The 487,587-nt window shown below is 35.9% G+C and overlaps 1 protein-coding gene and 2 non-coding genes across 3 annotated transcripts; 2 read left to right on the top strand and 1 right to left on the bottom strand.

Annotated features, from left to right (window-relative positions):
* Window positions 1–1,036: 1,036 nt before the first annotated feature.
* Window positions 1,037–247,617, top strand: Rep (Rab escort protein). The gene is made up of 16 exons (XM_090395371.1): window positions 1,037–1,115; window positions 13,992–14,058; window positions 23,566–23,638; window positions 42,396–42,526; window positions 68,577–69,105; window positions 99,791–99,907; window positions 112,861–112,981; window positions 139,540–139,655; window positions 153,740–153,846; window positions 171,260–171,376; window positions 176,097–176,159; window positions 184,051–184,108; window positions 197,861–197,957; window positions 221,789–221,881; window positions 231,001–231,164; window positions 246,261–247,617. Exons 1-16 carry the CDS (start codon window positions 1,067–1,069, stop codon window positions 246,492–246,494), a joined length of 2,136 nt encoding a protein of 711 aa, XP_090251497.1. The 5' UTR covers window positions 1,037–1,066; the 3' UTR covers window positions 246,495–247,617.
* A 44,913-nt stretch (window positions 247,618–292,530) lies between these two features.
* Window positions 292,531–292,611, top strand: TRNAL-UAG (transfer RNA leucine (anticodon UAG)). Its single transcript has one exon. It is a non-coding gene; the product is annotated as a tRNA-Leu (tRNA).
* Window positions 292,612–304,056: 11,445 nt separating this feature from the next.
* TRNAL-CAG (transfer RNA leucine (anticodon CAG)) lies at window positions 304,057–304,140 on the bottom strand. Its single transcript has one exon. It is a non-coding gene; the product is annotated as a tRNA-Leu (tRNA).
* Window positions 304,141–487,587: the final 183,447 nt, after the last annotated feature.

Genomic DNA, 487,587 nt, shown 5'->3' with positions numbered 1-487,587 from the left:
ATATATTTAGTTTAATCCATTACCGAAATATATAATTTATAGTCTAACCAAGAGAAAAAACTTCCAACATCTTTCTCAAACACACTTGTGTAGCTCAGTGAAAGTGACATTTGCTTCTTCAGTGCTAGGCCGCCCGACGAAAGGACTGGGTTAATTTCTAGTCACTAAGTATAGGAACTTTTTCTAAGCCTTTCTTTGACTGGTTACCGAATTATTGGATCTCTGGCACCGGCAATCGGATTTTTTCTCCGGAAACTAGGATATTTCGTCTTGTAAACTCAAGAAATTCGATTATAGAAAATCACGCTATTTCAGACAATAACACATCGTGTTAGGGATCACGAGATGGCGGCGCTTGTTTGCCAGTCTGCAGACGTTAGATAGGGGGTTAACTCGGAGGTAGAGGGGATTTTTCATCGTGAAACTCGGGTTTTTCGTCAGAACAGGCAATCCCGCCCGTGAACACACACTAATTTACAGTAAAAAAAAAAATACATACTTAAAATCCCTCATTGGAGGGCTCAATCAGCCCTAAGGGACAGACTAGGAAAAATTGAGGGGAATCCCACACTACAACAACAAGTAATGTGCTCTCCCTTTTGCATAATAAAATGGAATTTGCTAATTTTTACTCGTATTATGTGTCCACCAGATAATGCTACATGGTGATACAAAATTTCGCTGCACGTTAGATTTTACAAGATTTTGCAATAACAACCAGGGAATGAAAATCTACACGTTTGAAACTTCAACTTAAGAAATGTTTGACAGATAAAAAGATACATGTAGTGAATTTATGGACTGCTCTGTAAGCTTTCTTCATGGGCTGAAGAAACCAAAAAACAACCAGTCTATCATTTCTCTTTCGTTTTTTCCATGCTTTTTTAACACTGTGATGTAATTGACTATTTGTTTAGTGCCAGTGCTTTAGTTCAGAAATTATTTTTAAATTAGTTTTCATTTACTTTAAATATTTTAAATCAATTCATCCCATTTAATTTAGTGAATGACGCCATTTGGCATCGGCTGACTGATATGGGCAAACAACTGTCAATGTTTGTTGTTTATGATGGAGGATTTACCGTCTGATTATGATGTTATTGTTTTGGGAACGGGTAAGAAACCACTTCGAGTTATTATTTATTAATAACCCTTTGTAATACAGAATGCACTTTTATTTTGGGGATTAAAATAAATATGTTCTTTACTTGTACATACATGCGTACAAACACCACACCATATAATAAGATAAATGACGTGTGTTTATATGTGCATGCGATTGATTTTAATCCGATATTCCTTGGAATTTTCGTGTAAATTTGAGTTTATATATACGCTTTCAAATGAATTTCGTAAATCACAGCAGTTATACTCAGCAAGTCAAGGCAACACTTACTCTTCCGCTAAAGAAAGCCTTTCCTAAATTAATCAGTATTGTGCCGAATTGTAAAATGATGTGGGATTGTGCATGCATGACCCCCCCCCCCCCATTAAAAAATGTTCAAGAGAGAGAAAGAGAAACTTTGATGATAATCACTTTCATTTTGGAGGGGGTGTAGATGCAGTTGACAGAAATGATTTCAATACTTTGAAATCATTTGAAAACAATACTATTGAGAGTGCTTGACTTGGTAATTGCATCTGAGAATTTGAGTGTAAAGAATATGACCATGTTGCCACCAATTGGTGAGAGTGATCATAGGGTCTTGATTTTGGGAGGTGGCTAAAGGTGTGAATTTTACAATAAAGACGGGCTACATGTGGACTTATCAGGCTAGTATGACAAGCTTAGGAGATTGATTGGTTCAGTGCCATGGCATGTACAACTGCAAGGGCTAGAAGTTGATAGTGCATGGGAGGCGGTAAAGAAGTGTTTGCCTGAAGCAATGGCTGACTGTATACCTAGAGTCCGAATAATAAATCAAGTAGGGGTTAAATGGATGAATAACACTATTAAGCTTGAACTGCAAAAAAAGAAACAACTATGGAGGGAATTTAAGGAGAAAGGTGATCTGCAAGCACATAAACGGTATAAAGCGCAGGCCAGAAGGATAACGAGTGTGGTAAGAAAATCAAAAAAGGATTATGAAAGAACATTGGCCATGAAGGCTAAAGAGAATCCTAAACTGTTTTTTCGATATTTTACAAGTAAAAGAAAAAATGTATATGGCAGAATGATTTTAAAGAATGCCGATGGTAGGGAGGTAATCGAATCAGCTGATATGGTTGAATTACTGAGTGAGCACTTTGCAAGAATATATCTTCTAGGTGGTGACATTGCTGAAATGAATGAACCAATAGATTATACGGAATTATGGTGAATGAAGTGGAGGTGAGTAGTCTATTGCAAATTCTCAATGTCAATACATCTGTGGGATTGGATGGTATACCAGCTCGTGTCGTAAGTGAAGCGGCTAAAGAATTGTCAGTACCCTTGACCATTTTGTTTAATTTGAGTCTTGGGTCTGGGTTAATCCCAAGGGGGTGGAAAGAGGGGAAAATAGTTCCACTGCATAAAGGAGGTTCCAAAACTGCTGTTGTAAATTACCGACTGATTAGCATATCAGAATCGTTGTCAAGGTCTTGGAGAAATTAGTCAAGAGAAGAATACAGGACTGGATAGATGAAAATGGGATACTGTATGGGGGATGGTTTTGTGACGGGTAGATCATGCCTCAGTAACTTGCTCACATAGTGATGGCTGAACTGGATAAGGGTAATGGGTTTACAGTGATTCTACTGGACCTTGCCAAGGTCTTTGACAGGATACCACATGTTACTCTAATCAGTAAACTGGAGCAGATGGGGATGGATATAGGGTTGGTGAGATGGATAGGAGGGTGGTTGATGGAGAGATACCAGAGAGTGATTTATTCAGGAGTGGAGTCCAAAAGACGGCTTGTGACTAGTGGTGTGCTGCAGAGTTCTGTTCTTGGACCACTACTTTTCAATTTGTTCATTAAAGATATAGGAAAGGATCTGAGAGGTAGTGTTCACTTGTTTGCTGATGATGCAAAGTTGGGTAGAGCAATTGTGAGTGCATAGGATGCCAAAATTTTGCAGGATGATTTGGATAGTTTGGAGGACTGGGCTAGGGAAAATGGATGTCAATTTAATGTGGCAAAGTGTAAGGTTATGCATTTTGGAGTGAAAAGATTAGCAGCAGCATATTACATTGGTGGAACCGTACTCCAGGAGATTGATGAGGCCAGGGATTTGAGAGTGTTGGTGGATAGGGAGTTGAAGTTTAGGGGGCACATTGCAAAAGTGGCCAAAACAGCTCATCAAATCACTTGGTTGCTGAAAAATACTTTAACAAGCAGAGACAAACAAGTTATTGTTCCTCTATATCGAGCCTTGATAAGACCCCATCTAGACTACTGTGCTGAGATATGGGTGCCAGGGTTTCTTCTTGATGGGGAGGAGGTGGAGAGGATCCAGAGACGAGTGACCAAGATGATAGCAGGTCTGTAGAATGAATCTTATGAGAACAAGTTGAAGATTTGTGGGGTGCAAAAATTGGTTGATAGGCAGAAAAGGGGTGTATGATTGAGACATTCGAATTACTGAAGGGTTTCTATAGGATTAATCCAGAAGATATTTTTGAGAATAGGATTGGTGGTGGGAGGACTAGGGGCCATACATGGAAGCTGGGCAAGAGTGTGGTTAGCAGGGGTGTTAGAATTAGGTTTTTTACTTGGAGAGTGGTGAATGAGTGGAATAAGTTGCCAGAGTCTGTTGTGGGTGCTATGATCATGAATGAGTTGAAGGTGAGGTATGATAGATACTGTGTGAATGTCGAATAGTTGCTCTTGACATGATGTTAGGGCCTCCTTCAATGAGTCTGTCGACTCCTTGGAGTTGCCCGAGATAATAATAATAATAATACCATGGAATGTTAGCTGCAAGGATATTCCAAGTTTTGTAAGCTGTAGAATTTAGCAGATAAACGGTGAAAGGGATTATATGATTGAGACATTCAAGCTGTTGAGAATTTACCTGATGGACACAAGAAAGACTTTTGAGATTTTGCAACAAGAGGATTGGACAAGGGCTTGGTGAATAAGAGGATGAGGTGAATGGAATGCATTGCTTGAGTGTGAATGAGTTTAAGATTCAATTTAATGTTGCATCCAGGGAGACTATGGGAGATAAATCTATTGACCTTTGTAATATTTGTATAATTCTTATATATAATGTATATAGATCTCTTTACCCTTGATGGGTCTTTGACTCTAGGAGAGTTAATGCAATAATAATAATAATACAAAAAAATAACTTTCTGATTTTTTATGACATGTTTTCTGCATTGAAAATCATTGTGGTGGAAACTTCCACCATAATGTGGCAGAAGTTGTGCAAGTGAGTGATAAATGAGGGTTTGTGAAGTGCCTGAATTATGAATGTGATGACAAATATGTTGCTCCAAAGTAGAGTATACAGTTTTATGAGAGCTATTCCTCTCAGATAACTGACAAACCTCATGACCTATGTAGTTGTAATGTGATTGACATCACATGTGATGTCAATCACATGACATGTTCGTTACCTGTACACATGTATGTACAAGTAAAGAACATATTTATTTTAATCCCCATGGCGTGGCATGATGCGATGGCAGTCATATAAAATGCTGCCACAAAGAAAACACCCAATATTCGGATATATAAAAAATATCAAATTTCAAAAAAAAAAAAAAAAAAACAGCAAAATAAATAGTACATCACACATTAAACCAATAATAAAAAGTGCACAATATTAAAAAACAACATAAAATAAAAATAACACAGCAAACACACAACAAAAATATTACCCATAACACTGCAATCACTTATTAAAAAAAAAAAAAAAAAGGCAGCAAGTTTTTCAAGAGGTTTGTGTGCAGATTAAGAAACAAAATATTGACTGTAAAAACATCAAGCAAAAGGGCTGAAGAAGCAGGACAACATTCAGTAGAAAAGTATCAGCAATACAATGAACAAGTAGAATCCCAGCATAAGAACAACAGAAAGAAGAAATCATTAGGTACCAGGAAGAGAATAAATGCCATCAGTGTCAACAACAACAACAAGAGAAATGGACGAATATACAGAATGCAATATAACAGTATTAGGTTACCCAGGGTAACTTGCACAATTTATAGATAAAAAATACTGTTGATGATAGTGATGAGCAGTAGATGGCATTGATGGTAGTTGAGTGTAGTTGCAGAATTAAGTAGTAGGGGAGATGAGATGTGTGTAGCAGTATGGAGTAGAGTGCCCTGCCACAATGAGTCCTTGGAAGAATTACTTAATAATAATGATAAAAGTTTTCAGACACTTATTTTCACATAATTTATTACTGGAATTTTCATAATTTTCACAATGGAGAAAATGTAAAGCACAATTAGAAATAAACACAGATAACCTAATATTTTGATTCCAAAGGGGATATAGAGGGGCGGGAGAGATGTAATTACAAGTCAACATAACAAGTAGACCATTGCAAAAGAAAAGCTGGATGAAATAATAGCCTTATTTTATTTATTTATTTAATGCAGGTGGAAACCCACAAAAGATTTTTGTAAACCTATAATACGTTTGTACTAAGGATATTTTCTACATTTTTATTCATATTTTCTATATATATATATATATATATATTTTTTTTTTTTTTTTTTTTTTAAAGAATAAATATTTAATGACTTAAACCAAGATAAAATATGAAGTTTTAATGAAAATGATACAACTAGTTTCAGCAGCCTTCTTCAGGCATCCACTGAAGGTAGAATACAGTAATAAAAATTGAAGTTACAAAAAACTGAGAATTACAGGCAAAAAATGCAATACATAATTGACACAAAACATTGTATTTTTCAAGTTGTTTTATCTAACGCGCTATTGTTTGTTGCATACGCGCTTGCAAGTTCTTGTGAATGCCAGTATTGAACAACTGCAGCATGGCTATCAGGGATGTTGTAACTCAAATTTTTGTTCAAATGTTCAGGATCACATGCATCTGCCCTATCCAGTCATGCTCTTTTTTCAAACAATCCTCATGATGATCTACAGAGTCACTCAGTTTGCTGGGATAAATACGAAAACATTTTTTGCTGCAGTGACGAGTTTGAAAGGAAAATCATGGAGTCCAGGGAAATCCTCCTTAATCCTGGTGCAACACCAGGGCAACATGTCGCCCTAGTGTTGCACCACCTTTAGACTTGAACTACGTTCAGGCGCAAACTTAACTGTTTGCTTACTTGTGATTAGAAGTAAAATAATCAAGTTTATAAAATTACTTGGTAACCCTAATATACATTACCCAATATAGATATTTAGATCTATATCTCCTCCAGAGATTCTTATTCAAAATAAAAACACCTTAGCAACTTGTATAGGTAAAGTTGATAAGGGTCTGTATTACTAAAACCTTTGTATTTAGGGTCTAGCTACTCACTAAGGAGACCTAAAAAAAAGGTTGAAGGTTTTAGTAACAGACCCTTATCAACTTTGCTACAAGGTGTTTTTATTTTGAATATGAATCTCTGGAGGAGATATAGATGTAAATAAGTTTTTTTAACTTGGGTAATGTATATTAGGGTTATTAGGGTGTAGCTACTCACTGAGGAGACCTCAAAAAAGGTTGAAACCAGTGGGGGCTCCGTGAAGCTCTGCTTGGGGATAGGTTTTTGCCTATCTCTGAGTGGGGCCACCGTTGAGATTATGGCTCTGTCTGGTGGTGGGATGAGCCTGCCACTAGGTAAAGCCAATACTGAGAAGTTCTTCTCGGTGACGGGGTGAGCCTGTCATTGAGTGGAACAACAAAGAGTTGGACGATCTTTCGGGATCGTCTTATTTTTAGAGCCCGTTTCACTTTTACATTCAAAACAGGTTGAAACCTGTCTGGGTAGTGACCCCCACCCATAATGTATTGCAGTATACATCTCTTAGTGACATGTGCTTTACATATGGAAAATACTAAGCATAGTGATCAGAGCTTAGCCACCTTTACAATGAGTTGCCCTGGTGTTGCACCACCTTTAGACTTGAACTACGTTCAGGCGCAAACTTAACTGTTTGCTTACTTGGGATTAGGAGTAAAATAACCAAGTTTATAAAATTACTTGGTAACCCTAATATATATATATATATATATACACATATATATATATATATATATATATATATAGATAGATATTTTCAAAATTCATTTTTACTCGGTTGGAATATTATAAAAAAGGTTTAATGACTATTACCGAGAGAAAAGATGACAAGATATATTTAAAAAATATACTACTAGTTTACTAGTTTCGTTACATGAACATCCTCAGGTATCACAATCAAAGAAGTATATAAAAAATTACAGAGACTTAAAATTGTACTAACAGAACAAGTATAAAAAACAGTAGCGTGTTTGAAAAAAATGCAAGTATGAGTTCCAAACAAACGAATACTACGCGCTGTCGCGAGTGCGCTGAACAGAAGCAACGTGTGCGTCAGAGAGATTGTAACTCAGGCTGTTGTTGATATGAGAGGAATCTAGAGAAATTTCCCTAGATTCAACAATCTTTCTTTCGAGTTCATCGTAGCACACATGGATGTTAGCAGTTTGAGTCCAGTTTACAATGTGCTGGCGGCCTTCGTCTGAGTTAGCTGAAAAGAGAACGTGGCTAGAGAGAGAGCGCTAGCTCTAATCCTGTTATAGGAGATATCTCTACGGTGTTCATCCAAACGTAGAAGGATGGATTTAGCAGTCTGTCCATAGTATGGCTTTCCGCAATCACACAAAATCTTGTATACTCCTGGAAACTGAGTAGGAAGATGTTTCTGTTTATGTTTGCTAAGTAATGAACGAAGTTTTGGAAGTGTAGTAAAGCACGTTTTGAAGTTGAATTTCTTGAGAATCTTGGCCAGTTTTGGTGAATTACTTACAGAAGAAACAGAAATTGAAAATGAACTCAGTTTTCTTAAAAAAACGTTTATTAACAATGGTTTCTCTCCAAAGAAAATTGACAAATTTCTTTCCCCCAGGCACTCATCTACTTCTGAAGATCCCTCTTCCCCAAGAGCCTTCATCTCCTTGCCTTACATCAGCTCTCTTTCACCAAAACTGGCCAAGATTCTCAAGAAATTCAACCTCTTCCCCAAGAGCCTTCATCTCCTTGCCTTACATCAGCTCTCTTTCACCAAAACTGGCCAAGATTCTCAAGAAATTCAACTTCAAAACGTGCTTTACTACACTTCCAAAACTTCGTTCATTACTTAGCAAACATAAACAGAAACATCTTCCTACTCAGTTTCCAGGAGTATACAAGATTTTGTGTGATTGCGGAAAGCCATACTATGGACAGACTGCTAAATCCATCCTTCTACGTTTGGATGAACACCGTAGAGATATCTCCTATAACAGGACTAGAGCTAGCGCTCTCTCTAGCCACGTTCTCTTTTCAGCTAACTCAGACGAAGGCCGCCAGCACATTGTAAACTGGACTCAAACTGCTAACATCCATGTGTGCTACGATGAACTCGAAAGAAAGATTGTTGAATCTAGGGAAATTTCTCTAGATTCCTCTCATATCAACAACAGCCTGAGTTACAATCTCTCTGACGCACACGTTGCTTCTGTTCAGTACTGGCGCACTCGCGACAGCGCGTAGTATTCGTTTGTTTGAAACTCATACTTTTTCTTGCCAATGTGGATTATCATATTTTGGTCAAACAGGTAGATCTGCAGCCGTGCATTGCAGCGAGCATTTAGATTACATTAAGTTCCATAAGTTAGAGTAATCGGAACTTGTGGAGAATACTATCACCATCAGACACTGAGTTCTTTGGAAGAAAATTAAGGTTCTCCATAAAAGTGATAATCTCTTGGAACATTTACACAAAAAGACTTTTTTCTACATAAATCTAAATAGAACAATGATTGACTTAAATTATCCCTCTTGTGGGAAATAGTTCTTCATAAATTCCAGAATTAATGTAAATTTAAGTATTTTTGTTTATTATTAAATATTGTTAAAGTTATTTTTACTAGAACCTTAATATTTAGATCATGATGCTCTACATCATGTATGTGCAATTCACGCTTGTCTTTATTGAATATACTGATTTCTCATGTTCTTGTGTTTAATTTGAAAGTCATGCAGAAGATGCCCTTAATACTAAGGTGAAAATTTTATACTGATAAAAATATATATGTAAGGTAAATCCATTTTATGTTGTTTGTTAATTATCACGTCTTATGTTCTTATACATCAAGTTATTGGATAGATATCATATGGCAGAGGGAAATCCAAGAGAAGCTAGAAGCTAGTGCTGTCTGCCATAGGTTTGAGTTGGGTATTTACAAATAGGAGAGAATGACTTTTTTATTGTCAACCCAAATTAGGGGGGGGTTAACTTTACAGTATAGCAGTAACTCAGAGATGGACAGAAAGTTGGAAAAAGTACCATTGTGTTAATATTGGATACAAAATTTTAAAAAAGTTTTGACTTTTTTAAAAGAAATACATCAGGAAGTCATTAAAAAGGCAGCATAAGAGAATGAACAAAGATGAAGAAAAATTTGTTCTGTGAGTTTGGAATTGAACAGGGAAGGAGGTGATGACTAGTTGTCACATGTGATTTAATGAATTTAGAGAGTTGGTAAATGACAGTGACCATGGAAATATCTAGAAAATAGATGCATCAGAAACTGAATCTGTGTAGAGATGGATCATTGATAAACATAATACTCTATTTTGTACTGATCCAAGATTTTCCAAAGTCTGGGATACCACCCCAAAACCCAGGGGGCAGTGTTCAGTGTTGCATGGATTTGTGATTTGTATAGGGTTAATCCAGAGGTGAAGTAATGCCACTGTGGTCAGCCAGTCCTGACTTGCTATAAATATATTATCATTAGATCTCCATGTACACTTTTGAACACAAGCCATGGAAAAGTTTGAAGAAACTCATGTGGTCTCTTGATATTTTCATACCATTTGAATGAGTGGCAGTAAGACCTTTCCAAACCATCATCATATGGTCTTTTTCCTTTGTGGTTAGATTCCCATCTTTCTGATTGTTTGTTGCATATCCTCAGGTGGAGGAGAGGATTTAGAGGTGGGTGACCAGGATGGTAGCAGGTCTATGGAATGTACCTTATGAACAGGTTAAAGATTTGTGGGTCACAGAAACTGGTTGATGGTTAGAAAAGGGGTGATTTGATTGGGACATACAAATTACTGAGGAGTTTTTACAAGATTAATTCAGTTCTGGTGGTAGTAGGATAACTAAGGGCTGTCCATGGACATTGAGTAAGAGTTTGGTTAGCAAGGATGTTAGAACTAGGTCTTTTTTTTGGAGAGTAGGGAATGAGTAGAATAGGTTGCCAGAGTCTGCTGTTAGTGCCATGACTGTGAATGAGTTCAAAGCAAAGTATGATAGAAACTGCACAAATGTTGGATAGTTCTTGATAATATAGTGTAATATACTGTAATAATAATGTAATATACTGTAATTCTTGAAATCACCTTTAAAGTTAAAAAATATATTCAACTCCTCTAAGGATCCTTTCCCCCCATTGGCACTCTGGAGTTTATTGCATCTATTGCACCTGTAACTTACCTTATATTGGAGAAACTGGACGTACAATCAAATATCCATATCCTATCCATTAAAAAGAACACAAGCGGCACATTACATTTAACAATTTTGGAGAAGCAGGCCTCTCAGATTATGCTTTTAACACCCTACACCAAATTGATTGGAAACCTGGTATGAACAGATATTTAAAAAGCATGTGAAATTTTGATTAACCACCCCCAATCTTAACAATAATGGTGGCTTAATTTAATTTTAACCTAATAATAATAATAATAACAGGACTCTAGCTTTGATGTAGTAAGTTTTTGTTTTACACCAGAGGTGTCAGGCTAATAGTTATAATGGCTGATCAGTAACTTTAGCATACCATGTAGATTGTTGTGCAGCATACTTATTTGTACATATATATGTTTGTGTATTTTTAGGATTTTTATACTCCAGATGATGACCTTAATGTGAAGGTCAAAACGTCAAGTGTTTATTTTGGTTTATATTAAACTAAAGTTTTACTCTAACATGGTAGTTTGTTCCATAATTTTCTTAATGTAATTGAAAATCCTCTTCAATAGATGCATCAAAAAGGGAGAAACACCTTAAATATGGAATAATGCAAACATAATTTTATTATTATTATTCAGGCCTCCATGGAGTCAAAAGACTCAACGCGGGAGGTCCTTCCTAGGAAACGCAAAGTCTATCGAGGCTCATCGCTGGAGGTCCCTTCTAGGAAACACAAAGTCTATCATACTACTCCTTAAACTCATTGACCGTTCTCACTCTCACCACTCTATCTGGCAATGCATTCCATGGTTCAACCACCCTCCATGCAAAGAAACCACTCCTCACTCTCTTGCTCACAGTTTCCTTCTGTAACTTCCAAGATGGCCCCCTTGTCATCATTCCTTCCCACTTTTCGACCAAGCGAAAGAACTCCCCAGTGTCAACCCTGTAACTGCCTCCCAACAGTTTAAAAGTCTCAATCATATCACCTCTCCTTCTTCTATCCACCAAACTCTGCAGTCCACATTCCCTCAGCCGATCCTCATAATTAACATTGTACAGTCCTGAAACCATCTTTATCTGCCTTTGTACCCTTTCCACAGTTAATTTATCCCCTTCAAATCCTGGGGACCAAATCTGAGAACAATAGTCTAAGTGTGGTCTGATTAGGGTGCTATACAACGGAATGATAACTCTTTTATCTCTGCAGGTCAGCATTCATCTCATTATTGCAGAAATCCTCTGTGTTACTTACCTTCACCAACTTTGCAATATGTCCCCTGATTGATAGAAACCTTTCAGGTTTCTATCAATAATCAACCCCCAGATCTCTTATCTCCCCTGCTTTTTCCAATACAGCTCCTCCAATCGTGTATGCAGCCTCCCATCGATGTATCCCAAACTTCAAGACTTTACATTTTGCTGCATTAAACCGATACCCCCATTCATTTGCCCATCTGTCTAGCTTATTCAAATCCTCTTGCAGGTCTACCACATCTGCACTATTACTAATGACCTTTCCCAGCTTCACATCATCTGCAAACAACTGAATATCCCCCTGCAATCCACTGACAATGTCATTGATATAAAGGTAAAACAATATAGATCCCAGTATTGAACCCTGTAGGATCCCGCTTGTAATCCTCTGCCTCCTTGAAACTGCCCCACCATACACAACTCTCTGATACCTATCGGACAGCCAATCCTGCAACTTAAATATCAGTTTATCATGTGACACCCTGTCAAATGTCTTTGCTAAGTCCAAGAAAATGGCAGTATATGCTTTTCCCTCATCTACTGCTCTTGTAACTTTATTATAAAAGGCTAGCAACTATATATTAGTTTGTTATCCCACATTTATAAGCCTTTCACTAGAATTATAACCAATAGATTAGAAACAATACTTGATTCAATACAACCTTCTGAACAAGCTGGTTTCAGAAAGAACTTCAGTTCAATAGAAAGAAATCTTCACATGGCCTTCATATATTCGAAAGCTTTTGATTGCATAAAAACATCAATAATAGAAGCACTTAAAGATTATGGCAAAACAGTTTATTGACATAAAATATATTTATGGCAATGCTACATCAAATATCATTCTTAATGAAAAAAGTTAAAAATTTCATATAAATCAAGGAATAAGGCAAGGAGATACCATTTCTTCCAAACTCTTCACATTAACACTGGAACATATGATGAGTAATTTAGAATGGTCTCACAAAGTAGTCAATATTAATGGCATTAAATTAAGATTTGCTGATGATTCTTCTTATTGCAAACAATATGAAAGATTTAAAAGAAATGATAGAAGATCTAACAATTAAATCAATAGAAATTGGACTAGATATTAATTCAGAGAAAACCAAAATGATGACAAATTAAAAATGAAATGATGATAGAAACATGGAAGAAGTGAAAAGAAGAATAGGAATGGGAGAGTCAACTTTTGGGAAATTGAAAAGATTTATAAGTAAAATAAAACCTGAGAACAGAGCAAGCCTGTTCAGCCAATGTGTATTGCCTGTTATGATATACAGAGCAGAAACCTGGCCAATCAAAAAGGAAATAGTAGCAGGGTTTTTTCTCCTGGAAACTCTGGTTTTTCATCCCGCATGCAGACAAATCGGCCATTCAGAACACACGCAATTTAGGGACAAAAAATTCTAGCTGTGGTGGTGGGCAGTAGATGGCGCTGATGTTGATTGGTGGTAGAGGTTTGGTGTAGTGGTGGAGACGGAGAGTTGTACAATAGGTGTCCTCCTGCGATGAGTCTTCGGACTCCTTGGAGATGTCACGAATAATAATAATAATAAAAATGCAAAAAAACAAAAAGAAGAATGGAGAAAGATGTCTGCTAAACATAAGACTCAGAAATAAAATCAGAAATGAAGAAATAAGAGCTAAAACAAAATTTTTAGATATTGGAGAAAACATGCTTCGAAAGAAATGGAAATGGGCGGGACATATTACAAGACTCAAGAACAAGAGATAGACAAAACTGGAGCGGCAGCCATATGAAGGTAAAAGAGCAGCTGGAAAACCTGAAAGAAGATGGTCAGATGATATAAGAAAAACAATTGAAACTCTTTGGCACCAACAAGCTCAGGATTGAAACAGATTTATAGCAAGAAGTGACTATAAAAAGGATTAAAAGAAGAAGAGATGTTGATTCATCTAATTCATCTCTAGACATATCAAACCACCTTCTCCTCTTCTTTCATTCCATCTACTTCTGTTATAGGTCTTGTTGACTTCTCATGTATGGAGTCAGTATATATATATATATATATATATTTTTTTTTTTTTTTTTTAAAAAAACCTTAAGAATTGCAAAAGTGAATATTAGCATGTAAAATTTTCAGATTGTGCCATGTTTAGTCAGCTTTCATATATTGCAGTTTTGAATTTTCTCCATAGGTATGCCAGAATCTATTATAGCTGCATCTGCTGCAAGGATCGGAAAAACAGTACTACATTTAGATAGGTAAGTGGGATAATCTGACGTTTTCTGTAAGTGAAATAAATATATAAGTTAGTTTAGTAAGATAGTGTAATAAACAAAGTGAAAGTACATGTGGATATGAGATAATATGTTGGCAGGATTTAATACACACTTATTTTTGTAAATGTTTATCATGGTGGCCAAGGAGTTTTTAGAGTGTTTGTAATGTATACAGAACCAAAAGCTTGTGCAGTAGTTGTTTTACTAGTTGGGAAAAAAAATAGAGATTGAATGCCTGGTGATTTCCAAAAAAAAAAATAGGGCTAAAAAAAGCAAGTGTCACCTACTCTGTGTTTAGTAATGCAAAAGTGCTACAAGATTTTTTTTAAAATTGATATTTCTTTCTAGATTCAAATAAGTAGCATAAATATTATATTGATTTAATAGGTAAACATTGAATATTTTAAATATTAATGCATTTTATTGATTATAGCGATTTCCAAGTAAATATGTGAACTGTTGGATTTTATCACTACTTAAATGATTAGGTCTTTTTGAGGACTACTTTGTCTTCTCTTTCTTTTTGGTTTAAAACTTAATATTTGTTTAGAATATTGCATACCTTTCATTACATTTGTGTTATCTGGTTTTCTTATTTTTATTTTCTCTTCTATTGGTTTGCTTTCAGTTCTTTTAATATATACTCATTGCTTTTATGATTGACTAATGTTTTGCAGTTCTCGTGAATTTCATTTCACTTGTTTTTATTTTTTATCTTTGTAATACTTAATGCCTGTAATTCATTTCCATACAAAAATGCTAATAAGATGTTATATACTTTTAAACATGTTTATTTTTGTGTGTTCTTGAAACTCAGTCTGTAGGCTGAGTTTACTTCCCACTCTGAATGAATGTTATGAATTCCTTTAGTTGGTAGTGATTATCAGCATCTGGCATATAATACTGGGTCGCTTAAGGTCAAATCTAGATAACTGGGAAGAGACCTCCCTATAGCCTTTAGGGAATGTAGAGAAATAACTTGGCTTCCAGTCATCACTTTTTCATAGAGCACCTGGATACTGAACAAATGAAAAGGAGCTTATTCTGTGTTAGCTTAAACTAAAATGATGGTACAACATGATGGATGTCTTACTGGTTAGGACATTTCCTGATTAAGCATGCCCCCCCATGATGTTTTTTCCCCCAGGGAACCAGAATGAAAAGTGAAATCAACAAGCCTAGCATCTGCATAAATAGACACCATCTGCATAAAAGTATCAGTGGAATGGTAAAAAAATTAGATAAGTGCCATGTAGACATAATCAGGTATTACCAAGCCAATGAAGACCATACAAGTGAGATTTTGCTAAACAATAAGGTGTTCTATTTGGGGAATGGGATCACAGAAGGGAAGGAAAGACTAGCTGTAGGGCAATTTCAAGTGAGTAGTGTAGACAGATTTCATAAAGGAGAATTGAAAATTAGGTTTCAGTGAAAGAAACCTCATTATCAATTCTACAGAAGTTTTCTTTGAAAGAAAAAGATGGAGAAAGTGGTAGATGGTGTCAAGTAATTAGAGACAGCATATGTCTTTTATAAAGTGACATAAACTTGTTTCTGTTGGAGATGTGAACAGCAGAGTAAGAAATGAATACCAGGTAAACAGAAGTGTATGAAAAAGTTGATAAAAAAAGCAAATCTAATAATAATTCAAGATATTATAATAACAATTCAGGATAATTAAGATATGTCTGCTCAGGCACATTGAAAAATGACACAAGAAATGTCCTATTGTACTTGTTGCTCTCGTATCTTGAACTGTTGGTTTAGGATAAAGAATATATAGGGGATTTGAAATTGGAAGTGAATACTGTTTAGTTTTGAGAAGGATAAATGAATATCATATTAAAAGAAAAATATGTCAAAAAAATAAAGTTCTAGAGATCAAAGCTAAGCAGCTTTCAGGGATGAACTGTAGATTCAAATTAGACAAATATTTGAGGGAGGGAGTGGGATGAGAATTTGAGGACAAGATCCAAACCCCTGAAGATAAACTGGCAAAATAACATGAAGAAAACATTGATTCATTCAAGAAAGCATGTGGTGAAGTTATTTTCAAAGATAGAAAAATCAGAACTTCATGAAGAATTCAAAGAGATTGGCGTGGAAAAAAAAAAGCATAAAAAATTCCTAGGAAGTAAATAACATACACACAAAGAATACAGAGATAAATGTAAGCTAAACAGAAGTCATGGGAAGACTTTTATAAAAAGATAAAATGACAGTGATCACAAAACATTTACTGTAGGCTATTGAAAAATCTTTGAAATGAAGGAAAGAGCACTGAAAGTTATCGGAGATGATAAAGGCAACACAAAAACTGAAGATACTCTAAAGGTTAAAATTAAATGAAGTGCCAGAACAGTGTTAGAAAATGTCAGAGGAATTCACTCAGGGATGCATCTTAATACTTGAGGTTGAAAAAGTCACAAGAAACCTGGACAGGGGAGACACATATACAATGATGTACTTGGATTTTGCATGCAAAAGCTTTTGATAGGATCCCACATGACAAATTATTAAATAAATTGAAACAGATGGGATTGGATAACAGACTTCTTAGTTGGATCAGTGACTGGCTGTCAGATAGGTATCAGAAAATTTTATGTGGGGGGTACGGTATCTTGTAAGAGGAAGGTCACTAGTGGTGTACCGCAGGGGTCAGTTTTGGACCATTGTTGTTCAATTTGTATGTTAATGGAGTGGGTTTAACAAGTGATATGCAGCTGTTTGTAGATGATGCCAAATTGAGGAGAGCAATGCAGAGTCAAGCAGATGTTATGGCCTTACAGGAGGACTTGAATAGATTGCATGAATGGGCAGGTAAGTGGAACTGTCAGTTCAATGTTGCAAATTGTAAGGTTTGGAAATTTGATAAGCAACGATGGGATGCCAAGTGCACTTGGTGAGGAAACTTTAACACTTTGACTGCTGTGATACTAATTTTTTTCCCGTCTTCACAGGCCACTGCACTTAATCGTCATATTATGTTATTCTAGTGATTATTTCGCTTAATCACGCTGTGAAAACAACTTTTTGTTTTTGTTGAGACGTTTATTCAGTGTGACACACTTGCATTTCACGTGGCCTGCTGAGCAAAGTAAGGCTGTGCCAACAATAAAACACCACATGTCCATGTGAGGCATGCGCATTTCACATATAATCTATCTACCAAGTTTGGATTTCTTAGTATATTTGTTTACCGAGTTGTTGTGACATTTTGTTTGTTTTATCGCTAGCTAAGTGATATAGTGAAACAAAAAAACAGGTACTTCTTTTCATTAGGTAATTCTAATGTAAAATATTGAATGTTTTGAAATATATTGAGAACATTATTTTATTAATATTGGTGACTATTGCAAAAACTTTTGGACGAATTGATGTCCAAAGAAGAAGACCATCCTTTTGAGGGCTCATCTAATGATGAGCCCTCGAAAGGATGGTCTTCATCTTCAGATAGTGAATGACCACTCTTGAAAAAGAAAAAAAACACTGCCAGATGTTCCTCCTGTTTTTCCATCTTGTTCCTCATCCACAAACATGCCTACAGAAAACTATTTTACAGACAACCACATCACAGAAGCTATTGAGAATGTTGTGAGTAATTTCTACCTAAACGATTCCTAAGAAAAGGAAGATAAATTACCTTCTCTGACATGGGGTGAAATAATGGGGAAGGTATTTGAAGGAATTTACATTCGAAGCTGAAAATGCAGGAATACTTGTTGAACTTTTTGAAAATATGTTTGAAAAGTCGCCCATCGATTTTTATAGATTGTTCTTAGATGATCATTTGTGGGAACTCATGATCAACGAAACTAATTGTTATGCTTCTCAGAAAATGAACACAAGTTGTTTGCCCAGTGCAAGAATCAAGAAATGGAAAGATACCAACATACAGGAAATAAAGATTTTCATTGGATTGCAGCTTTGGATGGGTCTTTTCTGTTTGCCTCGCCTGTTTGACTATTGTTCGAAAAAAATAATGTATTCAAATAAAATTAGTAATGTCATGTCACGAAATCGTTTCAAGCTGTTGCTATCAAACTGGCATTTTTCGAATAATGAAAATGCAGATGTTTCCAATAGACTGTATAAGCTCACACCACTAATTGAATCTTTAAGAGATAATTTCAAACGTTATTTCACACCTAGAGAACGAGTCTGTATAGACGAGACATTGGTCCCTTTTCTCCTAACATTCCTGCAATACATAAAAAAACAAACGACATAAATTTGGAGTCAAACTATTCAAGTTATGCGTTGAAGGTGGCTATACCTATGACTTCAGAATTTAACAAATGCCAATGAAAATGTCCCAACTACTGTTGTTACGAAATTATGCAACCACTGCTGGATTGTGGCAGAATAGTTTACACAGATAATCATTACACGAGTGTAGATCTCGCCCATAAGTTAATTGAAAGAAAAACGCCTCGTCAGTACCTTGAGGAAAAACAGAAAAACAACCCAGGAGAAGTAATTAAAAAAAAAACTAAGAAAAGTTTAATGTATCTCTATGGAGAGCAGTACAGGAATTGGGGTCATGAAGTGGCAGGACAAACGTGATGGTCCTAACTCTTTCTACAAAGCATGTTGGTCAGATGATGACGGTCAGCTCCGGTCGAAATTCTGAAGTAAATAAGCCTGATGCCATCGTAGATTATAACAAATCTAAGACTTTCATAGATTTATCTGATCAGATCAAATCAAATCTTACTCAAGTTTGAGAAAGGGTATCAAATGGTACAGAAAAATTGCCATCTAGAAAAAATCGACTTGCTTCTAGGGTCATCTGTCGTAAACTCTTATTTCCTTTATAAAGGTGTGACTGGTTGAAACATATCAATAACTGCTTTTAGAGAGCAAGTTGCCGAATCCCTGTTAGGTCTGTCTAAAAATAATCAAGAACGTCAATCCCAGAAGATGAATAAACATACGTTGACAGATATGGGTACATCCAACAGGCGAAGATGTGTTATTTGCTATTACAAAATATCAACAGAAAGTGGCAGAAATGTTGCAACTAAGAAAGCATCGACTTCTCGGTGGAAATGTGACAAGTGCGAAAAATATTACTATGTGACATGCTTTTTCAAAGCCCATGATTGCACCCTTTAACAATTAGCTTTTTTTTTTTTTTTTCATTTATTGACTAAAAATAATAAAAATAATGTTTCTTTTATTGTCTTCAAGCTGAAATCAAAATAGCTTTCGTTTCTTGCCTTTTTGAAATAAATACTTCAATTTATCTCCTTTGTTTTATTGAAACACTTGCAAAGAAATAGTAAAAATATATACATATATTTTCTTATTTTGATACATGAAAATTTTCAAGTATTTTGATGGGCTAAGCTCGGTTTCTAGGGCACCAGGCCATGCTTATATACAGCCCATGCATTAAAAATAGCTGCTGTGAGACACAGTTGTTTCACTAAGGAATAATGACAACTTAACCTGCGAAACAGATACATATCACATGGCACTAGCAGAAAGTGTATGCATGAGGCAAACTTGTTGCATACAGTTTTAAAGGAGGTAGAGGAAATGAGAGATCTGGGAGTGGTGGTAGATGAGGACCTGAAGTTCAGGGAACCACATTGCACAAGTTGTGAAGACATCGGATAATGGAAATGATGTGGAGGACCTTGACATGCAGAAATAAAGAGGTTATGATGCCATTGTAAAAGGCCTTGATCAGGTTTCATATGGATTATTGTGCACAGATCAGGTCACCAGGTTTTCATGGTGATGAGGATATGTTGGAAAGGGTCCAAAAAAGATTCACAAAGGTTGGTAGTGGTCTTTGGAATGTGGAGTATGAGGACAGATTGAGAAAATGTAAATTGCAAAGCCTTGTGAATAGGAGGAAAGGGAGGGGGCGGGATATGATTGAGACATATAAGCTAGTCAAGGATTGTTATCAGGTTGACATGTAAGAGATTTTTCATAGAATGAGAGCTGTATAAAGAGACTGTGAGTAGAGAAGTGAGGAGAAGTTCTTTGCATGGAGAGTTGCTGGTGAGTGGAATGCATTGCTTGAGTGTGTTGTTAATGTAGATGCATTGAATCATTTTAAGGCATGGTTGGATGAGCATTGTGTGCAATAGTGTGTACCTCCCATGATAAGTCTCTGACTCCATGGAGTTTGAATGTTGATAATAATATATAATAATAATAATATACCAAGGTGGTGACAGGTCTGTGGTGAAGGTTTGTGGGTTACAAAGTTTAGTTGATAGGCAGAAAAGGGGAGACAATAGAAACTTTTAAGATATTACAGGGGTTTTATGAAATTAATCATTATCATCATGCATATCAAGGATTTAGGCCTAGTGTGGCCTGTTCTGGCCTTAGAAGTCATCGTTCAATCTTTTAAGAGGACTTCCTAGTTTTCTTTTTCCTAATGGCTTGTACTTCAAGGTTTGTTTTGATAAACTTTCTATTTTCAAAATTGATGCAAGTGAAATTTTTCAATATATGACAAATAGTCAGAGAATTAGGAGCCATATGTGGAAGTTGTCTAAGAGTTAATAGGGGTGTGCAGACCAAATTTTTTGCATGGAGAGTGGTGAGTGGAATGGATTGCCAAAATTGGTTGCGAGTTCCTTGACGATAAATGGATTCAAGGAAAGGCATGATAGGATTTGTGTGTATGATGGTTGATTTGGGTTTTCCGTGATGAGTCTCCGGACTCCATGGAGATACCGTAGAATAATAATAATATGGAGAGTATAAAAGATTCATAGTTGACTACATTGTGTAATTCAGAAAGTCATAATGCTGGTGATTATCATAGTACCCATCTATAAAAAAAATGGAAAATAAAACCAAATGTGAGAATTGTGGTCAAAGTAAGATTAAAGCATACTTAGGAGGTTAAGTAAAATTGAGGAAGAGAAACTCAGGCAAGAACAAGCTGAGTTCAGACTGGATAGAATTTCCAAGATAAGATTTTAATATTAAGACAGTCAAGAAATCAACATGAACATAAAAGGGATCCGTATTTAAGTTATGTGGATCTGGAAAAAAAAAAAAAGGTGTCAAAATAAAAGCTATTCAAAATTCTATTTATGTGGTGTAAAGAGAATATTATAGAGAGCAATTCATATTCTGTATTGTTAGCATTTAGAATCTCAATTCTAAATGCTAACAATAGATTTAACATATCAGGTGTAAGATAAAAAAAGGTTTAACATATCAGGTGTAAGATAAAGGTGTACAATAGCTCATTTCCACTTTATTATCTGCACAAATCACATTAATGAAGCTAAGTGGCATTATACCTAATATGATGTATGAAAATTTGAACATATTCAGTTCTTGACTGTATATTCAGAGGATGTTATACTTACTCTTAAATAAATCTGTTTTAAAACAAATCAGGTGTAAGATAAAGGTGTACAATAGCTCATTTCCACTTTATTATCTCCACAAATCACATTAATGAAGCTAAGTGGCATTATACCTAATATGATGTATGAAAATTTGAACATATTCAATTCTTGACTGTATATTCAGAGGATGTTATACTTACTCTTAAATAAATCTGGTATAAATCTCTAAATTCAGAGGTGCTTAAGGGTCAAAGCTGTATAACTGAGAGGAGACTGCATAGCCTTTAAAGGAATGTGGAGAACCGACCAGGGCTTCTGACCTAATGTCCAATCCTCACCTTCTCGTGGTGCACCCTATTAGGTATCTACCTGGATACTGAATGAACAAGGAAGGGCTGGCAATTTGGGATTTAGCCGACCAAATTGTATTCTTATCGGCTTAAACCACAATATTAAATGATGGTACAACATGATAGAATTTCGTGCCGGGTGGGGCATCGCCCGGTTAAACAAGGGCCCCCGTTGTTTTCGCCAGGGAACCAGGGCGAACAGCGAAAATTCAACTACTGGAACAAATCCTAAAACACACTCCAACTCAATATCACCAGAATTGAAGATCAATACTATCAACATAAGAAGCCTGAATGGCAAAGAAATGGAGCTAGCTGAGGAATTAGATAAGTACCAGATCGACATAATAGAGGTGACTGCAACAAAAAAGACCAAAACTGGTGAGTTCTTTCTGAGTAATAAATATAAAATGTTATATTCAGGCAATGATAATCAAGGAAAAGAAGGAGTAGCCATAATATTCAACACTAAATACGAGGCTAATCTTCTTGAATGGCAAGCAATTTCAAGTAGAGTGATGTGGCAAATATCAGAATGGGGAACTGGATAATGAGACTTATTTGTGTCTATGGTCCCACAGAAAGTTCTCCTAAGGTAGAAGTGGAGGAATTTTTTGAGGCTTTAGAAAAAGCAACTGACACAATGAAAAGTTGAAAAGTGTGGCAGAATTATTTTGCCACACGAAATGAAAGACTTCGAGCAATGAACTCTAGATTCAGCCAGCCTAAAACCCAAAGTCGGGCTAAGATATGTTGATGATATTTTCTCCATTTGGTCCCACAACTGCAAAACATTAAATACATTCCTGAGCCACCTGAACAAACATCACAAACGTATCCAATTCACCGTTGGAATCGAAAACAACAACTCTCTTCCTTTTCTAGACACACTTGTCACATGTTTTCCATCAGTACTTCTATACAGTACCTCTGTATAGAAGCACTGAATTAACTAGTGTGTCAGTAAGGTGTAATCTGTTTGTAATTGTATACTTGTTATCAGTCTATAGTGGTTTTAATTTTTGGGGGGCTGTTGTTGCTTTTGCAATTTTTGTTCTAATATCCTGTTTTGATCTTCCTTCTGTATTAAAGATAGGTATTTAAACTGATTAACTTCTGTGGGTGTATCCTCAAGTAGGATTTTTTTCAGTTTCTGTTACAGCACTTCCTTCTTGGTCAGAAGCACAGATATTTGTCATTGTTTTTGATTTTTGGTATACTTATGATTAAGCCTTAAGTCATATTTTTTTAAGAGTATAAGCTAATTTTGTGGTGATTTCCTGAATATGTGATTTGTTTTCTGCTAGAAGATCAATATCATCAGCAAACTGCACATAGTTTATTCTTTTTCTATCATCACTCCAATTTCATTTTCTGCTCAACTTTCATTACTGCTCTGTCAAATACATTGAACATTATCAGCTACATAACTAATTAGAGTTTCAGCCCATCAAGTATTACAATTTTGGTATCAGAATTTTGTAACAAAAGAAACATGTTGATATTGTAAATACCATAAGTATAGATTTTTTCTATCACAAGAGAATATTTATTTTTCTGTATTACTTAAGCAGATGTATTAGAAATGATCCTTTTTTCAAGACAACACGATATATTGTTCTTGATAAAGAGATCAAAAAATCAGTGTAAATTAGCAAGGAACTAATATTTACTTTTAGATAATTAGTTGCATAGTAAATGGAAAAAAGTAATTACTAAAATAAAGAGCCAAAAGGCTTCAAAAAAGTAATTACAAATAAATATTTGTAACTACTAATAAGAGTATCATTTAAATTTTACAGAAATGGTTATTATGGTGGAGAATGGACTAGTTTCAATTTTGATCAACTGCTGAACTGGATAGAACAGCATAAGGTAATTTTAAAATAATAAGAATATAGAAGTTGAAATAAATTACAATGAACTCTATATTATCTGAACCTCAATCATGTACTTTTGGTACCTTGTATAATTGAATTACAAATTTTTAGTACCATATTTTGCCAACAGAAGTGTGATGTTCCCAATATCAGTTGTGATTCATTTGTTTTGTGTGTGTGTGTATAGGCTGTTAAGGGAAAATCGCTTTTAATTTTTCAGGAAATGACGACGTATACTAGAATATTAATTAAAAAACTTTAATCAATACCTTCCTATATTTTGGCAATGTTACATTGCCATCATCAGGGATCACAAAAACAATGATATGTGTACGCAGGCACTAATACTGAGCAAATGAGGCTGAATAAAGGCAACAGAAGTCGGGTCTAGAGTCCTAAAGGGTGTCCCTAGTAAGCTAAATTGGGCTGACAATCTTAAAATGTATACTTCCCAAATTTGAGGCAGTCTCGTGCACCCAAATTTGCTGATATTTGGAAAGTTCTTCAGAGTTAAGGCACATTTGATGACTAGTCTTTCATACTTGTATTAGTTTCAGTGTAATAGAGTGGCCTTCTTCCAGCATATCCTGTTGTGGATGTCCAAGAATGTTCAGCAAGTGCTGAGTGGCTATTCGTGGAACTGGATGTGTTCCTTGTGTTCGGATATCCTGATATTAGCTGTCCTGCCTGTTTGCAACTGCAAGGGACTTAGTATGTCCCTTGCAGTTGGTTGTAAGGTATGACAATAACTGGTTGACACTGTTATCCCAACTGATTAATTTTGCCCTGTTATATAGGGTTTTTATAATCCCATATTGTTGGGAGTGGGGATGGTGTGACTGCTGGTGAATGTATCTATATGTAGGTTTTTTGTAAACTGAGAATGCCACGGATTCATCAGGCTGGCGTGTAATCAGAGTATCTAGGAATGGGAAATGTTGTTTTCCTTTTCCAAGGTAAATTGGATCCTGGGGTGTTGATTGTTTAGGTGAGTTAAGAAATTGTGGAGTGTATCCAGGCCAAATGGAAAAGACATCATCCATGTAGCATAGCCAGACAGTGGGATTATGTGGGGCAAATTTAAGTTTTTTTCTTCAAAGGTCTCCATAAAGAAGTTGGCTGGGGGGGGGGGGATGAAGAACCCATGGCAGTCTCCACTTTCTGTTTGTAGAATTTTCCTTGCCAAATGAAATAGACTGAGTTCATGGTGAACTGAAATAGGACTGAGATATTAGGAGGAAATATGGCTTGGATGAGGTCTAATGTATCTTTGAGTGGGACATTGGTGAATAAGGAGGAGGAGACATCAATTTCTTGGAGTGTGAGGTTTTCTATACTGGCTTTAAAGTGGGCTGAGTGTTTTATGTGTGAAATTGTGTTGCCAGTATATTTTGTAAGCACTTTGGCTAATTTGTATGTGGATGAATCAGTGCCATCCACAATGGGATGTAATGGTACATTCTGTTTATGGATTTTTGGTAGTCCATATATCCTGGGGAGTCTAGAGTTATAAGGTTTTAGTCTGTTTGTAGCCTCCACAGGCCAAGAGGTAACTTTTTAAGGAGAGTATAGAGTGTTTTGATTTGTGTGATGGTGGGATCATAGTCTATACGGAGCTAGGTAGAACGATCTACAAGGAGGAGACATCAATTTCTTGAAGTGTGAGGTTTTCTATACTGGCTTTAAAATGGGTTGAGTATTTTATGTGTGAAGGTGTATTGCCAGTATATTTTGTGAGCACTTCGGCTAATTTGCATGTGGATGAATCAGTGCCATCCACAATGGGATGTAATGGTACATTCTGTTTATATTTTTGGTAGTCCATATATCTGGGGGGGGGATATCTAGAGTTATAAGGTTTTAGTCTGTTTGTAGCCTCCACAGGCTAAGAGGTAACTTTTTAAGGAGTCTATGGAGTGTTTTGATTTGTGTGATGGTGGGATCATAGTCTATAGGGAGGGAGGTAGAACGATCTACAAGTAAAGAGGCAAACTTACCTGAGTAATCTGGTTGGTTTAAAACCACTCTGGCATTTCCCTTATCCACTTTGGTAATTATTATTCTGTTGTTGCTTTTAATCTCTTGCAGAGCTTCAAATTCTTTTTTTGATAGGTTGGTTTTTTGGTGGTTTGGCTTGAGTGAGAACACTGACTACATCCAGTCTGCTGTTGTTGGCAAGGTTGCGGATACCTCGTTCTAGTCTGCTGTTAGCAATATGGTTGGCAAGGTTGCGGATACCTCGTTCTATTTGTATCATTATTTCCTATGCAAGAATTGCAAAGTTATGGGCCATGTGTGAGCGCATTAGTTGCTTCACTGCATCTCCAAGAATTAAGGACAAATTGGTAGTTTGAACTCTTTTAATTTCCATCCCTGTAATAGAAGTGTTCCAATTAAACTATATTGAAGTAAGTTTAAATGCATGAACACTCATGTGAAATGTTTTTTATTTTGTTTATGCTTTTGAATGTTAAATGTAATGACATAAATATTATTATATTTTTAGCATGGTAAAGTTTTGGTTTGAAAATAAATTTCGTTATGTTTCAATTTTCAAAGATGCTACCTTTTGTATAAATCATGGCATCCTAAAAAGACTTTGACCAGCGATGTGACTTATTTATGACTGCTGAAAATGTTTTTGCTTCTTATTATGTCAACTGTAAAAGACAAGATATTTATTTAGAGTGTTGAAAATAAGTGTTGAGCATTATGTTTTGTGTATGTTGCCTGCTGTTCTCTTTTATTTACTGTTAAGATTTTGATTATGAATTTAGACCTCACACGACAAAAAAATGAACAGTGCAATTACACATGTACCTGTAAAAAGCATACAAAAGATGTAACATATATCTGTAATAAACATCCATGGCATCAATAATATTGATATAATTTTTGAAGTTATTTTTTATATACATGTTTAATTTCACAAATTTTTGTGGGACTTTTCAATCTTTCAATCTGTGTTTTTTCTTTTCCCCATCTACTTACTAAACATATCTCTTTCACTCTCAAATTCTGTTCTTTTATTTTGCTTATTTTCTGAAAATAGTTGAAAAATGAACTCATTTGTTTTGTTGTACTGTTATTTGTCAGATCATGCTTTTATTTCAAGGGTAGTGCAGACTGATGTATCCAACTATCGACCTATCGGTATCTCTGGAGTGGTGGTGGTGAAGATTTTGGAAAAAGTTGGTGTTAGGGCTCACTTTCAGAAATGGGTTGACAGAGAATCTCTACTTTGCAATGAACAGCATGGGTATACTAAGGGGAAAGTTATGTTTGAGCAACTTGTTCACATTCTGTAATGTTACCATTGAGTTAGACAAGAGGAATGGATGCACCATTATACTTTTGGATTTTGCTAAGGCTTTTGACAGAATACAGCATGGAAGACTTGCATAAATTGAACAATGTGGAATTGGATTATAAAATATTGGCATGGATAAGAGGATCGCTGACTGACAGATATCAATAAGTGATATATGGGGAGATGTCAAGCCTGCAAGATTTAAGGTACAACCAGTGGTGTACCACAAGGATCAGTCCTTGGTTCATTATTATTCAGTCTTTACATTAATGACATTGGGAAGGAGTTGGCAGGAGACATACAGCTATTTGCTGATGATGCAAAGATAGACAGCGTAATCAGGAATGTGGCTGGGCATTGAGTAATTGCAGAATGAGTTGAATAGGCTGTCATTTCAGTATTAGTAAATGTAAAGTCATGCACTTTGGTGTGGTGAGATATTCAATGTCATATTATATTGGTGGAATTATGATAGAAGAAACCAACCAGGCAAGGGAACATGGAGTGTCAGTAGATAGGAAGTTGATGTTCAAGGATTTGAATGGCTCATCCTCAATCCAAGTAGCATCCAGAAAAGAAGAACTTGAACAATTTTTTTCAAACAGGAATATGGATACATACCAGGAAGAATAGAAAATTAATTTGATAATGATCCTGTTGCTCGCAGACAACAAACATAAATTTAAAATAACAAGACTATAGAAAACTAGTGACTACCTGTGTCATTTACTAATGTATTTATGCCCCCCCCCCCTTTTTTTTTTATCCACCAGAGGTCAGGCAATGGTGAACAGTTGACCAAAGCAGTTATTCTCCCGTGTGTGTGTGTGTGTGTGCGTGTGCGTGCATGCATGTGCATATATACAGGTAACCCTCATATAACGCAGAGGTTAGGTTCCATAGAAATGCCGCGTGATATAAATCGCGTTATATGAGACTCAAATCACATAGAAAAAGTAGGGTTATGTTCCGAAATCGTTTTTTTTTTTAATTATATAAACAACAGTGATATATCCAACAAAAAAATTTTTATTTAATTCAGGTAATTCATGTAAGTTAAGAAAACATATAAACTATGAAACAAAGGCATAGTATAAACTTATAAAAATTTTGAATTGTACGAAAACTTCATTGCACATGTGAGTATAAATGTTTTAGGCAAAACATTTATGAATTATGTGCAATGAGTAATATGTGCATCATTGCATACTTTGGCTGGTTTAGTTATCAAGAAGTCAGTAATAAGATCTTGCTTACCACTATGCTTCAGTTTTTTTGTTTTTTTTTTATTAAGTTCATAATATGGAGCTAAACAAATATTCAACTGTCTCGTGAATTTTCCGGAGCGCTCCATTGAGGGATTATCATGTGTAAAATAACTTCCTAACTTTCTTTCCAAGTCCAATCCTTCTGTTAATTTCTTTAAACTGAATTCTTTAAAGATTCATCAAAATCAGAATCTTCGGCAGAACTTTCCCCGCCATTTGGTTCGACGTCATCTATTAATTGTACCAGTTCCTCCTCATTTAAATCTATTTCCCCATCAATTAATTCACTAATTTCGTTTTCAACCATATCGCAAAAGCTTTCTAAGTGGCCATTACTATAAAAATAAATTTTTTACATAAAAAAGTATTACATATTGTATGTAACTCACCAAAAAATAAAGTGCTCAGATTGAGATTAACACACTTATGATTTTTAATGTGCTTTCCTGGCAGAAAACGAAGACAATTTTCAACAATAAATACTTTATATGGGGGTGGAAGGGATGGTGAAGCGCAATACATAGCCTCTCCCACTCAAATGTCAACTCACCTTCCCGTGGTCCATCCTGTTCTAAAAGTACAAACGAGGCACTGGTGACCGAGTATGGGCGGTATAACCTTAACACCCTAACAGAGTAAATGCTGTTAGATCTGCCTGTCCAGAGGCATTAGGTAGCAGCCCTACCACTGGACTTACCCAGCGATAGGTTAGTAACCTGCCCTGGGGAAATTCAAAATACTTTCAAGTTTCATGCAAAGAAAAACCGGACGGACTGTCAGGGAAAAGACCACAACCCAGGAAACGGTAAACGAAATTGGAAAAAGGAATACATAATGAAGATTGCAACATGGAATGTGAGAAGCATTGCACACAAAGAAGAAGAACTTGATAAACAACTAAACCAAGCTAACATAAAGATATGTATAGTAACAGAAACAAAGAAAAAACAAAAAGGTACAAAAGAAACAAACAACTATATACAAATCTACAGTGGGGTAAAAAAAGAAGAAAGAGCAAAAGTAGATATAATGATTATGGTACATAAATCCCTAAAGAACAATATTGTATATTACAACTATTTAAATGAATGACTAATAGAAATTAGACTCAAGACATTAAGAGGCCACATAACAATAATTGGTGCATATGCACCAGAAGAGGGAAAAGAAGAAGACAGTAATATATTTTATAAAGAATTACAGAATGCCATAGATAAAACAAACAAAACTGACTATTTACTGCTAGCAGGAGATTTAAATGCCAGAATAGAAAACAAAAAATACAAAACAAACATAGGTAAATTTGGCGAAGATACATGTAATCAAAATGGTCGCAGATTGCGCGATTTTGTCCTTTATAATAATATGAGAATAATGAATTCAATGTTTAAACACAAGGAAATACATAAATATACTTGGTCAGCCAGAGGATACAAATCAGTAATTGACTACGTTATCACAAATTTTAAATTAGCGGAGTTAATTTTAGACGTAAGAGCATATCGAGGCTTTGAATTAAACTCTGATCATTATATGGTATCAGCAAAAATTCGTTTTAAACCGAAGTGGCTAAAATCACACAGAATTGAAAATTCTTACCAGCCAAGCTACAAAATTTCTTCATTACAGGATCCTCAAGTTAGACTACAATATCAAAAATGCACAAACTTAAAAACAGAAACCACACATGAATCAAGTGACATAGAAGATGAATGGGAAAATTTGAAACAAATTCTCACAAAAGCAGCAACAGAAACCTTAGGAATAAAGCACAAATGGATTAGAAAAAGAGGACTACGAGACTGGAACAAAGAAATAGAAAATATAATAAAAACCAAAAAGGACAGTTACCAGAAATGGCTAAATTCCAAAACAATAGAAGCAGAAATAGAGTATAAAAGAAATAGTGCAATTGCAAAACGAGAAGTAAGGAAAAAACATAGAGAAAGATGGAACAATTTCGTAACAGAACTAGAAAAGGATTTATTTAAGCCACAACCCAAAACCTATAAAGTAATAAAATACATGAATAAAGAAATAAAAGAAAAGATAAAAATACAAACAATAGATTTAGAAAAATGGGTGACCTGTTTCCAAAATCTCTGGACAGATGAGAACAATGAATTAAAATTTTATAAGACAAAGTATGACCTAATAGAAAATATCACAATGTTTGAACTGAAAAATATAATAAAGAAGATGAAAAATAGGAAAACGCCAGGAGAAGACAATATAAATATAGAACTATACAAAAATGCAGGTGAAAAATTTAATGAACGACTTCTGAAATTTTTTAATATGGTTTGGATGTCCAGAAAAACCCCTAACTCTTGGAAAAAAGCACTGGTCATCCCACTCTATAAAAAAGGAAATAAAGACAATTGCAATAATTATAGGGGAATTAGCCTGCTGAATACAGGATATAAAATATATGCAGGAATATTAAAAGAGAAACTAAGCAGCATTGTAGAAAACAAATTACTAGAAGAACAAGATGGCTTCCGAAAAGGCCGATCCTGCATAGATCAATTTTTACTTTAAAATTATTAATAGAAAAGAGAAGAGAATTTCAAAAAGAAACACATGTGGCGTTTATTGATTATGAAAAAGCATTTGACAAAATTAGTAGACAAAAATTGTTTAAAATATTAACCAATTTAAACATGCCAAACCAACTTTTACAATCTATTCAAGAAATATATACAGGAAATAAAATAGCAGTTAAATTAGAACACACTTCAGAATGGAAAGATATATCAAGAGGAGTACGACAAGGATGTACCCTCTCACCTCTGCTTTTCAATATATATATATAAATGAAATATTAACAATCTGGAAACAGCATAACCCATTTGGTATACAAATGACCCCGCAAATGAAGATAGATACACTACTATTTGCAGATGATCAAATAGTATTAGCTACATCAGAAGATGACTTACAAAGATCATTAAAATCATTAAATGATATCTCAAAGCAATATAATATGACAATATCCAAAGAAAAAACAAAAATAATGGCATTCAAAGGAGGAAACCCAATAAGAAGTAAAATAGTGATAGATAATAAAATACTAGAACAAGTAAACACTTTCAGATACTTGGGATGTGATCTATCATACGAAGAAGAAAAAGACATAGACACTAAAATATCAAACTTTGTCAAAGTAAATGGCATAATAAATAATATATTTAAGCCATCCCTGGTACAAAAACACACTAGAATCAGACTATATAATGTCTTGTCAAAACCAACTCTACTATATGGAAGCGAAACATGGACCATGAAAAGGAAAGATGAAAAACGAATTCAAACAGCAGAAATGAAGTTCCTCAGAAAAACAGCTGGATATACCAAGTGGGACCACAAAACAAATGAAGAAATCTTACAATCCCTGAAAATAAAACCAATTAATTACTACATAAGACAGTATAAACAAAAATGGCTAGAACATTCAAATCGAATGGACAACAGCAGACTACCAAAAATATTATACAGATACAAAATAAGTGGAAAAAGAAGAATCGGAAGACCAAGAAAGAGATGGCATGAGACCGGAACAGGCCACATGGCCTATATTCCATGTTAGGAAGAAGAAGAAGAAGAGAAATACTTTATACGGTAAACAATTAACGTACATGTGTGCTAAAGGATATTTGCCCTAATATAAATTCGCTACTTATAACTACATGCGCAATACAGGCAGACGCAAATTTAACGAAGAGAAAAGTTTGATTTTTATCTCACGTGGTGAAAAATATATGAAAAGATAAAGGGTTACTACAATTTGTAGACCGCGTTATATCGAAACCGCGTTGTATAAGTACTGCGTTATACGAGAGTTACCTGTGTATATATATGTGTGTGTGCGTGTGTGCGCATGTTCCCGAGGATGATGACCTTGATATAAAAGTCAACACTACCATGTTTTTCAGCAAGATGGTGTCTCAACGAGTATCCATAATGAATTTGTTGGATAATTCAATTTCATAACTACATCTTTCAGGCAGTATTACTGAAAGCAAAAAATGAAAATGCATATTTCCTTGCAATATAGCTCTAATTTTAAATACAGATAATAGATTAAACTGTATACAATAATTTTTATATTTCTAGTCCTTATAATTATAATTTGTTAATAAGAGGATAATATAAGAGAGACGTCCATACCATACTGTATGATTTATTTATAAAAAAAAAGGGAGGCATTATGGGTATACACAAAATTGTAATGAAACAATACAACCAGATATAATATTATCCAGTCACATAAATACTATATATGGCAGGAAAAATAATCTCCTTATCATTATGTATTTTTATTTTATTATTTTTTTAATTTTTCCCAAATTGCAGTTAGTTTGAAGGTTCATTTTTCGTTCATGAAGAATTTTATTCTGGATAATCATGAAATGGTTATTTGTTTGATCCAAATTAATTGCATATCTAAGTTTTAAGAAGTTCACTGTTTGTTCTAAATTAAGTTTTGTTTATTTGTAATCCTAATTAAATTAATTCACAAAATGAATGCTTATTTTCTGAACTTACAGTTTTCTTTTATAGAAAGCAAAACATACCTTTAGATGTATCATGCTTGTGATATTTATAATAATTTAGAATGTTATGCTCTTTTGATCTTTTCACTTCGGTTTCATCCTTTGGAGTCAGCCAAGTGATGATTCATGTTTATGCCATTTGGCTCTTCATGGTAGGCAGAACTGGGTATTCTTGGAACATGCTTATATTTTCCTACATTTGTGGTTTTCATACTTATAATATGATAGCACTAAGAATTTTATTATGTCATTTATGACCTTAATTATAGTGTCATGTCAGGTTAATAATTTGTATTTAGTCTGAAAAGTTTATGAAATGACTGTTGAGTGACAATTGAGAAGAATAATAAATTTTGCAACCTTTTTTTATTGCAAAAGTAAAATGAGTTACTATTTTCCTTATATTGATTAGAAAAATAGTAATAATTCATCAAAGCCATATGAAAATAGTTAGTGTTATAATAGCAAAATTCACCACCAGGGGCACTGTTTGATACCGAATGTAGATATAGTAATTTTTCTGTGTAAGGAGAAAATAGATGTGATCATAAATAACACATTTTTATTCACTTTCATTATTGCATTCACAGGCTGTACTGTTCAGTGTGCTGCCCTTCTGGTATGCCTCAAACTACATCCTTTGCACAGTGCATTCAATGGCAGAACACAGCTGGTCAGAACTGAGGTTGCACACATGCTGTGTTATGCTGTCTTTCAGCAATGGCAAGTTATCAGGATGATCCTGATAAACCCTGCCTTTGAGAAATCTGCACAGCCAGAAGTCACAGGGGGATCATATCAGGTGAGCAAGGTGACCATGCAGTGGGAAACACACATCTGATTACTCTGGCTTCCGTAAAATATTCTCAAAGAACCTTGTGTGCAGATCGACCAGTGTGCATGGAGTGGCCCTATTCTGCATGAAAATGACTGAATCCATTTAATTAGGATTACAGGCGCTGCTGTAGCTGTGTAACAACAAAATTGATCATATTGTGATACCTCTCAGCAGTAACCAGAAAAGTCACAGGACCTAACTGGCGAATGTCCTCAAAGAAGTATAGTCCAGTGATAAATGAAGCTCTAAACCCACACCAGACAGTAATTTTGGGTGAATGCAAAGGAATTTGTTAGTTTGCATGTGGGTTTTGCATAACTTGGTCATTATGGGTTATTCACAGCTCCATTCATGTGAAAGTGTGCTTCATCTCCCACAAAATCATCCATAGCTGCACAGCATCCACCTCTACTCAAGCAAGGAATGTTAAAGCGAATGTTAGTTGACTTTCAAAGTCCTACAGGTTGGTTCTTACAGTGCACATGCTGTATCAAGACACATGGATGTGCCTTACACAACTATCTTGAATGGGTAGAAATGCAGAATCTTCCTTATAATTTTCCAGACAGTTGTGTAAGGCACATCCATGTGTCTTGATACAGCATATGCACTGCAGGAACTAATACTCTTATTCGTGGCCTGCTTTACAATGGCAGTAGAAACTTCATTCACTTGTTGTGAACTGATTGGTTTGCGACCTCTGCCAGGTCTAACTCACAACGATCCTGTTTCTTTAAAATGATTAATCATTCATTACAGAGCACATGGAGATAATGGACCTTGTTGACATTTGCTCAGGCAATGAAATTTGTGGAGTGCAGCAACAGCATTGCAATTGTTTAGGGGAATCACAACCAACACGTAGCTTGGATTGGACTGGCTATAGACTTAAAAATGAACTGTTCTGTTCTGTTTGTTTACAAATGCCAGAAGTATCAGAAATAAGGGGGATGAAATGGTTTCAGTGATTGAGTTTTTTATTCTCCCCAGAATCATCGGAATAAGTGAAACATGGTTGAATGAAGAGGATATCGTAACGTGAATATAAATGGAAGGATACAGTATTTTTTGGAATGTGGAGGGTGGTGGTGATGAAGAAATGCATAAACAACTTGGATTAGTGAACAAAGGAAGGGTAATTATTATGGGTGATTTTAATTGGTGGTATAGATTGGAATGAAGAGATAGCATTTGGGAATAAGGAAAATGAATTTCTCGAGTTCTTGATAGATAACTATCTCAGGCAGCATTTAAAGGAGGGCATGCAAGGATCGAGAGTTCTAGATCTGATCATTTCATCAGAGGATGTAATTGTGAGAGGGGGGGGTTTCACACTTTTCTTCCAGTTGGTGAAAGTGATCATGAAGTAATCACCTATGTTGTGGCTAGTAATATGCAGACTCTTTGAGTAAAGGTTATATGTGGAATTATAATGCTGGTGATTATGACAAGCTTAGGTGACAGCTTGGAGCTATAACATGGAATGAGAAGGAGTTGACCAGTAAGGAAATAAATGCTACATGGGAAACTGACAGAAATACATAACAGCATCAATGTGTGAATGCATTCTGAAGGCCAAAAGGCTGAATAAGGTATAATGGATGGATGGATGTGGAACTTAAGCATGAAATCTGGAAAAAGAAAGTACTTTGGAGGAAGTACAAGATGAATAATGGAATAATCAGTCACATGAAGAGTATAAAGAGCAAAGATATAAAGAGTATAAAGAACCAGATACAAAGAGTATAAAGAACCAGGAGAGTGACTCAGTTAGTCAGGAAAACAAAAGTAGAGTATGAACCAAAATTGGCAAATCAGGCAAAGAAAAAAGCCTAGAGAGTTTTTTTAGATATGTGGCATCAATAATTCCCCCACTCTGTACTAAACCCATTGGAACACGTACAGCCACTTCCCAACATCCCTTCACAGTACACCTTGAAACCCACAGAACAAGTTTCCTTTCTTCCTCCGTCATCCCTGCTACTGCTGTACTGTGGAACAGTCTTCCCCCTGAGATATTTCCCAAGGAATACAATAATACAGGCTTTCAAATCGAATGTTAACAAGTTCCTCCTTTCCCATCCCACTACCATGTACGGTACTGAAGTACTATAGGTTGACCAGCCAACCTCTCGTGTATGGGCCCAACATATAAAATAATAAAAAAAAAAAAGTAGAAGGAAGAATGGTTATGGTAAGATGAAGTTAATGAATGAAAGTGGTAGAATGGTACATGCTGCAGAAGACATTGTTAAGGTATTCAGTGATCATTTTATAAGGGTGTTTCATCCTGATCAGGGTGGAATCATGAGGAAATTAAGTGTAGAGCACATAGGAGGGAATGGCTTAATTGTGAGTGAGCAGGAGGTATTTGAGGAAGTAAATAACTATATTATCATGCATCTTAAGGGAATGTTCCAGGGCATTGGCATGTCTATTTAATAAAAGTCCTACAACAGTGCCAGTTCCAATGGAGTGGAAGGAGGGTAAAATTGTTCCACTGCATTAAGGTAGTAGCTTCCAATTATAGGCCAGTCTGTATATCAAGATGTGTGGTGAAGGTACTGGAGAGATTGGTGAGAAGTAGGGTACAGAAATGGGTTGATAACAGTAGTATTCTCTGTGGATATCAGCATGGGTTTGTTAAGGAGAGATCATGTTTCACTAACTTATGTGCTATAAAAATGTGACAAATACCTTGGACAGGGGAGATGCATATATAGTGATATAATTAGATTTTACAAAACTTTTGGTAGACTACCACACAACAAGCTCTTAAATAAATTAAAAGAGATGGGATTGGATAACAGACTTCTGAGTTGGATCAGTGACTGACTGTCGGATAGGTATCAGAAAGTTGTATATGGGGATGTGATATCCTGAAAGAGAAAGGTCACTAGTGGTGAGCTGCAGGGATCAGTTTTGGGGACCATTGTTGTTCAATTTATATGTTAATGATATTGGGATGGGTTAACTAGTGATATGAAACTGTTTACAAATATGCAAAACTGGGGAGAGCAATGCAGAGTCAAGCAGATATTATGGCCTTACAACAGATTACATGAATAGGACTTGAATAGATTACATGAATGGGCAGGAAGTGGAACTGTCAGTTCAATGTTGCAAAGTGTAAGGTTTTGAGATTTGGTAAGCAACGATGGGATGCAAAGTATACACTTGGTGAAGAAACTTTAACAGAAGTAGAGGAGATGAGAGATCTAGGAGTGATGGTGGACAAGGATCTGAAATTTAGGGGTCACGTTGCACAAGTTATGAAGATGTCACATCAGATAATGGCAGTGATGCGGAGGATCCTGACTTGCAGAAATAGAGGTTATGATGCCATTGTATAAGGCCTTGATCAGGCTTCATATAGATTATGTGCACAGATTTGGTCACTGGGTTTTCATGGTGACGAAGTATGTTGGAAAGGTCCAGAGAAGATTCACAAAGGTTGTCAGTGGTCTTTGGAATGTGGAGTACGAGGACAGATTGAGAGAATGTAAAGTGCAGAGCCTCGTGAATAGACGGAGGAGGTGATATGATTGAGGCATAAAAGCTAGTCAAGGGTTATTATTGGATTGACATGGAAGAGATTTTTCATAGAATGGAAGGTGGGGGGGGGGTTGTTGAACAAGAGGCCATCGCTGGAAACTGTATAAGGAGGGTGTGAGCAGAAGATTCTTTGCATGGAGAGTGGTTTGTGAGTGGAATGCATTGACTGACTGTGTTGTGGGTATAAACACATTGAATCAGTTTAAAGCATGGTTAGATGAGCATTGTGTGCAGTAGTGTATCTCCCATAATTAGTCTGACCCTAGGGAGGTCAGATGTTAATAATAATAATAGTTCACAGCTATTGAGACCCTTAGTGTACTTAACAAGAAAGGGTGTTAGATTCAGTTGGAATAACATTCAACAAGGAAGGAAAAGATTTTTAACCAGCAGACTTTTTAGTAGGACATTATCAGCTCCAGAACCGAACTATTTGACTTTAGAAAAAGTGGCACTAGTGATAATCTTTCCTTGGAGAAAATTTAGATACTTGTTGTTAGGACAACGTATTAAAATAAGATCTGATCACCAGCCTTTGTCATTCCTAAGTACTATGAAAGATAAAAATTAACAAATAATTAGATGGGCACTGGAACTACAGGAATATAATATTGATATGGCTTATATTCCAGGAAAAATAAATATAGTAACAAATTACCCATTTAGATCTTTAGGATCTGATAATGATTAATCATCTAGGGATAACCATTTGAATCAAGATGAAGAAAGGTCTCAAATTCATATTATTGGTGAAGTGAATAAAAAATATAACTCACAGATTTGGAAAAGGATCAGATTATTCAAGCTCAGCAAAATAATCCTGTACTAAAAACTATTTATGATGCAGTATTGAGAAGTGAGGCTCAGTTAGATACATTTTATTAACCCTGGAAAAGTTATTTTTGGATAAGGATGGGTTACTCCTATCTAGTTACTCTTAACAATGGAAAAGTAAAGTTGAAAGTGAAAATATTGGCACCAGCTAAAATGATTCCTTGGATTATATACGTTTTTCATGATTCCGACTCAGCAGGACACCAAGAATTTTCTGGAACTTGACAAAGAATAAAGGATTGTTATATCTGGAAAGTCATGAAGAACGATATATTCACATATGTAAAATCATGCCATAAATACCAATTAAGATCACCTTTCAGAAGAAAACTTCCCTGCTGCCATTTCCTAGTCTGACATGACCTTTTCAGGCTGTTTCTGTAGAAGGTCCATTGCCAACTATAAATAAAGGCAATAAGTATATGCTAGTAGCCATAGGGATGCCAACTAGATTTCCTGAAGCAGTTGCAATGAAGGATCAAACTGCAAAGACTATTGTAAGAAAGTTTTTGAAAATGATTAGTTGTAGATATGGGACTCCTGGGACCTTTCAGATTTAGGAGCAAATTTTACATCTGAACTCTTATTACAATTTTGTAAATTGTTAAATGTTAAGAAGATTTTTACTGCACCTTACCACCTTCACTGTAATGGTATATGTGAAAGACTGAATAAAGATATAAAACAGATACTTTTCAATCTGGCAAACACTCAAATGAATGATTAGGACACATATCTTTCACAAGCATTATTTGTATGCAGATTTGCTACTGCTATCAAAGAAAAAAACCATCTTTTCTTTATATAAGTTTGATCCAATATTTCCTAATGAACTTGTTTTTCTATAAATTTTCCATGACTCATAGGTTGATATGAGTGATAAGTAAATTAAGTTCACAAAAAACCAGACTGTGCATTAATTGTTTCAGGAAATATAAATCATTCAGACCAGGAGATTTAGTATTGTTGGGTAATAAATCTATTGTAAAAAAGGTAGGAAAATTAGGAAAGAATACTTTGTTTCCATACAGACCAATTTTCTCCTGTAAATTTTAGAATTCAAGATGCAAGAAATCCTAGTAAAATTGTAAATGTACACTCTGATAGGGTAAAAAGGGTACTTTTTAGGATATAGAAATTAATTATTTTAGGTGAAAATATGAATAAGATATTGAAGATTTTCCTGATACTAATCATAAGTCATGTTCACAATCAGATAGTATGAAGGAAAATAATTTAAAGCCTCATAATTCAAATATACAGCAAGGGAAGAAATTAAGAAAATCTGGTAAAATGAAACCTAATCTTACAAGAAATTCTACAAACCCAAAATTACATAATTCAGAAAATGTACAATATCAGAGGGATATTAAGCATAACAGAGAATCTAATATGGATAAAATAGTGGTGTAGTATTATAGATTAGTTAACTTAGAATTCAGTAAGCCAAAAGAAAGTAAGTACCTCAAATTTAGTTAGAGAAGATAACAAATCTCAGCCTTTAGAATTTGATTGTGATAGTGATGATTCTGTAACATTAGAACATAATTCTAGTAATTTAGAGAAATTTTTGAAAAATGCAGAAATAAAATATGTAGATAAAATGAGTGGGAAGATGATTTAAAATTTCCAGTTGTTTCTGAATCAAGTAGTTCTGATACTACCCATTCAGAAATTGCAAATAATGAATCATCACTGAATGCTCAACAAGAACCTCACTGTTTTAGATCTAGGCATAAGCATCAAAAGAATTGTAAGTTTTTTTATATGTATACTTAGAAATTTTTTTTTTATTATTTTCTCCCCAAAAAAATTGTTAGGAGAAAGATGAAACTAATATAAAAGTAGTAATAACTTACAATTATGAATCTTTTCACAATTGTTTCTTTACATTAGTATTTTATTAATTTTCATTTCCTAACAATGTTTTATATCTTTAGTTATCTTAAAATGAAACATAAGATATGTGGGATTTATTGTATTTACCAGATATCTGACAGTTCTAATAATTTTGATGATTATGTATTGTAATTCATATTTGTTAAGTGTACTGTGATATTTGTCATCGTAAAGACATTCTCTTTTTGCGAATGATGATAACGTGTCAGCCATTACTGACTTCTCGCTTGCTGCATAGTTGAATGAGTGTGTATGCTCACCAAGGAGGTTGATGAATGATTGACAGCTGATATATATTTTGATGATTCTGTATTGTAATTCATGTTTGTTAAGTGTACTGTGATATTTCTCATCGTAAAGACATTCTCTTTTAGCGAATGATGATACAGTACCTGGATTATGAGAGGAAACAAGAAGAAAGAATGGAAGTTTCAGAGTGCAGACCAGAGAATACTGTTTTAAGAAGTTTTTAAGAAAACTTGACAATTGGAATATATTAATAGAGTATTCCAAAAAGGATATCTTAGTAAGGTGAATCCTTAAACTGAAAAAGTGAGACTGTGACCAAGTGAACAGTAAATAAAAGGAGATATCAAATAGATGTTCTATTTTAACGCTTGGAGAAATTCAAAATGGAAAGTTTCATCTTCTGTCTCAAGAATGCCAGTGATATTAATTATTTTATCAGAACAAGTGATGTAATTAGAGACATCTGGAACAGTAAAGTGGCTTTAATGAAGATCTCTACTCCAATACATGTTTGTTTATAAAGTAGTAAAATAATTTTTTTTTCCCCTTTGGTAATAAATTTGTGATTTATGCATCTTGTAATAAAACTGCCTGAGGTAAGAATATACTGTAACAGTGAACATGAATGGAACAATATATGTGAAATAGGAAACTGCATAGTCTTAGGGAAGTTAAGAAGTTTTATATTTTGAGAAAAGGCCTGATAAAGAACTGACTAATTAACATTTATTGTTTTGGGAAATTGTTGCAAAAAACAAAATGTTTTGTCTAGTCAACAGATTAAATACATGTGAAATCAATAATAGAATCAGTCAGTGAGTGTGAGTGACTTTATCCTTTAACCACGCTACCGGCCAAGAAGTCTATAGACATCAACGTTATCATGGATGCGAAGTGCGTATTAAAATTGTAATACCATTGATATTACATTGAAATATATGATGGATACGAAGCGTATGTTGATGCATATTTGATCCATAATGGCCGGTAAGGTGTTAAAGATGAAGCAAATCCTAAAGTATAGTTTTAATTTAGAAAGCCTTGGATCCAATTAGTTTTATAGATATTAATTTAATTATATTTACCATGTATATAGTTTTATTTAGTTTCATTAAATATATATTTTTTTATTTGGACTGGAGTCTATCATTTCCTGGATTCTAAAAGAAATGAAGTTAAAAGTCATTGTACCATTTGGGTTGAACGCTTGTAAAATTAACTTAACACTCAGTGTAAAATCAATCTCTTTAAAGAGAAACAAATTGCACAGTCTCATGAGAACAGGAAGTATATTGGAAAATCCCCCCCCCCCCGGTTATGCTTATTTAAATGAGACATGATCCATTTTCTAAGATCCATGATCCATCTTAGTGGACATTTTTAGGGATATCTATAAGCATTTTAACACCGGAAGTGTTAGGTAAACAGCTATATTTTTGAATATATTTTGATATTTTATGATTATTATTTGTTCTGAGTGCCAGCGTTTTCCGGCCGTGACTACTGCAGACCATTAAAATTATACAGGTATGTGATATATAAAATTAAATAGGTATATAATGTATATGTATTAAATTCTTTGATTATTTTTTCATTTTTGTATTATTTCTCAAAAAAAAAAAATCTAGTGGAATACCACTTATCTGTAGAACCAGGGTCGTACTTATAAACAGATGCACGAGGCTCTAGCTGGGACCACAAAAAATTAGGGCCAATTTAAGGGGCCCTGGGGCACTCTTGCCTCAGGGTCCCACCAACCTCAGGAAAAGTGTAAGTATGGCCCTGTGCAGAACTGCAGAATACAAATTATGAAATACTCAGGGTGGGCTCAAGAGCTTGTTTTTCATACTTATAGGGTTTAAGCGATAAGAACCTATTATGGTAACAGTTTTGTAGATTGGTAAGTAAAAATTTGATAGTCCAGCCAATTGGGAAACAATACTCCATACACTGAAGTAATTCTGTTTCAGGTTCTGTTTGAAGTATGCATGCTGCTACTACTAAATAATAATAGTCTGTATTTGAATCCACTTTTAACCATAGGTATTCTTTCGAATTGAGAAGAGGGAGAATGAAATAGCAATATATTAACAGATGTTCAAAGGACTAAGTTCCTTATTTAAATTCTAATTTATAGCTTCATTAAATTTTAATGAGCAATTCAGTTTTCTGTGTTATTGCATTGTTTTGTTTTAATTTGTTTACATTTCTGGTATAAATAATTTATGTGCTTATTTCCAAAGAATGTATCAGCAGAAGAAAATTTGGCAGCATCAGAAATTTTCACTCAGCATTTACAAGAAGGAGAGAGATTTTTGCCAACAACTGTCAATCCCAAAACAATATCAAATATTGTTCAGTTGTCTTTTGTTAGGTAATATTAATTTTTTTTTTTTTCATTGTTTCTTTTAAAACTTGATACTTGGGAAATGCACCATTTATGTTTGTTGAAATGAAAAATATGTATTAGTAGTTGTATACAGAAGAAATTTCTTCTTTTTTTTTTTTTTAATAAGTTCAACGTTCTTCACCATCAAAATATTAGAAGTTTTAATATTCTTATGATAAAGAATTTTATCCTCAGATGTGTGTATTATGTGTGTCTTCAAATCAAGTATTTGATTAAATGGCAGTAGGAAATTTTTGAAATTCTTTATTTCAAGCACTTACTTACATCTATATTGTACAATATAGATATACTGTTTATGTATAACTATAAAGTCATCCAGTGAATTTCAAATACATTGCTGTATTCAAATGTTGTGGAGTTAATTGGTAATTCATATGCAAAATGCACTTGAGCTTACTGTCTAATTTTGATTAATTCAACATTTACAAATAACTCCCCCCCCCCCCCAAAAAAAAAAAAAGATTAGTTTTCTCACTTAATTTTTCCCTCTTAGCTCTAAAATACATCTGACTTTTCATTAGTTATCTCCCTTAAAAAAATTTTTCCATATACTTTCAATAACTAAGCAAACCTCTAATACACATAATTAATCATAAAATTAACAAAGAATATGAGTTATTATGAGAATATTAGTGAGATCTAAACAAAGAGTAGGAAATGAATACCAGACAATTATTGGAAAAATTTGGAGAAAAGAGTAAAACATATGAGAATGCTAAGTACTTGTTGGATTTTTGTTCTGGACATGGATTGGTCATTACTAATACAATGTTCCAATAAAAAGATGTGCATAAATTTACAAGGAAAAAAAGACACAAGAAATAAGAAAAGTACTATTAACTATGTTATTGGGATATCTCATCTTCCTATTACCCTCTTTTACCTTGTGGTGTCGAGAGTTTATTAATCATCGGACTTCAAACTGTTCACAGGATAAGGTGATCAGCCTTGCGCTCCGGTGTATCCTATGTCCTGTAGTGTTGGGTTCTCAAGGCCAGTTTGCCTGTTTTGTGGGATGAAAAACCCCAGGATAAACTGGGGAAAAAATCCTACTGTCCACACCCAAGACTGACTAACTTGGCTATGGCTGAGGAAGATCCTTCATCTCCTCACATCACCGATGGGAATCGAACCTAGGATACTCCTTCCCCAGGCATATGGTTAACCACTAGGCTAACCGTGTGGACATATTGTGATATCTTCTAACTATATTATTGTGGTATCTTCACACTGCTTCACCTCAGGCATCCTGAGGAAGTAATCAACATTCATTTTTGGGCAGAATAAATATGAATATCACATTGCAAAGAAAAATATTTGTGAAAGTTTTTAAAAATAATCAAGTTGTTTTCAAAGGTAAACTGTAGACCCAAATATATTGGAGGGAAAAAAATGAAAGAGTTTGAAAATAGCAATCAAGCCTAACCTTGGAGTCTTTCTGGCAAACTGAAGAAAACATTTACCTATTCAGCTTGAGATGTGTGAAATTGTTTGCAAAGATAGAAAAATTCAAACCTTGTGGTGGATCCAAGAGGTAAAAGAGGCAGTCAGAAAAGAAGAAACTGTATTCAAAGCTCCTGCAAGCAAGTTAGCAGGCATCCTGAGGAATAAAGAGAAAAATGAAAGAAAGCTATTTATAAAAGTAATGAAACAAAAGTCATCATAAAACTTTGATAAGAATATAAAACATAAATATTATAAAGGTGGCAATGTTCTGCAGGCTAACTGAAAAAAACTTAGAGGAATAAATATTATAAAAGGAATCATAGAAGATAAAGGTTACATAAAAAATGAAAGTAAAGGTATCCTGGAGGTTGAGTATTTCCTTTGAAATATTGTTAAATGAAACAGGGAGTAACAGAATAGTGTTAGATACTATTCAAGAGAAATGTAGTTAAAAGAATACATTGATAATTGAGGTAGAGAAAAAGAAAAAAAAATCAGAAACTGGAAATGTGAAAACTCAACTAGAATAGATGATATTGATATTTGACCAGAAAAACTCAAATATGGAGAAAACTTTTACAAGTCATTACTTATTTCAGAAAACATGCACAGAAGTTCAAATTCCAGATGATTGGAGTAAAGCTTCATACATCAGTGTGTAAAATAAGATCTAAAATTGAATGCGAAAATTACAGAATTTCCCTGTTGAGTGTTCTAGATAAGATTCATGCAAATATACTTGAAAAGATGCTACAAAAAATTGTATAAGAACTTGGGAAACAACAAGCTGTGTTAATCAAATTGCTTAAATAGGAGTTGTCAGTTTCAGATTTTTACTTGGACAAATTCTCAAGAAATCATTGAAATATAACCGGGATCTGTTTGGTGGATCTGGAAAATGCACATAAGGTGCTGTTCAAAACCCTATAATTATGTGGTGCAAATGCATCATTATTACATGCCAATATATTTTGCCTTTGCTTTTAGCTGTAGTGGCTAAAGCAAAGGCAAAATACAGCTGTTAGCAATTAAAATGAAGATGACTTGATATAAAATCAGATATAAGACAAAGGATGTATCTCCACTGTTATTTATCATCTAAATCTATCACATGAAGGAAAAGGAAAATACCATTATACCTCTTTTCTCTATATAGAATAAGTTACAGGTGTATTGGATTTGATACACAAAAACTAGGTGTCATTAGCACTCTTAAAATAGAGCTTTAACAGTTTGCTTTGATTGAACAGGCTCAGAAGAATGTTTCAAACATAAGCTAACCATTTATAAAAAATAGCTACAACAGAAAAAAATTATCAGAATCATTCATAAGAATGCAACCAAAAAAAAAAAAAAGACCATAGCCATTTCCTTACAGAGGGGAAATATCTGAGAAAATAGAATACTGGAAAAATAAAATATTAATGCTGCATTCAAAGCTACCCACAAAATTAGAAAAAATGTTCAGCTGCTCTAAAGATTCTCTTCTTCCCCTTACCCATCCAGAGGTATATCTAAAGGGCTGTCGATGTGCAATATATAGCCTCTTGCAGTCAAGTCATCCCCAGCTCTGGTGAACATTATAAGCATTACCACTGCAAATATACATCTTCCCTAGTTGGAGAAAATGCCAGCTAGATCTCTAGAAGTAAATGTCTTTCATTACCTGGTGAAATACCACCACTTTGCTTATTAGAGACCTGAAATGGTTGCAGCCATGTTTGGTCGCTAGAGCAAGAGTTCCAATTTTTGTCTCCTCCACTCTTCGCACATGCAGTGAGAGTGATACCTTCAATGACATACCAATATTGCTGTAGGGGACCCGGACCCTGCCCCTACTTGAGGGTACAGCAGTAAAATGGTTCTGCAGGCCAGATGCTAGTTAGTATATGAGGCTGAAGTAGATAGTAACAAACCTGGAGGTTTCCTAATTAGCTAGTGAAAAATCTTGCAACCACATATTTTACCAGTTTGTGACTAAACAAAATTTCATGACAAAATTTCATGCCAGCTGGAGCGTCGCCCGGTTAAACAAGGCCCCCGTTGTTTTCGCCAGGGAACCAGGGCGAACAGCGAAAAGCCAGCTACTGGAACAAATCTGAAAACAAACCCCAAATCAACATCACCAGAGTTAAAGATCGGTACTATCAACATAAGAAGCCTGAATGGCAAAGAAATGGAGCTAGCTGAGGAATTAGATAAGTACCAGATCGACATAATAGGGGTGACTGAAACAAAAAAGACCAAAACTGGTGAGATCTTTCTGAGCAATAAATACAAAATGTTATATTCAGGCAATGACAATCAAGGAAAAGAAGGAGTAGCCATAGTATTCAACACAAAATACGAGGCTAATCTTCTTGAATGGCAGTCAGTATCAAGTAGAGTAATGTGGGCAAATATGAGAATGGGGAACTGGACAATGAGGCTTATTTGTGACTATGGTGCCACAGAAGGGTCTACTAAGGTAGAAGTGGAGGAATTTTTTGAGGCTATAGAAAAAGCAACTGACACAATGAAAAAGGAAAAGTTGGTCCTTGTTGGGGATCTAAATAGCAGAGTAGGAAATGATTGTGAGACATATAAAAATATTTTGGGAAAATTTGGAGAAAAGAGCAAAGCTAATAATAATGGCAAATATCTGTTGGATTTCTGCTCAGGATATGAACTGGTTATTACTAACACCATGTTCCAACATAAAAATGTGCACAAATTAACATGGAGAGAAGAGGCAAGGAATAAGAAAAGTCTCATTGACTATGTTATTGTTGATAGTGATGTTTTCTCCATGGTGCAGGACACCAGAGGGTACAGAGGATTTGAAATTTGAAGTGATCACTATTTAGTCTTGAGCAGGATAAAATTGAATTTCATATTGAAAAGAATAACATGTAAGAAAGTTTTAAAGCGAATAAAAGTTGAGCAGCTCTCAGATGTGAACTATAGACTAAAATACAGAAAGATTATTGAAAAAAAAATGAAAGAGTTTGAGAACAGGAATCAAACCTTGAAGATTCAGTGGCAAACTCTGAAGAAAACATTGATTGATTCTGCAGAGAGGCATGTGGTGAGGATGTCTGCAAGGATAAAAAAATCAGAACTCCCTGGTGGACACAGGAAGTTAAAGAGGCAGTGAAGGAAAAGAAGAAAGCATATCAAAAGTTCCTGTCAAATAAGTCAGCTTGTGCTCTTAGAGAATACAGAGACAAATGTAAGAATGCTAAACACTGTGTAAAACTAGCTAAACAAAAGTCATGGGAGGACTTTGGGGCAAGAATATAGAAAATAAATATCAAGAAGGTGGCAAAATATTCTGGAGGTTGTTGAAGAAGCTTAGGAATGGAGGAAAGAATGCTGTAAAAGGAGTTAGAGATGATAAAGGTGACATGAAAACAGGAGAAAAAGATATCCTTGAAGTATGGAGTAATTACTTTGAAAAACTGCTAAATGAAACAAGCAGTGATGACAGCACAGTTGTAAAAAACACTGACCAGGAATGCAATCACGAATACATATCCATACTTGAAGTAGAAAAAGCCATCAAAGGCTTGAAATGTGGAAAGGCAGCAGGAGTAGATGATATTCGACCAGAAATACTGAAGTATGTGGTATAAAAGTCTTACAGTGGCTGCACTGCATAGTTCAGAAGCCTGGACAGAGGGACGAATTCCCAATGAATGGAGAGCTCTCATAGTACCCATATATAAAAAAGAGAAATAAAACTGAATGTGAGAATTACAGGGGTATTTCCCTACTGAGTGTTCCTGGCAAGATCTATGCAAGTATACTTGAGAAACGGTTGAGAAGAATGTGGAAGAAAAGCTTGGTGAAGAACAAGCTGGGTTCAGGCCAAATAGAGGCTGTCAGGATCAGATCTTTACTTTACGACAAATAGTTGAGAAAGCATGGGAATATAACAAAGATCTGTATTTAAGTTTTGTCGATTTGGAAAAGGCATATGACAAGGTGCCAAGAGAGAAGCTATTCAATATGCTACAGTTATATGGTGTCAATGGGACATTATATCAAGCAACACTTAGTCTTTATTTGAGTTGTAAGTCAGCAGTTAGAAATGAAGGAAGTACAGGACGATGGTTTAATGTTAAATCTGTTGTGAGACAAGGATGTACATTATCCCCTCTGTTATTCATTATCTATATGGATCGCATTATGAAGGAAAGTGGTATTAAACATGATATCAAAGTTGAAGATGTTAATGTCAGCTCTTTGCTTTATGCGGATGATGTTATACTTCTAAATAAATCTACTACAAGTCTACAAGATTCTCTGACTAAATTGAATAACTGTTGTAATAGATATTTTATGAAGGTCAGCAATAAAAAGACAAAGACAATGAAAATAGGCTGAATCATTGAAAATGTCAACTGTGTTGTGAATGGAGAACCTGTGGAACAAGTAAAACATTTCAGCTACTTAGGCACGATTTTTACTGAAGAAGGTAAATTAAATATAGAAATAGATAACAGAATCAGCAAAGCTGGTATGGTGGGAAGTCAATTGAATAAATTCATATGGAATAAGAGAGAAATTAGTCGGGACACTAAATTAGCTGTATACAAGACAGTGTTCAAACCAGTTTTAACTTATGGATCTGAGAGCTGGGTCAGAAGTAAAACACTTGACCAAAGACTAGAGACTGCAGATATGAGAGTCCTGAGAAAGATTAGAGGTGTGAACAGATGGCATCAATGGCAATATCATATTAAAAATGAGGATATTAGGAAAGAACTTGGCATTGTCAGCATCCAGGAATGCATTAGCAGAGCTAATCTCAGGTGATATGGTCACTTAAATAGAATGGGAGAGAAAAGATTAGCAAAACAAGTGTTCTCTGCCAGGTTGGCAGGAAAACGACCCAGAGGAAGACCAAGATATAGGTGGATTGATACAGTACAAAGTGCCTTAAATGATAGAAATATAAGATCTGATAATGTTGGAGTCTTGACAAGTAACAGACTGATTTGGAGGAAAATTGTAGATAGGAAGTTAGTAATGATGTAATTTTCTCACTATCATATCCTGTACACCCCTTGAGGGTACATGGCAGGAATTTGATGATGATGAAAAATCCAACCAAAAAAATCAAAAGACAACAGAAATCTAAAGCAACCCAACAACACTAATTCTTACAAAAAAAAAAGTTTCCACATCCACTTCACCAACATCTGTGGCCTAAACAGCAATATAAATGATGTGCACTACCTACAGTCATCTAAACCAGAACTACTCTTCCTTTTCGAACTGCAACTGTCGACTTCAACAGCCATTGTCCACCTCACCTTCCCAAACTACACGTTACACAGCTCTTTCCACCACAAGGGTGGCACTTGTGCATTCGTCCGAACTGATATACCCTGCCAGAGACTACAAATCCTTGAATCCCCATTGTTTGATCTTCTTTGGCTCAAAATTTCTCTAGCAAATCAACCTGCCCCTTTTCATGTGCTCCTTCTGTTGCTCTCCAAACTCTGTCAATCACTCTGACCTCTTCAGTTTTCTCCCTCCCTCCCTCCCTCTCTCTCTCTCTCTCTCTAAAGCTTGACTTTCTGCAGTCTAAATACCCCAATAGTGAGGTCATCCTTCTTGGGGGATTTCAATGTCTACAACTCATATTAGCTCTCCTTCTCCAGTTTCACATATCAAGCAGGCAGGGATGCTGAGGTGTTCACCATCAGGAATGACCTATCTCAGATCATCAGTCTTTCTACCAGAATACCCCCCCCCCCTCCAATTTGCAAACACATTTGAACTCTTCCTAACAAGCTCCCCTTCCAGGTATTCAGACCACAACCTTATACAAGTCTCTTTTTTCCTCAGAACAACCTTCCCTTACCAGTTCACAGTCCCATTTGGCCCTACAAGGGTGCCAACTGGGAGGACCTCTGTGATTTCTGTTCCTCTTTCCCATGATCTGAATGCTACTTCAGTTCTTCTGATCCAAACACCTGCTCAGACTGAATAACAGAAATCATCCTCACAGGAATGAAGGCTTACATCCCTTATTCCACTCCAAATTCGCAGCCATCATCCAAGCCTTGGTTCTCAAAAAAATGTGGCAATGCTATTAAAGAAAATCCCTCTGCTTACCACAATTGGTTCAAGATCAAAACTCCAGCTGCCCTCTCTGCCTATACTGTAGCTCACGACAGTTACAAAAGAATCATCACAAGTCCAAGTCAGACTTTGCAAGGGTCAAATGCTGTGAACTCACCTCCTGCCCAAATTTCATCACAAAAACATCTTGCATTGATGACCTGGGCAAAGTTCTCTTCACTCCACGAAGAATGGCTCCTTTCATGTCTCCTAGTCTTCTTGCAAAAAGAAATATGAAGAATCCTTAATAACCTGAATACAAACAAGGCATCTTGTCCTGATGGTATCCACCTATTATGTTAAAAAAATTGTGTCCTAGAACTAACACCTATCTTGTATTGCCTCTTCAATCTATCCTATTCAACTGGCATCTACCCCACAACATGGAAATAGGTCCACATCTAGCCCATCCCAAAGAAAGGTGATAAAAGATGGTGGCGCTAGTGTCCTTGGTAAATGTGGCGGTCGAGTTTAGCTAGTCTAGAAAACGTGTTTTTAAAGTTAAATATAGTGTGGCTTTTTGTCACAAATTGTGCTGCAATTGTGTATCGGTTAGAAACAAGTGTCCTTCAGTGGTATTATTGTTTAGAACTGTGTTGTATATATTGTGCTTTCACTGCCGTTTGTTTCACTATATCAACGTGTAAAGATGGCGTCCAACAAGAAACGTACGTCAGCGGCGCACAGGACTTCTACTACTACAAGAAAGGCCAGCTCAGCGTTGGATTTTTCGCAATGGATGCGTTGCGGAAACTGCTATATGTATGCACCGAAAAATGTGAAGGATCTGTGGTCGGTCTGGCAAAATGAAAAGAACGAAAATGTCGACGTATGTGAGAAGTGTCGGGATAGGCTGGAGCGTTTAGGAATGGAAGCTGACATCGGGACCGTAGCGGAAGAACTTCGGCGGGAGTTTATGAAAATGAAAAATGACCTTCATCTTCATGAGGAAGTGGAAGTGATCGGTAAGGAGATACTGGAAGTTAAAGCGGAGTTTAATGTGTTAAACAGAGAAATTAGGACTATAGAGATTACTTTAGCTGAAGTAACTAGAACAGGATTACATATGGGTGAGTCTTTGGTGAATGATTCAGTAATAAATAGTATGGGAGTGATTGGGAGTCAATATAATAAAACCACAAGTGGCCTAGAAGAAATGAGATGTAGTGAGAGTGGGGGGGGTAAGTAATAGAGAGTTGAGTAATGAAGCTGGGAGAGTCATGCTGAATAGTGTAGAGAATGAGTCCATGAGTGTGGACTTGAATGAAGTTAAGAGTAGTAAAATATATGGTGATTCTATGATTAAGGGTATGGAGAGTGGTATGCATGAGGAGTGCTTGGCTGATGGGACAATAGAAAGAGTGGCTTTAGCAATAAAGAGAGGGCATGAAGCAGACAAGATGATAGTTATGGTGGGTACGAATGACCTGAGAGGTAGTATAAATCGGGTAGGAAAAGATTTAAGAACATTATTAGATATTGTGAAGAGGAAAAGTGTCAATGGGAGAATAGTGTGTGTGCTGCCTCGTTTTGACAATTACGAGTTAAGTAGACGAGCAATGATAATGAATGATATGATTGCAAGAATGTGCAGAAAAAGAGGTCTGGAGTTTGTTGATGTTTGGAGTGTGTTTGAAGGAAAAAGGCAGTTGTATGCTAGAGATGGACTGCATCTTAACATGGAAGGACATAAGCGATTGAAGAAGTTATTGTTTTCTGAACAGGTTGAAGTTATTGGGCAGGGAAACTAATATTGAAAAGGTTGAGTGTAAGAGAGAGAAACTTTAGCACTGATTGTGTATTTATTGATCCTTATAGGCTGAATAAATTGCAGAAGAGAGGGGATAAAAATCGGCATAGGACTACGGTAGTTAATGACTTATATATCAGTTCTAAAGCCGGTACAAGATCTAGAGGGAATCTGCAATTTTTGTATACCAATGCTAGAAGCATTCGAAATAAGAGAGAAGAATTTTTGGCATTAGTCAGTGAAATCTCACCAAAAGTTGTAGGCATTAGTGAAACTTGGCTGTCAGCAGAAGATGTGGTCACTGGAATTGAATGTGATGGGTACAGTATTTTCAGGGAGGATAGAGAAGATAGAACAGGGGGAGGAGTACTGTTGATGATAGCTGATGTGTTGCAGCCAAAGAAAGTAGTATATCATGATGATAGACATGTGAATAAGAGTTCATTTGAGGCAGTCTGGTGCGAAATAGCGACCAACGCAACCAAATATACAGTTGGATGCTGCTATAGGCCAGGGAGTACGGGGGGAGATATTGAATTCATGCATCAGCAACTTAGTGCAATGAGTGAAGGCTTGGTGATTATTATGGGGGATTTTAATTACGGTGATATCAATTGGAAGGAGGAAATATCACGTAGCAAAAAGGAAATGGAATTCATACATCTTCTACGAGATAATTACTTGAAACAGCACGTAACTGAAGGGACACGTGGTGTGAGAGTGTTGGACCTGGTTATTGGTTCAGAGGTTATATGCATAAGTAAGGTGTCCTCGTTACCTCCAGTTGGTGAAAGCGATCATGTGGTATTGACTTGGGAGGTTGCAAAATCTGTGGATTTTTCTATTAAGAAGGGGTATGTACGGAACTACAGGTTAGGCAATTATAACAAGCTTCGGAGTGAGCTTGCAGCTATCCCATGGCAGAACATATTGCAAGGGAAAGATGTTAGCAGTGCTTGGGATAAAATCAGCGGGTATCTGAGGAAAGCAATATCAGATTGTGTCCCCATGGTTAGGAGGTCAAACAAGGCAGGCATTAGATGGATGAGCAGTAGTATCAAGCTTGAACTGCAAAAAAAGAAAATGTTATGGAGAATTTACAAGGAGAAAGGCGATCAGGACACCCATGAGCAGTACAAGGCTCAAGCTAGGAAAGTTACCAGCATAGTAAGAAAAGCTAAATCAGATTATGAGAAGACCTTAGCCAAAGAGATCAAGGGTAATCCCAAAGAGTTCTTCCGCTATGTGGCAAGTAAGAGGAAGAATGACTTCGGAAGGATAATCTTAGTGGGTGCTGATGGTATTGAGGTGACAAAATCAGATGTAATAGTCGAGTTACTGAGTGATCACTTTTCAAAAGTCTATCACCCAAGTGAGGATATCTCTATACCTACAGCAATACCTAATGTGAGAATTGAAGCTAAAGAATCAGAGGTATTAAATATATTGCAAAACTTAAATGCAAACACTGCGGTAGGCTTAGATGCAATATCAGCTCGGGTGTTGCGTGAATGTGCAAATGAATTGTCAACCCCTCTCACCTGGATATTTAACTTAAGTTTGAACTCTGGTATGGTCCCTAGGGAGTGGAAGTTAGGCAAAGTGGTTCCTTTGCATAAGGGTGGCTCTAAAACTGCGGTATTGAATTACAGACCAATCACCATCTCAGGAGTAGTGGTAAAAGTATTGGAAAAGTTGGTTAAAGACAAAATTCAAGAATGGGTGGATCAGGATATGATACTCTATAGAGGCCAACATGGTTTTGTTAAAGGTAGATCCTGCCTTAGCAATCTATTAACTATTCATAATAGAATAACATCTGAGTTGGACAAAGGAACTGGCTACACAGTGGTACTTCTGGATTTTGCTAAGGCTTTTGACAGGATACCCCATAGAACACTGTTACGCAAATTGGAGCAGATGGGAATGGATATTAAATTGGTGATATGGATAGGAGAATGGCTCAGGGAGAGATACCATAAGGTGGTGTATGGAGGAGCCGAGTCCAGAATGAGGCAGGTGACCAGTGGTGTGCCTCAGGGCTCTGTGCTTGGGCCAATGTTGTTTAATTTGTATATAAATGATATAGGAAACGGCTTAAAGGGAGATATTCAGTTGTTTGCTGATGATGCAAAGTTGTGTAGTGCAATAAAAAATCAAGCTGATGTTGAAAGTTTGCAGGAGGATTTAAATAAGCTGGTAAAATGGGCAAAAGAAAATGGATGTCAGTTCAATGTGGAAAAGTGTAAAGTCATGCATTTTGGGATTAAAAGATTACCAGCTGTGTACTACATCGATGGAAAGGTACTCCAAGAGATTGATGAGGCTAGGGACTTAGGGGTATTGGTAGATAGGGAGATGAAGTTCAGAGGACACATTGCTAAGGTGTCCAAGATTGCACATAGGATTACTTGGTTGTTGAGGAACACACTGACATCCAGAGATAAAGAGGTTATTATTCCCCTTTATAAAGCATTGATACTTCCACATTTGGATTACTGTGCTCAGGTCTGGTCACCTGGATTCCTTGGAGATGAGGAGGCTGTGGAGAGGGTTCAGAGAAGAGTGACCAAGTTGGTGAGTGATATAAAAAATGCTCCCTACATTGATAGATTGAGAGCTTGTGGATTGCAGAGATTGGTTGATAGGCGAAGAAGAGGGGATATGATAGAAACATTCAAATTACTAAAAGGTTTTTATAGGATTGATGCAGGGGAAATGTTTCAGCTGTGTGAAAGTGATGGAAGAACAAGAGGTCATCTCTGGAAATTAAAGAAGAGTGTGGTTAACAAAGGTGTCAGAACAAGGTTTTTTGCCTGGAGGGTGGTGAATGAGTGGAATTCATTGCCTGACTTAGTTGTGAGCTCTTCGTCTGTAAATGAATTCAAGAAGAGATATGACAGATATTGTTTTGCTAGTTTGGGTCTCCCGCAATGAGTCTACTGACTCCATGGAGATACCCGTAATAATAATAATAATAATAATAATAAAAAAGTCAACCAACAAACTACCGTCTAATTGCTCTCACTTCTGTTTTCTCAAAAATTATGGAGAAGGAGGTCATCATCAACAACCAGCTCCTGAACTGCCTAGAGACATATCAGCTAATCAGTGACCAACAGTTTGGATTCCACCACCTGTGATCTACAGCTGATCTTTCTTTCACCATCCATCTATGGACTCAGGCCATGGAGAAATTTGGAGAAACTCGTGGTTTCCCTTGACATTTCAAAGGCATTTGATTGGATTTGGCACAGGGGCCTACTCACCAAATTACTATCCTATGGTCTGCCTTCTTCACTCTACAACTGGATCGCTAACTTTCTCACTGGTTGATCACTATTTGTCATGTTGGACGGTTTATTCTCCTCAGATTTCCCAACCAGTACAGGCATACTCTCAGTGTCCTGTTCTTTCACCCACTCTCTTCCTCTTGTATATAAATAACGTGCTCTTGTAGACTTCCAATCCTATCCATAGCTTTGCTGAAAAGTACAAAGTACACAATGTCAAATGAAAAGTACACTCCATTCTCCCTTTTCATTTGACAAGCCTCGTAGTGCTCAAGTATTAGAAACCTCAAGATCTACCACGACCAGTTACCTGAACTCAGATCTCCTAGCTATATATCACCAAAACTCAGTTCTGTCTGATCTTTCCTCTCTTACCTTCAGTAATACTGAGATATCCAAACACAATCAGATTTCTCTTTGACTGACCTTTGTTCTTTCCTGGCACAACCACATTTCAACTATAGCTTCTGCAGCTTCCAAAAAAAAAAAAAAAAAAATTGGTGTACTTTTTCACACAAGACACTGCTTTACACCTTCACAGCTGCTAATATACAAAGCCCAAATCCATCCAGCCATAGAATATTGTTCCCGTATTTGCAGTGGTGCACCAAAATATTCTCTAAGATTACTCAATTCTATCCAGAAGAGGGCAATCCAGCTAATTAATGCTGGATTGCCCTCTCTCTCTCTCTCTCACACACACACACACATGCAAATCCGTCTCTCACAGATGTTCAGTTTCTGTCTTGTGCCTCTTCTGCAGATACTTTCATGGACAGTGCTCTGTTGAATTGGCCACTATTATTCCTCTACTCTTCTTCAAAATCATTAAAACAAGAGCCACTGCTAACCAACATTTTTTTACAATCAGTCTCCCCACTCTGCTCTCCTCCAAAGATTACAACTCTCAGCTGTTCAGGCAAAATGTGGACAGATTCCTCTCTATTTCTCTTGCCCACACACACACTGCACTAATGTGCTATAGGTCTTGTGGCCTTTTGTGTGTGGATCAGATTAAAAAAAAAAAAAAAACCCAAGTTTCCATTAATTATGGAAAATTAGTCTTTATTGGTCATGCTCTTCAAATATGCCACAGAATTGATTGGAAAGCTACCCAGTTTTCATATTGCACTAAAACTCAGTGTGAAAGAAATTCTGAGATACCTGTAAGATGCTAATAAATCATCCCACTCTGTCAACAGAAGTGATGACGTAACAGTCCCAAGGGTTTGGAAAGCTCATATAGCATCTAAAAATAGGCAACAGAAGAACAAGACTGTAGAATTCCAGAAATCTCCAAACACAAAAAAAGAAGGGAAATATAGGACAACAAACAGAACTGGTTATTGTCTGTGGGGGGGGGGGGGGGTGGGGGGGGGGGGGGGTGGGGGGGGGGGGGGGTGGGGGGGGGGGGGGGTGGGGGGGGGGGGGGGTGGGGGGGGGGGGGGGTGGGGGGGGGGGGGGGTGGGGGGGGGGGGGGGTGGGGGGGGGGGGGGGTGGGGGGGGGGGGGGGTGGGGGGGGGGGGGGGTGGGGGGGGGGGGGGGTGGGGGGGGGGGGGGGTGGGGGGGGGGGGGGGTGGGGGGGGGGGGGGGTGGGGGGGGGGGGGGGTGGGGGGGGGGGGGGGTGGGGGGGGGGGGGGGTGGGGGGGGGGGGGGGTGGGGGGGGGGGGGGGTGGGGGGGGGGGGGGGTGGGGGGGGGGGGGGGTGGGGGGGGGGGGGGGTGGGGGGGGGGGGGGGTGGGGGGGGGGGGGGGTGGGGGGGGGGGGGGGTGGGGGGGGGGGGGGGTGGGGGGGGGGGGGGGTGGGGGGGGGGGGGGGTGGGGGGGGGGGGGGGTGGGGGGGGGGGGGGGTGGAAAGCAACCCAACAACACTAATTCTTACAAAAAAAAAAGTTTCCACATCCACTTCACCAACATCTGTGGCCTAAACAGCAATATAAATGATGTGCACTACCTACAGTCATCTAAACCAGAACTACTCTTCCTTTTCGAACTGCAACTGTCGACTTCAACAGCCATTGTCCACCTCACCTTCCCAAACTACACGTTACACAGCTCTTTCCACCACAAGGGTGGCACTTGTGCATTCGTCCGAACTGATATACCCTGCCAGAGACTACAAATCCTTGAATCCCCATTGTTTGATCTTCTTTGGCTCAAAATTTCTCTAGCAAATCAACCTGCCCCTTTTCATGTGCTCCTTCTGTTGCTCTCCAAACTCTGTCAATCACTCTGACCTCTTCAGTTTTCTCCCTCCCTCCCTCCCTCTCTCTCTCTCTCTCTCTAAAGCTTGACTTTCTGCAGTCTAAATACCCCAATAGTGAGGTCATCCTTCTTGGGGGATTTCAATGTCTACAACTCATATTAGCTCTCCTTCTCCAGTTTCACATATCAAGCAGGCAGGGATGCTGAGGTGTTCACCATCAGGAATGACCTATCTCAGATCATCAGTCTTTCTACCAGAATACCCCCCCCCCCTCCAATTTGCAAACACATTTGAACTCTTCCTAACAAGCTCCCCTTCCAGGTATTCAGACCACAACCTTATACAAGTCTCTTTTTTCCTCAGAACAACCTTCCCTTACCAGTTCACAGTCCCATTTGGCCCTACAAGGGTGCCAACTGGGAGGACCTCTGTGATTTCTGTTCCTCTTTCCCATGATCTGAATGCTACTTCAGTTCTTCTGATCCAAACACCTGCTCAGACTGAATAACAGAAATCATCCTCACAGGAATGAAGGCTTACATCCCTTATTCCACTCCAAATTCGCAGCCATCATCCAAGCCTTGGTTCTCAAAAAAATGTGGCAATGCTATTAAAGAAAATCCCTCTGCTTACCACAATTGGTTCAAGATCAAAACTCCAGCTGCCCTCTCTGCCTATACTGTAGCTCACGACAGTTACAAAAGAATCATCACAAGTCCAAGTCAGACTTTGCAAGGGTCAAATGCTGTGAACTCACCTCCTGCCCAAATTTCATCACAAAAACATCTTGCATTGATGACCTGGGCAAAGTTCTCTTCACTCCACGAAGAATGGCTCCTTTCATGTCTCCTAGTCTTCTTGCAAAAAGAAATATGAAGAATCCTTAATAACCTGAATACAAACAAGGCATCTTGTCCTGATGGTATCCACCTATTATGTTAAAAAAATTGTGTCCTAGAACTAACACCTATCTTGTATTGCCTCTTCAATCTATCCTATTCAACTGGCATCTACCCCACAACATGGAAATAGGTCCACATCTAGCCCATCCCAAAGAAAGGTGATAAAAGATGGTGGCGCTAGTGTCCTTGGTAAATGTGGCGGTCGAGTTTAGCTAGTCTAGAAAACGTGTTTTTAAAGTTAAATATAGTGTGGCTTTTTGTCACAAATTGTGCTGCAATTGTGTATCGGTTAGAAACAAGTGTCCTTCAGTGGTATTATTGTTTAGAACTGTGTTGTATATATTGTGCTTTCACTGCCGTTTGTTTCACTATATCAACGTGTAAAGATGGCGTCCAACAAGAAACGTACGTCAGCGGCGCACAGGACTTCTACTACTACAAGAAAGGCCAGCTCAGCGTTGGATTTTTCGCAATGGATGCGTTGCGGAAACTGCTATATGTATGCACCGAAAAATGTGAAGGATCTGTGGTCGGTCTGGCAAAATGAAAAGAACGAAAATGTCGACGTATGTGAGAAGTGTCGGGATAGGCTGGAGCGTTTAGGAATGGAAGCTGACATCGGGACCGTAGCGGAAGAACTTCGGCGGGAGTTTATGAAAATGAAAAATGACCTTCATCTTCATGAGGAAGTGGAAGTGATCGGTAAGGAGATACTGGAAGTTAAAGCGGAGTTTAATGTGTTAAACAGAGAAATTAGGACTATAGAGATTACTTTAGCTGAAGTAACTAGAACAGGATTACATATGGGTGAGTCTTTGGTGAATGATTCAGTAATAAATAGTATGGGAGTGATTGGGAGTCAATATAATAAAACCACAAGTGGCCTAGAAGAAATGAGATGTAGTGAGAGTGGGGGGGGTAAGTAATAGAGAGTTGAGTAATGAAGCTGGGAGAGTCATGCTGAATAGTGTAGAGAATGAGTCCATGAGTGTGGACTTGAATGAAGTTAAGAGTAGTAAAATATATGGTGATTCTATGATTAAGGGTATGGAGAGTGGTATGCATGAGGAGTGCTTGGCTGATGGGACAATAGAAAGAGTGGCTTTAGCAATAAAGAGAGGGCATGAAGCAGACAAGATGATAGTTATGGTGGGTACGAATGACCTGAGAGGTAGTATAAATCGGGTAGGAAAAGATTTAAGAACATTATTAGATATTGTGAAGAGGAAAAGTGTCAATGGGAGAATAGTGTGTGTGCTGCCTCGTTTTGACAATTACGAGTTAAGTAGACGAGCAATGATAATGAATGATATGATTGCAAGAATGTGCAGAAAAAGAGGTCTGGAGTTTGTTGATGTTTGGAGTGTGTTTGAAGGAAAAAGGCAGTTGTATGCTAGAGATGGACTGCATCTTAACATGGAAGGACATAAGCGATTGAAGAAGTTATTGTTTTCTGAACAGGTTGAAGTTATTGGGCAGGGAAACTAATATTGAAAAGGTTGAGTGTAAGAGAGAGAAACTTTAGCACTGATTGTGTATTTATTGATCCTTATAGGCTGAATAAATTGCAGAAGAGAGGGGATAAAAATCGGCATAGGACTACGGTAGTTAATGACTTATATATCAGTTCTAAAGCCGGTACAAGATCTAGAGGGAATCTGCAATTTTTGTATACCAATGCTAGAAGCATTCGAAATAAGAGAGAAGAATTTTTGGCATTAGTCAGTGAAATCTCACCAAAAGTTGTAGGCATTAGTGAAACTTGGCTGTCAGCAGAAGATGTGGTCACTGGAATTGAATGTGATGGGTACAGTATTTTCAGGGAGGATAGAGAAGATAGAACAGGGGGAGGAGTACTGTTGATGATAGCTGATGTGTTGCAGCCAAAGAAAGTAGTATATCATGATGATAGACATGTGAATAAGAGTTCATTTGAGGCAGTCTGGTGCGAAATAGCGACCAACGCAACCAAATATACAGTTGGATGCTGCTATAGGCCAGGGAGTACGGGGGGAGATATTGAATTCATGCATCAGCAACTTAGTGCAATGAGTGAAGGCTTGGTGATTATTATGGGGGATTTTAATTACGGTGATATCAATTGGAAGGAGGAAATATCACGTAGCAAAAAGGAAATGGAATTCATACATCTTCTACGAGATAATTACTTGAAACAGCACGTAACTGAAGGGACACGTGGTGTGAGAGTGTTGGACCTGGTTATTGGTTCAGAGGTTATATGCATAAGTAAGGTGTCCTCGTTACCTCCAGTTGGTGAAAGCGATCATGTGGTATTGACTTGGGAGGTTGCAAAATCTGTGGATTTTTCTATTAAGAAGGGGTATGTACGGAACTACAGGTTAGGCAATTATAACAAGCTTCGGAGTGAGCTTGCAGCTATCCCATGGCAGAACATATTGCAAGGGAAAGATGTTAGCAGTGCTTGGGATAAAATCAGCGGGTATCTGAGGAAAGCAATATCAGATTGTGTCCCCATGGTTAGGAGGTCAAACAAGGCAGGCATTAGATGGATGAGCAGTAGTATCAAGCTTGAACTGCAAAAAAAGAAAATGTTATGGAGAATTTACAAGGAGAAAGGCGATCAGGACACCCATGAGCAGTACAAGGCTCAAGCTAGGAAAGTTACCAGCATAGTAAGAAAAGCTAAATCAGATTATGAGAAGACCTTAGCCAAAGAGATCAAGGGTAATCCCAAAGAGTTCTTCCGCTATGTGGCAAGTAAGAGGAAGAATGACTTCGGAAGGATAATCTTAGTGGGTGCTGATGGTATTGAGGTGACAAAATCAGATGTAATAGTCGAGTTACTGAGTGATCACTTTTCAAAAGTCTATCACCCAAGTGAGGATATCTCTATACCTACAGCAATACCTAATGTGAGAATTGAAGCTAAAGAATCAGAGGTATTAAATATATTGCAAAACTTAAATGCAAACACTGCGGTAGGCTTAGATGCAATATCAGCTCGGGTGTTGCGTGAATGTGCAAATGAATTGTCAACCCCTCTCACCTGGATATTTAACTTAAGTTTGAACTCTGGTATGGTCCCTAGGGAGTGGAAGTTAGGCAAAGTGGTTCCTTTGCATAAGGGTGGCTCTAAAACTGCGGTATTGAATTACAGACCAATCACCATCTCAGGAGTAGTGGTAAAAGTATTGGAAAAGTTGGTTAAAGACAAAATTCAAGAATGGGTGGATCAGGATATGATACTCTATAGAGGCCAACATGGTTTTGTTAAAGGTAGATCCTGCCTTAGCAATCTATTAACTATTCATAATAGAATAACATCTGAGTTGGACAAAGGAACTGGCTACACAGTGGTACTTCTGGATTTTGCTAAGGCTTTTGACAGGATACCCCATAGAACACTGTTACGCAAATTGGAGCAGATGGGAATGGATATTAAATTGGTGATATGGATAGGAGAATGGCTCAGGGAGAGATACCATAAGGTGGTGTATGGAGGAGCCGAGTCCAGAATGAGGCAGGTGACCAGTGGTGTGCCTCAGGGCTCTGTGCTTGGGCCAATGTTGTTTAATTTGTATATAAATGATATAGGAAACGGCTTAAAGGGAGATATTCAGTTGTTTGCTGATGATGCAAAGTTGTGTAGTGCAATAAAAAATCAAGCTGATGTTGAAAGTTTGCAGGAGGATTTAAATAAGCTGGTAAAATGGGCAAAAGAAAATGGATGTCAGTTCAATGTGGAAAAGTGTAAAGTCATGCATTTTGGGATTAAAAGATTACCAGCTGTGTACTACATCGATGGAAAGGTACTCCAAGAGATTGATGAGGCTAGGGACTTAGGGGTATTGGTAGATAGGGAGATGAAGTTCAGAGGACACATTGCTAAGGTGTCCAAGATTGCACATAGGATTACTTGGTTGTTGAGGAACACACTGACATCCAGAGATAAAGAGGTTATTATTCCCCTTTATAAAGCATTGATACTTCCACATTTGGATTACTGTGCTCAGGTCTGGTCACCTGGATTCCTTGGAGATGAGGAGGCTGTGGAGAGGGTTCAGAGAAGAGTGACCAAGTTGGTGAGTGATATAAAAAATGCTCCCTACATTGATAGATTGAGAGCTTGTGGATTGCAGAGATTGGTTGATAGGCGAAGAAGAGGGGATATGATAGAAACATTCAAATTACTAAAAGGTTTTTATAGGATTGATGCAGGGGAAATGTTTCAGCTGTGTGAAAGTGATGGAAGAACAAGAGGTCATCTCTGGAAATTAAAGAAGAGTGTGGTTAACAAAGGTGTCAGAACAAGGTTTTTTGCCTGGAGGGTGGTGAATGAGTGGAATTCATTGCCTGACTTAGTTGTGAGCTCTTCGTCTGTAAATGAATTCAAGAAGAGATATGACAGATATTGTTTTGCTAGTTTGGGTCTCCCGCAATGAGTCTACTGACTCCATGGAGATACCCGTAATAATAATAATAATAATAATAATAAAAAAGTCAACCAACAAACTACCGTCTAATTGCTCTCACTTCTGTTTTCTCAAAAATTATGGAGAAGGAGGTCATCATCAACAACCAGCTCCTGAACTGCCTAGAGACATATCAGCTAATCAGTGACCAACAGTTTGGATTCCACCACCTGTGATCTACAGCTGATCTTTCTTTCACCATCCATCTATGGACTCAGGCCATGGAGAAATTTGGAGAAACTCGTGGTTTCCCTTGACATTTCAAAGGCATTTGATTGGATTTGGCACAGGGGCCTACTCACCAAATTACTATCCTATGGTCTGCCTTCTTCACTCTACAACTGGATCGCTAACTTTCTCACTGGTTGATCACTATTTGTCATGTTGGACGGTTTATTCTCCTCAGATTTCCCAACCAGTACAGGCATACTCTCAGTGTCCTGTTCTTTCACCCACTCTCTTCCTCTTGTATATAAATAACGTGCTCTTGTAGACTTCCAATCCTATCCATAGCTTTGCTGAAAAGTACAAAGTACACAATGTCAAATGAAAAGTACACTCCATTCTCCCTTTTCATTTGACAAGCCTCGTAGTGCTCAAGTATTAGAAACCTCAAGATCTACCACGACCAGTTACCTGAACTCAGATCTCCTAGCTATATATCACCAAAACTCAGTTCTGTCTGATCTTTCCTCTCTTACCTTCAGTAATACTGAGATATCCAAACACAATCAGATTTCTCTTTGACTGACCTTTGTTCTTTCCTGGCACAACCACATTTCAACTATAGCTTCTGCAGCTTCCAAAAAAAAAAAAAAAAAATTGGTGTACTTTTTCACACAAGACACTGCTTTACACCTTCACAGCTGCTAATATACAAAGCCCAAATCCATCCAGCCATAGAATATTGTTCCCGTATTTGCAGTGGTGCACCAAAATATTCTCTAAGATTACTCAATTCTATCCAGAAGAGGGCAATCCAGCTAATTAATGCTGGATTGCCCTCTCTCTCTCTCTCTCACACACACACACACATGCAAATCCGTCTCTCACAGATGTTCAGTTTCTGTCTTGTGCCTCTTCTGCAGATACTTTCATGGACAGTGCTCTGTTGAATTGGCCACTATTATTCCTCTACTCTTCTTCAAAATCATTAAAACAAGAGCCACTGCTAACCAACATTTTTTTACAATCAGTCTCCCCACTCTGCTCTCCTCCAAAGATTACAACTCTCAGCTGTTCAGGCAAAATGTGGACAGATTCCTCTCTATTTCTCTTGCCCACACACACACTGCACTAATGTGCTATAGGTCTTGTGGCCTTTTGTGTGTGGATCAGATTAAAAAAAAAAAAAAAACCCAAGTTTCCATTAATTATGGAAAATTAGTCTTTATTGGTCATGCTCTTCAAATATGCCACAGAATTGATTGGAAAGCTACCCAGTTTTCATATTGCACTAAAACTCAGTGTGAAAGAAATTCTGAGATACCTGTAAGATGCTAATAAATCATCCCACTCTGTCAACAGAAGTGATGACGTAACAGTCCCAAGGGTTTGGAAAGCTCATATAGCATCTAAAAATAGGCAACAGAAGAACAAGACTGTAGAATTCCAGAAATCTCCAAACACAAAAAAAGAAGGGAAATATAGGACAACAAACAGAACTGGTTATTGTCCTTATTTAATAAAGTATTTAATTAACTTTTTTACTGAATAAATTTTCTGAAAAATCATAATGTTCCTAAAATTGGTTAATGTCTGATTAAAAAAGCTAACTTATTTTGGCAATGGAGCAGTCTCTTTTATAACAACTTGGCTTTAAAAAAAAAAGATAACATTAACTCAAGTTTTAATTTTTATTTTAATTAAAAAGATAAAATTAACTGAGGTTTGATTTAATGAAATGGAGGTTTTGATTAAATTAAATATCTCTGTGAAAATTTTTTGGAGGAGATAGTAAATAACTTGTTACAAGACTTGATCAGAGCTGAGATGGTATATAATTAAAGGTGGTGAGCAAAAAATACCAATAACTGAATAGGATACATTCAGTTATTGGTATTTTTGATTGGTATATTTGACTATCTGAATTAGAATACATTCAGATAGTCAAAAAATATGAATGAAACTAATAACAAAAAAAAAAAAAAAAAAAAAAAAAATTAATACGGAAAAGATGAATTGTGCAAACTATGAATTTAAAGAAACTGAAAAAAAAAAAAAAAAGTTATATAGCTAGCAACATACATGATGGGTGTTTGCTCTTTCGCCATCAGATGTTGATAGTAGAAAACTAACTGTGAGTGAGCTACATGGTCTTTATGAAATATTTATATTAGACGGAATATGGTTAGTTTGAGAGTATTCGGACATTGGGCTAGTTTTGAGAGTAGAGGGGAGTAACTTTTGTTTAATTGCCATGAGGGGAATAGTAAATAGGGTCTTCTTTGTGTTTATGGCACATTTGGTGTTTATTATTGTTAGAGATTCAGAACAACATAATTTGGTTTCATTTTCTTGGAAATCAGTAATGGTGACCTTGATTTCAGCAGCATGTTTAGACTGTATTACATGCAAGTATATCTCTCTGGTGGGAATTTTATTGTTGCTGATATGTTTTTGTTTGTGTTTTTTCTTTGTGTTGGAAAGTAAGTGTGGTATTGTATAGTATGGGAATATTACAGTCCCAATAATGTTCAATTAAGTGAGATATTATAGGACGAATGGTAGAACCAGTGTAACAGGTATTTCATCCCGACTGGCAGTTAAACTTATAAACAACATAGTAGGATGTTGGCTAGAGCATTGTGGTTCTATGTTTTAGTGAATTTTGTAGTTTGTTTCTAGTAGTGAAGGCAATTCTATAATTTGAATATTTGAAGATTTATTTTATGGCTTTATAAATCTTTTTCCATCTCTCTAACTATGGTAGATATGTGGAGAATGTTCTGTGCATTGGAAACATTGACTGTCATACAACACTTAGTTCATTTGCTCAACATTTTTAGCCCCAGATTAAAATTCTCCATTGAATACAAAGAAAATAAATCAGTAAATTTCTTAAATTTGTCCCTTATCAGATTTGATCATCATATCAATACCAAAGTATAAAACAAACTCTGGAAATTATTTGCATTTCACCTCCTATTACCCTTGCATCAAAAAATCCGTTATATTAACACATTTCATTAATGCCTACAAATACTCATTTTCTGTTACAGCTTTAAACATGAAATTAAATTACTTCTGAAAGAGATCTTCAATTCTCAACAGTATCCCAAACAACTCATAGACTACACTATTTGCTCAGCCTAAAATCACGCCCTTTCTTCTCAAAGCCACACATTAAAAATGCATATTTCTTAAGCCATACAAAAAATCTTCAGATATTCAGATTAAAGAATTGCCTTCACCACAATAGCTCTGGCTGACATGCTATTATGCCATAATGTTGTTTATAAGTTTTAACTGTCAGTCAGGATGCAATAGTTGTTATATTGCTTCTACCATCGTTCTTTAAGTCTATAATTAAACATTATCAAGATTGTAATATTTTCATACCAGACTACTTACTCCACCACAAAAAAAAAAAAAAACATACCACAGAGATATCCTTATTACATGCAGTACCATTTAAACATACCCTTAAAAATGAGAAAGTCATCATTATCAGTGACCAAGAAAATTTAACTAAATTACATTGCTCTGAATCTGTAGCAATAAGAATCACCAGTGTGCCATAAACACAAAAAAAAAAAACCCTATTTATCCCCCTCCCCCCTCATGGGAATGGCAATTAAAGAAAATAAATTATCTTTACCCTCTACTGTCAAACACCCAAATACTTCTGAACCAACCATGCTCTTCCAAATATGTTTCATATAACCAGTGGCTAGCTAACAGTTAGCAGAAAACTATTTACATCTGAATGACATTTTAAACAACAAAAAAAAATGGCCAGCACACATCATGTATTGCTAGCTTACCGTTAGCAGGTTTTTTAATTCCTTTTTTCTTTATTTTCAGTTTCTTTAAATTCATAGTTTGTGTAATTCATCTTTTCCATCCTTTCCTTCATGATCAGAATACATCATGAAAATTATGGAAACAACTACCATGTTAGAGTAAAACTATACTTTAATATAAACCAAAATAAACACTCGACGTTTTGACCTTCAGATTAAGGTCATCATCTGGAGTATACACATATATACAAAGCAACAAGCTGCACTACAATCTACATGGCATGCTAAACTTACTGACCAACCTTTACAACTATTGGCCTGACCTCTGGTGAAAAAAAAAATAACCTTACTACATCAAAGCTAGAGTCCTATTATTATTGTTATCTATTAGGGTACAAAATTAAATTAAGCTGAAGAGCAACATGCTTACAAAAAGGAAAAAATTAATAAATAAAAATAAAAGATTACTTATATAAGTATACATATAAATTACAACCAACTTGTATGGATAATGGCCAATAAAAGCTGAAAAATTGCTTAGAGTCCTAAAGTCAGGGTTTGCTGGAAACTAAGTGGGCTTAATGTGTGCCAACCAAATTTTTGGGATTTTTGTGCTGCCATTAACGTCTTTTCCATATTGATTTATTCGTTACTGGTGTTATTCATGTTTTTCAACTGTCTGAATGTATTTCTACAGTCAGTTATTGGTATCTTATGCTCACCGCCATTAATTACATACTATCTTTCACACAGGTATATCAAATTAAATATTCTTTAATTAAAACTTTATTTAATTTTAAGTTGTTTAGCTAGTTTTTATAAAAGGGACTACTATAGTGCTAAAGTAGCTTAGATTTTTTATCCAACATCAACTTTTTTTTTATTATGTGTATGCTGCATACATTGCTTGGAAAGACATTAATGGACACCCCCCCCCATAGGCAAGGTGCATTGTGCCATTTAATGAGTCACTTGTTTGTAGCCAGAAGTTTGGAAGCACAGGGGATTAGCTGCAAGTGCTGCCCATAGTGGACAACCCACTACACTCACTGAACATTAATGTAGGATGTTATTAAGGATAATATGTGAAATCTGCCATTTGTTGACAGACATGTTGAATGCAGAATTCCAGGTGTTGACTGGAAGTTGCATTCATATTGAAACATATTCAAACATGAATCTGCACAAAAACATTCAGAACTGAGGCTCACAACATGGGTTTTCATGGTAGAACTGCAATATGCAAGCCCCACATTACCCGAACTGACATGCAGCCTTGTTTTCAATGGTGCAAAAGGGTGTGTACAGCGGGACGTGGAAGCATAATCCTAACTTTGAAATTCGGAGGTGGCTGTGTGATGGTATAGTCCTGTTTTTGGTTTGGCCTTGGACCTCTGTTTGTTGTTCCACAAACGTTCTGAAAGGTATTTGAACATTCTGGACAATTCAGTGCTTCTTACTTTGTGGTGTTTCTACGGAATTGACCATTGTCTCTTTCAACAAGACCATGCATCATGTCATAAGGCTGTTACTCATATATGTATGTATATTCTGATGATGACCTTGCTATAAAAGTCAAAAAGTCTAGTTATTTTATTGTAATCTAAAGTGATTTAACCCATGAGTTTTCCTCCATAATTCTACTTAGTGAATGCTGACATGCAAACATTGAAAGAAATAATGTTTTTTGATATAGTTGAAATCCGGTATCTTTAAATATCATATATAGGTGTTATCCAGACTAAAACTATAATGTAATTTTATTTAGTTGATAGTTAAGTTTAAAAAGAATTTGTTTAATAATTTAGCTGACAAACAGTAAGTTTAGATATCTTTATAACTTTTGCACATAACATTTATTTTGTTTGATTTTTTATATGTTGCAGAGAGCAGCTTACTGCTGCAGCTGATGATCCAAACCAGTCATCAGCTTTAGGTAATGAAGGTTCAAACGATACCTTAATTTTGAGAAATAATTTTCCACCGTGTGATTCTGGTGATTCTTCCAATTTTCAACAGCCTGAAGTACCATCTGTATCTGGAAGAGTTGATAATGTTTCCAGAGAAATTCATGATGCCGAGACAAGTGGTAATAACAACAACAACAATAACACGACAAGTAATCAAGAAGAACGATTATCAACATCTGTTGAAGGCAATCAAGGGGAGTTGCAAAACTCAATACATTCCATAGTTGAAAATAATTCACTAAGACAAAATAATGATCTTTTGGAACAGTCAAATGGAAATGCTGAATCATCTAGAATAGTTAATAATAATCAATCAGCTGAAACAGAGCATCACTTAGATCTAATTAATCTTAAGGTTCATTCAACATCTACTAAAAAGCATGAGTGGACACTAGCTGATCTGAAATCACAGTATAGGAAGTTTAACTTGGATTTGGCACCTAAGGTACATTTCAGTATTGCTAAATATAATTCAGGCATTCATTTATGTTCTTCCTGAATTCAAGTGATGATTTACTCTTTATCTGTTATAAATTTCATCTTTTAAAGAATTCATATTAATTTCTTTATATTTACTATGTCAATGTAAATAAATCAATTTTTACATGCATAACTTAATTTTAATAAAATGTTTTTAACTTTATTCATTCATCTCTCCTACTTATTATCATCATCACACCCTCTGTGGAGTCAACAGACTTATCATGGCAGGTTCATTCAACTGATAACATATTTCTCAAACTGAATCTTAACATCCTTAAACTCCCTCTATTAACATATTCTGGTAATGTGTTCCATTCACCCACATTTTCCATGTAAACAATATACTCCTCATATCCCTTTGTATGGCATCTCTATGCCCAACACATCTCCAGACAATGCATTCCAACCACCCACAACCCTCCACACAAAAAACTACTTCTCATCCCTTTGCTCACACCCTCCTTATGCAGTTTCCAGGGATGGATGGCCTCTTGTTCTTCCCCCTGTTTCCACCCATTCTATGAAAAATCTGATCCACATTAGTCCAGTAATAACCCTTTATCAACTTTGTTTTGATCATGTCTCCCCCCCCATCCTTCTATTCACTAGACTTCAGTTTGCATTCCATCAATCTGTCCTCATACTCAGCATTCCAGAGATCAGAAACCACCTTAGTCAATTGTCTTTTAATTCTTCTTTTCAATATCCCTTCATCCTTTTGAAAACTTGGTTAGTGGCCAAATCTGTGCGCAGTAATCCATATGCAGTTCTGAACAAAGCCTTGTTCAGAACTGCATATGGAATAAGAGAATCATAACACCCTTACTCCTACATGTCACTGTTCTCTGCATCGTGGCGTGGTCAACTAAACCTTGCATAGAATCAAATGGGAGAAACTACTGTGCTTCACCACAACAAATACAAAGGGTTTTTTTTTTATTAGAATAAGTGGCAGATTTTTTTTTAAAAAAACAACAACTTAATCTTAATAAATATGGTTGTATTAAACTTCCCAAGATTTGAGAAACTTTAATTCTTTGGCCTTCTACCCAGCAGCTAAGGCTAGCCAACAGCACCAATAGAGGGTGCCCCTCATAAGATTTTAAGCTTTTTTGTCTTTTTTTTTTTCCCCTCTATTTATTGTTTTGAATGTTTTTATGTGCACTTTTACAATTTAAAGCTTGCATACCTGTTGATGTTGGTGACGGAGATGAAAATATAGGCTCCATTAAACTGGTGTTTAATTGGTTTATCTCTGCTGTATTCATCCATTAAATGTAATAATGAGTTTAAACATCACATAAGCTTAAATCCTTGACAGTCAACTACTTTCAATGATACAAAAATGAGTAAATGGCAAAGTTCTGCAGTGCTTACATTTTATTTAATTAATTTGAGATAGGAAACCCCATGGAAATTGTTTGGGTCCCCCCCCCCACACATTTGCTGTTTAGTTTGTTTTTTCTGCTGAGAATCTTGGTGTTTTCTTACTAAGCGACTTCAGTTCTTCATTCATCAGAATGAATAAAGTATTTAGAATACTTCAAGTTATAGTTACCATGTATAGATTCATATTTTTCAATTACTTTTATAATAATTCCAAATAAACCAGTCAAACAATACTCATTGCTCATAATACTTAGAGTTCATGCAATTCATTGCCAGTTATGGAGTAATGTCTTGAGATAATACTAACAATTAGTTACCCATGGGAAAAAACAAAAGTAGTACAGAATAATCTCTTAGTGTTTTGAAGAGAAAAATCAAGTATCAATTATTTAGAAATGCTTAATAGGGTGTTATTGAAACTTTAAAATTGATATATAAAATATTAGTACCAGTTTGCATGCTCAAACTGAATTGTTGAGGTTACTTTTGTATTTTATCTCTCTTTCCTGATGTTTGATAGGTGATATTGAAAATTGTATATTTTTCATTTTACAGATTGAATGCTTGCAGTGGTCTTTTGTAATTCAAATAAATCTTCTGTGTGTCTCATATACTGATTTTTGTAATAAGCTTTTCTTTCACATTCTGTTTTATAATTTGAATTTTTTTAATCTTACAAAATTTTCTAATAAATTGTTTTAAAACATGAATTTTTGTTTTGTTTTGTTTATAAATATTTGTTTATGTATGATGCAGAAATTATTGTTTCTACTTTTGTAAGTTTTGTAAAAACCAGTTTTTCATTCATGCAGCCAATATAAAAGAGCTTGATTGCATTTTTTAATGCATTATATTTGTAATGTATAAGTTCATTCATAAGTGAGAGTACAACCAATTCTGAGATTATGAGCAAGCACATTTATATACAGTTTTCTAAGAAAATTGTCATAATTTCTATTTCATCTTATGTGGTATATGGCAAGGCCTTAAGACCAATGCAGGAATGTGGAAATGCCAAAACAAATACTGAAATACCAGTAAAACTCTAAAATTTGAAAAATTTGAATGAAGTAAAAAATTGAATGCTATTAAATTTAAAAAAAGGAAGGAAGACAAATAATCACAAAAGAAGAAAAGGACTAGAAAATTTAAAGATTCAAAAGTGGCATGTTGCTTCCTTATATTTTTAATTCATAGGTTTTAGTCCCTCTCAGATTTCACTGGCATTCTCTCTTTTCATCATCAGCTTCTTTATTCTTTTTATCTTCATGAAATGTTTAATCTAACTTGATTCAGTTTTTTCTTTTTAGAAAACAGTTTCATTTCACATCTAACTGTATAGGTGCCAATGGATAACAGAAATAAATTGATAGTAAATAAAGATTTGTAAAAGAAGATAGTTACTTCATTAACTTCTTTTTACAAATTGAGGCAACTCATCAGTTAATTGTTAACTGATGTTAATAAAGTTAATACTAATTAAGACAAATGATGAGACCTCAATAAAGTTTGAAACCAGTCTCTGGATAGGATCCTTCCCATAATGTTTTTGCATTATGGGGGTGCTGAGACAATTGATGTACTCTTACCAGCCTCTGTATACAAGTAGACTAGTCATAAAGATACTCCATACACAAACTTTGTTTGTTTAGGCTTGGGTAAAGGATTAAAACAAGAATATAATTTTTCTTTGTCAAGCATAAGATACTTTATGACCTAGCAGTAAAATTTTCTGCAACTATCTCTGATTCAGAGTAGTTAATAATATGGTGAAAGTTTATTTTTCACTTGGTTAGACTATAATAAATTTAGTTTAATCCTTTATCCGAGTGTGAGCAAACAAAGTTTGCGCCCAAAAGTATCTTCAGGACTGGGGTAAGGTGGTACAACACTGGGCAACTCGTTGCAAAGGTGGAGCAAGCTAACATCACTCCTATCTCAGTATCTTCCATAATGCAAAACACATCTCCTTGCGGATATGTCTAATGTTATGCATTAAGGGAAGGGCCACTACCCAGACTAGTTTCGACCTTTATTGAGGTCTCTTCAGTGGGAGCCAGGAGTAAGGTGTTGTACCACCTTACCCCAGTCCTGAAGATACTTTCAGGTGCAAACTTTGTTTGCTCACACTTGGATAAAGGATTAAACTAAATTTATAATAATATGGTGATATACCATTGTAATATTTGTATATAGAAAATATGACTTTTACATTGATTTAACCTTGGTATCTTTCTAGCTCCTGGGTCTAGCTCCTGCTGATGAGACCTTAATAAAGGTAGTGGCCCCTTCCATAATATTTTTGCATTATGGGACATTGCAGTAATTGATGTAAAGTCAACAGCATCTGTATGCAAGTAGACTAGTTATGAAGATACTTCACATGCAGACTTTGTTTGCTTACCCTTGGGTAAAGGATTAAAGCAAGAATATAATTTCTTGTCAAGTATATATATATGCCTTAAGACATCTTGAAAGGCAGCTAATAAACTAACTCTAGTTTGTCAGTTGAGTCATTTACTACTCTTTGCATTTCAGTGTATGGTATTATTGTTTGTTAATAATATTAACATCATCATCCCTGATGATTATGTTAATATTATTATCCCAGTATTATCATCCCTGATGGTGCTGATTGAAATTATGAAATCAGCTAAAATTTCACTAATAGTCCTTCCATACGTGGGGTGTAGGTATAGTTGTAGGTGTGTCCTCCTGTGATGAGTCTTCGGACTCCTTGGAGGTGTCAGGAATAATAATAATATGCTACAATTTTATGTGGTAGGGTCGTCAAGAAGAGTGCTTTGATAGCATAGTCATGAGGACAGTACAGTATTTTCCCTTCATTGGAAGAATCTGGGTTTGAATACTGCCCCTTTAATATGAAAAATCTTTATAAGGGCATTTCAGCTGATAGTGAGTTAGAGTCATTTGGGCTCATAGAAGATTGTATGGCTTACTTCTTGGAAACTCAGTTTTTCAGTACATGAAACAGGAAAACTGACCAGAGAACACATGTAATTAACAGACAATATACTCATAGTTTTAGTTATTTCGTCTTCATTACAACTAAACTCAGTTGTCAAGAGCATGGTAGGAAAAATCAACACCAGTACTGTGAAGTAATTTTGAGAATACTTAAATGCATTCTTACATGAACTGCATAATGGCTTAAAGTTCTAGAATTACCTCCACTGTAATAATGACAACATAGCTATCCTTGAAAGACAAATTGACAAACTTTTCTCATTATGTAAAAATCTATTAAAATGCCATTAAGTGTATTAAGTGGAGGGAATTTCAGTAAGTTACACAGAGAAATTTTTTTCTGCCTCGCTGGTTTAGGTGATTTTTTTATTATCAAATACTTACCTGGAAGAGAATGACCATTTATTATTTTCATTTTGTAATTGTAAACTTATCTACACTTGTTCAAAACACACACACACACACAAAGCAAGAAAATTAAGCTTTTTTTTTTCATTAATTTCATCATAGGGCAGAAAATTTCACTCCTTGAAAATTATTCATATGTATGCAGTTTCTGTTATAGTGGTATATCCACTTCATGTCATGACTTCTTGGTTATATTATATAACTTTATTATGCCATCAGTTTCTTTTTCCTTATGGAGTCTTATCAAATTTTATGTGTAACTTACATAATATCGAATGTGCTTTCCACATTACGTACACCTTATTTCATTCATTGATTAATAGACTGAAATATCCAAGAAAATAAAAATAGGAAAATGAACAGTTATGAAATTGCATATCTTTAAAGTTTCATTGTTGTTATTTACCATCTAGTTGCTTTTGACTCTTGGTGATCTTGTAAACAGAGGCTCTCCATCTCACTCAGCCTCTTGTCTTTTCTTTCAGCAGTTGTAAATTTGCATTGGCAGGATCTTTTGTGTTGTCCATCCAACTCTTTTGCAGTCTTCCTCTCCTCATACCTTCAATCTTCTCCAACATAACTGCCTTTTATAGTGATTCACCTGCTCACATAATATGCCCAAAGTACATTAACTTCTTTTTTACAGTCATTGTCTCCAAGGAGTATTCCGTCTTTATACTCTCTAAAATCTTATTAGTCATTCTTTGATTCCTTGGGATTCTTAATAGTCTCCTCCACACCCATAATTCAAATAAGTTTACTTTCTGTCTTTTTCCTTAATGATCCAGCTTTGACAATTCTAACTTTTATGGCCTTACTTGAAACCTCTATCTTTCATAATTTTTGCCAGGTGTAACATAGTTTTTTAACCTATGGTTATTCTTCTTTTAATTTCATCTTCACATTTATGATAATGTCTTATTCTGAACTCCAGTAAATCATAACTTTGAATTACCTCTATTTTATCTCCCTCAATCATAAATTCATATAAATTGCCACAAGCCATCACTTTTGTTTTGCTGATATTTAAATTAAGACCAGCTTTGCTGCTGTCCCTTTTAACCAATAGAATCAACTACTCCAGATCTTGCTTAGTTTCTGCTATGAGGGTTGTATCATCTGCATATATTAAATTATTTTTCTGCCACCATTCTTAATTCCTGCTGGGCCTTTGTCTAAGTTAGCCATTCTCATAATATATTGTTTATAAATATTAAAAAGATAAGGTGACAGTATATAACATTGCTGCACCTCTTTATCCACTCAAATACTATCTGTTTCTCCAAAGATTGTTTTTACTGAACCTTCCTGAATTATCTAATTCTCTTGATAAGAGAATTAGATAATCAGGTATTCCCATTGATCTCATTACATTCCACAGTCAGTTGTGATACACAATCAAAAGCTTTTTCATAATCAATGAAATAGATGAATACTTCCTTTGAAATTCTCTTGTTCTTTTCATAATCCATCTCATGTTTGCTATCTGGTCTCTAGTTTTCCTTTACCTCTCCTGAAGCCTGCCTGTTCTGGTATTTTTCTATTCACACATGGCTTCAGCCTTTGTTGGGTCACTTTCAGCTTAACTTTACTTACATGAGAAATTAAAGCATGGTTCTATAATTCTCACAATATCTAGGATTTGATTTTTTTTGGAATTGGGATGAATACAGATGTTTTCCAATCTCTAGGCTAGCATATTTTCTTCCAAACCTGTTGGCAAATTTCAGTTACTATATTTACTCCTTCATCCCCAGCTGCTCTGAATAATTCCACTGACACTCCATCAGCTTCAAAAGCTTTTTCCTTTGGCAGCTATTCCATTACTAATATCACTTTACTTTTCATTATCACAGGTTCCTCAACCAATTCTCTCCTTTCAAATTCTCCTACAATATTAATATCTTTCTTGTACAAATCCTCTACATAATCTTTGGATTTTTAAAGGAGAGAAATTGTATTTTTCTGATAGCAACCTACAATCTTTCTTTTTTTGTTGCTTTACTTAATCTTCTTTGCTTCTTCTATTACTGTACATTTTTGTTTCTTCCCACAGTTCTTATAATTCTCTTCCTGTCCTTCAAACTTTTTGATTTCTTTCCAACTTCTACTTTAAATGCTTCATTTACATGATTTCAAATTTATGCTGTCCTTTTGTTTCTTCTTAGCCCTTAATTTCAATTTGACTTCAGTTATCAATAATTCATGATCTGTTCCACTTTCTGCACTAGGTAGTGATTTTTTTTTTCTACTTGGATAGCACTTCACCACCTTCTTCTGGCAACAATATAATCTATCTGCTTTCTGTATTCACCATTAGGTGAAGTTCTTGTGTACAATCTGTTTGTTGTTGTTGTTGTTGTTGAAAGTGTTTGCAGTAAAGAAACTGTTATTGACACAAAACTCAAACATCCTTTCTCCTGCTTCGTTCCTCAGTCTTAAACCAAATTTTCCAGTTATGCCTCATTCTTTTTTTTTCCTCCCACTTTTTCATTCCAATCATCTAATATCAACAGAAATCTGTTTTATGACTACTGTATACTACTTGTTGCAATATACTGTAAAATTCTTTGACCTCATCTTCCCTTGCATCTATAGTGGGTGCATACACCTGTATGAGTAATATTCACTGAATATGCCTTTATTGGGAATAATTAGGATTATTCTGTCAGACACTGATTATAACCCAAAGCGTATTTTCTATGTTCTCTTTTAACTATGAATTCAACTCCATTTATTCGAACGTTTTCATGTCCAAAATAATACAACATGAAATCATCAGTATCAAAGTGACACATTCTTGTCCATTGCAATTCACTAATTCCTAAAATCCCAACTCGAATTCTGATCTCGAATTCCAGTTTTCCTTTATATATGTTTCTTACATTCCATGTTCCTTTTTTTTTTAATGTAAATCAGTAAAATGGAGGCATCTTCCTATGAGATTAACTCTGTCAGAAGTTGAACTTAAGAAGGCTTTGATCCAGCTTCATCATTCTTGTTAATTTCATTGGAAGTTCCTCTCTGCTTTTCCCAGTTGCCATTTCGATGCCTTCCAACCTGGGTGTCCCTTCACACTGTCACAATAACTTAAGTCTCTGTTCATAAGATTTTCTTGCAAAATATATACAGAAGTGTTTTGCCATTGCCTTTTTCTGTTTGTGTTTAACCTACTAGGTGGCATAACTATAAAATAATGAAAATAACATGATAGCTGCAGTAATCAACTTTAATGAAAAGCATAGATCTTTTGTACTGAAAATAACAGTACATCATCAGTGTGTGGAAACAACAAGCAAATCTGAGAACGTGAATGCAAGGTAAGTACAATAATCATTTACCAGTTAGAAATAGTAGCTTTGTGCTGGAATAAAATATTAAAAAAAAATATTTTTCATATTTACTTATGATAAGAATCTCCCAAACTTTTGCAAGAGAAAGGCAGTCATTCCAATTCATGTTAAGCCTGTAAAAGGGCTTGACCACTTTCTTTGAATGATGTTCATATTTAAAACTGCTTCTATGGAGAATACAAGTTTCATCCCACAGGATATTGATGTTCATTATCCTGTGGGATAATGAACATCAATGTAATATTGATGTTCATTAATTTTTTTTCCCCACAGAACAGCCTGTCTGCCCAAAACATGTCAAATTACATTCATAAGGGATCTGTTAAACACCAGCTAAAGATAGAAGCAACAATTTGTCATTTTGTAGATGGTAACTGATGAGAAATTTTATTGATAGGAAAATGTGCTATTCATTAAAGTTTATTACTGCAATTATCTTGTTATTTTCTTTGTTTTATGTAATTGCATAATTGTTTTCTTGAGGAATTTCTGTAATGATCATTGGTCATTAACACGTTCGCTGCCAACTACGAGTATACTCGTAGTGGGTAAACCTGCTTCACAAGCCAGCTACGAGTATACTCGTATGACGCTTACCGCCGGGAACGAGATTATTGTAGTGACCTTGAAGAAGTGAAAATGCTTGGCTTGTGGGGCTAGCATCAAAACTGTGTATTCTCATAGACCGTATATGCTCTGTACAAGCCAACTACGAGTATACTCGTAGGACGCTTACCTCCGGTAACGAGATTATCGTACTGACCTTGAAGAAGTGAAATTGCTCGGCGTAGGGGAACAGACCATACCGAAGTAGCGTGGCAGCGAACGTGTTAATACCCTCTTGCTGATAATTTTGGAAACCAAGAAAAGCTATATTCAACAATACCCAAAAAATTATTAACAGTGTTTTATGTTTTATCTTAATGCCAAAATTTTGCGCAAGTAATTCAAAAGAGCATCTGAGGTTTAGTTGGTAATGTGCCTTTTGGTTGGAAAGACTTGGATTTGAATCCTGTCTAGGGCATGAAAAAACTTATTTAATATTTGTTAAATTTTCAACTAAGTTTCCTAACCATTGTCAATACAGTTGAAAAGAGGTAAACACAATAACAACAACATTTGCAAACACTTAAATTGCAATTCACTTGCAATTTAAGTATTGTTATTATTATTACATATTGTCAATATAGTTGAAAATGTTAGGAAACCTAGCTGAAAATTCTACAAATATTAAGTAATTTTTTCCTAACGTGTCATTCAGTACTCTTCAATTTTATTATGTTGTCCACTTACATTTTGATATTTAGATTTAATGAAAAACCCTTATAAGGACTTTTCAATTATAAGGTAATTTAGCTGGTCTCATAGGGAGGTGGGAGGATTCTTCCTCCTGTAAACTTGGATTTTTCATCCTACGAGACAGTCAAACTAGCCAGTGATTCCATGCAATTTCCACCATATCCTCACATTAATTAGTGACAAGCCAGCCTAATAGATAAGGGGAAGATATGCAATTCTATCAACTGTCAGGCTAGTAAAACCTTTATGAAATGCACTAATAAAAAGCAAATATACAGACATCTGGGCAGCATTCATGTCTCTTAAGTAGTGCAAGCTAAGGCAACTCCAATGCCTAGATTGTATTCTCATAAGCTGGTTAAAAGTTCAAAACTTTCTATATATATTTGGCTTTGTAATAAGGTTGGATCTTTAACCCTCCCATGCATGAATTTTTATATTCATTTATAAAACATTATAATGGCATGATACAGTACCATTTAATCTTACAGTATTACCATGAATTCATAAATTTTGCTAAATTTGTGTCCTGTATATGTAAAATATTATGTCCTCATCTGAGGACATCATGCACTAACACAAGTTTGTTTTATGACTATGGTAATAAATATGAACAAATTAAATATTCACACTTCATCTACAAGTTCTATTAACTCCCTAATAATAAATATACATGGACATCCCCAGATGGTAATATAAAGAATGCATAGACTATATCATCATAAACAAACAATGGAAAAGATCAGTAAATAATGTACGAACATTAAAAAGCTTTGATATCAACACTGACCACGAAATATTAACTGACAAAGTGAAGATAAAATTCAACAGGAAAAACAATATCATAAAAGAAGAAAACATCAATCTATCAAAACTAAAAGATAGCTCAAGCAGAAGTCGATTTTTAGAACAGATGTGCTTGAAATTAAAACCCTTCATCTTCCAGAACAGCGGAAAATACTGGGAAGAAGGAAAAGAAACAGTGTTATCAATTGCAAACGACACTCTAGGTACCAAGCCCAAAATAAACAGTGGATAATCCAAGAAAACGTAGCTACAATAGAAGAGAAAAGAGAGGCCAAGATACTTATAAACCAATAAAACAAAAGAGAATAGAGAAAAATACAGAGCACTAGAAATAAAGTTGATAACCTATGCAAAAAAGCCAAAGAAAAATGGTTACAAGGAAAAGCTAAGAAATGCCAAGAAGCATACCAATAAAACAACCTAAAAGTCTTCCATGACACTATAAGAGAAATTACAAAGGAATTCTCAGCAAAAGCAGTAACAATGATAAACAACAAGATGACTGAAACCAAGAATATTGAAGATATAAGAAAAATCTGGTCAAACCATTTTAAGACTATCTTTCACCAAAGAAACAAAAGTACAATGCCAACAATAGAAGAAATTAACGACCATCCAAAAATTTTATAAGAAGAAGTTAGATACACAATAAAATATATGAAAAACAATAAAACACCAGGCATTGATAATATCCCTACTGAACTGTGGTCATATGGAGGCAGCACATCAATAGAATATTTAACAATCCTATTCAATAAAATACTACAAACAGGAGAGATCCCAGATGACTGGAGAACTGGAAAGATCATCCCAATATACAAGAAAGGAGACAAAAGAGACTGCAGATATTCGTAAGAATTATACAAAATAGATTAAAAAACACCTATGAAGAACTGATAGGCATAGAACAAGCTGCTTTCCGAGGAAACTATTCAACAATAGACCAGATTTTTACATTGCACCAACTAGCAGAGCTCAGCTGGAAGACCATAAAGAACTATATTGTTGTTTTGTGAACTTTAAACAAGATTTCAATAGCATCAACAGAGAAATCCTTCTTAAAGTTCACTAGAAAAAGCAATAGACAAATATATAATATAGTTTCTGATAGAATATTAGACAAATATATAATACAGTTTCTGATAAAATATTACTCTAAGACAAATGCAATAATTAAAAAGGACACACTCACAACAGAACCCATAAAAAAGAGTAATGTATGGATGCCCATTATCCCCATGCCTATTTAACATATATCTAGACAAAGTTGTAAAAACAAAGTTGAAAAAGAAGGCAATAGACAATGAACCTGGAATCAATGTCAATGGTTTAAACATAAATAATATCAAATATGCAGATGATCTCGTCCTTATTGCAAGAACCCCAAATGAACTACAAAGATTGATAAACAAGCTAAACAAAACTTGTAAAACATATTACATGACAATAAATATACAAAAGACAAAAGTGATGAAAATAGGGAGGAACAGAACTACCATCTGAGCCGCTCTAAATGGAGAAAAAATAGAACAAGTAGACAACTTCATATATCTTGGATCAAAACTAACAGAAACAGTAGATGAACTCAAAACAATCAAACACAGAACAGCGATAGGATGGACCACCATGGGAAAATTACAGAAAATCTGGAAAACAAACAAGATATCTAAGCAAGCCAAAATCAAATTATATGAATCAATAATTATACCAACAGTCATCTATGGAGCAGAAGTGTGGACAGTTAAGAGAGGAGAAAAACTGCTGGCATTTGAAATGAAATGCTTAAGAAAAATAAATAGAACAAGTTGGATAGAAAATAAAACAAACAGCACAGTCAGACAAGAATTATTGTATAAAAAGACAATAATTGAAAAAATTAGAAAACAACAACTGTTTTTTTTTTGGCCACACTATGTGCATGGAAGCAGACAGACTTCCTAACGTCCTAATCAATACTTTTCCAACTGAAAAAAGAAGACCCAGAAGACCAAGAATTATCTGGCTGAAATTAATAAAGAACATCTCAGGATGCAGAACATATAAGGAACTTTTTCGAACAGCAAGAAATAGAGAAGACTGGAAGATCCTGCTCAAGAGAAGAAAAAAGAAGACATCTACAAGGTATAAAACCATACTAACCTTTCCAGAAGCCTCATAAAATCACCAAATTGAAATCAACAAAAACAGCAGCTTTTCACTTCCTCCTTGATACCACCATGCACTGCAGAGAGATTGGTATTCCTGTAACTCTGTTGAAAACTCCTGCCATCTGGTGTGGTTTCTAAGAACACTTTGGTCTCCCCAGAAACTACATGCATACAGTGGCACTAAATTATAAATGAATAATTATGAGGGAAAATATATATGTCCTCATATGAGGCATGAGAGGGTTAATATCCTGTATTTCTATATAATGTAACATATCATTTTGTATGCCATTAAAAATGGTCTGAAAGGAACTAAAATTGAGTTTGAAACAAATTTTAGTACGAATCTTAAATACAAACTTTCATTCAGCCAGAGTTAATTTATTTTGTATTCATATCAAATTCTTTTGTCCACTACATATCCATTTTAAACCAAAATGAAACTGGCATAATGAATTTTAATAAATATCCCAGATACCAGATTTGGACGAAATCTGTCCAGCTGGAGCAGAGTTTTTAAATTAATGTGGACAAACAAACAGAATCACTCTAAAAGATTATTATTATCTGAGACCTCCAGAAAGTCAAGAACTCATTGAGGGAGGCTATACATCATCCAAATACTACATGCACTCACTACCTCAAACGACAAACTATTCCACATTAATTATTATGTGAGAGAAAAACTCTAGTTCTTATCCCTTTCATAACTACAAACAAACTTAACTTTCCTGGATGCTCCCATGTTCTTTTCCCCTCCACCTTCCATATAACAAAAACTTTCATCAGATAGTATCTTATAACACCAATTCAGAAGTTTGTAGACCTCTGTCATATCACCTCTCTTTCTCCTGTTAAATAGAGTCTGTAGTCCACATACTCACAACCTGTCCTCGTAATCTAAATTCCATAGCCCCAATATAATCTTTGTATCCTTTCCACAGCTTTTTTTATTCCCTTGGAAACCAGGAAACCAAATCTGTACACAGTGGTACAGGTGCAGTCTTATCAAGATCCCTAGTCTCATCTTGGGAGACTAGGAATCTTGATAAGCATGACTCCACTAATATGATATGCCATTGGAAATCTCATCACACCAAAGTGCATAACTTTACACTTACTAACATTATACTACTGACATCCATTTTTATTTCTCCAAATTTCCAGCCTATTCAAATCATTCTGTAAGTGCTGGATATCAGTAGCATCCCTGATTATCCTACCTATCTTTGCATCATCAGCAAGCAATTGCACATCTCATGTTAGACCCTTTCTAATGTCATTAATGTTAAGAAATCCTGTAGAGTTCAAGATTCAATTTTCTGCATTTCCGTTGTCCTTCACAAAAATAACCAAGCTGTCTGTAACCACTTTTCGTTATTCAAAGAATTCTGAATAGTGATACTTGAAAAAAAAATTTGGATTTTTGCAAAAGTAAAAAGTGTTGAAAATTATAGTGTGTGTTACCATATTTGATGAGGTTCTACACAAATTTATTTTGCCTAAATTTGACAGTACAAATGGTTTGATTGAAATCAAAGTTGAAATGAACCTCAATTTCATTAGATTCCATCTATCCAGTGCAGAATTTCATCAATCCAAATTGTTTTCCAGTAGGCATCTTTATTTATCTAAATCCAAATTAACTTGCATCTAGCCAAAATGGGGTTATTACAAAATGTATATAATTTTGCTCCTCTTTCTCCCTTTGTACTCTTTGAAATGGTCTGAATGAAACAAAAATGGAATGGCTCAACATATTTCCAAATCTGTTAGCCTGGAATGAATTGCTTATGCATTTTGCAAAATGTGTCTAAATGAAAACTATTGAACCTATTTTCCTTTAGGAAACTGGTATTCATTTTCTTTATTAGGATTCAGTTTTATTTAATATATGGATAACTATCAGCCAGTATAGATGTAAAAAGCAACTTGAAGCAATATGGCACAAAAAATAATTGATTACAACACGCCTCAAAAATGTTATAATCAACACTTTCTCATGTTATTCTGTGCACATTGGTTTCCATTTTTATTAGAAAGCAGAACTTAATTCACTGTTTTGCTTTTTGAATCTTGATTTTTGGAGAATTGTGAATTTTGATCAGAAGTTTCTTGAATTACTATGGCACTTTTAAGAATAAATATATGGGTCTGCTTTTGGATGTATAAACTAAATTTTTACATAAACAACCACTGTTTCTTACAAAATATAAGATTTATTGTTAAACTGACCATAGATTTTTAATTCGTACGTATGTTCGTACAATATTGCCTACCGGTTTCGCTAGTAACTGACTAGCTTTTTCAAGGTTTGCACGGTACAAAAAAATGATAAATGCAAAAAAAAGGTTTAAGAATACAAAAAAACGTTCATACCTGTTAAGTAGCTAAGGTAACACGTTCGCGTGATATTTCTACTCAGTATCATGAACATGCGTTACATGCAAACGCATAATATGATTATTCGTGTACTGTAGTTCTGTTGAACTGAGGGAATTAATTAGATTTTTCCAAGTATCATTCAGCCTAAACAGAAATCAAGTATCACCCTTCATTTCTGTTTAGGTTGCTGCCTGTACGTAGCACTACTACTGCTGCTTTAAATAATCGATGTCTGTAATCTTCCTCTATGTAGGGCATAAAACTGTTATTCCAGTCTATAGTGTGGTTCGAAGTTGAAAAGTGATGTGCTAACCCAGAGGTGATCATTCTGTTGTGATTTACATCACCAACATGTTCTTTCTGTCTTATTTCCAGACTTCTCGAAGTTTGTCCAATGTAGGCAAGACCGCATGTGCATGGAATATTATACATACCTCGATATTTATAAAATGGAACACTGTCTTAAGACAACATGGAAAATCTACATATGTTTGTCAATAGAATCAATGCACTCCATAATAAAATCAAATTTACTCTAGAAGTAGAAAACAACGAACAGCTACACTTCTTGGATATACTAGTTAAAAGACAAGGTAACAATATCAGGGGTGCTTAAGGGTCAAAGCTGTATAACTGAGAAGAGATCTCCTTTAAAGAAAGACATAGCCTTTAAAGGAATGCAGAGAATCAACCAGGGCTTCTGACCTAATGTCCAATCCTCGCCTTCTTGTGGTGCACCCTGTTGGGTATCTACTTGGATACTGAACGAATCAGGATGGGCTGGCAATTTGGGATTTAGCCGACCAGTTTGTATTCTCCTTGGTTAAACCAAAATAAAAAATGATGGCACAACATGACAGAATTTCATGCCGGCTGGGGCGTCGCCCGGTTAAACAAGGCCCCCGTTGTTTTCGCCAGGGAACCAGGGCGAACAGCGAAAAGTCAGCTACTGGAACACATCTGAAAAAACACCCCAACTCAGCATCACCAGAGTTAAAGATCGGTACTATCAACGTAAGAAGCCTGAATGGCAAAGAAATGGAACTAGCTGAGGAATTGGATAAGTACCAGATCGACATAATAGGGGTGACTGAAACAAAAAAGACAAAAACTGGTGAGATCTTTCTGAGCAATAAATACAAAATGTTATATTCAGGCAATGACAATCAAGGAAAAGAAGGAGTAGCCATAGTATTCAACACAAAATACGAGTCTAATCTTCTTGAATGGCAGTCAGTCTCAAGTAGAGTAATGTGGGCAAATATGAGAATGGGGAACTGGACAATGAGACTTATTTGTGCCTATATTCCCACAGAAGGTTCTGCTAAGATAGAAATGGAGGAATTTTTTGAGGCTTCAGAAAAAGCAACTGACACAATGAAAAAGGAAAAGTGTCCTTGTTGGGGGATCTAAATAGCAGAGTAGGAAATGATTGTGAGACATACAAAAATATTTTGGGAAAATTTGGAGAAAAGAGCAAAGCTAATAATAATGGCAAATATCTGTTGGATTTCTGCTCAGGACATGGACTGGTTATTACTAATACCATGTTCCAACATAAAAATATGCACAAATTCACATGGAGAGAAGAGGCAAGGAATAAGAAAAGTCTCATTGACTATGTTATTGTTGATAGTGATGTTTTCTCCCTTGTACAGGACACCAGAGTGTACAGAGGATTTGAAATTGGAAGTGATCACTATTTAGTCTTGAGCAGGATAAAATTGAATTTCATATTGAAAAGAATAACATGTAAGAAAGTTTTAAAGTGAATAAAAGTTGAGCAACTCTCAGTGTGAACTGTAGACTAAAATACACAAAGATTATTGAAGAAAAAATGAAAGATTTCGAGAACAGGAATCAAACCTTGAAGATTCAGTGGCAAACTCTGAAGAAAACATTGATTGATTCTGCCAGAGAGGCATGTGGTGAGGTTGTCTGCAAGGATAAAAAAATCAGAACTCCCTGGTGGACACAGGAAGTTAAAGAGGCAGTGAAGGAAAAGAAGAAAGCATATCAAAAGTTCCTGTCAAATAAGTCAGCTTGTGCTCTTAGAGAATACAGAGACAAATGTAAGAATGCTAAACACTGTGTAAAACTAGCTAAACAAAAGTCATGGGAGGACTTTGGGGCAAGAATATAGAAAATAAATATCAAGAAGGTGGCAAAATATTCTGGAAGTTGTTGAAGAAGCTTAGGAATGGAGGAAAGAATGCTGTAAAAGGAGTTAGAGATGATAAAGGTGACATTAAAAACAGGAGAAAAAGATATCCTTGAAGTATGGAGTAATTACTTTGAAAAACTGCTAAATGAAACAAGCAGTGATGACAGCACAGTTGTAAAAAAACACTGACCAGGAATGCAGTCAGGAATACATATCCATACTTGAAGTAGAAAAAGCCATTAAAGGCTTAAAATGTGGAAAGGCAGTAGGAGTAGATGATATTCGACCAGAAATGCTGAAGTATGGTGGTATAAGAGTCTTACAGTGGCTGCACTGCATAGTTCAGAAAGCCTGGACAGAGGGACGAATTCCCAATGATTGGAGTAGAGCTCTCATAGTACCCATATATAAAAAGGGAAATAAAACTGAATGTAAGAATTACAGAGGTATTTCCCTACTGAGTGTTCCTGGCAAGATCTATGCAAGTATACTTGAGAAATGGTTGAGAAGAATTGTGGAAGAAAAGCTTGGTGAAGAACAAGCTGGATTCAGGCCAAATAGAGGCTGTCAGGATCAGATTTTCATTTCTTTACGACAAATAGTCGAGAAAGCATGGGAATATAACAGAGATCTGTATTTAAGTTTTGTCAATTTGGAAAAGGCATATAACAAGGTGCCAAGAGAGAAGCTATTCAATACGAATATAATACGATATAATGCCCCATGGACACCATATAACAAGCAATACTTAGTCTTTATTTGAGTTGTAAGTCCGCAGTTAGAATTGAAGGAAGTGCAGGAAGATGGTTGAATGTTAAATCTGGTGTGAGACAAGGATGTACATTATTCCCTCTGTTATTCATTATCTATATGGATCACATTATGAAGGAAAGTGGTATTAAACCTGATATCAAAATTGGAGATGTTAATGTCAGCTCTTTGCTTTATGCGGATGATGTTATACTTCTAAATAAATCCGCTACAAGTCTGCAAGATTCTCTGACTAAATTGAATAGCTGTTGTAATAGATATGGTATGAAGGTCAGCAATAAAAAGACAAAGACAATGAAAATAGGCAGAATCATTGAAAATGTCAACTGTGTTGTGAATGGAGAACCTGTGGAACAAGTGAAACATTTCAGCTACTTAGGCACGATTTTTACTGAAGATGGTAAATTAAATATAGAAATAGACTACAGAATCAGCAAAGCTGGTATGGTAGGAAGTCAATTGAATAAATTCATATGGAATAAGAGAGAAATTAGTCGGAACACTAAATTAGCTGTATACAAGACAGTGTTCAAACCAGTTTTTACTTATGGATCTGAGAGCTGGGTCAGAAGTCAAAACACTTGACTAAAGACTAGAGACCTCGGATATGAGAGTCCTAAGAAAGATTATAGGTGTGAACAGATGGCATCAATGGCAATATCATATTAAAAACGAGGATATTAGGAAAGAACTTGACATTATCAACATCCAGGAATGCATTAGCAGAGCTAATCTCAGGTGGTATGGTCACTTAAACAGAATGGGCGAGGAAAGATTAGCAAAACAAGTGTTCTCTGCCAGGTTGGCAGCAAAATGACCCAGAGGAAGACCAAGATATAGGTGGATTGATACGGTACAAAGTGCCTTAGACAATAGAAATATAAGATCTGATAATGTTGGAGTCTTGACAAGTAACAGACTGATTTGGAGGAAAATTGTAGATAGGAAGTTAGTAATGATTTTTTTTTTTTTCATGTAGTACTATCATATCCTGTACACCCCTTGAGGGTACATGGCAGGAATTTGATGATGATGATGAGGGTAACAATTTCAAACTGTCCATTTACAAAAAACCTACAGACACTGGACAATATCTACATAACTCTTCAAACCATGATAGGTCACATTAACAGAGAATTATCCACATATTGAGAAATCGAGCTAGAAACTTTATCTCCGACGATGAAGAAGTCCAAACAGAACTGTCTCAAATCTCTATAACACTAATCGCAAAATGGTTATCCTCGAAACATCATCATCAACAAATTTCTATACAAAGATAACCAACAAGAAAGAACAGTCTCCCAGCAAATTTCAACAGCAGCCATCCTCTTTATGGGTTCACTTTCCACCAAAATTGCGAGATTGTTAAAGGCCCATAACATTAGGGTTGTATTTAAACCAGCTACTAGCATCAGACAGGTTCTAAGATCTCCTAAAGGCAGTGTTCCATTTTATAAATATCCAGGTGTGTGTAATATTCCATTCACGTGCGGTCTTTCCTACATTGGACAAACTTCGAGAAGTCTGGAAATAAGACAGAAAGACCATGTTGGTGATGTAAATCACAACAGAATGATCACCTCTGGGTTAGCACATCACTTTTCAACTTCGAACCACACTATAGACTGAAATAACAGCTCTATGCCCTACGTAGATGAAGATTACAGACATTGATTATTTAAAACAGTATTGCTACGTACAGGCAGCAACCTAAACAGAAATCAAGGGGCCATACTGAACGATACTTGGAAAAATCTAATTAATTCCTTCAGTTCAACAGAACACGAATACAGTACACGAATAATCATATTAGGCGTTTGCATGTAACGCGTGTTCATGATACTGAGTAGAAATGTCACGCGAACGTGTTACCTTAGCTACTTAACAGGTATTAACGTTTTTTTGTATTCTTAAACCTTTTTTGCATTTATCATGTTTTTTGTACTGTGCAAGCCTTGAAAAAGCTAGTCGGTTCGGTTACTAGCAAAACTGACTAGCATTTTTAAGGCTTGATAGGCAATATTGTACGAACATACGTATGAATTAAAAAATCTATGGTCAGTTTAACAATAAGTCTTATATTTTGTAACATTTTATGACCAAAAATATGTATAATTTAAACCACTGTTTCTTGTCATAGTTTTTTCCATTTGTATGTTGCCCTACCAGAAGTCATGGGACATAAACAAAACATGTTTTTATTGACAGAAATTGAGAATTAGATGTATTGAAGTCTTTCCCCTAATTTCTCATTGGTTGTATTGTGCTCCATTGCTCCATTAAAATTTGAGTAAATTGCACTAATGAAGAGGGATTGTTTTAATTTTAGATACTAGTTCATTTGGGAGTTAAATGGATGAATAACACCATTAAGTTGAGCTGCAAAAAAAGAAACTAGTGTGGTAAGAAAAGAAAAAGCATATTATGAAAAGAAATTAGCAATGCAAGCTAAAGAGAATCCCAAACAGTTTTTTCAATATGCTGCAAGTAAAAGCAAAAATGTATACAACAGAATGATTTTAAGGAATGCCAATGGTAGGGAGGTAACTGAATCAGTCGAAATAGTAGAAGTACTAAGCGAACACTTTGCAAGAGTATATTATCCAGGAGTGATATTGCAGGAATGAGGGAATCAATGGCTTATACAGGAATGGAGGTGAATAGTATTACAGAACCTTAATGTGAATACAGCTGTGGGATTGGATGGTATACCAGCTCGAGTCTTATGTGAATCAGCAAAGGAATTGTCAGTGCCCTTGACCGTATTGTTTAATTTAAGTCTTAGCTCTGGATTAGTCCCGAGGGTGTTTAAAGAGGGTAAAATAGCTCCATTGCATAAAGGAGGCTCCAAGACTGATGTTGCAAATTACCGACCGATATCAGGAGTCATTGTCAAGGTATTGGAGAAATTAGTGAAGAGCAAATACAGGAATGGATAGGTGGAAATGGGATACTGTATTGGGGCAGCATAGTTTTGTAAAGGGTAGATCATGCCTCAGTAACTTATGTTTTATAATACAGTGACGGCTGAACTGGGTTAGGGTAGTGGGTTTACAGTGATACTGCTGGACTTTGCTAAGGCCTTTGACAGGATACCATATAGAATTCTAATCAGTAAACTGCAGCACATGGGAATGGATATAGGGTTGGTGAGATGAATAGGAGGGTGGTTGAAGGAGACATATCAGAGTGTAATTTATTCAAGAGTAGAGTCCAAAAGAAGGCCTGTGACTAGTGGTGTGCCGCAGGGTTCTGTTCTTGGACCACTGCTATTTAATTTGTTCATTAATGATATAGGAAAGGATCTGAGAGGAACTGTTCATTTATTTGCCAATGATGCAAAGTTGGGTAGTGAATACACATGATGTCAAAATTTTGCAGGATGATTTGAGTAGATTGGCAGACTGGGTATAAGGAGAATGGATGTCAGTTTAATGTGGCAAAGTGTAAAGTTATGCATTTTGGGGTGAAAAGATTAGCAGCGGTATACCACATTCGTGGAACTGTACTCCAGGAAATTGACGAAGCCAGAGATTTGGGAGTGTTGGTGGATAGGGAGTTGAAGTTTAGGGGGCACATAGCAAAAGTGACTAACTTAGCTCATTAGATCACGTGGTTACTGAAGAATACTTTGAAAAGCAGAGACAAGCAGGTTATTTTTCCTCTTTATTGAGCCTTGATAAGACCCCATCTTGACTACTGTGCCCAGATTTGGGCATCAGGGTTTCTTCTTGCTGGGGAGGAAGTAGAGAGGATCCAGAGGCGAGTGACCAAGATGGTAGCTGCTCTATGAAATGAACCTTGATAGGCATAAAAGGGGTGGTATGATTAAGACATTCAAATTACTGAAGGATTTTTACAAGATTTTTTCAGAACAGATCTGATAGGGAGAACTAGGGGGCCATCCATGGAAACTGAGCAAGGTGTTAAAACTAGGTTTTTTACTTGGAGAGTGGTGAATTAGTGGAATAAGCTGCCAGAGTCTGTTGTGGGTGCCATGACTGTGAATGAATTCAAAGCAAATTATGATAGATGCTGTACGAATGCTGAATAGTTCTTGACATGATGTTTAGGGCCTCCCTCAATGAGTCTAAGGACTTTTTGGAGTTTGCCCGTAATAATAACACAGATGTTCTGTTGGGTTCAGGGCAAGAATCTCTTCTGGTTCTTGCAGTGTGATCATCATCATCAAATTCCTGCCATGTACCCTCAAGGGGTGTACAGGATATGACAGTACTACATGAAAAATTTACATCATTATTAACTTCCTATCTACAATTTTCCTCCAAATCAGTCTGTTACTTGTCAAGACTCCAACATTATCAGATCTTATATTTCTATCGTCTAAGGCACTTTGTACCGTATCAATCCACCTATATCTTGGTCTTCCTCTGGGTCGTTTTCCTGCCAACCTGGCAGAGAACACTTGTTTTGCTAATCTTTCCTCTCCCATTCTATTTAAGTGACCATACCACCTGAGATTAGCTCTGCTAATGCATTCCTGGATGCTGACAATGTCAAGTTCTTTCCTAATATCCTCATTTTTAATATGATATTGCCATTGATGCCATCTGTTCACGCCTCTAATCTTTCTCAGGACTCTCATATCTGCGGTCTCTAGTCTTTGGTCAAGTGTTTTACTTCCGACCCAGCTCTCAGATCCATAAGTTAAAACTGGTTTGAACACTGTCTTGTATACAGCTAATTTAGTGTTCCGACTAATTTCTCTCTTATTCCATATGAATTTATTCAATTGACTTCCCACCATACCAGCTTTGCTGATTCTGTTGTCTATTTCTCTATTTAATTTACCATCTTCAGTAAAAATGGTGCCTAAGTACTTGAAATGTTTCACTTGTTCCACAGGTTTTCCATTCACAACACAGTTGACATTTTCAATGATTCTACCTATTTTCATTGTCTTTGTCTTTTTATTGCTGACCTTCATACCATGTCTATTACAACAGCTATTCAATTTAGTCAGAGAATCTTGCAGACTTGTAGCGGATTTATTTAGAAGTATGACATCATCCGCATAAAGCAAAGAGCTGACATTAACATCTCCAATTTTGATATCAGGTTTAATACCACATTCCTTCATAATGTGATCCATATAGATAATGAATAACAGAGGGAATAATGTACATCCTTGTCTCACACCAGATTTAACATTAAACCATTTTCCTTTTGTTCCTTCAATTCTAACTGCTGACTTACAACTCAAATAAAGACTAAGTATTGCTTGATATAATGCCCCACTGACACCATATAACTGCAGCGTATTGAATAGCTTCTCTCTTGGCACCTTGTCATATGCCTTTTCCAAATCGACAAAACTTAAATACAGATCTTTGTTATATTCCCATGCTTTCTCGACTATTTGTCGTAAAGTGAAGATCTGATCCTGACAGCCTCTATTTGGCCTGAATCCAGCTTGTTCTTCACCAAGCTTTTCTTCCACAATTCTTCTCAACCGTTTCTCAAGTATACTTGCATAGATCTTGCCAGGAACACTCAGTAGGGAAATACCTCTGTAATTCTCACATTCAGTTTTATTTCTTTTTTTATATATGGGTACTGTGAGAGCTCGACTCCAATCATCGGGAATTCGTCCCTCTGTCCAGGCGTTCTGAACTATGCAGTGCAGCCACTGTAAGACTTTTATGCCACCATACTTCAGTATTTCTGGTTGAATATCATCTACTCCTGCTGCCTTTCCACATTTCAAGCCTTTGATGGCTTTTTCTACTTCAAGTATGGATATGTATTCGTGATTGTATTCCTGGTCAGTGTTTTTTACAACTGTGCTGTCATCACTGCTTGTTTCATTTAGCAGTTTTTCAAAGTAATTACTCCATACTTCAAGGATATCTTTTTCTCCTGTTTTCATGTCACCTTTATCATCTCTAACTCCTTTTACAGCACTCTTTCCTCCATTCCTAAGCTTCTTCAACAACTTCCAGAATATATTGCCACCTTCTTGATATTTATTTTCTATATTCTTGCCAAAGTCCTCCCATGACTTTTGTTTAGCCAGTTTTACACACTGTTTAGCTTTCTTACATTTCTCTGTGTATTCTGTAAGAGTAAAAGCTGACTTATTTGCCAGGAACTTTTGATATGCTTTCTTCTTTTCCTTCACTGCCTCTTTAACTTCCTGTGTCCACCAGGGAGTTCTGATTTTTTTATCCTTGCAGACAACCTCACCACATGCCTCTCTGGCAGAATCAATCAATGTTTTCTTCAGAGTTTGCCACTGAATCTCCAAGGTTTGATTCCTGTTCTCGAAATCTTTCATTTTCTTTTCAATAATCTTTCTGTATTTTAGTCTACAGTTCACATCTGAGAGCTGCTCAACTTTTATTCGCTTTAAAACTTTCTTGCATGTTATTCTTTTCAATATGAAATTCAATTTTATTCTGCTCAAGACTAAATAGTGATCACTTCCAATTTACTCTTGCAGTGTGTTCTATTGTTATTCTCCTTATAATAAATTTAGTTTAATCTTTTATCCAAGTGTGAGCAGACAAAGTTTGCACCTGAAAGTATCTTCAGGACCGGGGTAAGGTGGTACAACACCAGGGCATCTCGTTGCAAAGGTCGAGCAAGCTACCAACGATCCTGTCTCAGTATCTCCTATAATGCAAAACACATCCCCTTTATTATCTCCTATAATGCAAAACACATGGCCCTTCCCTTAATGTTATGCATTAAGGGAAGGGCCACTATCCAGGCTAGTTTCGACCTTTATTGAGGTCTCTTCAGTGGGAGCCAGGCCCAAGTTGAGATACCAGGCAGAAGCATTAGCAGGTCATCCCTACCTATAGGAGTTGCCAAATGGTGTGCCACCCTTTTTTAATAAATTACTCTGGATTTAGTGAAAGATGTTGAAAGTTTATTTTTCACTTGGTTAGAGTATAATAAATTTAGTTTAATCCTTTATCCAAGTGTGAGCAAACAAAGTTTGCGCCTGAAAGTATCTTCAGGACCGGGGTAAGGTGGTACAACACCTTAAGGTGGTGTTGTATAAAGGATTAAACTAAATTGGAGTAGAGCTCTCATAGTACTCATAATAAAAAGGGAAATAAAACTGAATATGAGAATTACAGAGGTATTTCTCTGCTGTGTGTTCCTGGTAATATATATATATACAAGTATACTTGAGAAACGGTTGAGAAGGATTGTGGAAGAGAATCTTGGTGAAGAACAAGCTGGATTCAGGCCAAATAGAGGCTGTCAGGATCACATTTTCTGTTTACATTTTACGACAGATAGTTGAGAAATCATGGGAATATAACAATGATCTGTATTTAAGTTTTGTAGATCTGTAAAAGGCACATGACAAGGTGCCAAGATAGTAGCTATTCAAAACGCTACAGTTATATGGTGTCAATGGGGCATTATATCAAGCTATACTTAGTCTTTATTTGAGTTGTAAGTCAGCAGTTACAATTGAAGGGATACTGTACATCCTTATCAGATTAGGATGTACAGTATCCCTTCTGTTATTCATTATCTATATGGATCACATTATGAATGAAAGTGGTATTAAACCTGATATCAGAATTGGAGGTGTTAATCTTTGCTTTATGTGGACAATGTCATACTTCTAAATAAATCCACTATAAGTCTGCAAGATTCCCTGATTAAAGTGAATAATTGTTGTAATAGATATGATATGAATGTCAGCATTAAAAAGACAAAGACAATGAAAATAGGCAGAAGCATTGACTATATCAACTGCATTGTGAATGGTCAACCTATAGAACTAGTAAAATATTTCAGCTACTTAGGTACGTTTTTAGTGAAGATGGTAACTTAAATATGGAAATAGACAACAGAGTCATCAAAGCTGGTATAGTTGGAAGCGAACTGAATAAATTTATATGGAATAAAAGAGAAATTAGCCAAAACACTAAATTAGCTGTATACAAGACAGTATTCAAGCCAATTTTAACTTGAATCTGAATACAAAATTCATGACGTAAGACTCACGTAAAAAGATTTTTTAATAGTATAATTTTCGCCTGTGTGTCACAGGCATCTTCAGTACATTGTAAGCTCAAATTAAACAATAACTGACAATTCCAAAACGTGCCACCTAAGTAGCTAGTGTAAGATAACTAAAAAGGTCTATAAAATTTCCTAACAAAAAAAAAAAAAAAAAAACTATATATACAATAAAAAGTTAGGAAAGATTAGAAACCATCGGATCTGTTTAAGTTAGGAGAGTGGAGTCAAGTTTCACATGTTTCTTTATAAAGCCGTTCTTTGAGGAACTGATTTTTGTGAAGGACTTGTCTTTTTCCAATGTACTCTATGTTTGGTTAAGATGGCATGTTCTTCAAGTCCAGACTGTTCAGGTTTAAGGTACTGTATATAAGACTGGTGTTCTTCTACTTGAATAGAGGCAGATCTTCCTGTTTGTCCAAAATAAGATAATCCACAAGAGCAAGGAATCTGGTAGACACCTGGATAATTAAGATGTGGAAGCTTGTCCTTAGGAGAGGTGAGAAAGGTGGAGATTTTTCTGACCTGTCGAAAGGCAATAAAAATATTCAGTGGTTTTAAAACTTTTGCTATACGTTCACTAATGCCGTGTACATAAGGGATAGGAATGCGTGTTATTTCTTCTGTATTTGAAAGGAAGACATATTAAAACTACTCAAAGCTCTTTTGATGAAGGAATTCTTTTATCCATTAGATAGAAAGGAAGTAGTAATATAAGTAAAGGGGATAAAAATCCCTTATTGTTTTTCAGCCAGTATACGAAACTAAGATCAAAAACTACGATCTAAATGTTTCATGCCGACGGACTGTCGGCGGATCCGACGTAAGTGACCACTTGGTAGTGCCACACCAAGGCAACTCGATGCAAAGGTGGAGCAAGCTCCCTCACTGTCCTTGATATTTTCTCATAATGTAAAAACACACAGCTCCTAGGAGTTGTAGAACTGCTTTACATTATGAGGAGAGGTCACTACCCAGACCGGTTTCAACCTTTTTTTGAGGTCTCATCAGTGAGTAGCTAGACCTAGATAATATCAAAGTTTAAGTGAAAAGAACTTGCATACCTTCGCTATACGAATGCCAGAAAGCTGTGCCCCTATATTATATTATAACATATTATAACTAAGATGAAAAGCCAAACAGCTATTTTTTCTGGCAAGGTTGATAAGTAAAGGGGATAAAATTTTTTATCCCCTTTACTTATCAACCTCGCCAGAAAAAATAGCCGTTTGGCTTTTCATCGAAGTAGTAATATATTGCAGTTCTTTCTGTAATAGATCGTCTGAAGAACAAAAGGATTGGGCCTGATGAACCAGTGTTTTAATAGTTCCTGCCTTTTGACTGGGATGGTGATGAGATTCAGCCTGGATATAATGGCCAGTATGAGTCTTCTTTCTTTAGACTGAGAAATGTAGGTTACCATCTGGTTGGCAAAGAATTAGAAGATCTAAAAAAGGCTAACTGCTTATTTGATTCTATTTCTAGGGTAAACTGGATTCTTGGATGAAGTGCATTTAACTTAGTGAGAAACTGTTGAAGTTCATGAGAAGAGCCATTCCAAATAGCAAAAATGTCATCAACATATCTGAACCGATGAGTAGGTCTGGGAGAAATGTTATCAAAGATACGTTTTTCAAAATATTCCATAAAGAAGTTGGAGATAGCAGGAGAAAGAGGATTGCCCATTGCTGTTCCTTCAATTTGTTGATACAACTTATTTTTAAAGGAAAAATAGCCAGAATGTATTACAAATCAAATACTTTTACAATGTCTGAAGGAAATTCCTGTTGCAGTAATTCAATACTTTCAAATAAAGGAACATTTGTAAATAAAGAAACAACATCTAAACTGATCATGATATCAGAAACGTCGAAATGGATTATCTTATTTCAGACAAACCGGAAGATCTGCCTCTATTCAACTAGAAGAACACCAGTCTTATATACAGTACTTTAAAGCTGAACAGTCTGGACTTGCAGAACATGCCATCTTAACCAGACATAGAGTTCATTGGAAAAAGACAAGAATCCTTCACAAAAGTCAGTTCCTCATAGAACGGCTTTATAAAGAAACATGTGAAACTTGACTCTACTCTCCTAACTTAAACAGATCTGATGGTTTACGTCTATCCCCTTTATGGGAGATAGTACTTTACAAATCAGCTAATCTTTCCTAACTTATTATTGTATATATAGTTTTTTTTTTTTTTTGTTAGGAAATTTTATTGACCTTTTTAGTTATCTTACACTAGCTAAGGTGGCGCTTTTTGGAATTGTCAGTTATTGTTTAATTTGAGCTTAAAATGTACTGAAGATGCCTGTGACACACAGGCGAAAATTATACTATTAAAAAATCTTTTTACGTGAGTTTTCCGTCATTAATTTTGTATTTATATGTCTACTCACAGTATTCCCTTATTAAGAACTTGAATCTGAGAGTTGGGTCAGAAGTAAAACACTTGACTAAAGACTAGAGACGGCAGATATGAGAGTCCTGAAAAGATTAGGGGCATGAACAGATGGCATCAATGCAATACCACAATAAACACAAGGATATTAGGAAAGAACTTGACATTGTTAGCCTCCAGGAATGCATTAGCAGAGCTAATCTCAGATGGTCACTTAAACAGAATGGGTCTTTTTCCTGCCAGGTTGGTAGGAAAAAGACCCAGAGGAAGACCAAGATATAGGTGGATTGATACAGTAAGAAGTGCCTTAGAAGATAGAAATATAAGATCTGATAATGTTGGAGTCTTGACAGGTAACAGACTGATTTGGAGGAAAATTGTAGATAGGAAGTTCGTAATGATGTAATTTTTCATGTAGTACTATCATATCCTGTACACCCCTTGAGGGTATGTATATTAGGAATTTGATGATGAATTATGACCACTTGTAATTATTTGTCCTAGATGTTTATATGAACTCACTATTTCAATCTTTTTTTTCCATTTATATCTATTCCTGTTCTGTCTAGAATGTTTCCATTCTAGATGGAACATAAAACGTGACTCTGTATATTATTTTTGATTTATTCATATGCCTCCCTCTTTAGATTTGCTAAATTAATTCTGTAATCGCCTGTTCTAAATAAGACTATTCCTAGGAATGAAACAGGCTGAACAAATATTTACCATCAAATTGCCATCCTGTTACTCTTTCATTTCAGTTATTTCTCAAGTAATAAAGAAATTCATTGACACAACTTCTGTGTAACGTCCAGAAACTGCTCAACTAATAAATTGACAATGTGTATTCTGCAGTTGTCATTCAACTGGGGATGTTTTATCTTTATGTTATCTACATGAGTAAATACTTTGCAAGTTTCTCAGACTTTCATGGTATTACACACAGAAAATGCAAATAGCATAAACTAAATGTCTGAGTGAGTGCAGTGAATTAGGGAGAAGCATTCATCAAGATGACTACTCTCTTGTGTACAGAATAAATAATTTTTTAGAGAACTGATACAGGCACCCAAATGTTGACAGTATTCACTGGTGGATGAATTTGTAATATGGGTAGAGTTAATAGTTCAGAGGTAATGTCTGAAGCAAAAGAAAAGAAACCTAAATTTCTTGAATATTGAGGAATCAATACTTGTAGTGTATTTATATCAAGGAAGATTATTAGAGTTATCTCAGGGAGGAGTGATATTTCATTTTATCCAGAGATTTTAATGTCAAAAGTAAGACGGCATTTTTTGAAAGCTGTCTTAAGAAAAAAGCATTTTTTGTGAGAAATAAGACAGAATTGTTTATAAGCTGTCAATAAGATTTATAGAACAAGGTTGTCAGAATTTCAATGAAGAATAGTTTACAAGTTTATAGAAATACTCTCCAAGTTCTGGCAATTTGCATAGTACAAGGTTTGTTAAATGGAGAAAAAGGAATGCAGTATACTGCCATCATCAAAATCATTGAATGGATTCATAATCAACTGATATACAGAAGGAAGAGAATGGATGAAAGACACATCTTATAAACCCAGTTTTAGTTGCATGAGGGAAAAAGATTCATCCGTCATGACAAAGTAATGTGCACCCAGAAAGAGAGAGAGCTTACAAACTAGCTATAGAAGCAAGGAGACATTTCATAAGAAGAGAGTTCTTAATTTTTTCTGTGGGTACACACTGGTATAATATTAAGTATTGTCTCTCCTCAGCAAGAAATTTAGCCTTTTTCTTGTGCTCTAGGTATCTCACACTGAATACTGTCACATATAGGTAGTGCCTGTTATCAATTTCCTAAAAAAAAAAAAAAAAAAAAATCCTTCACTTGCTCTCCTGTGTCTTGAAGAATTACCTATTTCTGCTGCTTGCATTTTCTAAAAATATTTCCTTGTTTACTATTCATCAAAATTGAGATCAGTAATTCTTCCCCTCTCCTTTGTTAAAACAAGCTGTAAATGTGCCACAGCCATTCAAAAATCTCTTTACAGTTCAACTTCAAACCAAGAGAACAATTTTTTCTTTGTTTGTCTGTCTCCCTCTACTGCTGTATATTGGAACAACTTGTTGTAATTTCCTGAAGAAAGTAATCTTCAGGTAATTTTTCAAATTACCCGACGGTTCATTTTCTGTGCTCTATTTTGGGTATTTCTCTGAGAATGTTAGTATAGTAAAATTAATAGATTTTACCATGATTTATAAAAAAAAAAAAAAATTAATTAAAAATATCACTTTTTTAGTCATGTAATGGCAAGTAGTTTTTCTTAGAGGAGAGATTCCAAATAAACATTTTATATAAAATAAATTTTTACATTTTCTTCTACCGTTTATAAAATAATGATTATTGTTATTAAGTTAACATAAAGAAATTTTAATAAATAAATGCTTATAAGATTTTGACCATTTAATTTATCCTTTCCAGTCTATAAACTTAGATAAAAAGTTTATTGATACCATTGTTTGCATACCCCACAGCTGTTATTTGCTAGAGGACCACTTGTTGAACTCCTTATTTCTTCAAATATCTCACGTTATGCAGAGTTCAAATGCTTTACTCGAGTTTTGACACTAATTGATGGACATCTTGAGCAGGTAACCTATCTTTATCATAACATCTACTACAGTATATGTCATATATGTTAAAATGTTTATTACTTTAGTTGTCATTAGGAAGTGTTATGTAATCAGTAAATATATAAAATAACCAAATTACTAGATAAATCCTTCTCCTTTGTCTCAATGCTTCAATAACTGTCATAGTATATATTACAGTATACAAGAAGTTATATTCTTGTTTTTTATATACCAGAAAAAAAAAAGCATAATATGGTTAAAATTTGTGTTGTTTAATGGAGGAAATAGATATCAGGATACTAATCAAAAGTTAAATTGATTATTGATTCAAAATAAATGACTACTTGAATTATTACTTGATGCAAAATAAAAATGGCAAACAAATCACTGTTTTTTTCTGGTTGGCAACAACCAGAACATACAACAATAGCAAGAACTCTTGAAATAGATAACCTCTTCACCATTTGGGCCAACTACTCCAGAATAGAAGTGCAGAGAAAAGGGACCAAGATGATGATGATGTCTTTCTGACAAAGTAAAATACACATAGCCATTGACTCACGATGGTGCATTTCTGTTCCATCAACCCTATTATAAGTCACAGTGATTGTAAGTCAGAAATCAATATACTGCATGAACATTAATTTGTATGTTAATAATTAACATACCTGAAGGCTAAAGTGCATAGGTCAATTTTGTTATTTTTTTTCACTAGCTTCACTCTTTGTTTAGTATAACATAAAATTACTCTGCTGTAATAAATAATAAAACAACTGTACAGTGCTACTGTATGGAAGAACTACTTTATTAATAAATGCATGGAAGTACTACTTTACTGATAAGTGCAGAAATGCACTTATCAGTAAAGTGAAGAATCTAAGAATTGCCATAATATGACAATTTCAAAAAGACTTGCAAAGTATGACATCCAACGTCTCTGAAATCCGACGTCTCTTGAAACTTCCATATATGGAAGTTTCAAGAGACGCGTGCATGCGTACAACAGAAGTTCAGGCCTATATAAGGCAAGATGTGACATCGAGAAGGACTTTTATCTTAGGGTTTCACCTTCTCTCTGAGGTGAAAACCCTAAGACACGTGAGGTCCGTTGGTGGTAATTGAAAGAGAAGCATTGTGAGTTGCAAGGGTCCTTAAAGGGCATGGAATAATCAAAAACTCAGACAAGGAAGAAATTTGGCAGGAAATCAAGTACAAGCCAGCAAAAGGAAAGAAAAAATGAAGCACCTTTGTATGAACAAAAAAATTCATGTAAGAGGCGGTGCTGAACGAGAATTGTAAGTACTTATGTATGTGATAATTTCGAACAAGATTGTACATCAAGAGTGTCTGTTTATGGGTACAATAAGATGATGTAAATTGATATTGAAATAAACTTACTCAAGGTATGCTTTATTGTCAGTTTGTGTATATATGAATGGCAGGATAATCTATATTGTGATTTAGCTTTAAGGAAGTAAATTAGAACTAAGTTTGAATTAGGAAGAATTGAAAATAACAAAGAATTGTAGTAAACTGTGTGTGTGTGTGTGTGTATATATATATATATATATGTTAATGTGAATCCAACTATAACTCTTTAATTTAATTAAATGATTTGTGAACAATTGGACTGATTCTGTCAATGCACTATCCTGAAAATTTCGAACCTGTATAAGATAAAGTTTATAATAGATTTAGTTTAATCCTTTATCCCAGTGAGAGCAAACAAAGTTTGCGCCTGAAAATATCTTCAGGACTAAATATAGTGTTGTACTATCTTATCCAGTAAGTAGTGCAACACCAAGGCAACTCGTGGCAAAGGTGGAGCAAGCTACCAGGCACTTCTAACCCAGTATCTCCCATAATGCAAAACACATTTCCTATGTGGATATGTATACTGTTATGCATTAAAGGGATTGGCCATCTACCCAGACTAGTTTCGACCTTTATTGAGGTCTCTTCAGTGGGAGCCAGGCCCAGAGCTGGAGATACCAGGCAGAAGCAGTAGCAAGTCATCTGTGCCTATGGGAGTTGCCAAAAGGTTTATCACCTTTTTTAAAAATTACTCTGGATTTAGAGAAAGATGTTGAAAATTTATTTATCACTAGGTTAGACTATAATAGATTTAGTTTAATCCTTTATCCCAGTGAGAGCAAACAAAGTTTGCGCCTGAAAATATCTTCAGGACTAAATATAGTGTTGTACTATCTTATCCAGTAAGTAGTGCAACACCAAGGCAACTCGTGGCAAAGGTGGAGCAAGCTACCAGGCACTTCTAACCCAGTATCTCCCATAATGCAAAACACATTTCCTATGTGGATATGTATACTGTTATGCATTAAAGGGATTGGCCATCTACCCAGACTAGTTTCGACCTTTATTGAGGTCTCTTCAGTGGGAGCCAGGCCCAGAGCTGGAGATACCAGGCAGAAGCAGTAGCAAGTCATCTGTGCCTATGGGAGTTGCCACATTGTTGGTACATCTAAGTTGGTACATCTGTCATAAGCATCCATGTGAAATTGCAAGTCATTCTATCAAGTAGTTCCATTTTTAGAATTTCCATTTCTTTTAAGCCATTACTTTCACATTTCAAAAATTCATTATGCTAATGCTCGTTTTTTCTTTCTTTCAATGTATAGCTTACTTGGTTCCTATAGTGTTTGAAGCTGTGCTCATACTATTAATTGTGAGGATATTTTTGTCCCTTTTATACATCTTATCTCTGAGTTTTATACATTGTTTTGCATCTTGTGTTATCCATGGCTTCATTGGTTTGCACCTGCTTCCTTGGAGTATGACAATTGCATGTTCTATTTCAGTATTTAATATATTAATGAATTTGCAGTAAGCATAATCAACATTGGTTTCAGATTTTATCTATTCCCAGGATAATAGTACTTAATTTATGTTTTAACATGCTGTAGCTTATTGTAGGATACTAGATGCTGATATCTTTTGTGTCTTTATAGATGCTAAATGTAGATAGATTTTAATGGCTATCGGAAAGTGATCTGTGATCGGCTGTTTTAACACCTCTGTCTGGATTTTATCTGTACTTTGTGTTCTTACAAACGCGTGATCCAAGAATGATGCACAGCCAATACATAAATGTTCCTCATTGGAACATTTATGTATTGCTCAAGACCATGCATGGCTAATAAGTCAGTGGAATTGAGAGAATGACATCAGTCATTTAGCAAATCAATATTTATGTCACTAATTATAGCATGATCATAATAGATGCCATACAGAATGCTGTCCAGTTCTTGTGTAGAGTTGTAAGTCATGTAAGAGTGAGATCTATAAATAGCCAATATGTAGTAGGTGTAGTTTTTTAAATATTAACATTCTCGGCTGTTTCCATTATTGTACTGCTAATATGTTAAAGATCTTTGAGACCATTAATCTCCCAGATCTGTTGTAATTCCTTTTTTTTTTTTTTTGAAAACTAAATAGTATAATCCATATTTCTATTTGTATTAAAATATCTATATTGTAATTTAATATTAGTTCTTGGTGTTCCATTTTATCTCTTATACTTCTTATATTTAAATGCAATAAAGTAGGCTGATTACTGAAATGTAAAAATGTTCCTAATTCTGTTAGATCATTGCAAATTATACAGTTATCAAAAGTAGTTGTACCAGTATCCACTGTAAAGAAATCAGAGTTGCTTTCCTTATTTTAAAGTTTTTAAAGGTCTTCTTCACACTTGATCCTCCATATATGTAAAGTGTCATCTTTTCTCATAAGGAATTTACTGTCCTTCATCCAGAGATACTTATATTTGTTATGGTTATATTTTTTTTTATGCTGCATGCAGTAAATGTTTCATATTTGCAGTCAAATGTTCATTCAAATATATTGTTCCATTTTTAAAATTACTACTTATATCTTTTGTGCTTATTTTGTATTTTATATTCTTGTGTCCTTCCAGCCATTTGTCTCTTGTCTCCTTAGACCTGAATTTGACCATAATATGTTTTGACTTTTTTTTTTTTGTGCATTTTGGAGTTGAACTGCTTCGATGTCATTTTCATTAAAATCCACTTGAATTTTGTGCAAGATCTTTTGTGTTATCTCATACATGTTTTCATGTGGTTCTTGACAGACATCTACTATTTCCAAATTTCTGTTTATGGCTTGTTGACTAAGATCATCAACAGTTCTTTTAAAGTTTGTGCCGTAACTGTAAATTGGTATTTTCCAGTTCTCTTAAGATCTTAGATTTCCTCTGTTAGTCTGACTATAGTGTAAAGAAACTTGTCTATTTTGGCATAGGTGTATTCAGCAGAATTTTTTTAGTTCACTTACTTCTTTCTTAAGTCACAAATCACACTTGTTAAGTTATCAATAGCTACACTGTGTCAGGGTTGAGTGACTCATTTACCTGCAAATGTTGGTTAGAACTGGAATTAGCCTGTTTTGGGACAAAGGATTTGATCACTGTATGCTTGGTTGATTCTTAAATTTGCATGGACTTTCTGCTTTTTGTCTTTCAATAAATTTTTGTACTGACTTTCATTCAGTCTTGTGCAGTAAAAATTATAGTAGTTGTTACAATTGGAGTTTACACACTTTCAAAGAGTGTTATTATCAACTGCTATTTCCTCACATACTTAGCGGTGTATTGCCATTTTCCAAGATTAGCACTAAGATAATCCTCTCTCTGTTCTACTGACTCATCTTTTGCATAGGTTAGAAGGCTACGGTAACTGTTGTTGTTGTTGTCAATCTGGAGATTTGAAGATATTTTGTCATACACTGTTAGGATACTAATTCACAATTAACTATCTTAAAAAATTTGATAAAGCTAAAGCCTTACAAGAGATTGGTTACATGATAGTGATGTTAGGAAGATGCAGAGCAGTTGATAGAAGAAGAGCTTACAAATTAAGACTTTATAGAACTAGAAACAAAGAAAGTTGTAGGAAAAAAAACAAGAAGCTGAACCTCGTAAAAAGTTTACAGTGAAAAAATTGGTACTTGTTAATAAGGCAGTTTGGTTGTTTGAGGAAATGGAACCCAACATAAAGAGATTTACTAAAGTAGTTAGAATAATGCAGGCTGCAATTGCTAGTTATAGAGAAATTTATTCAGAAAAGAAAAGGCAAACTGTTCAGACTAAGTTGGACATAATATACATATTTTTTTAAAGAAGCATACTCCTGCTGTCACCTCATCCTCTGAAGATTAGCCTAAATCTTCCACAAGTTATGTAAATGATACATCCTATTATCAGAATGCTGAATTTGAAGAATTGTTGATCACCTGGCATCTCTTGCCTCTTACAATGAATCATCTAATTAATAAAGCGGCAGCTTTGAAGAATTACTCTTGCTCCATGTATTTCCAGTTGATTATTTTATAAATGCATGAAGCACTATATAATCATGTTTTGTTATTTATTATAACAGTACTGTGTACAGTAATTTTATGTTATAATTTGTAAACTGCATTATTTCACTATAAACAAACAGTAAAATTAGTTCAACTGATATGCCTGAATGCTAATACATCTTAGCATTCAGGCATATCAGTTGCTAACATACAGTCAGTCGAGGACTGTCTGTATGTCCAACTTAGTCTGAACAGTTTGCCTTTTTATCCTGCATAAATTTCTGTAGCAAACTATTGCAGCTTGCATCATTGTCTGCTTTGCCAAATCTTTTGATTGGGGGCCCATTTCCTCAAGCAGTGGAACTGCCTTATTAACAGAGGTACAATGCTTTGTCAATTTTTTGTGAACTTTTTGGTGGATTAAGTTTCTTGTTCTTTTTATTTCTCTCTTCTTCTGCAACTTTCTGCACTTCAAGCTCTATAAGGTCTCTTCATTATAGACCTGTGAATGTATCTTGTTCATTAGAGACCTGATTCTGTGAATGTATGGACATGTATTTGAAACAGCTTCTTCCATACACCATTCATACATTCTGCTGTCACTTCTCTTTCCATGCTACATTTACATTCTTTGTGCAGTGCAAGATATTATATTCTTTTCCCAAAGTCTTTGAGGGTTTCTCATCCTCAGCAGCATAGCCTGAGCAGAAGTATATGTCTTGAATGCAGCAATGACACCCTGATTCATAGATTGAAGGAGTGAGGTGATGTTTGATAGAAGATATACTACAGGCTAAAATTGAAAAAGCATGGAGAGGCATTCGTCCAGTAGTGGACTTAAGAAAGTTGTTGATGATGATGATACCACATTCACATCAGAGTGTATGCCATCCAAGCTAAATGGGTGACTAAAAAACACATTACCTGTCTGATGGCTTGCAGTTATTGCATTTATGACATGTAAATAGTCACTCATTTGGGTGAATGGTTTTGGAGGAAAGGATTTCACCCTAAAATCATTTTCTCCCAATTGTATCATCATTCTGTCCTTAAAGGCTTTGAATCCAAGCATGCTTTTTAATGGATGTATGTTGGTTTGGACCATAGCTGCCTGAACACATACATCTGCTCAGGAATTAACACCTATCCTGTATTGCCTCATCATTCATTCTTACTCGACTGGCATCTATCCTATAGCATGGAAACAAGCCTGTATTCAGCCCATTCCAAAGAATGGTAATAACAGTTAGCCAACAAACTGCTGTCTGGTTGCTCATGCTTTCTCCAAAATTATGCAGAAGACCATCAACATCCACACCACTTGGGTGCTTACTAGCTAAATGACCAGCAATATGGATTCCACTACATTCTCGATCCACAGTTGACCTTTTAGCATTAACCACCCTTCTCTAGACTCAAGCCATGGAAAGGTTTGGAGAAACTCACATGATTAATCTCAATATTTCTTAGACATTAGATCGGGTATGGCACAGATATCTGCTCAGGAAACTGTCATCCTGTGGTCTGCCTTCAAAGTACTGTAACTGGATTGGCAGCTTTCTCTCTGGTCATTCATTTACATATCATAGCAGATGGTTTCCTCTTCTCAGATTCCCCCACCAATGCAAAGTACCCTAAAGGTCTCTGTACTTTCACCCACTCTCTTTTCATCCTGTACATAAATGACATGTCACTGACTTCAGATCTTATCCATAGCCATACTTATGCCAGTACTCTGCTCTACCCTCTTATTTGACTAACCTTGTAGTTCCAGTGGCCAGTCATTTAAGCCTCAAGATCCCCCCATAACTAATGCTTTAATTGTAATCTCCTCACTGTTTTTTCAGTGGGGTGAGGATAACCTTGTGAAGTTCATTGCTACTAACACAGAATCCCGTATGATTGCTCCCGAGAAAGATCTTGTGTTATTTCCCATTGCTTTTGATAACACTCAGATATCAAAACACAATCAGATTTTTTCTTCTGAGCTGACCTGCATCTCCAGCCTTTCGTGGCACAAATGCATCTCAGCTATAGCTTTTCCAGCTGCCAAAAAAATCATCATACTTTTCGATGTAAGACATTACGTTTCACCTATACAACTGCTAATACGATAAATCCCAAATCTGTCCAGATGTGGAATACTCTTCACACATTTTTGGGGTGGTGTACCAAAAGTCTCAATAGCATTACTTGATGCTATTCAGAATAACGTAATTAGATTGATAATCCCTCTCTCATAAACTTTCAGTTTCTGCCTTATTGGCTCTGCTGAATTGGCCTCTATCATTCCTCCACTTCCCTCCAAAATTGTAAGAACAAGAGTAACAGTCAGCATCCATTTACCTTCCACATCCAAACTCATCTAACTAACTACTCTTTCATTCTATTACCTCTGTTCTTTGCAGTGGCCTCACTTATCTTTCTTATCTTCAGTTATTCGAAAAACATGTCAATAGTTTTAATTTTTACCTCTTATCCACATTTGCTGCTGGTGGCGTTCAACCTTTAGAGAGACACACACATTTAACAAATTCATGTTGGCCTGTGTGTCGTGCCTTTTGTTGCACTAGTACAATATGAAACTCCTAATGTTCAATTCTCACCTGCTCATTGTGCACCCTATTAGCAAATATCTACTTGAATTCTGAACTAGGATGGCTGGCAGTTTCGGATTTAGCTGATCAAATTGTATTCTGTATTGACTTCAACAAAAAGATGACGGTACATGATGAAATATCATGCTGGCTAAGATATTGCTGTTTTAAAAAAAGGAACAGGATGAACAAGTGAAAAGTTTGCTTCTAGAACAAATTCAAACCCAGCATAAGCAGAATTCAAGATAAATATCATCAGCATATGAATTATCAACAGAAAAGAAATAAAACTGGCAAAAGAATTAGAAAAGTATCACATCGACATAATTGGTGTTACTGAAACAATGAAGACAAAAACAGGCGAGATTCTTCTAAACAACTACAAGACATAATATTAAGGCAATAATGATTGGGGGGGGGGGAAAAGGAGTAGATATAGCATGCAATACTAAAAGTGAAAACCTTTTAATGGCAGAAGTTTCAAGTAGAGTTAGTGGGTTAACATCAAAATGAAGAATTGGACACTGATTAAATTTGTGCCTGTTGTTCCACAGGTGGATCTTCTAATGAAAAAGTGAAGGAATTTTTCAAGTCATTAGAGAAGGCATCTGACATAAGGAAGAAAAAGATGGCTGTTGTTAGTGGTCTGAACCTCAGAGGTTCAGATCACTAAATTTGTGCCTGTTGTTCCACAGGTAGATCTTCTAATGAAAAAGTGAAGGAATTTTTCAAGTCATTAGAGAAGGCATCTGGCATAAGGAAGAAAAAGATGGGCGTTGTTAGTGATCTGAACCTCAGAGTAGAAAAGGAATACCAGACATACAGAAATGGTTTTGGAAAACTTGGAGGTAAAAAAACAGAGGTAACAATAATTGTAAGTGCCTGCAGGATTTCTGTTCAATACATGGACTGTCATATTCATGCCATGTTCAAACATAAAGATGTGCAGAGGTTCACATAGAGGAAGGCACAAGAAGTCTCATTGACTATGTTATTGTTGCTTACGATGTCTTCATGCTAGTTCATAACACAAAAGCATACAAGGAATTGATCACCATTTAGTTTTGAGCAGGATAAAGTTGAATTTCATATCAAATTTCATATCTGTACAAAATTTCAAACAGAATCAAAATCGAACAGCTTTCAGAAGTGAACTATAGGCTCAAACATACAAATGTTATTGAAGAAAAAAATAACATTTGTATGAGGTTTTGAAAACAAGACTGAAATCTTAGAGACACAGTAGCAGACTGAAGATAAATTGATTGATTTAGCCAGAGAGGTATATGCTGAAGTTGGCTGCAAGGATAGAAAAATCACAAATTCCATTTATTCCATTTAAACAGAAGGCTAAAGAGTCAGTGAAGGAAAAGGAGTTCATCAAAAGTTTCTGGAAGGTAAGTCAACATGTGCTCTGAAAGAATACAGTGAAAAATGAAAGGAAGCAAAGCAGTGCATAAAAGTAGCTTAACAAAAGTCATGAGAAAACTTTGAAGAACATAGAAGATAAATATCAGGTAGGTGGCAAAATGTTCTGGAGGTTATTGAAAAGCTTAGAAATAGAGGCAAGAGTTCTGTAAAAGGGATCAGAGGTGATAAATATATTCTAGATCTTTTGAGCATAATTATTTGGAAAGTATGTTAAATGAAATTAGGAAAAAAGCCATCAAAAACCTAAAACGATATTTGACAAGAAAAGGTCAAACATGGAGATGTAAAAGTTTTTTTACATCTCCATGTTTTTACAGTGACTGCATTACATAATTCAGATCTAGTCAGAGAGTCAAATTCCAGATGTTTGGAATAGACCTCTATCGTCCATAAAAAGGAAAATAAAAATGAATGTGACAATTGCAGATTAGTTTTCCCTTCTGAACTACTGAGTGTCCCAGATAAGATTTATGCAAGCATACTTAACAAAAAGACTAAGAAATATTGTGGAAGGGAAACTTGGAGAAGAAAAAGATAGATTCAGGCCAAGTAGGGTTGTCCAAATCAGATTTTCACTTTAAGACAGGAATTGAGAAATCATGGGAATATAATAAGAACCTGTATTTAAGTTTGTAGATCTAGAAAAAGCATATGACAAGGTCCCAAGAGAAAGCGGTTCAAAACGCTACAGTTATATGGTGTAAATGAGACATATCAAGAATACATAATCTATGTTTGAGTTGTAAGTTAGCAGTTAGAATTGAAGGCGATACAAGAAGATGGTTCGCTGTTAAATTAGGTGCATGTGTGTGTGTGTTTCCACAAATGAAAGGCAGAAGATTCTGTAGCAAACAGATGCTGTGTTTGGGCAGGATCAAGGGTAAACCAATGTGTTGATATTCTTGAATTGTTGGAGATTGCAGTCCTTTGAAATGCTTCATTGGGAAACTATTCTACAGAATCGAGGTGGAAAGAATGCAAGATGACTGGAAGTAGCAGGTTCAGTGAGTATGCAGTTCGATTGTAAAGGGATGTTAGCAGTTGCTCAAGTTCCTATAGATCTGGCAGAAATGGGAGGCATAATGAATGATAGTTCTGTTGAAGTGATCATAGAAATATCTGTAGAAGAGACCCAATATAGAAATTGATCTTCCAGGGGAAACTGGCTAAAGAGATATTATAAGAGAAATGTCATTAATCAACTGGACTGCCTTTTTTTTTCTGAACAGCATCAAGAATTTTTATGAAGGTCTTATGTTCACCACCACCCCAAACATGAGAGCAGTATTCCAGTGTTGATTGGATTTTTGATTTATACAGAGTAAGTAACTTCAGCAGAGAAGTTCCATCTTGAGTGGAAAAGGATGCAATGTTTTTTGGAAGTTGATGATGCTATAGTAAAGTTTGGAGTTAGTCAGTCCAAGACGAGAGATTTGGTCTTGACTGTTGAGCTCAGCATTATGAAAAGTAAGCAGTGAAAATCTGAGGTCATTTTATAAGAAAACAAGCAAAATCGTGTTCTAGAACCATTGAAGTTGACTCTAGGTTGCTTTCACCCAATCAAGGATACTGCAGATTAATGTTCAGGATACTTGTTACAAATGATCTTGAAGCTTGAGATGTTTGAGCACTGCAAGGCTTGTTTTTTGAGTAGAACCAGTGAAATGTGCTGTCATCAGCACAACTATGAATAGGGTTTGCAAACAATGAGAGCAGGTCATTTATATACCTAATCTAGGTTTAACTTGAACAGCGCATAAACTTTTAATCTATCAGTAAATCACATGTATAATGTGCATATAGCAGCACTCAGTGTTCGAAATGTTCTCCTTTTACATTCACACATGCCCAAAGTCTGTGAGGCAACATATTGATGGTGGCAATCAGAACATCCAACAGAAATGTTGTCACTGCATGCTCTAAATCCATCTTCAGGGTGGCGATGCTCGGGTTTTGTTTCTTGCAGGCTTCTCTCTCTCTCTCTGTAGTTCTAGCTTTAGCTCTGACCACAATTTGAAGTCCAGTAGATTCAGATTGAGACTTTCAGCCAGCTAATCAGATGGTGATATGTGGTCAGGCACATTCACCTCCAACCACTGTTGTGTGGTCCTTGCTTTGTGTGCAGGGGCTGAGTCCTGTTGGAAGGTCCACTGCTTACTATGAAACAAGATATTGTTCAGGGACCATACCATAAGTTCTAGCATAGTATCTTGATACACTTTGGCAAATGTTTTGACCCCCCTTTCTCTTCCAGAAATGCAACTTGGATTTGCCCTAATATGTTACTCCCCACCACCACCACCAAACAATTACTGATGCGGGGTGATGATCTCTCTGAATTAGGTGCTATGGCACATGCTGTGTGACCATCTGGGACATATTCCTGATCATTTTGGCATTTCACTGGTGAAAATCTTCTCATCTGTGTCTTCTCACTCTGTGTCTATTGTTTACGTACCACTGGAGAAGTGCCTTTGATTTTATCATTCTGCTGTATAAGTTGTGGTGTGTTTAGGAAGTGTCCAATAGAATTAGTCTCACCCCCCAGGTCATCGTTAGTACATGACACAATGTTGTCAGTAGAATTTCCTAACTGAATTGAATAATTACCATAATAAATTTGGTAGGAAAATCAGCAATAGAAAGTCAAAATACTATAAAAATAGGCAGGATCATTGAAAATATCAAAAGCATCCTGAATGGGAAAGCTATAGAAAAAGTAAGACCTTTTCACTATTTAGGCACAATTTGCAGTGAATAGGAAGTGATGAAATTAAGTATGGAAATAGACAACAGAATTATTAAAGCTGGTATGGTAAGGAGTTGAATAAATTTATATGGAATAAGAGGGGAATTAGCCAAAACACTGAAGTGGCAGTATACAAGAGAGTGTTCAAACTAATTTACTCATGAAGCTAAGAGCTGAATTAGAAATAAAACAGTTAATCACAGATATGAGATTTCCAGGAAATATTGGAGAATGATGAAATCCATCAGTGATGTAATCATATTAAAAAATGAAGATATTAGAAAGGAATTTGATATTGTTGTCATTTAGGAATGTATGAGCAAAAGATGGTGTGGTCACTTAAACAGAATAGAAGAGAAAAGCCAGAAGGGAAAACAGGTGTTTAACATTAGGAGGGCAACAAAAAAAAAAGTCTAGGATGAAGTCCAAGATCTAAGTGAATGCATTTAGAAGGGGAAAGGCTGAATTATAAGATCTGACAATATTGGAGTCCTGGCAGATAACAGACTGTGTTTGAGAAAAGTTGTTAATATTAAGAAACTAGTAATAGTGTAATCTTTTCATGTAGTACCATTATGGTACTACATGAAAAATACATCCAGTGAGAGCACGTACCAGGAATTTGATGATAATGCTGATATATATACTCAGTATGTGCATATTTAAAATTTGGCTTAAACTATTTATAAACCTTATATATAGCTTCAAAAAATATAAATAGTTATATTTGTAATTTTATATTAAAATAATTTGTCATTTTACAGTTGATTTAAAATAAGTATTTTTAAAACATATTAATGTTTTAAAAATACTTATTTTAAATGGAAGTTGAAAGGCAATTCTAAATATTTCAGGTTCCTTGTTCAAGAGCAGACGTTTTCAGCACTAAAAATGTAAATGTTGTAGAGAAGCGGATGCTAATGAAACTTTTAACATTCTGTTTAGAATATCAAAAGTATCCTGAGGAATATAGAGGTAGAGTTATAAATATATTTTCTGATATTCTTTATTTTAAAGTGCTTTAAACAGCTCTTAATTGTTATTTGTTTTATTTCATTATATCTTATTGTTTTGTCTTTGTGTTTATTTTTCTGGCCCTGCTTGATTAAATATCATTTAGAGATGTATAGAAATACAGCAAGCTTTATCTGGTAGGTATTCAAAAGTATCAAAGCAAAAAATTCATTACCATCAAGGCTTCCTTTGAAAAATAACATTGAATGGGGACATTATATTGCAAAGAATTTTCATGATATTTATTTACTTATAAAGAAATGGTTAACACCTGTATGAATGTATAAATAACATTTAATAATCTAATGTTTTGGTGCATCTTAGGAGGTCATCATCAAAGGGAGGGGAGGGGGGAAAAGGGAAAAGGCAAAAAGAGAATTGCTTATGAGAAATTCACTCAAGTGAGTAAGGGGAGTCAGTATCTAAAACAGACTTCCCCTCTACTGGATAACAGAATTTTTAGAGAGATTTTTATGTCTACTCCAAGTCTGAGAACATTATGTATGGATTTGTGATGACATTGTGAACAGATTAGGACAACACCAAGTGTTTTGGAGGCTCAAAGATACGGATCTGATGTTTTTGTGTCAAGAAAGGCTAGAGAAGATGTCAGTTTAAGATGATAAATCTGATAAGAAGAGAAGGTGTGGCTTGTTTCTTTACTTTTTTCTCTGATGATACTTGTGTAATAAGAATTGATATATATTTTTAAATAGTACTTACACATCCATATATGTGTGATCTCTTTCTTATTAGTAAATAAACATTAGGATCTTCATTAAAACAGCTATTTTATAATGCTATCTTTGAGCACTCTTTTTTTAAATATGTTCTTCGAAACATTTATTTGAATACTATACTGCTGAGCTCTTGTAGAAAAATAATGAAATTAAAAATGAGATAACAGAGACCATGTAATAATTTTGTGATAAGTAGAACCTTGCTCTAATAAAATTTTGCTTTAAGCAAAATTTTATTGCAGCAAGGATTATTGTTGATGGAGGAGGGATGGGTGGACAAGGCGTTGAGGGATTATTGGTGTAGAACCATCATATTGTAATGATGATCTTTTATGTTGTGTGTGTTTCATTATGACATCATGGAAATGTTTATTGCTGTATAACAAGACTTAGGTGTTTGCTGTTGAACAAATAACTTGTTTCAGAGTATTAACTCACAGCATTGTGCAAGAATAAAATAAAATAGTTTGTCTGTTGGTCAGCAAGATTTTGAAATTTGTAACAAAACAGGTTACATATATTAAGGTGTAGAACGAGAATTACAAAATCTTGCTGACCAGTGATATTACTCTACTTAACAGACAAACTTTTTTTATTTTATATAAAATTTATTTATATTTTTATTTTATATATATAAAAGTATGTCAGGATTCTTTGTTATCCTGAAACTTATGCTTGGCTAAATATTGTTCATGGATAAATATATAATCTTCAGTTAGAAAAAAAAATTATATTTTGTAAACAGCTAAAATTCAAGTGCTTACACATTTTACTAGATAATAAGTAATAAAAATAAATAAATAAAAATAAGATACATGCAAATTTAAAAATGCTTATAAGTGCTTCTTTTATCTTGTATCTTCTTGTATCTCTTGTTTTAATTTATGTATTTCCACTTTCTTTTTATTATAAGTGAAATGGTTTTAGGCTTTTTATTCTAAGATAAATACCACAGATTCATACCTGGGATATTGTTGTTATGATAAATTAAGAGATCGAGCGAGAGACGAGGGAAATTCAAAAATAATACATTTATTTACATTAGTGTTGATTTTTCTGTATTATCTTAAATGGTGTGTGTAAAATATTTGTTTTGCAAGCACTATATACAAATTTTCATTTTAAATAAATCATCTCCTAAAAAGAATAAAGGCCCACATATTTAACACAGTTAAAGAACATAAGATTTCTTCTCTTCAGAATCACAGGATTTTGTGAGGATACACTAACTTTCATCTCATAACACACCGTTTCTTCAGCTCTCATTAATAGCCATAAAATATAAATTTCTTAACTCATACCTGTTTTTCCTCTAAAACAAACAAACAAAAAAATTTTTGCACAACCTTTCTTAACAAGAGAACTTATTCCTTTCATGTCTTCTTTGCAGTATCAGTTCCTTTCCTACTTCTTTAGAATATGAAGATAATTTTAAAGTTCCCAGTTTCCTTGTGGAAGCTTCATCATTATCCAAATACAAAAAGTTCATTTCTTACGGGTTTATAGTGCTTATCCAGAATATGCTTTCTGCGTATTGTAATGATAGGTATGTTCCAGATAAGCACTATAAACCTGTAAGAAATGAACTTTTTGTATTTAAGGATAATGATGAAACTTCTACAAGAAACTATGTAATCACTTTTATCTGTCATAACTTTACTTCATATAAAAGAAATCCATCTGTTAATTTTGGAATAACTACAGTGATACCTCGGCTAATGAAGATAATTTATTCCGGAATCACATTCGTTAGCCAAAACGTGATTTCCCGTAGGTTTCTATAGAAAATTGTTTAATTCGTTCTGGATGCTGCCTACTATTTAAAGATCATCATCATGCGTATCAAGGATTTAGGCCTAACATGGCCTGTTCCAGCCTTAGAAGTCATTGTTAAATCGTTTAAGAGGACGTCCTGGTTTTCTTTTTCCTAATGGCTTGTACTTTAAGGCTTGTTTTGGTAATCTTTCTGTTTTCATTCTTTGAACGTGTTCCATCCATTTATGTTTATATTTTTTAATATTACTGTTTCTTGGTTTAATTCTTTCATAATATCTTCGTTTCTTTTGTGATCAAATAGGCTATACGTTGCGGTTTTTCTCATAAACTTCATTTCGGCTGTTGTTAATCTTTGTAAACTATTTAAAGATAAGTTTTATAAAATAGTAAAACACACACTATAAAAGGGCAAAAACTCACCAAAGGCTGAGATGAACAGCTATCTAATTAGATGAAGGAGAATGGGAAGTAGAATGAAAAACTGACGATCTTTACACTATTATATACACTTTATTAAACTGAAAATATGTACACAACGTTTTTACTATTCTTCTTCCAAATTTTCAAAGTTTATTCAAGGTAAGTCTCCTCTTCTTCAGTAGCTGGCCTCTTTCTCTTTGCTAAAGGAGAAGTCAAAAAATCTGTCCAAGGTTGATTGAACTTCTCTTTTTTTCAGAATGTTTTTAAAGTGATTCAAACACTTGTCTTCAACCAAGGCACAAAGTCTGTTCATTTCAGCTTTGTTGGGATGACACCTTTGTAGCCAAAGACTGAAACTCTTCCCAGTAGTGCAGCATTTTTTTATGTCACCTGTTGGCATTCTTCCCTTTTTATTGCTGTCCTCCTCCTCTGATGAGCACTCTTTATCTTCCTTGTCTCTTTCCTGATTCAGTTGCTGTTTCAACTCTTCAAGATCTTCTGTTGTCAGATCTTTTGAGTGTTCTTCAACTAATTCTTCTCCATCTTCTTCATTTACCTCCAAATGTAATGCTTTGCCCAAGGAGACTATCTTATCTACAATGTCAGCATTTTCAGCAGCAAGTTCCCCAGCAGCATCTTCAGCATCTTGAACACTGGAAACAGCACTTCTTATCTTGCAGCAGTCTGACCATAACTTTTTCCAGGCAGCATTAAGTGTCCTAACTGACACTTCGTCCCATGACATGGCAATGACTTGAATAGCATGAAGGATATGATAATGATCCTTCCAGAATTCCCTCAGAGTCAGACTGGTAAATGAAGTTGCATCAAAACATCTTTGGAACATGTGTTTTGTATACATATAGCATATTATTTATTTAATTAGATAAGAATAGAATTTACTAATTATAAATTAATCCCCCATAGTAGAATTTAGCCAAGTGAAGAATAAATGCTATCACACTTACCTCTCGCATTCACAGCCACACGGAGCATGCACCGTACTGACACTGGTATGAGGCTTCTCGCTGTCTCGAATGTAAACAACCCAGTCGGGTTGGTGGGTCTCCCCTATGTGATGTGGTCAGCTCATTTCTTTGTCTCAGGCACACATACAGATGGAAAAGATAAGCTCCTGGAATGGCCCGACTGTTCATGTTTGCTGCTTTATGTTAGCGCTCGCATCCACTAAAATATTCGTTAGCAGGGTCACTCGTTAGCCGAGGTATCACTGTATTTGTTTCTTTCATAACACTTTTATCCACCTTTTTTGGCTTCAGAGATTCCTTAAAACTATTTTCTCCCCTAAAACTTCCAACTCCATCCTAAAATGTTGTCTCTTTCTGTGTTCTAATGAATGCAACAGCTGTCCTATTTTTCTCTTGTTCAGTAATTCAATTTCCTCTTTGGAAATACAATGTTTGCACAAGCCCCATATTGTCTGATGTAAGTAACACAGTGGTGAGGTGAAGGGGAGGTTGTAAACAAGTTAGCAGTTCTTCAATGCCATGAAAACATCATTGGAAAGTTCAATAATTTCTTCTCTCAAGTCCATGTTAGAGAAATAAAAAAACTACAATAAAAATATCTCAATCAAAACAGTTTTCTACAGGCTATAAGTATACAAAATTTACTTTCTATATAAGACTATATAAGAAAGTATACATGAGTATACTTTTTTATATAAACATTTCTAATTGTTACAAGAAATAATGCATTTTTCCGCTATACAGTTTTTGGAAATGTTTAACTACATGCTAAATAATAAAACCAAAAGTTAACCTTTCCTTTTTTTTTTTTTTTTTAAATCATTTTATCAAATTCAGCACCACTAAAATATTCAAGATAATCAGATATTGCTAAATAACAGATATCCTACATCAGCCCACCCTTAGAAAATCATCAATGGATAAAATAGTAGTAAAACTATTATGAAGCACAAAACTTACAAGCCATTTTCTTCTATCAGTATTAGACCTGAGAAAATATTTCTTTCTAGACGTTTCATAACAACAATTAGACTCAAACTGATCCTGATGATAGCATACTACTTGATAAGGAAATGTTATCCTGTAAATCCTGTTTTGCACTCTGCTCACCATCAGGACAACTGTCTAATTGTATTGTAAAATCTCTTGTGTAAAAATTTTGCTGTGCTTATTTTTTGCAACTGATTTTCCAAATTTTTTATTTTTTCAGTATTTAGTAACATTTAAAGTGTAACGAAAAAAATATAATGTGCTAAATAGATGTTACTAAAAGTGCATATACATTGACTATATAGCTGTAAACTGTAAGTAGGGATTATGCCAGATTAGCGCTAGAGGCTAATTCCGAAAAGACAGCAATAGAGAATAAAGGGTGACATTTTTGCATAAAAGAAGATTGTGGCCCTTGGCTCAAGGCTTTTTCTTCCGGTCATAGTCGGGGCTTTTGGTTCTGCTCTTCGGCAAGGCTTTTTACCTGTCGTCGTTAAGGCTTTCTCTTTTCCATCACCAAGGTTCTTCTCCCAACGAATGCTGTAGGATCTTCGTCTCCAGATCACAGCAGACCAATTTCTTCAGCAGTTACATGCAAGCCCAGTGGTAACCACAGCTGATTCCATATTGAGTGTCCACCTATGATATCCAAGCAGCCAGGAAGTTTATCAAAAGAAGATGCCAAAGTCCTGAAGAAGTATGTTGTATATTGAGCTCTTTGTTTATGGTGAATATGTAAGTAGGCAATATCTTTGTAATTAGTTAGAAAGTGTATCTCAGGTTCATGAATGTGCCTACAAGAAAACGTGTGTATATAACGCGGTAACTAAGTCGCAAAGTTTTGTGGAAATATTATTAGAGAACTTGTCTGTTAAGACTGTGAATGTGCATTTAGTTTAATATAGGGAGCTGTACTATTAAGAATTGATATATAGTCAGGCTATATTTATGTCAGTATTTGAGGGAAGGATTTTATTTAATCTGTTACCGCAGTGTGCATAGTCTCCCAATTACTCCCAGTAATTGAGAGTTTTGTCATACAGATTGCATTACCTGTCTGAAAAAGGGTTAAGTGTGATAATTGCAAAATCTCTCAAAATAAATGGTTTTGTTTGTAACTATCAGATCTGTTCTTTTGGGCTAATGCACTATCTCCAAAAAAATGCGAACCCTGGGGGCATAATAAGATACTAATAGTCACGACTTGCATATAGAAAATTTGGATATATTTAGTGATTAATTCCTGTTTTTTCTCACCCTAACTTTCTAACAAAATTTAATCAAATTAGATGGTGCAGTCAATACAAAAAATAAATTTTCTCATTCGATTTGTATGAGAGTGGGGACTGCACACATTAAATTTACTTATACTACAAAGTTTATATAATAGCAAAGGGTGGGGGGAACAGAAATTGGTCACGGTAAGATTAACCCTTGAGAGGTTTATGTCTCAAAGTAGTCTATAGGCCTAACGTAGTGAAGTGAATAAAGTAAAGTTAAGTTTAAATAATTAATGTTATTTTATAATGTCGCAGACACATATTAAATTAACATATTATTGAACAGTATATTCTTCTAAACTTTCCTGGGCAACTTCGTCAGCAGAGGGAGTTTCTGTAGAAATCACCTTCTCCTTATTAATGCTTCTCTACTCATCAATTACATTTTGAACACTTGGATAAAAGTGTCCAAATCATAATATTTATTGTAATCACTCTCAAAGCTTTTTAAATTTCAATTATTATTTCCTTTACCATGTATTTCCTTTAACATTACTGTCCTTTTTATGTTTTTTAACAGGAATAAATTTGGATCTTCTAGATTTAGGTATAAAAAAAAAATCCTCCTCCTCAATTTTGTTTTTATCAACAAAGGAAACAGATTAATATGTACATTAGAAGTGGCAACCTTGTGAGGGTTCTTAACTGGATTTTCCACTGAGTCTTCAGTTGTGGCAGCTCAAGACAAACAGTCTGTTACAACATTTTTAACTCCAGGCATATAAATTTTTTAATTTAATTCTTGTATTTCTAATGCCCATCTGATAATCTTTTGATTCTTATCCTTAAAATTGTTCAGACTAACATGAATTGAATATCCTGACCATACAGTAAATATTTCATCTTTCTTAAAGAATAAATTATTGCTAAAGTGTGCTGTGGTAGAAAAGAAGGCTTTAGCAAACTTTTTTTAGTGAAAAGCACTAAGCTTTTCACTAAAAAAAAAGCTACTGGCCTTAAATTTCCTTCATCCATCTACTCCTCTATAACGGCTGCAGTACAGTCATGTGATGTATCTGCTGAAATATAAAAGGTTTTTCCCAACTCAGGGTGCATAAGTACAGGAGGTTTAGTCAATGCTGCTTTGAGAGCATCAAATGCCCTTTGTTCTTCAGTATTCTAATTGAAACTAATCCTTTCCTTTGTAAGTTTGGTGATAATGTTCAAATAAAGAGAATAATGGGAAATAAACTTTTGATAACAGTTCAACATTCCTACAAAGCACCTGACCTGCTTTACAGTCTTAAGAACATGGAAAAAGAGATAGCTTTCAGATCATCTGGGTCAGATTTTATTCCTTCAGTTGAAATGAGATGACCTAGGTATAAAATCTCATTCAAGAAAAATTTACATTTTACATTTTGAAGTTTTTAGTCTGAGCTTTCCTCATTTAACTTCTTCATGATTCTCTTGTGCAATTTACTATGTGAATTTATATCTGGAGAATAAATCAATACATCATCCTGAAAACAAAAACTCCACAGTTTAATAAGTCTGACAGAACCAAGTTCATAAGTGCGTGAAAACTTTGTGCAGAATTTCTTGCACCTTGAGGGAGCCTACTGAGCTGAAACTTTTCCTATTGGATAGAAAAGGAAAAATACTGTTGATATCTTCCTCCTTTAAAGGTATATGATAGAAACCACTATTAAGATCAAGCTTTGAAAAGACTTTAGCACCACCTAATTAAGCCAGAAGCTCCTCTATGTTATGATGAGGGTAGTCAATGGGTTCTGTAGCCTTATTTACTGCCCTTAGATCAAGAACAAATCTAAGATCACTATTTTGCTTCTCTAGAAGTAAAAATGGATAGTTCCACAGAGAAGTTGAAGGTTTTATAATCCCTACTTTCAGATATTGTTGTAACAACTTCTTCAGTTTGTCTTCATAGTTTGTCTTCACAGAGATGTTTGATACTGCTTAACATAGACTGGTTTTTCAGACTTAACTGTGACTGATGAATGCTCTACAACATTCATCTGAGACAGTCCCAATATTCCCTCTGAGAAGCAGTCACCAAACTTCTTTTTCAAAGTATTCATACATTTCGTCACTTTCCTCTTATCATCCTGTGATGTTATTCCTTTAAGAATTTTGTGTAATAGATCCTCAGATGGAATAGAATCTTCTAAAAATTCTGAAGAAGATACTTTATTCTCTACTTCAAAAGAGCAAACCTCAGGGATCAAAGAGTTGGATGAAAATGGATCAAGAACTCTTAAAAGAGTAGCAGAATATGAGGGCTTTTGATATCTAACAAAGTTAAAGTACCCGATTCATAACAGAAATCATGCTACAACAATAAAAACTCTTCTCCATGCAAAATATCAAATTTATTACTGGATATGGAAGGAGAAACTAATCCCTCATGCAACAACTTTATACCCAAGTCACTAAAATCTATAATAAGAGGTCATTTCTGAACATTTCCTGACTAAAAATTCCTTTTAATATTATATCTGTATCCAGTATTTTAACTTCATCTTGATAAATATCCTTAATTAAGGAAAAGAATTCCCTTGTCACTACTGAGGTAAAAGCACCTGTATCAAACAATATTTTACAAGGAATACCTACAAAGAAAGCCTTTTACCATATTTAAGGGTTTTGTTTCTACAGACATTAAAGTAGTTAAAATTTTTAAAGTTGGAAAACTTTGAGACTGATTAGGACTTAAAACCTTTAAAGAACAAGGTTTTTGCTTAGCCTATTTTTGTATAGTATTTAAAGAAAGATGAGAAGAATTATGAGGGAGTGATTTTTGATTTTGTTTCGACACTGTGGACAGATCTGCAAGACAAATTTTTGAAGTTTGTCTCAAACATTGCATCTGTAATATCATATCTGCCATTTTCTTCCAGGAAACCTTTTATTCCCTCTAGCCTGTGATAGTCCTGACTTCTCTGGGCTATTTGATACCTGTGAGTGATCAGCTTTTAAATCAGTAGCCATCTTAAAATCTTTTCCTGTGCTACGGCAAAAGATTTTATCTTAAAATCCATCTCTGTGATCATTTTGGTCCTTAGACTATCTACTTCCCTTTTGATTGAGTCCAAATTGACTGAATTTGTACTACAAGGTGGGGTGGAGGGGCTTCTTTTGTTTAGAGAGACTAACAGGAGATTTAGAGCTTATCTATTTTTTGCGTATGCTTTGGCTGAGCTTATTTAAACTTTTCATTAAGCTTTCTTCTTTTAAGGAAGACATCAAAGCCTCAGTAACATTAGTAATGCCTTCTTTGTATACAGCCCTTTGCAAATCAGGCTTAAGATGATTGTGAAATTGAAAAAATTATATTTTTTCAATAAAGTTAGCATCACTTTCTTCAATTTTAAAAGCGTGCACTAAGTTAATCAGCTTATCATAATTCTAATACAGTCTCATTCTGAGTTTGCATACAAGAATACACTTTCCAGAGATTTGGTCCAAGCTCAAGCTTTTTACAATATTCTGCAACAAAAATTTTCTTGAATTGTTCATAAGTTTGGGCTTGTCCAAGCCTTCTAGAATTGTGAAGAAAAGTCTTTGCTTTTCCTTAAAACTCAGATTTTATAACAAGCATCAGCTGATCATCTGACCTTTTTCCAATCTCTCTTATTTTTTTTGCAGACTGAAAAAAATATTCAATACTGTCATTATATTCCCCACTGAAATTCTGTAGAGTATATGCTAAATTAATATGTTTAGAGAATTCATCATTCTCTGACTGACAGACAGACACATACACACACTTCTCCTGATCAGTGGCCATAATTAAGCAATACCGAAAAAAAAAAAAATAAACAAACACAACAAAAAAGGAAAGGTTTCTTAATTTGTTTTACTCAGTTTCTTATACAAAATTAAGGTTTAAATTATAATTTATCCTGTGCAGGTAAATTATAATTTACCTACAACATGGCAGCGAGGTGAAGGCCACTTGTAAACAAATTAACAGTTCTTCAATGCCATGAAAACATCCTCAGAAAGTTCAATCATTTCTTCTCTTGAGTCCATGTTACAGAAATAAAAAAAACTAAAACTACACTAGAAGTGAGTCCTTTTTTACAAATAAAAATATCTCAATTAAAAAGTTTTTGACAGGCCATAAATAACAAAGCTTTCTTATATAAACATTTCTAATTATTGCAAGAAATAATGCATTTTTCTGTCATACATTTTTGGAAATGTTTAACTGTATGAAAAATAATAAAAACAATAGTTATCCTTTCCTTTTTATTTAATTATATTATCGAATTCAGCTGCCGCTAAAAAACTAATGCAAGATAATCAGATATTGCTAAATAGCAGATATCCTACACCCTCTTCAAAGAAATCAACAGTAGTCTCTCTCTCTCTCATCTTACTAGCATTCAGTTTGTCCTGATATTGTTGCCCTATTACTACAATATACTTGTACAAGATTATGTTAATCTTCAGTGGCAACTTGAACTCCATGTTATGATACTTTGTTATAATAAATCAGTCACTTAATTCTTTATGTTCTCTAAGCTCTTTTCATTCTAAAACTGATTTTCAAGCATCTAGTTCTATTTTATTGAGACTCTTCACATTCTTCTCTTTTCACATTTTCCTAATGTGTAGAACGACAAACTTTTTCTGGACCATTCAAACTTCCTTAAGTTTGATGTCTGAAATTTTTGAAAAGCTTTCAGTTAGATACTGTAATGGAGAGCCACTACTTTAAAAAAAGGTTTTCATGACCTTTTTTTTAGTTTAGTATGCAATTATTATTATTAGTAGTATATGGGTACCTTCATGGAGTCCGAAGATTCATCACAGGAGACCCAATCTATCATACCCCTCCTTGAACCCATTACCAGATGAAGTACTTACAATTGACTCTGGCAACCCATTTCACTCATTCACAACTCCCCAAGTAAAAATTCTAGTTCTCACACCCCTACTTACCACACCTTTACTCAACTTCCAGGGATAAACCCTTGTTCTGGTCTTTCTATCCAACTGAAACATTTCCCCTGCATCTATCCTATAAAATCCTTTAAGCAGCTTGAATGTTTCTATCGTATCTCCTCTTTTTCTCCTATCAACCAACTTCTGTAATCCACACACCTTCAATCTATCTCATAGGGAACATTCCACAGGCCATTCACATCTTGGTCACTCATCTCTGAATCCTCTCCACTGTTTCCTTATCCCCAAGAAAGAAACCCAGGGGACCAGACTTGAGCACAGTAATCCAGGTGTGGGCATATCAAGGCCTTATAAGAGGGAATAACAACTTCCTTATCTCTGTTTGCGCTGATGTGTTCTTCAATAGCCAAGTAATCTTATGGGCTACCTTAGTAATATGGCCTCTAAACTTTAACTTTCTGTCTACCACCACCCCCTAAATCTCTAACTTCATCTACAGTGCCATCAATGTGATACATAGCTTGTAATCTGTTTATCCCAAAATGCATAACTTTACATTTCTCGACATTAAACTGACACCCATTAACTTTTGCCCATTTATTTATTCGTGTGGGGTTCCCCCTTTCCTCATCCATCCCTTAGGACTGGTTGAGCCCTCCTAATGAGGGATTAAGTATGTATTTTATAATTGTAAATTCATGTGTGTGTGTGTGTTCATGGACCAGTTTGCCTGTTCTGGTGGGATGAAAAACCTGAGTCTCCAGGTGAAAAAAACCCCTACCTCCATATGAGACCGGTTAACTCACTTTTAGTGAAAAGAGACCAGTAAAGGTTCCTCACGTCTTGGACAGGAATCGAACCGAGGTCTTTCTGACTAAAGGGCTTTGTCTATACTGACTGAGCTACAGAGGCTCTAACTTTTTGCCTATACTGATAACCTGTTTAAAACATCCTGCAAGTTCTCCACATTAACTATTACTCTCCTAATTTTGCATCAGAAAATATTTCTGCCACCATTGATGAATTTTGCATGTGATGCGAAATTCATCAATGGTGGCAGAAATATTTTCTCTTGCCTTTGAGCTTGTGTTGTATCTTCTCTGTTCCTAGCAAAAATTATTTTCAGAAAGGTCCTATTTTCTTGATACAATATTCCAACATTACACTCTTCTTTGGACATAGAATAGTGAAAAATTATGCTGAAATTGCTAATTTTATGGTGCTAAATGTCTTTGTGTTGTGTCGCTTGATACCAGTGCTGCAATTTTTTATTATGGTCAGCAGAATATGCTAGAACAGCTCATCCTGAGTAAATAAAATTCCAATACTTGAAACTAGAAATAAATGTTTTTTGCAACACTGTTTCCCTTTTTACATTTTTTATATATATTATGCTGAATAGCTTGAGTTATCATGTGGAAATAGACTTAAACTCCTCTTTGAAGATAACTGTTATTTTCAGAAGCATGAAAATTCCAAAAGCCTCACCCATGTTTTTGAAGGCACAGTTTTTAAACAATTATAAAACACTTCCTTCCCTCTCCTTACCATTTCATTTTACACATTTAAATAAGATTTTACTAGTCATCTACTCAACATTATTTTACCAAACTCACTAGCACAGACATCGCTGTTATCATTATTATCAGGAATTAGAGTTTATGATGTTAATGACTCTAACAAATATCATTATAGTTTATGCTTCCCCATTGCTGCTAAAAAAGACTACTAAAAAGTTCTGGCTATATCAGTACTATTCCTAAAGGGAATTTACTTTTGCAAACTATCCACTACGAGGGTGGTCTGAAAAGTTCTTGGCATCGACCATAGATGGCAACACTATCAGGAAGAGATTTTTTTTTTCTAAGTTGGTACATCTGTCATAAGCATCCATATGAAATTGCAAGTCATTCTATCAAATAGTTTGTTTTAAAAAAGTGCTGTCTGTATCCCTCGAAATGGATAAAATTGAGTATCGTGCGGTTATAAAATTCTTTGTAAAAGAAGGTTTAACGCCAAAAGAAATTCATTCGAAGTTCATAAAAGTTTGTGGGCACTCTTCTCCTTCATTTTCGACTGCCGAGTTTAAACGTGGCCGTACCAGCCTTGAAGATGATCCACCTTAAGGCCATCCAAAAAGTGTAACAATACTAGAAATCATTGATCAAGTGCATGATATAGTATTAGATGACCGGCAAGTCAAGGTGCCTGAAATTGCTGAGACTATAGGCATTTCAAAAGAACATGAAGGATATATTTTGCATGTTGCTGTGAGCAAGCATGTGGGTGCCATGCTTGCTCATAGCAGATCAAAAACGCACTTACATGAAAATCTCTGAACAGTGCGTGAAGCATTTTAACAAGAATAAAACTGATTTTGTGCATCAATTTATTACAGTGGAGGAGACTTGGATTCACCATTACACACCAGAATCCAAACAGTAGCCAAAACAGTTGACAGAAGCCGGTTGTTCAGTGCCAAAGAAGACAAAGTCAGTTTCATCAGCAGGAAAAGTCATGGCATCGCTGTTTTGGGATGCTAAAGGCATTTTGTTTATTAATTATCTTGAAAAAGGTAAAACAATAACCGGGGGAATATTATTCTGATCATTTAAGCAGACTAAACCAAAAAAAATTCTGAGAAAAGACCTGGTTTGCAGAAGAAAAAATCATCTTTCATCAGGACAATGAACCTGCTCACAAAGGTGTTTTGGCAATAGGAAAATTAAGGGATCTGAATTGTTGGAACATCCAACTATTCCCCAGATTTGGCTCCCTCTGACTTCTGTCTCTTCCCAAAATTAAAAACTCTTCCTCGCTGGTCAGCGTTTTTCTTTGAATCAAGAGGTGATTGCAGCTGTAGAGGGGTATTTTGCAGATCTTACTGAGAACCACTACAGGGAAGGGATAATGGTGCTGGAGTATTGCTGGAATAAATGTATTAAGGGAGATTATGTTGAAAAATAATTTTGAAATTATAAATTCGTTTTTTCATTGTTAGGTTGAGAACTTTTCAGACCACCCTCGTATAAGAAGTCTTATGGAAAGTCCTGGGTTTGAATGCTATGCTATGTAATATAGCATGCATCGAATGTTATGAGGGGGGTTTTGAAAATAAGATAGCCAGTCTTATTATGATAATAGTAGTATTTTTTCTCTTGGAAACTTTTTATTTTCTGTAAAACAAACCAGCCACAGAACATATGCACTTAAACAGAAGATGGCTTTGAATTGCCTTGGTTGTGATTCCGACTAATTCCAGTCCCTTTAAATTTTTCTGTAATTAGCGGTGACTGTATTTTCATAACCAGGTGCTTAAGGTTCAAACCTGTATAACTGGGAGGAGACCTCCATATAGTCTTTTAAAGAATGCACAGAACCAACCAGGACTTCTGATCTAACGTCCAGAAAAATTTTAAAAATGCTAGTCCTGAATACTGAATGAACAAGGAAGGACTAGCAATTTGGGATTTAGCCATCTAAACTATATTCTTATTGGCTTAATTCCTAATGTAAAATGATGGTACAACATGACAGAATTTCATTCCATCTGGGGCATTGCCCAGTTAAATAAGCCCCCTCCCCCTCTATTTTCATCAGGGAATCAAGGTGAACAGTGCAAAGTCAGCTACTGGAACAAATTCCTAAACACATCCCAACCTAACATCAGCAGAGTTCAAGATTGGTACTATTACTAAAAATGTCAGTGGAAAGGAAATGGAACAAGCACAAGAATTGGATAAGTACCTGATCAACATAATAAGCATGACCGCAACAAAGAAGACAAAAACAGGTGAGCTCTTTCTAAGCAATAAATACAAAATGCTATATGCAGGCAGTAACAATCAGAAAAGAGGGAGTAGCTGTAGTATTCTACACTAAATATGACGTTAATTTTCTTGAATGGCAAGCAATATAAATTAGAGTGATGTGGGCAAATATCAGAATAAGACTTATTTGTGCTTATGGTCCCATAGAAGATTTTGCTAAGGAAGAAATAAAGTTTTTTTTTTTTTTTTGAGGCATTAGAGAAGGCAACAGATACAATGAAAAGGAAAAGTTGGATCTTGTTAGAGATCTAAACAGCAGAGTAGTAAATGATTACCAGCATAAAAATATTTTGAGAAATTTTGGAATAAAAAGCAAAGCTAATAATAATGGTAAATGCCTGCTGGATTTCTGCTCAGTACAGAAATCCAGCAGGATTTCTGTACTGAGCAGAAATAAACCCCAGTTAATAATAAATAACATGGATTTATTATTACTAACACAAGGTTTTGACTTAAAATGGATAAATTCACATGCAGAGAAGATGCAAGAAATAAGATAAGCTGAAAGTTGACCATGTTATAATTGATAGCAATGTTTTCCTACTTTAGGATACGAGTAAACAGAGGATTTGAAATAAAAAGATCACTGTTTGATTTTGGACAGGACAAAATTGAATTCATATTAGAAAGAAGAGTGTAGAAAGTTTTAAAACAAATCAAAGTTGAGCAGCTTACAAGCACACAACCATCATTGAAGATGAAAACAAGAGCCAAACCTTGTAGATTCAGTAGCAAACCCTGGAGAAAACATTCATTGATTCAACCAGAAAAGCATTTGGTGAGATTGTCTGCCAGCATAGAAAAATCAGAACTCCCCAGATAAACTCCATAATGGGTGGACTCAGGAAGTTAAAGAGGCAGTCAAAGAAAAGAAAAAAGCATATGGAAAGTTACTGGCAAGTAAGTCAGCTTGAGTTCTTTAGAAAATACAGACAAAAATGCAAGAAAGCAAAGCACTGTGTGAAACTAAACAAAATCATGGAAAGACTTTGGTAAGAACATAGAAAATAAATATCAGGAAGGTGTCAAAATTCTGAAGGCTATTGAAAAAGCTTAGAAATGGAATCATCATCTCTGATTTCTTAAAAGAAATCAGAGATGATGAAGGTGACATGAAAACTAAAGATAAAGATATTCTGAATGTCTGCAGTAATTACTTAGAAAGATGTCTAAATGAAACAAGCAGTGTCAGCATGGTGGCAGAAAACTCCTAACAGGAATGCATTTAAGAATACATATCCATACTTGAAGTAGAAAAAGTCATCAAAAACCTGAAATGTGAAAAGATAGATGGAATTCGACCAGAAATACTGAAGCATAGAGATATGGAAGTTTTACAGCAGCTGCATTGACTGTTACTATAATTCAGAAGGCCAGGTCAGAGGGGCAAATTCTACACGATTGGCACAGATCTCTTATAGTACCCATCAATAAAAAAGGAAATGAACTGAATGTGAGAATTAGAGGTAATAATAATAATTGTATGATGATACACGGCTGTGAGTCCCCTTTATGGAGAGGTACAGCACCATCTCAGTCCTCCCCAAATTTTTATCTGGGCTCCGGAGCTGGCATAGTTGACGAATCAGACCTATGGCTGAGTCAGTATTCCTGACTGTAATCCATGTGTGTTCACTGGACCGGTTTGCCTGCTTGCGGGATGAAAAACCCCAGATAAACTGGTGGAAAAAACCCTGCTGTCCACGCCCAAGACCGGCTAACTTGGCTATGGCTGAGGAAGATCCTTAAGCTCCTTGCATCTTCGATGGGTATCGAACCTAGGACACTCCTTCCCCCAGCCATATGCTTGCAAAGCACATAGCCACTAGGCTAACCACGCGTGAGAATTAGAGATATTTCCCTACCACTCGTGAAACAGCTAAAAAAAATTGTGGAAGAGAAGCTTGCTGAAGAACAAGCTGGATTCAGACCAAATAGAAGTTGTCAGTATCAAATTTTCACTTTAAGACAAATAGTTGAGAAATCTTAGGAGGAGTGTGACAAGGATTAAAGTTTTATAGATCTGGAAAAGTCATGTGACAAGGTGCCAAGAGGAAAGCCCTTCAAAATGCTACAGTTATATGATATAAATGGAGCATTATATCAATCAATACATAGTCTCTATTTAAGCTGTAAATTAGTGGTTAAAATTGAAGGAGGTACAGGAAGATGGTTTGATGTTAAATCAGGTGTGCAACAAGGGTGCACATTATCCCCACTGTTCTTTATTATCTGTATGGATCACATTATCTAGGAAAGTGGTTTTAAATCTGATATCAAAATTGGCAATGTTATTAGTTCTTATGATGTTATACTTCTAAATAAATCCAGTACAAGTTTGCAAAATTCCCTGAGTAAACTGAATAACTGTTGTAATAAATTTTATAAAAAAAAGTCTTCAATAAAAAGACAATGAAAATAGGCAGAAACATTGAAAACATGAACTGTATCCTAAATGGTGAACCTATAGAACAAGTAAAACATTTCAGCTTATTAGGCACAATTTTTTTTAGTGAAGATTGTAAATTAAATATGGAAATAAACAACAGAATTAGTAAAGGTGATCTAACTTATGTGGAATAAGAAAGAAATTAGTCCAAACTAAATTAGCTATATAGAAGACAGTGTTCACACCAATTTTAACTTATGGATCTGAAAGCTGGGTTAGAAATAAACCGTTAATCAAAGAACCTTAGATATGAGAAAAATTAGAGAACTGATCAGATGGCATCAATGACAATGTCATATTAAAATTGACAATATCGGGAAAGAACTTGCCTTTGTTAGCATTCAGGAATATGTTAGTAGAGCTAATCTTAGGTGGTATGGTCACTTAAACAGAATGGGAGAGGATGATTGGCAATACAAGTGTTCTTTGCCAGGTTGGAATGGAAAAGACCAAGATGAAGACCAAACTGTAGGTGGATTGATATAGTAGAAAGTGCCTTAAAAGAAATATAAGATTAGTAATATTGGAGTCTCAACAGATAACAGATTAATTTTGAGGAAAATTGTTGATTGGAAGTTAGTATTCGTGAAACTGTTTCATGTAGTATTATCATAATTATCCTGTACCCCAATGGGGGTATATGTTACCAATTTTATGATATATTCCATAACTTGCAAGCAAAATAGGTTTTGGAGGAGTGAGAATGTAGCAGTAATTGTTAACAATAATGAAGCATGTCACATTAGTAAACTATTGCTCTCTGGGAGACTGCTATATCAAATTATTGTTGCAAAATATAATGGATATAGTTGTTGACATTTAAAATAGTATAGGATTTAACTTAAATAGCATAACCTATTTTCCTTTATGTTCCTAATTTCATACAATTGCTAATGTTAACAAACTTGTTTCACTGTCATATATTTTCTTCATCTGTGTTCTCTCTGCATACTAACATTTTTGAGATTAATCACACATAAAAGAACAGTAGTATTTAAAAATCTGTTTAATTTTTAAACAGTTATTCCAACATTTTGTTTAGTTTCCTAGAATTCTCAGTAGTTAAAACCTTTTATTCTGCAAAGAGAGTAGACAGAAACTCTTTTAGTCCAATGTTTTAGAAATCCTGTCCTACTGATTTCTAAAACTTTGGACTCAAAAAGTTTTAAGTTTTACTGAATTTTACTCTGTGATGATGATGATTTTAAAATTTTAGGATGAGATTAAGTATCTTCTGCCACCTCATATTGCTTAAACCCTAATTGGTGTGCTGTTGTCTGAAATATGTGTGAATTCTACATTGAATTAATTTTTTTTTCCTGAGTTTACAAAGTTAAAAACCAGGGTTTCTGGAAGGGAAAACCCTACTCACCTGTGTACATTAGTAATAATGTAAACTTAATAATGTGATACTGTCATAGTAGCCTGTTTATCCCTTAAGGATACATATCAGGAAATTGATGATGAAGATGGATGAATAGAAACCTATTGACCTTGCACGGCAACAACCTCTTTAGGCTTCCAGTAAGCAATGTATTAGTATTTTGCTCGATAATAAGTCATCGACCATTTAGAGCTGTAGTTAGCATTTACTCCTCTGACTATGGAAAGTATACTTTTAATGCAGCAATAATTTTCTGCTGTGTTTAAGTATTGTTCTTGGAAACAGCACTATGCATGAATGGTTGGCTTGGCTGAAGAGACTTGATGTCACATCACTTCCACATTAATGATTCTGATGAGTTACTACTGTTCTTTTCCATTAATTCATGAACCAGATGTTTCTATGTCTGAACAAAATGTTAGTTTCATTGTGCATAAATAGGTATCTAAGAAATGGTGTCCATTTTCTTTTCTTTTTTTTTTTTTCTCTTGTGTTTTCTGTAAAGAAATGTCAAATGTACAGAGCTAGAGCTATATTGATTTAAACCAAATGAAGTATACATTGAGATATGCATTCTTACTGATTTAGGGGCAGTGATAATCTTGCTAGAAGAAATTCCTAGTTACTAGTTCAGCCAATTATGTACCATCTCTTCCATTTCAGCATTCAGTGGAAGTGCTGTTCTTGGAGTCCGTTTCAAAGGACTGAAGAAATGGAAGTCATAGAGGCCCAGATTTCCTGAAGAATTTTCTTTTAAGTAGGAGATACCTTAGGCCAACATGTTGTTGCATAGCATTTTATGACCTGACCGATATTGTCTTTCTGTTTCTGTGTTGAATTGTGAACAAATAAGAGGACAAACAATTGTTAAAGACTGGGGCAGTGGATGCACTATCATTGTGGAGATATGCAAACTATAAGATAGCAAAAAAAGGAGATGAAACGGGGGGGGGGGGATAAGGGTAAAAAAAAAAGAAAGAATATGTGATGTATTGCAAATTCTATTATTATAAAAGCTTGTTTTCTGAAAGCAAAGATTCACAATTTGATTGTTATAGGCTAGCAAATAGAACAAGTGGAATACAAGAATTATTTACATGTAAACACAAGGTAAAGGTAATAATTTATTATAAGGCCATATATTTCTTAAAACTATGGCAAAAGTTTCAATAAAAGAAAGTGGAATATATGATTGTATTAGTCAGACCAAACAACTTGAAAGGAGAGAGATAAGTGTCTTGTTTCTATTGATGATTATGATATAGTAGTCAAAGTGTAGAATAGTAACTGAATAGTTATTTTGTTGTTCTTAAAATACATATATATATATATATATATATATATTTTTTTTTTTTTTTTTATGTCAAGCCATCTAACATGCAAACTTTTATTGTTTGTCTTGGGTAAAGAGATAGATGTGTTATTTTGTTACTTTGGAGGATTTTATATTTATGCTAAGTGAACAATTTTATGTGATTATGAAGTATTAGCTTATAGGAAGATTTTTATGGCATAACAGAAAACAGCTAATTATTTACTAAATTTACCCATAAGTGAGGAGGTTTATCTATGCCGACAACACAGTTATATGCAGTCAAGCAAGGAGTTTTGAAGAAGTTGAGAAGAGGTTGACAGAAGCCTTAGAAATACTCTCCAATTACTATGAGACCAATTGCCTGAAGCCTAACCCAAACAAGACTCAGGTATGTGCTTTACATCTGCACAACAGGGAAGCAAAATGCCAGTTAAACATTGTCTAGAGAGGAAAACACCTCGAACGCTGCAGCAATCCCAAATATCTTGGAGTTAAGCTGGATCGTACCTTGTCATATAAGGTACATTGCCAGGAACTAAAAGGAAAAATCTATGCAAGAAATAACATCATAAGAAAAATGACCGGCACGACGTGGGGAGCTCAACCAGAGGTACTTCACTCGACAGCTTTGGCATTGTGTTTTGCTGCAGGGGAGTATGCTGCCCCAGTGTGGGTGGCATCCAGCCATGCGAAACACGTTGATGTGGCTTTAAATGATACCATTAGGATCATAACCGGATGCCTAAGACCAACCCCAGTCAACAAGCTGTATCCCTTAGCAGGCATAGCGCCACCAGGCATAAGACGTCAAGTGGCCGGTGAGATGGAGAAAAAAAAAGCAGATGACGAACGAAAGACATCCAATGTACGGCCATATCATCACGGCTTCTCGACTCAAATCAGAGCATAGTTTTATCCAAAGAACTAAGCCATTGATCCATAAACCTGAGAAGCGACGCCTTATTCTATGGAGGGAATCGGTTCAACTTCAAGAAACCCCCATAATTAAGGAAGAGTTAACCAAGGGATATCACCTACCCTATAGCACTTGGAGGACTCTGAACCGTCTTAGAGTGGGAGTGTCCAGATGCAGAAGTAACCTGATGAAATAGGGTTATGCAGATGATGACAGCTGTGACTGCGGAGACACCCAAACAGGCAAACATCTTTTATGTTGCCCAGATCTAATCGATGTGTGCTTCACGGATGACATTCTGATGGTCAATGACAAGGCAATACAAGCCGCTGTTTTTTGGATGGAGAGGATATGATTGGTGTTCCGGACTTGGAAAGTAAAGTAAGTGTTTACTAAATTCCTATAAGTTGCAGACATGGAAATATTTAAAAGACAGAATTGACTTCTTTCAGTGTTATGATCTCAGTTAAGGAATTACGTTAAGAAGACACACACACACAAAACTATCCTGTCACATATAGTTTTCCTGTTCAATCGTTTTAAATTGTTTGATCTATTAGAAATAAAAATTTTTAGTGTTGAAGAGTTAAGAGGTGAAGCACATAAATTTATCACACCTTCCCTTTCATGTTAGGCTCAGTGACCTGCCACAGCCAAACTTGGCTTCTTAAAAGCTTTAGACTGCATAATAATAGCGCAGGTTAATCCTATCCGCTGTGGCTGTAAATTGCATGTATTCTGCTGGCCAGTTTGCCTGTTTTCAAAACCCGAGTTTCTAAGAGGGGGAACCCTGCTAACTCCTTATGAGACCAGCTAACTTGCCTTCATTTTCAAAACCCCGATTAAGTTACTTCACATCCTAAGCAGAATTTGGATCCAGGCATTTTCAGCCATATGGCATCAGCTATACTGACTGAGCTGTGGAAGTTCCTAAATTTGTTTAGATTATAGTAAATTTATTTATTTTATTTACTTTGTGTGTGTATGTGTTATAATTTTATATTTTTTTTTACATAGTTAGAAACCCTGCTCTCAAGTCCAGGGAAAATTCCTGGACTTGAGAGCAGGGGAAACTTGAAACTTTTAAGTTGTTTTGACCTCCAGTAAGCAGGACAACAGTCTCATACTAGGTGATGAAATTCACCTAAGGACATTCATGAACATCCGTGACAGGATTTGAATCATAGCTGTATGGTGAGGAAGGCAAAACTGGAATATGAGAAGAGATTGGCTCTAAGATCCAAAGAAAATCCTAGGGAATTTTTTAGCTATGTGGCTAGTAGGAGGAGAAATGATTGTGGAAGAATGACATTGCGGGATAAAAATGGGAATAGAGTGACTAATGCAGAGGACATAGTGGAGTTGTTCAATGAACACTTTATTGGAGTATTTCATCCTGGAGAAGTAGGTTTAATACTAGAAGGATAGGGCAGGTTCGAGGTTTAGAGGTGCAAGAGGAGAGTGTGTTCCAAATACAGGTAGCCCTCGTATAACACGGTTGTTAGGTTCCTAAAAAATGTCGTGTTATACGAAACAAAGAACTAGTACAAAAAAAAAGGGTTAGGTTCCAAAAGTTAAAAACTATACTATTTTCTTTTTATAACTAAGAGAAATGATAATTGATCAAAAGTATTCCATATTAATATTATTACATAATGTTTACATAATTACATAATGTTTTCTTCGTCATCACTACTAAACACCATTAAACAAGGTCCTTTTCTTTCTGGCAAAATATCCTCATTTTCTGAGCTTTCTTCGGCAACATCTTGAGTTCTATGCTCTACTTGAGCAAAATCTGTTATTTTTGATTGTTTGCTTTTAGCTGAGAGAACTTTATAGATTTCGTTGTATGGAGCTAAGCACTTGTGAGGTTTCTCTTAAATTTTGTGCTTCTTTCAGTGGAAGGATCTTCATTTAGAAAATATAACTCCAATTGTTCAGCTAAGTCTAGGCCTTTCTTTATGCTTTTTAGGGTAAAATGTTTAACTTCATTGTTTCTATCTGTGCTATCGTCCTCTGAATTAATTTGGTTTATCCCAGAGGCAATTTCCACCAAATTTGCTTCATCACTCTCTTCTTCCACCAATAATTCTTCATTATCTTCGACATTCATATCATCAAAGCCTTTCCCTCCTATAGACTTAGCAAGTTCTATTATTGCATGCATTATGTTTTCTGCTGGCTCGATTAGATTTTTGCTTTAAAATGACTCTGGTCATATATTTTTGCAACAGGCATTTAACATTGCCGGTTTTATTTCTTTTATGGATGAAGTTATGAGATTAATACAGTCCAAAATTATAAAACGTTCCCATGACTTCGATGGATTCGTCATCGACTTTATTCAAAACATATTGCAATGATTTCCTGATGTAATTAGTTTTAAATATAGCTATAATTCCCTGATCTAACGATTGAAATAATGAACTTGTATTTGGTGATAAGAAAATTATTTTGACATTTGGGTGATTTAAATCTTTCTGATGGCTGGGTGCATTATCCAATATCAGTAGAACTTTAAAATCTAGATAAGTAGTTTTCCACACTTGGCATAAAACAGTTTAGAAACCATTTTTTAAATAAATTAAAACTTTCTTATTTGCCATCCAATATACCAATAAAGCACTCTTATTTAGGTTTTTCATTGCACGAGGATTGAGGGATTTATAAACTAGCATTGGTTTTACCACGTGCATTTACTTATGTGCAGTAATGCTTCAGGCGTTACTGCACGTAAATAATATTACACGGTCTTTTGATGCTTTAAAACCTGGTGCAACTTTTTCATTTTTTGAAATAAATGTTCTCTTGGGCATTTTTTCTATCAATGACTCATCTCATTGGCATTAAAAACCTAATGCATTGTATATCCACCCTGTTCAATAATTTTTTGCAATTCCTTTGGATAAGTTTTGGCAGCTTCATTATCATCTGATGCGCTTTCCCCTGAAAAGCGTTTTCTAAAATGACTGAACCAACCTTTACTAGCAACAAAGTTGGGGTTAATAGCGGATTCTCCATTTTCTTTTAAGTAGTTGTAAATTTTAAAGCTTTATGTTTAATAACATTGGTATCTCCAGTGAGATCTGTTTTTTGAGCAGTTATCAATCCAAATACAAAGAACATTTTCCATTTTTTTCAAGTATTGGTGCTCTGGGACGAGCTGTCATATTTGCCGAGATAGAACAACCTGCAGAAACGAAAGCTCTAATTTTCTGTTTGTTTTTCTGTAGGGTCCGGATTGTTGCTTCATTTAAATCCAAGGTTTTTGCAACATATGATACTTTTCCCCCTTTTTAAGACAATCCAAAATCTGTATTTTTAATTCTAGCGAGATGAAATGTCTTTTAAGAGGTACTCTTTTACTTCCAGCAGACATTGTTCGGGGCTAGAAATTAATTCATCAAAAAAGAAATATTTAACACTTTTTTGAAAATGGTTCAATAATACATACAAAGAATAGTACAAAGAAAATAAACACTGAAAGTCTTAAAATATGTTTAATACTCCACAAACAAAATGAATTTAAAATTCTAATAAATTCTAAAATTTATTAGAATTTTAAATTCTGTATTTTTTAGCATACAGAATTTTTAAATTCTGTATGCAAATCTGACGTGACATACATGCTCAAATGAAAAATATCGAATTAGATGGTGCTTGCTCTTAAAAGTTCTCATCATGTCCTGTGTTGTACGGGAATTTCCCCAGTTCTCGAACTGTGTTAGCGTGAGAACATGTTGTAGGAATGCTTTGTTATATGGGGATTTTCCCCAATTCTCGAACCGTTAGAGTGAAACCGTGTTGTAGGAATGCTGTGTTATATCAGTAAAGGTGTGGGACTGGATGGTATTTCACCATGGGTTTTGAGAGAATGTGCTAAAGAACTGACAGCTCCGTTGACCTGACTATTCAATGAAAGTCTGGCTACAGGAAAGGCGCCCAGGGAATGCAAGGAAGGTAAGATAGTGCCATTGCATAAAGGTGGTAGCAGACTGAAAGTGTCTAATTATAGACCAGTTTGTATGTCATCAGTAGTTAGTAAGATCTTGGAGAAAGTAGTGAAGGACCATATACAGCATTGGGCAGATGAGGGTAATGTTATCTGTAAGAATCAGCATGGATTTGTTAAAGGATGCTCTTGCTTTAGTAATATGATTGCCTTTTATGATAAAGTGACAAGAGCAGTTGATGAGGAAAAGGCATATACTGCCATTTTTTTGGATTTTGCAAAGGCATTTGACAGGGTGCCACATGATAAACTGATATTTAAGTTGCAGTGCATGGTTTTAGATGTCGGTTAGTCTACTGGATTCAGGATGGGCTGTCCTATAGGTATCAGAGAGTTGTGTATGGTGGCGCAGTTTCAAGGAGGCAGACGGTTACAAGGTTACACAGGGCTCAGTACTGGGACCTGTATTGTTTAACCTTTATATCAATGACATTGTCAATGGATTGCAAGGGGATATTCAGTTGTTTGCAGATGATGTGAAGCTGGGAAGGGTTATTAGTAATAGTGCAGATGTGGCAGCCCTGCTAGAGGATTTGAATAAACTAGACAGATGGGCAAATGAATGGGGGGGTGTTGGTTTAATGCAGGAAAATGTAACGTCTTGAAGTTTGGGATACATCAGTGGGAGGCTGCATACTCGATTGGAGGAGCTGTACTGGAGGAAGTAGAGGAAACAAGAGGTCTGGGAGCAATCATTAATAGAAAACTGAAATTCAGGGTGCATATTGTAAAGGTAGTGAAGGTAACCCAGAGGATTGCTGCAATACCGAGAAGGACGCTGACCTGCAGAGATAAAAGAGTTATCGTTCCATTGTATAAGACCCTGATCAGACCACACTTAGACTATTGTTCTCAAATTTGGCCCCCAGGATTTGAAGGGGGGATAAATTAACTGTGGAAAGGGTACAGAGGTAGATAACAAATTGTACAGGACTGTACAATGTTAGTTATGAGGATCAGCTAATGGAATGTTGACTGCAGAGTTTGGTGGATAGAAGAAGGAGAGGTGATATGATTGAGACTCTTAAACTGTTGAGAGGTAGTTACAGGGTTGACACTGGGGAGTTCTTTCACTTGGTGGAACAGTGGGAAGGAGCAAGAACAAGGGGAGGGGGAGCATCCCTGGAAGTTACAAAAGGAAGCTGTGAGCAAGAGGGTGAGGGTGGTTTCTGTGCATGGAAGGTGGTTGAACTGTGTAATACATTGCCTCATATAGTGACGAGAGCAAAAACGGTCAGTGAGTTCAAGGAGTGGTATGATGGACTTTGTGTTTCCTAGGAAGGACCTCCCATAATGAGTCTCTTGACTCCATGGTGGCCTGAATAATAATAATGATAATAGTTTGTTGGTTGGAAAGTCAGTATGCCTTCCACTTTGCCAACTATGACAGCAAATTTTAAGGGAAAATAATTTTTAACATAATTCTAGAAAAAATAATTTTCATGTGTTACAGGAAAATAATTTGTAATAAGAAGTACTTTAATGAGATGAATTTTCCATTTGTTTTAAAATATACTGATTTCAAGCATTTAATTGTTAGGTTTTGAAGGGCGTCCATTCCTGGAATTTTTGAAATCCAAGAAGTTGACACCTAGTGTAGAACATTATGTTCTATATGCAATAGCAATGGTGGATGAGTGTACACCTACTCTACAGGTAATTTGATATTTAGTGGTTAATGATATTTTAATAGTTAATTGTGAGAGACTATAGCAGGATATTTGTTGTGCATTTATCACAACAAATATCTTTAGCAGTTATTCAACGGCATAAAAAGTGTTTTCAGTCAAGATGCGAATAACAGTAAAAATATACAGAATGGGGTGGAAGATCTCAAACAATTTAATAAAAAATAAAAGGTTGCTTTTCACAGAAAATATAAAGTTAAAAAAAAATACTGTAAAATCTGCAGTACCTGTAGTATTTCTTATGTTGGTCAAATGAGCTGATCAGGAGAAATATGTTAAAAATAAAAAAGAACTTTTTAAGAATGTGGAGAAAAACGAGCACATAAATCAAGAATAGCATTTCATGTTACCAAAAAAAATAAATCACCAAGCAAATTGACAACTCACTAAACTGCCATATATAGAATTCAGCAATTATGTACAAGGGTGTGCTGAAAAGTTGTGATAATCACCATGAAGGAATTGACATGTCTAACGTATTCTTATATATCCTAAAAGAAAAAGAACAAATTCTTACAATTTGATGAAACATGGGAGTTAAAGGGTTTTAATATATGTTCTTTCTTATGGTTATATCAGTTGCTTTAATATCATTTTTGTTCTAGGTGTTTATCAGAACTTTTCAGCTTACCCCCCCCCCCCCTATTGTACATACATCTAAAGAAGCGAGCGAAATGATATAATGTAATAAAAACCAGGATCTCATCTTAAATCAACTGCAGGCAGCATATGAAAAAATACCTGCATATTAATGAATTAGGTTATGAGAGAAGTTACATAGCATATTGTAACAATGAGCCACATCCTGCAATGATATTCGATGTTTTGCTCAAGTATAATTTGAATAATGATAGTTCTTAATTTAGAAACCTCTCTGTGAATGCCTTTTTTTTTCAATTTTTTTTAATGTAAAGAAGTACACAAAAATGTACAAAACTACTAATTAGATAGTAATTTCTTACCAGAAAAAAAGTAAAGTTGCACATGGTACTTTCCAGACACAAAAGCAAAGTATAACTATGTCAATAGATATGCCGATTGTGTTTGTTTTTACACATCCAAAAGCAACAAACTTGTTTTTGTTGCTTTTAAATGTGTAGTGCTCAGAAATTGGCAATCATACTACATCACATGATAAACTAAAAATTAAAACATCACAATATCATGGCACAAATAGGTTTTAAAAACTGAGATGGTTCTGGCCACCCTCTATTGGAGTGAATGTTGAGCATAATTATAAGAAAATTGCTTGGTGCAGAGTCTGCTTCTCCCATGGTGACCCACTCCACCTTGGAAGAGTGTAATATATTTGTCTGGATGAATGTATGGAGGTGAAAGACAATCATAAACATCCATGTCTTAGGTGGGATTCGAACCCATTGCCTCTTGATTGGAGAGATACATTAACCACTTGGCCGGCCAGCTGGCCAAGGAAAGCATTTCTGTGAAACTCCAATAACTCAGCATCCATTGCTACTGAGAATACAAATCCCATGCACAACTATATAAAAATACTCATAATTTATAATTATGAATCTCTTTTACAATTGTTTCTCTACATTAGAATTGTATTAGTTTTGGTTTGTAATGAAGTATAATTGGCACTTGCAATGTGCCTGATCAGAAATTGATATTTATATTAAAATAAAATGTAAAGTATGCAAAATTTATTGGACTTGCCAGTTATTTGATAGTTGTAATAATTTCGATGGTTCTGTATTGCAATTCACATTTGTTAAATGTACTGTGATATCTGTCATCCATCATAATGACATTCTCTTTTCGCTAACAACAAACGAAATGTCAGCCGTAATTGACTTATTATTTGCCACTTAGTGGAACAAGTGTGCATGCTCAAGTGTTGATGGATAATTGATTCCTGACAGAGAGAGCATTCAGTACCTGGTTTACAAGAAGAAAAAGAATGAAAGTTTCAGAGCCCAGACCAGAGAATTAGGAGTAGTGAGTGTGTCTAGTGTGAATGAATTTATGGGAAGGTATGACAGCTGGTTGGGTGATTTATAGCCTCCCTCAATGAGTCCTTGACTCTCTAGAGGTCTCAGATAATAATAATAATTTTGTTTTAGCAAGTTTTTTCTTGACTCTCTGGAGGTCTCAGATAATAATAATAATTTTGTTTTAGCAAGTTTTTAAGAAAACTTGACAATTTTCAACCGATTCAAGTAAATCTTGGATCGGTTGAAAATTGGAGAAAAACCAGGAGTTGTTGCAAGGACTCTGAATTTAAATGAATCAACAATTCGAACAATCAAACAAAATTAACATAAAATCTGAGAAAGTGTTATTGCTGGGTCAACGGTAAGTGCAAAGCACGTTACTCGTGTTCACTATATTCTAATAGAAAAAAATGAAGAAATCTCTAATGATTTGGATACAAGATTGCACTCGAAAGAAAATTCCTTTGGATGGACACCTTATTAAGCAAAAAGCTCTCAAAGTTTATAAACATTTAAAAGAACTTGATCAAGATTCTTCAGAAGAAATCTCTCAGGATGGATTTTCTGCCAGTAAGGGTTGGTTCGAAAACTTTAAAAAGCGGTTTCCTTTGTATAATCTTAAATTCCAGGAAGAATCAACAGATGTTGAAGCTGCCCAGAAATACCCAGCAGAACTTTTAAAAATCATTAAAGAAGGTGGTTACAGTGCAGACCAGGTGTTCAATGCAGATGAATCTGGATTATATTGGAAAAAAATGCCAAAATGCACCTATATTTCAAAAAATGAAAGATCAGCTCCTGGATTCAAAGTTTCCAAAGATAGAATTACTCTACTGTTTTTGTAGTAATGCATCAGGTGATTACATGACAAAACCACTGTTTATTAACCGATCTGCAAATCCTCGTGCGATGAAAGGGCTCGACAAGTCCATCCTTCCTGTTTATTGGCGGGCCAACAAAAAAGGCATGGGTTACAGCTAGCATGTTTGAAAATTGGTTTTTCAAGTGTTTTGTACCCGATGTAGAAAGTTACACAAAGAAAAAGAATATGGACTTCAAAATTCTGCTAATTTTAGATAACGCACCAGGCCACCCAACAAATTTAAGCCATCCGAATATTAAAATAACTCTTTTGCCATCTAATATACTTCACTTATTCAACCGCTCTACCAAGGAATAATATCAACATTTAAGTCATATTATATTCAGCGAACATTTCAATTAATTTTGGAAAAAATGGAATTTAATCCAAACATGATACTGCCTCAAGCGTGGAAAGAGTTTTCAATATTGAATTGTGTAAAAATTATTTCTCTGTCCATTAAGGAATTACAACTCTATGCTGAATGCTTGCTGGAAAAAAATATGGCCTGAAGCCATTCTGGAACAAAATTTCGTACTTCCAGTGGATGCCAAGCTACGTCGTATAATAAATGTCGCACACATTTTTGGTGGAGAGGGCTTTTGTGATATGGTTGAAAACAAAATTAGTGAATTAATTGATGGAGAAACAGATTTAAAAGAGGAGGAACTGGTACAATTAATAGATGGCATCGAACCAAATGGCATGGAAAGTTCTGCCGAAGATTCTGATTGTGATGAATCCGTTAAAGAATTCAGTTTAAAGAAATTAGCAGAAGGATTGGACTTGGCAAGAAAGTTAGGAAGTTATTTTACGGATAATGATCCCTCAATGGAGCGCTTGGGAAAATTCACGAGACAATTGGATATTTGTTTAGCACCATATTATGAACTTAATAAAAAATTGCAACATAGTGGAAAGCAAAGTCTTATTACTGACTTCTTGATGACTAAACTAGCCGAAGTATGCAATGAGAATTATACAAATGATGTCCAAGAGATTTCAAGTGGTGACGACCTCCGGCCACTTAAAGAACATCTACAAAATGTTATTTCTGAAGACTGTGATGACGATTAAAATATGCACTTTATTTTATTGTGTCTAAAACATTTATGCATTTTGTGCAATGAAATTTATGTACAATTTGTAATTTTTAGAATTTTATGCTACGTATTTGTCATAGTTTAGGTTTTCTTAACTTACATGAATTACCTGAATTAAATAAAAAATATTGTTTTTGTTGGATATGTCATTGTTGTTTATATAATTTTAAAAAAAAACGATTTCGGAACCTAACCCTACTTTTTCTATGTGATCTATGTCTCTTATAATGCAATTTATATAACGCGGCATTTCTATGGAACATAACTTCCGCATTATACGAGGGTTATCTGTATATTTTTATTTACTGTGTTTATGCATGTTTCGCTGCCTCACAGGTATAAAGATTCTATAAACTCCAGGAAATGACAGTGCAAAAAAAAAGTTTAACCATTTTTTAGGTTCTGTCAAAGATAAGATCTGTATACCATATCTCTTGTACCTGCAATTTATTACTTTTAGCCAATCTAGAACATCTGTAGCAGTTTCATGAGGAACATAAAAATTACATTAAATATCATAAGTTGAGTCTGAGCTTTCAGAACATGCACCTCCAAGCATAGCGTTCTCTGAAATAATATTAAAGTTCACAAGGTTTAGCAACTTCTACTAAGTAGTAATATAATTAAATCAATGAATTGCTTTTATTCCATGTGGGAGGTAATTCTATTTAACACTGCTCAACTATTTATTTATTTTTATTAATACATTTTGCTCCACCATGTTTGTTAGGACTTGTTACTGCTTTACTAAAAGTCATGATTTCATGGCTGTATTGTTAATCCTTCTGTTATATATCCTTGAACTTTTTCAACTACAAAAAAAAGGTATGAAGAAAGAAGATTTTTTATGTAAGTATTCTGTTATTGATTGATGTTTGGGAGTTTCAGGATTAATGTTTGTTAATGTTCATTCACATTGTAAGATCATTTGCTTTTCTGAACCAACAGTGACAGCGAAAGTTGTTTGGACATGATTCAGCTATTTGCACTGTTGAAAGAAGAAGATGTCAAAGGCTTGTGATGTTCTAATGTCACAAGGCTTTCATTTTCTACCAGTTTGGAGATATTGTAATAATGTGGTGGGCTGTGCCATATGTAATAATTATATATTCTGTTCTCTGTTATGTTTATTTACTACCTTGCTTTAACCCTGCCCTGTCTTCTGTTTTCTCTTTACTCAATATTCGGGAATGGTCGGTTGCCGCCATATATGTATTTCTACTATATCTTAAGTTTTAAAAGAGGTAAACTGTGAGTAGACATAACTATATATAATAAATAACGGAAAAACTCACGTAGAAATATTATTTAATGGTATAATTTTCGCCCGTGTGTCACAGGCATCTTCAGTACAATTAGGCACAAAAATCAAACATTAACTGACAATTCCAAAAATTTTTGGAATTGTCAGTTAATGTTTGATTTTTGTGCCTAATTGTACTGAAGATGCCTGTGACACACGGGCGAAAATTATACCATTAAATAATATTTCTACGTGAGTTTTTCCGTTATTTATTATATATACTATATCTTATTTCTCACACTCTATAGTCTAACACATTTATTTGTTTAATGACTGTGCCAGTTAGACTAAGAGTACGAGAATATAAGATCTTAAATCAAAGACAAAGCAGATATCGTTTATATTCCCCACTTATGTATACCCTTACTTTACTCTAGTTGTGGCTTAAATATAAATCATATAACTTCTATGTTATACAGGTTCAAATTTTTTAGGCTAGTGCATTGACAGAATGAGTCCAATATGTTGTTCACAAACCATTTAATTAAGACAAAAGGAATTAAAGGATGATTCACATACATACACAATGTCATCACAATACTCTTTCTAGTCTCAATTCCTTCTAATCTAACTTTAGTTCTAAGCTAATTCACAATATAGCATAGCATTAACTGAATATGTCATACTTTGGTGAATCCTAATTCACCATTAATATACAATATTTCATAAACATAGACACTTGACATACATTCTTGTTCAGTATTACAACTACTTACAATTCTCTTTCAGCACAGTCTTTCACATTCATATTTTGTTCACATGTAAGTGTGAACAAAATATGACTAATTTCTATTTTCCTGCTAAACTTCTTCCTTGTTGGGGTTGTCAACTATGCCTCTCCTTATGGGACCCTTAACATGGCGGCGATGTATAGCTCCTTCCTTTCGAGATGATCAACACAATATTTCTCACATGGCGATGGACCCACGTAGAAGACTCGGAACCCACGACACTTTTCTTTAGATTTCTAACAACAAACCCAGTGTGACGGTGAACTCAGGTAAGAGAAGGCTTAGAAAATCCTAAGACAAAATTTCTTTCAGTGACTTGCCTAATATAGGCCCGGACCTCCGTTGTGCACATGCACATCTTTCGAAAATGATCACATATTGACCTTCAGATATGCTGATGTTATTCTTCGCGTGTCTTTGGAATTCTCTATCCATGGCATTTGTCACGTATTGACCTCTGGACATGATGACATATGAGAGTATATGACAATTCTCAGAATTCCTCACTAATTTTGGCATTAGACTTACTGATTTAACATTACTTAATAGCCTTACATGATGACGTCATGCACCACATTATTTTAACAAAGGTTCAATATAATATTATTACAGAAAAGATTATTTCAGTCAAAAAATTAACATTACTTTAAGTACATTCTCCTAAAAAAAAAAAAAAAAGTTACGAAGTCACATATCGTGAGAGATTTTACAATACCATGTACCTCCTGACTGGTAGAAAATTGCTACCATTTATATGCTACTTTTTACTGCTCCCCCTATTTCCAACATTCACTCTGATCTCTTGATTATTTATCCCTCAAAGTTGATTTTTTGCAGTCTAATTAGCTCAACCATAAGATCATCTTCCTTGGAAACTGCAGTGTTCATAATTCAAACTGGCTTCTCTTAATTTCCCAGATCAGGCTGAAAGAGATGCCAAAGTATATGCTTTTAGTAATGATCTAGCACAAATTATCCATCTTTCAACCAGACAGGGGGGAGGGATATTTCCATATGTAATTTACCATCTTCACTAAAAAATTGTAAAAAAAAAAAATTATGTTCCCGTTTGCATAGGTTTGATCTTTTTATTGCTTATTTTCATGCCAAATTTATTACAACTGCTATTCACTTTAGTTAGAGAATCCGTGAGATTTGCACTGGATATGTTTAAGAGTACATCATCATCTGTATAAAGCAAATTACTAAGTTTGATATCTCCAGTTCAAAAATAAGGTCAATGTCACAACAATACATCATATCTCACACTTGATTTTACATCAAACCATTTTCCTGTATCTCCTTCAATTCTACATGCTGACTTACAACTTAAATATTTACTATGTATTGCTCTGTATAATGCTGACCGAGTGGTTAGTGTATCCACTCTCCAGCCAAAAGGCTGTGAGTTCGAATCCCACCGTGGGCATGGATGTTTGTGATTGTCTGTGAAAATACTAGTGGTGGTGATGGGCAGCAGATGGCATTGGTGTAGTTGTAGAGCAGATGTCACGTAATAATAATAAGTGAATAATAATAATGTTCCACTTACTCCATAAAATCGTAGTGTTTTGAAAACCTTTTCTCTGAGCACCTTGTCATATGCCTTTTCCAGATTTCTCAACTGTTTGTCATAAAGTGAAAATCTTCTGATAACCTCTATTTGGCCCTTATCCAACTTCTTTTCCCAGTTTGTTTTCCGTAATTTTTCTTAATATCTTTTTAAGTATGTTTGTATATTACCTGAAATACTTAGTAGAGAAATTCCTCTGTAATTCGCACATTTAGTTTGATTCTCTGTTTTTATAGATGGGAACTATGAGCACTGCACTTCAATGATATGGAATTTCACCTTCTGACTTGGCTGTCTGAATTATGCAGTGCAAAACTTTTATACCTCCATTATTTAAGCATTTCTGGTCAAATACCAGCTGCCTTTTCACATTTCTAAGGATGGCCTCCAGAAATTTTGCCATCTTCCTGATATTTATTTTCTATATTCTTACAAAAGTTTTCCCATGAATTTCGTTTAGCTACTTTTATACATAGCTTAGCTCTCTTACGTTCTTCTCTATTCTTTTAGAGCATCTGCTGATTTGCTAGGAACTTTTGGTGGGCTTTCTTTTTCTTCTTTCTGTTTTCTTTTTCCAGGACTGCTGCTTTAACATTTTGTGTCCACCATGGGGTGGATACAAAATGTTAAAGCAGCATTTATATTTCTATCTTATTTCCTTATCAAGCTTATTTTTCTATCTTTGCAGACATCTTCACCACATAACTCTCTTGCTGAATCAATCAATGTTTTCTTTAGAGATTGCTACTGAGACTCCAAGGTTTGGTTGTTGTTTTCAAACTATTTCAGTTTTTCTTCAGTAATCTTTGTATAGCTGAGTCTACAGTTTACCTACAAAAGCTGCTCAACTTTATTTTAAAACTTTCTTACATACTATTCTTTCCCTTGTGATATCCATTTTTATTCTACTTAGCACTAAGTAATGTTCACTTCTAATTTCAAATCCTCTGTGCACTCTTATCCTGGACAAGCATGAAGATATCACTGTCAGCAATGACATAGTCAATGAGGCTTTTCTTATTTCTTGTATCTTCTTTCTGTGTGAAATTGTGCACATTTTTATGTTGGAACATGGTGTTAGTAATGACTAGTCCATATCGTGAGCAAAAATCCAGCAGATACTTACCATTATTATCAGCTTTGCTCTTTTTTTCAAATTTTCCCAGAACATTTCTTTATGCTTGGTGAGATTCACTTCATACTCTGTTTAGATCTTCAACAAATACCACTTTTTCCATTTTCCTTATATCAGCTACCTGCTCTAATGACTCAACAAATTCCTCCACTTCTTCCTTAGAAGAACCTTCTGTTGGACCATAGGCACCAGTAAGTTCATTGTCCATTTCCCCATTTAAGTTTGTCCACATAACTACTTGAAACTGCCTTCCAATCAAAAAGTTTACTTCATGTTTGGTGTGTAATGCTATTGCTACTCCTTCCTTTCCTTGATCATTATTGCCTGAATATGGCCTGTGTAGCTCAGTGGAAGTGGCGCTTGCGTCCTCTGCGCTTGGTCACTCGAAGTCAGACTTAAGTTCAAGTCTAGTCGCCGACTGGAGGAACTTTTTCTAAGCCTTTCTTCGACCGATTCCTGAGTTAGTCGATCTCTGGCACAGGCAAGCAGGTTTTTCCTCCCGGAAACGCGGGTTTTTTATCCCGTAAACTCAAGAAAATCGACCGTATACATACATTATTTCAGGCAGTAACATATCTTGTTAGGGTTAGGTACCAAGCAGGTTTTTCCTCCCGGAAACGCAGGTTTTTTATCCCGTAAACTCAAGAAAATCGACTGTAGTACCTACATTATTTCAGGCAGTAACATATCTTGTTAGGGTTAGATACCAAGAGATGGCAGCACTTGTTTGCCAACCTCTTTATCGGCGGCTGCTATAATTAGTGATAGACATGGGCTAGCTATTTCTGATTGGCTACCAGTGGAGATTAAACTGCCCACTCAGTCTCCAAAAGCTAGATAGGGTATAAAGGCCTCATCTACTCCCTATAAGGGAATAAAAGGCATTAGATGATGGTGTTTTTTTTTTTTTACTTATTTTATTATTTAAGATCATGAAAGAAGTGGCTGATAGTAATGTCGATGAAGAGATGACAGTAAGGCATGAAATAGCATACTTAAATAAATAGTGTCATTCACAGAACAAAATGGAAGCTAGAGCAACTGGCAAAGTGAATGGGGAAAGTATGAAAGGATGAGAAACTGGAAATAAAGAGAAAGTATTGTGCGAAGATTCGATGATAAGAGGTATACTTCATGAGAAAGTGACAAAAGCTTGTTTCCTGGGTGCAAAGATCAAGGATGTTAGTGAAGTTATTAGTTTGCAGAAGGGAGGAGTGAAAGAGTTGATGGTTTTGGCAGGAACAAATGATTTTAAAAGGGAGATATGCAATGAGAGTGGAGATATGAAAGTTGTTGAAAGAAGTGAAAAGGGACAAGGGTTTAAGAAGTCTAAGGAAGTAAAGAATGTCAATTTTGGTATTTTGGTATTATACGACACAGTTGAGAAGAAGGGCCATGATTGCTAATAAGTCAGTAAGAAGATTGTGGTGTGCTGTATATAGATGCATGGAGTAAATTTGATAGACAATAGGACTTATATATGTCTGATGGACTACATTGGAATGGTTTTGGAATTTGGAGAAAGTGTTGTTGAGTTTTCTTTAGAAGATTAAAACCAAAGAACTAGAGATATTAGGGGAACGCACTCAAGCATGTGTTTAGACACCCCTGGATGACAGTAAAGTGTGAAATAGCACAATTACATGCTTACTCTGGGGTAAATGAGTGTGTGTGTGTGTGTGTGTGTGTGTACAGAAATGATTATGCAGTGCTGAATGCGATTACACAAGTTTCAGATTTGAGTGAATTGGTAATGACATTACACAAGGGTAATAGTTGGGTCCAAGGAATGTTGAAATGCATGCACATAAATGCCAGTAGTATTAGAAATAAGAGAGTGGAGTTTTTGGCATTGGTCAGCTTGACTTGGTCAAAAATTATAGGCCTCGGTGAGATAGAAAATGATACAGGAATAGAATGTAAAGGATATTGTATTTTCAGGGAGGTTAGATGGAATAGTATAGGAGATGGGGTATTGCTGATGATAGCTGAAGAATTACAACCAAAAATTAGAAATTAAAAGGGATTTTAGGTCTCAGGTAGATGGTTCATTTGAAGCCATCTGGTGTGAGATAGAGGTCAAAAGGACAAAATATATTGTTGAGTACTGCTATAGACCATGGGATCCACAGGAAGATGTAGATGCCATATGTTGGCAGATTAGCACGAGCAGACCAAACAGTTATTATGGGAGACTTTAACTATGGGGACATAGATTGGAGGGAGGAAAGGGGCATTGTAAGATGAAAGTGGGATTTATATAGTTGCTAAGGGATAATTACATAAAATAACTTGTTATAGAGGGGACAAGGGGTTTAAGAATTTTGGATCTGATAATAGAATCAGAAGATATATCCATAACCAAAGTACACACTCTGACTCCAATTGAAGAGAGTGACCATGCAGTCTTGTTCTGGGAATTCTCTGTTAAGAAAGGGTTTACATTGAGCTATAAAGCTGGTAATTATGACAGACTTAGGAGGCATCTTGGACCAGTGCCATTGCTTGAGAAACTACAAGGAAAGAAAGTCAGTAGTTCATGGGAAGTTAGAGATTGTTTGAGAGAAACAGTATTGCTCAAAGGATTACTTGGATGTTGAAAAACATGCTAACAAGTAAAGATAGTGAAGTTTATGACTATGATTTGGCCACATTTTGACTATTGTGCACAGATTTGGTTACCTGGGCTTCTTGGGTTTCATGAGGTGGTAGAGAGGATTCAAAGATTGAGTGACTAATCTAGTGACAGGTCTGTGAAATGGTCCATATAAGCTTAGGTTGAAGGTCTGTGGGTTGCAAAGTTTGACTGATAGGTGGAAAAGAGGGGACATGATAGAATCTTATCAGATATTAAAGAGGTTTTATAAAATTGCAAGTAAAAGTTTTCAATATATGACAAATAGTCAGAGAACTAGGGATCATCCATGGAAGTTGTGGGATTGTTAGTAAGGGTGTGGACTAGAGTTTTTGTGTGGAGAGTGGTGAACAAGTGGAATGGATTTCCAGAATTAGAATTGTGAGTGCCCTGACAGTGAATGTTAGTGTGGGAGTCTCTGGACTGCTTGGAGATACTGTATAATAATAATAATAATTAAATATGCAGGAAGGACTAACAGAATTGTACCTTAATAAACAGGAGCACTCTGTCATTATAGGTTCGATATCTATATTATTAATTACCTTGATGGACCCATGCTTCACTCAGGATTTCTCCATGAGTGCAGATCACAAAGATGCCTCCAACGATCTCGATGTTGAGCCTTGATATTAATAATATCTTGGCTCAAGATATTATTAATATCAAACCAATATTATATGTTTTACAGCCTGGTTGGTCCAGTGGATAGCTTCTCTGCTCGCTAAAAAATGAGTTTGTTTGTTTGAATACCACTGCAGGAATGTCTTTTCATGAATATCTTTAAACGGGATTTTAATTTCTGTGTCTTTAACCCTTATAATACTTACAGTACTAATGTACAATAGAGCTGTTATCTGTAAAAAAATTACTTCTTTACAGATGTTTTAGAATAAAATAATACGACTACTTTGTCGTATCTTATATTTGTGATTTCTGATGTGAATTCTGACAACAGTTATAGAAATAAAAATATGTAATTACTGAGAAAACTGTATTTAAAAACCGTTAAAACACAGTTAAATTCAAAACACAGTCCTGTCTGATCTGTTGCAAGAAAGAGCCTTTATGCCTCTCCCCCTTACCTTCAGTAATACTGTGATATCCAAGCACAATCAGATTTCTCTTCTTGGACTGACCTGCACCTCAATCTTTCCTAGTACAACTACATTTCAACTATAGCTTCTGCAGACAACACCAAAAAACTTGGTGTACTTTTTTGCACAAGACACCACTTCACAGCTGCTAACTCTATACAAAGCCCAAATCTGCCCAGCTATGGAGTATTGCTCCCATATTTGAGGTGGTGCACCATAATCTTCTCTAAGATTGCTTAATTCTGTCCAGAAGAGGGCAATCCAGCTAATTAATGATCCCTCTCTCACATACTCACTTCGATCCCTCTTTCACAGATATTCAGTTTTTGCCTTGTGCCTCTTCTACAGATCTGCTGAATTGGCCACTATTATCCTCCCCACTCTCCTCCAAAATCATTAAAGCAAGAGCCACTGCTAACCAACACCCTTTTATAGTCCATCTTGAAACTCACCAAACCAACTTCACTGCCTCTTTCATTCCATCTACTCTGTCCCTGTCTCCCCTACTCTGCCCTTCTCCAAAGATCACAGCCTTCAGCTGTTCAAGCAAAATGTTACCAGATTCCTCCTTTCTCTTCTATTCCTCTTGTCCACACACACACACAAATATCACTAATGTGCTATAGGTCATGTGGCCTTTCATGTATGTGGATCAGATTAAAAATAAAATTAAAATGAAGATGTTACAAGGAAATTTAATGATTGTGTGTGTGGTGAGTGTTTTGTAAAAACATTCCATTTTTAATGGACTTGAATGGATGTGTGGTAATATTCCAGATTATTGTCAGGGCAGAAAGTGTCAGGGAAGCTGATCAACTGACCCTTTTCATTTTACTTCATAGTTCATAAGTATAATTAAGAAGCAATGTCTTTGGTGACATAAATATACTAATTATTAGTATTATTTGACACTTTCAAGGATTTATCGCTTGGCTGTTAATTGCATATGTTTTCTGGCCATTTTGCTTGTATGTAGGATGAAAAACCCAAGTTTCTAGGATTAAAAAATCTTGCTATAATCTCTGAATATGTGTTTAATATCATTTTGACATCCAAACAGCTGGTTTTGAAAGTTGATTTGTATCATTTAATTCTGAATTCAAACATAACTCTTGACATTCCTCTCAAGAGAGAGAGTATGCAAAATTTGTGTCCTGGTTCCCATGAGATCTGTAATTAATAATGGAGCAGGTAGAATTACGTTCTGTATGTTTAGGTTTTGAATTTTAATCTAGTGTGCATAAATGCTTGTTGTTGCTTAACAAGCAAAAATGTCATAAAGCTTGTGAGATATTATTGCATTATCCACAATTTTGCTAAATTTTTGTTATTATATTTAAAGAAAAAAAATGGAAAAGAAAAGAAAAATATATATACCATCACTATATATAAATAATTCAGAGAGGTCAAAGGAGTAATTTGTTAATAGAAGATTTGTTATCGTGCATTTTCTTTGGAATAGCATTGATGAGTTCTTTTGGGACTTGTAAGTAGTTTTCTTATAGTGAGTAAATTCACTATAATGGTGTTTGCTGTAGTGAGAGTTGACAGTAACAGTATTTGAATAATAATTTGGTTTCTATTATTATAATTAAACTATGAACTGAATTTAGTTATTTTATTAAACAACTAATGTTTTTATTGTTTTATTGAAGGGTTTGAAAGCCACTCAGAATTTCTTGGAGTCTTTGGGTCGTTATGGAAACAGTCCCTTCTTATGGACTTTGTATGGCAGTGCTGAGCTACCTCAGTGTTTCTGTAGGTAAGAAATTATACCTCTAATATGTGATTAAATGTTAATGAACTCTTCACTATCATAATGGGTATTAAGAGGATTTTGAAGATGATAATGATATTTATGTTAATTAATTATGAAGTTAATTTTGGGAGTGGTAGCTGTGTTCTTTGTAAAATGCTTTTGAAAAACATTAGAATCTGTTAAAATTAGCAACTTATCTTTTGCAATTCTAATATCAAAAATGCCACTCAGACTTCACCAAATTATTTACAACTAAAACTAAATAAAAATACAAAATCAAATTACTCTTCAGCTCCTTATTGTTGCATAGGCTTCTGTGGAGAATGTGGAATACGTGATGTTTGATTTCAGTTGTATTTACTGCCAGTCCTGTTATGTGTATAACCTTTCATTCTCTATGTCTTTGATGTGTTCAGATTGGCATATCTCTCCAACCTACGTCTTATGTAGCATAGACCACAACTACAGTTCATCTTGTAGATACCAGGTTTTTTTTAAGAGGTGGATGGAGAGGTTTTGGAGATCTCAGGAGATTAGAAGTCTTGTTGAATGGGTAGAAGGCAACCTTTTATATTTTGTTGATGTAGTATGCTTAATAAATCTGTGACTGATTATATATAGGAGAGAAACACTGTTTCTTTGAAGTCTTGTTTTTCATGTTCATCCAATCATCTTGGAGGTTTACATAGAATTTTGTTGAATAATTTTCTGTTGTAGCCATGCTTTAGTAGGATGGTACTGATGTAGTCAAACTCTTGATTTCTTTTATCTATATTAGTGGAGATTCTGCAAGCTCTATTGTGTAGGAAATAAATAATGCCTATTTTTTGCACCGATTGGTAATGGGATGTGCCATGCAAATATTGTCCAGTGTTTTGTTGGCGTTCTGTACAAAACTGGGTGTGTTCCACTTGGATACTTTTACAAGTGTGTTCAAAAATGGTAAAGACTTGTTTATCTCTAATTCAACAGTGAATTTAATCTGAGAGTCAATTGGGTAATAGTGCCAGGCTAAATGATGAAAATGTTGTTGAAATATCTAAGCCACACTTTAGGTTGTGTTCCCTGATATTGAATGGCTTTTTCTTCAAACCACTCCATGAACAGATTTGCTAATAAGGGAGAAAGCAAAGAGCCCATTGTAATCTTTCTGTCCAAAATATTCTTTTTTCTAGAAAGAATATTTGAAGAAAGTGCTATTAAGAGATGGTTGGAGAGAGCTACAGTGTCAAAGAAAGAGATGGTTGGAGAGATCTACAGTGTCTGGTAGAAATAGATCTTGCAGTTGTCGATTTTTCTGTTCTCGGTACATTGGTAAACAGATTAATGTCAAGTCTTGCAAGTAGATTTGTAATCTTTATTATATTCTATGAATTGTGTCATGTTCTTTACAAAAGAGGTTGTTTTGCTGGTGTAAAATCATGTATAGAAGGAATTTTATACAAAAATACCTTATATACTGATTTTGCTGGTAGACAAAATTCTATTCATTATACTTGTGATTAATTCGCAAAATTTGTAATGTTTAGTAATGTAGAAATAAATTTTTGTAAATTGTTAAATAATATAACTGCCAAAATTTTGTAAAAAGAACAAAGAAAGTTAAATGTGAAATAATTTGTGTCAAAAGAAAGTTTCAGACAAAGATATTTCCATACGGATTCTTGTTAACTTATGACCTAGAGCAATTACAGTCAAGGAGGTCAAATATGTACGGGGGGTTTCCCGCCTTAATGCAACGACGGAAAAAGGTGGTGGGTGCAGACCCACGACATCCCCAAGGGATTAAAATGTCACAGAACCCAAGGTCAAGTGAGCAAGATAAAAGGGGGTTATGATACGATGATCAGAAGTTACACAGTTAGGATGTAAGTTACACAGTTACAACAACGGAGGTCAGAGGTTAGAGAGTCGCAATGGAGTTTTGCTAATTGTCGTCAGTGATGGTTCGTAGTTACCAACTGGAATTTTCGTAGGCTTTAGCAGAGGTGTATCATCTTCAGACGGAAGGCCACGCAGAAGGCTGTATCGATGTTTGTAGCAGAATATGTTCGTCTTCATTTTGTTCTGGATCCAGGTTCGGGAAAGTTGTGCCAATTCAAGGTCGGAGTCCTGCATTCCTGCCATTAGATGCCAGAAGTGTGAGATAACTCATTTGTGCTCTTTTTGAAGAAAGTTATTACCGGATTTTCATGCCGCCACGTTTCCTGATGTTTGCAAAAGTAAGAAGTGATCTCACAAATCCTGGAAAAAAGGTACCCGTGTGTGTAGCGAAGATCGGAAAGTAATTTCAAGAACCTATCAGAGTGGACCAGAAACTATTACAAAGTAAGGTTTTATGTATTGTTTTACTAGAGACAGAATTTGTGATGCTGATTTGTCTAAAGTTTTTTTTTTTTTTGGTAATAGTACTTGAGGACTGTAGGCATTAGCTAATCATTGAACTATCTTGTTCAGTTGTGTGAGAGAAAAATTGGCATTTTGTTTATGGTGAAATATTATATGCTTATTATTGTTTTTTTTTTTTTTTTTTTGCTAAGCCTGTCTTTTGTTTAGCAGTGCATTTTACTCTGTCCGTGACTAATTGATGGCTAAAGTAATACCATAGAGACATGTGGTTTTTAAGAGAATGTTTATTTAAGATGATTAATTGTATTTCAAAAAAATAAGTTGCTGTTGAGGTGCAGAGCCTGAATTATCTTGTAATTTTAGTATTAACCTTTTTGTACATTCTTTGAGTGAATAAATTGTTTTCTTTGTTAAATAATTTGCCTGATTCCTGCATACCAATGTACTGCTCATAAAATTCTAATCTGTGTGTCCTAGAGTTTTGAGTAGCCACGACTGTAGTATAGAAGTTTTATGTTGCTGGATTTAGTATTAAGTAAGAGTGAAAGGTTCCGTGTTTTACTGAGTGTTTTTCTTTGGAAGGATATTCATCTCCTATCCACGATTTTGGTAGTGCAGCTAGAAATCAAATAAATTTCCAAAATTCAATTTAGAAAAACACCAGTTGTTTAGACAAAGAGATTGGCTCCAGCCAGAGGCAATTTCTTAGATCTGAAGGTTTTGCACACGTGAACAATAATATTTGTGGCCTTGAGAATTAAGTTGAGTGTGAGAGGATTGAAGATTACGAGATTAAATCAAGCAATGGATTATATGCTCGGAAATACGACTATAAGTTAAGGTTTAAGTTAAAATAAAGAGAGATTTTGAAGATAAGTTTTGAATAGTATAATATCGTAGATTTTACTAAGGCGCAGCAGAAGACAAGATTTAATAAGATTTAATTAATCACCATAAAATTAACACTGGTGTTGGGGACTTAGCATGTTTGCTAAATTGCTAGTTATTTGGATAGTAATGAAGTCAGAGAATACCTTACATCAACAATAGGTCTCAGTGGTAGACCCTGTTGAAATGATCAGACATCCTCACAGTACAACTGGAATGATTTTACGTCAAGTCTGGTCTTCTTTAATTCAATATGACATGCAAGTTACCAGTAGTTTGCAGCATTCACAAACCAGCAAACAATGTCATAACAAATGTGTGTGTTTTCCACAAGATTTTTTACTAAACTAGTAGAATATCTGTTTCTTTCATGTGGAATAAAACTAGCAAAAATATTTCTAATATCAAGGATCCAATTTTATTAAAACCTACAAAAGATGATTTCAAAAAAAAAAAGAAGAAGCAAAAATGCAATATCCCAATTCTTCATATATATTTGAGGTGTCTTTCATGGTAGCAAATTAATTCCAGCTAAAATGCTTTAATATTTTCCATTTGGGCACTATCCCAAAGTTCTAAAAATGTGATACTGATGAAATAGCAGTATCTCATTCCTTTTGACTGTCCACAAGTTGATATAAATATACCTGTGCTTGTTTGTATGTGCCAGTTATGAAGTTCTGATAATGCAGTAAACCCTCGATTAGTGTCTCTAAAATTCAATTAGTGTGCCTATATACATCTTAAAAATAAATGTTACAGATTTTAAAAATTTTCTATCTATACATTTTATGGCTAACTATTTTAAAAAATCACTCACTAGAATGAAATACTTTAGTTACCTATTTAAAACATTTTACAAATTAATGGCCTACTACACTACTTCCATGTGCACTATGTATACTGTGTTCCAAAATTTACCGCCAATATTTATGTCGTCTGCTATAGTATGCCCACAGATTCGAGACCCTTCGACACTTCTGCGCATGTCACAAAAAGGAGAATCCATTCTGATAATAGGGTAATCAAACCGTCTTCTGGGATTACACGTCGGAAAATTAACTTCTCTTTTATGATCATTGTAGTTTTTAAAGTGGTTGTTCGACTGTTCTTGGAATAAGCGAAGCTGTACAAAAGTGTAGGCGTACTATAATTACATAGCGCTTTGATGGTTGTATCTCATGCCTCCTTTGCAATGTTATATGAGTATGTTTTGAAAGTTTATTTTTCACTTTTATAAAATAAAGTTTTATTTTTCGCCTGAAGATATTTTCAGGCGCAAACTTTGTTTGCTCATACTTGGATAAAGGATTAAACTAAATTTATTATGAGTGTGTTTTCCTTCCTTTTTTTTTATTTTAAGTATTTTCCCAAGCTTTAATCATGAGTAAAAGAATTAGTGAGCAAAAAAAGTGATGTGTGAAAAAGATTCGATGATGAAGAGAGAAGCAGGAAATTTTTGCAGAAGAGTAGATGAGGCAATTAGGCCATACTGTCAGTTGTATGAAAAAAATAAACAAAATGCCCTCCAAACTATGTTAGCTCAATTTTTTGTTAAGATATTCTGAATATGTTTTATTGTCTTTCAGCTTCATGGTTTTCCTTTAACTAGGCCCTGAGACATACCTTAATTCTTTTATAAAAAAATTAAGGTTCAAAAAAAAAAAAACAAAGAAATTTGAGAAACGAATTATGCTGTTTCCCATAAGTTATTATGTAATATATATGTTCGATTAGTGTGTTTTCGATTAATGCGCCTTTTTAAAGAACACATTAGGTGCACTAATCAAGGGAATGCTGTATCTAATATGTGTATTAATTGTTTCTAGTCTTCATTTTTTTTTGTATGACTTTTTCCAGTACCCGTTATGATGTAAGTCTAATTAATGACTTACAAAATTTGTAGGGTTATATTTGTTTATTTTAAAAAGTTCTCAGCCTTGACCATAGATGACAACACTATCAGCAAGATTTTTTTTTTCTAAGTTGGTACATATGTCATAAGCATCCATGTGAAATTGTAAGTGATTCTATTGAGTAGTTTTTTTTTTATACAGCTGTCTGAAGCAAAAGTGTTGTCTGTATTGTATCCCTTGAAATGGATTAAATTGAATATTGTGTGGTTATAAAATTCTTTGTAAAAGATGGTTTAAAGGCAAAAGAAATTCATTCAAAGTTCATAAAAGTTTATGGGCATGCTTTTCCTTTGTTTCCGACAATTAAGAAATGGGCTGCTGAATTTAAACGTGGCCATAACAGCCTTGAAGATGATCCATGCGAAAGTCGTCCAAAAAGTGTAATAACACCAGAAATCATTGAAGAAGTGCACGATATGATATTGGATGACCAGCGAGTCAAAGTGCGTGAAATTGCTGAGACTATAGGCATTTCAAAAGAACATGTAGGATATATTTTGCATGAAGAATTGCAAATGAAAAAAGTTGGTGCAAGATGGGTGCCACTCTTACTCACAGTAGATCAAAAACACACTCGCATGAAAATTTCTGAACAGTGCTTGGAGCGTTTTAACAAGAATAAAACCAATTTTGTGCATCCATTTATTACCATAGGTGAGACTTGGATTCAGCATTACACACCAGAATTCAAACAGCAGTGTCAAAACAGTGGACAGAAGCTGGTTCCATCAGCAAGAAAGGTAATGGCATCGGTGTTTTGGGCTGCTAAAGGCATTTTGTTTATTAATTATCTTGAAAAGGTAAAACAATAACCGCGGAATATTATTCTGATCTTTTAACCAGACTAGATGAAAAAATTCGGGAGAAAAGACCTGGTTTTGCAAAAGAAAAAAATTATCTTTCATCAGTACAGTGCACCTGCCCACAAAGGTGTTTTGTCAATGGGAAAATTAAGGGATCTGCATTATGAATTGTTGGAACATCCACATTATTCCCCAGATTTGGCTCTCCCTGACTTCTGTCTCTTCCCAAAACTAAAACTCTTCCTCGCTGGTCAGCGTTTTTCTTCGAATCAAGAGATGATTTTGCAGCTGTAGAGGGATATTTTTGCAGATCTTACTGAGAACACTACAGGGACAGAATAATGGTGCTAGAGCATCGCTAGAATGAATGTATTATTCTTAAGATAGATTATGTTGAAAAATAAAAATAATTTTGAAATTATAAATCCGGTTTTTCATTGTTAGGCCAAGAACTTTAAAGACCATCCTGGTATTAAAATCATTACTTATCTAAAAACTTGGTCTCTATACCGGATGCTTTCTACAGAACTGCTAAACCACAGAAGCTTACGTATTCATCAGTCAATGTTTTCTTCAGTATCTGCAACTGAATCTCCTAGGTTTGGTTCTTATTTTCAAACTCTTTCATTTTTTCTTGAATAGTATTTGTGTATTTGATTTGTGTATCAGTATGATATTCATTTTTCTCCTACACAAAACTACATGGCAATCACTTTTGATTTCCAATCCTTTGTATAGTCATGTCCTGAACCAGTTTGAAAATATCACTATCACCATAAACATAGTCAGTGAAACTTTTCTTATTTCCTGCATCTTTTCTCCATAATGAATTTAGTTTAATCCTTTATCCAAGCGTAAGAAACAAAGTTTGTGCCTGAAGTATCTTCAGGACTGAGGCAACTGGTAGTAAAGGTGGACTAAGCCCTCATCACTTGTCTTAGTTTCTCCCATAATGCAAAAGCACATCTCCTTGCGGACATGTATAATGCTATGCATTAAGTGAAGGGCCACTACCCAGACAGGTTTCGACCTTTATTGAGATCTCATCAGTGAGAGCCAGATCCAGAGGTGGTGATACTAAGGTGGAAGTAATGGAGAAGTCATATTTACCTATACGAGTTGCCAAAAGGTGTCTCACCTTATTAAATTACTCTGGATTAGAGAAAGATGTTGGAAGTTTTTTCCCACTTGGTTAGACTATAATAAATTTAGTTTAATCCTTTATCCAAGTGTAAGCAAACAAAGTTTGCACCTGAAGTAGCTCCCATATTGAGTTATCAGTTTTGTATGCATTAATATTCTGAATTGTCCACTCGGTTAGTCTAGTGGCTATGCACTTTGCAACCATATGCCTAGGAAAGGAGTGTCCTGGGTTTGATTCCCATCACTGACATGAGGAGTTTAAGGATCTTTCTCAGACATAGCCAAGTTAGCTGGTCTTGGGCATGGACAGCAGGGTTTTTTTTCCCCAGTTTATCTTGGGGTTTTCTTCCTGCAAGCAGGCAAACCAACCCCATGAACGCACGCAACTACAGCCATAGAATATACCTGGAGGCATAGGGCTAGTCACCTTATCCTCGGGATGGTTACAATTTAGAAGGGCTTAAGATAGCTCTGTAACAGGCCAGTAGGCCTAATACATAGAAGGGAGAAGAATATTCTGAATTACTTTAGGATTGTTGTGTCGTACATCCTGGCTCTGAATCCGCCATCTTGTTAGAACGTAGTTCTTATTTAAATTATCTGTTTTTTTTTTATCTTAATTAATTGTTGGTTGATTACTAATCCAAATATAGAGAAATTTATATTATCCTGTGCCACCCTATATTCAGATTAGTCTATATAATATAGTGGAATCAATCATCAACTAACTTTAGCAATCTCACTTTTCTACAGGCTGAGTTTAAAATTAATATTTAAGGCTTCTGCAAGGTCCGATAAACTTTATGAGTGGTGCAATGAAAGAGAATCAGGCAAACACCAAATTGGAATCAATAAAACAAAACATTTAATGCAGGGTTATATAACATGTACATTAAGTATAACTTTGAAAACAAGATAATGCAAATCAACTTAGTTCAAATACTCATAACAAACTGTTAGATCTGAAATAGGCGACCTCAAATTTTACATGATGTCACCATTCCAGAATCTAACAATTAACAAAAAAATATATAGGCATACTTATCTTTTAGCGCAGAGTAAATGTTTTTTTTTTTAACATCTTGTATGATAAACTGTGAATTATATAAATTTAAATTAATGTATCTAAATGTCTAGCATGAATGTAAGTCAGCAAAAAGGGGCAAAATAAGAGAGAATTTATTAGTGAAATATTGTAAATGAAAGAATACGTATTATTCAGCAACATAGGGCAAAGATTGCCCTAATACTGTAAAAGCAGCGTAAGCACCCGTGGGCATCACATCTAAGAAGGCATCATGATGCATACGTTCATGGAAACAAGAAGTCCCGTATGTTGATCGGTGAAGTCACCCAGCCAGAGACCAATGGGTGAGACGATAAGAAAAATTCAAACTCGAAAAGGTGGCGCTCTAGGAGAGCGAATAAAACCCGTGACACGGAAGTAAATGACCCCGTTTTTTCTTGTTCCTGGATTTCTCTCCGTGTGCTCCAAGAGTTCTTTGCAGTTCAGCTCTCATTTTTGAGGGCTGACTTACGATAGGATCGGACATGACACTGCAGTAGATTTCGGCAAGATTAACCACTGGCCGCGATGAGAAGATTATCGACGTAAAACCTTAGCAGAAAGATAGCGCCCAGCCCAGGTGAGCACGTGTAACCCACGTGGCGATAAGATCGAGACAACCAGAATCGAAACAAAGAAGGAAGGACGGAAGAAAACCAATAAAGAATAGATAAGTACTCTCACTTGTTCTAGCCTCTTTTGAGAATTGACTAACAGTGTTAAGAGAATGCAACCTAAAATTTGCAATGAAAGAAAGAGTGAAGAATTAAGATCTATGTAAATGACTATGTTTTTGAAGTGAACTTTAAGGACTTTCAGTTAGATAGAGATTCTGCCATATTTAATCCAAGAGAGATTATAAAATGTGCTAAAATGCCTTAATGTCCAAATGAGCTGTAATTATGAATGTGTTATATGTTGAGTTAATGAATTTGCTAATATTTTGAAGTCAATGCATAATTGTTTTTAAGAGTAAGAGAGTGAATGAATGGTAGAAGTTTAACATTAGATTTGATAACCATTTTAACTTGTATGGCATTATTTATTGAGTTTAATAAATGCATTGATTTCTTACTTACATGTGTTTCTGATCATAATGACTGACCCTGACCCTTCATAAAACATCGAACCTGAGATCGCGCGTGTGTGTGTGTGTGTGTGTGTGTGGGAATACCCAATTGAAAGTAGTAGGAATTGAAAGTACGACTGCAAATAAAATAAAATAAGCCAGAGAACCCAAGTTTCTAAGAATTTAATTTACTTTGTTAGTGGCACCTGATATTCTATGATTACCCTAAAGGCTGAGCTTATCTCTAACCTTAAGGCCCAGGCTGGCGCAGATAAAAAATAAATTTGCCTGAGTGACCAGGATAACTCATAGAATTCAGGGAATGGGTAATTTCTGGGGGCCCTTAAAAGTTAAGTTACATAAGAAAAGACATAAGAGAAGCGAGACATAAGGTTAATATTAATGAAGATCACATAACAATGGTGCAACCTACTTAACAAAGAGGTACATGCGATAGAACTTGATATAGCGACTGAAATAAGAAAGGATAAAGTTAGATAAATTGCTTCGATATATCAATATCAGAGATATACGGTCGCAACAAAACATAAAACATTAGGCATCAGACATCCAGCTGTCAATTTTACATTCTTCCGAATAATTAAAAATGGTTCACACAGTTCAATATTACAGAATCTTACAGTAAATATTCTTAAAGTAGAATTCTCTAATTCTCTCTTAGTCAACAAACACTTAATTCAATTATGAGGCAGTTATCACTTCAAGGGGGAAACACTTTAAAGCTCCATACTTCGGCTAATTTTAGAAGAACGCCACAGTTAATGTTAAGATATATCGGGCAGAGCTAACTCTTATTTCTTCACATGAAATATAAAAAAATGGACTGCTCCTACTGGATTATATCCTTTGTACATTGGATTCACTATAGGAACACTTAAAACTGAAGTTAACTATCACGTTGAAGTAACACTATTCAAAAGGAATCTTCACTATATAACTGAAATATTAAACATAGAGCTTCACAAGTCTTGATGCACTCTTTTCAGGTAATTACTTATTCCTTATTTTCTTCTACACATTAATTTCAGCTTTGCACTATTCTTCCTCAAAACAATTGGAATTCGATGTAATTTTAGAATTCCATAGAAATGTTCCTAATTGCCTATTAAATTTCCCGGTCCCTTCTTAATTTATTTATGGCATTTCCAAATTCCATTTACTGCCACCCGTTACTTCACTCCGTGCTGTCCTGAATGCTTCTCCCCTGTTTACTTTCATTTTCCAATAAAATACCTTTATTCTTCCCGCCAAAATCCAGTTCTAGCCAGTTCAGTTCATATCAACTCCTCCTTCCTTGGAATACCATAGCTCACGCTCCACACACGCGATATCTAAAATTAACTCCGTTTCCTTGACAACAGCCAATCAAATTCAATCGGAAGAATTACATAAAATTACTTTCTCTTTCAGTAATGTTAAATAAAAAATATCATAGTTCACATAGGGTACATTAAACTTACATATATACGTTCTCTTTCAGAAATACAAATAAAGAAATAATCCATAGTTCATATAAATCACATTCAATGATGAAAAAGACAAATTTTATAACATACATGCATAGCTTCTTATAATATTATTATATAATAAAGTAAATTAAAAGAATAATATTTTTATACAGAACCTTATTATTACTATTACATTACTTAAGATTATATTATTAAATAATAATAAACAAAATTCAAGGCAATTATATGAATAATACACTATAAGCAAGAGATAAACAATAAATAATATTTACAAGTCTTGCCTTTGACATGGAGGATTATGTTGGATTCTGAAAGAAGTATTAATAATTTTCATTTCTCTTCATTTAGAATCCAACAGGATGATCTTTTTTATTAAGCCATTTATTTCTGTTAGTTAGGTTTGAATGGTGCTTCTGTCTAATTTATGATCTCTATTAAAATTGTTTATTATATCTGTCTTCTTCTGAACAGTTTTTGTACTTTCAGCTGTAAAATTATTTGGAGAACAACATCCTTTGGATGTTGTTTTCCAAATAATCTCTCTTAGGTTTCTTCTTGAAGAAATTTGTTACTGCCTGGGACTTACTTAGTGCAGACTGAACTAACTTTTGTCCTGTGAGATCTGAAGTTGTCCAGTTCATGTCTCTTCAAAACCCTTTTGCCTACTGAGGCAACAAAGTTACCCCATAACCATTAATTGAGTGTGATTGCCTTCATTTATTTCTGCTTCTACTATATTGTAGAAATCATTGACCTCAGTATTCCTACACGAGCATGTTGGTGAATAGACTTGGATTATGATCATTATTATATTGTTGGATGCTTTAATTTTCAAAGAGGCTATGTGTTTAGAATATCACTTCATTTCTATTATATTTAGTTTCCATTTCTGTTTGATCAAGAATCCTGCTTCATATTAAGAGTCTTGTCAGAGTCTGTATTTTATGTGTGTGTGTGTGTGTGTATGCATGTACTACACTTTGTGTGACCCCCATCTTTCAACCAGTCTGACTAGGATGAGATCAACTTCAGCTATAACCATTATAGCTCTCCTGGCAATTAGTAACTACCATTAATATGACCATATTGATGGTAGTTACTGTATGACTGTATTGCTATTATGACATTAAGATGTTCAAAAAGATGTCACATTTGGTGAATTTGACAAACACAAAAGGACTACCCTTATATAAAAGAAAGAACACCAGAACTATATCAGGAATTGACATAATAAAAAATCTGAACTACTTCAACATTTTCGTTGAATTCGACTATTTTATTAAGTGAAAAGATGTGCTGATTTAAATACCAAAGCAGCAATGGTTTCCAATTTATATATTAATTTTAATAAATTGAGTTGCATTCGGTGTGCTTAAAGGTCAAAGCTGTATAACTGAGAGGAGATCTCCACATAGCCTTTAAAGGAATGCAAAGAACCGACCAGGGCTTCTGACCTAATGTCCAATCCTCACCTTCTCGTGGTGCACCCTGTTGGGTATCTACTTGGATACTGAACGAATGAGGATGGGCTGGCAATTTGGGATTTAGCTGACCAAATTGTATTCTCATTGGTTAAACCAAAATAAAAAATGATGGTACGACATGACAAAATTCATGCCGACTGGGGCGTCACCCGGTGAAACAAGGCCCCTGTTGTTTTCGCCAGGGAACCAGGGCAAACAGCGAAAAGTCAGCTACTGGAACACATCTGAAAAAACACCCCAACTCAACATCACCAGAGTTAAAGATCGGTACTATCAACGTAAGAAGCCTGAATGGCAAAGAAATGGAACTAGCTGAGGAATTAGATAAGTACCAGATCGACATAATAGGGGTGACTGAAACAAAAAAGACAAAAACTGATGAGATCTTTCTGAGCAATAAATACAAAATGTTATATTCAGGCAATGACAATCAAGGAAAAGAAGGAGTAGCCATAGTATTCAACACAAAATACGAGTCTAATCTTCTTGAATGGCAGTCAGTCTCAAGTAGAGTAATGTGGGCAAATATGAGAATGGGGAACTGGACAATGAGACTTATTTGTGCCTATATTCCCACAGAAGGTTCTGCTAAGGTAGAAATGGAGGAATTTTTTGAGGCTTCAGAAAATGCAACTGACACAATGAAAAAGGAAAAGTGTCCTTGTTGGGGGATCTAAATAGCAGAGTAGGAAATGATTGTGAGACATACAAAAATATTTTGGGAAAATTTGGAGAAAAGAGCAAAGCTAATAATAGTGGCAAATATCTGTTGGATTTCTGCTCAGGACATGGACTGGTTATTACTAATACCATGTTCCAACATAAAAATATGCACAAATTCACATGGAGAGAAGAGGCAAGGAATAAGAAAAGTCTCATTGACTATGTTATTGTTGATAGTGATGTTTTCTCTCTTGTACAGGACACCAGAGTGTACAGAGGATTTGAAATTGGAAGTGATCACTATTTAGTCTTGAGCAGGATAAAATTGAATTTCATATTGAAAAGAATAACATGTAAGAAAGTTTTAAAGCGAATAAAAGTTGAGCAGCTCTCAGTGTGAACTGTAGACTAAAATACACAAAGATTATTGAAGAAAAAATGAAAGAGTTTGAGAACAGGAATCAAACCTTGAAGATTCAGTGGCGAACTCTGAAGAAAACATTGATTGATTCTGCCAGAGAGGCATGTGGTGAGGTTGTCTGCAAGGATAAAAAAATCAGAACTCCCTGGTGGACACAGGAAGTTAAAGAGGCAGTGAAGGAAAAGAAGAAAGCATATCAAAAGTTCCTGTCAAATAAGTCAGCTTGTGCTCTTAGAGAATACAGAGACAAATGCAAGAATGCTAAACACTGTGTAAAACTAGCTAAGCAAAAGTCATAGGAGAACTTTGGCAAGAATATAGAAAATAAATATCAAGAAGGTGGCAAAATATTCTGGAGGTTGTTGAAGAAGTTTGGAATTTAGGAAAGAGTGCTGTATAAGGAGTTAGAGATGATAAAGGTGACATGAAAACGGGAGAAAAAGATATCCTTGAAGTATGGAGTAATTACTTTGAAAAACTGCTAAATGAAACAAGCAGTGATGACAGCACAGTTGTAAAAAAAACACTGACCAGGAATGCAGTCAGGAATACATATCCATACTTGAAGTAGAAAAAGCCATCAAAGGTTTAAAATGTGGAAAGGCAGCAGGAGTAGATGATATTCGACCAGAAATGCTGAAGTATGGTGGTATAAGAGTCTTACAGTGGCTGCACTGCATAGTTCAGAAAGCCTGGACAGAGGGACGAATTCCCAATGATTGGAGTAGAGCTCTCATAGTACCCATATATAAAAAGGGAAATAAAACTGAATGTAAGAATTACAGAGGTATTTCCCTACTGAGTGTTCCTGACAAGATCTATGCAAGTATACTTGAGAAACGGTTGAGAAGAATTGTGGAAGAAAAGCTTGGTGAAGAACAAGCTGGATTCAGGCCAAATAGAGGCTGTCAGGATCAGATCTTCACTTTACGATAAATAGTCGAGAAAGCATGGGAATATAACAAAGATCTGTATTTAAGTTTTGTAGATATGGAAAAGGCATATGACAAGGTGCCAAGAGAGAAGCTATTCAATATGCTACAGTTATATGGTGTCAATGGGACATTATATCAAGCAATACTTAGTCTTTATTTGAGTTGTGAGTTGAGTCAGCAGTTAGAATTGAAGGTAGTACAGGAAGATGGTTTAATGTTAAATCTGGTGTGAGACAAGAATGTACATTATCCCCTCTGTTATTCATTATCTATATGGATCACATTATGAAGGAAAGTGGTATTAAACATGATATCAGAATTGGAGATGTTAATGTCAGCTCTTTGCTTTATGCGGATGATGTTGTACTTCTAAATAAATCTGCTACAAGTCTGCAAGATTCTCTGACTAAATTGAATAGCTGTTGTAATAGATATGGTATGAAGGTCAGCAATAAAAAGACAATGAAAATAGGCAGAATCATTGAAAATGTCAACTGTGTTGTGAATGGAGAACCTGTGGAACAAGTGAAACATTTCAGCTACTTAGGCACGATTTTTACTGAAGATGGTAAATTAAATATAGAAATAGACAACAGAATCAGCAAAGCTAGTATGGTGGGAAGTCAACTGAATAAATTCATATGGAATAAGAGAGAAATTAGTCGGAACACTAAATTAGCTGTATACAAGACAGTGTTGAAACCAGTTTTAACTTATGGATCTGAGAGCTGGGTCAGAAGTAAAACACTTGACCAAAGACTAGAGACCGCAGATGCAGATATGAGAGTCCTGAGAAAGATTATAGGCATGAACAGATGGCATCAATGGCATCATTAAAAACGAAGATATTAGGAAAGAATTTGACATTGTCAACATCCAGGAATGTGTTAGCATAGCTAATCTCAGGTGGTATGGTCACTTAAGCATGAAGAAAGATTAGCAAAACAAGTGTTCTCTTCCAGGTTGGCAGCAAAATGACCCAGAGGAAGACCAAGATATAGGTGGATTGATACGGTACAAAGTGCCTTAGACGATAGAAATATAAGATCTGATAATGTTGGAGTCTTGACAAGTAACAGACTGATTTGGAGGAAAATTGTAGATAGGAAGTTAGTAATGATGTAATTTTTTTCATGTAGTACTATCATATCCTGTACACCCCTTGAGGGTACATGGCAGGAATTTGATGATGATGATGAGTTGCATTCAAAGTTTTTTCAAACTTAAGCTGGCATTATGATGCACCAAACATATACAGTATTCTATGTGAAATATTCTAGTGAAATATCGCTCTGTGTAAAGAGATTCCATACTCTGATGTAAGTGAATTTAAGATGTGGTATATATATTATTATTATTAAGAGAAACCTCCAGGGATTCAGAAACTTATCGAGGGAGGCATACTCTTTGCAAGCTGTCATACCTGTTCATAAATTCATTCATGCTACTTGCACACACAACATCCAAAGGCAATCCATTCCAATCACCACTAATCTATGAGAGAAAAATCTAGCTCTAATCTCCATCTTGACAGCATTCTTTCTCAACTTCGATGGATGACCTTGCATCCTTTTCCCATCCTCCATAAAATGAAAAATTTCGTATAACCCTTTCAGGGTTATTCTGAATTTTAGTTTGTAAGTCTCAATCATATCCCTCCTCCTCCTCCTCTTTCTCCTGTGTGCTAGTGTCTGCACACTTTATCAGAATCACCATGGAAACCAGGAGACCAGATTTCCATGCAGTAGTCCAAATGAAGGCTTATCAAAGCCTTGTAAAGAGGCAAAATGACGTCCTTAGGTTTACACGTCGAGGTTCATTGCAGCAATGCAATTATTCTCTGAGTTATAAGATAGTTATAAAGTTGTAATGTTAAATGTTGTACTTTACAGAAGTCATGAAGTATGACACGTAACATTACAACATAAATTAATTTTAATAAATTGAATTGCATTCAAAGTTTTAATATCATTACATCTGTTTATTCATGATATTAAAATTGAAACACTATATTTGTTTTATCTGGGTGTGATAGCGAGAATGTCAGTTTGTATAATTGCCTTACTACTTCTCTGAGTTATAAGATAGTTATAAAGTTGTAATGTTAAATGTTGTACTTTACAGAAGTCATGAAGTATGACACGTAACATTACAACATAAATTAATTTTAATAAATTGAATTGCATTCAAAGTTTTAATATCATTACATCTGTTTATTCATGATATTAAAATTGAAACACTATATTTGTTTTATCTGGGTGTGATAGCGAGAATGTCAGTTTGTATAATTGCCTTACTACTTCTCTGAGTTATAAGATAGTTATAAAGTTGTAATGTTAAATGTTGTACTTTACAGAAGTCATGAAGCATGACACGTAACATTACAACATAAATTAATTTTAATAAATTGAATTGCATTCAAAGTTTTAATATCATTACATCTGTTTATTCATGATATTAAAATTGAAACACTATATTTGTTTTATCTGGGTGTGATAGCGAGAATGTCAGTTTGTATAATTGCCTTACTACTTCTCTGAGTTATAAGATAGTTATAAAGTTGTAATGTTAAATGTTGTACTTTACAGAAGTCATGAAGCATGACACGTAACATTACAACATAAATTAATTTTAATAAATTGAATTGCATTCAAAGTTTTAATATCATTACATCTGTTTATTCATGATATTAAAATTGAAACACTATATTTGTTTTATCTGGGTGTGATAGCGAGAACGTCAGTTTGTATAATTGCCTTACTACTTCTACAGTGATATGCAGTTAAAATATTTCAGATCCTGTTATTTATTTTAATTTATTTAATTAATTTCTTTATTTTTATTTTATTTCTATTTATTTATTCATTTTTGTCCACATATGATAGGAAGGATCGTTCTCATAATGTCATGCAAAGACATGAAATAAATAACTGGAATTACTAGGTTTATACCTCAACAGTATATCATTATCCATTGTGCTGCTTTATTGTTGATAGCAATAATAGTAGTGCATTGATATGCCAGAAAATTAAATTGTTGGATCAGCTTATATTTCTCAAAATTTGTTTGAATTCTTAATGAAAGTAATGTTCAATACCAGTTCCATTTTTGTATTTATGTTTATGGTTAAGAATAAAGTTCATGTATTATAACTCTGAACACTACTAAAGTATGGGTAATTTTTTTAAGGTTGTGTGCTGTGTTTGGAGGAATTTATTATCTTAATCGCACTGCAGAAGCTGTGCTATTAGATGCAGAACAATCATGTAAAGGAATTATTTCCCAAGGACAGAGGTTGAACTGTAGGTATGTCAGATACTTATTTTATTGCATTTATATATGAAAGGCAAGCTCATTCATCTATAGAGCATCTTTATTGAATCTTGATTAGATATGAAAGGGAAGTCATTCACCTGTAGAGCATCTTTATTGAATCTTGACATTTTGATTAGTTAATTGCTCTTAAAAGATAAGAGCAATTAACAGTAGAATTATGTAGCACCCTTCAGAATTACAGGAAAACCTTAATATTCTATCACCCTGATATATTACTGGGAAAGGCAGACAAGTCTTGAATGGTCTGTTCAATAAAAAAATTGTCGAAAACATTTATTAAAAGATAGTTCACTGACCAGCAGTTCTTTAAACAGTTATTAATTAAAAATGCAGTTTACAATAAAAATAGTTCTGCAGAAAACAAATTACCTGAATTTTCAGTGAACTCTCTTTATAATTCATTAAAAGTTATATTTTTGAAATATTATTTTATTAATTTTGTAAGAGGCCCTAATATGACTAAATGTGCAGATAATATGGTAGGCACAGCCACAATTTAAAAATTAGTCTTGCTCTATTTTAAAATAATATTCCGTAGTCCATGTGTTCTTCATTACTGGCCATATTTTGACATGCATTGATAGTTTATCATCATCATGCCATAAAACATGGGAAGTACTTGTGTGATTTTTAAGTCATGTTGATTACATAAGTATTTAATCAGGTTGACTATGTACTGTATGCATTATAGATTTCTCATGTCAGTTTCTTTGTATTAAAATACAAAGAATAAAAAAAATAAAAAATTACGAAATAGAAATGGTGACTGGCATACATTTCTAGCAAATAACATCAATTGGAAACTGATTTGAGAACTAGCTTTTTTTTTCCATGAAAATCTCAAACTGATAAATGCTAAACCATGAATTTTCTTGTTATTAGTGCATGAGGTTTTATTATTAGTCTGTATTTTTTTATGAACTATGATGTCCCCATGATATCATGGTTAAGATATTTAAGAATCTCTAACTCTTTTTGCAGTTCTTAAACTGCATCTCAATTTTTAAATAAAAATCCAACAGATAAAATGCATAGCTTTTATTATTATTAATAATAATACATGTTTTCAGTTATAGCTATACTGTATATATTTCTTTCTGGAATAGTAGTGTTCTCACTGAACTACACCATTTCTTTTGCTGTCCCTTTTTCAGAACCATTCCTACTTTAACCCTCATCCCAGTATGTGATTTTCATGCCCAGATAACATAACAATATGTATAATTTTGAAACATGTTTAGCATTTGTTTTATCAGCACCACTTTTTTTATTGTTGAAGTTGAAATAAATGTAATTCTTTGTCACGAATTATAATAGGAAAATGATAGCAAATAATTTCACATGCATATTGTGTAGAAGATATGGATGTGAGTTTTTAGATGTGTGTTGTGTGTTTGATGGCAGAAAAGACTTGTATAAGAAGGATGGCCTGCATTTGAATTCATTTAGCATCAGAAGCCTGGAGAAATTACTTCTTGATATGAGACCTAATGCAGGGAAACTAGATCATCAATGGAGGAATGGGAAAAATGTGTGTGAAATTTCAACTATGGTATGCAAACGTGATAAAGATATGAATGTCTTCAAACATGGTTATATGTGGTGAAGAGATAGAAAAATATGTTTTGGGTTTGGACTTTTTAAGTATGTCTGGGAAGGGAAAAGAGAAAATTCTATAACAAGATCAAATAGATTGCATATCTAATTATAGAATAGGCTAGGTGGTAATTTATTATGTCTATACACAAATGCCAGGAGCATTAGAAACAAAGGGATTGAGTTCGTTACTTTATTGAATATGATGTGGCCTGAGATTGTTGGCATTAGTGAAACCTGGCTACCAGAATCAGATATAGCAAGCGGGATCAAGTGTGTTATGGATATACTATTTTTAGGAATGACAGGACAGATAGGAGAAGAATGCTACTAATGATATCAGATGACTTAAGTCCAGTTAAGGTAGAAACACAAGAAAACAATGTCCCATGTAGCAGTGAGTTTGAAGCGGAGGTTAACAGAATGAAATATATGGTGGAATGTTGCTACAGACCTGATGGTTCAGTTGCAGGGGACGAAGAAATGCATTGCCAGTTTAGCCTTATGGGTACCAAATGAATAATCATTATGAGTGACTTTAATTTTCAAAACATTGATTGGGTAGAAGAAAAATCCCATGATAAGAAAGAAGAGAAATTTATTGAATTGTTATGAGACAACTTTCTCAAGCAGCATGTGAAAGAAGGAACTCAAAGTCAAAGGGTGTTGGATTTGCTCATAGCATCAGAAGGGGGGGGAGGTCTCTTTCAAGAATATGGCTATCTTATCACGAATTGGTGACAGTGATCATGCTGTACTTTCTTGGGAAGTATCTAATTGTATTGATGCTTCGATTAAAACAGGTTACATGCTGAACTACAAAGCTGGAAATTATGATCAACTTAGGAGCATACTATCTTTGGTCCCATGGTATCAGTTACTGAATGGGAAAAATGTCAGCAACACATGAGAATCTTTGAAAAAGTGCTTAAATGAGGTGGTATCTGAATGTATCCCTAGTGTTTGAAGAATAAATAGGTTGGGAGTGAAATGGATGTGCAACCTTATTAAGCAAGAGATCCACAAGAAGATGATGATGTGGAAAGAATATTGTGAGGATGAGAGTGAGAGGAGTTATGAAATATATAAAGCTCAGGCCAGAAAAGTAGCGACTATTGTGAGGAAAGCTAAATTGGAGTACGAAAAGAAATTGGCCATACAAGCTAAAGGTGATCCAAAAGAATTTTATTGTTATGCTGCAAGCAAAAGAAAGAATGAATGTGGAAGAATAACTTTATTGAATGCAAATGGTATTCGAGTGTCAGAAGCTAATGAGTTTGGTCAGTTAATGAGTGCACAGTGCTACTGCTACATTGGACGAAGAGTTAGAAGTTCATGAAAATGAGGTTGAAGAGCTGTTGCATAACCTGAATAAGAATTTATCTATAGGGACAGATGGAATATCAGCCCATTTGCTGAAGGAATGTTCAGCCGAATTGGCTATGCCTTTCATATGTTTGTATAACTTGAGTCTCAGCTCAGGAATGGAAGGAATATATGATAGTTCCATTGTACATGAGTGGTGCAAAAACTGATGTATCTAACTACCAACCTATCAGTATCTCTAGTGTAGTAGTGAAGATTTTAGAAAAGTTGGTAAGAACTTGCATAGAGAAATGGATAGACAAACATGCTATACTCTGCAACGAACAGCATGGGTTTACTAAAGGAAGGTCATGTTTTAGCAATTTGCTCATATTTTATAACAATATTTATGGCTGAGTTGGATAAAGGGAATGGATATGCTATGATAATGTTGGATTTTTTTCTGAGGCATTTGATAGAATACCACACGAAAGGCTGTTGCATAAAGTGGAGAATATTGGATCAGAATATAAACTCGTCACTTGGATCAGGGGATGGTTGACAGACAGATATCGAAAAGTGGTTTACAGTGGGTGTGAATATGCCAGATTTAAGGTGCCCAGTGGTGTACCTCTTTTAATAGATATGGTATGAAGGTCAGCATTAAAAAGATAAAGACAATGAAAATAGGCAGAGACATTGAAAATATCAGCTCCATTATGAATGAAGAACCTATAGAACAAGTAAAACATTTCAGCTACTTAGGCATGATTTTAGTGAAGATGGTAAATTAAATATGGAAGTAGACTACAGAATCAACAAAGCTGGTATGGTAGTAAGTCAACTGAATAAATTTATATGGAATAAGAGAGAAATTAGTCAGAACACTAAATTAGCTGTATACAAGACAGTATTCAAGCCAATTTTAACTTATGGATCTGAGAGCTGGATCAGAAGTAAAACTCTTGATCAAAGACTAGAGACTGCAGATATGGGAGTCCTGAAAAAGATTAGGGGCATGAACAGATGGCATCAATGTCAATATCATATTAAAAACGAGGATATTAGGAAAGAACTTGTCATTGTCAGCATCCAGGAATGCATTAGCAGAGCTAATCTCAGGTGGTATGGTCACTTAAACAGAATGGGAGAGAAAAGATTAGCAAAACAAGTGTTCTTTGCCAGGTTGGCAGGTAAAAGTGCCTTAGAAGATAGAAATATAAGATCTGATAATGTTGGAGTCTTGACAGGTAACAGACTGATTTGGAGGAAAATTGTAGATAAGAAGTTAATAATGATATAAGTTTTCATGTAGTGCTATCATATCCTGTACACCCCTTGAAGGTATATATCAGGAATTTGATGATGATGATTTTAGGCTGTCGCTATTTAGTAATATTATTCATTAAAAGTAATATGTGACTTGCATTACTGTTTGTAAGAATTGTTTAAAAATTTGGAAAATAAAACTTTATTGGGGAATTTGTGTGAAGTTTGCAAAATGATGTCATAATATTACAACAGAATTGGTGACAGTAATTATATAAAGTACTATGCTGTGTTTTCTGAGATTTGCTATATTTTTGCTATATTCGCTTAAACATGGAAAAAAAAATTAAACAAAAAGGTTTTGAATTTCATTTTAAAAGACTAATTTTGAATTATCTTCTTGAGTTCATTTAGATTGCTATTAGTTTTTTTTTTCACAATTGAAGTCCTATTTCTTTAATGCTTCTTATTTTACTGATTTATCTCTTAATGTACTTTTGTAATGTTATACATATTTCAGGTGGCTTGTGATGGAGTCCAGTTATGCACCACTTGAATTCTTTCCAGATGAACAACAGAACAAGTAAGTAATTAATTTAAACAAAAACAAATTATATAGTGTTTTGTATTGATGAGAAAATTATCTTATTTTTTGTTAAAAATTTAAATAGGAAGGAAATATAAAATCCCACCCTTATATTAGGTTAATTTGTTTTTTATGGGCATGTGATAAATGAAGCTGTTTAACTTTTAAGAAAAAGTTGTACACATGTTGGCCATTCAATTAGAAACTTTTATTTAATACTGTGTTGATGAACCTCCTTTAGCTACTGCCAATACTGATTCTCTTCAATTTCCTGTGCATAGTTCAGTGAAATATGAATCCAGAACAGCCTTCATTAAATACTTTGGTCAATTGCTGCACAGAGGAGGTTCTGTTTGTCCATATGAGCATACTCAGATGACTGCAATCTCTTTCCTGACCATAGTTACACATCTTAGATAAGAAGTGTGGGTTATTTTTTTTCATTGATTAGTCACCCAGGATATTTCACCTTTTGAGAAACCAGTCAGCTTTGCTGTTTTCAAAATCATAGCTCCAGCCAAATAGACACACAATAAGCCCTTTATCAAACTCCAAAAGAACCTTTGTGTTTCCCATTGTGATCATCACTATTGCTGATTACTGACTAGCATCATTCTTAAATAGTTGCCTAGAACACAGTGATGCACATGACCAAGTATTTTGCGTATATGCCACATAAATGATATTTACATACATCTGCATAAAGGTTTCTAATTCAGTGGCCGGTACGTGTATATTTTGTATTATACTAGATATTGTTGGTATGACACCAATGCATAATAGAACAATGGCTGCCAAATGTCTTTGTTAGAAAAGTTTAATATGCAAAAATTTGGTCAGTGCAGTGTGCATGAAATCTATTCATTACAAAAGGTAAAAGATTTGTGAAACACAAGTGAGACTGGTGAGCAAATATGTAGGATAGGTTTTGAGAGTGGGTGTTAGTTGTGTGGAAGGAGTAAAATATGTGAAGTAGAGAATATTGACAAAAGTCAGGAAAATGTAGGTGTCAATAATATTCTTGGTCAGAAGAACAAACAGAGAAAGAAACAGTGTGCTTACCAAATCCTTTATAGGACAAAGAATGAGATTAACTATTGCAGAAATCAGTCATTTGGTATAGCTGAGAAGAGAAAGAAATAAAGTACAAGGAAATGCAACAGGAACATATGAAAAAGCAAGGTAGGAGAGTAAAGAGAAAAAATTTTATGGTGATTCTATGTGAGTGCATGACTAAATCTTGTTTCCCTGGTGTAAAAATTAATAATATTAATAAAAACTGTCAGGATGCAAAAATGTAAGATTTGATTGTTTTGACAGGCAATAATGACTTGAAAGATGAAAAATATTATGAGTGAAAATATAAACGTATTTTCAATGAATCAAAAAAAAGAAGAGTGAGAAAGTAAAGATTGTAAGTATACTGCCATGTTGTGATCGAGGTGAATTGAGAAGACAGGCAATGATTGTAAATGAATTATTATGTAGGTTGTACAAAAGGAATGGTGTGCAGTTTGATGGATTGCACTTAAATGGATTTAAAGTAACGTGTCTTAAGTAAGCATAACCAGGATTGTGGAAGTGCAGTCAGGAAAATTAGAGTTGTTGGTGGTGGGGCAAGTGTGTGTACTAACACACAGGAGATGACTGAAAGAAATCTAGTGTCTCAAATGACAAAATTGATAAGGTAGTTGATACAGGGTGTAAAGGGAGTTGGGAGGATATTATAATTTATATATACTAATGCCAGAAATATCAGGAATAAGACAGAGGAGTTATGGTGCAACCTTTCCAAAATTTATAGGCATTAGAGAGACTTGGCTGAGAGCAAATGACGTAGTTATGGAGATGGAAAGGGGGGGGGGTATGGTATTTTCAGGGAAGGATAGAGAGAGAGAGAGAGAGAGAGTAGAATAGGAGAAGGGGTACTACTGCTGCTGATGAAAACAAGATGGGTTGCAGCCATAAACTAGATCATCAAGACAGCAAGAATGTGGAATGCAGTTCATTTCATGGACAATCCACAGTGAGGCAGAGGCCATTTGGACAAATATAAGTTGGTTGCTACTGTAGGCCAAGGGAGACACTAGGAAAGATATGGAAGATGAGTGCATGCTGAGTAATTATTATTGGGGGGGGGGGGGAGACCGACTACAGGGACATTAACCTATTAGGAGGAAAGATTCACATGGTTGGAAGAAAATGGAATTAGTTCAGCTTTATTTGCCCATGTGGAATTTATTTCCTACTTACAGTATGGCCTCCAACCTTGCTGAACCATCTCTGCATCCTCTTTCATCCCATCTGCCTCTGTTCTTTAGAACAGTCTCTCTCATTCTGTCTTCCCTAAAGATTAACCTTCAGCTGTTCAAAAAAAAAAAGTAAACAGATTCCTCTTTTCTGCTTACCCTCTTGTCTGCACATCCCATTGATATGGCTATAGGTATTGTATGCTTTCATTTGTAGATCAGATATATAACAAAAAAGCCCTATTAAGAGATAATTACTTAACTTATGATAGAGGAGACTCAAGGTTTTGAAGATGCTGGATCTGGTCATACAATCAGATGATCTGCGTAACCAAGGAAAGCCAGATTGTCCTATGTAGAATAGTGGTACATAGTAGATGGTCAAGGAAGCAATATCACAACTGCACATCCAAGGCATACAGTATTCAGGAGGATAAATCAAGTAGGAGATGGATGTGTAATCATTAAATAGGAGCTTCAAAAAAAAAGAAAATATTGTGGAGGGTATGGAGAAAGGTGATCATTAAAGCTCAGAGCAGTATAAGGCACAGGCAAGAAAGGTGACCAGCACTGTAAGAAAGGAGGAATCAGATTATGAGAAGAAATTAGCCAAGCAAGCCAAACCAAAGGAAAGAATACTAAACAACTTGCAACAAAAAAAAAAGCCTTCTGTCCTCAGGGCATCTCTCTCTCTCTCTCCAATTCAGATTATGAGAAGTGATTAGCCAAATAGGACAAACCAAAGGAAAGAATACTAAAACTTGCAACTAAAAAAAAAGTCTTCTGGTCCTCAGGGCATCTCTCTCCAATTGTAATTAAATGTGCTTTTCCACCTAACACCTGTCATTTATTATCTCTACAATGATTTTTACTCATTTTTACTTCCAAAATAATGGAGAGCCGTCAACACTCAGCTTCTCCACTACCTAGAGTCCCTCCAGTTAATTAGTGATTACCTCATTCCTCTCCGAAATAATGGAGAAAGTCAGTGGCAGTCAGCTTTTCCATTACCTAGAGCAGTACTTCCCAAACTTTTGGATGTGAAGGCCCCCCCCCCTTGGAAAAATTAAAATATTTCATCCCCCCCATCTGAAAAAAATTGTAACAGACATATATTATTGTAATATTTATTGTATTTATATTCAATACAAAACATACACAGCGAATATTACAAAAATCAAATGCAAATATTACATTTTTAGCATCTTACATACACATTTGACATGGTCTTAAAACATTTTAAATTTGTTTTCATTATTTCACGGCCTCCTCAACAAAACTAATGGCCCCCAAGGGGCCCACAGTTTGGGAAGCGCTGACCTAGAGGCCCACCAGTATTGATTTTGCCAATCTAGATCCAGCTGACCTCTTAGCCTACATTACATGTACTCAGGGATTGTGTGTATGTAGTCAGTTCAGGGCAATAGTTGATCAGCAGTACCTAAGAGACCTTTAGCATGGTATGATAGTTGATGCCAATGGTAATGTAAGGCATCAGAAACTGCCACCCTCATGGGTTATTCAAGTTCATCAATATATTATTATTGTGACCCTCCCCCCAAGGGAATGTAAGAACTCATCATAGGAGGGTACACTGTTCTATTCTACTACACCATCTCTTCCACTTAATCCTCCAATTACAACACACAATGACACTACTATGCATATTTAGGCTTAGGTGCCAATTTACAATCATAATACAATTCAATGGAATAACTATAGTACAAAGAGAAAGAATTAAGTCGTCTCTGTCACAGAAACATCTTCAGAAATACACTGTTAAAATTGTAATAACACAGAAGAAACAATAAGTGGAAGAAATGAAATTAGACTATAAGTCTTATGAGGGGTGTCCCGTTGGCTAACAGTAGTTGTTGGGTGCTCCTCATAAGACTTTAATTTTTATATAGTCTAATTTCATTTCTTCACTTATTGTTTCTTGTAGGTTTTTGTGCACATTGTTGCAGTTTTAACATTATATTCCTGAATATGTCTGCGACAGAGACAAAATATTGAAACGATTCCCTGCTTGCTGCTTAATTATTTCTCTTTGCCATTAAATTATATTATGAATGACACTACTCTTATCAACATGCAGCGGCATCTACTGCCCACAAATAGTATTTTGTGTGCGCTGTACAAAGAATGGTCCAACAGCAGCTTGTTGAATAGATGAGTGGCTAATGGAGGATTACAAAAATGGCTTGTTTGTTATATGTTATATGAATGGGATATAGCAGCAGAGAGTCTGTTGAATATCATTTTCTTCAGTTAAGCACACTTAAGTGCCGGTGTGCTTCTACCAAAAAAAAAAGTCACCTACTCTTACAAATCCTAATTCCATTTGTTCTCTGCTGATAGCAGGACATGGGTATGATGAGAGAAGTATGAACAGTACTATTTGTGGGCAGTAGATGCTGCTGCATGTTGATAGGAGTAGTGTCATTCATAATATAATTTAATGGCAAAGAGAAATAATTAAGCAGCAAGCAGGGAATCGTTTCAATATTTTGTCTCTGTCACAGAGACGTATTCAGGAATATATAATGTTAAAACTGCAACAATGTGCACAAAAACACACAAGAAACAATAAGTGGAAGAAATGAAATTAGACTATATAAAAATTAAAGTCTTATGAGGAGCATCTAACAACTACTGTTAGCCAACATCACCCATATAGGGCACACCTCATAAGACTTATAGTCTAATTTCATTTCTTCCACTTATTGTTTCCATCATGCTATGGCAATGCTGTAGGCTTATATTGGTGATAGAATGGTGTGGAAAGTGTTATCTTGGCACACGTTAGATCCCCTAATATTAGTGGTGTGATGCTAAATACCACAGCTTATTTGAACATTTTCAACCAGGTGCATCCTTTTATGTGGACAGCAGAAAATAAGTAATAAAATCTAAGGATATAAAGAAAACCACTTCAGTTCATTCATCTTGTAACACAGTGGAAAGAAAACAGATCCCAAGAAATAAATAAGCTAATTAGTTATTGTTCTTGGTATTTCAATTTTGTCACAAAAGCAAGTTTAAGGGGCACAATTAGCAGAAAGGTAATGTGGATACATAGAAACATGATAATAGGCCAGGGTATATGCTGTGCATGCTATTCTACTTTGGCCATACAGTTTGGACAGCCAATATCATACTTAGAAAACATAAAAATAAAGAAATATAGAGATATAACGATGAAAAATAGAAATATTACAGTGATGCTGTTGTGTCACCTTTTCTTAATAACTTTGATATCTATGCTCATTATGTTTATTCGCACCTTGTTGTCACGTGGTACTATCTAAGTACAAAAGGAATTGCCCTGGGGTAGAGCCAAAATCCAAATGCAACAAAGCTTCTGAGGTTCTTCTTCTCATAAAATCCTAAGACATTTATTTGTTATCGCTGTGCCACTTAGTACAATTAGTTTAAAGGAGAAAATCTTAAACAAGAAGTGAATACCCAGCTGTACCTCAGTGATTAACAACTGTGCAATCGTGACCATAGACCCACTACTCAAATCTCCCGCTTAGGTTTGCATATTTAGCAAGTGGTGCATCGGATAGTACTAACAAACAACTGAATCAGAGTAAACAAAAGATTTATTTAACATACTAACATATATACAGTTCATGGAAGTCTGGGAAAGATCATTTCTAAACTACAAATTTATGTGCTATCATAATTATCAACTACAAACAATAAATTCTCATAATTCACATATGATTAACAATAGAGCTGTTCTATATTACTTCACACATAAGATCCTCATAACTCTCTTAATTAAAACCTAGTAAACATACATTATCACCTTATATTCACACGTCCTAAGGTTATCACTCTTTAAATTACACTTGTCTACTTTCAAAACTTATAATTGCTATAGTCCTAAATTTTATCTTTGTTAAGTTCTTAGATCTTGATTCACATATCATTCATTTACACTATTTAACAATAAAATTTCACGATACAGTATTATAGTTATCTCCTGTGCTTGTTCCTCTCTTTACTTGTCCTTGGACCCTCAAATTGATTTCTTCGTGCCGGGGTTAGTATCTGAGATTCCTCGATCATATGCAGGCCCATTCGTTTCAGTCGGTCATGCCTTCTTTTCAATAGGATTCTTGGGGCAAAGTCACTCTTTCGCACGTGTTGCCCTTTTACCTAGATTCTGAGGCCTCTTCACAGACTACCTTTTCTTCCGGAGTAATATGATTCACCTCAGACCTTGCGACGCATAACCTTTCCCGTGGATATGCAGCGTCTTCCATTTGGAGGGCATCAGGGCAGAGATTTTCCCTTGCGCTCTGGAACCGTCCTTCTACTCGCAAAGTCCACACACCAAAACCACCAGGGAAAAAAGCCTCATGGGGGGGATCCTAACTCTTTTGTATCTCCACACCCTATCTGCACCTTCCATAATCTTCCTCCTCCTCCTCTCCTCCGACAGCACTCAACGCAGTATCTCTCGGTAGAGGATTTCTTCTTTTCTGCCTACTCATCATGTGCCATGTGCACACGATATGCTTGTGGCAACTTCCTTTAATCCTGTGCTCTTGGCCTTGGATTACGCTACAATTATCATTAAAAATTGTGAGTCATTCATCTAAGCTTTGTCTATCTAATTCTTAGGAATGGTATACTGCTTTAATCATATATTAACGTTCTTTTTCTCTAGAATTCTACTGCCAATATTTAACTAGCTTAAGTAATCTTTCTACATAATGGAATAACACTCTTTTATGCATTTTCACAATTATTATCTTTTTGTTTAATATAACCTAATTTTGTTCACATATATGTAATTTACACTCTTAGATGCAAGCAAATTTTCTATTATAGGGTCTTTGCTTGTTAAATTATGAAAGAATAAATTCTCTTAGGAATTTTATCAATCACAATTTAACAATGCCATGTTACAAGAAAATCATTTTCTTAGACATAACTTCAAATTAAATTGTAGCAAATTAACATATTTCAAGAATTTTATAAACAGATATCTTATCGGTTTACTATTGATTTCAAAATATGATAGTAGCATAATAAGAGACAGAATTCACGTATGTAAAAAAAATCTACCTTTTAATGGTTGTAAACTTTTCATTCAATTTTTTTTATCCTTTTCATTATTACTACTTAAGTGTCAGTATTTTGGCATAAAATATGGTAGTGTGGATACAGTTATCTATAATTAATGATGTTGCAAAATTTTAGTCAAATCTTTCTTTCTCCATGTGTGACACGGAGAAAGAAAGGTCTGACATTCTCTAACACGTTCTGATAGAACAGAGGTCAGCATAGCGTCCCCCCCCCCCAAAAAAAAAGTAAAATAATTTAAAGACCACCTTCTGTTTGAAAATTCATTTGACTCTCACTGAAGCAGATACCATTATAACAAACTAAAAAAAAAAAAAAAAAAATCTGATCAAATCTCCCTATACACAACAAACAGAATCCTGAAGAAAATTCCTTATAACAAACTATTCCCATTGTTCCTACAAGTTCGCTTTATTAAGAGTCGATTGTAATTGGTTTAATAGTAGACATTTGACAGTCAGTGAAATAGTTAATTAACATTAATTTGAGATGTTTACAAGCTATCTTTTACTAATGTCATTTTATTATTTTATTAGACTTTCTCATGCAGTTTTCATAACAGATTCTTCTATACTTCCAGCAGAAAAGGAACAGGTAAAATAAAACGAAGTTGCCTTTTTAGGAATTAAGTTTTGTTCAAATCTAATACATGCATTCTGCATCACACTTAGTACACATTGTGTTAACTTATGAAATCAGAAGCCCAGTATGTCAAAGAGTATGCCAAGTTTTAGCAACTAAGTTTTAGTTCCTAGTGCTAAAATTCCTATTTGAATTTTGGCACTAGTCCTTTTTTGACTTGTCTTTTTTCATGTTATTGTGATATGCAGATATATATGAATGCAAAATATTTTATTATATTAAAATCTTTGCATCCATTGTCAGGAATTTTAGTAAGTATAAATTTTATTGTCATCATCCTAGACCGTGGGAGATTTTCATTTCAGATGATGTTGGAGATAGGGAGGATTAGTAGATCCCACTAATCTCGCACTAAAAGAAAGGATTAGTAGATATAGTGGCAATGTTGTTGGTAGCTCTTCAGGATGATCCAAATTAATCCAAGATTGTTAAAAAGGTGGGTAATGGATACAAGGTTATCATTGCTAAGTATAATGTTTTGAACTTTGGGATCCATAAATGGAAGGCTACATAATCTATTCCATCTATGGAATAGATTATGTAGCCTTCTTTGGTATATTGGAGGCATTGATCAGCAGATATGAAGTTCCCATTGTCTAAGGCCCTATCAGACCAGATCTTGATTATTGTGCTTAGATCTTGAGGGAATGAAAAGACTGCAAAAGGTGCAGAGACAGTTGACAAAAATGATTTCAGGACTTTGGTGTGATAACTAGAAGGAAAATTTAAGGAATCCAGTTATGAAGTTTGGTAGATCGAAGATACAGAAAACAATGTGATCGCAACATTTTTGTTGTTCAGAAGTATTTACTGAATGCTTATTCTATCATTCAAAACATTTTCACATGATAGAATAAGCAGAAAGGAAAGACGAGGACTAAAAACTATCCTGAACTGTTAATAACAGGGTGAGAAAAGTTTTTTACATAGAGAGTGCATGAATAGAATGAATTTGTGACCTGAATGTGTTACAAATGCTAAGATTCAGTATGAGAGATATGCTACAGGTTCCATGATGAGTCCATGGATTCTAGCAGAGGTTTATAAAATCTTCTCACTCAGTGAGAAGATTTATTATTACCATTCTCCAGGAGAATGGTAATAATAAATTTTATCTAGTGTAACATGAATTGAATTGGATGGTGAAGTATTACCCTTAAAATATACATTGATACGCTTTGTCTTTATTATTATTGTTTTATAGGATTATACATTTAATAGATGCATTTGAGCTAATTTGTCCCTATTTGTCTTGGAATGTAAATAAAATTATGATTGAAAAAGCTTTTTCTCACTGGTAAATTCATTTCCTCCTTTCCTCCTCTATGTCACATCTAATTAAACAATGACATATAATTCATTGTTTTGACGTTAAAATATCCAAATAAGCTTATTGCTGTCCTTTAATAATTACTATGATTATTGAAGTTTTTTTAACTGGATTATCTTTATATTTGGCAGTATTTATAAAATGTTATGTTATTATTGTGTTTCTAATTTGAAAAATTCAAAGTAGTCTGGTATCTCTAATGATGGAGCATTTTCTCAATCACAGAAAAATATACTGATAATGCTTAAGGCACTATTAATATTCTCATATATAGTGTAATGCTTTTAGTTACAGTATTCCATGAACAAAAGGTCAATGAACTACTACATTTTCTTTGTTTGGAGAGGTTATTTTGCCCTGTGCTAAAATTCCTTGAGCAGGAAAATAACAAGTAACTCACTCAAAACTCAGGTTTTGAGTGAGTTACTTGTTAGTCTGTTCCCTTCTCCTCCTTTTTAATGGCTTGCTTGTTTTTGGATGTTTGTCAGACTATCGACATCTACTCCTCACGCTTCTTCTTCAATTTCTTAGCCCAAACTAGACCAAAAAACTAGCTTGATGACTAGCTTTTTAGGCATTTAGCCAGTGGAGCAGAGTGATTGCAAAATAATTGTTTTGTTATTAAATATGTATGTAGAAAATGTTTTCAAATAACGCATTGAAATAAATATGATTGGAACAGTATAAGATGATATAAACTGGGTTTAATAGGTCAGAGGTATTGATACAGAATATTAGCCTACTAGTTCCGCCACCTAACTGGTGGCTTCGTCTGAGCAAGATAACTCTATACAAAACAGCTTAAAGAACAAAAACAAGCTTAAATTACAACTAATACATAACCAAAGGATGAAAAAATATCAAATTCATATGAACTGTTACACAAACGCATGGAGCATGTATGTTAGCAGTTGGTCAGTCATTGTTTAGCAGGTGCATCCTATAATTGGCTGTGAAGTTGAACTCTAATGTGCTGAGCGATCTTATAAGTGATTTCCAGATGTCACCGAGGATCATCCCTTGGTTTCTGTTTAGGCTACTCCTTGAACAGATCACTGCACTTCTTTTATTGAGTAGGAGGTGTAGTCATCTTCTAAATATGGCATAGTACTTTTATCTCATTCAATATTGTGGTTTGTGTTGGAAAAAATGGAAGGCTAAACCAGAATTGTCTTTTCTGTTGTTGTTAACATCTCCGTTAACAACAACATAGAAGACAATTTCATTTTCAAGTTTTAAGGTGAACTTGATTTTTTGGTGAAATGAGTTAATGGAAGTTAGGAAATCATATAATTCTGCCTCACTATGTTTCCATGTGATAAATATGTCGTTGACATATCTCCACCATACTGATGGTTTTGGATCCGTGTGTGACAAGATATCTTTTTCCAACTTTTCCATAAATAGTCTGCGCATGGAGGAGATAGAGGATTTTCCATTGCAAGGCCTGACAGTTGTTTATAGATCTTTCCATTCCACTTGAAAAAATTGGAATTTAGGCAATGTCTATAAAGCTGAGCGATGTCTTGAGGAAATAGATTGTCTATGAGAGTCACGACTTCATTCACTGGGACTGAGATATGTCGACAACATATTTATCATATGGAAACATAGGCAGAATTATATGATTTCCTAACAACTTCCATTAACTCGTTTCACCAGAACTCAAAAATGAAAGAAAATTACCTTTTTTAGACATATTAATTAAAAAACAAATGATAATAATAGCATTGGTCTAAATGTATACTGAAAACCGACTCTCACAGGCCGTTACCTGCATTTCGCCTCTTCGCACCATATTTCACAAAAGTTAAGCATTATACATATGCTAAAAAACAGAGCAGTATATATCATAAGAGATGACAGAGTTTTTACAGATGAATTAGATCTTATCCTCAAAACATTAACAAACAATGGTTACCCGAAAAAATTAATAAAAAGGATTCTTCCCCCCCCCCCCTCCGAACAGCAAACCCAAGAAACTCATTACAGGACTTCCGTTTCCATTCCTTTTGCTGGCACAGTTTCACAAAGAATTGCCAACCTGCTCTAAGGCCTCACGACATCCGAGTTGTTTTCAAACCAATAAAGACTGTTCGCAATATGTTACGATCACCAAAAGACAAGATTGATTTCTACAAACACCCTGGAGTTTACAACATCCCGTTTTTTGCAGATTGAATTACATAGGACAAACTTCTAGAAGTTTAGAAATAAGAAAAAAGGAACATATTGGAGACGTTAATAACAACAGAGAAGACAATTCTGGTTTAGCTTTCCATTTTTCCAACACAAACCACAATATTAAATGGGATAAAAGTACTATGCCATACATAGATGATGACTACACCTCCCACTCAATAAAAGAAGCTGCAGTAATGATTGATCCAGATGTCACCAAGGGATGACATCTGGAAATCATTCATAAGATCGCTCAGCACATCAGAACTTCACAGCCAATTATAGGACGCACCTGCTAAACAATGACTGACAAACTGCTAACATACATGCTCCATGGTTTCGTGTAACAGTTCATATGAATTTGATATTTTTCGTTCTTTGGTTATGTATTAGATGTGATTTAAGCTTGTTTTTGTTCTTTTGTAAAATTTACTTAAATCTTTATTTTATTTATTATTGCAATCTGTTTAATGTTTTAGTTCTACCACAACTGATCTGTCCCCCTGCCCTTAAACAGACTCAAGGTTATCAGCTTGTTTAATATGTGCAGCTCACCAACTTTTCCATGAATCAATTAGAAAAATTTGTTTTATTTACGACTGCACCATCTAATTGAATTAATATAGTTTGAAGGTTAAGGTGATGAAAACAGGAATCATTAACTATAAACAGATTTTCCCTTATGTAAGTCGTGACTGCTCAAAATTGAATTTTCATGTAGGTTCGCTATTTTTTTTTTTGGAGATAGTGCATTGGCTAAAGAACAGACCAGGACGTTTATTTTGAGTTAGAACAATAGATACAATAGAAAGTTGGACCCTGAGAAAGAGTGAAAGAAGGAAGATAGATGCATTTGAATTATGGGTTTGGAGATGCTTACTAAGAATACTATGGACTGCAAAGCAAACCAAGAAATCAGTGACAGAATAAAGCCAGATTGCTCCTCTCAAACTATGATCATCAAGCAAAAAGTGTTATACTTTGGACATATTATGCGAGCAAATGACAGTCTGGAGAAGATGATGATGCTTGCTAAAGTTGATGGAAGCAGGAGAAGAGGAAGACCAAGAATTAGATGGGTGGATGGAGTTAAAGAAGCAACTGGAATGTGCTTGGAAATTCTGAAAGATATGGCCAGGGATAGATCTGAATGGAGAATGTATGTTCATAGAATCACCAGGAGTCAAAAACAACAACAATAGATACAATACACAAAAAAAAAAAAAGAAGAAGAAAAAAACACTGAGAAATTATCTCACTCAACCGTTTTAACATACAGGGATTGCAGTTTATACAACAAAACTCACAGTGCACTCAAAGCTAAGTTAACTAGTTAGATATAAACATGGAATTGTCTACTATGTCATAACCATGCACATATTTCTCTATTGCATATACAATTTAACATAAAATCTTCCCCTAAAGATTGTAACCTAATTATTGCTTAGCTGCATACATTTCCTTAATGACACTGTTCCCTTTCTTACAACTAAGTAGATATTCTTTATCTAAACAAACAAGTTAACATATAATCTTCCCACAAAGACTCTGACTTAGTTTATAAACAATATCTTGTAAGCACACATACAATTCAGTGTTATGCTTTCTTAACAATTACAAAACAGTACTTACATTTTCCTTGGATATAGAGTCCAAATAAATTACAACCAACTTCATCAAGATCATAGCATCTTCTTCCTGGTTGATTTTTGCTGCTTGGACCATACTGGCGGTCTCTTGTAGAAATTTCCTCTGTCGAATACTTGATATGGAACTTGCTGAAGTTACCGCAAGGCTTGCGGGTACTTGTGCTCTCGTAGCGTGTCGATCCATCACTGGAATTTCATCGAAAAACTTACTGGCCAGATGACACTGGGTACCGACTATTTGGAGACACAAACTTGAGAGCCATCGATAAGAGAAAAAGGAGATGAGAGAGAAAGCCTTGGCGATGAGAAGAAAAAGAAAAGCCCTGAATGGGAGAAAGGCCTCGGTAACGAGAAGAAAAGGCAAAAACAAAAGCCACAATCTCCTTTTATACAGTATCTAGCTCTTTGTTCTCTGTGATGTGCTTTTCGGGATTAGCCTTTAGTGTAATGATGTCATTGTTGCCCCTTCCGTAAACATTGCTTGACTTTGTGACCTAAGGTTGATATTTCGTCATCGCTAATCTGGCTTAATCCCTACTTATAGCTTTACATACAAGTTAACATATATGCACTTTTACAAGCATAATTATAATATTCTTTTAAGTACATTATATTACATTAAATTAACAAAGTTTAATTGTTTGCGAGCGATTTTACACTTTAAGCTGTTTTGTATAGAGTTATCTTGCCCAGACAAAGCCACCAGTTAGAACAGTTGGAACAGTGTTAAAATTCTGCTATTTAAGCAATATATCTTCAAAAATTCATACATTGCAGACCAATGACCTTCTCCAGTACTACCTGGATTTTCATCTTCCATTATTTGTAATAAATCATTATAATGGTTCAAGAACTGAGGTTGTTCCTGAATACTACAACATTTTGTGCTTAATTTTAAGATACTACAACATTCTTAGGGAGTTAAGCACAGCAGCAAAACTTGGGTTAAGGAAATCTTTAACCTCTTCTGCCTGAAACATCCACAGTTGGGTACTGACAATAACACTCTGTTTAATAACTTACTGAAGTACTGAGGATACTCTAACAGAAGGGATCTTACTTGGAGAATTGCATATGGTCAGCTTCTAGTATATGCCATCAAATGAAGGTACTCTAACATTACAGATACAATCTGTGATATCTGTTACAGATTGGAAACAGTACAGTAGTGAACAAATTAATCTCAACAAGCCAAATTTTCATCAAGTTTTTGGTTTTTGTTTCAGTTCACTATTTTGGTTGAGTGCTGTGTGTTTTAACTCTTTCTATGATGTTTATAATAGTGTGCATTTTCAATGGTGTAAACAAGTTGACATTCATAGTGTTTTATACATTTTGTGTAGCTATAAAATTGATACATTTCTAAGAAAGTGTTCAAAAATATGTACTCTTTCTCAGCCAATATTTATGACTCAAAGACAAATTGCCAGTGAGTGAGGTGTTGGTTTGGGTACTGTTGTGTTTTTGAAGAGATTTAGGGAGACAGGTACCTTTTCTCTCGACAGAAAAAGAAGATGTGGGCAAAAAAGGAAAACTACACTTAAGCTCGTTTACTAGTTAGGAAAAGCAAAATGAATCCAAGATTGTCGGCTGCAGACTTGGAGACTTGGCAGCTAGTGGGATTAATATTTCTGACATGACATGACAACCCGTCAAAGATTGTTGGAAGCAGAGAGGACTACCCACAGACCAAAAAAGAAACAACTGTTGATGAAGGCTATGCAGAAAAAGAGACTCCACTGGGCAAAATATGCAAAGATTGGAATGTCGAGAAGTGGAAGAAGGTCATATTTTCAGATAGGAACCATTGCTTTGTCCAAGGAGAGCGAGTATCCTATGTTCACAAATCAGCAGCTGAGAAGACGTTTCCTACCCACCTTCAACAAGCTCCTAAACACCCATCTAAAAAGATGTTCTGGGGTTGTTTCACACATGATGGTCCAGGATCACTTGTGCCTGTTGACAGTATGATGAAAAGTGATTAATATGTAAAAATATTGAGGAAAAGAGTGGTCTCACAGATCCAGAAAGACAAGGATCTTGCTCCATGGCACACTTCAAAAAAAGTGAAATAGTTCCTCAAAAATCACAACATCCAATTGCTTCAGTGGCCAGATAACTCTCCTAATATTAATCCAATAGAAAATTTCTGTACCATAGTGAAAAAAAGACTTGAAAAATTAAATTATGATACAAAGGATAACTTTATACAGTTCATTATAAAAGTATGGTTTTGAGATGCAGAAATAAGAAAAAGATGTTCTACATTAGTAGAGTCCATGACTAAGCAAATTAATGAACTTATTAGGTACAGAGAACACATAAATTATTAGGCAAAGTTGAAGTTTAATTTATGTACTTATTTTCGTACAAAAATTAAAGTGTAAGTGTTCAGATTAATTTGTTCGCTACTATAAGACATGCATTCTGCAATTGCCCTCTTTTGCCCTGCATGTTTGGAACAGATTATGTAATATGTTGGGCATTCTGTTACTTATAAAATAACTTTTTTTTTTTCCAGTATCCCTACCCACCCACCTTGTCAACAATGGAAGGATAATTTTGATTTTTATAATTAATTTTTAAAATATCATTTATGAAAAGTTAGGACAAAACATCAATTTCAAAACCAATATAACATACAAATCTTGTTCTTCTTCCTACTACATATTAGGCTTACTGGCCTGATACAGAGCTAACTTAAACTCTTCTAAGTCGTACCCATCCCGAGGATAAGGTGACTAGCCCTATGCCTCCTGATATATCCTGATGTTTTACAATATTGCATTATAAAAATTTCATTGTTCAGTAGAACGATTTTTGGACTAAACAATGAAATTTTTGTTTCTAAATAAAATTCTTCTTTCCAATTACCTTATTAGAAAGAAGCATTCTAGGAAATACCAGTTTCTGGCTAGGTAGTGTAGACTACCCACATTATGCAGTATTCACTAGGGAGAGATAAAATTCTGCCCATTTTTATTGTGAGGGTTTTTTCAAATGGTTCTATCCTCTTGGTTCACTATAATCTTCTGGTCAACTTCAGGGATGACTGGAGAGCAATTCCAGGCAGAGAAGATCAACTCAAGGCAGTTAACATAGATAATGCTTCCCACTCAGGTACCAGTCATCTCTGGATAGCCTTTGGCTATATGATGATATAAAAGAACTGAGGATTTTTTTTTCTATCTCTATCTCTCATACTGTCCTTCTTTTTTTTCTCGTAATACTATCAAGATCTCTTGCATCCCTGCACTAGCTATTCTAGACCTAGTGACGAATACCCCTTTACTTAACTCCAATAAAAGTCATAACTGGTCTGAGTGGTGACTCCCATAATGCATAGCAATATACACATCATGAAGTTGCTTTGCATTATGAGATACTAAGGCAATCGATGTTATGTCAACAGCCTCTATATACAAGTAACATACTCACAAAGATACCTCATCAAAGACACATCATACACAAGCTATTTGCTTACACTTGGATAAAGAAGTAAATAAGAATATCATTTCTTGTCAAGTATAATTGACAAAGCTACCTACCCACTCTCCATCTGTAGTGAGTGAGTAACTTGCAACACAAATAGAGAGAAGCTCTCCAAACTCAGTTTTCCTCCACATTAGTCTAGCTCTTGTTAGCACTACAAAACTGTCAAATATTTTATTATTTATAATGAAATATTTATTATATTTTTATTATTTTTTATCCTTTTTATAATGCTCTTATTTTTTAATCGATTTTTATTAATTTTATATTCTTTATTTATTTTTATTTTTTTATATACAACAAAACCCTGCTTTAGTCATGAAACTTTTTTCAAGCCACTTCAGGCCTCCACTAAGTGGGATAGTAGTTTCACACTGAGCGATGAAATTCATCTCCCAGCTAAAAACATTTGTCAATATCCATACCTACACTAGGATGTGAACCACAGCCTGTTGGCAGGAAAGTAAATATGCTAACCACTTGTCCAAATAGGTCAGCAAATGCTTGCACATGTTTATACATATTACAAAGATTTATACTTGATTTTTAAATATTAAATACATAATGATAGTGTTAGTGACAGCATGTAGTGCTATTATAGTAACCTGAACACCCCTTGGGATACATATCAGGAAATTGATGATGATAAAACATATTAGAATTCTTTTTTAAAAATTTGCTTTTTGATGTTCATTCATTAAGAATTATTTATTTTAAACCTTTTTGCATGGCACTAATTAACAAAAATGTTTACATTGTGACTGTGTAAGCTGACAACATGCAATTTATAGACAAATACCATTGGTAGTGGCAGGTGGTAAATGGCATTATGTGTTGATAATGGTAGCATTGTGTAGTGCAGTGGGTTGCACTATTGTTACATTATGTGATATTAAGACAATTTCTCAGTCTGTTAAAATGTATTTTAGTTTTGAGAAAGACCTCTCACTGGTTATCTCTGGTTTGAAGATAAAGCTGATGCATATTTATAGGTTAAAAAGGCATCTTATATGAGGGTGGTCTGTAATGTTCTCAGCCTAACAATGAAAAAATGAATTTATAATATAAAAATTATTTTTATTTTTCAACATAATCTCTCTTAAGACTAATACATTTATTCCAGCGATGCTCCAGCACCATTATCCCGTCCCTGTAGTGGTTCTCAGTAAGATCTGCAAAATACCCCTCTACAGCTGCAATCACCTCTTGATTTGAAGAAAAATGCTGACCAGCGAGGAAGAGTTTTAGTTTTGGGAAGAGAGAGAAGTCAGAGAGAGTCAAATCTGGGGAATAGGGTGGATGTTCCAACAATTCATAGTGCAGATCCCTTAATTTTCCCATTGCCAAAACACCTTTGTGGGCAGGTGCATTGTCCAGGTGAAAGATGATTTTTTTCTTCTGCAAACCAGTTCTTTTCTCACGAATTTTTTTGTATAGCCTGGTTAAAAGATTGGAATAATATTCCCTGGTTATTGTTTTACCCTTTTCAAGATAATTAATAAACAAAATGCCTTTAGCATCCCAAAATGCCAATGCCATGACCTTCTTCTGATGGAATCAACTTTGTCTTCTTTGGCACTGAACAACTAGCTTCTGTTTACAGTTTTGACTGCTGTTTGGATTCTGGTGTGTAATGGTGAATTCAAGTCTCATCCATAGTAATAAATGGATGCACAAAATCAGTTTTATTCTTGTTAAAATGCTCCAAGCACTATTCAGAGATTTTCATGCGAGTGCATTTTTGATCTGCTGTGAGCAAGAGTGGCACCCATCTTGCGCAAAGCTTTTTCATTTGCAATTCTTCATGCAAAATATATCCTACATGTTCTTTTGAAATGCCTATAGTCTCAGCAATTTCAAGCACTTTGACTCACCAGTCATCCAATACCATGTCGTGCACTTGATCAATGATTTCTGGCATTATTACACTTTTTAGATGTCCTTTACATGGATCATCTTCAAGGCTGGTAGGCCATGTTTAAACTCGGCAGCCCATTTCTTCATTGTCGAAAACGAAGGAGAAGAGTGCCCATAAACTTTTATGAACTTCGAATGAATTTCTTTTGCCATTAAACCTTCTTTTACAAAGAATTTTATAACCGCTCAATACTAAATTTTATCCATTTCAAGGGATACAGACATCAGTTTTGCTTCAGACAGCTGTATAAAAAAACCTACTTGCTAGAATGACTTGCAGTTTCACATGGATGCTTATGACAGATGTACCAACTTAGAAAAAAAAAATCTTGCCGATAGTGTTGCTTTCTATGGTCAAGGCCGAGAACTTGTATTCATGTTGTTGTACATGTATTTTGCCACGTTTGTTGCTCATATTCAAGAAAGTAAATTATACTTGCCAAGAAATTAGACTGTTTAATCCTTTAGCCAAGTGTATGCAAACAAATTTTGTGCATGAAATTTTCTTCATGACTGTACAAGTAGCCAGTTGTGAAGATACTTCATGTGCAAACTTTGCTTACACTTAGAGAAAGGATTAAGCAAGAATATAATTTTATGGCAAGTGTAATTTACTTTCTAACCAGGTGAAAATATTGTATTCTAATAATAAGGTGATATATCTTTTGCTACTGTATATGAGAAATATGACTTCTGCATTAATTCAACCTTTGTATATCCTTAGTCCATCTCCTGCTTATGATACCTCAGGTAGTGACAGTCCCTTAATGCAGAGTATTATGCACTTCTGAAAGGAAGCATGCTGCTTTGCATTATGGAATACCAAGATAATTGTTGTGAAGTTATCAGTTTCTATATACAAGTAGCCAGCCATAAAAATACTTTGCTCACAAATTTGTTTGCTTCTATTTGGATAAAGGATTAAAGAAGCATATGATTTCTTGGCAAGTATAATTTACTTACTAACCAAGGGGGAAAAAACTATAAACAGCTTATTCAAGGAGCATTTTTATTTACAATCACAGTAGCTAAATAAAAATGCTGTTACATGAATGATTAAAAAAAGAAAAAAAAAAGACAGATATTTAGATCATTCTTGTGATGGCTATGAGGAAATTCTCAGAGCCAAGCCAGTCTGCCCCTGCCTCTGAGCAACATTTTTTGGTGGGGGAGAGATACATAAAACTTTAAACTCTTTATGAAGGGTTAAAATTATCTGAAATAGTTGTTGATCATTCAAGAAACACTCAAAACTGATATGACAGTCCTACTTTCAGACTCCATTACACCTCAGGTCTGATATATTCTCTGCAGAATATCTTTTCAGCAAGTTTACCAGTACTCTTATCTCTGTTCTCATGACACACCATTAACATCAAAAAAGACAAAATCATAAGCATCACAGAAGAAAAAATGGATGCTTAGAATCCATAGAGGAAACAGACAACTAATATTACATCTGACAGGAGGACTGAATAACACTGTCCCAAACATGTCATCAAGGTCCTGCAACATAAACCTGTTTGCTAAAGCAAGATAAGGACCCTCTCTTTACTACCATGCATAAGAATATGACAGGATGGGATTATACTACATAGAAACTTTTACAATTAAAAAAATTTTTTGCAAGGGGGGGGGGACAGGTAGCATCAACAGTGTAGCGCGCCTTGAACCTAAATGAGTGTGGCTGCATTAAATTACCAAAAAATTTGGGATATAGCAATTTTAACACTACCTTCAGATCTTTAGAATTCCTCACAGCTATATTTTAAATCCAGTCCTTGAGCACCATGATAGGACATAAGTTATTTAGACACTGCAATTTTGTGGTATTCTGATAATTTCCATTAAACAGTGAATATGAGCTATTCTTTCAGATAAAGACATCTCATTTATATGTTCCTATCTCTCTCTCTCTCTCTGTTCGGTCAGGGTCAGTGATGTTGCATACTTACTATTAATTCCTTATACAGATTCTAAACAACCAGCTCAGCATGAATTAGTATTATCTACATTAAGGGAAGTCATATTGTTCTTGCAGGAAATAAGAACACATTTTGGTAACAATGAAATTCACAAGGTTATTCTTATCTATTGTCATATAGTAAGGAGAGATCAGTGTTTAAGGCATAGATTATAGATCTTGAAACTACAAATGTAGTACTGAAAGGTTTATCAAATAAAAAAAGAGGAATACTTTCATCTACAAAGCTATGGCTAGAATTTGAAGTCAGTGATGTTGGGAGATGTTTTGTTTCTAGAACCCATTCAATTTCTGACCTTTTGTAGGTGGAATTATAATTTATTAAAAAAAAAAAAAAGTTTCTTTTTGGATGCATTTTCAGCTTCTGCAATACATAACATTGTATGTATGTGTTTGATCAAACTGAGGTGATCCTTGGCAATTTTCTTATATATTTTCCCTCTGCTTGCTTTCTGTTTTTTTTTTTTTTGCTGGTTTGATATTGGAATAGTAACCTTATGCATAGAACATGTGTTCCATATGTTTAATATCAATTGTTATTAACAAATTAGGACATCATTTATTTTATCTGTATCTTAATTAAAAACTTCCTTTACATTCAGTATCTAAAAAGTCCTTGCAATTTTTTATTTTCCTTTCCTTTTCATATGTACACACTTTTTACATTCTTCTTAGCAATACTGTCACCTTTCACATGCCTTATGCAGTTTGTGATTATGAAACACTCCTTATTCATTTATACTATATCCACAGCCAGTTTAAAATGAACAGAAGATATTTAGCATATCTTTTGTCATTTTGACTCTCGCTGTATTCCTCTTGATCTTTAGAATCCATTTATGCAAAAAAAAAAAAAAGTCCCTACATATAAAGGAATGTTAATTGTTAATGTCAATTTGAGTTTTTTACTTCAAAATAATTTTTTAAAAATATTGCAGTTAACTCTCATTAGTAAACCTACGAAAACCATGATAATCATTTTTATAGTGAATAGATCACTATAGTGAATTTCCTTTTGAATAGTATTATGCTTATGGATATGCTTATGCTTACAGTCAACTCTCACTATAGCCTTTGGTATAGTGAGAGTTGACTGTAGTAACTTTGGAATTTTTTAAATTTATTTATTTATTATTATTTTGTTAATACAGCTAACTTTGTTGAGGCTGCCACCTAAAGATGGATTGAAAAGCACAATAACTGTTTTAGAACTAGGTCCAGCAGCCTACATTTGTCCAGATGGTCTATGTATGTATTACTGATTTGTCTTGTTCCAATTAACAGAACTTTTTAGTTTTACTGCTTTTGATCTTTCCTCTGCATTAGAAGAGAATTTAACTTGTTAGGGAACGTTTTAGGGAATTGCATATCCTAAATACTAATGTCTCTTGTGATTCAGTTCAAGGCAGCTTAAAACAGAGTAGCCATTAGTTATTATGAATAGAATAGTTTGAATATAATGAAAAGGATATTAAATGCAAATCACACTTGATATACTTATTTATGCATCAAATGCAATCTCTAAACTTATGCTGTCTACCTAAATTGGGTAGACAGCATAAGTTTAAATGTATTAGAATTATAGAATATTCATAATTCTACAATTTCTGAGGGGACAATTTCTTATCTCCTTCCTAGGGGAAGGAAACTACCAGGTATACATTTTATTTGTACAGTAGATGACACTTATTGTGATCACTTTGGGACAGTTGTTTTTCAATAACAATAACTGGCTGATAACATTAAGCAAAGGATATAAAAAAATTGCATCATTTATTTCAGTTTATTGTTATAAACATTATTTAATTTCATTTATTATTATAAACAACTTTTTAATAAGCAACGCATAAAATTTATTTTAAAAACTTATCTAATGTTGTCTGTTGTGTGTTTGAATATAGTAGTTCATGAATAAATTGCTCATACTCATATAATGCCTTTCAAAGTTTGCTGCTCTATGTTGCGCACCATGACAAAGTATTCGTAGAGCTTCTTGCATCTGGACATTGGTTGGAGGAACTTGTAAAATTCGTTCTTCTATACTTATATTAGGTTCTTTTTTCTACTAGTTTAAAGTTCTCATCGGAAGCAGCTTGATATATTTCCAACACTGTCATTGTAGCTACCATGTTGTTATCAATATCTAACCAATTTTCAAATTCTTCTTTTGACATACCTTCTGGGGTTTTATCAAAAATTTCATTTGTATGATATTCAAATTATTTACAAGAAGGAGTTTTAGAGTTTGTTTTAAAAAATCCACCTTTTTTGGAAGCAGCTTTCAATAGTCTTCTATGAGACTTGCTTCCATGACATTGCTACCAAATAATAATGCATCAAGAAGGGAAATCTTTTTTGCATTTGCATCAGATTGGTCTTTTATATATAATCAAGTTCAGCTATAATTCTTGCACAAACTTCCCTGTGATAATAAGCTTTAAAAGCTCGTATGATGCCTTGGTCACATAGTTGAAATAATGATGTAGTGTTTGAATGCAAGAAGATTACTTTAATATTCTTTAACAATAAATTGTTTGTGTGTGTGCAGTGCAGTGCAGTTGTCTACTAACAAGACAATTTTTCACTTTAATTTAAGATTGAACTTAACTAACCAATTAACAAATTGTTGAAAATGGCATTAGTCATCCAAGCATTTGCACTAGAACAATAGTCAACAGGAGCTCTCATTTCTCACCTTTCATATTAACACAGAAAAGAACTGTCACTCACTCTTTTGAAGATTTAAATCCTCTAGTACTTTCATTTTTAAACAAATAAGTATGTTTAAGCATTGCACGAAAATAGAGTCCTGTTTCATCGCATTGTAAATATCCTCGGAAGAAAATTCAGCAATAATTTTTAACTGTACTCTCAATTGGTTTAATCCAAAAATATGTATGATAGTACAACATGATGAAATTTTATGCTGGCTGAAGCATCAACTAGTTAAACAAATGATCCGACTGTTTTCATCAGGGCGAGCAGAGAAAAATCAGTTACTGGAGCAGACTCAAGCTCAACATATAGAAGAAGAAGAAGAAAACTCAACATCACAAGAACTGAAGATAGTAGCCATCACTATAAGTGGTATTAAAAGAAAGGAAATCGAGTTTGCAGAAGAACTCAAAAGTACCACATGGACATAATTTGCATCACTGAAACAAAGAAGACAAAAACAGGCGAAATCTTACTAAATAATAAGTATAGGATGGTATATTTGGGAAATAATGATCAAGGGAAAGGAAGGGGTAGCAATAGCATTCAACACCAAACATGAAGATAAACTTCTTGATTGGAAGGCAGTTTCAAGTAGGGTTCTGTGGACAAACTTCAAAATGGGGAAATGGGCAATGAAGCTTATTTGTGCCTATGGTCTTACAGAAGGTTCTCTTAAGGAAGAATTGGATGAGTTTTTTGAGACTTGAGAGTAGGCGGTTGACATAAAGAAAGAAAAAGTGGTACTTGTTGGAGATATAAACAGCAGAGTGGGAAGTGAATCGCCACCAACCATACAGAAATGTTCTGGGAGGATTTGAAAAAAAATGGCAAGGCAAATAATAATGGTAAGTATCTGCTGGATTTTTGCTCAGGAAATTACTTACACCATGTTCCAACATAAAGATGTACACAAGTTCACATGGAGAGAAGATGCAAGAAGTAAGAAAAGCCTCAGAAAAGTGTACAGAGGATTTGAAATCAGAAGTGACCATCACTTAGTTTTCAAGTAGGATAAAAATACATATCACATTGTGATAGAAAGGCTTATGTACTGGCTGTTCATATTTTTCAGGAAATTACAACTTATATTCAATATTAATTATAATGACATTAATTAGTATTTCAATATTTCGGCAACATTACACTGTCATCTTCAGGGATCACAAACAGTGATATGTACACACAGGCACTAACACTTAATAGATCTGAGGATGAGTGCTTCTCAAATTTGGGGCAGTTTCATGCACCCAAGTTTATTGAGGTTTGGAAAGTTTTTCAGGGCCGAAACAGATTCCAGGAATATATGAGAGGCTAGGAATTCCATTCCTAGCCTCTCATATATGTATTTATTTGATACAGTGCAATAGAATGGCCTTCTTCCAGTGTATCCCATGGTGAGTATCCAAAGCATGGTCAGCAAGTCCAAGTGGCTGTAATGGTGGAACCAGATATAGTTTGTGTGTTCAGAATTCTGATATTGGCTTCCCTGCCGGTTTGGCCATAATAGGATAGTTTGGAACTGCAAGAGACCTGGTAGACATTGGTAGGTCTAGGGAATGTGGCTAGTCTTTGGTGGAGCAGATAAGAGATGCCAGTTTTTTATATGGTCTGTAAGTGGTTGTAATGCATTTATTTAGGATTGTTGTTAATTTTTTGGATCTGCCCCAGATATATGGAATGATAATAGATTTTGTGTAATCTCTGCTCTGAAGGGGCAAAGACAGAGGTTTACTCTGTCTTTTTACAGGGTTTAATATTTTATGGGGGTTGTAGCCATTGATTAAGAAAGTATAGAGAATGTGGTCAAGTTCAGTAGTTAGGGCACTGCTATCGGAACTGATTAATTTTGCTCTGTTGTATAGGGTTTTTATAATCCCATATTGTTTGGAGAGGTGATGTGACTGCTGGTGGATGTCTCTACCAGTATGTGTGCATTTTTTGCAAACAGAGAATGCCACGGATCCATCAGGCTGGTATGTAATCAGAGCATCTAGAAAGGGGGACTGTTGTAGTTATTTTCCTTTTCTAAGGTAAACTGCTTCCTGGGATGTGTTAAGAAAATGTTCACATCATCTTCGTTGTGTAGCCAAACAGTAGGTTTATGTGGTGCAGAATTTAAGGCTTTTTCTTCAAAGGTCTCCATGAAGAAGTTAGCCAAGGATGGAGAAAGTAGAGAACTCATGACTGTCCCCCTCTATCTGTTTGTATAATTTTTCTTGCCAAATGAAAGTGCAACAAATACAAATATGATAAGCTATTCCTGGAATCTGCCTCAGCCCTGAGAAACTTTCCAAACCTCAAAACTGCCCCAAATTTGGGAAGCACTCATCCTCAGATCTTCAGCTCAACAGCCATTTAGGACTCTGGGCTTGACTTTGGTTGCCTTGCTTCAGTCTCATCTACCAAGTATTAGTGCCTGCATGCACATATCATTTTTTGTGATCCCTGAGGATTGAAGTGTCATGTTGCTGAAATAATTAAAGTTGAGCAGCTTTTACAGATAAACTATAGACTCAACTATACAAATATTATTGAAGAAAGAATAAAAGAGTTCGAAAACAAGAACCAAACTTTGGAGTCTCAGTGGCAGACTCTGAAGAAAATATTGATTGATTCACCTAGGGAGGTAGTTGTCTGCAAAGATAGAAAAAAGAATTCCATGGTGGACACAAGAAGTTAAAGAAGCAGTCCAAGAATAGAAGAAAGCATACTGAAACTTCCTAGCAAATAAGTTGTCAGATGCCCTAGAAGAATACAGAGAAAGATATAAGAGAGTTAAGCTGCGTCTAAGAGCTAAACAAGAGTCATGGGAAGACTTTGGTAAGAATATAGAAGATAAATACCAAGAAGATATCAAAGTGTTTCGGAAGCTATTGAAAAAAGTTTAGAAAAGGAATCAAAGATGATTTTAAAGGTGACATGAAAACTTGAAGATAAGGATACCCTGGATGTCTGGAGTAATTAATTTGAAAGATTATTAAACAAAACAAGCAGTGACAGAACAGTAGTAGAAAATTTTCAAGAGGAATGCAAACAGGAGTACCTATCAATATTTGAGATAGAAAAAGTCATCAAAAACTAGAAATGTGGAAAGACAGCTGCAGTATATGATATATGATGAGAAATGCTTAAATATGGAGGTATAAAAGTTTTGCAGTGGTTACACTGAATAATTCAGGGGGGGGGGGCTGGTTAGAAGGTCGAATTCTAGATGATTGGAGTAGCTCTCATAGTTCCCACCCATAAAATAAGGAATAAAACAGAATGTGAGAATTACAGAGCAGTTTTTCAACTAAGTGTTCAAGGTAATATATAAGCATACTTGAGAAAAGATTGAGAAGAATTGTGGAAGATAAATTTGGAGAAGAACAAGCTAGGCTCAGGCCAAATAGAGGTTGTTAATATCAGATTTACACTTTAAGACAAATAGTTGAATAATTGTAGGAATATGACAAGGATCTGTACTTACATTTTGTAGATCTGGAAAAGGCATATGACAGGGTACCCAGATAAAAGCTTTTCAAGACACTTGGAGTAAATGAAACATTATACAGAGCAATATATAGTCTATATTAAAGTTGTAAGTCAGCAGTTAGAATTGAATGAAATACAGGAATATGGTTTGATATAAAATCAGGTGTAAGACAAGGATGCACATTATCTCCACTTTTATTCATCATCTGTATAGATCACATCATGAATGAAAGTGGTATTAACCTTATTTTTGAATTGGAGATATCAAATTTAGCTCTTTGCTTTAGGCAGATGATGCTGTACTCCTTAATACATCCAGTGCAAATCTCCAGGATTCTCTAACTAAAGTGAATAATAGTTGTAAAAAAATTGGCATTTGAATAAGCAATAAAAAAGACCAAAACTTTGCAAATAGGCAGTAACAATAGAAAAGTTCACTTACATCCTCAATGGAGAGCCTATAAAATAAGTAAAATATTTCAGATGTTTAGGCACAATTTTTAGTGAAGATGGCAAATTAAATATGGAAATAGAAACAGAATAAGCAAAGCTGGTATGGTGGATAGCCATTGAATAAATTTATATGGAATAAGAGAAAAATTAGTCAAAACACTAAACTGGCAGTATACAAGACAGTGTTCCAAACAATTGAAGTTATGGATCTGAGAGTTGCATTTGAAATAAAGCACTTGATCAAAGACTAGAGACCACGTATATAAGGGTTCTAAGAAAAATCAGGGAAGTGAACGGATGGCATCAATGGCAGAATCATATTAAAAATGAAGGCATTAGGAAGTAACTTGACATTGTTTGCATTCAAGAATGTGTGAGCAGGGCTAATCTAAGGTTGGTATGGTGACTTAAACCGAATGGGAGAGGAAAGGTTAGCAAAACAGGTGTTTGATGCCAAGATGAAAAGAAAAAGACCCAGACAAAGGTCTAGGTGGATTGATTCCATCAGAAGTGCCCCAGAAGAACGAAATGTTAGATATGACAATATTGGAGTCCTGACAAGTAGTAGACTAATTTAGAGGAAAATTATTAATAGGAGATTATTATTCTAGTAGCGAGGCTTATACGTTGGTCATACATAACTAGTAATTAGCTTACGGAATTAACAACGCATATGAAGGATATTAATTAAAGGCAACTTTAATGAATAACTTCTATATTTCGGCAACGTCACATTGCCATCTTCAGGAACATAAAAATATGGTATGTGCATGCAGGCACTAACAAAAGCAAATGAGGAAGAAGGCAAGAAACTAATATTGTTCCTAAAGTCCTAATGGTGCCCTCTGGCGGGCTAATTTTGTTGTCTTGGTCGTTGGGCTGAAGTTCTCATAATGTAGGTCTCCCAAATTTGGGATAGTTTCACGCACCCAAATTTGTTGAGGTTTGGAACGTTTTTTAGAGCTGCTGATGATTCCTTGAATAATCTTTTGTACTTAAACTTGCTGCGGTGTATTATTCTAGTTTTCTTCCAACGAATTCTATGGTGGGTATCTAAGGCATGGTCTGCCAGCCCAGAGTGGTTGTGCTGGTGAAATCAGATGTAGTCTTTGTGTTCTGAAATCCTGATATTTACTGTCCTGCTTGTTTGGCCAAAGTAGGACAATTTGCAGCTGCAAGGGACCTGGTATACACCAGGTAGGTCTACTTGAAGTGGTTGGTCTTTGGTAGAGCGGATAAGGGATGCCAACTTTTTATATGGTCTGTAATAAGAAGTAAGGTCATATTTTTTGAGGATATTGGTTATTTTCTCAGAGGTGCCCTGGATGTAGGGGATGGTGATAGATTTGGTGTAATCTTTATTGTGGAGGGGGGGTTGTGGTTTACTGGTTTTAGTATTTTTTGGATATTTTGGGGGTTATAGCCATTGGCTAAGAAAGTGTTGAGGATGTGGTTTAGTTCAGTGGTTAGGGCCTTGTCATCTGAGCAGATTAATTTTGCCCTGTTATATAGTGTTTTTATAACCCCATATTGTTGTGGGGGGGGGAATTGCTGGTGAATGTATCTGCCAGTATGGGTGGGTTTTCTGTAAACAGAGAAAACCAAAGATCCATCAAGCTAGCGGGTGATTAAAGTGTCTAGAAAGGGGAGGGTGTTGTTTTCCTCTTTTTCTAAGGTGAACTGGACTCTGGGGTGTTGGTTGTTTAAGTGTGTTAGGAAGGAGTGGAGTGTATCTGAGCCATGTGGCCAAATAGCGAACACATCATCCACGTATCGAAGCCAAATAGTGGGTTTTTGTGGGGCGGAGTTTAAGGCTTTCTCTTCAAAGGTCTCCATAAAGAAATTAGCCAAGGGTGGGGAAAGTGGTGAACCCATGGATGTCCCCTCTATCTGTTTGTAGAATTTTCCTTGCCAAACGAAATAGCCTGAGTTCATTGTGAACTGAAATAAGGCTGAGATATCGGGAGGAAACTTGGTTTGGATGAGCTCTAGGGTTTCTTTAAGTGGGACATTAGTGAATAGGGAGGAGATGTCAAAACTGACCATTATGTCAGTGTGTTGGAGTGAGAGGTTTCTAAACTGGCTTTAAAGTGGGCTGAGTTTTTTTATGTGTGATGGTGTGTTGCCAGTATAGTGTGTGAGCATTTTGGCTAAATGTTTGGCTAAGACCAACCACTTCCCCTAGACCTACCTGGTGTATACAAGGTCCCTTGCAGCTGCAAATTGTCCTACTTTGGCCAAACAGGCAGGACAGCAAATATCAGGATTTCAGAACACAAAGACTACATCCGGTTTTACCAGCACAGCCACTCTGGGCTGGCAGACTATGCCTCAGATACCCACCATAGAATTCGTTGGAAGAAAACTAAAATAATACACCACAGCAAGTTTAAGTACGAAAGATTATTCAAGGAATCATCAGCAGCTCTAAAAAACGTTCCAAACCTCAACAAATTTGGGTGCATGAAACTACCCCAAATTTGGGAGACCTACATTATGAGAACTTCAGCCCAACGACCAAGACAACAAAATTAGCCCACCAGAGGGCACCATTAGGACTTTAGGAACAATATTAGTTTCTTGCCTTCTTCCTCATTTGCTTTTGTTAGTGCCTGCGTGCACACACCATATTTTTATGTTCCTGAAGATGGCAATGTGACGTTGCCGAAATATAGAAGTTATTCATTAAAGTTGCCTTTAATTAATATCCTTCATATGTGTTGTTAATTCCGTAAGCTAATTACCAGGAGATTATTAATAATGTAAACTTATTCATGCAGTGCTGTCATAATAACCTGAACACCCCTTGAGAGTACATATCAGAAAATTTATATATATATATATATATATTTTTTCAAAATTCATTTTTACTCAGCTGGAATATTATAAAAAAAAGGTTTAATGACTATTACCGAGAGAAAAGATGACAAGATATATTTAACAAGATACTACTAGTTTACTAGTTTCGTTACATGAACATCCTCAGGTATCATAATCAAAGAAGTATATAAAAAATTACAGAGACTTAAAATTGTACTAACAGAACAAGTATAAAAAACAGTAGCGTGTTTGAAAAAAATGCAAGTATGAGTTCCAAACAAACGAATGCTACGCGCTGTCGCGAGTGCGCCAGTACTGAACAGAAGCAACGTGTGCGTCTGAGAGATTGTAACTCAGGCTGTTGTTGATATGAGAGGAATCTAGAGAAATTTCCCTAGATTCAACAATCTTTCTTTCGAGTTCATCGTAGCACACATGGATGTTAGCAGTTTGAGTCCAGTTTACAATGTGCTGGCGGCCTTCGTCTGAGTTAGCTGAAAAGAGAACGTGGCTAGAGAGAGCGCTAGCTCTAGTCCTGTTATAGGAGATATCTCTACGGTGTTCATCCAAACGTAGAAGGATGGATTTAGCAGTCTGTCCATAGTATGGCTTTCCGCAATCACACAAAATCTTGTATACTCCTGGAAACTGAGTAGGAAGATGTTTCTGTTTATGTTTGCAAAGTAATGAACGAAGTTTTGGAAGCGTAGTGAAGCACGTTTTGAAGTTGAATTTCTTGAGAATCTTTGCCAGTTTTGGTGAAAGAGAGCTGATATAAGGCAAGGAGATGAAGGCTCTTGGGGAAGAGGGATCTTCAGAAGTAGTTGAGTGCCTGGGGGAAAGAAATTTGTCAATTTTCTTTGGAGAGAAACCATTGTTAATAAACGTTTTTTTAAGAAAACGGAGTTCATTTTCAATTTCTGTTTCTTCTGTAAGTAATGATTTGGCTCAGTGGGCTAAAGTGGAAATAATACCACATTTTTGTGGGGGATAATGATGGGAGGAAGCATGAAGGTATCTGTCAGTATGAGTAGGCTTTCTAAAAATTGAGATTTTAATGCTCTCAGCACATCTAAAAAAGTAAACTAGTAGTATCTTGTTAAATATATCTTGTCATCTTTTCTCTCTGTAATAGTCATTAAACCTTTTTTTTTATATATATATTTATGTTGCACCCACCCATGAAAGGTTATTTGGAAACTTATCATATATTTTGTACTGGGTGCACTAAGGGTTTTTTTTTTTCCTCTATTTTTACCAATTTTATATATATATATATATATATATATATATATATTTGTGCAGCCAGCCTGGTTAGCGTATCTGCCCTCCAGCTAAGAGGTTGCGGGTTTGAATCCTGCATTGGCATGGATATTCGTGATTGCCCATTGCCCTTTCCCAATATGGACTGGGTCACAATGGGAATAATAGACCCAAAACCTCCTGCAATGGGAGAGGCCTTCACCCTGCAGTGGGTAGAAAAATAGGCTGGTAATTTTTTTTTTAATATATTTGTATTTTTGTTTATTTATTACATAGTCCAGAAACCATGCTCTAGAGATCAAACATGGAACTTTTTTCTCAAGTCACTTCAGGCTTCCAATAAGCAGGGAAGTGATCTCACACTGGGTGATGAAATTCATCTTCCACCTAAATAAAGACAATCACAAACATCTATGCCCAAGGTGGAATTAGAACCTGTTGGTTGGAGAATGGGTTCGCTAACCACTCGAGCAACCAAGCCAGCAGAGGGAATTTATGATAGAAGATGTCTGTCGTATCATCTCTCTGTCTCCTGCTTGTCAGTGTCTGCAGTCCATAAATTCTCAGTCTGTTCCCATAATTCACGTTCCCCCATTTCCAATATCATCTGTATCCGTATCTGTATCCTTAGAAACCAGATCTCTTGGTCTCAACACAGTAGTCCAAGTGAGGTCATAACAAGTCCTTGTAGAGCAGCAAAATGACTTCCTTACCTTTACATGTCAACGTTTGTTCAGCATTGCAATTGTCCTCTGAGTTGCATTTACATTCTTTGCTGTATGGCCCCCGTACTTCAACTTTCTCTCTCCTAAAACTTCGAGATCCATAGCCTGATCAATTTCTTCTAGCATAAACCCACTATTATAATACGCCATTGGATATTTCATTACACGAAATTGTATACCTTTACATTTACTAGCATTGATTAATCAATGTTATCAGCATCATCAGCAGGCAGCTGTATGTCTCCTGTCACATCTTTTCCAATGTCATTAATGTAAAGATTAAATAACAATGGACCAAAGACTGAACCAGTGATTACCTTAAATCCTGCAGACTCATGCCACATTTTGATATCTGTCAGCCATCCTGTTATTCAGGCTGATTTGTTTATGATCCATCTCATATCTTCCAACCTATGCAACATCCTTTCATGTTGCATACTGTCAAAAGCTTTAGCAAAGTCCAAAAGTATCATGTACCATTTTCATTCAGCCATAACTATCATAAAATGTGCTCAAGTTATTCAAACATGATCTTCCCTTAGTTTCTCTTAGATTCTCTGTCATTCCATTTTTGTATGTGAGCTTTTACCATCATTTCCAAAATATTCAGCATCAGAGATACTGATAGGTCTATAGTCTGACACATCAGTCTTTGTACTACCCTGGAACAATGAAATTATCATGCATTCTTTCCACTCCTGTGGAATCTTTATTGTTCTGAGATTCTTATTATACAACCAGATCAAAGGCATAGCCAGTTCAGCTGAATACTCTTTTAGCATCCATGCTGATATCCCATCAAAGACTCTCTTGCTGAATTCTTATTCAGTTTATGCAACAGTTCTAGTACCCCCCCCCCCCCCATACTTGAGTTTCTGCATTTAGCGTAGAAGTAGCATTGAGCTCCGTGTTGCAGACACCAGATTGATGGCCTTCGGCAAATTGAACATTCATTAGTTAGGATAATCTCTTCTGCATCTGGCACCTCTTACTACCATCTGTATTCAATAGTTATTCTTCCGCATTCATTCTTACTCTTACTTGCAGCATATTGACAGAATTATTTTAGGTTGTCTTTAGCTTGCTTTTTTCATAATCAGACTTAGGTACATTTTTCTTGTTTGCATGTATAGCCAGCCTGGCTGGCCGAGTAGCTAGTGTACCTGCTCTCCAACCAACACAGGTCTTGGGTTCGAATCTTGCCATGGATGTTTGTGATTGTCTTGAGGTGGGAGATGAATTTCATCACCTGGCATGAGACCACCACCCTGCTTATTGGAAGCTTGAAGTGGCTTGAAAAAAGTTCCATGTTTGGTCTCTAGAGCTGGGTTTCCAGACTATGTAAAAATAAATAAAAATGACAAAAAAAATCCTTAGCCCACGCATGGTACAAATGTACCATATGTTTATAATAACTTTTCATGGATGGGAGCCATATAGAAAAAAAAAATTATATATGATGTCACCCTTATGTACACAGTATTCCTTGCAGTTATATTTTTCTTAAGATTGCATATCCATTTCACTCCTGTTCTATTTATTCTTCAAACTAGGGACATATTCCAATATTGCATTTTTTTTAATGCTTCCCATGCACTATTGATATCTTTCCCCATCTAGCAAGCAACCAATGCTACAAGAATAATATAGTATTCTCTTTTTCCAAATGGGAACATTCATATACTTAGCCACTTCCCAGGTCAGTGCAGCATTATTGCTGTTATCAACAGTCACCTCTTTTACTGAATCCCCCCCCCCCGACACTATAATCAGATCTAACACTCATTCACTCAAGTTTTATTACATTCTACTCAAGGAAATTGTCTCATTACAATTCAAATTCACCTTCATTCTTTTCATGACATTTTGCCACTATCTAATCAGTGTTTGGATAATTAAAGTCACCCATGATGATTAATTTTTTAGAACCCATCCAGTTGATTTGGCTGTGCCTTTAATCATCAGCAATCCCCCCCCTCAATCTAATAACATCTTATTAGATTCTGCCTCACATCATACACCTTCAAGTTCATTGATACATGGGCATTTGTTACTAATATTTCAATCATCATTTTCTATCCTAACTGGACTCAAAATATCATTAGCAGCCCCCCCCCCCACCACCTTGTCTAGGTGGGGGGGCTGCTAATGATATTTTGAGTCCATCTTAAAAATATGCTACCTTTAATACTTGATACTAGTTAGTGTATATGCCCCTGAAGCCACAGCATATTCACATAGGCAACAAACTCTCTCCCTTTGTTCCTAATACTCCTGTGGCATTTGTGCACAGACATAGTTACCTCCAGGCTTTTTTTGTCAACTGACCTATGTAGTCTGCGTGATCCAATTAAGATACCTTGCAAATCTTTGTTCATATCTAATATCTCATTTATGCAAACATCCTTGCACATATTAAATAAGTCCAAACCAAATGAATATACTATCATTCTTTCATCATAATCACCTCCATGATTTAGCACATTCATATCATTAACACAGTTGTAAAACTTTGTCACTTTTATAGATTATTGTATTTCTTCCATCATCATGTAGTTTTCCTGACTCATTGTTAGATCTCATACCAACAAATAACTTCTCCAGACTCCAAATGCATTCAATTTGGAGACTGTCTGTCCCTCTTATATATATATCTATTCTTCCACCAAACTTCCTCCATGGCACTCAATCCACCAACTATACAATGAACTGCAACTACCATCATCATCATCTACACCAATGCTATCTACCACCACCACTAGTATTTTCACAAACATCCAAAAACTACATGGCATATTCATTGTGTAGCATATTCTGTAGAATAGTAGTAAACATTTCCAAATGCAGGAAAGAAATATTATGAACTTTCTAAATACTACATTTGTAATACTAATTTTTTAATCTCCAAATTGTACTGAAATTATTGGCATAGGCTGCTCAAAATAAAAAAAAAAAAACCCAAGGTTGCAAGAAGGGGGGGAGGGATAGGAAAATTACTGAACTTGAAAGCACAAGATATCTAAATAAAGTTCCTGCTTTGTGACTGTATTTACATATTAAATGCTTGGGCAGAGTAGTAGCTGTTGTCCTGGATGGTAAAGATACATATAAACATAAACAATCCTTGAAGGTTAATTATTGTGTTACATCATTGATTAGAGAACTGTGAAAGTGTTTGTGTTATTTCTAAAAATCCAACTGAAGTTGCAGTTATGATGGCAGTATCCTCTATTCCCCTCCCCACCCCACCACCACACACAAACACTTACAGATTTTGCAACACTGGATGTAGTAAGGTTGGCTCAAAATAGGCATGAAAGAAAATTATTTTATGAAGGCCTCATTACAAAATGTTTTAATGATTTGCTGTAATAGCTACATTTCTGTATTACTACTAACAAAATCACACAAAGGCTGTTAATGTTAGTATTCATCAGCATCCTCATTACTGATCAGCAGTTAAAGCAACTATCTATGAAGGTCTTCACAAAGAATATTGAAGTTAGAAAAGTGGTAAAATGTCTTGTATATCCTTATAGTAGTGAAATAATATTTTTGCAGCAATTCATAGTATTCACTGCTTGTCTATCACACATACTAAAAAAGAGATTTTGTTTGGAAACTAAAGAGGAATGTCAGTACATTAGTGGATATTTAAAGGAATTTATTTCTTAACTATGTTAAGTAACATTTATACATCCTGCCTAAGACAGAAGAAAATACCAAACAGTTGGAATAATATTATCCTTATTATAGTTTTTAAAAAAGAGAGACAGAAAAGATATTAAAAATTACTAATCAATCAGTCTCCTTCTAACAATAAATAGAAATTTTACAAAAATTATTAGTAACAGAATACAAAACAAACTAGATTTTTAACCTCCAGAATAAGCAGGATTCAGAAAAAAAAACACTTATAGTAAAAGAAAGAATAACTACTGAATGCAGATAGTATGTGGGTGACTGATGCAGAAGTGATTGTTCAACTAATTAAGTCATAATGTTGCATATACCATTTAGGTATATGCAACATTAAATTCACCGCAATCTCTTTACCATATGAGGAAACTCGTGTGGATGAGGAGGAAGTACTAGAACTGTTGCACAAACTGAATAAGAATGGCTTCCAGCAATAAGTTTTAAAAGAGGTAAACCGTGAGTAGACATAACTATACATAATAAATAACGGAAAAACTCACGTAGAAATATTATTTAATAGTATAATTTTCGCCTGTGTGTCACAGGCATCTTCAGTACAATTAGGCACAAAAATTAAACACTAACTGACAATTCCAAAAAGCACCACCTAAGTAGCTGGTGTAAGATAACTAAAAAGGTCAATAACTTTCCTAAAAAAAAAAAAAATTTAATACAATAAAAAGTTAGGAAAGATTAGCTGATTTGTAAAGTACTATCTCCCATAAAGGGGATAGACATAAGCCGTCGGATCTGTTTAAGTTAGGAGAATGAAGTAGAGTTTCACATGCTTCTTTATAAAGGCGTTCCATGAGAAACTGACTTTTGTGGAGAACTCTTGTCTTTCTCCAATGAACTCTGTGTCTAGTGAAGATGGCATGTTCTGCAAGTCCAGACTTTTCAGGTTTAAAGTATTCAATATAAGATTGGTGTTCTTCTAGCCGAATGGAGGCAGATCTTCCCGTTTGTCCGAAATAACATAATCCACAAGAGCACGGAATCTGGTAGACACCTGGAACTTTTAACTGGAACTTTTAATGCGTTTAACTTATTTCTCAATAAGTTAAATGCATTTCATCCTAGGATCAAGTTTACCCTAGAAGTAGAATCAAATAAGCAGTTAGCCTTTTTAGATCTTCTAATTCTTCGCCAACCAGATGGTAACCTACATTTCTCAGTTTATAGAAAGAAGACTCATACAGGCCATTATATCCATGCGGAATCTCATCACCATCCCAGTCAAAAGGCAGGAACTATTAAAACACTGGTTCATCGGGCCCACTCCTTTTGTTCTACAGACGATCTTTTACAGAAAGAAATACGATATATAACTTCTTCCTTTCTATCTAATGGCTATAAGAATTGCTTCATTAAAAGAACTTTGAGTAGATTTAATATGTCTCCCTCTTCAAACACAGAGGAAATAACGCGCATTACCATCCCTTATATACAAGGCATCAGTGAACATATAGCAAAAATTTTAAAACCACTGAATATTTTTGTTGCCTTTCGACCGTTTAGAAAAATCTCCACCTTTCTCGCTTCTCCAAAGGACAAGCTTCCACATCTTAATCATCCAGGTGTCTACCAGATTCCGTGCTCTTGTGGATTATGTTATTTCGGACAAACGGGAAGATCTGCCTCCATTCGGCTAGAAGAACACCAATCTTATATTGAATACTTTAAACCTGAAAAGTCTGGACTTGCAGAACATGCCACCTTCACTAGACACAGAGTTCATTGGAGAAAGACAAGAGTTCTCCACAAAAGTCAGTTTCTCATGGAACGCCTTTATAAAGAAGCATGTGAAACTCTACTTCATTCTCCTAACTTAAACAGATCCGACGGCTTACGTCTATCCCCTTTATGGGAGATAGTACTTTACAAATCAGCTAATCTTTCCTAACTTTTTATTGTATTAATTTTTTTTTTTTTTTTTTTTTTTTTTTTTTTTTTTTTTTTTTTTAGGAAAGTTATTGACCTTTTTAGTTATCTTACACCAGCTACTTAGGTGGTGCTTTTTGGAATTGTCAGTTAGTGTTTAATTTTTGTGCCTAATTGTACTGAAGATGCCTGTGACACACAGGCGAAAATTATACTATTAATTAATATTTCTACGTGAGTTTTTCCGTTATTTATTATGTATAAGAATGGCTTCCTTTCTTCAGAATTCCTCAATTCTGAAGGGTTCTATACTTGTGCCAGGGTTCCTCCTCCTATACATAGATCACCTTCTCTCACTGACCTGAAATCCTTCTATAGTTATACTGATAACAGTACACCACTCTGTTCCTCTTTGACAAACCTTGCAGAACTCAAATTTTCCAAGTCCCAAGGTGCTCCATAACCAGTGCCTTAAATATTGACCTTTGCTATATTTCAGTGAAACAAAGACAGCCTTGTAAACTTTTGTGCTACCTAGCCTTTCCTGACACAAAAACAAGACTGCAGCTAAACTATCCTTATCCTCTATATTTGGGACACTTCAAAATATACAACAAATGCTTAATAAATATAAGCTCATCCTACAATGTTCAAATCACATGTCAAGTCCTTGTGTCAGTGACTTGGCTTACTATGGACATACAGAAGTATCTGTTCATTGGAGAACATAAGTACATGTACCATCATCATCATCACCACCACCATCATTTTGGCTAGTCGGGACTACTGTACTACAATTTAGATGCCCATCACACAGGATTAGATGGAAGAAAACCAAAGTGCTACATAGATGTTATGAGAAAGAGAAGCTCTTTTTGATGTTATCAGTAGCAGTGAAGCTATTCCTAAACCACAGTAAGAATTATTAGAAATCTCAGAGACATTCATTTGAAGACTAACCTAACACCTGCAAACTTTTTATCTAACATTAGAATGTCAAACTTGGACATTAGTTCTGTCCTTACTGCTTCTGCAGAAGCAGTCATGTCATTCTTGTGTAGCTGATAACTATAACACACATGTACTATAATGAGTTCACTCACTATAACAAACTAAAACTAAAGTATTACTGCCATGCTAAAGAAAATTCACTCTTGCAAACCTACTGTAACAAACTGTTCCTTTTATGCCTGCTAAGTTCACTATAGTATGAGTTGACTGCAGAAACTGTTTGAGGCATGAAGTTAAATACCATTTGTGATTTAACTTATTTTTGCAAAATAAGTTAGTACCCACTTTTTAAGTGTTTAACTTCATTTAAAACAAGAGGAGTCCACACGGTTAGCCTAGTGGCTGTACGCTTCGCAACCATGTGCCCGGGGAAGGAGTGTCTTAGGTTCAATTCCTGTCAGTGATGTGAGTAGCTGAAGGATCTTCCTCAACCATAGCCAAGTTAGTCGGTCTTGGGCATGGACAGTAGGGTTTTTTCCCCCAGTTTATCCTAGGGTTTTTCATCCTGCAAAGCAGGCAAACCGGCCTTGAGAACTCAACACTACAGGACATAGGATACACCGGGGCATAGTATTGCATTCTGGTTTACTTTCAACAAGGTTATGCCATCTGCGTTGTACATTACTGGTGATTAGTTTACGGAATTAACAACGCATATAAAGTATATTAATTAAAGGTAACTTTAATGAATAACTTCTATATTTCAGCAACGTCACATTGCCATCTTCAGGAACATAAAGATATGGTATGTGCACGCAGGCACTAACATCTTTATGTTCTTTATAATCTTTATGTTCCTGAAGATGGCAATCTGACGTTGCCGAAATATAGAAGTTATTCATTAAAGTTACCTTTAATTAATATACTTTATATGCGTTGTTAATTCCGTAAACTAATCACCAGTTATGTCTGACCAACGTATAAGCCTTGCTACTAGAATGCGTTGTACATTGTATACATACATTTGTTAAAAATTTTGTAGAAAAGCCCCCCTCACCAAGAGTTGTCGAGTTATTTTCAATAATGTTAAAACGCTTGATATACAGGACCGTCAGAAACATGTGATAATGATAAAACATTCTTCAAATTCCAGATATTGATGGTTTATATTTTTGATTTAAAAAAAAAAACGTGTTCAGAATCCATTGACATTAGAATAGAACTGAGTATAGCAAATGTAGGTCACTTTTGCATTTTTCTCTTGTATAATTCAAATAAAGCTAGCTGACAAATTTTCTTGAATATATTTTAAATTCCTCTTACCATAGTTGTAGAATCCCTTCAGATTGATAAAACATCATGATGGCATCTACTGACTCCCTCAACTTCATTTTATTCCATTTTCTAACAGACTATACATTGATTAATCCCTACACCTATTAATACTATGACTTCATTGACTATGTTATTGTTGATAGTGATGTTTTCTCCCTGGTGCAGGACACCAGAGTGTACAGAGGATTTGAAATTGGAAGTGATCACTATTTAGTCTTGAGCAGGATAAAATTGAATTTCATATTGAAAAGAATAACATGTAAGAAAGTTTTAAAGCGAATAAAAGTTGAGCAGCTCTCAGATGTAAACTGTAGACTAAAATACAGAAATATTATTGAAAATAAAATGAAAGAGTTTGAGAACAGGAATCAAACCTTGGAGATTCTGTGGCAAACTCTGAAGGAAACATTGATTGATTCTGCCAGAGAGGCATGTGGTGAGGTTGTGTGCAAAGATAAAAAAATCAGAACTCCCTGGTGGACACAGGAAGTTAAAGAGGCAGTGAAGGAAAAGAAGAAAGCATATCAAAAGTTCCTGGCAAATAAGTCAGCTTTTACTCTTACAGAATACAGAGACAAATGTAAGAAAGCTAAACAGTGTGTAAAACTAGCTAAACAAAAGTCATGGGAGGACTTTGGCAAGAATATAGAAAATAAATATCAAGAAGGTGGCAAAATATTCTGGAGGTTGTTGAAGAAGCTTAAGAATGGAGGAAAGGGTGCTATAAAAGGAATTAGAGATGATAAAGGTGACATGAAAACGGGAGAAAAAGATATCCTTGAAGTATGGAGTAATTACTTTGAAAAACTTTTAAATGAAACAAGCAGTGATGACAGCACAGTGCTAAAAAAACACTGACCAGGCATGCAGTCAGGAATACATATCCATACTTGAAGTAGAAAAAGCCATCCAAGGCTTGAAATGTGGAAAGGCAGCAGGAGTAGATGATATTCGACCAGAAATGCTGAAGTATGGTGGTATAAGAGTCTTACAGTGGCTGCACTGCATAGTTCAGAAAGCCTGGACAGAGGGACGAATTCCCGATGATTGGAGTAGAGCTCTCATAGTACCCATATATAAAAAGGGAAATAAAACTGAATGTGAGAATTACAGAGGTATTTCCCTACTGAGTGTTCCTGGCAAGATCTATGCAAGTATACTTGAGAAACGGTTGAGAAGAATTGTGGAAGAAAAGCTTGGTGAAGAACAAGCTGGATTCAGGCCAAATAGAGGCTGTCAGGATCAGATCTTCACTTTACGACAAATAGTCGAGAAAGCATGGGAATATAACAAAGATCTGTATTTAAGTTTTGTCGATTTGGAAAAGGCATATGACAAGGTGCCAAGAGAGAAGCTATTCAATACGCTGCAGTTATATGGTGTCAATGGGGCATTATATCAAGCAATACTTAGTCTTTATTTGAGTTGTGAGTTGAGTCAGCAGTTAGAATTGAAGGTAGTACAGGAAGATGGTTTAATGTTAAATCTGGTGTGAGACAAGAATGTACATTATCCCCTCTGTTATTCATTATCTATATGGATCACATTATGAAGGAATGTGGTATTAAACCTGATATCAAAATTGGAGATGTTAATGTCAGCTCTTTGCTTTATGCGGATGATGTTATACTTCTAAATAAATCCGCTACAAGTCTGCAAGATTCTCTGACTAAATTGAATAGCTGTTGTAATAGATATGGTATGAAGGTCAGCAATAAAAAGACAAAGACAATGAAAATAGGCAGAATCATTGAAAATGTCAACTGTGTTGTGAATGGAGAACCTGTGGAACAAGTAAAACATTTCAGCTACTTAGGCACAATTTTTACTGAAGATGGTAAACTAAATATAGAAATAGACAACAGAATCAGCAAAGCTGGTATCGTGGGAAGTCAATTGAATAAATTCATATGGAATAAGAAAGAAATTAGTCGGAACACTAAATTAGCTGTATACAAGACTGTGTTCAAACCAATTTTAACTTATGGATCTGAGAGCTGGGTCAGAAGTAAAACACTTGACCAAAGACTAGAGACCGCAGATATGAGAGTCCTGAGAAAGATTGGAGGCGTGAACAGATGGCATCAATGGCAATATCATATTAAAAATGAGGATATTAGGAAAGAACTTGACATTGTCAGCATCCAGGAATGCGTTAGCAGAGCTAATCTCAGATGGTATGGTCACTTAAATAGAATGGGAGAGGAAAGATTAGCAAAACAACTGTTCTCTGCCAGGTTGGCAGGAAAACGACCCAGAGGAAGACCAAGATATAGGTGGATTGATACGGTACAAAGTGCCTTAGACGATAGAAATATAAGATCTGATAATGTTGGAGTCTTGACAAGTAACAGACTGATTTGGAGGAAAATTGTAGATAGGAAGTTAGTAATGATGTAAGTTTTTCATGTAGTACTGTCATATCCTGTACACCCCTTGAGGGTACATGGCAGGAATTTGATGATGATGATGATGATGATGACCTATTCATACTTTTTGAACGTCTAAATGTCATATAGTCTTGGTTGTATTGAAAATTATTCAGATTGCATTTAACTTTACAAATCTCATAAGTTTGTACAGTGTTTTGATAGTGCATCTAAGTTAAACCTAAAATTAATAACCTTTTACGTTCCTGATTTAAATTAAAGTAAGCTTAAATGTATTTATGTATATATTGTTCCCTTTTTAACAGACCAGATTTCATTAGCATTATTATTTTTTTTTTGCTGTGTAATTTTTAATGTGAATCTGACCCATGAAAGATGGTAAAAATATATTACTAAAGGTAGGATGAGGATTAGATAATTAAAAACACTGCTTTAGAAACCAAAATAATGGAAAAATGGAAAATTTTCAAGCTACTTTGGTTTACAGTTTAATGTAATAGTCTTACACTGAGCATTGAAATTTGTCTACCACCTAAAGACATTCACAAACATCTATGCTCATAGTACATTCACGGATTGTTTGAGAGCAGAGATGCTATCCACTTGACCAACTAGGCCAGCATAATCAATAATCACCAAATTAAGAACTAAACAGCAAGAAATTTAGTCTTGAGCATGATAAAATTGAATTTCATATTGAAAAGAATAACATGTAAGAAAGTTTTTAAGCAAATAAAAGTTGAGCAACTCTCAGATATGAACTGTAGACTAAAATATATAAACATTATTCAAGAAAGATGAAAGAGTTTGAGAACAGGAACAAAACCTTGGAAATTCAGTGGCAAATCCTGAAGAAAACATTGATTGATTCAGCCAGAGAGGCATGTGGTGAGGTTGTCTGCAAGGAATAGAAAAATCAGAACTCCATGGTAGATACAGGAAGTTAAAGAGGCAGTGAAGGAAAAGAAGAAAACATATCAAAAGTACCTGGCAAATAAGTCTGCTTGTGCTCTTAAAGAATACAGAGACAAATGTAAGAAACCTAAACAGTGTAAAACTAGCTAAACAAAAGTCATGGGAAGACTTTGGTAAGAACATACAAAATAAATATCAAGTGACAAGATATTCTGGAGGCTGTTGAAAAAGCTCAGAAATGGAGTCAAGAGTGTTGTAAAAGGAATTAGAGATGACAAAGGTGATATGAAACCTGGTGAAAAAGATATCTTTGAAGTATGGAGTAATTACTTTGAAAAATTGCTAAATGAAACAAGCAGTGATGATAGCACAGTCGTAAAAAACACTCAACAGGCATGCAATCAGGAATACATATCCATACTTGAAGTAGAAAAATCCATGAAAAGCCTGGGGAGTGGAAAGGCAGTGGGAGTAGATGATATTCGACCAGTAATGCTCGGATAATAAAAGTCTTACAGTGACTGCACTGCATAGTTTAGGCCTAGACAGAGGGACGAATTCCAGATGATCGGAGTAGAGCTCTCATAGTACCCATATATAAAAAGGGAAATAAAACTGCATGTGAGAATTACAGAGTATTTCCCTACTTAGTGAAATACTCTGTAACTCATAAATCTTAACCTTCCTGGTTAAGATTTATGCAAGCATACTTGAGAAACAGTTGAGAAGGATTTTGGAAGGGAGGCTTGGTAAAGAACAAGTTGGATTCAGGCCAGATAGATGCTGTCAGGATCAGATTTTCACTTTATGACAAATAGTTGAGAAATCGTGGGAATATAACAAAGATCTGTATTTAAGTTTTGTAGATTTGGAAAAGGCATATGACAAGGTGCCAAGAGAGAGAGAGAGAGAGAGAGAAGCTATTCAATACGCTACAGTTATATGGTGTCAGTGAGGCATTATATCAAGCAATACTTAGTCTTTATTTGAGTTGTAAGTCAGCAGTTAGAATTGAAGGAAATACAGGAAGATGACTTAATGTTAAATCTGGTGTCAGACAAGGACATTGTCTGACACCAGATTTTTATCTGGTGTCAGATAAAAGTTATCCCCTCTGTTATTCATTATCTATATGGATCACGAGTGAAAGTGGTATTAAACCTGGTATCAAAATTGTAGATGTTAATCTCAGCTCTTTACTTTATGCAGATGATGTTATACTTCTAAATAAATCCAGTCCAAGTCTGCAAGATTCCCTGACTAAATTGATAACTCTTGTAACAGATTTGGTATGAAGGTCAGTAATAACAATACGAAGACAATGAAAATAGGCAGAAGTATTGAAAATATCAACTGCATTGTGAATGGAGAACCTATAGAACAAGTAAAACATTTCAGCTACCTAAGCATGATTTTTAGTGAAAATGGTAAATTAAATATGGAAATAGACAACAGAATCAATAAAGAAGAAAAAGTATGGTAGGTAATCAACTGAATAAATTTATATGGAATTAGAGAGAAATTAGTCAAAACGCTAAATTAGCTGTGTACAAAACGGTGTTCAAACCAATTTTAACTTATGGATCTGAGAGCTCGGTTAGAAATAAAACATTTGACCAAAGTCTAGAGACTACAGATATGAGAGTCCTGAGAAAGATTAGGGGCGTGAACAGATGGCATCAGTAGCAATATCATATTAAAAACGAGGATATTAGGAAATAACTTAACATTGTTAGCATCCAGGAAAGATTAGCAAAACAAGTGTTCTCTGCCAAGGTTGGTAGGAAAAAGACCCAGAGGAAGACCAAGATATTGGTGGATTGATACAGTAAAGAGTGCCTTAGAAGGTAGAAATATAAGATCTGATAATATTGGAGTCTTGACTGGTAACAGACTGATTTGGAGGAAGATTGTAGATAGGAAGTTAGTAATGATGTAAGTTTTTCATGTAGTACTATCATATCCCGTACACCCCTTGAGGGTACATATCAGGAAGTTGATGATGACAAGAAGAAACTGCTGCTCATAAAATATATGCAAAATTGTATCATATGTTGTGATTGAAAACAAGTAATATGAGTAAAATTGTTCAGAAAATTTTAGTTAAATTCTTAATATTTATAAAGTCAAAGCTGGTCTTGAAATGCTTTAACTCTGAAGGTTGGAGAAGCGAAAGAACTTGAGAAAAGCATAAGTGCTTTCCTCTGAGAAGAAGGCGTCTTTTTTTGTTGTAATGAAAATTTCATCATAGCTTGTTTTAAAATGAAGCCTCGTTAGCATTGTGAATATTTTCATTTAGTTTTCTTCTATTTTCCTAAATTTAATTTCAGAAAAGAATGTATCTGCTATTCTTCTTAAATATAGAATCATTATACAAATATCCTTGTGCTAATTATAGCTTTTTTCTAATTAGAAAGCAAGAGATTTTTGATAATTATATATTTATTTTATGTAGATGTTGTTCACATGATATGTCAGTGTGTTGAAGGCAGTACTGCAAAAGATGATCTCCTTCCTGCTGTAGAGCTTCTTTTTCAGCCATTGTTTGGTAAGGTTTTGTTCTTTGATTATTCACATTTATTGTGCATTAGGCATATCACCTCCAAAAACTGAAAATATATTATTATATAACAATGGTGGGCGGGGGGTGATAGAATTAGAGAAGTGAAAGAGAATAGCTGGTAGCATGTCATATTTCTTCTTTCGAAGAAACAGTAGTATTTATTATTATTATTATTATTATTATTATTACCCAAGACCCCATGGAGTCAAAGACTCATCTAGGATGTCCTTTTATCAAACACACGGCTCATCATACCATGCTTTAAACATACTCAAATTCTCTGCAGACACCACACTCTCAGGCAACATATTCCAATCATTCACAACTCTGCATGAAAAAAACCTGCTTCTCACTCCCCTACTCAGACCCTCTTTATACAGTTTCCAGGGATGACCTTTGGTTCTCCCCTGATTTCCCAGCATTTTCTGTAGAACCTCTCCAGCATTGATCCTATAATAACCCCCTTAATAACTTGTAGGTCTCTATTATATCTCTCCTCTTCCTCCTCCTCTCCACCAGACTCTGCAAGTTGCATCTTCTCAATCTTTACTCATACTCGACATTCCAAAGGTTAGAGACTACCTTAGTCAGCCACCTCTGCACCCCTTTCCAACATCTCTTCATCCTTCTGAAAACCAGGTAACCAAATCTGAGCACAATAGTCCATGTGTGGCCCAATCAAAGCCTTATACAATGGAAGAAGGGTCTCCCTACTTTTACAAGTCAGTGTCCTCTGCATCATTCCCAGAAGTCTTTGTGTTGTCTTCACAATTTTGGCTATGTGTCACCTAAATTTCAGATCCTTATCCACTATCACCCCCCAGATCTCTTATTTCCTCCACCTCCGACAATATATCCTCACCAAGCAAAAATTCTGCTCCCATTTTTGTTTTCCAAATTTTAAAACGTTACATTTTGCAACATTGAACTCATATTCCCATTCCCATGCCCAATTGCTCAATTTATTCAAGTCTTTTGTAAGGCCACAACATCTTCTCTACTCTTCATGGTTCGTCCCAACTCTGCATCATCTGCAAACAACTAAATATCTCCATCCAAATCTTCACCAATATCATTAACCTCCCTACCGGCCAATATGGATGAAATAGTGACACCAAATTGCACTTCTTATCCATGTTATTCAATGGGTTTTAGAGCTTCATATCCAGATTTATCTGGACATCTATAGACGTCGTGGCCGGTTGGGGGCGGGGAGGATAATATAAAAGTTAAATAGCAATGGCCCTAAAACAGACCCTTGAGGCACACCACTAGTAACTTTCCTTTTCCTGGATATCGCTCCCCCATACACAACTTGTTGATACTTATCAGATAGCCAGTCTCCAGTCCAATGCACTAATCTAATATCCAACCCCATCTGCTCTACTTTGACTATCAACTTATCATGCAGTAATCTATCAAAAGCCTTTGCAAAATCTAAGTATATTACTGTTTATCCTTCTCCTCTGTCCATGAAAGCAGTCACCTTATTGTAATAAGTAAATAGATTACTAAAACATGACGTCCCTTTAGTAAATTCATGCTGTCCATGAAAGATAATACCATTGTTGTCAACCCAATTCTGAATCCTAATTCTCACAAGCTTCTCCAACAACTTAACTACAACACTTGACACAGAGATAGGCCTATAGTTTGATGCTTGAGTTCTGTCACCTCCTTTGTGAAATGGCATAATCTTCCACTCCTTAGGAACTTGACTAGACTCATGTCAAGGCTGGCATCAACTCCCTGGCACATTCCTTCAGAATATGTGGTGATATATTATCAAGTCCCTTATTTACATCTAGTTTGCTCAACTCCCCCATACACCTCTTGCTCAGTTACAGTCAGTCTCTCTTCCCCATCATCAACTGCTCTCAATCTCTCCATGAAGTCACATTCACAACATTGAAAGACCTTTATGAAATGCTCATGAAGTATCTCCACTACACCTTCTGCAATAGCTGTCTTTATACCATTTTCTCCGATCACTGTCATCCTTCCTTAATCATTCTTTCTTTTTCTGGCTACATATTGAAAGAACTCCTTAGGATTCTTCTTGGCTTCATTAGCTAACTGCTGTTCATACCTCTCTTTAGCTACCCTCACCAACCAAATCACCTGCCTGGTCTTTGTAGTCCTCATGGAATTGATTATTTCCACTTCTCTTATGCTGCCTCCATAATGCCCTTTTTCTCTGTTATAGCATGTTTAATCTCTTTATTCATCCATTTCACACCTTCCTTATTTAACCTTCTCACCCTTGGAATACATTTAGACATTGCATCTACTAGATAGTTTTTGAAAATCCCCCAAGCTGCATTGATCTCTTTTCCAGCTAACTCCTCATTCCATGCTACACCTGCAAGCTGTCTCCTGAGCTCTTCATAATCACACTCCCCCCCCCCCCACCTTGTAGTTCCACATATACCCTTTTCTTACAGAGGTTCTCTGTAAGAAAAGGGTATATATTTAGAAAGAATATGCTAACAGTATAAGAAGCTTTAAATACACACACAAAAAAAATTAAAATCATATATAACACTTGTAATAAATAAGAATTCTTTAGAGTTTTGAAAATACATGACTTAACTGTGTAATAAAAATATTATTATTACACTTCATAGATTCAGAAGACTCATCGCATCACACTAACCATTATTCACACAATACCTATCATACCTCTGATTGGCTATAGATACGGTGTCCATATATTTTTTTGGAGAAAATATGGAGACAAATCAGAAATTATTTCATAATAAAAAACAGCAGGTTGCATTTATTTGTTTCACTAAAACTAAAAAGCTTTATAACATTTATTATAAAATATAAGCATATATATTTTATTTCATATATACATTTGAAACAATTGTATTATCACTTAAAAAATTTAATTTTGATGCTTTTCACAAGAATGAACTTTTTTTTAATAAATCAGGTTTGTGTTTTAAAAATTCATAAAACTGTATACAATTCATGTAATGTCGTGAATCCAATGTTGCATTTGGTATAAATGCATGTTTTCAATGTTTCGATTTTTAATTGGGTTTTTTCCACATATTGTTCACCAATGAAAATACTTGTTCAATGTGGGGCATTAGATCCAGGGAGACATAAGCAAAATTCAATGATTTTTAAAATCTTTTTAAAAAATGCATGTTTATCTGTGAAATATTTAAAGTTTTCAACCCATCTACGTTGACAGGACTCATCATTTTGTCACCATTCTTTGATCTTTTTGCTGGTGACATAACTTTTAATACACGAAACTTCATCAAATAGTTCGCAGTCATTTATGTTTAAGTTCCAGTGACTGGAAATGAACAAAATGCTTTCCTCGATCTTTTCGCCCACAGAGGGATTTCTCGTAGTAGGACCCATTCAAATACTTCTATTTCTACGAAAGAGCTGTCCCAGTTATTTAAATAATCAATGCAGGTTTGGTAAAATTTATGAATTGCATCTTTAAATATGTTGCCATCAATATTCACTTTACTATTTCATCTCCCAAAATAAAGGACAAAATGGCCATTTTAGAAAAATAAATAAATCTAAAGGACTGTCCTCTTAAATAAAAGACATATGATCACCATAGGCCTATAGAGCACTCACAGTCACCTCTGGAAATCCATTCTAGTCATTCACCACTCTCCAAGCAAAAAATCTAGCCCTCATGCCTATACTAACTATGCTCTTAGATGGTCTCCTGAGAGTGATAGCTCTTCCCTCCTCCTCCTCCTCCCATTCATCATATATTGAAAGTTTTCTTATAAGTTTCTATCATATCCCCTCTTTTCTGCATAAGCTAGACTTTGCAATGTATTTACCTTCAAGCTATCCTTGTAGTGAGCATTCCATAGACCTGTCACCATTTTGGTGACTAATTTCTGAATCCTCGCCATCACCTCATCCCAAAGAAACCCAGGTGACCAAATCTGTGAACAGGTCTTCAGTGGAGGAATTGCATACAAAAACAATCTACACAACACATGTTTGACATAAATACTTTTAAATTGTGTGTGTGTTTGTGTTTGTAGTTGAACTGTGAAGGAATGTTTGATAGCCACTATGTGTTTTAGTGGGTTTAGAAAACATGGGAATTTAGTTATTATAAGCTACCATGGAAATAGTTGTAGAAAAAACTGACATGAAAACTGAAAATGATGGTATTCTAGATGTTCATAGAATAAATTTGACAGATTGCTAAACAAAGCAAGAAATAAAAGAGCAGTAGTAAAAATTATTCAAGAGAACTGCATTCAGGAATGTATATCTATATTTGAGGAATAAAAAGCCATCAAAACCTGAAATGTGAAAAGCCAGCTAGAGTAGATGATATTCGAAAAGAAATAATTATGGAGATATAAAGGTTTTACAGTGGCTACTCTCATAGTACCCATTTTTATATAAAAAGGAAAATAAAATTAAATACGATGATTAGAGAGGAATTTCCTTACTGGGTGTTCCAAGTAAGATTCGTGTAATCACATTTTGAGAGGATAACAAAAAAAAAATTGTGGAAGATAACCTTTGGAAAGAACAAGCTGAGTTCAGGCCAAATAGGGTTTGTGAGGATTAGATTTTCACTTTAAGGCAAATAATTCAGAAATCAAGGGAATATGATAAGGATCTGTATTTCAGTTTTGTACATCTAAATTCTTGTACATTAAATTCATGATATATATCCTGAAGTGGTGTACCGACTATGATAAGTACTGCATGAAAAGTTTACATTATTACTAACTTCCTGTGAACAGTTTTTCTCCAAATTAGTCTGCTATTTGCTAACTCTGATATTGTTAGATCTTATGTTTTGGTCTTCTATGACACTTCTAACATCAATTCACCTACATTGGTCTTCCTCTGAATTTTTTACTATACTATCTAAGACTAGCTCTACTCACATTCCTGAATATTAATCATGTCAAGTTCCTTCCTAACATCATTTTTAATATGATTTCACCATGGATATCAGTCGATGCTGCTATTGATGCTACTCCCTTAATTTTTCTCAGAACTGTCATATTTGTAGTCTTCAGTCTTTAATCAACTGTTTACTTCTAACCACTATCAGTGAGTTGTATGTAAAACAGCTATCAGTGAGAAATTATACTGCTATTTCAGTGTTCTGACTTCTCTCTTATTCCATTGATTCATTTGACTCCCCATCATACCAGCCTTGCTACTTTCCATACATATATCACCTTTACTAAAAATTGTGCCTATAAAATAGCTGACATTTTATACTTGTTCTATAGGTTTTCAGAATGCAGTTGAAGTTTAGTTTCCTATAGTTCTGCCTGTTTTTAAAATAACAATGTTTTAGTTATTTGCTGATTTTTGTCATATTTGTTAAAGCAATTATTCAGTTTAGTTAAGGAATCCTGCAAACTTGTATTGGATTTATTTAATAGTAACATCATATGCATAAAGCAAAGAGCTGAGATTAACACTTGCAATTTAGATATCAGATTTAATGCCACTTTCCTTCATAATGTGATCCACATAATTGATGCATAACAGTAGAGATAATTTGTACCCTTGTCTCATATCTGATTTTTCATCAAACCATCTTCCTATGTCTCCTTCAGTTCTAATTGCTGACTTACAACTTAAATATAGATTGAATATCACTCAGTACAAAGTCCCATTTACCATATAATTGTAGAATTTCGAACGTGGAACCTTGTCACATACGTTTTCCAGATCTACAAAACTTAAATATAGATCATTGTTATATTTCAATGATTTCTCATCTGTTTGTCTTAAAATGAAAATTTTATCACAACAACCTCTATTTGGCCTGAACCCAGCTTGTTCTTCACCAAATTTATCTTTGACAATTTGTCATAACTCACTTCAAGTATGTTTACATAAATCTTATCTGGATCACTCTAGGGAAATTCCTCTGTAATTATCACATTGTTTTATTTCCCTTCTTATAGATAGGTAATATTAGAGCTCCACAACAATTATCTGGAATTTGACCTGACCAAGTTTTGCTCTAATAACATAATCTGAACTGCACAATCCCATTAGATAAAATCTACAGACAATACCAGTCATTTAACTCAAATCAAACTATTACTAAACTAAACCGGTAATAGTCTTAATAGACTGCCATCAAACTTACTTTGAGTTATCCCAATCATAATGCCTAAGAACACAAATACACAATGTTAAATTTGGCTTTATTGGATCAATCCAATGAGATGTCTGTGTGACTGTGATAACTATTTTTTTTTTTTTAATTTTTTTTATTCTTTTGCTTTGATACAAATGTGGCTTTCCAAAAACATAACATCTAGGTGCAAGCTGGAATCTCTCTGGATGATGCCTATACTTGTTTACTTAACAGCTGTTGTATGTTTCATTTAGCTCAAAGCTTGTTATGCAAATGAAACATCATCATCATGCTTGTTGAGGATTTAGGCTTAGCTTGGCCTGTTCCAGCCTTACTTTAATTAAAAAAGAACAATATTTTATATAGTTATCTATATTTGACTATAAGTTCCTGGCAAATACGTCAGCTTGTGCTCTTAGAGAATACAGAGGCAAATGTAAGAAAGCTAAACACTGTGTAAAACTAGCTAAACAAAAGTCTTGGGAGGACTTTGGCAAGAGCATAGAAAATAAATATCAAGAAGGTGGCAAAATATTCTGGAGGTTATTGAAGAAGCTTAGGAATGGAGGAAAGAGTGCTGTAAAAGGAGTTAGAGATGATAAAGGACATGAAAACGGGAGAAAAAAGATATCCTTGAAGTATGGAGTAATTACTTTGAAAAACTGCTAAATGAAACAAGCAGTGAGGACAGCACAGTGGTAAAAAACACTGCTCAGGCATGCAGTCAGGAATACATATCCATACTTGAAGTAGAAAAAGCCATCAAAGGCTTGAAATGTGGAAAGGCAGCAGGAGTAGATGAAATTCAACCAGAAAATGCTGAAGTATGGTGGTATAAAAGTCTTACAGGCACTGCATAGTTCAGAATGCCTGGACAGAGGGACGAATTCCCAATGATTGGAGTCGAGCTCTCATAGTACCCATATATCAAAAGGGAAATAAAACTGAATGTGAGAATTACAGAGGTATTTCCCTACTGAGTGTTCCTGGTAATATATATGCAAATATACTTGAGAAACGGTTGAGAAGAATTGTGGAAGAAAAGTTTTGTTGATTTGGAAAAGGCATATGACAAGGTGCCAAGAGAGAAGCTATTCAATACGATACAGTTATATGGGGCATTATATCAAGCAATACTTAGTCTTTATTTGAGTTGTAAGTCAGCAGTTAGAATTGAAGGAAGTACAGAAAGATGGTTTAATGTTAAATCTGGTGTCAGACAAGGATGTACATTATCCCCTCTGTTATTCACTATCTATATGGATCACATTATGAAGGAAAGTGGTATTAAACATGATATCAAAATTGGAGATGTTAATGGCAGTTTTTTGCTTTATGCGGACAATGTTATACTTCTAAGTAAATCCGCTACTAGTCTGCAAGATTCACTGACTAAATTGAATAACTGTTGTAATAGATGTGGTATGAAGGTCAGCAATAAAAAGACAAAGACAATGAAAATAGGCAGAATCATTGAAAATGTCAACTGTGATGTCAACTAGAATGGAGAACATGTGGAACAAGAAAAACATTTGAGCTACTTAGGCACGATTTTTAGTGAAGATGGTAAATTAAATATAGAAATAGACAACAGAATCAACAAAGCTGGTATAGTAGGAAGTCAACTGAATAAATTCATATGGAATAAGAGAGAAATTAGTCGGAACACTAAATTAGCTGTGTTCAAACCAGTTTTAACTTATGGATCTGAGAGCTGGGTCAGAAGTAAAACACTTGACCAAAGACTAGAGACCGCAGATATGAGAGTCCTGAGAAAGATTAGAGGCGTTAACAGATGGCATCAATGGCAATATCATATTAAAAACGAGGATATTAGGAAAGAACTTGATATTGTCAGCATCCAGGAATGCATTAGCAGAGCTAATCTCAGGTGGTATGGTCACTTAAACAGAATGGGCGAGGAAAGATTAGCAAAACAAGTGTTCTCTGCCAGGTTGGCAGGAAAACGACCCAGAGGAAGACCAAGAAATAGGTGGATTGATATGGTACAAAGTGCCTTAGACGATAGAAATGTAAGATCTGATAATGTTGGAGTCTTGACAAGTAACAGACTGATTTGGAGGAAAATTGTAGATAGGAAGTTAGTAATGATTTAAATTTTTCATGTAGTACTATCATATCCTGTGCACCCCTTGAGGGTACATGGCAGGGATTTGATGATGATGATCTATATTTGACTCAGATAGTATAAATATATTAATCAAATAGCAAGAAATATGTGAATCATATACCATAAATTGCACATATATATACTGATGTTTTTTAAAATTGTTTCAAAGTATATATATAAAACTCATCTCTTATTTTATTTATTTTAGTAATTATTATAATACTAATCATATTTAAGTGTTAAACTAATTATTCTTACACATTTATCATACTGTCATACCAGAATGAAATTGATTTATTAGTTGGCTTCAACTAAATTTATTAAAAGAAGTAGATTAATATAAAATTCCCACCATTAATAATTAGTTGCACTCCAAAATGAATTGTCAAATTCATCCAGATTTCTTATTACTATTACTATGTATGGGTGGGGTTTCACTTCACAAGTAATGCAATTACTAGTGAAGTGAAATAATATTTCTGACCTTAAACCAGTAGTCAACTGAGTATTTTAACTGTTCAACTACAATTGATTCTCACTATAGAAAGCACTACTATAACAGACTCTCTCACACTAGAACAAACTACAGAAAAGTTCTCATCAAAAGCACCATAGTTGCAGTGTTATGTTAACAGAAATTCATTATAGCACACTATTCCTGTGATCCCTATGGGTTTACTATAGTGAGAGTCTACTGCAGTAGAATATATGAAATCTGTATATACAATATCTAGTAACCTGGCATATCTGACCTAATAAGATATAATCTAACAATATCTAATAAGTGGTTAAATAGGTAGAACTGTTGTATAAATTTTCAACAGCACCTTGTTTTAATTCGATATTCAGAACAAAGCAATGAACCACAGGAAGAAAAGCCAAAAGTATTATGGTGTCTATTTTACAACCAACTGGATACAACTTTTTCAAACCTAAATTCTAAATCAGCAAAAGGTATGTTATTGGTATCTTCTCCTGGAGTTGAGCAAGACTACAATCATGTTGTGAATGAGGTAAGAAACTAATATTTGTTATTTGCACAAATATATATATAAATTCTTTTCTTTTTTGTTGGGATTGGGGGGGGGGGGGAAGATCCTCTTACTTTTTTATTGCATGCAGATCTCTTTGAGCATTATTCATCTCAATCAATTTTTATAAATATAATTTTTCTAAGATTTTACAGTGATTATTTATACTGTTTTTTTTTTCCCCATGATCCTACAAACAAAAAAAATTTCATTTGATTTGGCATACTCTACTGCTACAAATGAATTAACATTTAAAAGAAGCATATTGACTTCGATATTTTATCTGTGGCAAATTTGTATGGAATTTCCATTTAATGGAAGAAAATCATGTATATATGGGGCAGAAAAATTGTGATAATACTAGGCCATCTGGATAGAATATAATTAAATCTGATATTTAGGCCACAAAGGCTCATACCTCTAGCACAGGGGATACGAGTCTTCAGTCATTAAATTTGCTCTATGGTTGGTAAGACTTGGATTCACATCCTGTCTAGGATGCAAAGAACTTTTATAAGGACTTTTCAGCTGAAAACAAGTTAACTGATTTCCTACAGAATATGACAGGTTTTTTTTTTTCCTTTTCCTTCTCAGAAACTGTTTTTTTATCTTGCAAGGCAGTCAGAAGAGCACAAATTTGTCAGATATACAGACTTTGCAGGTAGATCATAGTGCTAATTAAGCTATTAATACTCAAGGGCCTATCACAGCCAAGTTACTTGGTTGTGATAGGCCGCTGAGTATAAAACATTAATGAAAATGAGATACAATATTGTGTGATCATTTGCATGATCTAGGCTTATTGTCCAAAGTATATATTCTCCCATTCTTAGGCATTGCTGAATAAATTTTGATAAATTTTCACTTTCCTTCTGATTTGAGTAGAAACTCAATAATGATCTGTTGCCACATACAGATTGGCCATTGTTAAAAACTTGCAAAAAAAGAAAAAAACTTTAAATGGGAAGACTGGGTACAACATTTAGGATTTTGTAATATAGCAAGATTTGCAATTACAATTTTTATATTATAACTATTTGTATGTAGTGGAAGAGGGTGGCATGAGAGGCTATTCTGCCTTGTACATGCACAGTCAAGAAACCATTCATTCTGCAACTGTCTTGTTATGTGATGATATTTGTGGAAAAAATGCTTATTATTTTCTGTTTGAAGGCTCCAAGTAGATGGTTTGCTACCTTTCTTAGTGAAGATATAATGCTGTCTTCTCTAGTTTGTCAGAAGTGGTAAATTATTGCTTTCACTGTAATAAAGAGATAGTTGCAGACTGAATGTCTTCTTGAATGTTATAGATAACATTGAAGTATCCATATGAGTACAGATAGCAAAAAACAAATAGATTACTTTATTTAACAGGACACTCCAAGTAGATGTTACAAACAGTACTGATTTGGTCACAGAAGAGGCAGTTTTTTAATAAATTTGGTTGAAATTTTTGTATAGTATGGTAGGAGTAGGGATCGCATTGTACCACATTCTCCACTGCACATTGGTATCTGGTGCGATAGCTACACTCTTGAAAGGCAGATTCTAGTTAAAAGGTGTTAGCTAGGATAGTGAGATTCTCTGATAAGCTGCTTGCTGTGACTATTGGATTAATATTAAGTACACCTTATTCATGTGGAGTAGCTTCAATGTCACTGAAGTTTACTAGATTTCAAGAAATATACAGGCACTGAGTCTTTTTGTTGTCAAATACCTGCTTTATATATGATCGCGAGCATGGCCACCAGAAAGGGTGATTTCATAATTGCTATCTATTCAGCCAAGTACCCTTTTTTTTTTTTACTCGAGTTTGAGGGATGCGCCTCGTGAGGCTGGGTAATGGGATGTCTGCTAAACTCTCACACCATACCAACTTCATGTGGGAAAGAAAAGTTGCATCTATGTTTGAGCTCACCATAGGGTTATGAAAAGAGAGGCTCCATATTTCAGGAAAGAAGGCTGCCTTTACTATTTGTCACAAATCTAAGTTTCTCTGCTTTTAAATTTGGAGCATCTCTATAAAATGTCATTAGATTCAGTAGAGCAAATACCATTATAATGAAATGAGGTGCTAACCCTTGGCATTCGATTTTTCCAGCCTAAGTCCCATAGAAATAATCCTGTTTTAAACTCACTTTAAAAACAGTAATATATCGCAATCCACATCACAAAATCCATATGTTGGGAATAATCCTATGGTAAAGTACTTCATAAAATTTATTTTCATTATGTATTAAAACTAAAACTTAAAAGAAAGGTCAGTAAACAACAAAAATGTTGAGAAACAGAACATAGTAAGTGGCACAAGACTGTACATTGATGACAGAACACAGAGGATTTGCCAGAACCATAACAACATAAAAAAAGTATACACACACACACACGTTTTGATGGATGGCTTCCTCACTTCATATTTTTCTGTCAGTCCTAGAGTATCCCAAGGTCTGTACTCACTGACACTCTTCTTGCTTTACATCAGTGACTCTCTCTCTGACTTCAAATCCTATTTAGTTTAGTGGATGATGATTCCTTTTCTTTGTTCAAGAAACCCTGTAGTATTTAAATGATTGAAGGCTCAAGATATTCCATAACCAGTGACTTAAATACTGATCTACTCCCATTACTTTTGATAAAGTCTTGATATCCTTTCAAGATCAATTTTCCCTTCTTGGACTGAGTGTCACATCCAATTTATAGCACAAACATATTATATCCATCCTGCTCAACTGCTAACACTTTACAAGTCTCAGATCTGACAAACCTTCAAATATTGTTCTCACATTTACGATGGTGAAAATCTCCCTAAGAATTCTTGATGATATGCAGAAGAGGGCAATCTACTTAATAGGTTATCTCTTCCCCCCCCCACATACTCCCTTCAGTCACTTTCCCATAGACACTGTTTCTGTATTATTCCTTTTCTACAGGTTCTTCCATGGGCATTGCTCAACCAAATTACCTGTTACCATTCCTCCACTGTCTTCCTAATCATTTGAGAACTGGAGCAGCTTTCTTCGTTCTGTCCATGTCAGTTTTTTAGGAACAATCTCTCCCATACTGTTTTTTTTCCCAATGTGTACAACCTCCAACTTTTTATATTATAAAAATAAAAATCCAGAATTAATGTTTAAATTTTGGAATGTTACATTAGCTTAAATTAATGTCGCTGACCTGAAATCTGAATAATGAACTGAATATGTGAAGTTTGTACCATTTAAAATAACTTCAAAACTTGAGGTAGTCAACTTCATAATTGTCATCTCTAATTAGAAAGAGGAATGGGACATATGAGGGTAGTCTGAAAAGATCTCAGCCTCGACCATAGATGCAACACTATCGGCAAGATTTTTTTTTTCTAAGTTGGTACATCTGTAGTTTGTTTTATATAGCTGTCTGAAGCAAAAGTATTGTCTGTATCCTTTGAAATGGATAAAATTGAGTATCATGTGGTTATAAAATTCTTTGTAAAAGAAGGTTTAACACCAAAAGAAATTCATTCAAAGTTCATAAAAGTTTATGGGCACTCTTTTCCTTCGTTTTCAACAATTAAGAAATGGGCTGCCAAGTTTAAACATGGCCATACCAGCCTTGAAGATGATCCATGTGAAGGACATCCAAAAAGTGTAACAACACCAGAAATCGTTGATCAAGTGCACGATATGATATTGGATGACCGGCAAGTCAAAGTGCGTGAAATTGTTGAGACTATAGGCATTTCAAAAGAACATGTAGGACAGCGTTTCCCAAATTTTTCCTAAGACGGAACACTTCACAAATCCTGAAATTTTAACAGAAACACCTTGATTAGAGTCGAGTATCATCAGTCTCATATTCAATGTAAAGCTAAGCGCACACTATCGCGAAGCAGGCTGTATTGCATTGCAAAAATGCTACAAGTTCAAACATGTTTGAACTTGTCGCAGCATTTAAAACTATTAAAGGCTTATATTAATTTTGATAATTTTTCACGGCACACCTATTCACTTTCTGTGGAACACAATTTGGGTAACCCTGGTGTAGGATATATTTTGCATGAAAAATTACAAATGAAAAAGCTTTGCACAAGATGGGTGCCATGCCTGCTCACAGCAGATCAAAAATGCACTCGCATGAAAATCTCTGAACAATGTTTGGAGCATTTTAACAAGAATAAAACTGATTTTAATAAATTTAGTTTAATCCTTTATCCAAGTGTGAGCAAACAAAGTTTGCGCCTGAAAGTATCTTCAGGACTGGGGTAAGGTGGTACAACACCAGGGCACTCCTTGCAAAGGTGGTGCAAGCTATCAACACTCCTATCTCAGTATTTCCCATAATGCAAAACACATCTCCTTGCGGATATGGCTAATGTTATGCATTAAGGGAAGGGCCACAACCCAGACTAGTTTCAACCTTTATTGAGATCTCTTCAGTGGGAGCCAGGCCCAAGTGGAGATACCAGGCAGAAGCATTAGCAGGTTCTCTCTACCTATAGGAGTTGCCAAATGGTGTGCCACCCTTTTTTAATAAATTACTCTGGATTTAGAGAAAGATGTTGAAAGTTTATTTTTCACTTGGTTAGAGTATAATAAATTTAGTTTAATCCTTTATCCAAGTGTGAGCAAACTGTGAGCCCACTGAAGAGACCTCAATAAAGGTTGAAACTAGTCTGGGTTGTGGCCCTTCCCTTAATGCATAACATTAGACATATCCGCAAGGAGATGTGTTTTGTATTATGGGAGATACTGAGATAGGAGTGCCCTGGTGTTGTACCACCTTACCCCAGTCCTGAAGATACTTTCAGGCGCAAACTTTGTTTGCTCACACTTGGATAAAGGATTAAACGAAATTTATTATACTCTAACCAAGTGAAAAATAAACTTTCTAAAACTGATTTTGTATGTCGATTTATTACTGTGGGTGAGACTTGCATTCACTATTACACACCAGAATCCAAACAGCAGTCAAAACAATGAACAGAAGCTGGTTGTTCAGTGCCAAAGAAGACAAAGTTGGTTCCATCAGCAGGAAAGGTCATGGCATCGGTGTTTTGGGATGCTGAAGGCATTTTGTTTATTAATTATCTTGAAAAGGGTAAAACAATAACCGGGGAATATTATTCCAATCGTTTAACCAGACTAGACGAAAAAATTCGTGAGAAAAGACCCAGTTTGCAGAAGAAAAAAAATCATCTTTGATCGGGACAATGCCAAAATTTTCCCATTGTCAAAAAACACCTACCCACAAAGGTGTTTTTTGGCAATGGGAAAATTAAGGGATCTGCACTATGATTTGTTGGAACATCCACCCTATTTCCCAGATTTGGCTCCCTCTGACTTCTATCTTTTCCCAAAACTAAAACTCTTCGTTGCTGGTCAACGTTTTTCTTTGAATCAAGAGGTGATTGCAGCTGTAGAGGGGTATTTTGCAGATCTTACTGAGAACCACTACAGGGACGGGATAATGGCACTGCAGCATCGCTGAAATAAGGGAGATTATGTTGAAAAAATAAAAATAATTTTGAAATTATAAATTCATTTTTTCATTCTTAAGCCGAGAACTTTTCAGACCACCCTCGTAAGTGACGAACAGTTGACCTGTGTTAGTTTGCCTAAGGGGAAAGTGATTGGCACAGCTAGTGTGAACACATCCGCTTCCAAATTGGACAGAGAACTAATGTCCATCATTAGGTATTAATTTGAGCTAATGTAACATGTTGAAATTTAAACATTATTTTGGATTTTTATTTTTATGATTTCCTACTCTTATATGTCTCCCATTAGTGCTTACATTTGTACTTTTTCATGTTATTGTTTTTGTGTGCTTAATGTATTGTTCCAATCCCTTATGTTCTGTTTCCTGTCATTTTATTTGTTCTATTTTACATAATTTCCTTTGTTTTCTGTGAATGGAGTGGATACTAGTCCTTTTCCCCCTAAATTCACAAACCTTGTGCTATAACAAACTATTTTTGTGGTCTCTATGGGTTTGCTGTAGCGAGTATGTCCTGTATGTTGGCACATGAACTGTTGACATTCTTAACAGGAAAGAGAGACTCTTCTGATGACATATAAGATGTAATGTATTCTTGAAGAAGGAATATGAAATCATTAGCCAAACCTTTATAAGCCTTTAACCATACCATACATATGAACAAGACACAAGCTTCACAACACTATACAAAAGTAGGCTAAATCTAACTGCTTTGTTAATCGCTAATAAAATAAAATCAATAAATAAAAATGAAAATTTAAAAGAATTAATAAATCAATAAATACTTTTTTATACATAATAAGTGTAATAACATACAAATGATCAAAAAAAAATTACAGTGGAACTACATCAAATGCATCTTTAGAGCACTGTTTGTCTCAAGGTTTTCTTTTGTTGGAGTCGGGTGGCTCACACGTAAGCACTGCAGAATTGCAGCACCCCCAAATTTTTCTCGATATATAAATATATTTATTAATTTATTTATATTTGCTTGTAATATTTAATTTTATCATCAACAATCCTATACAATTCTTTTATTTTGTATAAAAATAATAAAAATCCATCTTGTAGCACTTAGGAGGACAAAGGACATTAGCAGCACTGTGTTTACCACAGTGTCATATTACTACAAGCACATGCACGTCATAATGAGATGCGAGCTATTAGTGTAATGTGGCACTGTCCGTCACGCAGTTCCACTGTTGTTTATATGCAGTTTGCGCCAGTAGTACAGTGTTCGTAGTGCTTATCGTGTTTACTCCGTCTCTTTAAATATTTGGACATTACAATTAAGGGATTTAATTGTAATATCCAAAAATTATAAATCCATTCCTTTGATTACAATTAAAGGAATGGATTTTATTTTTAAGTGATTTTGAATTATACTCAACTGTATAATTTTATCGATAATAAACAATATTTTTTCATGAAACAAAACAAGAAGCATATATTTTATTTTTAAGTAATTTTGAATTATACCAAACTGCATAATTTTATCGATAATAAACAATATTTTTGCATGTTTAATTTTTACCATAATTTTGATATTTTATCCAAACACGCATACACTGTACTTACAGTGTGTATGTATATTTCGAAAGATGCAGTATCCCCACAATTTCAAGCCACAAGCTGCCACTGGTTGGAGTTCTACCATCATGTTCTGGATCGTATATATGGGTTGCAGATGGATCTTCCAGTTTCTTGGAATTACAATCCATCATTCTTGTTGAGATTAGGATGATGAATCAGCATCTCATAAGCTTCCTTGAATTTTCTTTCAAACCAGGTTTTTAGTGCAGTATAGGGACTTGGTGCCTTTCCAGTTAATTCTGTGACATGTTTGGAATGCATGGTGTAATGACAGACCTGTTACCATAGTGAAGGAATTTGATGTGCCATTTGTGTTCGTCTTTTCCTGTTGGAATTGTGCATCCTGTTTCTGCTATATATATATATATATATATATATATATATATATATATATGGTAAGTTGCAGGTGCAATGAATTTTGTAAACCTCTGGGTAGGCAAGGTAAGGAAGGAGATCTTTGGAGAATTTTGCAGGAGGATTGAAAGTTGTCTTGATATTGTATTTCGTGTTCTATTTATTTTTTCCAATATTCCCCTAATGTATGGTTATAGTTATGGCATCTTTGTAATATTTTTTTACTTTTCATGGCATTATCGTTGAAGATTTTGTGAACTACTTTTTTCTTGTAGCCATTTTTATGAAGGTTTGTCTAATGATTTCATATTCCTTCTTCAAGAATACATTACATCTTATCTGTCATCAAGGATTCTCTCTCTCCTACTAAGAATGACAACAGTTCATGTGCACACAGGACATACTCGCTACAGCAAACCTGTAGGGACCAGAGAAATAGTTTGTTATAGCACAAGGTTTGTGAATTTAGGGGAAAAGGACTACTCTCCACTCCATTCACAGAAAACAAAGGAAATGAGAGGGAGGGGAGCAGAAAGGAAATGATGGAAAATAGAACACAATGGATTGGCAGTAACCATACATAAAGCACACAAAACAACACTATGAAAAAGTACAAATGCAAGCACTAATGGGAAACATAAGAATAGAAAATTATAAAAATGAAAATTCAAAATTAATGTTTAAATTTCAAAATGTTACATTAGCTTAAATACTTAATGATGTACTGTCTCTGTCCAATTAGGAAGCTGACATGTTCACACCAGATGTTTCAATCACTTCCCCTTATTCAAACTAATGTAGCCCAGCTGTTCATCACTTATGTCCCATCCCTCTTTCTAATTAGAAGTGACCAATTATGAAGTTGACTACCTCAAGTTTTGAGGGTTATTTTGAATTTTAATACAAACATTGGGGAAAAAACAGTATGGGAGAGATTGTTACTAAAAAACTGAGGTGAACAGAATGAAAAAAGCTGCTCCAGTTCTCAAATGATTAGGAAGACAGTGGAGGAATGATAATAGGTAATTCAGTTTAGCAATGCCCATGAAAGAACCTGTAGAAAAGGCATAACACAGAAGCAGAGTGTCTGTTGGAAAGTGACTGAAGGGAGTATGAGGGGGGGGGGGGGGAAACTTGATAAGTTCTGATAAACACCTAGAACAAAAATGATATTAAAGTAACTGATATAACCACAAGAAAGAACATATTAGTAGCAGAGTTATGAAGGTAACTTATGTTCTTATATCTTTGTATGTTCTTTCTTGTGATTATATTAGTTCCTTTAATATTATTTTTGTTTCAGGTATTTATCTGAACTTTCCAGCCCCCCCCCCCTTGTATGTGTGGGGGGGGGGAGAAATTTTCGAATGCTATTTTCTTAATTATAAGTAAAGTAATTGCTCTAACTCATGTTTTTGTCTCCATAAATTGTACATAATGAGTGCTGGCTATGTAACGTTGAAAGAAAGAAATGTAATGTATTCTGTCTGTTTATGTGCTTTTCACGCATATTAATCATATGCAAATGTTCATGCCTTATTAACGTACTTTGAAAAATTCACTACATCTTTAATTTAAACATATAGTAATACTACCATATGTAGAATTTTTTTTTTAATTATTGGTTAGTTATATATCCTGAAGCTAACAGATTCTTTTGCCTTCAACATGGCTTTTGTTTTCTGAAAAGTAAATCTTATGATTTGTTGCCTGCCCACCCAATGCAATATGATGTGAATCATATTGCATTCAATGCCCAGCATGAGCATGTTAAGGTGTGAAAATTGAAGGATCTAGGTTTTGAAGGTTGAGTAAATGGTAGATAACTACATGGATGTATGTATTACACTTATATGTGAATGTTAATATATTTATATATATATCTATATATCAAGATTTTTGTTTAATATGTATTGTAGTATCTACCTATCCTCTTCTTACCCTGTGATACATAAGACTGAAATCCACTTCTTTTGCTTATCCTTAGCCATCCTTCTCTAATTCTTCATAAAGTTAGTGTAGACTTTCTTTTCCTTCTGGGACATGTGTCAAAGCTACTCTTCTGCTCTGTCCATGTTCAGTATATGGCCAATTAACTTTTATCTGCATAATTTTATTTCACTTGCAATACTTTTTGGATTGTTTCAAAAACGTAATATATTCTTCATGTTCTTCAATTCTAATCGAAGCAGAATGGCCAGTCTGTCCAAAATAGCAAAGATGAGATGAGCAGGTTACTTGATATACAAGTAACCTGGTGAAAAAAGAGATTGTAATGTATCCTTTGTAGATTATAGGAAGGAAGACAGTTTCCAAGCTGGTTTGAAAAAGACATATAGAATGAATTTTACGAAGAAACTTTGCCATTTATTCCAAGATTACTTTAAGATAGGTATTTAACTTCTTTTCACATCAGATTGTAGTCTGGTAGAAGGATGATAATTATCAATAATTTTTTTAATGGTAGTTTTGTTGTATATGATGGATACCACAAAGACGGGTGTTATCAAAAGTTTTGTATATAGAGCTTGTATGATCTATTTTTGATTCCTTTTTGTTAGATGAACTGAATAAAATTAAAAGCAATCTGATATGTAATGGATACAACAAAACTACCATTCAAAAAATTATTCATAATTATCATCCTTCTACCAGACTATAATCTGATATGAAAAGAAGTTCAATACCCTACCTTAAAGGAACCTTGGAATAAATGGCAAAGTTTCTTTGTAAATTTATTCTATATGCTTCTTTCAAACTAGTTCAGAATGTGTCTTTCTACTGTGTGTGTGTGGGGGGGGGGGTATATTTCTACTTTGCTTTCTCCTTCACACTTCAAGTGATTAACTCTTCAATTCAAAATAAAAAGAAAAATACCTAAACTAAACTCCTAATTAACTTTGCACACAGGTTCGTATCCCAGGATATCTTATATTTAACTCAAAAATTGACCTATTAATTATTATTATGTGACACCTCCAGGGAGTCCAAAGACTCATGAGGGAGGGCACCTACTCTAGCTCTCTGTCTCCATCATTCAGTTCACCATTTACAGCAAACCGCAACTACCATTATCATTATCTACACCAGCACCATCTACCTCCCCCCTCCCCCACTAGTATTTTCACAGACAGTCACAAACATCCATGCCCACAGTGGGATTCAAACCTGCAGCCTTTGGCTGGAGAGCGGATATGCTAACCACTCAGCCAACCAGGCCAGCTCAATCTCTTCACCCATTAAGAGATTGAGTCTTCCAGTCTTTTTTAACCAAATAAAAATCTTTTAATCTACAAATAACACAAATATATACAAAATCAAATCAGCTACTTAACTGCTACACATGTGGCAGTGTATTCTTCAGTTTATAACAAGAAACACACTGATGTTCTCAACTTTCTTCCAGTCATGTAAACCAACAGTTATTATCCTATATGGACAAAACTCCTGGAAATATAGTCTCTTGCCTCCTATGGAACTTTTATTCTTTCTTGAGTTCACACAATAGAAAGACTGACACAAAACTATAATGCTCTCTATATGATAGCAATGTAAGTCAAATTCTTCTTGCATCCTAAAATCACAGAACACTGAATAAAAAATATCCTGTCTTCATCCAAGACACTTCTGTAACTTCGCTTTCTATATGAAAGCAGCAGCAAGCTCCACTGAATAAATTATTAAGAACTCATCACTTTAGAATGAATTAACTTTTATGTGAAAGTCTCAACATTCTTGGCTTCAGAAAAATCTTTGCCTTCTATATGAAAGCATTTGAAGAAATAACAAAAAAACATGCCAACAGTTAGAAATCACTCATCACACCGAGAATCTAAATAAAACGAACTTTACTGGGTCCATTTCTATATGAACTTGCAAGCAATAAAGTTCCTTTTCAGCCTTAACTGAAATAAATCCTATATGGATTAATGACTACTAAAAACTTCACACTTAGTTTATCTTTATACGAAGATATCCTCTCTCAGTCTTCTGTTTCTATTTTTTTCTTCTAATTTCGGTCCAGGTCTTCATATATTGAAGACACAGAAACCCCACAGCTTTTCTCCTGCTGTGTTCCTTTTTTTACTTCATGGACACCTGAATGCCCTAGCAGCATCTAATAATGTTCTTTTTCTTCTGCTCAAGTGCAGTATTACTGTTTTCCGGTGTCTGGCTTGAAACAATAAAGTTCCTTCTTCACAGTGCAAAAAAGTTTATTTAATAACATTTTCAAAACGAAACAAGTGGAAATAACAGTTATTCATTTCACAATCTTCTCTACACTGAGGTAAGTTCATTTAATTATTCATGCAATGTGAATTACAGCAGTAACTTCACTTCCCTTGACGTTCTGTAAACAACGTTTGTTCACATAAAAACAACACAATAATTTCAATGCTTGACAGCTCATACAAAATCACAATTAACCTCTAATAACTAATTTTAATAAATTTATTTCACATTTAAGCATGACTTCAGTAACCAAAGGTAAAAATAACATTTCAAAATGTCTTACTTGCAACATACAAATTGAAACATATGTTTAACTAACTGCTTTACAAATACTGTATTATTAACTTCTTAACTCTAATTCAATTTTATATAATTTAAATAATTTAAACTTGTGGGATATCTTAATTTTAATACAGATATTCTACACTACCATCTACAAAGGATACATTAATACCTCTTTCCTTACCAGGTGTCTGTCAACTACCCTATTCATGTTATCTTTGCTATTTTGGAGAGACTGGCCATTCTGCCTTGATTAGAATTGAAGAACATCAAGAATATATTGCATTTTTGGAATCCAACAAGTCTAGCCTTGCTTCTCATGCTATTGACATGAGGTACAGACTTCTTTAGAATGAGATAAAACTTCTTCATTCCAGCAAGTTCAGATTTGATCATCTGAACCTCAGTTGATCAGATTGCATACCATTCTCCAAGTTTTAGGAAGTGATTACTATTAATTGTTAAGTGTTTCTAAATTAATAATTATTTTTATTTACACAATGTTTTACAATTGCTCCTTTGAACTCTAAGAGTGTATTTCAGCCGGAATCGAGTCACAAGCTAAGATACACATGATTTATGTTTTGAATGCAGTTAATGGTCTGTCTTCCTGACAAAGTCCACATAACATTGATTGAAATATATTGGAGTGTTTGAATAAAATTCTATATAATTTGTTACATGTGTAAACCATGAAAATTATTTAAACATGTCTAGTGCTTCATTATAGAAATTAGTCAGAGAAAGGAGAACCCATGGATGTACTTTCTATCTGTTTATATAAGGTGTCCTTCCAAGAGAAAAGTAACCAGTATAGATGGCAAAATCATCACGTTGAGGGTGGGGAACATTTTTCAGTAAATTTAAAGAGTCAGAAAGGGGATATTTATGAGGTGACATCAGAGCTCTAATTCCTAATACCAATGTTTAAAACTAAATATTCAAAAATATCAGAACAGTTAGACTTGTTGTTTAATTATTTCTCTGTGTTGTATTCATTCCATTGCCTAAATACTTTTTTTTTTTACTAGTATTATGCATTCCAGGGGGTGTGCAGATATTTAAACTTATCAGAGATCTTTTGAGTTCTCCAGTAACCATTATAGCTAATTATTGCAAAATTCCAATTTTGAAAAGCTATACACACATATATTTATACATGTGTATAGGATTGTATTTTCAAGATGTTATTTGGACGAAGAAATGAGTACTTAAGGAATATATTCTAAGACAATGTATTGTATTTTTTAAATGTTTAAGTTCATTATAAATTCCACATGGAGACTTGTTTGTTGATCATGTATTTTATTCAGCTTAAACCTCTATGTACATTATAGTATATTTCATTCATCATCATCATCATGCGTATCAAGGATTTAGGCCTAGCATGGCCTATTCCAGCCTTAGAAGTCATCGTTTAAGAGGACGTCCTGGTTTTCTTTTTCCTAATGGCTTGTACTTTAAGGCTTGTTTTGGTAATCTTTCTGTTTTCATTCTTTGAGCGTGTTCCATCCATTTATGTTTATATTTTTTAAATTTTTTTCTATTACTGATTCTTGGTTTAATTCTTTCATAATTTCTTCATTTCTTTTGTGATCAAATAGGGTATACTTTGCAGTTTCTAAACTTTCATAAACTTCATTTCTGCTGTTGTTAATCTTTGTTTGTCTTTTTGTTTTATTGTCCAGATTTCGCTTCCATACATTAAGACTGGTAGGGCTAATGTATTGTATACTTTTAGTCTGGTTTGTTTTTGAACTAGGTTTGGTTTAAATATAGAGTTAATTACGCCTGTTATTTTTAAATATTTTGCAATTTTTTATGTTTATATCTTTTTCATTTTCATATGTGATCATACATCCTAGGTAGTTAAATGAATTCACCTGTTCTAAGATCTTGTTATCTGTTACTATTTTAGTTCTTGCTGGATCTTGTCCTTTAAAGGACAAGAATATTTCATTAGGAAAGTGAAATAAAAATTACAGTGACTTAATTAAACAACAAACATATTAATATGTGGAAAGGTGTATGTTTTCATCACACATGTTGATTGGATTTTAATGGCAAACACAGATTGATAAGAAAATAACTATTTATTAACTTAAATGCTAATATTTTGCTGGTATTATATCCAGCATCTTCAGAGCATACAAACAAAGTTTGTTATAGTAGCGAGACAACCGCAGTCCAGTGTAACAGTGGGACTAGTATGAGTAATTGTAGCGTGCAACACAAAGACTAAAGTCCTAATTAGGTGCCATCTAAGTTAAAAAAAAAAAAAAAAAAAAAAAAAAAACGGTAATTAATTTGGTCTTAGGATAACTGTCTCCCAAATCTTTGGTAGATTTATGCGGCCATACTCCAAACCTTAACAAGTATGGCTGTATAAATCTACCAAAGATTTGGGAGAATCCTAAGACCAAATTAATTACCGTTTTTTTTTTTTTTTTTTTTTTTTTTTTTTTTAACTTAGATGGCGCCTAATTAGGACTTTAGTCTTTGTGTTTCATGCTACAATTACTCATACTAGTCCCAGTGTTACACCGGATTGCAGTTGTCTCGCTACTGTAACAAACTTCATTTGTATGCTCTGAAGATGCTGGATATAATACCAGCCAAATATTAGTGTTTTAAGTTAATAAATAGTTATTTTCTTATCAATCTGTGTTTGCATCCATACCGTTAAAATCCAATCAACAAAACATATTAACAATAACAGCAATGCAGAATATTTGTTAAAAAGATTAATAATGTGATGAGAAGAACGTCAGAGATTTGCATGCGCCAAGTCTTGATGAAAGATGACCAAACCTATTGTAGGATACCTTGTTTGTTACATCGATTTGATTTTTTAACCCTTCCATGATTCTTTGAGTGCTCTGACGAAGAATTGTTGTCAGATAAAAACTGTAGGCCATTTTTGTACACTGCCAAAGTACTTAACGATATGTCTGTTATATGTCCTGATTTATGTTTTTTTTTCTCCCTCCATGCCCTTGATATGTTCAAAAAATGCATATCTCCCCTGAGTTGTTTATTTAAACTAATTTTCAACTAATTTTTTTTGTTATTTTACCACATTAACTATATAAAAATGTGAAATAGTTATTGGATTTTGACTTAAATTAATAATTGTTCTAGGCTAAAGAAATCTTTCAGAAGATGTATCCCGGTGAAGAATTTCTTCCACGAGCTCCAAATCCAGAGGAACTTGCTTTAGAGAATGATTCTAATCCAGGAGAAGAAAAAAATGAACTAGATGAACCAGAAGTCAATCTAAAAGACATCTGTGAACAAGAAACTGGCAATTCTGAGGAACATGTTAATACATCATCTAATAATGTGTGCACCAAAGAAATTGAACAAGAACAGTGAATGAATTTTCCACTAGAACTTAAATGGATAATTACCTTACAAGGCCATTTCTGGTATAATCATTCTTTATTGAATGAAATTTGAAAGTGTTTATATAAGCAAAGCTTCAGTGTTAAAACCTTGTGATAATTATGCCTCTTCTGAATGACTACTCTCTTGGAAATGTACAGTTGAGATTTATTGAAGAAACTTCCTTAATTATCCCAGAGTAGAGAACTTTTCCAACCATAAATTTATTTTTAAAAAAAATAGCAATGAAATTTAATGCTATTGTTTATTTGGCAGTGCATATATGCAAATATCAATTTCTTTTAATGATTTTAATCTATAAAATCTGTAAAATTGCTTATACACATTTTAATAACTGAAAGTAGTGATGAAATTAATTTGTTTCTTCCTTCAGATGGTGAATGCAGATTTTGTTACTTTGTATGGCCTGGAGATTAAATAAAATCCATGTAACATAAACTTTTGTACAAATTATGTAGATTTTCTACAGTGCAGTTATTTTTATTTGTTTTTATTATTTAGTGTGAACTTACAAAGTTGTTACCGTATATTGGATGAAATCCTAATTATGTGCATAATGATGTTAATAGTTTTCATGTTTGTTACCACAAGCGAATGTAAAAAGAATTACATTACAGAACACTGGAATATTTATATTTGATGTATTATATTGTATGGAACAGGGGGGGGGGGTCTGAAAGACTTAAATATTTCGTCAGTTTTTGTTGGGATCTGTGACATTTACAGATGTCATCTTTGGTCATTTTGCATAAATACTTTAAATTGATTATCCAAAGAACATTGTCAAGGGTATAAGTAAGATTCATATCTCACATACTTAATATTTTTGACAACAGCTGATCTTTTTTCATCAGCTGATTATAATATTACATTTAATATTACATTGAGCAATGATGCAGCAATGTAGTAATCAGACCATAAGGCAGTATTTGTTTTGAGTGATTTAGCTGCATCCTGTTAGGTTTATTTGGTGTATGAAAGTAACATAATTATTCAAGCATTCATTTGTAAGATATGCTGCTCAAACCTTGATACTGTAATAAGTATGTATATCCTTCTTCCTTTCCTAAATAAAATACTGTTTTCTGGAGAATTTATTCTTAACTTATTCTAATGAAGAAGAAAAAAACGATTGAACATTATGATATTCAAAATCCAGTTAAAAAATAATATAATTTAGCTTTGGTCTGCTTGTATTTAAGCTGACAAAGTAGACAGCATCTCCACTCAAAATTATATATATAAGCTGCGTGTTCAAATTCTATTCTGGCATGAATATTTGTAAATGTCTTCAGGTGGTAGGTGATTTTCATCACCTAGCACAAGACTAACACCACCACCTCTTTGGTCAGTGTAGGCCTCAAGTTACTTTAAAAAGTACTATGTTGGCTGTCTCTCCAATAGTCTCTGGATTATCTAACCCTTAACCTACCCTCAGCTTTTAATATTTGATATAAATTTCCACTCTTTCATGAGTGGGAGTCTCAAGTCACAAAACACCAGTCACTTGTTATTAACTATCTGTATAAATGAATAAATCCTCAGATGCCTCTTATTCCCTAGTAGGAGTATGCAGAGCTCATTTACTAACCCCTACTTTTGAAATACAGATGGGCAATCAGTCACCTCCTTGAAGGATGGTGGCATTTCCAAGCCATCAGTGAATTGAAGCTTTTTAGATGTGTGAGAGAGAGAGAGTATATGGCAGCTAACTACTGACATCTTGTGGTTGTCTTATACACAATAATACAGTGATTTCCATTGTCATATTTTTAAATATGGGGGTGAAAACCTGATTTTACCATGAGGAGGGGGTGGTACTTGTCCATGTCAGAGATTGACTAATTCAGTAACTGGTAGAAAAAAGGGTCATGGAAGTTGCTCTAGTCAGCAATTAGAATCAAACCTATAATGGTCTTTCTTCAGGCATGGTCTAGCATTATACATGCACACACTTTCCAAAGGGCTACATGACCTCCAGTTCTTCAAGAAACATATTACCACATTCCTTTCTTCTTTCCTTACTATTAAAAAATAGAGTGTTCTGCTTATTGTTAAAAAGCAACAGCTAGTTCGTCCTACAAGTTGTAGCTGAGATTTATGTTTCAGATGAACAGGATTGAGCATAGTTTCTATAGATTGTAATACCTTCCTCTTAGTCTTATTATAACATCAGTATAGTATAAGGATCTTTGGAGTGTCCCATTTTATTAGATATCTGGTGGATTGAGTTGTTAGGATCTGCAGAATTTAGAACATAACTAGACAGAGTTGAGGCACTGGATTTTTCATATGCAGTGTCTCTAGCATGCTTCTCCATATGCTGTTTTATGGATTTTTCTGTGATAAGAGATGTTACAGCTAGACCAAAGACATAATCATCTGGATATATGTCAAGCAACCATGTTTTGGTTTTACTGGATAAAACAAGGATCATAATTTGGTTAGAGGTGTAAATATGGTTTGGATTTTTATATTTCTTGAGAATTTTAGCTAATTTGGTTGCAAAGGAACTGATGTACATGAGAGAAATGTAACCTTTCATTTTGCTGTTATCAGTTTCATGGTGTATTAGTGGATGTAACAGAAGTTTGCTGACAGTTTCTGAAATGTGCCATTCATTACCATTAATGAAAGTGCAGGCTGGAGCTCTTAATGTTGATTTATCTCCCCCCCCCTCTTTTTTTGATAATCATGAAACTGAGTATTAAGATCTGTTAGTGAGAGTTGGTTTTCTGTATATATTGTAATCTTCAGTCTATCTAAAGAATGAGTACATGTTACATCTAGAGACGGAAGAGAACCATTGGTCTCTAAACTCTGCATTAATTTGTGGTTTATGAACTATTGGAATGTGCTCTGACCATAACTCCATATGAAAACAATATCAATGTATCTTTTCCAGAGACAGTTTTAACAGAAAAGTGTTCATGGCTCTTTCCCCAGATGTTTCTAAATAAATATTGCTAGCACAAGAGAGAGGGGGTTCCCCATTGCCAAGCCAGAGTTTTATTTGTAGGTCGTGTCATGACTTTTCTGGAGATGTTATCTTCCATTAGTGTTATTACTTCGTCAGTGAGAGTGTGTTTACAAAATCATTCAAGAAAAAAAAAAAAAGTGAAATACAGGAAGGTCTCATTTTATCAGGTGGTTAGGTTCTCAGCCCACTGTCCACAAAGTGAATCGTTTGTAAATTGAGGTAAAATTATATTTTAATGAGATTGTTTCTTTCAGTATGAATGACTTCTGAAAATGACTCTTTTCTTCCAGCTTCATTTATTTCATTAAACAAGGACTTTGTTTTGTTCATGATTACTTCTCAAGTTACAGGAATGTTGTTTTGGTTCATGTTGTCAGTCCACACTTCTGCATGTGAATGCTTTGTCTTATTTGCATTGGTTACTATTTTTTGAAACTGTAATGAAACAATAATTGAAGAGAATGATATATTTGATTATTAGTTACTATACTTGATTTTTTAAAATATGTAAAGAATTGCAAATATAAGGAAGAGAAAGAATGGGCATGAATAAAAATACTTTCAGTACTGTAAGATGGATTATGAATAATTTATATCTGCAATATTATATGTGTGCTTTATAAGTATCTGGGGGTGGAATGAGGAATATATGATCCTATAAACTCTAGACTTTCATATTTGGATTTATGATGGGCATACTTTAAAAAAAAACACGTATGAATAGGTGGAAAGGGATTTGTTTGCAAAATATAAATCACTAGCATAAGAAACAGCAACTGTATACATTGCTAGCTCAGTAAATAGCTATAGGGAGGATCTTGGAAGGAATACATGTGGATTAACAGAGGAGCAGATCACCTTGTACAATTTATTGTGCTTGTTATGTGTATTTCTTTTTTTATATATTTCACTTGCAGTTTTTACTCCCTACGTGTATACTGTCCAAAGACTGGAAACAGCTGTCCCTACATAGTGAACTACATGATCTCTCCAACAGCCACTATACTGCAGACACAAGAAAAACAAGTAGTTTTATTGTATCACTGAATAAGGTACAGAGACATTTGCAGTCCATCTAATTTGATTGTCAACAAATCAAACAACTATTAGAAACATATTGCACTGGCACACCCACTAGTAAAGAACTTGATCAGCAACTACTAGAATTAACTAAAAACATACAGAGAGCTGCAAAAAAATTCAATTCCCAGAGGACTCAGGAAAAATAATTGGGTTCTATTTTGGAAAGATCATAATATCAATGCTATGATCACCGAAAGAGATATTGATATAAAGAGATTTCAATGAACAGTTAAAACAAAATAATACAGAAGACAACAGAAAGAAGTTAAAAGAATTAACTCAAAACATACTACTACTATGTTCACTGGGCATCTACAGATGCCGTATGGTCACTCCGATGCTTGGTGATGTTCCACACCAGGCCTCACCATGTAATCCTGTTGCTTGCTTTTCTGGCAGCCTGAACTCTCTGAAGATCAGTCACTCCACACATGCCATCCATCCATCCATCTCATTGATGGTCTACCCCTGCCTCTTTTTCCAGGAACTTTACCTTCTATTACTGTTCTGAGAAGTCCTCCTTCCATCCTTTCTATGTGTCCAAAATATTTTAACTTTCTTCTGTCAATATCCTTAAGCAACTTTAAAGTTCTACTGATCTTTCTAACACCCATTCATTTGTATGCCTTTCAGTATATGATATCCTTAACAGATATCTCAAAAGCAGATATCCGTTTCTTATCTGACTTCTTTAGGTTCCAAGTCTCGCATCCATAAGTCGCTGTTGGAAAAACAACTGCATCCAAAATCCTCAACTTTGTTCCCATGGAGATAGATCCATCCTTCCAGATTTTAGACAGGTCTCTGACTGTTGTTTTAGCCATTCCTAACCTTTTTCCGACATCTTCTGAACAGCAATTCTTCACATTAATAATGGATCCCAAGTACTCAAACTTGCTGACTTCCTCAATTCTTTCTCCATTAAGGTACACTTGCTTCTCAAGAGCTTCTCTGTTTGTATTTCCTTTGAGAACCATGATCTTTGTCTTGCTAAAATTGAGTTGAAGTCCTCTGTTTTTAATGATCTTGTTAACTTTGTCAAAAATTAGTCCTAGTTCTTCCATGTCATTACAAAGGAGTACTGTATCATCAGCATACTTCAGATTACTGATCAATCTACCTCCTATCCTCATTCCTGTCCTGAGCTCATCCAATGCTTCACGCATGATGTCCTCTGTATATACATATACTAAACAAGTGAGGAGAAAGTAAACATCCTTGCCTAACTCCTTTTCCAACTTGAAGCCAGTCAGTCAATCCAACACCTGTTCTTACAATGGCTTCTTGCTCCTTATACAAGTTGACTATCAACCTGATAGTGTGTTGAGGAAAACCCATTCTTTTTATTACTTCCCACAGTTTCACATGCTCAGCACAGTCAAAAGCTTTAGGGTAGTCTAAGAAACACATTACCAGAGGGAGTCTGAATTCTTTATATTTTTCTATGATCTGTCTAAGGCAAAGGATCTGATCTCTGGTGCCCCTACCTTTCCTAAAACCTGCTTGTTCCTCGGGCATCTCTGCCTCAACTTTGGCCTCAATCCTATTTAGCATGATCTTTAATAAAATTTTGCTTGCATGAGATATCAAACTAATAGTTCTATAATTCTTGCATGCCTTCATATCACCTTTCTTGTGTAGTGGTATGAAAACTGACTTCTTCCAGTCCCTAGGCCATGATCCTGTCTCCCATATCCTTGTAATCAATCTATGAAACACTCTTATCCCTCCATCCCCTGTGGCCTTAACTCTACTGGGATTTCATCTGCACCTGGGGCCTTATTACTGTTAAGCTGCTTAACTCATAACTCATCTTTCAACTTCATGCCTAAGTGGAGGAGGTTCCAAATCAAAATTTTCTTGGTGGGAGGACTCCACATTTTCTTTATCCACTCTGCTGTACAGTTCCTCACAGTATTCTTTCCATCTGTTTTTGATTTCCAACTCTTCTGTTAGAAAAACTCGAAGAAAAGACTTGCAACACTGAAATATCATCAGATTATTAAATAATGCAACACTTCCGGAATACTGATCACTCTTCGAACACAATCTCCTCGGGAATTAATACAGCAGCAACAAACAGATGGCAGATATACTAGCCAGATATTACTCTAAAGTAAGCAAACTGCAATACAACAAAGAAAAACGTGCTAAGTGCAACAAAGAAAATTGCAAAACATCTGCTAACACAATCCAGAACCTATCCATCTGAAGACATCTTTACTCAGGACCTCACAATGACAGAATTAGAAACAGCAATTAGTCAACTTGACCCTGACAAATCAGTCGGAATTGATCCCATCTTTGGACATGATTAAAAACATGGGAAAAATAGCCAAAAACTGCCTTTGAAGATATTTAACACTTCCTGGAATACAGGTAAACTACCAAAAATCTGGAAAACATCAGTCATTATACTCTTACTAAAAACAAAAACCCTAGTGACTGTAAAAGCTACAAACCAATAGCTTTGACTAGTAAACTTTCTCTGTAAACTAAATGAAAGAATAATTATTGTTATTATTACATTACACCTCCAGGGAGTCCGAAGACTCATCGAGGGAGGCACCTACTCTCCGTCTACACCAGTCCACCAACATCAACTACCTTCATCATCTACACCAACGCCATCTACCTCCGACCACCACTAGTATTTTCACAGACAATCACAAACATCCATGCCCATGGCGGGATTTGAACCCGCAGCCTTTTGGCTGGAGAGCGGATATGCTAACCACTTGGCCAGCATGATACATACCAGACTTATGAATTGGCTCTTAGAAAATAACAAGATCAACTTCCACCAAACTGCATACAGATCTCAACGTACAGCAGATCAGTTATTTTATCTTTGCCAATCAGTGATAGATGGCTTTCAAGAAAACCACCAAAGAGGACAACAGCAATATTCTTGAATCTCACAGCTGCCTTCGATGACGTTTGGAGACAAATGTTAATAAAAATTGCATATGATACTGGAATAATGGGGAACACATTAATTTGGATTTCAGATTTCATGAAAGGAAGAAAAATGAAAGTAAAAGTTAATGGAATTTATTCCAGCATGCATTGAACTTGGGCTGAAGTCCCATAAGGTTATGTTTTAAGCCCACTCCTATTTCTCATCTATATGAACAATATTCATCCTCACATAATAAATAACACAAAAATAGCATGCTATGCAGATGATATAACAATCTGGCACACAAGCAGTAATCCTCAATAATCTGAAAAGCCCTAAATAATTCAAAAGGCTTAGAAAGATGGACGAAGGAACTCAAATTTCAGATAAACCCAGAAAAAACAAAACTGAGGATCTTCTCCACTGACAGAAGAAATAGACACAATTACAAACCCCAAATTAAAATATATAATACCAAAATAGAAAAAACAGTCTCCAAAATACTTAGGCCTAACCCTAGATACTGAACTGAGATTTACAACTTGTATTACAAATATATCTAACACAGCTCTTAAAAAGCTTAATATCATCAAAAGGCTTTGTGAAACAAAGTGGGGTGCAAAACTGAAGACACTCAAAACTACGTATAGCACCCATATGACCCACTATGGAATATGCCTCATCAATCTAGGCTCCAGCTTCAACTAACTCAAAAAAAAATAAAAACTTGACAGAGTACAATCAAGAGCAGCAAAAATTATTATAGGTGCAGTCTCATCCACACATAATTTAAAAGCTCAACAAGAGTATTTATTGGCTTCACATACTAGAAGACAGAAGGAAACTCTCCACAGTTAAATTCACTAACAGAATCAGGGACCACCTCAATAAAATCAAAACTGATCTGGATAGTAGCACTTCCCATAATGCATAGCAATGTACACATCCAAAAGGATGTGTGCTTTGTATTATGGGATACAAAAGCAATTGAAGTCATCAGCCTAGTAATAAATATACTTCATGTGCAAACTTTGTTTACTTTCAATTGGATAAAGGATAATATAATTTCTGGGCAAGTTTAATAATTTTATATCCAAGTGAAAAACCTTTCTACAACCATAAAGTTAATTTGGAGAAAGGTTATATTTGGTTTCAAAATTACTGTCTCCCAGATCTGACAAATTAATGCAGCCATACTTGTTGAAGTTGGGAGATGTTGGTCCTCTGGTTTTCATGGTTATGAGGATATAGTGGAAAGGGTCCAGAGTAGATTAAGGTGGTGACTGGTCTTTGGAATATGGGATGTGAAGACAGATTGAGGGAATGCAATTTTCAAAGGCTTGTAAAGGAAATAGCAGGGGGGGGGGATATGATTGAGACATTTAAATTAGTAAAGGTGTTACCAGATTAATGTGGAAGAAATTTTTCAAAGAATGAGAGAAGAGGTAAAACAAGAGGAAATCCCTGGAAACTATGAAGAGGGTGCAGGTTCTTTGCATATAGAGTGGTTGGCATGTAAAATGCATTTCCTGATAGTGTGGTGAATGTGGATACACTGAATGAGTTTAAAGCATGGTTTTATGGGCTTTGTGAGTAACTGTGTACCTTTTGCGATTATTTAAAGGTCTCTGAATGACTCCATGGAGGTCTGGTGGTAATATCTGACAACAGTAGAGTCCTGAGAAATAGCATATTAATTTGGAGGGAAATAGGAGGTTAATAATAATGTATACTTAATAATGTAGTAATATTTTAGTATATCCTGTACACTCCTTGAGGGTACAGGATATACTAAACATATCATATCAGGAATTGGATGATTATAATAAAATGTTCTTTTTAAACAAATGAATGCAAATGCCATGCATTTTCATCCAGCAATAGATATTGACTGTTCTCTCCAAATTCTGTCTTAATTAAATATTTTTAAACTGTGTCTGTGTATAACTTATACCAAATGTATAACACAGTTATCTTTCAGTAAACATAATTTTGACATGTTTGGAGGCTCCATTAGAAATAATAGGTGTTCTTTGGATTACTAAATGGTGGTGATGGTAGTGCGCATCACTTATACTACTAAGGCCACAAATGTTGGTGAAGCACATACAAAAATCTTTTTTCCCCCCTTTTGTTTTTGTAAGTATTACTGAATCTTTTGAGTATTCTTGTTATTTTTTATGTTTTTGAGATTGTTTCTTCATGTGGAAGTTTTTATAATCTGCAGTAAAACTATTTTGATTCCCTTCCCTTCATTGTTGGATAGGGAGGGGAGGGCATGAAAAAAGAGTGGCCTCAAAGAGGGACTGTTATGCTTGTTTACAAATGTAAGGCATATTCAAAATAAGAGAGCTGAGTTATAGCATTGACTGAGGTCAGTATACCCAAAGATAATTAGTATAAGTGAAACTTAGTTGTCTGAGAATGATGTGATGGCAGGAATAGAAATGGAAGGTAATACAATTTTCTGGAATAAATAGTAAAGGTGGGGGAGAGAGTACTGTTAATGATTGTAAAGAAATTGTGTTCACAAAGTGTGGAAGTAACTAGTACATATGCAGATTTTGAATCTGCATGGTATGAAGTTGAAATGAACAGGCTAGTATATCTGACAGGATGCTGTGTTATAGGCCAGGGAATGTAGAGAATACTAATTGTGAAATGTTTAGGAAAATTGATTGGCATGTAAAAAAAAAAAAAAAAAAAAAAAAAAAAAAGATGGTCCAATGGGAGACTTTAATTACAGGAATACAGAATGGAAGGAAGAGATAGTGTGTAGGAACAAGGAGAGTGAGTTTATTGAATTTCTGAGGGATAAATATCTTAAGCAGCATGTGACTGAAGCAACTAGATGCTTTAGTGTTTTGGAGTGATAACTTTACAAGGTGTTAATGAGACATTAACTCTGCCTCCAGCTGGCAAGAGTAATCATGAGGTACTTTTTTGCAAAGTTGTGAAACAAGAAAAGGTTACCGCAAAAAAATGGATATATGTAGAATTATAAGGTGGGTCATTATGAGAAGCTCTGTAGTGAATACGAACATCTGACATATGAACTGCATATCAAGGATTAAGCGAGTAAATAGAATGGGAGTGAAATGGATGAACAGTTGGATGCCTTATTGAATCATACTGGTACTGTGCAGTGCATTATAGATGAGAGGTAAGTTTTAGGAGAATTGGAAGAGAGAATCAGAGGAGTATCAGATATTGATTGGATTAGATGTTAATAGGACTGTGGGAATGGATGACATATCACCACGTATTTTTAAGGAATATGCACAACAGTTTTAGAGTGGCTAAGGTTCCCAAGTGGTGGTAAGAAGGCAAAATAGTACCATTCCACAAGCATTGTTCTAGGGCAGAAGTTTCTAATTATAGACTAGTTTGTATAACTGCAGTTGTAATCAAGGTGTTGGAGAGACTGGTTAAGAATAGAATACAAGATTGGGTTGATGGACATAAAGGGTAGGTCTTGTTTTTAGCAATTTACTTGCATTTTATGATAAGGTAACGAGTGTATTAGATTAGACAAGGGAGAATCATGTTTGGGGAAGTTTAATGCAACCATATTTAGTTAACTTAGGCTGATTTCTGAGAGCTGCTGCAGATTCCAAAAATAGTCTTTCTCTTCTAGACTTACTGCAATGGAGCTTGGTAGTCTTTTTCCAATTGATTCTATGAGCCATATGTAAAGCATGGTCTACAACAGCGCTTCCCAAACTGGGGGCCGTTAGTTTTGTTGAGGGGTCGTGAAATAATGAAAAAAATATAAAATGTTTTAAGACTAAGTGTGCATGTCAAATGTGTATGTAAGATGCTAAAAAAATGTAATATTTGCATTTGATTTTTGCAGTATTCACTGTGTATGTTTTGTATTGAATATAAATACAACAAATATTACAATAATATGTCTGTGATACGATTTTTTTTTTTTTCCTCGATGGGGGCCATGAAATATTTTAATTTTTCCAAGGGGCCTTTACATCCAAAAGTTTTGGGAAGCACTGGTCTACAAGGCCTGATATATTTATATATGGGAGAGAGGAGGGGGGGGGGGGGGGGAGGGAATGAGAACTGAAGAGTTTGAGTTTTTTTTTTTTGTGATTTCAGGAGGCCAGAAAGAGAGACTTTTTTTGAGCAGACTCTTCAATTTTTTTTATCTGAGATTTGGTGGGATTGTAATCTACAGGTCTGTAGGTGGAGCAGTCTCTAAGAATGATGTCCATTTTTCTATTGTATTCACTGTTTTAAGAATTAACAGTGGCATTCCCCTTATCAGCTCTAATGATGACTGTACCGTTATCTTTTTGTAGTTGAAAAGTGAAAGTCTGCTCTAATAATAAATTTAGTTTAATCCTTTATCCAAGTGTGAGCAAACAAAGTTTGCACCAGAAAGTATCTTCAGGACTGGGGTAAGGTGGTACAACACTGGGAAACTCGTTGCGGAGGTGGAGCAAGATAACATCACTCCTAATCTCAGTATCTCCCATAATGCAAATCACATCTCCTTGCGGATATGTATAATGTTATGCATTAAGGGAAGGGCAACTACCCAGACTAGTTTCGACTTATGAATAAGTAAAGCCGTCTCTAAAAATTCGGACAATCCCTAGGCCACTCAATTGTGGGCGAAAGACCGTCCATCTCAGCGTTGGCTCCACTCAGTGATGGCCTTCCACCCACCACCACCACCACCGAGCAGAACCGCTCATATTCCGAAGAAAAGCATTCACCGACAAAGCCCCTCACCAGGCCATGCCGGAAAACACTTTCCCCTCAAATTGCTCCCTTAAGGCAAAAACCTTAAGAGAGTGAACTCATAATAGCCCCCACCGGTTTAGACCTTTATTGAGGTCTCTTCAATGGGAGCCAGGCCCAAGCGGAGATACCAGGCAGAAGCATTAGCAAGGTCATCTCTACCTATACAAGTTGCCAAACGGTGTGCCACCTTTTTATTAAATTACTCTGGATTTAGAGAAAGATGTTGAAAGTTTATTTTTCACTTGGTTAGACTATAATAAATTTAGTTTAATCCTTTATCCAACTGTGAGCAAACAAAGTTTGCACCTGAAAGTTTCTTCAGGACTGGGGTAAGGTGGTACAACACTGGGAAACTCGTTGCGAAGGTGGAGCAAGCTAACATCACTCCTAATCTCAGCATCTCCCATAATGCAAAACACATCTCTTTGCGGATATGTATAATGTTATGCATTAAGGGAAGGGCCACTACCCAGAGTAGTTTCGACCTTTATTGAGGTCTCTTCGGTGGGAGCCAGTCCCAAGTGGAGATACCAGGCAGAAGCATTAGCAAGGTCATCTCTACCTATAGGAGGTGTCAAATGGTGTGCCACCTTTTTATTAATTTACTCTGGATTTAGAGAAAGATGTTGAAAAGTCTGCTCAGAAACGTTTCTTCCTGGCCTCACAAAAGAACTCAAAAATTTCAGTGCTTGTCTCCCCCCCCCCCACACATACACAGATAAAGAGATTACCAAAAATACACAAACCCAATTCCCACTAAGATCTATAGTAGATGCTACACATTCCCCATGCTATAAATTAGCAAAACAGTTAGCTAGCTCTCTTATCCCTCTCACTGGTCATACTACTTCCTATATAAAAAAAACAAACATACATTTTAAAACTTCTATGCAGAATTTAATATTCAATAATATAGATATCATTGTTTACCAATATTTCCTTAAATGACACCTTATCACTTAAAAAGTTTTTCCTCCTGATATTACTGATCTCTTTTTCCTTTGGTATCCTTTCTGAATATTTCTCTTGGAAGCACAAAATTTATAAATAGATGGATTCTCCCCCTCCCCCTGCCAACTTTTTTATAGAATATTTTGAAAAACAAGCTCTTGACTCAGTTCCTCTCAAACCTTCTATCTGGTTAAGATAAGTGGATGATGTGTTCTCCATTTGGCCTCATGGCCCAGACACATTACTCTTTCCTCTCTAACCTCAATAGTCTTCACCATAGAATCCAGTTTACCATGGAAAAAGAAACTAATAATAGCTTTAGCATTTCTAGGCACCTTGGTAACACACCTACCCAATGGTAACCTGTCCTTTTTCAATATATACAAGCATCCAATCTGCACAGCCAACGCCATCTACTGCTGACCACCACCACTAGTATTTTCACTGATAATCACATACATCCATGCCCACGGTGGGATTCGAACCCACAGCCCTTTGGCTGAAGAAAGGATATGCTAACCACTCGACCAACCAGGCCGGTATTAATGTGGTAAAATTTCCTCACCAATTTAAATGTCTCTATCTTACTTCTCTTTACCACTTATCCACTAAATCCTACAATTTACATTTCTTCAACATGAGGATCAAGAATTTTAGATTTGGTCAGATCATAGCATCAGAGGATCTGATTGTGACTGGGATGACATACTTGTCCCCTTTGGCATGATTGGGCAAGCTCTTTATAAGTTTTTTCTTTCCTTATTATCATTCTATTTTCTAATTTGCATCTTATATTCCTCATGCACTTGATGCATCCAGTATACAAATATACTTCTATGGCATCAGCAGACTCATGAGAAATCTCACTCAGTGAGCAACATATCTATCCTGCTGAACTCATTTATGCTCCAAGTATTTGCATAACACATTCTGACAACGCAACTAGGTGGTAGGAGGAATGCAGAAATATGTTGCATAAAAAATTTACTCCTCATTCCCCTCTTATTACACTTTACACAACTTCTAGGGATAGTGTCTTTGTTCTCTCCTTCTCACCTACTAATCTATGTATAATCTCTTCTGTATTAATGTGGTAAAATTTCCTCACCAAGTTAAATGTCTCTATCCTACTTCTCTTTACCACTTATCCATTAAACCCTACAATTTACATTTCTTCAACTTCTCCACAGTTTCTATATCATAATGAAAACTAGGTGATCACATTACATTTAAGCACAATAATCCATGTATGGTCTGACCAATGTTCTCCTTAACACAACAGAAGCAATATGGTGTATAGCCTTAGCAATGCTTGCAACATGGACTTGGAACTTCAGGCTGTCATGTACCATCATCTTCAGATCTCAAACTCATCCCTGCCCTGAACGAACGAACGAACGAACACACACACACACAATTCTATCAATACAGTACACAGCCATATACCTCTGCATTCCAAAGTGCAACTTATTACCTTATTACTGTATATTCTGGGGTATAAGTCGACTTTTCAGCATTGAAAAAAAGTACTAAATTTTTTAGGTCGACTTATACGCTGGGTCAAAAATTGATTGCTTTCCAAGAAAAAACTAGTAAGTATCATACTCTGTTAAATTTATTAGCAATATACAAAAAGGGTAAATAAGTAAAAATATTTCAACTTATATCAAATTTATTTACAGAAAAAATTATTTGCATGTTATATAATTATTTATTTACAAAAAATTGGTAGGTAACTACATAATTAAAATTTAATTTTCACTGTCTGAATGTATGAAAAGTTCATTGTACTCTGGTTCTGTAATTTCTTCCGGTAGATCGTCATATAAATTGTATTCATTTTCTTCATCAGATTTAACATCAATTTTGTCATCATTGTAAACAAAATCATCTTCCGAGCCATCTAATTTGTTAGATATAGCACAATTTTTAAAAGATTTTATTACTGTATCTGGTTTTATTTCATCCCATGCTTTCGATACCCATTCACACATAGTTACCAAAGATGCATGTTGCATTTGTCCTCCTTTTGTGTAACTTTTCTCTCCTCCTTGCATCCACACATTCCACTGTTTTCGTAAACTGTCTTTAAATGGCTTGTTTATACAAACATCCAACGGTTGCACTAGTGAAGTTAACCCACTTGGTAATCACTGCCATATTGGTATTATTCTCTCTTAATAAAGATTTTTTGTCTCCGTTAAATGGGATTTGAACATGTCCCACACTAAAAGACTGTTTGGATTTTTTAATGCACCTTGTAGTGTATTCCAAATATTTTTTATCCACAGCTTAACTCCTGCTTCGTCCATCCAACCATTCTCACGAACATGGACAAAAACGTTTCTTGGAATTTTGATCTTTGGCATTGTTTTTCTTTTAAAAATTATCATAGGTTTTAATTTAGTACCATCAGCCATACAAGCAAGTATAACTGTGAAATGGCTTTTTTCATGTCCAGTTTTTTTTAAAGAAATAGTTTTACTTCCTTGTAGTTCTACTGTTCTATTCCCAATCATGTCAAACATAACTGGAGTTTCATCCATATTTCTGATTTGAGACAATAAATAATTTTTTTGCTTTCTTTTAGCAATTATAAATCTTTGAAAAACTAATAACTTATCATCCAAATCCTTTGGCAGCTTCTTCTGTGCGATTTTCGTTTTTAGTCGATGCACTAAATTTTTCCTTTCCATAAACTGGCTACACCAACTCACTGTAGCTTTGAAGTTTTCGCTGTCCCTTTTATTTGCTTTGCCCCACTTCAAAGCAAATAAACGAATATTATTTCTTGTTATGAGTCCATTTTGGCGATTTTCTCGAACCCAATCCACAACATTATTTTCCAAAATAGGTCATTTACAAATTCCTTTCCGTAATGCGCACTTATTTTTTGGCATTTTCATTATTAAAGTTTCATTTTTTCTCCAATTGCGATGAACTAGTTTTTCGTTTACTCCGAGCTGACGTGCAGCAACACAGTTAGTATTTTCTTTTGCAAATTAAATCACTTTGCACTCGAGTCATATTTCATTCTTTTAAAAGGAGCCATTGCACTTTAGTTCACTATTGGTCAGCTGGTCAATACGAAATAAAATTTCTTTTGTCAACTAGGTATTTTATATCTTTTGCTAAAACAAAGAATGGAAGGACTAAAAAAGGCAGTTTATGATCCTAGTGGTTGATGCCTGTATAAAAATTTTACTTAAAAACTATCATAATTTTTATTTTTAAAGAAATTTTTCGAGTCAACTTATACAACGAGTATACTATAAAAACTTAAATAAACTCAAAAAATTCCAATATCGACTTATACGCTGGAATATACGGTAACTATATTAGCTCATAACTTTTTTAGAACATATTAACTATATTAACTTCCACTTACTGACATTAAAACTAATCTCCCACTCATTCACCCAAGCTAAAAGTGTATTTAAATCTTCCTCTATGTAGTTGACATCATCATTACTCCTTATAACCCTTCCCAACTTTCATCAGCAAACAATCCATATGAAATAATCATTATAAATAAGTTAAATTAAATAAAAACCCTGGAGGTGTCACGTAATAATAATAATAATAATATTACTTAACTTGTAAAAAACCAAGAATAATACATTCAGAAAAAAAAAACCTGCTTAACCAATAGTTTTGTGAATCATATCATATTAAGAGAGATATTTCTAAATTAACAACTATCATACATCAAATGAACTGAAACTAGATGTTGAATGTAGCATCATGATGTCGATTTGTGACTCATTGCGATATTCTATGTAACAGCTGTCATAGTCTAATTCATAGCTAAGTAGGTCTTTGATATATGCAACACAAAGCTGGTTAAAAACAAGACCTTGGTTGTTGTTGTTTTTAAATTGGTTTGGACACCATAGCATTTCAGTAGCTTCTTTAAATTTGCACACATAGCTGTTGAATTCAATGTATACAACATTCCTACGAATTACCAAAGTGCTTGATGTTTTTCTTTGGTGGTATGGAATGCTAATCTCAATTTGTGTACTCATTGCTTCTCTACATCTTTAATATGTTCTTTCAGACAGATCTTCCTGCCTGTCCAATATAGTAGATACTAGATGCACAGAAAGTTTTGTGCATCTAGTATCAGCTATGTTGGAATAGCCAAAATACACTCTTGGCTTCTTGAGAGGAGAGTAAGGCCATTTGGATGACTGTAGCACCATGGAGACTTTTTTGTTGCAGTGTGAAGGAAAAGTTGTATTGCTTGAGTACTTTAGCTATTTTATCTGTAACGTTGTAACATTTTTTATGCAGGGTAAAGAAACAGCATCTTTGTAGTTATTTTTCTCCTCTATATTTATCTGAATATGTAATAGCCTTTGTAAGATGTTATTGATGGTTTTAATTTGTTTGTAGCCATTGTTTATTATTATTATTAACACCAGACCTCCATGGAGTCTAAAGACTCATCATGGGAGGCAAACATTCTTACAAACAAAGCCCATCAAACCATGTTTTAAACTCACTCAATGTATCTGCATTCACCACAATGTCAGGTAAATCATTCCACTGACTAACCACTCTCCATGCAAAGAACCTACTCCTTATACAATTTCCAGGTATGTCAACCTGTTCTGTCCCCCTTTCCCATCCTATGAAAAATTTCTTTAACATTAACCTGGTAACAACCCTTTACAAACTTAAATGTCTCAATCATATCTCCTCTCTCTTCCTCATCTTCACAAGGCTTTGCAAACTGCATTCCCTCAATCTGTCCTCACATCCCCAAAGACAAGTTATGACCTTAGTTAGTCTTCTCTGGACCCCTTTCCAACATATCATCACCATGAAAATCAGGGGACCAAATCTTTGCACAATAATCCACACAAGTTCTGGTTTCATTGTATAAGGCCTGATCAAGGCCTTATACAATAGAACCAGAACCTCTTTATTTCTACAAGTTAAGCTCCTCTGCATCATTGCCATAATCTGATGTGATGTCTTCATAGCTTGTGCAATGTGACCTTTGAATTTCAGCTCCTTGTGCACCACCACTCCCAGGTCTCTCTTACCTCCTCAACTTCCTCCAAAATTTCCTTGACAAGTGTATACTTTGCATCCCATTGTTGCCTACCAAATTTCAGAACCTTACACTTAGCAACACTGAATTGACAGTTCCATACCATTGCCCACTCATCTATTCAAGTCCTCCTGTAAAGCCACAATGTCTGCTTGATTCCTCATCACACACACTCTCTCTCTCTCTCTCTCTAGTTTTGCATAATCTATAAGCAGTTGTATTTCATCAGTCAAACCTATCTCAGTATTATTAATATATAACAGTGGTCCCAAAACTGACCCCTTGCTGCATATCACTACTGACTTGACTCTTTCATGATAGTACCCCCAGATACCCATTCACTTATTCAACTTACTAGTCTTTCATTCAATCAGTTTACTGTGACCAACTTGTGGTGTGGCAATCTATCACAAGCCTTTGCAGAATCTCTAAGTATACCACTGTATATGCATCTCCCTTGTCCAATACATTCGTCACTGTTATCATACATAAGCAAATTTGTAAAACATGACCTCCTTTTAACAAGTCCATGCTGACAAGCACAAAGAATACCACTGCTATCAACCCACTTTTGTATCCTGTATATCACCAACCTCTCCAATACCTTAATTACAATTCCTGATATACAGATCAGCCTAAATTTGTTTGCCTTAGCCTTATCACCACCTTTGTGAAGTGGAACAATTTTGCCTTCCTTCCACTCCATTGAGACTTCTGCTGTTGCAAGACTCTTGTTAAACATGTAGGACAACACTGATGTTAACTCCCTAGAACATTCCCTCAAAACATTTAGTGATATGTCATCACGTCCTATTGACATCTAGCTTACTTAACTCCTCATATACCTCTTGCTCACTCACCATTAAGTCTTCTCTCATTTCATTCTCTACACTTAAGCTTCTGATTTCACACGGAGAATGAAACATCCTGATGAAATGCTCACTGAACACCTTGACTATGTTCTTTGCAGTTCACCAATCTCCCACTTTTATCCATTAACAGCACCTTACCATAATTGTTCTTCCCTCTACTTGCCACATATCGAAAAAACTCATGAGAGTTTTTCTTAGCCAGATTTGCTAATGTCTGTTTGTACTTCACTTTTGCTGTCCTTACCAACTGAGTTACTCTCCTGGACTTCTCTTTATACTCTTCATGCAACTCATTATTAACATTTTTCATCTTGTGCTGCCTCCAAACTGCCCTCTTCCAGATTTCATGTTTAATCCTCTTGTTAATCCATTTTACACCTACTGTATTCAGTCTTTCAACGTTTGAATACATTTACACATTGATGCTGTTTATGCATTTCTTTGTCAGTTCCCAAGCAGTATTTATTTCCTGACTGCTCAGCTCCTCATTCTAAGCTTGTCATAATCATGAGCCTTGTATTTCCACATATCCTTTCCTTAAAGAAGTTTTCAAATGACTAGCCACAACCCATGTGATCTCTTGCATACCTTCCTTTATATACCACCTGAGATAGTTGTCTCTCAAGAATTCGAGAAATTCATTTTTCTTCTTCCCAAATCCTATCTCTTCATTCCAATCACAATAATTAAAATCACCCATAATATGCGCTCTTTACTTGTTCCTCACCAACTGAAGTTGCTTCTACATTGCTTCATCACCACCTTCCTGGAATGAAAGAGTTAACAAAAGATGAGCGAGTGGCGTTGTATGGTGACTCCCATTATTAAAGGTGTGCTGGAGGATAGAATGCACAAGGTAGGTTTTCCAGATGCTAAAATGAGTAGAGTGATTGAAGCATTGGATATGAGGCAGGAGCGAGCAAAAGAGTTAATAATATTAATAGGTATGAATGATTTGAGAGAGGACAAAGAGTGTGTCAAAATGGATATCAGGAGGCTGCTTAGAAGGATAAAAGAGAACAGTGTGACAGGAAAGGTAGTTAGCGTGTTGCGTAGGTATATGGGAGTGATGGACTGCATTTGAGTGGTTATGGTGTGAGTCGCTTGGAAAGACTGCTGCTGGAAGGTAGAGAAGTGAATAGAGAGAATGAATCAGATCGAGTGGGAAGTGATGTGGAAGAGCGGGAGAGTAAGACAGGAGAGATTGAAGAGGTGGTTATGAATGGGGAAGTGAGTGGTATGAGTATAGAAAATGAGAGAATGCGTGTGCAAGAGGAGCAGGGAAACAGGGAGGCTCAGGGTGGACAGGAGTACACAGCATGAGAAAGGTGGATGCTCCAAGAGGAGGTGAGCACGTGTAGGCAGGAAAGGAATAGGATGACCAGGGATCAAGAGGAAACAGTTGGAATTGAAAAGGGTTTTAAAATGAAGAAGCAGAAAGGGAAATGGCCCCAGTCGAGCATGGAGAGATCACATCGAGTGAGTGATAGTATCAGTGGAACTAGCTGTTGATCCAGAAATGAACTGTTGTGTTTGTATACAAATGCTAGAAGTATAAGAAACAAGGCAGATGAAATAGTTGCACTAATTGCGTCTGTTCACCCAAAGATTGTCGGAATAAGTGAGACATGGTTGGAAGAGGATGACATCCTGACAGGAATAGAGATGGAACGGTATAATGTGTTTCGTGAGGACAGGGGGGGGTAAAAAGTGAGGGGGAGTGCTATTGATGATAGAGAAAGAGTTATGTCCATATAAAGTGGAGATGCAAGAGGGAAATAGTGCCAGTGTTTTTGAGGCAGTATGGTGTGAGATAGAGGTGAATGGAATCAAATATTTGGTGGGATGTTGTTATAGACCAGGTAATGTGGATGGTGGTGATAATGAAATGTACAATTAAATTAGCCAAGTAAATAAGAAAAGGGTGATCATTATGGGTGATTTTAATTATGGCAATATAGACTGGAATGATGAGATAGCAACTGGAAGTAAAGAAAATGAGTTTCTTGAATTTTTGAGGGATAACTACCTCAGACAGTATGTAACAGAGGGCACACGAGGGTCTGCATCGAGGGTCTTGGATTTGGTCATCTCATCAGAGGATGTAATTGTAAATGAGGTGTCAAATCATCCACCAATTGGTAAGAATGACCATGAGGTGATTACCTGGGTGGTTGCCAGCAGTGCGAGGACCTCTGTGAGAAAAGGGTATATGTGGAACTACAAGGGGGGTGATTATGAAGAGCTCAGGAGAAAGCTTGGGGGTGTAGCATGGAATGAGGAGTTAGCTGGAAAAGAGATCAATGCAGCTTGGGGGATTTTCAAAAACTGTTTAGTAGATGCAAAGTCTAAATGTATTTCAAGGGTGAGAAGGTTAAATAAGGTGGGTGTGAGATGGATGAATAAAGAGATTAAGCATGCGATACAGAGAAAAAGGGCATTGTGGAGGCAGCATAAGAGAAGTAGAAATAACCAATTCCATGAGGACTACAAAGAGCAAGCAAGGAGGGTGACTTGGTTGGTGAGGGTAGTTAAAGAGAGGTATGAACAGCAGTTGGCTAATGAAGCCAAAAAGAATCCTAAGGAGTTCTTTCGATATGTAGCCAGCAAAAGAAAGAATAATTATGGAAGGATGACATTGATTTGAGAAAATGGTATAAAGACAGCTGATGCAGAATGTGTGGTGGAGATACTTCATGAGCATTTCATAAAGGTCTTTCAATGTTGTGAATGTGACTTCATGGAGGGATTGAGAGCAGTTGATGATGGGGAGGAGAGACTGACTGTAGGTGAACAAGAGGTGTATGGGGAGTTGAGTAAACTAGATGTTAATAAGGCTGTGGGATTTGATAATATATCACCATGTATTCTGAAAGAATGTGCCAGGGAGTTGGCATCTACCTTGACATATTTTTTTAATGAGTCTTGCACTCGGTCAAGTTCCTAAGGAGTGGAAGGAGGACAAGATTGTGCCACTTCATAAAGGAGGTGATCGAACTCAAGCATCAAACTATAGGCCTATCTGTCTGTCAGGTGTTGTGGTTAAGTTGTTGGAGAAGCTTGTGAGAACTAGGATCCAGAGTTGGGTGATAACAATGGTATCATCTTTGATGGACAGCATGGATTTGCTAAAGGGAGGTCATGTTTTAGTAATCTACTTACTTATTACAATAAAGTGACTGCTTCCTTGGACAGAGGAGAAGGATACACAGTAATATACTTGGATTTCGCAAAGGCTTTTGATAGAGTACCTCATGATAGGTTGACAGTCAAACTAGAGCAGATGGGGTTGGATATTAGATTGGTGCATTGGATTGCAGACTGGCTATCTGATAGGTATCAACAAGTTGTCTATGGGAGAGCAATATCCAGGAAAAGGAAAGTCACTAGTGGAGTGCCTCAGGGGTCTGTTTTAGGTCCATTGCTGTTTAACTTGTATATTAATGATATAGGTGAAGATTTGGATGGAGATATTCAGTTGTTTGCAGATGATGCAAAGTTGGGACAAACCATAAAGTGTAGTGAAGATGTTGTGGCCTTACAGCAAGACTTGAATAGATTGAGCGATTGGGCACGGAAATGGGGATGTGAGTTCAATGTTGCAAAATGTAAGGTTTTAAAATTTGGAAAACAAAGATAGGATGCAGAATTTATGCTTGGTGAGAATATATTGTTGGAGGTAGAGGAAATAGGAGATCTGGGAGTGATAGTGGATAAGGATCTAAAATTTAGGGGGCACATCGCCAAAATTGTGAAGACAACACAAAGGCTTCCGGGAATGATGCGGAGGACACTGACATGTAGAAGTAGGGAGATTCTTGTTCCGTTGTATAAGGCTTTGATTAGGCCACACATGGACTATTGTGCCCAGATTTGGTCACCGGGTTTTCAGAAGGATGAAGAGATGCTGGAAAGGGTCCAAAGGTGACTGACTAAGGCAGTTTCTGACCTCTGGAATGGCAAGTATGAGTAAAGATTGAGAAGATGCAAGTTGTAGAGTCTGGTGGAGAGGAGGAGGAAGAGGGGAGATATGATAGAGACCTAAAGTTGGTAAGGGGTTGTTATAGGATCAATGCTGGAGAAGTTTTACAGAGAATAGTGGGAGATCAGGGGAGAACCAGAGGTCATCCCTGGGAACTGTATAAAGAGGGTGTGAGTAGGGGAGTGAGAGGCAGGTTTTTTTCATGCAGAGTTGTGAATGATTGGAATGCCTTGCCTGAGAATGTGGTGTCTGCAAAGAGTTTGAATGTGTTTAAAACACGGTATGATGAGCTGTGTGTGTGTGTGTGATAAAAGGACCTCCCAGATGAGTCTTTGACTCCATGAGGTCTTGGAGTGGTAATAATAATAATATCTCTTCCATTCAACATCAACCTCACACCACACTGCCTTGAAACCATTGCCATTATTTACCTCTTTAATGTCTATCCTCAGGATAAATGCTGTACCCTTCCATTTCTATTCCCATTAGGATATCATTTTCATTCAGCCATGACTTATTCCAACAGTTTTTGGGGCAAATAAACTCAATCAGTGAAACAATTTCATCTCACTTATTTCTGATACTCTTGGCATTTGCAAATAAACACAGCAGTTCACTTTTAGGTTTATAACTAGTACCCAAGCAACTTGTTGGTCATGATTTTCCCACTGCACCTGCCCTTTCCGAATCACTAACCATATTATTATTATTATTATGTGACACCTCCATGGAGTCCAAAAACTTATCCAGGGAGAATGTGCCAACAGCATCGAATGATTGAACTATTCCAACTACTAACTGCGCTCAAACTTACTTAACTTTTTGCGAGCCATTAGTAGCAGAGGCTCTACCAATCAACTAACATCTGAACTCCATGGAGTCAGAGATTCATCATGGGAAGTATATACTATTGCACACTCACACACAACTCATCCAACATGCCTTAAACTGATTCAATGTCTCTACATTCAGAACACTCAGGCAATGCATTCTACTCACCAACCATTCTCCATGTAAAGAATCTACTTCTCACTCCTCTATTCACACCCTCCTTATACAGTTTCCAGGGATGGCCTCTTGTTTTATCCCCCCCCCTCTCCCATTCTATGAAAAATCTCTTCCATGTCAACCTGATAACAACTCCTGACTAGATTATTATGTCTCAGTCATATCTCCCCCTCCTATTCATGAGGCTTTGCAATTAACATTCTCTCAATCTTTCCTTGTACTCCACATTCCAAAGACAACTGACCACTTTGTGAATCTTCTCTGGATTCTTTCTGCCATATTCTCATCATCATGAAAACCCAATGACCAAATCGGTGCATAATAATCCATATGAGGCCTGATCAAAACTTTATACAATGGCATCATAACCTCTTTATTTCTGCATGTCAGGATCCTCCACATATTGCCATTATCTGATGTGAAGCCATCACATCGGATAACGACATCACATTGGATGTGGCCCCCCTGAATTTCAGGCCTTTGTCCACCACCACCACTCCCAGATCTCTCATCTCCTCTACTTCCTTTAAAGTTTCCCCACCAAGTGTATATACTTTGCATCCCATGTTGCTTACCAAATTTCAAACCCTTACACTTTGCAACAATGAACTTCCAGTTCCACTTACCTGTCCCCATTCATGCAATCTATTAAAGTACTACTGAAAGGCCATAACATCTGCTTGACTCTTCATTGCTCTCCCCCAATTTTGCATCAAACAGCTGAATATCACCAGTTAAACCCATCCCAATATCATTAATATACAAATTGAACAACAATGGGCCCTAAACTGATCCCTGTAGTACATAATTAGCAACCTTCCTCTTTTGGGATACTGCATCCCCATATACAACTTTCTGGTACCTATCTGACAGCCAGTCACTGATCCAACTCATTTATGATACTTCTGGAATTTGTGTCTATTTACACAGCAGTTCACTTTTAGGTGTGTAACCAGTTCTATCCAAGCCACTTGGTTGTGATTTCCCTGCCACACTTGCACTTGCCCAATCACTGCTTACCACATAGATCCACTCTCTCAGCTTCTATACCCACATCATGATCAATTCCATTTCTATACTGATAATTCCGCACATGCATTGACTACTACCTCCAACATCCACTCTCCCTATGCCATGTCTCCCTGTCCACTCTCCCCACCCCCATTCCCTGTTCCTCTTGCATTCCCCTTCTCTCTCTCTCTCTGCATCTCTCACACTACTACTGTTTCCATTGTCAAGCACTGCAGTCTCTGATGAAATGATCAGATCCAAAACTCTCAATCCTTGCATACCCTCCTTTATATACTGCCTGAGATAGTTGTCTCTCAAGAATGTGAGAAATTCATTTTCCTTCCCAAATCCTATATCTTCATTACAATCTATACTGCCATAATATTCACCCTTTCCTTGTTCCTCACCAAACCAAAGTAGCTTACACACACACACACACACACACACACACACACACACACACACACACACACACACACACACACACACACACACACACACACACACACACACACACACACACTGCACTTCCTTTCTAGCACTGGTTTCTTCAGTTCACTCACTCCAAAGCCATTCAAATGCAATCCATGACATCTGTATTTGAGGAAAGAATTCCATTCTTTCCTCAAAGACATGCTACTAGGCATCCACAAACTGCAATCCATTCTCCTCATACAGCTCTGCCAGCATACCATTCATGATTCTGGCTCTCCGTCTCAACTCATCATTGTTATACTAAGCAACACACTGACAACCTTTCCCACTATACTGTTATCTTTCACTCTCCTCAATAACCTCAATGCCAAAGCATGAATTATCTTGCTCGTTCTCCCTCCTGGATAGCAGGCCTTATGCATATCTCATTAACCAATCCTCTGACAATGGAATCTCCATGCACTGCTATTGTCAAATCATTCATCACCTCTTTTACCCTTTTTTCTTTCATTCTATTCTTTTGCACACTTTCACATGTTTTCATTAAATGTCTAATATCACTCTGCATATTCCTCATTTCATTTTGAATAAAAATTGACAGTCAAACTAGAGAAGATGGGGTTGAATATTAGATTAGTGCATTGGATTGGAGACTGGCTATCTGATAGGTATCAACAAGTTGTCTATGGGGGTGTGCGATATCCAGGAAAAGGAAAGTCACTAGTGGAGTGCCTAAGGGGTCTGTTTTAGGGCCATTACTGTTTAACTTGTATATTAATGATATTGGCGAAGATTTGGATGGAGATATTCAGTTGTTTGCAGATGATGCAAAGTTGGGACGAACCATAAAGAGTAGTGAAGATGTTGCGGCCTTACAAGAAGACTTGAATAAATTGAGTGATTGGGCACGGAAATGGGGATGTGAGTTTAATGTTGCAAAATGTAAGGTTTTAAAATTTGGAAAACAAAAATGGGATGCAGAATTTATGCTTGGGGAGAATATATTGTTGGAGGTAGAGGAAATAAGAGATCTGGGGGTGATAGTAGATAAGGATCTAAAATTTAGGGGACACATCGCCAAAATTGTGAAGATAACACAAAGGCTTCTGGGAATGATGCGAAGGACACTGACGTGTAGAAGTAGGGAGATTCTTGTTCCATTGTATAAGGCTTTGATTAGGCCACACATGGACTATTGTGCCCAGATTTGGTCACCGGGTTTTCAGAAGGATGAAGAGATGTTGGAAAGGGTCCAAAGGTGACTGACTAAGGTAGTTTCTGACCTCTGGAATGTCGAGTATGAGGAAAGATTGAGAAGATGTAATTTGCAGTCTGGTGGACAGGAGGAAGAGGGGAGATATGATAGAGACCTATAAGTTGGTAAGGGGTTGTTATAGGATCAATGGTGGAGACGTTCTACAGAGAATAGTGGGAGATCGGGGGAGAACCAGAGGTCATCCCTGGAAACTGTATAAAGAGGGTGTGAGTAGGGGAGTGAGAGGCAGGTTTTTTTTGTGCAGAGTTGTGAATGATTGTAATGCCTTGCCTGAGAGTGTGGTGTCTGCAAGGAGTTTGAGTGTGTTTAAGACATGGTATGATGAGATGTGTGTGTGATAAAAGGACCTCCCAGATGAGTCATTGACTCCATGAGGTCTTGGGGTAATAATAATAATAATAAAAGAAGAACGGTTAGAAGTACTTATCTTAGATACATTATTTCTTGCTGTCTTTTGTTGTCATCACTGGATATATTTTGTAAGCTCTTTCTCTGAGTGTTTAATGATGCTTCGTTTCTGGGCAGAATGATGATGATATGATAGCATGTATCTTCCAGTGTTGAACTTTTTTTTTCTGCAGACGAAAAGTTGCCATTTCACTACCAAAATAAGAATTTAAAAAAAAAAAAAAATGAAGTGATCTGTTCCTTTTAATTACCAATGTGAAGTGGATTTTGTGGTTTAAGCTATTTAGGAAGCAAATGAAATTGTGTGTGTTGGGGAGGGGGGAGGAATCCTTTGCAGCCAGCCGCAAGCCAGATGATGAAAATATCATCCACATACTTAAGCCAAATTCTGGAATTATGTGATATAACTACTGAGGACTGTTTTTTAAATGACTCCATGAACATATTCATTAAATATACAGGGAAATTGACACTACTGTTAGTAGGCCTTCTGTTTATTCATAGTAAAGGTCTTGAAACTTGAAAATGCATGTTGTCCAGACAATGCTTGAACAGCTTGACAGTGTCCAGTAGAAAAATATCTTTTAATATTAGTATGGTGTCTTCTCTTGGAATGTTTGTAAACAGGCTTATGACATCCAAACTTGCCAAGATATCTGATGAATACAATTTAATGTCCTTAATTTTATTAATGAAGTCTAGAATTTTTTATGTATGAAGATGTTTTTCCTACACGTGGAGACAGGAGGTTAGATAAATTTTTGCATAGGTAGTACTTCAGCATATGTCTAGCATCCACAAGAGGTCTAAGAGCACTATAAATATGGGATAACTCTATGTTTTGAAGTAATTTGTTCTTTGATCTCCTTAGGCCTATTACAAAGATCCTTTATTAAATCATTTGTTTTGTTATAAATGTTCCATGTATGGGGCGGGGGGGGGGGGGGTCATTATCTAATTGTCTTGACATCACTAAATAGATATCTCAACTTGTTTATGTATGTTCAATCTAGAATCACAGTAGAATTTCCTTTATCTGGCTTTTAACATTAAAATCTTGTCATTTTTATTCAGGTCCACTGGGACTTTTAATCTAGCTGTAGAAATACTGCCAGGGTGGGGGAATTGATCAGAATGGCTGCTGTTCTTATATTATTATTACATCACACCTCCAAGGAGTCCAAGGACTCATTGTGGGAGAGCACTCTACTTCACTCCGCTACACAAATCTAACCATCTCCATTACAACTTAATTCTCCTACTACACACAACTACCATCAATGTCATCTACCACCTATCACAACTGCCAAAAGTATTTTTTGTCGGAAAATTGCATGTGTTCTGATAGCCCATTTGTCTGTATGCAGGAGTCTGAAAAACCCATGTTTCTGGGATAAAAAAACTCTGCTACCTCCATATGAGATCAGCTAAATCACTTTCAAATGAAAAAGCCCACATAAAGATTCCTCTCGTAACGACGAGAACTGAACTCAGGCCTTTTGCACTATGGAGACATCATATATCATATCATATGTATGATGCTGCAGCATCTCTTGGAATTCTATGCAAATTTTTTCTATGTTGACCACTATGTCATATGGCAAAATTGAAGGTTTTCGATAATAAATTATATTCAGCATGTGAGAAAGGATAAGTTGCCATTACTTTATCTACTGGTATTCTGCCTGCTTCACTTTGCTTTCTTAATATTGGCAAATTTCTTCTCCAAGCTATCATTAAACAGTTTTATTTATGAATGTATTATTATTAAGTATTATGATGATTCAGGCCTCCATGGAGTCACAAGACTCAACGTGGGAGGTTCACCCTAGAAAACACAAAGTTTATCGTACTACCGCTCCTTGAACCCACTGACCGTTTGTTCTCACCACTCTATCAGGCAATGCTTTCTATGGTTCAATCACCCTCCATGCAAAAAACCACACCTTACCCTCTTGTTCATAACTTCCTTTCACAACTTCTAGGGATAGATTCCTTGTCCTTGCTCCTTTCTTTCTGTTCCACTAAATGAAAGAACTACCCCAGTGTCAATAGTAACTTCCTCTCAAAATTTTAAGTCTCGATCATATTACCTCTCATTCTTCTATCTAAACTCTGCAGCATTCCCTTAGCCTATTCTCATAACTAACATTGTACATATCATCTTTGTTACTGCTGCAATACTGAGAAGGATGCAGATCAGCATCCTTCTCAGTATTGCAGCAGCCTTCTGGGTTACCTTCAGCACCTTTACAATATATTCCCTGAATTTCAGGTTTCTATCAATTGTCATCATCCCCAAATCCCTTGCATCCCTCACGTCTTCCAACAGAGTATGCAGTTTCTCATCAATGTATCCCAAACTTCAAGACTACATTTTGCTGCATTAAACTGACCCCCATTCATTTGCCCAACTATCCAGATTATTCAAATCCTCTTGATACCTATCAGATAGCCAATCCCAAATCAGTTCACTAACCTTACATATAAATCCATATGCTACAATTTAAATATCTTTTAAATACGCCACTTGCAGTCGCAAGTGGCATATCACCAAGTCCTCTGCCATTTAAGAACTCTATTATAAACAATATCATAAGGGACTTTATGTCATGGAGTACTTGCTGCATGTAGGCGTCTCGGGAATTGGATATGTGGCTTGTGAAAGAGAGTGGAGAGCGTATGTATGCAAAATGCAGGCAGTTGGAGGAAATAAGTGCATTAGAAATATCAATATCTGACCTTGTTGCTTCAGGAATGGGGAATGATGTAGGAAGACAAGTAGTGTGATAGGAGAGAATGAAAAAAATATATATATGAATGAGAAAATAATAGCTGATAGTGTGGAAGGTGTGAGTGACTGTGAAAGTTTAGGAGATGGTTTTGTTTGGGAGAGTGAATTTAGATTAAGAGTGACTGACTTGCAGAGGGAGATAGATGAGCTGAAAGAGGTGGAATGTCTTGTGAATGAGAGCAGAAGTATGACAGATAAGATTAGGTAAATGGAAGAGATAAATGCAAGGTGAATCAGAGTAGGGGAGAGAGAGAATTTTGGGAGTGTTAGAAGAGGAGAGAAAGGAACAGTAGAAGAGAGGGAATGAGTGAGAGGTATGGGGGTGCTAGAAGAGGAGAGAATGGAAAGAGTAGAAGAGAGGGAATGAGAGAGAGGTATGGGATTGCTAGCAGACGAGAGGATGGAAACAGTAGGAGAGACGGAATGAGAGAGGGATATGGAAGTGCTAGAAGTGGAGAAAATGGAAACAGTAGAAGAGAGGGAATGAGAGAGATGTATGGGAGTGCTAGAAGAGGAGAGAATGGAAACAGTAGTAGGAGAGAGATATGGGAATGCTAGAAGAGAGAATAGCAGTAGAGGAGAGGGAATGAGAGAGACCTATGGGAATGAAAGAAGAGGAGAGAATGGAAACAATAGGAGAGAGAGAATAGTAAGAGGTATAATGTATGGCGACTCAATGATCCGTGGTGTTCAAGATAGGATGCGTGAGGAGTGTTTACCAGGAGGAACAATAGAAAGGGTGGCTATGGCAATTAAGAGAGGTGAAAGGGTGGATGAGATGATTGTAATGGTAGGAACAAATGACTTGAGTGGTAATGTAAGTCGGGCAGCGAGAGATATGAGATTTTTGCTTGAGGCTGTATGGAAGAAGACAGAGGGAGGAAAAATAGTGTGCGTGTTGCCTACGTATGATAATGATGAGCTAAGCAGAAGAGCAGTAATATTGAATGACATAATAGCTAGAATGTGTGACAAGAGAGGACTGGTATATGTGGATGCTTGGAGTGCGTTTGAGGAAAGAGAGGAACTGTATGCAAGAGACCGCTTACATTTGAATGAGAAAGGACGTAGGCATCTGGAGAGATTGCTGTTCTGAACGAGTCAGTGTGTCCTAGGGAGGATGATAGCAGGGGTGGCCTCTTGTGGGAATGGATACTTGGGGAGAAGGGAGATGACATCAGGTAACACTGAGCCCAGTGGAGTCTAGAGGGGATAATGCTGGGTATAGAAACAATGGCATTTATATGCTTTGTAATGCCAGGAGTATCCGGAATAAGGGAGAGGAATTGGTGGCGCAGATAGCATCAGCCTGGCCAAAATTATTGGGATCACTGAGACGTGATTGACAGAAGAGGATATAATAACAGGAATAGAAGTCGCTAGGTACAGCATTTTTCGGCAGGATGGGGGGGGGGAAGCGTGGTGGTGGAGGTGCCTTCCAAAGCCTCCACTCTTAGAGGACCTATGTCCTCTAAGAGTGGAGGATTTGGAAGGCAGTGAGACAAATGATTTTGAGAGCATATGGTGTGAGGTAGAGGTGGGCAAGACAGGATATTTAGTGGGGTGTTGCTACAGACCCAGGAGCACAGAGGATGGAGACCAGGAGATGTTTAGACAGTTAAGTTTAGCAAGTGCAAGAAGAATGATTGTTATGGGAGACTTTAACTACAGTAGTATAAATTGGAGAGAGGAAGATGCATGTAGCAATAAGGGAATGGAATTTCTAGAATTCTTGAGGGACAAATGTCTTAGACAACATGTAACAGAGGGAACAAGAGGTTCAAGAGTTTTGGATTTGGTTATAGCATCAGAAGAGTTGATAATAACTGCGATGACATCTCTCCCACCAGTTGGAGAGAGTGACCATATGGTTTTGACTTGGAAAATGAATAGACATGCAGGAGTATTAAAGAGACGGGAACTTATGTGGAATTATAAAGCAGGTGATTATAATAGTTTTAGAGGTCAACTTTATTTTGTATTTCACCACGAGTTTTGAGAGAATGTGCTAGGGAACTGACAGTGCCTTTAACCTGGTTTTTCAATGAAAGTCTGGCCAGGAAAAGTGCCCAGGTAATGGAAGGAAGGTAAGATAGTGCAATTGCATAAGGGTGGTAACAGATTGGAAGTGTCTAATTATAGGCCCGTTTGTGTATCATCAGTAGTTGTTAAGATCTTGGAGAAAGTAGTGATGGACTGTATACAGTTTTGGGCAGATGAGGGTAATGTTATCTGTGAGAGTCAACATGGATTTGTGAAAGGGTGCTCTTGTTTTAGCAATATGCCAGCCTTTTATAATAAAGTTACAAGAACATCAGATGAGGGAGAGGCATATGCTGCAATTTTCTTAGATTTACCGAAGGCATTTGACAGGGTGCCACATGATAACCTGATATTTAAGTTGCAGCACATGGGTCTGCATGTCAGATTGGTCAACTGGATTCAGGATTGGCTGTCTGATAGATATCAGAGAGTTGTGTATGGTGGAGCAGTTTCAAGGAGGCAGAGGGTTACAAGTGGGGTCCCACAGGGCTCAGTACTAGGACCTATATTGTTTATATCATTGCCAGTGGATTGCAAGGGGATATTCAGTTGTTTGCGGATGATGCAAAGCTGGGAAGGATTATTAGTAATAGTGCAGATGTGGTAGCCCTGCAAGAGGATTTGAATAAGCTAGATTGATGGGAAAATAAATGGGGGTGTCAGTTTAATGCAGCAAAATGGAAGGTCTTGAGGTTTGGGAAACATTGATGGGACACTGCATACTCTATGGGAGGAGTTATACTGGAGGAAGTAGGGGAGACAAGAGATCTGGGGTTGATGATTAATAGAAACCTGAAATTTAGGGGACATATTGCAAAGGTGGTGAAGGTAACACAGAGGATTGCTGCAATAATGAGAAGGACACTGACCTGCAGAGATAAAACAGTTATCATTCTGTTGTATAAGACCATGATCAGACCACACTTGGGCTACTGTTCTCAGATTTGGTCCCAAGGATTTGAAGGGGATAAATTAACTGTGGAAAGGATACAAAGACGGATGACAAAGATGGTTTCAGGACTGTAAAAGGATAGTTATGAGGATCGGCTGAGGGAATGTGGACTGCAGAGTTTGGTGGATAGAAGAAGGAGAGGTGATATGATTGAGACTTTTAAACTGTTGAGAGGTGGTTACAGGGTTGACACTGGGGAGTTCTTTCGCCTGGTTGAACAGCGGGAAGGAGTGATGACAAGAGGCCATCCCTGGAAGTTACGAAAGGAAACTGTGAGCAAGATGGTGAGAAGTGGTTTCTTTGCATGGAGGGTGGTTGAACCGTGGAATGCATTGCCTGATGGAGTGGTGAGAGCGAGAACAGTCAATGAGTTTAAGGAGTGGTATGATAGACTTTGTGTTTCTTGGGGGACCTCCCCTCGATGAGTCTAGACAGACTTTATGTTCTTAGGAAGGACCTCCCACGATGAGTCTTTTGACTGCATGGAGGCCTGAATAATAATAATAATAATATCAGGTTATCATGTGGTACCCTGTCAAATGCCTTTGTCATCATCATCATCATCATCATAATGCTAATTACGAATATAGACCATATTGGTCTGTTCCAGTCTATCCATCTAAAATTCTCTTTTGAGGTCTACCTGACCTTCTCTTTCCAATTGGTTTATATTTTATTAATAGTTTAGGATGATGGGTATTGGCCATTCGGTTTACATATTCTATTCACTTATATATTTGGTTTAATCCTTTATTCAAGTGTAAGCAAACAAAGTTTGCGCCTGAAGTATTTTCAGGACTGGGGCAACTCGTGATAAAGGTGGTATAAGTTCTCATCACTTGCCTTAGTATCTCCCATAATGCAAAGCATATCTCCTTGCAGACATGTATAATGCTATATGCATTAAAGGAAGGGGCCACTACCCAGACCGGTTTCAACATTTATTGAGCTCTCGTCGGTGGGAGCCAGACCCAGAGGTTGTGATACTAAGGTGGAAGTAATGAAGAAGCATATTTACTTATACAGTTGCCAAAAGGTGTCACACCTTATTATTAAAATTCTCTGGATTAGAGATAAGTTGATTGAAGTTTTTTCACTTGGCTATGCTATCCCACTTATATATTTGGTTTAATCCTTTATCCAAGTGTAAGCAAACAAAGTTTGCACCTAAAGTATTTTCAGGACTGGGGCAACTCGTGGTAAAGGTGGTATAAGTTCTCATCACTTGCCTTAGTATCTTTGGGAGATACTAAGGCAAGTGATGAGAAATATCACCTTTACCATGAGTTGCCCCAGTCCTGAAAATATTTCAGGCGCAAAAATTTAACATCATCTGTATTAACTATTTCTCTACCCAACTTTGCATCATCAGCAAACAACTGAACAGTTCCTATCGTATCCTTTCCTATATCATTAATGTACAAATTAAACAGCGGTGGCCCAAAAACAGAACCCTGCAGCATACCACTAGTCACAGGCTCTCTTCTGAAATCTACTCCTGAATTAAATTACTCTCTGATATCTCTCCATCAACCACCCTCTTATCCACATCACCAATCCTATATCCATCCCCATGTGTTGCAGCTTACTGATTAGAATTCTATGTGGCATCCTATCAAAGGCTTGTGCAAAGTCCAGCAGTCTCACTGTAAACCCATTACCCTTATCCAACTCAACTGTCACTGATTATAAAATGCAATCAAGTTACTGAGGCATGACCTACCCTTCACAAAACGATGTTGCCCTCATATAATATCTCATTCCTGTATTTTGCTCTTGACCAACTTTTCCAGTACCTTGACTATGACTCCTGGTATGCTGATCAGTTGATAATTTGCTACATCAGTTTCAAAGCCTCCTTTATGCAATCAAACGTAGTTTTGTTACAGTGAAAATGATGTCCTAATTTAACATGATAATCGTTATATTCGATTTAGGATCCTGGATTACTATGGTTCTATTTAAAATTAATTTTTAGGGAAAAAGGTTAAGTAGATAGAATATGTGCCTTCCATATATTTGGGATTTTTAGACCATTGTTATTGTGCAGATTAGGGTGATTGATAAGAATCTCACAGACCTCCTTAAATTTACGTTCATACCATGTTTTGGTGTGACGTAAAAACAGATGCTTTTACAGTCAATTCTACATAAAGTGTTCAGGGCATGATCAGAAAGACCAGTTTGACCATAGTTATTATATTTAATGTCATTTATGTTCCTTTTTTTCTGATAGGAATTGTGCATCCTGTTTCCCCTATATATGGCAAATGACAGGTATAATGAATATGGTATACTCCAGGGTGGGCCAGTGGATCCTTGGATATATTGAGTAAGTTCTTTAGTTTTGCAAGAGGTTTAACCACCTTACCGGCCATTATGGATCAAATACGCATCCTCATATGCTTCGTATCCATCATATATTTCAATGTAATGTCAAAGGTATTACAATTTTAATATGCACTTCGCATCCATGATAAACTTGACATCTATAGACTTCTTGGCCGGTAGCATGGTTAAAGGTGGCTTTAAGGTTATGTTTTTGTAATATTCTGTTTATTTTGTCTGATATCCCTTTAATGTATGGAATGGTTACAGTTTTATTATAGTCTTGTTTATTTTTGTTTTTTTTTTGATAGTATTTCGATTGTAACCATTTTTTAGGAAGGTATTGCCGATACCTTTTAATTCATCTTTAAGTGCTTGTTCATTGGAGCAAATCTTCAAAGCCCTGTTTTTAAGTGTATTAATGCACCTAGTTTTTGTGTTGGATGGTGGTAGGAGATTTTGTGTATATATATTGGCCAGTATGTGTCAGTTTCTGGTAAACAGTGAAGGAAAGACTGCCAGAAGGAAAATATGTGACAAGTGTATCTAGAAACGAAAGTGTGTTCTGCTTTTCAATCTCAGTTGTGAATTGTATGCATTTGTGTTGTTTGTTTAGGTGGCTAAGGAAAGTGTCTAGTGTCTGGCAGCCATGTGGCCAGATAGTGAAAAATTCGTCAATGTATCTAAGCCAGACTTTGTGTTTTAAAGGAGAGGATTCTAGAGCATGTTACTCAAAATGTTCCATGTAAAAGTTAGCAATGTGGGGAGGGAATAATGGTGAGCCCATGGCTGTGCTTTCTTTTTGTAGGTAGAAAGTGTTTTGCCACACAAAACAGCTAGAACATAGTACATGCACAAAGAGCGCTGTGATATCGGGAGGGAATTTTTTTTGCAGCTCCAGCTTAATGATGATATTCATTCATTTAACTCCCACTTGATTTACTCTCCTGACTCTAGGTATGCAGTTTGCCATTACTTCCTTCAAACACTCCTTTACACTTCCCATGCACTATCAACATCCAGCCCTTGCAGTTTCACATGCCAAGGCACTGATCCAAGCAATTGCCTAGGCTTGTCATACTTACCAGCCCTCTAATTCCAAATATACTCCCTCTTAACTGAATATTCCATACATTTAGCCACCCTCCAGGTCAAGACCATATGATCACTCTTGCCAATTGGCAGCAACATGGTCATATTCGTTATAGACAAATTCTCAGATTCAATTACTAAATTGAGCACTCCCAAACTCTTAGTATATTCCATCACATGCATCAATATTGAATGTAGTAAAATATTAGATATATTTATTCTTTGTAATATATCCTTGTCAGATGTCATCTCCTTCAAGGAGGTTGACTACCATTTGCATAATGTAATATATCAAACAGTATATATTTTTTTACTTTGCCAAATCGTTTTTAATAATCTATAAACAAAAGATAAGTTTCTAAATTAAATTCTCCTCTTTTCTCTATAAGTGGTTTTAAACAAAAAGCTGCATCCATTGTAGAGCATCCTTTTCTAAATCCATTTTGACATTCTAATAATATTTTTTCACTCAATATTTTCAATTTTTCATAATGTATTATACTATATATATTTTGTAGTATACTTAATATATAGTATAATACTATATATAAAGTATTATACTATATATATTTGTAGCATGTATTCAATAAACTAATACCTCTGTAATTAGTAGGTTTTCTTTTATCCCCCGTTTTAAATATAGGCATTACTATACTTGTATTCCATTCTGATGAAATTTTTGTCCAGCAAATTTATGCAGTTCAGAGTTTATCCCATCTTCTCCTGAGTTTATTCCACCTTCTGGAACTTCAGTCCACTGTCTACCATCACTCGAAGGTCCCCAATCTCATCCACTTCCTGAAGTGTAGTTCCACCAATACAGTACATAGCCTTATATCTCTGTATCCCAAAATGTAACACCTCGTATTTATTAATATTAAAACTGCAAACCCACTCATTTGTCCAAGTAAAAGTCTATTCAAATCTTGTAGAGAATTAACATCAGCACTGCTCCTGATAATTCTAACTAACTTTGCATCATCGGCAAACATTTGAAGATTTCCAGTCAATCCACATGAAATATCATTAACAAGCAAGTTAAACCGTAGGGGCCAAAGAACAGAACCCTGAGGCACATCACTGGTCACCTTCCTTTTCTGAGACATGGTTCCATCATACACAACTTGCTGGTATCGTTCAGAGAACCAATCTCCGATCCATCTAACCAATATATTATCTATTCTTATCCTCTGCAGCTTGTACATACACCAACTTATCATGTGGTAATCTATCAAATGCTTTTGCAAAGTCCAAGAATATCACTGTATGTGATTCTCCCTTATCGAACACATTCATCACCTTTTCCTAAAACATAAGCAGATTGCTAAAACAAGACTTAACCCAGCCATGCTTAGTGAAAACTTGACATGCCGGTCCCAAGCCCGCATAAATGGGGAGGGTTGAGCGCAGGGTTAGCAACCCAGTCTCAGAAAAAAATCTTTGCTATGCAAACTGAAACCTTCCAAAATGTGATACCGGATGAAGAAAATAGAACACGAACTGCCATGAACACGAGGCACCTCTGTGAAAGCTTTTCTGGGGAAGCAGAGGTGCAGAAGAAAGTGACAGACACCTTACCAAAAGACAAGCTTAGACTGGGATGTTGGAATGTTAGAACCATGTTCGAAACTGGGAAGACATACCAAGTCTCGAGAGTTCTAGAAAAATACAGACTAGAAATAATGGGATTAAGTGAAACGAGGTGGATAGGAACTGGAAAAATCAAATTGAACTCTGGTCACTACTTAATCTACTCTGGGAACCAAAATACAAATGACCACACAAAGGGAGTTGCACTAATGATGACAAAGAAAGATCATGGTGCACTAATGGAGTGTAACCCAATATCCGAAAGAATACTAAACGCTAGATTTAAAGCCGACAAGCAGAACATCACAATAACTGCTATAAATGCACCAACAAATGATGCAATCCAGGAAGAAAAGGATATTTTTTATAACATGCAACAGAGAAGTATAGAAACAACAAATAAAAAAGATATGCAACTTATAATTGGAGACTTTAATGCTAAGGTTGGAAATGATAATACTAATAAAGAAACTGTTATGGGAAAATATGCAGAAGGAGAAATAAATGAAAATGGAGAGTTACTTATAGACTTTTGTATGTTCAATCAGCTTGTAATAGGAGGGAGTCTCTTTCAACATAAAAAAAATACACAAGTGGACATGAATAGCACCAGATAGAAAAGGCAAAGAACCAAATAGACAATGTACTTATATCAAGGAATTGGAGAAAATCACTCCAGGATGTCAGAGTTAAAAGAGCAGCTGAGGCATATTCAGATTACTTTCTCCTAACAGCTACCATGAAAGTAAAAATATTTTAAAATAAACAAACAGTGCACAATAGGAAGAGGTTTAGAATTGAAAAACTCAAAAACAAAGAGATTAGAAATAAATTTATAACAACTCTACAGGATAAATGGGATAAACTCGAAAAAAGAGAATGAGATAACATAGAGGGAAAATGGACTAAGATTAAAGACATACTAATGAGCACATAAGAAAAGATATTGGGATTTCAAACTAATACAGACAAGGAATGGATATCAGAAAACACCAAATTAAAAATAGAGGAGAGAGAGAGATAGAATAAAAGAGAAACTGTTACAGATTGGCGAAAATGTTGAACAAGAACAAGCAGAAAGATATAGAGCAATTAAAAAAAAATAAAAAGAAGTGCAAGAAATGATAAAAGAAAATACATAGAGAATCTAGCACAAGAGGCAGAGGATGCTGCATATATAAATGATACTAGAAAGTTGTATGATATTACAAGGAAATTAAGTGGAAAAAGAAACAAATGGATAGTTCCTATATACAATAAAGAAGGAAAACTATTATTAAATAAAAAAGAACAGATAAATAGATGGGTGGAATTCTTCTCAGAGAAATTTCAAGAAATGACTGATGGTGACCAGAGCCTAGACAAAATGCATCATTAGATATAAATTTGCACGAAATAACAAAAATAGAAATTACAAAAGCAATAACTCTGATCAAAACAGGTAAAGCACCAGGAGCAGACAACACACCAGGCGATATACTAAAAGCAAATCCAAAACTTATAGCAGAGTTATTATATCCCTTACTAAATGAGGTTTGGCAGAAAGAAGAGTGGCCTAAGAAATGGAATACTGGATTACTGGTTAAATTACCCAAAAAAGGGAACCTATCTGAATGCAAAAATTGGAGAGGTATAACATTGCTGAGTGTTATAAGTAAAATACTAGCAAGGATAATACTAGAAAGAATCAAAATAGAAACAGAAAAACAACTAAGACCAGAACAGGCAGGATTTAGAGCCAATAGATCATGCACCGACCACATTGCTATTTTACGAATTATCATAGACCAATCATTGGAATGGCAGGCAAGCTTATGTTTAAATTTTATCGATTTTGAACAAGCTTTCGACAGTATAAACAGCTCTTCCCTATGGAAATTACTTAGAAATTATAGACTTCCAGAAAAAATAATAAGAATAATTTAAAAAATGTATGAAGATTTTGATATTAAAGTAATACATGGAAATACCCTTGCAGAACCATTTAAAGCAAAGACAGGAGTAAGGCAAGGTTGTATACTCTACCCTACTATGTTTTTAATTGTTGTAGACTGGGTGATGAGAAAAGTATCTCATGGAAATACAGGACTATAATGGTACTTCAAAATCAACTCCACGATCTAGATTTTGCAGATGATATCTGCTTACTTTCACAGAAGCACCAACATATAGAACAAAAAACAACAACACTTGTAGACACAGCCAAAAAAGTTGGTCTTAGGATAAATAAAAATAAAACAATGTTGATGAAAATAAATACAAAACAAAATAAACAAATAACAATAGAAGAAATACTACTTAAAGAAGTAGAACAAATCATATACCTTGGTTCAATAGTATCAATAAAAGGAGGAACTACTGAAGATATAAATAGAAGGAAACAGCTGCCTTATTCAACTTTCAACCAACTTAGAAACATTTGGAAAAACAAGAATTTGTCTATATTATTATTATTATTATTCAGGCTCCATGGTTTCAAAAGACTCATCGTGGAAGGTCCTTCCTAAGAAACACAAAGTATATCAAGACTCCTTAAACTCATTGACTGTTCTCACTCTCAACCACTCCATCAGGCAATGCATTCCATTGTTAAATCACCTTCCATGCAAAGAAACCACTCCTCACCCTCTTGCTTACAGTTTCCTTTCGTAACTTCCAGGGATGGCCAACTTCCCGCTGTTCAACCAAGCGAAAGAACTCCCCAGTGTCAACAATGTAACCACCTCTCAACAGTTTAAAAGTCTCAATCATATCACCTCTCCTTCTTCTATCCACCAAACTCTGCAGTCCACATTCCCTCAGCTGATCCTCATAACTAACATTGTACAGTCATAGAAAATAAAAACTATAAAAACTAAAATGAGAATATTTAACTCAAATGTAAAGGCAATACTAATGTATAGATCAGAAACTTGGATGTTAAACAAAAAGATAGTTAACAGTGCCCGGGTCTTCCTAAACAAGTGTTTAAGAATGATACCTGGAATATATTGGCCAAAACAAATATCAAATGAAGAGGGCAGAGAACAAACCAGAAACCCATGTTGCAGCAGATACGTGAAAGGAAATGGAGATGGGTGGGGCGTGTGTTGAGAAAAGAAGATAAAATAATTATTATTATTATCATCATCCAGGCCTCCATGGAGTCAAAAGACTCATCGTGGGAGGTCCTTCCTAAGAAACACAAAGTCTATCATACCACTCCTTAAGCTCATTGACCGTTCTCGCTCTCACCACTCATCAAACAATGCATTCCATGTTCAACCACCCTCCATGCAAAGAAACCACTCCTCACCCTCTTGCTCACGGTTTCTTTTCGTAACTTCCAGGGATTGCCTCTTGTCATCACTCCTTACTGCTGTTCAACCAAGCAAAAGAACTCCCCAGAGTCAACCATATAAACCTCTCAACAATTTAAAAGTCTCATTCATATCACTTCTCCTTCTTCTGTCTACCAAACTCTGCAATCCACATTCCCTCAGCCAGTCCTCATAACTAACATTGTACAGTCCTAAAACATTCTTTGTTATCTGCATCTGTACCCTTTCCACAGTTAATTTATCCCCTTCAAATCCTTGGGACCAAATTTGAGAACAGTAGTAGTCTAAGTGTGGTCTGAATAGAGTCTTATACAATGGAATGATAACTCTTTTATCTCTGCAGGTCAGCATCATTCTTAGTATTGCAGCAATCCTCTGGGTTACCTTCATCACCTTTGCAATATGTCCCTTAAATTTCAGGTTTCTATTAATCATCAACTCCAGATCTCTTGTCTCCCCTACAGTGGTGTAGCTAGAGCTTTTGCCGCCCAGGGTGGTCTCTGAATTTGCCACCCCTCTCAATACACACCAAAAATACTACAAAAAGTCAAACCACATATAGGGAAATAAATTAAAACACTATGTTTATTTTTGAAGTAAAACCTTAATTTCAACAATCTAAAATGTTATTTTTCTTGCTTTTCTGTTAGGGAAAATTGTCGATGACATTTTGGAAGCCTATTTTATAGTAATGTAAGTAATTCTTAATCAATTTTATTTAGAAAACTCCTCTCACAAAACTAGCAACACTTACAGCAATTGTGAGGAAAATTCGCAGTAGTATTACAATATTTGGAAATGAGTTCTCGAGACTGTATTGTAGAATTAACTGCAAAAGTTCGAAAAAGGTTTAAAGTGCCACCTGGGACCGCCCCCTCCACCCCTCCCTAGCTACGCCTCTGTTCCCCTACTTCCTCTAGTATAACTTCTCTCCCATAGAGTATGAAGCGTCCCATCGATGTTTCCCAAACCTCAAGACCTTACATTTTGCTGCATTAAACCGACCCCCCCCCCATTCATTTGCCCATCTATCTAGTTTATTCAAATCCTCTTGCAGGGCTACCACATCTGCACTATTGCTAATAATCCTTCCCAACTTTGCATCATCCGCAAACAACTGAATATCCCCTCCACGGACAATGTCACTGATATAAAGGTTAAACAATATAGGTCCTAGTACTGAGCCCTGTGGGACCCCACTTGTAACCCTCTGCCTCCTTGAAACTGCTACACCATACACAACTCTCTGATACCTATCGGACACCAATCCTGAAACAACTCTCTGATACCTATCGGACACCAGTCCTGAAACTACTCTCTGATACCTATCGGACGGCCAATCCTGAATCCAGTTGACTAATCTGATAATAGTAAAACAGGCTCTAGATTGGAACCCACAGGGTAAAAGAAGACGAGGAAGGCCAAGAGAAACATGGAAAAGAACAATACTGAAAGAAATAACAAATATTAATAAAAACTGGAACCAAATAAAAGCAGAAGCAAAAAACAGAGTCTGGTGGAAAATGGTGGCCGAAGACCTATCTATATATAATATATATATATAATCTATATATATATATATTAGAGATATATTATTAGATATATATTAGAGATATATATAATCCTCTTCACTCCACCTGGCTCCCAGGTGGAGTGAAGAGGATTAAGTAAGTAAGTAAGTAAGTAAGTAAAAAACAAGACTTGCTCTTCACAAACCCATGCTGACCATCATAGAGAATCTTATGTCCATCAACCCCCTGTATTCTATTTCTAACCAATTTTCCGACAGTCGATCACAAATGCAGATATACAGTCTAGTCTATAACTGGAAACTTCTGTTTCTCAAACCATGCTGGTGGAGAGGTATTATTTTGCCCTCTTTTGACTCCTTAGAAACCTTCCCCACTGCAAGACTTTCATTAAATAACCAGGACAAGGACATCACTAACTCTTTTGCTCATTCTTTAAAACTGCATAGTGATATGGCATCCATTCCCACAGCCTTATTAACATCTAACCCAAACAACATTTGATATACCTCAGATTCTTTCACCTTTAATTTTCCTAATTCTTGCCTCCTTTCTACATGGTGCACAGCATCATTCACACCATTACGATATACACTGATGAAGTGTTCATTAAATAATTCCACTGTATCATTTGCTATGGATGCTCTGCTACCATAACTATCTGCCAGTATCAACCGGCCATAATTTTTCCTCTTTCTTGCCATATAGCAGAAAGATTCCCTTGGATTAGCGTTGACCTGACTAGCCAATCTCCTCTCATATTCTACTTTTTTTCTTTTTTAACCATGCTTGTTACTTTTCTGGCCTGCACTTTATGTTCTTCATGCATCTGTTCATTGCACATTGTCTTGTACTTCCTCCATAACAACAACTTCTTTTGTAACACTGCTTGCTTGATTTCACTATTCATCCATCTCATTCCTACTCTATTTATTTGCTTAACTCTCGATATGCAGTTATGCATTGTTTGTGTTAGATATTGTCTTATCGTTTCCCATGCACTACCAACATCTTTTCTACACAGTTCATCAACCCAATGTACTGATGCTAGTTGACTACAGAGCTTCTGATAATTATCCACCTTATAGTTCCACATACAGATCTTCTTCTTGATAACAATTCCTGTTTGACTATCTTCCAAACCTCACGATCACTTTCACCAACAGGTGGCAGTGCTGATACCTCATTCACAACCACATTCTGTGAGAATATCACCAAATCTAACACTGATAAACCTCGTGTCACTTCCATCACATGCTGCTTTAGATAATTATCCCATAGAAACTCAACTTCTTCCCTTGTTACTACACACTATCTCTTCTTTCCAATCCACATTCCTATAATTAAAATCTCCCATTAGGATCATCTTCCTTTTACTTGTCCAACTAATTTTTCTAAACATTTCATAATCAATATTCTCCACATTCCCTGGCCTATAACAGCATCCTATTAGATATACTATTCTACTGATATCAACTTCACACCAAACAGTTTCAAAATCTTCAAAAGTACTGCTATTTTCCAGTTCAACTCTTGAAGGACACAATTCCTCCACTACCATTAACATATATATATATATTTTATCTTAGTTTGTAAATTTTCAGATACAGTTTAGAATACAATATATTAAAAATCACATTAATTAAAAAATTCTTTTACACAATTCAGTTAATTTCAATACAATCACATCATCATTTCATCATTTATTTATCATTTTACAATTATAAATAAATTATAAATTTATATTAAATAATATATTATATTATACAATAACATACATTATATTTTAGTACACACCATATATCTCAACACGTGAGTGTATAGTCATACATAAAATCAACCACACCGTCACTACCATCGCTGAAAAATGTACCAAGAAATCTTATCCTATTCTATCCTATCCACTGAAAAATATCAGGGTTGTATATCTTATGCCAATTACTCCACAATTTTACACTTAGGGAGAGGCATATGAAGACTCATCTCTGGTGATAAAATATGGACTAGTGGGCCACTGAGTTATATGCTATGTCTGAGTGGGCCACAGCCAGAAAAGGTTTTGGAAACACTGGGCTAATTAATTAATAATGGACAATTCACACCACAGAACTCTTGATTCAAAGAGAAGATATCTGTAGCACTTTTATGAGTACAGTAAAACCCCGAAGTTACGCGGTAGGTGGGACCAACAAAAAGCGCGTAAGTTGAATTTGCGTAACTTGGGGTATAATTTTGCATGTAATTTATATACACAATTGGGACCAAAGGTTTACAAAAACACCTATTTTTTAAGAAATGTAATCATAATTGTAGTTTTTCGTACATAAAAAAAAGAAAGTTATTTCGATGTTGATGGTTTCATAAAATCTAATAGATTCGTCTGACAGCATAATGTCTTTTTCTTGTCATGAAAAATTTCTTCATAGCAAGCTAATGATTTTTTTATTCCTTGCCTTGTGGCTACAATTCGTTCCTCATTAGAATCTATGTCCTCCAAAATCTGTAAACCTTTCTTTTATGATTGTTCTTACTGTGGATTCTGTAGATCGAACTTCTTTGCTAGCTCACAAATTTTCATTCCACCTTCAAAATCCTTAATAATGTTGAGTGTTTCCAAAGTCAATGTTTTTCTATTCTTGCTAGCTGTAGAAGAATCGGACTTGGTTCTTTTGGATGACATTATTATTTTTTATGTGATAAAATTTTTATCAAGAACATAACATTAAACAATCGCAAGGTTTGTAGACTATAAAATTTGTGTATGAATGGAGACTGCGCGAAACACGTCAGTGCTTGTTCACAGCATGTGCAACACTGGCTAATGCGGCCGGTGCCTGAAAGATATGACTAGTGGTGAGGTGTGAAGCGGGACGGGAATACGTAGAAACCGTGTAACTCCGGATTCGCGTAAGTCGGGGTATGACTATTTTTCATTTTGTGTACCACAACTCTTCAGAATAAACAACATATATCACTGTTATAACAATAAATACATGTATGATGCACACAAAATTTTTATATCAAATTTTGAAATAGAAAAAAAAAAAAACTGCTAAGTTTGATCGGCAATTGGAATGAAATGGTTTTGAAACTGAAATGCTGCTGAAACTTAGCAGTATTATTTTTACCTAATTGTGCTTTTAAAAAAAAAAAAAAAAAAAAAGCTAAACCAGTGTTAAGTTTACAGATATTTGATGTTATAACTTACATGTGTTTGCAAATTTTCAGCAATAGCAGTGATTGAACAGAAGACAAAAAAGGTTGTCTTCTGTTTAACTTCTGTTGTGCTTTTGTTTATCAAAATTTTCATGGTTTTATGAATATATCCCTCAGCTTGTTTGACTGTTGGTTATTATCCATAAAACATCAGAGTGTAAAAATCTAAAACTATCTAGGAAAGATTCAATGTGGGTAGGGATCTACATTTCCCTTCTCTCTCTCTCTCTCTCTCTCAGAGGAAAGGTCAGGCCCCTGTAGTACTAGCAAAACTAGGTAGAGGTGAGTTTTATTGCCTACAGTAGTGCCACCACTGCTTTTTGGAGGCTTAAGTGGCCAGAGAGCAAAGAGCCAGTTTAATATTCCTGCACTTCTTCAAGTATAAAATATGAATGATATTTTATTTGTGGTAGCGTGACTGAGTGGTCTAAGGTGCTGGTTTTAGGCACCAGTCGCTCTGAGGCGTGGGTTCAAATCCCACCGCTACCAAAAATTTTTTATGCTTCAAGTGCTTGTGGTGTAGTTTTTATCACATCTGCCTAACACGCAGAAAGTCCCTGGTTCAATCCCTGGGCTTAGTTTTTTTTTTTTTTTTTGAGGAGAGGTCCTCTAGTAGGATGAAGGAGATTGAGACTTTTGTCTTATTGATGGGACGACCTACGACAGGAGCACGCACAAAGCCAAGGTGGCGATGAGCCTATAGCATGCGGCGAGCTGCCTAAGAGTATCGTCACGGTCACGTCAACGTTGGTTTGCTGGCCTGGCTGACCGAGTGGTTAGTATATCTGCTCTCCAGCCAAAAGGCTGTGGGTTCAAATACCGCCAGGGGCATGGATGTTTGTGATTGTCTGTGAAAATACTAGTGGTGGTGGCAGTAGATGGCATTGGTGTAGATGATGAACATAGTGTAGTTGGTGGATTGAGTGGTGGAGACAGAGTTGTGGAGTAGATGCCCTCCCTTGATGAGTCTTTGGACTCCCTGGAGGTGTTGTGTAATAATAATAATATTTTGTGGGCTACATTAGATATTAATGGAGAGACCCAACATTTGTTTTTAGGGGTAGAGCTTTAAAATAATTATTCTACAAGCTAGCTGTCTGTAGAATAACTTGTAGAATCATGTTCCAAGTATGTATACCAATTTCAACTCACCATAAGGAACAACCATGAAAGGTCAAGCAAATAGTAAGCTGTATTTCACAAGTGAAGAAGAGGACACAATTTGGTGTAAAGTGGACTACAAACAATATCAAACAGGAACTGCAGGTGAAAAAGAGGTTATGGAAGAGATATAAGGAGAGTGACTAGTATGGTAAGGAAGGCAAAACTGAAATATCCTAGGGAATTTTTTAGCCATGTGGCCGGTTGTGGAAGAATGACATTGTGGAATAAAAATGGGAATAGATTGACCGATGCAGAGGACATAGTGGAGTTGTTCAATGAACACGTTATTGGAGTATTTCATCCTGCAGAAGTAAGTTTTAATACTAGAGGGATATGGCAAGTTTGAGGTTTAGAGGTGCAAGAGGAGAGTGAGTTCCAAATACTGAGCACTCTGGATGTCAGTAAAACTGGGGACTGGATGGTATTTCACCAGGGGTTTTGAGAGAATGTGTTAAAGAACTGACAACTCCATTGACCCGGCTTTTCAATGAAAGTCTTGCTATGGGAAAGGTACCCAAGGGATGGAAGGAAGGTAAGATAGTGCCATTGCATAAGGGCTGTAGCAGACTGGAAGTGTCTAATTATAGGCTAGTTTGTGTTTCATCAGTAGTTGTCAAGATCTTGGAGAAATTAGTGAGGGACCAAATACAGCGTTGGGCAGATGAGGTAATGTTATCTGTGAGAATCAACATGGATTTGTTAAGGGATGCTCTTGCTTTAGTAATATGATTGCCTTTTATAATACAGTTACAAGAGCAGTTGATGAGGGAAAGGCATATACTGCCATTTTTTTTATTTTTGGATTTTGCAAAGGCATTTGACAGGGTGCCACATGATAAGCTGATATTTAAGTTGCAGCATATGGTGGAGTTAATCAACTGGATTCAGGATTGGCTGTATGATAAGAATCAGAGAGTTGTGTGTGGGGGGAATTTTTTATTTTCTCCTTTTTTGGTTTGTTATTATTATTAACTTTATCTTGTCCTTGCTTTAATCGATTTACTTTAATTCTGACTTAGACTGACTGCCTTCAAAATCCTATCTTAACATAAGCTATGGTGCTAAACTCAGAAGGCTATCTAACAACTTGGACGAATACTTAGAGTAATCATGTGTATCGAACTCTCAGACAAAGGGCCTATCTCTTTGTTGGAGACAAATCCTTTGTATTAACTGTCTGGAGTTGTTTCCCCGTCAGATACTGGCAAATTTATTTGTTCTGCTGTGCCAGCCAATATCCTTAGGTTAGGAGGAATCCTTAACCAGGGAACGGAACTTCTCTCAGAAATTATACAGAGGTGATTATCCTAATGCTTATCCTTCAGCACCTAATTATCTAAACTAATTACACTCAATGATGCTTGCAATCGTGGCTTATATACTCAATTATACCCCGCATTAGGTTCCGAACTTTATGAGTGATGAGTTGAATTCAGGCACAGACTATTTTTAGGTTAAAACATAAAGCACATTTTATTAAGATCACTAACTTGTACATGGTTACATTCATTCTCATTATTAGATTAAAGTCAGACTCAGGTGAGGACCTATTATTGATATTTAGAACTTAATTGAAAATCTAACATAAGCTCCTTCACAATTTCACTCAATTGACTGTACACAATATCACACTCTACCTAATTCACAATCTGAGACAAAGTTACTGATAGAGCTAAACCTTTGCAGTTAATGCTAATCACTTAAAGTTCCTTACTAGAATGTCCTTTCACAATTAATACTTAACTGCAATTCACACTTATTTCACAGCATGCTTCTCTATTAACATAAAGGAGAATAAAATAGTACTTTACCAAGATAGTCCGCATTCTGCATACAGTGCAAGGTATTCCTTCCTTGAAAACTGGGTCAGGAACATTGTAGAATTACCTTTACACACGTGGTCATACATGCCATTCGTCTTGTCTGCCCCTTCAGTACGGCTGGTGATCTGTCCACGTTGGTCTGGTTCCATTGCGGTTGTTCTATTCCACATCACCATCTCAGTGGTCACATACACAGGAACTTCGGCTGCCAATATTGAACATCTATGGGCTATCCTATATCCATCACGAGGCGAGATAGAACCGCTCATCCACGAAGAGCAGGTCAAAAGCCAAACAGTCAAGACACGAGCAAGGGCGAAAAAGCGACGATCAAAAAAGCCAAAAAAGAGTCCTCTGCAAGGGGAGCAAATCCTTTTTATTTTGCACCCTTAGTGCCGTCTTTTCTTTTATGAATCTTTGCCCAACACTCATCTTCCTTTCCTGCTAGTCCATCCGGGTCACTGCATCTCCTTAGGTTTGACTCTTCTGCGAATTCAAGTGTGAGCCGCTTTCCGATAATTTACACTGCCACAAGCGTAATGCTCGTCCAAGCACCTTGAACTGTAGATTACATACGTTTCGCATAGAACATAATATAGTCATTACAACTTACTTAAACATAATTCTTTACACAGAAAAATTTGACATTTGGATTTATGCTTTGTATCTTTACATAAAATATTCGTTCTATATACTCTTTTCACAATCAGTATCTATACTAAAGCTCAAGTATTTCTTAATTGTTTTCTAATTCTTGTTGAATCCTGAATAAAGTTCAAAAAATTATAGAATTTCCCATTCAAGATTTAACAAGTGTCAAGGAGGCAGAAGGTTACAAGTGGGGGTCCCACAGGGTTCAGTATTGGGATCTGTATTGTTTAAACTTTATATCAATGACATTGTCAGTGGATTGCAGGGGATATTCAGTTATTTGTATATGATGTGAAGCTGGGAAGGGTTATTAATTAGATGTGGCAGCCCTGCAAGAGGATTTGAATAAACTAGACAGATGGGCAAATGAATGAGGTAGCAGTTTAATGCAGCAAAATGTAAAGTCTTGAAGTTTGGGATACATTAATGGGAGGCTGCATACTTGATTGGAGGAGCTGTACTGGAGAAAGTAGGGAAGAAAAGAGATCTGGGAGTGATTGATAGAAACCTGAAATTCAGGGAACATATTGCAAAGGTGATGAAGGTAACCCAGAGGATTGCTGCAATACTAAGAATGATGCTGACCTGCAGAGATAAAAGAGTTATCATTCCATTGTATAAGACCCTGTTCAGACCACGCTTAGACTACTGTTCTCAAATTTGGTCCCAAGGATTTGAAGGGGATAAATTAACTGTGGAAAGGGTACAGAGGCAGATAACAATGAATGTTTCAAGACTGTACAATGTTAGTTATGAGGATTGGCTGAGGGAATGTGGATTGCAAAGTTTGGTAGAGAGAAGAAGGAGAGGTGATATCAATGAGACTTTTAAATTGTTTAGAGGTAGTTATAGGGTTGACTCTGGAGAGTTCTTTCGCTTGGTGACTTCCTTTCATAACTTCCAGGGATGGAAGCTACAAAAGGAAGCTGTGAGCAAGAGGGTGAGGAGTGGTTTCTTTGTGTGGAGGGTGGTTGAACCGTGGAATGCATTGCCTGATAGAGTGGTGAGAGCACGAACAGTTAGTGGGTTCAAGAAGTGGTGTGGACTTTGTGTTTCCTAGGAAGGACCTCCCACGATGAGTCTTTTGATTCCATGGAGGCCTGAATAATAATAATAATAATAATAATAATAATAAAGAAACAAATTACATGTGGTAAAAGTCAAACCCTAAAACTTTGCGGATTCACATTATAATTATAAATAGCTTAGCTCCAAACTCAATGTTCATCCTCTATCTCTAATCTGCATATTAGTTTTCCTAAGTTCATAGTCTTTGATTCTCTTCATCTCAACAATGACATATGTGAAAATGTTCACTTTAAAGTTCTAACTTTATTTATAATTTATTTATCTGAAGTATTTCAGATAAATAGATAATAGTAATAGCATTACTGTATAATATGTATGTTGAAAGGGATGTGAGGGGATAAAAGGAACAATTATCTCATTAATTTTTTTGGCACTATAGCCATTGAATAGAAGGTACAACAAATAAAGGATACAGCTCAGCTGTGATCAAAGCCTGTTTGAACAGAGGATATGGTGGCTCTGTTAACAAGGGCTTTTATGATACCATATTGTCACCCCTTATGTGCACGAAGTCTGGAATGGCCAAGATGGCAAAAGAATCAACACTGACTGATCAATGGCATCAAGGGCATGATAGCAAGATGTGCGGCACATCAAGGGCACACTGCTGACATCTAAGGGACTTGTGGCCAGTCGTCGTGGAAGAGATCGGAGCCTCACCACGTATTTATCCATTGTCAACCATGAAACACACCATGTCACAATATGAAGTCAGAGATGTGGTTGGGACCCCTGCAACCATCAGCTCTTATAGCTACAGGGAAGAAGAGCTTGAAACTGGGAATTGAAAGACAAGAACTACTAAGGTAGTGTATGAAAATAATATCCCAAACCCTCCAGGGAGGATATTCTCAGATATCCCTTGTCTGAAAACCAGGAGCAATCTCTTGAAAATAGTAACATGGAACATCAGAACACTCTACGAGGCAGGCAAATTAGATAACCTACTCCAGGAATTAGAAGTGATGAAGGCCGATATTGCAGGTATCAGTGAAGTGAGGTGGACAGATACAGGTATAATAAGAAGAAAAAATCACACTATAATCTACTCTGGCAGTGACTTACACCTTAATGGAGTAGCGCGCTTGTCATTTCTAAGTAATAGAATTGCAAAATCTCTACAGGGATATTGGCCCATAAATGACAGAATCATAACAGCCAAAATAACTGCACAACCATTCAACCTGTATATTATCCAAGCATATGCTCCAACCCAAGATCACCCAGATAAAAAGTTTGAACAATTTTATGAAGACATCCAAACTGCAATCTCCAGTGCTAAGTCAGATGATGTTATAATACTGATAGGTGACCTAAATGTAAAAGTGGGACAAGCCTTAGGGACATCTATAGAAATCAAATTGACTATATAATAATAAGCAAAAGATTCCGAAATGCAATAACACAAACAAAAACATATCATGGAGCAGACATAGGATCAGACCACAACCCAGTGATTGCAAAAATCAAAATAAAACTTAAGATACCAAGCCAACCATTCATAAGAGAAACTTATAATACAGACTTACTTAACAACCAAGAAGTTAAAGACTGCTTTATAAAAGAATTCACAAAATCCCTTAACAAGTCTGACACCACAACTCACACAGAAAATAGAATGCCAATTGATGAAATTAACATGAACTGGCAAATAGCATCAATAAAGCAGCCAAAAATACACTCCCACAATTAAAAAGGGAAAGGATAAACCTTGGATGAATGAAAAAATACTGACATTGATGGAACAAAGAAAAAAGTTAAAGAACAAACCTGAATATAAAAGCATGAATAAAGAAATAAAAAAAAAATGCAGGAAAACCAAAGAGGAATGGATTAAATATAAATGTATAGATATAGAAAACCTTGATAGAAAACACAAAGCAGAGAAATGCATGAAAAGATCAGAGAAATGACAAGCAGGACAAATACAGCAAGCCATGCAAGTGTCATTAGAGACCATATTCTAATGGATAAAAAAAAAGAAATCATGGAAAGATTTAGAAGGACCATCCATTTTACTCTGTGAAGTTGAAAATGCTGTCAGAAAACTAAAACTGCATAAAGCTGCAGGAATAGATAACATCTTGGCAGAATGTTTGAGGGCTCTTGATGAAGGACTGAAATTTCTAACAAAATTATGCAATAAAATATAAAATATACGAGACGCGCTTCGCAACCATATGCCTGGGGAAGGAGTGTCCTAGGTTCGATTCCCGTCGGTGACGTGAGGAGCTGAAGGATCTTCCTCAGCCATAGCCAAGTTAGCCAGTCTTGGGCGTGGATAGCAGGGTTTTTCCCCCAGTTTATTCTGGGGTTTTTCATCCTGCAAAGCAGGCAAACTGGCCTTGAGAACTCAACACTACAGGCCATAGGATACATAGGAGCATAAGGCTGACCACCTTATCCTGTAAACGGAGTGAGGTCCAATGATCAATGGACCCTCGACACCGCAAGGTAAAAGAGGGTATAAGGAAGATGAAATGAGATATACGAGACTGGATTTCTACCCAAAGATATTAATCACTCAATTTTCGTTCCAATTCCAAAAAAAAACAAAAGCTACAAGATGTGAAGAGTTCAGGACAATCAGCCTCATCAGTAAAGTATCAAAAGTCCTTCTATACGTTATTCTTGAAAGAAATAAAAGAAAAATAAACATAGAAATAAATGATACACAAAGTGGCTTCAAGGAAAATGTAGGTACAAGAGAAGGTATTTTCAACGTCAGAACCATCACCATAGAAAGATATCTAGATAAACAAAAAGATGTGTACCTCTGCTTCATAGATTACAAAAAGGCATTCGACAATGTCCAACATGAACAATTAATTGAAATCCTTTCAAAAATAGGCATGGATGGAAAAGACATTAGGCTATTAACTAATCTTTACTGGGAACAGACTGCGTCTTTGAGAATAAATAGAGAGACCTCAGAAGAATTCCCAGTTCAGAAAGGCGTGAGACAAGGCTGTGTCTTTTCTCTGATTCTCTTTAACCTATACACAGAAGAAATATTTAATAAAATTAGTAACCTCAAAGGAATCACTGTAGGGGGCAGAAATATTAATAACCTAAGATATGCAGATGACACGGTTTTTCTAGCTGAAAACAAACGTGACCTCAAAACTCTTACAGATGAAACCCTCGAGTATAACGAACAGTATGGCCTCAGTTTCAACTTTAAAAAGACAAAAATCATGATAATTTCAAGAGAAAAGAAAATACCAAAAATATGCATCGATATAAAAGGAAATAAATTAAAACAGGTGCAAAAATACATACACCTCGGACACTTGATCACAGAGAATGGCAGGACAGAAGATGAAATTAGAAAAAGGATTGAAATCGCTAGGTCAACTTTCAACAGTAAGAAAAATCTATTAACATCTAGAGAATTAAATCTGAAAACAAGACTAAGAATCTCCAAATGCTACATATGGTCTACATTGTTAGATGGAGTAGAGACATGGACACTCTCCAATCTGAGTGTGAAAAAACTGGAGGCCTTTAAAATGTGAATGCTGCGAAGAATTATGAGAATACCATGGAAAGAAAAAAAAGACAAATGAAGAGGTACTAGAGATGGCATGCATCAACAGGAGCCTGATGAAAGAAATTAAAAAGAGAAAAGTCAGATATTTTGGACATATTCTGAGACATAACTGCCTACAAAGGACACTTCTCGAAGGAGCTGTTGAGGGAAAGAGGAAGACAAAGACTGGAGTGGATGAAAAATATAGAAGACTGGACCTATCTCTCATATGAGGAATGCAGCAGAGAAGCACAGAATAGGACATGGTGGAGACACATGGTAGTCAATCTCCTTGAGGGAGAAGACACCTGACAGGACAGGACATTGTTGAGGAGAGGGGGGTGGGTGGGGGGAAAGTTTCTGAATGTATCTACACATGCAGAAAGGTTCTCTGTAAACTGAGAAAGAAAAATGCCATTAGAAAGATAGGTAATTACAGTATTTAGAAAAGCCAACTACATTTTTTTTTGCCTGTAGTGAAATGGAGTGTATGAGTTACGAGATCACTCCTGAAAACTGTGTAATTTGCACAGGCATGAAGACCAGATTTATTTATTTATTTTCCTTCCTGGAGAACAATGAATAAGTGGAATGAGTTGCTGGAAGTAGTTGTGAGCAGTGGCGCACCCAGGGAGGGAGCCAAGGCCCCCCCCCCCCCAAAGAAAAAGGAAATAAACACTAGAAAATTTTCCAAAAATCTTTTCCTAATTAAAATTCATTTTTTTTAAAATTTATGTTGTCTCTTCTATTTCTGTCATGTATTGGCGATCACTGCAGATGCTCAGTCATAGGTCGTATGCAATGCTTAGTATGTATTCATAAATCGTCTACACAACTCGGCCCACCCCAAGATTAAATCTTGAGTGCTCGGGCCCCCTCCAAGATTAAATCCTGAGTGCGCCACTGGTTGTGTGTACTTTATCAGTGAACAAGTTTAAGTAGAGGTATGATAATATGGGAGTCTGAAGCTCTCTGGAGAAGTCCATATAGTAATAATAATATTTAATCACACTTAGTTAGTGTGTATCATATAGTTTGAATAATGCTATGCAATCTTTGGAAGCAGAGACGTAGCTAGGGAGGAGCAGAGGGGGACGGCACTTTGAACCTTTTTGAACTTTTGCTGTTAATTCTAAATTACAGACTCGAGAACTCATTTCCAAATATTGTAATACTACTGCGAATTTTCCTCGCAATTGCTGTAAGTGTTGCTAGTTGTGAGAGGAGTTTTTCTAAATAAAATAGATTAAGAATTACCTACATTATTATGAAATAGACTTCGCCAATGTCATCGATGAATTTGCTAACAGAAAAGCAAGAAAAATAACATTTTAGAATGTTGAAATTAAAGTTTAATTTATTTTCTTATATGTCATTTTGACTTTTTGTAGTATTTTTGGTGTGTATTGAGAGGGGCAGCAAACTTAGGGTCCGCCCCGGGCGGCAAAAGCTCTAGTTACACCACTGCCTGGAAGGGATGATAAATGATAATGTTACAGGCAAAACAATTGCTTCTACAGGGTTAGAAGTGAAAACTATGATTAGGCTAGATATTAATAATGTTATGCGAATGAATGAATAGTATATATATCCTATATATGTGGCATCTTTCCTTTCTTCCACTTTCTAGAATCTCTTCCTGTTACAATCCAACAGATTTACATTCCAAATTGACCCTCTGCCAGGGCCACAATCCATAGTTTACATTCAAATTCTCTTACATAAAATAATTAATAACCATGGTGATTGTCTATAAAAACTGAAGGTCCTTGGTCTAATTCTGTTTAATGTTCCTTCCCACATATTTGAGATCTTCACTAACCTCTTCTGCAGCCTTCCTCCAGAATAATTTCTTTGATAACTGTGCTCATGTTAAAACTTTATTTTAACAGCTGCAAACCAAGTGTTTAGAAAATTTTTTTGCAGCTTTTAAAATATTCCTCTTTAATTACTGACTGTGATTTGCTTTATCTTATAATTTCAGTTCATTGTTCACTGTTTCCACTATTTTTGTGGGTATTCTGCTTCTGCTTCTCATTAAACTTACACTTATGTAATCATGTTTTACATGTTCTACTCATTGACATTATCTTCTGTAGCATCTTATATTCATTGTCCTAAATAGCAGATTATTTCATCTTCATCATCGGCCGACCTGGTTGGCTGAGTGGTTAGCGTATTTGCTCTCCAGTCAAAAGGCTACAGATTCGAATCCCACCATGGATGTTTGTGATTGTCTGTGAAAGCACTAGTGGTGGTAGATGGCGTTGGTGTTAGATGATGAAGGTTGGTGGAGTAGTGAGATTAGAGTTGTAGAATTGATGCCCTCCCTTGATGAGTCTTTGGACTCCCTAGAGGTGTGATATAATAATAATAATCTGCCAACTCCTGAATAGTACTTTTATCATTATATATTATTATTATTTTGGTAAACTCCATGGAGTCAACAGACGTTGTGGGAGGATCACTCCACCACCAACATGTTTATCATAATGAACTTTAAGTTATTTACACTCCATGCATTCACAATGCACTCTGGCAATGGATTCCACTCACTAACAACTCTCCATGCAAAAGATTTACTCCTCACACCCTTCTTTACAACATCTTTATACAATTTCCAGGAATGGCCTGTTGTTCTTCCCATCTTAACATCCACACTTTTTATTAATCTCATTAATAAAATATATAATCCATATATATGTATATAATATTACACACATACATCACTAATTTTTTATTCACTTATAAGCTTCAAATAACAGTAAAGATATCACTCGTTTTCTCTCTCTCTCAAAAAAAAAAAATAAATATAATAATAATAATAATAATAATAATAATAAAATAAATAAATAACAAAATAATATAAAATAACAACTAAAATAACAACTCTTCAACTAAAAATTCCATATATCTCATTTAAATTTCAGAGTATTTGTATAATATAATATGTACAAAAATTTATTGATACCGGTAGTTTTTAAAATAAAATCTTATCTGTAAATATAATACTAATATCATCTGTTAAAACACTAGATAACTATGATAACTCTTAGTACATTAAATGCAAAATTATTACATTATTATTATTATGCAAGGAGTCTCCCTGGTGTTGTACCACCTTACCCCAGTCCTGAAGATACTTCAGGCGCAAACTTTGTTTGCTCACACTTGGATAAAAGGATTAAACTAAATTTATTATATTCTAACCAAGTGAAAAATAAACTTTCAAAACCTTTCAATATTTTACTCGACTTTCAACTAGCATCTAATACAGCATAAATAACAACTTATAAAGCACAAAGCAATCAACTAGTAGTTGCCGAAAATGCAAATTATAACTAAAAATAGCTAATTTCCAATAAATAACATTAGTTCATTTCTCAATTACAATTTTAAAATTATCAACAAACTGTTTTAATTAAGCCTCCGAAAGTGCGTTTAGCTTATTTTACTCTGTTATTTGTTTTACGTAAAACCATGTTACTTTTCTTGTTAGAGCACCTTTCGAAGCCTACCTAAAGAGTTCAAACAAGAAGTAGCTATTTTAAAAATAGGGAGGTTTTAGAATTTTTATAATGAAAAATAGAAGTAGTTGACATTATATCAATAGTTTACAAGAAAAAAGGGAATAAATCAGAGAGAAGGAGTGAAAGGGAAAAAAAAAAAAAAACTTGTCAGGAGTGGGATTCGAACCCACGCCCGGAAGACCGGACTGCGACCTGAACGCAGCGCCTTAGACCGCTCGGCCATCCTGACAGCGACGTAACGTGCCTTTTAGTTGGTAATTATGTCTTATAAGTAAGTAAAGAAATTTCAAGAATTATAAGAAATGTTTTCTTTATCATAAACATTTCGATCTCAATAAACCTATCCTATTCCTGTTATAAATATTAATGAATATTATTGTCAAGCAACCATTATTTTTTTTCATACCAAAAGAATAAATTACATTCAGTACAGATTGTCACCTGATTTCATCACCCTAATTATTATTATTATTATTACCCCAAGACCTCATGGAGTCAAAGACTCATCTGGGAATTTTTTTCAACTTTGACACCTTTTCATTGTTTCTTTCTTTTCTTTTTTTTTAAATTTAACTAACTTAAGCAAAGTTACAAAGGGTATTAAGCCTGTTACACTGTTTCATTCTCCTGATTCAAAGCATAGAGGTATTTACAACAATAATAATAAATACAGACACCCGCCTACACACAATTTCATACTCTTTTCTTGAAGGGAAGCAAATATGCCGGAATTGAACTTATTTTCAGTCTAGATGAATGAGTGAAGGCAGTAGCGCACCTACCAAATTGCAAAACCTCGCAATACAAAAATCAATGGGCATGTCTAATGGAGCTCAATAAAATCCTGTTTCAAAAAGCCCACGAATCTTGTAGGTTCTTTGAAACAAGATGTTGACCCCCCCCCATGAATGGATTATCAAGTAATTGACAATTATAACCTTAATTGGATCTTGTTTATAAACTCCTCGTTGATTAATTTATGATAATATTGACTATTTTTGTAACTTCTTTATAAAGTATATTCTATAGGACAGTGTTTCTCAACGTTTTTGATGCCCCCCCCTAGCATAATAGTCAGCCCAGTTCTGAAAAAGTATAATATAAATATGTACATGTACATTTTCAAATTGTCCCACGTTGAGAAAATGTGTGTGCGTGTGTGTGTGTGTGTGTGTGTGTAGGTAAAGAACCAGAAGTTGGTACACCCTTTCTACTTATCGGAAATGACAGTTATGTAACATAGATAGTTTTCTTTTTAACTTATTCATTCAGTTTAGAGTGAATCATGAATGAAAGATAACACCACACCATAGTAGCACACTCGGGATTTAATATTAGGGAAGGGGGGCGTGTTAGGTAGACGATTTGAGAATACAAACTACGCATCGCATAAGACCCATTGGCGCACCCAGGAAGAGGGTCAAGGGGGCCCCCCCAAAAAAAATAGAAAAAGGGAAAAAACACTAGAAAAATTTCCCAAAATCTTTTCCTAATTAAAATTCTTTTTTTTTTTTAAATTTATGTTGTATAGTGTCTTCTATTTCTAGGCTACTTATGAATTAGCGGTCACATAAGTTGAGAATACCCAATAGCTTTCGGCAATCCTGGCCGCTGTCAACGCAAGGCTAACGAAGTAGTGCTCAGGCGCAACTTCGTTTAACCGAGCCGAGCCAGAGGAGATCACGGGATCTCTTATTGGCGATCACTGCAGATGCTCAGTCATAGCTCGTATGCAATGCGTAGTATGTATTCTCAAATCGTCTACTCAACTCGTACCCCCAAGATTAAATCATGAGTGCTCTCCCCCCCCCCAGATTAAATCTTGAGTGCCCGGCCCCCTCCAAGATTAAATCCTGAGTGCGCCACTGATACGACCTATGACTGAGCATCTGCAATGATCGCTAATTCATAAGTAGTATAGAAATAGAAGACACGACACAACATAAATAAATATTTAAAAAATGAATTTTAATTAGGAAAAGATTTTTGGAAAATTTTCTAGTGTTTTTTCCTTTCTTTGGGTGAAGAGCCCCTGTCCCTCCCCCTCCGGGATGTGGCACCACACCACACCACACACTGCTTGTCCATACGCTTAAAAATAAAATATATTTTATTTTTAAGTAATTTTGAATTATACCAAACTAAATTTTATCGATAATAAACAATATTTTTTCATGTTTAATTTTTTTTTTTTTTTTTACCATAATTTTGATATTTTATCAAAACACGTATACACTGTACTTAGAGTGTGTATGTATATTTCGAAAGTAGCAGCACCCCCATGATTTCAAGCCACGAGCCGGCACTGATATTAGGCCAACTCAGTTTATGTTTATATTGCTATTTTATTACGTATTACAACTAGTTTACATCGTAATCAGAATCCAAATATTTTCCTTTTTCTAATGTTCAAGATTTAAAAAAAAAACAATAGAAAAAAAACTCTGACATGTTGCAGTTAGTGAATCTCTTACCCTATTTGAGAAGCGGAAGTTCAATGAGTAAAATAAGTGAAAACTGTTTGCAAATAAAATTAAATAAGTTCAAAAGTCTAGATCTCGCTTTGAAATTGAATTTCAAAGCGAGAGTTTGTCATATATCGCAAGTAATGGCGATATATGAAAAACGTACCCTTTAGTATTCAATATATAGAGATATACGTTTGTCATATGTAGGTAGATATATGAAAAAGCAGATATAACGGATGAAGATTAACAGTATGGCCACACCTACCTTTTCATATACCTATCTTGCCTACTGTAAAAACACACACATAAATGTCGAGAAATGTACGTCTACAGGATGTTCGTTTCTTGAAGAGGTTGGGTAGTTGGAAAAAGGCCCAATTTCCTGGTGACCACATCCAGCGACCTGTCACCCTTCGATTTTTTTTTTTTTTTTAATAATGCTTGCATGTTTCAAGAAACTTCCACGACGCCTTAAAAACTGATTTATATATTATTTGGTTCGTGTTTATCACTAAAACTGAGGAATTTCAAGAATTCTATTTTGGTGCTTAATATTAAGCAAAGACTTAATATTTAATGATTTCTAAAGAATTAATCGTTACCACTTTAAACTTATTTCAAACTACCACTTTTTTAAATGCAGTTCCTAATAGTCTCCATGAAAGAATGTTATCGATGCCTCATGTCCTTGAAAACGTTCATAAGATGTAACATTTAAAATACAGCACACATCTTGTATAATTAATAACGTTCATCTTTTTAACATATAGCATTTCAAAATGTTTAATAATTTTATACAATAAATGAGCTCTTGTGAATAATAGTTAACTTTTCTTTAGAGAAGTTTATATTACGTAAGTTCATTCCAGTCACTGTGTGTACATTTTTTACTTGCTTAAAATAGTAAACTTTTATACATTGTTAACTGATTGCAATTATGAATCTAATAGACTCATTGCATTATAATTAATGCAATGAGTCTATTAATCCCACAGAATTATGTTAATTATTCAGATTATAAAAATAGTGTGGGAAGAAAAGACTCAAATATTATTACCGAAAAGTACCAAATTACAGTTTAAATAAGAAGCACGTGAGCATACATATAAACCGAATATTCGGAAAATTGAAAAATATTTATCAGCGTAAGCAGTTTAGTAATTTATTATGATGATTATTGTCTGGACACATTCCACTTTAAAAAGTTACCAAGATTAGGTCTTCATAGGTGAATCTGTGGACATCATTCGGGATCATGTTGCAATAATAATAATAATAATAATAATAATAAATTATTCGCGATCTCGAACACATTTTAATTATCATTTTCCAAATAAATTTAACACTTAATATATAAATATTTTCGAAATCCTCAATATCTTTATTTTATTTTCACTTTATTTTTATTATTATTTTATTTTTTTTTTGCTAAAAGTAAATTAAGATTTACGCCTATTTTTCTCGCTAAGTGAATATAACCAAAATCATATTGTAAGCAAAACAATTTTATTTTACATGCCTTCATTTACAATATATATATATTTATAAATAAATATTCACTGATAATAAAAAAAAAATAAGAAAAAAGAACATGCAACTGAAATTTTGATATAGCTAAACACGCGAAGCCTGAAAAATGACAATACAAATCATGTTTGAAAACGTAGAGTTTCTAAAAATGCTAGGTGCGTTTCTTTTAACTATAATTTTAAAAACAGTCAGTGGCGAACATAGAATCTTACTTTTTCTTTCCTTTCTTTGTGGATGCCTTTGTCGCTTTCTTGGCTACCTGCTTGACTTTCTTTTTAGCTACTTTTTCAACCTTCTTTGCCTTGGTTTTTGATTTTTCCACTTTCTTTGGTTTAGTCTTATTCACCTTTGTGGCTTTCTTTGATTTAGACTTCACTTTTGTGTCGTTAGCAGTTTTCTTTTTGATGGCAATTTTCTTAGGTTTAGTCTTCTTAACCGGTGACTTTTTTTTCTGAAGATCCTTCTCCTTTTTTTTTGGTTTTGCAGCCAGTGCTTTCTGCTTTTTTGCTTTTGCAGCCAGTTCTTTCTTTGTCTCAGCTCCTATCTTGAAGGTACGACCGGTACCTTTTCCTTTTACCAGGACTAATATGCCTTTTTCAGTTCCATTGGCCAGGAATCTCTTGATATATGGTGACAATCGCTTTGCATCTACGTTAAATGTATTGCCGATATAATTTTTAATAGCTTGGAGGTTTGATCCCTTACGGTCTTTTAACTCTTGAATTGCTGTTATTACCATCTCTGCCACGGGTTTAGGGAGTTTTGTTCTTTTCGGTGGCGATCCTTTCTGTTTTTTAACTGCAGTTGCCACTTTTGCGGTAGACTTCTTCGAAGGTGACGTGAATTTCACGCTATTGGCATCCATATTTTTACTGCTTAAGACAAAAATTTTTATTGCTTAAGACAAAAACCGTTAAACCCAGCAAGCACCGAACACAACGAGTAACGGAAAGGCAAATGACGTATTTTCTTTTTTTACATAATTTATGAACTTGATGAGGACGTAAATGAAAGCTATTATATGAATGCGATTAATAAGAATGAAATAGCTTTGGATGTGTGTTTGTTCATACAGTTTAAAAGGGAATTTTATATAAATAGTTTATTTAATTGACAAAATTAATAATGAATATAAATGTACAGTTGTTTATCTTTATTATATATCAGAATTATACTGTCTTTATGTTTAGAAATAACATTTCAAAAGCTGTAAATATTACCTTGCTACAATCGAAGAAGGAAATTTTAAGGTATTTCTTAAATTAAAACTTTATAATGTTATAAATTGAAAGAATATTTACCAAGCACATTGCATGAAATATCTTATTTGAAGAATTTGATTTTGAATTAAGAGTAAGACGGATAATTATTGAGATAACCAGGAATGAAAGCAGTGATACCATAACATGACAGGTAAACAGTACACTTTTATGTGAATCGTTATTAAATATACAGTATGTTGCCGAGTGGAAAAGATGGCGGCTCGTGTGTTAATGTTTCGTGTCGTGTATTATTGATGATGAATTGTGAATTTGATTGATATGTTTTTAGCGATTTATATTTATGCTTATTCATTAGTAATAGTAGTTAATTGCTTGCTACCATAAACAGTCACTTTATTTTCCATAGTGCTTTATCCAGGTAAGTCATTTGTAATTACAAGGGCGATACGCTAGGCCTACAGCCGTTAGTATCGCCTTTGTTTGTTTCTTATACTAACATTTTATTGCTGGTAGACACCTAAGAGTGTCTACGGGATTTGCTAGTGGACCCTCAAAAGTCCACAGGATTATCTTTACCTGCTGGGGACACCTGAGAAATCTCTACTCTTTCTCCATCTGTGTCTTGAAATGGCAAAACTTGTGAATGAAACCAAATTCGAGGAAGTATACAAGGAATTCCTCAGACTGGGAAAGCTGCTGAGTGATAATTGGCCGGGAAAAGTGAAATTGTATGACACGTTTCCCCCCGAATGTGTCTCAGACGTTGTCGCTGAAGATCATTTAGAATCGGTGCCTTCTAACCTTCAGACTTTGTGGAAGTGCACGCACGCAAAAAGCGAAGAACAACAGATGAACTGCACAATGACAATGCTGAAATGGAACAGGGTTCGGAAGCCGCTATTTCTCCCAAAGAAAAGGTGCCTCCGATCATCCTTAGAGAAAAGCATAAGTGGGCAGCTTTAAGATCCACAATGTCCAATTTGCATATTGGCTTCATTAAGGCCAAAAACATGGATGAAGGCATAAAGATCCAGCCAGCAACAGTGACAGACTTTAGAAGGCTGACCAAAGAACTGGACGACAGAGGCATCCATTATAATACCTTTGCGCTCAGCTCCGAAAAAAACTTAAAAGTAGTCCTTCGTGGTGTCTGTGATTGACACAGCAGAAATAGCTGCTGACCTAAATTCTCAGTATCTGCCTCTAGTCAAAGTCAGCAGAATGTACAAAGCAGACAAGACTCCCATGCCATTAGTCCTTGTTGAGATTCATAAAATATACAAGAATATTTACAACTTAAAAACAGTCAGTTGTCTCATCGTCACACCGGAACCACTCCGTATCTTCTGGGCAGTGCCACAGGTGCCAGAAGTTTGACCGTGCCCAGAATCTATGCAGAGCGGAATATAGATGTTTAAAATGTGGAGACAGCCACCCAACCAATACTTACACAAAGCCGAGGACTACCTCGGCCAAATGTGCCAACTACAGTGGCCCTCATCCTGCGAACTACAAAGGATGTACTCAGCACCCAAAGAACAGACGGATGGAGGCAATCAATCAGCCCTCCTCCTTCAGTACAAGAACACCAGAGGCCCAGACATCAAAACCGGAGACTCAGCGGCCACAGTCGGAGACCTCCAATAATAGAGACACCCGAAAGCAAACAAGAAGCTATGCTGATGTGACCCGTACAACTAGACCAAATCCAGAACAAAATCAACCAACAGCACCTAAAAACCTAACAGCTGTTATTACGGCCTCCCTAGCAAACATGCTACAAAATTTCAGCCTATCAAACCCTACTGAAACCTCCACTAAAAGATTTCTTCGTGAAACAGGTCATCCTCACAGCTCTCATAAATGAATAGTAACAAACTCATTCCAGCATCTCTTCAGATAGTTGCTTGGAACGCAAATGGCCTTAAAAACAAAGTTCTGGAACTCCGACACTTCACATCTAGGTATCAACCAGATGTTATTTTAATCAGTGAAACTCATTTAAAACCCTCAGACAATCCTACAATAAGGGGGCTATCACCTATACAGAAATGACAGACTACTCTACAGAGGTGGTGGCAGTGCCATCTTCATTAAAATCTACATTAAGCACCACTCTGTGAGCATTCCTTCAACCACTAACCTTGAGATCACAGGAGTCACAGTAGTCACCAGCTCCACTGGCAAACTGAAAATCTACTCAGGTTACAATCCTCCCCAAAAATCTCTACTTCCCTCTGATCTAAATGCCATCTTATGCACCAGAGAGCCCGCCATTATTGCCGGGAATCTGAATTCCAAGCATCCTGCGTGGAATTGTACAACCACAAACATGAATGGTTGCATCCTTTACAATTACTTAGGATCAAAAGATGTCCACATTATGTTCGATGAAATATATTGGGTTTTTGAATAAATATTGTATAATTTTTGTTAAACGTGTAATCCGCAAAACTTGAACAACTGTATGTAAATTACACTCTGGTAAATTTATAGAGCTGGACATCTCATTACAATAAAACCGCCATTAATTACTTGAGTTAAAAAAAAAAAAGATGAAGAATCTACCTAAGTGACATAAAGTAGAAGTGATTGATGCCATTGTGCATTTGAATGCTGATTACGCTTGGTTTAATGTAGTTTTTGTGTCCAATAATGTGATTTGCTATTAAGAGAATGTATTGTTTTTGTTGTATGGAAATATAAATCTAGATTATTATATTTGTCAGTTGCTTGTATTCTACAGCGGATTTGTCTGATTGTAAGGAGGAAGTGACTCGAAATTTCAAGGGGGGGGAGGACATGCATTTTCCACATGAATCCGTTTAAACCATCTTTAGATGTACAGTCCTTTTGTTTCTCAGGTTTTCTCCATAGCTTCTTCAATTCAGATAAATAAAAAAAGAAGTACGAAGTCTTGAATTAAGGTATATTGACAAATGAATGCAGTGCCCTTAAGAATATCATAGCTTTCCAGTGAAATAATTGTCAAAAGCTTTATGTTAAAAAGTAATTTTTGTTTTAACCCTTCACTTCAACACAAGATCTTTCCGTATAAGGAATGATTTTGAAATGATTTTCCCAATTCTTTTGCATTTGGATCTACTTTCCTAGTGTTTGTTCACTCTTACCAGGATACTTGACTTGGCATGTCATGGGCCCGAAAAAGACAAAAGAGTGGTAATAGCAGACTACTTTGGAAGCGTTTCAACGAAATCTTCAAAATAAATACGATGATGTTTTTAAATGACGTTTTTATTTTTATTTATTTAGAAATAAATAGCATATAAGTAGTTAACATTGATCTAGAAGTTCTCAAATTTTGTCTTTGCCCTCGAGAACATAACATTGTTAATATTCAGTTGGTGTCATTTAAGAATAATCCCTGATATTTGACTATTTTCGCTATTAAAAGCGGGCTTACTAACAGTCTATTGAAGTTATTAAGTATCCCATATTGTTTCTTAGCCGAATAAGAAACCCAAGAGTTTCATGCCGAATATAGAAACTATATAAAGTTCGGCGATTCCAAGCGTAAGCAAATACCTGGATAGTGCAGCAACTGACCCTAAAGGTAGTGCAAGCTGAGGCAACTCATGTAAAAGGTGGAGCAAGCTTCGATCACTGTTCTTGATATTTACCCATAATGTGAACTTAACTCCTAGGAGCTGTATTATTGTTCAGCATTATGAGAGAAGGTTACTACCCAGACCGGTTTCGACCCTTTTTGAGGTCTCATCAATGAGTAGGTAGACCATGTTAATACCAAGTTTGTAGCGAACAGAACTTACATCCCTTTAATGAGAATTGCCAAGAGGTGTCCTGTTAAAGTCCTATTAATTATAATGAAGAGCCAAAGGCTTCAATTCGGCGACATGAACTTATTTAAGTTAAGGGATATTATATCCCATATTGTTTCTTAGCCGAATAAGAAACTCAAAGAGTTTCATGCCGAATATAGAAACTATATAAAGTTCGGCGATTCCAAGCGTAAGCAAATACCTGGATAGTGCAGCAACTGACTCTTGAAGGTAGTGCAAGCTGAGGCAACTCATGTAAAAGGTTTAGCATATAATATCCCTTAACTTAAATAAGTTCATGTCGCCGAATTGAAGCCTTTGGCTCTTCATTATAATTAGTCTATTGAAGGTTTACGTTGACAGACAGAGAACGAATGAAAATGAACCAAGAGAGTCCCCCCCCTCCATCCCCAACGCCTCAGAAAATCAGGGTCTATATAAATAATTTTGGTTTATACTTATAATTAATAGATTTCTTCTTATAATTAACTACAGATGAAGAGAGCATATTATTTCTGTGTGTTGTTTGTATTTTACAACTGGTTTGTTTGTTTTGAGGGATGAAAAACCTGTTTCATTTCCGTAGGAAACGGACTGTTATTTTAAGTTGACAGCACTCACTAAGATCCATCGGAATTCGAACTCACGTACTACAAATTTCCAATTTAAAATACAAGAATAAATATATTATTATTATTATTATTATTATTATTATTATTATTATTATTATTATTATTATTATTATTATTCCAAAACCAAACCAAAAGAAAGAAATCTGCAATCACAAAAAATAATAAAATAAAAATATTAAAAAAAATATTAGTAGCATATAATGGTTCGTTGGATTGCAAATGAAGCTGAAATTTATTCTACACCCAAGAAATTATTCATCGGAATTGCAATAGTTGTGGAAATTTATTATTTTAAATAAAATTATCGTATTTAAGATTCAAGAAAAGGAAGTCTTAACAATAGGTGACCTTAAAAATTATATATTACAAACGATACTCTCCTTATAATAATAACAACAATAAAACTGAATATATAGGGATTAATGGGAGCAATGTGGTGTTGTTGGATGGTTAACTGTGCAGTGTGTAGATGGTGAATTTAATGTAAACTACGAGTTGTGTTGTGTAAAGTGTGATTCCACATGAGTCCTTGGATTCCATTAAGATGTCCCTTAATAATTTTGAATAAACTTTGTAATTATCAGATTCCATAGTTTTTTTTTTACGTGACTCTCATCTATAAAAAGGTGGTAAACATATAGTACACACACACGCACAGTTTTTAATTTTATTCATTTATTTTTTTAAATAATTCGATAATCCTGTTCTAGAGTCCGAACAGGAAACCTTTTCGAATCACTTCAGGTCTCCAGTATGGGGGGGGGGAGGGGGAGAATAACGGTCTCGCGCACACACAGCGCTGATAATCATGTACCACCTAACGACATTCTCAAACATTCATGTCCACATGGACAAACTCCACAATTTTTTTTTTTTACTCTTTTGAAACCTTGAAGGGTTGTCAAAGTCTCTTTCAGGAGATTCCAAGTACCCGTGGAAGATTTTATATAAAAAATTAAAATATGATTTTGTTTTCATTAGTGGAGTGTGTAAATTCAAGTTTAAATAAAACATTTGAAAACATTCGCCGATATCGCACACTTCTAAAATTTAAAAATAATAGTGGGTTAACCAATGCAACAAAAAGATCAATTTCTAATGTAGTATTTTTATGAGATTATCTCATTCCTGTAGAAAAGAACGCTTTTTGTGTCTAACTTGCAAGTAGAGAGTAATCACAGAAAGACAACCCCCCCCCCCCCGAATAACATGCCTATTATATACCACTAGCTGGTTAATGGTATATGTTTCTAAATATATGAAATAATGCAATCATCACACTTGGAAGAAGCAATGAAAAACAGCAAGACGATACTGAAATTTTTGATAATATGAAAGACAGCGAATTATATCTTAATAATTTATTTATCTTAAATAAATTATTTAATTCTATGACATTAGCTCTCCATTTTTAAACAATTAGTCCTGTTTTCCAGTTTCTTTTCTCAGATTACAATTCACAAAGTTCATTACCGTGACACACTGGATCCTCACTTTTTCCTCTGTTGTGATTTCCAGGACTATGAGAGATAATGAAAGCGTTGATTAAGTCTTGATTTTCATTCCACTTCTTGAGATTTATAGTACGAAAAACTACAGGAAACTTGCTCGCCGATTGGAAAAGAGCTGGATTGGATTCTCATGGCGAATCCAAGAACGTTTATCTGCCAGTTTTTTTTTTTTTTTAACTGAAGGCTCCCAGTTAAAAAAAAAAAAAAGAAGTTAGCCAGTCTCATTTCAAAGTGGTAGAATTTTTTTCTCCCTAATAATTGAGATTTTTCTCTAGCAAAGCAGGCAAAGTGGCCAAAGAACACACGCCATTAACAGACAAAAATACTGTGCTTGGGTAGTTGATGTATGGCGCAGACAATGGAGCATGTGGTGTAGAATGGCTGCGACGAGTCCTCAAACTCCATGAGGTGTCATGCAATAATAATAATAATTGTGTAATTCACTCATACTGCCAAATTACAGTGATTGTAATTTGACGCATGATATGCGAGTGTCATAACAGTTGAACAATCATCTTAACATTTCTTCCACCTCGTTCAATCGCTGTCAAATTCTAACATTCGTTCATTCTAACAAGTCCTATATTACAATTTTACCACTTTGAATTTCTCGCATCTTCATTCTCTATGCAATAATTTCATACATAAATCAGAGAAGTGATTCTTGAGGTATTCTACTAGTCACTGGCATTCTCTTCAAGCGCTGTCAGCTATATATCACTCTCTTTCTAATACATGTCATACCAGCATCCCACTTTGCAAGCGTCGACCATTCATTAGCAAATAAATGAGTTTGACAAATCTGAATAGGCTAAATATATTCCACACTATACACAATGAAGTTTCTTCAGCATTTTCAAAAAACAAGGTGGATCTTTAACAAAATCATAAACTACAAAACGATACATGATTTAAATAAGCCAGGCATTCTTTTTCTCTTTTCAAATCCATTCTTCTGAATATTCATTTTAAAATTTAAACATTCTTAAGCCTGCTGCTCGAATACTTTACCCTTCACCATCCATTCCATGGTCGAATGTTTTATATTAGAATTTTTGAAGTTGAAGAATAATATTGTTTTTTGCCACAGGTACGAACGGTCTGTGCTGCCATCTATTGTACATTATGTGATAATGCTCCTTATTACCATGAATTTCTTTTTTGAAGTGATAATTATTCTACTCTCACATATATATTAAGCGTTTGTTGAATTCTGAGGTATGTTTCATTCTCATAAATTCACCTGGGATTCGCCATTCATCCCATATAGTCCATTTCGAACTACGATACGTTTTTAAAAATGTAATTTCGTAAACTTCAAAGAACTTTTTTTTTTTTTGTAAGGAAAAAAGGTAATGGAATATTTCAAATATTAATTCTCCATACTGTCCATTGATTTTGTGCATGCATGCGCAAGGGACAAATTTTCATGAGAGAAAAGGAATGGAGGGAACTGAAATAATACATTTACTTAGTAATGTCGGTAAAATAGAATTTGAATGGATTTTACAAGCAGATAAATCAAGCGGGTGCACAGCGTAGTTAATGTGGCATCTCAGAACCAAAACCTATTGAGGGGAAGAGCCGAAAAAGTATTAATTAATTTTATTAAATTAAATTAAAGTCAAGTTTCTGACTGCTATGTTCGCTTCTTATGTTTTGGCTGCCGTCTACTAAAAAAAAAAAAAAAGAATATTTAAACCAACTGGAAACATCCGAGTCTTTATGTTTTCAAGGCGCATTTAAAATCTTTTCCAATTTTTATAAAATCACTTTTAACTAAATTTGACTAAATTTTACTAAACTATGGAGACTGCATAGTATTTGACAGGCAGGATGAAAATTAATTAAATTTTATACAAAGAAACACAAAGTATTCCATGAGCTTCCATAAAAATATCGAGAAAACAGAAAAACAAATTAGAAAAAAAAATGAAACATATAAAAATAGAAAAAAAAATTTAGAATTTTGAAATTGAAATTTAATTTTTATAATTCTAAATAACAAAATTTCATTTGCGTATTTTGAATGCGAAATCAAGATCATACGTATTACTAGAATTATTTTTAACTGTATTAGTTTCCTTAAATGCATTTTAAAGAAAATAATTGAATGATACTACTACCACCAACACTTAACGTCATCTACCGTCCTCCACCACCACCACCACTAACAGTATTTTCGTCTGTAAAATATTGCAATTTTTACCGTCGAATTAAAACAAAAATTAAAAATACTCAACAATATTCTGTCAAAGTTTTAATTATTAAATTTCATCCAAAGCCGGTTCATCTATTCTTCAGCTCTGTCTATCAGACGAACACATATAACGAAGCTTCTTTTTGTTGGAATTTGGAATTAAAACTTCCCTAAAAAAGGATAATAGTTATCCATATGTTATAGCCAAAGGGATAAGGAAATGTGACGAGAAATTATATTCCTGTTTTCATTCTTATATTATAGTAGATATAGCTATAGTATTTCATTCTTATATTATTATAGACCTAAATAATGCATTATGGTGAAAAGCATCTATCTAGACTCCAATCTTTAGAACAATTTGCTCAATATGTCCGCTTGTTCCAAAAAACTGTAATCATTGTACTAGCCAAGTATGCAGGAGCTAAACTCCTCCGTATTTACAGGCTTAGCTGTCAGAAAGGTTTTTTTTTTTTTTTTTTAAGAAATGAAAGCTATACCTTAGGAGATACTGAGAGTTATGTGGATGATAAAAGTGATTTTTGTCATATACAAGTATAATGTGGTAAGAGATTTCATTTTCCCTTGCGAATTTTCTTACTTTAGCTTGGGTAAAATAAAGGTGAAAGCAAGATGTAATTTCTTAAATAAAATAAGTAAATCCGCTAAATGAATTTAATGCCCCAAAGCTAATTTTTTAAGAGTGGAGATAGCCACTCTTAAAAAATTGATAGTCTGGGCCAAGACTATCAATGATTTTTAATGGGAATCCAGAAAGGAGAGTACAGCAGACAACACTTACCATTTAGTGGTCTCCCATAAGCCCAACACTCTATATTATTGTCTGAAAGAGTTATATGGGCGATTTTCTTGACCCGGGATTAAAACCCCGAGATTTCTTGAGAAAAACCCGTACCAGAGATCGACTAATTCTTTAACTAGTTGAAGAAAAGACTTCTTGTCCGCGACTAGAATTAAACTCATAACTGTCTTTCTTCGAGCATTCTGGATTTCTGTCTCTGACTAGTCCTTATGGTTCGAAATAGCGATATTAGATCATCAGCGGAATTATATATAGTTTAGGACGAAATAGTATTATATACTGTTTCGTCCTAAACTATTATTAAAAGAAACTTCTTTTGCGGTTTTTGCGAAAAGTTTTTCGCATTTTTTAAATCCTTCCTTCCCTATTTGTTTTATGCTTACGCATAGACCCACACCATTGTGCGTTCCCAGGTGGGGGAAAAAAAAAAAACCCTCCACCTCCGTATGACTAATCTTCAGTTTAAAGATATCGATAAAAGTTCTTAGTGTTCTAGACGAGATTTGAACGCTTTGTCTATCCAATCCAAGGACATCGTTAAACTTTCTAATGAAGATATTGTCAGTTAATCTTACCTCTTATTTCCGATTCCTAAGTTTTAATAATCCTTTTTTTTATAGCCAACTATACAATCAAAAGTTTCAGGCAAAACGTCACGTAGAGGTCCTTCATTCCATCATTCACATTTACCCTGTCAGACAAAAAGCAAGAATTTCTCTTTTATGTGAAGCCAGCAGAGAATTGGCGTTTTCTTTCTGTGACCAAGTCTGACAGTTAATAGAAACTTTCCGAAGTTTTTACACTTTCTTTGTCTAATTCATTGGTTATCCCTCTTTCTTTCTTTCTTTTTGCACAAGAAAAATCACAAGCCTTGGCTATCAACCAAAAAGATCGACTTCTGTAAGAGTTCAGGTTGAAAAACGTCCATTCAGTTGAAAGAAATTTTGTAACATTTGTTTTATTATTTTTATGAATTGAGAGACAACCGGTGAAAATTTATGGAATTTTTACATTTCAAGTGTTGGATTTCATTATTTTCAGGAGAATTTTACGCAAGGGATTAAATATATTCGAGATAGATACATCCGAAAATGCTAATGTTCATTATTAAATTCGTTTGTGCTCTAGAATTTGCACCACGACAGCAATTTTTGCAAGTGCGCTAAGAATGAGTAGTTAGTAGTTACTAAGAATTAGTGATGGTCATTAGTGAGTGACGTCATTGTTAGCCTCGAACCATTCATAATGTACAAATAATAACTTCCGTCACAAAACGTGCAGCACCATACTATCTGCATTGTTCGCGAATATTATTTAATTACAGTTTTTATACAACAACAGTATACCAAATGATGGTCTTATTAATTTCAATCACTTACTTCAAGACTGATAATGTTTAAAATTTGAAACACTATGCTGCATTTAGTGTTTTAAAAATAGATATTCGTAAATAAAAATAAAGACTGCCATTTATTCTAGTTAGGCGCATTTAAGCCAAACAGTGAATTTAACTGATGCTGCAGGCATGGATACTTGTAATTATCCTTAGGTGGAAGATGAATTTCATCTCCCTGGGTGAGACTTCTGATTAATTATGGGAGGCCTGAAGTGGCTTGAAAAAAGTTTCATGTTTGAACTAGAATAACGTTTCCGGATTATGTAAAAATAAATAAAAATACATAGAAACTTGAATAAAAAAATTCTTTGTCTATCCGCGATACCAGCGTATTATATATTTACACCCTTTCGTGGGTAGGAGATATTAAAAAAATGATACTGCCCTTAGGCACGATATTTAGTAAAGATGTGATAATAAACAACAGAATAAGCAAAGCTGATATATGGTGGGAAGTCGAATAAACACATTTATATGGAATAAAAGAGAACATAGTAAAAAACTAAAGTAGCCATTTACAAAGAAAGTGTTCACACCAAATTCAACTTGTGGATCTGAGAGATAGGATCGATAAAAATTGATCAAAGACCAAGACTACAGATATGAGAATGTTCTGTGAAAGAATAGGAAAACAAACAGATGAAAGAACTGTAGTATCATAGTAAAAATAAAAATATTAGGAACTTGAACTTGTTAGCATTTAAGAATGTGTGTGTGTGTGTGTGTGTGTGTGTGTGTGTGTGTGTGTGTGTGTGTGTGTGTGTGTGTGTGTGTGTGTGTGTGTGTGTGTGTGTGTGTGTGTGTGTGTGTGTGTGTGTGTGTGTGTGCGTGCGTGCGCGCGCGCTATGGCACTTTAACAGAATGAGAGAGAGAGATTAGCAAAACAAATGTCTAATGGTAACAGAGGAGGCGTATTATCTAAATGGATTGAAATCAGAAGTGTCCAAGAAGACCGAAAGCTCTGACAACAATGAGGTGCTGTCAAGTAACTAGTTTGCAAAAAAAAATTGTTGAAAAAAAGTTTGCATTAGTAATAATGTAAAATTGATCATAGAGTAGTATCGAGATATTTAGCGTACTCCTTGAGAGTAGGTACTATACTAATAGCAGAAATTTCATGAAGAAGGGGGGGAAAAAGTCAACATTTTCTTAATTTTGGTTTAAATCGAACTATTTTATGGCCATGTTTAGACAATACGACTCTAAACGTTAGAAAATGTGACCAATTATATAAAGCAAAAAAATGCAACTAATTCATATCGAAAATATGGTACCTCGTAAACAACATTAATTATAATGGCAAGGAAGTGGACAAATATACATGTATATAATACTTGTACATATGTATATATGTATATACAAATTGTATATTTGTATATTGAAAGCAAACTTAGTAATTTATCTTTTTAAGATAAGTTACTAATGTAGTATTAATCCAAAATGTAACTTTTGATATACTGCCAAAATATATGTATATCTACTTGTATATATGGACACAAGCATTAGAAATATATGTATATAAGAAAAATGTGCAGTACATAAGCCCCTCCGCACTATTAAAAAAAAAAAAAAAAAAAAAAAAAAAACCGTAGCTAAACTCATTAAGCTCCCATACGATTTTATTAAATGAATCAGCGAGGCGTTTGTATATACTGTATATAACAATATATAATTGATTATTTAATAGTGAAAATTAATAATAATTTTAATAATGATAATCTTTTAAGGTAACCGATATAAAAATCTATTTATTTCTTGAAGATTCTTGTCTGTGTAATTTCTTAAAATGATTTGAAACTAAGAAATCCAAATCCATTGTGATCGCAAACCTTCTTCACAGGAAAGAGTTTTCATGTTTTCCATTCAATACTGTTTTCGTAAATCGAGTATAAATATTTAAAAGTCTGCCTACCCTGAAAAAATCCAGAGGCAATTTTCGGAATCTGCTCGATGCTCGCTTTGATTGTGGTATGGAAAGTATTTATGAAGTCATGCCACAGAATGTGACAGGAAAGGCGATCCAGGACTTGACATGTTCTTTAAGTGCAAACGACATGTAGTTGAAAACAAAAAGAAGTAATTTCATCAAATTATAGTATAGAAATAAAAAAAAAAAATGGTATAGACCGTATGGATTCGCTGGTACGCTAAGACAATAACGATAGTGGAATTGCGCTGTTACCTATAAACGGAGTTCGTTTTCAATACTGTTGAAGTTAGCCAGAGCAATACACAGTTAAAATGAATGTTGTGAGCAGGGGCGGCTCGTACATAGGCACTGCGGAACTGCAGCACCCCCAGTTTTTCTCGATATATAAATATATTTATTAATCTATTTATATTTGCTTGTAATATTTAATTTTTTCCTCAACAATCCTATACAATTCTCTTATTTTGTATAAAAAATAATAAAAATCCATCTTGTAGAACCTAGGAGGGCGAAGGAAGCTAGCAGCACTGTGTTTATCACAGTGTCATATTGCTACGCGCGTAAGTATATGCACGTCATAGTGAGATACGAGCTATTAGCGCAATGCGGCACTGTCCGTCGCGCAGTTCCGCTGTTGTTTATATGCGGTTTGCGCCAGTAGTAGAGTGTTCGTAGTACTTATCGTGGTGACTCCGTCTCTTTAAATATTTGGACATTGCAATTAAAGGATTTAATTGTAATGTCCAAAAACTGTAAATCCATTCCTTTAATTATAATTAAAGGAATGGATTTACAGATTTTATTTTAAAATAAAATAAAATCTGTAAATCCATTCCTTTACAGATTTTATTTTAAAGTAATTTTGAATTATACTGAACTGTATAATTTATCGATAATAAATAATATTTTTTCATGTTTAATTTTTTTTAAAATTTTTACCATAATTTTGATATTTTATCCAAACACGTATACACCACTGTACTTAGTGTGTATGTATATTTCGAAAGTTGCAGCACCTCCCACGCTTTCAAACCACGAGTCGCTATTGGTTGTGAGGATACTTTCAGGTATTCAAACGTTTTAATTTTGTACGTATGGAAAGAATGGTATGTGTAGAATAGAAATTTTATGCATTTGGATTGTAAATTTTCTGACCTGGTTAGCCAAGTGGATATCGTCTCCACTGCACGGCTACGAGTTCAAATCCCACCTTGGCCAAGGGCATTTATTAATAGGTTAGATGGTAAACGATTTTAATTGACTGGCGTAAGATCACCACGGTGCTCATTGGAAAGCTCTTAAAGTGGCTTGATAAGTACTTTGGTTTCGATGGTAGGATTTCTATATTATCTAATCCACTGTTTACCCACTGATAATACATATGCCTTAGGTTTCCAATCTTTCTTGAGCAGGATCGACATTAAAAATACGCGAATAAAATGAAAGATCGGATAAAGGTTCCTCACGTCACCGACGGGAATCAAATCCCTGTCTTTCCGACCAAAGGGCTTCGTCTATACAAGTTACGGATGCTCGAACTATAACTTATGTCTATACTTCTGGTCGGTTTGTTTGTTTGATTTTTATGAAAAAATCCTACCACTGCTGTATGAGACCAGCTAACAAATCTTTAGATATAAAACATCCTCACAGAAGTTACTCATATCGTATACAGAATTTGAACCCAGATCTTTCCAACCCAAAGACAAACGTCATGCAGCAGTACCACCGAGGAGATAAGAATGATGGACAGACTGATGGAGTGGCATACACATTTATAGCTGGGAATCACCAGGGTTTCATTCTCAGTATGGCAAACGTGTTTATGAAATAAAAGGACTATTGTCAACTGAAGAGGAGATAACCGATGTTATATGAAGATAGCAGAGAATTGTCTATTAGACAACGTGGATTTTTGCACCACAAACCGGACTGAGAAGACACAGTGAATAAAATAAAAAAATCGGGATGTACAATGGGTTATAGGTTGCTGATTAGATGTAGTTTAAGTATAGACGGCTCAGACATGTGCTGGGAGAACTTGAATTAGATGAGAACTTCGAAAATGAGATCAAGAAGGTGAAAAAATCTTTAATGACCATAAATAGGAACCAGAGATTAGAACATCCGTAGATAACTGATTAGGAAATGATCCGAATAATGCTTCAGGAACAACACTCTTCTCTCCGTACAAGAATCAACCAGTCATTATCTTTCTCTCTTCTCTTCTTTCCTGTCTCGACTTTCCCTGGCATGAAGTTTAGAAAAGATATTTCTATGATAATCAAGTTTGATATGGGTTCGATAAAAAAAAATAAAAAAAATAAAAAAAGGACTTTGGCTATGTGATATCTTGTTAGTAGAGTGTTTATTGTGAATACATAGCGAGAAAAATTTGTTTTGGTTTTAAAAATTGTTATCTTTAGTGTTCAAGATAAGCCTATTGGAATATATGTTAATAAAAACAAAGCCACAATCTTCATGCATTTTACTGCCTCGCTGAGGATTCTGACCTCCAAGATTCTTTACAACTTTAAAGTTTCTGTTTTTATAAAGTTTCAGTTTGTACTGTAACTTGGAGGAAGAAACTCATGGAGTTCGTGAAGACGTTCAGAAAAAAAAAAGTCTCTGTTCGGTCAGCATCCCCTAGCCACGTGATCTAACTTCCAGTCATGTTCCTTAAATTACAGCCGTTGCCACTTCCATGATACATTTGAATCCGTGCCTTTCGTAAAGGTTACGGAACGCAAACGGAATCAATACCTGAATATTACAAACCATCGGATTCTCACATCTTCCAACAATGGTTACTATGGCAACGTCCCAGCATAATATCTTGACCCATGGAAGCTCACAGCGAAGCGAAACGGAGAAGAGCAAACATAATGGAGGAATGATCAGTACGCCTTGTTGTGTGTGTGTGTGTGTGTGTGTGTGTGTGTGTGTGTGTGTGTGTGTGTGTGTGTGTGTGTGTGTGTGTGTGTGTGTGTGTGTGTGTGTGTGTGTGTGTGTGTGTGTGTGTGTGTGTGTGTGTGTGTGTGTGTGCGTGCGTGCGCGCGTGGTATTTCAATTCGCCCACGAGATAAGGACCACTTAACATTTTCTGCTCCGTTTTCTGTTGGCAAATGAAACGCTTCACTGAGAAATCTGTTTTATTGCATAGAGAAAGAGAGGACTTTGCCTCGACACACTTGTTTGCTGAAAAGTGCGTCAATCGGAGATGAGGGTAACCTACTTTTGAGAAGTTTGATTTGTGTGTGTTTCAGTTTGGAAATTCTCCAGTTTGCTGTTAACTTATGTGAGAGATGAATTTCATTGCCCAGTGTGAGACCCCCTCCCTCCCCCCATTAGAGATCGGTAGCTTGAAAAAAGTTCCATGTTTGGTCTAAAGCAAGGTTTTCGGATTAGCTAAAAATAAATAAAAAGTATATAAAGAAATAATAATAATAATAATAAAAGAAAAATCCTTAGACCACCCACACTAATGTGCTACAGGTTTCTTCTTTTCGTGGGTGGGAATTCCTTAAAAAAACTTATTTTTGACTTCTTTCTCATAGTTACATAGAATTATGGTTGGGGTTCTTTACAGGTAAAACTCCGAGATATGAGCTAGAATGAAATTTAAAATCTAATGCAAAATTCAATCCCATTTCATCTTCCTGATATGAAAACTTAGTAAATAATAACTATGATACAACAGTCCTCAGTTATTTCTGGCTTAAGACTCTATTTAAAAATATTGAGTTCAAGAATTATTCGCATATTTGATATGCAATAACATAACACCGATGGTAAATAGTTTAGAGAGATGTGAAATAAGAAATAATAAAATGTAATGTTCAGTATATTTCAACTGGTACAGCATATTATTCATTTTTCAAGTTATACGCGTTTGACAAACTCGTTTTAGATAATCCTATAATCACGAATAAGAATATCCGTTTTTATCTATTCAGTAAACAAAGTCGAATGCCTCCTCCGTGTATCTATCGAAAGCCCGCAAGCTATGGTTAAAACCCATATTTTGAATCCCTGGGGTAATCATCCCGTTTTATGTTGCTTTTGACTTATTTAAGAAAATCCTTTCCGTATCGGTATAAGATTATTTTTCTTTTCCTTTCGGTATCGATTTTGTTGCTTTTTTCTTTTCACAATCTTATTCGAAAAATTGACTTAACATTTTTTTAGTCAACTTCGAAATGTCATGGGGGGGGGGATGTTTGAATTTATGCTGAGATCAGCCACTGTTGGTAGTTTTAAAACAAAATTGTTGTCTTTTGGGATATGTCGTATGGAATTTGGGAAATAAAGTGAAAACAAAATCTCAAAACGATTTAAATATACAGTATTTATGTTCAAATATATTTAAATAAGTACAGTTGAACTTTTTAGATATATCAAAACTATTTAGTCTTTGAAACTACATGATTATGCATATAAATAAATAAAGTTAAAAAAAAAACATATCTACATCAAAGACATTTGATAGTTTCACTACTATACGCAGAGGTCAAATTTCTGAAAAAATAGAATAACAGAAGTTTATGTTCTTTGAAGCAAACGATTTCAAATTTGACTTCGATTTATATATTACAATATTAAGTTCAACTTCAGATTAAGTTTTCTAAGTTGTTTAAAACTGAATGTGAAATACTAAACACAAAACAATTGAGTTTTCTGAGTTTTATATACAGAATCACTTATGAACATTGATTTTATTTTACTTTCCACTGCTACAAGAATGCGACATACTGTTCATAAGTTTTCATTAATAACGGAAACGTTAAGTGCGCCATCTATTCATCATATTTAAGTATCACGTAACAAATATAATCTCGGGTGCAGTGTTATGCTGCAATTCTGAATTCTTCGAAGCAAACGACTTCAAATTTAACTTTGGTTTCTATATTACACTACCAAGCTCAGCTTCAGTTTAAGTTTTCTAAACTGTTTAAAAATGAAAGTTAGATACTAAACACAAAACTGTGTAGTATTCTGAGTTTAATATTTAGAACTGCTCATTAAAACAGCTCTTTGACTTTCCAATTATAAAAGAATGCCATACGGCTTACTGTTCATTAATAAAATTCCACTCTCCACCCAAAAGGCTGCGGGTTCGAATCCCGCCATGGGCATGGATGTTTGTGATTGTCTGTGAAAATAGTGGTGGTGGTCGGCGGTAGATGGTGTTGGTGTAGATGATAAAGGTAGTTGCGGCTAGTGGAGTGGTGGAGACAGAGAGTTGTAGAGTAGGTGCTCTCCCTCGATGAGTCTTTGGACACCCAGGGGGTGTTATGCAATAATAATAATAATAATAATCAGTGCTTTTTTTTCTGGCGGTACGCAGTACCGGCACCTTTTTTCTTAAGTTTTTAAAAATTTGCGATTTATTGACAGCAAAATGTATTATAAATATTCCGGTAGATGGTACTGTGTTCACGAATTGAATTTTCAGTTTCGATTACTCATAAGTTGGTACCCTGCTTTCCTGTTTCATAGGTTGATATGCAACCGTAAACAGGAAGTTGTGTTTACTTCCAATATCACTTTATCAGTTCTATATTCACTCTGCAACAGGCAGGTGTTCACGTGAGTTTTGAATTAATCTAAGTTAAATCAGTACAATCATTGTTCAAAATGAGTAAACTAAGTAGTTACGTTATGCCAATGAGGAAAAAAAGGAAGGCTGAAGAAGCAGAAATTGTTGAATCTACTTGTGATCCTGTAAAACAGAAAACTAGCACCGAAAATACACTTGGTGAAGAGGATCACGAAACCAAGACCGAAGATCCACGTGGTCAAAAGAAAGCAGCTTCTGATAATGATTGGCCCGAATGTTGGACATTTTTGTCTCGCAGAAAAATGACTTCTGCGAGAGAAACGAGTGGCTGTATGTCAAGAATAAAATGCTGGGCTGTAAAGTGTGTCGTGATGTCGGAAGTCTTGTCGTCGATAAACACATGAGAACGAAAATTTCAGTGGAGTGGTCAAATGGTAAAATCAGTCATTTTGGAGAATCTTGCAAACAACAGTTAATCTCATTAAGAAAAAAGATTTACGATCATAAGGAGAGTGCAGAGCATAAAGCGTGCCAAAAAATAAAATCTGAAGCAAGAAACGAAACATCGGAGAAAGTTTTCCTGAATACTTTGTCTCATCTTTGGCTACTCCGAGGTCGTCATTCTGCAATTGATATCAAAAGCAAGAAGCGATCTAGAGACAACGAGGGTATATTGGAGGATATGTTAAGTTGCTGTAATAACATCTTCATGGTGAGTACCGGCACCTTTTTTCCAGAAAAAAAGCACTGATAATAATAATAATAAAACTTTTCGCTAAATGAAGGAATCGCTCAATACGCCATCTATCTTCATACTTGTATTTAAGTATCGTTTAATAAATATAACGTCCCATCATTAGCGATTAACTTCAGTTATAAACTATATTATATTTTTTAAATTAGCGTTTCGTGAATAACGAAACGCTAATTTAAAATGTGAATTTTATCTACTGAGGACATACGTTTTGTATCCAAATCTCTAAATTTTTTCTTGTGATGATATTTATATCTGTAATAATTTTCGCGTTATTTCAAGTGATATTTAAAAAAAAATCATATTCTCGCAAATTTTTTTTATTTTAAGTTTTTTTATTTTTTATTTTTGACGTTTCTTCAACTAAGTCTTGAAAGAAAAGTATTGGACATAAGAACAAGTAAGTACCAAGAAGTCAATTACGGTCAGGATCAAGAACTTGACGGAATTCATCTCAGCGAGAAAAGGTTTTTCCATACCACCGAAGTTTAATTTAAAATTCTTATTTTGTTCGGAAGTCCATTCTACACTTGACAGCCATTGCCAACGACTAAGACAGATTGACAGAGAAGTGAAGAAATAGAGTATAAGATGTGCAGAGCTGAGCAAATTTCTAGACCGTGGCGTACAAGAAATCGGCACTTCACCGTACATTTTTATCATTTCCCTTCTAGTTCTGTATCATTTCTTAAGGAGAAGAAAGTGATGATTTTTAAAATCATCACTTTCTTGTGATGGTTTTAAAAGTGGTTCGTATTTGCTACTTTTTTGCGGACAGTTATGTGAAAGTGGAATTAGTTCAGAAACTCATATCAAAAGCTATTCTGAGAAAAAAAAAATCATTTTACGTCTTGCAGTATTGCAAAAATTGAGTAAGAGTTATTAGAATTTAATTAACACATGAATTTTGGGGAATACTGTCGAATAATAGACTTCGGATATTACGCAAAGAACAACATTTATTTGCCTCATGATAATAGTTTAGATCCCCCCCCCTCCTTTTTTTTAATGAGAATCTCACCAACGAAAAGGTGTAAATCCATTGTTCACCATTTTATGACCCCCAGTAAGCGGGATGGCTTCACACAGACTACGCATCCTAAATATTCACTGTTATCCATGCCACAATAGGATTCAAATCAGCACCTTTAGGTAGAAGACCAGAAACCTTATTCATCAGCCGTCAGGCAACACTTTATTAGAAAACTTTAATAAATACCACGTAATGTGAAATGCTTGAATTATTTTGAAGATAAAGATACAGTGGCAAATTTACGTCAGTGGCGAAATTAGTCATATGCTATGAGAACAAAGTTTTCGGCTCGTTATCATTATTCTCATCATCGTGTTTTAATCAGTAAATGATATTGTCTGTTTGTTAGCAGGGTAGAACAGCTTCCTCTTGTTCTTTTTTGGTAGCTTCTTGTGTCCTTCTGCTTCTCCATTTACCTTCTTCTCGAACTTTAAGCTAGGAGTTCTTGATTATTTCTTAATATATTAAGTAAGTATAGGATTTCGTTAGTCTCACAGTTATCAAAAAATATATATACAAATGGGAAATAAAATCAGTTTAGGATGATCCTTAATCTTCACAATCTTTGCGTACAATAACCGCAGACATGTTTGGTAAAACTTAAAGGGAACTTCATCAAATAATCCAGAAGAATAAGGTGCATTCACTCTAGATAGGTTTGAATATTTCATTCCCTCTACATAAGCGTAAGTAGTCTCATCATATAATAGTATAATGGTCTAATATCTTTGCTAATTCATATTGATATTAGCAAAATCTGCTCAATGGAAATAAGTGGAATCATTTCTGTACAAATTACAAACTAGCAATTATTAAAAATTGTGGCACGCTTTCGAAAGAAATGGAGAACTCTGATTCGCCAGACCTGTTTTTACAACTGTTCCAAACAGGAACTGTCAGGTTAGGCGGATCAAAGCTCTCCATTTCTTTGTATCCTCCCAAATTCTTTCATCGTGAACACTGTTTCTGTGCATTTTTTAAAATGTATTTATTTATTTTTAGATCTTCTCTTATCTAGACTCTCCATCTTTTCTGTGGTCTTCCATTTGGTGTCTCTTCCCCTCAAGTGTCATTTCATACATTCTTCTTAGTATTCTTTCTAAGTTCATTCTCATGTATGTCCAAGCCACTTCAAGCCAGACTTCTCAAGCATTTCTTCACCCCTCCCCCCTTCTAGTCCTAAACCATTCCTAATGTCCACATTTCGTATTCTGTCTTTAAACGTCTCTTACGTCTCTTTTTGTTAGTTTCTATGTACCCGCTGCATAAGTCGAAATGAGCAAAAAGTAACTTCTGCTAATCAAAACCATGCTCTTCAATGGGACCTCACTGTCCCACTCAGTAGACTACTTACATTATTAAAAAAAGGTTTGCCCAAGTGAAATTCTCCTCATTTTCTCCTGGTCTAAACTGCGATCACTAGAAAGTATACTTCCCAGATGGGAATTATATATTGGTCTTGAAAATAAAAAGTTAAAGGATGTGGAAGGTGCTATAAATTTCTTAAAAAAAGACTTCTTTATGCTTGCGTTTCTTTAAAATGGAACATGATAAACTCATAAAACAATATCAATAAGTTCTAACCGTTTCCGTTAGGTCTGGCAACCACTCTACAGTAACGATGTCCTATCTGGTAGATAATTAGTTGGCTCATCATTTCAGAGAATCCAGTTATCTCCTTACAGGGTACATGATAATAACAGAAATCAAGGCTTGATTCTACACAATGTTTATAAATCACAAATTAAGTCTAGAGATACCCTGTTCCTCAATTATTCTAACACTTGCCGGTTATTACTACGAGGCTGCTGGCATTATAAACGATATGAAAATGGTCTCTTCGTTTTATAACCTAAGTAATGAAATTCGACGTACTGCATTTAAGGGCACGCGAACATAAGTAAATAAGAAAGAAAAAAATCACGTGAGGAATAATAAAAGGTATTGTCGACATTCTGGAAACAACGTATTGCCAGAACGTCGACTCCAAGCGGCTTTCATCTGTTGTTGACGAAAGCTGCAAATCAATGCGACCTACAAGATCCATTCATTAGATAAAAAACTTACAAAAATAACAAATGAAAAATAAAGGATTTCTTTTCTCCATAGAAAATAGGCTGCATCAGCGCTTTTTTTTTTTTTTTTTTTGAAAACAATAGATGCCGGTATGCATTCTTTGATTGATTCATCTCGTCCATCCCCCTTTCAGAAATTGATAGGTAGCCGTTCTCTACCTCTCACGATTTCCAAGAATAAAATACATTCCCTTAGGACGTGCTCGATAAGCGGCAATGTTCGTACACAGTATTCATTTGCATAAACTCGGGTAAATGTCTTCAACTGTCGATTTTGTTGTGGGCTGGATTAAAAATCTGCGTACCAACCTAGAAAATATATCCGATTGTCGACTGAATCGGCAATACGCCGAAAGAAAAAAGAATAAATAAATAAATAAAAGGTTTGCCTAATCAGCGGGTTAAATCGCTCCTATAATGACCTTCGTTTTAAATTCATATCTACCATCGTGGAAGTTATGACGAGCTAACTTTGGCTGCAGTAAATATAAAATGAAATGAAAATAAACAATAAAGAAATCTAAAAATGCACACCATAAGAATCTTCATTTAAACAACATCATAAGTCAGAAATAAAAAACATTTTCGATGTCAATTAGTCATGTCCATTGAGATCTATGTAAACACGATTCTCCACTCTGAGTGAGTAATTACCTCCCGAAGAACATAATCAGGGATCATTTATTTTATGCAACTTGAACTGCCTTCCTTTCGTGATTTTCTTTATTGACCAGAAAAGAACAAATCACTTGAGAAGTATTAGAACGATTGGGAGGTATTTATTTTCGTTTCAGGTGCTTCCAGCTACTCATTCACTGTTACCATTACTTTTCGCATTATCTCTTCCAGTTGATGATATCACAATAGTCCCAAAACTCATTCAGTAACGGACACTTTTCTGACGTTTTTCTCTGAATAACCTTGGCATCAAAGAATATGTCAGCATAATTTGTGTGCTCTGCACTGTGCTCGGAATTCTTTGGCAAAGAAAGAGTTCATCAATCAGTATAACAGCAGTCTGTAGAGTAATAGTAAGCGGGGAGAGTTTAATTCCCTGGTCAATATATATAATTTACACATAATCCCTTTATGTCTAAATTGATTATGATTGTGATTATCCAGAATGGTACATTTTCATGGCATCTCAGGCGTTGCGTTTTTAATTATTATTATTATATTTTTTAATATCTGGAGATGACTTAACACCAAAGGTACACTTTGGATATACTTAATTGTACCACTAAAATAAAAATTATTTGTACGTAATGTGGAAATAGAGCCTTCGTAGTCCAATTGATTTCAATGGAGTCCTTTGGTTGGAAAGATGTAGGTTCGAATTCTGTCCGTGACGCGAACAGCCTTTTAGGGCTTTTCAATCAAATGTGAATTAGCCCGTCTCGTAGGGTTTTTTCCTATCGGAAACTCGGTTTTTTTGTCTCTCAAAACAGACAAACCGGCTCCGTGAACACATATCTACAGAGATGGGACAAGAAAAGCAAACAAAATCACCTTGTTCTATAATAATTCCCCATTGCTACCCCACTGATCACGAGGTTGAGGGAAAGCACACAATGTGGGAATATATTTATAAGTTCCAAGTATTAATAACATAGAAACCACTTTCCTCAAATTCATGTCTCATAACGGGAGGAGGTTGGCTGGGAAGAGACATATTACTATCTTAATATATTGCAGGTTATAAACCATCTATGTGAATAGGTTTGCCATTCTCGATGGAAATTTCCTTTTAATAATTTAGAAAGATGAAAATTAAATTTGAACAGGTGTTTGTGAATTTAATTACCATATTTTCTGGGGAATAATCCATAATATTTAGCTCAAGCCATTTATGACTTCATCTAGTGACTAAGCCATATGTCTTCTCAGACAGGAGCATTTCGTTCAAGTGACAACAGGCTTTTTCTTTTGTGTGTGTGTGTTAGCCACGGATCAACTAATAAGATTGATAATGTCTGCCGAATCTTCCGACTAATGACAGTTCGATGGGTGTTTTCATTTTTATCATCTTCCTTTGTCATTACCTGTCTTGATATTGTCGGCCTAATATCAAGATTAGATGGCAGTAGTTTACGCATTAACTTTATGAGAGGGGGGGAGGCTAATGGCCGAAATGACGTTATAGGTTTTATTATTTCTATCACATGAGATCCCTTTAATTATACTGATTAAAAAAGCAAATATTTAATTATAAAAAATCATCAGCAAAACGAGTTGAACTGACTTCTTCGTGAGTTAACAGACTTTATTGTATTTCTTAAAAATATCTTCGCATTTTCTTCTTTTACTTTGTCGCGCATTTAGCCGTAACTAAAGTATCTTACATTTGACAAAGTATTTTCTGAAATTCTCAGAAAGAAGCCTTCCCCCACCCCACCCACCCTCTTTCCTTCTGTCTTTCAGCTTCCGTTGTTCTTTTTCGCTATATCAGCAGTAGGTGATGACACTTGCGAACGATAACAGGACAGAAGGAGATAATGGTATTAAGGATATGTTCCTGGGTTGCTAGGCTACCTCATCAGACGTGCCTTTTTCGTTTTTCTCAACGACACTGGGTCACTTACAAGAGTCTAGCGTAACCATCTTCTTGATATCTTTCAATAGATGAACTTGTGAAAGGCTGCCTTTCCTGCGATAGCTACATCTCTGCATGGAATAATAAAAAGGTCAAAGGAAAACATCGATGTTTTATTTGGAACTTGCATCAGTACTTTGCGAATTATCTCTTCTCAGGGAGACAAAAAAGTCACAAGGAAACAAGCACTTCTTTACAAGATCGATTTATTATCAAATTTACATACGTGAGACGATGAAAACCTAAGGCTTCTAAAATCTCAAATAGCATATTTGGAGGTATGGAATGAGAAGTTATCTAAAGAGTAATTATATATAATATTTTTCTATAAAATATATAATGTATATTATTATTATTATTATTATTATTATTACATATTTATTTTCACCCCTTTGAGATGGTGCGTTTATTTATCCCAAAAATAGAATGTCCCGGATCAAGTCATTTTGCGTTTTGCCATCTTTTCTAACTTATCAAAATAGTGAAACACTGCACAGTAATTCCACATTCTGTTACGATTTCTTTATTCATTCTCTGTTATCTAGTCATACGTTATCAGACTTATTTCCCCTGGGAAGAACGATCGTTATGAAAAATATCTATAGTTATATTACTGTGTATTTGATTCCCGGTCTAGTCTTTCCCTAGGCAAGAAACAGAAGTTGATGTTATTAACTTATATGTACGTTCAAGAAAAAAATAATCTGTGAGTAATAATTTAGTGTCGGTTACCCTAGATTCTATCATTTCGCGGAAAATACGTCGCAGATTTTGATTTATTTTGGAAACAAAAATACTAACATCATTCAACCGAAAATTAATATCAGATATCTGGCAGTGGAGAGAAATAGCAATTTATCTAAGGTTGAGTACGACCACTAATTTTTTTTTTTTTTTCGCATCTTAAATTTGCTCTTTTACTGCAAGTTAGTCTAGAGAGCAGTGATGGCGAATCTATGACACGCGTGTCCACTGTGACACGCCACTACGTTTTCGGTGACACGCCAGCATTCACCAGCACCTGAAGTTTAGAACACACAATTAAATTAATTACCCCGGATGTAGTGGTATACACTACTATGGATGTAAACGATTTCCAATGACTACAAATTAAAGGATTGGAGCTGCAGTTAGCAGAGTTCCAGGCCAGCATCTGTACTCCAGTGTTTGTCGACCTGAGGTCTCCACTTGAAGATCTGGAAGGAAATCGCCTGCAGAATGAAGAGCGTCACTGCGGACAAGAAATTTTGAATGCTTGGAACCGAATACCGGAAACTTTTAGCACCCTTAAAAATCTAGCAATGGCTTTAATCACAATTTTTCTGCATACTCTTGCGAGACCATGTTCTCGGCGTTAAACAACACTAAAACGGACAAAAGAAACCCACTGACAGATTAAGTTGGTGCTGCTTGCTTGGGCTTGAAGTGCACAAAGTACCTACCTTCAATTTCAGATTTATTTAATAAGACTCAGCAACAAAAAAGTCATTAATTGATGTTAATCAAATCAAATGCAGTGTGTTCCATATTTTTTTTTTCATTTCATTTCAAAATTGCTTTTAAAAGTAGGGTCATTCCCGAAAACGGCTGAAAAACAAAAGCATACATTCATATCAGGTTGTTGTTACATCACGACCATGTCGAAATAAAACTTACTTTTTTTTTCTATGTTGGCCCGTATGGTTGGGCTGTTTCGATTACGATTGAGGCAACTAAGGTTATGCAGTCAGTGTGCTGTCTGTAAAATTGCACGTGTTCTTCTGGAACGTTTGTTTCGAATTTTGAACTTTTATTGGTTCTAAGATATTTCTTCTAACATTATTAGAAATATTATTTCAGAAAAACCACAGTGAAATACAAATCTTCAATCAGAATACGCATATGAGATGTTTTGGAAAAGAAATATAAAATTAGAAATAAGACCTATTTATTCCTACTAGAAACATGCATTTTATCCGAAACTATTCCAGTTTTCTTTGAACAAATATGAATATGTCACTATTGCTTGAATGCATTATTTATCACGCTAAAGTAACGAAGAATATGTGCTAGTTCTTAGAGATAGATGTTTGCTTCCCAAGCTCAAGCATTACTTCAACAACACACACGCATGCATACTACACATGTTTAGCATTCCACCTGCTATCATTCATCTTTTCTTAGTATGATTATCTCTTTCAGTGAGGTAGGCATATCTCTATTTTTAGAATCAGCGTTTTTATGTTTTTACGATAAGTTTTAAATATTTTCTTTCTCTAAGAAACCTAGAGTTTCTTATCCTACTTTATTTGCAATCGGTTGCTGCTAATATCTTTTAATGGTGTTCATTTTCCAGACTATTTTAATCGCTTCTGAATTATCTTTCTGATTGTACTTCTCTCTCTCTCTCTCTCTCTCTCTCTCTCTCTTTCCACCTCCCTGCACTTCATATTTAATTTTAGTTCTGTCAATCAGTTATATTATCAATCGCATTAATAGCTTTGGTTTCTTAAACTCTTACGACTCTTGAACTTCGACATGTTTTGAAGTATTCTAAGCAAACAAATAACTCAGCAGATGTATAGTGTGTGGCTTCAACTAATCTAATGCGTCTAGTCATTTGACACTGAAGAATAAACTCTACTTTCACATGGAGAACACTATTTTCATTTATGGAACTATCTCTAGAATCTGAAGAAGACACTAGAAGAAAGTGGGTATACAAAATTGGAATACGGTTATTATTTTACTACGTTTAGATATTAGATATATCAAAACGATCTTTGTCATGTTTTACAGAGATGTTTTGGTGTTCCTTATTTAGTGTTCATATTATTCATTTCACGTTAACTATAAAATAAAATGGATAAAGTACCTCTTCTGTTGCACAATAGTTTAGCCACGTCATCCCTAATAGGAAGATATATTTTACTAATACGAAGTTAATATCTGGAGATCAGAGTTTTTCTAATACTTTAGAAAGAGAAATACCTTCCCACCCTTGCACGTTCTGGAAGACAATACTTCCATTTGTTCAAATTACTGCTGAAATAATGAGGGATGCTCATTGTACAACAGGTTTATTTAGATCAATTACTTTAAGTGAATTAGCCAAATAAATCTGTTGTGCAATGATAGATCGTCCATCCTCCCATCAATAGATATAATCAGTATGATCATGCAAACTAGCTAAAGGTTAATTTGTGATATATATAAATAGAGCAACCATTTTGATCATATCTCTCTCTTGTTCATTTTAAAGGAATCTCTTTAGAAGCTCTGTTTTATACCTAGTGCGTGCAGAAGCGTACTAAACTGATATGCAGTTTAGCAATTGACATATTAACTATTATACTTAAAAGCTTTCTCACTGCACAGATTTCCAGTTCCTTCAGATATCCTTTCAGTTGTCAACTGTCAAACCTTGCTCCGTCTATTCCAGTCCTCTGGTGAGAAGTTTGCAAATATGTCTAGGAATGTCAAAAAAAAAAAAAAAGAAAGAACGAAAAGGTAAACCAGCTTAGTCTTATGATGTACAGGTCAAAAGTTTGACAATAGTGGCATTAGCTCAGTTGTCACACTGCTGACTCTCGCTTCTCTCTCTCTCTCTGTGGCAGTATTTGCAATAACTTGAATGTGTGCCTCTCATACACTTTTGAAATGTAGCATTCAAAAGAATTTTTTTTTTACCGCACAAGTCATTCAGCTCCTAAATATAACCGCCACATGGAAATTCTTAGCCATACGTCTCATACCCAAAATGTTCAGCCGACATTATTCATCAAATATGTTTTTTTCTTTAAAGAAAGCTTATTACCAAGAATTGGTTGATCAATCTATCCATTCCTTTAGTGCGACGTTTACAGACATGAGCTCTAGGAAATTAAAAGATAAAAAAATATATATATAATTCCCTTGATGTAAAAGTCAGTGGTTTCGTGAAATAAAGGGCAACATTTAAATTAATGCAGAACAGTAATGGATACTTCCAATATCCTTCTACAACTCGATTCTTGATGGTATTGAAAGTATAAATTTCTGAAATTTCTGAACTGTACTAATCGCATTAGTTAAATCCTTTTACATATTAAAAAATCCAGTACACACGTCTTCATTGATATTATTTGGAATACTTTTTAATTGACGCAACGAACCTATCACACACAAAAAAGTTCTAACAGAACTCTGGCAGACTTTTCACAGATGCTATCTCTAAACCAAAAGACAGCTAACATTCTCAGGAAAAAAAAAAAAAACAGCATTTTGCTTTACTGTATCAGAGTATTAAGTAGAAGTATAGTTTAGCTTTATGCGTGGATGAAAACAGGTATCAAAACATCGATATGTTTAAGTCCATCAAGCCGAATTATAATTGAAGCCCTTCTATAGACTGCAATATTTCAATTACGTTATATAAATTTCAATCTTCTTCTTCTATCTTTCCAGTTGGCTGTGAACTGTCTATCATCACATTGATATAACAAATATCACATTCAGAATATTTACTTTATAAACAAATGTAATTTACTGAATTTATTAAATTATTGGTATAGAATTGATATTCTTAGAACAGTTTCTTTATTTCAAAGAACAAAGAAAAAACCCTCACTGTGTTGAAAGGGAAGGTGTACTAGAGTCGTTTTTTTGTATTATAAATTTACGATTAATGATAGAATCAAAAATTCAGCACAGTCTCATTAATCTTAATTAGTTCACAATAAAAGAGTTTGTCTTCTTTTAGGAATGCTCAAATATCGATACCAAAGAATGGCGACAGGTTTAAAGATTAAAAAGGTACGGAATGTTTTCCTGATTTCTTTACGTTTTTTTTCAACCAGTTTTAAAAATGCATTAGCCCCTTTTAGGGAAAATAATGTCCATCCGATGTGATTATGGTGATTGTCTGGAGGCATTGAAAATTCGATTAATCATCGTGGTTCATATGTGGGCAACTTTGCGAGATATTTCTTCTCGTAAAGAAAAATATATAGCGCCTTTTATGTCTTTCGGTTAACATCGCCATACAATGAAGAAAATAAAACTTGTCAACGAAAAATACCAAATCATATAGATTCCTTTTAAGTTCTTGGTCTTTCTAAACAAAATCAGTAGTTTTTCTGAAGTTAATTTGAAGACAGAAAAACTGTCTTCAAATTAAACGTATAATCAGTATGAACTTTAATTAAATAGCCGACACTGCCTGTGTTGGCGAAACTTGGGCTATTTTTATGCTGACTTTATTATCCTAGCTCCTTATGTAACCAAGCCGTAAAACTAAAATATTTCAAGAGGACCATCGTAAAACTCTTGTTAGAAAGACACCTAACAAAATATATATCTTTTTTCTCCCTCTATAAAATCAGACTGGCCCTTCTTCTGTGCATTTTGCAGAGTCGTGTTTGAGTAAAGATAGCGAAGAAACGCTACAAATTCTTTTTTTTTTTTTTTTTCAAGAAGTGGAGAATTGAAAATGCGACGCAAAATGTTTTTAAGATTACTATTCTTATAGCAATTTTGCTTACTTAAAAATCAAGGAAAGCAATCTCCTTCTTAAACGCTGAATTAAATTTACCACAGCAGGAGATGATTAGATCCACGTAGTGTCTATTTTAAGATTAGGCAAACGAGATATTCGCTCGGACCCACAATTTCTAAGTTCTCTCTTCTGAGCATGTATTTTTTTTATTAATTTATGTTTTTCTGAATATACAATTATATTTTGTTATCATAAATGAAATTATTATTATTACTCGTTTTCAATCACTTCATTTTATTTATAACGTACTATATACTTCAATATATAACTTAAATACGTATTGAAAAATGGTAAAAATCGCCATTTCTATAAATTGCGATGTTTTATTTCAAATAAATATTTATATTTCCCATATATAGCAGTTGTCTTAACGAAAATATGTATTTTATTTGAAATAAAATCGAAAATTGATAAGTTGTATCCCACTAGGGGGATCCCTCGTCGTTTATTTTGATTATGTTGGTTTCACGTATTTTGTGGAAAATTAGATACTTTCGTAGCAGTTCAAATTAGATAACGTAGATAATTCACTAATTAGTTATTTTTAAAATGGTATAAACCAAACTAAATTACCTTTAATTGTTTCATTGTAAGCTTTGTAGTTTACTAAAAAAATCTAAGTTGATTTTAAATTAATTACCAAAGAATTTTCGCAGATAAAAACGAGAAAAAAAATTATCCTCATTAACTGTGTTTTTTTCGTGGTAAAACATGTTGGATTTTTGTTTAATTTGTTCTTATTACTACTTTTTATTTTCTTATTGTAATTAATTATCGTACACTATTTAGAAAAAGAAGTAAACATTTATCAAAAATTTGCCAAAAAAATCTCTTTTATCTTTAGACTCTTATGTTAGATATTTTTATATAGATTTTGATTTAATGTATACATGGTGAAATTTATTTAAAAAAAAATCGTCAAAAATTTTACCTAAGACTTAGAAAAATAACAAACTCTGGAGAGGAGCGGGAAGGGGGGGGGGAGAGAGATTTATTGTTATCGTACAACTTTGCGACTTGAATATATAACCACTCATTTTTCTCCTCGAGTACAATGTTTAAATTTGTTCTTCTTCTTCCTTTTTTGTTCTGCTATTTTTGGGCGAATGCTCGTTAAAGATAATTAAACTACCGCTAATTAAACCTTAAGTGTAAAGATAACAGTTTTAAATTTAGTTCGTATACATTTATTTGAGGGATTTGATTAAAAGTAGACACATCTTTTTCCTAATCTAAGCTTCTCTCCCATACAATTTTGCGCTTTTATCGAAGCACATTTCCGTCTTTATTCAGGTGTTCGTGGATGTTATCACTAACGATTGTTATAGATGCAGAAGGCACGCTTCACCAACTCTCTGTAGCTGTAAAAGGGAGAATATGCGCTGACGTCACACTCGGTGCGGTATTTCCAGAATGTACGAGTTTGGATTTACTTTGCAGGATGAAGGATGAGATATTTTGTTAGTCATTAGAGGGGCAAGATAGCAAAAAGAGAAAGAAAGAAAAACAAAAACGTAAATTTCGTAATTTCCGGACCAGGTAATTTTCCTTCGAACATTCCGTTGCCATGGTTACCAGGAATCTGTGATGCTATTTCCATCTTTTTTATCACTCTAGGTCAAATAAACGAAGAAGATTTGTGCATCGTTAGGAGTGCTGCGGTAAATTTAAAAGGTATGTGAGAGACAGACAAGTTTTCATCATAATTTACCCAACTTGAGGTGAGTTTTCCTTAATGGAGTGCCTTCCGTCGGTAGTATTCCATCACTGCCTTTCATTTGTCAGCTAATTATGGACTAAATCTCTCGAGAGATCATAGCGAAGCTAAAGAGGATCTCATTGCTTCATTGTAGACTATTTTTCCTTCTTTAAACAATTATAATAGCAATGATATTCTCCGAAGTGGAGTTTTGCCTGTATCCATCAGTATGCCAACGCACTTAGACTATTTAAACAATTCCAATCAGTTTAAACACAGCTATTCATTTATTATACAGCTTATCAGAAATGCTAATCTCTAAAGCAAGTTGGACAACAATGCACATAGTCCGATCAACGGAACCAATGAGTTGGCTAAGTTAAAATGCTGTATTACGCATGCGTGCAATCATGATTTGTTATTTAAGTATTATTTTTATACAGTCTGATAATGTGTTTTGGCGAAGAACTTGTTTTCATTTTGAAATATCTTTTCTATGAGACATTTTCATCATCAGGAATAAATTTATAAAAGTGCTACCGAGCACGAAGGTCAGAGTAGAAATCTTTCATGAAGATGTAGATCATGGTTTCCCAAACTGTGTCCCGCGGGAAAGTGAATAAGTATTCAGTGAAAAATTATCGAAATTAATATGAGCCTGGAATGATTTTAAATGTGCAACAAGTTTAAACATGTTTGAAAATCAGGCGCTCCTCGTTTTGCATGTGGATTGTGCTATTAAGGCCAGCGTGCGCTGGCCTTGACTCAGTCGGCCGCGGTTGTCGACACCTCCGAGTGCGAGTGAAGTACGGAGGTATCTATTGTAGAAAACGTGCGGTCACAAGCAAGGTCAATGCGATGCGCTACGGCCCGGCCCGGTACGCCTGTAGTGTGCCCTGGCGCATTTTTGCGATGCGATACAGTCTGCTTCGGCGATAGTGTGCGCTTAGCTTTACACTGAATACGAGACCGATGATACTCGACTCCAACCAAGGTGTTCCGTTAAAATTTCAGGATTTGTTAAGTGTTCCGTCGTAGAAAAAATTTGAGAAACGCTGATGTAGATGAATCGCACTTCGAAGATCTTCACAAAAATTTTTCTACGTGTGCTTCAACAAAATGTCGTGAAGAAAGTGCATAAAGAGAAATAGAGTTCAGGTGAATTCTGACTAACAATATAGCTTGAGTAGACCAATGTTTTGGACAGCCTGTTCAGAACAATATTTCACATTACACCCCATAACCAGTCCGAAATTCGAGAACCTTCGCTTATTATTGTCATATCGTACAAGCCTCAAATGATTTTGTTTACCAATTTCAGTAGTACTTGGTATTCGCTATTATCCATCTTATCAAACTATTTGCCTTCTGCTGGTAGGAAATCGCGTGTTAATGATTATTTAATAAAACTACGTGTTCAGAACTGCTAGTCAAACAACAACAATAACAACAAAGTAGATATTTACCCACACAGACTTTTTTCTCTATTTGGTTTGGTAAGACTATTTGATTATAGCAGTTGTTTATTGGCAGCCGCTATAATTAAAGAGTTTTGATTTAAATAATTATTAATATTATTATATTTACGCTCCTAAACAGAAGCAGGCTGTTTTGCCTCCTTCTGTTTAGGAGTGCCCCTGTTTAAATGTCATTGGCTTTTTACTCACGGATTCTTAGGGCATTGTAGATGTATATTTACCAATAAATACAGTATATGTAGCATAAAGGAAGAGAAATTTACACATACTTTTTTTCTGGGTGTTGTGGCTTTTCTTCTTTCTGCGATGTCCAAACTACTGTGTGTGTGTGGGGGGGGATTAGGCAATGTGGGAGAATTAAAATAGAAATAGAAAAAAACCGGGTTTTTTTGTATAATATATATATATATATATATATATATATATATAGACACATATATATTATATTATTAGGGATGGGCGGAGCGTTTTTTTATATTTATATAGGGTGGGAAAGGGTGAAAGGGATTGAAAACAGCAACTGATTTTTAGAGGGGGGGAAGGGGTTGACGGGGGTGCGGTCCGTTTCGACTATGCTTGGTCGTCGTCTGAACACATGGAGGAAGTTGATGCTATGTCAGGTCGGGTAGGTGCTTCTGCTTCTGAAGTGTTTGTGTTATCGCCTATTGGTCGGGGTTGTGACCTCAATTTTATGTTGTGAAGCTGCCAAACTTCGGAGATTATGTAGGGCCTATGGACGTTGATAGAGTTCGCGTCACATTTTATGGCTATCGTTTCCGATATTCTAAGCATTGTTTCATTGTCTTGTCTGTCTACTATGATGGCCTTGTCGATCTGCGGGATATGTGTTTGTTCAAGGGCGTGAACAGCTATTTCCGTTTTTCCTGTGCTTTGTATTCGATTTTTCTTTTTGATGTCGCGTTTTTTAGTGTTTAAATGTTCTGGAATAGGTATGTTACAATCGCGGTAGTGTTCTTGTAGTCTTGCCCATAGAGACCTGATGTTGGAACCTATGTAGTTGATATCACAGTCTTTTTGGCAGGGAAATTTATAGACTACGTTGTGGTGTTCAAATATTTCTTTTTGTTAAGAGGAGTAACATGGGAGTTTTCCCAGAAATAATATCCATAATTATTAATATATTTAGAACATGTTCATTTATAAACGAGTTTCAAATACAATTTAGTGAGTTGTTAGGAGGAAAAGTAAGTGAGTATTCTGTTCACTTAAGATTACCGAATCTAATGTTATTTGGAAAATTGTTATACTTTATATGGCTTTTGAAATAATGATACGAAAGCATAAGCCAAAGTCAGTCCATATAGAAAAGAAGACACTAAGGTTTCTTTGTTGACACCTCTTAAAAATGCGGTTGTGCTACTCCATATTGCCTCACCCTTTCATCAAAATATATGTCTCACAAATTACTTTTAGTATATTTGCAATACTTCAAGTATCCTGTATACAGTTAAGTTGTAATTAAGTTTCATTTCGACATGATAGCGCTACATGTGACGCCAATAAAGTTCGATTTTAAAGTAAATCTCTTCATCATGAAAAATTAACTTGTCTGATAATTTCCGCTTCTTCAAGCGTCGTCACGGTTATATAGTCCGCGCGGTTAACCTAGTGGCTTTGCGCTTCGCAACCATATGCCTGGGGAAGGAGTATCCTAGGTTTTCGATTCCCGTCAACGACGTGAGGATCTCAAGGAAGCTTTTCCTCAGCCATAGCCAAGTTAGCTGGTCTTGAAAGTGGACAGCAGGGTTTTTTCCGCCAGTTTATCTGGTGTTTTTCATCCCGCAAGCAGGCAAACCGGTCCGAGGCCACAACACGGATTACAGTTAGCAACACTGACCCAGTCATAGGTCTGATTCGTCAGCCTCTGCCGGTTCCGGAGCCCGGATAAAATTTGGGGGGGGGACTAGATGGTACCGTGAACTCCCGGATAAAGGGGGAACGCTGTATCAGCACACGGAATATCATTTATTTGACGGTTATATAGGCATTCATAGCATGCCAAAGAAAACAGGAAGGTTGAAATTTTTCAAAGTTAAATCAGTACTGAAAATTGATTTTTAACGTAAAATTTCAGCTAAAAGCATTCACCAACATACGAGTCAATAAAAACAGTAATACAGCATCGTCCTGCATGGAGGACATGAGCAAACGTTATTTAGTTATGTGCGCATTACGTCATAAGCAAACGTATTGCTTCTAGCAAACGTCATTCGCTAGAAATAATACGTTTGTATTATATATGTGCGAGATGCCAACCAGACACAAAAATTCGAAGATGAAAGCATTTGATTTATAAAGGTGTCGGTGTTTTTTTTGTTGCTCTGATAGAGAACGAAGTCTACTAGAGTTGAAGGGAAATATTTATGCGTGGCAGGAAGAGAATATTAAATCTCGTTTATTTATGTATTTATTATTATTTTTCCAACAATAAATTAAATTGATGGTTAGTCTTCACAAACAGTAATTGCTCTTTCGGGAAAAACAATTAAGGAAAGGAGAATTTGTCAATTTGCTATCGACACAAAAACTAATATTTTGAACGAGACTAAAATATTATTCTCTATTATTCTCAACACTCAAATTGATCAACAACCTGCATTATGTATTGAACAAAACCCATACCTTTTCAGACTAATTTGTTTTCTTTATTTGTATGGTATATTAGATATGGAAATTAGATATATTAGTATGGTATATAATTTTAAAATTCATTTTCAAATAAATTTAGCATTGTGTGTGTTCGTAATCTACTTAAACCTATTTATAATATAGATCGATATTTAGTCTAATCACTAGTTTCAGAGATTTTCTTATCCAAATAGATCTCTAACGCAACGACTTATCATTACTACAAGTTATTTTGCATTCATGACCTTGCAAATCTTACAAATGTAATTTGCAAGTTTCGCATCGTTAAACGTTTGCACTTTAAGCGCACCGATGGAGAAAACCAACCGAGAATTTGATATATAATAAGGTTTGATACATAATGGCATCTTGAAATCTTGACAGAGGATATTAAGCATCCACTTCGCTCCAAATAAACCGAAATATTAGGAATAATTGTATCACTTTACGATTGGTATTACTTTCTAAAGTGTTTACATTTAAAAGTATCAATATATGGATTATAAAGACGTCATACCATGAAAAATGCACAGTTATCCTGAAGTTTTAATTCTGAAGCAAATTCGAATCCCCCCTTAGACTGAATTTGAAACAAGGTCAATTTACACGGCCTGAAAATGTCATAAAGTTCCGTAAACTGGATTCGAACTTTTTCAAGCAAGACGAAATTTACCAAAGATAGTTTTGTTCTAATAAGATCATTTTTGAATTCATTTAGTGAAATTACGACTATCAAAATAACATTAACGGTATTTCCTTAGGCATTTAAACTTCGCTTTCACATCATCCTATTATGTATCAATAATATTCATTTTATGCATATCAGCTTATCGTTACGCATATGATATAAATAATTATTTTTAATATAAAATAATATATCATTAATATTAATACTTAAAACCGTTTAATATGTATTTTGAAATTTCTTAAATTTTACTTCAACAGTTAAAAATTATAAATACACCATTTAATTTTTAGTATATATACTTTTTAAATTAATATGAAAATATTTTCATATTAATTTTGGACTACTATACAAGTCGATTTTAGCTGGCATTCCATTAGATCTAGTCCAAATTATAAAGTCATTTCTTAGTGACAGACGAATGCAAGTCAAACTAAATGATATATTATCTACCTAGCGACGCATCTTGGCAGGAGTGCCTCAAGGGTCCCTACTGGTACCGATACTTTTCACGATTTACATGGCGGACATTACGCACAATCCAATATCATCCATCATTGCCCTATACGCGGACGACACAGCTATACTAACCAGATCTATTAAACCGCACCTTGTCACCAAGAAACTTCAAGAAAACCTGCAGAGATTAGAGCACTGGTTCTCGGAATGGAGATTGCAAGTAAACCCTCAGAAGAGTATTGCCATGCTCTTCACTAAACACACAATATCCCCCAAAGATGACATCTTTCTACTTAATATCAAGATTCCCTGGAAAGCAGAAGTCAAATATCTGGGTGTACTGCTGGACAGAAAACTAACCTTCAGTCCACATATAAAACCTCATGTACAGCATCAAGAGTCATCGCAGAGCTTTACCCTCTTATCAATAGGAACAGCAAGCTGGGTACCAAAATAAAACTGCTCCTTTATCAGTTGATGATTCGACCCATTATTACTTATGCGTCCACAGCCTGGAGTCACACCTCAAGTACAAATATCCGCAAACTACAGAGAGTGCAAAACAAATGTCTCCGCATGATCTTAAACGCACCATAGTATATCAGAAATGTCCAACTCCACCAGGATACAAATATCCACTACATCTACTCTTTCCTGCAGGCTTCAGCAGTAAAGTTCTTCTCAGCATCCTCTTCACATCCAAATGAATTAGTGCAACAAGCAGCAAATTATGATGAAAAACAGACTTCTCCAAACATAGGAGACCCAAGGCCATCCTACTTCCAAATGAAGATCTTTAAATCGCACCCACTCAGGCAGAGCACTTAGCTCATAAACTTTTCCTCACACAGCAACCTTATCAGATAGCATTGATTATAAAAGCATTTTGCTTCACCCTTATAGTCATCAATATCTTGCGTCTTGGGTCATATTAATTTTGAAAAATGGAGGGCGCTCGTTACAATTCTGGTAGGTTATTGCATTTCTGAGGAGCTTTTGCTGTCGTTGTGATCGGACGTATTCCTTTAGACTCTGCCTAGTTGAATAGTTGAATTTTATATAAGGTTTTTCGGTAAGCTCGCATTGCACTGGAACTAACACAGTTCGGGACCTACTATCTCCCCTTCTGTATGAAATATGCAGATGTCTGATGGCCGGCAGGCCCAACCCGCAATGAGGACCAGTGGTGGATGAATGGTATTTTAGGGCGGTAGGTCTCTGCACTGTGTCCAAGTAAGTTCCCAAAACTCCTTTTTTAGGATAGTCACCTATAATAAACTAACTTTTTTCTGGTAGACGCTTACTCTAAGCTGTCTACGGGATTAGCTAGTAGACTCCCAAAGTCTACAGGATCACTCGCAAACTACTCTGGAAACCCGAGCAACCGCTATTTTCTCTTAGGCCAAATTATGGACTCTCCATATGATGAGCTCTACTTCAAGCAGCTATTGGCAATCTTCAAACATGTAGGAGACCTGCTGCAAAGGAAATGGCCAGGAAAGGTAGCAATCCACCAAATAGAAGAGGTTGAAACAGAGGGCTATCAATCCCCTGACCCTCTCCCCAGAACTTCTCAAGATAACTCCAGAGAGATTATGTTGCCAGTTAACGACCAGTCCCTAGTGGACTCAGATAACTCTACAGACGATCAGGTTGTCAACAGAAAGAAGCGCAAGAAGGAGTCGCCAGCTGCAGAACCTGAAATAATACCTCAACCCTTGGAAAGAACAACTCCAATGGACTTAACAGCACAACCTGATGAAAGAATAGAGACCGACTCCAGGGCACAACCCGAAGAGAGGATTCCACCAGTAATTTTAAGAACAAAAGAAAAATGGTCTTTAATTACAGAGACGATGAAGAACACAAACATCAAATTTAAATCAGCCAAGAGTACAGATGATGGAATCCGGATTCAACCAGAAGGAATTTCAGACTACCACCAGCTCACCAGACTTATGGATGAACTGAAAGTCCCATATCACTCGTTTCAGCTTAAGAGTATAAAAAATCTAAAAGTGGTCATCTGCGGGCTGGCTGAAACCATACCAGCTGAAGAAATAGCTACTGACCTCAGATCATATGGCCTAGAGCCAATTAAGATATCGCGCATGTACCGAGAAGACAAGCGCCCCATGCCTCTGTTCTTAGTCGAGATCAGCAAAGACCATAGAGAAATTTACGACCTTAAAATAGTCTGCAGCTTAGTCATCAAGCCCGAAACTCTCAGAAGGAAGGCTTCAGCTGGTCAATGCCATCGCTGACAAAAATATGGGCATGCACAAAAACTATGTAAAGCGGATTACAAGTGCGTCAAATGCGGTGACAACCATCCCTCGCACACTTGCGTCAAACCACGAACCACACCCGCTAAGTGTGCAAATTTTGGCGGCCACATCCAGCAAACTACAAGGGATGTTCACTCCACCCATCTAACCTGTAGAAGGCTAGAGATGCACTATCCCCGCACACTCAGAAGCGAACTACACCAGAAATCAGAAGGCTGTTACTCCCGAGAAATCATATGCATCTGCGGTTTCTACAAGTATCAAACCGGCATCTTGCAACCAAACCCCAGCAGCAATCCTAGCTGCTACTCTAGGAGAGATGTTAACGGCTTTTAGCAAAACAAATCCCAATCAGGCCGACACCCACAAATTCCTCAAAAACACACATGTCATCTTCTCCATGATTAATGGATAACATCGTTACCCTAGCTAACTCAATACAAATTGCATATTGGAATGCTAACGGACTAAACAACAACCTCCTAGAACTAAAAGAATTTGCTGAAAGATATAAGATAGACATCCTTTTAGTCAAAGAGACGCACCTTCGCCCTTGCGACAACCCCAAAATAAGATACTACACACTACTTAGGACAGACAGGCTCAATGCCAGAGGGGGCGGAACGGCTATGTTTGTTAAAAAAAGCATAAGATACAATGAGATCAAGAAAACAACAACTACAACTGGAAGAAACTGGAATTGAAAAAAACAACACAGGTAGTCTAAAACTATATTCAGTCTACAACCCTCCAGGCAAACCACTCCTAGCCTCAGACCTCTCTCAGTCCTTGACACAAACGAAGCAACAATAGTGGCGGGAGACCTAAACGCAAAGCATCCTGCGTGGAAACACCAATAATAATGGGAAGAGCCCACACAAATTCGCTATGAGAAGAAACATCACCAAAGCAGGTCCTGTTGAACCAACACACTACGGACCACTGGACAAACCTGACGTGCTGGATATCGCCATTTTCAGGAACACCCCACACCAATTCCAGTTGCAGGTTATTAATGATCTTAGCTCCGACCACAATCCAGTTCTGTTTAGCCTAGGCGGAGAAGCAGAAACCATCCCAGGACAATCCTACATAAATCTCAAGAAGCTCAATGCAACTCTCTGCAACATCACAGGCCCTGTCCCAACCATCTCCTCACCCAAAGAAGCAGACAGCGATCAATAAACCGGAAAGCACAATCCAAACTGGGCTTGCAACAGCCTCGACCGTTACCGTTCCAGCTCAAACTAACCTGCTCCCAGAAGAGATTCTAAAGCTTATCTGCAACAAAAACAGGATCAGACGTCGACACCATGCAACACTATCACCCCAGGATAAACAAGAGCTAAACAGGGCAACTAACCTAGTCCGATATGCGATCAAAGGCCATAAGAATCAACTATGGGAGAGGATCCTAGGCTCCTTAAACACTGAAGACAACTCATTATGGAAAATGACTAAAGCCCTTCGCAGCGATCACCCCAACATACAACCAATCCATGGAGAAAGAGGAATAGTCTGCCGGGACGATGAAAAAGCAGAAGTCTTTCAGTCACCCTTGAGCTGCAACTTCAACCAAACTACACTCATGCGGACTTGCGCGTTATTGAAAAAATCCACAGGCAAGTATGCTATGCACTTCATCATACCACCAGCTGTGACAACAGAAGCTATACTACGCCAAAGGAAATATACCAAATTATCATGTACCTGAACAACAGAAAAGCACCAGGTCCTGATCAGATTTCAAACAAAATTATAAAAGCACTCCCTCACAAAACAATAATGCATCTAGTTGCTATCATCAATGCGATGCTAAGACTCAACTATTTCCCCAATCGCTGGAAGCAGGCAAATATAATCCTCATCCATAAACCGGGGAAAGCACCTCAGTTTCCCTCAGAATTACAGACCTATCAGCCTCTTGTCAGGCCTTGGGAAAATCGCTGAAAAAGTAATACTAAAACACCTACAAAACGAAATGGACAATCTAGACCTAATCCCAAAAGAACAATTTGGTTTTCAAACTGGTCACTGCACAACTCAACAAATCCACAGATAGAATACATAACTATCGGATTTAATTGGAAACAACATACAGGTGCAATCTTCCTGGATGTGGCGAAAGCCTTCGATAAAGTGTGGCACAAAGGCCTTATCCACAAACTAATAACTGCAAAATACTCACTAAACCTCATCCAAATCATAGACTCTTACCTGAAAGGCCGAAAATTTCAAGTGATATTCCGTGGCCTCAGATCCACTACAAGAACTATCACAGCAGGTGTCCTGCAAGGCTCCCTATTATCGCCGCTGCTCTTCAACATTTTTTTATCTCAGCTGTCCCAAGCACAGCATCAACCACCATGGCTTTCTATGCAGATGATATGGTGATACTGACAAGATCGCTCAGGCCATACCTGGCCACATAACGACTACAAAACGCAGCAACGAATTCTCTATTCGGAAATGGAGAATTGACGTCAGTGCAGACAAAATCACGGCCATACTATTTACAAGGAAGAAAGCAAACCATCACGGAGCAATCACGATGTCCAATACTGATATCCCATGGCAAAAAGAAGTAAAATACCTGGGAATCAAATTAGATAACCGACTCAACTTCAACTCCCACATTTCTCATGCCTGCAACAAAGTTAACTCTGCAATAGCTCAACTCTACCCTCTACTCAACGGTAGAAGCAAAGTCAGTCCAGAAAACAAACTAAGAATATACAAAGCAATCATCAGACATATACTAACTTACGGTTCACCATCGTGGAGCCACACCTCCCCTAGCAACATCAGAAGATTACAAATAATCCAAACCAAATGCCTCCGAATGATCTTCAATGCCCCATGGTTTGTAAGGAACACTATTCTCCACCAACACGGAAACCTGCCAGACATACCTACGTTTCTCCTCCAGATAGCAACCAAGTACTTTGCTCAGGCATCACTCCATCCCAACCTACTCATTCGTGAGTCATCAAATTACGATGAAAAAGACAGATGGAAACATAAACGCCCAAAGGCGGTTCTGATCACAGATTGAAATATTTCTACACAGCCCTTCAAGTGCTCAAAACTTTGTTTCTTTAAACAATTAAAAAATAACGATTATGGGATAAAAATTCAAGAGATTGATGTCCATCCAGCCATACAAGTTAGAAGGTCATATTAATTTATATTATTTTCATATTATTTCCTGTTTAGATTAAAATTCTAATGTCGCAGACGATAGTGACAATGGCCTGACGCATATGACGATTATGAATTGTGAATGAATTTGATCAGTATTCGTCTATTTCATTTTTTTTTCTTTTCTTTCGAGTTTGTGTGGTGTATAGAATGACTAAGGTAGTGTTGTTATCTGATGTGCAGTTCTAGTTACTTTAGATAAGTACTTTACCTCAGAAAACTATAATTGCAATGAGGGCGATTTCTTAGGCCCAATTTTTGCTTCCGTTACACACCGTCGTTAGAATCGCTTATATATATTAGAAATAACAGATTATTAACTAATGTTGTGCTATCATCACCATGTGCGAGGAGGAAGATGACTCTTATATTGAATCGCTCAACAAAGGGCGGGCGTTCAGCATTCTCAAAAAGATCGTAAGAAATGTCCGTCGCGAGTGGCCCGGCATCCTTAATTTTCACTCCTTTCCAGGAAAAGTTGAGGAGGGAGAAGACACTGCCCAGATGGAGGAGAAGCTGGATTTGGTGATTTTTACTCCCACAGACTTTGAAGAGGTCCGTTGCCGCAAGAAGCGCAAAACCTCCCATGGATTCCGTTATGGAAGATGACAATCCGAGTTCCAATCCCTCTTCCTCCCACAAAGAGAGGCTGCCACTGATCGTTCTCCGGGAAAAGAAAAAAAATGGACACACCTAAGATCCACCATGACAAACTTACAAATACAATATATCCCAGCTAAGAACATGGATGATGGCATCAAAATCCAGGCTGCTACCGTAATGGACTATAGAAAAACTGACCAAAGAGTTAGATTCAGGTAATACTCAATACCACACGTTTTCTCTCGGCTCGGAGAGGAATCTGAAGGTGGTCCTTCAAGGTGTTACAGAGGATGTAATTACAGATGAAATTCTGCCACTATTTCATCTGCAACCTCTGCCACCTATTAAAGTCAGTAGGATGACTAGAGCGGACAAAAACCCTATGCCTCTGGTTTTAGTGGAGATCCACAAAGCTTATAAAAATATTTATGACCTAAGATCAGTCTGTGGACTCCGGATCACCCTAGACACTCTGAGGAAGAAAACTTTAACTGAACAGTGCCACAGGTGTCAAAGATTTGGCCATGCTCAGAGGCTCTGCAAGGCATAGTATAAATGCCTGATATGTGCCAAGAGCCACCCCACTAACACCTGAACAAAGCCACAAATCACCCCGGCTAGTTATGGAAACCGTGGTGGCCCTCACCCAGCTAACTATAAAGGATGTGTTCAACACCCTAATAATAGACGGTTCGAAACAAACAGACAATCGCCTGCCTCTATCAGCTCACGAACACCTACACCTCTAGCACGACAGTCTCACAGTGTTCAAATATGTGACAGAAGTCCCACCCCCACAGTTTGAGGCTCCTAAGAGAACAAACTGCCAGCGGCAGGCAAGAATCTATGCGGACGTGGCCCGTTCCAAAACGACAACGAAGGAACAGAATCAGAATCAGTCAAATATGACAACTGTCATTACTGCCTCGCTGGCAAATATGCTTCAATATGCTTTCACCAGCTGCTAAAAAAAATTTCGATATGAAACTCGATCAATCCTCTCAGCATTTATTGATGAACAGGAATAAACTAACTCCAGACTCTTTATAGATTGTGATGTAGAATGCCAATGGCCTCAAAGAAGATTATGGAGCTCTAAGAATTCACTCAGAAACTTCTGCTAGACGTTGTTTTGATAAGTGAAACACATCTGAGACCAACGGACAGTCCCAGAATGAGGGGATAATAACTCTATAGAACTGACAGGCGAAATTACAGAGGTGGTGGTACTGCAACCTTCACTAAAATTATATCCAACACCATACAGCGAAAGCCACTAACTTCGAGGTTACTGGTGTGGAGGTTCTTACTAGCTCGGCTGGCAGACTGAAAATTTATGCAGCATACAACCCACCGCAAAAAAACACTACTGTACACGGATCTGGATGCCATCCTAGATGCTAGAGAGCCCATCATTATTGCTGGGGACAAACTCCAAACATCCGGCATGGAATTGTAGAACCACAAACAACAACGAGCGCATCCTCGCCAACTACACAGGATTCAGTTGCGCTGTCATCGCAGGCCTTACTGAACCTACTCATCACAGCCCGAATGCCACTGCTGACATCTTGGATATAGTCGTCCTGCAATATGTTAAATTTCAATATAATTTAAGAACATTAAACGAGCTGTCATCAGATCATGATCCAGTGCTCTTACAGCTGGGAACGCAACACAACCTGTCCCCTCCCCCCTCACACTCATTCAGATCCTGGGAAAAATTAGCAAAAACATTCCCAGAGTTCCTTGGCCTTGTTTTCCTCCTATAAGGTCAAAGCAAGAAATTGAACAGCAGTCAAAAATTTTACTCAGTAAATTAATGCAGCCATAACGGCAGTCACTTCTTACACAACTCGCTCCACAACAAATCGGTTACCGGAGGATATTATGAGCCTGATCAAAGATAAAAATAAAGCTAGAAAAATGTTTCACAATACTTGCGCGCCTCAAGACAAAATAATTCTTAACAGATTAAATGGAGCTGTGAGAGACGCCCTCAAAGCCCATAGGGATCGACTATGGGAGGATAAGTTGGCTTCCTTCTCACCTACGTATCACTTTATTTGGGGACTCTTGAGGAATCTCAGAAACAAATACAAATCTCTTCCCCCCTCTACAATCGGACCTGGGCCTTGTGCACACGGATGCAGAGAAGGCAGAAACCATTGCAAAAAATTTAGAAGGGCAGTGTCGACCTACTTATGAAAAACATAAATTTCAATCACTTATATAAAATTCATCTTTATGTGAGACATGTACTAAAACTTCCTGATGCCTGTACTAATCAAATCATCCCTACTTCACCAACAGAAATCTACGAGATCATTAAGAATGTTAACAACAAAAACGTTCCTGGTCTCCAGATGGCATCACCAATAAAGTTATTAAGTTACTACCCCAAGAGCCATTGTGCACCTTACCAACATAATCAACGCGATTATTAGATTCCGATATTTCCCCCCCCCCTGTGGAAAGCTGTTTATATAACCCCCATTCATAAATCAGGCAAAGACCCACATCTACTGCAAAATTATCGTCCCATTACCCTGATTTCAAACCTGGGAAAGATTGCCGAAAGGGTCATCCTCACCAGACTCCAATCCATAGTACATAAGCTGAATATCCTCTCAAATGAACAATTTGGATTCCGTCAACATCATAGCACCACTCAACAGATCCATAGACTAACTGAATATATTATCACAGGCTACAATTGGCATCAACTTACCGGAGCTGTCTTTCTGGATATGGCCAATGCTTTCGATAAGGTGTGGCATTATGGTCTGCTTCACAAGCTCATCGCCTTTCACGTTCCGCTACAGATGGTACAGTTGATCCACTCATACCTCAGCAACAGATTTATGCAGGTCAAGATAAACGGAACTATATCTACCAAGCGCCCCATTCTGGTTGGTGTTCCGCAAGGATCTTTACTTGCCCCAATTCTGTTCTCGATATTTATGGCAGATATTCCACACAATCCAATGTCATCTATCTTGGCCCTCTACGCTGATAACACAGCGATACTAACCAGATCTCTTCGTCCACATCTACTCACCAAAAAACTCCAAGAAAATCTACAATTATAAGGTAAAAATAGTTCTCCAATTGGAGATTACAAGTAAACCCGTTGAACAGCATAGCCGTGCTCTTCTCCAGAAGAACAGCATCTCCTACAGGGGACATCTTCCTGCTCAACACCAAACTTCCTTGGAAAACAGAAGTCAGATACCTTGGTGTACTGCTGGACAAAAGACTAATCTTCAACCACCACATCAAGGACTCGTGCGCAAAGACATCAAAAGTCATCGCCCAGCTCTATCCCCTAATAAACAGAAACAGTACATTACACACCAGAATCAAACTGCTCCTCTACAAACTGATGATTCGTCCTATAATCACATATGCTTCGCCAGCATGGTGCCATGCCGCTGATACTAATATCCTCAAACTGCAGCGAGTGCAAAACAAGTGTCTTCGTATGATTTTGAACGCCCCATGGTTTGTCAGAGATGTTCGACTTCATCGGGACAGAGACATCCCCTATATACTCTCTCCTTCAGTCTCTTGCGGCAAAGTATTTCCTAAAAACGTCTACACCTCCCAATCCACTGGTTCAACAAGCTTCTGACTATGATAAAGCAGATCTGTATAAACACAAAAGACCTAAAGCCATCCTGATTTCAAGAAATGATCTATAATCCCCTTGCCCTCTCAGGGCGAGCATATTGCTCATAAACGTTTTTCTTCACTGTATCCATTCAGACAGCGGGGAATATGAAAAAGCATCTTGCTTCACCTTTGGAGTCGGCAAAGTTGAAGTTGAAGTATTTTCTATTTATTTTAGATGATGAGCTATAGACAGTAATTCCAGGATGAATCGTTTGGACTGAATAGAAATTCCAAACAAACAAATAAATAGAAGTAAACAAGGGAGAAATTATTGCCTTGATCAGTGAATTAGTAAAAAAAATTAGTAAAAAAAAAATTGTTAATTTTTTCAATTTGCTATATTACTTAAAAGAGGAACTATTTTAATAATTATGCAAGAAGGCATTTTTAAAACATATATAGTGAACCACGTGACTTTTTTTTTCCAGAAAACTAAAATTCACTTTAATCTCACAAAGTAGTCATAATAACAAACGCAGTTCACTCACATACCCTTAATTTGTTCATCAAAATTCCAACAAATAATCCCATTTAGTGTACTCTCTGTCCACCATAACAGAAAGATTGTGTGCAGTTTTTCGGATCGCGAAGTGTCGAAATTATGCAAAGCATATTAGAAGTTAGCCTTTGCATAAATGTTTATGTAGAATATCGCTTTATTTTTTATGCTATTAAAGCTTGGTGTGGGTATGTGCAGAAGTATTTTTCTAATAGAGATGTATTTTATAACTCTAGTTGAAATTGAAATATTTTAAGTTTCAATATAATTGGAAGGGAGAAATTTATTGATGGTTTCGGAATTTTCCAGTTTTTCCATTGGAATACTGAAAAACAGCAGTAAGAATCGGGCTATAAAACTATTCTGAAATGAAAAGAAAAATAACCTCTAACAGAAGAAGTGTCTTAAGCAGGGAAATACCATGTACTTAGCTTGATTGTTAATGCTATATAAGACGAGACTTCATAACACGTGAAATTTGTTTTAACTGAAATTTACGCAATTTTTGATTTGATCAAAACAGCTATTTCAATGGAATTTATCTAAATACATACTGAAATTTTTAAGTGTATATCTGCAAGTCGTTCACTTTTTCGTTTCTTTAACTGTCGGCATCGATCTCTTGAGTAAGCAAACTACTGCTTCGATTTTTCAATCAAAAATACTTTCCTCACTTTTAATGCAATTACGATTTTTTTTTGTCAAAAACTTTCACATCCCTTAAGGTGTGAGTTGAAGTTTGTCAAGTACTCTTGTCATTTCTTTGTTCGTTGATATTTTTTGATATTATTCCGCTACTGGCACGACAACTGATTACCAAAACACCGATTTTAGTCATAACTAATTTTAAAGGACTAATAACTGTCATCCATTCCTGAATGTGACTTGGCTAAAGAAACTTTATCATCTCCTAAGATCAACCGATGAGAAGCAGAGTTCTGCCGTTACATTGAGCAAAACCAGCCTTTCTCCTGTCCTGAAGCAACTCAGGTGTCACTTCAAACTCTTCCTACAAGTGTAAAATAAAATCTGAAGTTTAGTTTTCACGCTCTAAACAGCAAGCACCTTTCATTTTTCTCTTTTTTTTTATTTCGAGACGTAATTAACCCTTCTTCCCTTGCAGTTTTAAAACTCCCTACCATTGGAGGACGACGACGATGGATGTTTCCATTGCTATTCATATCTAAAGTAGGCACTTAAATCGGCTGCAGCCAGGATGAATTTTTAAGTGTCACTAAGAAGTAATTGATTCCCCAGGGCCTTATCAGCTGATCGTTGCTGTTTCAATAGCTCTCAACAAGCCTGGCATTTCAGTTATGTTGGGATGAGGATACTTCTGAGGTTGCCATTGTTTGAGGCTTTCGACGTCTGTTTTGCGCTGGGAAATTTATAAAACTAGCTCAAGATACGGTCCTCACTCTCCAGTTGAAATGAAGTAAGGGTTGCATTGCAGCATATGTTAAGTCAGGTTTCGTTTTGCGCAGGTCGCAGGATAGATAAAAATGATGAATTATGTTTTTTTGGAGGAAATAACTCATCGCTTTATTATGAAATGACATCAGAGCTAAGACACGAAAAAAATGTTTTTGCTGTTGTGAGGAGTAATGTGACCAGAATATATTTGCAAGAAAGTAAACAGAAATATTATACGAAGCTAATATTTTGTGCACTAACGTGAGGAGTATAAGAAATAAAATGAACACGGTAATAATCATGGTTATGATCAATAACATTTGCAAATCATATCTGTAGTAACGCAAGCCAAAGAGGAGGGGAAAGTAAAGTTAAGATTCAAGAATTTATGAATCATTTAAAAGAAACAAAACTGCAGGACAATGAGAAAAGTACTAAATGACTATATTAAGAATTTCATACTAAAAATTTCCTCATCATATTGTTATTAGGGAGCTTTCCCTACTGTATACGGGAAATTTCTGAACTTTAGTAAGAATCCTGAAGTGCCTTGAAAACGCTGGGGGTTCTAAATTATTTAAAAATAAATAACAATACAGAAATATATTTAAAATTAATAAAAAATGAAAGAAATATCTAACGTCTATAGATTTACGACCTTTCGTGATGTATGTCAATTAAATAGTAATACTATTTCCAACTATTCAAGGAATCATTAATTTAATCTAGCATTACAAAGGAAACAGTCATATTATCTAATTAGCAAAGATAATCACACAAAACGTCCGCACGGTTAGCCTAGTGGCTATGCGCTTTGCAACCATATGCCTGGGGAAGGAGTGTCCTGGGTTCTATTCCCGTCGACGACGTGAGGAGCTTAAGGATTTTCCTCAGCCATAGCCAAGTTAGCCGGTCTTGGGCGTGGACAACAGGGTTTCCCCCTCAGTTTATCTGGAGTTTTTCATCCCGCAAGCAGGCAAACCGGCCCCGTGAACACACACGTATACAGTCAGGAATACTTAAGACAATCCTCCAGCCATAGGTCTGAATTGTCAGCTGTTCCGGTCCCGAGCCTGGATAAAAATAGGGGGAATTGAGGTGGTGCCGTACCTCTCCGTAAAAGGGGCTCACGACCGTTGAATCACCATACGAAATGAATGAATGAATCACACAAAACAAAGTAGAATCTAAACCTGGTATTACTGTTAGAATTGGGGGAGGGGCTTATATGTAGTTGTTCACTGGAAGTGATCTCTTAGATGCCAATATTTTGAACAAAAGATCGAACACGAAAAGGATGTTAAATGTTAAAAACTTCTCTAACTTAAAATCTAAACCCTCACAATATGACATCTCGCCTACTCTCTGAGGTTCCATTACGATCCCACTTGAAGCAACTCCAAGCTATGGCTCTTCTTCTACACACCATTTAGGGAATAATACTATAAAATAACAGATGTATTTAAGCCAAAGTAATAGATGTATCATCTATTACTTTGGTGTCAGCGGACCGATCAGAAACGGGACTGATGCCTACTGGTTCAGACTACAACTCATCCCGAATTTTATCTTTCTGACGTTTTCTACACAGTTATAAAGATAAACAGCCTGCCAGTGACAATTTGGAAATATGGAAAATTCCTTGAAATATCGCATACGTTCTCATTCACATGGACGATCATGTTTGAATTTTGGGAAATGTAGTGGAGGAGGACATCATCTCAATAAAAAGGTAAGGCCAGGGGGAGTTAAAAATTATGGTAGAGGCCTCGCCATGAAGTATCAACGTAGTCTGTTTTTCAGAAGGAAAGACGACATTCCATAGTCCTGTACCTCGTGTAAGCAGATCATGACACTTCACAACTTCTTCCTGTTTCGTATAATGGCTACTGTGTCTACTAGTGTTAAAATTATGCCAATAGTTTTTAGTAGATATAGATAAACATACACTTTCGAGCAGTTATTTTAGAAATCTTCTAGTTTAAAATGTTAGGTTGTTTTGAAAAAAGTGCGGTGACCATTAAGTAGTTATGAAAAAGAAACAATTCTATATATAATCTTGAACCTTCCCCAACAGAGTGGTAAATTTCTCGAATATAGATTTTTCTTGTTTATTTTTAGTTCTTTAGACACCTCCCCTTTAAAAGATAACATGGATTATAACACGAGAATGTATGCTTTCATTGTAAAATAGCAGAGGGGGGAGGGTCATTATGTTTGCTGTCAAAACTGCCTTTGAAATGAATTTCTTTTTCTAAACCATCACACGAAGAACTGGAATCCAAAGCACAGTAGTCACGTGGATGAATCATGGATAAGATGACCTTTTCTTTTTTTTCGGGGGGGGGTGACTTCAGCCATCAGTTAGCAAGCAAAGCGAGTCAGAATGCACAATAAAATCATCAGATCACCTAAAGACTCCCAAATATCCAGTAGCATTCTGACACTTAGTTATAAAGTTTATTTTATTTTATTTATTTTATTTCTACTTTATTATTTTATTCCTTATTCGCAAGATTTATAATAATAATAACCGAATAATAATTAATCACCGAAATGTTATTATTTATTTTGGTTTACATTCCTCATGAAATTATCGTTACAAATCTAGTTGACTCAAATGAATTTTGTATATCTAGACAAAAAAAAAGTAAAATAATACCCACTTTTTGATGCTTTTTTATCTCTGCTATCAGTATTGTGCACACTTTTGATCATTAAACGCTTTAAGGAGTGTATATATACAGACCTACAAACTGATAATTATCCTAAATTATTAGACTGTAGATAATTATCCACTCTTCTAAAGTATCAATAGTATAGCTTTTATCGAAACATTACCATCCTTAGAATATGTTGGCTATCCACTAACTGAAAGGCCATCTGTTGAGCCTAATAATTTGTTACTTAGTGTATTTAAATCGAAGTGCCACAAGTACCAGCATGAGCAGCTGCAACGGAAATCGATTTTTTTCTGGATTTTCTGTAACAACTTTGTCTAGGTGATGTTTTCTGATGCCAAACATGCATCTAACATCTGTAAGCATTGTGAAAAGTAACCTTTATCTCTAACGAGGACGTTAACTATAAATTCGGCTGTCTCTCTCTGTCTCTACGCAACCCCGCGTTAGCGTGAAGTGTGGGATAAGCCATCTCCACGTCGAAGCATGCTTTCCATTACTACCAACAACTATGAACACCACTTTACGTGGCTGGGAGAGCGCCGCTAGCTCTGCGCTTGTATCGGAGGAAGTAGTTGCTCTCCGGGTGGATACCACAGAGGTGGAAGGTGGCGGCGTGAGCTGTGATCGTACTAGTAAGATGCAGGAGATGTCGTTTTCTCATCGAAGAAAATCAGACTGTGGTCGAGTAGCGAACTGTCAGCTAACAGACAACCTGGTAGATGTGCGGGAATTGAAAAAAAATCTTTTCCTCCTAGAAGCAGTGAACCTTCCCTGTCTAGAAGACTAAAAGGATATCAACCTTACGGAGGAGTCGATTTTCTAGCGTCAGGTTGCGAGTTTGGTTCCACCACTTGCTGATAACCTTTTCTGCCAACCAGCGATCTAAGACAGGGAGATTAAAAGGTGTGGGAAACAAAAGAAGAGGGGTAAAAGAGGTTCTCACAACTTGCAACAGCATCCCGAATATGCTGTTTTTTATCCTCGGAGAGGTGGATGTGAGAGCGTCTCAGTGATGGGGGTGGTCGCGTCGCAGGTGGCACAAAGGGACGTTGGAGCGGCCGAGTTTATAGAATGTGTGTGGTGTTTGTTGGTAATGGTGTGTTTGCAGTTGCATAGGATATACCGACGTGTGGTTTTTTAACCAGGTAAGTATGTTTATGTCTATTATAAGCGTGTTTTGATTCGTTGTTTTTTTTTAAAAAAAGATGTTTTGCGCAAAGCAATGTGAAACTACTATGGAAATTCATCAAGACTACAGGAAATTAGTCAACACGGTGGCCATGGCTTAACTGCAAGCTTTGAACATGCAAATGCACATTTAAAATATGCTTTATCTATAAAATTAATGCATATTTAAATAATGTACGCATGTCAGGTATAAGCCATAGGATTCGACTGTTGAATGCATTTTTTACTATTAGAAATCTGCTGATCACTTTGCTCATTTGCCGATGAATTTTCATAAGCGCATATGGTTATCATTAATTCCGGGGCCATTCATCGCTTGTTGGACCTATTTGTAAATTATTCCAGGAAAAAATACTTCCATGGTGATCTCAGTTATTCGCTTTTTTATCTAATGATGGACTTTGATGTACCAGATACAAAAGTGAATATTCAAAAAGTAGCGGGACATATGTACGCAAGCGCATATCGCTAAATAAGTGATTGAAGACTACTTATAACTAGAAACACATTCATTGTATTTTCATTGTACGCTATTCAGCATATAATTCATATCATTCGAGTTGTGCGACTAATGATAAAATTTGTGCAACAAAACCTGCAAATGTAGCCATATTCCTTCGTCAGCAGTCTAAAACTTTTCAAGCTTTAAGAAAAAAATACCGTATCAACCGTATCAATTCAAGCATTCTTGATTGTCTTAAGAGATTAGACATCTCTTGCTCTCTCTCTCTCTCTCTCTCTCTCTGTATGCCGGATTTTGTCTTATGTATTTTCTTAAACCTGAGAGACCGAATATTTTCTTGACGACGGATCCAAGTTCCATATTTAGTCTGATGCATTAGTGTCTGGACAGTACTAAAAATATCTTTATTGTTTTCTTACCAAATGGAAATAGAGGGTATTGGTAAGTGGATTTATACAGTACAAAATACCAACAAATCTCATTTGATAGCAGTAATAATGTACGGAATTTCCTTGATGCAGATGCAAGCGATATTTACAGAAAGGAGATTTTAGTTACGTGTATGTAAAGAAGATAAGATTTTATACTTAACTCCAGATGATAATTCTTAAATGGAAAAATGTGGTTCTAGATGGATGGAGCAACATCTCATTTAATAAGTAAACGATAATTTCATTCACATATTTCTTATAGAGGATGTGGTCACTTATCCAGTTCACGAAGGTCTTTGGACCTCTGATTTCATTTATGAGAACGACTCCACGTGATTGTACGATGACGTTTCTTCTTTAGATAAAGGAAGACCTTAGATTAAGAACTTTTTCAGTCGTAAGAAATTCAAGCTCTCTGAACAATAGATAAAAAAGATTTTTTCTCATAAACATTCTTGCAAATAATTAAATACAAAAGGCTGCTTTTGCATTTTGAAAAAGGGTCGGTCTGTGCCTAATCTCATTTTCTATGCTATCTACAGCGCCATATATTATTTTCAGTATCAGAATTTTTAGAGATTTTTCTGAGCTTTTATCTCATTATGTGCATCCATTTTCTAATCTTAATTTTAACTAGAAGTTCTTCAAAAGAATGAATGTACTGTCCTTTTGAGATTTAAAATCCTGATAGAAATTTTATATCAAATTTTATACTTCGTAGTTCAATCAGTACTATATACCCTTTGGTTGGAAAGACCTGGGTTCGACTCCCATCTAGAACACGCTTATATTTATAAGGACTTTTCGAATAGAGGTACGTTAGCTGGTGTCGTAAGGAGGTGACAAGGATTTATCTTTCTGCAACTCACATTTCTCTCAACAGAACAGATAAACTGGCCTGAGAACACACACACACACACACACACAGTAGATCAAACATACCAGTGACTTAGTTATCTTGTTCTAATAATAAAATACCTACATTCCAGATTTTAATTTCAATACAATGGATTCTCACTAAGGTTTAAGGATTATATATCGCGCTTTTCTCATTCAAGACTGAAATCTTTTCATCAGTTTCAATATAACATTATAATTTTCTTATCAATGTTTTGAAATTTATCTACTACTTATTGCATTTTTAAACTAGTCATTTTAAATAACTTTGTAAAGTCCTTATATTGATACTGTTCATATTTGTGTGATAGCTTATTATTATGTTATGTAAATTCTTCGAAACGTCTCGTAGCAGAACAATTTAATCAGTAAAAAAATCAAACTTTCAAAAAATATTTTCATTCCGCTAAAATATTTAGGATATAGTACTCCTTCAGCACCTTTCCCTCCTTGAAACGAACCCTAGATTTGTTTAAGCTAATTTTGTTAGAAAATGTTGCCTCGATTTTCGAACGAAGGCTGTAACCAGCAACGTGAAGCATATACACGATTTCGAAACACATATTAATAAAAACAAAGTTTTAAAAGAGGCAACTTTGCGTTCGCGTCTTTCTCCACATCGATTATAAACCCATAAAATGTATTCACAAGGCGCTCTGGAGATATACGTGGTCATATTACCTCATTTACATGGAGAGGTTGCCTAGTAAAAGATCATAACTTGACAAGCTAAAAAGATATGCTGTACCCTTATCGACTGAACTAAGCTTAGTGGCTGTTAGTTCACATTATGTAATTTACTGACATCAAACTCAAATTCCCTAGTCATTCCGCGTATGTAATCCATGAGACAGGAAAAATGAGCCACTTTGAGATTCGCACTAACTTGAGCACATTAAAAATCCAAATGATTAAGAGTGCATTAACTACTACAGTGTAGAATCTAGAGATTAGATGCTTCCAAAGCGTTGACATTTGTCCAGAATAAAGCTGAACTCATCAAGAAATTTGATGAACACAATAGACCAAAAACGATGATGTCAATACATTCACTGACTGACGAACTCGTAGTTCAATTATTCCTATCAAAAACTGTGAACACACTATAGGTATTCTTTTTGAAAAGAAACCCCAAAAGACATCATCCTTTATGAAGAATGTCAAGCAGCCATATTGCAAATTTTGTTGCCTATTTTCACGAACCCGGACAAAGATGACTCACCACTCACAAGCAGCAAGACCTGTCTTTGATCCTTAGTTTACTTCTTAGACAATAATCATTCACCCGCCCCAACCCCATATTTTCTAATATCCAAAATACATACCCCCACGCATACAATTCTGTACCCAAATATTGATTATAGATAGTTCATTTACATGTCTAGCTCTTCGTTAACTTCACTCACATTAACATTTCAGTTGCTACCCATCTAATGATGGATCCAAGGATGCTAGAACAGAGATATCATGCATAATGGGATCTCCACTGCTGCTGCCATTGGCCAACTTTTAAAAAGAAACCTTCAAACTACAGGCTTAAGACACAGCACTCCTTTAACCAAGGATTGATTTAAAACAACATTATGACTACACAAGACCTGAATCGCTTCAGGACATTTTCCACACATTATATGAACAGAGATATCATGCATAATGGGATCTCCACTGCTGCTGCTGCTGCTGTCATTGGCCAACTTTTACAAAGAAACCTTCGAACTACAGGCTTAAGACACAGCACTCCTTTAACCAAGGATTGATTTAAAACAACATTATGACTACACAAGACCTGAATCGCTTCAGGATATTTTCCACACATGGTCCCCATAGTTAATTCCTACATGGAATTTAACAAAATGAAAAAAGCTTCTTGAATGACTACAAGTTAGATATTATGATCGGTTAGGAATTCAATATCCATACAACTCAGAGAAGAATAAATACACATTGATAAATGACGTAAACTATAAAAAATATGAAGCCCATGTTAACGTTCAAGCATGACCTAATGTTTGTTAGGGAGAGAGAGAGAGAGAGAGAGACATTAACTATTTTAGGATATAATTCTGAACTACTATCCATCACTTGTACAAATGATACAAAAAAGAAGTAGAAGAAAAAAGAATTTTAGAACTACTCAGTCCGAGATAGGATAATTTTACCGACTTCATACTTTCTCTTAAAAAACGCTGCTATAAACAAGAATGACGCATGCAACACGCCACACTGGCTATCTGCTAATGTCCAAATTTGAAGTTTGTCAATCATGCACCAGTTGACAGTTCATTTCTTTTAATAATATGACCACTGAAATGTTCTGATATTATTTTCTCTCCAAACCAAGACTCTCTATGATCTGACGGTGAGATGAGATTACTCTCCTCCTCAAGCAATACTGGCTCCTATTTGTTAGTATTTTAGACGTACTTCGTGGTACAGTGATTTTAGTATCACCTGGGGACTTGCGGTTCTTCAGCATGTTACCATTGCGGACTTGAGAATTTAAATATGCAATAGCACATATAGACTTTTTCTCAAATGACACCCCAGTGTCATTTCCAACTGAAGTGTGTTTTAAGCTCTTTTCTTGCCCTTGTTATTCGTAATCCAAAATCGAAATGGTTTTCGAAAGAATCGGCGACTCCTTTATAAGCCACAATATTGACGTAGTGAGTAGTCGCATTCCTTTCTTACAATCGAAGGGGGATGTCAGTGAGTATTTGCAGAGTATTGTATATCTGTCAAGCTATAATAAAATTCATTTGGATTAATCACGAACTATGCTTTGATAAGAGTAGATATTTGATTAAACGCTGGAGTTTAAATGTTTCCCAGAGGTGGGTATGATCTTGGACAGTGGTGAAACGCCGATAAAAGAGATCTAGGAATGGATTTAATGGTGTTTTTTTTATCAATTAATTCTGTGTTGTTCGTTCCTTAAGTATTGTTTATATTGCGTAAAAGAATGGAATCGAATTTATTTTTTATTTAAAGTATAAACACTAAAAATGAATACAATTTTGCAAACTCGTATTTATTCATGTATAAATTAAAAAAAATAACGGTCGTTTTTGGCGTTGAGAAATCTGAACTTTGTTTCTAAATACAGGTATTGTAAAGTCCTTAAATGGTTGTTTAAAAATCAGGTGATTAAAAGAGTTAGAAATATTTATTCTATAAATAAAAATCTATCTAATTTTATTTCAAAACATAAATTTAAAAAATTTTAAATATATCAAAATATTTTCTAGAATTTTAAACATATATTATACACCTTTAAATATTTCACATCACAATATTACAATTAAATTAGGGCAGCGGGTTTTATTTCGCTCCAGAATTTTGTTTCTTAGGCCATTTGCGTTCCATGCAAAGAGGCTGGAATAAGTTTGTTTCTACTCATCAATTAGCGCTGTGAGGATGGCACATCAAGGCTACGTGTGCAAAAGCATCTATCCCTTAATTAACAGGAACAGTAAGCTAAACGTCAGAATCAAATTGCTTTTATACCAACTGATGATTCGTCCTATACTCACGCCTCTCCTGCCTAGAGCCACACCTCCACTTCAAACATTATCAAACTGCAACGTGTGCAAAACAAGTGCTTGAGAATGATTTTAAGCGCCTCATGGTTCGCCAGAAACAATCAACTTCATCAAGATACAAATGTTCCTTATATTTTCTCTTTCCTACAGTCTTTAGCAGCATTGTTCTTCCTAAAGACATCCATACACCCTAACGATCTGTTTCGACAATCTGTGGCATACGAGGCTACAGATATATTCAAATACAAAACCATTTTAATTTCCTGTAGCGATGCATAATCTCCATGCCCATCCAGGGCGAGCATACTGCTCATAAAACTTTGCTCTCACTGTAGCCGTAACAGATAGCGGGGAATACGAAAAGCTTATTGCTTCACCCCTAAAGTCATTAATGTCATTTGTTTTATTTCGCATAAATTTTTATTTCCGAAAAAGAGTTTAACTTTTGCGCAAACTTTATTCAAGTGTTATTTTTCCCATGGAGATTCCCATAGAAATATATTTTGGCAACTCTGCTTTCCCAGTTCAATACAGTATTTATTAAATAATCGCACTCGAAAAAAGACGCTATAAAGACGAATGTAAATAAGAGAAATCGACAGCTGTCAAATTTCTGGATAAACTATACGTTCGTGATCACATGCAGTGAGCAACAGGTAAAAATAATTGTACACTCGCATAAAAAAGTAGTTCGTAACCGCATTCTTGTCTAGTGACAGCATTCAGTATCGCAACATGTGAGCCTTTTGTTTTTTGGCATATGAACTGTAGACATTTTTAAAAACTCAAATTATTATTTTTATTATTATTATTATTATTATTATTATTACGTGACACCTCCAGGGAGTCCAAGGACTCATCGTGGGAGGGCACACTACTCTACTTCGCTAAATGCCAACTACGACACTACTACCATCAACGCCATCTATCGCCCATCATCACCAACAACAGTATTTTTGTATGTAAACTGCGTGTGCTTCTGAAGGCTGATTTGTCTGAATATTTGAAACAACTCGACAAGTTTTAATAATGATCCTAAACTTTACCTACAACAATACTGTTGTGTTACAGGTCTTGGGACGATTGGTGTTTGTGGCCATTATGAAATAAATAAATAAATAAATATCATAAAATTTCATTAAGCCAAGAAGAAAATATTATTTAAATTATTTTACTAATATAAATGTATACTATAGACTAAAAGCACTGAGGTTTTTTTTTTTTAATTGGATCATTTCTGTTGACAAAATGATTTTAAATTACAATAACAATTCCTCTCTGGGTACTGATTTACAACGGATTTCAAACCTTAGTTGATTTGGTATTTCAGTCAAATTATTAAAATGGTAAAATTAGATAAAATAAAGATAGCTGTACAGTACGTAATGCACAAACAGCTCTAGATCCAGTTGAGTGAAAATGAATGATTTGTTTATATGTTTGTGATTACTGCCGAAAAACTATGGATTAAAGTGTATTGACTAATTTAAGTTCATAATTAGTTTAATGGAAAGAAAACAGCGCGCGCAAAGAAATAATTAAAATGCAGGTTTAATAGTTATAATATTTCGTCTCTATCACAAACACATCTTCTGGATACAATAAAAAAATCGTACACAGGAACAATAACTGGAAGAAGTTAAACTAGAAACCTAAAGTCCTAACACGGCCGCCCGTGTTAGGACTTTAGGTTTAGGACTAAACGTGAAAAAAATTTAGTCCTGCTTAGGACTAAAAATTATATTTTTCATTTCATCACTATCCAGTTTCACATTTCATCATATTTCCATTATGGAATCATATTTATGACGTAAAATGAAATTATCATCAAAAGTAGGTCCAATGAAATTTTCCCATTCGTTCGATAACTCCAATAATAATTGCGTATGTAAATTTCAAACCTCATCAGAACTCATTTTCAACCATTTTAATTTTATGGAAATGGAGAAAAGCCCATTCCCTTTCCTTCTGAAAGATATAAATTACATCAAATTCTGTCTCTAATGGCCTAGTGAGTGGGAGTTATCCACCTAGAATTCCGTAACAAGACAGATTTCGACAAGATAGTTGTTAGAATTTTCCTCCTACACGTAAACAAAAAAAAAGTTATTAATTTCTTTTTGAAATAGAGAAAAAGAAAATCCGCATATCCATAAAGATTTTCGGTTCGACAATAAACTAAGAGCGCCCACATAAGCCTACACAACCACTGTCATTACGGTAGAAGACTGATGTTCGTTAGTCGTATAATTTATTGAACGATAAAAGGAAAAATTCACCCAAAAATGGAAGCATGAAACTCAGTAATAAATCATCAAGGTTTAGAGGGTGTAGCAGCTACGTTTTCAAGCCCGATAATAACAGCGAAGATGCTGGTGATTGATATGTTTACAGTGGTCGTTATTTAGATTGCTCCATCGGCAGAAATGTGCTTGGGGAAAAATAGTGGAAGGTGCAAGTTACCTAAATGATAAAATCCCATGATTAAACAAGCTTAGTTATTTTAATCCCTAAGGAAGGAGAATAAAGTGGCCACTCCTCAGATGAGTTTTAAACTAATACGAAGGATTCATTTGGTGGAATTACTCGAACAAACAAACAGTAACAGTAACAGATGTTGCATCTGGACTCGCTCTTATCTGAATTAAATTGGCGCTTAGAAAAGTACGACTTCTCAATCACGTACCCAGTAGTATCATTCGTTAAGTATGGATACTATATATTGCTAATTACTTAAGTCCTAGATAAATGTTAATATTCTTCTTACTCAAACGCTTTTATGCGGCATTGATTGGTTTATGAAATTTAATGAACTAGCTTTTAAGTAATATTTGTTTTCTTGTTCAGAGTTATATTAAATATCGATCTTAAATGCAAGCAGACAGGCACGTTTTTCTTTCCCTTTTCCTGCCATAACACAGAAAAATTGACTGTAAAACTCACGTCATTTAAAAAAAAATATATCAATAATTGAACAGTCTTCAACCAGCGCGGTAACACAGAAACATCGACCATAGAACTCACGCCATTCCAGAAAAAAATACTAGTTAGTGATAAGAACATTTTCATCTGCTACTAAATTGTCGGAAGAACCGAAACCAACTAACAATTACAACTAATAGTGAAGAACAGAGGAGCCTCCCCCCCCCCCAATAAAAATTATTGCTAAAAGAGTTTCACCTATTCCGTTGTGATAATAAAACTCATCAGATGATTTTCATTATTTGAAATTAATTACTTCACTGCATATAAACTTTAATCAATCCATTATCTAAACCATATAGTGAACAGATCAGCAGTTCTTTGAACGCTTAAACGGTTAGTGTTTAGATCTTTACTTCTAGCGCCATCTGTTGAGGACTACATTAAATGTTCAAAGTCAGCAGCGGTAGACAGGAACATTCTTTTCTACGGCTGGTAATTTATATAAACGATAGCTATGTAATATTGGTTGAATCTTATACAAAGCAATAGTTACTTTCTTAGAAATTTGTGCATAATTGTTGTCTTACAAAATGCATATAATCGTCGATATGTAGTCGATATATAGAAATACAACGTACAAATTACATGTTATCACAGGAAAATTACGCTCTTCCAAATATAAAATTTTCTGTCGTATTATAAGATAATATTATAAAGCTAAACATTTACAGAAAAAAAAAATATTACTTGCTATACTATAAAAATTTTAAATTATTTGTCAAAATCTCTCCAACAACATTTGGCGGTTTCGATGACGAAATTAGAATAAGCCACAGGGCGCTAGATCATTCCAGTTCTTTTTAGGATTTCCAGGATAGCTGATGGCAATGCTGTAGCCAATGAAGTTTTAACTGAAGCTCGGCTATTGCCGTTACCCAGCCATCACTAGAGCCTTTAGCTCAATTTAGCTCAATAATACTCCATCCACTCAGCTTTTCTTCATTCAGATGACGGGATAAAGAGTCAAGGACTCAGTCCATCGCCCAGTTCTTTTTAGAATTTTTAGAACATAGGCGTAAAAGATATATGAGTGACCAGGAGGGGCGTAGGTTAAGTGTTTTTTGAGTCGGATACAGCTTTTGATGTGAACGGACGTTTTGTTTTAGACTGAGTCTCATTAGTTTGTTTACAATGTTTTTCACGAAACGTGCATTACACTGGCGCAGACACAGTTTGTTTCCTACTGTCTCCCCCTCTGAATGAAACATGCAAGAGGTCTAATGGCCGGCAGGTCCCACCCGCAATGAAAACCAGTGGTGGATTTATGGTTTTATTTAGGGAGGTAGGATTTCAATCTGTGGCCAAGTGATTTCGTGACACTCCTTTTCCCTATCATAGGACAGCTAGTTGTATTTTATTGCTGGTAGGCACCTAAGAGTGTCTACGGGATTTGCTAGTGGATCCTCAAAAGTCCACAGGATTATCTGTAACTTGCTCGGGACACCTCAGCAATCTCTACTCTTTCTCCATCTGTGTCTTTACACATTTCTAAATTATTGTCATGGCAAAACTTCTGAATGAGGCCTTCGAGGAAGTATACAAGGAATTCCTCAGACCTAGAAAGCTGCTGAGTGATAATTGGCCAGGAAAAAGCAAGCTCTTTGACACATTCCCCCCCCCCCCTACAGCAGTCACAGAGGACCCATAACTCTGACGCAATCAGATTTTGCACACTCCCCAAGTATGGAAGATGCTACATCCCAAGACAGCAGTTATCAGACCTTGGAAACAGATACAGAATTCCAAATGGTCAAAAAGAAGAGGAAAATCTCCACCAATGTGGAAGAACCCAAAAGAACGGATAGAAGCATTCAATGGTCCTAAAGAAAAGATACCACCAGCCATATTAAGGGATAAGGGAAAATAGTTCCCTGTCTCGTCAGCCCTCAGAGAACAAAGCATCTCATTCTAATGGGCCAAAAACTCAGATGAGGGATTTAAAATACAACCCATTACTGTCATGGATTACAGACAGATGACCAGATTTATGGACAATGCTAATGTACCATATCACACCTTAACTTTACCCAGCGATAAGAACCTGAAGGTAGTTCTACGTGGGATAGCTGAAGGTATCACTCCTGAAGATGTGAGCACTGGTCTCTCCAGATAGGGCCTATCCCCAGTAAAAGTGAGCAGGATGCTCAGATCTGATAAAAGACCAATGCCTTTGGTGCTGGTGAAAATATGCAACAAACAAAAGCAGATCTATGAACTGACAGTAGTATGCGGACTCAAGATTTCAACTGAGCCTCTTAGGAAAAGAGCATCTGCTGGTCAGTGTCATAGATGCCAAAGGTTTGGACATGCCCAAAAATTATGTAAGGCAGCCTTCAGATGCTTAAAGTGCAGCGAGGGACACCACACCATCACATGCACCAAGTCACTCACAACTGCAGCCTGCTGTGCAAACTGCAGAGGAGCTCACCCCGCCAACTACAAGGGATGCCCTTCCAATCGAAAAAAATCGAGAATCAACAAAAGTCAATCTTGCTCCTCCATGTAATAACGCTTTAAGCAACCAAACAGATCGTCCCCCAGTCGGAAACACCTCGCCTTCAACCTCACAGGAAGGACCAACCATGACCAAAACATATGCTGAGGCTGCAAGAACTAAGCCTCCTACATCTCTCGAGCTAGAAAGCTCCAACATAACATCAGTTTTAACAGCCTCACATGCCACCATGCTGCAGGAATTCAGTAAAACATGCCCCTCGCCATCTTCCAGAAAGAGATTCCTGCAAGGCACTCAAAACATTATAACAGCCATCTGTCATGAGTAATAAATTTAAACTAAAAGCTCTTAAGATAATGGCATGGATTGATGGACAAGGTTTTGGAACTTCAAGAATTTGCAACTCGTCTCAGTGCTGATATCATCTTGATTGGTGAAACACACCTAAGACCAGCTAATAACCCAAAAACCGTGGATACACTATGTACAGAAACGACGGAATTGGCACAAGAGGTGGAGGCACAGCCATATATATTAAAAGTTATTTGAATCATAATACAATAGACAAGCCCCAAACAGTAAACCTGGAGGTGACCGGTGTGGAGGTACATACCTGCAATGCTGGGAGTCTCAAGATCTATGTTGCTTATAATTCTCCGAGCATTCCTCTGCTGACAACAGGTCTGGACTACGTACTTAGTCCAAATGACTCCATAATAATAGCAGGAAATCTCAACTCGAAACACACAGCTTGGTACAGTTCATCAACTAACACCAAAGGCCACACACTTTTCAACTATGCAATGCTCAACTTTGTTGTTGTGGCCGACCCTACCGAGCCAACCCACCCACTTCAGCCAGCTCGGATGTACTAGACATTGTCATCGTTAAAAATATAAGATACCAATTCAAATTGGGATCAGTCAACGAATTATCTTCTGACCACATTCCCATAGTGCTTAATCTAGGTTCATCAGATCAATTCTCTCCTCTGCACACATTCATACCATGGGACAAGTTAGCCAAGGTTCTTCCCGATCATATTGGTTCGGTGCCCAATATCAGTAAAAAGAAAGAGATTGACAGCAGTAAATAACTTAACTATACAAATTCAGAAAGCAATAGAATCAGTCAGACAATCTACTATCTTCCACCCAACCAACCATATCCCTGAAGAAATCATGGTGCTAATCAGAGCAAAAAACAGAGCCAGAAAGAGATACCACAATACCAGAGCCCCACAAGACAAAACAGTATTGAACAATCTAAATAGGCAGGTCCTGGAAGATCTTCAAAAACGCAGAAACCATCAATGGGAAATCAAATTGGCTAACATCAATACTGAAGATCATTCTGTATGGAAATTCTTAAGAGCAATCCGCAGCAAAAAGCAACTCATTCCCCCTATACAAACCAAGAAAGGTACAGTTCACAAAGATGAAGAGAAAGCCGTAGCACTAGTAGATAACCTAGAATCTCAATGCAATCCATCTTATACAAATCTAAATATCGACCTTATGTACAAGATTCATCGTCATGTTAGGTCAACCTTAAGACAGAACACTGTTAACTCCGAACATATCACTCCTACAAATCCGGCAGAAATGATAAATATCATCTCCCATCTAAACAGTAAAAAAGCTCCAGGACCGGATGGCATAACTAACAAAACAGTAAAACTACTCCCAAGAAAGGCCATAGTCTATTTAGTCAACATTACAAATGCCATCTTTAGATTCCAGCATTTCCATACTACATGGAAAACAGCCACCATCATGCCATTGAAGAAGCCAGGAAAAAATCCCTACTTTCCCGAATGCTACAGACCCATAAGCCTATTGGCCAGCCTCGGAAAGGTGACAGAGAAAGTGATTCTCTGAAGATTCCAAGCAGAAACAGATAAGTTAGGAATTTTGCCTAATGAACAGTTCGGCTTCCGTAAGGCCCATAGTACAGCTCAACAAGAGCACCCGCTGGTAGAAATTATTACTAAAGGTTTTAACTGGAAACTCAATACAGCTGCCGTCTTCATCGACGCAGAGAAGACGTTTGACAAAGTATGGCATCAAGGCCTTCTCTACAAACTGCTAAAATTTAACTTTCCAGTCAAGTTAATAAAAATAATACGTTCTTACCTGAAAGACAGATATATGCAGGTCAGGGTAGGCGAAACGGTTTCGACCAGACGCAGGATCTCGGCAGGCGTACCTCAGGGATCTCTTCTGGCACCTCTCCTGTTTTCAATCTATGTAGCAGACATCCCTCTGAACCCAAGAACAACATTCACTGCATTATATGCAGATGATACTGCACTGATGGCAAGATCACTGAGCCCAAAACTGGCAACTAAAAGACTCCAAACAAGCACACACATTTTAGAAAAGTGGATGGCAGACTGGAGGATCCAAGTTAACTCCCAGAAAAGCTCAGCTATATTGAGTATAGTTTCTGGGAAATTCCCATGCTACTCCTCTTAAACACTATTAATATAATTAACGGCTATTTAGTCTGTTTTTGTTTAGGAGTGTCCCCTATATTTAATACATTGGCTAACATAACTCAAAAAGGGGGTATATATATATTTTAGGGAATTATGGGCGAGTAAGAAAGCAATTATGGCAGAATAAAAAATGTGGAAAAATTTGTACATACCTTGTTTTTGGTTTAAAGATGCCTTCTAAATCCAAGCTCTTGCTGAAAGGTTGTATGTAAACGGGGGGGGGGAGAGGGAAAGAACATAGGGATGTGTTGAAGACACGGGAAATAAGTTTGGAAACCCGGGTTACTATTAATAATATATATATATAAATATATATATATATATTATTTTGTTGTGGGGAGAGGGAGGGAGAGGAGGGGAAAACGAAGGGGAAGGGTATCCTTACTAAAGGTTTTAACTGGAAACTCAACACAGCTGCCGTCTTCATCGACGCAGAGAAGGCGTTTGACAAAGTATGGCATCAAGGCCTTCTCTACAAACTGCTAAAATTTAACTTTCCAGTCAAGTTAATAAAAATAATACATTCTTACCTGAAAGACAGATATATGCAGGTCAGGGTCGGCGAAACGGTTTCGACCAGACGCAGGATCTCGGCAGGCGTACCTCAGGGATCTCTTCTGGCACCTCTCCTGTTTTCAATCTTGCCCCAGTTTCCACATAAGGATACCCTTCCCCTTATTTTTCCCCCCTCTCCCCACAACAAAATAATATATATATATATTTATATATATATTATTAATAGTAACCCGGGTTTCCAAACTTATTTCCCGTGTCTCAAACACATCCCCATGTTCTTTCCCTCTCCCCCCCCGTTTACATACAACCTTTCAGCAAGAGCTTGGATTTAGAAGGCATCTTTAAACCAAAAACAAGGTATGTACAAATTTTTCCACATTTTTTATTCTGCCATAATTGCTTTCTATACTCGCCCATAATGCCCTAAAATATATATATACCCCCTTTTTGAGTTATGTTAGCCAATGTATTAAATATAGGGGACACTCCTAAAAAAACAGGCTAAATAGCCGTTAATTATATTAATGATCAGCTATATTGTTTGCTAGAAAGAAAATCCATACCATGGAGGACATTTATTTATTGGGAGTAAAGATTCCATGGCAGACTGAAGTTAAATATCTTGGAGTGATTCTTGATAGTAAACTCCTATTCAGCAAACACATTAGTTACATTACCTCAAAGACATCCAAAGTCTTAGCACAGCTCTACCCTATGATCAACAGACAAAGTAAACTGGATACACAAAAAAAATTAACAATTTACAAGGTGGTAATTCGACCGGTCATCACTTATGCATTCCCAGCGTGGAGCCACACCGCGAATTCAAACATTCTAAAACTTCAGAGATTAGAGAATAAGTGCCTGAGGATGATTCGAGATGCCCCTTGGTTTATAAGAAACACCCAGATCCATAGAGAAGTTAACATCCCTTATATCTCTTCCCTTCTCCTAAATCTAGCTGAGAAGTTCTTTACCAAGACAACCAACCATCCAAACCCGTTAATCAAGGACGCCTCGGAATATAATGAAGAAGAAAGTTACAAATATAAAAGACCAAAGTCTATCTTAAGTTCAGCTGGACACAGCTAACATCACTGCCCTCAGTGGGCGAGCATACAGCTCACAAACACTCCATTCAAAGTTCTTTCATTACAAAACAAAGGGGAACATGAAAAGCAATTTTGCTTCACCCATCTAGCCAGAAATGTTAATGTTGATGCATAGGCGTAAATCTTACAGGTTGTTTAAATAAAGTAATATAAATGGGTATGGATATATTCCTTACGAGATGGCTTTAGCTATTTGTTAATGCTTTGGAGTCGTTCAATATCTTAAAAGGATTTCTTTCTTGACTACCAGATCTGGTATCGTCATTTCTCTTAATTTACAAGCTATAGAACGAGAACTTTCATTAGAAACTCGACGCTGTAATGGCATTAGTTTTATAGCAATTTTCTTCTCCACAGAATCTACATGGATTTGATTGATAACCCTTGTTTTACGCCATTTTTGGTAATTGTGCGGAAGTCTAATTATACAACGAAGCGCGTAGTATTGGTTACTATTCTTTATACACCGCCTACGATAATTTGTATTGACCTTTTCCACCAAGTGAGTTCGCAAATTTTTAAATATCAGGTCTCGTAACTCTTGCAACTGGTTTTAAATACTCTTGTATAAAGATGATAGTAAGGAAATTGTTGTGGCCATTAACACAGCGGTAGTTTTCAAAAAACCGATTGAAACACATTTTATGGCGAATGTACTACAGAATCCCCCCCCCCCCCGAAAAGTAATCACGGCGAATAGTCCAACTTGAAACCAATATCGAAACAGATAAATTTCAATAGGAATCTAAACCAACATTAAATTCTAATCAGTCAACAGAGGAATAATTATTATCATTTCAAATCGTTTTTCTAAAAAAATAATAATGGAATTATACTGAATTATACTGTGTGTGTGTGTGTGTGTGTGTGTGTGTGTGTGTGTGTGTGTGTGTGTGTGTGTGTGTGTGTGTGTGTGTGTGTGCGTGTGTGTGTGCGTGTGCGTGTGCGTGTGCGTGCGTGCGTGCGTGCGTGCGTGCGTGTGTGTGTGATACGAAGAATTTTTTTTTTGATGGTAGGCGCTGGAATATGTTAGGGGATTACTTTGGAAAATTTTTCCAAGCTATGAAGGAATGAGGTCAAGTTGTTCCTCGGTGTTAATTTGAGTGAGATTAGGTTATGATCTGACGATAGTTCATTAATCGTTTGTAGTTGATACTGATATCTGATGTTTCGTAGAAAAGCAATATCCAAAACATCTGGGCTGCCAAAAGGACCATAATGAGCAAGTTCTGTAGGACCGACTACAGTTGGAAGTCACATAATTATTGAAAACACATTCATTTTTGTTTGTCGTTTCATTATTCCATGCTGGATGTTTAGCATTTAGATCACCTGCGATGATAATGGGATCTTTGATGCATAGAATGGCCTCTAGATCTGTGACTTTGCTGGGTGAGTTGTAGGCTGCATAGATTAAAGTTTTCCAGCATTGTTAGTATAAGTTTATACTAACATTCGTATAAATTAGTATAAGTTTATACTAATTTATAATTAATATAAACCTTCAACTCCTGCTATTTCTAAATTCTTGGTTTTGGGGTCGGCTGTGACATTATGTTTGAGGTAGTTTTGAACATAAATGAGAGTGTCACCACCTCTGGAATCAAGTCTGTCGTTTCTTTATTGGATAGAGCCTCTTAATTTTGGTTTGTTTATAAACTTGGTAGCCTTTCCACTAAAGGAATTCCACCAGTTGGAAACGCAAGATGAACACATAAACAAAAAAAGGAAGACAGTGAAATATTCACATGAATGACGATACTACTGAAAAAGATATCGATAACATTACAAATAAGAGAAATCCTCCAGTTATTCTACGAGATAAAAACAGTTCAACTTCGATCACATCTTAACATATTATTAAAGAATAAAAAATCACTTACTCCTGGGCAAAAATATCATATAATTGCGGTGGGCTACATTCAGCTAACTATTAGGAGAAATACGCAGATTCCCTCCCGAACATCCTTTTTTGATAAACAAGCCATTCATATTAAAGGCATATTAAATATTATATATAAGACATTCGAACAAAAATACCATTAAAGCTTTGAATTTTCCTTCTTTTATGAATTAATATCACTTAAAATTTTAATTGAATTTAAATTTAATAAAAATAAAATCTCTTAAACTTATTCTTTTCAGACGACGAATCACAATCCTGTTTGTTTCGACACTCCTTATCAATGTTCTGTCGAATATTTCATTGAAGTCAAGCACTTTTTTTTAAAATAAGTTTCCAAGCTCGTCGAAATTAATAAATTCATATGAACGTGCAAAAATATACTTGTGGTTTTATTTTCTTAACTAGATTTGCGCCAACTTTTGTAGAAAATCTAAACGTTTGACGTCATTCCTTCTTTATTAAAACATTTTTATAGATCGTAACTGTCTCCATATTGACCTTCATGGGCTCGCTATATTAACAGGCACATCTCTGTTGGACTGAGAAAAATTTAATTTCCACTACCACGTGATCGCTGACGTAACAGCTTTAGCTGTGGACAAGCTTTGTTACAGCGTCAACATCACACAGAGTTATTGTTATTTTGCGACGGAATTTCATTAAGGAATTGCATCGAGAGTATGGACTCGAAGACGTGGTTGGAATACAAGAGCCAAACCATCCTTCATCTAATGAACTTTTTTTTATGTAATTTAAAATAGCGTATTAAGATGGACATCACTTTAGTGTAACAAAGTGAAATTGATTCTGACGTCTTGGAAAAATATTTTAAGATTTAAGAAAAGATTGATTGACAGGTTCCGAAAGTTGAATCTTTTTTTTTTTGAGTGCTGTCGTATTTTTAACCATTTTTATGTAAGTTTTATTTTCGGTTGAAGCATACATTATATCAAAAAAGAATATCGTCTGTTGTTGACTTATACATGCGTGACGTCATACTTTTATGTTTCTTTGGCAATAATGAGTTTGCGCATTGAAATCGCTGTATGAGTTTTACTTATTGCTTCGTCCAAAAGATGTCATCAACACTCAATTAAGTGTGCGCTAAATAGTTGCATTTTAGCTCAATATGCGCACCAAAAGATATTTAATAAATATGGCAGATTTTGAAACACGCTGTTTGGAACAATAAGTTTAAATGTTTCCATTTAATTTTACTATTTTCCCATGGTTATTTTGTATGCATATTAAAATTTTATTAAAATGTAAATTACTATAAAAAATTCCAGTTTTATCTTTAAGAAATCTTTTAAAAATATTTTGCCACGAAGACTTTTCACATTCCTTTTATAAGGTTTATATTAATTTTTAGGTAAATAATAAAATGAATAATATCATTTAAAAATCTCAGCTGTATTGCAGTCAGTTATGACTTTGCATCGTGCAGTATTAGAATCGATTATTTAAATTACCATTAATAATTTATGGAAAACATTCACAAGACAATTCTGTTTCATCTGTGATGTTTGCTTCTTTTATTTATTTCTTTATTTATTTACTTCTGCTCTTCTGCTTATACCTATAAACATTACGTTAATAATTGTTGTTTTCATACACCGCAGAAGTTTCTCAAAACTACTTTGGTTTATTTAATTATTCAAGTCGCTCTTCGGAGGACCATTTAATGCGAAATCCGGTGTCATTAACTAGCGAACCGTTATGATCAACGATTCAAAATTACGAACATCAAAATGTAAGCCCGAGGAGTTTATCACTAGTTATTTGCCTACTGGGATTTTTGCATTTTCATCCAGCACTATTTCTCCTTTCGATAATAATCTAAAAGATATTCAGATAGCACAATTGCCTTAACAGACACACGTTTCTTATTTTTTTCCCCTAAGGCTAAATCTTGTCGCCTTACTTTTATCTTAGCCGCCTTCTGTTGCTGTTTTTCTGATGTCACGTGATCTTTACTTTGCCATTACATAGTGTACTTATCCTTTAAGTTTCCATTTAGTCTTTCAACAAAGATGACAAACACATCTTCTTCTCCCATATGCCCTTCTTCTTTACAAACCTTCTTCCGTATCATAATATAAACTGTCACCAATTCAAACTGAATGCTGTCAATATTTGCAGTCTGTTTCAATGTCTTAACCGCTATATTTTTCAATCAATAAGTTTTCACCTTTCAGTTTATTTCGGTTGTTTCCTATCGATCTGTATTGCTCATAGCACAGATAGATATCCGAATGGAATCGATCGATGTCATAATCAGATGGATAAAAGATATCATAATAGATATATAGAGAAAATGGCAAACTGAATTTTCAGCATTTTAAAAGGGTGTCTCGCTATGTTATGCGAGTAATAAAATAACCAGACAATATTTATAAAATATGATAAACATTCTGATTACACTTCTTAAAGCGGTCACATTGACGATATGAATTTCAAAATATTAAAACTTTTTTTTTGTTCAATCCTATGTATTTAAGTTATTAGCATGCATTTAAAATAATTAAATTCGATTGAAAGCAAAATAACAAACCCCGTTTTCATTTTGGCTATAAAATATAGCTGGATCCATATTCCATAATATCCTCTATTTCAATAACAAATGTTTATTTTTACTCTGCTTCAATTCAAATATCGAGTAACTACAACGCAATATTCCCACTGAAGGGAAATACGTTTATTTTTAGTGTTAAGATAAACTGCGCATGCTCACGGTGCACTGCTTGTTATGTCGGTTTGCTTTCTTTGGAAAGCAAACGACATAAGAGAAAAATCTAAACGAAAAGAAAGAGATGAAAAAAAAAAGCCTTCAAGCGAAGATAAATAATAAAAAAAAAGTGAGATAATAAAATATATCTCTGGGTGGTGACCTCCCACCATAATGTACAACATCATATATCTCCTAGGAGATGGGTTTTACATTATGGGAAATACTAAGAATAGCGATCAGAACTTTCTGCACCTTTGCTACGAGTTGCCCTAGTTTGTACTACGTACTTGGACTACGTGCTTCAGCTTACGCTAGTAGTCGTACTTTTATAGTTGTTATATTCGGCATGAAGCTCTTTGATTCCGATCTTTGAGTTCTTATTCGGTTTTAAAACAATGTGGGATTTAATATCCCCTTAATTTAAATAGTATATCTTTTTTGATATTGTTCTTAAATTTTAATGCAATGTTTTTATTCTTGAAGTGACTAGCAAACTGTTGTACCTTATAAATTACAGTTATTAGTACAAGTTTGACAGACTCTCCATATAAACAAGAAGGTTTACTGCATTCCTTTTCCCTTGTGATGGAATGAGCGGTGGTAAATATTTTCTGGAGTTTCGGGAAAAGTATTTTTATGTTGGTGCTTTTACAGCTCCATTGAGGATATGTTGGTCACGCTTCGGACAAATTTGCTCGATTCTGATGAGTCAGGTTTGCTTTCGGATATTTTCGAGCAATTTTTTTGCTTACTCTGCACCTGAAATAGTCACTCAAGATACTTGTCTTGTCTAGGAACGACACATTGACAACACGCCAGAATAGACTCTCTCTTTCTCCCTCTATAAAATTCAGACTGTGTCGAGAAACTAAATATTATGATCGCTAACTCTTTGCGAGACGTTTTCTGTTGTTGTTTATATTCCGTGTTCTATTTGTCGTGCCTTCAGCTGCACAGGGTGCGAAACTGCCAGGTCATAGGCCTTAATGGTTTCACGTTCCACAAAGTACTGAAGTACTTTGGAGGGAGAGAGGATGGGGGAGGAGAAACAATGTGTTACACTTTAGCCAAGACTGGTATAAAGCATGGAGAAAAAGAAGTTGGCCAAGCGGAGAAACAGTGAAACATGTTATTGGATCTCGAAGTGACACGTCTGAGAATAGCAGTAGGATGGACGAAGAGATACGCGTTTGATCGGAAAAGACGGGGTATAATTCTTTGCAGTGATGTAGTGTATATATGTGTGTGTGAGGGAGGGAGTAGGTGAGTTCCGTTTTCATACAGTCTTTCATAAATAGACAAACCAGAAACATAGTGAAGTCAGATAAAAAGACTGACTAGGTAGGACACCTGAATTCAAATCTAGATTACTGGAAACTTAATGTAGAAGGAGAAAAAGAAATCAGAACCCTGATGAGGAATCTAAATAGGATGTGTTAGGTAACCTTAGGGTGCAGATTCAGGTCGTACTTCAGGACAACCACCCCCACTTACTCACATGGCTATAACCAACTAATGACATCAACGTCCGTTTACATTTAACCACAAGAAAAGTAGAAAATCATTTTTTTTTATTAATGTTAATCCCAATCCAGAAAAGATTATAAACAAATCTTACGCTGGTACCACAGATGAGCTAAAGATTAAAAAATTCGAGGATTTTGCGGAGATCAAACATAGAACTGTTTTCATGCCTCCAGTAAGTGCAGCAGGGCCATATTCCACTACAAAAATCGTTCAAACATCCTTGCTTACGGCAGGATTCCAGCCCACAGGCAGCTGGTTAGAGAGCGGGTACACTATTCGCTCGACTAACCCATCTAACATACTTTTGACGCGTTCTTCAGATCACTGGAATCCTAATCAAACTTTCATAATCGTGCGGAAACAAGGTTTCTCAAGGATAGTGCTGTGTTAAATATAGCAACCATCAAATGTTACATCGCAATTTGACTACGGGAAAACTGGAATAGGTTGCGAAAGTTTTGCCTCTTACCACGTCATTGAATCTTCTCATGCCATGAGAGTTTGGATGACATCACGAGAACCAGTTTTCGTAGACGTATGTGATTTTCTTTCTTATTTATGCCTTTATTAATATATTTTGAATCCGCAAAAATGTTATGTTGGAAGAGAAGATTCTTTACTGTATATTAATATCTCTTTGCCACTTTTAATATGAAATGTTCTAGAAACACGTTTGTCTGGTTGTTTTAGAGTATGAGATTGAAATTATACCCTCTTTACGAGAACTGCTAACTGTCCTTCAGTTACAAAAACTCCTATAAATCTTCCTCTCATTCCATGAGGGGGGGAACTGAACCTAGGTCTTTGCAACCAAAGGATATCCGATTGCTCTGGTGCTTTTAAAAAATAAAATAAAAGTAACTCTTTTATTTTTTGTGAACTTTGAACATTCTTAGAAAAAAATCTATTTAGATCGCATTAATTTGATGATCAAACTGTACTATTCAATATAAATAAATGCTCTTAAAATATGAGGGGGTGGGGAGTTCTGATAAAAACTTTGAAAAATGAATTAAAGTAATTGATAGAACCACAAGAAAGAACACAAAAAAACCTTTAACCACCATGTTTCATCAAATTATAATAATTTGTTCTTTTTCTTTTATATAAGAAGATATATAGGATATATAAGAAGACATAAAATTATTAATTTTTGTTGTGTTTATCAGAACTTTCCAGAATCTCCCTACGTATATGGTATCAGCTATTGAAAAAAAATCACAAAGACGGTCTCTTGGGATCACGACCTGAGCGCTGCTAGTGGCACCTATCAGCAGAAATCCACTAAGAAATTAAACTCATGTTATCACATTGATTGTAAACTATATTATAAATCCCCCCCCCCAAAAAAACCCAGCTAATTCAAATATTTGTCTTCCAAAATGCTCATTCACTTGTGATGCAAAATAAAATTTAATAATAATGTTTTGAGAGAAAACATTAATCATACTGTTTTAGAGAGAAAATTCAAAATTGATAAATTAACCAAATGTATTAAATTCATTTCAAAATATAAAATTTCGGAAATAATCACGAGTTTTAATTCTATAACTTAAAGTAACCAAAAAACCACATTGAAAATGAAATAGTTCTTTTTCATGAGTTCCTTCAATGAAACTCTCTGCGAAAAACTCCCATGGGTAAGACCTCATCATGGGTAATAACAATTCATGAATAATTCATTTTCTACAATATTTCCCCCAAGAAATACTAGTAAGAGACGCATTCTTTATTCACTTTTGTTAATCATTTTTCGTAGGGAAATGTTTTCATCAAGATATTAAATTTTCAAATATTATTTTTATAAACTAATACGAATTAAGTTTTTATTTAAAGATGACAATGCCGAAAATTTTAATACAAACCCGATGAATCTAAAACAATTTTCAGACAAACCAATATTGTACAAAAACTGCAGACATATTCAGCCATATAACTCGAGCATCACAGAAAAAATGGCAGAGCTTATTTTATTAGAAATATGAGAAGTTGCTTGAGGATGTTCATTCATATGCATGACTAGATAATAGAGACGAAGGAAAATGAAATTTGCAGACGGGTATCATTCAACACGATAATAAAAATTCTTTAGATAACATGATGTTAGCGTAGAAAAAAAAATGGCGTCATCAGACTTTGGAGAGTAGCCAGAATAACACACGATAATGTTCTGCTATTAAAATCCACGTTTATAGAAAATGCGACTTTTTTCGAAAAAAACATTCTCAATTTTACTTAATTTCACTAATGAAATTAGGTACTGACGCAAAAGGGTGAAGCTTAACGCTTTTTATACTCCCACGTTGTCTGACACAACGAAAACATTGATAGGAAAAGATTATGAGCATTTAGCTCGCCCTATGTGGGGGAAGGTGCTGAGGGATTAAGTGATATCATTGGAAACTAAAATGGCTTTAGGTCTTTTGTGCTTGTAGAGATCTTATTCGTTGTAGTCCGCAGCTTGTTGTATCAGTTGATTATAGTGCGTGGCCGCTTTTGAAAAGAACTTTACTGCTAGAGAGCGAAGGAATGAAGAGATATAGAGAATATTGGTGTCCCGGTGAATCTGATCATTTCTGATGAACCACAGAGCATTTAGTATCATTCGTAAACATTTGTTTTGCACTCGTTGTAATTTAAGACTATTAGTATTAGAGGAATGGCTCCAAGCTGAAGAGGCTTAGGTAATTATAGGAAGAATCAACATCCGATGGAATAATAGTTTGTTCTTTGTGTTTAATTTGCTGTGTCGATTAATCAAGGGGTAGAGATTGGCGATGATTTTGAATACTTTCATACAGATGTGCCTGATATGGTTGCTGAAGCACAATCTTTTGTCTAGTAGTATCTCGAGATATTTGGTTTCTATTTGCCATGAGAGTTTGGTACTAAACAGAATAATGTCCCCCTTGGGAGATGATAGCTTTATGAAGATTATGACTACGCTTTTTTGAGGGTTTACTTGCAGTCTGAGAACCATTTTTCTAGCATTGAAATGCTATCTTGAAGTTTTCTGGTTACATTGTGAGGACGGAGTGATCTAGCCAATACTGCCGTCTTATCTGCATATAAAGCCATGATGGACACTATTGGATATCTGCCATGTAGATTGCAAACAAAAGAGAGACCAGTAAGGATCGTTGTGGAACTCCAGCCAAAATTCTACGTTGGGTAGAGCTTGTTCCCTTTATTTTGACCTGCATTTTTCTATTGGTAAGGTATGACTTAATTAAACGTATCATGTTCATTGATATGTTAGCAGTGATAAGTTTATAAAGGAAACTATAGTGCCAAATTTTGTCAAAAGACTTTGCAATGTCAAGGAATACTGTACAGGTTTGTTGCTTCAATTGTATCCCGTATTAATGTACTCTATTAAACAACGAATTTTTTGGGTGGTACTGTGATTTCGATGAAAGCCGAATTGTTCACATTGTATAATATTTAATCTGTCTGTGATTCTTGAAGTAGAGAGAGAATAATTTTTTCTATATTTGATAAGAGACTGTTGGAGCGATAATTTTGAGGTAAATGAGGATTCCATTCATCATGTTGACAAGATGAACTATAGCTTTGCGGGGTAGCAGTTTGATGACTTTATGATGCCTGGAGTTTTTTTTATTTTTGAGATACTTGATGATAAAGAAGTTCAGTGTATTTAAAATATTATATTATATTATATCGCATAGCGCTACTGTCAAGATGGGTGAAGAAAAAGGCTTTTCATATTCCCCTTTGTCTGTAAAGAAAGTTATTTGGGAAAGGGAGTTTTGTGAGCTTTACGCTCGCCCTCTGGGGGACAGTTGTATTAGTTTTGATCAGCTGGGAGTAGAATAGCCTTCGGTCTTTTGTATTTGTAGTACTCTGTTTCGTTGTAATTGACAACTTGTACGATCAGCGGGTTTGAATACGAACTTGTCTTGACGAAGAATTTAAATTGATTTCTGGTGCACTTTCTAATATTTCCCGAACTTATTCGTATTTTTTTTTCTAAAAATTACTTATATATATATATATATATATATATATATATTACCTTATACGAGTAGATTGTGCTTGTTTCTTTTGTAGCAATAAAATACTGCGAGGATACTAGCAGTTTATCTGTATGCATCTGGATTTCGATGACTCCGTTGACATTTCTGTCGTGTAGATCTGTTTGTTTTGTGGAGCGGGGGGGGGGGGATGTTCAGTATCTCTCAACTTTACGCTCTGAGGAACTCTCTGACAAATTTCTTCTTACGGCTACACTTAGTCCGTACGCCAGATGCCAATAGCTCAACTCAGTCGATCCGAGCAGCAAGGAAATAACTCAGATTGTTTTCAAGCATCCTGTTCACCCGACATCCGGACTTGATTTCATTTATTTTCCTTCTCAAACAGAATCGCCAAAAGAACTCGGGAAACTTTTGAAGTCTGACATCCATACATAGTATCATGTTAAAAAAAAAATCAATGCTATATCACGGAATGCATGAACGAAAAGGAGTTTCTGTCTTTGAAATAGATCTTAGTTCAGAATGAAGTCAGATTTTTGTTTCCAGCTAGATGTCGCTCCAATTAGTTTACAGTGAATTCTTTTAGGAATAAAGATATAGCATTGGCACTCGTGTGTATTCGTCTATGTAATCAAATTTCGCCTAACGAAAGTAATATTAGGCAGTAAATAGTAAACGAAAAATGTCGACCTTTTGAATTAGTTAAAAGTTGTCTAACCATAACGCAAAGCTGATATTTACTCAACTGATTAACTATCTTTTCATTTTAAAAGTATTTCTTTGAATGTAACCTGCGACTTTTTTGATCTTTAGTGTTCCTTAGCATGTGCTTGCTTAAAAATTATTAATATTCAAGTGTTTTTGTTTTAAAACTTAAAGCTAGCATGGTCCACTCAGTGCACTTATTTTACATATAATATTGCTATACTTTCTTCTTCTGTATGTAATAAAATACTTTCGTTACTTGACATCATAAGACGGATGTGACGCTGTGTTGCCATGGCAATAATTTCGCTCTTGATAACTAATCCGTTGTTCTATACACAGCGAAATTTGTTCACTACAGAATTTAAATATTCTGTTCTGACTCGAATTTATGCCATTAATGTGCAGAATGATCTCTTTTTCTTTTGATAAAGGAAATACACTACAATATTTAAACGTGCTACGCGCGCCGAAGTTCTAGTTTCATATAAGAGAACAATTATAGATTTTTTTCTTACTGGGAAAAATCGTATCTGCGGTGCTAAGCGGACTTTATTATTGTACTATTAAATCTTAGGTACTTTATTGTCTTAGGCTAGAGAAATATCTTATTTAAATCATTCTGGAGAAATAGTCCATCAATATTTCAAATTATTAACCTCTCTCTCATTTTAGTGTCGTTGCAAAGTTTGATATACCAGTGCTGTTAGTCTTCGATTAATAGATAACAAGAACAGATTCCACACCAATCCTTTCCACACACACACACACACACACACACACACACACACACACACACACACACACACACACACACACACACACACACACACACACACACACACACCTGTTGTTGCCTGTCTCAATCGCCCTTCAACCTTCAGAAGCACGTAATCCTTAATATCAAAATTATCAAATTTGTGAAAATGTGTATCGGATGCACTATGGAATTCGTATGGTAACGTTTTTTCCTTGTCTACATCCCTTGTTGCAAACATCAAATTAGCTGGTTATATTTGTTATAGCCCTTGATAAGGTTATGCTCTGATTCTTCTAATTGCATTCATTAAAATGTCCTTTTCAGAGAAGAATTTTCATTTCTCCAATCAGTTAAGACTTTGATAAAAAGTTCAGAAACAGGATTACATTTCTCTGCTTGATATAAATAGATTAATAAACTTTCTTACTTATATCTAAAGACAGTATGAAGTTAAACTAGCCAGTAATTATGTTTTCTTTGTATAATATATTGTACTTGTTATATTCGCCACAGTTGACAAAACTCTTCAAGGATCGCTATTTATAAAATATAATCAAAACTTCTTTCTTCAAAGAATATTTAAATTTCCACCTTTATTCAGAATAACCTCGCGTGCCATATAAAATCCCTAATGGAAATGAAATAAAGATTCCTGATATAATTTTTTTTTCTAAATTTATTTTTTCTAGATCGTTTGCTATTTATTTCTCTAGTTTGTTTATGTTTTAATCAAGCAGAGCTGTTAGTAATTGGTACATAAAACGTCCATTGGTACACACCATCATCATTTAGTAGCTGGTTATTTATACTTGAAAGGCGCCTTGTATTAATAATTTTTTTGCAGTTTTCATTGCTAACAAAAGGAAGACAAAGAGTCAGTCGAACTTGCTGTTTGCCATAGCCTACACTTTCATTTCTTATAAAATAAGAAATGTGAAAGTGTAGGCTATGGCAAGCAAAATAGTAGGCCTTAATAGTAGAGCTTTATTAAAATTCCCGATGCCACAATTTCTATCTCACATTGTAAGCTCCGATTATAGCTAGATTAGAACCTACTTTGTTATCTTCCATCTTGCCAGATCAAATATATTGTGAATTTTATGATTTAGAAATAACTCTTCGTAATTCCATTGCAATGTGTTTACCAAATAGCTTATGTGTATCGGTATATATATGGAAGGAAAACATTTCCCATCAACAGTTCAAATATTTCAAGCAATACCGTTGAACTGCAAACACCAAATTGAAATAGCAGAAATGAAAATAACCAACACCAAACTTGTTACATTTACAATGAATAGAACTTGTACGCACACTTCGTTTTTTGTTCGTTCCATTTCCAAATGCTTTAAAGATAATAGGAAGAGTACTTTAAAAGTTCTCTACTAACAGACCATATACAACAAATTTCCTTCCAAATTATTGAATACAACCTAATATTGAAGTTTTGTGTTACTAGTTCTTGTTCATACACCTTAAGAAATTTTACTATTTGTTAAAAAATAGGAATGTGGAGTTCGAGTCCCGTGTAAAATGCGAGGAACATTTAAAAGAACTTCATTAAATCTTTAATGGCATAGAGAGAGAGAGAGAGAGAGAGAGAGATTGGAAAATGTATATAAATGAGACTTTTCTTTATAACTTTTATTACATTTTTAAATTAAAAATATATAATTTTCAACTTAAAATATAATAAAAATCCAAAAAACTTCATTAATTTCTGAGTGAGTTTATGGACTGCATTGTTTAATTCAGGTTTCATCAACTGTTTATCAAATAGCAGAAGCAAGATCCATATACAGCAACATTTTAAAATATTGTGACTCTAGAATACCACAGATGTTTACACTATTATTACATATATTATATTTTGAATATAAACAGGCCTCGATAGCGCAACTGGAAGAACAATGGCATATTGTGTCTTCAATTAGAAAGAACCCCAGTTCGATTCTCTTTGTGGCGAGGGATTTTTATATGGCTTTTTCAAGTGAAGATGAGGTATCAGGGATTTTTTCCCCCCTGGAAACTCGAGATTCTTATCCGGAAAATCGGCCTTAGCACATGTACAATTTACAGACAAAAAAAAATACCATTAGTGGCGGTAGATGGCGTTGTGTACAGTTGATGGATTGTGGCATAGCGTGTAGGTAGTGGTATTTTTTAGTAGACATTATTAATTTTATTATAAGGATATTTCTATAGAATCAGAAGACTCATCGCGGAAGACCAATTATTCACACACTGATTGTTATATACAATATCAATCATACCTTTCCTTGAACTCATTTACTGACGAAGCACTTTTCACAGTTACCTCTGAAATCCCATTCCATCCATTCACGACCCTCCAAGCAAAAAACCTACTCCGAACTTCCTTGTTAACCACACTGTTACAAAACTTACACGAGCGACCCTTAGTTCTGTCCCTTCCAGTCATGCTGATAAAAAAAAGTCTTCAGTGTCCATCCTCCAAAACCTCTTTAATAACTTATATGCTTCTATCAAGTCACCTCTTTCATTTACCTCTTTCGGTTTTTGAAGCCCACAGACTTCAATCTATTCTCCTACGGAGTATTCTATAGCCCTGCCACAGTTTTTATCACTCGCCTCTGGATCCTCTCCATACTTTCTTCATCCGCACGGAATCCAAGTAACCAGATCTTTTAGCAGCAGTCAAAATGTGACCTTATTAAAGCCGCATTACCTTAAATTCAAAATCAAAGCTTTATATCCATTCCTGTTTGCTCTAATTCATGCAACAGAGTTCAATGTGGAATCCTTTCAAATACCTTTGCAAAGTCCAGCAGTATCCAGCAAAGTCTAGCAATTGACTTTATAGTCAATTGCTTTATCCAAATTAATTGTCACTTTATTATAAAAAAATAAGCAAATACTAAGGCAAGACCTACCCCTTCACAAAACCATGTTTCCCCTTATAAAGTATCCCAATACTTTAACCACACATTTTCTAGATAGAAAAATTCTTTTCAAAATTCTCAACATTTAAAAAATACTTTTTTATTTACTTTATTATATTACTATATCAAGCCCATAAAAAGTGATTACTATTTTTATAGCACAATGATAATTATTATCAACTCGTAGGTTGTAAGCTATATTTTAAGGAATACTTTTTTATATTATTTTATATTACTATATCCAAACCATGAAAAAGCCAGGTTTGAGTTCTGACGGTACAAGGCTCCATTGTAATCGATCAGTTGTATTCATCGCTACTTGATTTATATTTACCATTCATAGAATATGACTGTATACATCACAACCATGGCTCATACAGGTATAAAAGGAAACACACTGTCTTATAATCTTCATAGACTAACATTAAAATGGACCTCACCTAAGTGACTTTCGAGTGGCATTATCATAAGAATTTCTGTCCTGCTCTAAACTATCCCGATCAACTGTGAGCGATGTTATTGTGAAGTTGAAACGCGTAGGAGCAACAACAGCATAATCCCGACCTTGTAGGCCACACGAAATCACGGAGAAGGGACCACCAAGTGCTGAAGCACGTGCAACGAATTGATCACCTGTCCTCGGTTGAAACACTCGCAACTGAATTCAGAAATGCCTCAGCAAGAAACGCCAGCATCGCAGTTGTTCGTAGGGAGCTGAACAACATGGGTTTCCATTGACTGCGCAGCCACGACCAAGACTGACATCTCGTGGCTTGTGCTACCAACTTTATGTCATCAGTTCGATGGGGCCCTTTTCCGTATAATGACAATGCCCTCCCACACCCCATCCATAACGTGAGGTCTGTGCGGGAATGGTTTGATGAGATGGATGTTAATAAAATTCACTGGCCTGCAAAGGAGCCCTGATCTCACCTCCATCGAACACTTATGGGATATAGATATTCTATTATACATATAAGTATCTCACTAATCTTCTTCTTCTGGAAGAATGGAAGGGAAAAACTACTTCATCCACGTGCTGAAATGTAGCTGAAAGCCTTCCCATAAGATTGAAAGTTATAGTGAGCTGGAATGAGCAGAGGTCCCGATATTTTTGATCCGATAATGTCGCTATTATGTACATCGTAGCAATCATAAACGTGATGCTGAGATTCCCCTACTTCCCACCATGCTGAAAAATAGTTGGCATTGTATTAATATTCCCAAACCGGGGAATACATTACAGTTCCCTTAAGAACTATTGTCCTATCAGTCTGCTCTCATGCTTGAAATATCTGAGAAAGTAATCCTAACGAGATTATAAAAAATAACAAAGGAAATAAACGTCATCCTGATAAACAGTTTGGATTCCGTAGATGCCACTTACAGTGCAACAAGTCCACTGTTAAAACCAACAGATTCTATCTAGTTGGTTTTAACTGTATGCAGCACCAGTAGATATCTTCCTGAATGTAACCAATGTGTTTGATAAGGATATGTCATAACGCCTCCTGCATAACAGGTTTGTGACAACTATCTTCTCTCAGCTTGGTCCGACTAATCAAGTTCTATCTGACTGATGCAAAACTATCGGATATTAAGTCGTCAACATGCAGAATTATAGTAGGCATTCCACAATCAGGCCCGTTCCGTAGCGGGGTGCAATGAACCCGGGCGACACAATTTAGGGACGGTATAATCGAACACGTTCATAAAAAAATAGGGAATAAATAATACACTGAACTGTTTGTGGAAGGGGGAGAGGCACAAAAATTTTGCGCCCAGGCGGCGGAAACCCACTGAACGGCGCTGTCCATAATGCTTCTATTTCCCTGCTTTTCTTCATCCTATATATAGCCGACATCTTACGTATCATCTCGAATTCCATGGCTTTTTATGCGGATGACACGTTGACATGATATTAAGTCGTCAACATTTGAACCAAGGTCTTTGAAACCAATGCACCGACTATGCCCCAGTTTACATGCTAAGAAATTAAGTCAAAATAGTTGCCGCAATAAATATATGATAAACAAGACGGTAGTGCATGCGTAACCACCACCTTGTTTTTCACATGTTTTCTGATTTCACTGCGCATGCGTTGCATGCAGTGTCATGGATGTGCAGTGAAGTCAGTTGCATCAGCGGGATATTGCTGGCTCCTCAAGAACATATTTTGCAGTGATCTGGTTTTTTCTTTGTTTATTATGTGGCGGTCATTAAGTAACACATTTAAATATCAAGTACATATCTGTATATTTTGTTGTACGTACATTTCTTAACCTATTTACAGATACTTTAGGAAGCTACAATTTATATTTGAATTGTTTTGAATTAGGACTTCGTATTGCGTATGTAAGCAATAATGGCATCAGATTATACCCGTTTTTCTCATTGTTAGAAAAGAAGTAAAAGCTTTTATCTCAAACAACAACAGAAGAAAGAATTCTGTTAAATAGCTTACTCGTCCCTTGGTAGGCTAATCCGGAAATATTTGTATAAGATTTTGTCCATTGCAAATGCTCTTTCTTTACTAGGAATCCAAATGTTTAGAAAAATACTGGGATAAGTTCTGCATCATCTTTAAATGCTCGTAACCGAGAGCATTAAAGTATTCCTAAATTTCAATCGCTGATACTGAAAAAGAGATTTCACATCCTTTTTTAAAGATGGTGAAATCATTTTTATGAATTGTTTTAACTTTTATGTTCCGCCGTTGAGGTTGTAAGAAGCTTTGCTTCCTTGTATCGGATTTACTATTAAAAAACTTAGAGCAGTTACTCATTCGTGCAATATCGTCAATTGAAGTTTGTGTAGAGCTCTTGTTATTTTTACTGTTAGGATTGTTGTTAAATTGAAGAGGAGTCTGTCTAATTTGATAAATATTTATGTGATGTCCCTTATCTTGCAACTTTGTTCATAGACAGTTGGATAGCGTAATTATTTGCAATCAACTTTTGAATGTCTTTCGTAAGAAATTAAAACGAGCTCTTTGTAGCATGAAACTTTCGTTGATTGTGTGCAATCATGCGCGATTTCTCAAGAATAAGTATTAAGTTATTCTCAGAAATCGAGAAAGTTGCGGACTTTCTGTATAATTTATGTTTTTCAATCATTAAAATTCGACTAAAGTTTGTTTTTGTATAATTGCATATTTTGTTTGATAAATGTTAGTGAAAATCAAAGATACTGTCTAGCCATATACAGACCATTGAAAAGTCTTTGCCGACTTTCCTCCTTCGCCACTTTTAATGTCTCTACTATAAAATCTGTCGGGTTTAGGAATCAATGTTGTTACTTTTTAATGAAGATAGTTCTGGATAATATTATAAACACGAAAAAAAAAATGAACGCCATCAGCATTCTGAATGATTTTAAAATTCCTGTTGAGTGGCAGCATCCACCACAGTGTTGTCAGTTTATGTTTAAAATATTCTCGTACCCGAGTGAAAAAACAATTCCCGGTGTAGCTAGGGGGCCATCTCCAAATAAATGTCACTTGTGCCAAATTCTGCGCACTACGAAAATCTGACGGAACTTCTTTTCCTCTGTTCTATTCATGTCCGTGAAACAGAAGATGATAGCAGGGTTCGAATGCCGTAACGGTGAGTAAAGTGTTGCCACCTCTCGGAAGAATTATGCAACACAAAAGAATTTCTGTTTCATTTGTGCATTATATTCCGAAATGTTGAGAACGCAATATGGGGAATAATCAAATATGTTCACAAACACTTTTTCGATGTACTCTTGTGAATTTAAATAAACTGATCACTTTTGAAAAAGTTTAATGGGTCATTTCTTTCTGCAGCCAATAAGAAATGAAAAGGATTAACGTATTAATTAATTCATAATGGTAAATTAATTAATTCGCATCATACTGAAGACTTATGGCAATATGTAATAATGGATTATCTGCTTGTGAAGGATATCCCCAACTTTGCATAACACTCAAGTAGACCTTTATTTTGACTTTGATATTATGGGATTGAAAGTTCACATAAAAGTTTCGTCTTGTACTAATACAAAACTGAAGTCCTATCAGCAAAGAAGCGTCCTCGCTACCGACTACGCTATTGAATGTAACATTATCTTTGGTTACAATAACGAAAACTGCAAACCAATAAACAGAATTGCGAACATCCTTCGAAGCTAGCAGAAAACGCCAATTCTTTACGTTTTCCCGATATTCACTTATTATCTTATGGAGTTCATCTTTCCATCAAATGACTTTTTTTTGGACTTCCACTTCTCTAATATTGAATATTGATCATTTTTAAGCAGTTTTCTGGTCCACCATTAATGATTTCCTATACCTTTTAGTCAGTCTGCGTTTCTTTATTTTCTCACTATTCCATTCGATATAGAGAGAGTACGGAGTCCAACATTTAATTACAGACAACTCTTCATGCAATTATCTATTGTGTGTTCATGTTTCGGACTAAGTAAATCCGTTCCAAATAACTTTGTTTATTACCTTGACTGTACACTCATGCTTTGGGTAAATAATGGGAAGACCAGCACACTCTATATTAATGTTTGTATAGTAACTAATCACTCTTAATCTCTTTCTTGGCAGTTATGTTGAAGCAGAAGGCCAGTTCTGCCTTGCTAGTTTACATAAGCACAACGTAGCATCGAGTGACATTCCCTCGTCTCAGATAATAAATATGTCTTAAGGACACCTCATTTGAGTCTTTCAAAGTGGTGTTCTGATGGAAGTTCGCCAAAAGGCGTACTGAAAACTGTCGCCTTGTGTCGTTAATGTCTTTGAGACTTAATTCTCAATGACCTTTCACCGTTCATGGTTTTGCTTTTCGATACATGAGAGGCGAAGAAGGTCACATAGGGTAGATCGAAGGGCATCTCTTTCACGGCTCAAAATTCCTTAGCTTCCCCGCCAATTTCCCCCGTTATTGTTGATTTTTGCAGGTTATTTTGCGTCTGGTAGTAATCCGTATTCAAAAAATGGACGAGTTTGTGGTTATAATGAGGTGCATATTTATTATTAATTATAAATATTTGTTTGGTAAGGAGACGAAATTAAGTGAAAAGAAATAGTGGTCAATAGTTGGAAGTAATTTGAAACTATGATCTCAGCGTCCTCAAGCGATCACCTCAGTTGCTAAGTTCTAAGACCAATTCTGCCAGAATTAATAACATGTTCTCCAAGTGCTAATGTAATTTTTATATCTATTTTTTATTTCAGTTACATTAAAAACTAGGCAGTATTTTTCTTTTCTTTTCTGGTAAAATTAATTACTTTGCATTCTTTTCTGATGTAAAAGTATTTTTGAACTGTCATAAATAGGAATGTTTGGTCTTCTTTTCTTTTACTACAAAATTCTCCAGATATGTTATTTTTCTCGACTAATTGTGATAGAAACTGCGTCTCTCTCTCTCTCTCTCTCTCTCTGCATTTATTCATTTTCACTTAACAATTCATAAAGAAACTTGGTGATTAGTAATTTGTTAACTTTAAAGGTTTAAATTCAACTCATTCTTAGATCGAATATCAGCAAATTTTCTGATTGGCTTATTCGATTTTTTTTCTTCATTTTAAGTGCATAATGAGGATAATATACAAAACTGATTTGTTCAATTATATTTTAATATGATAGCGTGATAAAATAAATATTTTTTAACCTAAAATACATGAACACGAGATCCCATTTTTACCATTCACCTGGTTGATGTTTCATTTCCGTGTAGGTTTAATGTTGGTTACAACCAAGTAGTTGGCTAATATTCCTTAAACTAATATTGCTACATTTTACTCATTTTATTTTAACTGGAATTTAAAGCTTTGGTTTGAAACACTTCTTAGCATAGAATGCTATTCCGTACCTGCTACAGAGACTTTTAAATCGTAAATATCTCGGATATTATCTATATTTATCACTTTGTTTTTGTAGGAAAACCAACTAAAATGTATTACATGGTTAATGTCCCTTAAATTTAAGATCATTTTGATACTAAAATAATGTGAATGTATAAGATAATATATAAGATAATAAAATAAAGTGATAATTTGGTCCTACAGATTTCTGTATATCGTTCATTACACGATATACAGAGCTACTAAGCCGCAGAATACACGAGTTTAAAATATTTTCTTTGCTTCTCAATTTTCATCCCTATTTTCTTAGGTTTAGAATTATTACTAAAAATATGATGAGTAAAGTACACGCGTCTTCTTGTAGAAGTCGTTAATCTGACTTAATTTCCTGTCTCTGAAAGACAATAAAAATACGGACTCGCCAAGTGACATATTTACGAGTTGTATTGGCTTCTTGTGTCATTTTTACTGGTTCAATGTGGTGATCCCTTAACTTGTGACTCCATAAAGAAGAGTTTCTTGGCATCATCCTCAGCACGATAATAAAGCATATTTGAACTGTGAGTCTGGTCGACTATAAAATATTTCTCTTCGACGTTTGGCAATCAGTTGATGAAGTCAAAAATTGTTCACCGACTTTAACAGCAAGAATTGGATCAAATTCAGTTCCTCCAAGTTATTCTAATCATAACACAACATTACTTAAATAGTAAAGGAGATCCCGCATTACGTTCAGAAAAAGAATAGATCAATATTTACAGGATGTGTTCTTTTCAACTGCCTGTCTCCATCAGTGTAAACTAAATTTTATCGCGCGTGTGTGTGTGTGTGTGTGTGTGTGTGAGAGAGAGAGTAATCAAGACGAAAGAACGAACCTGTTGATGCGATTTTTAACAACTGAAGCTATATAGTACTAGGGACAAAGAAGTCCATTTCTAAAAAAGACCAGAGGTAGGTAGGTAAGTACAGCTATAGGGATGTACAGCATTATAAACTTTAAAAATAAAATTACCTGAGACTTCAGTTTGATATTTTTCTAAATTTTATTTTAGACATCGTATTAGTTTACAATATCACAATTTTTTTAAAAGAATATAACCACACACACTTGTCACCCATCAACTTGCTAGTCTCTTTCATCTCATTCTCTTACAATTTTAGTGCCACCTTTCGATTTTCCTGGATTTTATAATATGAAGAAGAATATCGTTATTGAATAGCAATAATGACATTCATTGAAGTGCACGGTGTAGAACTTGTTTTCTATAAAATGTAGAGTGATATATTAGAGACGAGTATCCCTTTGTATCTTTTTTCGTTCAAAGAATCTGGCTCAAAGAAATATTTCGACACATTTCTTTGAACTAGAATCGAAAAACCTGATAGAATGCATTTGTTTAGCAAACCATACGCATTTCAGAAAACTACTTTACTTTTACTGCCTATGAGAAAATCATATATAGATGCAACAACCTGTTCAATCAATTCATACGAATCCTGCTACTGCAATGTTTTTTTTTTTTTTTTTGCAATGTAAAGTGAGTTATTTTTTTATTTCGGCAGTACGAGTTGTATAAAAATGTCTATCAAAAACATGGTACTTTCAGAGAAAGAGAGAATGAGTGAGTTGGAGAGAGAGAGAGAGAGAGAGAGAGAGGCAGTTTTATTCAATAAGGTGAATTCGTTGTTGGTGCCTTGTGCACTTAAAATATCGTTATGCATGCGTATGGGAATCGCACACATTAAAATACCAAATGAGATTATCAGTGGCGACCAGATGCATCAACTAAAGCTGAATTCATAGTAAAAGAGCAGTTACTCCATGCGAAAGGCAAGAAAAATAAAGCTTGCGAAAATATATAGCTCTCGGTATCTACAGCACTAAAATAAGCTATGGGCATTATTGTGAATTGTTAAAAGTAAACAAAAAAAGACCAACTAAGATAACAGGTTTTATTAACTTTGTAAGCAATTACTATAATAAATTTTAATGCAATGAATACACTGATTACAATTAGTAGTAGTTCGGTAAAGACCTCATTGAGACCATTTTGCTATTTTCTGTCCAAATAATCTCAATAGAGTGGAGTCTTAGAATCTTATTATAGGCGCACATTTCTGCTTACGGTAGAGACTTATAACACACTCCAAAAACCTCTGAGTTTCCGAGAGGTTTTTAAATACTGTCATATGAAAACCTATTAACTCACTTTAGGCTAAGAAATCAGTCGAAATGTAACCCCTCCTTTACACCTTCGGAGCAGTAGACGGGTATTTGTCTACTGCTCCGAAGTCAACTAGAACCATTCAGCACAAGATGGGGGATTCAGATGTATTTTTTTTTAATTATTTATTTATTTTTTCTTTGAAAACAATCCGGATAGCTCCTTCTTAAGAATGGCCACTGCTAAACTTTATATTCTTCGAAGATACGAAACAGAGATTATTTATTTGAAGAAGTTTTAAGTAGCACTTCTAGCACCATTTTTGATTTGATGTACTTTAAGTACTTTTGAAAAAATCAGTATTTAAATTTGATACTTTGTACTTCAAATGTACTTGAAGTGAACAAACTAACTTTCAATTAAGGATTGTCCCTATTTCAAAACAATGTTATTTGAAATAAGGATAGAGAACCAAGAAAGGAAATAAATAAACATATTGTTTTGAAATAGGGACAATTTCAAAACAATGTTATTTGAAATAAGGATAGAGAACCAAGAAAGGAAATAAATAAACATATTGTTTTGAAATAAGGATAGGGAACCAAGAAAGGAAATAAATAAACATATCCTCGGAACTAGTAAGTACTGAGGAAAACAAAAAATTCCTTTACCATGTAAATCTATGCCGAAAATGATATTTAAATATGGATTTTTTTTTTAAATTGAAGAATTAACAGTGGTAATTCCTATCCAATGAGAAAGGATTTTCCCAACCATGGGCATTCGAATGGATAGTGTCTACATTCTTACTAACATTCTTACTAACTTTGCTATGTAGATATTTTGGGAACGTTATTATTCAGGAGTAGTGCAGGATTTATATTCAAAACATTAATTCCTCTAAATGTTCAATTCGTTATCCACATATCAGTCCATTACTCAAATTCACTATACCATTATAATTACTAATTACTCAACTACTTTTCTCTAATAAATAAACCAAACCTATCATTTTAATCTTGGATGGCTGGTAACTTCGCTAATTTTCGACTCTTCCGCATCTTTGCAGCATATCTTGGCAATCATAAGATTTTATTTCTTTGATGGTTTCCACTTCAATAACTCTCTCTCTCTCTCTCTCTCTCTCTGTGTGTGTGTGTGTGTGTGTGTGTGTGTGTGTGTGTGTGTGTGTGTGTGTGTGTGTGTGTGTGTGTGTGTGTGTGTGTGTGTGTGTGTGTGTGTGTGTGTGTGTGTGTGTGTGTGTGTGTGTGTGTGTGTGTGTGTGTGTGTGTGTGTGTGTGTGTGTGTGTGTGTGTGTGTGTGTGTGTGTGTGTGTGTGTGTGTGTGTGTGTGTGTGTGTGTGTGTGTGTGTGTGTGTGTGTGTGTGTGTGTGTGTGTGTGTGTGTGTGTGTGTGTGTGTGTGTGTGTGTGTGTGTGTGTGTGTGTGTGTGTGTGTGTGTGTGTGTGTGTGTGTGTGTGTGTGTGTGTGTGTGTGTGTGTGTGTGTGTGTGTGTGTGTGTGTGTGTGTGTGTGTGTGTGTGTGTGTGTGTGTGTGTGTGTGTGTGTGTGTGTGTGTGTGTGTGTGTGTGTGTGTGTGTGTGTGTGTGTGTGTGTGTGTGTGTGTGTGTGTGTGTGTGTGTGTGTGTGTGTGTGTGTGTGTGTGTGTGTGTGTGTGTGTGTGTGTGTGTGTGTGTGTGTGTGTGTGTGTGTGTGTGTGTGTGTGTGTGTGTGTGTGTGTGTGTGTGTGTGTGTGTGTGTGTGTGTGTGTGTGTGTGTGTGTGTGTGTGTGTGTGTGTGTGTGTGTGTGTGTGTGTGTGTGTGTGTGTGTGTGTGTGTGTGTGTGTGTGTGTGTGTGTGTGTGTGTGTGTGTGTGTGTGTGTGTGTGTGTGTGTGTGTGTGTGTGTGTGTGTGTGTGTGTGTGTGTGTGTGTGTGTGTGTGTGTGTGTGTGTGTGTGTGTGTGTGTGTGTGTGTGTGTGTGTGTGTGTGTGTGTGTGTGTGTGTGTGTGTGTGTGTGTGTGTGTGTGTGTGTGTGTGTGTGTGTGTGTGTGTGTGTGTGTGTGTGTGTGTGTGTGTGTGTGTGTGTGTGTGTGTGTGTGTGTGTGTGTGTGTGTGTGTGTGTGTGTGTGTGTGTGTGTGTGTGTGTGTGTGTGTGTGTGTGTGTGTGTGTGTGTGTGTGTGTGTGTGTGTGTGTGTGTGTGTGTGTGTGTGTGTGTGTGTGTGTGTGTGTGTGTGTGTGTGTGTGTGTGTGTGTGTGTGTGTGTGTGTGTGTGTGTGTGTGTGTGTGTGTGTGTGTGTGTGTGTGTGTGTGTGTGTGTGTGTGTGTGTGTGTGTGTGTGTGTGTGTGTGTGTGTGTGTGTGTGTGTGTGTGTGTGTGTGTGTGTGTGTGTGTGTGTGTGTGTGTGTGTGTGTGTGTGTGTGTGTGTGTGTGTGTGTGTGTGTGTGTGTGTGTGTGTGTGTGTGTGTGTGTGTGTGTGTGTGTGTGTGTGTGTGTGTGTGTGTGTGTGTGTGTGTGTGTGTGTGTGTGTGTGTGTGTGTGTGTGTGTGTGTGTGTGTGTGTGTGTGTGTGTGTGTGTGTGTGTGTGTGTGTGTGTGTGTGTGTGTGTGTGTGTGTGTGTGTGTGTGTGTGTGTGTGTGTGTGTGTGTGTGTGTGTGTGTGTGTGTGTGTGTGTGTGTGTGTGTGTGTGTGTGTGTGTGTGTGTGTGTGTGTGTGTGTGTGTGTGTGTGTGTGTGTGTGTGTGTGTGTGTGTGTGTGTGTGTGTGTGTGTGTGTGTGTGTGTGTGTGTGTGTGTGTGTGTGTGTGTGTGTGTGTGTGTGTGTGTGTGTGTGTGTGTGTGTGTGTGTGTGTGTGTGTGTGTGTGTGTGTGTGTGTGTGTGTGGTGTGTGTGTGTGTGTGTGTGTGTGTGTGTGTGTGTGTGTGTGTGTGTGTGTGTGTGTGTGTGTGTGTGTGTGTGTGTGTGTGTGTGTGTGTGTGTGTGTGTGTGTGTGTGTGTGTGTGTGTGTGTGTGTGTGTGTGTGTGTGTGTGTGTGTGTGTGTGTGTGTGTGTGTGTGTGTGTGTGTGTGTGTGTGTGTGTGTGTGTGTGTGTGTGTGTGTGTGTGTGTGTGTGTGTGTGTGTGTGTGTGTGTGTGTGTGTGTGTGTGTGTGTGTGTGTGTGTGTGTGTGTGTGTGTGTGTGTGTGTGTGTGTGTGTGTGTGTGTGTGTGTGTGTGTGTGTGTGTGTGTGTGTGTGTGTGTGTGTGTGTGTGTGTGTGTGTGTGTGTGTGTGTGTGTGTGTGTGTGTGTGTGTGTGTGTGTGTTACATCTCAAAGGCTTCCAATTTTTCGTTCTCTAGATGACCTTAAACGATACTTATCTGTCTTGATGCCTTCGTAAAGACTTTTTAAGACGTTTTCCGATTTACTAAGCTCCACGTCAGTCGTTATTTTCTTTTTCAAGACCCTTGAAGGCATGTGACGTGTGGTTCGAAGTTCTCTCTCTCTCTCTCTCTCTCTCTCTCTCTCTCTCTCTCTCGGATCTCGAATATTGCTATATTCGCCGTAGTAAATTTTTTAAGCGAGTTTAAAATAGTTGCAGGAGCAAAACAAAATTGCTATCTATGAGTAATTTCTTTACATATTATACAACAGAATTTGGGTGCATATGCATTTAACTTGTGGTTAAAGGCTATCTGTGATTTTAATATCATTGTTGTGTAACTGATTTTAAATCTCTATGTAATAAAACAGTTTTGTTTGAATATTTAAGACGGATGTGAAGTTATGATTCCATGCCAACAATAGGTTCTGCTTACACACACCAGATGGGCGAACAAGTCTATATGTTTTGATATCAGAAGCATAAATCTGGTTGGAATTGCAGCAGAAGCATCTAAAGCTATGATACCAATATGTTATGTATGTTAATTGTGTATTCTAAGGTTAGTTGCTTGTTTTGAAGGAAGAATCCCTCTTCATCTCCGTATGAGACCAGCTAACTCACTTGCAGTTGAAAAGCTCGACGAAGTCAAGACTGTGAAACGGAAGTGTTCACACAGTCAGACAGATGTGATGTTACGCATCCGTTACAGCAATAAGTTCTTCTGTCAATATCATTTATTGACAATGTATTATGTACATTGTCAGTAAATGATGTTACGAAATGGGAGATACTTTAACGTATTACGCGCGTCGAAACTCAAGTCCATATATGTATAATACAGCCCTCTTTGATTCCGAGTGGGTTTTACTGTGCATCCCTTGGCTGAGAAAGATTTGTGATATCGGGAATATTTAGGCTATTAACAAGTAGATCTAATACGCTATAAAGAAGAATATTTTGATAATATATTTACAGATTTTATCGTGACTCGCATGCTTACGAGTTACTGAGCATGCGAGTTTTTTGTTTTTTTCCCCCTATAGAAAACGTTTCCTAAACAATTCTGAAATATATTTCCGTCTGCGTGTTCACAATATATAATGTCTTCTAGCTGCATTTAAATTGAATATTTGGAAAGTGTCTACACGTATACCTCTATTACATTCATTTTTATATCGTAAAAATTGATTCCTTTGCCCTTTTCTAGAAATCATCCTCGAAAGATCGCGAGAAAAGAAATAAACTTGCATTTATGACAGGGAATTTGAAAATATGGCATAATATGAATGTATTATGCCATATATTGTATTATGGTGAAATAACACTATGGGGCAATTATCTTTATTCCACCAAATAAATAAAAATGAATGAAATAATTTTATCTCATAATGAATGAATTAATATGTATATTTAAATAAAAAAAATAAGTTAAAAACCAGTTGAAAAGCTACAAACACAGTGTTCTTGTCAAAATTTCTCAAGTTTAACATCCATTGGAGATCGAAATCTTATTCGATAAATAAATCGACAAGAATGCGAACATTGTGCGGTTTACCAAGAAAACAGTATAATTTGACTAAAAATAATAGTTCAATTTATGTTTTATATAAATTTTAAAATAATTATTCGGTGTATTATATATATATATATAATACACCGCATTTAACGGTGCATTATATATATATAATACACCGTTAAATATCCTAATATTATATTATAATAATTATTTATTTGATGTTATTTTTTGTATTGTACCCTTACATCTACTCCTTCTTACAAACTACAGCGGAAAAATTCTTCTCAAAGATCTCTACACACCCCAACGATCTAGTTAAACAGGCAGGAAACTGTGATGAAACTGATCTCTTCAAATACAAGAGGCCAAAAGCCATCCTAAATACTAGCAACACCGATTAATCTCCGTGCCCCAGGGCGAGCTTACAGCTCATAAATCTTTCCTTAAATTCGTTCTCCCTATCAGACAACTGGGAATGAAAAGCATTTTGCTTCACCCTTCTGGCCAGTGAGATGTTCTAAAAAGAACTGGGAGATGGACTGAATCCTTGACTCTTTATCCCGTCATCTGAATGAAGAAAATCTGTGTGGATGGGGTGTTGTTGAGCTAAAAGCTCTAGTCATGGCTGGGTAACAGCAATATCCGAGCCTCAGTTAAAACTTCACTGGCTACAGCATTGCCATCCGTTAACCTGGAAGTCCTAAAAAGGACTACCTGCCTTGAAACCGCCAGTGAGATGTTCCTAATCCTCATAAGGACTGGCTTAAAGGGGCGAAGCAAGAATGCTTTTCATCTGCCCCGTTATCTGTAGAGGACAGTGTAGGGATAAGGTGTTATTGAGCTATTAAAGCTCTGATCATGGTAGGAGGGTAACAGCAATAGCCAAGCCTCAGTTAGAACTTCATTGGCTACAGCATTGCTATGCATTACCCTCCAAGGGTTCATCTCCTCTCCAGTGAGATATGTTATGTTTTATTATTTTGTAATTCATTTATAATAATTTTATAATGGTGTGGCATAGTATTTACAATATAATTTAATTTAATATAACAATTTTATAATAGTCTAGCATAATATTTATGATATAATTAATTTAATATCATCTTTATGATAATTTCACTACTGAAATGAAATATACTGCTTTCATGTTATTCCTCTAATTCCACGAACAGGCACATTCGAACCTATAATGATCTTTCTGACTGGCGATCTCTAGCATTATGGAGACTTCCTCACAGGACTACTTAGGCCTTTAGTAGAAGATTTATTTCTCTTCTAAGAACGTAGTACTATATGAAAACTTAAATGTGTCAGATAATTCATGAGTAGGAAACGTAAGCAATTATTTAGAAGGCTTTTCTTACGCCTAAGCATGTACCAAGACTGCCTTCCCTCTTGTAAAATTAAATTAATAGAAAAGAACAGATAAATATTTCTGTTTATATTTGTTATAGTACAAATTAGTACATACATACGTACATACATCTTCAAGGCCCACCTTTCCTAATTGGATTGTGAGGGCAACAGTTGCAAGAGGAACCTCCAATGGTCACGATCCTCTGCCACCAAGCTCAGGTGTTCTGGTGGGATTCCCAAACGTGTCCACCCAAGGATTTGGATATAATCTATCCAGCGAGTCCTTGGCCTTCCACGTGGCCTCCCACCCTCTGGATTGGCAAAGAGGGCCTGCTTTGACTCAACTATGCTCCTGCACCGTCTTTCCAAGCACCTAGCATACACTTTCCCAGGCAGGCTGAGCAGAGAGAGATGCCACGATAATTACTGCAATCCTTCTGGTCTCCCTTCTTGAAGACTGGTATTATTATGCCTGTCTGCCATTGCTTTGGTGCTCTCCCAGATATCCAAGCAGCCTGACACACTCGAGTCAGCCAGAGAACACCGTCTCGATTTAAGTCTTTTAGCATTTCGGGCCGAATTTCATCATCGCCAGCAACCTTGCCTGATTTTAGCGATTTAATTGCTAAATGGACCTCTTCTGCTGTGAGACTAGTCATTGCCCCGATCTGCACCTCTTGGATGTCCACAACTGCTGGGCCACCCGGGTTAAGAAGGCTCTCAAAGTATTCCCTCCATCTGTGCAGAATATCCTTCTCGGTTGTTAAAAATGCACCATCAGAGGCCTTAATTGCCCTTGCTATGCATGATTTCCTCCCCCGAAGGCGGCGGACGGTCTGCCAAAATACTTTGTTTGCATTTGCATAGGATGAGTTTAATCTTTCTCCAAAGGATTCCCAAGCCTTCTGCTTTGCTGTCTTTAATGCCTCAGCAGCATCTTTTCGTGCCTCAGCATACTGCAAACGCATCTCAGGTGACCTGACCCTAAGCCATGTTAGGTAGGACTCCTTTTTTGCCCGGGCAGTTTTTTGGACTTCTTAGTTCCACCAAGGTGTCATTTTCTCACTGCCTTTTCTCACTGCCACAGCATGAGAGTGCAGAGGCAGTGACAGCTGTTCTGAACAGCTTACACTCCTCCTCAACATCTGCAGTATGCTTGGGAATCTCTTTGAACCTGGAGGAAATGTCATCTGCAAAATTCTTCCTCACAGCCTCATTTTCCAATGCCTCCCATTTCACGCGGTATAGCTGGTTAGGCCTACCAGCGTTGATGGTAGCATCTGGTTTCTGAAGCCGTAGAGTGCACACAGCAAGGTGGTGGTCAGTTGAGAATTCTGCCCCTCTTCTCACACGAATGTCCAAAACTGAGGAAAACAGGTCTGCTGAGACTATAAAGAAGTCAGTCAGAGACCTTTGTTGTAGTGTATCCCTGTACCAGGTATACTTATGGACTTCTCGGTGCTGGAAGAAAGGATTCATTATGGACAAGCTGTTAGTACAGCAGAAGTCCAATAATTTCAACCCATTCGCGTTAAGGTCAGGGGTGCCGTTCCTCCCAACCACACTCCTCCATGTCTGGTCATCTGTTCCAACATGTGCATCGAAGTCGGCTATTAGCAGAACTGATTTCATGTCTGCCACCCTGTCAAAAGCAGCATCCACTTCCTCTAGGAAGGCAGAGTATTCTGACTCCAGATTAGGTGCATAGGCTTGCACCACAGCCAAATCATGGTTTTTCATCTGAAGCCTTAAACCACATACCCGTCCCCCCAATGGGATCCACTCAGCAACACAGTCTGACAGCTTGGGGCTTGTGAGTATCCCCACACCCGCCTGAGCAGACATTGTCGGGCTCACACCTGAGTAGTAGAGCTTCCACCCCTTATCCAGGTCGACAGTTCCAGAACTTCTCCTCTTGGTCGAAGAAAGCCCGATTAAGTGTAGCCGGTACCGCTTGGCTTCCTCGACCAGTTCCAACTCCTTCCCTGTCAGAGAGAAGATGTTCCAGTTGCCTAAAGCCATAGTCTGGTGCCGTTGTTGTTGCCATTTCCGTCCTTTTGCAGAACCATTTCTTTGCGCTGCCCCTAAACACCTTCCCAAACGGGTAGCGGGCCCATTGATGGAGTTTCCTCTAGCAGAGTGCTGAAGAGTGGCGTCTAAGGGGAGACTTTAACATATATCCAGGTGTAACATATAACTGTAACAAATTAGTAAATGTCTTTAATTTAAAAAAAAAACATTCGTTACATCAAAAGAAACTGCAACAATTATATACTGATAATTTATCTGAAGTAGACTCTCTTAAATCTTCATTAGTTGATGTATTAAATAAGAGGAATTGATATGCGCACACTTTACCTTTTCGCTTTCACAGCTATTTATTGCAACCGTGACTTTTGCAACTGCCGCTTAGAATTCAGTTTCCTTAACTAACCACGATTAATGTAAATATGCTTGCATAATATTGAATATTTTAATAAACACCTTAATTAGGCATTTGTTCGAAGTATTCTTTTCTTTCAATAATGATTGTTACTCCTTTGGTTTCACCGTTTTAAATATTCATTGAAAATACACAATTCAGTAAATTGTAATTTTGTGTTCAGCAAAACAATGAAATTGCTCCATAATCTCCATTCAAAATTGAAGAGAAAGAATTGTGAGGAAATGTATGAACGCAGAACATTACTGTTTCATAGGGTGAAGATGCTTTTTATACTCGCCAGTCTCTGATACGTAGGAAACAGTGATAAGAAAAATTTATGAGCGTTTAACTCGCCCTGTGAGGGCATGGGATTTACGTATCTTCACTTGATATTAAAATGACTTTAGTTCTTTTTATGCTTGCAGAAATCTTTTACATTGTAGTTTGAAGCGTGTTGTACCAGTTCATTAGAGTGTATAGTCGTTTTTAAGAAGAACTTTGCTGCTAGAGAGAGAGAGAGAGAGAGTTGGGAGATGGCTTTAAATACTTTAGCACGTATGTTCCTAATATTGTTGTTGAAGCTTAATCTTTTGTCCAGTAGTATTCCGAGATATTTGGCTTCTATTTGCCATGAAATGTTTGTATTAAACAGAACGATGTCCCCTTTGGGAGATGCTAATCTTCTAGTGACGAGTATAGCTGTACTTTTCTGAGGATTAACTTGCAATCTCCATTCAGAGAACCATTGTTCTAGTCTTAGAATGTTATCTTGAGGTTTTTTTGGTTACAAGGTGTGGATCAAGTGATCTTGCTAATACAGCTGGATTGTTCTCTATAAAGGGCCACAATGAATGATATGTGGTTATGCGGGATATCTGCCATGTAAATTGAAAATAGAATCGGGTAGGTAAGGATTCTTGTGGAACTTCAGATAAAATACGATGTTGGGTTGATACTGTTCCATTTATCTTGACCTGCATCGTTCTGTTCATGAGATATGATTTGATTAATAGTATCATCTTCAATGGAATGTTAGAAATAATGAGTTTATAAACACCAGCCCATAGTGCCAAATTTTGTCAAAAGCGTTTGCAATGTCTAGAAATATGGCTCAGGTGTGTTGCCTCCAGTTGTATCCTGTGATGATATTCGATTAACTTGTATATTTGTTGGGTGGTGCTATGATATCGACGAAAACCAAATTGTTCTTGTGGAATGATATTTAGATTGTCGGCTAATTCTTAAAGTCTGAAGAGGATGATTATTTCAGCAATTTTTCCTAGATTTGATAGCAAGCTAATGGGGTAATTTTGAGGTAGATATGTGTCTTTTCCAGGTTTGTAAACTGGGATAATATCAGCAATTTTCCAAGAGGAAGGAAAATATTGCATTCTGAGAATTGCATTTATAATGTTAGAAGGATGTACTATACCTTTACGGGGTAATAATTTGATAACTTTGTTCGTGATGTCATCAGGACCTGGAGCCTTTTTTTTTATTCTCGAAGTACTTTATGATGCCAATTATTTCCGCCGGTGAAGTAGGCATGATTAGACTAGATTTATTGTCCGATTTTTCCAGTGTGCGCCTAATATGGCGATGAACTTTGTATATATACATGGTTGACATTTAAGTTTTCATATGCAGGATTACACTGCTTTTCCAGATTTCTTGCTATGGCTTCTGCTTTTTGTGCATCTGTGTGTACAAGACCTTGATATAACTGGAGACGGGGGAAGAGATTTACACTTGTTTCTAAGATTTTTCAAGAGGTTCCAGATGGAGTGGTCTGCAGGGGTAATAAATGATAACTTATTTTTCCACTGCTGATTTCTGCGATTTTTGAGAGCTTTTCTAACTGAACTGTTCAGTTTATTATGGTGTTTTTTTATATTGGGACGTGTGTATTATAATATCTTTTCCTTGCTTTATTTTTCTCTCTAATTTTATTCATGATATATTCTGGGAGACGATTGGGCTTGAAGACAGTTGTAGTTTTGGTGACGGCTGCTAGGCCATTATTGATTTTATTCCTGATATTTTCAATTGCTATGTCAATTTCTTCCTTTGATCTAATGCAGGATACAGGGCTAATATATTCAGGGAGTACTTTAGATTATTTTTCCCAAGCTATGAAAGAGTGGGAGGGAGATAGCTGTTCTTGATTTCCTAAATAAAACAATATGTGGGATTATGATCTGACGATAATTCATTTAATGATTGGAGGCTGTACTGATATTTAATGTTCTGTAAAATTGCAATATCTAGATCAGGGGGTGGGGAACCTTTTTTCTGCCAAGGCCATTTATATTTATAACATCATTCACGGGCCATACAAAATTATCAACTTAAAAATTAGCCTGCTATATGATTTGATCACACATTTAATTAACTCTCCTCTAATGTGAAGGCTGGAACTGCTTCTCTTTAGTGAGGCGTGTGATGTTAGCTGGTATTGATGATGTTGCTACTTGCAACTGCTTCTTCAGGTTTGCGTAGGTCAGTCTGGAGCGCAGTCGACTCTTTGCGATGGTAAGTTTTGAAAAGAACTGCTCGCAACAGTAAGTTTTTCCCAACACAGATGTATATTTCAATGCATGTCTCCTCAAAGTGGGAAATTCATCATTGTTTATGTAACGTTTATAGAATTCAAGCAGTGAGAGGTTGTTGTATCTAGCTTTCAGCTCATCATCGCTTTACAGCTGAATGATTTCGTGTTGTAGGTTATCAGGCACATCAGTTGGTTTCACATTGAACGGTATATCAAAGATGTTCATTTCCGTTTGTTTACTTTTCAGGTCCTTGAATCTTTCATTAAATGCCTCAATTAGTTTCGCACATTCACTAGCATATTCAAGTGTCGTAGAAGGCTTTTGTTCTTCCAGAGTGGGGAGAGGCACCGTGTTATTCCTTTCGAGTTGCACTTTCCACAGCCTTAATTTTGCTTCAAATGATTTCAGGTTTGAAAGCAGGGAGCTGAGAAGCTGGTTGGGGTCCTGCAGCTTGATGTTCAGCTCTGAGAGGTACTTGGTAATGTCCACCATGAACGCTAGATCACACAGCCTCTTGACTTCATCCCGCAGGTTCGTAAAACCTCATGAGCATGTTCCCGCGACTCAGCCACCGCACTTCACAGTGATAAACAAGATCGCCGTACTCAGACTCAAGATCATTCAGTAACTCCTTAAACTGGCGGCTGTTAAACCCTCTGCTTTTGACAAAATTTATGCATGACACTACTGTTGACATCACATTGTTGAGCCACAACGAATCCCGCCTGCGGTTGCCTTGACAGGGCCAGACCAAATGATTTCGCGGGCCTTATACGGCCCGCGGGCTAGACGTTCCCCACCCTGATCTAGATTGTCAGGTGCGCCAGAAGGACTGCGATGAGTTGGTTCAGTGGGTCCAGCGACTACAGCTTATCTAGTTCCTGTGTAACTGAAAAGGATGCGGCCGTTTTGGTTGGCAGTTTTACTTCCAGGATGTTTGGAGTTCAAATCCCCAGCGATGATAATGATGATGGGCTCCCTTGTGTCAAGGATGGTTTCCAAATCAGCAAATAGTCAAGTTCTTGTAGGTGAGTTGTAGGCAGCATAGAGTTTAAGCTTACCAGCTGAGTTGGTGTATACTTCGATGCCTGTAATCTCTAAGTTAGTGATTGGCAATTGAATTATGCTTGATGTAGGTTTTGATAAAAATGGCAGTACTACCACCTCCGAAATCCAGTCTGTCATTTCTGTGGAGCAGGTATCCACTTAATGTCTGGTTATCTGCAGGTCTTAGACGGGTTTCATTTACTAATATAATGTCTGGGTTGTATCTTTTTGAGAATTCCTGGAGCTCTAAAATCTTGTTAGTTAGCCGTTGGCATTCCAAGCTACAATCTGTAGTGAATCTGGGAGAAATCTGTTTCTGATCATTAGTGAGTGCTGTTAGAATAGAATGTGTTTCTTGAAGGAATCTTTTTGTAGAGGTTAGCCATGGGTTTGATTTACTAAAATTTTGAAGAATGGTAGATAGAGAAGCTGTAATGATTGCAGTCAGGTTACATGGGCTTGGGCCTGAGGCTTTGCCTTCATCGGGCGAGCTACCTCAGCATAGGTCCTGTCCTGGCGGTGGTTATCCGCTTGTGGAGATTCTACTTTCTTTTGTTGGACGTCGTGATGTTGGGGAAACTCTACTTCCGTTACCTGCATGCGAAGTTGAGAGGTGTACTGACCATTTCTTACTGTCATCCTGTTCTGTAGGTGGTAGATGCACCCCTATAATTGGCCGGGTGAGGGCCACTGCAGTTGGCACATTTGGCCTTGGTGGTTTTAAGCTTGGTACAGGTGTTTATGGTGTGGCTTTCACCATATTTCAGACACTCATATTCAGTCTTGCAAAGCCTTTGAGCATGCCCATATTTCTGACATCTGTGGCAATGACCTAATGAAAGTCGTTTCCTCAAGGGTTCTTCAAGTATGATCTTGAGTCCACAGATCGATGTCAGGTGGTGTATATTTTTATAGGAATTTTGAGCCTCTACAAGAGTTAGTGGCATCGGGATCTTGTCAGCACGTAACATTCTGCCGACCTTTACTGGTGGTAGCAGATATCTGTTGTTATATCCTCAGTGCTGATATCTTCTATCACACCACTTAGCACCACCTTCAAATTTCTCTGCAAGCTGAAGGAGAATGTATGATATTGGATATTCAGGGCGTCAATAATTTTAGTTAAGTGACGAAAATCACCCACTGTGGCGGGATGAGTTTTAATGCTCTCATCAACATTCTTCGCCCATGAATATATCTTTTCCTCTCTCATGATTGCCAGAGAGAGGAAAACCAGAGTCGTCCACTTGTTCTTCTCCCGTAGGATTATCGGAGGCACGTTCTCTTTCGGAGAGCTAGAGGCAGTTATCATTAGGGATGTCATCCTCCATCCCGTCATCCTTGCGTGTTTCTTCTGTTCTGTGCTTCTTGCGCGCCTATACTTAAACTCTGTTGTGGGTGGGGAAACCGCCAAATTAATCTTTTCCTCCTCCTCTGGTCGTATGTCTTCCCCTTCACTACTTGTCATGGAATATAGGTTTAAAAAACCAAGCCATTCCACATCAAATCTTTTTAAGTAGTCAAAGGCAAATTTTTTGTCTAGGTTTTGGATTAAATTGTCGGCATCGAGATTATTTTAAATGACTCACAGTTTACAAGAAAAAAATTACATACCAATTTGGAATTTTACCACATCACCTGATGACCAGATGACGTATAACGTATAACGCTACTGTCAGGTGTGACTCCATGCTGGTGAGGCGTAGGTAATAACTGGACGTATGACCATCCGATAAAGTAGTAATTTATTTCGTAAGTTCAGTTAACTCTTGCGGTTGACTATTGGGTAGAGTTGAGCTATTACTTTGGATGTTTTGGAGCCAATGAGATTTATGTGCTTGTTAAAAAGGAGTTTCTTATCCAGTAGTACCCCAAGATATTTGGTCTCTGATTGCCATGGGATCTTTTGACCAGAGAGCAGGATGTCTTCTTTAATGCAGACCTTTTTTCTAGGGAATAACACGGCTGAGCTTGGGGGTTTACTTGAATCCTCCAGTTGGTGAATCATTTTTCCAATGCGTTGATACTTCCTTAGAGTCTACTGATTGCCAGGCGAGGGCTGAGAGACTTGCTAGAACAGCTGTATCATAGGTATAAAGAACTGCAATGATTGTTCTTGAATTTAGAGGGATGTCCGATACGCAAATTGTGAACAGTAGTAGGGCCAGAAGAGAACCTTGAGGTACACCAGCTAAAGATAAATGACGACCATCTGAGTTTTATTTATAGTAGAGTCACATGTAATTAAATTAGGTATTAATACTTGAAATAATCTTTCTATGTTTTTCTCTCTATAGAGTTGCATTTATTATATTCTATTAACATTTAATTTTTGAGGGATTTCTATATATAAATGTTTTAATTTTTCAGATTGGTAAGCGAGTAAAATAGCATTATTATAACCATGGAACATTTCTCGAACAGTTCTAATTTCTTTTATTGTTATTGAATCTATTGAAGTATTGAATCTCCGAAGTCAGTGCCTGACTTCGGAGATTCAATACTTTCAGAGCTGCAACCAGAGGGCAGCAAATCAGGAATGAAACACAAAAATTCAATCAAAACATGTTTCGTATTTTACGTACTAATATTTATTTGATGTATTGTTTTTAAAGAAACGATATCTAAATAAAATAAAAGACTAAAAGCGTTAGTTTTACTTCAAATTTATTTGACTGAAAATGTATTTCTATTCTGCGCATTTTAAAGAAACTAGAAATTTTGAATGTAACTATAAACCGTTTCCGTTGCTAATTTTCAAAGGAATTGTCTGCTCTGATTTAGATTTTTTCCGCCTATACCATGTATCTGAGTACCTTTTGTACTTTTGTTTTTCTACGGTAGAAAGGAATAGTTGCAAACATAATTCAGAATTATTTCTTGAATAAACAAGCAAAGAAATTTCTATTCTGGGAACGTTAAATCTCATAATTTGTGAAACATTTTCTTATCAGTTTTGCGCCGTTTAGTTAGACACCAAAAGAGTAACGAAAACTGAAGCTAATATTTTATTAATCTCGGTACCAGTATTTAGACTCAATTTACAGGAAAGAATGTTTTTTTTTAAATTTATAAATCGATTAACATGTTGTGTTGAAGAGTAAGAAAATTTCCAGATACTTAAGTGGCTATTTACTTGTGTGCATTATATGTAAGAGCGCATCAATCTTCATTTATTGCAAGTCTTCTAATGGCCTTATACCGTTAATAAAAGTACAGTTACGTTGACTGGGGATTCGAAGGCTACCATAAGTGAATTTAGTTCTAGAAAATAAATATAGTAAGTCATAATACAACGGTGCTAGGAAATTTCGATAAAGTTTCATGTCAGATATTAATTACTACTTAGCTAACAAGTGGCAGTTTTATTTTTAGTATCTTAGACGTTATACCAATCACGGGTATTTTATAGAGCCCGCAATATTTCGGGGCTCTTTAATCAATTTTTTTGTTTGTTGAAATAAAACTTTTTTTTTTTAGTCAAACACTTGAATACTTTTTCTCTTCATTTCTTCAAATCCTACGCCATACTTAAGCTAATTGTTTAAAATTAAAACATTAAACGAAAACAATATTAAGTACTTTTATGGAATTAGATTTCGAAAATTATAAAAATATTGCCATGCAGCAAAGTGATATATATATATATATTTTTTTTTTCGAGTTTTCTCTCCTTTTTGAGGAAAAACACGTAGTTCCTTATATTGATAAAGTGGTCATTACAGCAAAGATCTTAAGTTATTCTATAGATGGAAGAGTTATGTAAACATCTCAATGAAACAAAATTTTGGAATCAAATAGAGTGTTACGTGACTGATCGAACAGTCAAGATATATGCTAGTCATTAAAAAGTCCGTGGGAAAATAATTGCCGTTTGGAATCTTTTTTTTTTTTTTTTTTAAATCCATACATACGAAAGTCGTCAAAAGAAGATCCAAGAGTTTCGCACATATAAGTGAAAAATCTGTACACGTAGATGTAATTACCCGAGGAAATGGTCTAAATGTTATGTCCAAATATTCTAACCAATAAAGACGAATAACAGCATTTGACACCGAAATAATGCTTATCTTAAAATGTTTTTATTAAAGACTGACACCTTGTTGCCCATTTTTGATTGTGCACTACTGTTTGTTGTTTTGTCGCCTGTGTTCGGTAAACCTTTCAACGAGACAAGAGGTAAACGTGGCGAAATCAAACACCGCACCACCCTAAGCTGGAATCTCTAACTAGATACCCTGCGAAGTAGCAGATACGTGAATGTCTTACACCTAGCTTATGTTATCGTTGTCTATAATGAAATGATAAAAATATTAAAAATTGAAACATGAAGCAATGTTAATTTTAGTCAAGACAACTGTCATCCTAGAAACACGATTTTGTTTTTCTATTTAGAATAACATTTAAAACCAGTCAATTTTAATAGATGAAAGTTAAAAAAAAAAAGAAACAGCTTTGAATTGGAGTATCTCATAAAATATATTAAAATACACGAATTTAAGCGAGGGATTTCTATTTCCATAAAAAAATAACAATATAAAAAATCATCAAACACTACAGCTTAAGCGAACTGGAATTTCAAATCAAAAACAATCCATGGAATTTTCTGAATTTCCTAATGCTGTTTTCAAAATTTACTTTTATGTCTGAACAGTTTTAATTTTAAAACGTGCGAAAGAAAAAATAAGTAAAAAATAAAAATTTTCAAGTAAATTAAAAATTCTTCTCTTAAGAAATTCACAAAATATTAATTATTTTTATATTTTTAGAGAAAAATTATCAGATATTAACACTTTTCGTGTACTATTTCCAAATAAACAGCTTCACAACAAAATATGAAAACATGAGTTCGCTATAGGATGGGAAAATAGGACTTCACTAAAATGACTGCTCTATATTTTCAAGATAAATCTTTTAATGTCTCAGGAGCCATAAAAATATCTCCAGTATGCATTGCACAAGTTGCACTGATTCCCGTGAGATCTTTCGGAAGATACGTGTTCCGCATGAATCAACAGTTTAAAGAATAGCCAATTAGTAGATGTTCTGACACCAGAAGAATAATGAAACTGCTGGAGACTTTTATACTGTTCAAAAGAGAGTCGTATTTTCCTGAGCTCCGAAGCGATGAGAGTTTTGGTGGCTAGAAGAAGAACAAAGAGGAAGGATTTATTATCACGGAGCAGCCCAATAAATTTAATGTTCTTTTCAGTCTGGGCTCTGTTTGCTGAAGGAGCACTCAATCAAATAAAAAAAAAGGTAGAAATGATCTTTTATATATCGAAATATATAACTTGTTTTTAAATGTACTTTTAAAAATTCCTTAACACGTATATATGTATATTTCAATGAATGTAATAGGCAGAGTAGAGCCGTTTTTATTATTTTTAACAAATAGCAAAAATCTATTTCTTATGCAAACTCCTCTGTTCGTTTAGTTTCCAATGATCTTAACATTACAGATTTTTCAAATGGTTTTGCTACATCATTACAAACTTTCCATCACAGTGCTATGGAAAATGAGTAAATTTACTTGACAACGATCATTAAGTTCCGAAAATATCATTGGCTTTACAACCACACACACCTTTTTTTTTTCCCCCTTACTTTTCTTTTTCTGCTGAATTCCTTCAAAAAAGTAAGAAACGCAATATTTACGTGTTTTTTTTTTTTTTTTCAAAATGCATATTTAATTCTTAATCGTTCTATCTTTGCCTCTACGACCAAGTGATAAATGTCATATAAAAAGCAAATGTCTTCTTTAGCGATGAATATAATAAGTCCGTATATGAATGTTTCACTGGAACAGCATTTCAATGACATGAAAATGTCATTGTTATAGCAACAGTAATTACAAGGAGCATTCTTTTTCGTATTTTTAATTTCTTTTATTCGATCTAGACACCATCAGATAATCAACAAGACTCAACTATTGTGTCAACGATGAAGATTACGAAATGGAGGATGGTTTTTAAACTGGACACAAGGAATAGAATAACAAAAGTCATGTGCAGGGCCACAATTTAGTATTTGTGAGGAAAAATTTATTTTCCCAGAAGAAGTCGTCAGAAAGCGCGTCTTCGAATGGTATCTACAATGCAATCACCAGATACAAGTCAGGGATTTGGGAAATTTGTATGTAAGCAAAGATGTGCCACTATAAAACGTTTACAATTATAATTCAGCTATAGTTCCTCATATGCAAATAAATAAACGATTTTTCCCCCACACTGTTGACATTAATATATTATTTTTGCTATTACGTTCCTCATTTGTATTCATTAAACTTATAAATTTATGAAATTGAAAATTATATTCTTTATTTTAGAAATATAATGGCCCGTGCAACATTTTTATTAGACATTAGATATAGAATATCTAAGTATTCTACAGATAACTGAATAATGTACTTTAACGGTAACATATAGATTTTTGTAGTATCAATGTTAAAAACTTAATATGGTTGCCGATGCGTAAAATTATCTTTTGGTTGGTTGCCACGTGATATGGCAGTAATTTGACACTGATGAATCGACCCTATGTAACACATGGCGCCACTTTCAATGTGTGAACCTTCTAAAACTGTCGTGTTGCGATACGGCCATTAGCTGTCTTTCAAGGTGACATAATCATTAGCGATTAGGCCTGCCATCGTACTCGCACTTAGCATTGAAAAATGACAGGCTTGTTTTCTTTTCTTTTTTTTTCTCATTTTTTCCCGTTATATGATGGTCTTTGATTTTTTTTTTTTTTTTTTTAGGTTAAGACACCCGAAATTCCTCTATAATTTCCTTGACCATTTTGTCTATTGAAATGTCTTTTTTTTTTTTTCTTTTTTTTTTTTTTCCGTCCGCGTTCTTCTCATCATTGAAATACTTTCCAACAACTCATGGTCGAGATGCACCAGGTGCATACGGCAACATCACTAGAAAATATTACTCCATAACTGCAAAATAGATTCTTTGTGCTTTTAAAAGTTTCTTCGTGCAGTATTCCCCGGATAGTAGACGTAATGGAAGTCACTTTTGAAGATGTGACTCCTCTTACTTCTTTCCATTTCCTTGAATCGGTCTCTGCAGAAGATATTCTATAGATTACTAAGTATACAAGAAATACGTTACGTAAAATAAAATGTTACGATGTAGATTATGAAAAATAAGTTACATTCTTCTACAATTTTCATACGGACCGCTTTACAAAATGACACTCTTAAAGAGTGGTTAGAAAGCTTTTCAGATAACTAATTTTACTGAGAAAAATATAAAGTTGTTCAATCCTTAACACTTCATACTACTAGCATAAAAAAGCCTACCATATACTGACGATTTTTGTTTGTTATTTGATTGGTCTAGAGCAGCGGTCGGCAACCTGCGGCTCCGGAGCCACATGCGGCTCTTTGAATGAATAATTGCGACTCTTTGTTTTATTATTTAATATTTAAAAATATCATATAATTTCGTGTGACATGCCATCCCTGTATTTTACAACTATGATAACGTGTTACTGTAAAAAAAAAAACTGAATAAATAATTTAATCATAATATTTTTCAATGTAGTTTCTAAATTTAAAGTAGTGATGAGCAATTAAATAGTAAATCAAATACTCGGTTCGATCCACATAAAGAAGAATATTTTCTTTTTCTTGCCGATCGCTGGCCTAGAGTCTAGACCAACGTGCATGCGCAGAAGAAGCTAACTCTCTACAATGGCATTTCTTGTTAGGGGGGAAAAATAACAATATAAATTCAACTCGCTAAACTTTCATTACAAATATAAAGACAATAAAGTTACATCCAAGTGATTCTATATTTATTTATTTTGTATCTGAATCCCACCAACGAAAGGTTATAAACTTATTGCATACCCGTTTGGTTGAGCAAAGAGTTATATAATCCGAGAACCCGTCTTCACAAATGAAACACGGTGATACTTATTAAATTTTATGGTGTTGTTTTTGAACTGAAATAGATAACTTTATATTAATCAGTTTAAAATTCCTTCAAGACTACATTAGTCCAGTGATTTTTTTTTTAAAATATTGGTATCCACAAAATATTTTAGTTTATTTGAATTACTCTTTAGCATATATTAAAAATCTCAATTTATCCAGTTTAATTACGTTTTATTTCTAGTCTTAATTATTGTTATTATATGAAATTTACCCGGATTTTTCCAAGAAACTAAGTTTATTTTTTTATTAAATATTGAATAATAACTTTGAATTTGATCTAATAAATAACTATATTTAACCAAAAATGAATTTTAATGAATTAGAATGTAATTATTATTCTCGCATCATTTCAAAGTTTAAAGTAAAATATTTAAGTAGGTTTTCCATGGTATTTGGAATTTTAAAAAAATAATTTATATTATATTATATTCAAAAGTAATAATTTATATTATAATTTATATTATATATTTATGTTGCATTATACATTATATTACACTATATGAAACATTAAATTATTATGAATTATTTTGTAATATTGATTGAAAAAATTAGAATTTTATATAAAAAAATAAAATTAAGATATTATATATTTTATTAAATAATATTTGTAATTATCTGCAGAATTTTATTTTCTAAATTTTCTATTTTCTAAGTTACATCGGTAGAAGTCTAAAAGTTATAGGCCATCATAGCGTTACTCACACAAGTAATTACATACATTTCATACTGTAGAATATTAATATAATAAATAACTGTTTACTTGACAGGTTTACTCATATTAAATGCACACTCTCCACACTTTAGTTCTCATTTAAAACTTCTGTAAGTAAAAATATTAAATCCATTAAAGAAAGTTACCAGATTTGTTTATGAAGACAAATTACAGCGAAAATAATTACCCAAATAAATTATACCATTTAATATGTGTCTTTTCTCTTTCGTTAACAACGTGTGTTACAGCAATCGATTGATAATGGATTAATTTTATGCAAGATAAAGCATACCTCTGCAAATGCAGTGTTTTCAATTTTCCATTTTAACTGCAAATATAATGAGAAAAAAATGAAAGTCAAGATGATGAATAATTTTAAAAGCTTTTCGTAATTTATGATTGTAACTTTGAGGTGGGTTAAATGGGGCTATTTATGTAATGACAACAACAATCTTGGAAAATGGAACCTTTTTTTTTCCTCTCTAGCAAATGGAATCTTTTTTTTTCCTCGCTTCTATCAGTACTAGGATTAATATCTGTCATTAAATTCCGTTCTTAGCATCAATTTAACGACTTTAGCATTCATATATTAGGATAATTACAATAAAAGTAGTCATGCAACAACAAAAAACACGACTGTAGATGCTTCAGAAGAATTAAAAACGTGTATATGTTTTTTTTTTTTTCATTATTATTTTTGTCATCTGCGTTTTGAGTAAAAGGCAAATACATGAAATGCATTTTACTTAAGTAAAATTAGAAAGCTTTTATCTGAAAAAATTAATAATAATACTTTAAACGAGATTCTAACTGAGGTACACCAAAAGATACATTTCATTTTCTGTAAATGGTATCCTACACAAGAGTTGTAACAACTTTTTTTCCCTGTAATTTCAAATAACAGCAATCTTCCTTCGCAAAGATAACTACCAAAAAATTGTAGCCTACTTTGGCTACAATTTGTTTGGCGGCTTTTCAGTTTATTATATTTGATCGGATAAGAGATAGTTTCTGGTGGTATGATAATCACACCATATTTCATAAAAAAATCAGTTCGGGATTTTAAATGTAATGGGAAGGAACACAAACAAGTTGATTTGATAATATACATTTTAGATTCATGTATATATAGTACAGGTTTTGAATATGGATGCTATCAGTTTTGGGTGACCATACCTTAGTTAAATGTATTTTACTGTATTCCGTTGCAATTATTTTTTTTTTGTTATTTCTGCACTTTTAAAAAAATAAATATAAATGTCTTTTGGACATTTGTGTGTATCACGATGGTCTTAGACTGATATGCTAATCGATCAATCAGCTATCCAAGTTATACACGAACCTGCTGTTCATCATTGAAATGCACACACGGTATTTTCACGTCCTGCCAAACTAAAATTTATATCTTAAAAAGTGTAAAATTTATATCTTAAAAGGTTTTTCTGTTCAAGAATAAATTAGCGATAGAAAGGCATCCTTTCTATTGGTAATCGAATCAATTTCCAGTTAAAATTCATTTGAATTTTAACTGGAAATTGATTCGCTAATTTGTATCTGGTAATTAGCAAATTCATTTGCTAATTTGTATCTGGTAATTTTAGTGCTTTATCTGCCCTAGGCAATTCTTAAATTACTACTAAATATATATATAAAAAAGTAAAAAGAAAATCACTTATTCTATTATTTTTTTATGGTTGAAATGATTTTAAACCGAAAGTTTCCTTCCTACACCAGTTTCAAATATAATGAATAATATAGGCTTATATAATAGACTAACTAAAACACGCTTAAAGTCAATTGTCTGGATTACTTTCACCAAACGCCCTCTAGTGTTATATCTACTATACCGAAGCATTTCAAAACAAAGTGTAAGCAATTTATGTAAGTTGCTAGTCTTCTTTTAACTCATGGCATTCCTTAGTGAGTCTGCAGCTAGAGAACTCATAAATTCACTTAAGTGGCAGCATTAAAAGGCAAGGTAAAATAGCAAAAAGTTTGCGTAAGGTGACTAATATTTGCATTCGTGGAAAGTTTGACGTCAAAATTCTTTTAAGAGCTAGAATAAGAAAGTTTGTGTAACATTTCAGCAAAAATGACGTAAGGTTTTTAGCCATGGGATTATACAATTTCTTTTTGCTTCGGAGGTGTTCTACATGTGAAACGAATAGCTGACCACATTCTGTAAAGAATTAGAGGTAAGGATTTATATGCATGTTGAATATGTAAAGAACTCCGGAATAATCCTTTATCTATGAATATACAGATAAAGGAGGAATCTCGAAGTTTGTGATCCTGCATTTCTTAAAAAATATCGTATATAAATGTATGCGTTCCCCTACCATTCTGAAATAAGGGGAGAATAAATGTTTTTGTGTTTTCGAAAAGAAATCTCTATAAAAGTTTCACATGGCATTTTGAGAAGGATATGCAAATTTGTATTATGTTTTCACCTAATTACTGTATATCATACACTTTTTGCTTACAAATTTTATAAATTATAATATAACTTATATTTTACTTAAAATGGAATCTATATCTGACATCTTTTTTAAAACAAATTGCTGTATAAAACTAAACATGACATATACACATTTAATTTGTTCATATCATAATATTATAATTAATTCCAACATTGATTTATTTAAATATGATGGATTTAAGTGGTGATTAGTGAGTTTTAGATTTTGTGAATCTTCTTTGATAGCGGAATACAAGGCAAGACTTTGACTTTTGATGCAATTTTACGGCCCTTGCCCGTTCTTTTCGCCATTATAAATATTTCTCAGGTAAGCATATTTGAATACTTTTAAACATGAACAGTTTAAGTCCCGACGACTTTGTCCAATCTCTGTATAAGAAGCTGGCACTCGACCTCCTCAAAAAACTGTTGAAGAAATTTGAGGTAGAATGGCCAGGGTTTCTAAACCTATATTCAGCGACAGATGACTCCACAGAAGGGGACAACTTAACACCAGGGGAAGAAGGGAAGATGAACCTGATAATCTCTGCTCCCACACCAAAAGACGAGACAGAAACCCATGCTCGAAAAAAGCGTAAAACAGCGGAGACTCAGGTAAACGAGGGGATGGAAGACGATGCCCCCATCACTGACCTACCCACACCCAACAACGAAAAAGTTCCTCCAATTGTACTACGGGAAAAAGAACGATGGACGGCCCTCAGGCCTATTATGCAAAACCACCAAATTGCCTATTCATGGGCAAAAAAAGTAGACGACAGAGTTAAAATCCAGCCTGCCACAGTAGGCGACTATACACACTTCACAAAAACCATGGATGAGTTAGATATTAAATATCATACTTACTCACTGAAGTCGGAGAAAAACCTAAAAGTTGTACTCAGGGGAGTAACAGAAAACATCTGCACAGATGAAATAACTGAAGACCTCCGCTTCCACGATCTCCCACCTGTCAAGGTCAGCAGAATGTTACGGGCCGATAAGAGTCCAATGCCACTAGTAGTCGTAGAGATACCCAACACACACACAAGAACATATTCAACATAACAACGATCTGTGGTCTGAAAATCACAACTGAACCACTAAGGAAAAGAGCCTCGTCGGGCCAGTGACACAGATGTCAGAAGTACGGACACGCACAGCAACTCTGCAGAGCAGACTACAAACGCCTCAAATGTGGGCAAAACCTCCCCACAGCAACCTGCTCAAAACCCAGGACCTCACCAGCCAAATGCGCAAACTGCGGGGGCCCACACCCAGCAAACTACAGAGGCTGCAGTCACTACCCTAAGAATAAAACAGACAACTAAAGGAAACAGATCTCTGAACCCTGTCCACAGGCACCTGAGTTGACTGCTCCCCAGTTGCCTGACACGCAACAAAAGACAACAAAATACCAGCTCTCACAAGTGGAAAATACCAACAGTCTGGAAAGCTACCGTCGAAGCAGGACATATGCCGAAGTTGCCCGCTCATCCAAATATATCCAGCAGGACCAAATTCTTCTAAACATGACAGCAGTCATCACAGCCTCATTGGCAAACATGCTTCAAGACTTCAGTAAGTCAAACCCTTCACCAAACTCCACAAAAAGATTTCTAAAAGAAACTCGGCCTAAAATGGCCTGAAAAACAAGATACTGGAGCTTCAAGAATTCTCTCACAGATATAACCCTGACATCATCCTAATTAATGAAACTCATCTAAGACCTGCAGAGAATCCAAACCTGAGAGGCTACACACTGTATAGAAATGACCGACTGGACCACAGAGGCGATGGTACAGCCATATTTATCAGGAACTGCATCAGGCACAATGGAATACTCCCCCCCCACCAAACTCCAACCTAGAACTCACTGGTGTCGAAGTGCACACAAACACTCAACTGGAAGACTTCAAATCTACGCCGCCTACAACTCTCCCGCTAAGAGCCTGCTATTTTCTGACTTGGACGCTGTACTGGGCATAAATGAATCCATCATCGTCGCTAGCGACCTAAACTCCAAACATCCCTCTTGGAACAGCAGAACCACAAATAAAAATGGCCGTATCCTCTTTAGCTACACAAGATTAAACAACGCTGTCGTAACAGGACCCAGTGAACCAACCCACCACAGCCCAACTGGCACAGCCGACATCCTAGACATCGCCATCCTACACAACATAGAATACCAGTACAGCACTCAAGCACTGAACGAATTATCATCAGACTACAACCCAATCCTACTTCACTTAGGGAACAAAGACCAGTTACCTCCCCCCCCAAAAAAAAAACCCTCCATTGTCTGGGAGAAACTTAGGAAAGTGCTACCAGAACACATTGGTACGGTTCCCCGTATAAAAGCCAAGGAAGAAATAGACACGGCAATAAAGAACCTCACCAATCAAATCAATAAAGTCATAACAGCAGTTACAGTATCCACGATTACCCACAAACAAAACCGTCTCCCGGAAGAAATCATGGACTTAATAAGGGAAAAAAACAGACAAAGAAAAAGATATCACTACACTCGTGCACCCTAGGACAAAACAGTCCTCAACTGATCAAACAAATCTGTCCGAGAAGCTCTCCAGAATCACATGAATCAAAAATGGGACAACAAGCTCACCTCCATCTCCACAGCAGATCATTCCATATGGAAATTCCTAAACAAGTGTAAATCCCCCCCCTCTCCAAGCAGAACAGCATCTTGCATACACAGATGCTGACAAAGCCGAAGCCATAGCAAGAAACCTAGAGAAACAATGCAGTCCTGCACATGAGAACCTAAATATCAGCCATGTATACAAGACCGTATACAAGTCAGGTTCACAGTAAATCGTCCCAATGACAATCGTGCCTATAATGCCTACCTCACCTACCGAAATAATCGGCATCATCAACCATCTGAAGATTCAAAAAAGCCCCTGGTCCTGACGGCATCACGAACAAAGTCATGAAGGCACTACCACGCTAAGCTTTTGCACATCTGGCAAACATCATAAACTCCATCCTCAAATGGCAGCACTTACCCCAGTCATGGAAAATAGCTGACATCATCCCAATTCACAAACCAGGCAAAGACCCACACCCACCTAAAAATTACCGTCCCATCAGCCTGCTATCCAACTTAGAGAAAATAGCAGAGAAAATCATCCTCGTCAGACTCCAAGATCATGTCAACCAACTAAATATCATTCTACAAGAACAATTTGGCTTCCGTCAAAATCACAGCACCACCCAACAGATCCATAGACGGGTAGAATACATCACCACAGGATTTAATTGGAATCAGCACACTGAAGCCGTCTTCCTTTACATCTTAAAGGCCTTCGATAAGATCTGGCACCAAGGCTCCTCTACAAACTTATCATCGCAAACCTTCCACTAAACATGATATACCTGATTAAGTCATACCTCTCAAACAGGAGGATGCAAGTCAAAATCAATGAAAGTCTCAACCCAACGGAAAATCCTTTACTGCAAAGATTACTGCTGGCTCCGGTCCTGTTCAACATATATATGGCAGACATCCCTCAAAATCCTCTCACATCCACCATCGCCCTTTATGCAGATGACATGGCTATACTAGCCAGATCCAGCCAACCACATCTCGTAACCAAAAAAACAAGACACCATTCTGAATCTAGAAAAATGGTTTACAGACTGGCGACTACAATTAAACCCACAGAAAAGCACCACGATACTTTTCACATGAAGATGAGCATCCCCCAAAGGAGACATCACCCTATTTAACTCTAACATTCCCTGGAAAACCGATGCTAAATACCTCGGAATACTTCTCGATAAACGATTATGCTTCAACAGCCACATCAAGAGCACATGCACCAAAGCTTCAAAAGTTATCGCCCAGCTATACCCCCTTGATCATCAGACACAGCATACTAAGCTCAAGAAACAAAATTCTACTCTACAAGACAGTGATCCGTCCCACAATTATATACGCCTCCCCAGCCTGGAGCCATACCTCCAAGACAAACATCCTCAAGCTACAAAGACTACAGAACAAGTGCCTGCGAATGATACTGTGTGCCCCGTGGTTCATCAGGAACGCCCAGATCCACCGGGACATAAATATCCCCAACATCTCTCCACTGCTACGCTCCCTAGCAGAAAAATTCTTTATGAAGACATCTACGCATCCAAACCAACTAATACATCAAGCCGGAAACTATGATGGTGATGACTACTGGAAACATAAAAGACTGAAAGCCATCCTAACACTCAACGACGTATAACCATTTCTGCCCACTCAGGGCGAGCTAAAATAGCTCACAAATCTCTCCCATCACTACTCCCGAAACAGACAACAGGGAATATAAAAAGCGTCAAGCTTCACCCTCTGCACCATATATGTCCTGCGTCCGTCCTTATTTAAATATGTTTTCCATATACATGTGTGATATCCCAAACAATCCATTGTCATCTATCAAAGCCCTTTACGTGGATGATACAGAGATATTAGTCAGATCTCTACATGCGCATCTCGCCATTAAGAAACTGCTAGAAAATCTACTACTGATTGAAAAATTGTTTGCCCAATGGAGGCTGCAAGTAAATCCCCAGAAGAGCATAGCCATGCTATTCTCCAGAAGGCTGATACTTCGTAAAGGAGACATCTTCTTATTCAACACAAAAATCCAGTGGCAGTAGAGATCAAATTTCCTTGGTGTACTGCTGGACAGAAGGATGACTTTCAGCTGCCATATCAAGACTCTCTGTGTAAAGACATCAAAAGCCATTGCCCAGCTCTATCCTCTAATCAACATGAACAGTAAGCTGAACACCAGAATCAAATTATTCACCTACAAACTGATGGTTCGTTCTATACTCACGCTTCTCCGGCTTGGAGCCATACCGCTGATACTAATATTCTCAAGTTACAGCGTGTGCAAAATAAATGCCTACGAATGATCTTAAACGCACCATGGTACCTAAGAAATGGGCAACTCCACCGGGACACAGATGTTCCCTGTATCTACACTTTCCTGCAGACTATAGCAACAAAGTTCTTTTCAAAAGCATCTGTACACCTCAACAAATTGGTTCAACTAGCTGCAAACTACGACGAAACAGATTATTCAAACATAAAACACCAAACGCCATCTTAATCTCCAATCCTGATATCTAATCTTCTAGCCCGCTCAGGGCGAGCAATTGGCTCACAAATCTTTTTCCACTCACGTTTTCCTATCAGATAGCTGGGAGTATGCAAAGTATTTTGCTTCACCTTTATGCCATAAATGTTAATCGTTAATATTTAAATATGTTGATTGAGATACGCCATTTGCTGTACCAATTCCCTAATACGATGATTGCTATGTGCAGTTTGTTTATGGCCAGTTGTGGTCTTGGGGATCTTGCTATGATGATTGCGTCATCGGTGTAGAGGAAGGTAATGGATGGGGACACCTTGGGGGAGATCTGCGAGGTATATGGAGAAGAGTAAGGGAGATAGTAGAGAGCCTTGAGGGACTCCAGCCGTGATTTTTCTTTCGCTGGATCTGATTCATTGATTCTTATCTTAAATATTCTGTTGTTCATAACCGAACACAACCACACAAATGTTTGGAAAAATCATCCCTTGGCACAACTCAGCCAAATATCTAGGAGTTCAGCTTGATAAATGCTTAAACTTAAAGACACACGTAAATAATGCCTCCACTAAAGCCAACCAGACCATAGCACAACTATATCCGCTCATAAATAGGAACAGCTTCCTAAACATAAAAAACAAAGTTCTCCTCTACAAATCATTGATAAGACCTCGGCTAACTTACGTCTCACCAACCTGGGGACACACTTCTAAACAGAACATCCACAGATTGCAAACGATCCAGAAAGAATGGCCTTGAATGCCCCTTAGTTCATCAGACCTCCAGTTACACCGAAAAGCCAACCTGCCAGATATCGATCCACATGACAAGCGTTGCAGATAATCACCCAAATCAGCTAATTCGACAGGCAGCTGACTACAAACTCTCAGATCGCTTCAAACACACAGAAAAACCCAAATCCTTCAACGCAAGAGAAAGCTGATACAGCACGAAATGCTCACAAAGAACACATTTCTGGTGTTCAGAAATGCTCATAAAGGGAAGAAGAGTCAAGGACTCTATCCATCACCCAAAGACGTTCCAAGCATTTAAATGTGTGTGTGATCAGGTGTATGAAGAAGGTGATGAGATGAGACAATGATCGATTAAGGTCTATGATGTGTAATTATTTTTATTTTGTGTTCTGTGACTACTTGAGCTTTACGTTTGTGTTTGCAAAAGTCAGTAGCTGCTTAAGAGTTATTTAAATTATGGAAAATCTCGATACAGATGTCCAAAAGTTGGACAAAAACCTAGCACTCGATTTCCTTAAAAACTATTAAAGAAATTTGATGTCGAGTGACCTGTTATTTAAATCTATATTTAGTGACAAGTAGTGACCCAGAAGGTGACGATATGGGAACAGAGGGTAAAAAGATGGACTTGGTGGTCCCCTCACCTTAAGAATTCCAGGAAGAACATACGTGTAAAACCGAAGAACTGAAGAGGTACGCAAAGATTACAAAATGGATGATGACATTCTTAAAACAGATACTTCTAACACTGTTGTCCTTCCGGTCATTCTACGCGACAAAAGCAAATGGACGTCGATCATATCAATCATCAAGGATCAAAATGTCGCCTGCTCGTGAGCAAAAAAATACTGATGAGGATTATAAAGATTCAGCCCGCTAAAGTTGGAGATTATCGTCAACTAACTAAGTTAATGGATAATCTCACCTTACAATACTACACATTCTCTCTAAATAGTGAAAAAACGTTAAGTTGGTACTGAGAGGAGTCACGGAGGATATCATCTCTGAGGAAATAGCAACAAGTCTTAGCTATCATGGTTTTGCCTCCTATTAAAGTGAGTGGGATGTATAGAACTGATAAGAGACCGATGCCACTTGTGTTGGCAGCAAATCACAACTCTCATAAAAACATCTACGAGTTAACATCAGCCTGTGAGCTCAGGATAACGCCTGAACATCTGAGAAAAAGAACATCAGTAGAGCAATGATGTCAGAAATATGGTCATGCTCAGAAGCTATGTAGAGCTGTGTTTAAAATGTACAGAGAACCATGCAACTAACACCTGTGCCAAGGTGAGAACCATACCTGCCAGATGTGCCAATTGCAATAACCCTCATCCTGCAAATTACAAAGGATGTAACTTCTACACAAAAAACAGATTGCTAGTGAGAAATAATCAGACCTCCTCTCAACCTTGCACGCAGCTAAAGGAAGCTGAACTTCCTCCGACTCAAACAATATCTCAAAACCAAGAAGATACACATCAATTGAATAAAACGTACGTCGATGCGGCACGTTTCAAGAAAACAACATGCCAAGAACCAACATACCTTAACTTGATTGCGGTCATTATTGCCTCTCTAGTTACCATGCGTCAAGATTTTAGTAAATTAAGCCCATCGCCGTCTTTTACAAAAAGATTCCTACAAGAAACACACTCCATCATAACAGCACTTAGTGATGAATAGAAATAAATTTCTTCCAAAACTCTCTTTTAATTGCCGCTTGGAGTGACAACGGCCTCTCCAAAAAAATTGTTGAACTACAAGAATTCGTAGTGAGATACAATCCAGATCTCACTTATGGCATTTTAAATATATACTTTAATTACCTTTTAAACAATAAGGCCACCTGTACAGCGGCTTCTGAATTTAAATACAATAAATATGTTATGATTTAAACTATGTCGTTTTTTTAATACAATTCTTTCGTATTTATTAAAATATAATGTTTAATTTGAATTTTCCTATTTAATTTCTTAAATGTTTTTAATAACCTGAGTATATCAAATACACCATTAATAAAATTCGAAAATGAGATTATTTCAAAGGCAGATGAGAACTTTTCATTGTGTGATGTCGAATTTTGGATGATTAATCGACCGTGAGATGTGGTGATTAATACCCTTGGAGGGTAATGGATGGCAATGCTGGTAGCCAATGAAGTTCTAACTGAGGCTCGGCTATTGCTGTTACCCTCCTGCCATGATCAGAGCTTTAATAGTACAATAACAACTTATCCCTACACTGTCCTCTGCAGATAACGGGGAAAATGAAAAGCATTCTTGCTTCACCCCTTTAAGCCAGTCCTTATAAGGACTTTCATTGTGTGGTATGGATTTTGCTTGGGCTTTTGACGAGAACAGGCGTATTATTTTAGATTGAGCCTGATTAGATTTCATACAAGATTTTTCGGGAATCTCACATTGTACTGGCGCTGACACAGTTTCATTCCTACTGTCTCCCCCTCTGCATGAAAAATGCACGAGGTCTGATGACCCTTTAGGTCCCACCCGAAACCAGGACCAGTGGTGGATTTGTTGCATTTTAGGGAGAGAGGTTTTCACTCTGTGGGCAAGTGAGTTCTTGACACTCCTTTCCCCTTTTAGTAGGGCATTACAAACTTGTTTCACTTAGCTAGTAGACTTCCGCGTGAGTCTAGAGGATCTATTAGAAGACTATAAGACTACAGGATTGCCTAAGCAGACATAACTGAACAAGAGGTATATCTACCAAGGCGTTCTTTATCCCAGTATGGACATCACAGACGATTTTGTTTAAGCCTTTAACAAAGAGCAGTTGCTTGACCTGTTGAAGAAGATATTAAAAAGGTTTGATACAGAATTCCCGGGATTTATAAGTATATATGCCCAGGTCAATGAGAATACAGAGTGCGAATTCACAACGGTTCCATCGCCCAAGAACCCTCGACAGATCGATTCCCAGGGTGCACAGGCAACCAAAAGATGGAGAACATCTGAAGATCTTATGGAAGAAGATTTAGCACCACACGTTTCAGAAGACAAAAAGGAAAAGGTCCCACCACCAGTGATCCTCCGTGATAAAGAAAAGTGGACATCAGTTTCAAGGAGCCTAGGTGAACAAAACATCAACTTCTCCAGCGCCAAAAACACAGATAAGGAAGTTACGATTCATCCCGCTACTGTCTCAGATTATCGCAAAATGACAAATATGCTGGACAATTCCAAATTTCCCTTCCACACCTTCGCACTAGCAACCGAGAAAAAACTTAAACTGGTCCTCAGAGGGGTTGCCGAGGACATCAAAACAGATGAGATCACTGCCGACCTCATCAGCCAAGGACTTACCCCAATCAAAGTTAGCAGAATACTGAGATCCGACAAAAGGCCAATGCCTTTAGTACTAGTAGAAATCAGCAACACCCAGAAAATGATATACGAAGTGACAGATATCTGCAGATTCATAATTACAACTAAGCCTCTAAGGATAAACGGCATCGACAGGCCAATGCCGCAGATGCCAAAAGTTTGAGCATGCCCAAAATTTGTGCAGAGCAGCTTACAGATGTCTAAAATGTGGTGAAGGACATAAGGACACCAGACAAGCTCCTGCACCAAGCCAAGAACTACACCTTCCTGTTGTGCTAATTGTAGAGGACCTCACCCCGCAAAATTACAAGGGGTGCCTTTTCCACCCAAAAAAACATGCGTCAACACGAAGAGTAAACCCTGTTCCCCCACGTAATGACACAATAAGCAACCAAGTTGCCCACCTGTTCGAAATACCTCACCTTCAGCAGCAGTGGAAGGCATGCGATCTTCATCCATGACCAAAACATACGCAGAAATGGCTCGAACTCAGATTCCTTCATCTCATGAGGAAACGAGCTCCAACTTAACATCAGTTCTAACTACTCCTCTTGCCATCATGTTGCAGGAACAGCAAAGAAAAGCTCTATACTATCTTCCAGAAAAAGATTCTATCTAGAAACCCAATCCATACTGACAGCTCTATAAAATGGATAAAAAATTCAAACCGAACTTAATCTTAGCATAGAATTCTAATGGTCTGCTAAACAAAATCCTTAAACTTCAAGAGTTCACTTACAGATACAAATATACCAAATTTGAATTATACCAAACTGTATAATTTTATTGATAATAAACAATATTTTTTTAAAACATTTTTGCCATAATTTTGATATTTTATCCAAACACGTATACACTGTACTTACAGTGTGTATGTATATTTCGAAAGTTGCAGACCCCCCCCCCCCCACACACACACACGATTTCAAGCCACGAACCGCCACTGCATACAACTCGCCTAGCATCCCACTGTTGACATCTGATTTGGATTCTATTCTCAGCTCTACTCACTCCATTATTATGGCTGGAGATTTCAATACCAAACATACAACTTGGTTTAGCTCCACCATCAACAATAAAGGTCGCACACTGAACAATTATCCAACCCAAAACTCAATAGTTATAGCCGGATCTACAGAGCCCACTCATCATAGCCCAGCAGGAAGCTCAGATGTACTTGAAGTAGTCATCCTCAGAAACATTAGATACCAGTATCAGCTGGAAACACTAAACGAGCTGTCTTCCGACCACAACCCCATCCTGCTTAATCTCGATACGCTCGAGAAACTCACTCCTTGGCACTCATTTATACCCTGGGACAAACTCTAGAATTCTCCCAGAGCACATCGGCCCCGTCTCTGTTATTCACAATTAAGAGGAGATAGACATTGCTGTAAGCAACCTAACCAGGCAAATCAAAAAAGCAATAAAATTAGTTACTCAAACTACAGTCTTTCACCCGATCAGTCGAATTCCCGAGGAAATCGTGGACCTAATAATAGCAAAAAAAAAAACAAAGATCGCAAAAGATACCACAACACAAGAGCCCGACAAAATAAGACAATACTGAACAGATTAAATCTGCAAGTCCGCGAAGCTCTTCAAAAGCACCGAAACCTTGATTGGGTAACCAAACTGACTAACCTAAACCCAGAGGACAACTCCATTTGGAAATTCTTGAGATCTCTTCGCACTAAAAGGCAACTTATACCCCAATACAGACCAAGAAGCGAGTAGCTAACACTGACAAAGAAAGAGCAGAAGCTCTAATAGACAAGTTGGAAACACAATTTAACCCATCTTACGAAAATTTAAACCTTATCTAGAAGAAAATTAACCGCCGTGTCAAGTAAGGCTTAAAACAACAACAGGACAATTCTGAACCTATCACACCTACTTCTGCATCGGAAATAACAAATATTACAGCCCATCTGAACAACAAAAGGCTCCAGGTTCAGATGGCATCACCAACAGAATAATCAAATTACTATCCAGAAAATTTATAATTCATTTAGCCAATGTAATCAACGCTACGCTCAGATTTGAGCACTTTCCCACAATCTGCCGACATTATCTCTATTAAAAAGACTGGAAACCCCCCCCTCCCAACTTCCAGAAAGCTACAGACCTATCAGTCTTCTACCCTTGTCTTGGTAAGATCGCTGAAGACGTTATTCTCACAAGACTTCAATCTGAAACGGACAAGTTAGTAATCATTCCAAATGAGCAATTTGCATTCCGTAAAGACCATAATACTGTACAACAGATACATAGACTGGTTAAGCATATCACAAAAGGCTACAATTGGAACCTCCGTACAGCTGCAGTCTTCGTAGATGTTGCAAAGGCTTTTGACAAGTTGTAGCATCAGGGCCTGCTTTATAAACTCATAGAATTCAACCTACCAATTAAACTAATAAAAATGAACGATGCACACTTCAAAGACAGATATATGCAAATCAAAATAAATGAAATTACATCAACTAGAAGCAAAATTTTGGCTGATATGCCTCAGGGCTCTCTCTTGTCCCCCCCCTTTATTTTTAATCAACATAGCTGACATTCCCCAAAACCAAAGTACAACCATTACTGCATTATATGCAGATGACATCGCTCTACTAGCAAGACCTCTCAGCCCCCTGTTGATTGCCAACAGACTCCAAAGCAGTATTCATATACTAGGAAAGTGGCTGATGATTTAAGCAAACCCCCCATGAAAGTTCAGCCATACTGTTTTCCAAAACGAAGCTATAATTCCTTTAGTCAATATAATGAACTCTACTCTCAGATTTCAGCACTTCCCCACAACCTGGAAGACTACCGACATCATCGCTTTCCAAAAGATTGGATAGAACCACCAACTCCCAGAAGGCTACAGACCTGTCAGCCTTCTACCCTGTCTTAGTAAGGTCGCCGAAAAAGTTATACTCACAAGGCTTCAATCTGAAACAGACAAGTTAAGCATCATCCCAAATGAGCAATTTGCATTCAGTAAAGACCATAATACTGTACACAGACTGGTTGAGGAATTCACAAAACGCTAGAATTGGAACCTGCATACAGCTGCAGTCTTTATAGATGTTGCAAAGGCTTTTGGCAAGGTGTGGCATCAGGGTATGCTTTATAAATTCATAGAATTCAACCTACCAATTAAGCTAATAAAATAATAGATGCATACCTCAAATACAGATTTATGCAAGTCAAAATAAATGAAATCGCATCAGCTAGACGCAAAATCCTGGCTGGAGTGCTTCAGGGATCCTCTTGGCCTTCCCCCCTGTTATTTTCAAATTACATAGCTGACATTCCCCTAAACCATAGTACAACCATCACAGCATTATATGCAGATGACACCGCTCTACTAGCAAGATTACTCAGCCCCCCTCCCGACATGCATCCGTAGACTCCAAAGCAGTATTCATATACTAGAAAAGTAGCTTATGGATTGGAGGATTCATTAAACCTCCAAAAAAGTACAACTATAATGTTTTTCAAAAAGAAGGTCTAGAGCAAGAAGGACATTCATCTATTAGGAGTCAAGATTCCATGGCAGACCGAATTTAAATACCTAGGTGTGATACTTCACAAAAAACGTAAATTCAACAATCATATAAAACACATTAGCTCGAAGACATGTAAAGTAATCGCGCAACTCTACTCCATGATTAACAGAAGCAGCAAGCTGAATGTACGCAGCAAACTACTTATATATAAGATGGTAATACGTCCAGTCATCACTTACGCATCTCCTGCATGGAGCCATACCTCGAATACAAATATTCAAAAACTGCAGAGGATACAGAACGAATGCCTGAGGATGATTCTGGATGTCCCATTGATCATACGAAACTCTCAGATTCACAGAGAAGTCAAAATTCCTTATATTTCCTCCTTTCTCCGCGATCTAGCAGAAAGGTTCTTCATCAAGGCAAGTAATCATCCAAACCCGCTGATCAAACAAGTTTCGGACTACAGTGAAGCGGAATACTACAAACATAAAAGACCCAAATCAATCCTATGCTCAGCTGAATGTAGCTAATCTCAACACCCTCACAGGGCCAGCCTAGAGCTCAATATCACACCTCTCAAAGAACCTCCCTCACAGACAAAGGGGAATATGAAAAGCATTAATGCTTCACCCATCAGACCAGCAATCTTCTGCTGTTTTCATTGTATGTTTTGCTAGGCATTAAGCACGTGTGGTCTCTTTGTTAGTATTTAGTTTCGATTATTTCTGTAGCACAAGCAGAAAATTCATGTGGTGCATCTGATTGAGAAAACTGTAAAAAATAATTATGTGATTAGTAAAGAAACTCCACGTATGTCTTCGGAGTAGGATTTTCAGAATATCGTACCATACCCCCACTTGTGTACCCCACTTCAATAATATGTTATACTTAGATATTATATGGTAACAGTTTTTTCCTGGGTTAGATTCAAAATTGTTTCTTCTCCCCAAACTTGTAGAAATGTCTCATATTTAATTATATACTATAAATTAGCTTGGAATGAAACTATAGTCCGAACCATTTTTGTCTGTAGTACTTTGTTTCATGTGCATGCGTGGACTGTGATTTCTTTTGTAGCCATTTGGTTATCTTGTTTAAAATGTCACCACAATATCTTTTATTCATCCTCTCTGCTCCGAATCGCCAGCCTAAAAAAAGTACCTAATTTACAAACAAAACTTCCTACATGTGATCCAACGTAGATAAGAAAACATATTCAATGAAAAGAAATATTTCTCGGAACTGTATGGCAGTGCCGCACGCATCATTGCATACACAAGAGGGAAAAAGAACAAAAGAAAGAGAAAAGTGTACAACCGTAGAATAAATTATTGACGAAAGTGATGTGCATGTATCACAGACGGCGAGAAGTCTGACACATGAATGTACAGGGTGTTCGGGATAAATTTGACAGTTTCGTAAGGAAAAAGAAAATCTTCTTTGTATCTATTAAATTTAATGAATTGACAAAAAAACATTACAGGCAGAGTTAATTACAATACTATCAACAAGATTTACTCAAAATAACCACCATTAGCATCGATCACAGCTTCAATTCTGCTTCGGAACCTCGAACAAGCTGATGCTACAGTCTCCCTGGGAAGGGCCGCAAAAACTGTTTTAATTTTATCCATTAACTGGGCTTTTGTATTACTGGAAGTGCGATTGGTGTCTTTTTCAACTGCGCCCCATACAAAATAATCCATGGGGTTAAGGTCTGGGGAGTTTGGAGGCCAAACATTTGGACTGGTGAAGTCGTAGAAATTTTCAGACAACCATTTTTGACTTTTCCCAGAGGTGTGGCAAGGGGCCGAATCCTGCTGCCATACATACGGCCTACCATTGGCTACCCTTGTTATCCAGGGCTTGACTACAGTTAGCAACTCCACGAACAAATCCCGAATTCCAATGCCAGGGTTCTTCAACACCTGTTCCTGCAGATTTACGAGGAATTCTGCTGTACGAACGCAATCAGATCGTCTGCTAGGGATCTTTCTTCTTGCTACATCCTCGTAGTCACCATTGCAAGTCTCTAGTTCATGCCTGATTGTTTTTACTGTATTCAGGGAGCATTGGGCAGCAGTCGTAATATCCTTATTTTGATGGCGGGCACGAATCATCATGATACAAGTTATTCTCTTCCATGATTCAGGTGGGTTCCAGCTATCCATCCTTTCTGACATCTTGTATATGAATGAAGAAGGGTCCAAACTTTTAAATGAAGAGAAGTGTGTGTTAATACATGTAACTTACGGAAAAATATAATTAATTATAAATATGTCAAATTTATCCCGAACACCCTGTATAAGATTGGTGAGGAAAATCTTCAAAGATCACCATGCACATTTCAGTGGGGAGATTTACGACTATGGTAATAAATAGACCCCGAATTCCGAAATAAAGTAAAAAAAAAGTTAAAAGTTCGAAAATAACTAACTTGGAATATAATACTTCTTACAACGCCGATACCACCAGCTAAAAAATCTAAATTGCATGACGAACATGCTATACAATATACAATTTCAATTGACAATTGACATTTATATCTTTAGGGGTGAAGAAAGATACTTTTCATATTCCCCGCTATCTGTTGTGGTTACAGTGAGGGTAAACGTTATGAGCAGTTTGCTCGCCCTGAATGGGCATGAAGATTACGCATCGCTACAGGAGGTTAAAATAGCTTTTGGTCTTCTATGTTTGAATATGTCCGTTGCCTCGTATGCTGCAGCTTGCTGAACCAAATTGTTGGGGTGTATGGACGTCTTTAGAAAAAATTTAGATGCTAAGAATTGTAGGAAAGAGAAAATATAGGAAATATTTGTATCTCTATGAAGCTGATTGTTTCTAACATACCCCGGGGTGTTCAGAATCGAATCATTCTCAAGCACTTGTTCTGCACTCGTTGTATTTGATAATGTTAGCATTAGAGGTACGGCTCCAGGCTGGAGAGGCATAGGTGATTATAGGACGAATCGTCATCTGGTATAGCTGCAATTTGATTCTGTAACTGAGCTTGCTATTTCTATTAATTAGCGAATAGATCTGAGCTATGGCTTTAGATGCCTTTGCGCACGTAGACTTGATGTGTTGGTTGAAAGATAGCTTTTTGTCGAGAATTACACCCAGGTAATTTGTTTCTGTCTTCCAGGGAATTTTAGTATTGAATAGTAATATATCTCGTGCAGAACATATTGGCCGTTTCGAGAAAAGAATGGCTGAGCTTTTTGGGTGGATGACTTCCAATCTCCATTTGTAGAACTAACCCTCCAGCTTTAGAAGGTTTCCTTGAAGCTTTCTGGTAATGAAATGTGGGTGGAGAGATCTGGTTAGTATTGCTGTATATCGTCCGCATACAGGGCCAAGATGGAAGACATCGGATTGTGTGGGATGTCCGACACGTATACAGAAAACAGCAATGGAGCCAGTTGGGATCCCTGCGGCACTCCAGCAAAGATATGGCGTGGGATAAGGTAGAACCGTTCATTCTGACTTGTATTGTTCTGTTCTGAAGATATGAATGGATTAGAGGAACAATGTTCAGTGCAGTACCGGCTGAGATAAGTTTGTGTAGGAATCCAAAATTCCAGATTTTGTCAAATGCTTTGGATAGGTCTAGGAAAACAGCTCCTGTGCACTGGCGCCATTTATAGCTGGAGGAGATGTATTTCACAATTCTGTGGATTTGCTGGGTAGTACTATGGTGTTGCCGAAAATCAAACTCTTCTTTAAGGAGAATGTTTAGGTCATTTACTGTGGTTTGGATTCCTGAGAGGATGACCTTCTCCGCAACCTTACCCAGATTGGAGATGAGACTGATTGGACGATAATTTTTCGGTAGGTGTGTGTGTCCTTGCCTGGCTTATATATAGGGATTACATCAGCCACTTTCCAGGTGGAAGGAAAATAGTGAAATATTAAGATTGCATTTATTATACCGGTCAAGCGGACAACAGCTTTTCGAGGCAACAGCTTGATCACCCTGTTTGAGATGCCGTATGGTCCAGGAGCTTTACTGTTCTTTAGTTTTTTAAAATATATAATTGAACAGGTGATGTGGGTGCAATATTGTCAGCACTGGTATCTGGGAGATTTAATACGTGTCTTACCTGTCTGTGGATTTTGTATAAGTGATTGAAATCTAAGTTGTTATAAGAAGGTTTGCACTGCTCTTCTAGATTCTTTACTATGGCTTCTGCCTTATCTACATCTGTGTGAACTATGCACTGGTTAGAGATTATGGGTGGTAGGGATCTGTTTTTATTTCTGATGTTTCTCAGTAACCCCCAGATAGAATGATCAATAGTTGAGATAGAGGCTAACGTGTCATCCCAAACTTGGTTTCTATAAGTTTAAGCGCATATCTTACTGCCCGTTCAATCTATTAAGAACTGTTTTGTCCTGAGGAGCGCAAGTTTCACGAAACATCTTCCTAGCTCTGTACTTCTCTCTGATCAGGTCCATAATATCCTCAGGCAAACGACCAGGCTTGGGAAAAGGTTGCAACCTTTTCCCAAGCCTGGGAAGATTTGGGAAAAGGTTGCAACCGTTATAGCGGGCTTAATCTGTTGTGTGAGGCTAGTCACTACAGAATCCACATCTTCTCTACATATGTGAGGGACAGGTCCAATTTGATCCCTAAGTGCTTTAGACAATCTGTCCCACGATATGCCTGAGTGAGAGGGGGGAAAACAGGTATTCTTGTTCTCCCAGTTGTATCAGAATTGGGTTGTGATCCGATGGCAGCTCGTTTAGTGATTTAAGGCTGTACTGAAGTTTAATGTCTTGAGGGATAGCTATATCCAGGATGTCAGCAGTGCTAAACGTACTGAGATGAGTTGGTTCGGGAGGTCCAGCCACAACGGCATGGTTAGATGTAGTTGGAAAGGATGCGGCCATTTTTATTGGTAGATTTACTGTTCAGGCAGGATGTTTTGCATTGAAGTCTCTAGCGATGATGACCAGTCCTTTAACTGCAATGATGTCATCCAGATCTGAGGTCAACAATGTCTTTAATGGAGGGTTGTAAGTAGAAAAAAAGTTTAAGGTTTCCAATTGAGTTTGTGAGGACATTAATGCCTGTGATTTCGAGGTTGGTGGTTGTAGGGTTGGTTATTGAATGCTGGTTGATATAGTGTTTGATAAGGGTGGCTGTCCCTCCACCTCTATAGTCAAGTCTGTCGTTTCTATAAATCTGATACCCTCTGATTTTTAGGTTGTCAGCAGGCCTCAGGTGAGTTTCATTGATTAGAAATATATCTGGGTTATATCTATTATTGAATTCCTGGATTTCCAACACTTTGTTTTTGATACCGTTGGCGTTCCAAGCGATAATTGTAAGCGAATCTGGGGAAATTTGTTCCCTATGCATCAGAGAGTGCAGATATTATGGATTAGGTTTGCTGTAAGAATCGCTTTGTAACACACTTAGTGATGGATTTGAGTTGCTGAAATCCTGCAGCATATTTGCAAGAGAAGGGGTGATAATAGCTGATAGATTTGAATGTGGATTAGCCAGCGTCTGGTTTTGTACTATCTGTTTGGAACGGGACACATCAGCATATGTTGTCGCTTGATGTTGATGATTCATTTTCTTAAGGGGCTCAGTTAATGGTGTGCGAGCAACTGTTGTCATGTTCTCACTCTTGGAGGACTGAGGAACTATAATTTCAGGAACAATCGCGCTAGATGACGAGGTAGATTGATTATTTGGATCGTTCCATCTGTTTTTGAGGGGATGTATACACCCTCTATAATAAGCGGGGTGAGGACTTCCACAATTAGCGCACATAGCCGGGGTGGATTTTGGCTTGGTGCTGGTGTTTGTGGGGTGATTCTCGTCACATTTTAAGCGTCTGTACTGGGCTTTGCATAGCTTCTGGGCATGGTCGAATGTTTGGCATCTGTGGCACTGCCCAGAAGATGCTCTTTTTCTCAGCGGTTCTGGGGTGATTTTATGTCCACAGATTGACTTTAAATTGTATATATCTTTGTAAATATTGTGTATCTCAACCAGAACCAGAGGCATAGGGGTTTTATTTGATCTAAACATTCTACTGACCTTTATGGGAGGTAGATCCTGCAAGTTGAGGTCAGTGACTATTTTGTCCGGGTCAATATCCTCAGAAACTCCTCGGAGCACCACTTTCAGATTTTTTTCGGAGGCAGATGAAAATGTATGATATTGTATTCTTCTTGCGTCCAGTTCCTTTGTAAGATTTTTATAATCAGCCACTGTGGCGGGCTGAATTTGTATGCCCTCATAAACATTTTTAGCTGATCTAAAATTTATTTGGTGGCACCTTTTCATTGGGGAAGCAGAGGGGGTCTGAAATGGGAGCGTCTTCATCCATATCAACATCAATTGTTGGTTCACGCGCAAGAGTTTTTCGCTTCTTACGAGAGTCTCTCCTTGATATGAAGGATTCGAGTCAGAGACTACTAGATTGAGCTTTTCCTCCATTTGAGGAGAGTCTTCATTTTCCTCACCATCGTCCCCGGGTAAAGAATATACGTTTTAGTAGCCCAGCCATTCTTGTTAAAATTTTTTAAGAAGCTTTTTGACGAAAATTAGTGCTAGCCCTTTGTCAAGTGACTCAATGATGATACCTGGATCGATCTTGTTAATAGGCCATTTCAGCTTCTTGAACTTCTTTTGAAGTTTATTAATGAGCATGAGAGCCGGCTCTTCATCGAGGAAATCAGTGACGACGTCTAGGTCAGGCAGGCTCATAGCGATTTAATTGCGTATGAGTGAGAGTAGAAATCCCTCAGCCACAGAGGACTGCCAGCAAAACCGAGTGTTGGTTAAATACGCGAAGCTATAGCAGGTAAATTGTATCAAAAGTCAATGTCTTACCTTGTGCTCCGCAATCAGTCAGTCATTCTGCTTATCGACACGACACCTGATATGCTTTATTTTATCACCATGAGATGACATATCAAAATCCACACTACACCACTAGATTCGTAATCATACAATTTCATAGAATATTCCCAACTATTTATAAAAGATTGTATTAGACAGAAAAGGGTGTTCTAAAATAGTATGCAAATAGTATGAAAAAAATGAAGAATAAAACGTTTTCTTAATTATTTCGATTTTACTTTTTTCAAAAGTTAATAAAATAAATTCAAACTACTTTTAAAATACAAATTTACTTTTAGCATTCTTTTCAGAGAGTGCTTTGGTTATAGCGCGGTTTATTGTGAAACTTATTTCATATTTTGGAATATTAATTGCGTCTTTTAAATGACTGGCTTCTGTAAGTCTCCAGAGACTCACTTCATGTATATTAATGTGCTCTTTTATTTTCATAAATCCTTAACTAACCCATTCCAATTATATTAATTACTTGATGATAATTTCTCACAAATTATTCAGTCTAAAACTAAGTGGAGGTTTTAGTTCAGAGAAAAGTGCATTTTGTACGCTTAAGAAGGATTTCTTATACGGACACTGTTTATCTTGAAAAGGTCATAATTAACTTAAATAAACGGAGATTGAGATATGGTTAAATAACCTGCGTAAAGCAGTTTAAGTTTTTGAGCATTAATTATGTGATTCTTGAATTTCCTTTCAATAGGCAAAGAAAAAAAAAGTTTGTTTTCTGACTAATACGTGGTAAGGTAATGTTACCATGGTAACCATTAAGTTCTGCTTGTGCGCAGTAATTGTTGTCATAAGCACATTGGCAATGTTGTTCTTTTGTTTTTTCAATTCTACAGAGAAGTTTGAGTGTTGACTGTTGACATTTATGTCTAGGGGTGAAGCTAGATGCTTTTTTTCATATTCCCCGCTATCTGTTGTGATTACAGTGAAGGTAGAATTTATGAGCAGTTTGCTCGCCTAGGATGGGCATGGAGAATATTCATCGCTACAGAAAGTTAAAATGGCTTTTGGTCTTTTACATTTGAATATATCCGTTGCCTCGTATGCTACAGCTTGCTGAACTAGATCATTGGGGTGTATGGACGTCTTTAGGAAGAACTTAGATGCTAAAGATTGTAGAAAAGAGAAAATGTAGGGAATATTTGTATCTCTATGAAGTTGATTGTTTCTAACATACCATAGGGCATTCAGAATCATTCTCAAGCACTTGTTCTGTACTCGTTGTATTTTAACAATGTTAGTATTAGAGGTGTGGCTCCAGGCTGGAGAGGCATAGGTGATTACAGTACGAATTTTCATCTGGTATAGTTGCAATTTGATTCTGTTGCTTAGCTTCTTCTTATTATTATTGTGCTATCTTCTATCGAACGTCAGCGACCATCTTGGCGAACAAACTGCGGTCTAGTGCTAATCTGAGCAGTTGTGCAGTGCTCTTTCCTGTCCACGTCTTGATGTTGTCAAACTATGATATTCTTTTTCTTCTTTTAGTTCCTTTGCCATCAATTCTTCCTACCAAAATAGTTTGTAGAAGTTGGTATTTGCTGTTTCTCATGATGTGGCCAAGATATGATATTTTTCGTTTCTTGATTATTTGTACAAGATGTTTAGCTTTGCCAATGGATTTTAAGCCAATGGCTTAGCTTGCTATTTCTATTAATTAGTCGATAGATCTGAGCGATGTCTTTAGATGCCTTTGAGCACATAGACTTGATGTGTTGGTTGAAAGTTAGCTTTTTGTCGAGCATTATACCCAGGTATGTTGTTTCTGTCTGCCAGGGAATTTTAGTGTTGAACAGCAATTCTTCTCCTGCAGGAGGCATTGGCCTTTTTGTGAAGAGAATGGCTGAGCTTTTTTGGGGGTTGACTTCCAATCTCCATTTGGAGAACCAACCCTCCAACTTTAGAAGGTTTTCTTGAAGCTTTCTGGTAATGAGGTGTGGTTGGAGAGATCTGGCTAACAATGCTGTGTCATCCGCACATATAGGGCCATGATGAATTACATTGGGTTGTGCGGGATATCTGACATGTATATAGAGAACAGCAATTGAGCCAGTAGAGATCCCTGTGGTACTCCGGCCAAGATATGGCGCTGAGATGAGAGGCAGTACCGTTGCTTTTAACTTGCATGGTTCTATTTTGAAGATATGATCTGATTAAATGTACCATTTTCAGAGAGATACCGGCTGAGGTGAGTTTGTGTAACAGTCCGAAATGCCATATTTTCTTAAATGCTTTGGATAGGTCTAGAAAAACAGCTCCTGTGCACTGGTTCCAGTTACATCTGGTGGTGATGTATTCCACAATTCTATGGATTTGTAAGGTGGTACTATGGTGTTGCCGAAAGCAGAACTGCTCTTTAGGAATGATGTCTAATTCGTTTACAGAGGCTTGAAGTCGAGAGAGAGGATGACCTTCTCCGTAACCTTACCCAGATTGCAGATGAGACTGATTGGACGATAATTGTGGGGGAGGTGCGGGTCCTTACCTGGTTTATGAATTGGGTTTACGTCAGCCTGTTTCCAGACGGCATCTCCCCCTATTTGAGATGCCGTCTGGTCCAGGAGGTTTATTGTTCTTTAGTTTTTTAATATCATATATTTCAGCAGGTGATGTGGGTGCAATATGGTCAGCACTGGTATCTGGGAGTTTTAATACGTGTCTGACTTGTCTGTGGATTTTATATAAGTGATTGAAATCTAAGTTGTCATATGTAGGTTTGCACTGCACCTCTAGATTCTTTACTATGGCTTCTGCCTTGTTTGCATCTGTGTGAACTAGGCCCTGGTTTGAGATTATGGGGGAGGTATCTGTTATTTATTTCTGATGCTTCTCAGTAATCCCCAGATAGAGTGATCAATAGTTGAGATAGAGGCTAACTTGTCATCCCAAACTTGGTTTCTATGAGTTTTGAGTGCATCTCTCACTGCCCCGTTCAATCTATTAATAACTGTTTTGTCCTGAGGTGCGCAAGTGTTACAAAATCTCTTCCTAGCTCTGTTCTTTTCTCTGATCAGGTTCATAATATCCTCGGGCAAACGACCAGGCTTGGAAAGTTGGCAACTGTTGTACGGACTTAATTTGTTGGGTGAGGCTAGTAACTGCAGATTCCACATCTTCTTCTGAGAATATGTGAGGGACAGGTCCAATTTGATCCTTAAGTGCTTTAGACAATCTGTCCCACGATATGCATGAGCGAGATGGAGGAGATAAGTATTCTTGTTCTTCCAGTTGTAGTAGAATTGGGTTGTAATCCGATGACAGCTTGTTTAGTGATTTAAGGCTATACTATAGTTTAATGTGTCTTTCAGGGTAGTTATATCCAGGATGTCAGCAGTGCCAGACGTACTGAGATGGGTTGTTTCGGTAGGTCCAGCCACAACAGCATGGTTTAATCCTATGTAGTTGGAAAGGATGCAGCCATTCTTGTTGGCGGTTTTACACTTCCAAGATGGGTGTATGAAGTGTAAATCCTCAGCAATAATAGTGGGTACTCAAATTTCTAAAATGGCATTTAGATCAGTGTGCAGTAGAGTTTTTAAGGGTGGATTGTAAGCTGAGTAGATTTTCAATCTGCCGGCGGAGCTGGTGAAAACTTTCACGCCTTTTTTCCAAGGTAAGTGGTTGGTGGGTTGTTCACAGAATGATGCTTAATATAATTTTTAATTATGGTGGCAGTGCCACCACCACCACCTCTGTAATTTGATCTATCGTTTCTGTACATGAGATAACCCCGTATTTTTGGGCTGTTTGAGGGTCTAAGGTGTGTTTCACTGATCAGTACAATATCTGGTTGGTATCTGTAGGTGAAATCTTGTAGCTCCAGAATTTTGTTCCTTAGGCCGTTTGCATTCCATGCAATGATCTGAAGGGAGGCTGGAATGAGTTTGTTTTTATTCATTGATGATTGCTGTGAGGATGGCCAGGAATCTTTCACATAGGAATCTTTTAGTGGAAGTTGGTGAAGGTTTAGACAGACTGAAATCTTGTAGCATGTTAGCTAGAGAGGCCGTAATAACAGCTGTCAGGTTAGTAGGTGCTGTTGTCTGGTTATGTTCTGATGATGGTTTATTTGTGCGGGCCACATCAGCATAACTTCTTGTTTGCCTTTGGCTTCCACTGTCTTTGAAGATCACCGACTGTTGCTGCCGAATCTCAGGTTGTGGAGCGGGGCCTCAGGTGTTCTTTTACTAGAGGAAGAGGGCGGTTTAGCTGTCTCCATCCCTCTGTTTTTTGGTGCTGAATACATCCCTTGTAATTTGCTGGATCAGCGCCACCACAGTTGGCACATTTAGCCTAGGTGGTTTTCGGCTTTGTGCAGGTGTTAGTGGGGTTGTTCGTAGCACATTTCAGGCATTTGTACTTTGCCTTGCAGAGTATTTGAGTATGGCCAAATTTCTGGCATCTATGGCATTGACTTAGTAGATGGCTCTGGAGTGATCCGGAGTCCAAAATTGAAATTAAAGTATTTACTCACCTGCAACATACAAAAACTTTTCGTAATCAAAATGCTTGATCAATACATGTGAACATAATACTCGAGACGAAAGTATAAATCACTAAAAAACGTTATCAATCAAATTCGCAATTCACCATCAATAATACACGAAACTAACACGCAAGCTGCCATCTAGAGAAGTTTGCTAATTGAGCAATTAATTACATTGCTAGTGATATACGATTATATATGGTATGAATATAGGCTACTCAAATTCTAATATGAAACAATTTTTGTTTAAATAAATAATGATATTTACCATACCTGTATTTTAGTTGAATATTTAGTATAAATTGAAACACGACTTTTGAGAAAAGTGAGTGTAGGTGTACATACGGCATGTGTTATTTTTAGTAACAATTTTGTCAACATCCATAGCGACACGAAGGTATGCTGGACCCTTGCAGCCTTCATTTGTCTAGCATGAGAAAAGCATTAATACTCGATGTACTTATCTCTTTCACGGGTGCAAAAGCCATCGTTCCTTTTCCGTTATCTAAAGGTCCAGAACAGCTCGGTATTCATGAATACATTAAAGTAAATCGCATGCAAAGTTGCTAGCAGGAAATTCGAGAACGGGAGACAGAGAGCAGACAAATGTCACGGGTTGTCGTCGACAGAGAATTAATGCTAATTCTGAATCCATTAATTGTGTACATTCTCTACGAAAGAGTCATAGGAAGTGCGAAAACGACTACGGGAGAGAGGGAGAGAAAAAAAAAGCAAATTGCTGCTTCTACACCAAGTTATCTGCGCATACAGCAGTTCAGTAGCGACCCATTTAATTAGCGGTGATCGAAATTCACTCGCCCGATGACTTAAATTCTAATCAAGCATGCAGATGACGGTAGTTTAAACGCCCTTACATGAAGGTTGTAATCGAGAAGGTGGAAATACACTGAACATCCAAGTTATCGGAGAGTCTCGCTTTTGCCAACGGACATTCAATTGATCTCTATCGAACAATAGAATAATTTTAATGATTTTAGAGACTTAGTTAAGATCTTTCACACTTCTGTTTCACGGAATATTTAAAAAAAAAATAAAACTTCAAGCGTTAGCAAATGATTGAATAGACATATTTCGGGTTTCTCTAAAACTACACTATATGGTAGGATTTTTGAAGTTTTATTTTTTGGTGAAACTTTTGAAGTTTGAAAAAACTACGCGGAATGGGGATGAAAAGGAATAGTTTACTAATTAAATTAATTATTTAAGTGTCGAAGTTTCGCTTTCTCAAACTAGCATTATCAAAGAAACTTTAAAGATACACACTCAACCAAGAGCGAGAATGAAATCACTTGAAAACAAGGACAGTCATGCGCATGGGGAAGCAACAGTGTAGCTGTTGGCGGTTGTTTTCTGTAATTATTTTTGACGGGAGTGGTAGGGAGATGCGTCCAATCAGAAGGGTCAGATGGATCCCTAACGCGTTCAGTCCACCGTAAGCTCCCCCCCTTTCACAAACAGATACTTATGTGCAGCTTAATATCATCATCCCGTCCAGAAACTTGAAAATTTCAAACCTTTAGCGTGTAGGGCAGAGCGAACTTCGTTCTCAGGTCCTTCACTGTTTCAGGAACAACAGAAGCTTTACTAAGGATCTACTTACGTTATTCGAACAAAATAGTTACAAGAAAAAAACTGGCAAACTCCTTAAAAAGAACGATTCAGACTCGCCTTCAAGACTGTACATCATATCCCTATCCTGCATCAAAGGTACAAGAGATGGATTGGGCTCACTTCTAAAACGACCGAAAATTAGAACAGACTACAAACCTCGACAAAGTTTTCATCTTCCTCAAATAAATCATAGAACCCCAGGATTCTCCTTCCCAGGTGTCCTTAGTATCCATCCCCTGTCAATGTGGGTTCCAGTATTTTGGACAGACGGGATTAGACCACCTTGGTAAGAAGAAAAGAACATGAAAAGTGTAATCAGTATGGACAATCTAAAAGCGAACTAGTACAACATGCATTGGATAATGAATATTTCATTACGAGGACGAAAGCCAAACTAATATAAGTCCCGATTTAAATCACAGACTATTCCTGGAAGCGGCTCAAATCCTACAGAAACCGGTTAACCGCAACAGAACTGACGATGTAATTCTACGCAAATTTTGGCATACTACCCTATTCTCGGTCGGTTGTAATTACAAAAGATTGCCGACGAGGTCGTCACTGTATCTCATCCGTGCACGTGACTGTCCTTGTTCTCGAGATCATTTTATTTTGTCTTCGTTGAATATGTGCGTCTCTAAAGCGCCTTTGATAATGTTGGTTATGCTGGCGAAACGTCAGCGTGTAAATAATTAATTGAGATGGTAAATTATTTATTTTCGTTATGGTTGCACGTAGGTTTTGTTCCAGAAAGTTCAACATGAATTATAAAACATTGGTCTAAAAGTATTCAAAGACTAGGAAATTGCGTATTTTTTAAAAAATCGCCTACCCCTCTACAGTTCTCCTCTTGTTTGTATACTATATATTAAATCTTGCAGATATTAAATTAGTAAAACACATTTCAAAACTATTACAGGAAAACTTCTAAAAGTTAGTAGCCTAATAAATGCACTGTCTGCAATTTAAATTTGATAAAAGAAAGTCAGTCCTTATTTGTTTGATTTTCTTTGCTGAGCGATATAATTACATTAAATCAACAAAATATCTGAAGATAAAGTAATGAGGTGATGACTTTGACGTAATCAATAAAGTAGCACCAGATGGAGCAAGTGCATGCAACCATCAATACTCTATTCATTCTGATGATCGAAATATTCAAATGTAATCAAAAATTGGACAAATTCTTTTTTATGATGCAGACCATCCCATGTAAATTTCAGTCAAAGTACAGGTAGATTGAATTTTCCAATCTTAACCAAAATTTAATATACTTGGTTTATAGTTTTGTCTAGATGTTTTATAACCAGAATTTATCAAGTAATTTAAGAAAAGCATTTGACGCCAATTTTTTATAGCACGAGAAGGCACACAGCCACAAGACATTCTCTTGCTTTCGATTTCTCTGTTTACAGAGCGTCTAAAAATGGGCAGCTGTACGGACCCACTAGACAAATGGATCATTTCCGATAGATTCTCGAACTTGCCTCAGTCTGCGATAAATGTTGTTCACTTTACAAGAGATAATATCAAACAGTTAAGATCGAAAAGTGCTTCACTTAGTCTAAAAGAAAAGCTCAAGTAAGAAGGCAATTGCGTAGGCGGAAAATAAAATAAGAAAACTCCAGCAACATTTTATATAGCTAACATAAAATGGTTAATAATCAAAACACACGCTTCTGCTCTGTATAATACAAAAATGTCAAAAACTTGTAGCACCATCTGCTACAAGTTTTCGGACTACCTTAGTAATGTAACTGATTATCATGAAATGTCCAATTCCAATTTATATATAATTAAATCAGTCGTGATTTTCCCAACGTAAATATATACGAGGGTGGTCTGAAAAGTTATCGGCCTAACAATAAAAAAACGAAGTTATAATTTCAAAATTATTTTTATTTTTCATCATAATATCCCTTAAGACTAATATATTTATTCCAGCGCCATCTTTGTAGTGGTTCTCAGTATGACCTGCAAAATACCTCTCTACAGTCGCAATCACCTCTTGATTCGAAGAAAACGCTGACCAGCAAAGAAGATTTTTAGTTTTGGGAAGAGATAGAAGTCAGAGGGAGCCAAATTTCGGGAATAGGGTAGATGTTCCAACAATTCATAGTGCAGATCCCTTAATTTTCCCCATTGCACCTTTGTGGGCAGGTGCATTGTCCTGATGAAAGATGATTTTTTTTCTTCTGCAAACCGGGTCTTTTCTCACGAATGTTTTCGTCTAGTCATTAAAAGATCGTAATAATATTCCCCGGTTATTGCTTTATCCTTTTCAAGATAGTTAATAAACAAAATGCCTTTAGCATCCCAAAATACCGATGCCATGACTTTTCCAGCTGATGGAACCGACTTTGTGTCTTCTTTGGCGCTGAACAACCGTCTTTTTCCCACTGTTTTAGCTGCTGTTTGGATTATAGTGTGTAATGGTGAATCCAAGTCTCATCCTTAGTAATAAATCAACGTACAAAATAAAATCGGTTTTATTCTTGTTAAAACGCTCCAAGCACTGTTCATAGATTTTCATGCTAGTGCGTTTTTGATTTGCTGTGAGCAAGCGCGGCACCCTCGTACTATTTAATTGCATCCCTGATTCAGATATGTAAAATTCCTGATTGAAAATTCTATCTATTTGGATGACACCTCTTTAAATTTTTTAAAACTCTTTATTTGGAGAGAACGTGCTTGTTAAATTACAATTTAACTAACATCAATCACGTTCTAACTATTACACATATCCGGCAGAAGGTTACTTATGTCCAGCCATTCATCAATCTTTTGCATGCTTCAACAAAACTCGCTGTATGCACTAAGCAATAAAACTACGTAATTAGCCATCTCGAAAATCAATACACTCATACATATGAAATCAGGAAACTCCTACGCCCGTAATCTAATCTGGAATAACCATTCGAGTGGAGCGTTAAATTCCATCCGGTGCAACTAATGTGTGTATCGGAGCTTTTAAGGTCATCGCACACTCGAAATTTGCATTTTAACACGAATACACGAATCTAGTAGGATTATTACTGAAGAGGATGATTCAAAGGATGTGACTAACATCAATCTTCCTAGGCCTGACGTAACATTGTCCTATGATTATTGGGACGTATAAAATCTACAGCACACAATTAGTTTACTGGATGTATGTGAATGGGTAAAACTCACAACTTAACTGCATTTTATTTTTTACATGGCATAATCATTACCTTGTTCTCGTCTCTTTCATTCAGTATGTAAACAACAACAACAAAAACAAAACCTCTGAAAGTGCCATTCTTCGATACTAATCTAATAAACTTACATCAATCTAGGATCTTAATGCCGCTTAGTTCTTGACTGCTGTCTAAAGTGATTTTTCTTCCCTGAGATAAGTTTTTGTCGTGTCCTGGATGGCATTCGAACCCAAGTATTTCCAAGCAAGGAGCACTCTCTCTAATTTCAAGGAGTTAATCAAGATTGGAGAGAAACAATTAAAACAAATAGGCAATTTTTTTAAAAAACAACAAAATATATTGATGTACTGAACAGCTATTAATGTGTTCCCTTTGTTAGCGTGCCTATTTTGAATAGAAAGCTATAGAACTTCGTATAAAAATAAGTACATTCGACTGATGAAACGTTGCAACGTTGGTACCACTATGAGAAAGATGCTGAGATTTATGCTAAAAGTATATTCTTCAGGGTTTATCATCCCTGAAGAATATGCTTCAACTAACCCTTCAGGGTTAGTTGAAGTATTATAAGACAAGATCGCTCTTAAGTGAACATCAGGAGAGTAGAGAACAAACATCCAGATCAATGAGGTTTCTGATGGTTTCGGGAATTGTAACCAATTCATTTTCAAGGAAGGAGTAAAGTAGAATGATTTAATTAAGAGATACACGTAATTATAAGCATCTTATATGATAAATGATATGATATAAGCGGTTTTATTCATCGTTCAGAAAGGTCGTCAACCCTCGTCGAAGTCAAGTTCATCGTTACAGAATAATTCGCTCAACAGTTACCAAAATATCTCTCGATGTTATAATTCTCCAAACATAAATATTTCAAGAGCTTTTTCTTCATCTCAATTTGATTTTTCAGATTCCAATATTTTATCTTCAACGCATGCATTTTAAAATTCTTCCATAGCCACTTAAAGAAAAAGATAAATTCTACGATGACATTTTCTTTCATCTTAATATTCCATACAGTCCTATAAGTTTAAAATAATATCGATAAGACATAAATGAACATACATTTTGTTAGTGTGATCTCGCAAGAAACTGTCTTACTGACATGCAATATGCAAATAAAGTAAAATAAGGAAATATTTCAACGGTTGCTTGCTGTTCCATCAGAATTGGTATCCGTAATTTCTCCCCATTCTACTCTAAATCTGTTTTGACACGAATAACAGCCAGCCTACTACCGGAAATTCAAAATTCGACTTTTAACTCCCAGGAGAAAGTTTTCTTCTTCTTCGTTCATTCTCTTTACTGCCATTTGCTACACTCTTCCTTTGTATTTTCTAAAAGTTACAATCTACAAGGATTCGCATCTAATAATTTTCTTTCTTACCAACTTATCATATATGATATCTAGAGAAAATTATGAAATGTATTTAATAAAAAAAATGTATATTATTTACATTTTCAGTCTTCATATAATTTGCAATTTGAATTAGTTCTGAGATTTTAAATTCGTAAGAATATACGAGTTGGAAAAACTGGTTTAATTTTCGTTGCCTTTCTCAGATTAAAAATTATAAAATGTGTTTTCGAAGCATAAATTGTAACGTTTTAGACTCATAAAAGTCTTAATTTTTTAGTATATATATATATACCATAGTTTGTACTTCCATGTACAAAAGCTGGAGTGAAAATCAATGCAACGCCATTTGCAATTCATCATTATAAAACTCAGCAATTAACGTGCAATATAAACAAACTATGGCTAAATAAAGCACAGAGTATTTTTATCGTCTCTGAGAAAGTAAATTCAGAAAGTTTGATCCGAACCTGAAAGAACCTGCAATTCCTGAAACTTCAAATGTCACGAACTCATAACGCAAAACGCAGAACATTGCTGGTTTGATGGGTGAATCACTAATGCTTTTCATATTCCCCTTTGTCTGTGAGGAAGATTCTTTGAGTGGAGTGTTATTGAGCTCTAGGCTCGCCCTGTGAGGGCGTTGAGATTAGCTACATTCAGCTGAGCATAAGGTTGATTTGGGTCTTTTATGTTTGTAGTATTCCGCTTCATTGTAGTCCGAAGCTTGTTTGATCAGCAGATTTGAATGATTACTTGCCTTGGTGAAGAACATTTCTGCTAGATCATGGAGAAAGTAGGATATATAAGGAATTTTGACTTTATTGTGAATCTGGGAGTTTCTTATTATCAATGGGACATCCAGAATCATCCTCAGGCATTTGTTCTGTATCCTCTGCAGTTTTTGAATATTTCTATTCGAGGTATAGCTCCATGCAGGAAATGCGTAAGTGATGACTGGGCGTATTACCACCTTGTATATGAGCAGTTTGTTACTTATCTTGCTTCTGCTGGTGATCATGGGGTAGAGTTGCGCGATTGTTTTAGATGTCTTCGAGCTTATGTGTATTATGTGATTACTGAATTTAAGTTGTTTTGTTTCAAGCAACACGTTGAGATATTTAACTTCAGTTTGCCATTGAATCTTGACTCCTAATAGGTGTATGTCCTTCTTTCTCTGGATCTTCTTTCTGAAAAACAGTATGGCTGAACTTTTATGGGGGTTTACTTTAATCCTCCAGTACATCAGTTCTTTCCAGTCCATCAGCCACTTCTCCAGTATATGAATACTGCTTTGGAGTCTACTGATTACCAGTTGGGGGCTGAGAGATCTTGCTAGTAGAGTGGTATCATCTGTATATAATGCAGTGATGGTTGTACTTGGGTTTTGGGGGATGTCAGCTATGTAGATTGAAAATATAGGGGGCCATGAGAGAGCCCTGAGGCACACCAGCCAACATTTTGCGTCTAATCGATGTAATTTTATTTATTGTGACTTGCTTATATCTGTCTTTGAGGTATGCATGGATCATTTTTAATTAGCTGGATTGGTAGGTTGAATTCTATGAGTTTATAAAGCAGGCCCTCGGGCTACATCTTGTTAAAGGCCTTTGCAACATCTACGAAGACTGCAGCTGTACGGAGGTTCCAATTGTAGCATTTTGTGATATGCTTAACCAGTATATATATGTATCTGTTGTACAGTATTATGGTCTTCACGGAATGCAAATTGCTCATTTGGAATGATTACTAACTTGTCCGTTTCAGATTGAAGCCCTCTGAGAATAACGTTTCCAGCGATCTTACCAAAACAAGGTAGAAGACCGATAGGTTTATAGCTTTCTGGGAGTTAGGGTGTTCTTTCCAGTCTTTTTTGATAGGGATGATGTCGACAGTTTTCCAGATTGTAGGAAAATGCTGAAATCTGAGAGTAGCGTTGATTATGTTGACTTAATGAATTATTACTTTTCTGGGTAGTAATTTGATTATTCTGCGGGAGATGTCATCTTTCCCTGGAGCATTTTTGTTGTTCAGGCGAGTTATAATACTTTTTATTTCTGCTGGAGAAGTAGATGTGATAGTTCTGAATTATCCTTTTGTTGTCTTAAGGCTTGCTTGACACTTTTGTAGATTGGTGTTTAAATTTTCGTAAGAGGGTTACATAGTGTTTCCAAGTTGTCTATTATACCTTCAGCTTTTTCTTTGTCTGTGTGGGCTATTCCTTTCATGGTCTGTATTGGGGGAATAAGTTGTCTTTTAGTGCGGAGCGATCTCAAGAATTTCCAGATGGAGTAAATTAGTCAATTTGGTTTCCCAATCATGGCGTTCTTGAAGAGCTTCACGGACTTGTCAATTTAATTTGTTCAGTGATGTTTTGTCTTGTGGGGATCTTGTGTTGTGATATCTCTTTTGAGCTCTGTTTTTTGCTCTTATTAGGTCCATGATTTCCTCGGGGATCCGGCTGATCGGGTGAAAGACTGTAGTTTGAGTAACTAATTTTATTGCTTTTTGATTTGGCTGGTTAGGTTGTTTACAGTAATGTCTATCTGCTCTTTATTGTGAATAACGGGGACTCGGCCGATGTGCTCTGGGAGAATTCTAGAGAGTTTGTCCCACGGTATAAAGGAGTGCAGAGGAGTGAGTTGCTCGAGCGCACCGAGCTTAAGCAGGATGGGGTTGTGGTTGGAAGACAGCTCGTTTAGTGTTTCCAGCTGATACTGGTATCTAATGTTTCTGAGAATGACTATGTCAAGTACATCTGAGCTTCCAACTGGACTGTGATGGGTAGGCTCTGTAGGTCCGGCTATAACTATAGAGTTTTGTGCTGAATAATTGTTTAATGTACGACCTTTATTGTTGAATGTGGAGCTGAACCAAGCTGTATGTTTGACGTTGAAATCTCCAGCCATAATGATGGAGTCCGTAGATTCGAGAATGGAATCCAAATCAGATTCCAATAATATGATGCTAGGTGGGTTGTATGCGGCGTAGATTTTGATGCTGCGGCTATTGTTAGTATCAACTTCAATACCTGTTATCTCAAGATTTTGGTTTGCGAATTGGTCAGGGCGTCGTGGCTTAGGTAGTGTTTAATGAATACGTCTGTACCTCCTCCACTGGCGGTGAGTCTATCTATTTTGCAGAACACGTAGCCCCGTAATTTAGGGCTATTAGTTGGCCTGATATGTGTTTCATTTACTAAGACTATATCAGGATTGTATCTGTGAGTGAAATCTTGCAGTTCCAGGATTTTGTTGCTCAGTACATTTGCGTTCCACGCGGTGATGATGAGGGAGTTAGGCTTATATTTTCTTTTATTCATGATTGAGGACTATCAGAATTGAATAGGTACTTTGCAGGAATCTTTTTGTAGAGGATGGCGAAAGATTTTTCATAACTGTAACATGGTGGCTAGTGAGGCAGTTAATACTGACGTTGGATTAGAGCTTATTTGTTGATGTGATGGAATAGCCTTAGTTCTTACGGCCTCGGTATAAGTTTTGGTCACTGCTGCAGTTTGTTATCCTTCCTGAGTTGTCGAATTAAAGATTATTTGGACCGGCGGACGATCTGCACAGCTGCATTGAGTGTTGCTGCGGGGTGGTGGAAAGGCAGCTTTTGCTGACCAGCGGTTGCTTGAGTGTGCAATGTACCCCTTGTAGTTGACAGGGTGAGGTCCTCCGCAATTGGCGCATTTAGCTGGCGCGGATCTTCGTTTGGTGCATGGGATAGTCTGTTGGCCCTGGCCGCATTTTAGACACCTGAAGTTGGCCTTACATAGTTTTTGGACATGGCCAAACCTGTGGCACTGTCCAGCTGATTATTTTTCCTAAGCGGCTCAGTAGAAATTCTGAGGCCACAGAGAGCGGTCAGTTCGTATATCTTTTTCTGCATTTTTGTCAACCTCTACCAGTACCAGTGGCATAGGCCGTTTATCTGACTTGAGCATCCTGCTCACTTTGACTGGGGTCATGCCCTGCCTCATAAGGACAACAGTGATTTCTTGAGGGGTGACACCTTCGGTGACCCCACGAAGTACCACCTTCAAATTCTTTTCACTGCGTAAAGCAAATGTATGGTAGAAAGACTTTTGTTGTCCATTAGCTTGGTCATTTGTCTATAGTCTGTTACTGAGGCTGGCTGGATTTTGGTTCCTTCCTCTAAGTTTTTAGCCCAGGAATATGAGATGTCATGGTCCCTTAAGGCTGAGGAGACAATGGTCCATTTATCCTTGACCCTTAATATAACAAGGGGGAACCTTTTCGGTGTTCCTCGGGACATCTGGAGTTTGGTGAGTCTTCATTCATCTGTGTCTTCTGGAGTTCTACGTCTTTTGTTGGAATGCTCCCCCTTTTAGTTGTTTTAGCTGGGGTATTTTGATGGCAGAACAGTAATGAATTCTCCTTGTGTTACATCCTCCTCCTCTTCTCCATCCTGGTCATTAGTTTGAGTGTACTGCTTTATAAAACTCTGCCAGTCGGATTCAAGCTTGTGCATTACAAACTTCAATTACCTCTAGTGACTGCTACTTATTAAGAATCCGGATCCGCTCTTTGATGTTTTCCATATCGAGACGACGTCTCCTGCGGCTGGAACTGTTTGAGAGCAGTAAAGAATGTGAGTCTTTACAGTAAAGTTACCCAATTGGCCTCCAATTATAATCCCGCAGGGACCTGCCAGCAAAAAAGAATTCCTGTAGACTGCAATGGTCTACTAGCAATATTTAAATTTGTAATGCTGTACTAAATGGGGAAAGGAGTGTCGAGAACTCACTTGGCCACAGAGGGCAAACCTACCTCCCTAAAATACCATACATCCACCACTGGTCCTCATAGCTGGTGGGGCCTGCACGGCTATCAGACCGCTTTGCACGTTTCATGAAAAGAAGGAGACAGTAGGATTCAAACTGTGTTAGCGCCAGTGCAATGTGAGTTTCGCGAAAAACCTTGTATAAAATTCAATCAGGCACAGTCTAAGTCAGGCTTCAGACGAGCATGGTGAATCTCATTCGCCATGATCGTCACGAACTCATTGAGAATTGACATTAATGGCTTTAGGGGTGAAGCAAGATGCTTTTCATATTCCCCGCTATCTGTTTCAGTTACAATGAGGGAAATGGAGATTATGTATCGCTACAGAAAGTTAAAATGGCTTTTGGTCTTTTATGTTTAAATATATCTGTTGCCTCGTATGCTACAGCTTGCTGAATTAGATCATTGGGGTGTATGGACGTGTTTAGGAAGAACTTAGTTGCTACAGATTGTAGGAAACAGAAGATGTAAGGAATATTTGTGTCTCGGTGAAGTTGATTGTTTCTGACGAATCATGGGGCGTTTAGAATCATTCGCAAGCACTTGTTTTGTACACGTTGCAGTTTGAGAATTTTAGTAATGGAGGTATGGCTCCAAGCTAGAGAAGCATAAGTGACTATGGGACGAATCCTCAGCTGGTGTAAAAGCAATTTGATTCTAACGTTTAGCTTGTTGTTCCTGTTAATTAGGGGGTAGATCTGGGCGATGGTTTTAGATGCCTTTGCACACACAGTCTTGATGTGCTGGTTAAAAGTTAATTTTTTGTGGAGCACGACACCAAAGTATTTTGTTTCTGTCTGCAAGGGAATTTTAGTATTGAATAATAAGACTTCTCCTGCAGGCAGGAGATATCGATCTTCTCGTGAAGAGAATGGCTGAACTCTTTAGGGGATTTACTTGTAGTCTCCATTTCGAGAAGCATTTCTCTAACTTTAGAAGACTGTCTTGAAGCTTTTTAGTAATGAGGTGTGGCCGAAGAGATCAGGCAAATAACGCTGTATCATCTGCATATAGGGCCATGATGGATGACATTGGGTTGTGCGGAATGTCTGACATGTATATACAGAGCAGTAATGGAGCCAGTAGGGATCCCTGCGGTACCCCGGCCAAGATTTGCCGCCGGAATGAGTTAGTACCATTGATCTTGACTTGCCTGCTTCTATTCTGTAGATAAGATCTAACTAGGTGTACCGTTTGTCAGTGAGATACCGGCTGAGATAAGTTTATGTAGCAATCCGAAGTGCCATAATTTGTCAAATGCTTTGGATAGATAACGAAAAACAGCTCCAGTGTATTGGCGCCAATTGTAGCTGGTGGTAATATATTCATCTATTCTGAGGATTTGCTGGGAAGTACTATAGTATTGCCGAAAACCAAATTGTTCTTTAGGAAGGATGTTTAGTTCATTTACTGATGCTTGAAGTAGTGAGAGGATGACTTTCTCTGCAACCTTTCTCAGGTTGGAGATAAGACTGATTGGACGATAATTTTGAGGCAGGTGTGGGCCCTTGTAATCCCTATAGATAAGCCTGGCTTATCTATAGGGATTACATCACCCAGTTTCCAAGTGATAGGAAAATAGTGAAACCTTAAGATTGCATTTATGATTATGGTCAGATGCATTACAGCTTTTTGGGACAGCAGCTTGATCACTTTATTTGCAATGTCATCTGGACCAGGAGCTTTTTTGTTCTTTAATTTGTTTTATAATATCATATATTTCAGCAGGTGATGTGGGCGCAGTATGGGCAGCAAAACTTCTGCCTTTTCTGCGTCTGTGTGAACAAGGCCCTGGTCATAAAATATAGGGGGAAAAGATATTTCTCAGTAGTCTCCAGATAGAATGATCAGTAGGTGAGAACAAATCTAACTTTTCTTCTTATAATTGATCTTCTCTGTAAACTTTGAGTGCATCTCTCACTGCACTATTTAGTCTTTTAAGAACTGTTTTGTCTTGTGGTGCGCAAGTGTTGTGAAATCTTCTCCATGCTCTGCTTTTTTCTCTGATCAAGTTCATAATGTCTTCGGGCAGACGACCAGGCTTGGGGACAGATTTGTAGGAGGTGGCTGCCATTATAGCGGAGTTAATTTGTTGGGTGAGGCTTGTGACTGCGGCTTCAACATCTTCTTTAGAACTTATATGAGAAACAGGTTCAATATAATCCGGAGTACGTTTGACAATTTTTTTCCACGATATAAATGAGTGAGAGGGAGGATACAGGTATTCTTGTTTTCCTAGCTGTAGTAGATTTGGGTTATGATCAGATGACAACGCGTTCAATGATTCTAGGCTGTACTGAAGTTTAATACTTTGCAGGATAGCTATATCCAGGATGTCAGCAATGCCAAACCTACTGAAATGAGTTGGTTGGTGGGGCCTGCCACAACAGCATAGTTTGATCCTATGTATTTGGAAAGGATGCAGCCATTCTTGTTAGTGGTTCTACAATTCCAGGCAGAGCACTTGGAGTTTAAGTCTCCGGCAATAATGATGGACTCTCTAACCTAAGATGGCATTTAGATAAGAATGCAGAGAGGTTTTAAGGGTGGGTTTTAAGCTGGGTAGATTTTCAGTCTGCCAGCCGAGCAAGTGAATACTTTCACACCTGTGACCTCAAGGTTAGTGGTTGGAGGGTTGTTTACAGAATGGTGTTTGATATAATTTTTAATGAAGATGGCAGTGCTGTCGCCTCTGTAGTTTAATCTATCGTTTCTATTTAGGAGATAACCCCTTATTTTAGGGCTGTTCGAGGGTCTTAGATGTGTCTCGCTTATTAGAATAGCATCTAGCTGATATCTATGAGTAAATTCTTGGAGTTCTAAAATTTTGTTTTTGATTCCATTTGCATTCCATGCAACGATCTAAAGTGAGGCTGGAATTAGTTTGTTTCTATTCATCTATAAGTACTGTGAGGATGGCTTGTGTTTCACGTAGGAATCTTTTAGTGGAGATTATTGAAGGGTTTTACAGGTCTTGCAGCATGTTTGTTAGAGAGGCGGTAATAACAGCTGTCAGGTCTGTAGGTGCTGTTGGTTCAGTTCTGGTGTTGACTTGTTTGAACGGGCCACATCTGCATTACTTCTTGTTTGCCTTTGGTATTCTCTATTTTTTGAAGGTCTCTGATTGTGGCCGCTGAGCCTCCGGCTGTGGTGCATGGGCCTCTGGTATTCGTGTATTAGAGCAGGAAGACTGTTTAGTTTTCTCCATCCGTCTGTTCTTCGGGTATTGAATACATCCCTTATAGTTGGTTGGATGAGGGCCACCGCAGTTGGCACATTTAGCCGTGGTGGTTATCGGCTTTGTACAGATATTGGTTGGGTGGCTATCCCCCACACTTTAGACTTTTAAACTCAGCGTTACACATTTTCTGGGCTTGGCCAAATTTTTGACATCTGTGACACTGACCTGTTGAAGCCCTTTTCCTTAAGGGTTCTGGGTTGATTTTAAGTCCACAGATTGGCGTCCGTAATAAATTTGTTTGTAAGCTTGATGGATCTCAACCAATACTAGTGGCATCGGAGTCTTTTCTTTTTTGGTCATTCTGCTGACCTTGATGGGTGGCAGGTCCTGATGGCATAGATCAGCAGCCACTTCTTCTGTGGATACGTCTTCAGACACTTCTCGGAGCACCACCTTCAGATTTTTCTCTGAGCCGAGCGAGAATGTGTAATACTGAATGGCTCTGGCATTCATTTCTCCTGTCAGTTTTCTATACTACATCACTGTGGTGGGCTGTATCTTGATGCCGTCGGTGACATTTTTGGCTGTGAAATGAGAGATCTTTAGATTGGACATGGTGGCCCTAAGAGACATCCATCTTTGTTTTTCGTGGAGTATGATCGGAGGTACCTTCTCTCTAGTGGAGGAAGAGGGGGTCCGAAACTAGGCCATCTTCCATTCCATTCTCTTTTGCTGGTTTTTCGCTTCTTACGTGCTCGGATCTCTGTGACGTCTGTGGGGCGGAGATCACCAAGTTCAGCTTCTCTTCTGTTAGAGCATTGTCGTCACTCTCACCGTCGTCCCCCGACATAGAGTAAAAATGGATTTCAAATTTTTTTAGAATCTTTTAAGCATGTTTATGGCTAGCCCTCTGTTTAGTGACTCTACCAGAGCGTCAGCGTCAACTTCGCACATTTTGAGAAAAAGCACTGTTTAAACTTAAGTTCGCGTAAAAGTCCCGTAGACCCAATCAATTGTCTACCGGCAGAGAGAATCCCGCAGCCGCAAAGGACTGACAGCAAAACCGAGCGTTGGCAAAACGCTCAAAGTAGTAGCAATGATTTAAATTAAATCAACCCGTGATTTAATGGGGCTGTGTGATTCAATACCTGCCTTTTCCCTTCTTTCCATCAAGTGTAGACATGCAGTCGAAATCTCCTACTAGAAGTGGAAGACTACTGACGGGAAGGGAACAGGAGAGGGTCTGGGAAATTTGCATTAAAGCCAAAACCTTACCTTCTGCTGAATGAATCCAATCGGCAAAAAAAATTCACAATTCAATTCTACCCAATTCAAACGCAAAACTGGACTACCAATTGCATTCAATTCTGAACTCAGAAAATTGGACGAACTCTTGGAACTAAGCCAAAACAGTCACATCAAATCAAGAAACCTATCCTACAGAATATAACAAGCCACATAGGAGAAATGCTTGTTGAACTCCGGCAAACCAACCCAACTCAAGAAGCCAAGGATATCATCTTAAGACCCACACAGAGTAAAAAAATCCTTAATGGTAAGGCTAATAGAAAACAAATCATTACAGATTGTCAGCTGGAACGCAAATCCATCAAAATGCAGGAATTACAGGATTTTGCAACAGAAATCATTCTTATATATATAAATGAATCACTCCTTCGTTTAAGTTACAAGGTCAGAATCAACAATTGGAACACTTACTTTATAGTCCTTATAAGGACTGGCTTAAAGGGGCGAAGCAAGAATGCTTTTCATCTTCCCCCTTATCTGTAGAGGGAAGTGTAGGAATAAGGTGTTATTGAGCTATTAAAGCTCTGATCATGGCAGGAGGGTAACAGCAATAGCCGAGCCTCAGTTAGAACTTCATTGGCTACAGCACTGCCATCCATTACCCTCCAAGGGTATTAATCACCGTATCTCACAGACGATTAATCTAAAACACTTACCTGGACGCAGGACGCAGGACATATATGGCGCAGAGGGTGAAGCTTGACGCTTTTCATATTCCCTGTTGTCTGTTTCGGGAGCAGTGATGGGAGAGATTTGTGAGCTATTTTATCTCGCCCTGAATGGGCAGAAGTGGTTATTCGTCGTTGAGTGTTAGGATGGCTTTCGGTCTTTTATGTTTCCAGTGGTCATTACCGTCATAGTTTGCGGCTTGCTGAATTAGTTGGTTTGGATGCGTAGATGTCTTCATAAAGAATTTTTCTGCTAGGGAGCGTAGTAGTGGAGAGATGTAGGGGATAATCCAAAACACTTACCTACTACTTAAAATTTACTTTTTAGTAAGTTTGTAAAAAATATTATAGGTGTCTATAAATTTAAGTAAAAATATCAAAGTATATTTTTTTAATAACTAAACTAAGTTTTAAGAAACTAGTTTTTTTTGTTTAACAATTTTAATTAATTTAATTTTTATTTGTTTTTAATTATTCCGAGACATAAATAATTTATTAACTAATTCTCGCATTGCTTATTATGAGGTATAATATTACTGCCTTCACATCTGTAAAGCGTATCCCATGCCAGTCATCAGAGAACATTTTATTTATTTCATTAATAAAAAGAATATTATAATGGTTATATTCTCATACGCTCTCAATAAAATTTTAATCCGGCTATAAAATTAAAATGGATATATAATATCCTTTATATTAATAGCTTACTTTTCCAGAATGAAGCTTTAATCTCTTAATTTAATAACACTTTTATTTTTTTTAAAGAAAAAATATATAAATGTAATCTATCACAATAGTGTTTATTAGAGGCACCATTTCTATTATGGACCTCAAGTCCATAATCGAAATGGACTTCAAGAGCTTCCCGAAACATTCCACAGATTTTCTTCATTAGGATGGCACGAGGAATTCCTAATTACAAGCAAATCAGTTCTCGATCTTAATATTTCGATTAAGTTTTAACTTTTGTAATTTTAAAACTTGGATGCCATCATATTCTGAGTTAGAATAAATAATAATAACAATAACTAATAAGACAGAATTTTTATTTCCTTTTTTATTAGAATTTCTAAGTTATACTGATATGACTAAGCTTGCCTCGCATAATGTTACCTATGAAGATATACAAGAACATAAAAAAATCTGTATTCCTAACCTATAGAACAAAGGAAATATTTCAGCTATTTAGGCACAAATTTTAGTGACGATGGCAAATTAAAATGTCGGAAACAGACAAGAGGATTAGGAAAGCTAGTACGGTAGAAAGGCAACTGAATAAACCTATATAGAATAAGAGAAAAATTGGAATAAAAGAAAAATGCTAAACTAGTTGTATACAAGTCAGTGTTTAAACCAATTTTAACTTATGCATCTGAGTATTGTATTTTAAATAAGTCTAGTTAGTTAAAGTATAGAGATAGGTATGAGAATTTCGAGAAAAAAAATGAGAGGAATGGACAGATGCATCGATGGTGGAATCATATTAAAAATGAAATTATAAAACGCAACTTAACATCATTATCAATCCAGAATGTGGGAATTAATTTCAGTTGGTATGGTAACCAATCTAACCAAATGGTTATGTAACCAAAATTTGTCAATATTGAAGACCTGACAAACAGATTTCTGTCCTCCAATGAAGATACATATCAGGAATTTGTTGACTGCATCTGCAAACATTTCATCTAACAATTGTAGCTTCAGTTTTGTTTTTTAGGCTTCGATATCAAGCTTCATTTTTCGTTGCATATTCTCAACAAATATTTTATTCAAGCTTTGATTGACTACCAGTTTTACCAACCGAACTGTGTTTATTCCACAATACAATTGTAAACTTTCTGAGTCTCATTAATCTTCAAGAGAGGCTTTCAAGTTCTAATATGTTATACCGTATCAAATAAAACACACACATTATCTACGATAAAAGTAAGCCCACCTTTATGAATTCCCGTGTGTAGTTCGTTTTTAAATCGACTGGAAAAAGCAATCGCGCTACGGATAGCCTGGTGGCTAGGAAGGAAGATAACTTGGCCAGGCAGGAGCCGAAGACAAATGGATGAAAAAACAAGGCAAACTGGTTCTGAGCTTGAATCATCCCCACCGATACGAAGAGACAAAACCCGAAGAGCATTTCTAGACGTTTATTTTCTTGTGATTATTTACAGATGTCCCTACTCTTATCTTCGTCTCATTTAGTTTCGAAACAATCATTTTTAATGTAATAAAATATGGAGACTTTAATCCCCTCAGACTATTCTAAGCATATATTAACCGAAATTCAAGTTAATTTTTGTCAAATTCAATTAAACTGGTAATAATAGCGATGAGGATTGTTGAGTTTTACAGAGAATTTTATCAACTAGCATTTTCAAAATGATCTCTCTTTCTCTCTCTCTCTCTCTCTCGCACGCACGCACGCACGCACGCACGCGCACACACACACGCACACGCACGCACACACACACACACACACACACACACACACACACACACACACACACACACACACACACACACACACACACACACACACACACACACGAATAAACAGTAACAGAAACATTAACAACCACATTTTAAAATTATAATAATCGTTCAAATATTGAAACAGACTTTAAGAAAAAAAGAAAACCTTTTTTGTTAATTCCCAAACAAGACTTAGGCGACACTTTACCTAAAGTTGTTTGTGTTAATATAGTGTGTGCGTGTTTTCCACGAACGTTCGATTTTTCTTACTTTCGGAGTTAGAAACCAAGTTTCATCGGAAAGGAAATCCGTATGTACCTTAAGATCAACTAACTCAGAAACTGGATGAAAAAAAACTTCGTAGAAATATCTTCTCTACTCAATGACTAGATCCGAACCTGTACTACCGGGAGTTTCTTCTTCTTATTTAGCTTCATAGATGTTACCACGAAGTAATAATCATCCACAAAATTTATCATTAAAAACTTGAAGTAAACTATATTTTTTTAAAACAAATGTTTTAATAAATGAGCAGTTCCCATTCTCCCTACAGAAATCACTACACATCTTCCTTTACTGGTGATCAATCGCATCTTTTAAAAGTAGTGTAAATCTAGTCCTAACAGGACATTAAATAAATCAAACAGAAAGGTAAACGCGTACCAAATTGATTATCATCAGGCCTTTAACGACTTAGGTTTAGCTGGTTTTCACAGTCAAATAACATGAACTCATAAACTTACTTAATGCTCTCATAGGACAGTCAATGCTATCTGCATAGTTGGTCAATTACATATTTCTTCTGGGATAGTTTGACTTTTCTGTTGGGCAGGTTTTATCTTCAAGAAACTCTAGTATCCGTGGAAGATGGGAGGAGGAACTTGTTACTCTTTTATGAGACGAGCTAACAACATTCATTTGAATAGCTTTACATAAAATCCGCATCCTGTACATGATTAAAGCCCAGCTTGAATCCTGTCGAATTCCAACCAAAAGATATCGTCGAAAAAAATCTGTTTCTTCAGTAGTACTTTAATATTTGCGTATCCTTTTGAAATGCTACGTTCATTCTATTACTCCATTAATGGCAAAGTTGGTATTAATTGACGAAACCTAATTTATCAAACCTACTTACACCTCTTGGTTAGCTGGAGCAATAAATGGAGAATCAAGTAGACAGGACAATAGGTCAGCTTCAATTAACCTTTCTTTCTACTACGATACACTTTTCTATTCTCTTCTTTCTAACCAAAGTCAATGTTTATTCGAACCTTTTGCTTATCTTCCGCAGATTAGCCGAGCTGTAAGATGAAACTTCCGCTTCGAAGAGATCTTTACTAGCTCCATGGAATTTTCATGAGACGGTGAGAAGTGCAGGACACACTTCTAACGATCTCATTTCACCGGAGTGTCTGTAAATCTCCGGAGAAATTGGGAGAAGCGAGTCATTTATAGATTTCACGTCTCTTTTCTCGGTTATTTCACCACAGTCCATCACACCTGGCCAAGTAATAAAAATACTTTCTTCTTGACACAAAGTGCACACCTCACCGCAATATTTACCTTTTAACAACATTGTATATTATCTGTGAGGAAGGATGGATGTGGATTTTTTTTTTTTTTTTTTTGGTTCCGGGCATGCGTCACCTGCTAAATAAAAGATTGAAACGTGTGGCTCAGATGCTACGAAATTTTGATCAATGCCATTTAATTCTATTGTAGCTACAGAATTTAGTTTATACATCTTTTAGCTGAATGACTGCAATCTGAATAGCCGGCTATTATGTCAGAGAACGTAGAGGTCTGAGAGAAAATTGGGAAAAGGTTTCTGTTGCCATGGCAACCAAACCGGCAACTGTGATGCTTGTCAAAAAGTAATTTTGTGATTTTTTTTTAAAAAAGGAAATCTTTATAGTAATCGCTCTCTCTGTGTGTGTGCGTCTCTCTCTCTCTCTCTCTCTCTCTCTCTTTCCTTCCCCGAGCACCTGCGGTCGTAAAGTTTCTTCTCTCCCTCTAGTGAATTATGCTTTTATAGGAAACGTGTAGCCGAAGATTCTTTCGCAGACTAAAAGTCGTAGCTACTGATCGCTGTTACCTCAACTTCAGCATCCCTTCGTCTACCTTTTTTAATGAGAGGAAATGGTTCATTGTGTCAATATTCTGGGAAACGATAACATTCTTAGAAAGAAGCTTTATCGATCGAAGTGGGTTTATTCAACCAGTTTCTTGCAGTGTGAGTTGTTGAACTTTACTTGGATAGAGAAAGAACCGCGTGGATTTAAGCAGTAATCGGAAATGAAAATAGGAGAGAAAGAAAAGAAAGAGTGAGAAGCGATGGACGGAAAGTAACAACAGTTCCGAAAAACGCAATTAGGTTTTTCTTTATGACGTCATTCTTTTCGGCTGCTAATCTGTCTTTCTTTTGTAGGTGCGAGAGGAATAATTGATGCATTTATTTGTGGTAAAAAAAAAAGAAGAATCTGAACAATGGCGACAAAAAGTAATTAGACGAGAAAAAGTAAAACAAAGACAGCGGGGAAACAAAGACAAAGATGAAGCGAGGGGAAAAAAGAAAATAAAAGATGGCAAGTATGAACAGAAAAGCGTGAGATCTAATCACAGAGCAGCAGATTGAAATGCACTAGACAAGAGGAAATATTAGAGCAAGCCACCTATTGTATTAATTTATTCAATTTTGAATTTCTGTACATGTCTGGCACAGTTATTTACTTAGTTATTTTATTGACACAGTTATTTGAATTTCCTAATTAGAAAATTTAAGACAAGGAAGTTTTTAATCTCAGTAGAATGCTTTTTTTTTTTTTGCTAGCTCACTCGAGAAAGATGAATGTTAAGTGTTTTTTTATAATATTTCTAAATATCCCTTTTGTTAAAGAATGTAAATTCATTATTGAAGAAGCTATTTGAAAATGCAGGTTTTAGGAATGAAATTAAACTAGTGGGTGAGTGGGTTGAAAGGAAATTAATGTAAACGGTCGAAGTCAATGACGTCATGCAAGTTGCTTGATTTACAAAGGAAAGCCTGAAAAGTAAATTATGAAATCGATAAACGTGTATTGAAGGGGGAAAATTAATACTTTACAATAGATAAACACAGTATTTAAAATAAGCTTAATAGAGAGACAATGCCTTTTTGAAGATATTAATTGCTTGCTTTGCTTCAGAATCTAAAGAGGAAGGGGGGGTTAGTTTAACACTAAACACCTTATGATGGCCATAATATCATTCACAAAATATTTGTCATATGCATCAACGTAACCTAAATATTACACTGTTTAAAAGATATTCTAAACATTGTCCAAAATGCCTTTATTTTTTCTCCAGGTAAAAGCTTGTTACTTCTAAAGCAGATGTCACTGTTATGGCTATTGCACATCATGTGCAGCACATAGATGCCGAACTATGTAAATCTAAGTATATTATTCGCTGTTGAAATAAGTATTGACACAGCACTATTTTAACATTTTTTATATCAGCCCCACACACGAGACGTCTCATGACCCATGACCATTTGTGACTATGTGTTGGTAAGTGGATAGATGGAAGAGAGGAATTCGCTGGGGTTTTTTTTCTTTCTTTCTTTCTTTTTTTGAAAACCTGACGGTTATAGTCATTGGGAAAGACTTCCAAAGAGCAGAGGTGTAAGAAATCAAATCAGGCAATGAGGAGTTTAACTATGTATGGGTGTTGACTGGCAGCTTCTCGTGCATACGTATGAGCACAGAAAAGTGAAGGGGGGAGTGGTAGCGACCAGTTAAGAGAAGCGGTGCTGGAAATGCCTGTAGAAGAGACAATGCAGAGAACATCTGTGGGAATACAATCAAGCATTCTGAGGGAAGTTTTGAGGCGCATCACTCCAAATGTGGAAACAGTAATCAACGATTGGGAGGATTTGAGATTTGTAACGTGTCAGTAGTTGAGCAGAAGAGAAGTACTGTTTGGAACGGAAAGGAACATCGAGTTTTTGGAGACTGAAGAAGCTATGGAATTGATGTGATCAGGCCAGGATAAATTTCAAGTGAGAGTTAACCCAAGGAGAGAATATTGATTCTGGTTAGCAAGAAGAATATTGTCAAATGTAAGGAAATGGCCTTTCTTTCTAGACATACAGAAGGATAGCTTTTTTGTTCTAATCAGACTTATATAATCGTATTATATACTTCTAGGTTGACTATTACGTAGTTTGGACTATTCTTCCTTCATCATATATCTTTGTCAGATGCATTAGCCCAGTTTCACAGAACGCGTTCATATGTTTTGCATTGTCGTGTTGTAAGAGACATGAATCTGTTCTGCAAAACTATCAAAGGTAGGAAAGCAATATCTAGAATTTCCGAATATCGATTATCGTTCATCCTTGCCCGCACTACAGGTTTGAGTCCATATTAGGAGAAACATCTTCAGACTTTTGTACACCAAATTTCACATTTCCTATGAGCACTTATGCATAAGGGGGTTCCTCAGACTTCTCTCATACCTATACTTATCCATCCGATCGTAAAGAGATGTAGGGAGATTAGTCGTTCTATCTCATGGACTTCCAACATTGTACAGATCACTAATCATGTTATTTATGCCATGCTTGACGTGTCTTATGTGCAACTATCTTTCAATCATAATGGAGAATGTATAACTCTTCACATGACATCCTACTATCTGAACTACATTCCTGGTATATTCATCGAATTTCTCAAATTAACTGTTTCCACATGGACGCAAACTGTACCCCTTCTGTCTGAGATGGTATAGTCTTATGTTTACGTTTGCTGAAAACTGCAGACGTAAACTGCAGTTTACGTATTTGGATGATGGAGTGTTTTGTTTTATCCTGTCACAAATAAATTAGCGATGCACATGATACCCTATGACATCATCTACTTCGAAGTCCAATAGGTTTTTGTATGTGCCATTGGCAGAATGTTAATGTACAGTCGACTCTAGGCCTACATCTGTTTGCCTTATGCAGCGGTATATACTGTGACGAGAGAATGACTCATATGAATATTTCATTCCAAAAAACAGAAGGATCCCAATACTTATTTAAGCACAGTATATTTCAGGTTCTAAATGTTGCTAAGTTATTTAACAAATATTATTCTAATACATTCTAAGAAAGTTCTCGAAGAGTCACAAATTTATATACGGGGTGGGGAGGTTCAGTGGAACGCAGCTCCTAATGCTCTTCACTCGAGTTCACTCCATTTCTTGCCCAGTTAATTTATGGATATTCGTTTTTCTGATATATTTCTTAATTATTCCCTTTGGAGATTTTATTCGCCGTCATAAATTTTGTTTCATTACAATCACCTGAGAGGGTCTTCAAAACATTCTGTAGTTCGTAAAATTTCATGCTTTCACAGAATTTTAAATTGAAGCCTTCCTCATGACACGCATCACATGAAAGTGTTCTTAACGACACTAAGAAAGTCAGTCATGCCTTTTAATACGCTACCAAAATATCAGATTGCTCATTACTTGTCGCAAACTTTGCTTACTAGAGACGCAAAAGATAAATACCAACATCTGCAATACGGCGAATGTCACATCAATAGTTAGAAGACAAAATTTGTTCTTCGTATTTTCATTTCTGAGAAATAAGAAAATACAACTTATGAATACTTTAAAAATTAGCCATAAAATCTCTGTTTCTAACCTGTCATATGCTGTCTCCGACTTTTCTATCTCATTTTCTGTTTATTCATGTTTTTTTTTTTCTCTCACAGTAGCTTATCAAAAATTGCGTTAGTGATATGGCTGACATAAGATGATATAGCTAGTGGGATAGAATGTGAAGGGTATAGTGTGTTCAGGAGGGACAGAGAGAATAAAATGGGGAGGAGTGTTATTGATGATGATAGCTGATGAACTGCAACCAAGGAGAATAGATGTTGAACTGCAGGATAGTGAAAAGAGCACATTTGAGGATATTTGGTGTGAGATTGAGACTGGCAGAACACAATATACAGTTAGGTGCTGCTATAGATCAGGTGATGGAATAGATAGTGGAGATAGTATGCATAGACAAATAGACGCAATGAGTGGAAGGAGGATAATTATTATGGGGGATTTCAACTATGGTAACATTGATTGGAAGGAGGAGAGGACATGTGGGAGGAAGGAATTGGATTTTATGCAGTTATTAAGGGATAACTATCTGAGACAGCATGTAATGGAAAACACTAGGGGTTCGAGAGTGCTTGACCTAGTAATTGCATCTGAGAATTTGACTCATGTTGCCACCAATTGGTGAGAGTGATCACAAGGTCTTTAGCCACCTCCCAGGTCTTGACCTGGGAGGTGGCTAAAGGTGTGGAATTTTCAATTAAGATAGGGTACATGTGGAATGACCGGGCTGGTAAGTATGACAAGCTTAGGAGATTGCTTGGTTCAGTGCCATGGCATGTAAAACTGCAAGAGCTGGATGTTGATAGTGCATGGGAGGTGGTTAAGGAACGTTTGCAGGAGGTAATGGCTCACTGTATAGCTAGAGTCCGAATAGTAAATCAAGTAGGGGTTAAATGGATGAATAACATCATTAAGCTTCAGCTGCAAAAAAAAAAAGAAACAACTGTGGAGAGAATTTAAGGAGAAAGGTGACCTGCAGGCACACGAACGATATAAAGCGCAGACCAGAAGGGTAACGAGTGTGATAAGAAAAGCAAAGACCGATTATGAAAGGGAATTAGCCATGCAAGCTAAAGAGAATGCCAAACAGTTTTTTCGATATGCTGCTAGTAAAAGAAAAAATGTATACGGCAGAATGATTTTAAGGAATGCCGATGATAGGGAGTTTACTGAATCAGTTGATATAGTGGAATTACTGAGTGAACACTGTGCAAGAGTATGACATCCAGGTGGTGATATTGCAGGAATGAAGGAACCAACAGCTTATATGGGAATTGTGATGAATGAAGTGGAGGTGAATAGTCTATTATAAAACCTTAATGTGAATAGATCTGTGGAATGGATGGTATACCAGCTCGGGTCTTACGTGAAGCGACTAAAGAAGCGACTAAATGGTCAGTGCCCTTGACCATTTTGTTTAATTTGAGTCTCGGGTCTGGGTTAGTCCCGAGGGGATGGAAAGAGGGGAAAATAGTTCCACTGCATAAAGGAGGTTCCAAGATTGCTGTTGCAAATTACCGACGCCGATCAACATATCAGGAGTCGTTGTCAAGGTCTTGGAGAAATTATTCAAGAGAAAAATACAGGAATGGATAGATGAAATTGGGATACTGTATAGGGGACAGCATGGTTTTGTGAAGGATATATCATGTATCAGTAACTTGATCACGTTTTATAACACAGTGACGGCTGAACTGGATAAGGATAATAGGTTTACAGTGATTCTACTGGACCTTATTAAGGCCTTTGACAGGATACCACATGGAATTCTAATCTAAACTGTAGCATGAGGGGATGGATATAGGGTTGGTGAGATGGACAGGAGGGTGGTTGATGGAGAGAGATATCAGAGAGTAGTTTATTCAGGAGCAGAGTCCAGAAGACGGCCTGTGACTAGTGGTGTGCCGCAGGGTTCTGTTCTTTGACACTACTATTTAATTTATTCATTAACAATATAGGAAAGGATCTGAGAGGAACTGTTCATTTGTTTGATGATGATGCAAAGTTGGGTATAGCAATAGTGAATGCACATGATGTCAAAATTTTGCAGGATGATTTGGATAGATTGGAGGACTGTGTTAAGGAGAATGGATGTCAATTTAATGTGGCAAAATGTGCGGTTATGCATTTTTGGGGTGAAACGATTAGCAGTAGTATACCACATTGGTGGACCTGTACTCCAGGAGATTGACAAGGCCGGGGATTTGGGAGTGTTGGTGGATAGGGAGTTGAAGTTTAGATGGCACATTGCAAAAGAGGCTAATTCAGCTCATCAAATCACTTGGTTGTGTACAGTCTTATTACTGAAGAATACTTTGACGAGCAGAGATAAGCAAGTTATTGTTCATCTTTATCGAGCGTTGATAAGACCCCATCTTGACTACTGTGCCTACATCTGGGCCCTGGGTTTCTTGATGAGGAGGTAGAGAGGATCCAGAGGCGCGTGACCAAGATTAAAAACTGGTTTATGGAATGAGCCCTACGAGAACAGGTTGAAGATCTGTGGGTTACAGAAATTGATTAATAGGCGGAAAAGGGGTGATATGATTGAGACATTCAAATTACTAAAGGATAATTTGAATGTCTCAATCTATAAGATTAATGCAGAGGATATTTTTGAGAACAGGACTGGTGGTGGGGGATTAGGGAGCCATCCATGGAAACTGGGCAAGAGTGTGGTTAGCAGGGGTGTTAGAGCTACGTTTTTTACTTGGAGAGTGGTGAATGAGTGGAATAAGCTGCCAAAGTCTGTAGTGGGTGCCATGACTGTGAATGAGTTCAAGGCGAGGTATGATAGATACTGTGTAAATGTCGAATAGTTGTCCTTGACATGATGTTAGGGCCTCCCTCGATGAGTCTATCGACTCCTTGGAGTTGCTTGTAATAATAATAATAATATACAACAATGATACGTAATTATAGTTGCCTAGGAACCTCTTTCAAAACGATCGCTGCTTCCATTAGCAGTAAGGCGCTGTTAACACCCCTTTTATTGTGTAGGAAGCAAAGCAAAGCTACAGAGTTCGTTTTTTTTTTCATTTGTAAATTTCATACAATTCAAATGTCTTTTATTCTATCACTGTACACCGATATGGTTGGATCGTAATCTTTAGTATAGAATATTTGCAAACCTTTCCGAATTCGCACTGTTTATATTAAAATTACTGACATTTATTGTTATTATTATTAGTTTCGCATTTTCATCGAGTCAATAGACTCATTGACGAAGGCCCACTCTATCAGCAACATATCTATCATAACGAACTTTCAAGTTATTTACACAACCTGCATTCACAATGCACTCCGGCAATGCATTCCGCTCACTAACAACTCTCCAAGTAAAAAATTTACTCCTCGCACCCTTCTTCGTCACATCTTTATACAACTTCCAGGGATGGCCTCTCGTTCTTTTCATCAAAACACCCACTCTTTTTATAATTTCGTCTGTATTAATGTGATGAAATCCCTTAACTAACTTGAAGGTCTCCATTATATCTCTTAGTTTCCTCTTATCTACCAACCTCTGTAATCCACATTTTCTCAAACGCTCTTCATAAGCAACAATCCAGAGTCCTGATATCACTCTGGTTATTCAACTTTGGACACTCTCTAGTGTTCCACATCACAATAAAAATTAAGTGACCAAATCTGAGTACAATAATCCATTTGTGGTCTGACCAACACTTTATATAGAGACACCCCCACTTCCTTATCCCTGCATGTCAATGTACATTTTATCATAGTATCAACAATATGATGTGCCTCTGGAACTTTAGTCCACTGTCTACCATCATTCGAAGGTCCCCAATCTCATCCCCTTCTTGAAGTGTAGTTCAAGAAGGGGATGGGATTGGGGACCTTCACCTTGCATTTATTATTATTAAAATTGCAAACCCATTCATTTGTCCAAGCTAAAAGTCTATTCAAATCTTCTTGTAGAGAATTAACATCAACACTACTCCTGATAATTCTACCTAACTTTGCATCATCAGCAAACATTGTAAGATCCCCAGTCAGTCCACATGAAATATCATTAACAAATAAATTAAACAGTAGGGGCCCAAGAACAGAACCCTGAGGCACGTCACTGGTCACCTTCCTTTTCGGAGACATGGTTCCCATCATACACAACTTGTTGGTATTATTCAGAAAGCCAATCTTCAATCCATCTAACCAATCTGTCATCTAATGCTATCTTCTGCAATCTACACGCTCTGTCCAAAACGAAACCGAACTTTTCGAAAATAGAAGAAACTAGTGGCACCACCTGTTTTATCTTTTTGTTGTCGAGGCGGCAACCTTCATTAGTATCGTGCCAACTGTTTATGACATTTGTTTCATTAGAATTCTAGTTATAGTGCCAAGAGTGACAGTGTGTTTTGACGAACGGTCTGAAAATAAGTTTCAAACAGAGAGTTGCGATCGACTTGTGTGTTAAACTTGGTAAAACGTTTACCGAAATGCATCAAATGCTTCAAAAAGCATACGGTGATGCATGCTTATCCCGTACTCAAGTTTACGAGTGGTTTAAGCGATTTCAAAGTGGTAAAAGATACAACAGGTGGTCGTGAGACGCTTGAGGACGACGAAAAGCTGGGCCGTCCAAAAACTGGACTGAGCGAAGTTAACATCCAGAAAATGCGTGATTTCATCAAAGAAAACCCGAAATCGTCCGTGAGATTGATTGAAGATGAATTGGGGATTTCAAAATCAACTGCTCACAGCATTTTGGCCCAGAGTTTGGGCCTTCGTAAATTGAATTCGCGATTTGTTCCCCACAAGTTGACCGACGACCAAAAAAAAATGTATTAAAACCTCATTAAAACCATAAGGACTCAAACCTCCTTGAAACGATAGTTACTCGTGACAAAACCTAGTACCTGGTGGTTTGAGTATGAGCCCGACACAAAGCGCCAGAGTGCTGAGTGGAGACCATCAGAAAAGGAGCATCCGAAAAAAAGTCGCTCGGAGAAGTCAAAAGTAAAGAAAATGCTGATTTGTTTCTACGATTCCAAGGGCATTATCCACAAAGAATTCGTTCCGCCTGGATAAACGGTCAATGGTGAGTTTTATCTCGAAGTTTTGAAGCGATTGATTGCGAGAATTCGTCGCGTACGGCATGAATATCGTTACGACCGACCGTTCGTCAAAACGCACTGTCACTCTTGGCACTATAACTCGGCTTCTAATGAAACAAATGTCATAAACAGTTGACATAACACTAATGAAGGTTGTCCTTTCGACAACAAAAAAGATACAACAGGTGGAGCCACGAGTTTCTTCTATTTTCGAAAAGTTCGGTTTCGTTTTGCACAGAACGTGTATACACCAATCTGTCATGTGGTAATCTATCACAAGAATATGTTGGATAAGGACAGATAATCTATCCCTTATCCAACACATTCATTGCCTTATCATAAACATAAGCAAATTGTCAAAAAAAGACCTGCTCTTCATAATCCCTTGCTGACCATCATAGAGAATCTTAGGTCCATCAATCCAATCCTGTATTCTATTTCTAAACAGTTTTTCCAACACTTTAACCACAACTACAGATAAACAGGCCAGTCTATAATTGGAAACGTCTGTTCTCAAACCATGTTTATTGCTACATTTCTGATTCTTTTACCTTTTAATTCTCCTAATTCTTGCCTCTCTCATGTTGCACAGCATCATTCACACCACTATGATATACACTGATGAGGTGTTCGTGAAATAATTCCACTGTATCATTTGCTAAGGATGCTCTGCATTATATATTTAGTTAGAATCCTACTACTGCATGCACTTTTCAAAGTTCTGTTATGTGACTTGGTCAACATAATTCTTTCCTCAAATTTATAGGTATTAGTTTAGTTTCTCTTCAGTACAACACGAACAAACTACCACAAACAAATCAACAGCCTTTTGCATGACAAGAGAGACTCCAACACCATACTGTATTATGTTGTAGTTCATGCCATGTTTGATTCGTCAACATGCATCCTGTTTTTAATATTACAGCAGCGTAAACGTATCCAGCTGTCTTCTCAGAGAGCTTTCATCAATACAGAGGAGCGCCGTTTACACTCAACTCCGTTCATCTGCTGTTACTTTGTTTCGTTCTACAAATCTAACAATGGCTAATTCCAGGGCATCCGGTATGCACTTACGTCCATTGTTGCTATTATAAGACGTTTGTCTCATTTTTATTCAGAAAGATATCAATGTTGACATGTTAACAATCTCTGCAGCTTTTATCATTCAAGTATATACACAATAACACTTCTGAAGTTCGCGAGATCTTTTTCATCCCACCTCATCTTCGTCCTATGTGTGAAACTCAAAGGCTTGTCACGATCAATTAACTTTGCTTCTTCGAAACCAGATACAACAGAATTATGATGGAGAAAAAAAATTAAACATTTGCATAGTTCTCTCACCAGGCATATCTGTGCTTTATTCAAGTGTTTCTTTTTCTACATTTTTAAATCCCTATCCTCAATCAGCGCATATTGGTTATTCAAGACACTCATTGATTTATATCTCTGGTGATGACGCAGATATCTGCACACTGAGGCGTATTTAAGTTAAATTACTTACACGTAACTGAACTTCGTTTTATCGGGAAAATAAAACATTCTATGGAGAAACAGAGAGGGAGAGAGAATTTTGTCTTCATATCTTTGATCTCTGATATAAGAAAAAAATAGCCAATAGATTCTCATATCAAATTCCTCTTCCATTTAACGATGCTATTCGAGTCTCCACAAGGGACTGAACTAAAATCCTTTTATTGGTGACAGTTTCATAAATGCAAAACATACTGCATTTTTCTCTCTCTCTCTATTCTTGTTTGTTTTTTATCCTAGTTGGGTGCCACTCTATCTTCATTTCTTAACTATCTCGCTTTATCTTCAATACATATTTTATGCCTGTTCTCTTTTTATCTTTTCAGATCTGTTATTTCCTTTGTGCATCATGTAAAAAATATGATTTTTTTACTTCAAAAGGATAAAAAACACATGTTTATTATCTCATAGCATGACGTCTGTTCGTACAGCTAACTGGCTGTCTCCTTGCATAATGTTCATTATCTTGAATTATGTCTCGGACTCTTTTTGCACAGAATTCCTTGTCATTCCGATGCAGTCATTTTTTTTTTTGACAAAGTAGCTCCTTTCTATTTATTCACGTGGGAGGATATTAACGACCTTCCTTCAATAGTTTTGCAAGCAGCTTCTGAGTCTTTGTAATATAGTGAAGCTATTTATCTCCCAGTGATAACATTTAGCTCTTTCTCCTCATCACACATTACGGAGAAAGAGCTAAAATGAATTGACTTTTCACAAAGTGCATTTTCTTTCTCTGAAAATATTACCATTACTTAAAACGACTTTTAAAGTGCGTCGCTCTTTGAGTTTTCCATTTTTGAGGTACTTAAGAAGTGTAATTAGCTGGTGGGATGTTTTCTCAAAGCGAGTGGTGAAGCAAAAAGTGTTTCATAAGGGCCATTTCGCAAATTAGGCAACGTTAAGTATTTCAAAGAATTACAAAATAATTTAAAACCATTAAATATCGCGCTGATTTGTATGTTAACCCAAGTTTGAACTTTGACCTCTTTTAAACTGCATTATTGAAGCAGTTTTAAGTTGTACTATTAAACGAATGGAAAAGTTGTTTTAATATTTTCAATAAATGAGAAAATATTTATAAAAAAGCGTTAAGTAAAATAGCAAAAACAAAATAATATAAAAATTAGCACACTGGAAGATAAAATTGAAGGGTAAGAGATATTAAGGTGATCTCTTCCGTTTGCAACAATGATTTATCGTCTATTTCGTACTTGACGTCGTAATAATGGAAGTATAGCATAAAGGACGTAAATAATGGAAGTATAGCATAAAGGACGTAAATATTTAACTAATTACTAATTATATAAAGAGCCAAAGGCTTCAATTCGGCAAATACCTGGATACTGCAGCGTCAGTTGCTGCAGTATCCAGGTATTTGCTTACGTTTGGAATCGCCGAACTTTATATAGTTTCTATATTCGGCACTCTTTGAGTTTCTTATTCGGCTAAGAAACAATATGGGATGTAATATCCCTTAACTTAAACAAGTAAATATTTAATTTTCCTGTATATTTAATTGGTTTATAAGTAAAGAAATATCACGAAATTATTTTGGAACAACAGTAGAAACGTGTGTGTACTGATTATAATGTGTTGTAAGAACCTGTTGTCATGGAAACATGGAAGCGGAAGTTGGCATCCATCTTAACAGACAATAAAATACTTTATTATATACAAAAAGCAAAAAAAAAAAAAGAAAGAAAGAAAGAAAGATGTGCTGAATAAATTCTGACAAAGACATTTGTGTGAAATAGTGGACGAAGAATTCCGTTCTTGATAATGCAAAGAATTTAAAACCAAGAATTCTTAATTGTTAAGATAAAGAACACAGTTGAGTATTTTTCTTATTCTAGTCTGCTTTATTCAATTAAAGAAAGTTTCTGAAAAATGTATTATCAGATCAGTAAAGCAATTAAAGTAGCATTCCATCATGTTTGGAATGCTTTATATAACTATCTTTAAGAAAGAAAATCTCACGCACTTTGAAAAGAATTTTATTGAAGGATATCAGGAAGGTACGTAGTAACTCCAAAATTGATACGCAGAATTAATGCTCGGACATTTGACAGACAAGTATTACGCTAAAAAAAGGAAACTTATGAAAGAATACAATGAAATGAGAGGACAGAAAACTTGTAAAGAGAGAGAGAGAGAATAAATTCAAAATTTATTTTTCACTTCAATAATGACGCCTGCAGATAATTCCAATACTAAAATTACACGACGGTTGTTCTTGGCCCCACTCTCAAATGAGAATAAACAAACACGCCAATTGATGATTAACACTGCGCATGCATTCCATTCTCATTGTAAGAGGAGACGTTTCGGAATTTGTTTTTATAGATACAAAAAAAGTCACTATATATATATATTTTTTTGGATACCCAAGCGCTTACAATCAACTCCTAATGAATCATTTTTCTTAGATATAACGATCAGCAGACAAAGAAAAGACATCTGACAACTTTCCCTGTCCGCCCACTTCAATCTACGATAGATAAAGGCGACTGCATATCCAGGTCGTTGACCCTCTCAGTACATCAAAAAATGTTACACAATCTATAGCTAAAATCAATGAAAAGTGAGCTACCTGTGCAAAGAAAAAAAAAATGGAAACGTTCCTGTTAACAACTACTGCCTGAGGCGTCTTTTTTCCTATCACATTTCGCTCAGGGATTTATAGGAATGAAGAGTCACACGAGGAAGGTGCGGCGACAGAGAAACAGAGAGATATGATGCTAGTATGCTTAAATCACCTTTTGTGCCACTGATCAGACATCCCCAAATTATTATAAGTGGGGGAAAAATTACGTTCCCTACTAGGCCTAACAAATGGCCATCCATACTAACTAGTAATGGTCAATGGTTATTTAAATTTAAAAAAAAACTCAATTATTGTTAATGACAGCATCCTGGGGTATTTAAAGGCTACCATTTTATCCTCAGCTAATCGATCCGTTTCCTGCTGTCTGGTTGAACAGTGGCAGGTTTATCTGTGACGTACTTGGTGTATCTCTCGTGTCTTTTGTTATTTAATTTCTAAGTTGAAATATTAAATATAATAGATTACAAATTATGTCTCTCTTTCTTCCATTGGATGTAGGATATTAAGAGTAATTTAAGAAACTAGACAGGATATAAGTTATACATCTTTTTTTTAAAAACTTCATTATGGATAAATGAAGTTGTCTTGGTTTTCTTATTTCCATTATTTCTTAATGAATCGACGTGAAATGGTCTTACAGAATAAAATGATCTTGAAAGCCATGATATTGCGACAGCTCCATTGTGAAATGTTGATTCATTTTTCGAGAATCGAGAGAGCAATCTGGGTGTTATCAATTAGAGTCGGAGAGAATGTTTCTTGAGAATGAAGTCGAGATGTTTGCCTGCGAAATATTATCCGAGTAATGAGACATCATATCTGTTGAGAGTACAGTTTCGCATTCCACAGACTCAATTTAGTGCCTTTTCTGGAAGTTATGAATAATATGATAGTGTTAATGGTATTCAGTACTATTTAAAAATATTCACAGTAATCCTTTATTATCCGTAAACAAACTTATTGGGCTTCATTCAAAATATTCGTGTAAACTATAAAAAATGTCATTTTTTTTGTTTGTGGCCATGTGTGTGTGTGTGTGTGTGTGTGTGCGCGCCCTAAAATCAATAACAGATCAGGCAAGGAAAAGAAACCCTAGAAGGAAAAAAAAAGATAAATTTATAGCAATTCGATAACCAGGACAGACAAATCAACTTGTTCGGTTCATTTGACGTAATAGAACTGCCGACTGGTTGAGAAAATCAGACAGGTTGTTTTCAACAGTCTTTATTCGTCTGGAAGAAAAGCAGACATCAACTGCGATTGAGAGAAATTCGCATTGATACGTGAATCGATACCAATAAGCTTAACAGATGGAAACAGCTCAATGCATAAAGTAATTAAATTTAGAAAAAACGATATCTACAAAAGAGAAAAATAAGGAAAAGTAAACTACTTAGAATTCTTTCATAATTCACAAGTAAAGTACTCCTAATTCTATTTCAGTTTGATTGTACGAATCTTAAAAGTCAACACACGGTATTTAATGAAGTCTTATCGAAAGCCCACATCGAAAATATTAAATAGTTCCTAAGTATCGAGGAAATGCTGCATTTATTCAGCAAAAGTGATTTATTTGGAGTTTGCAGTGATATGAAGTCGCATCTAAGTAACACGCGAACCCTGCAGAGGAAGCGGGAATAACGCGTAGTGAAGGAAGAAGTGGTATGAATTATCATATGAATGAATTCATATGATAATTCATTCCATGAATTATCCATTTACTAGTTATGTTGGAGAGAGAGATCCGAGTTCGAATCTCATCTACGACACGAACTTTTATAGAGCTTTTCAAGCGAAGGCCATTTGGTGGCTTATGAAGATGATCTCTTCCATCTGGAAACTCATGTTTTTAATTCTACAAAACAGACAAACCGGCCAAGAAGCACAGTCAATTAACCGACATAATATCCTTGACTCAAAGCTTTCTTTGATTTGAATTACAGCCAAGAAATTCGTAATTCAAATGAAAATCAATCACCCTTACTGGTAAGGCATTAGGAAATGTATTCGAAGTGGTAAAACCCAATGAAAATCAATCCCTTCGTAGTCCGAGAATGACTCAGTGTTGAAAAAAGGTCATAAAAATAAATTTTGGAATTTATTATTATTATTTTTTTTATAGTTCGTTCTATATATTTGGCCTAGCAAAAATCGTAACAGATCAATGATCCTGGAAGAAGATAGCTACATTTTCATTATGTCAACGTTACCTGATGGAGGAGGAAGAATTAAATCAAATGAGGTTGGGGATAAATGTAAACAATACTGCAAATAACATGTTAGGATAAATGAAGTTAAATTTGAAAACAGACAGTTCTTTGCCAGATTTAAATAAATGGAGTTTATCGATCGTCCATAAGATGTGCGTCTTCTGTACAGTGAGATAACCTTTTACATAAGCAAGTAAACAAATGGAAATGGATGACGGAGGAGTATCGAAGGATGTTATTTATTACTCTGTCCATCCTTTCGATGTGTGACAGATAGTTCTCTTTCTCGTGTGCTACGAAGGAAAATCTATTTCTAACCAAAGCTAAACCAAAACACGCTTATGACGCATTGTGAGCCAAACGGAACGACCTACTTTGTCTTTGACAAAGACAACTCTTTCTCCGCTTCGTTGATCTCGTGGTTGCTATGTTAGTTTCCGACAGAAGTCTACCTTAGCTCGTGTCTTCTTGGATCGGATGCAATGTTCATCATCGGCTAAGTCCACAATACAGATTCTTTTGCGTGTGCACAGCTAGTTAAAGAAAAAGAAAAGACTTAAAAGAACTATGACCAGTTGTGTAATTTCCCATAGTTTAGACGCGAACTCATTTGATGACGGTTCCATTCTTTTTTTCTTTCGTTCTAACTTCTCTGTGAATAACTTCATCTTGCTTTCCCGAACAAAGAACAAAGTCGTAATGTGAATTTTTATGCTTTATAACCAGTTTGTAAAACCTACTGTATTATATGTCTGGGTGTATAAGTTTAGTTGCCGAAAGTCAGTAAAAATGTTATTTTTAGAAGCGATAAATCACGGTTAAAACAAACCTTTAGTTTCGTCTAAAAATAAAAGTAATTCAGATCTTATCTAAACATAAATAGAAGAGTATTGCAAATCGTAATAAATAAACCCTTTTGAATATATTACCGCTTAGCTATTTATATGTTTATGGACTATTATTCCTAAAAACCATACGCACATATTAAATGGTGGGTAATAAGGTATAAAATAGACATTTCCAAAATCATATAGCTATGCAGAAAACACTTAGCATTAAAAATATTCAGTATCCTATTTATATCAATAAGAAATGAAAGAAACCAAACAAATACAAGAATATGGTCAAAGAAATTTTTTTCTACAGAAATGAGAGACGATTTGTTCAAAATATTTGCATAAATTAACATTTAAGGTAACGGTGTTGAATAGGTTAGTTTGGTGTTCAAGGATCTTCTCATTTTTATGAGAGGTAAAAGATGAAAGATTCAGTGACACGCAATACACATTAAAAATTCTGTCATTACACTAAAAATAAATTGAAATTATTCAGCACTTGTTGGCATTGTTGAACTCCAGTTGAATAACAGTTTGATATATGCACCTGAGGTTTACATTTAGATGGTCACTGATGTTATAAGATGGAAAGAAAGGTACTAGAATCTACGGAAATAATCCTCGCTGTGACCAATAAATCGGTTGTCATTTGGATTTTGACTGAGCATGCAAAATATCTGTTGGTATGAGTTGGTTTTCTGTTGTTGTTGTTGTTGTTGTTGTTTTTCTAAAAACAAGTCATGAAGACGATGTTCTTGAGGCTTTCTTAACTGTACACGTTTTGTAACCTGGATGAGCTGTTGCTCTTACGTTTCTCATATGATTTCCCTAACATTCTCTACTATAATATGAAATCTGGAATAAATATTTGATAAAAATAGCAGAACGTTTTTATTAAGAAATAGACCTCTAGGTACATGTATGGTTCACTAATGATTGAGACTGTTTTAAGATCTCTGAATCTTTGAACCTCTTATTAGTTTCATGTTTGAAGATTTAAAGCTCTTTATTATTATTGTACGATTCTTTTGGAGTTGGAAACTCATAAAGGAAAAGTTTGTTTTCATAAGAAATGCAATATTATATCAAATATTTGTCATAATAAATCCTAAAGTCATTCACATAAAATTTACTGTATCCAGGCAATGAAATCTACCAACTATTCCCTAAGTGAAAAAAAAAAAAACTCCTTCTTTTATTCACTATCGTCGCACAACTTCTAAGATGGGCCCCTAATTCTAATCTTTTTCCCTTGTTCTATCATTTGAAAAATTTCAAATCCATTGGCTAAATGCCTGTCAATAGCTTAAAAATCTCAATTAACATCCCTTTCGTTTTCCATCCTCCCTTATACTTTCTAAATCCTGGTTAACAGATCTAAACACAGTAACTATCTGAATTGTCTTTACGGGGTTGTTGAATTTCAAATTTCGATCCTGTATCATTTCGAGATCCCACATCACTCCCACTTCTTCTAGTACAGTTCCATAAGGACTATACAGTTTTCCATCTTTGGATCCCAAAGTTCAAAAATCTTACATTTGCTACATTAAACTTCATCCCCAATTTTTACCTACCTTTACAACATATTCAGATATTCCTGAAGAGCAAGTACATCGGCATTGCACCTAATAATGCCCCATCGCTTCATATCATCTGCAAAAAGCTGAATATCTTCAGGCAGTCCAGTGACGACATCGTTGATATGTAAAGGCCGAATTGTAATAGTCCCATTACGGAGCCCCCCTCCCCTTTTTTTAACTTTCCTTTCCCATATGCAACTCATTGAGACAACTGGTGACTAGTCCATTGCACTAGTCTGATATCTAAACCTGTACGTTACAGCTTAAATAAAAACTAGTGTAGCAACTTCTCAAATGCTTTTGCAAAATTAAGAAAAGTCACAGCGTGTACATTTCCCTCATCAATTACTTTTCATACAAAGAAGAAACTTGATTGCTGTGACAAGAGCGCATTTCCTCACAAATCCATGTTGAGCTGAACAGATAATACTAATCGCAACTACCCAAGACTGTATACGAACTATTCCTAGATTCTCCAAAATCTTAATCATCGCATACAAGTGATACAAGCTTGAAGTTCTTTAGCACACACACACCCTTAAAACACGTATCAAAATATCATCCCAAATCCTTCCTGACATCCAGAGTACATTCAGTAATCTAAATGCATTCACGTCACTCACTTATAATACCTTCCCTCGCATGGAAATAAAATTTGCTTCACCAAAATGAAATATATCCAATAATTTATTCATTTAACAACGGGACGATGCCATCAGCATTGGTTACTCGACTACCTGTTGCATCTAGCAGGGCAATTATTTCTCGCTCTATCCTGCCAAAAATAGTATATTCTTCGACTATCTTATAAGAAATAAAAAAAGTCATAAATCTGACATTGTTTCGAGAATTATTAACATTCAAAAAATGGTCACACAATCATTTAGTGATGGAATCCTTCGTCCACTCGACAATCAATACTCAAATTATAATTTAATTATATCTAAACAGATAGTATCCTATACTAATTTTAGCTCAGAATATATAACCGAACACTAATTACGATATATAAACAGTATCCGAGCCTAACAGCTAATAATAATCTAATCATGATTTAAATAGATACCGCCGTAATAAAAAAAAATCTCATCGTGATTAAGGAACTAATAATACAATATAATATGTAATAATAATAATAACCACACTAAAATTCAATCATGCGTTGAAGGTAGATATATGCACTAATAGCATGGCAGCGATAGTTATCAGTTCTTAAAAGAACTGGGAGATGGACTGAGTCCTTAACTCTTTATCCCGTCATCTGAATGAAGAAAATCTGTGTGATGGGGTGTTATTGAGCTAAAAGCTCTAGTCATGGCTGGGTAACGGCAATAGCCGAGCCTCAGTTAAAACTTTATTGGCTACAGCATTGCCATTCGGTACCCTGGAAGTCCTAAAAAGGACTTTTTGGAATACCGGAAACACTATTCCTTTTTCCACTCCTTCCGTATTCAATAGTTAGCAGTCTTAAAGTTCTTAAAAGAGCTGGGAGATGGACTGGGTTCTTGACTCTTTATCCCGTCATCTAAATGAAGAAAATCTGTGTGGATGGGGTGTTATTGAGCTACAAGCTCTAGTCATGGCTGGGTAACGGCAATAGTCGAGCCTCAGTTAAAACTTCATTGGCTGCAGCATTGCAATTTGTTACCCTGGAAGTCCTGAAAAGGACTCTTCTTCTTCTCGATAGATCAGTCCATTGACCATTGACGTTACTGACAGGATGGGTGAAGCACAAGTGCTTTTCATATTCCCCTTTATCTGTAATGAGAGTTATTTGGGAATGGGAGATTTGTGAGCAATTAAGCTCGCCCTCTGAGGGAAGTAGTGTTAGCTACTTCCCTCAGAGGGCGAGAAGATCAGTTGAGAATATCAGTTGATATTCTCAACTGATCTCAACTTCTCAACAATTCTCAACAGAAGATCAGGGCGAGAATATCAGTTGAGAGAAGAATAGCCTTCGGTCTTTTGTGTTTGTAGTGATCAGTCTCATTGTAATTGACAGCTTGCACGATTAGTGGGTTTGAGTGTGAACTTGACTTCACGAAGAATTTTTCTGCAAGATCACGAAGAAGAGAGGAGATGTATGGAGTGCCGGTTTCTCGGTGAATTTGTGAATTTCTGATGAACCACGGTGCATCCAGGATCATCCTAAGGCATTTGTTTTGGATTCTCTGTAATTTTGAAATGTTTGATCTTGAAGTGTGACTCCATGCTGGTGAGGCGTAGGTAATGACTGGACGTATTACCATCTGGTAAAGAAGCAATTTATTATGTAGGTTCAATTTGCTCTTGCGGTTGATCAATGGGTAGAGCTGAGCTATGACTTTGGAAGATTTGGAACAAACGAGATTGATGTGTTTGTTGAAAAGGGGTTTTTTATCCATCAGTACCCCAAGATATTTGGTCTCTGACTGCCATGGGATCTTTTGACCAGATAGCAGGATGACTCAGCCATGATTGAAAACATCATGGCTGAGCTTTTGAGGGGGTTTACTTGAATTCTCCAGTTGGTGAACCAGTTTGCTAGCTCATTGATACTTCCTTGGAGTCTAGTGATATGTAGGTGAGGGCTGAGCGATCTGGCTAGAATAGCGGTGTCGTCGGCATAAAGAGCCGTAGTAGTTTTGGGGTTGAGAGGAACATCTGCCATGTAAGTTGTGAAAAGTATTGGGGCCAGAAGAGAACCTTGAGGTACTCCCGCCAGGAATTTTGCGCCTTGAAGAAACAATTCCGTTGAGTTTTATTTGCATGTATCTTTCATTGATATATGAATATATGAGTTTCACTAGTTTAATTGGGATATTGTTTTCAATTAGTTTGAAGATAAGGCCTTGATGCCAGACCTTATCAGAGGCCTTGGCAACATCCAAAAATACAGCAGCAGTATGAACGTGCCAGTTAAAGCCATGAGTGATATGTTCTGTTAGTCGGTGAATTTGTTGCACCGTGTTGTGAGCTTTGCGAAACCCAAATTGTTCATTTGGGATTATTTTCTGTTGATCCACTGCTGATTGTAGTCTTGATAGGATGAGTCTTTTGTCAATAAAATAATAGTAATTTTATTATATGAAATATATAAAG

This window comes from Typopeltis vanoorti, chromosome 7, assembly GCF_054136105.1.
Source record: "Typopeltis vanoorti isolate ZY-2024b chromosome 7, IOZ_Tvanoo_1.0, whole genome shotgun sequence".
NCBI classification, from domain to species: domain Eukaryota; kingdom Metazoa; phylum Arthropoda; class Arachnida; order Uropygi; family Thelyphonidae; genus Typopeltis; species Typopeltis vanoorti.
The sequence above is the reverse complement of the archived record's forward strand: the minus strand, read 5'-3'. Positions and strand labels throughout refer to the sequence as shown.

Bases quoted from the DNA above. Each gene is read 5' to 3' on its own strand.
- Rep (XM_090395371.1), top strand. From the start codon at position 1,067: ATGATGGAGGATTTACCGTCTGATTATGATGTTATTGTTTTGGGAACG. The intron at 14,059-23,565 runs GTAAGTGGGATA...TAAATTTTACAG, and splicing joins ACAGTACTACATTTAGATAG to AAATGGTTATTATGGTGGAG. The intron at 176,160-184,050 runs GTAAGTAATTAA...TTATTTTATTAG, and splicing joins CCAGATGAACAACAGAACAA to ACTTTCTCATGCAGTTTTCA.